General features: G+C 56.8%; 15 protein-coding genes, 2 long non-coding RNA genes and 2 other non-coding genes across 43 annotated transcripts in view; 12 read left to right on the top strand and 7 right to left on the bottom strand.

Annotated features, from left to right (window-relative positions):
• Positions 1-4091, top strand: part of LOC143819587 (rho-related BTB domain-containing protein 2-like) — a 5474-nt gene extending 1383 nt beyond the window's left edge. The window contains exons 4-9 of one of the 2 annotated variants that reach the window (XM_077301395.1): positions 1-585; positions 708-826; positions 1558-1708; positions 2139-2227; positions 2441-2546; positions 2920-4091. The exon at positions 1-585 is cut by the window's left edge and continues 323 nt beyond it. In XM_077301395.1, the coding sequence (XP_077157510.1) occupies positions 1-585; positions 708-826; positions 1558-1708; positions 2139-2227; positions 2441-2546; positions 2920-3095 (1226 nt within the window). In that variant the 3' untranslated portion in view covers positions 3096-4091. Of the gene's footprint in view, positions 586-707; positions 827-1557; positions 1709-2138; positions 2228-2440; positions 2547-2919 lie in introns of those variants that run through there. The other variant, XR_013225011.1, reaches the window with a different exon arrangement.
• Positions 4092-4746: 655 nt separating this feature from the next.
• On the bottom strand, positions 4747-13053 carry WDR54 (WD repeat domain 54). The gene is made up of 10 exons (XM_077301393.1): positions 12929-13053; positions 12610-12826; positions 12427-12489; positions 9896-9962; positions 9540-9596; positions 9115-9242; positions 6687-6787; positions 6380-6542; positions 5756-5830; positions 4747-5203 (listed from the first exon to the last, which is right to left on the bottom strand). The coding sequence occupies exons 1-10, from the start codon at positions 12985-12987 to the stop codon at positions 5072-5074; spliced, it is 1062 nt and encodes a 353-aa protein (XP_077157508.1). The 5' UTR covers positions 12988-13053; the 3' UTR covers positions 4747-5071.
• Positions 9106-19174, top strand: C10H2orf81 (chromosome 10 C2orf81 homolog). The gene is made up of 5 exons (XM_077302405.1): positions 9106-9189; positions 12341-13135; positions 13255-13482; positions 15133-15339; positions 17918-19174. Exons 1-5 carry the CDS (start codon positions 9106-9108, stop codon positions 18920-18922), a joined length of 2319 nt encoding a protein of 772 aa, XP_077158520.1. The 3' UTR covers positions 18923-19174.
• A 2066-nt stretch (positions 19175-21240) lies between these two features.
• On the top strand, positions 21241-30619 carry LOC143819586 (retinol dehydrogenase 11-like). The gene is made up of 6 exons (XM_077301394.1): positions 21241-21469; positions 25089-25328; positions 26647-26736; positions 27309-27497; positions 29464-29570; positions 29669-30619. The coding sequence occupies exons 1-6, from the start codon at positions 21319-21321 to the stop codon at positions 29864-29866; spliced, it is 975 nt and encodes a 324-aa protein (XP_077157509.1). The 5' UTR covers positions 21241-21318; the 3' UTR covers positions 29867-30619.
• A 2352-nt stretch (positions 30620-32971) lies between these two features.
• LOC143819584 (uncharacterized) lies at positions 32972-37434 on the bottom strand. 3 transcript variants are annotated; one of them, XM_077301391.1, is made up of 3 exons: positions 37217-37434; positions 35290-35456; positions 32972-35015 (listed from the first exon to the last, which is right to left on the bottom strand). In XM_077301391.1, the coding sequence occupies exons 2-3, from the start codon at positions 35392-35394 to the stop codon at positions 33720-33722; spliced, it is 1401 nt and encodes a 466-aa protein (XP_077157506.1). In that variant the 5' UTR covers positions 35395-35456; positions 37217-37434; the 3' UTR covers positions 32972-33719. The 3 variants fall into 3 exon arrangements, with proteins under 3 accessions (XP_077157506.1, XP_077157507.1, XP_077157505.1); XM_077301392.1 differs by lacking the exon at positions 37217-37434 and adding an exon at positions 36452-37177; XM_077301390.1 differs by lacking the exon at positions 37217-37434 and adding an exon at positions 35591-35775.
• On the top strand, positions 35861-85362 carry DCTN1 (dynactin subunit 1). 8 transcript variants are annotated; one of them, XM_077301386.1, is made up of 32 exons: positions 35861-35993; positions 47553-47801; positions 49769-49847; positions 50815-50846; positions 53685-53705; positions 64549-64566; positions 68426-68446; positions 70140-70331; positions 70612-70809; positions 70989-71193; positions 72691-72769; positions 72893-73052; positions 73264-73368; positions 73657-73848; positions 74916-75032; positions 75990-76142; positions 76761-76921; positions 77031-77199; positions 77311-77379; positions 77613-77675; positions 77797-77946; positions 78075-78236; positions 79321-79452; positions 79601-79729; positions 79882-80024; positions 80343-80509; positions 81193-81207; positions 81605-81738; positions 83794-83983; positions 84105-84181; positions 84492-84581; positions 84671-85362. In XM_077301386.1, the coding sequence occupies exons 2-32, from the start codon at positions 47574-47576 to the stop codon at positions 84806-84808; spliced, it is 3789 nt and encodes a 1262-aa protein (XP_077157501.1). In that variant the 5' UTR covers positions 35861-35993; positions 47553-47573; the 3' UTR covers positions 84809-85362. The 8 variants fall into 8 exon arrangements, with proteins under 8 accessions (XP_077157501.1, XP_077157496.1, XP_077157498.1 ...); XM_077301381.1 differs by lacking the exon at positions 35861-35993 and adding an exon at positions 41855-42081; XM_077301383.1 differs by lacking the exons at positions 35861-35993; positions 53685-53705 and adding an exon at positions 41855-42081.
• An 837-nt stretch (positions 85363-86199) lies between these two features.
• NOP56 (NOP56 ribonucleoprotein) lies at positions 86200-91675 on the top strand. The gene is made up of 12 exons (XM_077301380.1): positions 86200-86470; positions 86580-86675; positions 86777-86891; positions 87436-87597; positions 87711-87909; positions 88243-88430; positions 89185-89336; positions 89963-90063; positions 90362-90510; positions 90729-90850; positions 91045-91155; positions 91273-91675. The coding sequence occupies exons 1-12, from the start codon at positions 86219-86221 to the stop codon at positions 91495-91497; spliced, it is 1872 nt and encodes a 623-aa protein (XP_077157495.1). The 5' UTR covers positions 86200-86218; the 3' UTR covers positions 91498-91675.
• LOC143820095 (small nucleolar RNA SNORD56) lies at positions 90574-90644 on the top strand. The gene has a single exon (XR_013225236.1). It is a non-coding gene; the product is annotated as a small nucleolar RNA SNORD56 (small nucleolar RNA).
• On the top strand, positions 90901-90972 carry LOC143820094 (small nucleolar RNA SNORD57). The gene has a single exon (XR_013225235.1). It is a non-coding gene; the product is annotated as a small nucleolar RNA SNORD57 (small nucleolar RNA).
• A 508-nt stretch (positions 91676-92183) lies between the features above and the next one.
• Positions 92184-104789, bottom strand: IDH3B (isocitrate dehydrogenase (NAD(+)) 3 non-catalytic subunit beta). Of its 3 annotated transcripts, none has more exons than XM_077301374.1 (12): positions 104697-104789; positions 102458-102535; positions 101997-102095; positions 101540-101660; positions 101327-101387; positions 100990-101122; positions 100656-100789; positions 99014-99116; positions 97752-97898; positions 97573-97667; positions 97398-97458; positions 92184-92320 (listed from the first exon to the last, which is right to left on the bottom strand). In XM_077301374.1, exons 1-12 carry the CDS (start codon positions 104730-104732, stop codon positions 92243-92245), a joined length of 1146 nt encoding a protein of 381 aa, XP_077157489.1. In that variant the 5' UTR covers positions 104733-104789; the 3' UTR covers positions 92184-92242. The 3 variants fall into 3 exon arrangements, with proteins under 3 accessions (XP_077157489.1, XP_077157488.1, XP_077157490.1); XM_077301373.1 differs by lacking the exon at positions 92184-92320 and adding an exon at positions 96010-96869; XM_077301375.1 differs by lacking the exon at positions 92184-92320 and adding an exon at positions 96010-96869 and having other exon boundaries at positions 102470-102535; positions 104697-104784.
• Positions 104790-107294: 2505 nt separating this feature from the next.
• On the bottom strand, positions 107295-134244 carry LOC143820058 (uncharacterized). Of its 2 annotated transcripts, XR_013225217.1 has the most exons (4): positions 134084-134244; positions 119310-119495; positions 109674-109748; positions 107295-107864 (listed from the first exon to the last, which is right to left on the bottom strand). It is a non-coding gene; the product is annotated as an uncharacterized LOC143820058 (long non-coding RNA). The 2 variants fall into 2 exon arrangements; XR_013225216.1 differs by lacking the exon at positions 109674-109748 and having other exon boundaries at positions 107305-107864.
• On the top strand, positions 120830-126632 carry LOC143819577 (homeobox protein notochord-like). The gene is made up of 3 exons (XM_077301372.1): positions 120830-120895; positions 122871-123085; positions 124113-126632. The coding sequence occupies exons 2-3, from the start codon at positions 122954-122956 to the stop codon at positions 124269-124271; spliced, it is 291 nt and encodes a 96-aa protein (XP_077157487.1). The 5' UTR covers positions 120830-120895; positions 122871-122953; the 3' UTR covers positions 124272-126632.
• A 21675-nt stretch (positions 134245-155919) lies between the features above and the next one.
• RAB11FIP5 (RAB11 family interacting protein 5) lies at positions 155920-183679 on the top strand. 3 transcript variants are annotated; one of them, XM_077301369.1, is made up of 6 exons: positions 155920-156438; positions 170899-171338; positions 172335-173034; positions 174891-176858; positions 180473-180629; positions 181961-183679. In XM_077301369.1, the coding sequence occupies exons 1-6, from the start codon at positions 156023-156025 to the stop codon at positions 182174-182176; spliced, it is 3897 nt and encodes a 1298-aa protein (XP_077157484.1). In that variant the 5' UTR covers positions 155920-156022; the 3' UTR covers positions 182177-183679. The 3 variants fall into 3 exon arrangements, with proteins under 3 accessions (XP_077157484.1, XP_077157485.1, XP_077157483.1); XM_077301370.1 differs by having other exon boundaries at positions 155964-156121; XM_077301368.1 differs by lacking the exon at positions 155920-156438 and adding an exon at positions 166512-167602.
• Positions 183680-183986: 307 nt separating this feature from the next.
• SFXN5 (sideroflexin 5) lies at positions 183987-252244 on the top strand. Of its 9 annotated transcripts, none has more exons than XM_077301359.1 (14): positions 183987-184139; positions 193040-193108; positions 205081-205158; positions 210006-210032; positions 211319-211373; positions 212433-212458; positions 216721-216774; positions 218794-218850; positions 219144-219209; positions 221597-221687; positions 223810-223925; positions 230510-230595; positions 239035-239152; positions 251477-252244. In XM_077301359.1, exons 1-14 carry the CDS (start codon positions 184035-184037, stop codon positions 251552-251554), a joined length of 1026 nt encoding a protein of 341 aa, XP_077157474.1. In that variant the 5' UTR covers positions 183987-184034; the 3' UTR covers positions 251555-252244. The 9 variants fall into 9 exon arrangements, with proteins under 9 accessions (XP_077157474.1, XP_077157475.1, XP_077157473.1 ...); XM_077301365.1 differs by lacking the exons at positions 239035-239152; positions 251477-252244 and adding exons at positions 187040-187175; positions 235793-236037 and having other exon boundaries at positions 184017-184139; XM_077301366.1 differs by lacking the exons at positions 183987-184139; positions 239035-239152; positions 251477-252244 and adding exons at positions 184370-185239; positions 187040-187175; positions 235793-236037.
• A 7046-nt stretch (positions 252245-259290) lies between these two features.
• On the bottom strand, positions 259291-273579 carry LOC143819574 (homeobox protein EMX1-like). Its single transcript, XM_077301357.1, has 3 exons — positions 272729-273579; positions 267145-267329; positions 259291-259757 (listed from the first exon to the last, which is right to left on the bottom strand). The coding sequence occupies exons 1-3, from the start codon at positions 273117-273119 to the stop codon at positions 259590-259592; spliced, it is 744 nt and encodes a 247-aa protein (XP_077157472.1). The 5' UTR covers positions 273120-273579; the 3' UTR covers positions 259291-259589.
• Positions 273580-287458: 13879 nt separating this feature from the next.
• Positions 287459-290265, bottom strand: SPR (sepiapterin reductase). The gene is given in 6 exon segments (XM_077301356.1): positions 287459-287864; positions 287867-287995; positions 288076-288366; positions 289903-289963; positions 289965-290214; positions 290216-290265. Coding segments are annotated over 6 exon segments (825 nt in total). The 5' UTR covers positions 290251-290265; the 3' UTR covers positions 287459-287805.
• Positions 290266-291597: 1332 nt separating this feature from the next.
• Positions 291598-423500, top strand: EXOC6B (exocyst complex component 6B). 2 transcript variants are annotated; one of them, XM_077301354.1, is made up of 23 exons: positions 291598-291759; positions 311400-311565; positions 312893-312940; positions 313463-313553; positions 313657-313702; positions 315018-315222; positions 357449-357607; positions 358307-358375; positions 361124-361207; positions 361303-361349; positions 362416-362536; positions 363790-363861; positions 364455-364552; positions 365706-365811; positions 366488-366597; positions 369123-369234; positions 370366-370500; positions 373067-373246; positions 375245-375274; positions 384813-384954; positions 389850-389923; positions 418666-418778; positions 420013-423500. In XM_077301354.1, the coding sequence occupies exons 1-23, from the start codon at positions 291656-291658 to the stop codon at positions 420137-420139; spliced, it is 2439 nt and encodes an 812-aa protein (XP_077157469.1). In that variant the 5' UTR covers positions 291598-291655; the 3' UTR covers positions 420140-423500. The 2 variants fall into 2 exon arrangements, with proteins under 2 accessions (XP_077157469.1, XP_077157470.1); XM_077301355.1 differs by lacking the exon at positions 375245-375274 and having other exon boundaries at positions 291602-291759.
• A 22722-nt stretch (positions 423501-446222) lies between these two features.
• Positions 446223-468722, top strand: CYP26B1 (cytochrome P450 family 26 subfamily B member 1). The gene is made up of 6 exons (XM_077301351.1): positions 446223-447015; positions 451418-451642; positions 461167-461442; positions 461551-461706; positions 462457-462738; positions 464093-468722. The coding sequence occupies exons 1-6, from the start codon at positions 446812-446814 to the stop codon at positions 464483-464485; spliced, it is 1536 nt and encodes a 511-aa protein (XP_077157466.1). The 5' UTR covers positions 446223-446811; the 3' UTR covers positions 464486-468722.
• Positions 468723-518421: 49699 nt separating this feature from the next.
• On the bottom strand, positions 518422-530250 carry LOC143820057 (uncharacterized). The gene is made up of 3 exons (XR_013225215.1): positions 530032-530250; positions 529358-529507; positions 518422-518529 (listed from the first exon to the last, which is right to left on the bottom strand). It is a non-coding gene; the product is annotated as an uncharacterized LOC143820057 (long non-coding RNA).
• Positions 530251-548340: the final 18090 nt, after the last annotated feature.

Genomic DNA, 548340 nt, shown 5'->3' with positions numbered 1-548340 from the left:
TGTTCTGCCTGCAGGGGGGCCGCCAGGTCTTTGCCCATCGTGTGTACCTGGCCACCTCGTGCTCCAAGTTCTACGACCTCTTCATGCTGGACGCGGGTGAAGCCACAGGGGCCAAGAAGGCGGCTGGCAGGACAAAGAGCCTGGATGCCGACTGGAGCTCTCAGGGAGTTGTAGCGGCTGCCTCACTGCGGGCGTCCCAGAGCGATGACCCATTGCGCCTGGCCCCGCCCCCCCGGGAGCTGTCTGGCTGGGGCCGGGGGTTTGTCAGCATGCGCCTGGAGGAGGTGCGGGACCCAGTCACTCAGCAGGAGAAGCCCATGACAGCTGTCTGCATGGACAGGCTGGTGCAGCTGGGCCCCTTCCGGGCTGTGCTGGAGTACCTGTACACGGGGCACCTGGACCCCCATCGGGCCGATCTGATGCAGGTGGCCGCCATTGCTGAGCTGCTGGAGGTGTTTGACTTGCGTATGATGGTGGCCAATATCCTGAACAAGGAGAGCTTCATGAACCGTGAGATCACCAAGGCTTTCCACGTGCGGCGGGCCAACCGCATCAAGGAGTTCCTGAGCAAAGGCACCTTTGCAGGTAAGGAAGGCCTCGTGGCATTATGGGCCCGTGGGGGGTGGGGCACTGTGGTGGATCAGGCGGTGCCTGCAGGTGATGTGGGATGGAACCACATTGAGTGTCTTCCGCACCTTTCTCTCCAGACGTGACGTTTGTGGTGGACGATGGTTCTCTGCTAGCACACAAGCCACTGCTGCTTGCTGGGTGCGACTTCATGGTGGCCATGTTTGGCAGCACTTTCCGAGAGAGCCGTGCCTCTGAGGTGAGCTGGAGGGGAAGCCTCGTTCTTGTGCCTCTCGTAGGCCCACAACCCTGGCGGGCAACAGCCTCTGTGAGTCTCTGTGAGTCAGAGGGGCCAGGAGAGCAACCCTGGCCAGCTGCATGCGTGGCCACCTGCCAACCATCTCTGCTTCAGTCAGGAAGCTGCCTGTTTGGGGTGGGGCAGAGTTGACCTGAGGGATGAGTATTCTTGCCTTGCTTCCGCTGACGTGCAAGGCCTGTGCTGGAAGGTGCTGGGCTTCCTTGGCTGCCAGATGCTACACCTGCCTTCAGGAGACTCAAACCCTGAAGGGTGGAGGACAGGTGATCCTTCTGTGCCTTTCCTGAGGCAGGGTCAGGGATGGTGCTGCCTGGCAAAGCCAGCGGTTTCCTAGGGCCATCTCCTCCCTGGCATCTCTGGGTGTGCCATGGAAACCGTGAAGACATGGCCTGGAGGCCAGGTGGCCAGGGTGCCTCCTTAGCTGACCTTGTGTAGACATTGCTGGGGCAAAGACCAGCTGGGAGGGAAAACAGGGCCAGGGACCAGGGCAGTTGCTTCCACATGGGGCTGGCAGGGAGAGCCCGTGGGAACGTATTATAGCTGTGGGTGGACTTTGGCTCCAGCAGACTTTGGCACCAACAGCCAGAATTTGAGAGAGGAGCCAGGCAGGCTGGTCAAAGGAAGAGGTCAGACTTCGGCTCCCTCCTGGCTGAGTCTCCCCCGCCCTCCCCCAGGTCTCCCTGCCGGGCACCAACCGTGCTTGCCTGCACACTGTCCTGGAGTTCCTCTACACGGGGCTCTTTGTCCCCAGCGCGGACCTGGACGCCATGGAGCTGCTGGTGTTGACTGACCGCCTTTGCCTGACACGCTTGCAGGCCCTGACTGGTGAGTCCTTAGCCCGGCTGGGGAGGGCGCCTGCTGCCTACCCCTCGGAGGTCTCTTGCATAAGCCCTCCGCCATGGGGACACTGTGTCCCTGGGATCAATGTCTCCCTGGGGGATGGCTGGCTCTCAAATAGAAAATCAAGGGGGCCATTGATCTGGAGCTGCTTTGGGTGTCACAGGGGTGGGGAGGAGAGGAGAGAACAGGTCTAGTGTGGCTCGCAGCACCACTTACCGGCCTGCTGGAGTGGGAATACAGATTTTCATATGTCGCCACCAAGCCTCTGAGCATGTGCTGTGTGTAGTCCTGATACCCCCCATATTTTAGAGCAGGTCAGATGGAGCCACATGCAGGCAGGCAAAGACGGCTGAGAGAGCTGAGGTTTGTGCCCCCCCCACTCCCCTCACAGCCCTTTCTTGGTCCCTTCTCCCAGAGCAGTATGCCGTGGATGAGCTGGTTCAGGCCAGCCTCCAGCAGGTGGAGATAGACACACAGGTGATCCTGTACTTGGAGATGACTCAGGTACGGAGTGGTCCCTTGCTGGGGCTGCTTTCTGAGGGAGGGGGGAGGCCTTTTCCTGCTGGGAACTAGAATCTGCAAAGCCAAGCTGCTGCCCGAGATCCCCCTGGGGGGAATATTGAGGCTGGAGCTCCCGGGAGGCTCAAGGAGCTGTGTCTGCCCCCTTTCCAGGGAGAGGGGTGGCTAGGTGGGCCAACTTCTCCCTCCCCTCTGCAGTTCCATAATGCCCGCCAGCTGGCTGCCTGGTGCCTCCATTTCATCTGTACCAACTACAACAGCGTGTGCCGCCGCTTCCCCCGCGAGATGAAGCACATGTCGCCAGGTAGGTTGCGGGGGAGGGCCGCTAGCCAGAATCTTAGTGGTCTCTGCTGCCAGGTAGCATGGCAGCTCCGGGGCGGGGTGGGGGGAGGGAAGGGGGAGCAACTGTGGATGAAGCCCAGCCCAGGCCTCCTCCCTGAGAAACAAGGCCTGCGGGAATCCCCCACTTCCTTTGTTGCTCTCCTGGCCAACTGCTCTACGGTCGGTCGCTGCCTCGGGGCCAGCCCTGGGAGCCCAGCCAGGAGAGCCAGAGAGGGCTTTGATTGGTGCCCCTGGCTTGGTTGCCTCCTGCTTGTGGCTGGCAGGGAGAGGCTTGGAGGCAGACACTGGGTGGCTCTTGTTGCTATGGCATTGCTCTCCCCACCCCCCATGCGCAGAAAACCAGGCCCACTTTGAACGCCATCGCTGGCCCCCGGTCTGGTACCTGAAGGAGGAGGACCGCTACCTGCGCTCGCAGAAGGAGCGGGAGCTGGAGGAAGAGGCAATGCGCAAACAGCACCCCCGCAGCAAGTGGTGCTTCTGGCGGCCCCACCCTGCCAACCACATCTCCTGAGCACCCCCTGCCAGGGGGACACGAAGGTGTTCCCACTGCTGTGCCTTTCCAGGGGCAGTCAGCCAGCACCTGGGGGTGGTGTTGCCTTGGAAGCAGGGTCCTCCTGCCCCCTGCCAAGTAGGCTCAAGGGCCTGGCCTCTTCCTGTGTGGTTTACTACCCCCTACCCCCCAGTCTGCTTTCCTTTCAGCTCTGTGCCTCTGGCTGTGGCCGCCTTGCCTTCACTCGGTGTTTACGCCCCTGTTGTACCTGGTGCTGGAGAGGGGGCCAGCCCTTCCTGTAGTTGCTACCTCTGACCTTAGCAGTATTTGGCCCCCCGCCGGGTGGTGGGTGGGGGAGCTGGCGGTGCAGCGAGGGAGCAGTTGGAGTGGGTTTTCAGGGCCTGTGGGGGACTGGCGGGAGCTCAAGTGGTGGTGTTGCTTGCTGAGCCTTGTGACGGGAGGGGGAGGGGGGTCATGTGCATGCCTAGAGTAGGGGCCATGAGACTGGTAGGATGGGCGGGGGAGTTCGGTTTCCGTTAAGGTATGTAGTTTGTAGTGGCTGCCCCTTCCCGGCCACGTGGTGCCTTGGACATGATGCAAACCTCTTCCCCTGGAGCCGCCTCTCTGCAGTAAGGGGATGCGAGCCCCTCTCTCTCCCTTCCTCCCTGGATGTACCTGGGGGTGGGGGAAGATGGGATGCCGTCCCATGAACTGCAGGGGGAAGGGGTCTCACCCTCTTCCTTCCCGCTCAAGGAATTCTGCTCAGACATTTTTACACTTTTTCTAGATGTCCTGTCCCTCCCCCTCCTCCTAGCTGAGCACAAACTTACCGGGTGGGGCTACTGTGGCTCTCACTGTCCTGAAGGGCTTCTAAGGATGCTGCCCCCCACCCCCCTCGGGGCCAAGGCGCATCTCTTTTTCTAACCACTGTGAACTGGGCCTAGCCCTCCACTCCTTGGCTCACCCACTTTTCAGTATTGGACTGTTTTAACCTTTAATAAAGCCTTTTGTATTGTGGACTGGGGAGGAGTTCTTTGCCACTCTGGGCACTCCAAGGCCTAGAGACAGCCGGACTCTGTCCCTTCTGGGCTACCCCATGCAGTGGGGGCAAAGGTTTAGAGCAGCCCATGGAGGGGACAGGGTGGGCAGGAGCAGCTGCAGCGCTCCCCTGCTCCTGGGCACATCTGCTGCCTCATCTTCTACCTCTGTTCGGCAGTCCAGGAAGAGACGGCAGCCGGTGGGTGGGGGGTGGTGGAGCAGGGCTGCTTGGCTCTCTGGAGACCTGATTCTGGGAAGAAGCTCCAGGGCAGAGGGGGAGTGCGCATGGGTCTCTCCCTGTAGTACTTCTCTGCTGCAAGAACCAGAACGGAGGCCACAGAGGTGCCCAGGACCCACTTGGGTAGGAGGCACAGGAACACAGCTCAGTGGGGGAGGGGGAGGGGGAGGGGGTGGCAGACCGAGGAACAAGAGTGGTCTGCTTCCCATACGCAAGGAAGGGGAGGGGATCCCAAGGGGTTGCAGAACCTGGGGAGAGGGGGCAGGCATTCAGGGCCACGCTCCACTGCCTTATTGCCGACCTCCACACAGCCGGACTGGAGTCATCCACAGGAGGGGAAAGCATTCAGAAAATGCACCTGCAGCTTTAAATTATGCATATTTATTATCCATTTTCCTGCAAGACAGAAGCATCTCCTGGTCCAAGCATTGTCCCAGGTGCCCTGCCCCCTCCGCCCCCCCGCCCAGTGTGAGGTCCCAGCCCAATCAGAGCTTATGTCCTGGCAAGGGTGTGGTAGGGTAGGCTCCTGCAAGGCAGCAAAGTGCAGATCCTGACACAAGGGTTCCTGGCTGCAGCCCGTCCAGGAATGCATGCCAGGCTGAGCTTCACATGGGCCACACCCTGGGGCCACCCCTGGAGCCTCTGGCCAAGACATCCAAGGGCAGCCCTGGAAAGCAGACATCACCCCTAGGGCTTTGCCAATCCTGCCCAGGAGGGGGGGCTACGGCTGGACATAGCGGATTATTTCACTGAGGTCATAGCCAGTGACAGCGAAGGTCCTGCCCTCTGGGTCGCAGAAGCGGGCCCCACAGATCTGGGTATCAGTCACACATTCTGACTGGCAGTGCTTGATCTGTAAGGAGAAAGGTGGGAGTCGGCTCCAGTAGCCCAGGACTGCCGGCAGGCCTTTCTTGAATGCAACTGGCACAGGGCACTTGGTGGCCAAGGACTAAGGTTCAACCCCCCCCCCCCAACACACACACCTTGAAGGTCTGCTGAGCACAGTGCTCCTCGCACAGCCCTTCCATGTGCTAAAAGGGACTGGCTTTCCCTGTGGCTCCCAGCCCTGAGGCACCCCCTTTCAGCTTCACGGAGACCTGAGCCAAGAGAGAACTGCAGTGTCTACCCCCAGCCTGATCAAAAGTGTGGGTGTCTTCATTTCAAAAACAGACAGGCCCCCTCTGTCCCTTGTGCCCTGAGCCAGAGCAATCCAGTTCCTGAGGAGCACCCCCCCCCCCCGGTGTCAAAAGGCGCTGCTGTGCAGAGACAAAGCAGAGGGCCAAGTGACTCCTCCAGGCCTCAGGATCAGCACTGAGCAGTTCCGTCGCAGCTGGGGGCAGGAGCCATTTGAACTTGCTGCTGGGAGTAGGGGTGAACTGGGCACAGAAGCCCCCCTCCCACTTACCCCGATATGTTCAGTGTCCAGATTGTAGGTCAGCTCCCAGACCTGCACAAAGGAATCCTCGGCCCCCGACAGCAGCTGCAGGGGGGAAAGGAGTGGGTGATACTTCTCTCTCTACCAGAGTCTTGGCCAGGAAGACCCGCTGGCATGGCCCTACCCAAGACCCTTCCTGGGGTGAGGGGTGTTCCTCCAGGGAGCTGCACATGGGGGCGAGAGGCCAGCAACAGGCAGGATGAGGGGGGAAAGAAGAAGGCGTGCTGGCACGGCTAGGCAGGGTATAGTCCCCCATGCTGGCCACAGACCGCCCTTCTTCCTTAAAATGCAGAGTCCTCTCCATAACCCGAATTCTCCTTGGATCTGTGGGCAAGGTGGTCCTCGGGCTACAAGGTGCTCTGGGTGAGCAAGGAAGCTCCTCCCCCCACCCCTTGCCAGCTGCCTGCTCTTGTGGCACTCAAGCCAGCCCTGTGCCTGGCACTTCCCTCCTTCTCTCAGAGGGAGTCTCCCTCCTCCCTGCAGTGGAGGGAAGCCTCACCAAGAACCCCTGAAGAAGTTTTAATGCCTCTGGCTGGAATCCCAAACCATCAGCATGGCAATGTTCCAAGCGATGCCAGGCCTTCCAAGACTCACCTTCCCTGACAGCGGAGCCACGTCCAGGGCACAGATCCAGCGTGCATGAGCGGCCACCTCCGCTCGGAGGATGCCGCTGGCTGCCTCATACAGGTGTATCTGCCCGCTGCCGAAACCAGCCACAATCACCCCATTCCACAGCCTGACAGAGGAGCAGGTGCACCTGGGCAGGGAGGGGAGGTCTCAAGGGAGGGCAGAGGTCGCTGCCCCCACATCCCCAGATGTGTTCTCTTCCGCTCGCCTCCAGCGGCTGGCGCCTGCCTTGCTGAACATGAGCGCCAGGCCAGGCCCCACCTCCCGGCCTTACCCAGAAGCTGGGACTTTGGAGACCAGCTGGAACTGCTCCCCAGACCGCCAAGCGCACAGCATGCCTGCATCATCAGCAGTCACCAAGTCAATGCTTCCTTCCTGCAAGCAGAAGAAGACCAGGGTCAGGCCCGCAAGCAGGGAGAAGGGAACACCTGGGAGCATGAGACAAAAGCTGTTCCCCCACAAAGAGGCAGCAGCAGTTTGAACAGGGGGCTTTCCCCTCAAGGCCTGAGCCCCGATTTGGCCTTAGGGCAGGGTGCTCCTGGGCCAGCACTTGGGGCTAAGGAGCAAGAGGCAGGCTGTGTCACCACATCTGGGTGGGGCCAATCCAACACTTACCTGCAGCCTGCTGGGCATCTGTCTCCATGGAGTCTTTCCCTTGCGGCATCACCCTCACCACGGTTGCCTCCACTGTTTTCCCCACAGGACATGCTGCCAGCATGCCTTCATCCCAAACAAGCCAACAGCCTGTCCCCCCATCATCCTCTCCCCTTACCATGTGACTGTCCCCTAGAAGATGCCACAACATGGCCTCCACCCCACAGTTCTCTTCCCTTCACGACCCAGATCAGGGTCTGGTGGGCTGTGGAAAGAATGCTTCAAGCACAATATCCCCTTCTTGGGATCACCAGGTACTGGGGGAGCCCACTGCTCTCCCACCTCCTCTTTAACGTGGCACATCCAAGCAGCGCCTTCCTCAGCCAGATGGGCTTCCAGGACTCTGTCCCACTTGCGAACTTCAAACACCACACACAATCCTCTAGGCTCCTTTATTCTCTGAAATAATGCGGCATTAACATACGTGTGAACATATGTGAAGTTGCCATCTACTAAGCCCACCCACTTGCATCCACAGGCTCCATCTTGCCTTCTTAGGCTGGCAGGGGCTCTGGGGAGTCCCAGGCACAGAAGGGCCTTTCCCACCACCTGCTGCCGAGCCCTTTCAGCTGAAGATGCTGCGGGGGATTTATGTAGTTATTTATATTAATTAAAATTAATTATATTTGTATGCCACTGCTCCCGGGCCTGCCGTCTTGCAGTGTCTAACAATAATAAAACATACAATAAAAGTCATACAATAAATTCATACCACATAGCCCGCCAGACCCCTACTCCCTACCCCAGTCTGCCACCCTGGGACCTTTGGCTTACCCAGAAGATTTTCTGCCACCGACCCACATCCCCTCTCCAAACAAGTGTATTCTTGTTAGTGTTAATCATAGTAGGGTATCAGAAATACAGTCCCAGGTTTCTGATCACACCTCTGGCTATTGGCCAATATGCCCAATCTGGCAGGACGTCCTCACCATTCTCAGCTGCTCCTGGCACCAGGAGCCTAGCACCAATGTTTAAGCGAGACAGTCTCTACATTGCTCTGCCCAGGTGGAGAGGACAGACCAGCCCTGACTTCTGTCCTGCAGAGATACCTTTTATCAGGTTTTCAGTCAACAGCAACAACGGCTGCCTTGTATGGTTGTCCAAATAAAGAACTGGAGGTGGGCTTGCCTTAAAAGAGGCTTTGGGGCCCTCAAGGAATGTCGCTCCATGAGCCTCAGACAGCCTCTTTTGGGATGCTCTGGTATTGCCTCTGGCCCTAAGGTTTGATTCAAGGCAACCGGTTTTATTCTTTGCAGAAATAAAACACTGAGGTTTTTGCAGTTCTGGATAAGCTCTGCCCCACTAAACCTCTCCGCACCCATTGCCCCGACATTAGCAGCATGCCAGAAACTGCCTGGCCCAAGGTTCTCTGATGAAAGGATCTGGTTTGGATTGTACTCTGTGGAGCACCATAAAGGGGAAGCAGTGCATGCATGTAGACCACAGAGCCATGTCAGCCACCCGGGACAAAGTTGTACCCTTGCAGGAAAACACAAAGAACCTTCCAAGCTGTTACCAGACCCTGCCAGCATAGGCCTCAGTACCAACCATGTCCATCCAGTAAGTACCCAGACCAACTGGAGATGTGAACAGGGGAGTGGGGGGGGGCATGGAGATCATCTGGGCATGGCATTGGGGTACCTGTGGGTGTGCAGGTAGTTGTGAATTTCCTGTGTTCTGCAGAGAGTTGGACTAGATGATCCTGGACATCCCTTCCAAATCTATGATTCTACATGATCTGTCTCTGGTCTGACAGTACCCCATGCAGGATCCCAGCTTGGTACCAACTGAATCCACACACCCAAACACATGTACATGTGGAGCCTGGGCAGCAGGAACTGTGGGGCACGAGAGCAGTGAGAGACCTCTGAATGACCCCTTCCTCACACAAGAGGCTCAAGGCAGAAGGCTCCCAGGAGCCAGAAGACAGAAAGAAGCTGCGGGTGGCGTATGGAGCTTGGCAGGATTAGGAGGAGCTGATGGGGGGGGGGGGGGGGCAGAGAGGCCACCCTGCACAGGGAGGGGAGGGGCTGCAGGCTATGACTTACCGGCAGCTCACAGAGCTCCGCAGCAATATCTGTGACAGCTCCATGGTGCTCTTCCAGCACCTCGCTCAGAGAGATGTTAGTGCCCTTGCAGGGGATGTCAAAGACGAGGATGTGGCCCAGTGATGTCCCTGCAGGGGGGAGAGAACAGGCTGAGGTCCCTCTCCCACGAGGACTGGCTTCCCTGTCCTCCTGGCAGTAACCCCTATAAGGAGCCAATCCAGCTTCAACTGTCCCTGCCTCTATTCCCACAGAAACCAGGCCACAACCTGAAGAGAGATCATCATCCTGGCTGGCAAACCAAAACTATGCTGCCCCCTCCCCAAAGAGGGGGAGTTGCAGCAGCAACACTTTAGGGCACTGGAGGCCCTAAAGATTTCTGGCACCAGCTCCCAAGTCCACAGCCTCCTCCTGTCTCAGTCACTTACCCACACAAACAAAGCGCTGGCCAGTGGCTGCGATCCCACGAGCAAATACTGCCTGTCCTGGAAAGGACACAAAAAGTAAGGAGGAGGAGAGATGACTGGTCAGAGGCTGGCATGGAACACGCAAGGGAGGAGCACCGCACTCACCCCCCCTACCCGAATCTGACAGGTGTGTGCCAGAGAAGCACGGCCAATCAAAGAGGAGCAACGGCAGCATCTCTCAGGCCAGACCCTGTAAGGGACTGATCAAGTCTGTAGCTGCTCCTGAACCACCTTCTCTGGGAATTGTGCACCAGATAGCATTGCTCCTCTCCCCCTTCCATGCAACCCACCACCAATGCCTCTTTCCGGAGAAGTACCTGGAGAGGACTCCGAGGCATCGAGAGCATGCCAGTAAACCATGATGGATCCATCTGCCTCGTACATCTTGGGGGAAAGGAGGAAAGAATGAATCATAGCAAAAAATCAAAAGGGGGTGGAACTAGAACTGGAACTACTGCAAAAACTGAACGGGTAACAAGACCTACAAAGGCTGTGTTATTGTTAAAATTATATTTTATATTTAAAAACAACTTTTAGGAATTAAAAACATGTCCAGCCCATAGGTTATTGCAAACCAGCATGCTATGCACTATATGAACCACTAGTTCATATAGTCCTGTTTAAGCACACACCGATTTATTTATTTATTTATTTATTTATTTATTTATTTATTTATTTATTTATCATACTTCTATACCGCCCTCCCCAGAGGCTCAGGGCGGTTTACATCTGTACACCGCCCGTGGCGCCGCGGGCGCCACGGACTAAATAAAACAGTAAGGGGTTCTGGGGCGGGATGTGTCCGGGATGAGGAAGGGTCCGGATTGGACCCTTCCTCATGACAGACAACCGATTCCCAGCCCCAGCAACTGCGAGCCGCGCTCAGCGCGGCTCGCAGTTGCTCCCGGCCTGACGTGGTGAGAGGCGCGAAGCGTCTCTCACCGCGTCAGGCCGGCCCCAAGGAAGCCCCCGCCGCAAACACAACACAAGACTCCAGCCGCCGAGAAGCTGCAGAAAAAAAAGAAACACCCCCGGAGGAGCCTTTCGCCGCTAGCGCGACGAGAGGCAGCAGAAAAAAAAAACCCTGTAGGAGCTCCAAGCCGGCACGCCCACGAGAGCTAGCAGAAAAAAAAAACCCTGCAGGAGCCTTTCACAGCTCCAAGCAGCAGAAAAAAAAACCCTGTAGGAGCCTTTCGCAGATCCAAGCAGCAGAAAAAAAAAACCCTGCAGGAGCCTTTCACAGCTCCAAGCAGCAGAAAAAAAAACCCTGTAGGAGCCTTTCGCAGATCCAAGCAGCAGAAAACAAAACCCTGAAGGAGCCTTTCCCAGCTCCAAGCAGCAGGAAAAAAAACCCCTGTAGGAGCTCCAAGCCGGCACGCCCACGAGAGCTAGCAGAAAAAAAAAACCCTGCAGGAGCCTTTCACAGCTCCAAGCAGCAGAAAAAAAAACCCTGCAGGAGCCTTTCACAGCTCCAAGCAGCAGAAAAAAAAACCCTGTAGGAGCCTTTCGCAGATCCAAGCAGCAGAAAACAAAACCCTGAAGGAGCCTTTCCCAGCTCCAAGCAGCAGGAAAAAAAACCCCTGTAGGAGCTCCAAGCCCACGAGAGCTAGCAGAAAAAAAAAACCCTGCAGGAGCCTTTCACAGCTCCAAGCAGCAGAAAAAAAAACCCTGTAGGAGCCTTTCGCAGATCCAAGCAGCAGAAAACAAAACCCTGTAGGAGCCTTTCCCAGCTCCAAGCAGCAGAAAAAAAAAAACCCTGTAGGAGCCTTTCACAGCTCCACGCAGCAGGAAAAAAAAGCACCTCCTGGTGTCCCCTGGGTCCTAGCGCCCATTGCATTCCTGGTTGCAATGGGCTTTCTTGCTAGTTATAACAGAAAACAATACATAAAACAGTCTGTAGAACATGTATAACTGATAACTAATAATTGTAACCAAATAACAACACAGTATAACAGTAAACAATATAGTAATACAAACAAGTCCAGGGCTTATTGATGGGATTCTGAGGGGGGGGGAGCAGGGGCCCTTGGTCGCTGATTGATTACGTCTGGTCTCGGCCAAATGCCTGGTGGAGGAGCTCCTTTTTGCAGGCCCTGCGGAACTGTTTAAACTCCGTCAGGGCCCTGATCTCCTCTGGGAGCTCGTTCCACCAGGTGGGGGCCAGAACAGAGAATGCTCTGGCCCTGGTTGAAACCAGGCGGACTTCTTTAGGGCCAGGGATCCTTAGCTGATTGGAGGCAGTAGAGCGCAGAGCTCTTTTGGGGGCATAGGCGGGGAGGCGGTCCCTCAGGTACACTGGGCCCAGTGAGACACGTAAAATATGTACTGCTGCTGCCAATAAATGCTCCGAAGTAAGAGCTGTAAAGCAGTGGTCCCCAACCTTTTTATCACCGGGGACTGGTCAACGCTTGATAATTTTACTGAGGCCTGGGGGGGGGTAGTCTTTTGTTGAGGGACGTCGCTGCCGCCTGAGCCCTGCTCCACTTGCTTTCCTGCCGGCGCCCCTGACTTCCCGCCGGGGGGTGTTGCCAGCAGCAGATGTGCAGTGCCATGGTGGCGGCTGGAGAGCACCAAAGGTGAGCGGGCGGCAGAGTGGCAGGGCAGCCCCCGAGGCAGCAGCCGGGGAGGAGGACGAGGAGAAGCCGCGGCCAGGTACCGACGGATCCACTGACCAGGACCGGTCTCCGGACCGGGGGTTGGTGACCACCTCTGTAAAGTATCAGTCCTTAGTTCTCTTTTCAGCCATTAGTTCTCTTCCAAAGGCTGCCCACAATTTTGAACGGGGCGATTCCTCCTCCTTAGTGCCTGGAAGTGAAGCCTTCTGCGGCCAGCAGCCCCTGAGCCTTACCTGGATCCCTTTCTGCGAGGTCAGCACCAGCAGGATGCGGGACGGGAGGACACACCAGGCCGCCTGCAGAGACAGAGAGAGCGAGGGGGAGAGAGGGAGGGGGAAGCCTCCCGGCAAGGGTGCTTCGGCGGGGCCCGTGCAGAGCGCCCTCCCTGCCTGCCTCCGTCGGCTGCCGCGGCCTACCTGGGTGAGGCGGGGGGCGGCGGGGCCCTCCTTGGCGGGCAGCTGGCGGTGGGCGAGGCGGAGGCCGTCGGGCGAGGCGCTCACCAGGAGGGCGGCGGCGCCGTGGACGGCGGCGAAGTGGGTGAGGCCCTTGCCCGGCAGCGGCAGCACGCTCAGGTTGTTGCCCAGCGACGACGCGCTCCCCGGCAGCCCCAGCCCGCGCGCCCGGCGGAACATCCTGCGGACGGGGGACGGGGGGGGTCAGTCCAAGAGGGGGGGGGGAGACGCGCCCAGCCCCCCCCCCCCCCCAGGCCCCGCGCCCGCCCTCGCCCGCCCTCACCTCCGGCCGCTTCGCCCGCTGTCATGGGAACGGCGCGCCGGGCGCCGCGCTGACGTCATCGCGGGCGCGTCTCCGCGGCAACGCGTCGGGCCGGGCGGGCGGGCGGGCGCCCCGGGGGAGACGCTCGTCGGGCGGGGCGGGTCGTGGCGGAGCCGGGCCCGGCATGCTGGGCGTGAGTCTGGCCGGGGGCGAGCGGAGCGGGGCGAGGTAGACGGCGCCTGCGCGGGGGGGAGGGGGGAGGAGGAGGAAGGGGCCCGCTCCCGCTCCCGCTCCCGCCCCCGCTCCCGCCCCCGCCGAGCCCCGTCCCGCCGCTCTTGTCCCCGCAGAAGATGGCCTCCCGCGACCGCGTGGCGCAGGCCAAGTCTCGGGCCGAGCGGTCGCGGCCGCCCACCGTGCCGGCGCCGCAGGTGGACATCGTGCCGGGCCGCCTGTCGGAGGCCGAGTGGCTCTCGCTGCTGGCCGCCGAGGAGGCCGAGGACGGCGTCGGGGACCTGCTGGCCGCGCTCCTCGACCAGGCCCTGCACGAATGCTACCAGGTGCACCTGGCGCGGCAGGTAAGCGGGAGGCGGCGGACCCAGGCGCTCCCGGGACCCCCAGGACGGGCCAAGTCTGCAGCCCCACAGACCCCAGGAGACAGCCGACGCCCACCCGCGGCGCCTGGAGCAGGGCAAGGTGGCCCCACTCGCCGTGAGAAGGAGGGACCGCCGTCGGAGTTTGCATTGCCAGGGGGAAGGCCGGACTCCTGGGGCAGCCCTTTCCAGAACCCCAGGGGGCGCCCTGGGGCAAGGTGGCCCCTGCCAAGCTCCAGGTGGCCTCGGGAGAGAGGCAGGCCTGCCGAGAAGAGGAGCCGCTCCATATGTCATAGAATCCTAGAGTTGGAAGGGGCCACACAGGCCATCTAGTCCAACCCCCTGCTCAACACAGGATCAGCCCTAAGCATCCTAAAGCATCCAAGAAAAGTGTGCATCCAACCTTTGCTTGAAGACTGCCAGTGAGCCTTTGCCAGGACCCTTTGGCAAGGCAGCCTACGGAGCACCTGCCAAATGAGGACAATACACTTGCTCTGGCTAGTCCCCAATTATTGCTGAATTGCAGCTTTCTGCAGCCATCCAGGGAGGGGGGGGAGCCCGATTCTGAGGGGAGCCCAGCCACGCTGCCTGCCTTACAATGCTGTGGTCTTGGCTTACCATGGTGTGGATCCAGATATCCGGATCTCCTGCATCAAAGGAAGGGAGGGGTTAGGCTGGGCTGGTCTCGCCTTGCTGGATCCAGGATGTAGTTCCTTGGCAGGGAAGGGGCCAGTTGCTAGGCCAGCCCAAGGGCTGGTCCAGGTCTTTGCAAAGGAACATCCCAAAAGAGGTCTTAGGCCTCCGAGTCCTGATTGGCTCAGCAAGGGCAGGTGCTGCCTATTTTTGGAGCTCTGGAAGAAGAGAGTCTGAGCCAAACAGGTGTTGGCTGGCTGGTCCCTCTGGGGGTGAGAGAGATGGTCCCTCTCCTGCTCTCTGCTAAGAGCTTCTGCTTCCCACAAAGAATTAGTTCTTTTCCCAGCCAGAAGAAAAACAAGGAGGGCTCCAGCTTTGTGGATCCAGTTAGCAGAGGCCCTTGAGCCTCACTCGCTCTTCACAGGTTAGGTGCAGGAAGAAGTGGAACTGCTGGCTGACTGTCACTGCTCAGATTCTGCAAAACAGGCGGATGGTTTCCCTCAGACTCCTCACTGGAGCCAGGCTTTGTCCCTCAGTAGCCCAGGAGGAAGAGATGGATTTGAGGGAAGTTCTCAAGAGCCCTGTTCATCTTAGATTTTTAAACCTTGTTTTCCGTTCCCCACCTTCTGCTCGGAGCCAGCCTTACCTGTGGCCCCTGCAGAGTGGTGACACATTCTGCTCTCAGCATCAGTGCTATAATCATTAGGGTCCTAGACTTGCTCTTTCACAAGATATTATATGCTGAATAATACCTCTGGGTGCAGCCTCTGGAAGGAGTTTTCCATCCTATGCCTCTCCTCTACCACAGTGGTATAGTCCCACCAGGATGAACATGCCTTTCTCCAGGGCACCATCCCACAGAGGTGGTGACCAGTTGGACTACCCTTGTTTGTGGCAGGAAATGGACAGGTGAAGCCATCCCCTCTGTCCCCGGAGACCCATTCATTGCTCCCCATTTGCAGTTCTGTCTGGCTCTCCCCAGCTCTCCTCTCTTCTCTGCAGCGCATCCCTTACGTCATCCACCAGGCACGGGAAGCCATGGTGCAGATCATTGAGTGGCGCTTCCTGGTGCGTGATGAGGGCGAGGTGGATGTCTCGGCAGACTCCACATGGCAGGAGGATGAGGAGCCTGTGGCCTGCATCACAGATTCGTGGGCCCAGGGCTCTGTGCCCGTGTTACAACCCATGCCACATCCGGAGGAGGCAGAGGTAGGCTTGCTGGGAGAAGCTGCAGAGTCCCTGGCGGCTCCGAGGCTCTGGGCCAGGAGGAGACGGGGCAGGGAGGGCGGAGTTAAGTCTTCTACTTCCACCTAGAAGAAAAAAGAGGGGCCAGTCAGAGGCCCCTTCAGAGGTGGAACTGGCTTTATTTATTTATTTATTTGATTTCTATACCGCCCTTCCGTATGGCTCAGGGTGGTTTACATACAACACGGGGGGATACATGGATTGGGGCGTGAGGGGAACAGGTTGGAAAGAGGATGTGGGGAAGCGGCAAAGAGCCACAGCCTGCAGGGGAGCACGAGGGGAAGAAGCGGCGAGTATTAATTGAGCTGTTCTGTGGACGAGGGTGGTCAGACCCTTCAAGGAGGGACAAGCGAGAAGGCAGGTAGAAGATCAAATAAATATGGAAGGCTGATGCCTCTGCAAGAGGCTTTGAGAAGGTCCGAGAGGGCAGCACACAGTCTCTGGAGAAACCCCCTCCCTGGCAGTCCCACGGGCCGTTCATCCTGCGCTGTCAGGGCCAAGACGGGAAGAAAGGGCTCTGGCTGCACTCTGGCTCCACGGACCACATTGGGCCCTCAGCTGCCAAGTAGCGGGAGAAGTTGGAGGATGCGTTGACCAAGGCCCCTTCCTCCTCCCTCTCCCTTCTTGATGGAAGAAGGGCTTAAACCTCTCTCCGGCCAGTATCCACACTGCTGCCCCAGCTTTGTCTCCTGGGCCAGCCGAACATGAAGATGGAGGCACTGTGTTCAGCAGGGGGTGGGGTGCCCGGGTACACAGGGACCCTGCCACGTGTGGCTCCTGCTGTGTCACATAGCCCTTCCATTGCGGGTGAAAAGCTGCTGCTTTTCCTCTAACTGATGTTCTGTCATGATTGTCAAACAAATTTAGAGTCCAGGGGTACCCTTATGACCAACAAAGCTTTATTCAAGGTTTGACCTTTCATTTGCTTGCACACTTCCTAAGATACTTTATAATGGGATGATTACACATGGTCAAGATGCCCTAGATACTTTCCAGCCAGTGAGGTCAAGAAACAGATTAACAAAGCCAGAAGGATACTAAGAGAAAACCTATTGGAAGACAAGAATTGATAAAAGAGTTAAAAATAATACTTGTAATCTAATTCGAAATTTAAATGATTATATGATCTATATACTGTTGTACACTGTCCTGAGCCTGGCCAACAGGGCAGAATTCCACAGGGCCTGCAAAAGGAAACGCCTCCACTAGGCATTCAACTGAATCATAGAATAATAGAATAAAGGGACCTTATGGGTCATCTAGTCCAACCCCCTGCACTATGCAGGACACTCACACCCAATCACTCATCTACTGTAACCTCCCACTCCTTTGCCTTCACAGAATCAGCCTCTCCATCAGATGGCTATCTAGCCTCTGTTTAAAAATCTCCAAAGATGGAGAACCCACCACCTCCCGAGGAAGCCTGTTCCACTGAGAAAGCGCTCTGACTGTCAGGAACTTCTTCCGGATGTTTAGATGGAATTTCTTTTGAATTACAGTATTTGCTGGCATATAAGACTACTTCCCCCCCCCCCTGAAAAACATGCCTCCAAGTGGGGGGGTCATCTTATATGCCGGGTGCATTTCAGTTGGGATAGACATAGCTACCCATAGTGGCCCATAGTACTGTAATGTAATGTAACAAACTCTATATTTTGAGTGGAAATGTTGGGGGGGTTGTCTAATACGCCCAGTTGTCTTATATGCCAGCAAATACGGTAATTTCATCCCATTCATTCTGGTCCGTTCCTCCAGGGCAAGAGAGAACAACTCTGCTCCATCCTCTATCTGGCAGCCTTTTAAATTCTTGAATATGGTTATCAGATCCCCTCTCAGTCGTCTCCTCTCTAGGCTAAACAGACCAAGCTCCCCCAACCTTTGTTCATACGTGTTGGTCTCCAAACCCCTGACCATCTTTGTTGCCCTCCTCTGGACACATTCCAGTTTGTCAACATCTCTCTTCAATTGGAGTGACCAATTTAACTGAGATTAATCCAACTGAGAAACATCTGGCGGTCCCCCTCAAACCATACCCTTCATAACCTGAATATTTCTGACCTCCCTAGGAGCTTTGTTAAAGTTGTTCTATTGAAATTGTTTGATGAGTTAGTTATGGTAACCTGTTAAACTTATATTTATTGTTGGAATTGTTATTAATATATTGTTATTAATGTATAACTTTCTGTGTACCCCGAAATGTTCCCATGTAAACTGCCCTGGGCCGTAGGGGAGGGAGGTATAAAGATCCAATAAAATAAGTAAATAAATAAATAAATAGGAAAGGGCAGGGCGACCGAGAAGGAAGGACTGGGGGGAGGGGTGCTGGATGATACGCCAGCCCAAACCAAAATCCTGGTGGAAGAGCTCCGTCTTGCAGGCCCTGTGGAATTGCATTAACTCCAGCAGGGCCCAGATGTGCTCTAGGAGCAAATTCCAGCATGCGTAACCGTAATCTAGCGGCAAGGCCTAAATGGTCACAGCGGCAGGTAAGGGCCTGGGGTCCGGCTTCAAGTTCTGAATCCCGCTTCTTGTTTGCCTCCAGGTTCCTCCCGCTGACCCCCCAGAGAAAAGCACTGCGTCCCAGGAAGCACCTTGTGGTGGGGGTACTGCTCCCCCCCTGCTGCTATCCTGGGAGCCCTCGCAAGAGGAGGCCAAACTTGTCGAAGGGCTGCCAGGGCCCCCGCCCACATCCTCCGTGCTGGCACAGGCAAGCACCTCTTTCAAGGGGAGGAAAGGCACCATGGCCTTCCCCTGCAGTTCCCAGAACTTGACCTGGCAGGGGAGCAGCAAGGAACTGCTGGGGGAGTGCGAGAAGTGGCGGCTGCTGCAAGAGCTCTCCCTGGTCTCCGTGGAGGAAAGGGCCCCCCGCCGGGCGCTGGACAGTCCCCACCCACTCTTGCCGCCCTCCTGCAGCAACCTGCTGCGCATCCAGGTGGGTCGTCCCCCCACCATCAAGGATGTGCTCTACGACAAGGCCGGCAACATCACGGCTGTGCCCCGGCTGGACCCCGCCCACCTCCCCAAGCGCTGGATCAAGCCAGCTGTGGCAGTCGTGGACCCGGCCGTGGAGTCCCTGCGGCAAGAGGCACTCAAGACTGTCTCGGGCCGCTGCAAGCGGCGGAGTCGCTCCAAGCCCCCCCAGGCGGGGGCTGACACCATGAGCCGGACGGGGCCGGGGGAGGGGCTGGCCAGGGTGAGCAGGAAGAGGCTCCCCGAGCAGCGAGCCCCCCCGCCGCCCCCCCCAGGGAGGATTCTTGAGCCCACCTCCCTGATCTTCGTCAAGCCCACCCTGCTGAGGGAAAGCATGGTGCTGGCCCCAGGCGTGGCCATGAGGGCAGGCGGAGGCAGCGCCCGGCAGGGAGTTGGTCCTGCTGCCCCTCTGGAGGAAAAAGAGGCAGGGGGGCCCACGGATCTCAAGCCCATGTCTGCCCGGGTGCCATTCCTCCCCACCGTTGATGTGGAGAAGGTTGTGCAAGAGCCACGAATTGTGCCCCGGATGCCACCTGAAGCCCTGCTGCCCGCCAGCCACCCTCCCCTCTCCCACTGACCCCTCTGCCAGGCTCCAGGAGGCAAGCTGAGCCCGACAGCCAGGCCTCCCAACTGGCACACAGGACAAGTGGTTAAGGGGGGGGGGCGAAGAGACCCCTTGGTGCCCAGGGCCCTTCTGCCTGCTGTGTCGGGGGGCTGGGCTCAGGAGAGGAATGGCCCAATTAGGGCTGGCTCTGGCCTGCTCAGAAAAGGTTTTGCCGTTTGGCAGGTCAAGTATTCACCACAAATAAATACTTCGGTATTTGTCCTACTTTTGTATTTGTCCTCTGGTCTGACCCTCTGGGGCAGTGGTTCTCAACCTGGGGGTTGGGACCCCTTTGGGGACCAAATTACCCTTTCACAGGGCGAGCAGCTTGGCTGCGGGGGGGGGGCGCCATCCACACAATACCCTTACAGGGTAGATCGAGAGAGTGTTTGTCTGGAGCAGCAGAAAAGAGCGAGATTGGCATGGTGGAACAAGAGGCAGAACTGAACTGAGAAATCCTGGGGGGGGGGAAATAATTTATATACAATCATTAACAAGGGATCTTTATGCCAGCAGACCGCAACCTTCTGGCTGCCACGGACCGCTGCGCCGGAGTGGAGGGAGAGGGCAGCCCGGGGCTCCGTGCACGTGCGGCAGCCCCAGCGGAAACGTGCATGCATGGACTTGCCACGCGTGCGTGTTTGCGCCCGGTGGGGCCCATTAGCAGCCAATTAGCTTGCAGCCTGGCAAGCTTCTCTTCCCCCCCCCCTCCCGAAACAAGAAGCTTGCCGCTTTGGCTGCCGATTTGCTCGTGGCCTGGCGAGCTTCTCGCTTCAGGGGGGCAGGAAGAGGGAGCCGCGGCCCGGGGCCAAGGCCTTAGCGGCGCAGCACCAGTCCGCAGGCTGTGGGTTGGAGACCACTGCTTTACACCATTGGTCAGTTTCACTTTAATTGCTGTGAAAGAACCCTTGCATAATTTTATGGTTGGGGGTCACCACAACAGGAGGAACTGTATTAAAGGGTCGCAGCATTAGGAAGGTTGAGAACCTCTGTTCTGGGCCAACAGAAAACAACTCTGCCCCTTCTTCGATATGACAGCCATTCACGTATTTGAAGGTTATCATATCACCTCTTAGTCGCCTTCTCTCCAGGCTAAACAGACCAAATTCCCTCAGCCTTTCCGCAGATGACTTGGTCTCCAAGCCCCTCACCATCTTCGCATTCCTCCTCTGGACATGCTCCAGTTTCTCTACACCTGTCTTCAATTGTGGTGCCCAAAACTGAACATGGTACTCTGAGTGAGGTCTTACCAGATAAAGTGGTAACATCATCTGGACACTGTACTTTTAATAAATCTCACTTGCCTTTTTAGCTACCGAGTCATGTTGCTGACTCTTGTTCAGTGCCTGGTCTGCCAGGACCCCCAGATCCTTTTTACAAGTACTACTGCCAAGACAAGCCTCACCCATGCTATGGTGATGCCTTTGATGTTTCCTACTGAAATGCAGAGCTTTACTATGGTTTTCTTGCCCATGAAGAAAATCCTGTATCCTGATTCTGGCTTCTGGTGTGTCTGCTTCCCCTCCCAGTATAGTGTCATCTGCAAATTAAGCACCCCCTCTACTCCTTCATCCAAATCATTTATGAATTTGTTGACTAACACAATGACCAGGACAGATCCCGGAGGCACTCCATTTGTCACTCCTCTCCATGAGGATGAAGAAACATTTACAAGCACCCTTTGGGTGCAATCTGCCAATCAATTCTTAATCCACCTACAAGTGAAAGGATCCATACCGCATTTTACCGATTTGTCAACAAGAATATCATGTGGAACCTTGCCAAAAGCCTTACTGAAACCGAGGTAAACTGTCCACAGTATTTCCCTGATATAGCAAGGAAATAACTTTCTGAAAAGAGAGAAAGTCTGACTTGTTCTTGAGAAAGCCACGCTGACTCTTAGTAATCACAGCCATCCGCTCTAGCCGCTCCAGTTTTGGACCTGTTTGACCAGGTCTGCCACAGATGCCCAGCTGCCTGGTCGGCAGTGACCGGGATCCTCGGGGAGCCGCACAAGGCGGAAAGCCGACGCCTCGGTATTCTTGCTGCGCGGCCACGTGCCCGCGCGCGCCGGGCCCTTCGTTTCCATCTTCCGAGGTGCCCGCCCGGGCTGGCTTCCCTCGCCGCTGCAGACGGCGTCTAGCGAGCTTCCCTCCCCGGGGCCAGAGGCCGCAACCCCCACCCCCCAGCCCGGGAGGGAAACACGCCGGGGCTCCAGCCGGGCCCACCTGGCCGCCACGCAGAAGCTCCGCCGGCCCTTCTTCCCCCGCCCCCCCCCCCCGCGTGCCCTCTGGCAAAGCCACCCCCGGCCCGCCCCCGGCGCTCCTGCCCCTGCGGCCCGCCTCGCCAGCCTTTGCCTCGCCGCAGCCATGCCGCCCGCCGCCGCCGCCGCCTTCGTCGTCCCGCTCCTGCTGCTCCTGCTGCTGCTGCTCCGGGCGCCGTCGAAGCGCCGTTGGCGGCCCCGCGCCTGCCCGGTGGACCTGAGCGGCAAGACGGCCGTGGTCACGGGCGCCAACAGCGGTGAGGCTCGCCGGGAGGGCGGCTGGGGCTGGTACTGGTGCCAGTGCTGTGCCCGCCGACGGGGCGGCCGGTGGGGGGGGGGGGCTCCTTCTCCTCGCCGGCCTGGCTTTCCCGGGGACTGCGGCCTCAGTCGCTCGAGCGATTTGAGCGGGACGAGGGTCGCTCGGGTCTCCCGAGCTGGTGGGACGCTCAGTGGGCACGGTCACAGTCCCTCTCCGTCTGCCCCTCCATTCGTGGTGGAGAAAACACCCCCCCCCCCCCGCGCTCAAATGGACACGAATAGGCTGCTCTGGCCCCTTTGGAATGGCCCCCAGAACAGGTGAAGGACAGTCAACAGCCCTGGTTTCTTGATCGGTTGATGATTAAATGAGCCTGGAACCCTCCTTTTTTCTGCCAACAACCTCTGGCCTAGTTCTGCCCTGGGAGAGAGAGACCTCTGCAGCACAGGGAGGGCACACCCCTGGCAAATGGACTCAGTAGATCCTGAGATTGCTGAAATCCATAGAGCATAAGTATGAAATTTGTAACTCAATCCCTGAATTTCACCAGCAAGCAAACAGGGGCAAGACGGGTCCAGTGCTAGGCTTAACCTTATTCCACGCAAACTTAAGCTGGGAGAATTAAGAAAAGCTATGTGTGTAGCTGTGTTGGTCTGAAGCAGCAGGACAAAGATCTGTCTGCCTGTCTGTCTGTCTATCTAGACTTTTATACTGCCCATTCCTTACACCTCTGGGCGGTTTACATGGAACACTGCATAAATTTACATGGAACATTAAAACAATCTATAACATTATACAATTTTCAATATAATGTCATACTCTCAGTAACAATTCACAACACAACATTAATAACAACAATGCTGGGGAGATCAAATTGTTCAGTCATGGCAGGGTGTCGGAGGGTAGGGCCAGCAGGTGTTCTGAGTCGGTCGGCCTTAAGTGAATGCCTGGCGGAGGAGCTCCCTTTTGCAGGCCCTGCAGAACTTTGGGAGTTCGGGCAGGGCTCTGATCTCCTCAGGGAGCTCATTCCACCAGATGGGGGGCCAGGCCAAGAAGGCTCTAGCCCTTGTTGAGGTCCGATGTACTTCTCTGGGGCCAGGGATCCGGAGCCAGTTGGAGGTGGCGGAGTGTAAAGCTCTTTGAGCAGTATAGGCGGAGAGACGGTCTCTTAGGTACACTGGGCCCAGACTGCATATGGCCTTGAAGGTAAGAACCAAAACCTTAAGCCTGATCTGGAATTCAATTGGGAGTCAGTTGAGTTGTTGGAATACCGTCCGGGTGTGGGATCTCCATGATGTTTTAATGAGGATCTGGGCCACAGCATTCTGCACCAGTTGTAGTTTCCAGGTCAAGGCTAAGGGCAGGCCTGCATAGAGTGAGTTGCAGAAGTCCAGCCTAGAGGTGACTGTCGCATGGATCACTGTGGCTAGGTGCTCTGGGTCCAGGTAGGGCGCTAGTAGCTTGGCTTGGCAGAGGTGGTAAAATGCCAGCTGTGCTACCTTTGTGACCTGGGCTTCCATTGTAAAGGAAACATCCAGGATCACGCCCAGGTTCCTGGCAGAGTCTGTTGGTGAGAGCTGCATACTGTCCAGGGTGGGCAGGCATGCTTCCTCCCATGGTCCCTTCCTACCCAGCCACAGGGTTGTAGGGTTGAGCTTCAGGTGACTTGGCTTCATCCACGTTGTCACTGCTTCCAGACATCTGGCTAAGGGTTCTGAGGGAGAGTCAGGGTGGTCATCCATCAGGAGGAAGAGCTGGGTGTCATCCACATATTGGTGGCAACCCAGCCCAAACCTCCATACCAGCTGAGCCAAAAGGCGCATAAAGATGTTAAATAGGAGAGAGGACTGCTCCTTGTGGGACTCCACATGTGAGCTAGTGATGGTTAGATATTCTCTCTCCTATCGCTACCCTCTGCCTGCAACCCCAGAGGAAGGAAATCAACCATTTAAGGGCTGTTCCCTGTATCCCAGTGTTGGCTAGGCAGTGAGCTAGGGGCTCATGATCGACTGTGTCAAATGCTGCTGAAAGATCTAATAGTATGAGCAGCGCTGACCCATCTCGGTCTAGCTGGCATGGGAGGTCGTCCAACTAGCGCTGTCTCTACCGAACGTCCAGGCCGAAAGCCCGACTGAAATGGGTCAAGGGCTTAAGTTTCCTCCAGGAATGCTGATATTTGGTCCGCAGCATCCCTTTCAACCAACTTCTCCTGAAATGCTAGATGCAAGACGAGGCGGTAGTTGTCAGGCTCCTGCAGAGCCAGAGGTGTTTTTTTGAGCAATGGGTGTACCACTGCCTCTTTTAATCCCTCCGGGAATTTTCCTGAGAGGGAGAGGTTGATTATTTCATAGAATCATAGAATGATAGAGTTGGAAGGGACCTCATGGGTCATCTAGTCCATCTAGTCTTGCACTACGCAGGACACTCACATCCCTCTCACTCCTCCACTGTCCCCTGCCAGCCCCTTGAGCCTTCACATAATCAGTCTCTCCATCAGATGGCTCTCCAGCCTCTGCTTAAAAATCTCCAAAGAGGGAGAACCACCACCTCCCGAGGAAGCCTGTTCCACTGAGAAACCGCTCTGTCAGGAACTTCTTCCAGATGTTTAAATGGAATTTCTTTTGAATTAATTTCATCCCATTTGTTCTTGTTCATCATTCTGCTCCAGCCTCCATATGGCGCCCTTTTAAATACTTGAAGATGGTTATCAGATCCCCTCTCAATCGTCTCCTCTCTAGGATAAACTGACCAAGCTCCCCCAACCTTTCTTCATATGTGTTGGTCTCCAAACCCCTCACCATCTTTGTTGCCCTCCTCTGGACACATTCCAGTTTGTCAACATCCCTCTTCAATTGGGGTACCCAAAACTGAACCTAGGACTCCAAGTGAGGCAGAACCAGAGCAGAGTAAAGCGGTACCATCACCTCCCATGATCTGGACACGATACTCCGTTTGATACAGCCCAAAATCCCATTTGCCTTTTTAGCCACGGAGTCACACTGCTGACTCATGTTCAATGTATGGTCTACTAAGGCTCCTAGATCCTTTTCGCACATATTACTGCCAAGACAAGTCTCCCCCATCTTATATTGGTGTATTTGGGTTTTCCTACCTAAATGCAGAACTTTACATCTGTCCCTATAGAACATTTTAATCAGTTTAGCCTACTTCTTGAGCCTATCAAGATCATCCTGTATTCTGTTGCTGTCTTCAGTTGTGTTTGCTTCCCCTCCCGGTTTAGTATAATTTCCTGGAGGGGGCTCCTATTCTTCTGTCTGTTGTTTTTAGGAGCCACGATGGGCATGGGTCTAGTGGGCAAGTGGCTGCCCTCGTTGCTGCTAGCATCCTGCCCACTTCATTTAGTGAGAGTCGTCTGAAATGACTCATTGTTCTCCCCAAAGACAGCCAAGTGGCCTCCAGTTTGTTCAGAGTTTCAACTTCTGCAGGCATGCATGCACAGTGAATGTTGCAGACACGTGCACACAAAATCTTATACCGTGAATACAACCATGTTGGTCTTCAAAGTGCGCCTGGACTCAAAGTCATTCTGTTGTTGGATGAAAGAATTTGCCCCTGAACTCCAGTGGCCGCTGACTCCCTTCATGGGGCCTGCTTTGCAGGGATTGGCAAATGCGTCGCTCTAGACTTGGCACGCAGGAATGCACGCACCATCCTGGCCTGCCGGGACAAAGAGAAGGGGCGGGCTGCACGGGACGAGATCCAAAGGGCCACCGGCAACCCCAACGTCCACCTGCGCCTCCTGGACCTCTGCTCCATGGCCTCCGTCCGAGATTTTGCCACACAATTCCTGAAGGAGGAGCCCCGGATGGACATCTTGGTCAATAATGCGGGAATCACAGGTGGGGAGGCAAAGGTGTCTCTGTGTATAGGCGCTGGGCCTGGGAGTAAGGCCTGCTGCAGATCCCTTTTGCCCACCTGGCAGAAGCCAGGCCATCATGAGGCCTCTGCAGTGCCGGCCACATCACCAGGAGGAGCACAACATCCCTCTCACCTATGGCTCCCCCCTTCCTTTCATTTGTTGGGCATGCATAGTCTTCCTTTTCCTTTGTAATAGAGGCTGGCAGGTAGCCTTGTTGACCTGAAGCTGCAGAAAAAGGTTGAGTGCAGGGGTACCTTTGGAACCAGTAGGACCTTATTCTCAGTATCAGCCACTCCCACTGCCTCTGTGTCAGACGTTGCTAAAGTGTCAGAAGGCATGTGCTAAAGGGACCGGACTGGACTTCAACCTTGTTTCTCGGTGAATTACTGCTTCAGCGCCTTGAACCAGCCCAAAGGTTTCCATGGGGGGCGGGGCTGGGTCTGTGTGGCCAGCCCCATTACCTGCGGGCTTCTTCGTCTCGAGCCCTTGTTGTTCCGCTTCAGAGAATCCCTCTGATAAACAGTGATACCAGCGCTCTCTCAGCCTCACCCACCCCACAGGGTGCCTGTTGTGGGGAGAGGAAAGGGAAGGCGACTGTAAGCCACTTTGAGCCTCCTTCGGGTAGGGAAAAGAGGCATATAAGACCCAACTCCTCCTCCTCCTCCTCCTCCTCCTCCTCCTCTTCTTCTTCCTCTTCTTCCTCTTCTTCCTCTTCTTCCTCTTCCTCTTCCTCTTCCTCTTCCTCTTCCTCTTCCTCTTCCTCCTCCTCCTCCTCCTCCTCGTCCTCGTCCTCGTCCTCTTCCTCCTCCTCGTCCTCCTCCTCGTCCTCGTCCTCCTCCTCCCCCCCTTGACAGCTGCTGCCCTCCTGTGAACTCGGCTGCTGGGTGAGATGGACTCCTTCCAGCTGATGTGGCCAGGCTGCTCCCACATCTGACTAGGATGAGGCCAAGGAGAACTTTCAGCTTCTAGGAAGGGAGGGCTAGTGAGCGCTCAGAGAAAAAGGGGAGGGTTCATCTGTGTTTGATTAATGTATTTGAGTTATGTCCTCCCTGCTTCCCACTGGGGTCCCCAGAGGGCTGGTATCACTTCTCTCCCCTCCATTTTGGCCCCCCAACAACCTGGGGCGTGAGGGGAGAGTCAGACCTCGATCCACACTGCAGCCGATGCACCATGCTGCTTCCAGGGGCAGGGCAGATTGGCGGGGGCCAGGGTTGGAATCAGCCCCTGCGCCCTGCATGGGCTGTGGCTCTGGACCCCCTCCCCTCCCTGACTGCCCCTTTGCCTCCTCTCCCTCCCAGGCCTGCCAGGGACCCCCAGCACCAAGAGTTTGGAGTTGTTATTCGCCACCAACGTCCGGGGCCCCTTTCTCCTCACCCACCTGCTCCTGGGTAAGGCTGACTTCTTCTCTTGGATGCCCTGTCCGGAGGGGCTCCTGGGCCTGGCACTGGGCAAGGGGAACCAGCCGTCAGAGGCCTCTCATTGGGAGGGGAGGGACAGCCTCTGAATACCATCTGGCTCCGGAAGAACAGCTTAGCAGAGGTCAGCTGGGTGGAGCAGCTTTTATTTACTGCGGTTGGGGGGGGGGGCAGGATGGCCCATGGCCTCCTTGGGTCAACCTTCTTTGTCAGGACGGTGGCCACTTGTGGGCAAGTGGTGGGCTAGTGTGGCAAACAGGATGCTGAAGGGCCAGAGCTTGGCTCCAACCCTGTGGGTTCTTCTTTGGTTCTTGACGCAAGGCCTTATCAGAGTCTTTCTGGTCCCAAGTATGGTCTTTGATTTCGGCGGCCTGCAGGTCTCCTGGCTGTCCTTCCTCCCCCCCCAGAAGGCAAGTGTGGGGGTGCCTTTGGAGGCGTAGGGGGTGCCAGTGAGAGCCCTCCTTCCCTGGGTCCCTCTGGAGGTCGTCTGCTTCTCCTCTGTTTGGCCCTTTGCTCTCAGCCCGTCTCCTCCCCTGTCCTTGCAGATACCTTAAAGGCTTCTTCCCCTGCGCGGATTGTCAACGTCTCCTCCTTTGTGCACGGCAAGGGCACCATGAATGTCAGGTACTTGACTGGAGAGGAGTGGCCCAAAAGCGGCAGCCATGCCTACAACAGCTCCAAGCTTATGAACGTTGTCTTCACCATTGAGCTGGCCAGGCAGCTCTGGGGCACAGGTGAGCCTTGGGATGCGCAAAGGAAGTGTCAGTGCCACCCCCACCTCCCAAATGAGTAACCCAGTGGCTGAAGAGACGTTACCCTGTTATGTTATCGCAGTATGTTCTGGATCCAGGCCCTCCCACCCAGCTAGAAGAGGAGGTCTCTCCTCCACTAACTTCCAGCTCAGAATTCCCGAACTTTTCTGAGCCTGTGGGCCCCTTTGACATTTGGACACCAAGTGGTGGGTGCAACCACCAAATGGCTGCCACAAAATATGGAGCCAACCACAAAATGCGAAGGAAAGAAGGTATGAGTAACTCAAGCAGTAATTCTCCAGCACATCAGGTGGAAGATCTGCTTAACCAGAGCCCCCTTTAAATGCCCGGCCTGACATCCTCTGGGCATGGAATTGGGGTCCCTGTGGGTGGGCAGGTAAGTTGTGAATTTCCTGCTTTCTGCAGGGAGGTTGGGCAAGATGACCCTGGAGATCTCTTCCAACTCTGTGATTCCTGGAATTCCTTGTTCAGGCATATTTTCTTGCTGATGTGGAGGTTACCAGTGATCAAAACATGAAGATTTTGTGCTGTGGCAGCACCTATAGCAGCACCTATAGCCAACAGAGCGATTTTTGAATGTACACAGTCAATCAAATCTCCAAGGGCCAATCAGAAGCCCCTATCTGGCCCCACCCACTTGGAGGGCACCATCCTGAGGATTCCTTTTCCAAGGTGACTGACCCTGGGGAGGAGGAGGATGGAATTCTCCAGACCCACCCATCCCCTGACCGACCCTGTGCTGAATCCTGGCCTTAGTTATAACTTGTTTGGCCGCTAGAGGTAAAAATGTCCCTCTGCTTTCTGCAGGGTCAGGCGGGACCTTTGTGGTCAAGGCCAAGACTTTGGTCAGCTGTTGTAAGAACAAGGCCACACAATCAGCAAAATGGATCTATGCCACCCAAGCATGCAGCTGGGGTGCTCTCAAGATATGCAAACACTGTGCTAAGCAGCCCAAAGTGGATTAAGGATGCTTTTTGCTCTCCAGGAGTCATGGGAAGTAGGTGGTAGTTTGGGAGGGGTGGTGCTAATGGTGCCAGCCGAAGCACCATCCCAGTGGTGCCCAGTGGCATGACCCGCCCTTATTTCCCCTTAGTTGAGGAGCCTGGGAGGGGTTGGCCTCTAGCCTTCTAGGAGCAGCCAAGGCAGGCAGGACTCCTTCCATGTAAAGGAAGAGAGACAGATCCCCCCTCCCCTTTGGCAGAGCGAGGGAGACCCTTGTGCTATCCTGGAAGGAGGTGGACATTCCAGTTCAGTCCCAAAGGGTCCAGAATGCCTGAATCTGTGGGGTTCCTGCTGAGGTCGGGGGTGGGGGTGGGGGGAGCAACATCCCTCAGCTTTTGAGGGTCAGGAAGAAGCTGGTCCTCCACAGACTCACATTTGGGCTCCTGAGACTATACCGCTGGTGGCCCACACTCAATGGGAGGCTGTCTGTCAACTGCCCCCCACCCGGAGGCTGCCCTGCTCCCTCCATAGCCCCCCTGCTCCCTTCAGTGGAGTTAGCACACCCCCCAAAGCACCCAGGCAAGACGGTGTGGCAGTGGCACAGTGCGGGGAGGTGATGGGCAGGACCAAGACCTGGACTGCCATGGGCTGCACACCCGGTGCCACAGGAGGAGGGGGAGGCAAACCACCAGCAAGTGGCCTGGCCTGGGGGGAAGGGGGGTCCTGCCAGGGAGGGGGTTGCCTCCAGCCCTCGTGCTCCCTTACAGAATTGGGTTGGGGTGAGGAGGCACTTCCTTCCCAAGGGGACTGTTGTTGGGGTGGGGTTGACCCCTTCAGAAACTAAGCCTCTGGCCTCTTGACACAGGGTAGTCTAAGGTGCTTGACCGCTGTGCCTCAGGCCCCCACTGATCCCTGCTGCTGGGGGGGGGGCAAGAGGGTCATGCCCTGCCCTGGCCAGTGAAGGAAGGCCTGTCTCCTCTTGCAGGGGTGACGGTCAACTGTGTGAACCCGGGGGTGGTCCGGACAAACATCATGAGCCGCTTCCACTGGGCAGTCCGCCTGCTCTTCACCCTCTGCAGCATCTTTATGAAGGTGAGCTGGGGGGGGGGGGTTGCTGAGCAACGGCTGTCTGCCGGGGCCCCAGCAAAGCACCCCTGGGGCTGACTTCTGCTCCCTGTCTCCCCTCCCAGTCAGCAGAGGAAGGTGCCGTCAGCACGCTGTACTGTGCTGTCTCCAGAGAAGTTGAGGACATCACAGGCAAATACTTTGACGATGACTGTAGCCTGGTGCTGCCTTCCACACAGGCTCAAGATGCAGAGGTGGCCCGCAGACTCTGGGGTGCTCTGGAGCAGCTGACAGGCCTCAGGAATGAGGGGACCCCATGGTGACAGGGAGCAGCCGCTCCCGTGCTCTTGCAGGGCCAAGGGGCTCCTCCTGGGGCCCTACAGTCAGGCCCCACACCCGCTTTTCTCCCCCAGGAGCAGGGTGCCTGGGGCTGCGGCAGCCCTCCAGCAAGAAGCCTCCCACCTCGGCTGCTGCTGCCCCACCCTGAGCCAGTGCGTTTATCTCTGACCCAGACGTGACTTCCTCTTCAGCTGCCACATTGTTGCCCACTGCTCCTTTGGGTCTTCATCTTTCATTTTCATTATCCAAATACATTCTGTGCTTCGAAAACCTGGCCATGGCACTACTCCCCCATCCCCCCGGAGCGAGATCATTTGTGAACAAATTAAGTAGCCGCAGATTGAATGCTGACTCTTGTGGGACCCACCACTTCCGTCCCTCCACTGAGGCCTCCTCTTTGTTCCTAGCCATCTAGCCCATGTTGAATCCCTCAGAGAACTCGCCCACTTAAGCCATGGCTGCCAGGTTGACTCTCAGGGTGCCTGGCAGAAGTCTTCCGAAAGTCCCGAGTATATGACGACAAAGGTCAGAAGAACAAACACCATAGAACAGTAAATGAAAAAAGCAAAAGCTGCAGGTCCAGATCTGCCCAAAGAGTTTACTTTGCACTTGCTCTCTTTTGCAAGAAAGCCACTGACACACCTTCCTGAATGCAGGACAAGGCACCAGCCACACCCATCTGGGGATAATGGGCAAATGAGAACAAGACACAATTTAATAAAGATAAGTGTAAAGTTCTGCATCTGGGTCAGAAAAATGCAAAGCATGCCTACTGGATGGGGGATACGCTTCTAGGTAACACTGTGTGTGAACGTGACCTTGGGGTACTTGTGGATTGTAAACTAAACATGAGCAGGCAGTGTGATGCAGCGGTAAAAAAGGCTAATGCCATTTTGGGCTGATCACATCAGGGGCATCACATCAAATGCTTAGGGCTGATCCTGCGTTGAGCAGGGGGTTGGACTAGATGGCCTGTATGGCCCCTTCCAACTCTATGATTCTATGATTCTTATCTATAGTGAGTAGGAGTCTATGCTTTATTGAATGTAAAAAAAATTGCATAGAAAGAAAGGAACAAAGCCACTGTCCTTCTTACCCCAAACATTGATTGCAATCCATCCACCAAAGCATCCTGGTCAATGGTATCAGATGCCATACCCAGCAATAGCGGCAGGGACAGTGGCTTCAGACCCTTGCGGGGCCATCAGCTGCTCCCTCACCTGCCCAGGGAAGGGAGAGTGGCGTCTGAGTGGGTGATGGACCCCAGGCCTCTTTGCCTGAAGAAAGGCCTAACCAGGTTTCTGTGCAATGCTGAGGACCTGCAGGAGGGCATGTGAATGATCTCTGGGAATTTTAGCACCTTCTCCTGGCATCATTTCACTGCTAGGACAGGAAGTGGCCTTTGCAGCTCCAAGCAGCTTGCCCACATCGGCCAGGGAAACCAATCTGAAAGAAGCCAAACATCTCTGTCATGATCACAAGGCAGGCCCTCAGCATTGGCATCTAAGCAGGATTGGGGGGGAAATTGTGATAACCTGCGACAATGTGATTCTCGCCCCCCTCGTGCCCCCATAGAAGCCTCCTTCCTCTCAGCCTGAAGGCCGGAGGAGAGCGGGGCGCTTGACCTCAGGTGCAGGCCAGCGCGGGGAGAGGCAGATTGGGTGAAGCGGCTGGTGAGGCCCTGCGGTGAGCCCCCTGGCTCTGCCTCTGCCACCCATTTTCAGTGCTAGGCTGTGGATGCACCGAGTCGTGTTCACTCTGCTGTGGCCGCTCCAAGGCTTGTGCAGTCCGCTGCCACCGCTCCCTCTTCCGTGGTGCCTGGCAGTGCCTCCCTGCCTCTTCTGCCACCGGACAGGGTAAGTCAGCGCTGTCTGTCACAGGGGTTGGGCTGGGACATACGTATTCCTTTCCCTTTCACTCTAGCCTCAAACACAGCAGAAGTGTTTCCACATCAAAAAGCTGTTTTATTAGTGATGATGATGATGATGATGATGATGATGCATACACCTTGCCAAAGCCTGAGTGGAATCACTTGCCACGGGTGGTCGGATACAGACTGAATCAATAAATAACTGGGGAAGCTGCTCTCGGCCACTTTGCTGGAGAAGAATATCCTGGTGGCAGCAGCAAGAGCGGCTGGGCCCCAAGTGGAGTCGTTCTGATGCTGAGGGCCTTCCAAAATGGGGCATCCTGTTCACCTTGCCCGCTTCAGCACCAGGGTCCTGGATCACCTGCTTTAGCCAGGAGTCAGTGAGGGGCAGAACCCTCCTGGGGGCCAAGGAGCAGCCTTGGTCTCATTCCAAGCTGCTACGAGGGCCTCCCCTGATTGCAGCGTGCCTGGGGTCATCTGGAAGCCGCCCCATCCCTTGTCGAGGAAGGTAGGCACCACAACAGAAAGCAGAAATACTGATAAATATCTTGATATCAAAATATTGCCATATGTTTGCCTGAGGCACCATCATGCTGAGTGAGTGCTAGGGCCTCGTATCCTTTGGGGGGGGGGGGCAACCCAAAGAGCTCCTCCTCATGGCCAGGATCCCACCCCCCTCCTCAGGCTACCTAGGATGACGTCTGCCTCCTTGCTGACTCAGTCCACCTAATCATGCTCTGTGACCTCTTTTCTCATGCCAAGGAAAGGGTCCCTATTTCAGCATCTGAGCTCTTCAGCCGGCTGGCAGGCCCTCTGCCCCTCTCTTTCTCTCTGTTCAATTTTCATTTTGTTGGTTCCAGCTTGGCAGGGCCATTCTGAACTTCCTTTCCCTGTGCTAAGGTGCTAGCGAATCACCCCCCCCCCCACCGGCTGTGGGCTTCAAAAGGATTCCCCCCAACCCTCCCCACGTCGAAGTCCTTGAGAGGCATGGTGAAGAGGAGGGGGCCCTGTGGTGTGCAGGGCCATGAAGCACCATTCTCTGCATCCCACCCTGCATCCAGCTGGGACTCCACGGGGCGGGGGGGGGGCTCTCCTCCCCACTTCATGGAGCTGCCTTGTCGGTCAGACAGGTTGAAATCAGGGTGCATTATGGTCATGGCCGCCCCATGAAGCGCTAGGGCTTGTACCCTGATCAAAACCAATGATTAATCTGGCAGGATTTATTTTTATTCATTTATTTTATGTACTTCAACTCATATATTCCACCTTGCCTTGATTCAGGGTGCTTTACAACAACAGTTAAGACATCCCTGCTAAAACCAATGATAAAATAAGCCCTCAATCCACCCGCCCCCCCTCCAAAAAAAACATGCTTCCATTCACCACCTCAAAATCCCTGGGAAAAAGGGGGTCTTGCAACGCCTCTTTGGGGAGCCCTATCCACGGAGCTGGAGCCATGAGGGAAACGGCCCAGGCTCTGGCCACCCTGAGGGGTGGGGTCACCAACCGAAGGCAGCCTGGTGAGCCCAGCTGGCACACGGCAGGGGCGAGGGGGGGAAGGCGGCCACCCAGATATGTGGCTCCCGGGCTGTGAAGGGCTTTCAAGGTCTTGACCGGCACCTTGAACCTGATCTGAAACCGCAACAGCGGCTGCCCACAGACAGTGAGTGTGTGTGTGTGTGTGTGTTCCCAGGGGCTCGCTCGGCCAATAGCCGGGCTTCCACCTTCCTGAGCAAGTACAGTTCCCAGGCTGGCTGGGGCAGCATTACTTTGACCTGCTTGTGCAGGGAGCGAGTTCAAGTAACCCAACCGACTGCCTTATCCCTCGCCCCACTGGGCTCCTTTCAGCCCCACATTGTGCCCCGGGAGGACCTGCCTGCCCCACCTAGTTTCCTGAAGCCAGGCTGAGTCTGGGTCCTGGCCCCGGGCGTGGAGCTGCCCCTCCCCACAGAGGTGAGGCAGTCTTCTCAGTCCCAGGTGATGCACACGTCCAGCCCCTGCTGGCGGACCACCCTCAGCAGCTCCGAGTGGTGCCTCCGGTGGATGCTTGGGCAGCCTCCCAGGGCAACGTGGCTCAGCGGATTGTCCAAAGCGAGAAGCCGGCGGACGGTGGGAGGCGAGACCTCGCTGTGGGAGAGTGAGAGCCTCCGGAGGTGCCCGAGGGCCACCCCTGGGGGCTCCAGCACCCTCTCGAAGACCTCGTCCAGGGAGAACGGCAGGCAGACCAAGGCCAGGGTCACCAGGAGCGGAGAGTGCCGCAGCAAAGACACCAGGCTGGCTTGCAGCCCTACGGCCTGGGGGGGAGGTGAGGACGAGCCATCGCAGGGGGCGAGCAGCAGGCTGAAGGCCCGAAGCTGGGGGAATGCCAGTGGCTGAAGGCAGGAGGCTCCCTGCATGGCCTCAGGTGCCAACTGCTGCTCAGTGGCCCCCCATGCCACAGGAGGGATAAGGGAAGCGCTAAACGTCTGGAGAGACGGGCAGCGGCTCAGTAGGGCGTGGAAGGCGGACTCTTCCAGGGAGAAGCCCCCCAGAGAGAGGGAATGGAGCTGCCCCCCAAGACACGCCAGCTCTGGCACTAGCTCTCCCAGGTGCCTGTTTCCCTCGCAGTCCAGCGTCAGGTGGGTGAGGGCCTTCCAGGACCAGAACCCTTGAGCCAAGCCGGGGCCGTCAGCCAGGAGCACCGTCACCTCCTCTAAGCCTGGACACACTGCAGAGACGGCAGGCAGGAGGGGCTCCCCCACCTCGGCCAGGCGCTTAAGGGGCAGGGTGATCCCGCGGCACTCTAAGGTGGCCCTCTGGCTCCGGGTCAGCTCCTCCAGGGAGGGGAACCCCGGGGCCAGCTGCACCCGGTCAAACCGCTGGCTGTGGATCAGCGAGATGGCCTGTGAGGCCAGGCGATGGACCAGGGACTTCAGGCTGGGCAGGCCCAGCAGCAGGAAGGCCAGAGCCCCGACCAAGCCGTGGCCCCCTGCCGCCGGCTCCAGCCCCTCCACGGAGAGCACCTGCAGGCGTGGGCAGCAGAAGGACCCTGCAGAGGGATCGTAGGCCAGGTACAGGAGGGAAGCCGCCGACAGCCTCTTGCAGTTGGAGATGGCCAGCTCACGCAGGTGCAGGCAGGAGCCCCCCACAGCCGCCAGGACCCGGGTGTCACACTGCGTCTCCGACAGGTTCAGCTGGGTGAGGCCGGGCAGGCCCTCCAGCAGGTCGACCAGGACGGCCGAGGGGATCCGGCTGCAGCCCTGGAGGTCCAGGGAGGAGAGGCTCTGCGGCAGGAAGCACCAGGGAGACCCAGTCAGGGAGGAAAGGCAACCCTTATGCATTGGGGGACGGGCGTGCATGCAAGGAAGGTGCAGGAGGGCAACTGGGCACGCAGCTCCCGAGCGGCCCAAAGGCAGATGGGCTGCCCCGCCCCACACCCCGCCGGGCCTCCACTGCCTTCAGCAAGGCCGAGAGGAGGAGGGCCAAGGGGGCGGGCCCGGAAGGCTCCCTGCCTGCCCCGCGGGGGTCCCGGCCCCCCGCCCCCCACCGCTCACCCACCTTGCAGCGCACCGAGACCAGGCGGGCGATGGCCGTGCTGGCCAGGTGCGGGCAGGTGCGCAGGCTCAGCTCCGTCAGGTGCGGCACCAGGAGCAGGTGGAGCATCGGCCGAGTCAGCCGCCGGGAGCCGCCCAGCAGCTGCAGCAGCTCCTGCACCAGCGACCCGGCTGCAAGGGGGGAGAGAGAGAGAGAGAGAGAGAGAGAGAGAGAGAGAGGGAGGGAGGGAGGGGGGGCGTTGGGGGCTGCCGGCCGCGGGGGGGGGGGCGGGGGGCCCGGGATCCCTCCCCCCCACCCCGCTCACCGAGGAGCTCGAAGGGGCCGAGCAGGAAGCGGCAGGGCGGCGCCTCCTCGGCCAGCCCGCGCTCGGCGTAGTCCTTGGCCCACAGGTCCGCCATGTGCGCCGCCACGTTCTCCAGGCACAGCCGGCGCAGCGCCCGCGCCCCGCGCCCCGCAGGCATCGCCCCGCGAGCCCCCCGGCCCGGCGCAGTCTACCCGCCGCCCGCGCGAGCAGCAAGAGAGGAGCCCCGCCCCCCCTTCCACCCGCCTGGGCGGGCCGCGAAGGACCCTCGGCGCGGGCTGTCCCGGGCACTGCCTGAGCCGGCGCGGGCGGCGCGGGACGGGCAGCCCGGGCACAGGGGGCCTTTTCCCGGCGGGCCAGGCGCCGAGGCCGAGGCGGAAGGGAGGCGGCTCCGGGGACGCGGCCGGTGAGTGAGGAGGAGGCCCACCCCGCGGGGCCGTTGTTCGGGTGGGGCGGGACAGGCGCTGCGAGAGCCCCTTCCTTCCCCAGTGCTCCGGCTCCGGCCGCGGCCCAGGCGGGCTCCAGGCTCCTCCCTCGGCGGGGGCCCCGGGCCAGGCCCGCCCTCTGCAGAACCCCGTTGCAGCCCCGGGGCCCCCCAGTCCTCGCACGCCCCCCAGTCCGGGGTCCCGCCTTCGCCCCCCACCCCTCCTCCCCCCCTGCTGCTGCTGCCTGCGCGGCGCCTCCAGGAGGTTGCTGGGCTTTGGCCGGCAGGCCTCAGCTGGCCCGGCCGAGAGAGGCGGACAAACCTCTCCCGGCCCGCTGCGGCCGCAGGAGGGGCTCGTCCCGCCTCCCCCCCCCCCCCCCGGTGCGAGGGCAGAGTCCTGCGGCCGCTCCTCCCCCGGCGAAAGGCCCGTGGCGGCTCACCTGGGCAGAGCTCGCCCGCCGGGCCGCCCTCGGGGAAGTGCCCCGGCTGAGACCCAGCAGGGCCGACCCAACGCCCGGACAGACAGGCGGCGGCTCCTGACCGATGAGCAAGGGGCGTCCCATGCTGAGCTTTCCAGGGCCTGGCCCTGCCCAGGGGGCACGAGCCAGCTTGTGGCCCGGGAAAGCTCTTGACGTTGCTCCCGGGGGCTCGCTGTCTATGGCCACCGCAGGGATCTCGTTCCACCCCCTCATGGCAGCAAAGCACCGTGGAGCCAGTAGGAGGAAGAGGGGGCTGGATTCCCAAGCATGAGGAGCTGGGACATAGCGGAGAGAGCCTCTGCGTGGCGTGCAGAAGGTCTCTGGTACAAGCCTCAGCGCTTGCGGTTGAGGGGTCTCATCAGGCGAGGCAGAAGACCTCCCTCGGCCGGAGCCCCTGGAGAGCTGCTGCCGGTCTAAGTAAACAGTGGTGGCCTGTGTCGGACCAAGGCTGTGATCCACTATGAGGCAACATTGTCATGTGTTCAAGAGCATCCTTCCAGGGAGCCTGCGGGAGAGCTGGTTCCGCTAAAGGGAGGGTGTGACAGAAAACAGCCGTCTGGAGCCCAAATGAGAAGGGCCCGGTTTCACTGCTTTGGAGCAGCTTTGGGGCTCTGGCAGGGAACGAGATGCAAGATGCAGGCAGTGCTGGGGAGTCCTGGGAGGAGGGTTGGTGGTGAAGTCATGATTGGGGAGGGGGGGATGTGGAGAGGAAGGAAGCAGACCTACCTGAGAGAGACGGTACAGCATCTTCAGCTCCGGTCTGTGTTGCTATGGTTACCTGGTTGCTCCAGATCTGCAGTCTCCCTGGCTTCAGTTGAGGGGGAAATGAGAAACAGCTCCCTTTGGTATGAGTCCTACAGCGTCTCTGTCAGTGCCCCGCTCTGCAGCCTTGCTTTGTTGGTGGGGGGGCTGCTTCAGCTGCTGCCGAAGCAGGGAAATGGTGCAGTTTGTCAGTGCGCAGATGCGCTTGCTTGGCGTGGCCCACACAGGGTCCTAGTGCCAGGGAGATGGCAATTCAGGGGCTAAGAGTCCAGGCCGGAAGGTCTGCATGAGAGGCGGAGTGGTTTCCAGATGTCTCTGGAACTTCCAACTGTTTTGTCCACTAGAGGAAGGCAGATGTGGAACTGCCCTTACTGCTGCAGGACAAGGCTCACGGGGGGGGTGGGGAGTGTATTGCTTTGGGGTGAAATGTAGAGAAATCACTTCCAGGGTTGCCTTGCCTTGCTTTCCCTTTGTAATGTATTTATTTATTTAATAACCTAATAATAAAAAATATTATATTATATTTGTATACCGCCCTCCCCTTTGTTTCTACATAACATAGAAATGGACTGCAACAATAACCATAACTGAAGGAAACAGTCTAATCAGAATAAGGGTTTGAACAGGTCCAGGGTTCAGGTCGGGTGTATGGATTCCTGGGAGGGAGGTTTGGGCCTTGCAGAAATTGCTCACTCCAGTCGACCTCAACCAAATGCCTGGCAGAAGAGCTCTCTTTTGCAGGCCCTGTGGAACTGTTTTTACAGAGCTCAAGGCACTTTACCACATATAGATGAAATCTATAAAAGCCAGCATTTAAAATCACAGTTTAGGACTGCTAGTAAGTTGGTCAAGTGCATTTTTAACTAAAGCTGTCTTCAGCCACCGTCTAAGAATCGAAAGTCAGGGGCCCAGGCCCATCTGCCCAGAAGGGAGGCAGGTCCTTAATGGTGGGCCGCCACTGCCAAGGGCCTTCCTCTCACGTGCCTGCCAGATACGGTTCTTCAGTCAGCAGAGCAGTCAGGAGGGCCCCTCAGTGACCGGGCAGGAGGACTTGCACTCTGTGTTAATTTATCTAGAACCCCCAGGCCCCGTGTCCAGTGTCTTGACCTCTGATATATTTTCCATTTAGAATCTGGCATGAGAAGTTTGCCTGCAGAGACCCACGCTTGAATCACCCTGTCCCCGGTTGGTCCGGGGTTTAAGGCTATTGCAGTTTTTCTTCTGAAACAACTAAGCCAGCCGTAGATTCTGGTGGGTAGCCGGGTTGTCCTGAAGAGCAGAGAAAAGTTTGAGTCCAGGGATCCCTTAATGGCCTTCTGTTTTGAGTTTAAGCTTTTGCATGGATGAAGAATAAAACTGTGTTGGTCTCAAACGTGACACTGGACAACTTTGTTCTAAAACAGCAGTAGTTTTTCATTTCATAATCAATATCACTGTTTAATGTGTTCACTATATAGGTTTATTATGTCAAATCAGTAAAATAAGTTTCAGTTCAGTAGGAAAGTAAGCATTGCATATATTTTGATTTACTTCAAAGTGTATGTTTTTTCCTATGCTATGGGAAGAACGCAGTGGGTCATGGGACTGTATCACTCTGGTCTTGTACCACCTGGCCAGCATAGGCCCTTCAGGACCTCATGCTCCCCTATGAGCCCATCCACCCACTCCAGCCACCTGCAGATGCCACCACAGTCCGAGACCAGGCAGGCGGACACTCGAGAAAGACACACTCTGGCATGGTTGACCCGTGCCCAAGCAGAGGCTAGGGAGTCATCTGACAGAAATGCGGATTTTATGAACTTAGGCAGGTTGTGAGTGGGTGGGCAGGAAGGGATGTGCCAGGGTTTGTCTCTGGTGGCCCCTCCTTGCATCCCCAGGGAATTGCTGATCGCCACTGTGGGATGGGAGGCGAATTCCCTCCAGGCCAGACTGGATTCTAGAGATTTTTGTTGTGTGGAAGGGTCACTTGGGCATGGAATTGGGGTCACTGTGGGCAGGCAGGCAGTTGTCAGTTCCTGCATAGTGCAGTGGGTTAGACTAGATGACCCTGGAGGTCCCTTCCAACTCTATGGTTCTAGAGTTGGGGAAGGCACAGAAGAAGGTGACCAAGGAGCTCCAGAGGCTGGGGCACCTTTCCGGTGGAAAAGGCTCAAGCGTTTGCCTGGGGCTTTGGGGCTCAGGAAGAAGGTGACTGAAGAGGTCTGTGATAATACAGATTTATGACACTGTGTCTCAGCCAGACCAAGGGCCCAGAGAGACTGGCCAGTCTTCGACCCCCGCATCCTGGGGCTCCAGCGCAGCGCAGTCTTAGAGTCAGAAGGGGCCTCCAGGGTCATCTAGTCCAACCCCCTGCACTGTGCAGGACACTCACAACTACCTGCCTATCCACAGGGACCCCAATTCCATGCCCCAGTGATCCCCTCTACCTGAAATCTCCAGAATCCATGAATGAAGCCAGTGGACAGTCTGTTGAGGACAGGCAAGGCGTAGGCTGTGGAAGCCGTAGGCTGCATTGGAGCGTGGCGCTGGCCACCAGCATAGAAGGGAGGGGAAGAGGCCTGGGCAGAGGCCTGACAGAGGGGTCTATCTGTGGTTGCTAGCCACAGTGACGGAATTGAACCTCCATGATCTGAAGCAATATACCTTAGTGTCTTTTTGTTAAAATAGTTATATCTCATCTTTCCTTTGTCTTGTATCTGTCAAAGGAAGTTTTGCTTCTCAAAAGCTTCTACTCTGAAAATCTTTGTGGTCTCCAAAGTCTTCCTGTGTTCCATCCAGCCCCTCTTTCCTTGTAGTTAAAGGAATGTCACAGCTGGGGGAGGCTGAGGCATGGTGGGACATATGGATGGCTACTTTGGGGACGGAGTTGAACACCCAGACCTGGCTCCTGGCTCCTCTTTTTGCGTTGGGGGACTGGGTACAGGCCAAGTAGGATGCGACCGTTCCAAAGGCAGCAGGAGCTGGGCAGTGCCCTTGGCCTGTGGGGAGCCCAGGTGTGGCCGAGATCCAGCCCTGCATGGTTCTGTGCTCTCCACAAGCCAGCCTCAGCAGTCAGCAGGGGCATGAAGAGGCCACACTCTCGTGCTGACGTGCGACAGCCTCACCTGTAATGGTGGGCCAGGTGGGCTGACCTCTGTCTTCTAGAATTTTTTGGTGATTTTTTAAAAAGTGAGCAAAACAGCCTGCATGGGGACGGGGGCGGGGGGGGGGCTGACATCCTGGGTTGCTCTAGAAGGGCCAGATCCATTTGCCACCTTGGCAAAGCAATTCCTGCCCCTCTTCTGGCATCAGAGGAGGCAGCTGGTGGGTTATCTCTGGGATCGCCTGTTTCTTCCAGACCCCTTAAGGTGCTGCTGAGGAGCTTCCTGGTCCAGGGGTCTTCGAGGCCAGGGCGCAGAGGATGGGCATCCTGGAGGAAGAGTATGGCCAGCTGGAGGAACCTCTGGGGCATGCCTGGATGGCAGACGGAGACTTTAACTGCCCGCATCATTGATTTCTCATTAGCGGAGATACTATAAGTATCTCTCCAGAGCATGTGGTCGGTGAGGTGCCTGGCAGTGGTGGAGCATGGCCTCTGCGTACTTTTTATGTGTGCTGTTTTCCTGGCGAGTCCAAAGCCAGACTCCCTGAAGATTCCTTGCTGGGAGGGTGGGGGGGGGGTGGATTGACCTGTGCGTTTGGTTCTGTTTCAGGGCCGAGTGTTGGCCTGATCCAAGAGGTTGGGCCACAGTGTTTCCCCTTGTGCTGCTCTGGCCCTCAGGTGCCGCCTTGGAAGAGGAACGCCCCCAGCAGCTGAGAGCAGGGGGAGTAAGGCCGTCTCTCTGTCGCTCACACGGATGGTGCTTGCTCAGGGGTGCTGGCTGTGATGCAAGGGGCCGCCAGCCAGAAGCAGAACGTGTTTAATTTCTCCCAAAGTATTGTCCATAGTCAAAGATTGAGTTCACTGCAACTCCGATGGCTTAATTGTTAGGTCTGAGGCCTGCAGACCTTTGAGGCCAGCAGGATCCCGCATCTGATGAAGAGAGCTGTGACTCTCCAAAGCTTTGTTTTTGTCGGTCTCCAAGGTGCCCTTGCACTCAGGCCTGGCTGTTCTGTTGGAGGGCAACATGGCTGCTCTCTGCAGTGGCTCCGATCCTGTGGCCCAATCCTGGCCCTGACAGAACAGGGCTGGTTCAAGCATTCTGGACCGGCTGACCTAGGGAAGGGATACAGGAAGGGTGAGGAGATGGATGGGCTGAAGGCAGATGCCGGGGGGGGGGGGGTGAGAGTCTTCCTGGCTTGCAGGGTGGGCCAGGGACCTGGTTCTGCCAGAACTACCAGCCTTAGCTGGCTTGCTCTGCTCCCCCACCCACCATTATGGTGGGAGCTGTGAGGGGTATCTTTTAGGGCAGCCTTAAGCAGGAGAGGGAGATGGGTCATGCACTTGGGGCAGGCTCAATCTGGGGTCTGGATTCACCCGGGAATGGGCCCTTGTGCCTGGGGGCCCTTGCCTCCCCCCCCCTTGCTTGCCTGGTGCTTGGCATGAACTGGTCTAGCATTAGGACCCAGTGGGCTAGCCCGTGAGGTGCCAAGAGTCTGGAGCCGCTCTAGCGCAGAGCGCGTCTCCATCAGCTGGGCTGGATTGGGTTCTGCTGGAGGCTGAGAGGCACAGCGGCTCCCCTCCTCCTCCCCGCCCCAGTGAGGCAGGGCTGCCTGAGCCCCCCACCATGAGCTAGGACCGGCCAGCCCTTGCAGGAGCCCTGTGGAGAGGCGGGCAGGCAGGCAGGGAAGGAGGGAGGGAGGCGGACCAGCTCAGCATGGCCCAGCCCAGGAGGCACGCGTACAGCCGGGTAAGTCGACTGGGCAGCAGACTCCTGCCAGGGCCCTGGGCTGTACCCTCCCTGGGAGGTCCAAGGCCAGAACACCTGCAGGCTGCCGGGAACGGGGGCGGGGGTGGGGGGGGGGGAGGGCAGCTTGCTGTGCTGGGAAGGCCAAGCGCTACCTGCTTTCTGCCTGCCTGGCCCTCTCTCTTGGCCCTGCACCCTCAGGAGGTGTCAGCAGAGCCCCCTCTTTGGGGGGTGGGGGTGGGGGCTCCGCCCAGCAGGCTTTGTGCTCTTCCTGTGTCTGCCCAGGGAAGTGCGGATGTTGGGGGGAGGGGGGGTGGGGAGCCAAGGTCTGCAAACTGAGCCCTGGGGAGAGGGTGCTCTTTGCAGAGTTTCTTCCTTCGTCACTTGGCTCGCATCGCCACCCCCCACCCCCCAGTCTCATGGAGTGACCCTTCCAGGTACTGGGCCAAGGGATGTATGTGACTCACGCTGATTGAGGGGTGCTGAATGGCCCTGCTTGCATGGTCCCCCCCCCCCCGCAGCCTCTGGGCTTCTTCTAACTGGTGCTTCTGTTTCCTGGAGGGGGTGATGGAATGGGGGTGGCTTCTCAGCTGACAGGAAGAGCAAAGCAGTTCCCCTGGGGGCTGAGAAGCTCCCTTGACAATGTCTTTGGAAGCCGCAGTCTGACCTCGGGATGCATGTGGCCCTCCCCAGGTTAGGACCCCTCCAAGGCAGCAAGTTTGGCGTGAGCCACATTTCTCTGGAGGTCGAGCCTGGAGGCTGGGACTGCCTGCCTGTGTGTTCGTGCAGGGTGGGTGGGAGCCGGCTTTGCTGACTCTGTGGAATGTGTCAGCCACTGGTGCCTTTCTGCCCATTGCCCTGACCAGGGGAGCTCTGCAAAGTCCCTAAAGGGAAGGACGCCTTTGGGTGGCCGTGCTGTGGGTGCCAGGCCCAGGAAGGCCTTTCCCCTCTCTGCTCGGGATGGGGTGGTCTTCCCTTCCACCTTTTGGGTGCCAGGAGCAGGTGTTACTGGTGTGAAGTCGGCTGATGTGGGCAGCAGTCCTGGGGGGCTGGGTCTTTGGGTGCGCTGTGTTGATGCTCCCAGAGCTAGGCCTGATTTTTACTTCCTTAAATAAATAACAAATCATTTATACCCCACCCCAAAGGGCTTGCATCACACTCCCTTCTACGGCTTTAACCTCGCAAGAAGTCTGTGGGATAGGCGAGGCTCTGAGGGATGGGCTCACTCCAGGACACATCTGTGGCCCAGGGTGGGATGCCTGAAAGCCCTGCGGTGAGGCTGGGTCACACTTTTTTGTCTTCCCTGCAAGTCTCTGAGGGTGGGGGGGGTGGGGGTGGGGGAAGCGGCATCAAGCATCGGCCCCTACCAGGCAGCCCCAAGTGGACCCTGTGCTTTCCTCGTCTCCAGTCTAAGAGCTGAGGAGACGGCAGCTGCCACCCCCATTCTGTCACTGGGTGATGAGTGAGTTAGTAATCCTTGAGTAATCTCCTCCTCCACAGCTCTGGGGAGTGAGCAGAACTTCTAGTCTTGGTTTGGTTCATCATCAGTGGAGATATTTCTGCTCCACCTGGCTCAAGGTGGTGTCCATGTAATGATGGGGGTGGGGGTGGGTAGCAGGCTTGCTGTATTGAAGGGGGGCTCAGACACGGAGTGCCCAGAGGCCCACAGTGGCTGGCCTCTAAATGCTGCAGCGTCTAGCGCTGGATGTCTCAGGGTGGGGTGGAGAAGACCTGTTCTCCAGGCTCTGCTGCGCAGAGGGCCTCAGAAGCTGGAATGTGGTGTTGAGTGTTTGAGAAAGGATCTAAATAGATGGGGCTATTTAGTAGAGCCCAGCTGGATCAGGCCAGAGATCCTCCAGCTTCCCGTCGCACCCAGGGGCCAGCCGGTTTCCCTGGAGGGCCAGCCACAGGGCAGAGAGGCCCAGGCCTTCCCCTGCTGGATGAGACCCGTGATGGTCCACCTAGTCCAGCATCCAGCCAGAGACCCATGAAAAGGACTCTCTTCGGATCCTGCAGGTTTCTGCTGTGCGTACAGATCTCCTGGATCTGTAGGCAGGCTGCTGGGACAGGCTCGTGTCCTTCTGCATGCCTTTGTGAGTGGAGCGGGGGCTTCATTGCCCGTGCCCGGATCTGGCGTCTGAGGTGGCCCAGGGAACAGAGGCTGGTCTCCGTGGGGGCCGGGCCTTGGGTGGGGCTGTGCTGCCTCGGCAGTGGCTGAGCACGTGGCCACCCAACGCGGAGCTCTTCCGCCAGGTCGTTGGATGAGGCTGGGTCGCAAGGTCGATCTGCCCCCCCCCAGCGTCTATAGTAGCAGTAGCAGCACCCTTTATCCCCCCCCCCCAGGATTGGTATTGTTTAGGCTTGTGTTTTTGCCGCATCTTGGTTTCTTGTTTAACTATGTGTATTGTTGTTATGTGATTTTATTGTATGGGTTTTTACTGGGGGTTTTAGCTGCTGTAACTCATCTCGAGCGAGTAACAAATCTAATAATAAAAATGAAAATAAAAAAATAATAATAGTGATAGTGATGATGATGATAAACGGTTTGCAGAGGCAAAGTCCTTTTCAAACTGTTTAGGCCAGATCTCTAATTGGATGCGGGAGAACCATGGAAATACCTGAGCTGCACCCAGAGAGCTCTGGAGGCTGTTCACTCTCCTCCCAGTGGGGGGCGCTGTGTTCCCTCCTTGGGAGTGTTCTGGGCATTTGTGGCAGGGACTGAACACCGTCAGTGTGGGTGTGTCCACATGCTCTGCCAGCTGTCTCCATCACCATGTTGCTGTTGTTGGTTTTTTTTTGGGGGGGGGACGACTCAGTGGCAGGCTGCTTCATGACTAAAGCAGGGTCGGTGTGACCTCTGGTGCACTGTCAGCATCCTTTGGGGGGATTGTGCCCTATTTCCCCCTGCAGAGCAGGGGCAGGATACTGCCTAGGAGTGCCATGACCACCGCAGTGCTGCACAGGTCTTGGGAGTGGGCTGCCAGGCATTTATGCATTTTAAGTTTTATAAGCAAGCTGTGTGGTAGAAGTTTGTTCTTAAATAGTAGAGCCAATCAAGATTTCATAGGAAAGTAAGATTGGCATGTGCTTCAGTTTTCCACGGCCTTCCCAGGTTGTCTCCCTTTATCTCTCCTCCTCCTTCCGTCAACTGCATGCCCACTTGTGAGAAAGCCGCACATTCACTTTAAGTTTCTGACTCAGTTCACCAACCGCTGAGCCAGGAGGCCTAGATTTGAGTCCAGGAGCATCTTAGACAGCAACACGTTTTTCGGGGTTGAAGCTGGCAAGACTCACCGCTCCCTTTATTAGGGCCCTTTTATCAGATTCCAGGATCTGACCAAGGGAGCTTTGAGGTTGAGCAGCAGAAGATACTACATGGTAAAATGCATATTTAAAACTTAAATAGTTCTCTTTCAGCAAACAGACACCCTGTGAGGGAGGGGAGGCTGAGACAGCCCTGATATTCCTGCTCGGTGTGTCAATATACACATAATGGTTATGAATGGCAACATTCCTTGGATTTTTATAATTCATAGAATCATAGAATTATAGAGTTGGAAGGGGCCATACAGGCCATCTAGTCCAACCCCCTGCTCAACGCAGGATCAGCCAAAAGCATCCTAAAGCATTCAATAAAAGTGTGTATCCAACATTTCCTTGAAGATTGCCAGTGAGGGGGAACTCAACACCTCCTTAGGCAGCCTATTCCAATGCTGAACTACTCTGACTGTGAAAATTTTTTCCCTGATATCTAGCCTATATTTTAAACTATATTGTAGTTTAAACCCATTACTGCACGTCCTTTTCTCTGCAGCCAACGGGAACAGCTTCCTGCCCTCCTCCATTTATATAGTATTAATATATAAAAAGGTAAAGGTATCCCCTGTGCAAGCACCAGGTCATATCTGACCCTTGGGATGACGCCCTCTAGCGTTTTCATGGCAGACTCAATATGGGGTGGTTTGCCATTCTCTTCCCCAGTCATTACTGTTTTACCCCCAGCAGCAAGCTGGGTACTCATTTTATCGACCTCGGAAGGATGGAAGGCTGAGTCAACCTTGAGCCGGCTGCTGGGATTGAACTCCCAGCCTCATGGGCAGAGCTGCAGACTGCATGTCTGCTGCCTTACCACCCTGCGCCACAAGAGGCTCTTTTAGTATTAATATATGTTGTTGTAAGGTGCAAAGTCATGTCTTACCCATCGCGACCCCATGGACAATGATCCTCCAGGCCTTCCTGTCCTCTTCCATTCCCCGGAGTCCATTTAAGCTCACACCAACTGCTTCAGTGACTCCATCCAGCCACCTCATTCTCTGTCGTCCCCTTCTTCTTTTGCCCTCGATCACTCTCAGCATTAGGCTCTTCTCCAGGGAGTCCAGGGAGTCCTTCCTTCTCATGAGGTGGCCAAAGTATTTGAGTTTCATCTTCAGGATCTGGCCTTCTAAGGAGCAGTCAGTGTTGATCTCCTCTAGGACTGACCAGTTTGTTCACTTTGCAGTCCAAGGGACTCGCAAGAGTCTTCTCCAGCACCAGAGTTCAAAAGCCTCAATTCTTTGACGCTCGGCCTTCCTTATGGTCCACCTTTCACAGCCATACTTTGCAACTGGGAAGACCATAGCCTTGACTAAATGCACTTTTGTTAGCAGGGTGATGTCTCTGCTTTTTAGGATCCTCTATTAATATATAGTATAATATAATATAGTATAGTATATAATATAGTATTCCTCCTCCTTCATTTATATAGTATTAATTTTACATTAATTTTATAGGATGGAACTTTGGAAAATAAATATTTTGCGTGGGGGCTCCTAGAGAGAGAGATCTTGAGACATATTAGCAGGAGCCTCTTCTTTCGGTGAGCAATTATCTCCCTACGTGTATGCACACAGATTTATATAGAACAGATTTTTATTATATAGCCATGCTCGTCTATTTCACAATCCTTTTACCTCCTTAGAGCCCCCACATTTGAGCCTTGGTAGGAGGTCACTTTATCCATAGGTCAGCATGCACGGGTTCTGTGCAATAGTGAATAATTAATACTGTCAGGTTTTTTTCCAAATGTGCACATGAATAGTAATAAATATTTGCATTTTAGCATTTAGCTCAACCCCTAAGGTTCCTACCTTGTATACACGGATTGGGATATTTTGTGCCCTCTTTTGTTGTCAAGGGAGTGCCAACTCGTCAAATTCTTAAGCTGCCACTGGACTTGAATCTCGCTCAGCCTCCAGCCTGCAGGAACCTGGCTGAGAAGCTACACCTGTTTGCTGAGAAATAAATAGCTGGTGATGGCTGAAGCTTCCTTTGGCTCCAAGCTTGTTCGGTATCTTGGTTTTGCTCGTGCTGAGTCTCCTGCCAGTGGGAGGCAGGGTGGGAATCCTAGCAGGGCCGGCCTGGGTGCCAGGGCAGTGCTTCGGCTTGGGGTGCATGAGCTGCTGGGCTGACGGTCTGCTTTTCTCATTCTGCTCCAGGCATCCAGCAGTGGCCCCAGGATGAGCGCGGAAGCGAGCGGCAGGCCCCTGAAAGTGGGCTCCCGTGTGGAAGTCATTGGGAAGGGGTACCGTGGGACAGTGGCCTATGTGGGCGCCACGTTGTTTGCCACTGGGAAGTGGGTCGGCGTCATTCTGGATGAAGCCAAAGGCAAGAATGACGGCACCGTGCAGGGCCGGAAGTACTTCACCTGCGAGGAGAACCACGGCATCTTTGTGAGGCAGTCCCAGGTGAGCTTCCTTTGGACCGACAGCTACCGTCAGGGCTTGGGATCCTCTCTGATCGCTGGTGGGCAGGGGGGGGGGGCTGGGGCCACAGGCCAGACTGTTGCAGGCTGCTCTGGCATCGTCCATCCCAGCTGGGCACACTGTGTTTCTTGGGCGAGCTCTGTTGGAGACATGTTGTAGAAGGATAAGTCATGAACTTCCGGCTGGAACGGATCCCAGGGCCTGAAGGGGCTGCCAAGAGGCCCTGCCCCTAGGAGCGGCAGCAGCGCACAGAAGGCAGCCTGTGGCCTAACAGTGGACCTCCCAGGTTTCAGTCAAGAATGGTAGACTCTGACCGAGGTCTGGTGGAGGGCAGCACTTCTGATGCTCCTAACCCAAAGTGGGGACTTGGGGTGCCTGACTGCAAGGCCTATGAGAGGCGCTGAGGACATGCCCTCCTTTGGAAAGCATGCCCTTGGGCCACACGGATTCGGGCTCCCCAGAGCAGCTACTCCTGTGTTCTGACGGACAGTCTCTCATGGGCTCTTGGTTGGCTTGTTCAGGAGAACTGTGCCTTCTGGGGCTGCTCCAGAGTTGACTGCCCAGCCCCTTCATGTTGCGGTCTTGTCCTCTGTGGCGGCCCTCTGGTTTTGGCAGACTGGGGCTCGAGCTTGTGCTTCCTCCTCCTCCTCCTCCTCGGCCTCCTGAATTGCCCAGTGCTGCTTGGGGGGCCCACGGCCAGGGCAGTGCTGCTGGATGCCAAAGCAGGCTGCAGGGGGACCCTCTCCTTCCTGGGTGTGGAAAGTGAAGCCGAAGAAGGCCGGGCTCTGGCAGGTCTGAGCTGCACTTGCTTTCTGGCCACCCTTCCAGACCACTGTGAGAGGGTCCCCCTGTCCTCATGGCTGCGAGTGAACTGGCGTGGGAGACTCTCAGTGAGGGTTTGCTGTTGCCCGTCTGTCTTCGCCCCCAAGAGTCCTGGTGGGAAATCTGCCGTGGTTTACTTCCTTCTAGCCTTAGTTTGCCTTCTCTCCTCACGCTCTCCTTGCAGGGTGGGCCAAGTCCATGGCTTCCTGTGACAGGAGACAGCCAAGAGGATCCAACCAGGCAGGGAGTGGTCCTTAGCCACTCTGACCGGGTTTCCTCTTGAATACCTCCCCACAGCTTCTTTCTGCTGCTGGTAACTTGAAGCGTCTCTGCTGTGGATGTACGCTTGGGGAACCTCTTGGTCTCTCTGATTCACAGAAGCTCCTGGTGCCTCTGGACTCCTGCTGTAGCAGATGGACAGGATTTGGCTTCCCTTCCCCTCTGGAGTGGCTGCTGTGGGAGCGATCAGTGGCTCTCCATGGCTGGCTTGAGACAACTTCCTTCCTTCCTTCCTTCCTTCCTTCCTTCCTTCCTTCCTTCCTTCCTTCCTTCCTTCCTTCCTTCCTTCCTTCCTTCCTTCCTTCCTTCCTTCCTTCCTTCCTTCCTTCCTTCCTTCCTTCCTTCCTTCCTTCCTTCCTTCCTTCCTTCCTCCCTCCCTCCCTTCCTCCCTCCCTCCCTCCCTCCCTCCCTCCCTCCCTCCCTCCCTCCCTCCCTCAATTTTAGACTGGGAGTGCTGTGCAAATGGTGTGATGTTCTCTCTGCTGAGATTCGGGGCTGGAGCAATTGGGATATGACATGTGCCTTAGGCACAGTGCTTCCAGTGTGTGGCTGTGTGGCCAGAGTGTATATTGACTAGTGTTTGTGTGAGACACTGGTCCATAAGGGCACAGCTATGCCTTTCCCAGCACCTGCACCTGGCCATGCTCGGGTGAGATGAAGGGCGGTGACTGGGACAGACGAGAGCAGGCTGCAGAGGTGTTCATGGGAAGGGTGGGGGCACGGAGGTGTGGTGGCTCTGTTGGGCTGCGGAAGAAGTGAACTGTGCAGAGGAGGCTTCCATGAACAGAAAGGAGGCCCATCCAAGAGGCCTTTCTGATGCTGGTGTGTCTTTGATCCCTTTTGTCCAGATCCAGGTGTTTGACGATGGTGCTGACACCACCTCTCCAGAAACGCCGGAGTCTTCATCCGCCAAGGTCCCCAAGAGAGGTGAGGTCCTTGCCCTGTCAGGGGAGAGGGAGGGTGGTCCTCAGAGGGCCCCTCGGGCAGAGCTGCTGGTGCTGCCTCCTGCCCTGGCTGTGTGTGGAATGAGTGCCACCTCGGGGGGGGGGGGTGTAGCTGCCCTGGGTTGGGAAATACCTGGAGGTCTGGGGGGTAGAGCCTAGGGGAGTTGTGGTTTGGAGAGGGGCAGGACCACAACAGGCTACAAAGCCATTGAGTCTATCCTTGCAAAGTAGCCACTTTCTTCAAGGGAATTAATCTCTGTAGTCTGGAGCTCAGTTGTAATTCAGAAGAATCCAGGCTCTACCTGGAGGGAGCCAGGTGGGGAGGGAGCTACCTGGCCGTGCCACACAGGTGGAAACTGCTGCCGTTTGCTTCAGAGGCAGTCCTGGATAAGAAGCGTCTTTGAAGCAACAGCCCTGAAGCTGAGTTGCTGGCTGTTCCATGCCTGCTTGGATTCTGGCCAGGTCCAGAATTCTGTTGGGAACACCCTGCAGGGGGGAGGCTTAAGTGGGCGGACACAAGGAAGAGGGTGGGGGGGGGGTGTGGAGTGGTCCAGCAGCCAGGGAGCCTGCTGTCCTGCTTTCCTCTTTCTCCTCTCAGCAGGTGGGGAGGGTGCCCAGGGGAGCACCGCAGCATGCTCCCCCCCCCCCACCTCTCTTGTGCAGAAGGGCTCAGAGGTTCACATGGTGGGCTTCTGGGCACATGGAGAGGCAGGGCAGCCCAAATGGGAGGCGGGGAGTTGGTGACTGGGCCCCCCTCAGCTGTCTCTGGTGGGCATACTGTGCCCCCCCCCAGAGACTCCTGGGACCAAGAAGCACCAGGGGGCTTCCCATAACATAGGAAATGTGGATGTGGGTGAGGGTCAGGGCCCAGGCTGGGAGGGGGAGGGGGGGTCTTCTGAGCTCTGGCTCCTCTCTAGGGCTTCACGCTTGTGCTTTCTTCTCCCCTCCAGATTCATCAGAAGGGCCCAAAGCCAGCAAACTGGTGAGTGCTTCCTCCGTGGGCCGTGGCTTGGGTAGGCCCCAGGGGCCAGCCAGTGTATCTGGGGCCTCCATTGCAAAGCAAGATGAGCTGTGCAGGTGGCAGGGGGCTGCTGCAGAGGCCACCAGAGCTGAGGCCCCAGACAGTCTTGCCACCCGTGGAATGCAGGGATCTCTTGGGAGACTGCTGTTGTGGGCTCAGTGTGGGCGTGTGTTTGGGGGAAGGGGCTTGACATCCAGCTGGAGCCCTGTCCAAGCATCAGTGGACTGCCTGCCCGGGCGGGAGAGCCTCTCGTGGCTTACTGGAGTGCTGTGCTTGAAGCCACCGGTGCTGCTTGCCGGCTGCCCTGAAGTTTCGCAGGGATCTGCCTCTGCAGTTCTCCCTTCTGGGGCCCCGAAGCTACGCCAGCCAGTGGCGCTCCACCCTCAGGGAGGAGGAGGGGAGGACGCGGCAGAACACGTGAAGCTACCTTATCCGGAGTTGCCCCCTCAGACGGGGGGAAGGGGGCCTCAAGCAGAGGTCTTTCCCGCCTCCTGCCTTGTCCTTCCGGAGCGCCCCCGTTCAGTCCTTGGGGTACAAGGCCCCTCCTCTCAGTGGTGCTTTGTGTACGGTGGATGTGCTCTAGGTCTCCTTGCTGTGGGGCAGAGTGGATGTTGGCAAACCACAGTTCCATGCTTGCCCCACTGGTCTTCCTTTTCTTACTTGGTTGGGGACGTCGAGGGAAGGGGAATCGGGCCAGAAGCAGAACCCTGCTGCTGAGGGGGAGGCTGGGGCAAAAGTGCCGGAGGGACAGCAAGGGGCCCGGTGCTCTCTGTGTGGGAGCCAAGAGAGGAGTCTGGGCAGGGAGGCCGGACCAGTCCGGAGGCCCTGGAGGCCCCTTGCAGCCGGGCCAGGCAAAGAAGCCCATGGACTGTGCACATATTTGGCCCTGTGAGGAGGAGGAGGAGGAGCGCAGTGCCTCTTGGGCCCTGCAGAGCAGTAGGGGGTGGGGGTAATGGGCAGTGCCTTCCCCACCTTGGGGGGGGGGGCGGTTGTGCCCATGGCCGTTCATCCTGCAGTGGTTGCTGGTGACTTCCCTGGAGTGGGACAGTATAGAGGCCTGGAAAGTCAGAGGGGGCCCCCGGTAGGGCCCGGAGCCTTTGAATGGGGTGCCTCAGATGATTGCCCCTCCGGGAGGCCCCTCCCCTGCTTCCCACTCAGGGGCTGCCCCTTGGGGATGGCTTCCTGAGTACAGAAGGGGCAGAGCAGGCGTGGATGCTGGGCAGCTGTGTCTGGCTGACTCCACCAGATGTCAGTAGAAGCCCCCAGCAAGGGGTGCAAAGGAGACTGCCAGGCCCCTCAGAGGGCTGCTCCTGCCCAAGGCTACACAGGCGCTCATCACAAGGGGCCTGCGGAGGGCGAGGCTTGTTCAAAACGGGCTGCTGAGGTCCACTCTCCTGAGGAAGTGCCCCCCTCCCTCCCTCCCCTTCTGCAGGACTCTAAAAAGACAGATCTCCCCGGGGAAGTGCAGGCAAGGCCTCCTCCCTTTCCAAGCACCACCAGCCAGCCCCGGTCAGCATTAAAGGAGAGGAGGCCGAGGGGCAGCAGTCGCTCCCTCGCCCGCTTTAACGGTGGGGGTGGGGGTGGGGGTGGAATGGGCCTCGGCTGCCCGGGGGAGGGGGGGGGGCTCTGGTGGCCGCTTGGAAGTTAGACCCGCTGCAGAAGTGGATCTCCCCGTGCTACCAGCGCCCGTCCTCTCAAGGCATGCGCTGACAGACCCCCCGGGGGCCACGCAGCAGGCCGCTTTGCTCTGGAGTCCAAAAGGGACAGTTCTGTTCTTCAGCTGTTGCTTCATGGCTGTTTTTCCGATTTTACTTGCTCTGCCTTGCAGATGTCATGAGTATTCTCCAGGCATTTCAGTAGAAGACAACCCCCCCCCCCCATGTACTGCCACCCAAACTGGACACAACTAGGGGGCGGTCATCTTCCCCCAGGACAGATCCCTGCACGGCCAGGCCCCAGGCAAAGAGAATAAGGCCCCTCGCGCTCCCCTGGCCTCTGCCACCGTCGGCATCTTTGATGTTAAGGCCTGGGAGGGAATTGATAGGAAAAATCCCAAGCAGCCCCACAGGTGGCTTGAACAAGGAAGAGCGGAATACAAACAGTCAGACCAGGAGAATACACCAAAGGGAAGCTGTGCAGGAGGAGGGCTGGCAGGCTGCCCCTCTTCCCCCACCCCCCACCTCCCAGCAGCAGGCACCGCCCCCCCCCCCCGCCCCAGCCACAGGGCCTTTAAAAACAACAGGTTGAGCAGCAGGATTTCTTCCACGCCTGTGAAATGCTCGATTTTTGCTGCCTGAAGCACCCCGAGCCCCCCAACCGTGCTCCTCACCCTGACTTGGCCCCTGGAGTTTGGGCTCCCTGGTCCCCTCCCCTGGTCAGTGTCTCCTTGCCTCATGAGGAAGGAAGAAGCACATGTGGGGCTGGGCTCTGCGAGCGCCTTCCTGTCTCCATGGGGTAGCTGGTGGGCCAAGGAAGGATGCCCCAGAGCCAGGGCCTGCCCGGATTCAGGTGCAAGGTGTTCCGGTTGCCTGCCTGCTCATCCCTCCATTTTCCTCCCCCCCCCTTGTGTTACTGGGTCGGTCTTTCCAGGGGCACAGCTTGAGAACTTCAAGGGGGCAAATTGGGCTGGGCCTCTCCCCACAGGAACCTTCCGGAAGTGGGGTGAGGAGGGTGCTGGTGTGGGTGTTTGGAGGGGAGTGGGTCCGGAGTTCCTCCTCCTCCTCCTCCTACGTGAGCCCGGATGCTGCTGAGGGGCGTCTGACTCTCTAACGTCTCCCCTTCTGTCCCCTTTCCATGCAGCGTGGAGTGAAACCTAAAAAGGTGGTGTCTGTTTTTCCTTTTGTGGCAGAGGTGCCCTGCGCATGCGGCAGATCTGAGGACGGCTGTGGCTGCTCAAGTGCATGTCTCCCCCGTTGCATGTCTGGCCCCCGTGTCGGGAGAGGCGGCCCAGGGGGAGAGCACGGGGCCGGGCAGAGGCTCAGGGGGGCGTGGGCTGCTTTTACCAGCTCACGGCTCGCTCTCCTCACAGGAGCCGCGTTGGGGCTGCTGGTCATGAGGGAAAGAGCAACCGTGGAGGGGATGGCCTTTGGGAGAGAGACAGGGAGGGGGTCCATACAAAAGGCAGGGAGAGGGGAGGGACAGTTGCATTGCGATAACCTGTGTCTGGGAGTGGAAGACACGATGAATGGAGAATCCCCATTTTGACTTAAATGTCAGTCTTGTGGGAATAACCCCCCCCCCTCGATCCAGTTGCAGAGCTGCTGACCCCTGCGCCCTGACCTTCTGGACTGCCCTGCCAGGGATCTGACTTGCCCTGGGCTGTTCAGAAGGGTCCAGGAGCCCCTCCAGCCAGCCCCTGCTGTGTGCTTAGGTCAGCTCCCCCCCCCCCACTGGGCCTCAAGCCCCCAGGCCACACGCCAAGTGTTGGTTCAGGGCAGAAGTTTCTCTGCTTTCCCAGATCAGAGGCAGCTGGCAGCAGCCTGGCTTTGGAATACCAATCTGGCTGTTCCCCAACATTCAGACACCCGGGTAGGGGGGCAGGGAGGAGACAAACTGGTGAAATGCAAAGAGAGGGCCTACCTGTTTGCCTTTAGGCAGGGATGGTGTAGCCAGTAATTCTCCCAGCGGCCTCCAGAACGCCTTGGAGCTGAGTGAGAAAGCCCTTTGCCCCCGGGGCTTTGAGGGGGACCTGCCAGGGACCCCTTCCTTCCGCTGCATGTGCGCCGTCATCTCGCTTGCCCATGGCTGCTTTGCATGAAGCCCCCCTCCTTCGGTTGTCCCCTCCTTCCAGGCCTGGAGGTGCCCACAGTTGCAGATGTGCCCCCTTGGGGGTGTCATGGCTTTGATTCCTTCTGTCTGCAAGGGCCGGTCTTCTCCACTTGGAGTGGGAGCTGACAGGCTACGGGGTCCTGGGCGGGGCCATAGTTCACAGTGCGGCGGTGTGGACGGTCTTCCCTGTCGCCGAATGTGTTCTTTGCCTCAGCCTGTGGACAAAGGCTCTCTGTGGAAAATCTCACGGCCTTTTGGAGCCACAGCACTCCGTGGGAAGTTCACTCTGTGCTTGACACTGAGCTGCTCCAGAACCGGGGAAGGTACCCGTTGGCAAATCCCTGCTGATGAGATTAGGCCGCTCCGTGGAGCCTGAACGGCAGCGCTGGGGCACAGACAGGACAGTAGATCTGTTTGCGAGCTCCGCCCTGGTGTGCTTTGGGGCGACAGATGGCCAGTGTGTTGGGGGGGGCACCCGGGGGCCCTCTTCCTCCTTGCCCTGAGCCCATTAGCCCAGCCTCATTCTTGGCCTGCCATCTGTCTACTCCCCCCCCCAAAGGTCAGCAGGGGGCGGGGGCGGGGGGAGGGTTCGGCTTAGGCCTTCCCTGAGAGGATTTTGCTCTCCTCCCATGCAGCTTCTTGGGAGGAGGGTGCTACAGCCAGATTTTCATTAGCTGGGAAGGATATGTTGCCTAGCCATGGATGCTGCTTTTGACATGCAGCAGGGGGGTGGGGGTGGGGGGTTGGGTCGGGGGAGGCAGGACTGAGCCCAGGAAGGCTTGGCTCGGGTAGTGGGCCTAGGGGGGCCCCAGGAGGAGCTAAGTGTGTCCTCAGGTTCAGCTTGATCAGTGCCAAGAGAAGGTAGAGAGGAGCTGGCTGCTGTAAGGGGAAGATGCCGGTGTTGAGGAATTCTGGGCCCCTCTGGATGCAGTTAGGAAGGGCCAGACACAAGCCCCCCCCCCCCGCTTCTGCTCTCTGCTTGCAGCATTTGGGTTTCTCTTTGGCTGGGTGAAGCCATTTATGCTGATTCTGTGCTCCTATATGAGGAGCTGTCCAAGGTAGCCGATCACCAGCCGGGCTGCTTCCTTGGACTGCACTCCCTCTGTTTAGAATCGAGCCATAGGGAATTTGTCGGTCACCTCTGCAGACCTGCTCCAGGCAGCTCCCAGTGAAAACCCTAAAACAAACCCAGGCGGGAGGATGGAACCGCTCATGCCCTGGAAGCATGCCACAGCACCCGCCTTTCCCCCGTCTCTTGCTGGCCTCTCCTCTGTTGAGCTCTAGGGGGTATTCCAGCGGCCTGCATAGCTCTGGAGCCACAGAAGTCAAATAAGTTCTGGGAAATCAACGGACCTGTGCAGATGTGCTTACCTGACTTGTGCAGGTGGCCGAATCTCTCTGGCACAGAGGTGTGTTGAAGGGCAGTGTCCCCATGGCCCATAGATGGGGCTTGAGTTTGCACAGATTCTGATGCAATATACTTGCCTGCCCTCCTCCTCTGGTCTTAGCTGGCTGCTGCCTGGGAAGCCAAAGGGAATTGGGCACCATGGAAGCTGCACCAGACGCACAGGTGGGGGGTGCTCTGAGAGAGTCTCCCTCTCTTCCTGCAAAGGAAGGGCCTTGTGTCTGTGCAGCTGCCTCTCTGGGGCTTCTGGGACTCAGTTCTCTCTGTTCCACATTGGTTGCAGTGCCATGGCCTGCTCGTGGCTGCTTTGCAAGTGCTCTGTTGCTGCTGCCGCTGCCACTCCATAGAAGGCAGTTAGGGAACTTGCCCCTCATCAGAGCTGAGACTGGCTCCAGGTCCCCCAGCTGGCTGCACATGGAGGAGGAGGAGGAGGAGTGGGGAATCAAACTGAGCCCTCCAGATTAGAGGCGGCTCTTAACCATGGCACCACGTTGGGACCCGAGACCTGGAAGGGTACTATGCTATGAACTAGCACCTCAAACTGAGCCGGAAACTGCTGTGAAATGGCCTGTCCCAATCCAGGCTCAGAAAACAAAAACAAAGGACTCCAAGAGGAAACCAAAACAGACGGCTAAAAAGGCCCATGTCCAGAAAGGCCAGTTATGAATGTGCATGACAACATCCGTCGGAAAGCTTCAGAGTCCACAGATACAACCTTATTAAATAATTCTACACCTACAATACAGTTCTAAAAATCCAAGTTATACAAAAGCTATCCAATATAATGCATCACAGCAAGGCCAGCACAAGCATCAATTGCTTGTACACAGAACTGCATAAAGTATCTGCCATCAGGACTATCCAGATTGCTCACAAACAATGTTTTTACACACATTTAACTTAATAAGGTAAGTCCTGTAAGAAAGGAAGAAAGGAAGAAAGGAAGAAAGGAAGAAAGGAAAGAAAGAAAGAAAGAAAGAAAGAAAGAAAGAAAGAAAGAAAGAAAGAAAGAAAGAAAGAAAGAAAGAAAGAAAGAAAGAAAGAAAGAAAGAAAGGCAAGCTTCCGCCTTCCGAGTCTCCACGTCGTGTCTTATCATGGCCAGGACCAGCCAGCTAGAACTCCCTGGGAGGCTCTTGGAAAACTCCCCAACAGATGCTGGGCCCTCCTGTTTCGCATACAAGTGTTATCCAGGGGGCAAAAATACCAACACATCCAATTCTGTTGTCTCCTATCCAAGTAGTCCGTTTAATCCATGTCAATAATGTTCAAGGGAACTCTGTTTCACTGAGCCAACGAAGGCACAAGCTACCTGCAGGCGGCTGTTGCTCCCAAAGAGAGGTATCTCTCGCTTGCAGCAGGCTTTGAGGTCCATGCAGAGAAGACTGGCTCCAATCAGAATTCGGACCTGGTGTCTGCTATGGCAACACGAGGAATCTCCCAGTTACTAGTCCAACACATCAAGCAGACTTGAGTTCCGGGATGGGGATCAATATTGGCCCTCTACTATCTGCTGGAGTGTCAAGGTCAGACCATTTTTCCCTTAAGGTTCAGATTGGTACCCTGCTCGCTCTCTGTATAGACTGAGAGCAGATTGATGCCTGCATAAGGAGGCTTGTGCATCCCGTTGGCTTCTGCAATGCTCTGTGTGTTCCAGTACCCCCAGCAACTTGGTCAGGGAGCTTGTTGAGGACTGCCACAGCCGTCTTTCGAAAGCCCTTGAGGAGTCCTCTCCCCTTTCCACTCTTGTCCTAAACCATTGGAGCTGCGTAAAAAGAAATGGGAACTGAGCTGGCTGGAACAAATTAGAAAACTCGTGATGAAGCTTCAAGACCATCTTCTAAGACACGTGAGGATGCTTATCAGGTGGCCGTCAAGGCCACCAAGGGAGACAGTGTTCTGGCTTCTGTTGCCTCCACTAGCTTACGCCAAGCACAAGTATGTAAAACAATTAGGTCTTTGACATCCTTAACCAAAGGACTGTCTGAAATTGTACTAATGGCTCTCAGCCATCCGTCTGCAGCCCCAGATTCCTTGACCAGATGTTAGGAGGCTGTGGTAGACTAGTTCAAGCAAAAATTCAGCTAAAATGGAGGTCCTCTGGCTGGGTTGACTTTCTCCCGGGGAGGTGATGCAACTCCCGGCTCTTGAGAAAGTCATATTGACACCTTCGACTGCTGTTATGAGCCTAGGTGTGATTCTGGACACTGCCCTGTCTATGGAGGACCAGATCGCAAATTTGACCGAACATGTTTTCTACCATCTTCGCCAGGCATGGCGTAGGAGTAAAATTGCCTCAAGATGGAGAACTTAAAGCCGGGAGACACATCTTAATTTACTGTTAAATGGATTACAGACTCTACAGTGGCAATCATTGAAGAAGTATTTGAAAACGGGGAAAAATATACCTAGGAGCCTGTTCTGATTGCCCAGAAAATTATATTTTTTACACACCAAACAAGAGTGGCTGTGAGAGAGTGGCTTATCATTTTGGCCGGCTGATTTCGTTTTTCTCTTACCTGTAACATTTGGAAATCAACGGTGTAGTTCCTTTTCATTGAACTCCAGGAGAGTGGCAGAAAGGTCTCTCTGGGTAACACATTGCCATAGTACAGGGCTGCTACCTGAGAGGATCGGGACTCCTAGCTGCCCCCTTTCCCTCCTGAGGCCTCTGTCCCTCACAGTCCCAGGACATGAGCACCCTGGGGACAATTTATTGCAGAGTATACCCCTCTGCTGACATGTTTACCAATTAAAACCATTGCACCAGAAAATTTGGGAAACTAATGACTGGTCAGAGGAATGGAAATGATCTGCATTCATCCCACTGCCAAAAGAGGATAACTCCAAAAACTGTTTCAGTTACCGTACACTAGCCTTCATTTCTCATGCTAGTAAGATCCTGCTCAAAATCAAACAATGTACAACAACAACCATTGAAAGAGAATTACCAGATGTTCAAACTGGCTTTTGACGGGGGCATGGCACTCGGGAACACATAGCAAACTTGCACTGGATTTTGGAAAAGTTGCAGGAATACCAGAAGGATGTCTACATCTGCTTAATTGACAAGAAAGCTTTTGATTGTGTGGATCACAACAAGTTGTGGGAAGCCACACAAAATGTAGGGGTGCCAGTGCATTTGATCAGACTGCTGCCGCCTCTCCATGCAAACCAAGAAGCCATTAGATGTACACCATTTGGTGACACTGACTGGTTCAAAATAGAGAAAGGAGTGGGCCAGGACTATTCTTTCCTCTTTCCTGTTTAACTTGTATGCTGAGATCATTACGAGAGGGACTCAACTCAAAGAATCAGATACTGGAATTAATATTAGAGGAAGGAATATAAATAATCTTCAGTATGCTGATGACATGACCCTCCTGCTAGAAACTAAGGAAGGCCCAGGAAAGCTGAATACAGAGATCAGTAGAGTAAGCAAGAAATTTGGGCTTTTCTTAAACACTAATCAGTACAAAAAACAGACATGTCACAATCGCAGTTGATGATGATGAGATTGAATGGATTCAAGAATTCATTTTTCTTGGATCACAAATTGCCATGTGGCAATTGCAGTATAGAATTAAAATATTTGTTTGCTTTGGGTTGTTCAGCAATGATGAGCTTGAACTTAACATGGAAAAGCAAGGACATAAACCTGACTACGAAATGTAGATTAGTATCATATTTCCAATAGCCACATGGTTGTGAAAATTGGATGGTGAAAAAATCAGATGAGAAAAATCAGCTGGTTTAAAGAATCAGTTCATGTTGGAGAAGATGGACAGCAAAAGTCACAAACAAGGAAATAGTACAGTGCATAAAGTCTGATATATCACAGACAAAAGGCTGGGGGAGCTGGCCTGTTTAGCCTGGAGAGGAGATCTGATAACCATATTCAAGTATTTAAAAGGCTGCCATATGGAGGATGGAACAGAGTTGTTCTCCCTTGCATTGGGCTAGCATTTCTGAGATGGGGGAGCTTGATGTGGTTGGAAAGCCAGATTTGTTGTTTATAAATTTGTATAAAAGCTTTATTAAAAGAATAAGGTTCATAAGCATTTCTTTAGTATAGCACAGAGTTAAACAAGAGGCAAGAGAAATTGGATGAGAAACAGTCCTTCCGTCCCTTAGCTAAAACATACCCTATCTGATACCCTATCTCCTTTATTTAAGTTCCCCAGTTCTCATGGCATTGTCAGCTCACCTGGCAACCACATGGTCCAAGATAGCTGCTGACCTCTTCTTCTAAGAGCAAGAAATTATTTTGATGGTCAGCAGGTGAAAGACACCCTCCCCCCATTCCTGTGGTCAAAAGCAGATATACCTCCCTGTCCTCTCCCGCAGGAAGCCCCTGTGTTTCCTGGGGGAACATGGGAAGAAAAAAATCTCTCCCCCCCCTCCCCCTGTCTGGTGTTTGTTTCTTGGCTAGGCCAGTTAGCACCTGAAAGGGCATGAGCAAGTGACTAGCTGCCCCTCCTTTCCACAGCACATATGAAAAAAACTGACCTTTTGAAATGGGGGGGGGGGCATTTTGCTACATGGATGCTTTAGGCTCATGCTGCCTTGAACAGGGGTTAGGTTTGTATGGCCCCTCTATGGTTCTGTGATTCTGTGACTTTCCTATGTAGCATTGTTTAGTATGCTTAACATTCAGGCAAATCAGGACCAAAGGCAGTTAATAACTAGAGCTGGAACGTGTCCAGAAGAGGGAAACAAAGTTGGTGAGGGGTTTGGAGACCAAGACATATGAAGAAAGGCTGGGGGAGCTTGGTCTGTTTAGCCTAGAGAAGAGACGACTGAGAGGGGATCTGATAACCACCTTCAAGTATTTAAAAGGGTGCCATATGGAGGATGGAGCAGAATTGTTCTCTCTTGCCCCAGAGGGACAGACCAGAACGAATGGGATGAAATTAATGCAAAAGAAATTCCGTCTAAACCTTCGGAAGAAGTTCCTGACAGTTAGAGCGGTTTCTCAGTGGAACAGGCTTCCTTGGAAGGTGGTGGGTTCTCCATTTTTGGAGTTTTTTAAACAGAAGCTAGATAGCCATCTGACAGAGAGGCTGATTCTGTGAAGGCGAAGGGATGGCAGGTTACAGTAGATGAGCTATAGGGATGTGAGTGTCCTGCATAGTGCAGGGGGTTGGACTAGATGACCCATGTGGTCCCTTCCAACTCTATTATTCCATGATTCTATGAGAGCCACGACCTTGATGGCAGTCAAGTAAACAATAGAGCTTGGTTCTTAGCAGGGAGAAGGCAGTCCTTTTCTCGTCTAGGATCCAGCGGCCCCATGTAGCTCCAGAGAATAGCATTTGGCCCTGCCTGGCTGCCAGAAGAGGGGAGGGTGGAAGCTATCCTGACCTCTCCCAGGCCGCTACCTTGAAAGCACAGATCTGTACTTCTGCACAGGGAACCCTGGATAGCAGAAGCAAAGCCAACAAATGCCCCTGGAAAGCCCAAAATGGTCTCACAGGGAAACATGACCCGAGGCAGTCCTTCACGAAAGTGAGCCCCAGGTGATGGAGGTGAACAGCCACTCGTTGAAGTGGGCCCAGGAATGGATAGCAGCCCATGCAGGGACTCAAGGCAGGAGCAGAAGGGTCTGGATGGTTGGCGCCCAGTTTGTACCAGCTGGTTCTTTCACATCGTCTTCAAGGGCAACCCCATATAGAACATACTGCAGTAATCTATCCTGGCCAAATATAGGGAACCGACTTCCAAATAAAAGCAGAAGAAAGTATTGTTTGTCTTCCCTGTTCCCTCTTTCTGCAGTGGAATCTAGTAAGACCCCTTGGAAATCTTCCAGATGAAGGAAGAGCAGTGCCTTTTGCGACCGGGGGCCTCGCAGCCAGTGTCTCCACCATGGCTGCAGTTAGTAGAAGCTTATTCCAAGCCTCCGGACAGCCTCCCGCTCCAAAGCCTGGGTAGTTTCCTTAAGGGGCTTTACAGAGATCTTAGCCTTGAGGCTGCCGCAGAAGGGTTGGGTGGGCCTAGCCAAGGGAGCGCTTATGTTCCACCTGTCTCTGGGAGAAGATGCTCTTTATGCCAACCCACTTTGCAGATGTTGAGTCCAGGAGCTATTCCAAAGTTTTTACATGAGCTGCCGAAGGCAAACTCGCCTATTTGGTCCCGCCTAGCCTTTTCCTACGCAAGCCCCCTTTGTTTTGTCTGGGCTCGGGCTGGAGAGGGGTGGTGGGCCTGGGAGGCTACTGTTTCCCTGCACCAGTTTCTGCGTGTTACTTTTTAAATCTGATTTGCTTCAGCATGTTATTTTAGTTCCATGTAGAGAGCCGAGGGGCACAGTTGGTAGACGATGGTGCGTGTCACAGTGGATGAGGAGCCAGTGGTTCCCTGGTGGAATCTCCTGAGAGCTGCTCTCCTTGAGCCCCACAAGATCCTGCATTGGGCAGGGGGTTGGACTAGATGGCCCCTTCCCACTGTGGGATTCTGTAAGATGAAAGTGTCATTGATAAAGCTTGGTCACTGGAGAGGGGTTGGTGGGTAGAGACAGGAAGTGTGGCTTGGAGTGAGCTGTGGATCGGCTTCTAAAACGTGAAGCTTGCCCAGGAACCACAGTGGTGCCGTTAGTCTGAAGCCATTCCAGGTGGCAGGGTGGCAGTCAGGTGTGCTGGAGGATTATCTGGCTTGTGGCTCGTCTCTGTGGGAGGTGTTGGCATAAAGGACAGGACCGTGCCTGTCTTCAGAGGGCAGCCATGCTGATCTTCCTTGGCAGAGCCGGGGGTGAGTCCCAGGGCACCCGAGAGACCAGCAAGTTCTGAAGGGTGCCAGTTACCAAGAGTCAAAGTTCCCTTCAGCAGGCATTCTGGGAGTGACAGACTGGGGTTTCCTCCGGAAGTTGGGTGCTGCTGGTTGGGACCCAAAGGGACTTCTGGCCTAGATCTTGCTGCTGGTGATTTCTGATTTCTGTGCCAGATGGTCTCTAACAGTTTCCTTCTGAGGTGTGCCCAAGGAGGTGTGTTTGCCTACCTGTGTGGGAAGCTTGTCTCCCTCTCATTCTGTGGGTGCTCTTCCATGGAGCTCTGAGGCAAGGGGCCAGCTGGAGTCCATGGGTTGTGTCACCTAGCTTTTCCAAGACAGTCTTGCTGGAGGTTTGCTTTCTCCCAGAGGAGCAGCCCCCTTGCAGGGAGATCTGGGGGTGGAGCAGAACTTGGGCAGGTGGCTGTGGCATGGAGTGCCAGCTTACCTCCAGCAGAGCCCCACCTGAGGAATGGAGAGGATAACCAGCCAGCTCTGACGGGCTGCTGGACTCTCTCAAGGTCTCTGTGGCTGGAGCTGCTTTCATCTGGGCAGCCTTCCTTAAAAGCAGAGATTCTTTGCCTGAGTTGAAGGTCCAGTGAAATGCCAGCAAAAGGAACCCCAGGCGGAATGGTCCTGGAGTTCCCGAGGAGGTGGCAGGGGCTGGCCTTGCGGGAGCAGAAGAAGCTTCTAAGCACCTGTTTTTTGAAGGCAGCCATTCAACTGGCAGAGCTCAACTTGTGCCCAAAGCAGGCATGGCACAATCATGCCTGAGTGGGTTGGTGCCCTGCTTGCATCTCTTTGTCTTTGACGGGGTGGGAACTAAAATTCCAAACTTCACTTGCTGTCAGCTGTGCTGTACCGAAGACTCTCTCTCCAGGAGAGTCTCCAGTTAGCAGAATTCAGTGGCTTTTGTGTGCTGGAATCCATGTCGTGCAGCCTGGCAGAGGAACACAGCCTGTTTTCCACAGTGGCTGAGAACCAAGCAGCGCAGTTGCTGTTTCCCACCCACTTGACATTGCATTTGTGGGCACGCCTGTGCTCTGCTCGGCTGCTCCGGGCCTGATGCTGGGGAGTGGGCCGGCCGGCCTGTGTGCACCCGGGTGCCCCAGAGAACCCCTGTCTCTGGCAGCCGAAGCTTCCCTCGGGTGACTCTGCCTGGCACTGAGCCTGTTGGATGGGGAGGGGCGCCTGGAAGAAGCAGCCGTCTAATTAGCTGGGGAGGCAGCTGAGCTGAAGGCGTTGCTAAGTTACGTGGAGCACCTTGCGTGTCCCCAGAGAGGAGGCATCCTCCCGGTCCCTCCTCTCCCCACCCAGCCTGCCGGCGAGAGAGAGAGAGAGCAGCCCCTGTGTGCTGCGGCGGCCGCCTGCCCCTAGCCGGGAGCTCACTGAGGAAGGGAGGGGAAGGTCCAGGAGTGGTGATGTCACGAGCGGCTGTTGGGCGGTGGCTGGAGGCCTGTGGCAGGAGGATGCGTGGCCCAGGGCTCCGGCTGGCAGGCGGCTCCCAGGCCCCCAGGCCCTGCTGACCGGCCGGGCCGGAGAACGGCAGCACAGAGGCGGCGGAGCTGCGGCCATTTGCAAGAGCTCCTGGACAGGCCATGCCTGGGCGGGCTGCAGCAGCGCTGTGACTGAATGGGCTAATCTCCTCTCTGCCTCTCTCTCTCTCTCTCTCTCTCTCTCTCTTCCTCCCTCTCTCTGTCTCGCTCCGTCCATCTTCCGCAACCATGAGACAGGCGGCAGCCACACGGAAGGTACTGGGCCCCCGGGGCGGGGGGGGGGGGGCTTGCTGGAACAAGGAGGGGATGCGTTCCTTTTGCAGCAGATTGGGATTGTTGTGGGGTGGCACTTTGAAGGAGACGTTTGCCTTTCGCCTGCCTGCCTGACGTGGCAGGCTGAAGCAGGATCACCCCCAGGGGAGGGGGGCTGGCACCCCTCCTTTCACCATGAAGTGGTCGGGGTGAGAGAAGCTGTGAGGGTGACCGTCTCCCGTCCCCTCTCCCTGTCGCTTTCGTGGTCAGTGGTTCCCAGTGGCGCCTGGCGCTGCCTGCTGTGGGACGCAGCGCTGTCCGGCCTGCCGGGGTCTGCTGGGGGGTGGGCCCTTCTGGCAGGCGAGAGGACTGCGAGAGGACTGCGCCTGCTGGGACATTCCCCAGAGGGAGGTCCCTTTGCAGAGGCTAGGTCTTGGGAGCTTGTGGGCAGGGGAAGAGCCGGGGAGGGGGGCCTCCCCCCCCCCCCGCATAGGCGTCTGGAATGCCCGGCCTCTGGTGGCTGTGCACGGCCAGGACAGGGCTGGCAGGAAGAGGTGCCGGCTGCGCCTCAGCCTATTCCTGGGAGGAGGAGCTGCTTCCAGTCCCATGGATGGCCGACCTGGGCCGCAGGGGGGGGGGCAAGTCAGGCAATGGGAAGCAGGAGGAAGTGAGGCTGGGCCACAGGGCGGCTTGGCAGCGGCCCTGGGGCAGGAAGGAGGGATGAGGCCTCTGTGCCTGGATCTGGACCCAAGTCCCCTTTTCAGGCAGCAGAGCCTGGGGGGAGGATTGCAGCCAGGCCTGGCAGGCACCTCTCGAGCCACAAGCCTCGCGTCTCCCCCCCCCCCCGCCTCCAGCTTTGAGGTTGGGTTTGGTGGCACCAGGCAGAGGTGGAGAAGGGACTGCCAGCAGAGGCTTGCCACCTCTGCAACTTGGTCCTCAGTGCAGAAGCCGCTGCCCTCCCCTGTCCAAACTAATTTCTCCTGCATTTCTCCTGCGGGAGGGGCTGGGCTCCTGGAGCCAGCCAGCCCGGGCCTTCTTGCCCATTTGGCGTCCTGCGGGCTCCTCAGGAGCGTTCCTATCGATCCCTGCCTCCAGCTTGGGGACCAGGCGGAGGGGAGGAAGGGTGGATGGGGAGGGGCGCAGCTGCAGTCGGACTTCCCTCCTTCCAGGGAAGCTGGCCTGGTGTGTGTGCCAGGCGCTCCCTCCCCCCTCCAGGTGGGCCTGGCCCTTCTGCAGTGTCCCCGTCCCCTGCAGGTGGCCAAGGCCGCAGCGTGCACGGGCTCCTCCGGGGTGCTTGTTGAAGGAAATACGCCCCCCCCCTGTGTCACCCAGCTTTTCCAAGACTCTCCAGCCCCCCAGAGCCTTTCCTCCAACTCCTCTCAGCCTGTTGGCTTCTGAGACTGGATTGGGGGGTGGGGGGCTTCCAGTGCCCGTATGGCCCATTGATATCAAGGGTGCAACGAACATTTCCAGCTTCCAGAGCTGAGGCCATAGAGCTCGCTCTCTGCTCGGCCAGGGTCTTGGAGTTTCCTCCTGACCGAGGCTGCTGGGGGTGGGGGTGGGGGAGCAAGGGTCGATCTCCGCAGCATTTCCCAGCAGAAGTTGTGGGTGCCCTGGCGAAGGCTGGGTCCTCCAGGCATTGTTTCCTTTGGGCTGGGCTGGCCAGCCCCGTGCAGATGAGCTGTGCTGGAGCAGACCCTGGAGCTGCCATGCCTCTTTTCCCAGGGCAGGGAGGAGGCTGGGCTCCAGGGATTGCCCCCCTGCAGCCACTCTGTCTCTGCCGGCAGCTCCCCCCCCCCCCAGGAACACTTGATGGGAGCTTACAAGGCACCTCCCTTGTGGACTGGCCGAGGGCACCGGGAGCCCAAATCTCTCATGGCCAGTTCCCACCAACTCTGCGGAGGGAGGGGCCGAGGGTGAGAGCAAATGCTCCCCCTGCCTCTTCGTCTCTGGGGATGTTGCTCTGGCTCAAGGGGAGGGCTTCAGACAGCAGCCTCACTCCCAGCACCCTCCCCCCCCCCAAGTCACCACCCTTCTCAGCTGTTGAAGCTAGCAGGGCATGGACTCCCAGCAGGGGGGGGGGCACAACGAAGCAGCGCTCTCCCTCCTCCCCCAGAGCGAAGGACACTTTGGGCCGGCCTCTGGCTTCTGTTTGGCATCCCCCTCCCCCAGTGTCCGTCTTCAGGAAGCTAGTTGCTGGGCATTCCCCGGCCCACTGCTTTAGTCGGGCACGGCTGGCACAGCCACTGCTGGCTCGCCTGCCTCCTGTTTTCTCTCCCTGGACTTGGCAGGGCCAAGTTGGGGCACCTCTCTGACAATGGGGACTTTGTCCATGTCCTGAGCTGGGCTGGCCGAGCTGTTCCGTGCTCGGAGGGGGCTGTATTTGTGTCAGAGAAGGGCTGGTTTCGGAACAGAGGAGATGCAACAGCCTGGGCTGGAGCTTCTGGGGAGAACCCTCATCCCCTGTTCCGCTTCCAGCCTTTCGGCTTCCACTCTGGCTCTGTACCCACACAGCCGCCCCGCTTGGAGGAGGACCCCTAGCCCATGGGGGCTCTGGGGGAGCTGGGGGGGTGCCGGGGGGAGGGGCAGACAACTGAGTCTGGGACTTTGCTGGCCTTGTGGCTGCGGGAGCCCCAGCTGAATTATTATTATTATTATTATTTCAGTTTTTATCTCCCTCTGCTGGGAACCTCTCCTGGGAACTGGCCTGCTAGTCCCAGGGGTGGTCCAACTCCCTCTTGCCTTTTGCCCCATTCAGGGAAGAGGGACCTTCTGGGAGATACATTTGAGAAAGAAAATAAAAAATCCTTTCTTAACGCTGCCCACCTTTGATGCAGAGAATTCTGTGCAGGGCTGGGGGGGGGGGTAAGGTAGAAGCAGGGGTAGGTAAATTTTGCCCCTGGGGTTAGTAGAGCCAGTAGACCCCTGGGGTTAGAGAGCCAGTTTGGTGTAGTGGTTAGGAGTGTGGACTTCTAATCTGGCATGCCAGGTTCGATTCTGTGCTCCCCCACATGCAGCCAGCTGGGTGACCTTGGGCTCCCCATGGCACTGATAAAACTGTTCTGACTGAGCAGCGATATCAGGGCTCTCTCAGCCTCACCCACCCCACAGGGTGTCTGTTGTGGGGAGAGGAATGGGAAGGCGACTGTAAGCCGCTTTGAGCCTCCTTCGGGTAGGGAAAAGCGGCATATAAGAACCAACTCTACTTCTTCTTCTATTATCCTAGGAGGGGGGCTGTTGTGGGCGGCCCTCTGCTTTGGAAGATTTATACCTTGGAAGCTTGATTCCTGGGTGGGGAGGGGGGAGGCAGCAGTGGAATGTTTCTGCCTCGTAGCACAGAGAATTTCCTGTGCTATTTGAAGGAGAGCCTCCAGATCCCGCTCTGGGTAAGGGGCTGGGAGGGCATTGTGCTTGAGGCTCCCTCCCTGGTGTGTTCATGGAGACTGGATAGGAGGAGGGGTCTTGCCCCCCCCTCTCAGCACCTGGTGGCTGGAAAACCCCACCAGGCTTGGGGGCCCTTCCCACTGTGCCCAGGGGAAAGGGTGCAGCATGTGGTCATGCCTGCCAAGATTGGCTGCCCACTCCTTCCAGAGAGGTGCATATTGATGGGAGGGGCACCAGGTGGGCTGAGATGGGGGGGGTGCATGCATAAGCACTGACAAGCATGTGGCATGGACAGGCTGTCCACTAACGCCGTGTCTGTCTTGTTCCTCCCTTTCTTGGTTTTCCTCTGCTGCTGCTGCCGCTGCCACTGCTGCCTGTGCGGCGTCTCTCTCTCTCTCTCTCTCTCTCTCTCTTTCTGCTCCTGTCTCCCCCTGTGTGACTCTCTCCTCCTCTGCTGCCTTTGCCTGCCGCCCTGCAGACCACCACCCGGCGGCCCAAGGTGAGGACTGGCGAGGGCCGGATGGCTACTGTGAATGCAGGACGTGCAAAGATGCCCCTTCCCTCCTTCTCCCACTGGGTTGGCCTTGATCTTGTTCCGGCACCACCCGGCCCTTCTCAGCAGCCACTAAAGGCAGTGCCTGGAGGTGGGGGGTGGACGTCTGGCTTAGCCACCCGGTGGAGGCGTTCCTGAAGCTCCTCATACCTGTTTGGCACGCCTTTCGTCTCCACTCCTCCCACCAACTGGAAAGGCTCCCGACTCCCCGTGACTGGCTGTGCCCCCAGAGGGCACCTGGGGCTTCCCCACTTTCACGGTCTGTTCTGCCCCACTCAGGTCAGAAACGTCCTCCTGATGGGCATGAAGTCTCCCGGGAGTCCCTGCGACCGGCACGCCTGGCCTCCCCCTCTGCTGTACCCAGGAACCTGGGCATGTGGAGGACTTGGGCCTGTGGAGCAGGGAGCTCTCGGGACTCTCTGGGGCACCAGGGCGGTGCCTGGCTGCTTGTGTGGGGCAAGATCCCTGGCAGACAGAGGCTTGGCTCCTGCCTGCCTGGGTCTGGGACTCGCTGGGCATTGCGGTCTTTGCCTGCTGGGGGCTGGTGACCTCGTGCAGTTCCACGTTTCCGTTGGGCTCTTGTGGCTGATTCAGCAGCTCTCCTGGCTCCTTTGGAATAGCTCCCCGAGAGGCAGAATGCTGGTCCCCTGCAGGCCCTGCAGTCTTCTTCCCGGGCGGGCAAGGCTGTGTCTCTTCCCCGGGTCCCACTTTCTGATTCCAGTGGGGCTGCCCTGGCAGCTGTCCCCTCTCTCACTGAGGGGGATATCCTCGCCTCTTCTGAATCGTCTGCCAGTCACTTGCGTTGGGTGACACCTCGCTCTAGAGAGTGGCGCAGGGAGAACCTCTTCCTTCACGATCTGCATGCACACACGAGCAGCCCAAGGTTTGTTAGATGCCACTGCTTCCTTCCCTCCATTGTGAGATGTGTCCATTGATTCCTGCTCTCCGCTGCCAATGGGAATTCACAAAAGGACCTCTCTTCTTATCCCATGGCTGCTAAATTCATTCACGAGCCTTTGGTCAGGAGCCTTTTGGCCTTTCAAGGGCTTCATGCCCGTGGAGCCACCCCTGTCTCCCTGCTAGTGCCTGCCCTCTGGGAGGCGGGATGCGCCTTGGCTGCTCTTCCCTCCAGAGACTTGGTTCTTCTTGATGTGTGGCCAGATCTCGCCAGCCGGCCACCTCCTTGTTCAAGCACAAAGCAGACTGGGTGCCAACGGGAGCCTCTGCAGGCAGCCCCGGCTCCCCAGTCCACGGAGGAGACCTCTGAGCTGCAACTTGCCTGCCTGACCAGGCCGGATCAAGCCCACGTCCCAGCAGACAGAGAAAGGCTCTATGGAGCGGAGTCCTCCAGGGGCTCCTACTGCAGAAAGGCAGGAGGAGCATCCGTGGGGGGCCCTCCCCCCGTCTGCGTGGCTCCCAGGGACACGGATCCATGCGTGGGGAGCCTGGAGCTGCTGTGGCGAGGGCTCACTGGGCCTGTGGCTTCCCTTCCGGGCTGTGTGGAGAAACCGCAGAGGGAGGCCTGTGCCTCAATAGTGCCGTCTAGAGCAGGCAAAGCCGCTGGTATCCAAGGACTTCCTCGCAGCCCACCTGGCCAAGTATTTTCTGACTCTTTCTCTCCCCGACTGGTTTCTTCCAGCCCACCCGCACGGGCAGTTCCGCTGTGCCCAGTGGCGGGGCAGGGCTCTCGGGCTCAGCCTCTGCATCGACCGGCGAGATGAGCAGCAGCGAACCAAGCACCCCTGCGCAGACCCCCCTGGCGGCACCCGTGGTTCCCACCCCCCCTCTGGCCTCGCCAGTGGCGCCGCCAGTGCTCCTCTCGCCGACCAAGGTAAGCAAGCGGGCACCCTGGCCCCGTGTCTTTGGGGCATCGGTTCCCTGGATCGTGTTGTCTGCCTGCGGGCCATCTGTTGCCGGGCCGTCCGGGGCCAGAATTGCTTAGGGCCACTGCCGGTCACGTGTCCCTGTTGACCCGTTGGCGGCTGGTGGGCGGGTGGGATGCTGCTGCTGCTGGGGGCTGCCGGCCGCTGGTCTTGGTAGCCAAGTGCCGCCCCTCACGGCTCTCTGCCTGCCGGCTGGGATGGCTCCCGCTTCTTCCTTCGGCCCCACAGGAGGAGGAGAACCTGCGCGCTCAAGTCCGGGACCTGGAGGAGAAGCTGGAGACCCTGAAGATGAAACGGACTGAAGACAAGGCGAAGCTGAAGGAGCTGGAGAAGTACAAGATCCAGCTGGAGCAGGTCCAGGAGTGGAAGAGCAAGATGCAGGAGCAACAGGCTGAGCTCCAGAGGCGCCTGAAGGAGGCCAAGAAGGTGAGGGGGCGGGATTCCCAGGGGGCGGTGGTGCTCGTCTGCCCTGCAGTCCGTGGGGAAGGGCCCTCTTGGCAGCCCGGCCTGGCTGGCCTTGGTGCCTCAGCCTTCACAGGGAGGGCCCAGGCGGGCAAGGGGGCAGTCAGCCCTCCCCTGAGCAAGCCCGGCCTCCCTGCCCCCAGGAAGCCAAAGAGGCCCTGGAGGCCAAGGAGCGCTACATGGAGGAGATGGCCGACACGGCCGACGCCATTGAGATGGCCACGCTGGACAAGGAGATGGCCGAGGAGCGGGCCGAGTCCCTGCAGCAGGAGGTGGACTCCCTGAAGGAGAAGGCGGAGTACCTCACCATGGACTTGGAGATCCTCAAGCATGAGATCGAGGAGAAAGGTCAGCCGGCCGCCGGGAGCCGTGCCTCAGGGGCGGGGTGGGGAGGCAAATAAGAAGTGCACAGTGCGGCTGGGGGCGGGGGGTTGAGCTGGCCAACTCTGCTGAGACCCTGGCCTCCAGAGCGTGCTCAGAGAGCAAAAGAGGCAGTGGGAGCAGCTGCAAGCCCCTCCTCAGCTGTGGGCTGTGGGGTTGTCCTGCTTGCACCCCGCTCTCCCTCAGGGTGTGCCTCACTCTCACCTGGCCAGGTGAAAGAAGCTTTGTGAGCCTGGCCTTGGCTCTCTGGCTGGCAAAAGGGGGTGGCTTTCTTTTCTGGCGGGGGAAGGGAGGGCTGGGGACGGTCCATTTGTCAGAATGCCCAACGAGGACCTGGCCTGAACCCCTTCCTCAGCCAGGGCAGCCTGGCGGGGGGGGGCTTGGGCCTGTCAAAATGTAGCCTAACTTGTCCTCACAAGGTAGATTCAGGTGGGCGGATGGGCTGCTCTGAAGCTGCAGGACCAAGTGTGAGTTCCGCCAGTCACCTTGAAGCCCGGCACAGCTTCCTACCTGGTGTGAGGTTTCATGTGCCTACCCACTTTGCGCAGAAGCTTCTCCACGGAATTTAACTGTGTGGATCTGAAAGGTTCCTGGCTGGACTCAGACTTTGCTCAGCTGCCCTCACAAGAGGAGGATGAAAAAAGTGACATTAGGCCCCGGATCCGGAAGTGGAAATGGAAGAATAAATGAATGAAGAATAGTAGGTTTTTATACCCTGCTTTTCCCTGCACTAAGGAGTCTCAAAGCAGCTTACAAACGCCCTCCCTTCCTCTCCCCAGAACAGACTCCCTGTGAGGGAGGGGAGGCTGCGAGAGCTCTGTGAGAAGAGAACTGTGACTGGGTCACCCAGATGGCTGCACATGAATCAAACCTACCTAGCCAGATTAGAAGCCACCTCCCTTAACTGCTGCACCATGCTGGCTGGCTGGCTGGCTGGCTGGCTGGCTGGCTGGCTGGCTGAATGAATGATAGAATCATAGAATCATAGAATCATAGAATCATAGAGTTGGAAGGGGCCATACAGGCCATCTAGTCCAACCCCCTGCTCAACGCAGGATCAGCCCTAAGCATCCTAAAGCATCCAAGAAAAGTGTGTATCCAACCTTTGCTTGAAGACTGCCAGTGAGGGGGAGCTCACCACCTCCTTAGGCAGCCTATTCCACTGCTGAACTACTCTAACTGTGAAAAACTTTTTCCTGATATCTAGCCTATATCGTTGTACTTGAAGTTTAAACCCAATGAATGAATGAATGAATGAATGAATGAGAGCCCCTCAAGGAGAGTCAGATTTGAGCGGGATTGCTTGGAGCCAGTTGAGATTCTCCAGGGGCATTGAGGCGGGCAACAGAGGGAGGGCAGACAGCAGGTAGGGGGGTGGCCAGCCCTGTCTCACACGTTGCACAGCTTACTTGTGAGTCGATGGCCTTGTTCATCCTGAGTGAGCTCTTCCTCCGGTGCCCCCAGGCTCAGACGGGGCTGCTTCCAGCTACCATGTCAAGCAGCTCGAAGAGCAGAATGCCCGGCTGAAGGAGGCCCTGGTGAGGTAGGGGAGCCGCCGTCGCCCTCCTTGCCCTGCCCTGCCCTGCCCTGCCCGCCTCTTCCCTTTCTGCTCCCGGCCCCGGGGAGTATGGCTGGCTTGTCTGAGCCCTCTCTTTCCCTGCGGCAGGATGCGTGACTTGTCTGCCTCGGAGAAGCAGGAGCACTTGAAGCTTCAGAAGCACATGGAGAAGAAGAACCTGGAGCTGGATGCCCTCCGGCAGCAGAAGGAGAAGCTGCAGGAAGAGCTGAAGCTGGGGGAGAGGACCATTGATGAGCTCAAGGAGCAGGCAAGCAGGCCCAGCCGGAGCCTCCCCTGCCCTCGTCCTGGGCCACAGCCAGCCACGGGGGGAGTTGCAGCCTGCCCTCCCCCCAGAGGGACAGCAAAAAGCCACGCTTGGGCCTGGCCTTGGCGTGACCTGCTAAGGCTGGCCACTCACCACTTGGCCCCTCTTCCCTCCCTGCCGCGGCCCAAGTTCAGCCAGTGTCCCTTTTCCCCAGGTGGACGCTGCTTTGGGGGCTGAAGAGATGGTGGAGACGCTGACGGAGAGGAACCTGGACTTGGAGGAGAAAGTCCGTGAGCTCCGTGAGACCGTTGGAGACCTGGTGAGAGTTGGCTGGAGGGTGGGCGGAGCTCCCTTTGCCCGGTTGTAGACGGAGCCATGAGCTCTTGGCAGTCCCTGCATGGCCCTGCTTTCTGGTTCGTGGAGCGATGAGACATCTGCGTTGAGCTGTATGGCCCCTTCCAACTCTAGGATTCTATGACATGCTTACCACCCCTGCAACAATACGGAAGGAGGAGTGTGTAGTGCCCCCCTCCCCCCACTTCCCTTTGTCTGCCCCCCGGAAGGGCAGGCAGAGCGCCAGGCGGCTGCATCCCTCCCCTCTTTGCAGGAAGCCATGAATGAGATGAACGATGAGCTGCAGGAGAACGCCCGGGAGACGGAGCTGGAGCTGCGGGAGCAGCTGGACATGGCGACGTCACGTGTGCGGGAGGCGGAGAAGCGTGTCGAGGCAGCACAGGAGACGGTGGCTGACTACCAGCAGACCATCAAGAAGTACCGGGAGCTGACGGCCCACCTGCAGGTACTCTGGCCCTCCTCTCTCCGGCTGGGCTGGGCTGGGCTGAGGCTGAATCTCCGTGCGCTGCAGGCTTTGTGCCTTGGGTGAAGAACAGCATGAATGAATGAATGGATGGATGGATGGATGGATTTGGATGGATGGATGGATGGATGGATGGATGGATGGATGGATGGATGGACAGTTGCCGGGTTTGCCCCAGTGGCAACGCTGACCTTCCCTTCTTGGGGCACAATATATCAGCTCTTTTGGCCCAGGGGAGTCTCAGTCCAGCAACGGGGTGACCTAGGAGGGGGGCTGCCACCCCCACCCCATTGGCTGTCAGGCAGTTGCCTCGCTCTCTAGGCTGCTCCTCCCGTTCTGGAGCCCTCCCCTCCCCTCCCCTCCCCTCCCGGGACACGACTGACATTTTCATGGCATTTGCAGGGCTCAGTGCTGCTGCTGCGGCTGTGGCCAGTGTGGCCTCCAAGCCCCGCTCCTGGCTGGCCCCTGCCCATTGGGAGCCCCTTGTGGTGGGTGGTGGGGGGAGACGGCCAAGGCAGGCAGACAAGCAGGGAGGACAGTCCTTCCGGCACAATGCTAAGCAGGCAGGGAGAGGTTGACTCTCCTTGAGGCTGGCCAAGAGAGACCCCTGGCTTTGATGGGGAAGGAAAGGGACCTTGTGGCAGCGGCAGCCCCCCCTCTGCTTCTTGGCAACGCAGGCCATAAGGAAGAGGCCTTCTGCTGAGTCACACCACTGAATTGTCTTTCCTGGCCAGTGGCAGCGCCGAAAGGTTCCAGGTCGAGGTCTTCCTCTTCACTTTCTACTTGACTTTTTTAGCGGGCAATGACAGGTATTGAACCCAGGGCCTTTTGCATGCCAGGCAGAGGCTCCCATGCTGAGGGACAGCCCCCTCCCCCGCAGGAGGAAAGCCAGTGAGCAGGAGATTCCCCCCCCCCCCCGCTGTAGGCTCCCCCTCCGTCTAGTCAAGCTGAGTGCTTTGGCCTGCCTTTCGAAACAGGGTTAGTCCTGGAGTCAGGTCCTCCCCTGCCCCCCCCCCCCAGACCTGAAGCTCCTCCTTCTTCCACTGCAGGAGGTGAACCAAGAGCTGCTGAGCCAGCGGGAGGCTTCGGTGGAGAGGCAGCAGCAGCCCCCGCCCGAGATGTTCGACTTCAAGATTAAGTTTGCCGAGACAAAGGCCCATGCCAAGGTCGGCTTGCTGGGAGCGGTGGGTGGCAGAGCCTGCCATGCCCTTCCCCCTGGACAGCTGGGCACGTGTGGAGCTGGGAGGGCTGGCTCGTGCTGGAGGCTGGAGGTGGGACCCCCCGGCACTGATAAACCTCATTCAAGGGCTCCTCCTTCTGGAACGAGATCTGGAGGCCACAGAAGGGCGCAGTGAGGCTCAGCCCCTGCAGGCGCACCCTTTCCTGGTGGCCGCAGCTGGAGAGTGGGAGGCCAGCCTTCCCTGGGAGAGAGAGCCATGCCTCCGCCTGCACCGTGGCTCAGAAAGGGCAGCAGCACTGGGGCAGCCATTGTTCTCTCCAGGGCACACAGAGCTCCCTGGCTGGCTACGCTGAGGGGCCGGAGCGTGGGCCCAGCAGGGGGTAGTGGGGAAGAGCAGCAGCAGACTCTTATCTGGAGAACTGGGTTCACTCCCTCACTTCTCCCTCCCTATGGACCTGCCCCAGTTCTCTCTGAACTCTCCCAGCCCCACAAGGGGGGAGGGGGTTGTCAGCTGCTTGGTGGCTTCCGGATGCTGCCGAACGGGGTCGGTTCTCTGGCCAGAAGCGCCTCTGGGGAGCCTGCCCAGCACGTCCTCCTCCCTTCCCCCCCCACCCCCCTGAAGCAGATGAAACTAGCGGGAAGGCCTCCCAAGCGATGGCTTTTGCTTCAAGCAGCCCTGCCAGACACCCACCCAGGCCCTGCGGAGGGCTGTTGTTGTGGATGGGCGTCCTTTGGACTCCGGGCCGGGCCCTTTCCCGGGGAGGCCTGGGGGGGCGGGGGAGAGGCTGGCTGTCATGTGAATGGTTTGCTGGGTGGGTGCTGGGCCCGAGCTCTGAATGGCGTCCCGGCATCGAGTGGGTGGCGCTCGGGGGCAGGGGGCTTCAGGGGGAGGGGTCCTGGGCCATCATCTCTGGGCGCCCTCCAACGCCACCGCTCTGTACAGGCCATTGAGATGGAGCTCCGGAAGCTGGAGGTGCAGCAGGCCAACCGGCACGTCTCCCTCCTGACTGCGTTCATGCCGGACAGCTTCTTGCGGCACGGCGGGGACCACGACTGTGTGCTGGTGCTCCTCCTCATCCCCAGGCTCATCTGCAAGGTGGGCCTTCCCTCGGCCACCAGTTCTGGGAGGGAGGGGCCGTGGGGGGCAAGCGCTCGGTCTGGCCCCCAGCAGAGCTCCCTTCAGCATCCAAATAACCTGGGAGAAGATGCACAAAATGCACCCAGTGCTGCCAGCGTGGTGGAGGGGCTAAGAGTGGCGGCTTCTTATCTGGCACGCCAGGTCTGAACTTCTGAAGCTGCCTTGCCTGAGCGAGGCCGTCATGGCCAGGCTTGTCCACTCGGCTCAAGCAGAGAAGCCTCTTCCCCACCTCCTCCTGCCTGGTCCCCTTTCCACTGGAGGTGCTGCTGGGGATGGAGCCGGCGAGGGGTGGGGGGGAGGCGCTCCCTCTCAGCCACGCCCCCTCCTCTGGCCCCCTCCTCTGGCACTTTGGTCCGTTGCTGTTCCTCCCAGGAAAGCATGCAGGGGACCTCCCTGCTGAACGGGGCCCTGTCTGTAGGAAGGCTCCTTGCTGAGCCCAAGGCAGACTCCAAACCCATTGTATTGTCCGCTGTGAGGTGGGCTGGTGGAGCTGGGTAGGGGGTGTTGGGGTACTGGTGTGCCTCAGGGCAGAGGAAAGACCCTGCAACTCTGACAGCCCCCCTCCCCCCGGAACAGGCCGAGCTGATCAGCAAGCAGGCCCAGGAGAAGTTTGACCTGAACGAAAGCTGTGCGGAGCGTGCCGGCCTGCGGGGCCCCCCAGGGGAGCAGCTGAGCTTTGCGGCCGGCCTGGTATACTCTCTCCTTCTCCTGCAGGCGACGCTGCACAAATATGAGCAGTGAGTAGGGCTGGGGGTGGGTGCCAAACAAGTCCCTGGCCGGGTTGGTTAGGACGCTCCTCCGGGGCAGCCAGTCACTCCCCCCCCCACACACTCCCCTCACCCACAGGGCCCTGAACAAGTGCGGTGTGGAGGTCTACAAGAAAGTGGGGACGCTGTACCCAGAGATGAGTGTGCACGAGCGGTCACTGGACTTCTTGATCGAGCTGCTTCACAGGGACCAGTTGGACGAGACGGTCAACGTGGAGCCCTTGACCAAGGCCATCAAGTACTACCAGGTGAGGCACAGCCAAGGCACGGACCCTTCTCCGGAAGGCCAGCTGGGTGACCCTTGTGGTGCACTGTTGCTGGCTGTGGAGCCCTTCAGCTGATCTCCTCCTCCCTTCCAGCATCTGTACAGCATCCACCTGGCGGACCAGGCCGAGGACTGCACCCTGCAGCTGGCCGACCACATCAAGGTGAGAGGAGCAGCCCCACCCCTCGCGGTGCCTGGTGGGAGTGGTGGTTTCTTCCTTGGGTCTGGGTTTGACTTTCTGCTGGTGAGGAAGGGGAGTGCGCCAGAGCTAGGAGTGGTGCTCGGCGATGCTTCTTTGTGGGGAGCAGACAGTGCCCCCTCCCCCCGCAGTCCCTGGGCAGGTGTCCCTGGTGGGGCCTACCTTGGTCCAAGCTGATGGGTGGTGTTTCTCTCCAGTTCACCCAGAGCGCCTTGGACTGCATGAGCGTGGAGGTGGGGCGGCTGCGGTCCTTCTTGCAGGTAAACTTTGGGGAGGGGAAGCAGGCTGGGGGAAGCAGGCTGGCCGAGGCAATGACCATCTGCCGGGAAGGCCTGGCCTGGAATTGGTCCCTCCCCCTTTCTCTCCCCCCTCCCCCCACAGGCTGGGCAAGAAGCTGCCGACTGGGCCATCCTCCTGAAAGATCTGGAGACCTCTTGCAGCGACATCCGCCAATTCTGCAAGAAAATCCGGCGTCGCATGCCCGGCACTGACGCCCCCGGCATTCCTGCAGCCCTGGGCTTTGGACAGCAGGCGAGTGGCTGGGTCCTCATCTCTGGCTGTGGCTCAACAGGCTCCCTGCGCAGCACCCTGCGAGATGGACTGGCCTGGCAGGTGCCACTGCCCGTTGACCCTCCCACGCGTTTATGTCTTCTCCCCAGGTCTCGGACACGCTGCTAGACTGCCGCAAGCACCTGACATGGGTGGTGGCCGTGCTGCAGGAGGTGGCTGCCGCTGGCGCTCAGCTGATCGCACCCATGACGGAGAACGAGGGCCTCCAGGCCGTGAAGCTGGAAGACCTGGCCTTCAAAGCCAGCGAGCAGGTCAGGAGCCACCCTCCCCCACTACCAGGGGCTGCTTTGGCCCTGAGATGGCCAATCTCTGGCAGACCAGTGGGCTCCCCAGGTTGCCATGCAGCTAGAAACGGGGTGGGGAGCTGGGACAAACAAGGAACCGAGGCTCTTGAGCATTGGCTTAACCCCCCCCTTCCCCCCCCCCCGCATGACTCATCTGTGTCCTCCTTGCCTGGGACAGGCCAACCAGCCACTCAGGGGCTTAAAATTGCCATATAAAGGATGGAGCAGAGTTGTTCTCTCTTGCCTCGGAAGGATGGACCAGAACCAATGGGATGAAATTAATTCAAAAGAAATTCCGTCTCAACATAGAATCATAGAGTTGGAAAGGGCCACACAGGCCATCTAGTCCAACCCCCTGCTCAACACAGGATCAGCCCTAAGCATCCTAAAGCATCCAAGAAAAGTGTGTATCCAACCTTTGCTTGAAGACTACCAGTGAGGGGGAGCTCAGCACCTCCTTAGGCAGCCTATTCCACTGCTGAACTACTCTGACTGTGAAAAATTTTTTCCTGATATCTAGCCTATATCGTTGTACTTGTAGTTTAAACCCATTACTGTGGAACATCCGGAAGAAGTTCCTGACAGTCAGAGCGGTTCCTCAGTGGAACAGGCTTCCTTGGGAGGTGGTGGGTTGCTCTTTGGAGCATCTCTTTGGAGATGTTTAAGCAGAGGCCGGATACCTATCTGACGGAGAGGCTGGTTCTGTGAAGGTTCAAGGGGGTGGCAGGTGACAGTGGATGAGCGAGAGGGTTGTGAGTGTCCTGCTTAGTGCAGGGGGACTAGATGACCCAGGAGGTCCCTTCCAACTCTATGATTCTATGAACTGGCCCCATCCTTGTCCGTAAGACTCTCAGAGTGAAGCAGCATGCAAGGCTGGCCAAAGACATTTGTGGAGGCTGATGCTGGGGTGGCTGGCAGAGAGAGGGATGGAGGGTGAACCTGGCTCTCCTGCAGGACCCAGCACCCGGGGGTCGGGGAGTGGTTAGGTTGCTGGGGTCAGAGTCTTCATGCCTGCAACCCCCCCCTCCCCCAACCGGCTTCTTCTCCGTAGATCTACGGCATCCAGGGCATCAACCCCTACGAGTGCCTGCGCCAGTCATGCAACATCCTCATCGCCACCATGAACAAGATGGCCACAGCCATGCAGGAGGGCGAGTATGATGCCGACAGGCCCCAGAGCAAGGTGAGGAGGCCAAGCGTGGGTCAGGCTTCTGGGCTCGGAGGAACCCTTGCCAGCCTCTTCTGGCTCCTCAGCCTACCCCCCCCCCAGCAGTGGGGTTTCTGGGGCCCCGTTTCCCTCCCAGGCAAGCCCACACAGATGCCTCTTGCAGCCGCCGCCCCCCGTGGAGCTCCGCGCAGCTGCCTTGCGGGCGGAAATCACCGACGCCGAAGGTCTGGGGCTCCAGCTGGAGGACCGGGAGACTGTCATCAAAGAGCTGAAGAAGTCCCTCAAGATCAAGGTGAGCCGGCCCCTGGAGGGCGATGGGAATGGCCCAGTAGGGTGGGTGACAGGCCCCGTTTCATAGGGGGCTGGAGGGTGGGCCCTGGCAGAACTCCCCCCCCCCCAGGCCAGCTTCCGTGTGCTGCTCTCCCAGTGGCTTCCCCTCCACAGGGCGAGGAGCTGAGCGAGGCCAACGTGCGTCTCAGCCTCCTGGAGAAGAAGCTGGACAGCGCCTCCAAGGATGCTGACGACCGGGTGGAGAAGATTCAGGCCCGGCTGACTGAGACGCAGGCCCTGCTGAAGAAGAAGGAGAAGTGAGGGGGCGGGGCAGGCGGGCACTGGGCAGCCACGGGGGTTCCTCCCAGCCACGCTTGCGGTGCCCTGGGCCACGTGGGGCAGTGTGGTGCCAGGCTTATGCACAGCCCTCCCCTGGACAGGCTGGTCTAGTCACCCATGGCAGAGGAGGCGGGTTTGGCCCAGGAGGGTGCTGGCAGAACCAAGAAGGGCAAGCAGACCTGGCCCGAGAAGCCCCTGCCTCAAGCAGCAGAGGAGCCCCACCCCCCTTCGAGTTCTCTGCCCGCAGGTCCTGTGAGCATCTCTGCCTCTCCCCCTTTCCCTGTGTGCCCCTGCAGGGAGTTTGAGGAGACCATGGATGCCCTCCAAGCAGACATCGACCAGCTGGAGTCAGAGAAAATGGAGTTGAAGCAGCGGCTCAACTCCCAGTCCAAGCGCACCATCGAAGGCCTGCGGGGTGCCCCGGCCTCAGGCATCGCCTCCGTCCTCTCGGGCATCACAGGAGGTCAGGCTGCTGCGTGGGGGGAGGATCCTGGCACTGGCCGGAGGTGGGCGGTTCAGCAGGGCTGCTCTCCGCCAGTTGCCACCAAGCCCCCACCCGGGGGGGGCACTCTGCATTGTGACTCACTAGGGGGCTGCTCCGGGCGCGAGCACGGCTCCGGCTCAAGCGTGGGAAAGGGGCACAGGGGAGGGGGCGTCTCTGGGGAGGGGGGTGAGGTTGCTGTTGGCGAGGAGGCAGCAGGGGCACCACCAGCAGCACGGACGGGTCTTTGCTTGGGAGAAGGGCCCAAGAGCCACTCTCTGTTAGAAAGGGGCTTTCAGCCAGCAGGAGCAGAAGTGCAGCTTTGGCATCAGGATTGCCGTGTGCCTGCAAAGGCCCCCCAGAGCTATCTGGGTCCTGACCAGTGATGGGGGCAGGCAGGGCTCTCCTGCAGCCCCGTCCGCCAGTCCAGCTTTGCCCTTCCCCAAAGGCCCGTTCAGGCATTGCTCCCTGCAGCAGTGGACGGTGCTGTGCATGGGATGGGGCCCTCGTCAGGCGGGCAGGGAAAGAGGTTGCAAGCGGGAGGGGAGAGCGTCCCTCTGCGACTCGGCTGGCCTCTCTCAGGGCAGGCTGTGGCTGCCACCGGGCGTTCCAAAAGCTCTCTTCTAATTCTGCGGCTTCTCCTCTCTCTCACGCTTGCCCTGCAGAGGAACAGCAGAGAGGTACAGTTGCTTGCCCCCCCCTCCCTGGGCCAAGGGCAGGACAGAGGGGGAGGGCTAGGGGAAGCTGGGCCAGGCTCCTCTCATTAGGATGGGGATAGGGAGGAGCCTTTGGCAGGGGCAGCCAGCCAGGGGGGTCTGAGCTGAGCACAGGCAGAAGCCACGGGAGTATACCTCAAGGGCAGGACTTAGTGCCTGGGGTGATGCTGCCCAATTCTTACTTGTGTTCTATGTGTTTGCACCCATGGCCACAATCCTCCTCTTTTGGGGCTGGCCTTCGCCTTCTGCAGGCAGCTATCCCACGCCATGCAAGGGACAGGGTCCTCTTCCGTCTGCCCGAGGCAGTGGGTCACACAGTGCCCTGTGCCCAGAGAGCAACTCTCTTCTGCCCTCCTTGCAGGTGTCGGTGCTGGCCAGGTAGTGATAGGTGGGTCAGGCCCCATACAGGTGAAGGACTCCCCGCTCCTCCTCCAGCAAATTGATGCCATGCAGCTGTCCATCAAGCACCTCAAAAATGAGAACAACCAGCTCAAGGTGAGCGGATCTGGAGAGGAGCCTCAGTGGGCCGAAGAGGCAGGCCAAGGCTGTCGGGTGGGGGACATGCAGGTGCCAGCGGCAAGGGGGAAGAGAGCCCTGAAAGTGGGCTGAAGACTTGGTCGAAACAGAGTGGGCCAGGGGGAGGTGTGGCTTTCCTGCTCCATCCCTAGCTCAGGCCTGCAGGTTGCCTCTTTCTTTGGTCTGTGATGCTCAAAGCCGAGGTGGGGGGGGGAGGCTGGTTCCTGGGAGGCCAGAAGGCAGGAGAAGGCTCTGTTTGGTTCTCTACGAAACCTTAATTAGTATAGTCCAATAACAGCTCCAGATACTCTAAAGGCCGTAGATGAAAGGCTTTTGTTGTTGTTAGGAGCAAAGTCGTGTCCGACCCATCGCGACCCCATGGACTATGATCCTCCAGGCCTTCCTGTCCTCTACCATTCCCCGGAGTCCATTTAAGTTTGCACCGACTGCTTCAGGGACTCCATCCAGCCACCTCATTCTCTGTCGTCCCCTTCTTCTTTTGCCCTCGATCGCTCCCAGCATTAAACTCTTCTCCAGGAAGTGCTTCCTTCTCATCAGGTGGCCAAAGTATTTGAGTTTCATCTTCAGGATCTGGCCTTCTAAAGAGCAGTCAGGGCTGATCTCCTCTAGGACTGACCGGTTTGTTCGCCTTAGCAGAGAGGTTAGAATTCGTAGACTGACAGACAATTTACTATAAACCATCCCTTCTCAACGTTTTCCCCATTGAGAAACCCCTGAAACTTCTTCAGTCTTCGAGAAACCCCAGAAGTGGCATGATCCTGCAGAATAGGGTTGGGAAGCAGAGCTGTGCACATGCACACTTGGGGCCCCTCCCCTTGCTACCCCCCTCCAGCCCTATCTTTGGCCATTTTGGGAGGGCAGGGAATGAGTTTGCATGACCACATATAATCATGTCACCTGGTAAATGTTTAACAATGTTTAACAAACTTAAAAATATATTAAAAATTCATTAACTACCCATTCAAGAAGCCCTGGTTGAGCACTAACTGGGTGCTTCTCAGACGGTGCTCCCAGCTAACACAAACATCCTGACTTCCACCACGTGCCGAAATCTTAGCTCTGTCAGTGCAGATCCAACAAGTCTGAATCGAAGCCCTTGCTTAGCAGAAGAAGAGACTGTGTCACAGTAATTCACAAGCAAAGCTCTCTTTGCAGCTGGGCATATACAGAAACAGCCCCACCCAGGCACAACCCAGCAGTGCAAACCTTAACAATGGTAAATAGCTTTAAAAAGGTTTCAGGAATAGAACCCCTAACCCAGTGGTCCCCAACCTTTTTATCACTGGGGACCACTCAACGCCTTTTACTGAGACCTGGTGGGGGGGGGGTAGTTTACTCCTCTACTCTCAACCACTGCCCTAATGCTCTCTGATCGCTATGGTATTGTTTAAACATCCCTTCAAAATAAGATACAGACACGCCACAACAATGAACATAAGGAACATTTTATTTTCATAGAAATTTTAACTCATGACAATGACAAATCAATGGGAACCCTGAGCTTGTTTCTCTGCAACGAGAGAGTCCCACCTGGGAGTGATGGGAGACAATGACACCCGGAGTGTGTTGTAAAGGGCCGGGGGGGGGGGGGGGAGAAGGTGTCCTTCGGGGCCCACCTCCAATTAGTCGAAGGACCACATGTGGTCCGTGGCCCACAGGTTGGGGATCGCTACCCTAACCCAAGACCATTGCATCTGTTCACCGTTTGGACCCCCAAGGGCCCCACTGCCTCGTTTCTGGCTACTAATGCATTTGAAGACATTTGTATTGTTGTTCTTGGTGTATTTTGCAGCATGTTCCCTGTAGTCCCTTTTTGCCTGTCTGATCACTGACTTGCCTAGTATTTGCCATCTGCCAGGACCTGAGGCTGTTCTGCAGAAGCCCGACAGAAGAGCCCACCCCCCCAGGAATGAAACTGCTCTGAACTGAAGCTCAGGCCCAGTGTGTGGGCAGGTGGCTCCAGGAAAGGGTCATCCAGCACCCCTCTGACAATTCCCCTCTTGTCCTGTGCAGGGGGCTCAGATGCGGAGGGAGTTGGCGTTGCTGCCCCCACTGCAAGTGGCCAAGCTCTCGCTGCCCAAGGATAGGCCAGCAGAGGAGGTGGTCTCTGGCTCTCTGTACCGGAAGACCAGCCAACTGCTGGAGACCCTCTACCAGATGAGTGCCACCGTGAAAGTGGTGGACGTCACCCGGCAGAAGGCAGGTGTGTCCAGTGTGGGGCTGGAAGGAAGGCAACTCTTTGCTCTTGGGGGTTGCCTGTGGGGGGGGGGGAGGGGTGCATGCAGAAAACCAGCCCTGCTTTCCCCTTCTCCCTCTGTGTGCAGCGGTCAGCCCAGCAGCCCAGCTTCTAGAGCAGACAGCACGGCTGAAATCCCTGAGCGAAACCATTGAGAGGCTGAAGGTAACTCTTGGGGGTTCTCTTCTGCTTGAAGGATCTCTGCACGAGCCTAGCTGGACAACCGGCACCGCAGGCCCTGGGCTGCCAGAACCAGATTCAATGATTCTGTGACCCGGTGCCCTCAGCGTGGTCCCCTTGCCTCTGGCCCCTCCCCAACCCAGAGCACCTCTAGGCCTTGCCTCAGGTGCAGTGGACTGCAGCCGAGATTGCCTCTTCCAGGCAGGCTGAATGTGGCAGGGGCTGAGGCACAGGCAGAGGCACGGGCAGCTTGGGCCGGGGGGCAGTAAGGGCTCGGTCTGCTTCCCTCTGGCAGGATGAAGTGATGAAGGCGACGGTCCTGCAGCACCCAGGAGCCAGCGTCCCCACTGACTTTGGCACCTTCCCGTCTGCCTCCTTCCTGAAGGTGAGGGCTTGGGCCAGGCTGGGGGGGAAGGGGGCCTTCCTACCTCCCGCCCTCTCCTGATCCATTGCCTGTTGTTCTCCCTCCTCCAGGCCAAAGAGGAGCTCAGGGATGACACGGTCTTCATCGGCAAAGTGACCTTCCCCTGCCAGCCGGGCCACGGCCAGGTGCACAAGCTGGTCCTCACTCCGGAGCAGCTGCAGAAGCTCCACTCCCGCCTCATTTCCTAAGAGAGCTTCGGCCAGGACACCCCCCCCCCCCCGCATGCCCTGCCAGGCCTGTTCCTCTGCTCTTCCTGGCTCTCTTGGGACCGGAGGCCTCCCCTCCCATTCAGAGGATCCTGCATGCGGGGGCCGAAAGTGTAGGAGCAGCCTTTGTCCCCCCCCCCCTCCCCGACCTCCTCACTGGCTCCACAGAGCATGCCCAGAGGAAGGGCTCCCTTGTTAGCTCCCTGGGAGAAGTTTGGGGGGGGGTTGTGGTGGTTGGGGGGCTGTGGTGGCTCCCCTGCTGTGACTGGCAGGAGAAGCCTTGGTGGGGTGGGCCTTAGGTGAGCTTGTGCTGCCCCTGGAAGGAGGGAATTTGTCTGCTGTGAGTGTTTGGGACCCCTGAGCAACGGGATCAGAGCCTCCCTTTCCTGCAGCTGCTGGCCTGTTCTTGCCATTCCTCTGGGCAGCTCTATCTTCAGCACTTATTCATAGAGACTGGGGTCTGCGGTCTCCTCCCTTGGGGGCCAGAAAAGCATCTTGTATGATGAGCTCTTTGAATGAATAAACTCTGAACTCTACACCCTGGTCTCTGTGCCTTCACTTCCGGTCCTGTCTCACAGCTGCCCAGGCTCCATCGGCAGGAGTCCCTTCTTAGGCTCCTCGGCCCACCAGGCTTCCTTCGACCAGCTCAGAGTCCCACAGCAGCCCACGGTGCCCTGAAGGGGCCAACACACTGGGCATCGGCCTATTGCCACAGGACAGGGTTTCCCCACACATGCATATCCCCACCCCCGCCCCGATCTTCTTCCTTGCCCTCTTCTGCATTTCGCTGAGCTTTGTTTTGACATGGGGTGACCATAGCTGCACCCAGGATTCCCAGAGAGCCGCACGATAGGGCAGTCCAGGAGCCCTGGTGATGCCCCCGTGGAGTCTGCTGGCTCCCTCAGGGGCCCAGTGACGGTGCGTGGGCGGTGGTTCCGGGGGCACGGCCTCACTGTTTCCACCACTCCTCCTGGGAGGCTTAGCGCGCCACTTTGGGGTCCCCCGTCCCGGACCACTGGAAGCGCGTGGGTGCCAGGGCACAGCCCTGCGTGTCCCCTGGGGTGGCCTCTCGCGTCTTCCCAGGCCGGGGAGCTGCGCAAGGACCCTTCGCCGGCAGCAGTCCCTGCCAGGCCGCCTCTCTGGAGGAAGGCCGACTGCTGGCCTCGGGGGTTCCCGGGGAGCTTGCAGGGCCACACCCGCGGCTGGCCATGATTGACATGAGCGTAGAGCAGAACTCCCGCCAAGCCCTCCGAGGGGCCGCCCGGCAGAAGAGCGCCCCCTCCCGGCTGGTGCCCGCCGCGCAGGAATCGGGCCCGGGAGCGCCACTACGGGACCCCTCCCCCACCAGCCTCGCCTTCCCGGCAAGCCCCGCGGTGCAACGCCCCTCCCGTCATGCTCTGCGGCAGCGCTCTCCACGCGGCTCTTAGCAGGCGCACGCGGACAAGGGGCCATGGCGGCGGCGGCGAGGGGCGGGGCCGGCGCCCATTGGCCGAGCGGCGCCTCCGCTTCCCATTGGCCCGGGTGTGGGGAGGAAGGGGCGGGGCCGAGCCCTTCCCTGCCAGTGCGCCGCGCCCTCGCGAGGAGAGCCCGCCTAGCCATTTCCGCTTCTCCGTCCAGGGCGGCGCAGGAGGCCAGGCCGCCATGGTGGGTCGCGGGGCCAGGGGGAGGCGGTCGGGGGTACCCGGGGGGGTGCCTGGGGGTCCCCTTCCCCTCCCGCCCCTTACAGCTTCTCCCTCTCCCCCCCCCGCTGCAGGGCCCGGTGCTGCTGCACGTCGTCTTCGAGCACGCGGCCGGCTACGCCCTCTTCGCGCTCCGGCAGGCCGAGGAGGTGGCGCTGCTGCTGCCCCAGGTGAGCCCCCGGGCAGGGCGGGAGGGCAGGGCGGGAGGCGGGCGGGAGGCCGGGCCTGGTTCCCCAACCTCTCTCTCTCGGTCTCTCTCCCGGCCGCGCAGGTGGAGGAGAGCGTGCTGAGCCTGGGCAAGTTCCTGGCCCTCGTGCGCCTCGTGGCCTTCGCGCCCTTCAAGTCCGCCCAGAGCGCCCTCGAGAACATCCACGCCGTCTCCGAAGGTGAGATCCCGGGAGGACTGGGGTGGGGTCGCCCGGGCCATCGAGCCCCCCCCCCCCGGCACGATGGAAAGGGAAATGGCAGCGGCCTAAGTATGGCCACACAGGCCATCTAGTCCCACCCCCTGCTCAGTGCAGGATCAGCCTCAAGCATCCAGGAGAAGGATCTGTCCAGCCACTGCTTGAAGACGGCCAGTGAGCTCCCCACCTCCTTAGGCAGCCCCTTCCCCTGCTGAACTAGAATCCTAGAGTGGGAAGGGGCCATGCAGGCCATACAGTCCCACCCCCTGCTCAGTGCAAGATCAGCCTCCAGCATCCAGGAGAAGGATCTGTCCAGCCACTGCTTGAAGACCACCAGTGAGGGGGAGCTCCCCACCTCCTCAGGCAGCCCATCCCACTGCTGAATTAGAATCCTAGAGTGGGAAGGGGCCATACAGGCCATCTAATCCCATCCCCTGCTCAGTGCAGGACTAGCCTCAAGCATCCAGGATAAGTCTCTCTCCAGCCGCTGCTTGAAAACACGCTCCATATGTCTCCCACCCTCCAGGCCTCCTCCATGAGGACCTGCGCCTCCTGCTTGAGACCCACTTGCCGGCCAAGCGGAAGAAAGCCGTCCTCGGGGTCAGCGATGCCAAGATCGGTGCCGCCATCCAGGAAGAGCTGGGATGCCAGTGCCAGACAGGCGGGGTCGTTGCCGAGATCACTAGAGGTGGGAGTTGGGGGGGGGTAGGTGTGGGAGCCCACCTGCAGGCCTTGGGACAGCTCTCCACGCACAGTAGGGTCTGACTTCTCTGTCTCCCCCCCACCCTTGCTTCTCCTCAGGGATCCGGCTGCACTTCTGCAACCTCATCAAGGGTTTGACATCACAGTCAGCCTCCAAGGCCCAGCTGGGTCTGGGCCACACATATTCCCGGGCCAAGGTCAAGTTCAATGTCAACCGGGTGGACAACATGATCATCCAGTCTATCAGCCTTCTGGACCAACTGGACAAGGACATCAACACCTTTTCCATGCGGGTCAGGTGAGCAGGTGCTTGTGTGGTGCTTCCCTTTTTATAGGAGGTGCTCTCTGGTAGAAGGAGATGCCCTTCCTCTCTCACTGCTTACCGCAGGCAGCTTACCATGAATGCTGACTGCATAGAAATGAGAGAAACAGAATCCGCAGCCGTGCGTGCACCACAACCGGGCTGCTTCTCCCCCGGGATGTATTGTTAGCAGGCGACAGATCTTTCCCCACTGGTGCTCTGAACAAGGCAGTTTCTTAGCATTTAAGCTGTGGCACAAGTTAGTTGGTATTTGGTTTCTCTTGTCAGGCAAAGCCAGCTGTTTCTGATTTTCCCCCCTTATCCTGGCAGAGAGTGGTACGGGTATCACTTCCCAGAGCTGATCAAGATTGTGAGTGATAATTATACCTACTGCCGCCTGGCCAAGCTCATCAGGAACCGGAAGGAACTGAGTGAAGAGAGTCTGGAGGAATTAGAAGAGGTCGTCATGGACAGTGCAAAAGCACAGGCCATTCTGGAGGCTTCCCGCTCATCCATGGGTCAGTGGCACTGGATGCTGTGGACATGCCGCCACAGTTCAGGGTCTGCTAATGATTCTCCGGGCAGGTCGTGGTTCCAAACACGCCAGCAGAGGGTGTTGAGAATCTCAGTGGGAGGAGGATGCCGAGACGTAAGAACCGCTGAAGGGAGGCCATATTCTCATCCATCTTTAGTGGTCAAAAGGTGCCTTTTAGATGCAAAATTGCTGTTCTCAGTACATAGTTGTCGACTGAAGACACAGGGCTGGGGTTCATTGTGTTGTTATCCCTGTTTAGACTGCCTTCCATACTCTAGCACAGGGGGCCTCCAACGAGCGCTGGCAGGGGCTCATGGGAATTGTAGTCCATGGACATCTGGAAGGCTGCAGTTTGACTACCCCTGCTCTAGCAGATGAAAGCATGCAGACACGGCAGAGTTCTGTGCAGTGCATTGTGGGGGGAGGAATACATGCTCATGCAGTCCCCCATTTCCCATGGTGTCAGTGGACATGCATTCTCATGGAACTGACTATATGGCTCTTAGAACAATATAGAAGAAAACTAGCAGTTGAAAAAATGTGATGCCGAAGGCTTCTAGGCGAGCACTCTGGAACACTTCCTCTTTAAGCGGGTGGTAATGTGTACCTATTCCCTGCTGAGCTCCGGAGTCTTCCCTTATTGGTGCCTAGTGTGGGCTGCCCTGAGGAAGAGGAGGAGACGGTGCCTTCTTCCCTGTCTCCCCACCCCCAGTTCTCATGCATCCTCCTCTACACAGGAATGGACATCTCTCCCATTGACCTGATCAACATAGAGAGGTTTTCCAGCCGCGTCATCTCACTCTCTGAATACCGCAAGAGCCTGCAGGAGTACCTCCGCTCCAAGATGAGCCAAGTGGCCCCCAGCCTCTCTGCCCTGATTGGCGAAGTGGTGAGTAGAAGAGAGCAGGGCCTGCAAGGGCCAGAAGGCAGGCTCAGCCCAGGCCAGAAAGGCCTGGGGAAGGGTGAAAGCCCCGCCCCCACATGGCTCCAGATATGATGTACATTGTGAATCTGTCAATCCACTGAGTTCTTGCTGCTGACAGCCAATCACTGCTGATCTGAGCCAGGGGGAGGAGGGATGGGCTTGTGGGCAGGCAGGACGGTTTCCATTTTTGCTGGACTCCTCTCCCGGAGATGAATCTAGACTCTTTTGCAATGGAGGGGTGAGGGTGGGGGGTAGTAAATGGCAGCATCTGAGAGCCAGCATCTAAGCTGGCCATGCGGCTTTGATTCCCTGCTCTCCCTCCACATACAAGCAGCTGGGTGACACTGGGCTTGTCGTGGCCGTTCTGACCAAGCAGTGCCGTCAGAGCTCTCTCAGCCTCACCTCCCTCACAGGGCGCCCATTGTGAGGAGAGGAAGGGAAGGCGATTGCATACTTGGATATTCCTTTGGGCAGGGAAAAGCAGAGTATGAAAATCAGCACTCCTTCCGCTGTCCCCTCTTGGATCTGTGCTCCCTGCACGGTGTCACAAGTCTGCCTGTGTGGCCTCTTCCCCTTTGTTTTGCCTGCAGGTGGGGGCACGCCTGATCTCTCACGCTGGGAGCCTCACCAACCTGGCCAAGTACCCCGCCTCAACAGTGCAGATCCTGGGGGCAGAGAAGGCCCTCTTCAGGTACAGCTGCAGGGCAGCCACAGTGATGGCAGAACGGAGGGGGGGCCGGGCCAGATGCACTTGCCAAGTGTGTGTGATGGGCTGGCCCCCACCCTCTGAGTGGCTGCCCAGCGTGCTCCTTGCATCCTTGGGCTAGCAGGTTAGCTGGCTGGGGCTGAGAAGAGGGAGAGGGTTGGTGCTAGATGTGTTTGTGGGTATGGGGGGGGGGTCCCTTGAGAGGTGGGAGGGCCTGGCTGTTGTGACTGGCAGAGCTCTGGCCTTGTGTCCTGCTTGTGATTCTCCGCCTCCTGTGCTGCAGGGCCCTGAAGACACGGGGGAACACCCCCAAGTACGGCTTGATCTTCCACTCCACTTTCATTGGGCGAGCTGCAGCCAAGAACAAGGGACGCATCTCCCGCTACTTGGCCAACAAGTGCAGCATCGCCTCCCGGATCGACTGCTTCTCTGGTGAGGCGGCCGTGCCGGGTGGGAGGCCTGGGAGAGTCTGGGGGGGGGGGCTTGGGAGACCCTTTGCTGTGATGCTTGCATTTTTCGTCAACAGCATTTCACGTAGTGAATGGTGACATTTCATGTCTGAGCAAAGCCTGCTGGGTGGGGTGGGTCTGTGATGAGGCCGTTGGGTGGAGCCACCGAGGCAGGCCCTGAGGCAGGCTGTCCTCTTGCAGAAGTCCCAACCTGCGTCTTTGGAGACAAGCTGCGGGAGCAGGTGGAGGAACGGCTGGCCTTCTACGAGACAGGAGAGCCCCCTCGCAAGAACCTGGATGTCATGAAGGCGGCTGTGGTGGAGGTCAGTGGCACTGCCTGCCGCCCCCCCTCCTTCCCCCCCCCCTCTGCAGCTGGATGTGATGAGCAGCGTGAGCCCTGACGGAGCAGCCGTGGAGGCAGACCCTGATTTAATGAGCCTGATCCAGCCTAGGGCTGGGCGTGCCCCAGCACCTGGGGGGAGTTGGGCTGGTGCTGACCTCCCCCCCTCTCCCCCAGGCCACAGCAGCGGCTGCGGAGATCAGGACGAGGCTGGAGAAGAGGGAGAAGAAGAAACGGAAGCGCGAGAGGCAGCGCCAGGAGGCCCTAGGGCTGGAGGCCCCGGCTGAGGTGAGGCAGGGTGAGAGGGCCGGCCCCTACCCCTGCTGAAGGCTGCTTTTGCATTCCTCCCCCTAGGAGAGGGTCTGGGCTGCCCCCTGGTTCGTGAAAGTTTTCCTTTCTCCTCAGGAAAATGAGGCAGAACCCAAAAAGAAGAAAAAGAGGAAGCGACAGGAGGAGGTAGAGCAGGAGACCGAACTTGAGCCGGCTGAAAATGGCCTAGAGCCCGAAGCTGTGCCCAAGAAGAAGAAGAAGAAGACGGGGACCCTCTCACCGCTCATGGAGACCCCAGAGAGGAAGAAGCAGAAGAAGAAGAAGGTGCCGCTGGAGCAGGACAGTGAGGAGGCTGACTAGCAGAGGGAGGGACTGGGCCCCTTGCCTCCCTCGGTGAATGGACTGACGTTTGGGGGTGGGATTCTCCCTTAACATTTTTCGGGCCAGAGAATGTAGCCCAGTTTGGACCTGCCTTGCTAAAGACTGAGCTGAAGGCCAGCTGGGCCATACTTGCAGGCTGGGGGGGGGGTTTCCCTGGGGGGGGGGGGAGGTTTGCCCTGCCTTCTCATACATTTCATTTTCCAATAAAATATATACTGTTTATAAGAGTGTCTACCTCTTCTGCAACCCAGGGGCCACGTTTGTCTTCCGGGTGGGGGGGAGCTCAGGTTCTCGCCCAGCAGAGGTAGTTCTGAGGGTCTTCCAGAGACCCTCACACCCACAGCAAGTCAGCTCAGAACTGTTCCAGCAGAGATGCTGGTTTCATGGCGGGGGGCATTCTAGAAATCCATCCCTGACAGGCACGGGCCTCTACCCTGGCCTCCACCCCCAGGAGAGACCCTCGCAGACACTCCCAAACATGCAGGCACCACCATGCTTTCCAGGCAGGGGGCAAGCCCAACAGCCCTGAGGCTTCCCTTTGCCTGATGAGTCTGCAGGGACCCCTTCACCCCACAGAAAGCACGGAGGGTCACAGTGGCGGAGGAGGAGGAGCACTTTCAGACCCACCCCACCCACTCCCCAGAACGCAATAACCACCAAGCAAGCAAGAGACGGCTCCTTTAATTCTGCCACACGCAACTAGAATACTTAGCCGGAGGCCCCCCTAGTCGCCCAGGGCAGCAATCACAGCACGTGTGAAATCGTGGGAGGTGGCGTAGCCCCCCATGTCTGGGGTCCTCACCTGTGAGGAGGGAAAGAACAGGCTGTGAGCAAGCAAGCAGCTGCTTAAGGCACAGGACACCCCCCCTGCCCTGCGGGGGCTCCAGAGGAGGTGCCCGCAGCTTAGAGCATGTCCCTCCCTTCTTGTCTTGGGCTCCGACTGACCTTACTTCTGCTCCGGCATACTGAGGGCAGCTTCCCCCAGGAAGGCATTGCACATGGCATGGGTGGGGGGAAGCAAAGCCACGGGGGAGGTCCTGCCCAGTCCCTGATGCTTCCAGTCTGGATATTTAGCATCAAAAGGAGTTCTGGGGCCCTGAAGAGAGCTGGGCGCTGAGGGTGCATTGCACATTTCTTTATGTGCCTCCTGAGGGTTTCTCAGGTGCTCCTGGCCCTTCAGCAACCAAGGAAGCGGGGCCCTGGGCCAAAGGGAATCCTGCAGGGCTCCGCCTTGAACCGAGCAGAAATTGCCCTTCCGGCAGGATGCTGCTGGGCCTGTGTGTCCAACCCCAGGAGGGACTGAAGCCCAGACCTGCCTGCTTGCCCCAGACCGAAGCGAACGCCTTCTCCTGAGCCAGCAGCGTTCTTCCCTGCCTCAGCCCCCTTCACAGGGGCAGCACTATATGCCCCCAGCCATAATTTCCAGGTGGGGGTGGGATTACGAGCCGATCTTCTGACTTTCCTCCTCCCAGGGATGAGGCCCGCCTTTGTTGGCGAATGTTCTTTTAGGCCCCTACCATAAGCCTGGTGGAACAGCTCCACCTTGTAGATCTGGGGGAATGGACGACCATCCCGCAGGTCCCCAATCTCTCTTGGGAGCAGTTTCTGGCAATCATCCCTCCCAACCACGTGTTGATCCAAAGATCTTCATGCTCTTGGGGGGAAAGACAGTCCCACGGGTACGCTGGTCCTAGGCAGTGAGGGCTTCAAAGCTTAGCACCAGCCCCTGGAGCCTGATGCAGCCACCAATCTGGAGCCAGTGCTGCCGGGAGAGCACTGGTGCCCTGGGCGACCTCCACTGAGTCTGCATTTTGGACCACTCTCCAGGCCAGCCCTGCATAGTGCGAGTTGCAGTCTAGTCTAGAGGTGACAGTTGCATGGTTCACTCTGGCTGGCTTTGGCTTCAAGAGGTCGAGGTGCCAGCTGCCTCGCCTGGCGCAAGTGGAAAGGTGCCGGCTGAGCTGGCCCACCATGGATAAGGAGGAGCCAACATGACGCCCAAACCCGTCGAAAAGCACCAGAGTTAACTGCGCACCAAGCTGGGAACGGCATTGGCTCCATCTTGGCTGGATTCAGCTCTGTCCGGCTCTGCTTGAGCCAATCCACCACGCCCATGGCCACCTGGCCTGGCTGTCTGGGGATAGTTGTCCAGCAGCAGAAATAGCCGGGTGTCATCTGGATACTGGTGACCACCCAGCCCGAAACTTCGGATTCGCCAGGCGAGGGGGGTGCATGTACAGATACTAAAAGGCACCGAGGACAGAACGGCTACCTGTGGGCCCTCACGATTCAGGGCCCCAAACCAGGACATCGTTTCCCCTCCCGTCACCCCGATTTTGGAGAAAAGGCTCCAGTCATTTCAAGGCTGTGTCTAACTCCTCTGCTCGGGTAGGGGGTGGGTCGATAGTGTGTGCTCAACTGGGCCGACTGCCTCAGTCCGATCGAATGAGAGCAGCAGAGCCAAAGCGCCGGGAGCCAGCTTCCTCCGGAGGCCAGGGCCGAACTGGGAAGGGTCGAGGGCCAAGGTGTCTTCCCAGAATCCCAATGACCTTGGCCAGGAACACTAGATGCGAAACTGGGTCAGTGGGGGTCATCTTTTATTTGGGGGGGGATGTTTTAAGCTGGGGGGCAGAGGGCCCTTCCACGAGCTCTGGGCCTTTAGTGGCAGCGAGAGGGGCCTTCTGCAACTCCCAAGGAGCCTGTCTTCCCCGTGAAAACTACTTGGCAGTGGGTTCCACATGGACTGGCGATCCCCAGTGGCCGATCCCCTTGAGCATCATCAGGGGCAGAGAACCTGCTAGAGAAGCGAGGGCTCTGCCTGCGTGACGGGGGGGGGGGGGGGGGCAGCTGACAGCACTTCCAAAATGCCTGGAAGCCTGAACAGTGTCCAGGTGTGTGCTTCCCTCTTCGAATGGCTGAGAAAGGTCGTGCACATGACCCCCAGCCCTGAGCCACTGCCTGACTGCGGTGAGCAAAGGATGGAAAGCAAACCCTGCCAAATGCCACATGCAGGTCTGCGCTCGGGCCATGGCTTAGGACTGGCCCTTCTGTGGGCATTGGCTACCCCTGAAGGCCCCAACAAGAGACTGGATCAGCCAGGCTGTGGCCTCAGCCCGTCTCCCAGTGTGCCTCGCCTAGGCTGGGAGGCTGCCTGTTACTTGCAGGGTCTCCCCAGCTTGTCTTGACTGGGCCTCCAGCCCAGCCAGTGAGACCTCCTGCACTCCCGTTCTCCGAGGCAGGTGTGGGAGCCGGGGCCAGGTGTGGGAGCCGGGGCCAGGTGTGGAAGTGATTGGATGGTGGGCTTAGAAGGTCAGCATAGAGGGCTGGATTCAGAAGTAGAAGAGTTGCTTCTTCTTCCCTGCTTTTCACTGCCCAAAGGAGTCTCCAAGCGGCTTCCAATCGCCTTCATAGAATCACAGAGTTGGAAGGGGCCATCTAGTCCAACCCCCTGCTCAACGCAGGATCAGCCCTAAGCATCCAAGAAAAGTGTGTATCCAACCTTTGCTTGAAGATGGCCAACGTTGAGCAGGGGGTTGGACTAGATGGCCTCTATGGCCCCTTCCAACTCTATGATTCTATGATTCACCTTTGACTTCTCTGCTCCTGCCCTCCTGGGGGCTGCGCGGTGGTAGGAAGGGCCATTCAGCCCATGACTCCCAGCAGCCATCAAACCCAAAAGAATTCATTCAAAAGAATTTTCAGCTAAACAACCAGAAGAAGTTCCTGACAGTGGAACAGGCTTCCTCGGGAGGTGGTGGGTTCTCCTTCCTTGGAAGTTTTTAAGCTGAGGCTGGATAGTCATCTGACAGAAATGCAGATTTTATGAACAGGCAGGTTGTGCTTGGGGGCAGGAAGGGATGTGCCAGAGTTTGTCTCTTGTGGCCCCTCCTTGCATCCCCAGGGAATTGCTGGTCACCACTGTGGGGTGGGAGGCGAATTCTTTCCAGGCCAGGCTGGATTCTGGAGATTTTTGGTGGGTCACTTGAGTATGGAACTGGGGTCACCGTGGGCAGGTAGGTAGTTTTAAGTTCCTGCCCTGTGCAGGGGGTTGGACTAGATGAACCTGGAGGTCCCTTCCAACTCTGGTTCTATCATCAGGAGGCATTCAAGGAAACATCCCCCCTCCCCCAGGTTCTGATGAGGGGGGCTTCTAATCTGGTGAGCCAGGTTTGATTCCCTGTTCTTCCACATGCAGCCAGCTGGGGGACCTGGGACTGGTCATAATTCACTTAGAGTTATTATCATAGAGCAGTTTTGTCAGAGCTCTCAGCCCCACCTCCCTCACAGGATGTCTGCTGGGGGGGAGAGGAAGGGAATGCGATTGGAAGCCACTTTGAGACCCCCTTCAGGCAGTGATGGACAGGCCAGTGAAAGGAGACCACGAGGTGGGGTGGGCCAGTGCACCATGAGTGGAAGGGTGGCTGCCAGGGCCCAGCCTCATTGCCCAGTGCCCACCACTGTCAGCCACAGACGGCTCCAACAAGGCAGGCAGGCTGGCGCAAAGCACATTTACTCACAATTCATGTACAGCATGATTAGGAGACATGATGCAGCTCTCAGGCCCCACCCAAAACCTGCCTGCCCACCCCTCATGCTGCTGAAAGCCACCCCCAAGGCAACCCTGCAGTGTGCCCCCCCCCCCCCCCGTGGACCAGTCTCCATTTCCATGGGCCTCTCCGCCAGCAAAGAATCCACCAGAACCCTGATGAAGCTGTCCAGAGAGCCCCCCCCCCTGAGTTCCTCCTGCTCACAGAGGGAGACATTTGTACCCAGGCAGGGGAAGCTCTCCCCACGGAAGGCCCGGAGCAGGGCAGCAAAAAAAAGGGGGGGGAGCAGCAGCACTCAGGAGTGGGTCACACGATCCAAGGCAGTCCAGGACACCACGCTCCTGGGGAGGGAACAGCAGGCTCACGGGACGGGAGGGGGGGCACAGATGGAAGGAGATGGTGGTGGGGAGGGGTGAACCTCAGGCTCCTGTATCGGCTGTGGGAAAGCCTCCACCCGAGTCTGCGGCCACTCTTCATGCCTTGAACACTTCAACTTCGCGCCAACAAGGGGGATCATCCCCAGTCCTTCATCAAGCGCCAAGGCAGAAGGGTCCGGCTGGGGTCATCGTTCCACTCCTCCCTGGCAAGGCCTGCAGGGAGGGGGACAGCTGGAGACAGACTCTCTGCTGGGGCCAGTCGCCAAGGAGGGCTCATGGGCCTCGAGCACCAGGAGGAGGGGGGGGGGACACAGCCAGAGGCACGGAGGGCCCCGCCCTAGACCCCATAGTGGGGGTGCAGGTGGTCAATGACAGACTTGACGAAATCAGAGGTGGTGGAATAACCGCCCATGTCTCTCGTCCGAACCTACAAGCCGACATAAGGGGTGGAGGGAAAACAAAATGGGACAAACATGGCAGTGAATGGAGAGGATCGACGGAGGGGAAAGCAAGGCAAGAGGGGGAAGAGAACAGCCAGCCAGCCAGCCAGGCCCACCCAGTGAGGCAAAAAGCGGGCTGAGCCCCCCCCCCGCCCTCCTGCAGAGGGCTCCTGTGGCAACAACCCTGGCCCCTTCCGGGCACAAGGGACTGCCTGCAGCCTGGACTTAACAGCATCTCTAGCTGTGAGCTGCCAAGAAGGCCAGGAAACTGCTCATGCCAAAGAACTCCTCAAACCTTCCCTGAGAAATTTCCTGAGCCACAAATACACATTTTTCTTTTTGCTGCAAGAAGACACGCCTGCCAGCAGGGAGAAAATCCTGGGCAGCAGGGCAGGGACTCTCCTCTCGGCTGAGACCCCTTGGCAGAGGAGGAGAAGCCCCGGCCACCTCCCAGGGAAGCAGAGAGGCTGGGGGGGGGGGAGAGGAGACCACGCGCTCCCGATGCTCCTGCTCACCTTGCCGACCTTGATAACCTTCCTCACCGCCTCTGAGATCAGGGCTGAGTGATACTCCAGGCTGCCCAGGACAGAAGAGGAGGCCGGTTACGCGGTGGGAACACCCTCTCTTCCTGCCCCAGGAGGCGGCGGCCTTAGGGATCAGGGCCACCCTTGGCAGGGAAGGGGGACTCACTTGAGATGGCGCAGCATATTGGCTGAGGACAGCAGCATGGCGGTGGGGTTGGCGATATTCCTGCCCACCGCTTGAGCAAAGGGGTGTCGGGCACCCTGCAGAGAGAGGCAGAGGCCTGGTTCAGGGGAGCCGTGCCCAAGGGGGGTGGGGGAGGAGGCGGGAGCATGCCTGCCACTCACCATCTCGAAGACCGCATACTCTGCACTGTAGCTCTCGCCAGGGACCACACCGGCCCCGCCCACAAGGCCAGCCGCCAGGTTGTCTATGATGTTCCCATACAAGTTAGGCATGACCAGAACGTCAAACTGGTAAGGATTCTGCACAAGCTGGAGGGAAGAGACACACACACATGACAAGCAAAGCCCCAGTGTTGTGCTGCATGGAGGAACTGAGGCCCAAGGACAGCCCTGATCCCCCCAGCACGACCAGCTGGCCCCAGCAGACAAGCAGTAGCTCCAGTCTTTCCCTGCACCACCACACCTCTGGGCCAAGGCAAGACCATACACTGGGGCCTACTCCAAAACAAGCAAAGATCTCCCCCGGGGGCTTTATGCAGAGGCAGAACAGCCCGTGAGAGAAGATGGACCATCCAGGAACCACACAGGCTAATCTTCCCCTCAGAACGGTGGGGCCCCAGCAGCATCCTCAAAAGGAGACACTGTTCTGGGGGCTACTCATAAAAGATTTCTTATCCTAGTTGCTTGAGGCTGCTCCTGCACTGAGCAGGGGGTGGGACTAGATGGCCTGGATGCGCCCTTCCCACTCTAGGTTTCTAGATCAGCAGTGGAATGGGCTGCCTCAGGAGGTGGGGAGCTCCCCCTCACTGGCCGTCTTCAAGCAGCGGCTGGACAGATCCTTCTCCTGGATGCTTGAGGCTGACCCTGCACTGACTGGATGCCCCCCCTTCAAACTCTAGGGTTCTATGATTTCATGATCTAGTTGGATTGATACATTTTTTTTTAATCTGAAAACTTTTTTGGACAGAGAAGACTGCAGAATATGAATTTTTGAACCAGGGAAAGGAATGTGGCAGGTACAGATTCGTTTCTGCCAGCCCTGTTGTGGGACAGAACATGCCAAGCAATACAGGGCAGAATCACCAGACTCAGTAAATAGAGGATGTTTGTGGGGGGAAAGGGTTGTCTACATGTAACCCAAAGGGTGGTCAAGCCAGTCGTTCTTAGCCATGAATTCTCTCACTTCCAGATGCAGCCTCTTCGATACAAGAAACTACTTTGAGCTCTTTTCTATGAAGAACAGTCTCGGCTATCTTGTCTCCTCCGAGAGAGTAACCTTGGATCCTGATAAGGGTGTGCAAGACACACACACACACACACACACACACAGAGCTCCACGCCCCAAGTGACCCCAAGGCCCCTGGCCAAGAGTACAGGTGGGGAGGGGAAGCTGCCTGCTCCGCTGCTCTAGGGCTGGGACCGACCTGCATGCAGCAGTTGTCGATGATCATGGTGTCGAACTTGATCTTGGGATACAACTCAGCCACCTCTTCGCAGCAGCGCAGGAAGAGCCCGTCACCCAGCTTCCTGCCAGAGAAAAAGAGGGGCGGGCCTTGAAGCTGCCTGGCAGACCAGGCTGCCAAGAGCACCAGACAGCAGTGATTCCAAACAGAGAGGAAGGATGGCCAGTTCTCAGCACAAGAAGAAGGGGAAGAAGGCCTGTTCCAGGCAGAAGGCGCTTGCTTGCTCCTGGGCATGCCCGAAGGATGGGCCGGCCAGGGGCAACATCACTGCAGACCCTGCTCTGTACATCAGCTCTGCACAGGCCCTTCTTGGTGGTGGCATCAAGGGGCTGAGAAGGACCTTTCCACTGACACATGCCTTCAGCATGTTTCTAGGCCCAGCACTCTTGCAGATGAAACCAGCTAGATACCAGGGGAAGCAATTTCCAGAGTCATAGTAGTTCAGCAGTGGGATGGGCTGCCTAAGGAGGTGATCCTTCTCCTGGATGAGGCTGACCCTGCATTGAGCAGGGGGTGGGACTAGTTGACCTGTCTGGCCCCTTCCCACTCTAGGGTTCTAGGAGTCTAGTTCAGCAGTGGAAGGGGCTGCCTCAGGAGGTGGGGAGCTCCCCCTCACTGGCTGTCTTCAGGCAGCGGCTGGACAGATCCCTCTCCTGTATGCTTGAGGCTTATCCTGCAATGAGCAGGGGGTGGGACTAGATGGCCTGCATGGACCCTTCCCACTCTAGGATTCTATGATTACAATTTTAAGCTGCCTGGGGTGCTTTTTATGGAGAGTGTTTTACAAAAACGTAGAAGACTGCCCAACTGCATGAGGAAGAGGAGGGGCTGTGGCTCAGTGCCAGAGCTCCTGCTTGTTCCATTGAAGATCTCTGGTTGAATCTCTGACATCTCCTCTTAATGGGATCTGGCAGCAGTGATGGCGAAGACCTCCGAACAAGGCCCCTGGCTTTAGAGCACCTGTGGTTGGGTTCAGTGCAGGGCAGCTCCGTCTGTCCACCCAAAAGGGGCCTGATGCCACTGACCAACTGAGGCAGCCCTGCCATCTGCCTCACTTCCCTCGTTCCCAGTCCCTTTCTTGCTCTTCCCCAAACCAGGAAAGGCCAAACTGCTCCCACCAACATGCTGCCGTGAAGCACTCTAAAGACACAGTTCCAGAGGGCAGCCGTGCTGGTTCAGTGCAGAAGAGCCCGATTCAGCCCAGCAGCACATTAAAGACCCCCAGGAGTCCCAGGGCCTGTGCTTCTGCGAACGAAGGCCACTCCTCCAAACCCTTTTAGCTGGCAGCAGGGGCCCCTCTGCTCTTCCCGGCATAGGATCCTGAAGCTTCTCAGGGCAGGTACTGCAGGGCCCCAGCCACAAATGTCGCTGAAATCTCCGCTGCCACCATGTGCCCCGAAAGGGCCGGAGCTTCACAAGGGGCATTTCCAGCCATGCTGAGATGCCTTCTCCCAGATCAGTGGTCGAGCTCAAGACGCCTACCTGCCACCAGTCCAGGGCCTGAGACAGGGAGGGCAGTTCCTCAGCCTGGCCAGTGCGTCAGCACCAATGGCAGGGGACCGAAACAGGGCCGGGGGGGGGGGGGTCTCCCATCAGTACTCACATTATGTTGGCCTTGTGCACAGCGGTGACCTTGGAGCGGCCCTTCTTGGTGGCGTAATCAAAAGCAAACTTGGCAATGCGCTGTGACTTTGCTCGGGTGATGATCTTCAGGCACTCAATGACCCCCTTTGCGCTCTGAGCACAGAAAGAGACATGAGCTGCAGCCCTTCCACTATGGCCAGACCCCTCTCCTCCACATGGGGTGGGAAGAAGCACCTTGGAGGCCAAGCATGGCCTGATGATTAGTCCCCACCCACCCACCCGCCCTGGAGGAAGGACACTGGCATGTGCCTGTTGAAATAAAGAAAGAAAGAAAGAAACAAATAAATACTCACCTCATGCTCCAGGGAGCTATACTCCCCCTCGGTCTGCTCACGGATGATCACCAGGTCCAGATTGTTGTGCCGTGTTTTATAGCCAGGCAAGCTGCTCACGTGGACCACATTGGCAAAGAGGTCAAGTTTGCGCCTGCAGGAGGGACCAAGGTCAGGAATGCCTTCCCCACACACATAGGCTGCTGTACCCCAGCATTATACCCTCTGCCCCAAGCCCTCCGATCAACTCTCAGCATGCTTTGAAACACACCCAGTAGCCTTGGCCTCGGGGCTCTACAAGGCCTTTCGGAGAACCTACACAGTGCGAGCTCCCCCTGCCAGGCCTGCAGGCACATACCTGAGCCTCATGTCATAGGAAGCCAGCTCCCCTTTGTACTCCATGGGGGTGTGGATCTTGCCTGCAAGACAAACGAGAGGAAGGGGACCACCAGCTCACTTCCAGGCACAGCCGCTTCATGGACACTCTTCTTTTCAGCCATCCCAACAATGGCCCAGTGAAGAGGGAGAGTGACAGCGGTCCAACCAGCCAGAAGTCCAGCCCCCTCCCTACCTATGAGAGCCACCTTGCTCTTCTTCATGGAGTCAAGAAACTCATCCAGCTTCTCCTCAGAAGCCATGTTCTGCACCTCGCTCAAGTGGTGCTCTTCAAACTCCACGGGGACAGCAGCAGCCTGCAAGGCAGCAAAGAGCCATCAACCGGGCAGCGCCAGCAGAACTGGGGCTGATGTGGGGCCGCCCTCTTCCGGTCAATCTCCAACCCAGCTTACAAGCACATGTAGGCACCTTGTGCGACTGAGCCCCATGCCAGAATCAGTCATTTCAACTGAACAGAGAACGCTGAAGTACAAACCACTTTGTGGATAACAACAAAGCCTCCGAGAATGGCCTGCACATTTGGAGCCCAGCCAAGAGATTCCTCTTTGAAGCACCGAGACCCAGGACCCCTTCCAGATCACAAGCCACCCCCCTTCAAAGCAGAGGTTCCCCAAGGGCACAGTAGCTCCTACCTTGAAGACTTCCTTGACTGAGTGCATAAGCTCCGGCCCAACCCCATCCCCTGGGAGCATCGTCACCTGGAAGACCCCCTCAGCCTTTGGCTTCTCGGCCTGGAAAAGATTATACAGGGTCACCCCAGGCAATGAGCAGATCTGCTCCGGGTCCCTAACCCCCACCAAACCCTTTACTGAAGCCTGCCAAATATCAAGCAAGGAGAAATTGTGGGAATTTTGGAAACAAGGAGAAAAGCACCAGCCTGGTTTGAACTCATTGGGCATGATTATTGGGGCTCCTTGCAGTGCAGAGCTTCAGCTGGGAAGTGGGGATACATTGAAAGCTCCCAGCTTGAGAGCTGCGAACACAACATAAGAAGAAGGATGCGGTCCACCTGGCTGCTCCACCCAGGATTAAGCAATGGGCATCAGGGTGGGAACAGATGTCCACTCCTCACCAAGGGGAAGGCACGTCTCACCTGGGCTCGCACCTGCTGAAGGACAGAAGAGCTGCTGATGCTTCTCAATACTCCACAGCTCTGGGGACGCAGGAAACACTGTCAGAGATATTGAAGAATGTGAAAGGCCTGTTCTCCAGCTCCGGAGTCAAGCTGACTCTCCTAGCACCAACTAGGCTCAGGTTTCACTGAATGGCTTCAGCCCCATCCTGATAAGATACCACCAGACTCACTTCTGCCTTGATTGGGTTAAGTTTCAGTGTGTTCACTTTCAGCAGCCATTTAGCTGCAGCAGCTGGATTCTTAACTATTGCAACAGGGATTCTGAACCTTTACTCCATCCTCAGGAGATCTCGACAAAAAGCTATTGAGCTGGTCATTGCTCAGCATACTGACAGGATCCAATTCCAAAACTACAAATGATTTCCCCTCTGGGCTTCACATGGAGGCTGAATAACAAGGGGAAAGGACTGTGCCCAGTGGAACTCAAAGACAAAAAGCAAACTGATAAAAACAGCTCTCCCACAGGAACACCCTTGAGGGAGGGACATAACAAATGACTTAAAAAAAAGCAGATCCACAGATACCTGTGTGATCCACTGGATCAAGGACTGCGATTATTACCATAGCGTTATAGTGTTGGAAGAGCACATACAAGCCATCTAGTCCCACCCCCTGCTCAGTGCAGGATCAGCCTCCAGCATCCAGGAGAAGGATCTGTCCAGCCGCTGCTTGAAGACGGCTAGTGAGGGGGAGCTCCCCACCTCCTTAGGCAGCCCCTTCCCCTGCTGAACTAGACTCCTAGAATCCCAGAGTGGGAAGGGGTCATGGAGGCCATCCAGTCCCACCCACTGCTCAGTGCAGGATCAGCCTCAGGCATCCAGGAGAAGGATCTGTCCAGCCGCTGCTTGAAGACGGCCAGTGAGGGGGAGCTCCCCACCTCCTGAGGCAGCCCCTTCCACTGCTGAACTAGACTCCTAGAATCCTAGAGTGGGAAGGGGCCATCCAGGCCATCTAGTCCCACCCCCTGCTCAGTGCAGGATCAGCCTGAAGCATCCAGGAGAAGGATCTGTCCAGCCTCTGCTTGGAGACGGCCAGTGAGGGGGAGCTCCCCACCTCCTGAGGCTGCCCATCCCACTGCTGAACTAGACTCCTAGAATCCTAGAGTGGGAAGGGGCCATCCAGTCCAACCCCCTGTTCAATGCAGGATCAGCCTCCAGCATCCAGGAAAAGGATCTGTCCGGCCTCTGCTTGGAGACGGCCAGTGAGGGGGAGCTCCCCACCTCCTGAGGCAGCCCATCCCACTGCTGAACTACTCTGTGAATTTCCCCTCCCTGATATCTAGCTGGTACTATTTTACACATAGTTTAAACTCATTAGTTTGAGGCCTGTTGCCAAGAGGAACACCTCCCATCCCTCCAAGGACCTTTCAAACACTTAAAGACAGCAATCATGTTCCCCCTCCGCCTTTCCTCCTAGGGCTTGGTCCTCAGGGCCCAGACCATCCTCGTTGCTCCCGTCTGCACCATCTCCATTTTGTCCACATCCTTTTTAAATTAAGGCCTCCAGAACTCCATTTAGGACTCAGTATTATGATTATTCCTTTGCATTCAAACAAAACCATCGAATAAACGCAACACAGCTCAGCCCAGAGACCCTGCTAAATATGCACAGTTTATTCAGAAGGTTTATTCAGAGAGCCCTGATATTATTGGCTCTTATATGCTGCTTTTCTCTACCCGGAGTCTCTAAGCGGCTTACTTTTGCCTTCCCTTTTTCCCCTGTGAGGGAGGTGAGGCCCTAAGGAGAGCCCCGACAGAACTGCTCGGACAGAACGGCTCTACCAGTGCTGTGGCTGGCCGAGGTCACCCAGCCGGCTGCACGTGGGGGGGGGGCGGGCGGGGAAGAAGGGGCCCGGCTGGCCGGAGGAGGGGAGCCCCCCCCCAGGAGAGTCGCTGCAGAAGGGCTGCGAGGGGCGCCCAGGGCTCCCGGGGAGCAGCGCAGAGCAGGGCTGGCGGCCCAGCGGGCACCCTTTCCGGGGGTTCCTTAGCCGGGGCGCCCAGGGGGCCGCCGGGGGTCTCCCGCCTCGGGGGGGGGGGCTGGTTCGGGGCCCGCCGGGAGCTTCCTCGACCCCTCCCTCCCCCCACGCGGCCTCCTCAAAGGGCCGGGCCAAACTGGGCCGCGGCAGACGGACCCCCCCCGCCCCCCCGGAGACGCGGCCTGCCCGGGGTGGGGGGATGGGGATGGGGGGGGGTCTCACCCTGGCCGCGGCCCGGACACTGCCCAGCGCCGCCATCTTGCCCCCACAATGCCGCGCGCCCGGCGACGTCCAGCAGGCCCCGCCCCCGCCGCAGAGGCCCCGCCCCTCCCGGAGACGAGCCCCCGAGCCCCGCCCTCGGGGGGGAGCTCAGCGCCTGGCCGAGGGAGGGAGGGAGGGAAGGAGGGAGGGGCCCGGGGGGGGTCTGGGCCCAGCAGAGAGACCCCCCGACACCTCCCCGCCCTGATGGCGGAGGGGGAACCTTTAACTCAGGGGGGCCCGAACTGCGGCCCTCCAGATGTCCGTGGACTACAGTTCCCATGAGCGAACGCGGGCAGGGGCTCATGGGAATTGTAGTCGTTGGACATCTGGAGGGGCGCAGTGCGCAGCCCTGCTTTAACTTTTGCTGCGCCGTGAGATGCGGAGACTCCCGCAGGGTCCGTTGCACGTGCGAACGCGCACCTCTGGGCTTGGGCAGGCTCTGCCCTGGCCCCGCCCCCGGCCCCGCCTCTGAACCAGAAGGCCTCGAGGCACCGGGCTGTCTCTCGAGCGGCTGCGGCAAGCCACGCGGGGGAGGGCGGCATCCAGCCTGCAAGAAGACCGCACTCCTGACCACTGCCCCAAGCGATCCCGGAGGAGAGGGAAGGAAGCCGTGGGACGGCAGGGGGCACCCAAGGCCTGCCGGGAAGCCCGCCAGGGGCCCCAGCGCCGCAGCAGGGACCTGGTCCGGCAAGGGATGGGCTCGTCTGCGCAGAGCCACAGGATGCCTGCCTGGCTGCCTGCCTGGCTGCCTGCGGAGCCCTTCAAGATGCAGCCCACTGCCATGCACAACCCCTGCGTTCCCAGGCTGGGAAAGTCACCCCCCAGAATGGGGCAGGCCCAGGGCAGCTTCCGCCCAGAACAAGGCTGAACTCAGGCCCTCCTTTGGCCCTCCTTTGGCCCTTTGGCCCTGCTGCTTCATCATCCCGTCAGGATATCAGCCTCCTTTCTGCCAAGCTTCCAGCCTGGAGGCCGCCCTCCGTCTCTCAGAGTTGAGCTGAGCATATTCCTGCCAGGCGGCTGCACTGAGCAACTTGCTCGTGGATGTCTTTTGATAATTGCCACTCCTGCTCATTTATCGGCAGAAAACATGTAAGGGGCCATGTTAGGAACAGAGCTTCCATGACCAGCAGCTGGTCAATAATCCTGAAGGGCCCTTTTCCTGCTCTTCAGCTTTGACCTCTGCCTTGGGGCCTGATCTGCTGGGCTGAGCCTCCCACCCCCAACCAGACGCTCAATCCACACTGGGCCAGGCCAAGCCCAGACATGTCCCCAGTGCTGGCCACTCATGGGCATTGTTCTCCAGTATCCACTGATTTGCCCCAGGCCATGGGCCATAGGAGCAGCTTGACACCTCATTAAGGGGCCATTAAGGGCCCCCCTGGAGCAGCAGGGCTCCTGGGACTGACAGAGTCTTTGCTGGGAGGGGGGGGGAGTGTTGGGAAGATATGGGCAGCCCTTGGTCCTTTTGTGACTCTTCCACACAGCATCCCCCTGCCCCCCAGGTGCCCCTCACACAAGTACCCCCTCAGGATCTCTGCAGGGCACCATTTGCAGTTGCCTCCAGCAAAGGCTAGTCCTTTGGTAGAGACTCCCAGCTTCCCACATAAGGCCCCCACGGGGGAGGGGAGAGGGAATCACCTGATCAGAAAGTGGTGTGCGATGGCCACAGAGATGTGGACGCTAGAGGAGACCGGGCATGTTCAGGGAGGGGATGCCTCTTTTGATAATTCATTGTAATAATAACACTGGCCGTCCTCAAGCAGCGGCTGGACAGATCCTTCTCCAGGATGCTGGAGGCTGATCCTGCACTGAGCAGGGGGTGGGACTAGATGGCCTGCATGGCCCCTTCCCACTCTAGGATTCTAGGAGTCTAGTTCAGCCGTGGAAGGGGCTGCCTAAGGAGGTGGGGAGCTCCCCCTCACTGGCCGTCTTCAAGCAGCAGCTGGACAGATCCTTCTCCTGGATGCCTGAGGCTGATCCTGCATTGAGCAGGGGGTGGGACTGGATGGCCTGTGTGGCCCCTTCCCACTCTAGGATTATAGGAGTCTAGTTCAGCAGTGGAATGGGCTGCCTAAGGAGGTGGGGAGCTCCCCTCACTGGCCGTCTTCAAGCAGCAGCTGGACAGATCCTTCTCCTGGATGCTTGAGGCTGACCCTGCACTGAGCAGGGGGTGGGACTGGATGGCCTGCATGGCCCCTTCCCACTCTAGGATTCTAGGATTCTAGTTCAGCAGGGGTAGGGGCTGCCTAGGGAGGTGGGGAGCTCCCCCTCACTGGCCGTCTTCAAGCAGCGGCTGGACAGACCCTTCTCCTGGATGCTTCAGGCTGACCCTGCACTGAGCAGGGGGTGGGACTAGATGGCCTGCATGGCCCCTTCCCACTCTAGGAGTCTAGGAGTCTAGTTCAGCAGTGGAAGAGGTGGGGAGCTCCCCCTCACTGGCCAACTTCAAGCAGCGGCTGGACAGATCCTTCTCCTGGATGCTTGAGGCTGATCCTGCACTGAGCAGGGGGTGGGACTAGATGGACTGGATTGACAACAACACCATTGACAACAACTCTTTGAGTGCGGTTCTCTAACCAGTTTATCCATCAGAACATCATGGGGAACCTTGTCAAAAGCTTTACTAAAATCCAAGTCAATGACATCAACCGAATTTCCACGATCCAGCAAACCTGTTACTTGGTCAAAAAAGGAAACCAGGTTGGTCTGGCAGGACTTGTTGGAGGCAAATCCATGCTGACTTCCTTGGATCACCAAATTGTCCCCCAGATGTTCGCAGATCGCTCCCTTTAATATCTGCTCCATTATCTTCCCCACAACAGAGGTCAGACTCACTGGTCTGTAGTTTCCCGGGTCATCCTTCCTCCCTTTTTTGAAGATCGGAATAACGTTTGCTCTCTTCCAGTCTTCCGGGACATCTCCAGTCCTTAAAGAGCTCCCGAAGATGATGGACAAGGGCTGTGCAAGTTCTCTGGAAAGTTCTTTGAGCACTCTCGGGTGCATTTCATCCGGCCTAGGGGATTTGAACTCATCCAATGCCTCTCAACAACCTCTCTGTCCATGTCAGTCTGCCACCCAGACACTACCTCTTGGCTATGGCCATCTCTAGATGTGCCTAAACACTTTGACCTGTGGGAAAAAACAGATGTAAAATAGGCACTAAGCCTTTCTGCTTTCTCTGCATCTTCCATTAGAGTTTGTCCATCTGCACCCAACAGTGGGCCTATTGCCTCCTTTACTTTACATTTGCTCCTCACATAACTGAAAAATCTTTTCTTGTTACAATGGGCTTCTCTGGGCAATCTTAGCTCACTCTCAGCTTTGGCCTTTCTGTTGATGATACGGAAACTTGCTCAAGTGGGCCCCTGCAGACCACCTTCCACACAAAGTGGGGGGGGGGGGAATATAAACTCTGTCCCCATCAGTTTCCTTTTGAGAGGGGCACAAAGTAGCAGCAAGCTGATCATACTAATGGGGGGCTAACAATTACTGGACCACCCACCCAGTTTCCTGCCCCCAGCCAACACCCAGCGGGTGTCCCACTGAGGAACAGACCAGCAGGTCCCATGTCTGTGCATGTTCCGTGCAAACAAGGTGGAGCTGGACATCACCCATTCTCCCCCTGTCCCCACATGTATGTGCCATATCCCTCCTGGCCCCTTTCCTAGTCACGCGGCCAGAGGTAGGGGCAGATGCGTCCCCCCTTCCATCTCAGGAAGGAGAAATCTGTGTTTGCCATTCCCTTTGGCAGAGGGGGTGTCCGGGAGGGCAGCACTTGGAAATCCCAGGGGACACCCTTTGAACATGTTTGACCACTCTGCTGGGGGGGGGGTGTCTTGTTTGCAGAGCTGCCTTTGAAGGGGGGACTCTCCTTCCTAAAAATCACACAAATAAACAAATAACGTGAGGGGTGGGCCAGGTGCCCCCCCCCGCCCACTCCCACTGCCTTTGTCTCTTGGGCCTGCCAGGGCTGCTGTGGAGGCTCAGAAGAGGCAGGTCTCTTTCACAAGCCTGGCCTTTCATCTCTCCCCCTTTACAGGGCCCTATTTGCAGGGCGCAAAAGCTCTTTCCGGCTGGGCCCCGCCCACTGTAGACCCTGGACAAAACCACGCAGTAGAAGGGCTGGGCTACCCTTTCAGTTCTGGGGGGCAATCTTGTGCATTTATGGCCTCAGAGCTGCCAACTGCCAGCCAGGAGAGGCTATTGGGGGGGGGGGGTGTTAAGTCCTTGGCTTCCTCCAGGTCAGCAATGTTCCACTGGTGCAAGAGAACCCATCACCTCCCGAGGAAGCCTGTTCCACTGAGGAACTACTCAAACTGTCAGGAACTTCTTTCATGTTTAGCTGAAAATTATTTTGAATTGACGTCAACCCATTGATTCTGGTCCGACCCTTTGGGGCAACAGAAAACAACTCTGCCCGGTCTTCTGTATGACAGCCCTTCAAGTACTTGAAGATGGTTGTTATATCACCTCTTAATCACCTTCTCTCCAGGCTAAATAGACCAAGCTCACTCAACCTTGGTCTCCAGACCCCTCCCCATTTTCATTGCCCTCCTCTGGACACGATCCACTCACACTCACATCCTTCTTCAGCTGTGGTGCCCAAAACTGAACACACTACCTTGAGTGAGGTCTTACCAGAGCAGAGAAAAGAGGTAACATTACTTCATATGGTCTGGACACTACAGTTCTTCTAATACAGCCCCAAATTTTGTTTCCCTTTTTAGCTATCGAGTCACACTGCTGACCCATGTTCAGTGTGTGGTCTACTAAGACCCCAGATCCTTTTCTCACATACTGCTGCCAAAACAAGTCTTACCCATCCTGTAGTGATGCATATGATTTTCCCTACCTAAATGAAAAAATTTACATTCATCACTATTGAAATTCATTTTAACCCTCCCCCTCATGCAGCCAGCTGGGTGACCTTGGGCTTACCTCAGCTCTGATCAAGCTGTTCTGACCGAGCAGGAATATCAGGGCTCTCTCAGCCTCACCCACCTCACAGGGTGTCTGTTGTGGGGAGAGAAAAGGGAAGGTGATATGAAGCCCCTTTGAGACTCCTTTGGGTAGAGAAAAGCGGCATATAAGAACCAACTCTTCTTCTTCTTCTTCAGTAATTTCAGGGCTCTCTCAGTCTCACCTCCCTCACAGGGTGTCTGTTGTGGGGAGAGGAAAGGGAAGGTGATTGGAAGCTGCTTTGAGACTCCTTTGGGTAGAGAAAAGCGGCGTATAAGAACCAACTCTTCTTCTTCTTCAGTAATCTCAGGGCTCTCTCAGCCTCACCTCCCTCACAGGGGGTCAGTGATTGTGCATAGGGGGTGGAAGAGCCAGCACATTCATGCTCCTCGGTAATGCTATCTTTCGGGGGGGGGGTTATATTCAGTGTGAGAAAGGATTGTTTTCTGGAGGGGGGAGGGGGAGAAACGAAATAAATCATCTTGGTTCTTATATGTCCGCACCAGTGTAGGTCATTTCTGTGCTCTCCAAGAGACGGTTGTTATTCCTGTCAGCCATTCAGTGCAGTCAACTCTTGGCGATCCCAGGGCACAGCTGTCGCCAGGATCCTCGGTCCCTCATGGCCTCCCTCAGCCGTGCCGTGTCCTGGCTGGCGTCCAGTTTGATCGTGTCTAACCACCGTGTTCTTTGTCGGCCTGGTTTCATTTTTCTACTGGCCAGTCCTGGCATAGCTGCTTTCTCCATTGAGTTGGATCGCATGATAGGTCCAAAGTAAGGGAGCCAAAGCGTCGTGATTTTGTGATTATCCAAGGGATACTCTTGATTTAAGGGGTGACTGTTTTCAAAACTAGATTACATTGTGAGTGAATGAATGAACACATCGTGAGGAAGAACATGGTGCAGAGAAGAGCCAAGGGACTGGCTTCTCCCTCCCTCCGTCCCTCCTTCCCTCCCTTCCTTTCTTAACCCTGAGTCCTATTCTCCTTCCTTCCTTCCTTCCTTCCTTCCTTCCTTCCTTCCTTCCTTCCTTCCTTCCTTCCTTCCTTCCTTCCTTCCTTCCTTCCTTCCTTCCTTCCTTCCTTCCTTCCTTCCTTCCTTCCTTCCTTCCTTCCTTATGCAATCATGTATCCATCTATCCATCCATTTGATTTCTTGCCCGCTGCTTCCAGCAAGCTGGCTCTTCTCCCTCCCTCCCTCCCTCTCTGCTGGTTTTGTACTAATTCTCCTGCCCCACCCCTCCCGTCCCCAGCTGTGTCTGATTAAGATATTGCCAGTGGCTTCTGCCCCCCTGCCCCCCTGCCCCCCTGTGGTCAATGCAGCGGCCCTCTTCCCGCAGTGTCCTTGTTTCAGCACGAGCACCTGAAGATGTCGGGCCCTTTGAGGCCCGGGCTAATCCCCAGGCAGGGAGCAAGCTGGACGAGGGGCGCCTCCCCGTCCACCGTAATCCAATTGACCTGTCCTCTTTGAAGACCAGGATTATGGCACCCAGACATTGTTCTTGGGGAGCGGCATTTCCTCCCTGTTCCAGAAGGGGAATTAGCAGGGCCTTCCATGTAAACCTGCCTTGCGCCAGTTCCGTCAGGCGGCTCAGGACAGCGTCCCAGGACTGGCTGTGCCCATCAAGTCCTCTGCTTTTCCAGTGCAAGCCCTGAGGAAGCAGCGCTGTGGTTGCCAGCTCTGGTGTATCTTGGTCGGTGAGGAAGGGGGGGAGGCACGGCTGGCCATCACAATGCCAAAGCCGGCTCTCAGAGTCTGCTTGCAGGGGGCTCCTTCCACCCCACGGCCGGGCAAGAACAGGGGGTCACTGTGGGGGAAAAGTGGGGAAAGGGGGCCCAGCTGTGGGGCAGGGGCCTGGAAGGAAGGCCTCTCCCCTCTCTTCCCCCCCCCCAAGCCCCATGCTGGGCCCTGCTGCGGGTGGCCAAGGCCCTTCTGGCACCTCCAGATGACACGCTGAGTGGGCTCTGGCAGCTGCTGGGAGCCAAAGGCCCTGTTTTAAAATGCCAGCCTCCCTGCGTAATCCTGCCCCCCACCCCACCCCAGGAGGAAAGGGGCTCAGGTCTGCCTCTGGAGGCCCCCTGGCACAGGACAAGGCAGCACATCCCAAGGGCCTGGGGAGAGGTGGCTGCCCCTGGGCGGCTGGGGGAGATGGCTTGCCCTCTCCACATTTGGCACAACCGCACCCGGCCTTCGCTTTGGGGAAAGGGAACAGCTAAGCCTCTCCCGCCCTGGGATGAGTGAGACCCCTTCAGACGAAATAGCAGCAGCAAGAGGAGGGAGCTCTCTCTGTCCTGGAGGAGAGGGGGGAGGAAGGCAGGGTTGCCAACCTCCCCGTGGGGCCTACAGACCTCCCTTTTAGAAACTGACTGCTCAGGAAGGTGGACTCTCTGGCCTTGCCCCCCCCCCCCCGTTCTTCCACTCCCCAGTCTGAGTTCCCAAATCTCCAGGTCCTTCCTGACCCAAGGGAGGACTGACTCTGTTGGTCAAGGGAAGTCAAGGCAGCGCAAGGGAAGTCCAGCAGTCCAGCAGCCAGGGGCCCCCAAACTGGGGTGGACTTGGGTCCAGGCCCAGCATTGCTCGTGCCACTGTCGGAACAGGCCCACTGCAGGCATTTCCCTCCCTGGCCCTCTGCCATGGGGCACCATCACCCCAATGCACACCAGACAAAAGGGCCTCCTCACCCCGAAGACTGGCCTGGCCTTAATGATTTTCACTGGCTCCCTCCCCTCCTGCGAACCCTTTGCTGTGTGGATTAAGAACATGCGGTTATTGTCAGGGCCAGCAGATAAATCCCCTGCCCAGCCCCGTGGCTGATGGGATGGAGTCCTCCTGCCCCCCCCCCCCCCCCCCCGCTGCCCGTGCCATTTGTGATCCTATTGTGGCGGCTTGTTTGCCCCAGGCCAGGGAGTCTGGGAACACTTTCCAATCCCCTCTGGTCATTAGCATCCCAATTAGAAGTGGGGGAGGGGGGTGCAGCACTGGGATTGTGGCTCAGTCAGGACTGTTCCCCTGCCAAATCAAGGGCCATTTGGGTTGTATGTAATTCCAATTAATTCAGACAAAAATTAAGGTTCCGGATGTCTTCTCTCCTGGGCCCCACAACCTCCATTAACATGCAAGTAGAGATGTCTCTCTTGAACACAGAGTCAGCCCCCCTCCCCTTTGGCCCCCCACCCTCCAGCTTGCTGGGGCCATCTTGTTCAGAAGGTGTCAAAGCCTTCCCTGCCTTGGCATATGGCCTGTGGGGCGGGACTAAGCAGCCCTGGGACAGGTGCTCTGCCCACTCCCTGCCCTGCTGCAGCCCGGTCAGACCACCGCTGGCAGAGGAGGCGTCCGGGGAGCAGGCCTTATCACGGGGGGGGGGGGGGAGGAGGATACACCTGGCCATCTTGTCTGTGCTGGACAAACCTCTGCGGAGACACTTTGGGGTAGTTTTGTCACCTCTGCCCTTGGCTCATCACCTTCTGCTCTGAGACACCCTCCCAGTGGGAACAGGGGTCAAGCGACCCACAGGGTTTCAGCTCCAGAACTGGGGGACAGGAAAATGATACATCAGGAAAACCAATCGTAAGAGTCCTAAAAAATTCAGGCAGGTCACCATGTTGGTCTGAAGCAGCAGAACAAAAAGTTTGAGTCCAGCTTCATGGGAGTGAACATGAAAGTACACACCTTGGAGAGAACTTTGTTGGTCTTAAAGGACTCAAACTTGGCCTTATGGGGAGGTGCCCTCAAGGGCAGCATGTTAAAATACTGCCCACAATGTGCCCAAGGCCCTTCTGAAGAGTTCAGCATCAGTCCGCCCTTCCATCCATCCGTCTGTCCTCCCCCCCACCCTCACTCCAGGAGGGAGTAGACCTTTTCACGTCCTTAGCAAGTCCCACAAACTTTGCAAACTGAGCTGGCCAGCCAGGCCAGGCAGGTGTCTTTTCTTTCTCACAGGGGCTGGGACCACAAGGAGACCTTGGGGATGTGTAGGAATGGTCCGCGGACGCAGGCACGCCTCCAGCTAGACCACCAGAGGCCCTGAGTGTTCCCGAGGGCTTGTTTCCCCCTCCCTGTGGATGCCCTTGGGTGGCCCAGCGGCATGGAGCAGAGCTGCCCCTTGGGAACCAGGTGGGAAGGATGGCGTCTGGTGTCCACTGGCCAAGGATTTCAGAGCAAGCCCCAGTCCTTCACACTGGGCACGGGCTCCGGGAAGCAGGTGACCCCTATGGTTGGGCCCTGAGTTCCGGCACCCCCTTGGCGTGGCTTGGGCACCATTTGTGTGCTTCCTGCCCAAGCTGCGCTGGCCTGGTGTGCCCAGCTGCAGGCACAGAGGAGGCCCTGAGTCAGGCTCTGCCTTCTGCTGCTGCTGCTGCCTCCAGGTGGGCTGGGAAGAGCAGGCTTGGCCCCCCCCTCCCCGCTTGCCTGGCTGCTGGGCTGCAGCCCTGCCCAGCCTTCAGGGGCTTTGGGAGGGGCTGGGCCTCATCCTGTCCTGCTCCAGGGTTTGAGAGGTGGCTCTTCTAGCTTCCCCTTTGTCAGGGTTTCATTTTCCAAAGGCTGAATGCTTTGACCAGCTTGGCTGAACATACCTGAATCAGGCCCCTGGTCTTTCTTGGCCACTTAGGTGGGCCCAGCTCCAGGGTCTCAGGTTGGGGGTCTGTCATAGCCTGTTACTGTGTCCTTGTCCTTGTGTGTGGCTGAAGATGCTGCCGTGGCTTGGACCCAGGACCTTCTACATGCCAGGTATGCTCTTCTGCTGAGCCAAAAGCTTCTCCCCAGAATGAAATTTGGTTGGTCTTCAAGGGGCCCCTGGAGTCACACTTGGTTTCATGGATTAAAGGGGCTTACTTACAGAAGGGGAAATGCGTCATTGAGCTAGTTCCAGGGTGGGGGACCTCATGCCCTCCGAAAATGGAGTTTGGCCTTTAGACCACCTGAATATCAGGAGAGGCCAGCTGGGTCAGAACAAGGTCCGTCTCATGATGAGAGGTTAGCCATTCGGGTGGATTTGACTCTTGGCGCTCCTAGGGCCAACATTCGCATGGGTCACTTTGTCTACCGTCATCTATTTTCACTGAATGGAGGTTTTTCTGTCTCTGAGCTACTTGATGTGTAAAGTTTGCTTTGACTTTGTTAACAGTCAAAAAATAACGGGGGCTCATCTGCCCGACTCAAGTCCCAACATTTCCCCTTTTTGCTGTTGCTGCCCTGAGCACTTTCGGAAGGCAGGTGGGTGTCCCTGCCTAGATGGAATCTTTCTTTGCACAATTCGAACACAGCTCTGGGAGACAGTCTGACATGATCTGCTCCCACTTTCTGTTGTGGAGGAGGTGTGTGTGTGTAGAAGAGAGATCTCCCCAGAGAAAAGTGGCTGGGCACAGTCACAGGCAAGCTCCGCTCTCCTTGTGCTCTGGCTGCCCTGGACAAAGGAGCAGAGGAGAGCCTCCCCCCCACTGCCCAGCCTGACAGGATCCAGAGGAGAGCCCCCTCCCTTGGAATGGCTGGGCGCCCCTCAGGCCCAGACAGGCAATCCACAAAGCCAGGCAGGTGGCTGCCCAGCATCCATTGTCATGACCAATCTCTCTCTCTCTTACACACACACACACACACACACACACACACACACACATACACACACACACACAGAGCTAGGGCCATCAGGAACTGGTCAAGCCTCTTTCCTCACAGCCTCAGTAGCCAATGGAAGGCAAAAGTGGTCTACCTTGAAGGGCTGCTGTCAGAATTACCCCAACCATGTCCAGGAAATTGTTTGAGCACTCATAGGATGATGGAGTTGGAAGGAGCCATCTAGTCCCACTCCCTGCTCAATGCAGGATCAGCCCTAAGCATCCGCTGAATCTGCCACTGCTTGAAGACTGCCTGGGAGGGGGAGCTCACCCCCTCCTTAGGCAGCCCGATGCCTAGTTTAAAGCCATTACTTCGGGCTCCATGCTCTGTGGCCAACAGGAACTTCTCCCTTCCCTCCTCCAAGCCACAATCCTTCAGACACTTTAAGGGCAGCCCTCCTGTCCCCCCTCAGCCTCCCTTTCTCCAGGCTGCACATTCCCAAGTCCCTCGGCCTTTCCTCGCGGGGCTTGGTCCCCAGGTGGCCCCGGATCATCCTCCTCGCTTATAGCACGCCAAAGGTTGGAATCTCCTGGAGAATGGGGGGGGGTGAGGCCTGGGACGCTGGGATGCTAACTCCACACTGGCAAATCCCCAGAAATTTTGGAATGGAGCCCAGGCAAGGGGGAGACCTCATTGGGGGGGGTAATCCTGGGGGATCTCCAGGCGCCCCTTGGAGGTTGGCACCCAATGGAAGGGGGCCACAGCTCCTCAGCCTGACCAAGGGTGGTTCAGTGGCAGTTAATCCTCATGCCACGCTTGAGGCTGGGTGCCGCCACCTCCTGGGGAGCCTGGGGAACGGATGCCCGCTCTCGGGCCATTCCGGCTGTGGTCCATGGCAGTCAAGAGCTCCTGCCCATGAGGATGGCAAAGCGGTGGGTGCTGGTCCCCTTGGCTGCATCTGTGGGTTTCCTGGGGGTGCCCCCTCCCTCGTGCCCCTGCCTGCTTGACAAAGGGCCCTCCCCCACCTTGGCTAATGGGTTCCTGTTTCGAAGCTGGAGATTTTCACCCCTGGTAATGACCTGGGAAATCTCCCACGAGGGGGCAAGCTGCGGGGGGGGGGGGCTCAGCCACCTGCTTCTTGGGACTGGGCCAGGCCAGGGGGCTTGTTGCCGGAGGGCATGGGCTCTTGCAGCCCCACCTGCTGGGTGGGCAGGAAGGAAGAGCCGCTGGGGAGGCACCTCTTTCTTTTCAGGGGACCGGAGACAGCAGGCCAGGCCTGGCCAGGAGCAATCAGGCAAGGAGGCCCCAGGCCCCTTCTCTAAACAACCCCCCCCCCAGCCCAGAGCCCAGGAGTGAAAAGCATTTCCTGGTAGCTCCATTAAGGAACGGGGCATTAACATTCCAAGCACCTTGACAAGAGATAAAAGGCTGCTCCCTCCCTCCTTCCAGATGTTATTATGGGCTGCCTGAAAGGGGCCCAGGCACAAAGCCCCAGGCTGCTTCAAAGGCGTCTAATTGATGCTAATGACTATTAGATGGGCTGGGGGCTTGTTCCCCATTGAGCCCCTCAGAGGGGAGGGGCATTTTACAATCCCTGGCACACAAAGCCCCACTGGGTCCACTGCCAGAATCGGGCCTCCCCCCCTCTCACCCTTGGCACCCTGGGGGATCCATTCCTCTGCTTTGCCCATGAGAAATTTCACACCTACTCTGCCCCGTTTTCTCCCTGTGGGGAGCATTTCTATGTTGCTCCAGATGCTAGGGGGACAAGCAGTGGCAGAAGGGCTGCTCACTGGTGGGGGTCCATGCCAGGCCTAACCCAAGACACTTTGTCCCCCCCCCCACACCCTCAATCCTCAAGTGGCTGCCTCTGCAGTCTCTCTCCCCCCCCCCGGGTGTGCCCCAAGGAGTCCTGGGGAGCCTCCCTGAAGCATCTCTGGCACCCTTGAAACTGACCCCACAATGTCCAGGGGGGGGGGTCGTCTCATTGCCAAGCCAAGAAGCCCCTTTGTTTATTTTTTCCATCCGAGGTTCAAATTCGGAAGCTGTAAATGGGGGTAGAAAGCCGCTTCTGGAAAACCACAGAGCCCCGCCCCCTCCAGCACCCCACCCCCACCCTGGGAAGAAAAGCCTGGCTGGAAACCAGATGCGAGGAACAAAACATCTCAGGTAGAACCACCGGATCCAAACTCCCAGGCGGAGATGCCCCTAGATGAGCCTTCCTCCGCCCCAGAAGCGGAGCCCTCATCCTGCAGAATGGGGTCGGGAAGCAGAGCTGTGCACATGCCCACCGGGGGTCTCTCCCCTTCCCACTCCCAGCATTGGTCATCTTGGGTGGGTGGGTCGACATAACCATATATGGTCAGAGCACCTGATAAATGTTTGAAAAAGTTATAAAATGAATTAACTTCCACTGATTTGGGAAACCCTTGCAGGGCGGTCAAGAAACCCCAGGGTCTCAGGAAGCCAGGTTGAGGAAGAATGGTCTAGATTGTTTTTCATCTTTAGGATCGGAAGTGATACTATAGCGCAAGGTGGGCCAACTGTGACCCTCCAGATGTCCTTGGACCACAGTGCTGGCAGGGGCTCATGGACTACGTGGACGACGATGCAGGCCGTTTGCTCACCCCTGTTGCAGAGTATGTCTCTGAGCAGATGCACCTCCAGCACTTCATACTAGAGATTTTTACATCAGATGGCATAGCTTTCCCTAAGAGGAAAACTGCAGCATGTCCCTGCCTTAAAGGAACCTCTGTTTCAGGTTAACTTAGATTCAGAGGGGCAGCCGTCTTGGTCTGAAGGAGCACCATAGAACCAGAGTCCAGTCAGGCACCTTTAAGACCAACACAGATTTATTCAGGGCGGGAGCTTTCGAGGGCAAGCTGAGGAAGAGTGCTCACACTCGAAAGCTGAATAAATCTTTGTTGGTCTTAAAGGTGCTGCTGGGCTCTGATTGTATCAGGTTAACTTGACCGTCCTCCCACACAAGACTGTACCCGGGTACAGACTACATTTGGAACCCGGACCCAGGAGCTCCATTCTCAAATGCTGCTATGCCTTAGTCCAGTCTGCTTTGTTTTGCCCCAGGTTGGGAAAGATACTTGCACTGGCCAACCTCTGGGCAGCGATTCTAAGGGCGATGGGGGGGGGGGTCAAGGCAAGCAGTGTTCAGAGGTGACTGGCCATTGCCTTCCTCTGCCTCATGGCCCTGGGCTTCCTGGGGAGTCTCCCCCCCACAAGCACTTTGCTTCCAGAATCTGATAAGATCAGGCCAGTCAGGACAATGACTCTATCAGGAAGATCTATTTAGATGTAGATCATGTTCCCTTACACCCTTGTAAATCCATTGACATCAATGGCATGAGAAAGGATTGCAACATTGCCCCTGGAACAGAGTGCAACAGGAAGGTCTGTTGAGCCCATGAGTTCTGTTTCCAGTTGACGGGGGGGGGGGGGGGGGGTCCTTTGCAGCCTCCCTGAGGCCATCCCTCCAGAACAGACAGTGTCCTTTCCGGAGAGCCTGAGAAGGTGGGGGGCTGGACTGGATGGCCCTTGGTGGCCTGTGTGATTCTGATTATCTCTGTCCCCACCACTGGGGGGGGGAGCTGGCACTTCCATGCCATTTTCCACCCGCACCTCAACGCTAAGCTCTCCCCTTGGTTAGCTGCCTCCAGTTCAATCCCTAACAGCATGTATCTGAAGTCTGAATGGTTCCTGCTGGAACCTCACTCCCTTCCCAGTTTATGGACCTTCCCCCAGCCAGCTCCGACTTCCACTCCTTTGGATGACATCCATGGTCCCAAGTGGGCTCCTTGGCCTCAGTTAGGCAGCCCCAGGTGTCCCTGGCCAGCCTTCACATCCTGACCTAGACTCATCCCTTGCTGAGCATTGTGGGCGGGTGGGCAGGCGGGCGGGGGGGTTGCTGTCAGGAATCTCACTGCTCAGCAGTCAGTGGCCCCAGCAGGACTCCCAGAGCCCCAGAGAGGGGCAACGGGCCAGCTTTGAACATGCACAGTGCCTCTCTGCATGCAACATAAGGGTTCCCCAGGTTTATGCTTTGAGTGTTACCGAGGCTGAACACAGTGGGAGCACGATGCCTGCTGGGAGGATGGACACACAGCCACCAGCCTCGGAGGGGTCCGGAAACGCCTCGTCTGCTTCGAGGGTCTTCTTTTCCCCGGTGGAAACAGAGGGTCCCTCTAAAACAGCCTCCGTTGTCCCTCCTGTTTTTGTCTTCATTTCAGCTGTTGTTCTCTGGAGAACAGAACAAAAGGCAAGAAGGGGGTGGGAACTCAACCCCAAAATATCCAAAAGCTTAATGAATGGGAGGGCCCATATATACACTTAAAATATAAATATTACCAAGTTTACAAAAACACCGCCATATTGGGAGGGTGGTATAGAAGTTTCATACATAATAATACAACCCCTGAGAATTACACAAGGCGGCCCAAAGAGCTCCAGAGCAGAATACAATCAGGCCCCAGTTCCAGACGCGGACCTTTGTGGGGCTGGCCAGCTGACCTTCTTGGGTGGGGAGACCAGGCCCTTCCGCAGCAGCCCCCGGTCACGGGAGGTTCCGGAGAGCATCCGAAGACCTGGGGCTCGGGAACCGGAGAGGAAGGCTCACCACCATCGCATTGCCTTGCCGGCATGGCAGGGCCCTTGCGGGGGGGGGGGGGGGGACAGGGCATTTCTCCGCCCGGCCTCTCCCTTGCGGGCATCGCCCCCTCTGGTGGAAGAGGGGACGGCGGGGGACGCCCGGCGCTGCCCTCAAGGGCTGCTCAGGCTGGCAGCGGCTCTCCGGATGGGGAGACTCCCGTGCCTCCTCCTGCCTCCTGCCACAGCAGGGATCGGGGCAAGCGTCGGGAGGAAAGGGGGGGCGGTTCCGACCGAGGGCTCCGCCGCGGCCCCAGCACTGCTGCCTTCGTCCGGACCCCCGCCCACCCGCGCACGGATCTCTAACCCCAGAGGGAGCTCGGCCCCTACTCATGAGGAGCCATGGTTCACCTAGGAGGACCCCGGGGGGGGGCACCTTTCAGACCGTCCAGAAGCGTTGCGGCGCGTGCCAATGCAAACCCCTCCCAGCCCAACGCCCTTCCGTGCCCTGGCGCCGGCTCCCGGGCAGACAGCAGGCGAGCGCGCCCGCGGCATTTCCGAGCCAGGCGGCGCACAAGGGGCGGCCCGACCGGGCTTGGCCTTGGCCTGAGCCGCTGCTCTTGCCAGGCCATTGCCGGCGCGTTCCGACGAGCAGGGGCTCGCCAAGCGAGGCAGAGCTGGCGCCCCGCCCCCTGTCGCCCGCGGGCCCTATAAAAGTGGCGCCCGCGCCCGCCAGCCCTCCTTCGACGCGGCCACGATGCTGCAGAGCCCACCGGGGCCGGCCGGGTGGCGCGAGCTGGGGGCCGCCCCCGCCGAGGCCCCGCTGCTGCCGCCGCCGCTTCTGCCGCCGCCCAAGGGCCGCTTCGACATCGAGTCGCTGCTGGCCAGGCCCGAGCCGGCCCGACGGGGCCCCCGCCCGCCGCCCCCGCCGCCCGCCGCCTGGCCCGCCCCGCGCCTGCCCTGCGCCGTCGGCCTCCTGCCCTGCCCCGCCGCCGTCTACCTGGCCGAGCCGCCCGCCGCCTTCCTGCCGCCCACGCCGCGCCCCAGAGCCGCAGGTGAGCCGCCGCCCCGGCAGCCCCGCGCCCCCCGACGGCCGCCCGGCCTGCCTGGGTCCGGCGCTCATCCGCGCGGGTGTCTTTCGCTGGGGCGACCAGCCGGGCCGCCCGCACAGCCCGAAGAGGAGCTTTGCTGGGGGGGGGGGGGCTCTGCCCGCGGCCTCCCCCCCCCGAGGGGCCTTGTGCTTCCTCTCCTGATGCAGCCCCCGGAGCCCGAGGCCAGGCAGCTCCAGGCTGGAGCCTTCGTCCAGCTCTGGGGCGCTCCCTCCGACGGAAGGGCTGCCCCCCCCCACGCTGGACGGCCTCCTCTCCTTTTCCCCTGGGCGGGCAGGCAGGCAGGCAAGTGGGGGCCAGGGCTGCCAGAGTTACAGGCGGAAGGTCCCCGCCAGTGCACTTTGCGGGGGGGGGGGGGTGGACGGGACTGTGTCACTGTCAAAATCCTGGTGGGGGAGCTTCCTGAGGATGGGTGACCTGGGTCTGTTCCGGGCTGCCCTGGGGGTGCCTTGCTGCCCTGTGCCTTCATCAGCTGGTTGGAGGGAGAGACCCCCCCTGTTCAGTCCCGCTGGCAGCCCAACCCCTGGCACAAGCGCTGCTGCCCCCTTGCCCCTGGAATTCCTAAACCCATCGGCTACGGATCTTCCCCCTGTCAGCTCAAGGCCGGAGTGTGCCTGGGCAACCCTGCTTGCGGAGAGAGGAAGGGAATCCCCCCCCCCCGCCATGGGTGTTTCAGGGGGCCTGATGTCCCCCCCCCTTCCTTGCCAGTCCTGTGTGTCTTTCCTCGCACTGTGAGTTCCTGGGCCGGTCCGCTCTTGATGGCCGCTGGTGATCAGAACGGCTTCTGGAACCTTAGCTCCGTTGCCCTTGAGTAGAGAGCGTCGGGCCCCTTCCCTGGCCTCCAAAAGGGCCCCACAGATGCCCCTGCTGGCTGACTGTCCTTCCCTAGTGCTGAGAGAGCCTCCCTCCCAGCAATGGTGCTCATCAACATGTTTTGAGGTCAGACACGTTCCCATAAGATGCATCACTGTGAGGAGCTGCTCAGAGTTTCCTTGTTGGGACCATCGGAAGATGCCAGGGGTAGTCCTGGGTCTAGAGCAAAACGCCCAAAAAGCAGTTTGAGGACAATAGCCTAAATGCTGGTTAACTTTAAAACTTTACGTATTAATCTAACTTTTCTCAAATATGGTTGAGAAAAGTTAGATTAATTTGGCGCTTGTTTTTGACGTAGCTCTAGGGTTCATTTTCACAAGCTTGCCTTTCCTCGCATTCTCTGTCTGTTCAGAAGACAGGCTCACCATTAATTGATCTGTGCTGTTAAAAGTTAATAGTTGCCGGGTTACTTTCATCAGATAGACAGACCCTGGGGAGATCTCAGGGTAGACGTTCCAATACGCTGATAGAGCAACCTCCCCAATTTCTCCCCTTGGATGCAGGAGGAAAACTGTCTGGTGTCCACCAATTGTCATCCCCCCCCCTTCCCCAACACTGCCAGCAGGCATAGGACCCCGGCATGCTGCAGGATGCTTTTTAGACACTGTGTCACAGCACAGGTGTGTGTGTGTGGGGGGGGGGGGCGAGAGGGCCCTCTGGTCCTGCGACCCTCACCTGGCTTAACCCACACCACCCAGACCAGCTTGTTCTTGGGCAGCAGTGGCAGCATGGGGGCAAGTCGAGAATGTCCTTCCTGGGCCTCAAGCCACGCTGTTCTGTTCGCCTGGCAGTGCTGTGCAGGAGAAGGGAGCAATCCCGCAGGGACCCGTTCCCTTGCATGCTGCCTTTCTGTGTGCGTGTCAGTGCAGAGCTTCAGTGTTGGGAAGCATTCAGGTGCCCCTCCCCCTGGTGGCCTGAAGAGGTGTGGGGCGGGGCCTCTTTCAGATGTCTTGACTCTCTTGTTGCTCTGCCCTGCACTCTCACGAGAGGTTTGGGGTCAGGGCTTCTGGGGCCGCCCCATCTGACTCTCCCACCACCCTCTTTGCAGTCCCAGGTCTGGAGCTCTCTCAGTGCACATCCGTCCGCTCTCTGGGGTCTCCCCTCCCGTGGCGGTCCGGGGGTCCCTGCAAGATGAAGAGGGTTCGCACGGTCTTTACTCCGGAGCAGCTGGAGCGGCTGGAGAAAGAGTTCCTCAAGCAGCAGTACATGGTGGGCACCGAGCGGGTGGATCTGGCTGCCACGCTGAGCCTCACTGAGACCCAGGTAAAGGGTGGAGGGGTGTCCCCTGCCTTGGACATAAAAGATCTGTTGCCATAGGGGGGGGGCACAGTAACTGGAAGAGGAGTGTGTCACCCCCCTTCTTGCTGCAGTTGCTACACATTCTGCATTGCTTGCTAAAGAGAACACAGTCCAGATGCCTCTCTTGTACAGGGGGCTCCTGGGCATTTGTTGTGATGCTTCTCGTGGCCCTTTGCGGCGGGACAGTGTTATCACTCAACATTGCCGATGGGGAAGGTGAGGCTGAGAGGGAGAGGCAGCCTAGCCCAGGTGGCTTCCATTCATTAATGGCATTCACACGGTGTGCTATGGGCATATGTCTGCCACCTCTCTAGAGACGTGCATCTTACAGGTTAAAATGAGGCGACAGCATAGGATAGGGGTAGCCAAACTGTGGTTCTCCAGACGGCCATGGACTACAATTCCCATGAGCCCCAGCCACGGACATCTGGAGAGCCACAGTTTGGCCATCCCTGTCATAGAAACATTGTGTTAACAACCTGGTAAGGACCTTGCCCCCCTTGGGGGCATAACCTCCACGGAACAGCACAGCCCCCCTCCCCCTGAGCCGCTCTTTGTGGCTGGCCCCACCAGGAGAGTCCAGTTCTGCATGACGGAGCCAGGGAGGGGGGGGGGGCTGCTGCCCTAGAGAGGAGAGAACATGTCCTGGGATCTCCCAGATCTCAGCTCTCCTGCTGCTTTGTCACTGGCCAGCAGCTGCCACTGGAAGTTTAATTCAATGTATTGTTTATGGTTTTGTGTGTCCTTTAGTTTTTGATGTCTGCTATGAAGTACTCTGCTCTGCGCCTACAGAGAGAGGGCAGATAAGAAATTGCATTATAAATAAATAAACCCTGAGGGCATCAGAGAGAGATGCGGGTGGGCTGAGAAGGGTCACCTGGCCAGGTCAAAGTGGAGCAAAGCGTTCTGTGGACCCGGCTGGCTCTCATACTTGGCCGTTCTAATGTTGGGTGATTTTGCCCTCCCTCCCTCCCTCCCTCCCTCCCTGCAGGTGAAGGTGTGGTTCCAAAACAGAAGAATTAAGTGGCGGAAGCAGAGCTTGGAGCAGAAGGCTGCAAAGCTGTCTCAGTTGGCCCTGGCACAACCAACTTCTGCCGAGCGGCCTGAGGGACAGGACAGTGAGGAAGACCCTCTGGAAGTTGAAGTCTAGGTGCCTTGGGGGCTTTCCGGCCCCAGCTGCAGATGGCCCTGGCAGGAAGGAGGAGCAGGACCGGATCGCCTGTGCTCTTAGGCCCTGCCTGGCAGAACTTACCAGGAGCTGCACCCGACTGCCTTCCAGCGCTAGCCAGCATTTGTTGGGTCCCAGCCTCCAGGGTGGCTGCTACGCCCTGGGCAGCAGGCCGAGGCCAGGCCTCGTAGGCCCATGTTTTTTGCTCCATGGCCAGCCTGGTGGTCCCGGGAGAGCCTCTGCAGAGCGTGATGGAGGCAGAAGAGAAGAAAGGGAGCTCTTCGTCTCCAGAAGAAGCCCCCTGCTGATGTCCTGGTGCAGGCTCAGCAACAGGACTCTCCTTCCTCCTCCATGAGAAGGGAGACTGGGATGGCTGAGGGGCCTTATGAGGAGAGGTTAGCTTAGAATCCTTGAATTGTAGAGTGGGAAGGGGCCACAGCAGTCATCTAGTCCCACCCCCTGCTCAGTGCAGGGTCAGCCTGAAGCATCCAGGAGAAGGATCTGTACAGCCGCTGCTTAAAGATGGCCAGTGAGGAGCAGCTCCTTAGAATCCTAGAGTGGGAAGGGGCCAGGCAGGCCATCTAGTCCCACCCCCTGCTCAATGCAGGATCAGCCTCCAGCAGCCAGGAGAAGGGTCAGTCCAGCTGCTGCTTGAAGACGGCCAGTGAGGGGCAGCTCCCCACCTTCTGAGGCAGCCCATTCTACAGCTGAATTACTCTGGCTGTGAAACTTTCCCCCCCTGATAACTAGCCAGCACCATTCTCCACATACTTTAAACCTATTACCGCAGCCAACCTATTACTGCTGCCAACTGGAACCGCTCCCTGCCTTCCTTTCAAATCCTTTGAGAGAAGTTGTGCCCCCTTGGAGTAGAGGAGGCCAGAGGTGATGGGACAGCTGTGTTGAGCTATGTCAAAGGCAGACCTGTTGCAGAGGGGGCCAACTTGCTCCCTGCAGCTCTAGAGACCGGGACTAGGAGCCGGGGGCTCAGTCTGCGGGAAGTGAGGGTCCAGTTCAGTATTAGGAAGCCTTTTCTGGCAGTGAGGGCTGTCTGTAGATGGAACCTGCTGCCTCGGAGGGTGGCGGAATCTCCTTCATTGGAAGTTTTTAGGAGGAGCCTGGATGAGTACTTGCCAGGAGGGTGTGATTTTTTAGTCCCTGAGAAAGTGGGGGGCTGGACTGGATGCCCCCTTGGGGTCTTTTCCTGCTCTGTGTGAGTCAGACTGTTAGAATCTCAGCCGAGCAGGAGAAGGGAGGAGCCTCGGACTAGAATGCTGAAGTGAAGTGCTCCACCTCCTGGAGATTGGCAACCCAAGGTCTGTCTTTGGCACCCTCTTTGGGGATGGAAAGGCAGCAGATCCACTGGCTCTGGCTTGGGGCCTCTGGGCCCCCCGAAATGTCTTTCTCCTGCTCTGGCCAGTGACGTGCGGGGGGGGGGGGTCTGGTGTGGCTGGGGGCTTCCCAGTTGTTCTAGCTGTGGAGAGAACTCCTTTGCCTGTGGGTGAGTTCAGTCATCCAGTACCTGAGCAGCCGGTACCTCCTGCAGGTGGGGCGGGGGAAACGGCCTCCTACAGCAACTGGGGGAGGGAGGGGAGGAGAAGTAGCTGGTTTTCATAGCCCACTTTTCTCTACTCAAGAGAGTCTCAAAGTGGTTTCCAGTTGCTTTCCCTTCCTTTCCCCACAACAGACACCCTGTGAGGTAGGGGATGCTGAGAGCTCTGAGAGAACTGTGACTGGATCAAGGTCACACAGTTCTCCAGAGTAGAGGCTGCCGCTCTTAACCACTACATCAGACTAGCTTAGCTTTTCAACAGAAGACTCTTGGGCTTGGGTGGCAGCTGCTGCTGAAGCCCGGCCAATGATGCCTCCAGCAGCCAGCCAGGAGCCCTGTTGGGGAAATGCTCTGCCAGGCCCCACCCACTTGTATAAACAGGGGGCACCCTGCTGGGGACCCTTCCCTAAGTGCCAGGTGGCTGCTGCCTACCGCTTTGGGCAGGTTCCAGGCAGGCTCTGCACCGCACCCCCCTAGGAGGTCTTGTCTGCCTTCACCTCGGCTTGTGCAGAGGAGGCACTGCCCACCGCCCATGTCCTCTTGGTGCTGTAACCACTCTGTGAGTGGGGTGGGGTGGGGTGGGGAGGGGCCTGGTTGTTGCCCCACCAGGCAACAGGCCTCCAGGACACAGCCTGGCCCTCGGCTTGGTCTCCTCTCCTAAATTGCAGCTCTGAGCAATTCTGCAAAGTCTAGCTTGCTCCCCCTCCCGCCCCGTTTTGTGTTGTGGCTGTAGCTGAGTGGCTGCAATTTGTTGACTGAGATGCTAAATCTGAAATATTTATTTATTTTTCCTTGTGACACTTTTGTACCACAATAAAACCAAGTTACAGGAAAATGAGTGAGTGAATTCTTCGTGGGGATGGGAAGGGTCAGCCAATTATATATTTACTCCCTAATAAGCAAGGCTTCTTAAACATTGTGAAACTTAATTTTAAGGAAATGAATTGGACTCCCTTCCAGCCCAGAGTGAGTCTTGCAAAGGTCCCACTGAAACCAGTCAGGGCTCCTTCTTGCTTCTTGCTTCTTGCTGGGCCGAAGTGGAGCCTGCGTGGCTGAAGGGAAGAAGGCCCACTGGGAGGGGCTGGGCCTGGAGGCTCACCTCTGGGCACAACAGAGCAGAGGCCTTGTGGGGGAGGATGTGGGGGGGCGGGGAGTGGGATGAAAAGTCCAAGAGGCCATCAAGTTCTTGAATTGGCGCCTGTTATCCTTTTGGGAGGAAGGGGAACAAACGGTTTAAAGCGAAATACCTGTTATTTACAACATTTAATCGCCACTGAAAAGGCCCTCTCTCATCCCCCCTTTAGTTTATGGGACCATTGGGGGGGGGGCTGCGATTTTACTTTCTGGGCAGGAGCATCTGGGAGCAGAGGGTCCTTCAGATACCTCCTGTACATATAAATGCAAAGGTGTAAAAATACAGCCTTGGAAGCCGTCTTGCCACGGCTGTGCAATTCTCATATTGCAGGATGCGGCTGCAGAGACGGCTTAAGTGATGCCCAGCTGTCCTGGGAGGAGGGGTGCTGACCAAGCAATGGCTCCATCCACTGAGCTGGAGACGGGTGTTGTGGCGCGGCGCGGCCAGGCGAGGGCTCTGCTCCCCCACGAACGCGGCTTCCCCGGCCCGGAGAGCCCCTCGGGGAACGGCGCTCTCCGCCGGGCGCTGGCTTTGAGGGCGCACGGTTGCCATATCTGGGTCGGGAGGCTCCTGGAGCTTCCCCGAGCGGCCGTGGCCCTGGGAGCCAAGCAGCCGCGGGGGCACCAGCGGGCACCTTCCCTGCCTCTGGAGGTCCTGCCGGGGAGGGGAGGGGGCTTTCAGGCTCAGCCGCAGCAGCCCTAGGAGCGCCTTATGACGGACCCACCTGGCTCGGGGGCCTCGAGCGGGAGGGGGCACTCCTGAAGGAGACGTGGGGGCGGCCTTGGAGGGAACGAGCGAGAGCGAGAACGAGAGCGGGCAGGGGCGGAGGCTTGGAGGAAGAGCGAGGAGAGCCGCTGGGCCACAGGAAGGCCGCGGCGGGGCCGGGACGGGCGGATCCGCGCTCTCAGGCCATCCAGGAGGCCCCTCGCAGGCTGAAGGAGGGCCAGGGCTCCGACGGAGCGGCCGGGCCGGGCGTGGTTTCAAGTCGCACAAGCATCCAGGGCGAATCTCTCTGTCAGGCAAAGTGACAGCTGGTAAAAGATCCCTGAACGGATCCCAAACCTCGGAGTTAAACAGCTGACCAAAGGTCCCTCCTTCCCGGAGCCACGGACCTGAACTGGCAGGAGTGCGAAGCTCCCGCAAACAGTCAGAAATTGTGGCGCAGAGTGGTAAGGCAGCAGACATGCAGTCTGAAAGCTCTGCCCATGAGGCTGGGAGTTCGATCCCAGCAGCCGGCTCAAGGTTGACTCAGCCTTCCATCCTTCTGAGGTCGGTGAAATGAGTACCCAGCTTGCTGCTGGGGGGTAAACGGTAATGACTGGGGAAGGCACTGGCAAACCACCCCGTATTGAGTCTGCCATGAAAACGCTGGAGGGCGTCACCCCAAGGGTCCGACAGGACTCGGTGCTTGCACAGGGGATACCTTTACCTTTTGGGAGGGAAACGTCACAGCCCTTCTTTAGGGGGGGCAGCTCTGGGGTGCAGGTGGGGTGTCCCTGGAGCTTTGGACCAGGGGAAGGGGGGCTTGGGGAGGGGGAAGAGCTCAGCAGGCCCACCTCGCCAGATAGGGTGGGCCCCTGAGTGCCTCCAGGGCCTCCCAGCCCGTTGCCCTTCCTGCCGCTTGTCCTCCTGGCAGCTCCCGGAGCGCCATCTGGGCCCGCCGGGCGGAGGGGCAGGAGGCCCATCTGTCCAGCTGAGCGTGTCCTTGCCAGGCGCCCGGAGGAGCCACTGGCAGAATCGAGAGTGGGGGATTTCCATCGTTGCTTGTCAACAGGAGACCCTCTGAGCTTGGCTACAATTGCCCTTTGCTGTGCAAACAGAGTGTGGGGCCTGCATCCGAAAGAGGTCACGGAAAGCCGCCCGGCGGAATGCTGGGTAATCTAACGAGTGAATCTGTGCATCACTAACGCCGGATGGAGGCGATTTGCAGAGGAATTGCCCTGCAGTGTCCCTAATCCCGCTCGCCAAATGGGCTTCCGAAGTCTCTCTATTATTCCGGCATTATTATCTATTGATTGACTTTTAGAAAGGGTAATAATGTAAACAGCATTATGCCGGGGTGGCTTGCCTGGCCGAGCGCCCTGCTGCAGAGGCCGCATCTCTTTTAGCATCCGCTGGGACCCCCCCCCCCCCCGCAGCAGGCCAAGAGGCTCCCCCTCCAATGGGGACAGAACTGGGGCTCCCAGGGAGAGGGAGCCAGGGACACAGGTGGATCTACGTGGCCGTCTGCCTGAAACAATGACGGGGGGGGGGGGCTTATTTTTAAAGCCCTCCAAGAGCTCTCTGGGGACATGGGGGAGGGGAAGGGGGAGAAGGGCTGGGCAACCCTGGACGGGGGAGGGGGGGAGTTCTGTGGCCGAGCCTGTGTAGCCGAGGAGCCGTTCCTCCCACTGGGGATGCAGACTATGAGACGGGGCAGGAAGGGAGGAAGCGGACTCAGCTCACTCCTTACGTGCCCAGGGGAATGCCAGTTGCCCCCTTGGCATCAGGAAGGACTGATTGGCCCGGGAATCTTGGCTATAGAGCAGTGGTCGCTGGGGGAGGGGGCAGTACTGTGCATTTCCTGCCTCGGGACCCTCAAGGCCCCTTCCAGCCCTCTGTCTCTGCGACTGCATACCGCAGCAGGAACAGAACAGAAGAAACAAGCTCTTTCTGCATTTCTTTCCCCAGCAGTGAAAAGCTGGAAATGGAGCTGGAACCTGTTCCCAGTTCTCTGGTAGAAACTCTGTCGCACAGAAGAGGCACCAGGGCTCAGCACTGGAGCACCTGCTTGGGATGCAGAAGATCTCATGTCCAGTCCCAAGAAGCATCTCCAGCTACAAGCATCAGGCGAGAGGCAGTGTGAAAGACCTCTTCCTGACACTCCGGAGAGCGGTAGCTTGAGGGAAGAGCCTCTGCTTGGCACACAGAAGGTCCTGGGTTCAATCCCCAGCACCCCCGGTCACAAAAGGCCAGTGAAACACCTTGGACACCTGCTACCAGTCTGAGTAAAGGAGGGACTTTGATGGACCAAGACAAAGGCTGAATCCAGGAGGGGCATCCATGTTCCCTGCAGGGACATCCCTTTGTGCACTCTTCTTCACATGCCATAATGGACCAGGTTCAGTCCGCAGCAGATGTTCAAGGAGTGCAGATGTCCTCCTGCCTTCCAGCTGGCCTGACAACAGCCCTGCCACAGGAGCTCTGGCCCACCCACGGTCATCCGCCACATCGTGGCAGAGCAGAAAGCTGAACATGAAGCTCCCGGTCCGAAGCTGCACCCCCAGGCTGGTGGCTGTTATGTTCTGGCTGCCCTTCAGCCATCATTTGCAGGTGGCTTCCCTGTGAGGCCAAGGCAACCCAGCTGCCAGTGATGCCCTCTGTGCCTGGCACTCCCTCCCACCATCCTGCAGCTGCCATTGGCCTCTGTGGAGAGTCTGCTGCCCATGATGGTGGTGGGAAGGGCCGCCAGGTCCCAGCTGAACCAGTGGGGTACCGGCCTCTGTGCCTGGGCCCGGGGCCTCCTGGAGGGTCTCCCACCCAAGTCCTAGCGAGGGCTGACCGGGCTTAGCTTCGGAGATCTAGGGAGCCAGGTTGGGCCATCATGGTCGGGGCCTGAGGTAATTCTGGTAGGGAGGGCCTGGGGACTTCCCAGCATTACAACCAATCTCCAGGCTCCAGTGGTCAGTTCAACTAGAGAAAATGGCGGCCTTGTACCCTACTGAATTCCCCAGCCCCCCTCCCCCAGTCTCCAGGTGTTTCCCAACACAGAGTCACACAAACCAGGGGCTCTAGAGAGTGGCCCAGAGGCCTGCTGGACTGTGTCCCGTCCCTGCTTTGGCCCACCAACCGCACCCCTTGCCCTGTCCCCAGGGCGCCCTCACCACAGGGTGACGTTGGACAGGGCAGCGGGCCCCACACTCGCCCTGGCCCTCTAAGGCAGCCCTCTGGAATGTGGCCAGCCAGCCAGCAATGGGGCTGCCTCCCGGACCCTTTTCCTCCACGCCATGAGCAGGGAAGGAGCGTCTCTCTCCCCCCCCCCCCCCGCCTCTCAGAGGTCAGCAGCCGGCCTGCTTGGCAGGAGAGGCAGAGCAGGAACGCTTCCCCGCTGACAGAAAGATAATAGAAACATTTCCCTCGCTTCCTTTTTGCCAGATTAACGATAAACTCCCCATCCCCGAAAAGCAGCCGATAAGGGCTCTCATTTGACTCCCCGGCTGGGAATCGCCATTTCTACGCAAAGCAGGGCAGCGAGGCGGTGTCTCCCGGGCGGAGCCGGGCGAGGCTTTGATAGAATTTGGTTGGGATGATGAAGATTGTTATTTTGTTTTAAACGGGAACGGCCCCTGGAGCGCCCCGCGCCCCGCACAGCAGCCCCGACATCAGTCCGCCGTGCTCCCAGCCAGCTTCAAATTAGCATTTTGAGGGCAAATATTGCAGCCAATTTGAGATAATGAGGGCTGATTATTCAATCCAATGAATGTTAAATAGGGAAGGAGCCCCCCTCCCGCCTTATCTGGCCAGCCTTCGATTGAGTCTTTTTAATCGCTTCACATTTGAACTCCTGGCTTGTTCCTGACGCCCCCTCTGCCCCCCTCCCCCCCTTCCGTCCTTTTGTCAGCCAAGGGAGATGCAGCGGCTGCGGGAGGGAGTATGGAGATGGGAGTGTTTTGCATGGGGAAATAACCGCCAAAAAAGCCCTCCCCCCCCCCCGGCAGGGACAAAGATTGTGTGTCCCCCCCTGACTCCCTGGCAGCCCAATCTTGGCTCAGTCGGTGATCCCCCCCCCCACGATAGTGTCGTCATGTGACTGGGCCGCATGAAAGGGATGCTCCCCTGCCCCATGACTGGGTCCCCTTTGGGGATGAAGCTCATGACTAGGCTGACCTGTGCACCCCCCCCCCCCAGGCAAGCAGCCCCTCCATGTGGCTGAGGCACCCGGAGGCTTCCAAGGGTCTCCCTGAGCCCAGGGAAAGCCGTGGCAGAGCAGCCGGGGGAACTGGGCCCAGAGCAGCCCACGTGGGCACAGAGCAGCAACCTTGAGCAGAATACGATGGGCTCCTGCCAGGGCTCCTCGAAACAGGACGGGGGCAGGATGGCAGCCTGTCTCCGGCCAGCAGAACGGCCCTGCGCTCCTTTCAGCCCCTGGCTTGGGCAGGGGGGCGGGTAATTGTCCTGTGGCGCCAGAGGGTGCGTTCAAGGCCGCTCTACAAGAGTGGCGCTCTCCCGTGAGCCAGGGAGACACCTCTGGCCAGCCCTGCTGCTGCTTCATCCCAAGGAGTCAGGAGTCGGCCCGGATTAAAGACACGGAGGGACACGGAGCTTTTGCTGTGGATCTTCCAAGATGGGGTTTCATGGGGGGTGGGGGGTGGGAGGCAGGCTTGCCAACTCCAGCATGACCAATTCCTGAAGACTGGAGGGATTTGGAGAAGGATCTCACTAGCATCTATGGCTTACCCTCTGAAGAGTTTGCCCTCTGAAGCTGCCAGTTCCTCGGGGGGGGGGGGGGTGTCTGATCTCTGCTGGCTGAAGATCAGTTGTAATTGCAGGAGAGCTCCAGGCCCAGGGGGGGGCGGGGTTGAACGCAAGGCCAAGGATACTCAAGAGAGAGAAGAGCAACACAGCAACCCTCCGGAGAGGGCAAATTCAGGCATGGTAATCGGAGGGACGCATGAACTCTCCAATAATGACTATGCAGGAAAGGTCCCACATCATGCAGACAAACGCTCTGAAGCACTCTGGCGAGGACCAAACACTCCTCAAGAGTCAGTGACCCTGCAGGGATCGGGTCCATCACAAAGAGCACAGTGTCTGGTTGGCTCTGCTGGGACTAACTGGAAACGAGTTATGTGCCGCAGGCTGGATTACCCCAGCGTCAAACCTGTAAGCAGCATTCTATGCGCAGAGTGCTCCCGTGCCTCTGTCTGCATGGATGCCTGACAGGAGCCTTTCAGGGGACTTCTTTTTTGTGTTCAGGCTCTGATGACCACGCCTGGATTGGTCCTCTTAGGGCCGCACAGGTGAAGCTCCCAATGGAAGGCGGGGAACCTTACTGGGCAGAGACAGATAAATGGCTCTGAGTGAAGCAGAGCTCTGGAACACCGTCCTTAGCTTGAACACCTGGCTTGAATTCTATTGCCCTGAGTCCTAAAAATCCATCCAGGACAATGCCTTACACCTGTTCAGGTAACTTAGAATCATAGAATCATAGAGTTGGAAGGGGCCACACAGGCCATCTAGTCCAACCCCCTGCTCAACGCAGGATCAGCCCAAAGCATCCTAAAGCATCCAAGAAAAGTGTGTATCCAACCTTTGCTTGAAGACTGCCAGTGAGGGGGAGCTCACCACCTCCTTAGGCAGCCTATTCCACTGCTGAACTACTCTGACTGTGAAAATTTTTTTCCTGATATCTAGCCTATATCGTTGTACTTGTAGTTTAAACCCATTACTGCATGTCCTCTCCTCTGCAGCCAGCAGAAACAGCATCCTGCCCTCCTCCAAGTGACAACCTTTCAAATACTTAAAGAGGGCTATCATGTCCCCTCTCAACCTCCTTTTCTCCAGGCTGAACATTCCCAAGTCCCTCAACCTATCTTCATAGGGCTTGGTCCCTTGGCCCCAGATCATCTTCGTCGCTCTCCTCTGTACCCTTTCAATTTTATCTACGTCCTTCTTGAAGTGAGGCCTCCAGAACTGCACACAGTACTCCAGGTGTGGTCTGACTAGTGCCGTATACAATGGGACTATGACAACATGGCAGGGGCTGGCTCTGGAGCTATCTAGAGGGCTTCCCAGGCTGGAAGGCGGCGTCAGACACCCATCCTTTCCGGCACATCCAGATCCAGGTGGGCCTCACAGGCTGGGCTTGTTTCTTCCCCGGCCTCCACAAGCTGAGGGACCCTCCCCGGGGCTGAGCAGCCCTCTTGCTCCCAGGTAGTCCAGCCCCACATGACATTCCCTGGGCCCAGGCCTCCTGCAGTCCCTTTTCTGTCTGTGTCTCCTGATAATGGAAGGCCAAGTGGTGCAGACTACACCGAAAAAGGAAACCAGTATATCTCGAATCCGATGTACACAATCACCAAAAACACTATGATTTTACAAAGCAATTCAAAATATTCCAATTCCTACCAACACGATATATATCCAGAAGTCAGATGTGTGTTAGAACATCAGCGCACCAAAGCGTCGCTCTGCGTAGGAATTCCGTCACAAAAGGGCCCATCATTTCAATGAGTCTCCAAAGATTGCTCTGATTGAAGAAGCTGAGAAGGACTGCTGTTGAAGGACCGGGCTGCTGATGACTGTTGTTGATCACCACAAGGACCAGCTCCCTAAATCTCCCTCCCCGTTTCAAGGATTCTTTTTCAAGCCACTGAACAGGAGGAGGAAACCTCCCTTAGTCCCATTCAAAATGCATCTCTGGTTCCAAATATTATGCAGATGGTTTTATGCTTTTTTCAAACCAAAACACACACGTATATATCAGGAAAACTTAAAACCACTCAATCCCAGCTCGGGAGAGGTCCAAGGGCTCCCTCATCTTCCCCTGGAAAGCACAACGCTCGCCTTCCTGTAAAAGGAGGGAAGTTCCTTGTGGGGCTGCACCACAATCACATTGGGAACCTGGGGTTTGGCCCCATCTCAAGAATTGGTCTGCACAACCGCCCAAGCCTGTTTGTTCCCTGCTGGCGTCTTCCATGCTTTCCATGCCAGGTTGAATCCTGCGGGCCTCTCACTGGCGTTTATCGTGTTCTGGATATCGGGTGGAATTGATTGCACCTGTGCTTTCAACCATCCATTCCTTAGGGGTCTTATTGCTAACCCTGCTCCACTTGCTTTCCTGCCGGTGCCCCTGACTTCCCGCCGCCCACTGGGGGGTGCTGCCACCAGCAGCTGCGCAGTGCCATGCCAAGGGGGAGCCCCAGCCATGGCGGCCGCTGGAAAACACCAAAGGTGAGTCGGCGGCAGAGTGGCAGGGCAGCCCCCAAGGCAGCAGCTGGGGAGGAGGACGAGGAGAAGCCGCGGCCTGGTACCGACTGATCCATGGTCCGATACCGGTCTCTGGACCAGGGGTTGGGGACCACTGGTTTAATGCACCTGCAGATAGTTCTTATTGTTGCACTAAGTTGGACATCGAGTTTGTGGATGGGGTGTGTGTGTTGAGCCACACTGCAGCACTGCATTCTGCAGTACTAGACAGCAACCCCACAGCTGCACCTCTAAGTTACAGCAGGCACCCCACAGGTTGTACCACAGGATCTTTGGACAATGTTGCCTCACTTGCGTATTTCCATGGCCATGCTGGTGAGCTGGTGTGTATAGCTCCAGGTCCTCTCGGGGGCCCTGCCAAGGTACTTGGGATGTCTGTGAGTGGGTGAGACTGTGGCTGAAAGATGGGAACTGGAGCAATCTGGTTTTCCCGGAACTGGGATGAGCTGCCCTTCACGGGAGTGCCACCAAGGGCCATCCCTGCTTGGCCATGGCCTCCTGCTGCAGAATCGCCCTTGGGGGTATCAACAGCCCTCCTTGCGTTTCCCTGGCAGCCTCCTGGACAGAACGTGGGTTCAAAAGGTGAGCTGGTGAAGCTGAGCCCCTTTGGGATGGGCTTGGTTGGCCCCTGTGGCCTTTCCACAGCTGACCCCCACTTCATAAAAATCCCCCCCCACACACACACACACACAGGGCGGGCAGACTGTTTGCTCAACTGAACGGCAGCTGCAACTGCTCAGGTTTTGCTCCAGGTATGGCTGTATGAAATCTAGGCCTTCCCCGCCCTGCCTGAAAAATTAGGCTTGTCAATCTCCATTTTGTTTTGTGGAGGTGGGCTTTGACTAGCAGTTTTCCTCATTCCCCCCCTCCCATTAGGTCAGCCTGCCAAGGGCAGGCAGAGGAGGAGGGAGCCAGAAGCCTGAAGCCAGTCAGGGGGGCTCAGGACCTGCGTGGGCCAGGGGGCTTGGAGAGTCACCGGTCATTGGAAAAACAAACAAAAGGGGATCAATTGGGCTGCCTCAGAAGTGACCCTGAATTGAAAGGAGAAAAGGGCCCAGTCCCCCTTCCAGCCAGGCAGCCTCATCCTGGGTCATTTGGACACCAGCAATTGGGGAAGGGGGAGGAGAGCTTGTGACTGATATCAGGGCGGGAGGAGGGAGGGAGATGCCCTGTGGCTGGACTGCCCTCCTGCCCCAGGTACTTTGAAAGCACTGGGTGGGGAGGGCTAACAAGCAGCTCCTTGTCTGGGGGGGGCAAAGGGCACATGACCCCAATAAAGAACCGGGAGGTGGGGTGGGGTGGGGTGGGTGGCCCTTGGTGGCTCAGGAGGCTTCTAGGGGTGGCCCTCCAGGGCCAAACTGAGTTCCCAGAGGCCGGCTGAATTGCAGGGCTCAGACCCAGGAAGGGCTGCAAAGGCCCGGGAAGCCCCTTGCAGCGTCCACCCCTGAGAGGTTCACTGGGAGCTGTTCTCTTCAGGGGCTTCCCTGCAGTTGCCAGCTCCCTGTGGGGAAACTCCTGCAGAGTGGGTGATGGAGCTGGGGGGAAGGGCAGGGACCTCCATGGGGGGCGAGGGCAGAGAACCCGCCTCCTAAAGCAGCCATCTTCTCCTGGGGAACTGAACTCTGCAGTCTGAGCTGGAATTCTGAGGGATCCCCTGGCCCCACCTGGAGGCTGGCATCCCCACGCGCAGCCCGAGAAGGAAAGCCCCTCATGACCACTTGGATGTCTTGGGGTGGGGGACGACTCCAGGGGCTTCCTGACCTGGAACTGGCAACCCAGCCCCACCAACCCCTGCTGGTAGTCAGAGGTGACCCAGCAACCCTAGAAAGGAACCGGAGGGAAGGGGCTCAGGTAGGGTCCCCAGAGCAGGCCGGGTGGTGGGGGCCATGCGTAGCAAAGGCAGCACTGCCTGGTTGGAGAGGTGCCCCCCCCCGAAAGATAAAGCAGAGACTTCAAGACCAGGAAGGCAGGCGGAAGAGGGAGCCCAACCACTCCCCCTGCCATCTGGCACAAACAAAGCCCAGCAAAGAAAAGGATCCAATTAGCACTTGAAACCGCCAGTTTCCAGGCTCCGGCTCAGATGAGCACGTGCCCCAGGGAAGCACCTCTCACTGCAGGAGGAAGTCGCACAATCGCTGGAGCGTGGCACCACACGCACACTCCCGCACACGGCTGAAGGCTGAGGGGGGGGGGGTGCAACTGCAAGAGTGCGTGGGGCTGATCCGGCCAAGTGCCATGGGTGCTCCCGACTCCTGTTAGCTGGCCAGGGGGCTGGGGGTTTCCCTGGAACGGCACTCGGGGCCCTCAGCACAGAAGCCCAGGCCTCTATGGCCAAGGGTGCCAACCTCCAGGCGAGACCTGGTGATCTCCTGGAATTACAGCTCACCTCCAGCTTCATGCGGCCAGCTCTGCTGGCAGAGATGGCTGCATTGCTCCAGAGCAATGAGACGCCACTGAGGTCCCCCCACCCCACCCCCAAAGTCTCCCGCTGAACAGCGTGTTTTGTGGGGAAGACCGGGGGGGGGGGCTTTCTCTTCCATGCTCTGTCTGGGAGCCTCCCAGGGGTCCTCGGGGGCCACATTGTGGACAGAGAGAGCGACTGCTGGCCCCGTCTGGCTGGGCTGGCCTCATGTTGCCCCAAGTTGGCACTGCTGCCACGTCAGCAAAGGGGGCTGCGGAAGAGAACCGGGAGGGACCCAGACTCGAACAGGCAGCTCCTCCCACCACCCATTCCAAGAGGGGCACAGCTGAGGGAGATCCGGTTGGCAAGAGACAAGTGGCCCAAATCCCTCCCCAGGTGTTGCCTTCTAAGAATCCAGTCCTTGGAACAACATCTCAGCCAAGTCACAGGCTGGGGGCCCAAGAGGAGAGGCAATCTGGAAACCTCCTGCTTCTCTCCCCCTTCCTGTGGGGAAGTGACTCCCCCCACCCAAGGCTTCGTGCCAGGCTTTCCCTAGGCTGCCAGAGTGCACATGGTGGATGTACACTCTGCACATGCTCCAGAGTGAAACTGAATGTGTCAGTATGCTCTTCCCTGCAGCCAAACCTCTCGGCACAGTGTCCAAGGGCCTGCTCTGGTATGGATCACGAGGAGGGACAGAGATATTGCAAGCAAACCAGGAACACTTTCAGAGAGGAGAGAGTGTTGGGTGGAGAGCTGTAGCCAGAAAACTGGAGGAGTCTTGTATGAGGACAAGGAGGAGGAGGAGGAGGAGGAGGAGGAGAGTTGGGTCTTATATGCCGCTTTGATCTCCCCGAAGGAGTCTCAAGGCAGCTTACAGTCACCTTCCCTTTCCTCTCCCCACAACAGACACCCTGTGAGGGAGGGGAGGCTGAGAGAGCCCTGAGATTACTGCTTGGTCAGAACAGCTCTATCAGGACTGTGACTGGCCTAAGGTCACACAGCTGGCTGTACATGGAGGAGTAGTGGGGAATCAAACCCGGCTCACCAGATTAGAAACCACTTCTCTAAAGGACTATGCTGCATTGGCTTTCATGAGGGAGGGGCTGCAATGCCAAACCCCCACCCCCCTTTTCTCCCAGAGGACTGTTTTCTCTCTACTCTGGAGAAGGGCTGTGGTTCTCAAGATTCCCAGCCCCCCCCCCAGGAGGTTGGCACCCCCTGGAAGTGCCGCCCCCCCCCATTGGAGGCTGGAATGGAGCCAAGGTCCAGGAGAGCAGCGGAGGATGCAGGGGAGTGCCGGAGGGGAAGGCAGGAGGCAGAAAATGACTTTGCTTGAATGCAGCGGGCCGGCTGGGAGAGATGGGGCGATAAGGCCGCCCAGGAAATGGGCAGGAGGGCCAGGCCTATCTTGCTGGGATCAGGCGCCCGTCTTCATGGCACAGAGATCTGGGCTGGATAAGAAGGGCCGGGAGGGAAACAATTAGCCAGGCAACAACCTCTCGTGGTCCTAGCCTGGCAGGACCAAATCCTGCCCTTGACCCTGTTGGGGGGGTGTGCATGAGGGGGAGGGGGAGGGGGCTCGGGGCTCGAAAGGGCCTGTGCCCCCCTCAGAAGGCAAGTGTGAGCTTCTTGCTGCAGGGCCCAAACGTTTCTTCCTGAGGCTCACCTGAGCAGAGAGGAGGGGGCCTGGCCACCATGGGCAGAGGGGAGGGCCCTGGGCTCAGCAGAGGGACAGTGGGAGGACGGCTCCTCTCTGGGCTCTTGGCCCTGCAGCAGAGGGAAGCAGGAACTCAGCCCCCCTGGCTGGCTGCCACCCCGGAGAAGGCCTCACCAGGCCCCTGGGATCACCATGAACATGGCCGCCCTTCTGACCTTTGATGGAGGACCAAGTGCACTTTCCCATTGGAGGGGGGGGATGTGGCTGGCATCATCGTGAACTGGTTGCCCTCCCAAAGCCAACTGGCCATGGCCCGGCTGCCCCTTGGCATCCCTGGCCAAAGGGAACCCTCCTCATGGGTTCGCCACAGAGGGCTGCCACCTTCTGGGGTCGCTTGCCAGGCTGGTCAAGAGCACCAGGAACAAAGCCTTTCTAAAAGCAGGTCGCTTTAGGCTGAAATGCATGGCTCTCCAATGACTGCTTGTGGCTGTTTAATATTTGTTTGGTGCGAAGCACAGGCTGGAGGCCGACTGCAAAGCTTGCCTGCAGGGCTTCCAACGCTGCATTCCTGGCTGGCAGGACCCCCAGCTGGAGTGGCCTGAGGGCCAGAGTGTCGCTTTGGCCTCTTGGAACCCTGTGCGGGGCGAGCCCAGTGCAGGCACAAGATAGAATCATAGAATCATAGAGTTGGAAGGGGCCATACAGGCCATCTAGTCCAACCCCCTACTCTACGCAGGATCAGCCCTAAGCATCCTAAAGCATCCGAGAAAAGTGTGTATCCAACCTTTGCTTGAAGACTGCCAGTGAGGGGGAGCTCACCACCTCCTTAGGCAGCCTATTCCACTGCTGAACTACTCTGTCTGTGAAAAACTTTTTTCTGATATCTAGCCTATATCGTTGTACTTGTAGTTTAAACCCATAACTGCGTGTCCTCTCCTCTGCAGCCAACGGAAACAGCATCCTGCCCTCCTCCAGGTGACAACCTTTCAGATACTTAAAGAGGGCTATCATGTCCCCTCTCAACCTCCTTTTCTCCAGGCTGAACATTCCCAAGTCCCTCAACCTATCTTCATAGGACTTGGTCCCTTGGCCCCAGATCATCCTCGTCGCTCTCCTCTGTACCTTTTCAATTTTATCTACGTCCTTCTTGAAGTGAAGATGGCATGTGCGTTTGCATCCAAGGGCCTCACAATATTTATTTATTTATTTATTTATTTATTTATTTATTTATTTGATTTCTATACCGCCCTTCCATGTGGCTCAGGGCGGTTTACATACAACATGGGGGATACATATATATTCTCAGTCCCTTTCCTAAGACCCCTCCCCCCAAAACACAGAATTTTCCCTAAGGAGGGATGATGCAGAGACACAAGGCATTGGCCAAACAACCTCCAGGGAGTCAGGCAATACGTCCCTGCCTCCCTTCTTACTTTTTAACACTTATTTACTTTCTCGATTATGAAAATGGACCCTCTGGGCCCTGATTAAAGTGAGAAGACTCAAATTGCAGCACTAGGGTGAGAAATGCCCACTTCCTGTCAATCCAGGCATGGCGGACTGGACAAATTTATTAACTGAACACATGGCATAGGGACAACAATTGCACATGGATTTATCTTTAAATATATTTGGAAACCTTTTATAGAAACTTTTGTTTAGATACATTGTTGTTAGTTTGTGTGTGTGTGTGTGTGTGTGTGTGTCTCAGCTTTTTTCTTTTTTTTCTTTTTTGTATTAGTGGCTGGATTTTGAGTTCTTTTCCCCTCCTCGATCTTTTTGTAATCCTGCTATCAGGACAATGTCATCAGGCAGTGTAAGACATCCAATAAACGATGCAGTTATAAAAAATGCCCAAGAAAAGGGTAATGAAAGATAACAGGCAAAGGGGGTGGGGCGGGGGGCTCCGTCTTGCCCTCACCAATAACTGGACTAATAATATTCAGAAATGGAGTCCTATCAGCTGTCTTTCTACAAAGCCCAAATGCAAACATGCCACAAAGCTAAATAAAATCTCTGCCCATTCCAAATGCAGTCAGTCCGTGAGGCGATTAAAATGCCGGCGGCAGCAGATCAAGGGGCCAAGCGGAGTTCAATAAGGAGTCGTCCAGCTGCATTCTGATCCGCGGGGAGAGGCAGCCTGCCCTTGACAGCCCTGGCTGAGGGGGAATCCTCACCTGCCACCCCCTCCTCCTCAGAGGCTTTGCGTTTGGCTCACTGTGGAGCCTCACTTGAGGCCAGAGGAGTTTGCTTTGGCAGGGCCAGGAAGGCCCTTCAGTCACCCAGCCAGAGCGGCATGTGTGTGTGTGTGTGTGTGTGGGGGGGGTGGAAGTCCTGCCTGCCTGTTCAGGGCTGGGGGGGAAATGGGGGAGGGACACTCGGATTGCCTTGGGCAGGTTGCCCTGAACTGTCCTCCCAGGCTGAATGAGCTGGAGACTCTTGGATCTGTCCACGACTGCTTCGGGGCCTGCTCCTCCCGGCAAAGACATGGAGACCAGCACCAGGGACTGATCCAGGGAGGCAAAAGTGTCTCACAGTCTCCAGGAGGGTGTCCGGCCGGCTGGCCCAGGGACCTCAGGCCTTTCTGAGGTCCCAGGAAGTAGACCGGCTGCGCAGGAATGCTGAATTTATTTATTTAGATTTATAGAATCATAGAATCATAGAATCATAGAGTTGGAAGGGGCCATACAGGCTATCTAGTCCAACCCCCTGCTCAACGCAGGATCAGCCCAAAGCATCCTAAAGCATCCAAGAAAAGTGTGTATCCAACCTTTGCTTGAAGACTGCCAGTGATATATACCGCCCTCCCCTCTCAGTCTGAGGCCGCAGCAGTGCCGGGGCAGAGCACGTGCTTGGCATGCAGGGGGGCCCAGAGCTCAGGACGTGGTGTCTGAGACCCCTGTGAGCTGAGGCAGGGCTGGGTGGGCTCAGGCTCTAATTGGGCAGAAGGCAGAGCCAAGGGCTCAGGGCAGGGTGGCTGGCAGTAGGCGGCCTAGAGAGGGTGTGGGCTGGGTCTCCCGCATGAGGGAGAGCGAGATTGCCCCCCCTCAATGGGAGGGCATCCCACAGGGCCTCCTAACTCTGAAGGGCCAAGCACCCCTCCATTCCACGAGAAGGTTGCCCAGACTCTCCAGTCTTTGGCCGTATTCTAGTATTTAAAGGGCACCCTATAGAGCAGTTGTCCCCAACCTTTTTATCACTAGGGACCACTCAATGCCGGGGACCACTCACCGGGGACCACTCAGCGTCTTTTACTGAGGCCCGGTGGGGGGGGGTAGTTTACTCCTGTACTCTCAACCACTGCCCTAGCGCTCTCTGATCACTATGGTAATGTGTAAACATCCCTTCAGAATAAGATACAGACACGCCACAACAATGAAGTGTGTTGTAAAGGGCTGGGGGGGGATGAAGTAAAGGGCGGGGGGGGGGGGAGAAGGCGTCCTTCAGGGCCCACCTCCAATTAGTCAAAGGTCCACATGTGGTCCGCGGCCCACAGGTTGGGGATCGCTACTATAGAGGATGGAGCAGAATAGTTCTCTCTTGCCCGGGAGGGACGGACCAGAACGAATGGGGTGATATTAATTGGAAAGAAATTCCATCTCAACATCTGGAAGAAGTTCCTGATAGAGCGGTTTCTCAGTGGAACAGGCTTCCTCGGGAGGAGGTGGGTTCTCCATCTTTGGAAATTTTTAAACAGAGGCTGGAGAGCCCTCTGACGGAGAGGCTGATTCTGTGAAGGTTCAAGGGGGTGGCAGGTGACAGTGGATGAGTGATAGGGCTGTGAGTATCCTGCATAGTGTGTGGGGGGGTTGGACTAGATGACCCATGAGGTCCCTTCCAACTCTATCATTCTATGTTTCTAGGCGATGGGGGACAGAGGTGGGTCCTCAGTGGGGTCCAGCGCCGTAGAGGCCCCCTTTTCTCCAGGGGGATGGATCTCTGCAGCTTGGAGAGGAGTTGCAATTCCAGGAGATCCACCTGGAGGTTGGCATCGCTGTCTCCTTGCCTGAAGCACGGAAGGAGGCGGGGGGGGGGCTGCCCTGCCGGGGACATGGGGCGCGCGCGCGGGCAAGGGAAAGGCGCGCGGCAGAGGGCGGCCGGCAGAGGGCGCCGTCGGCCTTCCCTCGGAGAAGCGCGGAGGATGCGGCGCCGCCAGGGGGGACCCTCGGCCTGCAGACCCCGGGGGAGCGAGGGCCGCAGCTGACCCGGAGAGCGGAGCCCGGCCCGGCCCTCAGAGTCACGGAACGGCAGCAGCAGCGATCCTAGCCCCGCGGCTAAGGGCCCGGCGGCTGCCAGCCCGAGGAGGCGAGCGGGACTCGGAGGGGCCAAGGGTCAGGGTCCGGGAGGCAGCTCTTCTTGGCCACGGGGGAGCACCCCTCCCGAGGCAGCAACAGGGAGGGAGGCAACCTCCCGGGCGGGGGCGGGGGCGGGGGCGGGGGGGCTGACCCTCCCTCCCGGAATTTCAGCGACTCTGCACCCGACAGAGACCGGGTCCCCTGCAGAAGGGGGGGAGGGAGGGGCGCCATAGCTGCGGACTCCACTGAGGGGCTTCCCCATCTCCAATCCCGGCCCCTCCCGCAAAGTCTGCCGGGGATTTCCTCCGCCGAGCTCCCCCCTCCCCCTCCCCCGGCGTGCAGCTCCGCCGCGTGGATTGGGGCCTGGGGGGGCGCGGCCGGTTGCGCCCTGGCCCCCTTCCTCCCAGTGGAGCTTTGCCCCCCGGCTCCGCTCTCGCAAGGGCCTGGGACCTCCGGGGCTCCCCTGGGACCGGCTCGGCCTGAGCGGCTGCCGGCGCCCGAAGCTGCCTCTCCCCGCCCGGAACCCCGGCCGACCGAGCCCGAGCAGCCGCTTCTCTCCGGCCCAGCTCCGCCGCCGCCGCCGCCTCCGCCTCGCAGCGCTTCGGCCGCTCTCGCTCAGACGCCCACAGCGCCTTCTACTTCTTCTTCCTCCAGGGAGGCCGGGGGGGGGGGGGGTTGCAGCCATCTCCGCCTACTGGGGCAGCCCGAGAGCCCGCCAGGTGCCAACGGGATGCTTCTCCCGTCCTCCGGGGCGGGGCTGGTCGGCTTGGTGGACGCGGAGCCCCTGCCTGGCGCCCCCCTCCCCCCCCGCCGCCGCCGCCGCCGCCGCCGCCGCCGCCGCCGCCCCCGGTGGCTCCCGAGGCCTTGAGCGCCGCGCAGGATTCGGGGCCGCTGCAGACGTCGGGCTCAAGCGCCGCCCGCGGAGGCAGGAGGGGCTGGGGAGTTAAGAGCACCCCTCGGGGAACCCCGACCTGCGTGCCGGAAAAGCGGGTCGGGAGGGGAGCCCAGACGAGCCGTCGCTCGGGGTCCCCCGCGGTTTGCGTCTGGGTCAGGCGTCTGGGTCAGTTGCCAGCAGCGGGGAGAGAAGGCAAAGAGCCGTTTTTTATACTCGGCTTTTGCAAAGTGCCTTCCCTTCCTCTCCCCCTAACAGACACCCTGTGTGGTGGTGGTGGTGGTGGTGGGGGGGGGGCTGAGAGAGCTCTGAGAGAACTGCTCCAGGGCTGTGTCCGTCTGGGTCCACCCTGATTGGCCCTCCCCCTCTAGATCCCACCCTCCCTCCCTCCCTCCTTGCCTCCCAGGAGGCTGTTTCCCAAATATATAAGGGAGTGAAATTGTGTTAAGGATACCCTGGTTTTATTGAATTTTAGATTCCGTAAGACAGTGTGTCTGAGAGGGGCGGTCTACAAATCCCATCCAGCTAAGCCCTGCCTTCCTCCCAGATGCACACCCAAAGTGGCTCTCCTCCCTCTTTCCCGCCCGGAAGGGCAAGTGAGACACTGGCCAAGGTCGACCAGCAACCTCCTTGGGCAGAGCCGAGAGTCCGCCCTGGGATTCCTGCTGGCTCCTGGCTGACACAGCAGGGAGCTTGTGCCGCGTGGCTCTGGGCTGGGGCTGCCTTGTCCCCCCCCCCCCAGGGCTCTGTGGTCTTTGGCTGCTCTGGGGCCAGATCCTGGGTGGGGCAAGGACTGGCTGCTGTGAGCCCCAGGAGAGACTGGGTGGAGGGCATGCTGGGCTGGGAATCTGGGGCTGGCCTCTGGGGAGGGGGGGCAGAGTATGAGAGAGGCAGAACAAGAAAGAGCCCACAGGCGCTAGCCCAGCCGGCTGCATGGTTCCAGGACGGCAGTGAGGGAATATGCCCAGAAGGGATTTCTGCAGCAAACACACACACACACTCACTCCCTCACCCACTCATGTGGGAAGGAGGGCCGGTTCAGACCCTGCCAAAGGGGAAGGTGGCTCTAAGGGAAAGCTTCACTTCTGGCCGAGAAGGAGCTGAGCAGCAGCCAGGCAGAAGGCGATGGCAGCCTTAGATCTCGGGTCTCACCCAGAGCAGGCCCAGGAAGGAGAGAGCTCAGGCTGCCTCTGGAATCCCCCACTGGCCCTGGGGTTGCAACCAGCTCCATCTCCATCGAGGGCAGGACGTGGTCTTGTCTCCCAGGAGGAGTCCCACGCTGAAGACTGCTGAGCTGAGACCCCCTGGGACTGACCCACCCAGAAACACAGAAGAGGCAGCCGGGAAGGAATAAAGAGACACTTTATTTAAAACAACCTGGTGACCCAACGGTGTGCGGCAACATAAACTGCACTAATTCTTCTCTCTAATTCCACCCTCGTGTTGAAGGAAGGGCAGCCAAAATTTTACCCACAGCCCACATGGTGCCAAAATCAGGCTCAGCCAGCAAAAAGCCGGGCAAGCAGGAAACAAGAGGAATGAGCCGGCTGGGGAATTAGACAACCTGAAGGCTGACAAAGAAGTGGGAATTATTCAAGATTTTCCATCCCTTGGTTCTGTCACCAACCAAAAGTGAGGCTGCAACCAAGAAATCAGAAGGGGGCGGAGACTAGAGAGGGCAGCCATAAAGAAGCTGGAAACAATTCGTGTGGGTTGGGCTGTACTTCTGGCAACCAAGAGCAAGAAGAAGAATGGACTTTTCTCTACCCGAAGGAGTCTCAAAGCGGCGGACAATCACCTTCCCTTTCCTCTCCCCACAAGAGACACCCTGTGAGGGAGGGGAGGCAGAGAGAGCCCTGATGTTAGTGCTCAATCAGAACAGCATCATTTGTTTGTTTGTTTGTTTGTTTGTTTGTTTGTTTGTTTGTTTGTTTGTTTGTTTGTTTATTTATTTATTTATTTATTTATTTGATTTCTATACCACTCTTCCATAAGAAGAAGAAGAAGAAGAAGAGTTGGTTCTTATATGCCGCTTTTCCCTACCCGAAGGAGGCTCAAAGCGGCTTACAGTCGCCTTCCCATTCCTCTCCCCACTCAGGGTGGTTTACATACAACACAGGGGATACATGGGATGAATTAGTACATAACATAAACAATACAACAACAACAATCCAACAACACAGTCTCAGTGATCATAAACAAGACAACAGGAACGGAACCCAGCCAAGGCCCCCGAGAGGCCAGGCTGGTTCAGGCCATGGAGGGATGTCTGAGGGGGGACCTGTTGATGGTCTCAGGCAAATGCCTGGCGGAGGAGCTCCCTTCTGCAGACCCTGTGGAATTCTGGGAGTTCAGACCGTGATGAGCCTAAGGTCAGCCAGCTCGCTGCATGTGGAGGAGGAGAAGTAGGGAATCAAACCCTGCTTGCCAGATGAAAAGCCCTGCTCCTAACCACTACACCGCCCTGGCTCCAGCAAGAAAATGCATGCCCAAGTGCTCCCTGACACTCTATATGGGTGTAAAAGCTGGGCATTGAAGAAAGCCAAGAGGAAGAAAGATGATTTGGAAGAGAGTTTTACAGATACTGTGCACCACCCATTAGTCAACCCAGAACTGTCCTTAGGAGCAAAAATAAGGAGGCTTTTGTGGTTTGGTCACATCATCAAAATACAAGACTCACGAGAAATGACAATACTGCGAGGAAATTTGACGCAGCAGGAAAAGAGGGAGGCCCAACAGGAGCTGGAATGAGCCCCTCAAGGAAGGGCCCTGAGGCCCTGTGTTGGCAAGGCCTGAACAGGGCTGTTAAGGGGAGAACATTTTGGAGGCCATGAATTCAGAGGGCCACCGTCGTAAGTTGGAAGCAACTTGGCAGCCAGGGTTGCCAGCTCTGGGCTGGGAAATGCCTGGAAACTTTGGTGGTGGAGCTGAAATGGGTGGTATTTGGGGCAGCGAGTGACTGCAGTGGGGTCTAAAGCTATGCAGTCCACCCTCTGAAGCAGCCCTTTTCTCCAGGGGAACTCGTCTCTCATCTTGAGATGAGCTATAATTCCAGGGGATCCCCAGGTCCCACCTGGAGGCTGGCATCCCTAGTGATGGAACCTGAAACACATGCGTGCGTGCACACACTTGTGTGCGCACACACACACACCAAAATGGCCAACTGATAACTGAAGAGCTCCAGGCTCTAACAAGAGATAGCTATGTACCCTGAGGCCTGGCAGATAAGAAGAACACAGAGGACCACCTCAAAGGGTAGCATTTGGACTGGGGATGGCACCTCCATTGTGCAACAGCAGGAAGAATGCACAAATCAGAAGATCTCAGAAGCTTCCCTCAAAAACAGACTCTTTCAGGCCCCTGCACTGGATTGTGGAGGGGGGGGGGGCGCCTTCATGAAACTTCTTTATTAGTTCTTTCTCACTTTTTCTTTAATTTAAATTTTATTTTTTCTATTATTTTTCTCATTCCATTGCTAATAGTTTACCATTGATTCAATGAGTAGCTTTTTGTATTATTTCTTAATGTAAAGGTAAAGGTATCCCCTGTGCAAGCACCAGGTCATGTCTGACCCTTGGGGTGACACCCTCCAGCGTTTTCATGGCAGACAAGACGGAAGATGAACATCGAGCCACCACCAACTTGCTTGTGGAGTCCCTCAGGGAGCTGTTCTCTCTCCAATCTTATTCAACATTTTAATGTGCTCTCTTGCCCAACTGGTGCAGAAGTTTGAGCTGGAATGTCATCAATATGCAGATGAGACCCAGCTCTTCCTCCTGATGGACGGCCGCCCTGATTCTCCCCCAGAAGCATTAGCCAGTTGCCTGGAAGCAGTGACAAGATGGATCAAGCAGAGTCCTCTGAAGCTCAACCCTTCTTATGGCTAGGCAGGAAGGGTCGAAGCGAGGAAACGTGCCTACCAAATCTGGAGGGAGGGCAGCTATCAGTGGCTCACTCTGCCAGGAACCTGGGCATGATATTTGATGCCTCCCTCTCAATGGAGGCTGAGGTCATTTAAGTAGCACAGCTGGCATTCTACCATCTCCGCCAAGCCAAACTACTAGCGTCCTACTTGGCCCTGGAACACCTAGCCATAGTGATCCGCACGATGGTCACCTCTAGACTGGATGTCTGCAACTCACTCTATGCAGGCCTGCTTTAACCTTGATCTGGAAACGACAGCCGGTCCAGAAAGCAGTGGCCAGGGTCCTCCTAGCGACACCCTGGAGATCCCACATTTGGCCCATTCTTCAACAATTGCACTGGCTACCAGTCAAATTCTGGACCAGGCTTAAGGTTCTGGTAATCACCTTTAAGGCCATACATGGTCTGGACCCAGTGTACCTGAGGGACCGTCTTTCTGCCTACACTTGTTAAAGAACTTATGCTCCACCATCTCCAACTGGCCGGTGATCCTTGGCCCCAAAAAAGCTTACTTGACCTCAGCCAGGTGAGTTCTGGCCCCCACCTGGTGGAATGAGCTCCCAGAGGAGATTAGGGTCCTAGCAGAACTAGAGTAGTTCCACAGGGCTTGCAGAAGGGAGCTCTTCCGCCAGACATTTGGTTGAGGTCGACCTGAATCCAACGCCTTCCAATGGCCCCCCCAAGCCTCCCTCCCACAAAGCTCTATGCATGAACTGACCAACCACGTCCATCCGTGTGCTTCAGATGTGATCTACTGTTCCCCTCATTGTTCTCTTGTTCAACAGCAACATTTTGTATTATTTGTTCTATTGCTATCCAGGTACTTACGGTTACCAGTTCTCTGTATTGTTCTGTTATACTATGTTTCATTTAACCACCATGAGCCGCAGGGGAGGCCAGTATATAAATGTAATAAATAAATAAATATAATCATAGAATAATAGAATCATAGAGTTGGAAGGGGCCATACAGGCCATCTAGTCCAACCCCCTGCTCAACGCAGGATTAGCCCTAAGCATCCTAAAGCATCCAAGAAAAGTGTGTATCCAACCTTTGCTTGAAGACTGCCAGTGAGGGGGAGCTCACCACCTCCTTAGGCAGCCTATTCCACTGCTGAACTACTCTGACTGTGAAAATTTTTTTCCTGATATCTAGCCTATATCGTTGTACTTGTAGTTTAAACCCATTACTGCGTGTCCTCTCCTCTGCAGCCAACGGGAACAGCATCCTGCCCTCCTCCAAATGACAACCTTTCAAATACTTAGGGCCATTCCGCACTCCTTCAAAATTGCACAATGGTTGCAAATTGAAATTGCTACTGATTTTCTGTTATGCACAACGTCACTGACAATCTGCAACCCTCCTGAAATGGATCCGCAAAAAGCGATTCGTTGAAGCGCTTCTACGGAAATCGCCAAAAGTGGATTCACCCTCTGAAAAGCGCTACACTCCTGCAACCAATCTGCAACACTAGCGAAAAAGACCTGTGCGTTAACATTGTTGCGGTTTCTGCAAAGTCCCTCTTCCTGTCTCAATGGTTGCCAGTAATGTCTCCTGCATGGCACACACCCTTCCAGGGACACACGTAGGCAACGCTGTGATGTTGCGGGAGAAGTAGGCAGGAAAAGAGGGCTATCATGTCCCCTCTCAACCTCCAGGCTGAACATTCCCAAGTCCCTCAACCTCTCTTCATAGGGCTTGGTCCCTTGGCCCCAGATCATCCTCGTCGCTCTCCTCTGTACCCTTTCAATTTTTTCTACGTCCTTCTTGAAGTGAGGCCTCCAGAACTGCACACAGTACTCCAGGTGTGGTCTGACCAGTGCCGTATACAATAGGACTCTGACATCTTGTGATTTTGATGTGATGCCCCTGTTGATACAGCCCAAAATGGCATTTGCCCTTTTTATCGCTGTATCACACTGCCTGCTCATGTTTAGTTTACAATCCACAAGCACCCCAAGGTCTCGTTCACACACAGTGTTACCTAGAAGCGTATCCCCCATCCAGTAGGCATGCTTTTCATTTTTCTGACCCAGGTGCAGAACTGTACACTTACCTTTATTAAATTGCATCTTGTTCTCATTTGCCCATTTTTCCATTGTGTTCAGATCTCATTGAACCCTGTCTCTATCTTCCGGAGTATTTGCCAGTCCTCCCAATTTGGTGTCATCTGCAAACTTGATGAGTAGTCCCTCCACCCCCTCATCTAGATCATTAATAAATATGTTAAAAAGTACCGGGCCGAGCACCGAACCCTGAGGTACCCCGCTACTCACCTCTCTCCAGTCTGATGAAACACCATTGACGACAACTCTTTGAGTGCGTTTCTCTAACCAATTCCCTATCCACCTAACTATCTGAAAATACAGATTGCAGTCCTTCAACTTATCCATCAGAACATCATGGGGATCCTTATCAAAAGCTTTACTAAAATTAGCTTTACTAAAACAATAAAAATAAATAAATAACAGGATCCATACCACATTTTACCAACCTGCCAATAAGAATATCACATGGGACCTTATCAAAAGCCTTACTGAAATCAAGTTAAACTACGTCCACAGCATTCCCTTGATCTAGCAAGGTAATAACTTCCTAAAAAAATAAATAAGGTTAGTCTGACATTACTTGTCCTTGAGAAAGCTATGCTGACTCTTACAGCCATCCACTGTAGCTGCTCAAGGACTGACTGATGATTTGTTCTAAAATTTTGCCAGCTGAAGGGTCAGTAGTTACCCAGATCCTCCTTTTTCCCCTTCTTGAAGGCGGGGACAACATTTACCACCTCCAACCTTCAGGCCCTTCACCTGTTCTCCAAGAATTGTCAAAAATAATGGACAGAGGCTCAGAAGAAGAAGAAGATGAAGAGTTGGTTCTTATATGCCGCTTTTCCCTACCCGAAGGAGGCTCAAAGCGGCTTACAGTCGCCTTCCCATTCCTCTCCCCACAACAGACACCCTGTGGGGTGGGTGAGGCTGAGAGAGCCCTGATATCACTGCTCGGTCAGAGCAGTTTTATCAGTGCCGTGGCGAGCCCAAGGTCACCCAGCTGGTTGCATGTGGGGGAGGGCAGAATCGAACCCAGCATGCCAGATTAGAAGTCCACACTCCTAACCACTACACCAAACTGGCTAACCACTACACCAAACTGCACATTACATATGCAAGTTCTTTTAGTACCCTTGGATACAATGCATCTGGTCCAGAAGATCTGGTTTCACTTTAAGAAACTAGGTGTTTATGGACTACCCCTACAGTGATTCTAGGCCTTAACTCCCATCCTTCATCATGTGAAATGATTTTGCCAGCTGAGCAGGATTCCCCACACAAGAGAAGACTGAGGAGTAAGAATTGAGCAGTTCAGCCCTCTATTCATCACCTGTTACATTCATCACCTGTTACAATGCTACTTTCTTGTCCCGGCAATGGTCCTACCCTGTCCCTATTCTTTCCTTAATTTTGAATATAACTAAAGAACCCCTTTTTGTTGTTTTTAGCATTTCTTGCTAGCCTAAGCTCTAGCTTTTTTTCTTCTTACCTGCATTGTTTGTTTATATTCTTCCTTGGTTATAAGGTAAGGTGACCAGATTTTAACATTGGTAAAGTGGGACACCATTGACTGGGGGGAGGGGGTTCTGGATTAAAAATTTGGTCTATATGGAGCAACAAAAAGTTTCATAGAATGCAAAAATAGTATTGTGATATACATTTTTAAATTTCAACATAAGTACAATTTTCCAGGTACTCCCAGATGTCCCTCCAAAAGTGGGACAATTTGGTCACCTTATTCTAAGGTCCTCCTCCATTTCCTAAATGAGTCTTTTTATGGATTCTTTTGAAAGCTGTTTCTGGAGCCACCCTGGCCTCTTTAGGTTCCTCCCAATTTTCCTTCTCAAGGGAATCGTCTGGTATTGTATATTCACTTTCTTCACATATTTCACTTTTGAGAAACTCACAACCTTCTTGGACTTCCATCTCCTTAAGTTTTTCTGACCACAGGATTCTACCCAACATAACGTGAAGTTTGTTAAAATTTGCTCTCCTGAAGTCCAGCCTATATGTCTGACTACCTAGAAGTTTTCTCTTCCCAAGATCACATGGTCACTGTTACCAAGCGTGCCCACAACTTTTACCTCATCAACCAGTTCTTCCCTATTGGTGGGAAGCAAATTTAAAACAGCAGACCCCCTGGTTGCCTCTTCCACCTTCTGCGAAATGAAGTTGCCAGCAAGAGTAGAATTTCTTGGGAGTTTGGGGTCTTTGGAGAGCTGGTCTTCCAACACATCTAGGTAATTGAAATCTTCCATGACCACCAGCACCTGTCTCTGAGAAGTCTGTAATCTGGTCTAGGAGCATCTCATCCGTCTGGCCTGGTGGTCTGCAGCAGACCCCCACCATATTACCACTGTTATTTCCTACTCCTTTTATTTTTACCCAAAGACTCTCAGCTGAACTCTCCTGCTCAGACACTTGTATTCCCTCACAAGTGTACACATTCTTAACCTATAGAGCTACTGCTCCCCTTCTTTATTTGCCTGTCCCTTTAAAACAAGCTGTACCCCTCAATCCTATTATTCCAGTTGTGAGAGTTACCCCACCAGGTTTCTGTAATGCCTACTAGAATTGTTTATTAGGGCTTCTAGTCCATCCTGCTTGGTTCACATACTCTCCCATGCTAGTGTAATGCTAAAGGTAAAGGTATCCCCTGTGCAAGCACCGGGTCATGTCTGACCCTTGGGGTGACGCCCTCCAGCGTTTTCATGGCAGACTCAATACGGGGTGGTTTGCCATTCCCTCCCCCACTCATTACCGTTTTACCCCCCAGCAAGCTGGGTACTCATTTTACCGACCTCGGAAGGATGGAAGGCTGAGTCAACCTTGAGCCGGCTGCTGGGATTGAACTCCCAGCCTCATGGACAAAGCTTTCAGACAGCTGCCTTACCACTCTGCGCCACAAGAGGCTCTTCATGCTAGTGTAGGGACATGGTAATCCTTCATAGGCATTTAGTTTTTGAACTTTCCTGTAAGCTAATAGTTCCCTGCAGTGTTCCCATCTTCAGTTATCATCATTGATCTGGGCCTTGAATGTACATCTCACTCCCCCACTGGACTTAATCTAAAGCCCTCCTCACCAGGACCGCAAAGACATGAGGGGGAAACCATCTCCCCATAGAAGAGCCTCCTCATGGTAACGTGATCCAAAACCCCAAACCTTTCCCCATGACACCAGTGGTGGAGCCAGTCATTTGTCTGCATTATTTTTCTCTCCCTTCCTGAGGCTCGGCCATTAACAGGAAGAACCGAGGAAAACGCAGCCTGTGCGTGGCCTTGGAAGGGGGTGTCCCTGGGGCCCTGGTCTGCTGCTTCTGTTTGGGCTCTGCTGCCGCCGGGCAAAAGGCATCACGAGCAAGTGGGGGGGCACAGGTGGGAGTGCTGGACGGTCCCCCGGAAGGGTCACTGTGCTGCCTGCTTCTCCCGCAACACCACAGGGTTGCCTACACATGTCCCGGGAAGGGTGTGTGCCGCGCGGGAGACATTGCTGGCAACCGTGGAGACAGGGAGAGTCGTAGAGAGGGAATATTGCTGGCCTGGGGGAGCCAAGCGCCTTGCCTGTGGACTCCCTGTGGCCCAAGAGGCAGCCAAAGGGGAGGGGAGGGCACTCAGGAGAGCTGTGCTTGGCTGCAGCCTGAGTTGGCATCCTAAGCCATGGGGCGGTTTTGAGGCGTGGAGGGAGACAGCTGAGATCAGGCTCTCCCCAGCCAGCCTTCTTGTGGCACAAGGGTGTAGAGGTGCAGAGACGGGGAGCAGGACACGGGCTGCACGCTCAGCGGACTCTCCCTACCATGGCCTTTTTGGCATCCCATTTTGGAGCTGCTGTGCTGGCAGAACTGGTACATTCCCAGATTGTTGTTGTTGATATTGTTGTTGTTATTATTATTTGAGTTTTAGCCCGCCACACCCAGAAGCCTTGTGGGAATTTACATTCAATAAAAATCCCAATAAAATACCCCTAAAAATACAATATCCTGACAGAAACCAACATCCAAGACATATACAGTGACATAACACAACTAAAATGCCCCCCCTAAAAGTGACTCTGGGGGTGGCGTGTGCCAGCAGGTGGAACCTGCTCAGGGAGTGGCAGCCTTTGGGAGGGACCCTGAGAACCTTTTTGTAATAGTTTGCTTCTTTTTCTGTTTCATTCAATTCATATTCGTCCCCGTGGATTCATTTACCCTCTACTAGGATCATAGGGAAATTCATACTCTTTCAGTGGAGGTGACGACACAGCCCCGAACACACCTTTCAGTGGGACAAAGCATAGCTCAGCCCCTTTATTCGGGGCACCAGGACATATGTTCCAAAGAGCCCTGCAGATAAGCCAGCGCCTTATCTGGCAGCAGGGGGGGGATCCCCAGCAATGCCTGCCCCACCTCATCCCAGAAGAAAGAGGGCCCTGCCAGGACACCTTCTCTGTTCTCCATGATTCTTTGTCCGCAACCAGCTGGAAGCAGAGTCAAGCAGCACAGAGACATCCGGCAATGCCCACCCCCTGGGGACAAGACCCCACTGCAGAAAGCGGAGCCTGAAGGAACGGGCCAGCTGCTCTTTCTCCCGCCCTTTGGCTTTTGCCCCTGGGTTCATGTCTGATGCTTTACATCCTATGGCATTCCAAAATAATGATCAGGTTAGTAGCAGCCCATCCCCCTGCATGCATGGGCTATGCAGTCTTCTTCTTCTTCAGTAATCTCAGGGCTCTCTCAGCCTCCCCTCCCTCACAGGGTGTCTGTTGTGGGGAGAGGAAGGGAAGGCAATTGGAAGCCGCTTTACCTTTGGGTAGAGAAAAGTGGCATCTAAGAATCAACTCCTCTTCCCTTTCATTCTGCAGTTGAAGGAGAGTTGTGATTTGGCAGCAGCACCATAAGGGAGGAGGGGAGTGGGGAGGAAAGAAATGGCAATCCTGGCGAGGAGAATGGGGGGGGGGGTGTTGAAGCCCAGGAGATGGGGGGGGGGGGCTGAGGCCAGCAGGCAGGAACAGCCCCGCCTCAAAGAAAAGCTGCAACTGCAGCAGGGCTGAGTCACTTGATCTTGCAGCTGTTTCGTATGTTAGATCCCCCCCCCCCCCATGCCTGGAAACGGAAGGGCCGCAAAGAGAGCGCGAGGAAGCCGGGGGTGCCCAGGACAGGGGTTGGACCCGACAGGCTAACTGAGTGTGAACAGGCCCTGGCCACGGCCAAGGGAAGCTCAGCCCCGGCTCGGCCCCCGGTCCTCCCCCCCCCTCTGCCCTCGAGCAAGGAAGGGCCAAAGGGTCGGCCCAACCGCCCCAGCCCCCGTTCAGGCCAGGTCTGCAGAGGGTGGGCAAGAAAGCCCCCTGCGGAGCCCACCCCTCTCCGGGAGGCCTCTCCAGCGTTTGCCGCCGCCACCGCCGCTCTGGGGAAGCCCCCGCGGGGCAGTCCCCAGAGTGGGCAACCGGGTGCCCCTCCCCCCATGGCGCAGAGCACGGCCGCACCAGCGGGCCCCCCCCGCCCCCCCCCGCCCCCCCGAAGAGCTCAGCCTGGCCCGGGGTGCGGGTGTGCGCGCGGGCGGGTGTGTGTGTGTGTGAGTGCGCGCCCCACCGGCCCTGCAGCCCAGCCCAGCCCGGCACTGCGCACCGCCTGCCCCGGCCCCGCTCGGAGCGCCGCAGTCCCGCCGGCCGGCCGTCAGGGCAGGCGGGGGCGCCCGGGGGTCTCGGGGCGGGGGCGGGGCGCCGAGGGGAGGGGAGGGGAGGGGCCCTTTAAGGGGCGGGGGGAGGCGAGGCGAGCGGCCGGGTACAGCTGCAGCTGCGCGGCGAGCGCCGCAGGAGCCGCGGAACTTTGCAGGCGGCGGCGGCGGCGGCGGCGGCGACGGCGGCGACGGCGAGGGGGGCCATGAGCCTGCTGCGGGTGTCGGCGCTGCGGGCGGCGGCGGCGGCTTCTCCTTCTCCGTGTCCTTCGGCGGGGCCGGGCTGGCTGCCGAGCCACGTGCAGGTGACGGTGGTGGCGGCGCGGGGGCTGCGGCTGAAGGGCGGCCCGGGCGACGCCTTCGCCGTGCTGCAGCTGGGCCGCCAGAAGCACCGCACCTCCGTGGCCACCCTGCGCGGAGGAGGAGGCGGCGGCGGGCCGCGCTGGGGCGAGGAGGTGGCGCTCGAGCTGCCCCCGGCCGCCCCCGAGGAGACGGACGCGGCGGCGCTCCTGCTGCAGCTCACCGTCTGGCAGCGCGCCCTCGTCGGCCTCGACCGCTTCCTGGGCCGCGCCGTCGTCCCCCTCGGCGCCCTCCTCCTCGCCGGCCGCTCCCACCCGGACCAGTGAGTGCGCGACGGGACGGGCAGGCAGGCAGGCAGGCAGGCGGGCGGGCGCGCCCCCGAGGCTCTCCCCCGAGCAAGCCCTCCCCCCGCGCCCCCCGGCCCGCTTCACACGCGCGAGCCGCCTGCGCCCCCTCGGCCTCCCGGCGCTCCCGCATGGGCCCCTCGCCTCGGGCCCGGACGCTTGGGCGGGCAGCCCGGGCGGCCGAGTCCCTTGAGCTGGCTCCGCGCGCAGCCTCCGCCCGGGCGTGTCCCGGGGCGATGGGGGGGAGGGGGGGAGGCAGCGGGGCCTTCCGACGGGGGGAGCCGGCTCTCTGGCGCCGGGCGGCTCAGTCTGGACCCAGGAGGAGGAGGAGGAGGAAGGGGGCTCTTGCAGCGTCAGGACGCGGAGGGGGGGGGGCCGGGCGGCGGGTCAGGGGGCCGTTGGTGGACTGTGGCCTGGCCGGCCGGGGCCCAAATACGGCGGCCCCGAGAAGCGGCTGCCAGGTCAGACCGGAGATGCTGCTAGGCCAGATGCCCCGCCCCGGCTGGGAGGGTGGCGGGAGGCCGAGCGCAGGTTGCCTGCCTCCCACTAGGGAGGCTTGGTGCGGCGGGGCCCCGGGGCCATTGCTTGTGCGAAGGAGGGAGGCTGGGAAACTAACTCTGCATTGGGAGCGCGGGGCTGTTCTGGCTTTGCCCGGTGGACACTGCCTGTGGTGAGAGTCTGCTTTAGTTCTGCACACCTAAGAGAACGGAGCAGCCTGTCTCAGCCAGGGTTTTCCTGAATGGATGAGGGTTATTTTTAAATTTGTTAAATAGTTTTTGGATGACCCACCCAGCTCTCCCAAAATGGCCAAAGATAGGCCTGGGTGGGGCGGGCGGGGCGGGGGGGGGGGCGCATGTGCACAGCTAATCTTCCCAACCCTATTCTGCATGAGGGCTCCACTTCTGGGGTTTCTTGAAGCCTGAAGTCTGTTTCGGGGGTTTCTGAACAGTAAAATGTTGAGGAAGGCTGGCTGCTGCCTACTGTACGATTCCCTGGCCCCACTTGGTTCTTGAGGACAAATGAGAACAAGATGCAATTTAATAAAGATAAGTGTAAAGTTCTGCATCTGGGTCAGAAAAATGCAAAGCATGCCTACTGGATGGGGGATACGCTTCTAGGTAGCACTGTGTGTGAACGAGACCTTGGGGTACTTGTGGATTGTAAACTAAACATGAGCAGGCAGTGTGATGCAGCGGTAAAAAAGGCAAATGCCATTTTGGGCTGTATCAACAGAGGCATCACATCAAAATCACAAGATGTCATAGTCCCATTGTATACGGCACTGGTCAGACCACACCTGGAGTACTGTGTGCAGTTCTTGAGGCCTCACTTCAAGAAGGACGTAGATAAAATTGAAAGGGTACAGAGGAGAGCGACAAAGATGATCTGGGGCCAAGGGACCAAGCCCTATGAAGATAGATTGAGGGACTTGGGAATGTTCAGCCTGGAGAAAAGGAGGTTGAGAGGGGACATGATAGCCCACTTTAAGTATTTGAAAGGTTGTCACTTGGAGGAGGGCAGGATGCTGTTTCTGTTGGCTGCAGAGGAAAGGACACGCAGTAATGGGTTTAAACTTCAAGTACAACGATAGGCTAGATATCAGGAAAAAGTTTTTCACAGTCAGAGTAGTTCAGCAGTGGAATAGGCTGCCTAAGGAGGTGGTGAGCTCCCCCTCACTGGCAGTCTTCAAGCAAAGGTTGGATACACACTTTTCTTGGATGCTTTAGGACAGTGGTCCCCAACTTGCGGGCCGCGGCCCGGTGCCGGGCCGGAAGGCCATGGCGCCGGGCCGCGGCTCCCTCTCCCCGCCCCTCCCCCCCCGCCGCAGTAAAAAACTTCCCAGGCCGCAAGCTTGCGGCCCGGGAAGCTTCTTACTGTGGGAGGGCGGGGAGAGGGAATCGGGGCCGGGCCGCGCCCCTGCGGGCGCGGCCCAATGGAGGGGCGCGGCTCACGGGAGCGGCCCGATGCGGGGGTGCGGCCCGCGGGTGTGGCCGATGCGTGGGCGTGGCCCGCGCGGGTCGCGGGCCGCGCCCCAATGCCCTGCCGGTCCCCAACCTCAGAAAGGTTGGGGACCACTGCTTTAGGATACTTAGGGCTGATCCTGCGTTGAGCAGGGGGTTGGACTAGATGGCCTCTGTGGACCCTTCGAACTCTATGATTCTATGATTCTGTCTCAGTTGGAAGCCTCATCTGTTTTTGGGGAGGGGGAAGGAAACCCAAGAGTGGTGGATGATGAAGGCACAGAGGGAACAACCTCCATAGCTGGTGAGGAATGCCCAAGGGCATCCTGGTCCCAGGAGGGCAAGAGGCAGGGACTGGGGGTAGGGGAAGGGGCTCCCCCCTCTAGGAGAATCCTCTGCTGAAGCAAGCCCTGCTTCTCATAGCCTCCTACCAGAGAAGGGGAAGTAGAGCTGCTTTTTATACCCCACTTTTCACTCCCCAAAGGAGCCTGACAGTGGCTTACAAACACTGTCCCCTTCCTCTCCCCACAAAAGACACCCTGTGAGGAAGGTGAGGTGGAGAGACCTCTAAGAGAACTGCTCTGTCAGGTCAGCTCTAATAGAAGTGTGACTAGTCCAAGGTTACATAGCTGGCTGCATGTGCAGGAGGAGTCGAGAATCAAACCCAGTTCTCCAGATCAGAGGCTGTTGCTCTTAACTGTGACACCACACTGGCTCTCAGATTTGGGGGGCGGGTTGTGTGCCAGAGTGTGGGAATATTATATTAATTGGGCAGTATCAATAACAGTTTATTGCAGTCATTGACCAGATCAAACCAGCCTTGGTGGAGGGGGCGGAGTCTTGAGAATAACCTCTCAGTTGTGCCCCCCCCCCCAGGCTGCATTGTTGGAACGAGGCAGACTGGGCTCCTGGAAGCCCCCGTTTCGGACGGGGCTCGGCTCCCCTTGAGCAGCCAGGCTCTGCCCGGTGGGTGTGGCACTTTGGAGCCCTTTTGCCCAGCTTCAGAGAGGCTCCCGTTGCCAGTTGAGCCGCTGCCTTCTGCACTGCTTCCAGCTTCCAGCCGCTTGTAGAGCGCGTTCCCGTTGTCCAGTTTGGAGGTCACCCTGGCCAAGTGATCCCTGTCTAGGAAAGGCCAAGGCTGGTGAACCAGGCAGAGATGGAGGTGGGTGCTCCTTGTGACCTCCGTCAGGTGCATCTCAAATGACCGGCCGCCTGGGAGGGGCTGAGGTTGGGCCTTGGTAGCCCAACCTACTGCAGCCTCCTCTGAGCTGGGGAGCCGTAGGCAGGGGTGGTTGCAGCCAGTCCTTGGAGGGGAGGCAGCTGAGGAGGGCCAGTTGTTATGTGGAGGCAGGCAATGGCCCAGCCACCTATGCTTACCTCTGGCCTTCGGAAGCCCACAGTGGGTCACATGAATCAGCTTAAATCCCTCCATTGTGGCTTGAAGGCTTTCCTTTTAACTGGGGGTGGGAAGGGTTGGAAAACAGCTCTCTGTGCAATGTCCCCTGACTTGTTCAGGCTGTAAACAGGAACTCTCTTTACCACAGAGTTAGTGAGATAGGCAGGGACACTGACCACTCACCTTTGATCTCACTGACCTGTCCCTAGAGGGTAATTTCCTGTTTTCCCCAGTTTCTTTTCCTCTTTTCTCCTCCATCTCTCCAGCAAGCAGCATGATGGCAGGTGGATACCTCAATCATCTCTCTCCATCCAGCTATTTAGACTAGAAGAGGAACCTTCTTTACCTCTAACCCTGTAGTATTAAGTTCTTTGTTAAATAGTCCCTATATTAGTGAAGTACCACATTTGTGAACGTGTCTCTCTTTGCTGTTTTCTCTGACCCACATGCCCTCTGCCTCCCGCTGTGCTAATTGCCAAACCAAGGCACTCTGCTAACTTTCTGGATATTAAGGCCTTGCCAATGCGTAAGATCCTTCAGGAAGGGAGCTGACTCGGGCCTAGAGGGTTTTCTGAGGACGTGGCCTTCCTTGAGAGCCAGTTTGGTGTAGTGGTTAGGAGTGCGGACTTATAATCTGGCATGCCAGGTTCGATTCTGCGCTCCCCCACATGCAGCCAGCTGGGTGACCTTGGGCTCGCCACGGCACTGATAAAACTGTTCTGACCGGGCAGTGATATCAGGGCTCTCTTAGCCTCACCCACCCCACAGGGTGTCTGTTGTGGGGAGAGGAATGGGAAGGCGACTGTAACCCGTTTGAGCCTCCTTCGGGTAGGGAAAAGCGGCATATAAGAACCAACTCTTCTTCTTCTTCTTCTTCTTGCTGGTCTCCCACCGAAAGGCTGACCTGAGCGGTCCTGCTTAGCTTTCAAGGTCAGGGCTGTTAGACTGATGGGGGAGGTGCTGTCAGTTTGCAGCCAACTTAGGGGAGCCCCTTGGAGTTCCTCAAATGAGGTATGTGTTGAGGTGGTTTACAATCCGAGAGTGGGGAGGGGCCGGCCAGGCCACCTAGCCCCACCCCTTGCCCATGCAGGGCCTGCCCTGGCCTGTCTCTTGGGGCTTGGGGCCCGGGGCTTCCTGGGTGGTCTCCCTTCTGAGATCATCGGATGAGCCCTCCCAAATCAAGGCTCCCTCTGAGCATGCCCTGGGAGGGGAGGATATCGGTTCTCAAGCCCTTTCTCACCTGCTCGCTGACCCGTGAAGCCAAGAAGAGGCCCAGTTCCTGCCCTGGCTTTGCAGCACTTGCAGCAGTGCCCACCTGGGCTCTTTGCCTCCGTACCTCTGGGTCGTGTTCTGGCCTCCTGTGTGCCTGGCCTGTCGGGGGGGCTAAGCTAGAGAGAGCTTTCCTCCCCCCCCCCACCCTAGGGTCTGCTAAAGGGCCATTCAGGGCAGCCCGGCTCCTGCCTAAGGCCCTCAGGATTGGGATTATGTTGTAAAATATTTATGTTTCTTTCAATATTTAAGCATTTGCCTACTTAAAATATTACATAATATGTTTCTCTCTCTCTGTCTGAATTATTTATTGCCCGTGGCCCATGGAGTGGCTTCCTCCTGAGTCAGTCCCCCTCAAGGTCATCCGGACCGTCCTGGGGGCAGGGAGGGATCTCTGCCCCCCCCACCTTCAGGAGCCTTTTGCATGGAGTATCCGGGGACTGAGCTCAGAGCCTTCGGCATGCAAAGTGGATGCTCCGGCCCAGTGAGGGGCCTCCTCTGCGGCCTACTCGGATCCTGTCTGGGCGTTCTGTGGACAGATGCCAGTCGGCATCCCTGCCCCCCCCCCAGCCTCCCTCCCTCCTTGAGACCCACTTTGTCAGCAAGGTGATAGAACCAAGCACATCGCTTCAGGCTGCTGCTGGTGACACATCCCATTTTGGAATGTGCCTCTGCGTGCTCAGAAATATCAACACTGAAAACTAGAACAGCAGCAGGGGGCGGGGGGGGGGATCTTTGATGCTGCCTCCAAACTTCCAGTCGCCTTCCCTTTCCTCTCCCCACAACAGACCCCCTGTGAGGGAGGGGAGGCTCAGAGAGCCCTGAGATTCCTGCTTGGTCAGAGCACCTTTCTCAGTGCTGTGACTGGCCCAAGGTCACCCAGCTGGCTGCATGTGGGTGAGGAGCACAGAATCAAACCCACCTCACCATGCTCCTAACCACTGCCCTCTGACCGCTCCCTTTCCGGCTGTCCTGGCGCTCTGGGCAGTTTGTCTGTGCTGGCGTGGGGCAGCTTCAGCAGCAAGTGCCCATCTTATCCTGGGGCCAGGCTGGGTGTCGAAGTAGTTGCAGTGTCTGTGTGTGTGTGTGTGTGTGGGGGGGGGGGGCTGAACTCCTGTGAGGTAACTGGTGTTTATGCAGGTTTTTTGGGAGGGGGGGTGTGTGTGTGGAATGCTGCAAGTGCTTGTTTTTGCAGTGAGCCTGCAGAGGAAGGAATTTCCTGTGGCTGGAGGGTGAGGTCTCCGGGGGTGGGGGTGGGGGCAGGCAGGCAGGACTTGGTCTGAGGCTTTCTGGGTGGGGGGGGGGCTTCAAAAGAAAGCATTCCTCTGGACCCTGCCAAGTCAAGTTCAGCTCGGCAGGGGTCTCCCTCCTAAAGCTGGGCCAGGACTGGTTTGCAGGCAGCAGGGAGTGATAGTAGCCGAGTCAGAGGAAGGACTCAAAGATGCCAGTTCAAATCCCCACTCTGTCAGAGGGAACACAGACCCTCAGAAGTTCTTTCCCCCAAAAAATGTGTTGGTCTCTCAGGTGCTACTGGGCTCTGGTCTCGCTGCCCCCCCCCCCGCCCCAGCCAGGGGGACTTTTGGGTGAAAGTGGGCCAGGCTGACTCTTTTCCTCTTTAGGCCAACTACAGGACCACATGGGGGGGGATCTGTTTGTGGGCTTTGAAGGCTGAGCAGGAAGAAACAGGGGGAGAGGGTGGGGGGGGGGGCTCTGGCTTGCTGTAGATGGTGATGTGACCCACTGGAGGCCTCTTTGCTGGCTCTCAGGTGTTCAAAGGGCCTCTGAACATGTGCAGAGAGATGCTGCTGAGTTCCTGCCCTCTTCAGGGAGGGGAGGGATGGCAGACAGGTGGGGGCAGATGCATTAGCAGCGATGCTTTGCCAGAGTCTTCAAGGGGCCCTCTTCCTCCTAGAGTGGAGATAATTGAATACAAATATTTTCCCCCTTCCTCCTCCTACTACTTAGATTAGAAGAGGAGTCTTCTCTTGACCTCCCGGCCCGTAGGGTTAAAGCATCCTTACTACATTCGTTAAGTACCACCTTGGTGCAAGTCCCCTTGCTTGGTTGACGGTTTCCCACCACCGGCTCTCTGCACACGCTGCGCTCCATCCCAGGCACCCGGCTGGCCTTCAGGCTATGAGGACTCTGCCTGCCACACGCCTGCCCCAGTGCTTCATATCCTTCACCCGTTACAGCCTGCTGACCCTGCAGCTGGGGGGGGGGTGTGGCGGCGCCCCCTCTGCCTTGTGATGGGCTGTTTGTGCCGGGCTAGCAGACAGGACCCCTGCCTTTGGGGCAGATTCAGCCAGGGGGCAAGGAGGCAGCTCTCTCCTTCCCTGCTCCTGGGAGCCTCAGGGAACAGAGGCGGAAGAGCCTTCTAGACACGTGTCCGGGGGGGGGGGGGAAGCACTGCTGAGACGTTGCCCTTGCCCGGTGCAGGAGTGTGTGTGGCTGGCCTGCCTCCCAGCTGGGAAAGCTGCTTTGCTGAGGAAGCAGCCCAGTCTGGCCCATGGGTGGTGCGAATGTCCAGTCGCAGGGGGAAAATCCTTCTGCCTCACCAGGGCCACCTTTCAGCCTGGCTGGCTGGCACGCTCTCCCTCCTTTGCTCTGAGCTCTCTTGGGGGGCAGAGTGTGAGCCGGGCTGTTTGGGTGCATGGGCCCTCTTCTGCAGAGGCAAGGCTCTTCTTCGGGGACTTGGGGCTGTGTGCAGCTGGGAGGGGTCAGCTGTGGTGTCCCTCGTGGCTCTTGCTGCTTGCCGGCCAGCCCCTCTCTTTCAGCCGTAGGGGCCAAGTCTCTGCAGGGATAAACGTTCTGTGTTTGGAGTGGGTGTGTTTGTGGGGAGTCCTGCTTGCGGCTGTTGATCTTTTGCAGCTCATGCCCATGTTCCATTGTTGTTGGATGTCACAGTCAGTGAGAAGTGGCACATGCCTGTGTGGGTTGGCCCTGTTCTCCAGAAGCGCTGTGCTAGCAAATTTAGCTTTCTAATTCTTGGATCCTGCTTCATTCTGGTGTCTACAGAAGGACAGATCTTAAATTGCTGGGTTAGTTTTAGATGAGTGGGGCAAGTCTGGGGCTCTCTCTAGTTATGGGCAGGGTCGGACCCCCCCACACACACCCCCAGAGCAGACATTGCTTGGGGCCCTGCTGGAGAAGCAGGCAGCAGTGGTGGCCAGAGACCCTGGAGGGGGAAAAGGAGGAGGAGGGGCAGGAATTGCACTGCAGACTGAGGAGAACTCTTGAAGTTCCACTGAGGTTTCCCCCCCCCCCCCCAATGATTGGATATACTTGCAGTTTTGATTAAAAAAACCCTCTAGACATAACTTTTAAATTCCATCAATACGTCAAATATTGCTGTTTTATATGCTAGGTTATAAATGATGCAGTTGGTGTTGTTGAAGCAGCACAATTAAGTGAGGCTTGATAGGACAGTAAGTATTGCATATTTCTGGTTTCCGCTCACATTTCCGTTCTCGCTGCCTCCCCCCCCCCCCACGGTTTCGAAATTTCCAGAAGTTCTTACCTCTCTGGTGCTTGTATCACTGTTTCCCACCAGTGGCCCAAGGCCTTGTGTTTTGCTTGGCACTGTCTCTCTGGCTCCCGTGTTTTGAATGCAGCCCAGATGTGCCCCATTTCCCACACCGTTCCTGGGCTTGGAATGGCGGCTGCCTTTGGGACCCCGGGTGGGCTGGGAGGGGGGCATAGTGAGAAACAAGCAGACCTGCCTGCGATATTCAGGCTGCGGGGAAGCTCTCTCAGTGTTTCATCTGAGGCTTTCCAGGGGTTGTGAGGAGGGGGGAGTGGCGCCTTGGGGAGCAGAGCCCTACTGCCGGAAGGGCACTCCAGGCTGATTGGGGAGGGGGCTCAAAACCCGGGCTGCTCTGGAGGTCTTCGGGGAATCCTTCAGCTCCACTCCCTTTCTGCAGGCAGTTTGTGGGAGGCTGGAATGGGGTGTGGCTCTTATCGGACAAGTCCAGCTGGGCTCTTGTGTTTTTGTGTGTGGGGGGGTCTCTGGAGTGCAAGGGCATCTGTGCAATGGGGGGGGGGGAACTGGGCTTCCTGAGCAGGGGCTGGCTTTGGGAAAGGACTCTGCCCACGCCTAAGCAGCACAAAGGAGCTGGGGCCACTGGGGGCCAGACTGGTGACCCCTCCTCTGTTTATCTGCTTATTATTTAGAAAAGAGCTCTGCGGCCTCTCCAGAAAGCTGCTAAAATGGACTAAAAATGAGAATAATAAAGTGACCCCCTGAAGGCTGCAGCCCTGAGAAAGGAGACCCAGCAGCACCAGACTGGGTGTGGAGCAGCCAGAAAGGATCCATGGGCCAGGAATTTGTGATCGAGAGAAACGCTCTCAGTCAGCGTGGTGTCAGGGTGGAGAGCAGCTTGAGTCCACATACCTCCATACGCAGCCAGCTAGGTGACCTTGGGCTAGTCACAGTTCTCTCAGAGCTCTCTCAGCCTCACCTACCTCACAGGGTGTCTGCGGTAGGGAGAGGAAGGGAAGGTAATTGTAAATTGCACAGGGACTTCTTCAGGAAGTGAAAAGCAGGGGCTAAAAACAACTCTTCTTCCTCCTCCTTCTTCCTCCTTCTTCTTCCTCCTTCTTCTTCTTGGTGAGGGTAAAGCGGATATCCAGGTGAGCGTAAGTGAGCTGCGAGGGGGAGGGCATTCTGAAGGCAAGGTGCTGCCACCACGAGATGCCTGCCTCAGGCTGCCCCCCCCCTGCCCCGGAGGGCGGGTATAGAGAGCAGGGCTTGGGGGCAGGCTGAGCATTCAGCAGAAGCAGTCCTTCAGGCCCTTGAGGGCTTTCGAGAGGAGCAGATGGGCAGGCAGTGCTGGTCTGTTGGCACGACAGAGCTAATGCAGTCGTCTCTCCAGCCCCTGACAGGCTGGACCATTTTGGACCATTTTGGGCTGGACCATTTTGACCAGCTCAAATTTCTGGGCAGCTTTCAAAGGCAGCCCCGTGAAGAGCACATTGCAGTAGCCTGAGGTTGGTGTGATGGGGAGGGGCTGTAGCTCAGAGGGAGAGCCCCTGCTTGGCATGCAGAAGGCCCCCGGTCCAGTCCAGGCATCTTCCGTGAGACCCTTGTGGGCTGAGGGTCTGATTCAGGAGAAGGCGGTTTCCTGTGCTCGTAGGATCCCTGAAGCTGGCATGCTTTTTGCAGACGGGAGAAACTGGCCTATTAACCAAAGCTGATAAATGGCTCTGCGCCCTTCAGCTGTAGGGCAGCATCTAGGGTCCCTCCCCGGCTCTGAACCTGCTCCTGAGGGAGCACAACTCCCTCCACAACAAGCTGACTTCCTGGCCCCCGCGGACCTCCTGGGGGCCACCCCTCCCTCCCTCCCTCCCTCCCTCCCTCTTGTGTACCTGAGCTCCGGTTTCTTGGCTCTCATCTGTCCCATCCCTCTGCCCAGGCACCTGCTTGGGACTTCCGCTGGCCCCCCTGGCTCCGCTGCTCAGGGGCAATAGAGCTGGGGCTCCTCTGAATATGGGTAGCCCCGTGTGCCAGTCAGTCTCCTGGTGGCATCTCCCCTTGGGTTCATGTAGATGCTCAACAGCATGAGGACAAGCCTATAGTGTTGAACTGAGCTCTGTTTGTGTGTGTGTGTGAGTGGGGTGAATCCTTCCCCCTCTGTGCTGTCTTCCCTTCCCGGATGGCCACATGGGGTCCTGTTTGCCCCGCTGAGACCGCCATGCGATGTGCAGCAGAGCAAAGAGCCCCTGTCTAGAGCTGCTTCGTGTTGGGGAAAGGGACGGGGGAGGCAGGCTTCAGCCGGGTGGGCACGGAGGTCACTTTCCCTGGGAAACAGCCCAGGGAGGGAGGGGTGCGTGTGTGCGCACATTCCTTTCACAACATTCTTGGATGTGCACTTTGGTCCGTGGTTGGGAGGGCATCTCAGGGCCTCTGTGCCCAAGGGGCCTTCTGGGGGCACAGCAGCCCTACCCCTTGGGAAGCTGCCACCTGCTCCAGCCTGCTTCTGCCTGGCGCTGGCACAAGGGTTCCCCATGTCCCCGCATAGTCTTTGGGCTTAAGCTGCAAAGCCTGGGCATGTGAACTTGCGGTGGGCAGACAATGGGGCGGCTGTCTGTGGCTGCTAAGCTTCACACCAGAAATTCGGCTTCAGCTTTGGGGGGATGGTTTCTGGGAATGTGCAGATCTGGAGCAGCCGTGGCCAGGCCTTGGGAGCAGAGGTCCCTTGTGGGCGGGAAGGCCGTCCTGCGGCATCCGCGACGTGAGCCGGAGGGGCCTGGGTCTGCTGGGCTTCTAAGAGGCTCTCTTGGCCATCTGGGGCGGGGCTTTCTGGCCAAGGGCTTCGGCCTCAGCAAAGCTGCAGCTGGCTCCTTGCTAAGTGGGCCGTGGGGGTCTTGGACCGTGGAGGAGGTCCCTTTAAGTGCCGTGGCAGTTGAGCATCACCAAATGGAACCAGAACTTGGAGAAGAGCTACAGTTCCTGCTGAGGGCTGGGCTAGCCATGCCATGGCCGGGAAGGCGGTGGGGGGACGGCCGGCAGCCCAGGTGAAGGCCGAGGGGCTGACCAGGGGAGGGAGGGGAGGGGTCAGTCCTCCCAACCTCCGAAGGGCTGGAAAGGGGGGTGGGTCCTGCTGCCTTCGCAATGGGGCTCCTCTCCCTGTTGGCAGACCCCCCAGCAGCTGGTGCCTTTCAGGGAGGGAGCCGCTCCCCACCCCTGAGCAGGGCACACGTCTCCCCCCACTGTCCTCCTGCAGAGAGACTTCCCTTGTGGGTGGGTGGGGTTCCTGGTGTCATGGTGTTTCCATGAGTGCCCCCGCTTGGACAGGCCAGGCGTTGGTGTGTGTGTTGGGGGGTGGGGGTTAGATAATGTTGCAGAGCAGGCTGACTGAGCATGGGATTGAAATGGGTTGTGCCAACTGCCATGTAACATGTACGGTTTGGCATGAAGTCAGCAAATGTACTAAAGCTGAAGATGGGTGGCCATGTTAGTCTGTCTGCAGCAGCAGAAAAGAGCCAGAGTCCAGGAGGGCCTGCAAGACTGACAGACTTTAAAGCAAGAGAGGAGCTTTCGGGAGTCTCTGCTCACTTCTTCAGAGAGAAAAGAGACAGAGCCCAGGAGCACCTTCAGGACTAACAGACCTTGGGGCAGGGGAGGAGCTCTTGGGAGTCTCTGCTCACTTCTTCAGAGAGAAAAGAGCCAGCGTCCAGGAACACCTTCAGGACTAACAGACTTTGGGGCAGGGGAGGAGCTTCGGGAGTCTGAGCTCCTGACCTTAGTCAGGAGGAGCACTTTCAGGACTAACAGACTTTGGGGCAGGGGAGGAGCTCTTGGGAGTCTCTGCTCACTTCTTCAGAGAGAAAAGAGCCAGAGTCCAGGAGCACTTTCAGGACTAACAGACTTTGGGGCAGGGAAGGAGCTCTCGGGAGTCTGAGCTCCTGACCTTAATCAGGAGGAGCACTTTCAGGACTAACAGACTTTGGGGCAGGGAAGGAGCTCTCGGGAGTCTCTGCTCACTTCTCCAGAGAGAAAAGAGCCAGAGTCCAGGAGCACTTTCACGACTAACAGACTTTGGGGCAGGGGGGGAGCTCTTGGGAGTCTCTGCTCACTTCTTCAGAGAGAAAAGAGCCAGCGTCCAGGAACACCTTCAGGACTAACAGACTTTGGGGCAGGGGAGGAGCTTCGGGAGTCTGAGCTCCTGACCTTAGTCAGGAGGAGCACTTTCAGGACTAACAGATTTTGGGGCAGGGGAGGAGCTCTTGGGAGTCTCTGCTCACTTCTTCAGAGAGAAAAGAGCCAGAGTCCAGGAGCACTTTCAGGACTAACAGACTTTGGGGCAGGGAAGGAGCTCTCGGGAGTCTGAGCTCCTGACCTTAATCAGGAGGAGCACTTTCAGGACTAACAGACTTTGGGGCAGGGAAGGAGCTCTCGGGAGTCTCTGCTCACTTCTCCAGAGAGAAAAGAGCCAGAGTCCAGGAGCACTTTCACGACTAACAGACTTTGGGGCAGGGGGGGAGCTCTTGGGAGTCTCTGCTCACTTCTTCAGAGAGAAAAGAGCCAGCGTCCAGGAACACCTTCAGGACTAACAGACTTTGGGGCAGGGGAGGAGCTTCGGGAGTCTGAGCTCCTGACCTTAGTCAGGAGGAGCACTTTCAGGACTAACAGACTTTGGGGCAGGGGAGGAGCTCTTGGGAGTCTCTGCTCACTTCTTCAGAGAGAAAAGAGCCAGAGTCCAGGAGCACTTTCAGGACTAACAGACTTTGGGGCAGGGGAGCTCTCGGGAGTCTGAGCTCCTGACCTTAATCAGGAGGAGCACTTTCAGGACTAACAGACTTTGGGGCAGGGAAGGAGCTCTCGGGAGTCTCTGCTCACTTCTCCAGAGAGAAAAGAGCCAGAGTCCAGGAGCACTTTCACGACTAACAGACTTTGGGGCAGGGGGGGAGCTCTTGGGAGTCTCTGCTCACTTCTTCAGAGAGAAAAGAGCCAGCGTCCAGGAACACCTTCAGGACTAACAGACTTTGGGGCAGGGGAGGAGCTTCGGGAGTCTGAGCTCCTGACCTTAGTCAGGAGGAGCACTTTCAGGACTAACAGACTTTGGGGCAGGGGAGGAGCTCTTGGGAGTCTCTGCTCACTTCTTCAGAGAGAAAAGAGCCAGAGTCCAGGAGCACTTTCAGGACTAACAGACTTTGGGGCAGGGGAGCTCTCGGGAGTCTGAGCTCCTGACCTTAATCAGGAGGAGCACTTTCAGGACTAACAGACTTTGGGGCAGGGAAGGAGCTCTCGGGAGTCTCTGCTCACTTCTCCAGAGAGAAAAGAGCCAGAGTCCAGGAGCACTTTCACGACTAACAGACTTTGGGGCAGGGGAGGAGCTCTTAGGAGTCTCTGCTCACTTTTTCAGAGGGAAATGAGCCAGCGTCCAGGAGCACCCTCAGGACTAACAGACTTTGGGGCAGGGGAGGAGCTCTTAGGAGTCTCTGCTCACTTTTTCAGAGGGAAATGAGCCAGCGTCCAGGAGCACCTTCAGGACTAACAGACTTTGGGGCAAGGCAGGAGCTCTCGGGAGTCTCTGCTCACTTCTCCAGAGAGAAAAGAGCCAGAGTCCAGGAGCACTTTCACGACTAACAGACTTTGGGGCAGGGGAGGAGCTCTTAGGAGTCTCTGCTCACTTTTTCAGAGGGAAATGAGCCAGCGTCCAGGAGCACCCTCAGGACTAACAGACTTTGGGGCAGGGGAGGAGCTCTTAGGAGTCTCTGCTCACTTCTTGAGAGAGAAAGGAGCCAGAGACCAGGAGCACCTTCAGGACTAACAGACTTTGGGGCAAGGCAGGAGCTCTTAGGAGTCTCTGCTCACTTTTTCAGAGGGAAATGAGCCAGCGTCCAGGAGCACCTTCAGGACTAACAGACTTTGGGGCAAGGCAGGAGCTCTCGGGAGTCTCTGCTCACTTCTTGAGAGATAAAGGAGCCAGCGTCCAGGAGCACCTTCAGGACTAACAGACTTTGGGGCTTCAGATGCTTTGCCCTGTCAGTGTATCCATTAGTGCCGAGTGGTTTTTGCCGGCTTTCCTGCAGGAACATTAGATCAGGCGGAGGCCTTGATGCCTTGATGCCTGGCCTGGAGCACGTCAGAGCTGTCCCATCTGTGTTGGGCGGATCTGAGGACTGGCATGATTGGTGTGTGTGTGTGTGTGGGGGGGGAGCCTTGCTGTGAAGACCCCTCCCTCTCTCCCTCCCCCCCTTGTGGGCTTCTTTGGGCTCCTGGTGATTTGGGGCTGGGTGGATTCCCCCGCAGTGTGGCAGCCCTGGAGCTAACCCAGTGGTGCTGGGTGTTCTTCTCTCCGCTCCAGATGGCACAAGCTGCACTCCAAGCCGGGGAAGAAGGAGAAGGAGCGCGGGGAGATCCAGGTCAGCATCCACTTCACCCGCCACAGCCTGACAGCCAGCATGTTCGACTTGTCGGTCAAGGACAAGCCCCGGTCGCCCTTCGGCAAGCTGAGGGCCAAGATGAAGGGCCGCCGGCAGTACGACCTGGAATCGGCCTCCGCCATCATACCTAGCAGCAGCGGGGCCCTGGAGGAAGACCTCAGCCTGGGCGGCAAGAAGGCCACAGGCGGTGGCAGCTTCTTCAAGAGCAAGCTGCGCAAGTCCTCCCTGACTCAGTCCAGCCTCTCCCTGGGCTCCGACAGCACCGTCTCCTCGGCCGGCAGCGTGGCGGCCATGGGCGGCTTGGGGGCAGGGGCAGCCCCCTCCCCCGGTCGGCACGGGAGCCTCCCTGCTGACTGCACGGGTAAGAAGGCCGTGCCTGCGGGAAGAGCATCCGCAGAACAGACCGGGGAGGGCCCACGAGCCTGCCCCACACGTGGGTCAGCGGGTCCCCCTGGCGGCCCAGCAGCAGGACACGGAGGCCGAGGCCTTCCTTTGCGGGAATGGTGGGATTCAGAGGTTGACTGCCTCTGGATGGGGAGGCTCCCTTAGATCAGCATGGCTTGTAGTCCCAGTCCAGTCTCCTTTGAATGCCATCTATACCTGTGGCCATCATTGCCTCCTCTGGCAGTGCCTCCCAGAGCCAGTCGGGACAGGGAAGGGTGCAGCAAGGACCCTGAAAGTGCCGGTGGAGAGGGGGGCAGGCAGGCTGGCGCCCTGCAGTGGGGTCAAAGGGGGGGCACTGACCTGCTGCCTCAGGCTCTGCTGAGGTTGGGCGTGGGGGGGGAGTGCTGAGGCCAGTGGGGGAGGTTGCTGGCCTGCTAGCTGAGTGACAGGATTAATTTCCTAAATGCTCACAGGGTCACCCATGGTTGGTCGCAGTGTCCCCATTTCTGCCCAGGCTGGAGCCAGCGCTGCCACCCCCAACAGCCGCCCCCACTTGGGACCCCCCCTGTTCTCCTTCCCATGTTCACAGCAGAGCTGTGCAGGGGCTGGGGAGTTCTGTGCCTCAGGGTGGTCTTTGCCTTGAGTGGTCTCTGGTCCCCTGCTGGAGATGCCCAGTGGTGACTTTTCCTGTGGTCCGCAGCAGGGTCGCCCATTCCAAGTGGCCTCGCAGGTGCCATGGGTGCCCCCATCTTGGCCCCTGCAGGGCCTGCCCCCCACCCCTAGGGTTCAGTATCCCTCTCTCCAGGAAGGGCTGTAGCCCCCTGGGTCCCTTGGGCAGCCCTCGGCTGCTTCCCTCTGTTCTGCCTCCCTGTACCTCACGGGGGGGGGGGGGGGGTGGCCAGAGCCCCTCCAAGAAGGCGGGGCTGCTGTGGGATGGGGACAGGAGGTTTCACTGTCTCTTCTTTCCTCCCAGTGAGAGACCTCCTGCCTTCCCCCAAGCTGACCCACAAGAGGGCCTTCAGCGACGAGGTGTCCCAGATCAGCTCTCTGCCGGAGTCCAGGTCGATCCAGACCTTGAAGCCCCACAGCGAGCCCCTCTCCCGCTCCTCGCTCTGCATCAACGGGAGCCACATCTACTGCGAGGAGCCCTCCCCCAGGCCCGCCGTGGGGCCACCCTCCGTGGCGGCAGCTCCCCCAAGCACACCCAAGAAGCCTGCCGAGAGTTTCAGCCCTGGGCCTTTGGCCCCCGACCCGGAGCTGCCCCCGTGGTCCGGCGTCAGCAGCTTTCAGAGGCCCCCCCAGAGAGACCCTCCTCGTTTTATCCCCTCCCCACCCATCCTGGCCGCTCAGGAAGAAGACAAGCTCTCCGTCAAGACGCTGGCCCTCAGCAAGCACCGGAGCAGAGCCAAGGCAGGCGAGGGCGCCCCCGCAGCGGGCAGGCCTGTCCAGATCGCCGTGCCCATGGTCTTCTCCGCCGGCGCAGGGAGGGGGCGGGCCCCGGAGGAGGCCCAGAAGGAGAAGCGAGTCGAGGCCGGCCTCTTTGCTCGGGGCGGCTCCAAGGAGGATGCTGGGAAGAGCCGTGGGACTGAGAGTGTGGGGCTGCCGGAGGGAGAAAAGAGCAGCAGCTGGTTCAGCATGACGGACACCCAGGACCCAGGTGTCCCAAGGCCCAGGTGAGTGGAGAGGGATGCAGAGTCCTCTGTGGGACAGCAGCCGTCTCAGGGGGGGGGGCAGTGTTGTGGCTCAGTGTTCATTGCAGCGGGGTCTGCTCTTCGAAATCTTGGCTGGGGCATGGACCAGCCAGTTGTGGGTGGTTCTGGGCAGCTGTTGATGTGGTGCAGCTCCTGGCCAAAGGCCTCTCCCCGCCAAGCCTGCATTAGCGGGGGGGGGGGGGAGAGGAATTGAGGCTTGCCCAGGTGGGCCGAGGAGGAGGTGCCAGGCAGGGAGGAATGCCTGGGGCAGCAAAGGGCTGTTCTGTCTCTCTGCAGGGGCCAGGTGGCAGGCACAGAAGGGCCCCAGCTGCAGGGAGGCTGGAGGGAGCAAGGAGGAACTGAGCCATGCTCTACACTGTGGACACGGGGTGGGCTTTTGAGCCCCTCCCCTGGAAACCTTTGCATCTCTCCTCCTCCTCCTTGGTTGGGTTATGTAAGCTGCCATCTATATTGGGGCGGGGGGGGGGGTGCAAGCAGTTGATCTCCCACCAGCGGCTTCCTGCCATGCGGCCCTGCGACAGACATGCTCCTTGCTGCCCCAGGGCTGGCTTTCCTGCTGCCCTCTTCTTGCAGTTTCCATCCCACGTGGCCATTGTGGGTTACGTGGTTCTGCGCTGTTTGCTGGAGGCCACTTGTGTGCCTTGCATGTCCCTCGGAGACTTGACACGTGCTTAGGCGCTGTGGCCCTGGTGCCGGGCACCACAGGTGTTGGGCCCTCTGCTGGGAGGGGCTGATGAGCCAGGGGGCTTCCACGGTTGGTGTTTCACACAAGGGACCCAGGGGAGCGGTGGAGGCCTGGGCCTTAGCAGCACGGCCTCTGGACACGGACAGGCCGCTGTCTCTTGGCAGGGGGCCTTGCTGGGCCTTTCTGGCTGCAGTCCAGCTGCTGTGGGCCAGGGTGGACGTTGGGGTGACTTGGGAGCCCCTCTCTGATTGGCTCCCGGGGGAGGCTGGGAAGGCACTTGCTCTGCAGCAATCCATGCAGGAGGGGAGGGGCTGGACGGGGCTTCCTGCAGGGAGGGGCCCACAGGCCCTGAGCCCACGTGGCACCGGAGGATCAAATCCCGGGTTTGCCAGGAAGCTCACTGGGCACCCTTGGGCCGTCATGCCCTTTCGGCATGGCCCACCTCACAAGCTGGGGGTGCGAAGAGGAGCATAGGCCCCACTCCAGGGTCTTGGAGGGGCTGCAAAAGGTAACCGGAGGGCTTTGGGTGCGGGTGGAGGAGAGGTGCCCTTCCTTCCTTGATCTCTCCCGGCCGAGACTTCAGGGCCTCCTTGCTACCATGAGGGCTTGCTTCGACTCCTGAAACAGGACCAGGAAGGCATTGTGGGCGTGAGGGCAAGGTTGGGGCTGGCTGTGGGGCAAGGTTGGGGGGGGGGTGCCTTGTTGTGCCTGCCTGGTGGTCTTCCCTGCCTCCGTGCTGCTCTTGCCTCTCGCTTCCATCCATTCTCATTGCTCTGCCTTGGTTGGGGTGAGGGTGGCACATTTGGCTGCCTGAATGCCTGGGGGGGGGGGTCTCAAGGCACTTCTGGCCATCGTGTGCCCCCATTAACTGGTGTGTGTGTGTGTGTGTGTGTGGGTTGCATGGACTGTCCTGTCTTCCATCCCTGCCTGGAAACCTCCCCATAGATGGGACCTACCCGGCTCTTCCTGCTTCCCCCCCCCCCCGGAGGGATATTGCCCTGCTCCCAGCCCCCTTGCAGGAACTCCTGGAGATGGCTGCAGTGGCCAGGCAGGCCCCCTTCTCCCCCCCCCACTGAGGCCCTGCTCCGTGCCCAAATACTAAACTCCTCCTCCCCGCTCACTTTCTCTCTAGTTGTCCCCAGCCTGGGCTGCTGGCCGCGACAGAGGCCTGTGAGGATCGTGGCCCCTCTGCCTTCCCAAGAGCTGGAGCCCCGCGGCCTGAGCCCGGCCCCCCCGGCACGAGTGCCTCTGAGCCCCCCCTGGACCGGGGCGACCCCTTCGATGCCTTTGCCACAAGCAGGCTCCGGCCTGGAGCGCCGAGGGAGCTGCCGCTGCGCCTGGACGTTGCCCGGGAAGGCCTCTCTGACGGTGGCTGCCGGGAGGAGGAAGCGAGCCCGCCCCACACCTCGGCAGGACCCCCCCCGCGACAGCCCGGCAGGCCAGAAGGAGAAGGAAGCCCGGCCCGGGGCCCTGGAGAGACCGAGGCAGGGGGGGAGAGCCAGGGGGAGCAGCCAGGGGGCACCGGTGTGGAGAGCAGACCCCGCCCTCCCCCCTCGAGGGCCCCGGACTGGGAAGAGCCACCCCCGGCAGCAGTTGAGGCAGCCACGGAAGCTGGTCCCTGGGGAGAAGCCACGGCTGCAGGAACCCCCGCCCCCTCCGCTGGCTCCAGGCTGCCCCCTGACCAGGCTGTGGAGGGCAGGGCCATCCAGGAGAGCCCCCCAGACTCCCCCCCAGAAGGCAGACGGGGATGGCCGGCCGTGCCGCCCCTTAGAGCGAGCCTTGCTGCGGAGGCGGAGGCGGGAGAGGGTCCCTCGGGTGCCGCAGGGCCACAGCGTGAGGCCCCCCAGCTGCCCCCAGCCCCTGGGCCACAGCTCCCCACGGAGGCCCACGGGCTCTGCGACAGTGCTGCTGCCGAGGGGAGAGGCCAGCCCTCGGAGGGCCAGGAGCAGGGAGGGGAGGGCAGCCAGGGGACCGAGGCAGCCCCGCCCAAGCCTCCCCGGAGGTTCACCCCCCTCAACCTGGAGGAGGAAGCAGACGAGGCAGTTGCAGGGCAAGGCCCCTGTGGGGCAGAGGGCAGTGCTCCTGGGGAATCTGGCGTGGGCCAGGGCACCCAGCACCTCCTGCTTCCTGCTGCAGGAGGCGGCCCTGCCGGAGCCCAAGAACTTGTGGGGCCGGCACACTCTTTGGGGGATTCCGAGTGGGCAGCAGAGGAGGGGGCCGGGGGGGCTGAGCAGCCCCAGGCTTGTCCTGGGCAGCCTCTTACTGCCCTCTCTTTAGGGCTGGCCTCCCCGTGGGTCCCTGGGCCCCTGTCCGGGGCAGAGGCGGGGGGGCCCTGGCCCTCTGGAGCTCCTCTGGGGCTGGAGCCTAGCCCAACTGTGCTCTTCTGGACAGCCTTGGAGGAGCAGCTGCTGCAGTCCTCGACTGGTGCCAGTCCTGAGCAGGCCCGAGGCCTCAGTGAGGGCCTGTCAGAGCTGGAGCCCAGCCTGGAGCAAGGAGGGGGGGCTGCCTTCACCTCCCCTGGGGTGGGCCCTACCCTGGGGCAAGGGCCCGGCTGCAGTGTGGCCAGTGACGGGGAGCTCTCCTCCAGCTGGTCAGATGACCGGGTGGTTGACTTCAAGAAAGCAGACTTCTGGCAGCCGGAGAGGGGTGGGGAGAGCAGCGCCCCTGGCAACCCCTTTGCCTGCCGGCTCAGCCCCCAGAAGAACCCCTTTGTGCAGAGGCCACCGGATGCCCGTCCAGCCCTCCAGGCCTCCCCAGCCGCAGTCCCCAGCTCTTGCGACCTCCACGCAGAGGCCGCCCCACAAGGCTTGCTTCCTGCTGCCTCCTCTGAGGACCAGCCTGGCGCTCCTGTCCCGCATGGCCACCAGCCCTTGGCCTTCTCCACCCCTTCCCTTGAGGAGGAGGCCGGGGCCTCCGGGGGGTTTGCCTTCCCTTCTCCCATTGGGCCTCCTGCCCCCAGTGATGGGTCTGCAGCCACTGGCTTCCTCCCCACCCGCCTCTCCCCACCTCTTCCTTCGCCCAACATGGATGCCGTAGGGTCTGCAGCCTCACCCGTGGAGACTCAGCCGGCTGACGGAGTACCTGTCCAGCAAACCACCAGGTGAGCCCCCCCGGGGGGGGGAAGGCGTCTGGGTGTGGCATTCAGGCATGGCTCCTCCCCTGTCCTTCTGTTTGTGGGCTCTGACCTGCCGGACCCTGCCCCTTGCCCCCTGCCCCCCGCCCCCCTCATGCTGTATGGCACCCCCATGGCTTCACATCTGGCTGATTTCTCTTCACTGGCTGCAGCTGCTGACCTCCCTCCTTGTGTGGCAGGTGTGTGGGGAGATGCTGCTCTGATTCGCAGGTGGCAAGGCTCCCTCGCTCTTGCCCCATCCCGGTGAGTGGGAGGGCCCACGGCTGGGGCAGGGCCTCTGCTTGGCATGCAGGGGGGGGATCAGGCCGATGGGGACGTGGAGGACCTCAGCCGGAAACTCTGGAGAGCGACTGACAGTCTTCTGCAGTCAATGCTGACCTGGGTGGTCAGGTCCAGTCTGAAGGCAGACGGGGAGCTGTTCTGCAGCCCTAGAAGAGACTTCAAGATTGACAGGCCGTGTCGCAGGGCAGGAGCTGTCTTTAGCCACTGCCCACTTCTTCAGGGACCACGAAAAAAGGACGTTTCGAAATGCGTATAATAACAGAAGAAAGAACCTGCACTAGGCTATAGTAAACAATTTCACAATAAATGTAACTAAAAGTGCCTTTTCTTTTAATAGAACAACCAAAACGGCCTCCAGATTAAAACCGTTTTCAAGTGAGCTTTCATCAGTGGTTGTTTTTCAACTTAATGTTTGCTAGTGAAGTCCTAAACTAAACTTTGCTAGTTTAGTCCTCGACTAAACTTCCCCGTACCTGTGAGCCAAAGGCCATGTATATATTATTTAAATTCTGCCAAGAAGAATTGATCCTATTGAAGGACTTCACTAGCAAACATTAAGTTGAAAAACAACCACTGATCAAAGCTCACTTGAAAACGGTCTTAATCTGGAGGCCGTTTTGGTTGTTCTATTAAAAGAAGAAAGGCACTTTTAGTTACATTTATTGTGAAATTGTTTATTGTAGCCTCGGGTAGGTCCTTTCTTCTGTTATTAGACTTCTTCAGGGACAGAAGATCTAAAGAAGTGCCCAGTGACTCCCGAGCAGAGACGGCCCCTTCCTTGGGCCGTGCCTGTGGCTTTGGCAGCGTATTCCCAAGGCGGGCTCTGTGGGGAGACATGCTGGACTTTCTGGGGAAGAACACGACCTCACGAGGGGGCTGTTGGTTTACGCCCTCCTGCCTTTGGGGAGAGCAATGTTCAATCCACACTGCCTCATGTTCAAAGGAGGTGTCTCCCCGGAAGGAATGGCTAAGTAGACATGGAAAGAAAATGGGTAGGTTTGCTACAACGAATCTGCCACCCAAGTAAACTGTGGAAGCTTCTGGCAGGGGGCCAATCAAAGTCTCCCCTTCCCTCGCCCACCTGAGGTGCTTCTCTGTCTCTGGGCCTGATTCCTTCTGGCCTCATCTGGGCAGCCAGGTAGGTTTCTTACGATGCCCTTTATGTGGTGAGGTGTCACTCTGGTGGCCACGTTGGGTAGAACTGCATTGCTTTGCTTAGCTGTTTAGGACGGCCTAAATCTTGGATGCAGTCCTCCTGGAAAAGATTCACTCTCCTAAAATGGCTCCCTGGCATGGCAGCGAAGAGCAGCAGCCTCTAATCTGGCGATCTGGCTTTGATTCGCCCTTCCTCCTCCACATGCATCCAGCTGGGTGACCTTGGGCCAGTCACAGTCCTGTTAGAGCTGTTCTCCCAGAGCAGTCCTGTCAAAGCTCTTTCAGCCCCATCTCCCTCACAGGGTGTCTGTTTTGGGGAAAGGAAGGGAAGGCGATTGGGAGCCACTTTGAGGCTCCTTCGGGCAGAGAAAACCAACTCTTCTTCTTCATTCTTGTCATCCTGGGGGATCAGCAGGTCCCGCACCCTGGAGGACAGAGTCTTACTTTCCCCATGGCCAAGTCAGCAACCTGCAGCTTTCGCAGAGGTTCTTTTCTCCCTCCAGATTAAAGTTAATTAAGCGATTCCAATTGCTCAGGAGCATCAGATGCCAGCAGGGGGGGACCTTGCCCAGCAGATCTCCCCTCGAAGCGGCCGGGAAGGAAAGCGCTGGCCTTGCCCCACCTCCTCAAGCAAAGTGGTGGGCGTCCCCCTTCCTCTGTGTCCCGCACTGGCCTTTGCCCCCCACCCCGCCGGCAGTGCCGAGGAGGCTGCCCTGTCCCTTCTGCCCCCAGCCCTGGCAGGGAAGCAGCTTGGCCTCCACTGAGGCTTGTGCTGTCACCCCCCTGCGGGAGGGTTGGCATGCAGGCTGGAGACCCTGGAGAGGCATTGCCGGGCTAGGTGCATAACAGTGCCCCGGAGGGCCCGCTCCTGGGTGCTGCACCATCGCCCGTGTCCCTTCCTTGCAGGAGGATGCCAAAAGGGCACAACCGCTTGCCAGGGTGGGGGACCAAGCGGGTGGCAGTGGCAGCCCTCTTCTGGAAATGCATGCCAGCCCACAGGGATCCAAGGGCCCCTTGGACACCCACCATGATTAAGGGCTGTGGGTGCCTCAGCCCTTCTTCGGGTGCAGAGGAGACGAAAGGAAGGACGACGCTTGAGTCCCAGGACAGCCTTGCAAGCAATTCTGGGCATAACCTTTGGTGTGCGAGTGCAGAGTCAGAATTGAGCTTCCCCGGTCAAATGGGTGCGCATGCGCGTGAAAGCTCATGCCCAGAAGACACTCTGATGGTCTGAAAGGGCCCCTGGACTCGGCATCGGTGTCACGAGGGCTCAAGCAGGTGACGCAAATCAATGCCCCTTTGAGACTCTCAGAACTCTTCCTCAGACGGGAGGGGCGGCAGTGAAGGGCCTCAGGTCTCCGTCTGAAGTCCCGCCCCGGCAGCCCTGGGCATGGAACGGCGGCAGCTCTGTGCTCCCCAGGCAGGAGGCAGGCCGCTGCTCCCCATCGGGGAAAGAGATCTGGCTCACCCACGCAGCTTGGCCGCTGTTGACCGTCACTGGCTGGCCTGGAGGTGGTGCTCCCAGCAGACCTTTGGGAAGCAAGGCTGCTTCTCCTGCGCCCCCACCTCATCGTCACAGACCACTTTGCTCTGAAGGGAAGGCCGAATAGCCACGGTGCGGGTGGGGGAAGCCGTGGGCCTGTGGCTGCCCTTCTCCCTGAGCTTCCCTTTGGGCAGGGTGCCAGGGTGGCTTGCTAGGCACTGCCTGGCTGGAGTAAGGGGTGGGTGGGTCATGGCTGTAGGGCTGCCTCTTTATCCTTTGGCCTGACGGAAGCATTGCCCCAGGTGCTAGATGGGGCTGGGTCTGCTCCTCTCCAGGGCAAACCTCCCCTCCGTGCCCCGGAAGGAGAACGCCTTAGAGCTGTGCGGGCCTTTTGTCCTGCCGAGTCCTCCTCCAACTGGGAGCGGCTTCTGAGGCTGCTCTAGTGGGAGAACGTCCCCAGGAGGTGGTGGCCCATCCTCCCTGACCCCGGCCAGAGCGAGCCTGCCTCCCCCCAGGTCCCTTGTCAAAGCTACAGCCAGGGTCAGGACTTCAAGCCCTCCGCAGTGAGGATGCTGGCAGGAGGGTGGGCAGAGGGCAGCCCCCCTTCTCTCCCCGGCTCAGCTGGAGCCTCACGCTGCCCCTCCGTGTTGCTTCTTTGCAGTCCGCATCTGGTGAGGCCCATCAGTGTGCCACGGCCCATGGAGAAGCAGCGCCGATCCAGTCTGCCCCTCGGCCAGGAGAAGCTGAAGCCAGCGCCCACAAGCAGCGACCCTCCAGCCCCTCCCGTCCTGCCACTAGAAAAGATGGGCCTGAAAAGGGTATTGTAGGACTGACCTCTGGGGCGGTGTGGGTGGGGCCCGGGTTTCTGCCGACCACCCCATGGGCCAGCTGTCACGGCTGGTTGGCTGGTTGAGAACAGCCCCCCCCCCAAAAAAAAACACCTGATTCTGTGGAGCAGTGGTGGTTCTCAACCTGGGGGTCGAATGACCCTTTCACGGGGCTTGCGGCAGGGCAAGCAGCTTGGCCGGGGGGGGGAGGGGCATCTACACAACAGCCTAGTGGGGTAGATCAAGATAGAACATTCATCTGTTTGGAGCAGCGGAAAAGAGCGAGATCGGCATGGTGGGACAAGAGGCAGAACTGAACTGAGAAACCCCAGGAAAAAAAACAAAACAATTTATGGACAATCCTGAACCATGGATCTTCACACCATTGGTCAGTTTCGGTTTAATTTCTGTGAAAGACCCTTGCATAGTTTTATAGTTGGGGGTCACCACAACAGGAGGAACTGTATTAAAGGGTTGCGGCATGAGGAAGGTTGAAAGCCACTGATGTAGAGAAACGTCTGTCACCAGGATTGGGTTGGCCTGTGCAGGGAGGGCCAGTTTTACACACGCACACCCCCCCCACACACACACATGCACAACCCAGTAAGTGGCCGACCCTCAGCTGGATCGGCTGGGGTCATGTGGGGGTTAGCAATGTGTGGCCCCTCCTGCGCAGCCCACCCAATGGCTGATGAAAGGAGAGAAGCCTCACTGCCAGTTTGTCTGTGTGTGGGGGGGGGGGGTGGGCAGGCTTAAAGGGGGGGCCCTGCACAGCTGGACGGGCTTCTCTCTGCAGCTGTTTTTTTGGCTGTGCTGGGAGGTGCTTTAAATGTTGCTTTAAAAGATTTGGGAACCACAATCAAAAGTTCAATCAATTAAACTTTTGCAGCTTGGATCCCAAATCAAAGTAGGGAATTGTAGTTCAGCTAAAAAGTAAAAACAAAAATTCCTCCCATCCGCATCGGTTAGGGTTTTTCTTTAGGTCTAGCTGAGCCGAATGCACACCAGCCGCTGCCACATGGTCATTCACCTTGCTGAAGGAGAGCACAGCTGGGACCAGGTGGTGCTTGTGCAGTCTCCTGGGTCCAGGGCATGTGTCCCTCGGTGCGCAGTATGCATAGCACACCCCCCGCCATGCTGGGCAGACAAGGGCCCACGGCCCTTCCCTCACCTGGCCCATGCTGGGATGGCCCCTCACTCTTCTTATGGCTGCTGCCGCTGTTCTTCCTGGGTTTCTTGGCCTCCTCTTCTCGCATTAGAAGGGCGGTTGCCAGGGAAGCCCCTGCCCCTCACGGCAGCCCCTTTCCTTTCTGTCTCCGCAGGACCTGGCCCCGCTGGAGTGCTCGGGCAAGTACCAGCACCTGACGCATGGTGAGCTGATCCAGCTGCTGCTGAGGCGGGAGGCGGAGCTGAGCAAGAAGCAGGAGCACATCCGGGAGCTGGAGAACTACATCGACCGGCTGCTGGTGCGCATCATGGAGCAGTCGCCCACCTTGCTGCAGATCCCCCTGGGCGGGGGGGTCCGGGCAGCCAAGTGACCCACCTTCCACGGGCCCTCGCCTCACATCTCTTTTGGGGCCCGAAGCAGGCAGGGGCTCTGCGCTTCCTGACCCTCTGGCGAGAGATGGTTTCTGAGAGCATCGGGCGGCACACAGACCTTGCGCCCACCACCCTGGGCAATCCAGCCGGGGAGTCCATTTCTCTAAGTTGCCAAAGCTCCTTTGGGGGAGGGGGGTCCTGGACTTGACTTGGTGCTGAGCCCCAGCCTGGTGGCAAGCGTAGTTCTGTTTGGGAGGGGGGCTGGGCTGCGGGTGGCAAGCCTTCCGGCTAATCACTGTGCCCCTGTGCCCAGGCTGGGTCTGCGGCCACTTGATCTCGGTCATCCTGCCCGGCTGCTGAGGGAGCGACACCGTCTGGATGGGTGGCCGGAGGGGCCATTTGTACGACTCCCACTCTTTCAAGCAGGGTGACAGTGGGGGCCATACTCCCTGGTGCCACGTCTGGGCTGGGGCCGTGGGGAGGTGAGCAGGCACGATGCTTGGCTGCCATCTGGGGCCGAAGGGGGGGGTCACTGTGGGTTGTGCCTGCACTGCTGCCGAGTGCCCCCCTCTCCATCCCGGGGGGGGGCAAAGGCACTTGATTCCCTCATTGCCCACCCCACTTTCTCCCATGGTGCTCTGAGGCAGAACAAGGACAGAAGCTGCCATGGAGGAAGCACCAGTGGGTCCTGCCAGCTCTCCATGAGCTCTCTCCCCCCCCCCCCCCCCCCGTGATGCTTAAGAAAAGAGTGCCTTCGTGTTCCCCAAGGGAAGTGCAGCCGGTTCTCTCTTTTCTACTCTGGGCAGAATCCGGCTTTTCCTGCCCAGCTCCAGCCTGCTTCTTTGTGCCCCCCTCATCTGCCAGCTGTTCTGGTGGGGGGGGATGAGAAGCTGATGGGGCAGCCTGTAATCTGTCTGCAGGAGGGTGATGCCCTCTGGGCCTGGGGTCCTGTTCCTAGCATGGGGCTGCCCTCAGCCTGTCGCCACCCCTTTCTGCCCAGCCAGGGCTCCCGTTTGGGGCCTCCTTGGAGTTCCCCTGCCCAGAGCCCTCCGGCCGGAAAGGATCCCCCTGCAGCCTCAGCGGGTGTGGCTGTCCCCTTCCGAGGTGCCTGCGTAGGACTCGAGGTCGGGGGGAGCCTCGTGGAATGCCCGTCTCTTGGCTGGCCTCCCTCTGGAGCAGCGGCAGCCGGACCCTTCTGCTTGCCCGGCCCTGTTCGTTCGGGGGGCCCGAGGAAGGCCCTGCCTGCTGCAGAGAGCTCTGGGGGCCGCCTGTTTGGTTGCCCTCCGCGGCTGGGCTGCTTGCCGCTCGCCTCGGTGGCTCAACGGGCCTGCCCTCCCTTGTCCTCTGCTGGCTTCCTCCGGCCGCCGGCCCCGTCTGCTCCCAGAACCGGCTCCCCCGAAGGGCACAGCCCCTCTCCTCCCCTCGCCCCGCCCGGGGGGCCCAAGGGAAGGGGGGGCGGGGGGGCAAGCACTTGATAGAGGAAATAAAGCGGTTGACTCTCGCTTCGACCTCTCCGCCTGCTTCTTTGCGCTTCTTGGCTGGCGGGCCCGGGAGGCATGGGGGGGGGGGGTCGAGCTGCCTGCCCACGGAGGGGCCGGAGGGGGGGTCCCTCGGCAGGGGTGCTGGGCGGGGGGGGGGGGTCCTGGTGCACCTGTGAAAACAGGCAGGGGGAGGCGCCAGCTGTCTGCCACTCAGCACAGAGGTTGGCCGGAGGGGGGGCTGCAGTCCGGCCGGCCGGCCTCGCAGGGGTCCCGCCCACAGCCCGCCCCTCCCCTCCCCTGGCCCCGCCCCCGTCCGCGCCTCCGCCCCAGACTCCATATCCCAGCATGCCCCGCGGCCTGCGGAGCGCGGCGGCCAATGAGCGACGGGACCGGTCGTGTCCGGAGCGGCGGCGCGAGGGAGGGGATGGAGGCGCGCGCCGGGGACCCGCCCTTCCAGCTTGGCAAGCCCCGCTTCCAGCAGGTGCGGCGCCCACCGGCCGACCGGCCCACCGCGCGGGGGGGGAGGAGGGGGGCGCTGGGGGGCTCCGGCGCAGCCGAGGGAGGGAGTCCCGCCCCGTCCCGTCTGATTGGCCCTCCGCGGCGTCGATCGCCGCCGCTGCTTCCCGCCCTTGCCTGCTTCCAAACGCCGCCGCGCGATTGGCGCTCGCGCCCTGTGGGGCGTGGCTTCCTAGAGGGCGGGGCGGAGGAGGGGGCGGGGCAGGTCTCGGGATGGGGCCCCCATGGCCAGAGGCAGTGCACCACCCGTCTCCTGGCAGGGCCCCAGAGGGCCAGAGGGGCTCGGCTGCCGCGGGGGGATTCGAACCAGGGACTCTGCGGTCTGCGAGGACGGCGGCCATGCCTCCCCCCTCCCCCCATCGGGCATCTCTGCAGGGTTGGTCGGAAGCGGCCCGCAGCCCACGAACCTACATTGGCGTTTGGGACGCCGCCCCTCGCCCGGGGCCCGGCAGGCAGCAGGCGGGAAGCAGGGCAGGGTCCGGCAATGCAGTGCGGTGCAGCCGGCTCCCGGGCTCAGCGGGGAAGGCGCGGCATCCGTGCGGCCCGGTGTTAAGCTCGGCCGCTGCCCACCTCCGCCCTGGGTTGTGGCTCTCCCGCTGACAAACGGTCGTCTGGGGAGGCCACAGAGCCCCCCCCCCCCCCGTTTCTACAAAAGTGCAGGATGCGCAGGACAGAAATGTGGACAGAAACGGATTGCACCCGTAGTGGAAGGCCACAGGCTGCCGTTTTGGTCGGAAGCAAAGAACAGCGTTTGAGTCCAGGGGCACTTTAAGGCCAACGCAGTTTTATTCTGGGGATAACCCCCCTCCCCCCCCCGTGTGCTAGTCTTTCAAGAGCTCTCTGAAGAAGGGAGCAGAGACTCCCCAAGTCTTCTGCCCAAGAGTCTGCTAGTCCTGAAGGTGCTCCTGGCGCTGGCTCTCCCTCTTGGCTCACTATTTATGACCCGTCTAGATTCACTTTTAAGAATATCATAAATGAAAAAGAACAAGAGCCCAGGAGCAGCTTAAAGACTAACACAACATGTAGTAGGGGAGGCATCTTCACGAGTCATCGCTCACTTCTTCAGTAAGTTTTGAATTTGTTTAAACTAATGGAGGGGGGGTAGACAGTGGCGGAATCAGAGGTGGTGAGCCCTCCCTTAGGGGCGCTCTTCAAGCGGCAGTTGGATGAACACTTCTCAGGGATTGCTTTATGCTGATCCCACAGTGAGCAGGGGTGGGGGGCTGGACTAGATGGCCTCTATGGTCCCTTCCAGCTCTTGGATTCAGAGATTCTATTCTGAGTGGCTGATGCTGGTGAAAGAGGCGGAGGAGATGACTTGCGGACTCCTCCAGTCCTTCGTGGCGGTGGAAAGTGCCTTCAGGGTGCCCCGTAGGGTTTTCCAAGCAAGAAACAATCTGAGGTGTTTCCCTCTTGTCTGACTCTGCAGAGTAGCCCTGGACTCTTAGGGGGGATCTCCCATCCAAGCACTAAGACCCTGCTTAGCTTCTGAGGTCTGGGTAGCCTCGACCATCCAGGGCAGGAGCTCTGTTTCCTACACAAGCCCTCCGTCGCCTGCAGCCGTTTCATTCTTGGTGCAAGTTCTTGCAGAGTTCGTGCCGATAAGCCCACACTTTGATAGATTCTCATGCCTTGTTCAATGGCCGCCAAGCTGCCTCTTTGGCTTTGTGCTAAAGCAAATATTTGTCCCTGCAGGAGTCTTGCCTGCATTGTCATGGAGGTGCTTCTGGTGAATCGGGCCTAAAACTGAAGTAAGCTCCTGCACAGGAAGCATTCTGAGCCTTTCTAGGCTCAGCACATCTTAGCAGAGTTTAAATTATGCAAAAAAGAGCAAAGCACAGGGCTGCTTAAAAGTAAACTAGTTTTATTGTGAAGAGAAACAAAACTGTGCATAGAATGAGGAGAGGGAGATCTAGCTAATTAATTGTTCTGTTGCCTGCACTCAGTTGGTTGTGGAGGCAAGCAGGGAGGGAGTGGCTCAAAGGAGCACGAGGTCTCAATATGAGCCACTCAGGACAAAGGAGGAGAGGATTTGAAAAACGTAGCGAAGTTCCTAATCTATGCTAAATACACATCCCCTCCAGTGCCCCCTGCAGGACACTCTTCACAACCTGTTCAATCATGCCTTATTCAATGCACATCTTGCGTATTCCAAAAGCATGACCCCTAGATTTTTTAGGAAAGATCTTTTCTTGTTGGTGTTTATAGTCCACCTTGTGATTGACATGGTGGATGACACAATCAGTGAATAGGACTCGAGGGCCCTTTAGTGCAGAACAATGTACGTTGGTGATGATCAGGGGCTATGCAGCGCATGCACATTACACATGGTCTGCAGACCCTCTGCTGCACGCTTTCTCAACCAGGGCTTCGTGAAACCCTGCGGTTTCTTGACAGCCCTGGAAGGGTTTCCTGAATTAGGGGGAGTTAAATTTTTAGTTAGTTTCTATATTTGTTAAACGTTTATTGGTTGATATGACCATATATTATCATTATCATATATATTTCCCCCCCTCCTAAAATGGCCAGTGATGGGCCTGGAGGGGGAGGGAAGGGCCCCGGGTGGGCGTGTCCACAGCTATGCATCCCAACCCTATTCTTCACCATCAGGCCACTTCTGAGGTTTCCTGAAGAATGTTTCAGGGGCTTCTCTATGGTAGGAAAGTTGAGAAAGGCTGCTCTACATATGTAGATCAATAGTTAACTTTCAGAGGTCAATGAAGAAATGTTAACTTGAACACGATGCATTTTGGAACAGCATTGGAACAAATGTAAGAAATAATAGATATGTTGTACTGTGAAGTACTTTTGTCTAGCTACTACACATACTTACCTGGACAGTGTGATTTTTGTGGCTGTTTTCAGTTAGCCAAGGCATTTATCCAAGTCAAGGTCATGTAAGAAGATCACAGTCTGAGGAAGAGTGCTTGCCCTCGAAAGCTCACGCCCTGAATAAATCTTCGTTGGTCTTAAAGGTGCCTGACTGGACTCTGATTTTAAGGTTGGTGACAGACACCCTTAACATCTCATGTAAATGTTTATTTGTAAGTCTTGACCAACACTTGGATTCCAGAGTTTTTATCTTGGGAAAGTCTGTTCACAGCTATATGTGGCAACAAAGACTATGAACATGCCTACAGTAGTCTCTTTTAGATTGATAAATATATCAGGTAGACCAGAATAGAAATCTTAACAGACTATTTCCTTGTAAATCTCACTGAGATGATCAGTAGCTTGCAAATCAATTAGCTCCCTCTGAAAAAAGTTATTTGCATCTTCTGGTTCTGCTTCAATTGGCTTCTGAAACTTGCTTGTTTCCTTTCCATGCTTAAGGCTTTCAGAGAATCTGTTCTGGAACTCCCCACCCCGTTCAGCACTATGATTCTATATGCTACATACCCTTCCATGGAATTGCTGGGCCGGAAAAGTGACTTTGTGTTTGTAGGACACTGTTCTCTCCCAGCTGTCCAAAGTTCTGAGTAGGCCCTAACGCTGAAGTAAGAAATCAGAGAGACTACAAAAGGAGTCGGTGTAGTAGAACAACTCCAGGTCTTCTTGGATAACTCATGTGCTGCAGGCTTCAGGGCAAAGAGGTTCTGGTGGCTTCTGCTGATGACCTCTTCCTGAACGTAGGCAAAGGCCACGTTTCCTTGTGGCTTCTCCTGGGTCTGTCAGCAGGCTCTCTCAGAGGCGGCCATGCCATCCTCGTGAGGCACTTGAAGGCAGACGTAGGTACAAGGGGGATGCCCCTTGGATTAAATCATTCCTCAGGGATCAGACTCAAAGGCTGGCTGTTGGAGTCCAGCACTCTTCCATTTGGGACCTGTCTTTTGAGGTACCACAGGGGGTGACCATATCCCACATATTATTCAGCCTCTATATAAAGCCAGTGGAAGAAATAATTCGTAGCTTTGGAGCTGGATGTCACCAATATGTGTATGGCACCCAACTTTGTATCTGTCAATCCAACCCCCTTGATGAGCATAGAGTCATAGGGTTGGAAGAGGCCATCCAGGCCATGTGATCCAACTCTCTGCTCAGTGCCCCCTCTCAAACGCCTCCAGGCTAGGCATTCCCAAGTCCCTCAGCCTTTCTTCACAGGCTTGGTCTCCAGGCCCCAGATCATCCTCGTGTGTCTCCTCTGCCCCCTCTCCATTTTGTGCGTGTCCTTTTTGAAGTGAGGCCTCCAGAACTGCACCCAGGACTCCAGGTGGGGTCTGACCCAGGCAGTATACAGTGTGACTGTGGCATCTTGTGGTTTTGATGTGATGCCCCCATTGATACAGCCCAAGACTGCCTTGGCCTCCTTGCCCTTCACATCACACTCTCTGCTCCCGCTCAGCTTACCGTCCACAAGGACCCCAGGATCACGTTCACACACGCTGCTGCCCATACATGTCTCTCCCATCCAGTCTGCCTGCTTCTAATTTTTGTGACCCAGAGGCCGAACTCTGTACTTCCCCTGCATCTAGTTCTCATTGGCCCACTTTCCCATCATGTTCAGATCTCGTGTCTGTATTGCCAGGGGGGGGGGGGGGGGCTGCTGGCCACTAACTGTTGGGCCCTCCCTGACTACAAGATGGTTGAGGACATCCTAGAGCCCACTCTGCAAGGCAGACAGCAATTTCTGGGGGGGGGGGAGGGGGGGGGCAGAGAGCTGTGCCAGGCATTAGAGTCTGCTTCAGTGGGTCTAGATCAGCCATTGCTTTGTCTGGTGCTGTCTCTGCCCAGAACTAATTTATTTTATGAAAAGATTTGTTAATTAGTTTTGTTTTTTGTAAGCGAGCCAAGCTTGTTTGTGTGAGGGGAAGAAGCCGGAGGTGTTCTGTACCAATTATAATTTTTTCTTCAGATGCTTGGTTTCACAGAGTTTCTCTAAACTCTTTAGACTTCCGCGGAGGGAGTGTGGGAGGGAGCCAATGCTGCTGCGGCTGCTGCTGCTGCGGCCGCTTTGTGCGACGGAATCCGGCGGAGGAGCACAGCCTGGAGTGCTCCCCAGTGGCGGGCAGCCTGGGCCATGTGGCTTCGTGCTCCAGTGCAGAGGCCCTGCTGTTGCAGGGGAGCTCCATCGTGGGGGCGGGGGAGCAGGCTACCTGCCAGAGGTGCAGAGGCCTCTTGGCAGAGCTGGGGCTGCAAGTGCCGGCCTGCATGTGGGGCTTCTGCTGCCCAAGCCGCCTTGGAGGGTTGGGAGTAAGGGCAGAAGTTAGCGTTTGTGGCCTTGACAGCAACTGAGGCCCGTCCAGCCACGTGCAGAGCGGTTTGCATGAACTGGCCACGGGGACTGTTGTTCATGCTGTGCAGAGGTCCATCTTGTCCGCCATCCTGCCCCCCACGGAAGCTCACAAGTGGGGCAAGAAGGCAGTGGCCTCTCCCCATTGTTGCTTAGGGTAGCGGGCCATGGGGCGCGATCAGGGTGGACCCCGGCCAGAGCACTGCACAGCTGCAGGAGGCAGCGCGGCATCAGGGATTGTGGCCACAGCTGTGCCGTGGGATCGCCAAGAGTCGGACAACAACAACAAATGGGTGAGGTAGTGTGCCTCTGAACGTGGAGGTTCCAGTCAGCCAGCATAGCTAATCGCCCCAATTAGATGGATCGGGCACTGCCACTGAGAATGTGCTTCAAGCTATCTTGGCTCCAGCGCTGTTTCCTTCTGCCTGGCCGGAGCCTGCCGCCCCTTTGCTTCATTCTGTGGCGTGGACTCATGCTGCTCTTCCGGAGCCCACGGGTGGGACTGGCCTGAGAGGCGGGCCGTGGGTGGCACTCTTGCACAGAACCTTTCTAGAAAAGCAGAGATCTGTTGGCCGCCCTGTGGTCGGATCGTGTGCTGGGCGCTATTCCTGATCGTCTGGAGGCCTTGACTTTTGCGTTCGGCTGCATTGTTCTGGGTGACGGAAGAGGATCTGCAATGCAGTGAATTTAAGCCTTTCAAAAAATTGCTCATGTGGACTAAGCCTTGCTTATCTGACCTCTGACTTGTATGTATAACTCTCACTTAGAACAGCCCTTCTCAACTTTTTTTACCCCTGAGAAACCCCTGAAACCTTCTTCAGGCGTTGATAAACCCCAGAAGGTATGACTGTGCAGAAGACGGCTGGGAAGCAGAGCTGTGGACACGCCCACCGGGGCCCCTCCCCTCCCCACCCCCTCCAGGCCCATCATTGGCCATATATGGACATATCACCCAATAATTGTTTAACAAATTAAAAAAACCCATATTATAATGAATTAATTAAATTTCCACTCAGGAAATCCTGCCAAGCCACCAAGAAGGGTGGGGGATCCATGACACCTGGCTGAGAAAGCCGAGCTTAGAAGGTATAAGATTTCCCAGCAGTTCATAGTGCTGGGGAGGACGGAAGGGGTTTCCCCCCTGGTGTGTGCATTTTTTTTTTGGGGGGGGGAGGTGGAAACAGGAATTTGGGTATCCTTAAAATATATGGCGCTTCTTATTTCACTGCTTTCACAGCAGAAGGCGCATAAATTATAACATGGTCTCTATTCGACATATTTGGTAAATTTGAAAGTATAAATGACTTCCTTTTCTACAAGCAAAAGTGCAGATGCCCCCGCCGGAAGAGAGAACTACCGACTGCTGCTACCTTGTCCTGGAGAAGCCAGAAAACCACAGAAGGTGAAAGTAGAAGGAACACATTTTGTAGTAAAGAAAAGAAGGTGTCATTTGGACCGAAGCAAGGCCAGTTCCTGGGAGCACATCTGAATATCAAGCAGCATCGAAAACAGTTGAACCGTTCCACAGCGTGTTCTCAGCAGCCACTGGCTTTGCGGTCTGAAGCTGAGTTTGCGTCCAGAAGAACTTCCTTTTGTCTGTCTTGAACTTATTTTCAGTAACTTCATTGGGCTGCAGTTTGGGAGAGGGAGAAAAAACTGCCGATGCAGGGAAGCCTTGAAGAGGCAGCCCTTCCTTTCTGAGTCCATATCTAGGGGAGAGAGATCCCACCAAGGCTGCTGGCTGACACAGCGCACTGCTCCTAATTCAGGGTGGTGGTCCTGGTGCCTGCAAGAGCAGCTCCTGCTGGCACCGTGAACTGGACACGGAGTTCTTCCTGCACAGGATGAAGCGGGTAGGAGGCCGGCAGGGTCTTGCATTCCAAGGAGAGTCTGTCCTTTCTGTCCCCAACATTGTTCTCGCTCTAACCTCGGCCAGAGTCCATTCTACCCTCCCAAAAGACAAACAAGCCATGAAACAATTCCCTGAGAGACGGCCCAGCACCAGCCCTTGACTGAGATAATGCTTGAAGGGTCAAAAGAACAGATCAGCAATTGAGACGGGGGGGTGTCAGGTAGGAACACATTTTCAAAATTTGGCACGCCATCGTAGGTCCATAAATACAAGTCATGTGCCATTCCTTAACACTTTGTGCCCAGTGACGGCTTGGACAGCCACACCCGGACTGGTGTTTAGCCACAGTTGCATTGCGTGACCTTAGCCAAACCTCAGGAGTGTTGAGCTGGTGTGTTTGTATGCTTTGGGTGGGAGAGGGAGAGAAATCTTCCTCCATGTCTTCACGTTGATATGGTTGGTTGCATAGACTGTAGGCACCACCTGAAGAAGACTGAGCATGTGTTTGGCTAGGATCAGTCCTGGGTAGGGGATCTCTGAGTGGCAGGGGCTGCTCTTCACCACCACCCTGAGGCTGCAGCCCGATGGGCACAGGAGTGGCACAGTTTCCTGGGTGTCCCTTCTTGAACTAGTTCTCTGCTACATGCCTGCAGTTATGATGTTGCTTTGATCAGGGATTTATGGGCACCAGGCAGATACATCTATCAGTGGCTACGCGCCGTGGTGACTGAGGGGAACCTCCACATTCAGAAGCAGAAAACCTCTGGATATCAATGCCAGGAGGAGAACATCAGCCTCTGTGCTCGGTCTAATTGGTTGCCAAGGGGTCTCTCTGGGTCATAGTGCGGGGGCCGCTAGCTGGGAGGACAGAACTGCCCCTTTCACTCACCTCTGTGAGCACCCCGGGGGCCATTTGCTGGAGGGGCCTTGATGGACCAAGGGCCGGATCCAGTGTTAGGCAACTTCTTGTGTGTTCAGGATCCACCACATGTCTTGCAAAGTCTTTCGGGTCAGTTGTGGTGGTGGATCTCTGTCCAGTTGGGGCAGGACCTGGCAGGGCACCCGTGAAGCTTTGCCACCCCTTTTCCATTTGGGTCGGCAAAAGGGGCCCCACCCCCAAAGGCAGAGGATCCCGGCTAGCATCTCTCCGTGGGTTCCCACCTGCAGAATGATCTGGGCCCTTGTGGGGAAGCCCCGTCGGAACGCCTGCACACTCACCCCACTGCCTCCCTCCACTCACAGGGAGCTGCAAAAGGTCTTCCAGGCCTGCTGTGGCGAACTCAGCCGTTACCAAACTGCCCTGACTCTGCACTTTCAGACTGAGCCTGGCTCACTGCCCTGCTGCTCTATGCTGGCGGGCTGAACCATGCGAGCAAACCAGGTGGCTCTCTGAGTGGGCACAGCCCCAGGCAAGGGGGCATGCCCAGCCAGGCTCCATTGGTGCAGCCCCCGGTGGCCCAGGGATGGTGGATGCTCTGCCCGTGGGAATGTCCTGGGGCCGTCTAGGCCGGTAGCTGCAGAACCTTGTCAGGTATGGCCAAGCCCCACTCACTGTGGAAGGAGGTCTTCCTGTGCCCCCCACCCTGCCTGGCAGGACTTCTTTCTTGCTGCTCCCTTGTTGTAGAACTCAGATTTTCAATGGGCCGGTGGGAGATGAAGCTCTGCAGCAAAATGCAAAGAGCATCCCCTAAGCTAAGACACTCCTCTGTCTAAGACACTCCTCCTTCAAATGGCTGCCTTAGTTTCTGCCAAGCCTGTTGATGGTCTCTTTTTGTCTTTACAGACCACGTTTTATGGCCGATTTAGACACTTCCTGGACATCATTGATCCCCGCACACTCTTTGTAACGGAGGTAAGGTGGCCTTTGAGCAAGAGAAAGAGAAGGAACCACATTTGCAGGATACTTCTCCAATCCACTATAAATGTTGCGCTTCTGTTGCCCTGGAAGGTGTTTCATCATTGCTGGTCTGTTTGCTCTAAAGAACTCTACACCTCTGTCGACTCTTATCTTTCCCCCCCACCATTTCATAGAATTATAGAACTGGAAGAGGCCCTCTAGTCCCACCCCTTGCTCAGGGCAGCCCAAAGCATCCAGGAGAAGGATCCGTCCAGCCACTGCTTGAAGACGGCCAGTGAGGGGGAGCTCCCCACCTCCTGAGGCAGCCCCTTCCATGGCTGAACTAGACTCCTAGAATCCTAGAGTGGGAAGGCATCACAGAGGCCACCTAGTCCCACCCCCTGCTCAGTGCAGGATCAGCCTCAAGCATCCAGGAGAAGGATCTGTCCAGCCGCTGCTTGAAGACCACCAGTGAGGGGGAGCTCCCCACCTCCTTAGGCAGCCCCTTCCACTGCTGAACTAGACTCCTAGAATCCTAGAGTGGGAAGGGTCCATCCAGGCCATCTAGTCCCACCCCCTGCTCAGTGCAGGATCAGCCTGAAGCATCCAAGAGAAGGATCTGTCCAGCCGCTGCTTGAAGACAGCCAGTGAGGGGGAGCTCCCCACCTCCTGAGGCAGCCCCTTCCACAGCTGAACCAGACTCCTAGAATCCTAGAGTGGGAAGGGGCCATGCAGGCCATCTAGTCCCACCCCCTGCTCAGGGCAGGATCAGCCTCCAGCATCCATGAGAAGGATCTGTCCAGCCTCTGCTTGAAAACCGCCAGGGAGGGGGAGCTCCCCACCTCCTTAGTCTTTCCTCACAGGCTTGGGCCCCTGGCCCCACCGGATCATTCACAGCACTCATTACAGTACATCTTTTTTCTGCTTCACTTAGTTCTTTTGACAGTTTCAAAACAGTCATGTTTGTTTCGTGTTAAGAGAGGGCTCAGTGCTAGGCATGCAAAGTCCTGAGTTCAGTTCCCAGCATCTCCAATTTAAAAAAAGACCAGTTAGCAGGTGATGTGAAAGACCGCGTAGTCTGGGAGATTGGGAAGCACGGACTTTGACGGATCAAGGGTCTGCTTCAGCATATGGCAGCCTCATATGTTCATGTATAATCTTCGTTTTGTTCCTTGATTGTTCTTTCTGCATCTGCCCTCTGCCTGTTCCTGTTGCATTCCCTTTCTCCTCTGTTATTTCTCTAGGGAGAGTTCAGTCTAAATCTTGGAGAGCTTTATTACAGGTTCCAAAGGGCATATCTGACTCATGGATCATCTTGGAAACTGTCACATAAAGGGTTGATATTGTATGCTGTCAAGTGGCTGGAAGCTTGTATAAATTCCTAGTGTCTGTGTCCCCTAATAATGCACGGCCAGTTCCGATCTAGCTGGCAAAAGGTCATTCTGAGCTCCCTTCAAAAACTGGGATTCTCTCCTCAAGAATGTTTAAATTTGTGGATGGAGAGGGCTAAATTAGCTGTTAAGCAGAGAATACTATATACAGAAAGACAAACAGACAGGCTGGGATCTCCAGGGTTTATTTCTTCTGATGATAACACTAGATCCATCTCTGCACCTGCTACTTATTTGCACTTCCTTTACTCCAGCAGTTCTTGCAGGGCCTTTACACTAGCCAGGAGACAGGTATTGCCCTCCGCAGTTTTGGACGTGTGACGGTCTAGCCCACTTTTGCCTTGCAAGCCCTATTTTGCCTCTCCCACCCCACCCCCCTTTTCCAGCTGGTGGACAACCCCAGGAGAGTGTGCAACAGTGGCTCTAAAACTACAGGAAATAATGCCTCCAAAAGTACAAAATACTCATCATAAAGACAATCTTCAGTAATAGCCCATACAATACTGCAAATCTGTGTACAATAATACAAGAAGTGTAATTCAAAAAAATAGATTGGTCTGAATTTAGAGTCCAGCAGGGGCACCTTTAAGACCAACAAAGTTTTATTTGGGGTCTGAGCTTTTGAATGCACGCCCACAAAAGCTTCAAGCCCAGTTGCCTTCCCCAAAGAAGGTTTCTAGCCCTGGCCTCCCAGTCGTGCTCCCCCCCCCCCCCCGGGCCTCTTGTCACCTCAGGCTGATTGCTCTCTCTGTGGGCCGGGGGCTGCTTCCTTCTCCCGCCTTGACTGGGGAGGGGCCGTGGCTCAGGGGCAGAGCCTCTGCTTGGCATGCGGAAGGTCCCCGGTTTTCCTCCCATTCAAAAGAGCTGGCAGAAGGTGATGGGGAAGAAGAGATTTATTTCTTTATTTCTTTATTATTATATTTCTATACCGCCCTCCCCGGAGGCTCAGGCCCCACTACGCTGGACAGTCCGCTGGCCTGAGTCCTTTGTGTGTGTTCAAGTAGCCACTGCAAAGTGTCTGTTGTCTTCAGTGTAACAGAGTTTCACCTGATAAATATCCAGATATGCTGGTAGTTACATCAGCTGGGAATAATTGTGGCCGATTCTGTTCAAATAACAGTAGTTGTTTTTCATTTCAACTTTTATCACCCCACATTGCAAAAACTTGAATACATATGCTACAGTAGCACAAGCTTAGAGCAGTCTATAGTTCTCTCTCTCTCTCTCTCTCTCTCTCTCTCTCTGTTTGCATTGTTGTTTGAAGAAAACCAAAGTGTTTATTTTTCTGTGTTCCATAAATTGCAGTTTCTAACTTCTGGTTAAAAGATGTATTTCATATTGAGAGCCAGCCTGGTGTAGTGGTTAGGAGTGCGGATTTCTAATCTGGCGATCCGGTTTGATTCCCTGCTCCTCCTCCACATGCAGCCAGCTGGGTGACCTTGGACTCCTCACAGCCCTGATAAAGCTGTTCTGACTGAGCAGGAATATTAGGGCTCTCTCAGCCTCACCTCCCTCACAGGGTGTATATTGTGGGGAGAGGAAGTGAAGGAGATTGTAAGCCGCTTGGAGACTCCTTCGGGTAGAGAAAAGTGGTATATAAGAACCAACTCTTCTTTTTCTTAGTTCACCTAAATTAAAAATAATCTCAACAAGGTAGAACCAAAAGCAAATAGCATAGGAAGCTGGCAGTATTGTCAAAGTATGAGATATTCAGGCTGTAATCCTTAACATGTACCACGTTAGGTACTCCTGGTGTCAACCAGGGCCAGGGCCTTTTTGGTCCTGGCCCCGACCTGGTGGAATGAGCTCCCGGGAGAGCTGAGGGCCCTGTGGGATCTTCCAGAGTTCCGCAGGACCTGCAAGACGGAGCTCTTCTAGCAGGCGTTTGGTTGAGGCCAGGGCAAGGAAGATCAACCTCTAGAAAACTCTTGACACCTCTACCTGCCTTGAGGCTGGAGCCCGGTCATTTTGGTGGAGCCCAGTGGGGTAATGAGGGGTGTTGGGTTTTACTGATTGTCTTGTGATTTTATTGTGATCTTATGACCTTGTTGTGCAAGCTGCCTGGCCTGAGAGTGGTGGTCAATTAGTTCATAAACAAACAAGCAGACAAACTCCTTGAGTGAGCACCAGTGAACCTGGAGGGATGCCAATTTAAGAGGAGTTGGATAAATTATTGTACACTGAAGGAGGACCAGAGAGGAGACTAAGTCATCTGTATCTGTCCCAGGCCCAGTAGGATTAACTTGTGGGTTCAGGCCACATGGGGGCTGGACTAGATGACCATGTAGTCCCCTTCTAACTGAGTGATTCTGTGGTTGGTTTGCCCAGTCAAGGACCACGAGCACAGATCCAAGACATGTCCAGGTGCACAGGATACCTTTGAGTGCGTTTGGAGGACTCCGATGGGGCCTCCGGTTCCGGATGCAGCAAGGGGCATGCGCGTGTAGAGCAATTTGGGGGCAGCCACCACTGGTCAGCCTGAAACAAATACTCTGGCATTATGCCTGTGGGGCCCAGGATTGCTCCGACTGACCCCTCGCTGCTGCTGACAGTTTTCATTTATGGAGGTGTTGGGTTATGTGTAATTCTTTTTTCTTTGGGGGGGAGCTCTATGTGTTAAATATAATTAAGGAAGGTGATGATTATTTTTTACAGCTAGACCCTGTATTAATGCTGAGGCTGTGATTAAAGAAAAGGGTGCAGAAGGAGCAGTTAGTTAAATCCACCCTCATTTGTGGTCTTGGGCCGAACCCTTCTGTCCTCATTCACTCACGTCCTGCCTGTTCAGATCCGCCTTTGCCGGCCCGCCCAGCCCCTCCCTCCCCCTCCCAGGTCAGACAAACATAAATCGTGTGTGTGTGTGTGTGTGTGGGGGGGTCAGAGGTCACAACACTCAAGGCAGCAAATACTTGGAAAGGGACAGCAAGGAATGCGTTTTGTTTTTGTGACAGTTTTGTTCTTGTTTTGTTAACATTCTGTTTTTTGTTTCTTTACATGGTGCATTCATAAGATCTGTGACTCAATTATAGTAAAAGTGCACAGAAAAAGAGGACCACATAAAACAGTTCTGTGCAGTGCTTGTCTCTTAGAGTCCTGGACGTGTGGCCTGGTCTGGTGTGCGTAACTTCTCTCCCCCCTCCCCTTTGGTGTGCTTTATGGTGTAAGCCTATTGCAGGTTCTGACCCAAAGGCCCAGGAAATACTTTAGCCTTGAACGGGCTGCAAGTTTTGATCTAGACTGAGGTCTCCTAAGAAGTAGGCGTGCTTATTTGATCACTTTCTGCCAGACCAGCCTTCTCAGCTACCTGTGGGTGCACCTGTGGGATGAAGGCCACACACCTGTGGATGCTTGCTTGGGTTAGCTGCACACGAGTAGAGTTGCACCACAAATCCCCCCCCCCCACCCCGGGACATTATTCCTGGTGAATCCTTTCCAGACAGAGATGCCCTTGCACAGATTCCTCCCGTCTCCCCTTGTAGCTGTGGCAGTGCAGAACTTTGAACTTCCTGAACTGTTGACAGTCCCTGGCTCAGGTGGGGGCTGAGCCTACTTCCTGGCAGGTGTGAGACGGCAGTGCTTAAAATTAGGCTTTTAATTGCTTGTAATGAAACTGTGTTGGGGTAGCTGAGGAGATCAGCAGATATTTTTGTGAAGCTAATTTAGTCCATGTGACATTTCCTTGGACAGATTGCTGCGAACGCCCAGCAGGAGCTGTGGTAGTCAAGTGAGCCGAGAGGCTGTCGTGCCAGAGAGCAGAAGGGAGCCGAAGTCTGGCTGCCTCCACAGAGGCCGCCTTCTCTTTGTCTCGCCTCCGTTCCCACCCAGGCAGCAGCGGCGGCTGTGGGCTGCGTCCTGCGCAGGAGAGGACAGAGGGACCCTTAATGGGGGCTCTTCTCCTGGCCCCGCATTGCGCAGGGTGGCTCCCTCACTGGGAGCTGCTTGCTTGCTTGTCAGAGTCTGATGGGGAGGGGCAAACTTGCTCCCTAAGAGTGTTCCTCTTTTGTTTGGAGTCTGTGAGGGGGGGGGGGGTAGGTGGTCCCACCTTGTCCCAGAGGAGTGTACAAATGGTCGTACAAGCTCTTTCACCAGCTAGGCTGCACCCCCCAGTACTTGAATGTGGCCGGAATCTGTGGTTGGGGGCAGTCCATCTAAGTCTACAAAGGCTTGCTTCTCCTCCCCAAGGACAGGTGAGGATGCCTCTGGAGCCAGCAGGTGAGCAGACTGGCCACTCTTTTGGCATTCCCCACTGGCCTGTCACAAACGGTCTGGCCCACCGCCTCACCGGGGCCAGAATTCGGGGGACAGCCCTCCAGTGGCTACGCTCCTTTCTCTGGAACCAGACACAGTGGGGGGCTAAAAATATAATAAATAAATAAAGCACGCTTCCATTTGTAAAACAAAATCCAACTAGGAGATATTTGGATGGTGGTTTAGCCTTTAGCTTTGGAATTGTGAGTGTGTTTTCCCCTAAGAATTTGGGGTCGCAAGGGATTTTTGGGGGGATGGGTCAATGCCCAAGCTCCAGTTAAGGAATCTGAGGAGAGCAGGTGCTGAGAAAGATTTTTCTCTCCCTCAAGCTCCGGCGGAGAACTGCCTGGGGAGGCCAAAAATCCTGCCTGGGCAAGTCTGACCCCATTCATGGCAGCTGGTGTCTTTCCAGGTTGAAAGAGGCCCTGGCCTGGTTGGGCAGCACTGCTCTCCATGCGTGTCCAGTAATCTCCCGGGTATTCTGGCTGGTGGCTGCCCTGTTTGTTTGTTTGTTTTGGACATTTCTTAGCAGCTTTCCACCTTGCAGGGATTCAAGATGGTTTACTCTATAATACTTAACAATAAAATACATTGGAACCCCTAGTTTAAAGTTCATAAGAACTAATCAGATGCTGTTCTTAAAAAACTGTTCAGGCGGTGCTCCTCCTTGGGGTGGCTGGTCCCTGGCTGTGGTGCCACCGAACAGGCACCAGATGAGCTCCTGTAGGGACCTTGGTGCTGGGAGGGACCATGTGGGGGGAAGGTAGGCTCCTCAGAGATTCTGGGGGAAAGAAATCTGGTCATGGGGCCTGGGATGCTGGAGACTCCTGTGAGCAGCGGAGGTAGGCGGGAAGGCTGAGCAAGAGAGCAGGCAGAGCCGGGAAAAGTTGGGAAAGAGGGAGCAAAAAGAAAAGACAAAATCTCATTTTTATGTTTGGGAGGGCTTTGGTGGCTCTTTCTTCAACAATATCCTGTCCCTGTGCCCAGCAGGAGCTGGTGCTTGGATGGCATCCCAAAACAAGCAGGGGAGAGAACAGGGTCCCTGGAAAGGAGGGGTGTCCACTCTGCCGATTCCTGCTTTCTCGCTGGTGAAACTTTGCATGGTTTTTAGCAACCCTGAACTTTTGTTTACAATTCTCTGCAAAAGGCTTTTAAAAAAGATGCCCATTTGGTGCTCAGCAAAAGTTCCTTATGAGGCTTCCTCCACTGTTTAAAGCAAAGAGTAAACATTTTTGCTTGTTTGTGGCATTGCTCCTCTTCAGCAAGAGGATGGGTTTTGGCCAGGGTTGTTATAGTAACTGTTGAGATTTCCTCAATAAATAGAGGGAGAAACACAGAACCATTCACTGGTTTTCTTGTTTTGTTTTGTTCCAAGTTTTCACTGAAAGGAGCACAGCAAACGCATGCAGATCATTCACAAGGATCTCATGATGGCGATTCCAGAGTCTCTGAGCATAACAAGCACAGGCAGTTTTGGGAATACCAAGCAGAAAATTCCCATTGGATTGGCTTTTGGCATGAAATTGGGACCCTTTCTGGGGCTCCTGAGCTGCCATTCTCTACCCTAGAATAATAGAATCCTAGAGTTGGAAGGGACCTCCAAGGTCATCTAGTCCAACCCCCTGCAGATTGAAGGAAATTCACAACTACCTGCCCACCCACAGTGACCCCAATTCCATGCCCAGATGATGCCCCCCCAAAACCTCAAAATCCCTGACCAATCCTCATCCAGAAGGCGTTCCTGACAGTTAGAGGGGTTCCTCAGTGGAACAGGCTTCCTCAGGAGGTGGTGGGTTCCCCTTCCTTGGAAGTTTTTAAGCAGAGGTTATATAGCCATCTGATAGAAGTGCTGATTTCATGAGCTTAGGCAGGTGGTGAGTGGGTGGGCAGGAAGGGGTGGGCCAGGGTTTGTCTCTTGTGGGCCTTCCTGGCATCCCCAGGGAATTGCTAATTGCCGCTGTGGGATGGGAGGCGAATTCCCTCCAGGCCAGGCTGGATTCTGGAGATTTTTGATAGAAGGGTCACTTGGGCATGGAATTGGGGTCACTGTGGGTGGGCAGGTGAGTTCCTGCATTGTGCAGGGGGCTGGAGTAGATGACCCTGGAGGTACCTTCTGACACTATGATTCTATGACCCCAAAATGGCAACCGGCATTTCCCTGATCATGCAAGAAAGGGCCACAAGAGCCAAGCTCCAACACAATCCCTTTCCCAGGAACAGGCCAGCCAGCAGGCCTCACCCCAAACCACAGGGAAGCGCTCCCAGGATCCTGTGTGACCCGCTGCCCAAGGCTCCAGAACCACCCAGTGGACCTCTCTGGTCAGTGGGGGGTGGGGGGTGGGGGGTGGGGGGGCACAGTGTCAGGGGGCAGTGAGTCTGGGGGGCTCAATAAATCAGAGGAGGCTTGGGCTAGAATTAACTTGACCTACTTGACCACCGTTCAGGAGAGGGAAATTTGGGGGCTTAATGCTGAGCAACCCTTTTTAATTACCAGAAGAGTAGACCTCTGCTGATGATCCCAGCTATGACTGCCTCTGTCTGAGGAAGAGTGCTTGCCCTCGAAAGAAGAAGAAGAAGAGTTGGTTCTTAGATGCCGCTTTTCCCTACCCGAAGGAGGCTCAAAGCGGCTTACAGTCGCCTTCCCATTCCTCTCCCCACAACAGACACCCTGTGAGGTGGGTGAGGCTGAGAGAGCCCTGATATCACTGAAGAAGAAGAAGAGTTGGTTCTTATATGCCGCTTTTCCCTACCCAAAGGAGGCTTACCCAAAGGAGGAGGAGGAGGAGGAAGAGGAAGAGGAAGAGGAAGAGGAAGAGGAAGAGGAAGAGGAAGAGGAAGAAGAAGAAGAAGAAGAGATGGTTCTTAAATGCCACTTTTCCCTACCCTAAGGAAGCTCAAAGCGGCTTACAGTTGCCTTCCCGTTCCTCTCCCCACAACAGACACCCTGTGGGGTGGGTGAGGCTGAGAGAGCCCTGATATCGCTGCTCGGTCAGAACAGCTTTCTCAGTGCCGTGGCGAGCCCAAGGTCACCCAGCTGGCTGCATGTGGGGGAGCGCAGAATTGAACCTGGCAAGCCAGATTAGAAGTTCGCAGTCCTAACCACTACACCAAACTGGCTACACCAAAGCTCCTGCCTTGAATAAATCTTCATTGGTCTTAAAGGTGCCTGACCGGACCCTGATTCCGTTGTGCTCTGGAGCTGAGAGAGCAGCAAAAGAACTTCTGCCCGTCCTCCTCCAGAGTATCATTGAAAGGAGAGCTCTTCTGTTGTTCCCACCTGGTCTCCAGGCAAGCAGGAGGGTCAGCCCAGACCAGCCCAGCCCATTAGCTCCTGGTGTGGAGTGCTAGGTGGTCCTTTCAGGAGAGCTGCAGAGTCTCCTGGGGGGGGGGATTATTGTCTTGTGTTCATAAAAACCCACGTTGGGGAGAACCCTTTGAATTTAGGAAGTCTTTCTGCCGGATTAATAATGAGGGGGCAGCTGGGCAGTCAAATACTAGTAATACTCCTGTTGGCAAGAAGCTGTGATTGAGGAGCTCAGCTGCTTTCAACTTAGAAAATTTAATTCTGTTGCCAAGTACAGTTCTCAAGCATTGCTCAGCACGGGGTTTAGTATCCTGATAAAGGTTATGCCCATTAAACTGGGGGATGCACAGGTGGGTGGAAAGCAGGTTGTGGTGAAATACTCCCCCCCCCTCCTGGCTATTTCAAAAGGACTCAGGTGTTTTCCCTCTGTGATTTCGGGAGAAGGGAGGGGCAGTGCTAGTCACTTGTTCTCCTCTGTGCCAATTGATCTAGCCAGGAAGCAAGTACCTGGGGGGGGATTTCTTCCCAGATTCCCCTGGAAACGAAGGAGCTTCCTGTGGGGGGGTCGGGCAGGGGCAGGAATACCTGCTGCTGACTGCAGGAAGGAGGCTCCTTTTCACCTGGTGACCATTGAAGTAGAAACTTGCTCTCACCCAATTTCAAAACTTTTACTTAACTCTGTGCTGTGCTAGAGATATGCTTGTGAACCTTGTTCTTTTAATAAATCCTGCATAGAGCTACTCCTCTGAAGGGGGGTAGACTCTGCAGTAAATTGTCCCCATGGAGCTCACAGGCTGGGCTGGGGGAGAGACAGAGGTGAGGCCTCAGAAGTTAAAGGGTAGGTAGGAGTCCTGGTCTCTCAGCAGGCAGCCCTGGACCTCAACCAGGTGGTGGTGGTGGTAGGTAGTTGCTCAGAGAGTCTTCCGGTGCAGTCAGGACAGATGGGATTCCTGGTGTTTCTATCATTTCACCAGGAGGCTCAGCTCAGCTTGTACATCGCAGCTGTGTGGCATCGGTCTTCTGGAATGCACATTGGACCTTGTTGATGGGAGGGGGGTCAGAGTCTGTTGCTCAGAAGCAGAAGTAACAGAATCATAGGGTCATAGAACCATAGAGTGGGAAGGGGCCACAGAGGCCATCTAGTCCCACCCCCTGCTCAGTGCAGGATCAGCCTCCAGCATCCAGGAGAAGGATCTGTCCAGGTGCTGTTTGCCAGTGAGAGAGGTAACCCACTCCTTAGGCAGTCAATCCACTGCTGAACTACTCAAACTGTGAAATGTTTTTCCTGATATCTGGCCGATATCATTCTCCACCTGATTTGAATCTGTTCCTGGGGGTCTTTTCCTCTGCTGCCCACAGGGACCTTTCCCTGCCGTCCTCCGAGTGAGGACCTTTCAGATACTTATGGACTGCCACCCTGCCCCCTCCCTTCCCCTCCTCCTCCTCCTCCTCCTCCTCCTCCTCCTCCTCCCTGTCGCAATAAACCGCATCTTCTGTTAGCTTTAGTTGACTAGGCAACCTACAGCTGATTTCCAAAAAGGGTGAGCCGGACATGCTTATGCATGCTCTGATCACATCCGGGTTAGATTACAGTGATGCACGGCAAGAGGAGTTTTGTTTGAATATGTTGTGGAAACTTCAGCTGATCCTAAATCTGGTCGTCAAACCGTGATTGGAGGATGGTTGCAGGATCTTACCGCCCCGTGCCTGAGGTCTGCACTGGCGACTCCTCTGTCCCTGGGCACAATTCGAGTGCTGCTTCTTCGTACCTCTTTTAAAACTTTTTTGTTTAACTCCAGGTGTATCATGTGTTAACATTTAACAAAATGCCTAAAGTGTTACCAACAGAAGGGCTCAAACAAATTTGCACAGTTTTCTTAAGACAGAAAGAAGCAACAGAAGAAAGTAATTACAGCAACTGTCACGCTATAATTATCATATTAAAATGTCAGTTTTAACCCATAAATTATATTCAGAAAATATGTGCGGCTTCAATTAGTGCTTAAAGTACTTGAGCTGAATTTAGTGGGGGTTTGTTTTTTTCTTTGTTTTTGGGCTCAGTATAGGGAGGAAGAGGGAGAAATTCCTCTGCAACATTTTGGGCCTAGGTGGGGTACTCGATACTTTTCCATTGGGATAGTATTTTTCTGGCACCGTCATTTCCTAGATCTTGGGATATCCGCTTGAAATAACAGGAAGGGGTCCCCCCCACACACACACTTTTAAAAATATAAGAGCCCTGCTGGATTAGACCAGTGTTCCCCCCCCCCCCCAGCTTCATTTCGCTCACCTAGTCCAAACCTGTCGCAGATGCCCTGTTCTTGCAGATTTCCAGCTTTGGCACTGAAATGCCCAATAAGGTGTGTCATGTCCTCGTGCAGCAACTGTTCACGTAGTCCGCACTTTGGCCCAGAGAGCTCCCCATCTTGCCGCGTCCAGCCTCTGAGGATGCCAGCCGGTTGCTGGCGAAACGTCAGGAAATGAAGGTGCCAGGCCACACTGGCCACACTGGCCACACAGCCCGGAAACCCCGAGAAATGTGTTCACTTAGCTGGAGTGTCCACGCCCAGTGGTCCAGTGGTCCAGTGGTCCAGTCCCTCCTGCCTTCCCCTTGGGATCCGGGATCCTTAGGACAGTTTGTCAGCATGCTGATATTCAGGAGGCCGTCTGTCGTGAAGTTAATGGCTTCATGAAACTTTGTTTCGTGTGTTTGGTTCTCCCTAGCAGGGGCTTTTCCAGGACCCCTCCCCCCCGTGGATTCATCAGAAGCCCAGCCCCCCCCCCGCAGTGACCAAAGGGGGTGCTGTCCCAGAAGCCCAGCCCCCACGCCCACCTCAAAGGCAGAGTCACAACCATGGGGCCAGCTCTCCTTCCTTGGGATCCCCCTTCTTAGCCCACTTGATTACACGGCATAGCTGATTTTAGACTCCAGCCGAGGACCATGAAGTGGCTCCCCGTAGCAGAGGCAGCCTGGTGGTGGTGGTGGCTGTGATTCCCGCTTCCCCAGAGTGACTTTTAATCGGTCCCTTGCTGGTTGCTTGCAGAGACGCCTTAAGGAAGCTGTGCAGTTGCTGGAGGATTTTAAGCATGGGACTTTGCCCCCAGGAGTCACCAACCAAGAGGTAATGAATGAATGAATGAATGAATGAATGAGTGAGTGAGTGAGTGAGTGAGTGAGTGGGTGGGTGGGTGGGTGGGTGGGTGGGCGGGCGGGCGGGCGGGCGGGCGGGTGGGTGGGTGGGCGGAGGAATGATTCACTGTGAAAGGTTCATGGGGCAGCCAAAGGGCCCAGGGATCCAGCGGTTGGAGGATTCGTAGTCATCCGCTAAGCAAATCAGCCGAACATCCAGTTCACTCCGCAGCCCATGCTGGTTTCATAGACTTCTTTGAGTCGATGATTGTGGTTTTGACTGCTGTGTTTCGCTTATTGTAAGCAGGCTCCTATCTGAGTAATTTCCGGACCCCTTAATGTGCCAGGTGCTTCGGTTCTTTAATGCCCTGGCTGTGGAACATCCCCGTTTATGTATGTGAACCTGCTCGCTATGTGCAATCCGCCATGAGTCCCTGTGAGAAAGCTGGGCTTCAGCACAAGTAAATAAACCAGAAGGGGCTTTGGGATTCTCCATTCTGCTTCAGTGTGCCATGCTGGGGAAGGGTGTGGTCTGTGCTAGGGTTGTGCGCTAGTTCCAGCCGTTCCAGCCCAAAGCAGCCAGCACCGCACACAACCCTAACCCCTGTGGCTCTGCTGCCCTCCCTGTGGCAGGGGGAATGCGGACACGGGGCTGCCCAGGCACAGATGGGCACAAGCCTAAAAATACCGGGCATTTTGACCCCGAACCAGGGCAAAATGCCCCCCTGAACTGGCTGGGGGATCACTTGGGAAGGGTTAAGGGCCTGGCAGCCCTTACCTTAATTCAAAGTGAGGGGGGAGTGGAACCAACGGGGTTAATGGCTGGCGGCCCTTTGGGCAAGCATTTTACTGGTTTGTTTTGCTTACTCCCTGAGATGGGCGTACCCATTGAGGGTTAAGCTGAAAGCTCTGACAGCTGCAGGGTGGGCCAGGTGCACTTCAAAGTGGGGAGAAGCCAAACCAACCAGTGAAACTGAACCGGTCACCTGTGGACTGTTAGGTTTAAATGGACTGAGAAGCCAAAGCAGATAAGTCTGGTAAATTATTGGGGAAGTGGCCTTCCCCCAACATCGGTTTGGGAGCTCTGAACTAGCCCAAGTTTATGCTGAGCCGGTTTGTGCCCCTTGCTGCAGGCAGGGAGGCTTTCTCCTTCTTCCTTGTGGCAGCTTCATGGTACACAGAAGGCACAAACTCCTCTCTTCTGGAGCCCACAAATTTGCTCACAATGCCTGCCTTCTGTGAATGTTGTTCTGGGGCATTTAGCAGCAGTTCCTTAAATATTTGTAAAACATGCAGAGACTGTTTTGTGTGGGCATTTGACGATATCCAGTGATATTGGAACCCACTGTTGGATATTTTAGTTGTCCTTGATAGTATCTGGTAGATTACATGCAACGTATTTGATGTTTAAACAGCTGTTCACAGTTTATGAGATCTGACAGCTGCCAGATTCAAAAGGATTAAGAGGTGCCAAGAAATCTTAAGCCACTTGGTTTTGAATTTTGATGTCAAAATTTCATATTCAGTATGCGGATGGAAAAATTGGGAATTCCGATGAAGTTTTTGAAGTTCTTTGTCAAATTTCTGTTTTGCTCTGAAGTGCCTCCTCCCAGGGGTGCCCCAGAGGCCTCTGGAAACGGCAGCCAGGACGGCATGGGGCTCTGTCTCCCAGCTGCCCCGGGGACCCGGAAAGCTGCTGCCCTCGCATGGGGAGACTCAGTTCTAGCCCCTGTAGATTTGCCCTCCACTAGTTTGCCTGGATCTGTTTCTCCAGCCGAGAGTCAGGAAGACCAGCCGGGGTAGCCTTCTGTGGGGCATCTTGAACGGGCACCTCGCAGAGGAAAAGCCCGGGGGTGGGAGGGCAGGACCCGTAATCCTGGGAGATACTGTGGGGTTGTTAGGAAAGCCTTTTTAACCCTGAGTGGGCAGTCCGGGGATGGAGCCTCTTGCCCAGGGCAGGGGATGCTTTGTCAGGGGGGCCACCTTGCGTGGTGCAGGGGTTGGGCTAGCTGGGCTCCATCCCCCTTCCAGCTTTTTACCATGTCCCTCCAGTTCTTGGCAGACGCTTCTGGTCTCGGCCCGGCTGAGGCAGGAGTGGTGCCTCCCGAGACCCTCGTGGGGCTCCCGTCCGACGTGTCTGCCTTTGTCTGGGTTCTTCCAGGGGGGCGCAAGAGGCAGCCGCCAGCTTCCCTCACCTTCATGCTTTTGAATTATTTTCCTCACGGGCACCCATGGAAGAGTTAAACGGAAATCTTCACCCATTTAGCACGCGAGTCTTGGCCTGAGAAGTGGGATGATGGGCAGCGCGTGAGAGAATTGCGAGGCCTCACAGCCGCCCGCCGGCCCCCGGGGGGACCCACTTTCTCCTGCTCCGTCCAATCCCCTTCCACAGGGTCCGTTGCAGCTTCACACCCCGTGGCCTTCCCAGACGCACCTCATTGCTTGGAAACTGTTCCATCTCTTCCCGTGGCCGAAGTGCAAAGAGACCTGCCATCCTAATGGGCCCGTGTTCCTTTCCGCGCTCCCCCTTCAATCAGGTTAGCAGCAGGACGGGCAGCTCCCGCTGGTGCAGACACAGCCGAGGACGAGGCATCCGCCAGAGGCCCAACAGCCTCCCTTCGGGGGAATAATGGGTTTTTTTTACACGGTTGATGAAGAGTGAAGAGGTCTATTTGCAGTAAACTGCACTTTTTGTCCCTCCGCTCCCAGCCTAAGGATTACTCAGCCCTGTGCTGCATCCTGCCCCATGCAAGGGTGGCCTGATCGGCCCTCTCCCGGCCCATGCGAGGGTGGACCACTAAAGCCCCGGGGCTGGGGCTGGGGCTGGGGCTGGGGCTGGGGCTGGGGCTGGGGCTGGGGCTGGGGCTGGGGCTGGGGCTGGGGCTGGGGCTGGGGCTGGGGCTGGGGCTGGGGCTGAGGCAGGGGGGTCGGGCAGGGGCTACGTCAAAGGACCCGGGAGGGGGGGGCACCCTCAGGATTCCAGCGGCTTCGCTCAGCCGGCCCCTTGGGGGCTCCTCTGAAATGCGAGGAGGTTGGGTGTGCTGGCAGCTCAGCCAGGGGGTCACGAGAGGTCTCCAGTTAGAAGGAGCTGGGAGTTTTATACCCCACTTTTCAATAGCCGCAGGAGTCCCACAGTGGCATCCAGTCACTTTCGAGAGTGGAAGCAGGGGGGAGGGGGGGCACGTCAATGCCGTGTCCGTTCCCCAAGGGAGTAGGGCAGGAAGGGGCAGAGCATAAGCAGCAGCTCCTGAGAGCCGGCGTTGCATTGCAGCTAAGAGAGGCAGCTTCTGATTTGGAGAACTGGGCCTGAGTCCCCCCTTCTTCTTCCCATGCAGCCAGCTGGGTGGGCTACTCCCAGGTCACACAGAGCTCTCTCAGCCCACTCCTACCTCACAGGGGGTCTGTTGTGGGGAGAGGAAAGGGAAGGCAAATGGAAGCCGCTTGGAGACTCCTCCAGGTGCTAAAAGCGAGGTACAAAAAAGCAGCTCTTCTTCCCCTCAGACCTTTCTTTGATGTTTGTAGCTGGAAGGTGCTGTTGGGGTAGGTGTGGAGATGTGCTGGAGGGTGCTGGAGGGTGCTGGAGGGTGCTGGGGTCTGAGGGGTGGCTGGGCAGGGACAAGGAAGGGGGCTTCGGCCGGCCTTCTGCTCCCTCTGCGGGAGAGATGGGCCACCCTGTCCTTCTGCTGTTCCCCCCGGGAGGAAGGGCTGGGGCAGTCTTGCCCTGGAGAGAGCCAGGGAAGCTCTGCGTGGTGTAGAGGTGGAGGCTCTGGAGAGCTGGGCTGGGGTCCTCACTCCCCCTCCACATGCAGCCTCCTAGCTCTTCCAGCCCCCAGCCTGTCCTGGGGAGAAGAAGGGAGACCCCTGTCGACTGCTCTAAGACTCATCTTCCTCCTTGCCCACAAGCCCCTTGGCAGGGTGGGCACAACCACAAAATGGCTGCTGCAGGAGGCAGCCCCAGCCCCGGAATGCCAGGGCATGAGGGCACACAGAACACTAATAATAGCAGCTCTTCCACGTGTCGGGCAGCCGCTCTGCCCCACAGGACGCCGCTTAAAATGGACGTATCGCGTTGTCTTGCGTGTGCACAGCTGACCTTCAGCCAGGCGGGGAAACTCTCTGCGCTGTGGGGGCAGCTGATGCCAAAGCAACTTTAAAAACACCGACTGCACAGCTCAGCAGCTCAGCTCTGACCCTTGGCCGGCCAGAAATCCTGCTGGGCAGCTTCCCCACCTGGCCGCGCCACCCTCCAGGGCACTTGGCAGGCCCCGGGAGAGGGACCGGCTGGCTTCCTGCTCCACCCGGGGCCACTTAGAACCACAGAATCCTAGAGTGGGAAGGGGCCATGCAGGCCATCTAGTCCCACCCCCTGCTCAACGCAGGATCAGCCCTAAGCATCCTAAAGCATCCAAGAAAAGAGTGTATCCAGCCTTTGCTTGAGGACTGCCAGTGAAGACTGCCACTTCCTGGGGGGTGGAGAGTGGCACCCGGCCAGGCTGGCAGTGGTGCTTAACACCTTGGTTTGGACATGGGATGTGGCTTGGGGGGCAGCTTGACATGGATCCGGCAAGAGCTGGGGAAAGCAAGGTGGGGAGAACAGGAAGCCCTCCCTGCCCAGTTCCTGAAGGGCTGCTTCCGAGGCTGGCATATTCCGTTCCCTCCCAGTTCAGTAGGCGTTGGAAAGGGAGCCTGGGAGAATGAGCTCAGGGACCAAGACTGAGGCCCCACGGCCTGCGTGGAATGCTCCTCCCGCTTTGCATGAGCCAAGCACTAGCGGCTCCTGGCTTCCCCCGGCCAGCTCCAACAAGCAGCATTAACGACCGATGTCTTTTGTTTTTCTAGCTTTGGAAAGCACAGAAAATAAAGCAGGTAACACAGCTTTTGCTTTTCCTTCTGCTTCTCCTGTTGCTGCTGGGTCTTCTGGAACCCAATTGTTGCACCCCAGAATGCATCACGTTGATGCTGACACATTCCTTCCGCTCCTGACACATTCCTTCAGCTCCATTTCCAAATTTCTGCCATCTAAGTCTTCGCACTTGGCTGGTTGGATGCTCCTTCCTGCTGACTGTATGGACTTGCTCCTGAGGAGGGCCCACGGAATGCCTTCTGCCCACTTCCCCATTGCGGGAACCCTCTGCTGGCTGCACTGACTGTCTTTGTGCCGCCAGGCTCAAGTTCCAGGAGCGAGGCAGGCTGGGGGGGGGGGGGCTCAGTAACAGCTGCTGGGTTCTGCCTTCCCCAGAAATACCCAGGGCAGCCTTTGCATAGCTCAGCCTCCCTTTGCCACTTTGCGTGTTCCGGGGAGAGAGGCTGGGCTGGGCTGGGCGGAGTCAGTCAAGGACTGGCCACTGGTTACCAGTCTATTTCCAAATCAGATTCAAGGTATTGGTCTTGACCTTTAAGGCTATACGCGGCCTGGGTCCCGTCTACCTGCGGGACCGCTTGGTTGCTTATGCCCCCCGCAGGGCACTCCGCTCTGCGGGTATGAATTTACTGGTTGTCCCGGGCCCACGGGATGTTCGCCTGGCCTCGACCCGGGCCACGGTCTTTTCAGTCCTGGCCCCAACCTGGTGGAATGAGCTCCCAGAAGAGCTAAGGGCCCTGCAGGATCTACCAGCTTTCCGCAGGGCCTGTAAGGCGGAGCTCTTCCGCCAGGCATATGGCTGAGGCCAGGGCAGCTCTCCCACTAATCCATCAGAGGATCCCCTCCAATATTGAGATCTCTAACACCGAGATCATTGTTAGATCCATTGCATTGGCGCCACCCTTTTTCTGAATATTATTCTCCCCACCAGGCTGAACTTGGGAAGTTGAGTAGATACGATCAGAATTGTGACCTCCGCCACTTATATGCTATATGTGACTTGTTGTTTGATGTAAATCGGGATTTTTATGGGGATTTTATTGTGTTTTAACTGTTTATCTTGTAAACATCCCTATTTGGAGAAGGGCGGTCTAAAAATTAAACAACAACAACAACAACAACAGCAATAATAATAATAGCTGGCAGGGCAGGGAAGCCCGACCGGGTTCGAGTCCAGGCTTGGCCCCGCCCGTGCTTCTGCTCCTGACCGGCTCCGTGTCTCTGCTGCGTGCCTGGGCGGTGCAGTGCCTTGGCCCTTGGCTCACGTGTGTGTGTCCTGGTCTCTCTGCAGGCCATCATCCATCCAGACACCAACAAAAAGATCTTCATGCCTTTCCGAATGTCAGGTATGAGTCCGGGCGCTCTGCCCGCTGCCTTGAGCCTGGTTGGCCTTCCACAGCGCTCCTTCCTTCCTTCCTTCCTTCCTTCCTTCCTGCTGCCCCAGCTTTTCTCCAGAGCTACTCTGGGCCAGCCGATCACTGGTGGTGTGGGATTACATGGGCCTCATTCGAAGCCTCCTTATCCTGGCCTGGGGGCCATCCCATCCCACCCCATCTTCTCTACCCAGGCTCTCCCAGAGAGGCCTTTCCCATCTCCTGCTGCCTGGCTGTCTTTAACGGGAGGTGCCGGAGATGGAGCCAAGAGGACTCTGCCACTGCGCCCCCCCCCCCCAAGAGGCCTCTAGCCCATGCCCAGCATCAGCCTTGGTTGTGGCCCTTGGCACTGCAGGGACATGGCTGCCTGGGGGAACCTCTGCCGCTCTGGAAAGCCCCTCCAGACGGGCTTGGAAGGAATCCCATGGCTGGTGGCTCTGCAGAGGGGGGCCCAGGAATGGCAGAGCTAGTTGGGGGGAACACTGGGGGGGGGGGAGGGTTGCCTGTTTCTTCCCTTCAGCTTGCAGCCGAGGAGCAACAGTCCAGTCGCACAAAAGAACATAAAACTTTTTAAAGGGGGCAGCCCAGTGAGCCCCCCCACCCCCGTTGTTTCTCAGACTGTGCAAAATTGTTCGGGGGACGTCCTGGTAGGAGAGGAGAACCGAGGTGGGGCGGGTCAGCTCCGGCTGACCCCTGCGAAAGACAGAGTGTGTTTTCCTTCCCGTTCCTCCGTCTCAGCCGCACGCGGAGGCATTATGTTGTTTGACCAGGGAGTTTTCCTGGTAGACTCATTTGTTGTCACCATATTTCATAATCTGCTTGCTGACTGACGAGATTGCTTTGTTTAGCTAGGAATCTCTGCTATCCGAGTCAAAAGCTGTCATACAAACGCTGTCATATTTTGTAATGAGCTTACTAATTGGCTGAACAGCTCTTTCATCCTTGTAATCAGCCTTGGGTCCCAGCGAGAAAGGCTGGCTGCAAAAGAAAACAGATAATTGACATCTAGGGTTTCTTCTCTTCCCCCCACAGGTTATATTCCGTTCGGAACACCCATCGTAAGTATCCGAGCATCTCCTCACAACCGTCCCTTCATTGAGTAATCAAAGGAATTTCCGTGGCTCCCCCAGGCCCCGACTGCCTCACAGGGCCCAGGACTTCATGGGCCAGGCCGGCCCGACCCCGTCAGAGCTGGGAGGCTGAGCAGGGTGGCCCTGGCTAGCCCTTGGCAGGGTGACCTCCGAGGAAGATGCAGGGCCCCCCAACCTCTCTTGCCCGGCTGCCGGACAAGCGGAGGGTCTCCTGGCTGCAGGATGCACACAGGCCACGCGGTCAGCAAGCAGGACTTCATGGAGGGCGAAGGTGCCTTGGTGGATTCTGGGGGTCTCTTCTTTTGAGCCCCCGCTTGCACAAGGACGGGCACGCCCAGGCCACCTTTCAGGCCCACCGAGTCTTATTCAAAGTCTCTGGACTCCAACTGTCCTCTGCTTCAGACCCACGTGGCCAGCCACCAGAGTCTGTTTGCAGAGGGAGATTTAGACGTCCCCTTTTCTCAGTGTGGGTTTCTTTGCGAGAACTCCCACGGAGCCCCTGAGACGCACTCTGGTCTCTTCCCTCAGCCCCCCTCTGGCTGTGTACACAAAGAAATGGCCCTGTGGCGGAGTTTAGGGTCAAAGGGCACGGGGCCAGAGTTTGGAGTTCAAGGCAGAAGCAGGCAGGATGCCTCTGGGGAGGGCAGCACAAAGACGGAGGAGGAAATAAAACGCTCCTTGATGCGGAATCTGACTGTTGGGCTGGAAGAGTCGGGTTGGAAGAGTCTTCTCAAACTGGCTGCAGCTCTCTGGGCCTTTAGCGTCACCCGCAGCCGGATCCCTTGGCCGAGACATAGCGCAGGGACTGAACCTGGAACTCGCTACAGGCCAGAGAGTTGCATTTCTGTCCTGGGCTTCTCCCCAAAGCAGCTTCCATCCTCATCCCCCTCATTCTCCGTTTTCTCACAAGTAACCTGACAGTTATGTGAGACTGAGAAAATGGGCCTGGCCCAAGGTTACCAGTGAGCTTCCAGGGTGGGACTGGAGATTTGAACTTGGATCTCCCAGGATCCGGACACAAAGCTTTGTCCACTAAGTCACGCTGTCCCTACCACTGGCCCCTGGGGTTTGGCCCCTGTGTGGCTAGATGGGGCCCTGGCCTGATCCAGCATGGCTCCCTTTAGTTTTAGGAATAGGACCCTTTTGGGGCCCCCTAGTGCCTGCCCCACAGGGCCTTTAGTCCAGCATGTGTTGAGGCCCTGACTCAGGCCTCTCTGGATCACTGTGGGCCCCATGTCAGGACTGGAGGAGGAGGAGGAGGAGGAGGAGGAGTCCCTGTTTGTCCGTCTGCAGATTGCGCTTGGGACCTTCAGGGGCCACGCTTGGCCCTCCTGCTCTGCCCTGCTTGAGGGGTCCCCAAATCCTAACTCGTGGCCAGCTGCTTTGGGAGAGGGATTGAATTTGGGGGCTCTTCTTCTGCTTCCCCACCCACTTCCCCCTGCCCCTCAGTCCTCCTTGCTGGTGGGCCTGACTGGGCCCCGTTGTTCGAGGCACCTGCCCTTCTAGGGAGGCTCCCGGGAGGCTGTGGGAGGCGCAGTTCCCAGCCTCAGGAGGGGAAAGGTGTCCGTATTTATGTTTAACATTTGGGTGGTAATCTGTAATTAACTGTGGGGGAAAGTTAAACACAAATTGGAGTTAGCAATCAGGTTGACACCAAAGTCGGCCCAGATCCAGAGCTGTCAGATGAGAGCTGTCAGCAGAGCCCAGTTCTGGTAGCTGTAAATGATAAACTGGAAGCTCTTGTCATGAGGAAGAAAAAAATGATTTTCAAATGTTACATTTTAATTTTAACATTTATGCCAATTGATCTGTGAAATGGAGTGACATAATTGGCAGACTGCTCCCTCTTGCTGAGTCTGGAACGGAGCGTCCGGAGGGGGGCGGTGGGGCGGGGGGGCGGGAAGGCCCTCCTGTCCCTCAGTGGGTCTTTCGGCCTCCACTGCCCCTCCCGCGGGGCTTCCTTCCCCAGAGAGGGGCTTACAGCTCGCCTCTGCCTGGCCTATGGGGGCTTCTAGGAAGTGGGCAGGGGCTCTGATTGGCCGTCAGAGATCTGGTGGGCTTTGCTGGTTGCAGTGACTTTGTTTGTTTGTTTGTTTGTTTGTTTGTTTGCCACCCTCCCCGAAGGCTCAGGGCATTCTCAGCAGCCCCTGACACCACCCCTGTTAAACCAGTTCTCTCCCACTCGGCTTCCTCCAGGGAGTTTTTGAGCGGCCCCTCTTCCCCCTGCATTTTGGCCACCTCCATGGGAGGGGGGTCTCCCCTTCCCAGGGCAGCCCCTTTTTTGGTGCCTCCCCCCGTGCCTGGGCCTGAGTTCCAAAGGGGATCGGGAGCTCAGGACGTGCCTGGGGGGCCAAGCAGGACTCTGAGGGCAGAGGGGAGGGCCTGGCCTGGCCCTGCCATCCTCCGAGCGGAAGAACCACCCTCCTGGCGGGCCTCCTCTGCACGGGAGCAGGATGACCTGGGCCTCCAGGGGGAAGAGGCCTCGCCTGATCCCGTCAGGCCCTGAGTGAAGGGGCCGGGGATGGGTGGAAACTGCCTAGAGGAAGCACTTCCCAGCGAGAAGATTCAGGATGGCAAAGGTTCCACCTGTGGCATTTCTGCCTGTCCCACAGCTTCCAGGTCAACCCATGGACATTATGGAACCCTCTCTTTTTAGGTCACAAGTAGGGATGGGAGGCTTGTGTGAAGCTGACAGCTGAAGTTTGTTCCCCCTCTGGGTTGGTGCCCCAGGGTAGGTGGCAGGCAGGCCCTGCGCATCTGTGTGGGCGCTCCTGGTGCGGGTGCTGTGCAGCCATTTCTGGAGGTTTGGGTCCCCCCCCCCCAGTTTGTTTTCTTCTTTAGATTTTTTCCCTGCTGCCAGTAATTAGCTGTATGTTCTTTGGCAGACTCCTGCCCATATGGAGCGCTTGCATTAAATGTGCCTCTTGCAGGCACGTAGCTCCATCCCCCCCCCACATGCCTCATGGAAGAGAAGGCAGCTGCCTCCCCTTCGTCCACAGCCTGCCCCTCTTCCCCCAAATGCATGACAGGCCCTTGAGGCCCCACCCCATGATGGGGCGGGAATGGGAGGAATCCCACAGCCACTGGGGGTGGGCGGCATTTGCACCTGCACACCTTGAGGAAGTCACAACACCCTCCCCGCATCAGGAAGGGCAGGAGCAGCAACATGGGGGGGGAGGGGAGCTCTGCTCATCTTCAGTCCTCTGTGCAGACAGTTCTTGACCGGGACAGCCTCCGGGGCTACCTGGCAGCTCTTCTGGCATTTTTACCACTCTGCAGCGGAGGGCCCCGTCTGTGAAGAAGGAGAAGAGCTGTGTTGGGTACCCTGCTTTTTACTACCTGAAGGAGTCTCACAATGGTTTATGAACACCTTTCCCTGTCTGAACCCACTGCAGGCCCCCTGTGAGGCAGGTGAGGCTGAGAGAGCTGAGAGATCTGTGACTAGCCCAAGGACCTCCAGCTGGCTGCAGGTGGAGGAGGAGGAGGAGGAAGGTGGGTGGGTGGGGAATCCCAGCTGGTTCTTTGGACTGGAGGCTGCCCCCACGCTGGCTCTCAAGCTCATTCGAACCATGCTCCCATCGAGGTGCCCCCTTCCCCTCAGCCCTCCTGACCTCTGCCCATGCCATGAGTGTAACTGCAGGTATTTCTGTTGACCAGAGGCCTGGAGGCCGTGGTGGTGCCGTCTTCGTCCCTTGGCCTGGAGATTTGGTTTTCTTGTAAAACTGTATTGACATATTTACTCACTTTCTGGCTTTACTCACAGACTCAAGGGAGTCTGCAGTTCAGTCAGACAGTATAAGGCCTCCAGGCAGTGATGCCGCAGGACTGCAGAATTAGGAAACAAGGCAGACAAGAAAACGCCCCTGAGCTTGACATCAGACAGAAAGTGGATTGCGAAGCACAATGCAATGAGATGCAAATGGGATGCAAATGGGATTTTGGGCTGTGTCAAACGGAGTACCGTGTCCAGATCACGGGAGGTGATGGTGCCACTTTGCTCTGGCCTGGTAAGACCTCGCTTGGAGTCCTGGGTTCAGTTTGGGCTGTGCGTTGAACATGGCAAACCTCCCATTCCCTCATAAAAGCCCCCCCCCCCTGAGAGGTTCTGTTCTACCAAAGTTCTGGTCTCAAGTGGACTTTTCTGCCTTCTATCACAGGGTATGATGTTATCAGTAAAAGTCCCATCCCGGTGGTTCATTCCTCCCTTAATCTCCTTCTTCCTCTTGCAGGTTGTGGGCCTTCTCTTGCCGAATCAGACGCTGGCATCCACCGTCTTCTGGCAGGTACGGCAAGCCCCCACTTCCGCTCTGGCGGGACCCAAAGCGCCGGCTGCTGCCCTTTTGTCATCGTGTGGGGCCCGGGGTTCCTTGCCTTGGCCCTCGGCTCTTGCGTCCCCCAGGGAGGACTTGTTTGAAGAAGCCAGACCTTCCAGCCTTTGGTTTCAAAGGTTGTACCAGGCCCCTGCCAAGATCCCCTCCCCGCCGCCCCCAACTCCTGTCTGCTTCTTCTTCCCCTCTCCTCTCCTCTATGCCTTGCTTCCCAGGTCCTGCCCAGCAGCTGGAGAGGAGCAGAGCAGCCCCATGCAGTGCAGGGCCAGGTTTTAGGGTGCAGGTGGCAGACCAGGTCATGTCAGGGCCCAGGCAGAGGTAAGCCCCCCGCCCTCCCCAGTGGGACCAGGGAGCCCTTCTTGGCGGGCCTCTGTGCTGCCAGCAGCTGGGCTTCATTGGGACCCCCTCCCCTCCTCTCTGGGCGCCTTCCCTGGGGGTGCACAGGCCCACCTCTGTCCTTGGCCTCCCTGCAAATCGTTGCCTTTCCCCTCAAGAGTACCAAGGAAAGAAATCAGAGCCAGGGGAGGGCCAGGCCCCGGCTGTGCTGCCTCTGCAGTCAAACCCGGCCAAGTGGTGGCTCAGAAGACATTCAGCTGCAGAAGGCAGCCTCCAGAGCCGGTGGCCGTGGGCCCTGTTGAGAGCCACCTTCCCTTTGCCGTCAGCTCCCCTCTTCACCTGCGTAGCTCCGTATCCCGCCCTCCCCGAAGGCTCAGGGTGGTTCACGTAAAACAGAACAGGAACAATACAGATCACTTAGATCAACAATGATGAATGAAGTGAAACAACAAGCAACATGGAGCAGTAGAGAAATGTGGGAAACGTTAAAGTAACTCATACTGATAGCCCAGTGGGATGGGCGGAACTGCAGTGGGTGCCATAGGAGGGGGCTCAGGAGGAGGGCCCTTGGGAAGCGATGGACAGATCGACCTCAACCAAATGCCTGGTGGGGGAGCTCCCTTTTGCAGGCCCTGTGGAACTGTTCAAGTTCCGTCAGGGTCCTGATCTCTGGGAGCTCCTTCCACCAGGTGGGGACCAGGATGGAGAACAGAGCCACCCAGCATGTCGGGGGGGGGGGGGGAGCTCTGGCCCTGGTTGAGGCCAAGCGGGCTTCCTTGGGAGCAGGGACCACCAGGAAGTTGGAAGTGCTAGAGTATAAGGCTCTTTGGGGGCTGTAAGCAGAGAGGCGATCCCTCAGTTACACTTGGCCAGACCGCGTATGGCCTTGGTGATAACCAGAACCTTAAGTCTGAGTCAGTCAACCGGCCGTGTCTCCAGAGCTGTGGGAGAGGATCTCTGGGCTGGTGCCTCAGTTGGTGGGTCCAGGTCTGGCTTCCTGGGCCTTCTCCAGGGGACGTGGCAGTGCCAAGGGTGCCATGGCTGGGCTGGGCCTTCTGCTCAATTCAGGAGAACCAGAATGGGAAGGCTCTTTGGAGGGAGGGGAGCAGGAGGGGGGAAAGGGGGATGTTCAGCTTTGCTTCTGGTGGGTGGGGGGGGAGCCCACCAATGGGCAGCCTTGCTGTGGGATGATTGGGGGCCAGCTTTTGCTGGACCCAGGAGGGGAGGACCAGTGGAGTGGGGAGGCCAGTCCCTGCTCAGCAGGGGGCAGGAGGTATGAGCCCCGGAGCCCTTCCACAAGGGGCCTGGCACCGGTTCCTCTGCCAGAGCCCCCTTGTGCTTCTGGCCAGCCCTTGCCAAGCCTGCGAGGCGGCTTCCCCTTCTTGCCAGCCGGCATCCAGTTCTCCTGGGCCGGGCGGAGGGCATGGGTGTGGTGGCCAGAGCGTTCCAGAGGGCACTTGCCTGCTCCCCGGGCCCTTCTCTCCCTGCCAACAGCTGACCTTGTCTGGTTCGGGGTCACAACTGTCCCTCTGTGTGTGTGTGGGGGGGGCAGCCCTTGGAGCAGCCTGGGACCTGCTTCCCCCTCTCCCTCCAGCTCAGCCTGCTGAGGCTCTCTGTCCCCTTTTGTCTTGCCTCTAGTGGTTGAACCAGAGCCACAATGCCTGTGTCAACTATGCAAACCGAAACGCAACCAAGGTGAGTCTGCCGCTCAGTCTCCTCCTCCTCCTCCAGGAAGCTTCTGGTTACAGCTGCAATGCTGCACCTTTGGTGGGGCTGGCCTGACCCTGGCTCAGCTGGCTGGGGCCTGGTGGATTGGGTGAGAAGGTCCCCGGGATGCTGTGGAAGGGTACCCATCCTGCTGATGGCGGGGGTGGGGTGGGGTGGAGATTTTGCTGCCTGGAAACTGATTCCAGGAGGGAGGGGCTTTGTGCTCCTAATCATTTTCACTTGGAGCTGAATGTTTGGCATTTCCCTTTTCCTTTCTGCAGCCTTCCCCAACATCCAAGTTCTTCCAGGGCTACTTGGGGGCCGTCATCAGCGCTGTCTCCATAGCAGTGGGTAACAGTTTATCATCTCCTCTCTCGGGTCTCTCAGTCTGTGCTGCAAAGGCTCCTCATCCTGGGCCAGCCGCTGAGGAGGGGCCATCAGTTTGTACTTCTCTGACCTGCTGATCCCAGTGCTCGTGGCCCTGGTGCTGGAGGGAGGACGGTGACTGAGCTCCTCAGTTCCTTGTCTCCAGATACCAAAAAGCAGAGAGGAAGTCAGCTCTTTCTTTCTTTCTTTGCCAGACTGGGAGGCCTTGGACCTCATTATGTGCTCTTCTGTCAATTAGCAGTACTTCACCTCCCAGGGTGAGCCCATTAGGACGAGATGACCTGAAAACACGGGCCCTTCCCCACCCTGCAGTGGACTGCCGAGATCTCACAGTAATTAAAGCCAGTCCCCACTCTGCGCTCGCAGCCTCACGCCGGGGGAGGGAAGAGCAGCAGGTCCTGCGAGGCTGGATTGTCAGCTGAAGGGGTCCCCCAAACAGGATGCTGCTGTAAGAGCCTTGAGGTGCTGTAAGACCCTTGGGGCTGGCCTGCACCCAGCCTGTGACCTTGGCCCCTGGGCGAGATCCTGCCAAGCCACAGGGTCTGCTTCTGAGAGCAGCACAGTTTAGAAAAGAGAGAACTGAAAAGGGTCACGGCCGAGGTTTGTAAAATGAGGCATGGAGTGGAGGGAGGTGGTTGAGAAGTATTTCACAAAATCCTAGAACAGCCAATGAAGCCGATGGGCAATCGATTCACAACAGGCAAATTGAAAGACTGCTCTACACAGAGAGTGATTACAAGGAGGAAAGCGCTGCCAGAGGCTGTAGTGATGGCCACAGGCATAGTCCTCTTTCAACAAGGATGAGGCAGATTCCTGGAGGAGTCTTCAAACTTCATAAATCCTGTCTCTAATCCATGAACTGAATAAACATTTTGGAAGCTGTAATATGGCTCTAAGGAACAGATTGTACCCACTTGAGTGAGGCAAAGTGGGACTTTGAAGAACCTAAAGAGGTCCTATGGAGCATCTTAGCTTGAAAAAGCTTGAGAGCTGCAGGTATGTAGGCTCCATTTGATCGATGGAATTTTACGTATATCACACACTGATTTCTCCCGTAAGATTGACATGTGTCTGCAGCGCTCTGAGCTAGATCCTGAGGCCTGAAAAATTACCCCCAAATATTTAAATAACTTTACATGCTCTAGCTTTTTCCTGGCTAGAGATAAATCCTAATTTTGGAGGGGTTACCAAAGGCCAAAGGCTGTTATATTCATTGTAAGTGCTTCCTTCTCACTATATTTTACCAGGCAGGCAAAGGCTCTATTTAGACTCGCTGGGGTTCTTGACAAAATCACCACATCATCAGCATAGAGAAGGGCTAATATCTGCTGTCTAGGTGGATGGCAATCTGCAGATTCAACACAATTTACTAGATTGTTAATATAATAGATATACAGAGGAGAGCGACGAAGATGATCTGGGGCCAAGGGACCAAGCCCTATGAAGATAGGTTGAGGGACTTGGGAATGTTCAGCCTGGAGAAAAGGAGGTTGAGAGGGGACATGATAGCCCTCTTTAAGTATTTGAAAGGTTGTCACTTGGAGGAGGGCAGGATGCTGTTTCTGCTGGCTGCAGAGGAGAGGACACGCAGTAATGGGTTTAAAACTTCAAGTACAACGATATAGGCTAGATATCAGGAAAAAGTTTTTCACAGTCAGAGTAGTTCAGCAGTGGAATAGGCTGCCTAAGGAGGTGGTGAGCTCCCCCTCACTGGCAGTCTTCAAGCAAAGGTTGGATACACACTTTTCTTGGATGCTTTAGGATGCTTAGGGCTGATCCTGCGTAGAGCAGGGGGTTGGAATAGATGGCCTGTATGGCCCCTTCCAACTCTATGATTCTATGATTCTATGATTCTATGATTCTATGATTCTAGATGAAAAGTAGAGGGGCTGGTAGACAACCTTGTCTGACCCCTCTGTAAGTTGGCCTCTGTTCGGTTAGGCGGCCTTGTCTGCTGCATCTGACTCTGAATGAGGTCTGTTCATATAGGGAACGTATCAAAAAGAGGAGACGCCTATTGAGGCCTTCAGTTTGGCCCATAGTCGTGCCCTTGAGACAGAATCAAAAGCAGCTTTGAAGTCCACAAAGGCTTCATACGGTGAAGTTGCCAATCTAGAGCTGTATTTTTCTATTAGATGTTGTAGTACCAAACTACGTTTTTGAGTATCTCTGCCCTCTCTAAAACCTGCTTGTGTTGGCACTATGATGTTTTCCTCTGCTGGCCAAGAAATAAATTTGTCTTGCAAGTGTCTGAGCCCAGAGGTACCGTGAGGGAATCAAGCCAGGGGTTCTGTCCCCCGAGACTCCTCTCTCTCTCCCTCCCTCCCTCTGCTGCTTCTTCCTGCAGGTGGGCCTTAATGTTCTCATCCAGAGAGCAAACCAGTTCACGCCTGCCACTCGGCTCCTGATCCAGAGGTTCGTGCCATTCCCTGCTGTAGGTAAGAGTGGGCATTGCTCTTGGTCTTGCATGGGCAGTGGGGTGGCCAGGCCCTGGGGCAGGGGTGGCCGGGCTCTGGGGCTGCTTTCCGGCCTCCAGGGGGGCTGCACTGATTCGTCCTTTGTAGCCTTCGCTACAAGATTCGATACTCCTTTCAGGTTTTATGAGCAGGGGATGAAAAGAGCGCAGAGGGAAGCGTCAAGGGCTGGGGTGGTTGGGTGTGCCCAGTGGCTGCCCCTTGGATCCCCCAAATCCAAAAATGAAAACGGAGCCCATGCTCACAGCCCTATTCCTCTGGGGCTGATTATTGTGGCTCGGGATGCTTGAGAGGAAGAGGGTTGAAAATTCACAACTGGAGAGAGAGAGCGCATATGTGTATGTGCGTCTGAAGTCAGAAGAGCACAAAATTTCCCTCATCCTCGGGACAGGTGGGGGTGGCTGCACACAGACTTTCTTCTGGGGTTGGGATGTCCTGCGGTTGCATCTCTGGACGTCTCTGGGTCTGAAGCGGGAGTCTTCTGGCCTTCCACTGAGCCCCTGTTCAGAGGTCAGCCGCCCCACTGCTCTCCTGGGGATCAGGCCTGTCTCGGGGTCGGGAGGGGAATCTCCCTCCTTCGCTCTCAGGTGGTTCTGTTCTCATGCCAAGGTGTCAAGAGAAGGAGGTTAAGCTGGTGTCATGATTGATTGAGAGCCCGTAATTAATTTGTTCAGCTCTTAATTAATTCTCCTGTTCTTCTTTTATTTGTGTGCTCTCATGCTTAATTGCATGCCGGGACTCTGCCTAATTGCTGCTTTGTAGTTTGGTGGGCTGGCATCTCTTGGATCAGAGTCCTGGGCAAACCAGTTAATTAAAGATTGCCTTTGTGGATTTGCTGGAAACCACTATCTGCAGAATGGGCTCAGCATGGCCGCATCAGGAGGAGCTTTTGTCACTCCTCGTGTTTCTCCCTGCCGCGTGGCTCTCATGCCCTTGGCCTGGAATGTCTGCTTCCGAGAGGAAACCTGGGCCTTAGTGGACAGCTTGGCGGGCGCTTGGCCAGCTCTGAGGGACCACCGATCCTTCTTGGGGGGAACAAGGGGAGAAGAGAGGCAGGAAACAGCAGGGAAATATGTCCCCGGGAAGCCACAGGGCATCTTGGGGTTCGTTTGATTCCATGGGGCGTGCTTCACTCAGAGGCTGAGCTTGTGCAGCCCACTGCCCCAGGAGGCAAAGACGGCCATATGCTGAGGCAGAGGTGCTTTCTTGCGTCTTTCAGTGGACTCCAGGGCTTCTGCCCCCAGAACTCTCCCAGGAGGTCAATGGGCCGGCCCACCCTGCCCGGGAGGCGGCTGAGTGGCCCTGGTAAGGGGCCCTCGCTTGGACCCCGCAAGGGTCTTCTGGAGTTCCTGGGGTGGGGAAGAATAGCTCCATTGCCCTGTCCTTCTGCGGCCCTGCCAGGCCTTGGGGTGGCAGACACGGTGCTGAGTACGCACAAGGATGCAGTTCAGCCCCAGGAGAGGAGTGAAAGATTCAAGGGGGTGGCAGGTGACAGTGGATGTGAGAATTTCCTGCATAGTGCAGGGGGTTGGACTAGATGACGCAGGAGGTCCCTTCCAGCTCTATGATTCTATGAAAGTAGAAACGCCCAGAAAAGCCCCCCCCCCCGCCAAGGCAAAGAAGCCACCTGTCACTATGAGAACCAGGCTGGGCAGGTGGGTATGCTGCTCTTCCTGGAGGCTACATCCTCGGTCATTGCTTTGGTTGCTTGAAATGTTTGTGTCTTGCCTCCAGTCCCAGGTTCCCTGTGTAGTCCGACATGAGACATGAAAAACAATCAGGGGACACCAAACCAGTAGCAGACCCATCAGCCCCCTTCAGGCCCTCCAAGCCAGGGGAGCAGCCTTTAGACACACCTGGCCTTGCATGTTGCAGTCCTCCTATGAAGCGGAGAGCCTGGACACACACACGCACACACAAGCCCCCAGTGCCTTTTGGCAGAGGCAAGAGCTGGCCAAGTCGACCCCCGCCCACGTGACCGACACTCTGTGATCGGAAGGCACGAGGGGAGTTGCTTCTCCTTAGGCGGGTGGGCCGGACCGAGCCCCCTTGGCCTCACGGCGTTGTCTCCTCCCCTTCCCCACAGCCAGCGCCAACATCTGCAACGTGGTCCTCATGAGGCATTCGGAACTGGAGGAAGGAATCAGCGTCCTGGACAGCAACGGGAATGTGGTCGGGTCTTCCAGAATCGCTGCCAAACACGTAGGTGGCTGCAGGTCCCTTTGCCTCCCGGTGCCTTTGGGGGCACAGATGGTTTGCATGGCGCCCCAAGAGGAGCGGTCTCTGCTGCTCGTGTGACCAGCGCACCAAAGGTCACCGCTCGGCATAGCAGGCTGCCCGGCAGGGTGGGAGCCACGGGCAGGAGGGGGATAGAGATCCAAGCGGCGGCCCTGGAGAGGCTGAGGGGGGCGGGGAAGTGTTGCACCCAAGGGATCCACCTGCGCTCTGGCTGGCAGGGCCTCCCCTGGCATGAAGAGGGAAGCAGTCCAGGCCCAGGGCTGTCTAGCCACGCCGAGAGCGTCACCTCAGTGTCTGCGTGGAAATGGGCCGTAGTATCCAGACGGAAAGGCTTAGATTTGTCAGGCTCTGTGAAGGTTTCGGTCCAAAGAGATGGGCTTTGCCTGGGCGGGAGTGGAGTCAGGCTGAGGGTGCTGAATACCAGAACGACTGCAGAGCCGCTTCCAGACCAACAGGAGGGCATCTGGCCGGAGGTCCCGTTGGCAGCAGGCCAGGGCTCGGCCGTGAGCCTTCGCTGGGGATGGCAGTCCCTTAGGGGTCCAAAGGGTCAGCGGGCAGAATGGGATTCCCAGGAGAGGGAAAGAAGAGGCGGGTGCCCCTGAGCACCCCTGGGTGCTTGGTGCTGAAGGAGAACATTTGGGACATCCGGTAGGGTGGGAGAGGAGCAGAAGAGCCCAGAAGGAAACATGGGATGAGGAGGCTGCTCAGTAGCCAGAGCGTGTTACAAGTCTTAAACATGCTCACCGCACCCCTGTGGGTGGAATTGCTGGGTCCGAAAGGCAGCTGGAGACCCCCCCCCCTGTCAGCCCTGATGGGGAAGGACATTAAGGGAGGAGATCCAAGCAGGATAAGGCTGGTTTAGTGGCCCACGGGAAACCCTTCCGGAGATTCACCTCCTGGCCCAACAGATGACCATGGGAACTGGATCAGAGTTGGCTTTTTAGAAGAAAACATACAGAAGTAGGTTTCAATGCACGAAGATCATGGCAGGGACATGGATGGACCATTTGAACAAAGGACCTACAAGCATATATGTGGGCTTGGGTTCAGCCTCCTAAGATCCAGGCGGGAAACCAGGTTCTCAAGCTGGACTTCTACTGCTAGCGGCTACAAGGGTCGTCTGACGTTTCAAAGGGGAGAACATGATGTCTCTGGCCTGTAGCAAGCAGGGCTAAGCACAAGCAGGAAAGATCCAGAAAGGGAGGAGAGATCCCACCTCCAGCCCTGGGCACGCGAGGGCTGGCTTCAAGGCTGCTTTACTCTCAACTGACGGGGCAAATTAACCTTCAGGCTGTCCCCAAGGGACAAGTGTCTGGGTCCCCCAAGTGTCTGTGCATGGAAACAGTCATGGAACCACAGAGAAGAGGGCCCTGAATCGTCCCCAGGTGCTGAACCAGGAGGTGGCGGGAGGTGGAGGCCGTTGAGCCCAGGTTTCCCTCCCGGTCTGGCTTGGTCACCTTTGGTCTTCAGCTAGAGGACATCTCGGGTGTGAGGAGAAGGACAGCGGGCCCGGTGAGGAGGGGTCCACTCCCGCACGTCCCGTGGGAGGAGCTGCACAGGACCATTTCAGAAGGAGCTGCCTGGGCCAGCCCTGCTCATCAGCCAGGTCTTCAGAGGTTCTCTGCCAAAGCCTGTAAGTCCGATGGGACAGATGAGTCAGGGCTGAGTTTGGTTCTTTGTGCTAGAACAACAAACCAGGCCGAAAACTGGCAGAGCCGAGAAAAGAAAATGTACCAAGAAAAGGAAATTATGTTTTGCAAAACAAATAGGGGCATCTGGGAATTAGCCCTGCCGTTCTGAGACGGTTTCCACCCACTGCCCAAGAGGAAAGCAGCGCGGAGCAGACAGTCGTCCCCCCCCCCCAGCGGTTGAGGAGTGCTGGACCTCTCTGTTAATTGGCAGAATCAGCAGGAAAGAGGGAGGGAGGGAGGGAGGGAGGGAGCGAATAGGAAGCACAACACTATGGGAAGCGACAGCGGCTGACGCTCTGAGGCCACTGTGTTGAAGAAGAAGAAGAAGAAGAAGAAGAAGAGTTGGTTCTTATATGCCGCTTTTCCCTACCCGAAGGAGGCTCAAAGCGGCTTGCAGTCGCCTTCCCTTTCCTCTCCCCACAACAGACACCCTGTGAGGGAGGGGAGGCTGAGGGAGCCCTGATATTACTGAAGAAGAAGAAGAGTTGGTTCTTCTATGCCGCTTTTTTCTACCCGAAGGAGGCTCAAAGCGGCTTCCAGTTGCCTTCCCATTCCTCTCCCCACAACAGACACCCTGTGAGGGAGGGGAGGCTGAGAGAGCCCTGAGATTACTGAAGAAGAAGAAGAGTTGGTTCTTATATGCTGCTTTTCCCTACCCGAAGGAGGCTCAAAGCGGCTTCCAGTTGCCTTCCCATTCCTCTCCCCACAACAGACACCCTGTGAGGGAGGGGAGGCTGAGAGAGCCCTGAGATTACTGAAGAAGAAGAAGAGTTGGTTCTTATATGCTGCTTTTCCCTACCCGAAGGAGGCTCAAAGCGGCTTACAGTCGCCTTCCCATTCCTCTCCCCACAACAGACACCCTGTGAGGGAGGGGAGGCTGAGAGAGCCCTGAGATTACTGAAAAAGAAGAAGAGCTGGTTCTTATATGCCGCTTTTCCCTACCCGAAGGAGGCTCAAAGCGGCTTACAGTCGCCTTCCCTTTCTTCTCCCCACAACAGACACTCTGTGAGGGAGGGGAGGCTGAGAGAGCCCTGAGATTACTGAAGAAGAAGAAGAGTTGGTTCTTAGATGCTGCTTTTCTCTCCCCGAAGGAGTCTCAAAGTGGCTTCCAATTGCCTTCCTTTCCTCTCCCCACAACAGGCACCCTGTGGGGTGGGTGAGGCTGAGAGAGCCCTGATATCACAGTGTAGGAAAGGCAGGATCCAGGCGAAGAAGCCAGCAGGACAGCCAGCCCTAGGGCAGAAAGGCCCAAAGCATCCGAGGCCGGCAGGGACAAGGACCCGGGAGCCGCAGTCTGTAGATTCAGGGAGGGAAAAGGGATGCCTTAGTTTGCTTTACTTACTTGCTTTAGAGCCCGACTTCCTCACTGGGGCCCAAGGCTGGGGGTGCCAAGGGCCGTCAAGTCCCTGCTGACGTAGGGTGACCCCTTAGGGCTTTCGAGGAGAGAGGCGGCAGAAGTGGCCGGCCACTGCCCCCCTCTCGGCTTCCTCAGCAGTCTCCCATCCGAGGGCTAGCCAGGATTGGCCCTGCTTAGGCTGCTGGGAGGGACTAACCTGCACCATGACTCCCCTAGCTCTGCTGCATCGCACTGGCCCAGCCTCCGGGAAGAGCCTTTTCCTTTGCATCCGCTCCCCCCGCTTGCTTGATCAGCAAGGAGAGCCCCTTGAAGAGCTGGGAATCGTGCTTTGAGGAGGGCAGGGAAGGTTCCTCAGGGCAGCCCGGGAGAGGACGGAGCCCACGTCAGGGACTGGGGGCTTCCTCCCAGTCAATACCGAGGTGGATGGGATTGGCTGGTTCTGCAAGGTCACTTCTTGTGGACAGGCAGAGCGGGTGAGTCTCCTGGTGGTGAGAAGCAGAACTCTGACATGAGAAACTGCAGAGCTCTGAAATCAATGGGGGCAAAGACTGTGATCTTCCTGGTCATTCAGATGTATTTGATATCTGGTTGTCTTTGACCATGATAATCATCATCATCATCACCATCATCATCTTCCTGGTCATACTGCTTCAGATCTGAAAGTCACTGTTCTACCAACCCCCACCCAAAAAAAACTTCAAAGGAAATATACCATGTGAAAGTGCAGAATTAGAACTCATCAAGAAATTAAAGTTGTTCTGACCAAGCTGTAATCTCAGGGTTCTCTCAGCCTCCCCTCCCTCACAGGGTGCCTGTTGTGGGGAGAGGAAAGGGAAGGTGACTATAAGCCACTTTGAACCTCCTTTGGGTAGAGAAAAGCGGCATATAAGAACCAACTCTTCTTCTTCTTCAGTAATCTCAGGGCTTTCTCAGCCTCCCCTCCCTCACAGGGGGTCTGTTGTGGGGAGAGGAAAGGAAAGGTGATTAGAAGCCGCTTGGAGACTCCTGAAAGAGAAAAGTGGCATATAAGAACCAACTTGTAGTTATTATTATGTTATTGTATGTTATTTGTACAGTTATCTCTGTTTGATGTAAACTGCCCTGAGCCTTTGGGGAGGGTGGTATATAAATTTAATAAATAAATAAACTCTCCTAATTATGATCTCTCATCCCATCCTAAACAGAGACTGAGTTACCTTACTCACTATTAGATGTGTGCTGTCAGATATGCCTGAGACAAAATTAAACCTGAAATTAGCTGTTCCAGGTCATGGCAGGGATAGCTGCCATTACTCCAAACACTTCCAGAAATCCAGGAGCAACAATTAATCTTCTGGAATTTGGGACTCTTTTGTGAGGCTCCAAGAAGGAGAAGCAGAGAGGGAGAGAGAGGAAGAGAGGAAGCATGAACCCTTTAAAGGGCTGGTTTGGGTTTTTTAGGGGGAGACCTGGCATCTGATCTCTGCAGGTCCTCCGTAGAACCTAATGGCCGTAAAGGGTTTGTGGTCAAGATCACATCCTGTTGTTTTCAGTAGGCAATAGATCTGGTCCCAGGAGTTGAGAGGCCAGAGAAAAAGGGCAGGGATCTGGTCAGCAGAGTTTAGAAGCAACATCTCCTGTCTCCCACTCCTCGCTTTCAGCCCCCCCCCCCCCCAGCTGTGTTTGAGGTCATGTAGCCCCACTGAAAGGTGGAAGGCCTGTTCTTGCCAATGGATGGTAACCAGGTCAGGTGATGGAAAGTTGTTTCTGTTCTTGTCTTTCTCCCTCAGTATTTGAGCGGTGGAGGTCGGATGGGGGCACCCTTTTTGGGTGGCCATAGCACTGGACCCCCTGGTCCAATCTTTCTGAAACTTGGGGGTTTGGCCAAGGCTGATCCAGGCTGTCTAACTTAAGGGGAAGTGCTATTTGGACCAGGTTTACCAGGGAAGTATTCAAATCAGCATTGATCTGGGTACTTTATGGACTATCCAGAACAATTTGCACCTGCCTCGTAGCAACTCTGAAGATTCTTGGAGCCCTCCCATCTGAGTGCTGAGCAGGGCTGACACGCTTGTCTCTTGAGATCTCCTGAGTCCTGCTTGCCTGAACTGTCCAGGTCAAGGTAGATCAGATCGACCACAAGTTACTTCCCCTTCAGGTGTTTGGTGGCACACCTGGGTCTCCTGAAAGCTTAAAGGGCCGCCGTGCTTTCCCATGGCAATTGACCAGGCCTCCAGAGTTTGAAAATAATGGCTCCCTACATTAGTACTTTAATTAGTCGAAATCTGCACAGAGTCATTTCTCAGGCAAGGTTCAAGGTGATGCAAGGTTCAAGGTGATGCAGATTCCTTTTGAAGCCAGATTATGCCCATGTGTTGCTGCAGACAGAGAGACTTTAGCTCAGACAATGTTTCATTGTGCCTTTTATGAACTCCAACGTAAGTTTTCTATCGAGAGCTTTTTAGGTGCGAACGCCAAACTCTCCAATCTTCTTGCTGACATGAATTGAGAAAGTCTCTTGATTTCTGCACAATATTCAGTTGTGGCATTGACTGAAATTTTATCAGATGTATATTCCCTGTGATATGTTTTGTTAACCTTGGCTTCCTTGTCTAATGCCCCTAAAGCAGGGGTAGTCAAACTGCGGCCCTCCAGATGTCCATGGACTACAATTCGCTGGCAGGGGCTCCTGGGAATTGTAGTCCATGGATATCTGGAGGGCCGCAGTTTGACTACCCCTGCCCTAAAGGTCTTATGTATGTAAATAATGGCCCTTTAACATTTGAAGGGGGGGGGTGCCATGGAACAAAGGGCTCCCTCGCCCTCCCCCCTCCCCATTGCTGGTTCCTCTAGAGCAGGGGTAGTCAAACTGCGGCCCTCCAGATGTCCATGGACTACAATTCGCTGGCAGGGGCTCCTGGGAATTGTAGTCCATGGATATCTGGAGGGCCGCAGTTTGACTACCCCTGCCCTAAAGGTCTTATGTATGTAAATAATGGCCCTTTAACATTTGAAGGGGGGGGGTGCCATGGAACAAAGGGCTCCCTCGCCCTCCCCCCTCCCCATTGCTGGTTCCTCTAGAGCAGGGGTAGTCAAACTGCGGCCCTCCAGATGTCCATGGACTACAATTCCCAGGACTTTTGGGAATTGTAGTCCATGGATATCTGGAGGGCTGCAGTTTGACTACCCCTGCTCTAGAGAAGGGAAGCCTCTTTTTTCTTAAGAGCTGTGATTTTGGAATGCCAGAATTCCTGAGGCCAAAACTGCCCACAAATAATTACCATAACAATCCTGACTCCCTCTCCTGAAACTTCAGCCTGGGGGAGGGACTCTGGGCGGGTCCGTCACTCCGGAAGGTCTTCCAGGCAGCCTGCACCTCCCTACAGTCCCCAGTGAAATTCAGGAAGGCCCAAATATCGGCCCCCTTCTCAGCACGATCCCCGGGGAGATCCAGCAGGGACCTGTGCCAGTTTGTGGGTCCACCAAGATTTTGACGTGATGGATGGCCTTCTTGTTCTCAGGCACTGTTGGAGACAGCCCTGACCAGAGTGGTCCTCCCGATGCCTATACTGGTTCTACCTCCGGTTGTTGTTTCTCTGCTGGAAAAGTAAGTATTGCTGAGCAGCTGCTGGGGTGGGGGGGGCAGAGCTGTGTGTGGGCATGGCTGGTGCAGGATCCCTGGCTGCAGCAAAATGGGACTCCGTTTATGACACCCACAGAAAATACCTCCCATCACTTGTCTTCAGCTGGGCGTCCTTTGAAATTAAGCAGGGCAAAAACAAGCCTGAGTTTTAACACCATCCCTCCCTCCATCCTTTGTATTAACCTAGGCTAATTTCTGTGCCTCCGCTCTTTAAACTGATCAGATGAAGAAAGGTTGGTTTTATGTCCAGCTTTACACTCCCTGAAGGAGTTTCAAATCAGCTTGCAATTTCCTTCCCTTCCCCTCTCCACAGCAGACACCTTGTGAGGTAGGTGGAACTGAGAGAGCTCTGAGAGAACTGTGACTGGCCCAAGGTCACCCAGATGACTGCATGTCGGGGAGCATGGAATCAAACCCTGCTCTCCAGATTAGAAGTCCGTGCTCCTAACCGCTCCACCAAGCTGCCTCTCAGATTGGTAAGGGTCCACAAAGGTCATCTAGTGCCCCTCCTGGGGGTCTATGATGAAAGAAAAGCAGGCTAGAAATGTAATTATGATTATTGTTGGTATTATTTGTAGGAGAGACGCTGAGGAATGCAGCTTTCCAGAGTTGCTTTCTGAGATGAGCATTGAAGCTCCCCCCCCCCGCCCCGCCTCCCCCAAAGCCGTCTTTCCCCCTGCAGCTCCTAGCCCCTGGCTCGCACCAAAGGGGTGTCCTTCAGTGGTAGCCGGCTGCACAAGAGGGGTAGGAATATCTCCCTTCAAGTGGGGCGGGTCAGCTTCCGATGGGCCAGGAGAAGGAGTAGCCTGCCCTTCCAGGAACCGGGGAGGAAGGCACCCATGGCAAATCTTCTGTGTAATATAAACATGACACTTCCCCCGCCCCGCCCCAGATCTGTCAGCTTGGGAGCCTTCGGTTAGCTCCTGTCATATTTAGTTTAGCATCTCACACCTTCGCAGAGGCAAATGCCGTTCCGGAGCACCAAACCCGATAACTCCTTTGGAGTTCTGAGAGCAACTTCCATATGGAAGACTCTGCGGAAACCTCCCCAAGAGCCGGCAGCAGCTGCCACATTATGCAAAATGCGAGCCACTAATCAACAACGTGCTGAAAGTTGAATGAAGGTGTATTTGCAAGAGCTGTGACATGCGGAGGGTGCGGAACAGATGAACTGTCTGCACCGCGCGGGATCTGCGTGCCATTTCAGAGAGAGAGGCCTGCCTCCGGAGCAAGGGTCCCCCCCCCTGCCAGTCCACACCCAGAACCCCCCACAATGGGGCGTGGCAAAGGAAACCCTCCCCCCCCCCCGCCAGCTGGGAGCAAACTCTCCTCCTTCTCCTTCTCCTTTGCAGGGTAGGAAGACCGGAGAAGAGGGCAAGCTGGCTGGGCTTGGCAGAGAGGCAAAGGAGTGCAGCAGAGGCCCCAGGGGTGGAGGGAGGGGGGTCAGCGGGATTCCTCCTGGGGAGGGAAGCCAAGGGCAGGGGTGGCGGGGGGGGGGAGGCCAACATGCTCTCACTGCTTTCCTTCCCTCCGCCCGAGCCTCCTTGTCCTTCTCTCGGCTGAGAATTATTTTCCCGTTTATTTGCAGGCTGCTCTCTGACACGGGGACCCCCGGAGGGAAGAGCCAACCCCATTGTTTCTTCCTTTCCCCTAGAAACTAGTGCAGGGCTTTGCTTCAGTTGCCCCTCTAAAAGCGTGTGTGGTTTCACCCCCAGAACTGGTGCCCTGCGGTGTGTCCCAAGGGAAAAGGGGGAAGGTGTGAAGCTTAGGCAGCCCTTCTGGGAAGGAAGGGGGGCCCTGGGGTCCTGGGGCCGGGGGTTGCTGAGCAGCAAGTGCTTCTGGGGCAGAGCTTGACAGCTGCTGGCCGCCTGCTGCACTTCGGGGATCCTCCTGGCCAGCAACGGGCCAGCCCTCCTCAGAAAGCGCAGCAGCATTTTGTGGTTCTTTTCACGGCAGAAGCCAGGGGGCCCTGAAGGAGGGACTGCCCAGACCTCGGGCCCCTCATTCTCGGAGAGAGGGGGGAGCTGAGCTGTTCAGCCTCACTTGGAGGACCCTGTTCCGGCGAGATGGACTGGATCCAATGGGATGAAATTAATGCAAAAGAAATTCCGTCTAAACCTCCGGAAGAAGTTCCCGACAGTTAGAGTGGTTCCTCGGTGTAACAGGCTTCCTCGGGAGGTGGTGGGTTCTCCCCAAATCTCCAAATTTTTAAACAGAGGCTGGAGAGCCATCTGATGCTGATTCTGTGAAGGTTCAAGGGGGTGGCGGGTGACACTGGAGGAACAGTGGGTTGTGAGTGTCCTGCACAGTGCAGGGGGGGGGGAATAGATGACCCAGGAGTCCCCTTCCAACTCTATTGATTCTATGATTCTAGAAAGGGCCTTTCATGTTGCTGCTGTCACAGGAGAGGGATGGGAACTGTTTGTGTGGCACACAATTTTGGTGTTTCTTTTGGATATGAAATATGGACTGGTCTTGCCTAGCAATGCAGCTTTCTGTACTAGAATCAGTTTGGTGCATGACTCTTCAAACAGGTGCCGGGATTCCTACGTGCCACTCTCCTCGTTAGCCAGCAGGACGTGGCATGCCTTTGCCGTGGCCCCTCGGGCCATGAGCAGGTGGCACAGGCCACTTCCAGGGGCTCAGAGGGACACGGCCTGCCAGGGACTCTGAGGGGCAAGGGCCAGGCAGGGGGGAGAAGGCCGCTCCCGGCTGGGCGTTCTCTGGGGCTCCTACCAAGACCCAGCTGGGAAGACGGCAGGCTAGCCCTCCCCCTGCTCCCCGGGCTGCAGAATGGCGGCTTCACTTCCCAAGCCCTGGTCCGCGCTGGGCGGAGGCTGAGAGGAGTGTGGTGCTGGCCTAGGAGAATGGCGGGAACACCCGTCCTCCGCCTGCCCCCCCATCCTGGAGGCGACAAGCAGCAGGGGGCCAGCCCCCAGATAATGCTCTGCGCTTGGCCTGCTGTGTTCGGAGAGCAGAGCGCTGAGCACAGGGAGTGCGCGTCCCTCTCCGCTAATTGTGAGTCATTTAGGCTGAACTTTGCAAATGGTAAGAGCTGAGTCCCAATTAAGACATTACACTTCATGTGTTAATTAAGGTTTTTTCTTTAAATCAGTCCATAACTCCTCTTAATTAGGAGGCTCTAGCCATTGTAATGTGAACGGGCCTGAACTTAAAACACCCGTGGCGGAAGTCACACCTGGGAGCGGCACCAGTGAACACTCTAAATTGGTTTGGTTCTCTTGTGCTGATTGTAAGGAGCCCGGCGGGGCCGTCCTTCAAAGGGTGCTGCCGCCAGAGGGGAGCAGGCGGGGGGGGGAGGGGGGCCCCGTGCAGGCACCCAAGGAGCCCGAGGGAGGGGCAGGGTCCTTCCCACACTGAGGCCCCTTCCACACATTGCTGCAGCTCAGAGTGGCTGCTAAGGCCATCCCACCTTCTGAGCAAAACCAGTCAGGTTGTCCCTCTCCAGGCAGGTCTGAAGATCTCCCAGAACAACAACAACAAGAACAACTGATCTGTCTCCAGACAACGGAGGTGATTACAGAATACGGCTGCTCTGAAGGGCCACTATGGGAAGAATCCCCGTGGATTCTGCAAGGGAAGATCTTGTCTCACTCACCTTTGGGGGGGGAGGTGTGAACAAGCAAGTTGACTAGGGTGACCCAGGAGATGTTGCCTAGCTAGTCTCCTAAATGTCCTCAGGATTTGAAGCTGAGAGTAAGACATGAGTTTGCTACCTTTGCAGCTGACTCTGTGTTGGGGAGGGTGGCGAGACCCATTGGGGATCCTCCAGAGGGATCCGCTTGGCTGGGCAGGTGAGCATCAACGGGGCGAGGGAGGGTCAGCGCGGGCAAGTGCAAAGCCATGCGCAGGGGAGCCAGAATTCCCAACTAGGAGTGCATGTCGGCAGGGCCTGCGCTGGCAGCAGCTGACCGGGAGAGACATCTCAGAGTCGTGATAGAAAGCTCACGGAAAATGTCGCCTCAGGGTCCAAGGGCAGTTTTGCAAGGGGATTTGTGCTGGGGATTGTGCTGGGCATTTTGAGGAAGGGGACGGGAAGCCCACTGGCCGGTGCCCGAACGTCCCTGTCTGAGCCTGCGGTGTGGCCTCATTTGAGACACTGTGTACAGTTCTGGGCAGCGCACTTCAGGGGGGGGAGGGGGGACCTGTAGCCTTGGAAAAGGTGCCAGAAAGGGCGGCTGCAGCGGCTGAGGAGACAGGACATCCTCCCTCCAAGAAGGAGGAGGAGAAGGAGGAGGGGAGCGGTTGGGGCTCTTCAGCTTGCAGGAAGCAATTGAGGGGGGGAGACAGGAGAGAGGTTATAAAATTATGCAAGCGTTTTCGCCTTGGACCCAAAAGTCCCCAATGCTGAGAGTGAGATCGACCCTTTCCTTGTCAGGGGCAACTGTCTAAAGTCAGACCGAGGGAAGGGCTGGCTCTGTGGCCAGGGAAGCCCCAGGGAAGACATGCCCTCCCCGGGGACAGGCCGGTCAGAAGTGCCTTTAAAGGACGCCTCTGGGGAAGTTTAATAAAGCCGCATTTTGGTTCGTTTAACCGTCTATAAAAGTTAGCAACACTTGGTTGCCCCTGAATTTCTCAGTTTTAAATTCAGTGCGATCATTTTACCTTTTCTGCAGGAATTGCTATTCATTTTAAATTCAGTGTAGGGAGAGCAGGAGCAGGAAATGACAGATAGACGTGTTTACTTTTAATCTCATCGACCTGAGTCTGATGTTTTCCATAGCTTTGCAGTCCTTTCTTACTTAATCACATCAAGACTAATTAAGTCGTGTTAAATGAAAGTTTTAATTAACAGAGCTAGTAGTCTTTGACTGATCTCCCCAGCCAGATGGACTGTTACAAGGGTGATAATTTTAGGGAATGATGAAATCCTATCCAGTATGGGTTAGTGTGTGGGTCAAGACCACCGAGGCCGTGCCTCCCCCCCCCCCCGCCCGTGGCTTTGTGAACTGCCCCCAAGGGAAGGAACCACCTTCCCGCCTAAATGAAGCTGCCTTTGGGGCTGCACTGCCTCGTGCCTCCAGCAGTAATGCCGGGGCCAGTAGAGCCCCCTGGTTTGTGAGGGTCCGCAGCCCTCCGCATCCTGCCCACAAGGGGCCGCTTTAGCCAATCCAAGCCCCGTCTCCCCTTCTGCCTCCAGACACCTGAGCCAAACAAAGGCACCGTCTGCGTTCCAAGGACAGCGATGCAATAGCCTTGGAGAGGAGCCAGAAAACAAAGTCAGGACACAAGAGGATCTTGGGGAGATCGGAAGCTGCCTCACCCGTCTTCAGGGGACGGAATCGGTGGAGGCCCAGGGGCAGACAGCATCTGGGAATGGGGAGGAAGTCCAACTTCACAGAAATTGAGGGGCTGTTGAAGGGTGGGTGGAGGACCAAATACAGTCATAGGCAGGGGTAGTCAAACTGCGGCCCTCCAGATGTCCAAGGACTACAATTCCCAGCGAATGCTGGCAGGGGCTCCTGGGAATTGTAGTCCATGGACATCTGGAGGGCCGCAGTTTGACTACCCCTGGTCATAGGCATGAGAAACTTCTTCTTTCTTTTCTTTTTATTGATGAGGTTTGTAAACGGGCCCTCCCTAAACAGTCTCAGTGCAGTGCACGACACATTCAAATTCTCTATAAATATAAAATGCTGATAACACAATAAAACCATAAAACAGTAACTCTTACTGTTTTTGAATAATAAAATCAACGTCCAGTCAGGCACCTTTAAGACCAACAAAGATTTATTCAGGGCGTGAGCTTTCGAATGCAAGCACCCTTCCTCAGACTGTGATCTTCTTACATGACAGGGAATATATAGCAAAAATCAGTTCTGTTACTTCAGTAGACTGAGTCACAACCAGATACAGCCAGTGATAATCCTTTGTCAAAACAGCCAATCCATCCCCTGGAATTCAGTGGGCTTTACAAAGAGAAACCAAAATGTTGCTGGTAGAGAGATCTCTACCAGCAGCCTTTGATCTCTCTACAGATTGACAAAGGATTGTCAATCCAATTGGCTGTATCTGGTTGTGACACAGATGCAACAGAACTGATTTTTGCTATATATTCCCTGTCATGGAAGAAGATCACAGTCTGAGGAAGAGGGCCTGCACTCGAAAGCTCACGCCCTGAATAAATCTGTGTTGGTCTTAAAGGTGCCTGACTGGACTCCGATTTTATTGTGCTGCTTCAGACCAAGACGGCTGCCCCTTTGAATCTGTTTTTGAATAGACTTTGTTAAGATGAAAACTAGCAAGAGTGAACTAACAGTTTGGATATATTTTATCCGGGAGGACATTTCAAGTATGGATGGCCTTGCATGCTGTTTGCAGTGACGAGAGAATGATCGATTCAGGTGGGCAGTTTGAGTCCCTCTCAAGGGCATGGAAGCTAATCCACCCCCTGCACTGTGCAGGACACCCACAGCCCTCTCACTCACCCACTGTCCCCTGCCAGCCCCTTGAGCCTTCACAGAATCAGCCTCTCCGTCAGATGGCTATCTAGCCTCTGCTTAAAAATCTCCGAAGATGGATAGCCCACCACCTCCCGAGGAAGCCTGTTCCACTGAGAAACCACTCTGACTGTCAGGAACTTCTTCCGGATGTTGAGATGGAATTTCTTTTGAATTAATTTCATCACATTTGTTCTGGTCCAGCCCTCCGGGGCAAGAGAGAACAACTCTGCTCCATCCTCCACATGGCACCCTTTTAAATACTTGAAGATGGCTATCAAATCCCCTCTCAGTCGTCTCCTCTCTAGGCTAAACAGGAGACCAAGACATATGTTTTCTTCATACATCTTGGTCTCCAAACCCCTCACCAACTTTGCTGCCCTCCTCTGGACACGTTCCAGTTTGTCAATATCTTCAACTGGGGTGCCCAAAACTGAACACGGGACTCCAAGTGAGGCCAAACCAGAGCATAGTAAAGTGGTACCATCACCTCCTGTGATCTGGACACGATACTCCATTTGATGCAGCCCAAAATCCCATTTGTCTTTTTAGCCACCAAGTCACACTGCTGACTCAAGTTCAATGGTCTACCAAGACTCCTAGATCCTTTTCACACATGCTACTGCCAAGACAAGTCTCCCCCATCCTATACTGCAGTGTGACTTGGTGGCTAAAAAGACAAATGGGATTTTGGGCTGTATCAAATGGAGTATCGTGTCCTATACTGGTATAGATGATTTTTCCTACCTAAATGCAGAATTTTACATTTGTCCCCACTGAACTTCATTTTATTCAGTTTAGCCCACTTCTCGAGCCTGTCAAGATCACCCTGTATTCTGATTCTGTCTTCAGTTGTGTTTGCGACCCCTCCCAGTTTAGTATCATCTGCAGATTTAATCAGTACCCCCTCTAAACCCTCATCCAAATCATTTATAAATAAATCCGTAACCTGCTTAATTTGGGGGTAGGACACTTGTATAGGCTTATCTGCTTGGTTTCCTGTGATGCTTTATGTAACAATGATGATGGATGATATCTGGAAGAAGAGCCGGTTTTTTATTCCCCACCTTTCACTATGCGAAGGAGTCTCAGAATAGCCTACTAACCCCTTTCCCTTCCTTTCCCCACAACAGACACCTTGTGAGGCAGGTGGGGCCGAGAGAGCTCTAACAGAACTGCAACTGGCCCAAGGCTACCCAGCTGCCTGCCTGTGCAGGAGGAGGACTCAAGCCCGGTTCTCCAGAATAGAGGCCGCCAGTCTTAACCGCTAGATCTTGCTTGCTCTTAGCCATCCCACCACCACACTGGCATTGTTCTGCTTTAACCAAAAGCTTAAAATGGAAGCAGAGATCCCCTGAAAGCATGAACTTGTGTGCCATACCCAGAACAAACCTACAGCATTCCTCCGGTGTGCCTCTGTCCAGGTGCTAAATAACCTGGCATAGGAAAGCCAGGTCTGCTTCCGGATTAGATTCAGTGTTTTGGTTTTGACCTTTAAGGCTTAAGCCCTGCCTATCTGAGGGACCGCTTGTTTCCCTATGGAGATTATTTTGGGGGAATGTTGGTTTTAATATTTATGGGGTTTTTAATGTTTTACTGTTTTTACTTTGTAATACGCCTTGAGACGACATTGTCAGGAGAGGTGGGATATAAGTTTAAATATCCGTCAGTCAATCAGTATGTGCCTGGGGCTTCTTAAAGGCACACCTGTGTCTGAATCAGGGCCGCCCAGGATCCATGAGAACAGGGGCTGTGCTTGAGGCTGTGCTCACCCCACCCCTCCTCTTGGTCTCCGGCCACCCCCATCTCCCACGGGGGCTAGCTGTGTGGAGCCCCCACGATGCCCCCCTCAGCCCGTGGGTGGCCCAGAGAGGAGGAGGAGGAGGAGGGGGGGGTCCTGAGGCCTGCTCCTCGGCTAACGAGCCTCCCCTTGATTTTGCAGAAGGGCTTTCCTGCACTCCCGCCCACGGCTGCTCCTCCCAGTCCAGAGCCTCGTGTGCCTTGCTGCCTTCGGCCTGGCTCTCCCGCTGGCCATCAGCCTCTTCCCCCAGATGTCGGAGGTCAGTGGCCGGCGTGCGTCGTGTGGGCGGGGGATGAGGGCTCAAGCCGGGCAGGGGATGGCCGTCTCCTCGCCTTCCTTTCTCATCCGTCTCCGTCCTGTTGCTGCTCTTGGACTAAAGTCTGCTGGGGGCGGCTTTGGCCACAAAGGTGGACTCTGCTGCCTCACCGTCCTGGCTCGCTCGGCAGGAGGGCCTCTGGCTGGATCCTGTTGCATTGCGGCCACCTCCTCCCTCCCTCCCTCCCTTCCTTCCTCCCTCCCTCCCTCCCTTCCTTCCTTCCTTCCTCCCTCCCTTCCTCCCTCCCTCCCTCCCTCCCTCCCTCCCTCCCTTCCTTCCTCCCTTCCTCCCTTCCTTCCTCCCTCCCTCCCTCCCTCCCTCCTTCCTTCCTTCCTTCCTTTCTTCCTTCCTTCCTCCCTCCCTCCCTCCCTCCCTCCCTCCCTTCCTCCCTTCCTCCCTCCCTCCCTCCCTCCCTCCCTCCCTCCCTCCCTCCTTCCTTCCTTCCTTCCTTCCTTCCTTCCTTCCTTCCTTCCTTCCTTCCTTCCTTCCTTCCTTTCTTCCTTCCTTCCTTCCTTCCTTCCTTCCTCCCTCCCTCCCTCCCTCCCTCCCTCCCTTCCTTCCTTCCTGGCTGAGGACGAACTGGCATCTCTCCCAGTGCTCTGGCTGCTTGCGCTCAGTGGCTGACGGGGCCCTCCCTCCGAGACCAGAAGCCCCTCCCCATCTTCCCACTGAAGCTTCACTGGCAGCGGAGGGTCAGGCCTCGGCAGGCAGCCCCTTGCAGAGCCCCCCTTCCGCCCTCTGTTTGGGGGCAGGGCCTCGGAGGCAGAGAGGCCTGCGGCTACGGGCAGTTGGGTGCAAAGCCATGACTTTCCCAAGAAGTCTGCGCTTCAATTAATCCTGAGCACCTTTTAGGTAATCAAAAGATTCCAATCTGGCAGATCGCAGAGATAATGGACACAAAGCGGTCCGAGCTCTGAAACGCACCATTTGGAAACTGCTCTCCGGTGCTGTTCTCCTTCTGCGTAAAGAGGGCTGTCTGTATGCAGGAGCCCTGAGGCCTAAACAGGGGGGTGGGGGGTCCTGTCCACTGGGGGAGGGTGCTGGAAGTAGGTGCCATGCGGGGGGGGAGGGGGGTTGCCTGGGCAGCCAGCTGGGAGGTTTGGAAAGAGGGCTGGACGTTCCCCCTGCCCAGCGGCCCCAAGATCCCCCTGCCCAGCGGCACCAAGATCCCCCTGCCCAGCGGCCCCAAGATCCCCCTGCCCAGCGGCCCCAAGATCCCCCTGCCCAGCGGCCCCAAGATCCCCCTGCCCAGCGGCCCCAAGATCCCCCTGCCCAGCGGCCCCAAGATCCCCCTGCCCAGCAGCCTGCCAACCCCCAAGAGCAGGAAGTCACCGTTGGCACTCTGTAGGAAGCCCCAAAGGGGCCCAGCCAGGGCTGGAGTTCAAGGCTGCAGGAGCTCCCCCCCCCCTTGTCCTGCAAAGGGTTAAGGGTCATGACCCCAGGCAGGGCTGCAGAGGCAGGAGCAGCAGTGGTGCTCCGTGGCTGGAAGACGGCCCTCCTTCTGCTAAGGGTGATGGCCTTGCAGGCAGGCCAACCAGCTCCCTACTCTAGGCTTGCCAACCTCCAGGTGAGGCCTGGAAATATAGAATCAAAGAACAACTGGTTCTTATATTCTATTTTTCTCTACCAGAAGAAGTCTCTAAGCAATCTCATTCCCCTTCCTCTCCCCACAACAGACACCCTGTGAGGGAGGGGAGGCTGAGAGAGCCCCGAGATTACTTTCTCAGTGCTGTGACAAGCCCAAGGTCACCCAGCTGGCTGCATGTGGGGGAGCATGGAATCAAACCCTGCTCGCCAGATTAGAAGTCCGTGCTCCTAACCGCTCCACCAAGCTGCCTCTCAGATTGGTAAGGGTCCACAAAGGTCATCTAGTCCCACCCCCTGCTCAGTGCATGATCAGCCTCAAGTATCCAGGGAAAGGATCTGTCCAGCTGTTGCTTGAAGATGGCCAGTGAGGGGGAGCTCCCCACCTCCTGAGGCAGCCCCTTCCACTGCTGAACTAGACTCACAGAATCCTAGAGTGGGAAGGGGCCATGCAGGCCATCTAGTCCCACCCCCTGCTCAGTGCAGGATCAGCCTCAAGCATCCAGGAGAAGGATCTGTCCAGCCGCTGCTTGAAGACGGCCAGTGAGGGGGAGCTCCCCACCTCCTGAGGCAGCCCCTTCCACTGCTGAACTAGACTCACAGAATCCTAGAGTGGGAAGGGGCCATCTAGTCCCACCCGCTGCTCAGTGCAGGATCAGCCTCCAGCATCCAGGAGAAGGATCTGTCCAGCCGCTGCTTGAAGATGGCCAGTGAGGGGGAGCTCCCCACCTCCTTAGGCAGCCCCTTCCACTGCTGAACTAGACTCCTAGAATCCTAGAGTGGGAAGGGGCCATGCAGGCCATCTAGTCCCACCCCCTGCTCAGTGCAGGATCAGCCTCCAGCATCCAGGAGAAGGATCTGTCCAGCCGCTGCTTGAAGATGGCCAGTGAGGGGGAGCTCCCCACCTCCTTAGGCAGCCCCTTCCCCTGCTGAACTAGACTCCTAGAATCCTAGAGTGGGAAGGGGCCATGCAGGCCATCTAGTCCCACCCCCTGCTCAGTGCAGGATCAGCCTCCAGCATCCAGGAGAAGGATCTGTCCAGCCGCTGCTTGAAGATGGCCAGTGAGGGGGAGCTCCCCACCTCCTGAGGCAGCCCCTTCCACTGCTGAACTAGACTCACAGAATCCTAGAGTGGGAAGGGGCCATCTAGTCCCACCCCTGCTCAGTGCAGGATCAGTCCCAGGATAAGTTTCTGTCCAACCCCTTTGTGGCTCCTTCCAAATCTCGGATTCTGTGATTGATTGATTGATTGATTGATTACATTTATATACTGCCCTTCCCGGAGGCTCAGGGCGGTTTACATAGGAACAAAGAACCATATATAAAACAGTCTATAAACAAGTGAATATCTTACAATAATAATCCTAATAGTTGTAACCATATAACAATATAAGAGTATAAATAATTTTAACAATAATATAAACAATAATTTTGTCTTTCCTTACTTGAGGCCCAGTTCCCACGAGGCTCTTTTGTCGATTGCAGGCAGGGGGCTGATTGCAGGCAGGAGGTTGGCCTGCTGATTGTGACTTCTGACTCACTCCAGTGCTGAGTTTGAAATGTGCGGATGCAGGACCATGGATGGTGGCCATTTCTGCTGAGTGGAGCTCAGCGACATCTGTCTGCCTGGCCCATTCTGACCTTGCCCTTTCCCCCAGGGGCTCAGAGTGGCCTCCTGGTTCCCCCTCCCTCGTTTTCTCATGGATGGCGGGGGGGGGGGGGCGTTGCACCTGGGCTGGCTTGCAGTGCCTGATCCATGCAGACTACAGTGGCCCACTTGTGCTGACATTCCCAAGAGACCTTGGCAGTCTTTTGACAGCTGAAAAAGCTTCCCGTAGGAGTCTAGTGGTCGGTTGCAGGGAGGGGCAGGCACGGAACCAGCTGGTGGGTGGAGCTGTGTGGGCCTGGCCCTCCGTGCCTGCCTCCCTGTGCTTGGGCCGCCGCAGTGCCAGCTTTGCTCATCCGAGCAGGGCCTTCTGCGGGTGCCCTGCAGCAAGTGGGCAAAATCAGCAGGGCCCTGCGCGGGGCCTTCTCCACAGTGGACCAGGGTTTTTGCCCGGGAAATAGCCTGTGGCCGAGAAATAAGCGTGAGGGTTGCAGACTCCAATTTCTGCTTACTGTTCTTGCGGTCTGCTGTGTCCTTTCTTCCATTGCTTGTTGTGTGCTTTGCATGTGCTCTAGTGTGCGTCTCTAGTGGGCGGATGTCCCTCTCTGTTGGTTGTATGAGGGACTCACTGAGAAAGGCGGACAGTAAAGCAGATAAATAGGAAGTCCTTCTCAGGAGGGCCCTCTTGCAGGGTGACCCGGCCTGGCCTTCTGCTGCTCTTGCAGCTGCCTGCTTGGGGCTGGGACCCTTGGACCGTTCCCAGTGGCTCAGCAGAGCAGAGTGCCTGGCTGGCTGGCTGGCTGGCTGGCTGAGGACGTGCTTTCAGGAAGGCTGCACTCCAGAGAGATGCAAAGCGAAGCTTCCCCCCCCCCCCCGCCCCGTGGGAGCAAGAGGCACCGTCTCTGTGGATGGGTTTGCTCCCAGTGGGGACTCTGCTCCTTCTGGATCTCCCGGCCGGGGAGGGGGAAGTAACTCTCTCCTGCCAATCTGCTTGAGCCTCCATCTTGCTGGCAGGTGCCATTAGGCAAGCAAAAGGTTAATGAGCCGAGCGCAGGGTACGGCGGCCGCAGTGGAGCCAGCTCCGCCGCCAGGGATCTGGCAGTGACTAATTAGATGCCGCTGAACAGGAGGAGCAAGCAGCATCTCCTCGTCACCAACTGTCAATAATTAGCAGATCTGGCGAGGCTGAGAGGCAAGGCGTGCATCCGCCGTCACCAGGCAGCTTTGGTGGGGGCAGTGGGGGAGGCCGCTCGGGGGTCGCTGGGAGGGCCTGTGGCCGGGCTCTTGGGCCCAGTTCTGCCAGGAGGGGCCAAGAGGCAGAGTGGGCAGCAAGGTGGGAGGCCACAGGGCTGCCCCATTGAGCATCACACCCACCTTTCCCCCCTCCCAAACGCATTCCTGCAGCTGACCCATGGGGCTGGGAGCCGGGGCTCTGTCTGGGGCAGTCCCTCTCCCGGGGGCGGGGGGGGGGGAGTGAGACTGGACAATTTCCCCGGGGGAAGCGACGGCTTATGTCTTTCTAGTTTGTTTCTTTGAAAGTTTTCTGTGCCACCTGCGAAAACAATTCTGCAGTTCTCCTTCCACCAGTAAAACCCCAGTAGGTAGCTGCTCAAGGAGCCAAGTGTCCAAGAGGACCCCAAACTGAAGGTAGAAGAAATCTGTTACCCTTTCTGTGCACAGGTTGCCCTGTGGTGTGGGCCAGTCTCTGCTCCCCTTCAGCCCCAGAATATCCAGGGTGGCCCCAAGGAACAGAGCCCCCCTCCATGCCCCTGACCTCGTGCCAAGCCCAGCCAGAAGCGCAATCCTACCGAAGCCAGGCTTTGTCTGCTGCTCTTGCCGAATCCGTCCCTCCTCCCCGCTTCCTGGCCTCTGCTCAGCCCCTGCTGTCACACCGTCTGTGCCCCACTGCTGGCTTGGCAGGCCCGGCTTGGGATTTCCTCTGCCCTGGGCCCTGGGCCCTTGGCCTTCCCTTCTCTGGCCCCGCCCAGCCTCTGCAAAACACCTGGGCTGCAGCCGAGGAGGTATCAGCCAAGAGGTTGCCCTGTGCTCTCCCCCCCCCGCCCCAGCTCCCTGTGGGGCACCCCGTGGCTGAAGCAGGGCAACCACTGTGGAGGGGGAAGTTAAGTGGGCGCTGCTCACCAGCATCCCTCTGGGGAAGTGGGCAGGGACTGTGCAGGCCTGCCGGGAGACACAAGCAGACCCTTCCGCCCTCTGCTGCGCCCACACGTCAAGAGTGGCGTCGGCCTGGCACAGGGGCTGAGGCACTGGAAGGCCCTGACCTGGCGGGGCTAGGAGTCCAGTCGCAAAGAAGCGGCTTCCGGTGGCCTTTTGTCCGGCGGCCCTGGAGTGGAGTCCTGCCTGGCAGTGCCAGGGGTATGGCAGGGGCGCGTTGCCTGATGCCAACCCCATGGAGACCTCCGGGGTCCCCTTCTCCCTCTCCTGGACCAGCCTGACTGGCCTCGCCCAAAGAGACCCTGTTCTGTGGCAGGAGCCAAAGGTGGGGGGCCTTTCCCATGGGGGGGCTCCTTCTGGAAGCCCACCCCCACCCCCACCCGGCTGAGCTTTGCCGGTCCCCATCCTGGGTGGTTTCAAGCAGCAGGCAAAGAGGTTTCTTGCTGGCCAGGCTTTTAACAGAGGGCTTTGGATTGGGGGGATTGGGGGGGGGCGTTGTAGTTTTGGAGGTCTGCGTGATGCAAGAGGTGCCAGTGAATAGAGGGTGAGGCGGGGGTCCCGTTGGAGGTTTGTTTGCAGGGCTTGACCCCCGGGCGTGGGCAGGATCCGGTTTCAGGGCCTGCCTCGCCTGTCCCTGGCTGCAAGTATGTAAACTATCTGCCCTCTCCAGGTGTGTGGGGGGCAGGCAGACATTCCTCACCGGGCCGGGCTCTCAAGGCTGCCCACTTACTGGTGGCCGGAGGCCACTCGGGGCCAGACAAAAGGGACGGGGAGCGGGTGGGATTTCCGCCGGATGGTCCCTGTCATCCCGTCTCCCCACACGGCCCCCACACCCCTCTGCCGGCCCCCCCCCAGGTGGGGACTCTCCCCCTGCCGTGCCCATGGGGAGAACAGGGTCTCTGCCTGGAGAAGGGTCCCGGTGGGCAGCTTCAGAGGGCACCACACATCACCCAGCAGGCAAGGCGATTAGGCAGCCCCACCGCCTGCCGACCAACTCGGCTGCTGCATGCATGCGCCTGTGGCCCCTGCCCCCTCCAAGGGACAATCCCCCCCCAGTCAACTTCCTGGCCAGCAGCAGCAGCAGGATAGGCCGCCTGGCTGATGGAGCAGAAGGAGGGGGGCTGCCTCTCGGAAGTCCCTCCGGGCCGGCTTTGTCCCACTGTACCCCACCCCCTGGCCTGCTCACCTGCTCAGAAGGGCTGCCCCCACTGGGATGCCCCAGGCTGCCCTGCGCTCTTTGCTTCTCGGAATTGCCAGGCAGGGTCATCCGTGGTCAGCGCGTCCCAGGTCACTGTTCGGGGGCAGGGGTCAGTGGCAACCCCCCTCTTTTGAAGGGATCGGCTAGCTGCAGGTGGAGGGGCGGGCAGCCTGGGGGAGGGGGGAAGGTCATCTCCGGTGGGAAACAGACGGGGGGAGGGTCACAGTGGCTAAGCAGGACTCCTCTCTGGGGAGGGTGGGTGCTGCTCTCCCCTTCCGTGCCAGGACTTGGTTCCCCCTTCCTTTCCCCGCTGGGTCTGACAGCCCTGAGGCTGCGCTGGAGGAGGGCTGTTTGCTCCCCGGGATCCACCTGTGCTGCAGGGGTCTCCAGAGCAGCCTGGCTGCCCCTTACCCCCCTCCTCCGTGGCTCCTGGACTGGGCTCTTTCTCTGGCATCTGAGTGTGGCCGTGCTGCTTCTCCTCTTCGCACAGGGAGGAGCTGCTGCTGCTGCTGCTGCTGCTGCAGAATGTGAGACGGGGGGGGGGGGTTGTGATGTCTCCCCCCCCCTGTTTCTTCCACACTTTGAGAGACAGTGGCACTTCCTCAACAGGCAGCCCCTCTCTGCTCTCCACGGATTGTCTGGATTATCTGCCTTGGCCTTGGCAGAACCAATCTGATTTCAGCGACCGCTTCGCACAACAGGGAGGGAGTCGGGCCACAACCAGGTTCCCTGCTCTTCCCAGCCGCTTCTGGGCTGGGGTGTGGGGCCATGCTTGGGGCAGGCACCTCACACACATCCTTGGGGGGGGCTGGGCAGATCCAGGGCCCAAGCGGGAAGGGTCTTGGGGGGACCGGGACGGCCCCTGCAGCTCTTTGGCCCTCCCCTGCGGAGCAGCTGTGCTGGGAGGGAAGGCAGATGGAGCTGGCAGAGGAGGCGGGCGGGCGGGGGGGGCCATTTCTCTGGGCCCTCCTCTCACCGTGGCCCTGCTCGGCTTCCTTTCCTTCCGTCGCTTGCGTTGAGACCTTTGTTGTCCCTCTGGGACGCTGTGCTCCAGCATGGCCGTTCCAACCGTGGCTGCCCTCTTGACCCTTTGGCCATTGCGGTTGGCAGCCTGGACAGAAGTTGGTGCTCTTGCACGGTTTGGGGGCAGTGCGTTTGCCTTGCACCCATGGGAGAACCGAGCCGGCCAAGACTCCGTTGCCCGAGTCCACTGCCACGCGGCCTCACGTTGTTGCCCAGAGGTCCAAGTCCAGACCAGGCGAGCCAGGCTCAGGGAGCATTTCTCTGGGCCCGGCCCCAAAGCGTCCCAAGGGGGCAGTTGCTGAAATTCCCTGGAGCTAGCCGAAGGAGTGCAGGGCGGGGCCCCTCTTAAGCCCTCTGGCTTCTTCCTCTCACCTGGCACCTGGGAGCTGGCTTTGAAAGGGGAGAGTTGCGGGGGGTGGGGGGGCTGGCTATTGCAGCACAGAGAAAGCAGCGCCCTTGATAGCTCTCAGGGAGCACCACTCGACCCCCGTGTCAAAGTGTCAGGCCGGGCGAAGATCAAAGTCCAGGCGGGAAGGGAAGGGTCTCCCTGCCCCCGCCCGAGCAGGGGATTGCTCCTCAGACAGGTGGGCTCCTTCGCGGAAAACCAGAAGGACCAAACAGCAGGTGAGCGGGCCAGAGGCCTCCTGGGGAGCCTGATCTTGAGCCCTCTCCGCCTGGGAGGAGAAGTGACCCTCCCTGCGCCTGGTCTCTTGCTGCCCGCCCTCTCTGCCCTGGCCCCGCTCTGAATTCTCCGCCGCAGAGCAGCCCGGCTCTTTGAAGACCAGCACAGGTTGCTGCTGGGGGGAAGCCTTGACAGCTGACCCCAGAAGGAAACTCCGCTGGTCTCCAAGGAGCCCCGGACTCAAACGTCCCCCTCTGCTTCAGACGAACTCAGCCGCCCTCCCGAAGGCGCTGTCACCCGAAGTCCCTTTCAGAAGGTTCCCAGTCCGGCAGCACCTTGGAGAGCCGTACGATTGGGGGGGGGGGTGTCCTGGAGAGCCAAAGCCCCCCTTGCCTGTCTGGATTTCCCTGGAGTGGTTTGGCAGGGCCCACTGGCTGTTCGGCAGTGTTTGTCTCCTTCTGCCAGGACCTGCCCTGTGCCTGTCCCACCCCCTGGGGCCCGATTGCCCACAGTCCTTTCCTTGGACTGCCAAGGGCCTGCGTGGCCCAGAAAGTGCCTTGAAAGAGGAGAGGGCCCCTGCAGTGGGTCCTGCCTGCTCTGGGCCAAAGTCTTCCTTGCTTGAGGGTCCGTCTCTCCTGGGTGCCCCAAGGGCCCGCACAGTGTGCCCACTCATTGACCCCTCCCCTTGCAACAATCTTGAAGCGAGAGCAAAACTGGCGTGTCAAGCATGGGTTGGTGCTGCACACGACACGGGGAGGAGGCCGCCGTGTGCTGTAGCTCCGTGGCAGAGAAGTTCCCCGGCTCCATGGTGGGCATCTCTTTCCAACTGTTTAAGAGCAGGGGAGAGGAGGACTCCCAAAAGCGCTTCCTTTGTGTGACACCCTGGAGAGACAGCCCTTTGGAACGGAGGGTAACCAGGCTGACAGCCCCACCATTTTCTGTCTTCATGCGCATAGTCCGCTCCAGCCGCTTTGTCCCCGCTGCTGCTTCCACCCCTGTGTGCAGTTGTGGATCCAGCTGTGCTGTCGGGCTTCTTCTCCAAGGCCCAGATGGGGCCCCGCCCAGCTCGATCGGCTGAGCTTTCTTCAGCTCTACGCCAGGGAGCATTTCCGTCTCCCACCTGCCGGGGAGGTAGATCCCAGTGCTGGGGAGGTGACTCGCCCCTCCGCCCGGGGCCACGGAGGAGCCTGCGTCCCCCTTTCTAAGTGTTCTGCTTTGTGCTTAAGTAAGGGAAGGAAGGAATGGTACAGCAGTTGCTAATAATGGCACTAAAAGAAGAAAATATGCTACATCTGTTATGGATCGCAGCACAAAATTAGCTCCTCACACCTCTGACACCCAAGATGTCTTCCCTTAAAATACCCGTTGGCTTCCTTTACATAACTTGCTGATTATATTTAAAAGAAATACAATTTTGCAATTACTCTTCTTTCTGGTGTGCATCATTTTCTTTTTATGTTTATATATTTCTCCTTCATTAGTGCCGACTGAAGGGTGATTAGATCCCTTCAAACATTTTACAGAGGTTAAACGTTGATTAAGATTTAATTATTACTGTAAATAGCTTAGAATGACATATGGTGCAAAAACCTGACATATGTGCATTTGAATAAATGAAGTGCTATTTCCCAGGATGCACCAGGAGCTGTTTAACAGCTTTGCCGAAGGGTTATGTTGCACCTCATGTTAAGATTGCTTTGATGTTATATTTTGTTGGGTTTTTGCAGCTGAAAGCTAAGAACAGTTTTTCCAGTTTTTAAAAACATTGAATATTTTAAATACCTAAATTGTTTTGCACAATTTTTTGCTAATTTGTCTAACTAGGTTAAACATTTTCAAAAGCATTTAGTTTTCCACGTAGGTTCCTCGCATTGTTGTGTCAGCCTTGGCACTGGAGTCAATGTACAGAATTCCCTACACGTGCGTAAATCGCTCTGTGTGTAAAATGCACCAAAAAAGCACAACAGATCGGCTTGGGAGGGAGCCGCTGCTGGACACAGGCATGAGAGGCCTCCAGAGAAGGGTGGCCCGCAGGGTTGGGTTAGCAGACCCACAGTCCCCATTCTGCAGTGTGGATCCCACGGGCAAGGAGGGGGCTGAGGGGGAGCACCGTTCAGCCTCTCCCTTCTGCTGCGGAGGCAGGATGGACCCCGTCTCGGGGACCCGAACCAGGGCAGTTTCCCGCCAAGCATCTGCCAACCAGGTGCCCCAGGCAGGGGAGGAGAAGGGGCATCCTGTTATCCCCCTGCAGCCAGTGGATGCCAGCGTACCCAAACCAAAGGGAACATGGGCCATGTGTGACTTGTGCCTGGCAGTCACAGCCCCCCTAGCCTTCTGCCCCAGGGGGACTGCCACTCATCAGGGGAGAGCAGCCCAGAGGCAGGGGCCCTGGCCTCATTGCTGGAAGGCCTCCAAAGGGAGGGAGGGAGGGAGTGCTTGCAGAAGACGGCCCTTGGCCAGTCTTGGGACACAATCGGTAAGCAAGTGACGAAAGAAGATCGGTCTGGTTTACCTTGTTGAACTGTTTTTTAGTGAGCAAACCACCCTGATGCTTAAGCTGTCCCTCCACCCTGCAAGATGAGCTGAGGTCCTTCTTGCCCCCCCCCCCCCCCAGTGTTTGGCTGCTGCTTTTCTGCCGGGCTTGCTTGACTGGGCTTTCCCAGGGGGATACGGGCAGGGCACGTGGAAGGAGCCCTGGGCAGTCCGATGGGAAGAGGCCCATGGGGGACAACAGCCCGGCCAAGGCTGAGGCCAGGAAAGCGGCAGTTCCCCCTCCCCCCCCCACAAGGTAGCAAGACTCCATCTGCAAAAGCACAACTCCCCAAATGAAATTGGGGAGCTTGCCTCCACAAGGATTTTCGGAAGGCAGTCTCAGAATATAAGTTAATCAATATTCTTCCGTTTGAAACATGTGGGGACTGCTTATCCATGTAAAAGTTACCTGTATTACCTGCCTGGAGCCTGTAGGAAGGGCAGGTGATAGGAATTAAGTTGGTGCTTCTGGAGGGGAAATCTCATTTCTGCACAGAAAGGCGTCACTAGAAAGCATCGTGAAATAGCTAAAGAACTGGAACCTTTGGTCTAATCCCAAGTCCTACTGTTCTCACACATGGTGTGTGGAGGGAGCTCGAGACTGGGGGGCCAGCCCCCCAGCGTGTGGCTCCTCCCAGGTGCTTGTGCTCCCCGAGAAGATACATTTGGTGGTCTTGGGGTCTCTCCAGGGCATGGCATCCGGCCCATGCCTTGCACTCAGGGCGTGCCTTCCTGGTCTGTGCTTTGCCCGACGCCACTGGGCCGGGGTTTACCATCCTAGTTCTCCTGCAGCTGGGCTTCCTGGCCTCTCAGCTCACATCCCTGGTTGGCTCCGGATTTCTGGAAGCTGTCTCAGTACCGTCTTCTGGAAAGCTGCTCTGTGTCTCTTCAGGAAAGGGTCTCCAAGCCAGAAAGTGGAGGGTCATCACAGCTGCTGTGTTTTGTGACTTGAAATGGAAAAGGGAGGGCGGGCTCCCTCTCTGCCTTGCAGGATGCCCGGAGGATTGAGGGGCTTTGATCGAGGGATCCTGGGCTGAAGCCAGGGTCCAGCGGGAAGCCCAAATGGGCTGCGGGGAATTTGGTTCTCTGCCTTTTCCACCTCTGTGACTCTGTGGCCAGGGTGTCTAGATCAGCAGGGCAGGCAACACTGCAGTGGAGATGCATTTATTTATTGTACGGGTTGACTTGTATCCCGCTTTTCTCCCCTGCTGGGATTCAAAGCAGCATCAGACCCACCTTTTTTTCACAGCAGTGCTCCACCCCACCCCACCCTGCCCCGGGAGGTAGGTGTGGCCCAGAGTTTGTGGCAGGCCCAAGGTCACCTGGCCAGCCTCCATGGCAGCAGGAGGGGTTTGAGCCAGAGCCACCTGCTGCTCTGCCCACGGTCCCCCTCCATGGCTCCCAGGGCCCAGGGGTGCCCCCCCCCAGCAGCCTCACACCCTGGCAAGGCCGGCAGAGCCTCTGGGGATCAACCGGGTCACCTTTCCCGGGCACAGCCTTGACCTCCCCTCTCCTCCTTCTTCCCTCCAGATTGAGACGTGGCGCCTGGAGCCCGAGATCGGCCAAGCCACAGCCAGCCGGACCGTCACCTACAACAAGGGGCTGTGAGCTGAGCAGCGTGGGGGGAGGGGGCAGGCGCACCAGGGGGAGGGGTGCATGCGAGGCACAGAAACACAGCTTGGCGCTCATAACATATCCCCACCGTCAAGAGCGAAGAGTAAATTAACACTTTCCGAGACTCGGCATCTCACGTTGGTTGAAAAGATTAATATTTAAAGTTTTAAATTAGCAACAGTAACAGCAAGAAGCAGCGAGGGAGGGGAGGGGCCCCCAAGGCTGGAGCTCCACCCCACCCACCCACCCCTTCTGCGGAGCTGCATGGCGGGGGCACTGGAGGCCCCTTCCCTGACACCTGCCGCTCTCTCGGGGCAAGGGGGCTGCTCCGCCCTCCGCAGAGCAGGAAGAGCATCTCCATCTCACGGTGTGGCTCGGGAGTCCGCTCTGGCAGCATGAGTAGGGGGTGCTCGGAGCAGGGCCTGGAACCCCCTCCGGTCTGTCTGCGCAGCGTGAGGGTCTCGCCCACCTCCCCAGCCCACCAGTTCCCTGCCTTTCCCTGGGGGAGTCACTGGGGCCTGGGCCTGCTGGCTCTGCTGCGCCCTGGCTTCCCGCCCCACGGGGGAGGCAAGGAGCCCCACGCAGGCCAGCCGGAAGGTGCTGGAGCTCATGGGAACTCCGTGATGCCCATGCCGTGGGGGTGGAGCTGGGGTGGAGCTGTGGTCTTCAGTAGGGAATAGCGGGAGGGGGGGCAGGGGGAGGAAGCCAAGCCTGCCTGCTGCCATGTTGGTCTTGACCAGAAACCTGAGTCCTGGCACCAGCAGGCCTGACTGAGGGGTGTGGCATAAGCGGGGGGGGGGCATTTTGCTGGGGCTGCGTTTGATTTGCACTGAGCTACTGCCTCCACTTCCTCACTTTGGGTGCAGGAGCGCATGTGCATGTATGCCTGACTTTCAGATTGGGCGGGGGGGTGCTGCACAGGGCGTCTGGCTCGTGCGGGGAGAAGGTTTCTCCAAGTGCCCCCCCATGTCCATGCAACCCAGAGCACTTTATTGGGGTGGGGAGGGATGGGGTGGGGGGATGTCCCTGCCTCAATCTGCTTCCCCTGCAAAGGATGGGGGGGGCACTTGGAGGCAGCAAATCAGCAAAGGGGTGGGGGTGGGAGGGGTCTGTCCTCACTGGCTGTTTCTCTCGCCTGCCCTGCTCCCCGCTGGCTCTTTGCCACAGAAAGCTCCCAGTCCACGGAGGCCAGAGCCCTCATGGGCATGGCTGGGGGGCACCAGCGGGGGGGGGGGTTGCCGGTTCCATTCCCAAGCAGCTTTTGGACTTGGATGCCCGGGAGGGTGGCAGGGGGAGGGGTCAGCCGCCGTGCCCCGGATGCTCCTGCTGAGTACCTGGCCCTTCAGGGGGGCAGAGGAAGCCCCTGAGCGGGCAAGAAGGCAGGCAGGCAGAGCAATTTAGAGGAGCCCCTGGGCCTGGCCTCCATACTCCGAGGGTCCTGGGTGCCAAAGAGAGGCTGGCATGGAGGACATGCAGATGCTTCAGCAGGTTTGGGCAGGAAGCAGTTCTGGCTTCGCCGTCCACACACTCCCCCCCCCCCCCCCGCTTTTCTCCAAATTACTTCTCTGTGAGCCGTCATGGCCCCTTCTAGTCTCAGGGGAACCGAAGGGGACTTTCCCCTCCAAGATGGCTTTTGGGAGAGCAGCTTTTCCCCGACCCACAGAGACACCATCATTGGGGGGGGGCAGTTTCTAAAACGATCTGTTAGCCTTCAGGCCCCCCCCCACACCTGCTCCCCATTGCCCTGACCCCCAGAGAAACTGACCACCCCCCCGGCTCCCTTTGGGGCACGGCCAGCCCTCGCCCCCTCCCCTCGTGCCGTGCCCCACCGGACCCCAGAAGGCGTGGGGGGGCACTCGGCAGCTCATCTGTGCCAGCCCCCGAAAGAAGGAACAAACAGCCGCAACACATTCGCCTAATAGCTAATTAATTTTGCCAACCCTCGTCAAGTACAAAAGGCGTCTCGGATCCGCAGGAGTGGCGGCCGTCTCCGCGCTGATCGCTCCCCGTAATTGGGGGAGCGGGGGAGGGGAAGGAGCCCCCTCCCGGTTGCCTTGCTCACCTCTGCAGCTAATAAGAAGGAGGTGATCATCTCTGCAGCTTTTAATTAGGAGCTCCGCAGTTAATTGATTTCTTGGGTGTGTTAATTAAGAAATAATGAGGACGGGGAGCCGTAGAAAGAGGCCGGGAGGAACGGGCTTCCCCAGGTCCGTGTCCACCAGAGCTGCCGTGTCCCGGGAACCTTCAAGGGTTAGGTCCCAAGGAGGGGGGCTTCGCAGCTCCGGGGCAACCTGGGAAAGCGGGAAAGACCCCTCCCCCTGGCACCCTCCAGAGCAGGGCAGGAAGGCCGTCTCCGCCAAGGGGTGGTGTCCCCCTGGCCCTGGGCAGGCAGCTGGTGGAAGCCAGCAGGAAGCTGGAGGCCCACAGAGGACGGTCCGCTGTGAACTGGGGCAGCAGAGGCCTGAGAGCCCGGGAGGGCCTGGAGGACAGAGGAGGGAGGGGCCATTCCTTTGGCTTCCTGCTAGATGAAACCCAGGGGCAGGAGCAGACTAGCTTTTTCCCCTGCCCTGCCGGGAGGAAATTCCTTGGCATTCCTTGGAGCAAGGGACCCCTCGACCTGGCCCCACAGTGGGAGGGGATGAGGGAAGGCCAAGATTCCCCTGCGACCTCCTCCCCAGCTGCTTGGTCCCGATCTTGGACCAGAGCAGCTAGGAGGAACAGCAGGTGAGCCAAGAGCCATCCCCATCAGCTTCCTTCCAGACCACTGGGCTGGCCCTTGTTTTGTCTGGGAGGGCTGTGCCCTCTTGCACCCAGATCTGCTCTTGGGGGAGCTCCGGAGGGGGGGGGGCAGGTTGAGACACTCCCTGGAGGCTTCCATGCAACTTCATCAGGGGAGCCCGGTCTCAGGAACGTCAGCAGGGCGGGGCGGATCCGTCTAGTCCAGCATCTGGTTTTCCATGGTGGACCACCAGTTCCTCTGGAAGGCCAAGCACAGGCCAGAGAGGCTGAGGCCTTCCCCTGAGGTTGCTTCCTAGCTCTGAGAGTCAGAGGGTTAGTCCCCCCCCCACTCCAACCAGCTGCTTTTCCAGGGGCTCCCGTCTCTGTTGCCACTTGAAATACTGTGTACAGTTTTGGTCACTGGACCTCTGTAGGCCTCCAGCTTCTCTGCCCTGAAAAAAGAGCCAGAAGACACTTAAAATGATTAAGGGGATGGGGTCCCTTTCCTAGGAAGAGAGGTAAAGGGGGGGAGGGCCCTGGGCTTGGCCAAAGCACTGAGGGGGGGCAGGAGAAGAGCGCAGAACGTGGGGGGGGGAGGGCTGTCTTCCCCCTCTCGCAGGGCACGGACTCCTGGCCACGCAGGGAAGCTGAAGGGCAGCATAGATCAGCGGAGTCCCCCTTCAGCCAGAGACCCACAGAGATGGATCTCACCGCCCCCAGACGGAGCAGCAGCCTCAGGGACCGACAGCCGCAAGAGGGTTGCCCAGGTCCCCCTGTGGCTGTTGGCCCCCACGTCCGGCTGGGATGCTCTGTCTTCTTGGGGCAGGGGGGAGGGCACAGCGGGAGGGATTCCGGAGTTCTGGGTTTGGACCGCTGGCCTGATCCAACCTGGCTTCTCTGAAGTTCTAAGGCAATATTAGTCCATCCGCTAAAAATCACTCGGTGCCCCCGAGCACCGTAGATCTCAGGGGTAAGGGGTGCTGGTGCTCAGCACCCATGATCAGGGGCGTGGGGGGGGGAGGGGAGGGTCCGTTGTTCCCTTTGGTCTCTGCCTTCTGCGTTCCTTCCCTGGGGAGGCACCCCCAAGGTCTGTGTGCCCCAGAGAGCCTGCTCTTCCTTGCCCCTCCCCTGCTGCTCAGAGTGCCCTTGTGGCGGCGGTGCCCTCTGGAGCAGTGTGCAGGGTGCGCTGGGTAGCATCCCTCACAGGGCCAGGCCGGGTCATGGGGGGCCTCCTGCTGTGCCCGGCTGAGCCAGTGCGGGGAGGCACAAGGCTGCTGTGGGGTGTGGGGCGGGGAGCGGCGGGGCCTCTGCCTCCTGGGCCTTGGGTATTGGGGATCTGTCCTTCGGGCCAGACCAGTCCATGCGGGGGCATCTCCTTGCTGGGGGGGGGGGCGGGACTGCAAACTGTAACTCAGAGGAGCAGGGGGGGGGCGGACAGGTGTCCTCTTCCCCTGAGCTGTCACTGGTCTTCCAGCGGTCCTGATGAGCACATACCTCTGCCCACCGTCATCAGCTCTGAAATGCACACCGTGTCTTTTTAGCCTCCTCGGTAGATTTGTTGATGAGGAGGACACTTTATGTAACACGACTTACCTGTCTTGAATAAACACTAATGCCTCTCACCTTCTTGCCTGGGAATCTTGGGGGGGGGGAGGGCATGTTGGGGGGGGCTTCGGGCAGGAGGGCAGGAGGGCAGGGCTCAGCAACCAGGAGGAGAACGCTCAGAGTGCCCTGTGGCTGCCTCTGGCTTTGCCTGGTGCTCCCGAGGGCCCCGTCTGCTGCCCCCACACCATCGTTCCCCTCAGGCTCTTTCGCCAGCCGGGTTTGAACTGATCCTTTCTCAAATATAGCCTCCCCGACCCCTCGGCCAGGGCTTGGGGGTTGCTTGCCTGCCCCTGACCGCTGCAGAGGGCACCCGCTAATTGTTGAGCGCCTCCCAGGCCTCCGCCAGTGGAAGAGTGGCCGTGCCCCCTGAAGGGATCCCTCCCCAAGCAATCCCACACCATTAGCAAGGTAATGATTGCCAGGTTCTGGGGCAGCGGGCCTTCTCTTGGCTGAAGGGCAAGCAGCAGAACCAGGGCAGTGAACCCCAAAGGGGATGGGTCTGCCCCTGGGTGGGTGGGTGGGTGGGTGGGTGGGTGGGTGGGGGGTCAGGCCGAGACGTGAGAAATGGCTTTGCTCCGCTGGACCCTCCAGCTCTCCCCGCTGACTTCTCCCAGTGCCCCCCCCAGTAAGTGCACCAGCAGAACAGGGCGGGGAGAACCTCTCACAGCCCCTCCCTGGCATGACACATACTGCTGGGGGAGGGGAGGGCCTGCTGAGAGACCCTTCCCCAGATTCATCTTTTGTGTGTGGGTGGAGGGGGGGGGTCAGTAGTTGGCAGTGATTCCCAGGCATGAATGGGGGTGGGTGGGAGCTTCTCCCTGGGCCTCTGAGGAGGGGCTGGCCCAGTGGGCTGAGATTCCCAGCCGGAGCACTTACAAATGGAAGAAGAGACAGCCAAGGTGTTTTGAAAAGGCCTCCCCCAGGACATTCAATCCCTGCCGCAGGTGTGAACCCCACACAACTGTCACCCCCCTCCCCCACAGCATACCGGCCATACCTGGGAAGAGTCTGCTCCCCGCCTGGCCCTTCCATGCCCCTCTTTGATGCCGGATGAGTGGCGGGGAGGGGGAGGGGGGCACTTCCACGGGGAAAGCCGAGGTGGCATCCGTCTAGCCCCCCTGTCCGCCTTTTCGGCCCTTTCTCCCCAGGGTGTGTGCCCCCCCTGCTGCCCCAGGAGCCCCAAGAGGCCTGCTAGGCTGAGGGAAGCAGCCAGCCATGCCTTGCTCTGCAACCCTCCACTGCGGAGCCCCCGGGGGCCGGGCTCTTTTGGCTACCTGCTGCACCCCAAGCCCGGCAGGAAGAGCCTGCCGGAGCTGAAGGCGGGCTCTGAGCTCCCCAGCCACCCCGACCCCAATGGCTTTTGTTGAGAAAGCACAGACAGCCCCTGTGGTCTAAGGCAGTGGTCCCCAACCCCAGTCCGGACCGTGGATCAGTCGGTACCAGGCCCCGGCTCCTCCTCATCCTCCTCCCCGGCTGCTGCCTCGGTCGTTGCCCTGCCACTCTGTTCACCTTTGGTGCTCTCCAGCGGCCACCATGGCTGGGGCTCCCCCTCGGCCTGGCACTGCGCAGCTGCTGCTGGCAGCACCCCCCAGTGGGCAGTGGGAAGTTAGGGGTGCTGGCGGGAAAGCAAGGGGAGCAGGGGCTCAGCTGGTGGTGGCGACGTCCCTGGGCAAAAGACTACCTCCCCCCAGGCCTCAGTAAAATTGTCAAGCGTTGACCGGTCCCCAGTGATGAAAAGGTTGGGGACCACTGGTCTAAGGAAGCGGCTGTGCCACGTGACCCAAAGGTCTCCTGGAAACTGCCGGCCACATCTGAAGAACATGGCTGACTCCAGGGAGCGCCCCCCCCCCCCACACATCTGGTGCTTTGGAGTCCTCCCACCCCTCAGCAGCCACAAACCTCCTTGCAACTGGGAGCAAAGCAGCCCCTTCTGGATCCTCTCCTCCTCCCCCCACAGCCAGTGGGCCCGGCTCCTGACCCCGCCCTCAGGGAAGCTCACCTGGCAACTGAAGACAGACATTTCTTCTCCCCCCCCCCCCATCATGAGCTCGGGGCTTATCTCCCCCATCGATCCTGCCCGGCATTCCTTCCAGCAGAAGATAGATCTTCAGGAAGCCATAAAGTTGGAAAGACCCCCCCCCCCAGTGCCACCCCCTGCCCCACACGGAAGGACCAAAGTCATCCAGCCTCTGAGAAGAACAAGTCCAGGGACACCTTGGGGACTAACCAAGGGCACACGTGCACACCAAAACCTAGGCCTTGAATGAAACCTGGTTGGTCCTCAAGGTGCCTCTGGCCTTGAGCTTTCTTCTGGGTGATAAAACTCTCTGCTGGCCAACCCAGAGGCAGTGTGGTTCCCTTGCTTGGGAGCCCTACTCTGCCACCTTGGGCCAGCATAGCCTACCTCACAGGGGTGTAGTGGGGATAAAGCAGAAGAGGAGAGAATAATCTTGCTGGCTACTGGAGGAGAAAGCCATCTAGAAATGCCTCAGTCCCGGGTCCCCAGCCGTTTAGAACCTGCAGTCAAATGGCTTCCACAGAAGGCGGGGCCAGCCAGGAAATGATTTCAGCTGATTGAGATCAATGAAGGTCTGAGAGCTCATTGTGAGGAATGCCCCCTCCACCCAAATGCCAAGCGCCAGTCCATGAGGGGTCGTGGGGGAAACAGGAGGCTGGGGAGGGGGTTCTGCTCCCCTTAAAAACATCATTTCCAGGCAGACCGGGCCCCTTGCAGGTCCTGTCCCCTGGGCCCCTCTCCTCCACCCACTCCACCAACTCTGCTCTCCCCCAAAATCTCCCCACGGCAGACCTCTGTCTGTTTCGCATTTTGAGGGCCAAATTGGTGCTGAGGAGGCAGGGCTGGGGGCTGGAGAGTCAAAGGTCAGCCATGGCAGGGGGCCGTTCCCTCCGCCTCTAGATCCAGCCCCCCCTGACGGCATCTCCTGCCCTGGCCCAAGACAGCAGGACCAAAGAGGCCCCGTCGCCACGAGCTGCAAAGTGGGGGTGCCACACACCTTCCAAGGGCCCCCTGGAGCCCCCCCCCACGGCCCCAGCCCCCCTGCCAAGCCTCAGACCCTTCTGCTTTTCAGCCAGCCGAGCTCCCAGCTCTGCCAGGTGCCGGATTCCCCCTCTGGCTTGGCGCAAGGAAGCAGCAGCCCCTGGCGGGAGGGAGGGAGCCGGCTGGTCCCACCGGGGCCTTTGCCCCAATCAGGCACTGGAGTTCCAGCCCAGGTAGCTTTTATTACAGCACAGTAACACAGGCAACCACTCTCTGCTAACTACAGCGCAGGGACAGGCAGGGACCCCCAGCACAGACACACAAAAGAATAAATTAAAAGGGAAAGGAGGCAGGGAGAGAGACCCCCGCCCCAAAGCCCACAAAAACAAGAGGGGAGTGCCTCGCATCGTCTCGGCTGACGTGTTTATTTGCTGGAAGGGCCAAGGGATGGCTGCCTTCCGTGGGGAGGGGGTGAGGGGCCCCTTCCTCTCCTGGAGCCCAGATTCTCCTGTCCCCATGGAGCCTGCCCAAGTGGCCCCTTTGCAAAGGCTCCGCCGTGGATTGGAGAAGGCTCATGTCGTGGGCCTCCCTGGGGTTCCCCCATATAAGACCCCCGGTGGTGGGGGGCAGCCCCGGTGGGTGTCCTTGGCCAGTCTCCAGAGCTCAGTCCCCTTGTGTTCCCGCACGTTCCTCACAGTGGCCCTCGGGCTACTCATTGGATGTGACGTCAATGTCTTCTCCGCTGGACTGCTTGGTCGCGATCCGCCACCGGTTGATATGATGGGAGCCCTTCTTTTTCTGGTCTGACTCGGGGCCTTCCTCTTCCAGCTTCTGCCTCTTGTATTTGGTCCTCCTGTTTTGGAACCAGACCTTCACCTGAATGGGACAGAAAGGGAGGGGGGAACATGACTGATTCCTCAAGGCTGGAATTGTCTCCTCGGTTCCATGCAGAGAAGGGTCTTTCCTGCCACCCGCCACCGTGTGGTCCTTTTCCACTGGAGGTGCTGGGAGGGAACCTGGGACCTTCTGCAGGCCGACTGAGGCTCCCACCACCGCATCTGATGGGCAAGAGTGCATTCCCACGGAGCTCTCTCCCTTGGGGCCGTGGGCACTCCCTGCCCCTGGAGGCCTACTCCTGCCCCTCCCAGAAGCCGAAGGAAGGGCCTCTGTGGCTGACGGGCTTCCTAGTCTGGCGGGGTCAAGGGGCACACGGAAAGCAGGAAGAGAAGGGAGAGAAGGCACAGCCGAAGATGGGCAAGGTCCAGCAGCATTAACTGGGCAGTGGCACAAACTGCAAAGACAGGAGAACCCTATTCAAGGACTGAAACGGGATGGGCAGATTAGATTGGGGGGGGGGGGCGGGAATCTGCGTTTGATTTTATGCCAGTCACAGCACAGGCATGTAAACTTTTTGTTTATGTTAAAAGAGAGGCTATATGTAGTTTTAATCAAGACAATAAATGGGGAAACCGTCTGAAAGGAGGGCCGAGCTGCAGATACGTAAGGGATGTTGTTGTTATGTGCGAAGTCGTGTCCAACCCATCGCGACCCCATGGACAATGATCCTCCAGGCCTTCCTGTCCTCTACCATTCCCCGGAGTCCATTTAAGTTTGCACCGACTGCTTCAGTGACTCCATCCAGCCACCTCATTCTCTGTCGTCCCCTTCTTCTTTTGCCCTCGATCGCTCCCAGCATTAGGCTCTTCTCCAGGGAGCCCTTCCTTCTCATGAGGTGGCCAAAGTATTTGAGTTTCATCTTCAGGATCTGGCCATCTAAAGAGCAGTCAGGGCTGATCTCCTCTAGGACTGACCGGTTTGTTCGCCTTGCAGTCCAAGGGACTCGCAAGAGTCTTCTCCAGCACCAGAGTTCAAAAGCCTCAATTCTTTGATGTTCAGCCTTCCTTATGGTCCAACTTTCACAGTTATACATTGCAACTGGGAAGTCCATAGCCTTGGATAGGCTGCCCCTATTTCCTTGATACAAAAAGGGGACATTGGGAGGGGGGTTAGATGGTCTGTATTCCTGAAAGTAAGATGATGGGAAAGGTTTTATAAGCATATCGACCTTGCCCTCCTCCTTGGGCCTGAACCCTAGCCTTTACTCTCTCTGCAGGCCAGAAGGGGAGGGGGATTTGCAAGGGGAGGAGGATTTAAATCATGTCTTTAAATACAAACATCCTTTCTTAAAATAAAATTTCTTCTCTGGTTATTGGGCCCATTTTCTACCTTCAACTAACTCATTTTCCACCTGCAATTATCCCTTTAAAGCCCTGTCCCGTCCAACTCTGCAAGCCAGAAGAACCAGAGGGGGGGGGGAGTGCAAGATAACCAACTGCCCATGTTCCATGGCCTTTTGCACCCGAGGACCAAATGCTAACTGTTTAATAGAAATCAAACAGAAATAAAAACAACATGAGTTAGCATGTAGGCCAGGGGTAGTCAAACTGCGGCCCTCCAGATGTCCATGGACTACAATTCCCAGGAGCCCCCTGCCAGCGAACGCCAGCTAACTAGAATGCCAGCTAACTAGAATACCTTGGAGGGCCCATATCCAGCCTGTGCTGAGGCAGCTGCATTGGTTGCCGGTTGGATTCTGGAACCAGCTCAAGGTTCTTCTGCTCTTCAAGGCCATTTGCAGTCTGAGCTCAGTGTATCTGAGGGGCCCCGGCCTCCTTATGCCTCTCACTGAGCCTTGCACTCTAAGGCAGTGCTCCCTGGCCCACGTGAAGCATGCCTGGCCTTGACCAAAGCCAGGGCCTTTTTGGTCCTGGCCCCACCTGGTGGAACGAGCTCCCGGGAGAGCTGAGGGCCCTGGCAGAGCTCACACAGTCCCACAGGGCCTGGAAGATGATGCTCTTCCGCCAGGCATTTGGTTGAGGCCAGGGCAAGGGAAGATCTGGGCCCCTCCTCTAAGCACCAACCCTGAGAAAAAGGGCTGCAGTGGGGGTGTAGGATGGGTTTTTAGTTGTGTTTAGACTGTTCTATGTTAAATATATTATACTGTTAACCACTGCAAGATGGCTGGTCCAAGAGCAGCTGTCTACACGTGATAAACAAAAGACATGTTTATTAAAATGAGGGATGGCTGGGAAATGTACTTTTTAACGTATTTATTAATGATCTAGATGAGGGGGTGGAGGGACTACTCATTAAGTTTGCAGATGACACCAAATTGGGAGGACTGGCAAATACTCCGGAAGATAGAGACAGAGTTCAACGAGATCTGAACACAATGGAAAAATGGGCAAATGAGAACAAGATGCAATTTAATAAAGATAAGTGTTAAGTTCTGCATCTGGGTCAGAAAAATGAAAAAAAAGCGAGGAAGGATGACCCGGGAAACTACAGACCAGTGAGTCTGACCTCTGTTGTGGGGAAGGTAATGGAGCAGATATTAAAGGGAGCGATCTGCAAACATCTGGAGGACAATTTGTTGATCCAAGGAAGTCGGCATGGATTTGTCTCCAACAGGTCCTGTCAGACCAACCTGGTTTCCTTTTTTGACCAAGTAACAGGTTTGCTGGATCGGGGAAATTCGGTTGATGTCGTTTACTTGGATTTTAGTAAAGCTTTTGATAAGGTTCCCCATGATGTTCTGATAGATAAATTGAAGGACTGCAATCTGGATTTTCAGATAGTTGGGGACTTGGGAATGTTCAGCCTGGAGAAAAGGAGGTTGAGAGGGGACACGATAGCCCTCTTTAAGTATTTGAAAGGTTGTCACTTGGAGGAGGGCAGGATGCTGTTTCCGTTGGCTGCAGAGGAGAGGACACGCAGTAATGGGTTTAAACTACAAGTACAACGATATAGGCTAGATATCAGGGAAAAAATTTTCACAGTCAGAGTAGTTCAGCAGTGGAATAGGCTGCCTAAGGAGGTGGTGAGCTCCCCCTCACTGGCAGTCTTCAAGCAAAGGCTGGATACACACTTTTCTTGGATGCTTTAGGATGCTTTGGGCTGATCCTGCATTGAGCAGGAGGTTGGACTAGATGGCCTGCATGGCCCCTTCCAACTCTGTGATTCTATGATTCTAAGAAGGGTCCTGTCCCCTTTAAAAGGGTCCCTATGGTCCACCTGGTCAGGTGAGAAGGAAGGCAGAAGAAACCCGGGAGGATCCCAATCCCAACTGAAGCTGTGGAGTCAATCTGAGGAGGAATGCCAGCCCCCCCCGACCCCTATTCTACTAACCCCACCCTGAACACCCCCTTTGGTGGGCGCTGTGGGGGAGGAACCAGGAAGACACTCAGTGCTGGAGGGGGGTTATCCCCAGGCCAGTTAGCTTCCCCTTGACAAAGGGAAAGCAGCCTCAGGTCCTATCAAGGAGACAACCACCCCTCATCATGGGCACACCTTGGAAAGGCAGCGCCAAGACAGACAGGCACGGGGATAAAGCGGCTACAACCTGTCCACGGCCTGGGCCTGAGCCAAGGCCACAGGTGCAGAATTGCAGGAGGAGGGATTTCTCCTAAAGGAGGAGATTCGTGACACCTGGAGTTGGTTCTTCCTTGCTGACCAGGCATGTTGACAAAGAGTCCGACACGCTTCACCTGTCAGCGAACTCTGTTTGCTTCAAGGGACTTTAATCTTTGGCAGTTAATTGAAACAGTTACAGAAAAGCTAAGCCTAATTACTTTTTAATAGAGATTAAGATGGAACACATGAATTTGGCCTCTGTTGAATCAGACCCTTACCCCCCCCACCCCCCCTACCCCGATCCATCAAGGTCTGGCAGCCACTCTCCAGGTTGGCTCAGGTGGAGGTCTTTCCCACCCCCACTCCCTGGTCCTCTGAATGGCTGGAGAGGCTGCTGGGGATTGAACCGGGGACCTCCTGCAGGCTGAGCAGAGGCTCTTCAGCTGCCCCACAGGGCCCCTCCCTTCTTCTCCTGCTTTTTCAGGTGCTGATTGACTCACGTGCACTTGTGTCATTTATTTATTTATTTATTTATTTATTTATTTATTTACTTACTTAATTTACTTATTTATTTATTGTTTTGGCTGATTGCCCGCCACTCTCATAACTGGCTCATAGCAGGTTACCACAGTCCGTGTTAAAAGCCCCATTAAAATACTTCTGGGCATTCTTCCAATACAGAACAGACTCCTAAACATTTAAAAACCAGGGTGGTTAACAACCCGCTAACCCCCCAAAATCTAATACAGGAGAGGGAGGAGGGAGCACAGATCGCATGGCGGACGCTTACCCTCATCTCATATTTAGTTACAAACCAATCACTTACCTAGTTAGTAATCACATGATTACAAGGTCATGCATAAGGGGGCGGGGTTAATCCCCAACAAAATATTAAATAAGGTAAATAATGCAAAAGGCGACTCACAGTGCCCATGAAGCCTATTATCAATGGTATGAGAGAAAAAGAAAAATAATAGGAAAGGAGTCCGAAACTTCAAGAAAAACTGAGAAGGCTGTATTGGAACCCCTTCCCTTTAAAAATCCTACACCAGCCTGCATGAGGATGAGAGAAGAGCTGGAGAGCTGCCAAGGTCTTTGTGTCGAAATGCAGGACCCCGAGCGGCAAACCAGCCTCAGAAGAGGACTTGGCCTTTTTGGAATCCCTAAAAGCAAAGAGGCAAAACTAGAACCTGGCCTGTTTTTTTAATTGTTGTTCACCAGAATATGGTTAACAACAATTTGGTAAACGGTAATGACTGGGGAAAGCGCTGGCAAACCACCCCGTATTGAGTCTGCCATGAACACGCTGGAGGGCGTCACCCCAAGGGTCAGACAGGACTCGGTGCTTGCACAGGGGATACCTTCACCTTCACCTTTTAGAATATGTATGGTTAAGCAACATTAGGAACTTTTATAATTTTAATACTTATTTTTCCAGTAATTGTTGGGTTAATTTTCACGTCTGCTGCATTTCTTAATGTCTTGCAGAATAAAGAGAAGTATTTATTTTTTTCAATCAAATATAAAAGTCTCTACATGTTTTTGGCCAAAGAACCCAATTCACACCAATTCACACCTTAACGCAGGCTTTCTCAAGCAGTGTTTCGGGAAACTCTGGGGTTTCTTGACAGCCACCCCCACCGCCCAATCAGGCTAAAGCACCCGTTCCCAACTGGAGTCCCCTTCGTGCCCTCTTTGATGCCCCAGTCATCCCTGCCTGCCCTCCCCGGCCCCCCAAGGAAGGAAGCGGGGGTGACATGTCCCCCACTGCCCCCCTTTCCTACCAACCTTCCCGCAGGTGAGGCCCTGGGCTCCCCCCACACTATACCCCCCTCCACGCCCTTGCCTGTGTGTGGGGCACAGAGGAGCTGTCCCCTCCAAAGGGCAAGAGGGCTTCCAGGGACCGTGGGCAGAGGTCCCAGCTTGAGTTTGGGGCCTGCGGTAGGCAAGGTGGGAGGGGCCTGCTGGAGAGATCAGCTGCCTTTGCAGGCCGGGGCTGGCCAGCCCTGGGAGGGCTTGAAAGGCCAATGGAAAACTATCCCCGGCCATCACTTTTAACCACCGGCCTCTGCGTGCTCCCCCCCCCCCTCCGAGCCGCCGCGACCCTCCTGCAACCTTCCCCGGCTGGTGGGGACGTGAGCCCCGGGCAGGTTTCACAGGTCGCCTCCGCACCGCTGCGCGGGGTTTCTTGCACCGGAAACCGGGCCCCGAGTGAGATTCCGTTTCATCACAACGAAGATCAAAAGAACCCGACGGCAAAGGAGCGCGCTCCGGAAAGGGCCGCCGAGACGCGTGTCCCAGCCTCTCTAGCAGCCGAGCGGCCCCAACGAAGGGCGTGGAGCAGCACTGCAGGCCCGAAGAGGGCCAGCGGGGAGACTCGGTCGCCTGAACCAGGCCCCCCCCAAGCAGCGTCCGGGGAAGGGCGCGCCACACACAAGGCCCTGCCTCTCCGCCCGGCCACCTCCCGGAGTGACCACGACAGAGGGGCCAGATCCGGCAGGGTGGGCACAGTTCCCCCTCCCCACCTCCGGGCCGGCCTTGCAGGCCTGGACTGAGCCGCGTGCCCCCAGGAGGGGGTCACCGGCCCCAATCCTCCATGGAGACAAACGAGCGGGTGGGGCCGATCCTTCGTCGAGGCCGCATTTTGCATATATTCGTTGTTGGAGTGCCGGGCCAGTAGAGGGCGGCTCCTGGGGCCCGACCCTGCAGTCATCTGGAAACAAACAGAAACTTCGGGCGGAGGGGAAACACAGGGGGGGGGGAATCTGCCAGTCCTGAGCGAACCACCGGCGGCCCAATCGTGTGGCCAGAACCCCTGTCCCTTCGCGCCGAAAATCGGTCCCTTGGGGTGGAGCCGCCGCCGCCGCGGGATTCGCACTCAGGACCCGACAGACAATGGCCGAGTTCCTCCCGCTCGGCCCTCCCCGTGACCTCCCCAGGAGGCGCCAGGCGGACGTTCCAGTCCCAGTCAACCAAGGGCCACCCGCCTCCGGCTGGGATGGACTGGGCCGGGCCAGGCTGGGCGCAGGAGGACTCTCCAGGGATGCTCGTGGCAACGGGCAGCCCCTGGCAGCGCCGCCCGAAGGAGCGCTCTGCGGGGAAGAGAGCTCCTCCGCCTCTGTCCGTGGCCGGCTTCTGCTCTGCCGCCGGGTCGCACCCCCACCCCGTCCTAAGCCACGACCGCGCCTTGGCCTCCCCCCCACCCACCCCGCAGGAAGAAGGCGGCCGCCACCTCCCCCCGGCCCCGGCCGCCCTTGCTCCCGAGAGCGCTCCGACCAGCCCGGGATTAGGGGCACCCTCCGGGGTCTGGGGTCCAGCCCAGCCTCTGACGGAGACCTCTCCACCCTCAACACGGACAGGGAGCCACCGACAAGCCGCACAGAATCCTGTAGCCCCTCCCCCCACTCCCCTTCCCGCAGCTGGAGCCCCTCAAGACACCCCTGCCCGCCGAGGCCTCCTCCAGTGGGCGCCGCCGAGTCCCTGCCCCCCTGCTCGGGCCCAGCCATTTCTGGTTGCCGCGCCCCCCCCCCCAGGAGCCCGACGACCCCAGAGAGCAGCCTCGTCTTCCTGTGCGCGAGAGAGAAGCCCACCTGGGAAGTGGGGGGCAGAGTGGCCACCAGGTGCCCCGGGACAAAGGTGCTGCCGGAACTGCCCTGGGCCTCGGCCCGCCTGCCCTTCACGGGGCCCGAAGCACAGGAGCCCCTGCGCTGGGCGTGCGCGATATATTGTCCCCGTGGCCGGAGGCTGCCCGGAGCCCCTGGACCCCGCCCTCTCCTGGCCGCCCGCCCGCCTTGCGTGGTAGGCCAGGCCAGCCCGCGGTCTCTGCCCGGTCCCAGGGCGACGGACTCACCTGCGTCTCGGAGAGGCTGAGGCTTCCGGCCAGCTGCTTGCGCTCGGCGCCCACCACGTAGTGGTTCTTCTCGAAGGCGCGCTCGAGGCGCAGGAGCTGCGAGGGCGAGAAGGCGGTGCGGATCCGCTTGGGCTTCCTGGCGAAGGGCCCGTGCAGAAGCAGGCTCTCCTGCGACACGTCGCCGCCTGCGGGGAAGAAGCAGTTCCCGCCCGTCAGCCCGCGGCGGCAGGGCCAGGCACGGCACGCCGGGCAGGGCACTCAGCCCCCCCTCTCCCCCCTCCCGCCCCCCCTCGCCCCTCCACCTGCCTTTCGCCTCGGCCTGGCCAGGAGGAGCGAGGAGACGAGGACACCTGGATGAGTTGATTGGCAAAGAGCCTCCGGGGGGAGGGGGATCCTCTCTTCCCACTCGGGGCGGGGGTCTCCGCCTCCCCCCCCCGCCTTTCCCTTCTGGGTCTCTCCCTTCCCCCGCGGACGCTGGGAGCGCTCAACGGGCGGGGCGGGGCGGGGCGAGGGGTGCTGGCGCCGGCCTCCCTTGCAGGCAAAACTGCGGCGCGTTCGGAGCCGGGAAGGTGGAATGTGGCGCGCGGAGGGGAGGCTCCCCCTGGGTTTGGATCTGGGCCCCGGGCGCCCCTGCCCCGCCCAGCTCCGCCTCCGGGTTCGTTGCCAGCCCCGCTCCCGAGCGCCGCGGAGATCAGCCCCCGGGGGCGGCCGGTTGTCTTTGCCCGCCTCTGCGTGGCAGCGCCGGGCCTGCTTGGGCGCTCGCAGCCAAACTCTCGACAGCCGGGCCGGGCCGGGCCGGGCCGGGCCGGGCCGGGCCGGGCCGGGGCGAGCCGAGCCGAGCCACGAAGCTGCCGAACTCTGGCGGGGGCCGGCGGATCTGGTCCCTCCCGGTGTCGGACGTGCCTTCGGGCCCTAGGTCACGATCGAGGGCAGTTCCGCTCTTCTTCCCGGGCCGCCGCCGCTTCCCGGCCGTGCTCCCGGCAGGACGGCGCCTCCTGCTAGCGCGACTAGATCGAAAAGACCTCGCTGGAAGGACCGCAGCACCCAAAGCCAGCAAGGCCCGCAAAGGCAGGGGCGAGGCGCGGGGCGTATTCCTGATCAGGAGCGCCGCAAGCCGCCCTGCGTTCCACGCGGGAGAAAGGCGGCTGACGAGGGCTGGAAGCACATGAATCAATGAGAGGCACGGGTGGTCCGGAAAGCGCCATTTCTGCCACTGCCCCCTGGTGAGGAGGCCTGGGTGAAGCGCCCCCCCCTCGGGGAATTTGGGAAGAAGCGCTCAAAACTGGGCGCCAAGTCCTTTGCGTCTCCAGCCCTCCCTAAAAGGAGCAACTGCTTTGTCCCCCTGGCGAAGAGCTCGTTCCGCAGACAGGGGCCCCGGTGGGTTCGCGCCTCAGTCTGCGCTCCCACGGAGGAGGGCCTGCCGAGCAGAGGGGCTTCTGCTCCCGCTCTGGCCTCTGCGGGGCTCCTTTCCCGGGCTGTTTGTGGGAAACGGAGAGACCCCCGAAGGGCGCACCGAGAACGGCCTCCAAGAGCGCAGCCTCCTTCCTCTCCCGGAGCCCGCAGGGTCCTCCCCCCACACACGCGGACCCCTTTCTCTGCCCCACCCGCGGAATGCCATGGCGGAGGCTTCGTTGAAAGGCCGCCCCGAGAAGCCGCGGAGAAGACGCCGCTCCCGCCCTCCCGCCAGAAACCGCCGGGCTTTCTTCCCGGTCGAGTCCGTTCGCTGGAAGAGAAATGAAGGGGCGGGCGAGGGCATCCCCCTCCCCAGATCCGAAAGCGGCCCGAGTCGCCCGGTCCCTTCGCCGTGGCTGTGGCTGTGGCTGTGGCTGCCTTCCCGCCGCGGGGCCCGCACAGAACCCGCGGACGAGCCCTTTTTCTGCGGGTTTATCGGGGGGAATTGTCCCCGTTTTTTCGCCTGCAGTTTAAGGTGTCTCCTCCCAGCCTGTCCTGAGGTGGTAACAATAATTTTAATAACAACAATAATATAAGAATCCTGCGAAGATACATCTGCAATTCCCAAGACCTCGAATTGCAGAAGACGAATTGCAGAAGATCACCCACCCGGTCAAGATCTGACCGTGACAAGCAATCAAATTTAAAACAAAAATCTACTTTTTGAAAATAAATCCACGCGCCTAAAGCTTCCCTTCGCAGAGGCTCCGGCCGGCTGATCCCGCTTCTGCATTTCCCTCCTCCGCCTCCTCCTCGACCGGGGCCCGATCCCTTCGCATTTCCGCCGGCGTCTGCGGTGTTTTTCACCGGGCAGTTCTGCTCCCGCCGGTGTGGGAAACGAAAACCACTTCAAGCGGCTTACAAGAAAAGATTTTTAAAAGGGGAAAAAAACAACAACAACAACGCAAAAAAATTAAAAATAAAAACCATTTTTCTCTGTTTACGATTTAAACTAATTAATTTAAACGGATCCATAAAAACTAAAGATCTCCTTTCTATTGTTTACAACTGACAGCGAATTGCAGCGGCCAAACGGCACCGGGCGACGCCGAACCTCCTCGCGGGGCCACCGAGAAAGCCGCCCCTGCCGCCCCATTTCCACGGGTGGTTTCGGGAAGGACCAGCGGGGGGGGGGGGCTTTCTCCGGCCAGACTTTTAAGTCGAGAGCCAGCCTTGGGAGGTCGGTGCCAAAACCGAGGCAGAGAATCGAGGGAAGGGCTTCAGGTGCCCGCAGCCCCTCCCCAGCCAAACCTTGAGAAATTGGGAGCGCTGCGGAGGGAGGCCGCGGCGGGGATCAAACAAGAGCGCAGCTTATCAAATAAGAGTCGGCGCGCAGAGCCCGGGGGCGCTGCGGCTGGATCGTGCCCGCCTTCTCCCCAGAGCAGGGGCGCAAGAAGAGGGCGTCTGGCCTCCTCCGCTGGAGAGAAGGGCATGGCGCCGGATCCGGCGACGCCCCTTCATGGACTGGCACCAAGTGCTCCCTTTCGAATCAACCGGCCTCCAAGGGAGCAGTCCGTGCCCGCCGGGCACAACGCCCCCCCCCTCCCCAGAAAGCCTTGGGCTGCCGCGAGACGAAAGTAAGGATCCTGACCGGCCTGGCCGGACTGTTGTGAGGGTGCCACCGGAGACTGCCGAGGCATTCTTCCCAGAGTCCCCCCGAAGAGCCTCCGCCGGAGCATAAGGCCCTCCTAAGCCCCGGCTCTCTGCATGTGCTGCCCGTGGAACGGAAGGGGACTCTGGCCCTCCGGGAGCGGGACCCCCAGCCGCCTTCTCCTCATGGGAAACCTGCCCGGGCTGCGGGAGGGAAAGGCCTTGGCGGCGGCCCGCAACCCTGGAGCTCCCCGGCCGGCCTGGTGGACAGGCGCTGCGCTCCCTGGGCGCCGACAGAGCCGAGAACGTCTGGAGCCCCGGCCCGGGGAACAAAGGCCTGGGAAGCGGCCGCTCCGTCGGCCTGTCCCCTCCCGCCTCTCCGGAGACCGCGAAGGACGCTGCCCTGGAAGGGGGGACGGGACGGGGGACGGTGGGAGCAGGAGTCCCCCGACCAGCCCCCGCCCCGGGTCCCTCGGCCGCCGCCCCAAGGGCGTCCAGGGGAGAGGGCGACTCTGCCGGGCGTCGCGCTTCGCAGGAGGCATTTTGCGGAGCCCTGGAATGGAAGACAACCCCAGACACTGTTCCCGCTTGCCTCGTGCCTGCGCGGCCGCAAATCGGAAGATCCGCTCTGACTGCCATGATTATTAATACTGTTGTTATGTGGTGATCATTGGGATGTGATTGCCAATTAATGAACTTTGGAGCTGGGGAATATGCCACGAGATCCCGAAATTAAGACGTTGTAAATTAATGATTGAAATAAAGGATGGTTGTTGTTATTGTTGTTATTATTAGTATTATTATTAAGCATTGGTATTAGTATTAGTATTAGTATTTCTAGGGTCGATGCCTTTCTCCTCCCCACTCTACATTGGCCACGGGCTCCCTGCGGCATTGGCTTTCGGCACCGGGTAGGGCCGCGCCCAGCCAGGCTCGAGGGAAGCTCCGGCTCTGAAAAGCCCTGTCCCCAAACCGGGCCGGCCTTCCGCGGGCTCTGCGGGGCCTCCGCGCCCGCCTTCCGGGATTGTTGGCCGCCTCCGCCGCGGCCGCTTCCCTCCGGGGCTCTTTGCTCCAGAGCCAGGCCGCCAGTTCGGGTCTCCCTGGCCCCCCCCCTCCCAAGTATCGGGCGCAGGATCCGCCGGACCAGGCGCTTCTCCCCCCCCCCCGCCCCCGGGGCGGCCTTCCCCACAGACCCCGACGGGAGTGGAAAGGAGTGGAGCTGGGAGGGAGGGAGCCCCGAGAGGGAAAGGCAGGCTCGTGGCTCCCGAGAGTCGGGGCCTCTGGTCTGGGGCCCGGACGCCTTGCCAGTAATTCCCTGCCTGGCATGTGCGGGCTTCCCGCTGGATCGGGCCCACGGCTCCCCCGGGCGTGTGGGAGTGGCGAAAACGACCCGCAGAGTCCCGAGGAGCCTCTTCCCCGGCCCCCCTCCTGGGCCCCAGAAGGCGGCCGAAGCCTTGACGGCGCTTTCCCCGGAGGCGGCGGCGGCGGCGGCGGATCCTGCGGCCTCCCTTGACCCGCGACAGCCCTCTTGCCCACGCACATCCGTCTGCGGGGAGGCGGCTACTTGCGGGCGGGCTGCAGGCCTCGGGGAAGAATGTCGCCCTGTCTCCGCGCATCTGGCGACCCGCTCGCCAACGGACAATGGTCAGAATCCGGAAGATAGAAATATAATAAAAACAATACATGTAAATCTGTTTCTGATAACAGACATAGCGCGAAGCTGCGGGGGGGGGGGGGTAATCTTCCAGCCATTTGCTCCCGAGTAACTCGCTTCCAACGGACGACCGAGTGGCCGTCGCTAGAGCATCCCCGGCCAGCCCGGAGCCGCCGAAGCGGGGCCTCTAGGCCAGCGCCAGCCGCCGTTCGCCTTCCAGGCCGACCCCGCTGCAGAGGCCGCGAGCGAGAACAGGCCCGCCCGCCGCCCGCCCGCCTGCCATTTCTGCCCTTTGCCCGCACGGCTGATGAGTGGCACAGGCTCCTGCCGGACAGCGCGCCAGGAGCGCGGCTACTCCCGACGGGCGTGTGTGGGAGGGGGGGGGAGGAAGAGGGCGTTTTCCTCGCTCTTCGGCTTGCCTTGGACCCCCCCCCCGCCCGCCCCAGCCTGGAGGGCATTTCGCGGGACAAGAGCCCACCCGGCGACTTCGCAGGGACCCCGCCGTCCCCCGTCCCCAGCATCGCCCCCGGAGATCGGGCTCCGGCTTCCTTTTGTTAGGCAGGCTGGTTCCATTCCATTTCTAATCTTGGTTTTGTCAAGGCGACGGTTCCCCCCAGGCCGCGGGTCGCAGCCAGCTCTGCCAAAGAGCCCGGAGGACGCCCCGGAGACGGGCAAGGGGAGCGGCCGTTGGTGGCGTCCGCCCCCCTCCCCCTCCGGAGAGCGAGCGGAGCGGGAGAGCGACCCTGGGCCGGAGCTCGACGACCCGCTGGGGCCAAGGAGGAGGCGCCTCCCGGCCGGCACCCCGACCGAGGCCGCTGGAAGAGGCCGGCCCGCCCTGCGGCGTCCCCGCCGCGCGCCCCTCTTCCCCCGCGCCGCCGGAGCGCTTACCTTGGAAGCGGTGGCCGAAGAAGCGGTTGCGGAGCACCCACGGGTAGAAGTGGAGCGGGTCGCGGGGCTGCGGGCCGAAGAAGGGGTGCGGCGAGGGCGGGAGGTGGGAGGCGGCCAGCGGGGGCGGGTGGACGGCCAGCGGGGGCGGGTGGCTCACGGCCTCGGGGAAGAGCAGCTCGGGGCCGCCGTAGAGGGAGCGCCCGGCGGCGGCCGAGCCCTGGAAGCCGTGCGCGAAGGCCTCGACGGCGGCGCTGGCCGGGTAGCCCAGGGCGGGCGGGCGGAGCGGCTCCTCGGCCAGCGGGTGGCTGTCCTTGGCCACCAGCGACTCGATGGTGAAGCAGCGCTTGGCCGCCGCCGCCGCCGCCACCGCCGCCGCTCCCCCCGGGAACATGGTGGCGCCGGTGCCCGAGGCGGCGCCACGACGGCCCGGGCCGGCAGCCGAGCGAGCCTCCCGAGGAGGGCGGCGGGCGGCGGGCGGCTGGTCCGGGCAGGGCGCGCCGGCAGGCGGCTGCGGGGCGGTGGCTCCGGCACTGTCGCCCGTCCCCACGCGCGCTCGCCCCCGCCGCCGCCCTCCTCCCGCCCCATCCACCCGGTGCGCACTGGGCGCGCTCCCCGGCCCGCCGGCCAGATAAGCCGCGCACCTGCCGGGCCGCCCCCTCTGATTGGCCCCGCTCACCTGCCCCGAGGTGGGGGGCACGTGGGAAGGGAGGCAGGCAGGCAGGCAGGCAGGCAGGCAGGCAGGGCGGGCGGGGGGCGGCGCGGGGAGGCGGCGGCAGGGTCGCCGCCAAAAGGCGGACTGGAGCACCGGGCGGCTGCGCCAGCTCCGGATCCGCCCCTGGCTCCCCCGCCCGCCCGCCCGCCCCCCTCCGAAGGGAAGGGAAGAGAAGGGAAGGGAAAGGAAGCGCAGGGCGGGGGAAGGAAATGGGCGAGCGAGGCACGATGGCGACGGAGCGCAGCCTTCTCCCGGCCCGAGTGCCATGTCTGCCGCCACCGACGGCCCAGGAAGGCCTCCCGACACGGGACTGGCAGCAGGTAGGGGCCCCGCGGACACTCCGCCCCCCGACTCGCCCCCAGAAGCTGGCCAGAGCAGCGCGGGGCCTCGGGGCCGAAATGGCCGCCCTGAAAGCCTGCCCGGATCGTCTCCGTCCACCCCACGAATCCGCTTCGAAGACTAGCCGAGAGGGGGGGGGGGAGAAGGCCGGGGCAGCTGGGAGCCCCCTCCTCGCGCAGCCCCCCCCCATCCGTCCGGGCCGACTCCGCAGCACCTGGGGGGGTCTTCGGAACCGGAAGGACTTCTGGAGGGCGATCAGAGACAGACAGACACAGACAGACGGAGAGGCCGGGGGAGCAGGAGAGGCTGACCCTCCCCAAAACACTCACAACTGCGGCCGGCCTTCCTGCGCCGAGACCCACGTTTGGGGGTTGGGGGGCGCTCTTGGGGCTGGGCTCAGCCACTTCCCCCCCGCCGGCACCCCCGCCAGCCCAGTCTGCCGCCACCCTCTTCGTCCGTCCTGGGAGGGGGCCAGGCTTTCCAACTCCTCAGAGGACCGCGGCGCCCGGGAGGCTCCTGCCAGGGCTGCGTGGGGCTCGGCCGGCCCAGAGGCGGACTGGACTACCCTGGTGGAGAGGTCGGCCTAAGAATCTGCGCGGGGGCTCCAGTCGCGGAGCTCGGGGGTCTTTGCCGGCTGCCTTTCCCGGTAGGTCTGGAAAGTCCAAGCGGGAGAAGGGAGGGCCTCTGGGCCGCGGCATAGGCCTCCAGCCCCCCCCCCCCGCGGGGCAGGAGAGAGCGAAGAAGGGACGCCTGGAGTCGGCGGGCAGAGGGGGGGACAAGGGGGAGAGGCGCGAAAGATTGGCAAGGGATGCCTTTCAGCTGGGAGACGGAGGGTGGGGGGGGGCAGCTGAGGAGCCATAGCGGGGAGGGAGAAGAAGGGCTGGGTTTTTCACCCTCACTGTTCAGTCCCAAAGGAGTCCCAAAGCGGCCTTTCCCTTCTTCTCCCCACAACAGACAGCCCGTTGGGGCCGAGAGAGCTCTAAGAGAACTGAGACTGGCTCAAGGTCACCCTGCTTGCTGCTGCTGGTGGACTGCCTCAAAAGCGGCTCAGACGGTGTGGGCGCTGGCTGCCTAAGCCGGCCGAGGAGGAGGAGGGCTCCGATCATGCAGCTTTCGGGCAGGACCGGAGACAGAAACCGGATTGAAGCCGGCGCGGAGGAGCTGCGTGCGCCAGCTGGACTTGAGGCAGCCGGGGCTGGGGAGGGATGCTGAAGGCGGCCACGGGAGGGCGGAGCTCCGAGGAGGAGCCTCAGGGCCTCAGGGCGTTCTTTCTCAAGGTCACTCGTCTTCTGAGCTCCCTTCCTTCCTTCCTTCCTTCCTTCCTTCCTTCCTTCCTTCCTTCCTTCCTTCCTTCCTTCCTTCCTTCCCTCCCTCCCTGGGACGTTGCTGGCGGCCTTGTGAGGCCATCGTGACTCTCCTGGATGAAGACCTTCCCTGCCTGTTCGGCCTGACTGAGGCCATCTGCGGGACCCGCTCAGTGAGAGGCCTGCGCCAGAAGGGGCCCTTGTGGGAGAAAGTGCCCTCTTGCTCCAAGAGTCTGGCCGCAAAGCCATCTGCCCCGGCAGAGCACAGCCAAGCCTTGCCTTCGAAATCACTGGTCACACCAAGTCTGCCACTGCGCGTGCCGTGCCAGGTCCTTCAACTGGACCCTCCCCTCCCAAGGAGGCCCATTCCAGCCTCCCACACAAGGAGAAGCAGCAGCCCAGCCCCTGGAGGCTCCCGGAGTGGAGCGGCCAGTCGGTAGGGAAGGGAGCCTTCTCCGCAGGCCTCTGCTCCGGAGGGAAAAGGCCAGGATGCATGGTCTGCTTGCCCTCAGGGCCATTCCCTGCTTCTTCTCGGAAGCTTCTCCCTCGTTCTCTCTCTGCCAGGCAGCCCTGAAGCCGGGCTCTCTCTGTCTCTCCTCCTCTGCACTCCCAAGTATGGTCCTGCCTTAATAAAACCCTTTCCTCCTGATCCTAACATGCAGCCTGTGCATATCTCTGGCTGACTCACTCTGCTGACCCAGAACGGGGCCACTGGCAGTCCTGGGAAGGGCTTCCGGGTTCTGTCTGCTGTGGCTCTGCCCCCCTGCCCACAATTGCCCCCCCTTGTGGGTGACTCTGCCTCTGGTCTGGCCCCAAACTTGCCCATGGCCCCATCCCCCAATGACACCGCCAGACCCAGCCTCACCAGATGAAGGCCGGAGCCTCTATGCAGAGCAAATGATGCCCATCACGGGAGGCAAAGGGGACTTCAAGCAAACCAAGACCCCGAGCCAAGCTGAGCCGTCTGGCACAATCCCGGCATCTCCAAGGACCACTGGCAGAAACCAGCTAGCATGGCTGCCACCTCCAAAAAGATGGCAGCAAGAAGGTCATCCCTACTTATCCCCCCCCCTTCACTTCATCCCTTATAGGAGATGCAGGCAAGGCAGTGTGCAGGTGCTCATTCCCCACCAGCTGGTAGAAACGGGCAGGAAACTGATTCCCTCCATAAGAAAGTTTACTCCTCTGCCTGGGCATTGCCCACCAGCTGGTCCTCTGGACAAAGACTGACGCTTGCCCAGCGCTTCTGACACCTCTGGCTAAGCTCCTGCAGGCAGAAGGCCAATGCCTTCCCAGGCAACCAATCACGGCAGGCAAACCCTTCCCCCAGGGCCACCCTTCTGAGAAGGCCTGTTGGGTACCCAGGAAAGATGGAGGCTTCAGGCCAGTCCTGAACTTGAAGGAGCCAGCTTCCCCCCCCCCACCCCCGCCCTGCATGTTAAAAATTTCAAAATGTTGTCTTTGAGTTAGTTCTGCAGCTACTAACATTAAACTGCTGGTTTTGTGCACCTGACATTCAGGACACATTTCCAAGTAGCTCTTCAACCTTGTCAGGCCAGGGTTCTGCACTTCAAATATAACCATATTTCTTGCCAATTAGGTTTGGGCTGGTGACTGCTTCATGCATATTTTCTAAACGTGTTGGTGTTATAGTACCAAATCTAAGGTCAAGGGTTGTACTATTCACCCATGTTTGGATGACTGGCTTGTCACGGTAACTAGAGTTACAGGTTTCCCTGATTGTACAAATGTTCCAGAATCGTAGGTTTGGACATTAACGGCACAAAAACACCCCTTAAACCTTCTCTGAAAGCTTCCTATATTGGGGCCCTTCTTGACATTACAGTGGCCAAAGCTAGATAGATTCAGGTGGGTCAATTCATGTTGGTCTGAAATGGGAGAACAAAAGTTCTGTCCAGAGGCACCTTTAAGGTCAACAGATTTATTTCTGGGTCAAAGCTGTTGTGTGCATACACACTTCTTCAGATAACAGAACAAAGTTTGAGTCCAGGGGCACCTTGAAGACCAACAATGTTTTACTCAAGGTGTGACCTTTCATGGGCAGGCACACTACTTCTTTAGCAACTGGTTGATTATACCAGAAAGAGGATGGATAAGATCTATGAAGGCAGTAAATTAACATGCAGATACAAGTAAATAGCATACAGATCTGGTGAGAATGAACTGTCCAGGCCATTAAATTCCAACAATGCCCTTTAATCCTTTACATAGGACAAACAGGTCAAACCCCATGCCAAATGACAAATAGCCACAAAATCTGACATCAGGAGTCACAAAACTAAGAAACCTGTAGGAGAATATTTCAGCCTCCTAGGGGCCCTCAAAGTAGCTATTCTATTGCAATAGAATTTCAAAATGTTGCCGAATAACAAGTTATTCGAACAATCAGACAATGGAAACCCTTGGACTTAACACAGATCTTGGCTTCTTATCTCCCTGCACATGCTGAGTGGTCCAAACTTCATTACCCTATTCTCAAAACATCTGTATGCCCATTTACTTGTATCTGTATGCTAATTTACTGCCTTCATAGGTCTTATCTGCCTTAATCCTATATCAGATCCAGTTTCATATACATGCGACATCCTTTCCTAGCAATTAAATCCACCACCATCTTTCTACCTATAGGTAATGGTTGAGGACATTCTGTTTCATTGTATCTGATGAAGTGCCTGCACACAAAAGCTTCTTCCTTTAATAAAACATTGGTGGTCTTAAAGGTGTCCCTGGACTCCAACTGTTCTGCTCCCAGTGGACAGAACCTGACCCATCAAGGCCTTGATTGGATGTCTCTCACAGCATATTTCAATTACTCCTGTTCTTTCAGAAACTGTTAGAAGAACTGGTGTTTTCTGCAAAATCGGTTTTAAAGTAAATTTTGCCCTGCTTTCATTCATTCTATTAGGCTCCTGTTCCCTAGGTCCTTATCGCAGCAGCTGGGCTGGTGGGTGTCCAATGGCAACCTACTGGCTGTGGGACCATGGAGGGGAAAGTCAGCCACTATGCTGCACAGTCCCGTTGGACTCAGACCGCTCCTGGAGTAGCGCTGGGCGCAGTCCAAAAGGCAGAATGGAGAGGGGGCCGAGGAGAGCGACCAGGAGGAGCCAGGAGGGGTGGGGCTGCGGGTGGAGGAACTTGGGAATGTTCAGCCTGGAGAAGAGGAGGCAGGGAGGGGGCTGGATCAGGCCCTTGAAGTCTCTGAAAAGCTGTCCCTTGGAAGACAGTAGGGAAAGGTTCCTGTTCGTGGGAGAGGAGAACACCTGCAGGAGCGGGGGGGGGGGGAAGACATAGAGTCACCAGGTGAAGCAATTCTATTATTACTATTAATAATATGAGGAGGACTATTAGTTATGCTCAAAATCCTACAAACTAGGCTCCAGCAATATGTGGACTGAGAACTTCCAGAAGTACAGGCAGGATTTCGAAGAGGCAGAGGAACTAGAATTCAAATTGCCAACATACGCTGGATCATGGAGAAAGCTAGGGAGTTCCAGAAGAACATCTACTTCTACTTCATTGACTATGCTAAAGCCTTTGATTGTGTGGAGCACAACAAATTGTGGCAAGTTCTTAAAGAGATGGGAAGACCAGAGCATCTTATATCTGTCTCTTGAGAAAGCTATATGCAGGTCAAGAAGCAACAGTGAGAACTGAACATGGAATCACTGATTGGTTCAAAATTGAGAAAGGAGTTCGGCAAGGCTGTATACTGTTACCTTGCCTATTTAACTTGTATGCAGAGCACATCATGAGAAAGGCGAGGTTAGATGAGTCACAAATTGGGATCAAGATTGCAGGGAGAAATATCAACAACCTCAGATATGCATATACCATTCTAATGGCAGAAAATGAAGAGGAACTAAAGTGCCTTTTGATGCGGGTGAAGGAGGAGAGTGCAAAAGTTGGCTTGAAACTAACATCAAGAAAACAAAGATCATGGCATATGGCCCTATCAATTCCTGGCAAATAGATGGGGAAGAAATGGAGATAGTGACAGATTTTATTTTCATGGGCTCCAAGATCACTGCAGATGGGGACTGCAGCAAAGAAATTAAAAGACGCTTGCTCCTGGGGAGGAAAGCTATGGCAAATCTAGACAGCATCCTAAAAAGCAGAGACATCACCCTGCCAACAAAAATGCATCTAGTCAAGGCTTTGGTCTTCCCAGTTGCAATGTACGGCTGTGAAAGTTGGACCATAAGGAAGGCTGAGCGTCAAAGAATTGAGGCTTTTGAACTCTGGTGCTGGAGAAGACTCTTGCGAGTCCTAGAGGAGATCAGCCCTGACTGCTCCTTAGAAGGTCAGATCCTGAAGATGAAACTCAAATGCTTTGGCCACCTCATGAGAAGGAAGGACTCCCTGGAGAAGAGCCTAATGCTGGGAGCGATCGAGGGCAAAAGAAGAAGGGGACGACAGAGAATGAGGTGGCTGGATGGAGTCACTGAAGCAGTCGGTGCAAACTTAAATGGACTCCGGGGAATGGTAGAGGACAGGAAGGCCTGGAGGATCATTGTCCATGGGGTCGCGATGGGTCGGACACGACTTCGCACCTAACAACAACAATATATGTCTATATTGGGGAGACGGACAGAGGCAGCAGACGGGTTGCCCTGAAACCGGGATATCCTCACAGCCAGGCCAGTCACCCCAGGCCTTCCGCTCTTGGTTTGGCACGAGAGGAGGCAAAACGGCTGTTCCTCAGGAGGGCGCTGGACAAAGCTCCAAGGGAGAGCCTCCGTCTGGCCTGGCCTAGATCCCCTGGGGGCTGAGTCGAGGGCTGGCCCCGTGGCCTGGGAAGGGGCGGACGGGGGGGGGGGGGCTGCATGGTAGAGCCCGCAGGGCTCCGGGGCCGCTTCCTGCTCTGCCGGCGGCACCTCGTGGCAAGGCCTGTTGTGGGGAGAGGGAGGGGAGGGACTCTCGGGGTCACCCAGCCGGCCGGCGGTTGCCAACTTCTTCCCTTGAGCAAACGAAAGGGCTGCCCCCCCCCCCGGGCTAGAGCTTCCTAGGAGGCCCCAGAGGAGGCCCCGCCCTGGCGGCGACCCCACCCCAGCAGGCCGGCCAGGACGCCCTCGCCCCCTTCCCGCCCGGGAGGCTGGGGCAGAGGTGGGCGGTGGGCAAGGCGGCCGGGCAGGGTCCCTCGCGGCTCCAGGCCCCCTCCGCCCCCTCCTCGGGCGCGCGCTGCCTCCCCCCGCTCCGCCGTCTCGGCGCCGTCAGATGCATGGCAGCCGCCCAGGCCCTGGCGAGGCGCAACAGATTTCTGCACCATATATTTAGACGCTCCATATTGCTCCCAGGAAATGTGCGCATTTGAGAGGCGGCGGCTCACCGAGGGCCATATCCTGCCAGCCTGCGCGCCAGGTGGGGAACGCGCTGCGCCGCCCGCGCCGCCCGGGAAGGGCCCTCCGGACAGGGCGCGGGAAGGAGCCCAGCGCGCCCTCCGAGGCAGACGCGCAGGGGGCTTGGGGAGGCCCTAAGAGGGGGCACTCGGGGAGGGGGCTCGCCCCAGGCTCTTGGCCCAGCCCCCTCCCGCCCGAGTCTAGCGGGGTTGGAAGCCGGCTGGGCAGCCTTCGGTCAGCCGCGCTCACCCAGTCTGGCCTACCTCACAGGGCTGTTGTGGGGATAAACCTCGGAGGAGGGGAGAAAGATGGGGCCTCATTGTGTGTGTGTGTGTGTGTGTGGGGGGGATGGATATCGATTGAACGCCTCGCCTCGCCCCCACTCCGGATTGCCGGCTCGAAGGGGGCCCGGAACGCCGCTCCCCTCGGCCACCTGCAGCCCAAAGGAAACCTGTTTCGGTGGGCTCTGCGGGGGCCAGAAGAGCCCAAGAGCCGCGACCGGGCCCGGGTCAGGCGCCCATCGCCCAAGGCCTCCGGGGCGGCAGGCAGACTCCCCTCCGCGCGGCCTGCAGGAGGTGCCCTGAAGCCCGGCTGACCGGGCCAGGCGGACCTCGCTGCCCTCGGGATCCAGTCCAGGCAGCGGCTCAGAGGAACAGCCTCTGCTTGGCCTCTCCGCAAAGGGCGGCCCTCCTCGGAGAACTGGGGGGGGGGGGAGAGACCCCTGGCAGCGGGATGCAAAGTCTGCTGCGGCCCCGATCCCACGGCATCGCTTCCCGAGCTAGCCCAAACGGTTGGACACGCCCGGCTGTTTGCACGACGGATGGACGGGCCGGATCCAGGAGTCAGTGCCCAGCGCCCGCCGAGGAGCCCTCTGGGGAGCCCCGAAAGCTGCGCCCGATCCCCGGCGGGGAAGCCGGCTGCAGGAGGAGGGGGGGGGAACTGTTTTTTCCTCCCCTGCGTTTCACGGCGGCTCACAGTGGCCTCCCCTTCCTTCCCCCGCAGCAGACCCCCTGGGGGGGGAGGCGGGGCGAGAGAGCTCAGAGAGTGGACGTGTCTGGACTCATTTCTCCCGGCCCTCTTCCCGCCGGGGAGTCGCAGCCCCCTGGAGCCAGCCCGAAGGAGGGCCGGAGGGGGGGGGAGCCCCGGGGTGGTCTGCGCGTGGTGTGTGCAGGTAGCGGGCCAGGCAGGGAGGGAGGGCGAGCGCATGGCTTTCCTGCCGGCCACAGCCTCTTTCCCGCGGAAGGATTGGGCCCCTCGTCTGGCTGGGCTGGGGGGGGGCTGCAGCCCACAGCACCCCGGGAAGCACCCCGTCCCCCGCTGCCTCTGGGGGTTGGCAAGTGGCCGTCAGTCATTCGATTGCTGGGCCGGCCTTTTCTGTGGGCCGTGGAGAGGCTGAGCCGTGTCTCTGCCGCCGCGGTGGCCAAACTGCGTCCCTCCCGACGACGTCCATGGACGGCAGATTCCAGGAGCGCCTGCCAGCTGCAGCGCGGCCCTGCTCTGCCCCCATCCCAGACCCGGAGCGCCCGCGGCCTCCGCGCCAGCGCCCTCCACGCGCCCCTGCTGCCCTCCGCCCTCCCGCAGCTCTGGACGGAAGGAAGGACTCGGGTCCCCCGCCCTTTACTCAGGAGCTTTGTCTAGCGGTTTCTTATCCAGAAGCTCCAGCGACGCGGAGATCCCCTTCGGAGGCTGCGGGCCTCCCGGGCACATGACATGCGTGGCGCTCAGCTCGCTCTGCCTGTCCTGGCGCGGCCAGTGGGCCAATCCTTCCCTTCTCAGAAGGGCCCTCCCCTGCCTGGCTGTCGCGCCTGCCTGCCTGCCTGCCTCGAGGACCCCTGGTGCCCCAGAGCGCCCAGGACCCGGCAGGCAAGAGGGGAGAGGCAGGCTGGCCCAGCCTCCGCTAGGTTCGATCCCCGGCACGCCCTCCAGGCCAAAGGATCGGGGCCCAGGAATCGGGAGCCGCTGCCAGCCTGAGTAGAGCAGACCCTCCTGCCCTTGGGCACGGGCGGTGCCACCTGCCTGTCGGAAGCCTAAAGCAGGGGGCTGAACTTGGGGGCCTGGGGGTCCGCCCTCGCCCCTCTCCGCCTGCCCTGGAGGCTGCTTTCGTTCGCTCCCTCTGCCGGGACAGGGGGCCTCACAGATCCAGGCACCGAATGCTGGCGCAAGGACGCCCCCCCCCGCAGCCCCCCCCCAGACAGACAGACGACCCCTGCCCCGAGATGAGGGGTGACTTGCCTCCACATTCTCCTTAAGGCCCTTTTAATTGGCAGGGAGCGGCAGCCCCGTGACCCGAGGGCAGGCCAGGGTCAGGGCCCGGATTTGCAAAGCCGCAGCCGCGCACTCTTTTTAATTTGCAGGGCTTTGCCCGCGAGGCCTGCGCCTGGGGACTCGCCAGCAGCCCGGCTCCTGCCCCCGAGGATGGGCGAGTCGCGGGACGGCCCCGCGACACGCCTCGGGGGTCGCAGACGCTCTGCGAAAGGCCGCCCGGCATTGTCAGCCGCCGCACTTCGGGCCACGGGACCGTTCGAGCAAGAGTCTGGGGCGCCCTTCCGCCGGCCTCCCCCTTGCTCCTGGCAGGACGGGAGGACGAGACTCAGCAACCCCCCCCCCCGCTCCCCCTTGCCGGCCCGGAGCTTTCACACGAGCAGCCAGGCCCACCAAGGGGTAGGCAGAGGCAGGACGGGCAGAGGCTTTCCCTAACGGCTCCTAGCAGAAAAAGACCAGCGTCTCCTTCTCTGGCGGTTCCGTCCAGCCACGCCCCTGTTGTGGCTCGACCATCCCCAAGGTCTGGTGGTTTTAACTAACGAAGAAGGGACAGATACACAGATCTAGATCCGCCTTTCTGGACCTTTTTACCCCCGAGAAACCCCTGAAACCTTCTTCCGGCTTCGTCAAAGCCCAGGCTCGACGGCGCAGAAGGTGGCTGGGAAGCAGAGCTGTGGACACGCCAGAAACGGTCCGAACCCCCTCCCCCTCCCCCTCCCCCCGGCCCGGCGTCCTCTTAAGCAGCGAGGGCACGGAACTTGGCCAGGGAGCAGCTCGCAGGGACACGGGGCGCGGAAGAGACAGGCAAGCAGGCCTGCAGGGCTGCTGGTTCGCAAGTTGTAGGATGGTCTTTCGGCCCCCTCTGCTGGCGATGTTGGGTATGGCAGGAAGCGCTTTCCTTTGACGGCATCCGGCGCGTCCCGGTATGGGCCTGAGGCGACAGAACACGCCCATGGGCACCTTTAGGACCAACACAGGTTAATTCTGGGCATCAGCTTTCGTGGGCATATCATTGTCGGAGAGCCCAATTAATGGGAGCCCAATCCAGCCTGCAAGATGGTGCCCTGAATCCCCGCCAGGGTCACATGAAGACCAGATGGCCGTGATACGCTCTCCCTATTTCCCCCCTCGAAGTCAGTGTGGAGCCCCCAGGGGGTTCAAAATGCTGCACTTAGGTACTTACCTGGAGCCAGGCGGAGCATGTGTGTCACCCCCCTTCTGCAGGCATTCCGGTGGCTGCCCATCCATGCCCAGGCTCACGGCCAGGTCCAGCCTACCCCTCCTGACCTGGACCCCCATACCTGCAGAGCCACCTCCTAATTGACCCTCTGCCACAACCACTCCTGACACCCCTGCCTGGCCTTCTGCCACGGGGCAAGATTGCTTTCCCAGTAGTGCCCCCCCCACCTGAGGGAATGGCCCCCGAGGAGGGGAGGGAAGCTCCCGCTCTCCTGCCTTTCTGCTGCGGAGCCAAACAGAATTAACCAGGGAGGTTTCCTGAACAGGAAAACAGGATGGTCAAAACCCCAGCATCAGTAAGGGGATGGGAACCGGCCTGCTCTCCGGGACTGCCACCTGTCACTGCCAGCATGCTCCGTGTTTGGAGGTCACAGAACACATCACATCCCAAAGCCTGTGCGTTGATCAGGAGCCTGAGATTTCAGCCCTCCCAGCCCCACGGTGCGGGCCAGCCTAGCGGAGTCCCCTTTGGAGACAGAGTCAGAGGGGGGAGTAGTTGCAGGGCCTGCAGACCTGACCGGGTCCGCCTGCTGCTGTTCTTCGCCTCTTTGAATGGCCTCCTTTGCTACAGGGACGTCAGCTGCCAGGTGGCCCTTAGGCCGAGGGGCCAACAGAGAAGCTGGACTGGGGCCCTGAGAGGCCAGCAAGAGGGTGGGGGCAGGAGCCACCAGGAGAGTCGGGGGGGGGGGGAGAGTCGCCACAAGCAGTGGGCACCTTCCAGGTACATTTCTCAAACCTAGATTCAAAGGGGCAGCCATGTTGGTCTGAAGCAGCACAATAAAATCAGAGTCCAGTCAGGCACCTTTAAGACCAACGAAGATTTATTCAGGGCAGGAGCTTTCGAGTGCAAGCCCTCTTCCTCAGACTATGAACTGACCGTCATAACAGTAGGAATATATAAGCAAAAGTTAATCCTGTTACATTAGTCAAAGCCAGTGATCCATGGCAATAAATAGTAGGGTGTGAACTACAGATTTGACAGTTTTATTCCTGATATATATATATATATATATATATGTCCGTGTGAACTACAAATGGGTTAGAGGGGTTTGATTGGCTGGTTTGGCAGGGAGTTATCATGTGGCTGAGTTTGGATGCTGTGACACAGTTTACTCATGTAACAGGATTGACTTTTCTTTATATATTCCTACTGTTATGATGGTCCGTTCTTAGTCCGAGGAAGAGAGCTTGCACTCGAATGCTCCCGCCTTGAATAAATCTTTGTGGGTCTTGAAGGTGCCTGACTGGACTCTGATTTTATTTCTCAAACCTGCAGAATTCTCACTGGGAGGGGCCTTTTGGGCAACAGTGCCCCCTGGTGGCTGAGGGGAGCATTGCAACACATCTCCCCTCTCCAAAGACGATTTGTTATTATTACAGGGGGCAGGATGGCTCTCATTATCTGAAAGGTTGTCACTTAGAGGAGGGCAGGGAGCGGTTCCTGTTGGCAACAGAGGAGAAGACCCACAGAAGTGGGTTTAAACTACACGTGGAACGATATCAGCTAGATATCGGGGGGGAGGGGGGAGAGAATCAGCCTGAGCAGTTCAGCAGGGAAATGGGCTGCCTAAGGAGGTGGGGAGCTCTCCTTCATTGGCCATCTTCAAGCAGTGGCTGGACAGAGGCTTACCTTGGATGCTTGGCTCACCCCCTAACCACTACCCCAAGGTGGCTCTTGGATATCTGGAGAGCCACTGGAGCAAGAGCCATTCATGTCTGCCCATCAGAACGGCTGATGTGAGGGAACCTGGAATCGAACCCAGCTCACCAGATTAGAAGTCTGCACTCCTAACCACTACACCAGGCTGGCTCTACTGGCAGAAGTAAAGAACCGGTGGAGATCTGCTTGTCTGCGAAATGAGCATTGCTTGCAGGAAGCAAGTTCTGAGTAGTTGCAGAAGCAATCCCCAGGCAAATGGTACACAGGCAAAAACATGGTGTGAAGCAAATATGCATCAACCTGCAGACTATGAATCTCCTGACGATCCTGGACCACCCCCCTGACCTTGTATCTGGAAACTCCCTGACTGGCACCTTAATTATATGCCCCCCCTGGTGTCGACTCGGCTCAGTGGCTGCTCCAGCTCCAGGCCGCTCTTCTGAGCCAGCGCGGACTGCAACTGCTCCCATGCTAGACACCGAGCAAGAATTGCCTCCCTGGCTCTGCCATGGCCAACCTTTTGGTACAGCCCCAAAGGACGGTCCAAGCAGGCCGGCACATTCTAGACCTCCGCGATGGGCACCAGTGGCGACGGACAGCGAGGAGGCCCCTGGTGCTCCTGAATTCATTCATCAACAACTTGGAATTTGGGGCAAACAGGATGGCCGCCAGGTTGGCTAAGGGTGCCCAAGGATGCAGGATGGAAAGAAGCAAACCACTCGGAGCGGCAACAACACAACTAGCCAAGGTTGACATGCAGAGAAACACTGATGGGTTCAGAAGTCTCCGGAGCCCAGACAGAGAGGGATGTGGGGGTAGAAGCCAGCAGGGCGCGGAGGTTAAGAGTGGCAGCCGCTCATCTGGAGAGCCGCGTGTGATACCCCAGTTCTCCTCAACAGGCACCCCGCTGTGGGGCCTTGGGCCAGTCCCAGCTCTCACAGGGCTCTCTCAGCCTCACCCGTCCCACAAGGTGTCTGTTGTGGGGAGGGGAAGGGAAGGCAAATGGAAGCCGCTTGGAGACTCCTCTGGGCAGTGAAAAGTGGGGTACAAAAGAGCAGCCTCTCCTCTCCTCCTAGAGGGCAGCTCAACACAAACGTCAACCCCGTGCACAGCTGCAGTGAAAAGGGCCAGTTTTGTGTCCGGGATCAGTAGGAACAGGATGGGATGGAAAAGAAGCTGCCTGCACAGGCCTATGGGCTGGCCTCATTTGGAGCTCTGGCCACCGTATCTCAACGCAAGGCCCTAGTGGGGCTGGGGACACTGCCAAAGGGGGGGGCGGGGGGCCCCTTCCCTAGGAGGGAAGCCCGAGAGGCCAGTCCAGGAGAACAATGGCTAACCGGGGGGGGGGGGCGACAACAGAGGCTTCTAAAACTGCCCGGGATGGAGAGCCAGAGCTTCTCCTGTGCCGCCTGGAGGTGCCTGTTCAGCCTAGGTAGCTAATGGATGGCTCCCTCACCAGAAGCACCTGGGTCAGTCTTGGCTGGCGTGCTGGGGGGGGGGGGGATCCTGTCGCAGTGGCTGTTTTGTCACGGCACGCTGGAGGAATGCTGCCTTAAAGCAGGGCCCCCCAGCACCCGGTGACACCTTTTCCGGGGGCTGCCAAGTGGGTGGAGCCCACCAAGAGACACCAAGCTCAGCGGGGGCTTCTGATTGGCTCTGCTTTTTCAGCACCTGCCCCCACTTCAGAAGGCTCTCCGCAGCCCCACCGGGCCTGTATCCTCGCCCTGCTTGCTAGCAAGACACTGGGTCAGCGATGCCTTCCCCAGACCAGACCCGCTAGCCGAGCTCTCACTGTTCCCTCCTGGAAAAGGAAAAGATGGCTGGATGGCCAGAAAGAGATGGAGAACAGGCAGGTCGCTCATTTGCAACGTATATTTCTGGGGGCAAGTTCATTAAGAAGCACTCATTTCATGGCCTGCGAGGGAAGGGGGTGGGGGGCTCTGAGGGCAACGTGTGGGAAGTCAGGCAGCAGCAGACTCTGCTGGGGCCCCAGTCCTGGCCGCCCTGTTTCCAAGACCCACGAGGCCTGGAAGATGAGGGGCCAGGGCTGGACAACCCCACCTCAGGCCCAGGGAGCAAAGAGGGCGGCTCTGTCCAGCGTGCTTTCCCCACAGACGGGAGAAAGACGTTGGCAGGAGCTGGACATGCCTTTTGCAGGAGCCAGAGCAGAGAGGGGCCGGGGGCCGGACCAGAGCCCCAGGCGCTCAGACGTCATAGAAGTCGATGTGTGCCCCCGATTCAAAGGTGTCCTCCAGGAGAAGGCCAGCAGCTTCTGGGAGGAGACATCACAGTCCAGCAACTGCCCCTGCTGCTTCATGCGGAGGAACTGCGCACGCATCTCCGGATCGCCTGATTTGGTGCGGGCCAGTTCTTGCATGTCCGTGTTCAGGGGCCCTGGGGACAGAGAGGACAATCACACCGGTGCCATCCCACGGGCTGGGCAGGGCCAGAACACATCCTTGGGCTTGGGTCACCTGGCGCATAGCTCAGCACTCTGACGTCCGGCTCCTCCGCTGCAAGCACCTGGAACATCATGTCCCGGGCGGCCTTCCCGGTGCAGTACAGGGTCCAGGACTTGAAGGGCTTCAGGGCACACAGGGAGGAGATGTTCACCACCGTCCGGCAGAAGCCTGGCTCTGCAGGGAAGGCCTTCAGGAAGGCAGCGGTCAGGCACAGCGCGGAGGTGACATTGAGGTTCAGGTAGCTGTTGACTTCAGCTGGGCTGTCCAAGTCAACAAAGGCCTTGGAAATGTCACCGAGAGTCCCTAGAAGGAGGAGGAGGAGGAGGGAGCGGAACCCTTTGTGAACAGGCCAGATCCAAACCAGCATAAACATCTAATACATGCGATGAGTAAAGCGTAGGCCAACTCTTCCCTGGGCCAACCCTCATCCAGAAGCACCACCTTACCTGGCGGGCTGAAGAAGGCAGAGCAACTGGGACAGAGACCAGAGCATGGAAACCAGGCCTCAACCAGGCAGGGCTTGTGGGAATGTTCCCAGGAGACCCAACATGGAAGTGCAGCTTCAGAGCACGAGGGGCTGGCTGAGGGTGAGGCCAAAATACACGCTGCCTTCCTGGGCCTGTCTGCCAGTGCAGGGGGGGGGCAGAGGGCAGGGCGGCCTCTTTGCCTTGGGGAACAGAAGCTCTAGAGGGAGAGGAAAGCAAACGGGAAGGTGGGAAACCTAGAGGGAGAAGGGGTCACAGAGGCCATCTAGTCCCACCCCCTGCTCAGTGCAGGATCAGCCTCAAGCATACAGGACAAGGGTCTGTCCAGCCGCTGGTTGAAGACCACCAGTGAGGGGGGGAGCTCCCCACCTCCTTAGGCAGCCCATCCCACTGCTGAGGTTCTCTGATTGACTATCCCTCAACCCCCCCCCCCCCCCATATCCAGAATGCCACTGGGACAATATGGGAGATGGCAGAGATGGTCACATGGCTCTTGACAGATTTTCCATGTGTGGATTCCCCCTCCCGCTGCTTTTTAACAAGAGAGGCGGATTCCATGGGGTCTGTGCTGAAACTCAGCCTAGGAAGGGTCAAGCGAAAGTCTCTGCCTGCCCTTGGTGGGCCCCAGGAAGGGCCTTCCCCCACGCAACACTTGCGTTCAGCTTCACTTGCCCCTTTCTTTAGCCAAGGCCAAGCAGGGTGATTAGGAAAGTCATGTGCAAAGGCAAAGGCACATGACCGGCTGGCCGAACGCGGAGGTCGCAGCCACCACCGGCTGCCCCTTGAGGCCCCACCTGGGCGGCCCGCGACGTGGACACGCAGGGGGCTTGGCGCTCTCTCTGCCTTGGGCAGGCAGCCGGTCCCTCTCGGAGCCAACCAACACGCCACTGTCAGAAACTAACGGGGGAAATTTTTCCTCTTCCTTGAAAAGCTCCTGCAGGTTTGAAGGCACAGTGTGGGATCAGAATGCCCCATGAAATGGAGCACCTCTTGTGGTCCCCGCTTGAACTGCCAGCTGTCACTCCTAGTGGCTGGGGGGGGGGGGGAGTGGGCCTGCAAAGGCTACCTCCCCCCCCCTCGGAGCAGCCTCTTGTCCAGGTAGTTCTGCCTAATTTGGCCAGGGGCGGGGGAGGCCACCAGGGAGAAGGGAGTGGGGAAAGCAGCCCCTCCCGCCCTGCCTTTTGGGAAACGTCTGGCTCCCTGGGGCCCCACCAGGTGCAAGCCCCCCTCCCTTCGGCCTCCACCCAGAGAGGGCAGGGCGGCCCAGAGGACCCCTCCCCTCCCCTCCCCCCCCCTCTGGCCTTCTGGCCTGGGCACGAGCAAGAGGGGCGGGGGGGGGGGCGGGGGTCCTCACCGGCGTTGTGGACGAGGAGGAGGCGGCGGAGGGGGGGCGCGGGCGGCGTCGGGGGTCCCGAGGAGGGCGCGGGCGGCGTCGGGGAGGGCGCGGAGGGCGCGCGGGTCGGCCAGGTCGGCGGGCAGGGCGCGGACGGCGAGGGCCGGGTGGGCGAGGGCCAGCTGCGCCTCCAGCTCCCGCAGAGCGTCCCCCGAGCGCGCCACCAGCAGCAGCGCCGAGCCGCCCGCCAGCCGCGCCGCCACCGCCCGCGCCACGCTCCGGCCCAGCCCCCGCGACGCCCCGCTCACCACGCACAGCGCCCGGCCCAGCCCCCGGCCCCGGCCCCGGCCCCGGCCCGCCCGACGCCATGCCCGCCCCCGAGAGCCCCGCTCGCTGCGCCCTCCGCTCCAGGCCAGGGAGCCCGACTGTGGCTCTGCCGCTCCTCAGCCCGCCCCCGCCCCCGCCCCCGCCCCCGCCCCCGCCCCAAGGACGGCCCCCCACGCCGCCCCGCCAAGCCCCTGCGGCTCTGGCTCGGATGGCTCTCCAGCCTCTGCTTAAAAATCTCCAAGGAAGGAGAACCCACCACCTCCCCAGGAAGCCTGTCCCACTGAGGAACTTCTCTCAGTGTCAGGAACTTCTTCCGGAGGTTGAGACGGAATTTCTTCTGAATTAATTTCATCCCATTCGTTCTGGTCCATCCCTCCGGGGCAAGAGAGAACAACTCTGCTCCATCCTCCATATGGCGCCCTTTTAAATACTTGAAGCTGGTTGTCAGATCCCCTCTCAGTCGTCTCCTCTCCAGGCTAAACAGACCAAGCTTTCCCAGCCTGACAGTCAGAGCGGTTTCTCAGTGGAGCAGGCTTCCTCGGGAGGTGGTGGGTTCTCCGTCTTGGGAGATTTTTAAGCAGAGGCTGGATGGCCATCTGACGGAGAGGCTGATTCTGTGAAGGCTCAAGGGGGGTGGCAGGGGACAGTGGGTGAGCGAGAGGGTGGTGAGTGTCCTGCATCGTGCAGGGGGTTGGACTAGATGGCCCCGTAGGCCCTTCCAACTCTATGATTCTGAGCATCCTGCGCAGTGCAGGGGGTGGGATTAGATGACCCTGGGGGGGCCTTCCAACTGTATGATTCTCTGAGTGTCTTGCATGGTGCAGGGGGGTTGGACTAGATGACCCTGGAGGGGCCTTCCAACTCTGATTCTAGGGCGTCCTGCATAGTGCAGGGGGTTAGACTAGATGACTCTGGAGGGTCCTTCCAACTCTATGATTCTCTGAGCGTCCTCTATGGAGCAGGGGGTTGGACTAGATGACCCCGGATGACCCTTCCATGATTCTCTGAGTGTCCTGCAGGGGGTGGGACTAGATGACCCCCGAGGGACCTTTCCCTCCGTGCTCCTAAAGGGCTGCTCCCTCCCTCCCTCCCGGCGGGCCTCTCATCCCCCCTCCCCCCGGCTCGGCTCAACCGCTTCGGCTTGCACGCGCGCATGTGCCCTTCTCAGGCCGTGCAGTGTGCGCAGGCGCGTAGGGCTGGGAAGGGGGCCCTCCAAAGCAGCCGTTGTCACGTCGGGAGTGCACTCCAGCCGCAGCCTGGGGGTTGGCAACCTTTGGCTGCGAGGCCGCTCCCTCCCGCGCCGAACAGAGCGAGCGCTTCCGGTCCTGACCGGAAGGGGGCTGCGCGGCCTCGGCTCCTCCTCTTCCTCCTCCGCGAGCGGCCGCGGGGCGGGGACTACGGTTCCCGGCAGGCCCCGCGGCGGCGTTGCCATTGCGACGGCGGGGCGATGGCGGAGGCGGAGGCGGGCCGGCTGGAGTCGGCGTCCGAGCACGAGCGCATCCTGCGGGAGGTCGACAGCACCGACACGGCCTGCCTCGGGCCCACCCTCCGGTGAGGGGCAGGGGCAGGGGCAGGGGCAGGGGCAGGGCGGGAGGGACCGTGGGCTGCCCCCGCACAGGACCTCCCCCCCCCCGCAGCCAGGCCGCCTGGGGCTGCAGGCCGGAGCCCCCGCTCAGACGCCGCCCAGGAAATGCGCTCCCGGGACCCCCCGGCCGGCTGCCCGGGCCTCCGGGAACCCTCCCTGGGGGCGAGGGGGCGGGGGGGGGTGTGTCTCTGCAGGCGCCTCTCCCGGGTCTGGACCTCAGTGCTGCCCTGTATTATTATTATTATCATTATCATATTGCATGTTGTGTCTACATTGTCAGGTTAAGCAGTGACAGGCATTTTGAAATAGATGTGCTTGGTTATCTTTCCCTTGCCAAAGTCAGAGATGAGAGCGGGACTTGAGCCTCTTTGGTTAACCCCACCCCAAGCCGAGGGTCCCCCCATGCTGTATCCTGCTGCTGTTCTGGGGCTGGATGGTGCTCTTTCCTTGCGGCTCCTGTGACTTTCCACCGGTGTTATTGGGACAAGAGGGACTTCACCTGCTTCTTGAGTCTTACACATCGAATCTGGGAGGATATCCTGTAGCTTTGGTCCCACCATGAAAATAGCCCTGTCAGTTTGCCAGTTGGGGCGAAGGCACCTGCAGACGACCTCGGCCTACAGGGAGGCTCCTGCTCCCAACCAGACTCACTCACTTGACTTCAGGGTCAAAGGCTCAAATCTGAAGCTAAATCTGTTCCAGGCAGCTGACCCTGGCTGCTGTTTCCTTGGTCCCAAAATGGTCCGTCCGTCCTCCCTGCCATCCATATTTTGGTCATTTTCCTTTGTCACAGAGAGTGCAAATGTGCCACAAGCACAATATGGGGTTTGTGTAGGGGTGAAAAGGTTGCTTAAACATGGGCATCTTTTTCTGGGCAGTGCCTCAGAAATTACGCCCTGGGGATCCCTGAGATTGCTTCTGGAAGCCAGCTGGGGTAGCTTCCTGGTCTCATCACCCTGAGGCAGAATACAGTCAATGGAGAGCTCTTCAGAGGGGAGAGCCCAGGAATGTGGAAAGTTGGCTGCTTTCTTAGAGATGAAGGCTGACGTCTTCTGCTGCAAAGGAACAAAATGGGAGAGGAAACTGGAAGGTGGGAGCGATGAGTGGCCCGGACCCGCTTTGAGAGGCAGTGGCCTTACAGGGATGATCTGGGGAGGGAGAAAGTAAAGACCTGAGTTAGGAACAGCCCAGGGTGGGGTGTGGGGGAAGAGGGAAGGCATCAGGCAGTAGAGCTGGTGAAGAGATGACACATCAGGGCTGTGGAAATGGGAGATGTTGGGACTGGTGGTCCTGGGCTTCCATGGGATGTTCTTTTCCCCATGATTGCAGAGGGATGCTGGGTTCAGAGCCTTGAAAGAGGCTGGGTGGGGGAATCAAGCCTTCCAGAGATGACCCCCAAGGCCAGCCCCCTTAGGGTTTTGGGTTGCAGTCTACAGTGGCCAGTACCTTGCACCCTCCCTGCAGCCCTGCTCTTCACTGGCTTCCCCCCTGTGCCACTTCCCTTTTGAAGTGCTGTGAAGGGGTCCATGGCTCTGGCTGGCTACCAGCCATGCATTTTACCAGGGGTCTGCTCAAGACCCCTTTTCGTGACTTCTATTCTGGTAATTCCTACAGAAGTAAGACAGACCGAGAACCGGCGCGGTCTTCTGGCCAGACCATTGCAAACTGCGTTATGGGCCTGCTGCTTTCTGTCCCCTCTGTGCCACTGGGAAGGCTGAGCCGTGGCAGGGGAGGGCTGCCCTGTGGTTGTTTTGAGCTGCATGCCCCTTGAGTCTCCCAGCTGCCCTCCTCCTCCAAGTATTTATAAAAGGTGCTTGTTTCTGTTTTTTGGATAACTGTCGAGATCTTTTCTCTGCAATGATTTTTGCTCCATATCCTGTGAAGAGGCTCCTTTGGGAGTTATTTTGTGAGGCTGATTTCAGGGCCACGCCTCTGGGCTGGGCTACCCAGCCAGTGGGGATGGGAGTTGACCCTTCTGTGGTGTTAATGGGATCTTGGTCCTCTTGAGCATGTCCCAGTGCTTCTAACCATGCTCCCCTTGGAATGGAAGAAGTTGGGAGCCAGCTCCCCTCCCCTCTTCCAGAGAGCTAACCAAAGCACAGCTGGGCACATGGCCATCTTGGCTTCGCTCACCTGCCTTGCTTGGAGCTGCTGTCAGACCTGCCTCCTGAGAAAGTTGATCTGAGCCTTGTATTTTGTTAGTGGCAATGGGGGGGGGGGTAAATCAAGTGGTTTGAGTGGTTAGACTGTGTGCCTTTGAGCGTGTGCATGGGCATGTGTGTTACGTGGCCCAAGTCTCCCCCTCCTTCTGGCCACCCAGGAGAGGTGTCCTGCTGCTTTGGATCCAGCCCCTTGCGTCCCCTGCCAAGGGCACCTCAGTGTCTTCTTTGCTGATATTGTTCCGATTAGCAGCAGACAACCCGCATTCCTCGGCCGCAGCTGGGGGACTGCCTGGTGGGGAGCGTTGCATCTGTAAGAACCTAGAAGTGAGTGTGGGGGACGGTGATGTGAAGCTGTGATGTGAACGAGTGAGCTGAGCTCTGCAAAGCACTTTGTGCTCTTAGACTTGGGATTGTGATGAATACTTTCGGAACATCCTGGCCTGGCAACTCTCTTGCAGGCTGCTTGGAGCGGTTTCCCGCATTGAAGGCCCCCATGGCTGAACGGGGCAGGATCTGGGAGGGCTGATGGGCCGAGCTCAGCCGTAGCCCGGTTGGCTTGTCCAGAGATGGAATGCTCAGGTGGGAACGTTCAGGCAGCTCTCTTATCTTGCTCTGTGGGGCACTTGCTGGGGCAGACTTTGAACCGGAAGCTCTGAAGACAGGGAAGGTGGCTGCACTCCGCTAGGCAAGCACCAGGCAGCCCTCTCTGAGTCCGTCTCCCACTCTGGAAAAGGCACGAAACAGCCCCTCAGAGATGAGGTCACCAGAAGAGCCATGGGCTGACTGAGGGTGACTCACTGGATGGGAAGAGTGACTCTTCTGCAACCGCAAGGCCGGCTGACCTCTAGGAGGAGCAGGCTGTGAGACAGGCAGGCAGCGGAGGAGCATGGCTGGAGGCTGGCTTGCTACCCCCAGTTGTGCAGGCAGGGAGGGTCGGTGCTGGCAGGACCTGTGAGCCTTGCAAGTGGCCTTGCGCCTGTGTACACACACCTCCAGCCGGAGGAGCTGCTGGAGCTGAGATGGCGAATGTATTTTTATCCCACCCTTCTGACAAGGAGCTCCGTCTGATTGGACTGTCAGGAATTTCCCCCATTTTATTTCTGGGGAAAACCAGGTGCTTTACTGAGCTGTCATAGAGTGTGCTCCTAATCAGAGTTGCAGTCTTGTAAGCTCAGGGACTTCAGTGGACTTAGAAGGGTGTAACTCCACGTAGGATTGCTCAGTGATGTTTCCCAGAGCTTGGTGCTGTTCTGCCTAGTGGTGATTTGGCTGCAGTTATCCGTGCCTCGGTAGCATGCAAGTTAGATGACCACAGTGTGGGCGATGTGGGCTGCCTTTGTAAAAGGAGGTGGATGGTGAACTGGGTCTCCCCAGCGTAAAGGTATTTCACCCAGCCCCCAGCCAGGGACACACGTCCAAGTGCTGGTTTTTGCCCGGGAAGCCCCCGCCCTTTTTTGCCATGAAGCCTCCACTGACTTATTGGGACCCCGCATGGTTTTTCAGGATGAGCGCCGTCTGCAGATGGCTTGCCTCTGTGTAGTGACCCTGGATGCCCCATCCAAATATCAGCCACGGCTGGCTCTGCTTAGCTTCTGCGATCTGAGGAGACTGGGCTAGCCTGGGCCAGCCAGGTCAGGAAATCCCATGATGGGCTGAAATTGGTGATCGGAGTGCAAGACCAAGATTCGTGGGATGCATGTTCTAAATCTGTGCTCTTGATGGGGGACCCTTGCTGGGTGAACGTGGACCCCTGGCACCCTCAGTCTAACCTGTCTCACAGATGACCTGAAGAAGGGAGGTCTGGAAACTTAGGCCCTCAGAATCTTGTCAGTTTTGAAAGCGCCACGGGGCACTACTCTGCCTGTTCCACCTCCCGGGGAATGCTGGAGGGCTATGGGCATGCCTGTCATAATCTCTGCCTTGGCTCCTGGGGGAATGGCCTTCTGTTTGGTGGCCTGCCAGTCATTGCCAAGGCTTATGGGACAAGTCAGGTGAGAAAAAAGCACAACATTCTGGGCTGTGACTCCTCCCTGCCTTGGGTGAGAGACGGCATCAGTCCCTCTGACTAGCCTTCCAGCTAAGAGACTACCCAGGTCCCTAACTGTACCAGACATTCTTCAAGAAGCCAACCGTGGGAAATGTGTGGTGCTGCATTCCAAAAGCAATGACTTCGGTAGTTGTTGCCACTGCAGGCCAGAATACTGAGTTGGTCCCAAAACACAGATGGAACCACAGAATATAATTATTAATAAATGTAATCTGCAAACAGGCTACACTATAAGAGTGTGCACAGCGTGGAAGAAAACAATAACATCTAAATGACTAAACTATTTACACAACATGCTTTCCCAATAAATAGCCAAGTAGCTAAAATACCCAAAATACTTACACAAGCTTTAATTCTCTAATCTAGATGTAACCCGACTAGACTGACACCCAAAGTGCAGACAAAGTTTCAAGGTCCAGAAGGCAGGCAGCTTCTGGCCCAAAGATGAGGTTGGGGGGACCAGCTGGAACGAATGATCTTGCATGCCGAACTGCCAGCAGTTGACATGATACAGGTTGACCAGTGATGTGTGTTGCCAGGTAAGGCATGTGCTCAGGTAGTTTGGAGCTTTGCAAACTCACAGTTAAGCAAGCCACCTTCTCCCGCTAAGAGGACCTTGTGTTAATGACATGGCAAGGTAGAGGAGAACCCCCTCCTAGCTCTGGGCTTGAGGTTGGAAAGCCCCAAGATCTCGTCTGACTCCATCTGTCAGCCCCCCCCCCCCCCCAGTCTTGTCCAAAACTGCAACTCAGCCTAAACTTAAGTGCTCGGGGGAGGGCCTTCTATTGTTCTGCAAAGACAAACCCTGAACCCATGTTTTTGAAAAGTCAAGGAATGGCTAAAGAAAGGCCAGTTTCTTGACCATCATGGAACTTCCTCCCCCAGTATAGAATAGAATCATAGCATTGGAAGGGGTCATAGAGGCCTTCTAGTCCCACCCCTTGCTTAAGCAGGATCAGCCAAAAGCATCCAGGATAATTTTCTGTCCAGCTGCTGCTTGAAGACTGCCAGTGAGGGGGAGCTCCCCACCTCCTTAGGCAGCCCATCCCACGGCTGAACTAGACTCCTAGAATACCAGAGTGGGAAGGGGCCATGCAGGCCATCTAGTCCCACCACCTGTTCAGTGCAGGATCAGCCTCCAGCATCCAGGAGAAGGATCTGTCCAGCCGCTGCTTGAAGACGGCCAGTGAGGGAGAGCTCCCCACCTCCTTAGGCAGCCCATCCCACGGCTGAACTAGACTCCTAGAATACCAGAGTGGGAAGGGGCCATGCAGGCCATCTAGTCCCACCACCTGTTCAGTGCAGGATCAGCCCAAAGCATCCAAGAGAAGGATCTGTCCAGCCGCTGCTTGAAGACGGCCAGTGAGGGGGAGCTCCCCACCTCCTTAGGCAGCCCATTCCACTGCTGAACTAGACTCACAGAATCCTAGAGTGGGAAGGGGCCATGCAGGCCATCTAGTCCTACCCCCTGCTCAGTGCAGGATCAGCCTCAAGAATCCAGGAGAAGGATCTGTCCAGCCGCTGCTTGAAGACGGCCAGTGAGGGGGAGCTCCCCACCTCCTTAGGCAGCCCATTCCACTGCTGAACTAGACTCACAGAATCCTAGAGTGGGAAGGGGCCATGCAGGCCATCTAGTCCACCCCCTGCTCAGTGCAGTATCAGCCTCAAGAATCCAGGAGAAGGATCTGTCCAGCCGCTGCTTGAAGACTCTCGTGAGAAGAGCTCACATCCGGATCAAGTGGGACAGGCTCGGGCTGGGCAGCTCGTTATCAGGGCCGGAACAGAGCTCCTTAGCAGGCAGGCAGCAGGCCAGGAGGGCCTCGTCAGCAGGCCCAGCCTAGCAGGCCAAGAGGCCCTCATTAGCAAGCCCTCCACCACGTCCGAGGTCACCCACCTGGCTGCATGTGGAGGAGGAGGAGTGGGGAATCAAATCAGCCGTCCCAATTAGAGGCCGCTGCTCTTGACCAGAACACCAAGCTGGCTCTTGACTTGTTAACCCTGAGTTGATTTTGGGAAGGCTGCATAGAAATCTAATTAACAACAGCCATGATGATGGTGATGATGACGACACAGCAACACCGACACTGCAACAACACTGACGTCACGACAAGAACAACACCCCCCCCCATGTCTGCCTTCAGGAGGTGGCTTGGTGCCCCCGCTTGGACCTGCTCTCCCTTCTGCTCAACGTGTCCATCTCTGAGGATCAGGCAAGGGCAGTTTGGGTCTGCTGCAATCGCCAAGCCCTTGCCTGGTAATGGGGGGGGGCATGGGCAGCTTTTGACGGGGGCTATTTGTGCCTCTCTGCTCAATAGTTAGTCCCCCTGAAGCACGAGGCCAGCCATTGTGCCACTGCTCTGAACGGAGCAAGGAGAACCTGGACTGGGTGGCCCTCATTTGGTTTGGATGCTCTGGCCTGAAGTAGGAATGTAGATATGTCAGGAGTCCCAAAACGGAACTAGCCGTGTGGATCCGGATAACGGGCAACCGTGGCGTTCTAAGCAGATGCCAAAGCAGAGGGATGTGCGCATCGCTCCACATTCCCCGGATTTTGGAAGAGACGCTTTACACTCTGCGGGTACCAACTTGCTGGTCGTCCCCGGCCCCAGAGAAGCCCGCCTGGCCTCGACCAGGGCCAGAGCCTTTTTGGCTCTAGCCCCCACCTGGTGGAATGAGCTCCCGGAGGAGCTGCGTGCCCTGTGGGAGCTTTCAGCGTTCTGCCTGCAAAACGGAGCTCTTCCGCCAGGTCTATGGCTGAGGCCAGCGCAGCAAGAAGATCTGCTGCCCCCCCCCTGGTGTTAAGCGGTGTAGTGCTAGAGCATCTATCACCTATGCTCCCTCTTCCCACCCCCTGTTAGATGTTAGGGGGGGGGGGGTTAGGTGGTTGAATCCCACCATGTTTGTTTTCTGGTTTTGTAGTTCTGTGTTATTGTATAGATTTTTATGTCCAGGGGGTTGTAATGGGGTTTCGTAGGGTTTTTATTTGGACTAACTGTAACCCGCCAAGAGGCGGTTCTGTGAGTGGCTGGTGATAAACACAAAGAATATAAATGAATAAATAAAGTGAATAAAATAAGTGTGTCTTTGCTGCCCTCTGGAGGATGACAGGGGTGTGTGCAGTGACTGTTTCGTAGGCCAGCCCCACCAAGCCTTCCGTTCTGCAGGAGGGCGTCCAGTTGCATTGTTCATTGGACTTTTTTCCTGCAGTGTGATTCCATTGTGTATTTATCCTGCCTGTAGTCAAACTCTGCCTTCAGCCTCTTGAAACACGCTTTCCATCTGCTGGCTCAGCCGCTGGGTTTTACTGTTTGCACTCCTCGTTGGGGCTGCATCTGTCTGCTCCAGCAGAGGGCGCCTTTCTCTAAAGAGTTATTTGCATTTTGCTGAGCCCGGAGCTCTGCTACAGCCCGAGAAGTAACGTTTCTGGACATTTCGAAGCCAAGAGGAAAAAGTATTTATTTTCAAAAAGCCCAAAACAAACTAAAGACCCCACAACGTTTTTAAGATGAGACACATGGGAATGTACTGGTGATTGAGAGTGGGGCAAAAAATGCATATGGTTGCATTGGTTGAAGCATAAATTAATTTTTCTGCCTTGATGACAATGTAGCATGTCAAGCAAATGTAACATTTAAGGTGGTGTTAACTCTTGTTTATCAAATGTAGAAGGATAAAGGCTTTCGCTTTCTGCAAACATAATTACAAATATACTCAGCACTAAAGTGAACGAGAGAGCTGTAAACTGTTCTGCCCTTTGCTATCCTAATTCACAGATTCTGAAAGAACAAAAATAGATTTTGTGTGCGGGATTCAGTCTCCCCAAAATTTTGATTAGAACCTTTTGATCAGACTTTAGTTCTGGGTGGTTAAAGTATTTTCTTAAAATGCATTTCTCACATATCAAAGTGAAAATATTCTGATGGCGTTATTTTTAGCGGTCCCCAAATTATTGGAAAAATTGAAGCCAAAGTCTTTGCATAGCTAGACTTCATTACGCACACTTACCACAGCCTTTGGTTGCCTGGAAAAGTACACAAGGATATCCCCATATCTTAATCCCTGCAGGCTTGAGAGTTTCACTCAGGTATCTAAGACTGGCAGTGAATATCAGTGTGTTGTGTTAACTCATTAAGCGGCCATCAATTCTTGATGGTTATGTTGTTACCCGTCCTGCAGGCTGAGGAAGGACGGACTGTCAAAGTGCAGCTTGTGGCCGGGGTGGGGCCCCCTTGCCATATCCCCTGGCTGTGTTGCTTTGGCGATTATAAAGCTGTGGGTCTGCTTTGCGTATGAGCCGGTGTGAATGCGAAACAACGGCCCAGACGTGCACATCGGAGACAAACGTGATCTTTAAAAGCCAGAAATTGGTCTTGAAGGGAGTGCTGCCTCTGGGGAGAGGGCATTCCCCCCAGATTGTGCTCCCAGGTGGTGGTGGGACTCATTTTGCAGGACCTGGCTCATACTTGGTGGGATATACTGGCTGTGATGACTTCTCCAACGTTCTACATTGACCGGGGGGGGGGGGGAGACTAGAGGGCCTGGAGGGCCCCTTCCCACTCTGGGGTTCTGTGCCGATTGTGTAGCCTTTCTTAAGCCTTCTCCTGAAGGGTTGGTCCTGCAGATAGAGCGAATGAGTGAGCAGCCTGCGCTCCCGTCTTGTAGTGGGGAGAGGCGGACTGCTGGCGAATCTGTGCCATGAGCGGCCCCGAGCTGTCGGTTGCAGATGGGTGCCTGCCAGCCTTCTTCTGGACTGCCTCCACCCTCGTTTAAATCCGAGCGAGGAGATAATTAGGCTCCATTAGCAGGCTTTCCTTGCCGGTGGTGGCTTTTGCGGTTTGCGTCGTCTCGAGTCATGGATTATTTCTGCCCCGGTTAATGCCGTAGATGGCCGTGCTGCTTGTGGCCCGGTTGTGCCCCCCTCACGGCAGCCCATGGTGGACCCCCGATAGCCGCTGGGTGTCGTCTGCGGAAACTGGGCTCCACTGCTCGGGGTGCAGTTAGAAAGCGCTCCCTCTGGGCCAGGGCCAAGCTCTCCCTCCCGCTTCCTCTGTGGCCCGCCTCGTGGCCAGAGGTCTCTTGCCTGGCCCAGCTCCAGCCCCTCCCCTTTTGGGCTCTGTGCTGTGCTGTTGATTGCAAAGGCTGGGCTGCTGATGAGGTGCCCACACAGGGCCCAGTCCACGAGCTTCAGCCCTGGAAAGGCGGATAGTGAAACAGGAACCGGGCAGTATAGGAGAGGGCATGTGGGGATGCTGGGGAAGCACATTGCTCTCTCTAATGGTGCTCTTCAGTTAGGTCCCGGAAGGATCCCCCAGGGACTCTGCCCCCCGCCCCACTTTTCCTAGGCATCAGGGCATTTCGCCCACCCACCAAAAATACTGCCTCTCTTTGGGCACTCTAGTCTGCTGATCCCCCTGTTGGCCAGCTGTGGCCTGAGAAGTGCCTGGAGACCTGTGGGTGGGATTTGGGGAAGTCTGTGGCACTACAGTCTGTGGCCTACCACGGAGTTTGCCCTCTAAGGCTGCCACTTTCTCCAGAGATGGTCCTAGGGAACTCCAGCTTCCACCAGGAGATTGGAAACCCTGCTTTGGCCCCTCCTCTCTCTCTCTCTCTGGGATTGGTGTGCTGTGCTGGCCTCATGGGGTGATGGCTTCCGCGTGTTCTCTGTTTCTGTTGCACACAGGTTTGGGCTGTGTTAATCTGCTCTCTGTGGGACTCCTTTTCTGGTAGTGTATATATGCATGCATGCGCCACTGGCTCTGTGAAAGGGCTTGTTCCGCGCCCGGAAGGCACAAGGTGTGCTACCTCCCCTCAGCAAGTTCCTGCTCCAAGGATGCGGGTAAGACAAAATAGAAATTCATTTTTAGAGCCCATCCTTTCTCCACCCTCAGGGCGGGTAACAACATAAGATAACAATCAAGAAAAATATAAATTCATATATAAGTATTCAATGAAACATTTATATTTCAGTAGCCCCCGACTACTTTAGGTTTGTGGGGAGGGTCCGATCCCTGGAAGGCAGCTCTTCCCTCAGTTCCTGGCAGCCCTTCTCTGTGATCTGTCCGGGCCTCAGCTATGGTGGATCAGGGCCTCTTCTTCCACGGGCCTCAGACCAGCCCTGTCTAGCAGATCCTCCGGACGTGGTTCAGGTGCCTGTGCTGGAGCCCCCTTTGACGGCTCCTTATGGCTTCCCTTTCTGAAGGCAGACCCCTTCCGGATGCTGGGCCCCCTCGGCCACCAAGAGCAGGGGTGCTCCTACAGGTGAGTCAAGAGCCCGAAGGAGTCCTCAGAGAGAGGGAGAATCAAGCCAGTGAGCATCTGACTGCTGAGATGGGCTCAGAACTGACTGAGCCAACCTGGCCACTGGCCTTGTGAACTCTGGCAGGTGGAGGTGTGACTGGGCTCTCTGAGCAAAAACGGACTTGACTCATATGGTGAACCCCGGCAGATCCGTGAAAGGCCTTCGTCCCGATGGGGCCCCAGAGGAATGATGCCCTGCCCTGCCCTGCCCTGCGGACATCATGGCGCATTTGCGTGTGGAGATTCTTGGGATGGGGCAGGCCACTTGGCACCATGATTTGCCGGTCGCTTCCATTGCTGCAGCGGTGCTGCTCCAGCCGGGGGTTCCATGTTGTTTGGCGCCTGGGTGCTGGGCTGGTTTTGCTGGTGCGGCAGGCCGTCCATCCCTCGTTCCTCTGCGCAAGGCCTGAGCATGCTGGGACATGGCATGAAGGGAAAGCAGACGCGGGTGATGGCCTGCACGGCCACTTCAGTCGCATCTGTCTCTTGTTATAGCGCAACACTTTTCCCAGCCGTGTCCCAGATGGAGAGGACACTTCCAAGAGGTTCACCGGCCAGCCATGGTGCGCTGCTGGCCAGCTCCCCTAGCGGGGGCCACTATGTGCATGAGGCTTATGGCGGATTGTAAAGATGATTCACGGCCTCTTTGAATATCCAGTTTGGAGGGGCTAGCATTTCTCTCGCCCTGCTCTGGGGCTGGCTCCCATCGCCCCACACATGGTGCCAATCAAGTGTCCTTCCGACTTGAAAAGGCCAGGGAGAGGCAGCACTGCCTGCTGACGCACGGCTTTTGTTCTGCGGGAATTGTTTCCATCGTGCTCACAAAAAGGAGGAAAATGAAAACTGTCACTTATGGCTGGCTTTTTCAGTGGGGTGGTGGAGGTCTGTGGGGGCGGCAGGCATTCTGGGTGGCTCTGCCATTTCCTGGGACTCTCACAGGCCACACATCAACCCCCCCCCCGGGCTTCTTCTCTTTTGGCCGCTCAGGGTAATGGTCATGCGCCCTAATGAGAACCTTGTGACCAAACTGCTCCCCGGCAGGCCGGCCTCTTTCTTGGCTGAAGAATTCGGGCCTAGAACTGCTGGCCCTTGGGGCTCCGAGGGGACCGGGTTTGCTTCCCCGCCTGCCCCCCCCCCCGCTTTCCACTTGTTGGCTGGAAAACTAGCCACTGGGGGGGGGGCGCTTAGGTCAGACCATTATTTTGTGGCTTTTCCTAGGCTGTTTAGGGCACGGATGACTAGAGGCGTAGAATATATATAAAAATTTTATATTTAATGTTCATGGAATTTTATTTTTCTACAACAAAATTGCCAGTGTATTGAATCCTTGAGGGACAGCGCCAAGCCGATGCCCCTGGTGCTTCCTTAGCACATGTGCTGCACTGCCAGCTCCATGCCTCCGCCGTCTTCCTATTGTGCCTGCTGGCTGCAGAGAGCTCTGCTGTCGGTGGAGCTGTCAAGAGTCTTCCTCTGAGGCCTCCCACCGAGGAGGGAGGGCAATCAGTGGTGTGGCCGGTGTGTGGCCGTGGTTTGAGGAGGAGATAAAAAGGCCAGCCACAAGGGAAGAGGCGAGTCAAAAGGACAACAGGAGGCAGGCAGGGGATGAAAGGCCGCGCCAACCCTGCAGGCTTCCCTTGCAGAAAGCAACTCTCCTTCTGATTTAATAGCTGCGTATGTCTGCAGCAGGGGTGGCCAGACTGTTCCTCCCCAGATGCCCATGGACTACAGTTCCCAAGAGCCCCTGCCAGCACATGGCGATGGCAGTCCATGGACATCTGGAGACCGCAGTCTGGCCACCCCCGGCAAAAGCTCATGGTTTGTTCCTGCACTCCACAAAACCTCCAAAAGGCAATCCCCCCCCCTCCCCAGCCTGTTCCTCAGTCCTTCACATCTCTTGTTGGAAGGCCTGGATAAGGGCTGGTTTACCTGCTCAGCCAGTATGTGCCCTGTGGCCCTTCCTACGGGCCCTCCTGGGCAGTTGCCCTCAAGAGAATAAACAGGCTCCAAAGGGAAATGGGCCCCGGAGGGACAGCCGGCAGGGCAGCAGCACTGTAGCAGAATCAAGTGAGAAGGAGGGTTGTGCCCTTTGGTGGCCGCGCCAGCTGGCTGCTCCGGGGCTGGAATGGCTGCTTTGGCCACGGAAGCGCACAACCCCGAGCTGCCACGCAGACTTAGCGCCTTGAAACTCCGTAGGGACCTTGGGTGGTTAGTTTCCCACTGTGGCTGGCGTGGAGCCGTGGTCCAGAGTGGTGGCCTCTGATCTGGGGAGCTCGGCTTGACTCCCCGCTCCTCCCCCACATGTAGCCGTCTGGGTGACCTCGGGCTACTCATCGTCTGGTTAGAGCTGTTCTCACGGAGCAGTTCTGGCAAATAGGTGGTGAATTGCCTTTTACTTGAGGTCAAGAGTTAAGTTTGGCTTTCCTAAAATATAGAGGGCATATTAGTTGCATTCTCAAATGCGCCTGTTTCGGTTATCTCATACTTGGTGAAGAATCAGCCACATCTAGATAGTAATCCCATGATTAAAATAGGAGGACAAGAGAAGACTCATACGAAAATGCATTGCTGTGATAAGAGAAACATTTCTCCGGATGGAAGTCGCAGAAAACGATTGGGTGGGATTTCTGCTTTTATGGGACTGGGATTTGTATGGAAATTCCCTGGAAGCAATTTGAGACAATAACCTGTAACTTGGTTTCCTTTAAAATAGGATTCTCTATGAAATATTACGAATTCAGATAACTTTAGTGCTTGTTTTTGTCATTTGTATTTTCTAACGCCTTGCCTAATAAAAAGAGAACAATTTCTTTTTTCAGCTAAGGTCTCTGGAGGGATTTTCAGCTTACTTTGCCGATTTTAGTTCAAAGATCAGACTTCAACGGTTATCTAATTTTGTACCATCTGATTCAAGTGTTGCTAGACAGCCTTTAAGAGAGAGATCCTGGAGATATCTGGCACTGAATTTGTTATCTAGAACAAAGTTTGAGTCCAGGGACACTTTTAAGGCCAACAACATTTAATTCTGGGGAGAAGCTTTCGTGTTTGAATACAACTTTGCTCGTCTTCCAGGTGTCTCTGGATTCAGACTCTGTTCTGCTGCTTCAGACCAACATGGCCACACACCTCAATCTGCTTTAACTGGATACATTCTTTGGGAACTTTAAAATCCTGATTCTCTCTAGTCTAATGGATGCGGGAGTAAAACATCCTGCTACAGCTGAAGGACTTCTGGTTTCCCGCACTACCTTAGGCAGTCAAACTTGAGTCCCCACAGCCCGACCATTGTGCAGAGTGTACGTGTCCTTCCAGGCAGCTCTGCGGAGAGAGATGTTGTGATGCACATGGGTGCCCGCCTATGCCAGGCTTGCCTGCTGCAGCTTTGAAGGGAGGGTGACTTTTTTGGAAGCTTGGGATCCATCTTAGACCCTTTGAAACATGGTATTTAAAGGATGTCCATAAACTTCTTATGGAGCACTTAAAATACAGCTGGGCAGCCCATTTTACAGCTGGCGTGCCAGGTGGAGTGGGATGGGATGGGGGACCATGATGTGCTCCAGAACCGCAAGGGAACAGCTGAGGCTAAAATGGTTTCTGGAAACTTCCTGAAAGCTTTCTGGAAGATGCCCTTAATAGCACATGAACTGACTCAACATGTTTGGTGTTAATATTATGGCAGTACTTTTGTGTTCAGCGCTTGAATTGAAATATTTGCATGATTTGAATGTTATAGATAGGTAAATCCAAGGTACTTTGTGGAGGTTATTGAAAAAGACCAAAGGCTGCCTCCTTTTGGAATACCCAAAGAACCAAGGACAGAGTGGTCCAGGGACACCTCTGCTCCATGGAGGTCATTGCTTTCTGTGGCTTCAGTTGCACATCCCTTTGGTGAGTATAGCATCCAGCCTGGAAACAGGAGAGAAATAAATACAGATTTGGCTTTGGGTCCAGCCAATGAGTGAGTTTGGCTCACCCCCCCCCCCCCGCCACCGGATTTACAAATCTGTAAGTCACCCGAGAAGGATATGAAGCCCTGGCAGACGTGCAGCGAAGTCTTTATAGCCCCGTCTCTGCTTCTTTCCCAGCATGAGAACTTCACAATGGATGACTGAATGTTGGGCTTAGGCCGAATTGTACTTAATGTAATAGTTTTATCATTTTATTGCTATAGTTTATCCTGATGTGTTATTTTACGGTGGTGTCCTCTTCCCTGAGTTGCATGAGAGAGGGTGGGAAATAAGTGTAGAACAATAATAGTGATCGTATTAAATACACCTTTGAACCGGCTATGCAGCCTTAATATTACGTTGGCACCCAATTCTTGTGACTTCCGAAAGCACAAGTATCAGCGAGGGCAAGATGCGTGTGGGAAAGCTTGGTGGGTGTGCCTCAGAGTTGGGCCCCCGCTAGCAGCGCCTGTGCCCGAGGGTCGTGCCCCTGCCACCTCTGAACAGCTCTCGCCTCGAAAAGCCTGCCGGGCCGGGCCGCCAGGAGTGGGCCGTGACTTGGCAGCACTTTCTACCGCCAAACCGAGACACACCCGGCCGAGGCATTCTTGCCCGCTGCTTCTAGGCTGGCAGTGGGTTCGCGATCCCTCCGCAGGCCTCCGTGGAAGGTCTAGAAGCCCTTTGCGCTGCAAGGGTGAGCCTGGAGGGGGGGGGCTCCGAGCCCAGCCTTCCTCCTGCCTCCTGCCGGTGTTGAAGCCCCTCTTTCTACGGCTGCCCCAAGGCTGTGAAGGCCACCGTCTCTGTGGCGTTTTCCGCGGATGGGAGGTCGCTGAGGACTCCTCGACCTCTTCCAGGCCCTGCCGTGACTGTTTTCAGGCATGCACATGCCGGGGGAGGGACCAGCTTGTTCTCCTTTATTTTTAACATTGCCAGTAAACAAAATGCTGCTGCTTAATGGGGAGAAAATGCCTGAGGCTTAAAAACCACAGCAGCATTTTTGACTTGTTGAAGTCCAGCCTTTTGTTCTCCTTATTAATTAGAACCAAAGTGAGACAGCCACTGCTTCTCCGTCCCCAGAAGGTGGACCCCGGGCGGCAGCCTGTAGGAGCCCCGCTTTCTCTTCCGCCCCCTGCTCCCCTCAGTCCCTGTTCCAGGCGGCCCATCGGTCATGCAGCGGCCAAGGGCCGGGCTCAGGCTGGCCAGTCGCCCCTCCAGGCGGGTCAGAGTTCTGAGCAGACCCTTTTACCAGCTTGTGCTGTGACCGGATTGTTGAAACAAAGTGCATGAATTATGCCCCATTTCCTGCCCGTGCCTCTCTTGCCAGGACTGGCCTAAGAACAAGAAGAAGAGCTGGGTTTTATTCCTAATTTTTCACTACCCAAAGGAGCCTCAGAGCAGCATACGATCGCCTTCCCATTCCTCTCCCCACAACAGAGGCCCTGTGAAGATGGCCGGGAGAACAGCTCCAAGAGAACTGTGACTGGCCAAGGTCCCCCAGCTGGCTGCATGTGAAGGAGGGGGGGGGGGAGAATCAAACTCGGGTCTCCAGATTTGAGGCACCCGCTCTTCATCATGCCCACTCCTGGCTCTGAGGGGGGGGCCTGTGCCTGAGGCTTGCCTGGGAGCCATTTTGGCCACCTGGCCTCTGCGCTGTGCTCCTCCAAGGGATGGGCAGGAGGGGAGGAGCTGCAGCTGTTGATGGCTGGTCTGGTAGGCCTGGCGGGGGGGGGGGGGCTCCTGCGTCTTAGCCAGCTGGATCCCTTGCGTCCATCCCCTTGCCTCCCACGGTGGCCAAGCAGCTCTTCCTCTGGAGGGCTCAAGAGCAGGGCGGAGAGGCTTCCTGGGACGGGGGCTCAGAGGGGGACAGGGAAGAGACCTGTAGTCACTGTGGCCTCCCCGCGGCCAATGTGCCTCGTCCCCATGGGAAGGAGTCTGGGCCTGTGTCCATCCCAGTCCATCCCCCGGCAGCCCAGTCCACATCCCAATTGCTGTTTGCGTGAAGAAGTATTTCCTTGGGAGGCCCTCGACCTCCGTGGAGGACGCCCGGTGTCCGTGGGAGGAGCTCATGTGTCCTCACAGCCCTCTGATACGGCGGCCTCGCGGCTGGGCAGGCCAAGGGAGGAGAGCTGCTGTGCCCGGGGGGCTCTTCGGTTGGGAGGGGCTCTGGGGCCTGAGCAGGGAGAGGCAGGGTGCCGGCTGGAGCTCTTGCGCCAGCTCCTCCCAGAAGCAGCTGCTTGGGCTCCACGGGTTGAAGACCTGTCTTCTGGCCTCTCATGCCTCTGGACCTCTTGGCCTAACAGGCAGCTTGGCTAAGTACTGGTCCCGAGGGAGACCCCTGAGGAAATAGGCAGAGGCAGGCCCCTCTCTTCCTCCGCAGACCCCATGGATGGGCGGGGAGGGGGGAGAGGGCTGAACCAGGCCACTTTTTCTCCGGACCGCTGTGTATACGTGAAAGGGCCACTAGATGGCAGGCTCAGCCCTCCTTTCGGAAACCCACTCCTGCTGTGCTCCCCCCCCCCCCCCCGAAGGTTTGGGCTGGCCTGGGCAGTGCTGAGAGGGGGGCAGGCCAGGGACTCAGGCTAGGGAGGGGGGGCAACTCTTGGATGATGATGATGATGATGATGATGATGATGATGATAGCCATTCAGATCCCATGGCCCAGCTGTCTCCACGTCTTCTGATCTTGTACGGCCTCCCTTAGCTGGGCCGTGTCCTGGCTGGTGCCGATTTTGACCGGGTCTAGCCACTGTGTTCTTTGTTGGCCTGGTTTCCTTTTACCACCGACCAGTTTGTTCCGGTTTAATAAACCGTGCTAAATATATAAATGAAGAATTCCACTGACCAGTCCTTGCACGATTGCTCTCTCTGCTGGGTTGGATCGCTTGACGGGGCCAAAGTACAGGAGCCCGAGCATGGTGGTTTGGCCTTCCAGTGACAGATCAGGCTCTCGCATTTCCTGGTTTGTGACTTTTTGGCCTTTTGTCAAATGAGATTTCCCAGCCTCCTTTCCCTTTTGCAAAAGGGGCTGAAACAGCATTCTGTATTTTATAACATTATTTTGTGTTATTGTATTTTATAACAGTATTGTATTAGTAATTTAATGTTGAGATTGTAAATGGTTCACTGTATATCTAGTTTTTGTAACCTGCCCTGATCCCCTGTGGAAGGGCGGGCTAAAGTCTAAAAACAAATAAATCATCAAAATAAAATAAAGGCCATTTTCTCTCATCCCTCATCCCCCCCCCCTCAGTATGTAATTATGCTGGGCAGTCAGGCAGGTCTGTGGTGAAGCCTGTAAGCTGACCTGGCCACCCTGGCCATGGTTGGCACCTGCCCTGCAGCTGTCTTGGCCTGAACCCACCAACTCAGCAGCAGGCAGGTTCTGCACCCGGGTGCCCTGGGCCTCAGCTGGGCCCTCCTGACGGCTGGGGGCAGCAAAATACATGGTGTCCTGCTGGCTACTCCTGAGCAGCTTGTCCAAAAAAGCCCGTGGGGACAAGCAGAGAGAGGACGGTTCTAGCGATGGTAAAGAGTGCAGGAACCCCACTCCTAATTCATGGGGAAAAATTAAACATTGGCAGGAAATACTTGCAACTTGTTTACGGCTTCAATAGTATCAGATAGCTAGTTCTGAACTAGGTGGGTGGAAAACCCCAGGGAATGGGGCTGGGGTGCAGGGGGAAAAGCAGGAGATATTTTTCTAGAAGGTGTGGGGGGGGGGCTCCCCCAGATTTCCTCAACCCCGAGGCTGCCTGTTTCAGGGCAGGCAATGGGCATATTGAGCCAGCTGCTGGCCTGGGGGGGGGACTTGGGGGTTGCTGCTGCTTTGCCCTCCCCCAGACTTCCAGCCCCTGGTGGAGAAGAAACAGGCAAGTGGCGGGAGATGGGGGAAGGCGGAGGGGCTGCTGCTGCTCCCCAGAGGGGAAAAGCAGGCAAACAGCAGGGGAGGACAAGGAGGCAACTCTCCCTCCCCCCCCTCTTGTGGGTCTTCACTTGCAAAGTACAGTGCCAGTCACGTGGCATCCAGAATGGGACTGCTGGTCATGCTGATGAAATGCAGAGGCACAAATGTTTGAGTTTCTTACACGCAGTGTAGTGATCAGCCTGCAGCCTGCCTGGCCTTCTGAGTGTGTCCCTTCGCTTTTGGCCATTGGAGAGGCAGGGGAACCAGTGCGTTCCATCTGAAGGCAGCCCACGCAAGGAACCACGCATGCAGAAAGCCAGTGCGGTGTCGAGGCTAAGAGCAGCGGCCTCTAATCTGGAGAACCGGGTTGTGGGAAGAGGGAGGGACGGTGGTTGTAAGCTGCTTGGACACTCCTTTGGGCACTGAACAGGGGGGAATAAAAAACAACTCTTCTTTGGCGAAAGAATTTTTGGCTAAACTTCCGGAAGAAGTTCCTGACAGTCAGAGCGGTTCCTCAGCGGAACAGGCTTCCTCGGGAGGTGGTGGGTTCTCCATCTTTGGAGATTTTTAAGCAGAGGCTGGAGAGCCATCTGGCGGAGAGGCTGATTCTATGAACTTAGGCAGATGGTGAGTGGGTGGGCAGGAGGGGTTGTGTCTGAGCTTGGCTCCTGTGGCCCTTTCTTCATGCCCAGGGAAATGCTAATCACCACTTTGGGATCAAAAGCTGAATTTCATCCAGGCCAGACTGGCCAGGGATTTTTTTTTTTGCCGGGGAGGGGGGGGGCATCATCTGGGCATGGACTTGGGGGTAGACTAGATGACCTTAGAGGTACCTTCCAACTCTATGGTTCTGTGATTCTCCTTCTAGATAGTCCGGATCTCAATTCTCTTTCCAGTTGGCCAGTGGATGGTCTTGCCTGACCACCAGCCTCCCCTCCCCCCCTCCAGTTGTCCTCTAGCTATACGGTGCCGCATGGCTGGGTTTTTGTTTTTCCCTTTCCAGTCCGGTTTGCCTTCTCCAGCTTTCTCTGTCTCACCCCTCCACATGCCTGCAGAGCCTGCCGCTCTCACCTCCCTGGCTTCCCCCCGGAAGTAGCCGTGATGGGGTTACTGCAGTGGGGATTTGGGTGCTGCTGCAGCCTCACCGGGTTATTTTCATTGGCCTGTTTCAGTGGTCCTTGGTGGAGAGCCAAGCTGGCTGCTGGGGAGGGTACCTGCGCCTCTTAACGACCCGGCTCTGTGCCTCCCCCAGGTCTGTCTACGATGGGGAGGAGCACGGGCGCTTCATGGAGAAGCTGGACGCACGCATCCGGAATCACGACCGTGAGATCGAGAAGATGTGCAACTTCCACTACCAGGGCTTTGTGGACGCCGTCACAGAGTTCCTGAAGGTCCGGGCTGAAGCCCAGAAACTCAAGGCAAGGAAGCCCCCTGGTCCTGGTGGGCACTGGGCCCCTTTGGATGTTTGCCATGTCGGGTGTTGCTGCTTATAGATGGGCCTGTTGAGGCTGCTGCAGAAAGTGCCATGCAGAGGGAATGGGAGGGACTGCTCTAGAGAGTGTGTGCCCGACCCAACTCCCTGCCTCTGGCGCGTCCAGCGTGTGGCATGCTTTCCAGCCCTCGTTGGGACTCTCAGGTGGGGCTGAGGCAGACGGTGTGCTTTGACCAAGCCAAAGGCGAGATGAGGGGGTGAGGAATCGGCAGCTCCCAGCCCCAGCCCTCTTGTCTGCCTGGCAGAAGCAGGCCTCTTCCCTGATGTCCCCAAACAGGGAAGGCGATGGGGGACAGCCCTCATCTCGCGGGGCTGGGCCACTTGTCCCAAGCCCCTTTCTCTTTTGGGAACTGCACAGGATTTGGAGGTCATACAGAATTTGTCCCCAAGATGACTTGGCACCTTGGCCTATCCGGTCGAGACTGTGTGGCATGACCCCTGCACATGATGCCATGCTGGGGTTGATTTTCTGCCTCTCTTGGGTTTGATTCCAGTCTGCAACCCACTATCCCCCCCCCCCCCCGAAATCTAGTACAGGATTGGGAGGAAGAAGCGCAGATCCCATGGTGAATGCTTGCGCTCTTAACACTGGGGGGGGGGGGGCATCAGATCTTCCTCGCCGCATTGCCCTCAGCCATAGGCCTGGCGGAAGAGCTCCATCTTGCAGGCCCTGTGGAATGCTGGAAGCTCCCACGGGGCCCTTAGCTCTTCCAGGAGCTCATTCCACCAGGTCGTGGCCAGGACCGAGAAGTAGATGCGCTCCTGAGATATCTGTGGAAACATGATGGTTTTGCATTGGGCTTTAGACGAGGCTTCAGCCAGTCTTCCCTGATTGGGCAGGAGGCAACAGCCCTGACCTGCCCAGCCCAGCCTCATCAGATCTCAGAAGCTAAGCAGGGTCAGCCCTGGTGAGGACTTGGAGGGGAGACCTGCAAGGAAGTCCAGGGTGGTGATGCGGAGGCAGGCCAGGGCAACCCCCCTCTGAACCTCTCTAGCCCGTCCAGGGGTCCCTCCAGCGGGCACCATGGTCAGCCGTCTCCCTGGTCACGGCCAGAAGCAGCCCAAGAACCTGGCCACAGTGAGTTTTAAACAATTCCCTGATTTCCAGGATCAGCTTTCAGGGTGGGGGTGAAGCTCACAAGGCAGGTCTCCCCGGTTTGTATTGCTGAGTTTTGTTTCCTCTTTCCCCTAGCCCAGCACCAAGGCTGCCCACAGTGCACAAACTCAAATGCCGTGTGGCTTTCTTTTCACAGAACCAAGTGACCGACACGAACCGAAAGTTGCAGACAGAAAGCAAGAAGGTGAGCCCGGGGGTCCATGCTGGAAGAAGCAGTTGGTCTTGGGGCCAGATGGGCTGGTGTTCTGGGTTGGGGAGCCCTCTCCCCCCCCCCCCAGTGGGAAAGTCTGCCTGTCCATCTCTGCCTGCCTCCCCCAGTGGGAAGGTCCATGCCTGCCCGTCTCTTCCACAGTGAAAGTGCCTCTCTTGGAGACAGCCTGTGCCCACTTGTTTAGTTCTGAACATACCCAGGGCCAGAAGAATGGCTAAACGTCTAGGCTCTTGGGGAGTGATGCACCTGAGTCTTGAGCCTAGTTGCTCTTGGGATTCTATGCAGAGGGACACAGGAAGGGACTTGAGTTACCCAGCCCTGGCCTGGTCTCCCCAGCCTGTGCAGGTCCACACAGCTCCTCATTCCACCCTGCCAGCTGTCCCCAGGACAGGAGGACTTTACAGATAATCGCCCCGCCCTGTCTCCAGCAAGCAGCTCTCTGGCTAAGACCTCTTGAGTGGAGTTGCTGTGGTAACATGGAGGTTTTTCTTACAGCTGGTGGGAGCCATGGAAGAGCTGAAACAATGTCGCCTCCAGCAGCGGAATATCTCGGCCACCGTGGACAAGCTCACGCAGTGCCTTCCCGGTGGGTGGCGTGGCTGTGGGCGGCCGGTGGGGGGCAGAGCTGCCGGACAACAGTGCCCTGGCCGGTGTCTCTTATTGGCCTCTTTGTCTCTCTTCTGTCCCAGTTCTAGAGATGGATAGCAAGCTGAGGGAGCAAATGGAAGCCAAGCGGTAAGACTGCAGACCTGGCAAATGGGGAGGGGCTGCCCTGGACGCCTGAGTGGAACTCCTGAGGGTGGGTCTGGACCAGACAGGAGTGATGCTGTTCTCCTCTCCGTCAGTCCACGTTTCAGAGGAAAGCATCTCCGCTTGTCTTGCATGGACTGCAGCTGGCTGCTGCAGGAGCTTCTGGTCCGGGCCTGGCTGTGGGAAAGGCAGGTTGGTCCAGTGGCCAAGAAAGCCTCCGGCCGCCTGTTCCTGGTTCTTAGACTTAACCTATCTGGCGAGGCCAAGCCGTGCTTTTCTAAGGTCATGCCTGGATTACTGTAATGCAGTCTCTGCTGGTCTGCCCTTGAAGACAACCTGGAACTTGCCAGCGGGTTCAGTATGTAGCTAGCCTCTGGGGACAGGCTTCACCCATCTTACAACAGCTGCCAGCTGAATCCAGTTGAGGGTGCTGTTTGCAGCCTTTAAAGACCTTCACAGGGCTGTTTTGGCTGCCACCTATGGGCAGTTCCCCCCACTTAAGATGCACACGAACACAGGAGGCAGAATCAGGCCATTGGTCTGTTGAGATCAGTGTGGTCTACCTGGACAGGCAGCAGTTCTGACTCACAGAGAGAGTCAGAGTCACTCTTGAGCCACTGGGTAGAATTGCCTCCCCTTCTCTCCACAACAGACACCTTGTGAATTTGGTGGGGCTGAGAGCTCTGAGAGAACTGGCACTGGTTAGCCAAAGTGGGAAATCCAACCCGGCTATCCAGATTAGAGGTTGCCTCTCTTAACCAACTATGTCATTAGAAGGGAAGATATTACGGCTAAGGCTCACTTACTTTGGACATGTCATGCGATCCAACTCCCTAGAAAAATCATAAATGCTCGGTATGGTCAGTGGCAGAAGGAAACGTGGTCGCCAAAGGATCTGCTGGCTCAGCACGATCAAAGCCGACACAGGGCTGCCCATAAACTAACTAAAAGAAGCAGTCAGAGACAGGGGCGCATGGCAAAGACTTTCCTATAGAATCGCCGGGGGTGGGACACGACTGAACGGATGACGTCATCATCACCACCCTCTCTCGTCCTGTAAAGCTGGCTTTTCGCTGGGACTTCTTAGCAGGTGGCCCTAAAAGGCCCCTCGGTGGAGGTTTCCTTCAGCAGAGTATTCCCAGGTGCCTGGCGTCCCAGAAGGGGGCACTGTTCTTTTCGCCCCAGGGGGACATGAATGCCATGGATTGGGAGCCGGTCTTTGGTGGAGTCTAGTGGGAGGGACAGTTGTGGCTGAGGTGTGGCTCAGCTCTTTCTGATGGGGCTTGATCTTCTCTTCCAGGCACTACCCTGCTCTGAAGACCCTGGGGCACCTTGAGCATACCTACCTGCCGCAGGTGAGCCATTATCACTTCTGCAAGATCATGGTGGACAGCATTCCCAGCCTTCGTGAAGAAATCAAGGAGGTTTCCATGTCTGACCTCAAGGACTTCCTGGAGAGCATTCGCAGGCACTCGGACAAGATTGGGGAGACGGCGATGAAGCAGGTGAGTAGCAGGGCAGAGTGCCCCCCCCCCCCGCCCAGAAGCCCAGTCCATCCTGGGGCCTTCCATGGCTGCTGTGGGCACCTGCCAGGAACAGTGTCTCTTGTCTCCTTCTGCTGCTGCCCGCGAAGGTGGGGTTGGTTGCATCTTCCAGCCCAGCTTTCTGGAAGAGAGCAGGGGGACCTGGGTGCGTGAGACGGGGGCTTGGACAGTCTCGAGGTTAGGAATGGCTTGCTGTCTGCAGTTCGTCGCCTTCTGTTTCCAAGGGCAGCCGATCCCTTCTGTGCGGTCTCTCTCACTGGAAGGCCTGCCCCTGCTCGTGTTTGTGGCGTCTCCGAAGAGATGTCTGAAGTGCTGTGCATGGGTGTGGGGGGAGGTGTGACCCTGGGTGGGACTGTGGGGCACTGTGTGCAGCTTCCTGGCTGCTGCTAAGCACACCAGACCTACATGGCCCAGGCCGGCCCGACCCCGTCAGAGCTGGGAGGCTGAGCACGGCGGCCCTGGGTAGCCCTTGGCAGGGTGACCTCCAAGGAAGACCAGGCTGGCCGCAAGATGCACACAGGCGGTTCAGTCAATAAATGAGTCAAGCAAGCTGGGATTGGAGAGGGAAGTGCTTTGCCTGCTGACTTGAGTCAAAGGAGGAATCAGGAAGACTTCCTCCCTCGTGCTGCTGGTCCCTGACTGTTGGGGCACTTTCTTAGTTACGTTCCTAGAAGCTCTTCCCAGCCACAAATTCTGTCTCTCCTGAAGGGGATCCTGGACTCTTGCTTTGTTCTACTGCGACAGACAAACAGACAGACAGACGTCGTGACCCTTCTTGCTCTGTACCGCTAATCATATGAGAAGCAGGCCTCGCGTGTGACAGCAGATAATGTGCACCATACATAGCGCAGTGGAGTCAGTCGCGTTCCCTTCCTGGGACCACTCTGGTGTGCTCTGTTTTTCCTCGTCTGTGGCATGCCGGGAGGGTGGGAGCCTCCGTTTGGGCATTCCGAAGGTCGGGCCACGCCAGAGGATGCAGGGGGCGTGTTACCCGAATTGCTTTCACACGTGTCCTGGAACATGGTTTTTTGAGCTTGTGGGGAAGTTAGCCCAATTATAGCGAGAGGAGGGCAACTAACGCTCTAGGATCGTTGCCTCTGCGGTGGAGGATAGCTGGTTTTTATACAGTGCTGTTCAGTACCCGAAGGAGACCCAAAACGGCTGACAAACACCCTTCCCTTCCTGTGAGGCAGGTGGGGCTGAGGGAGCTCCAAGAGAAGGGCCCTGCGAAAACAGCCCTAAAAGTCCTGGTCTCTTTGCGGCAGGGCTCCAGGGGGCCAGAGCAGCTGGGTCGCAGTAAGGCACCGTCTTCTGAGCATGATGTTACCCGTTCAGTCGTGTCTCCCCCTCGGTGATTCTATAGGACAGTTTTCTCCATTCGTCTCTGTCTCTGACTGCTTCTTTTGTTCGGTTCGTGGTCATCCCTGTGTCGGCTTTGATCGTGTCGAGCCAGCGGATCCTTTGGCAACCACGTTTCCTTTGGCCGCTGACCATGCCAAGCGTTGATGATTTTTCTAGCGAGTTTGATCACATGATGTGTCCAAAGTAAGTGAGCCTTAGCCGTAATATCTTCCTTTCTAATGACATAATGACTGTCTTCTGGGCTAACTAATTTGCAGGCCAGCAGTTATGGGGCTGCATTAACTGACTTCTCCCGCAGCAGCGCTGGGCCCGAGTCTCCCAGTGGGGCCGGTGAGTGCTCTTCAGGCCGCCAGGCTTCTTGGCCGGCGTTGCCTCTGCCTGGTCAGGGCTCCGTTTCCATTTCTTCCCCCTCCGCCACTGAACCACAACAGCCAAGCCCCACCAGGAGCTTTGGAGCAGGAGATACAGAGCGGCCATATTGATGGCATCCAATTCCAAAACGGAGAGCTTTTCATAGCGGCTGAATGATGGAGGAACCCGACAAGACAAGTCCCCCCTGATGCCAGCCGGTCTCCCGTGGGCATCTTTCCCAAGTCCCAAGGAAGGATGGAGCCCAGATCAAAGCATGCTTGCTTCTGCCACCAAACATGTTGTCAAGGCGGCCTGATCAACTTAATCGAAGCCTGCGGAGGAACCCAGTCAGAGCAAGAGGAGGGGTGGTCTTCTCCTGCCTCTCAGATAATCCACTGAAGCCAGCAGGTCTCTCTCCGCCCCCTGGCACCGTCAGTCGTGCTGCCTCCAGCAACTCACCTGAGAGCACCTTTGCTGATGCGGATGGGGGGAGACTTTCCTTGAGGTAGATGCCTTTGGGCCATCCTGTTTGGGGCTTTCAAGGCCCAACTCCCACCTGGATCTTGGCCCCCGGGAGCTCTTTAACTTCCGGAATAATGCAGTGCCTGTGTGCTCCCTGTGACACCAGAGGAGGCGATACGTCACCCCACAGCTGGGGGCCCTGCTGCTGCATAGCTAACATGTCTTCCACCAGCCCCACCTGAGGGGAGGAGCTAACTTGTGCTGTGTAGAGTCAGCCGAATAAGGAGGGGCCATGGCTTCACAGTGGGACGTCTCCTGGGCAGGCAGAAGGTCCTGGTCCAATCCCTGGCAGCATCTTCCGTTGAAAAGACCAGGCAGCAGGTGACATGAAAGGCCCAGTCGGAACAGACAGTTGTGGCTTGGAGGGAACGCGGGGTGTGCGTGTGTGTGTGTGTGTGTGTGTGTGTGTGTGTGACTCAGGATCCAGCCGCTTCCTGCCTTCATGTGATGATCTCGGTTGATGGGATTGCATAATGACACCACTTGTCTGGCACGAGAAGCACGAGGTTCTCCTGCTTTGTTCAGGCCTTATAGAGTCATGGAGTTGGAAGGGCCATCTAGTCCAGCCCCCTGCACAATGCAGGGACTCACCACTCCCTGCCCACCCACAGTGACCCCAGTTCCATGCCCAGATGACGCCCCCCTCCCCCAAACCCCAGAATCCCTGGCCAGTCTGGCCTGGAGGAAATTCGGCTCCTGGATCGGGGAGCCCCCTGGGCTGGCCTTCCCTGCCGGCCGCCACAACCCCATGGAGCCCGTAAAGGCCAGCAGGTACCCAAGACTGAGGAAGTGCCTGCTGGTATTCCACTTAGACTTCTTAAAATGCTCCGGGTTTACCTGATGCAAGCAGTTAGGAGCTTTGATTGTTTATGGAAATATTTAGTCTTTGGCCATGAAAAGAAACCATGCTTCTGGATAGGTCTTCCTTTCTTGCGCTCACGGAAAGTACTAATCGCTTTCATTTGTCTTTTGGTGCCCGAGTGGCGGGGAATGTGTCTCTCCACAAAGCCTCCGAGTCTGGCTCGGGCTGTTCAGCAGCCGGGGAGAGGGAAGAGGGTGCTGGGGTCCTGCCCTGCTGGTGGGCCCGTTTCCTCTTCAAGGCGACAGCGGGATTGGGCTGGACGCTCAAGGCCTGTGGCCAGCGGGAAGGCTCCTTTTGGCGTCCTCGGGATAAGGACTCTCAGTCAGGTGAAAGATGGGCAGGTCTCTTCCCTTGGGCTGCGTTGTCCCCCCTAGCCAAGCCTCTGTGCCATCTAACCTTCCTTCTCATCTGTGGGGCAGAGGTGTGGGTTGAAGTGGGGGTGGGGGTGGTGTTCCTGGTTCACAGCCTCTGTGACAGCTTGACGTGGGTGGGTCGCCGTATTGGTCTGAAGCAGCAGAACGACAGAGAGTCCAGGGGCTCCTTGAAGACCAACACCGTTGGACTCAAAGTTTCAGCCTCTGCGTGTCCGCCACTGGACTCAGATTTGGCTCTGAATGGTACCAGGAGGACACTTGGGTGGTCTTCAAGGTGCCACCAAACTCTGGGGGTCCACGCCTCTGCTTGGCCTTTGGGCCCTTCCCATTAGGACAGGGGCGCCTGCGTGTGCAGAGGGAGCCTAGCGGGACCCTTCTCCCTGTGTTGGGCTGAAGTACCTGTGGCTGCCGCCGCCCCAGCAGCCAGTGGAGCAGCCCTTGTGGAATCTGCTTGAGCTTCGTTTCAGAGGCAAACACGCTCTTCCTCTCTGGCTCGCCGTGTGCCCAGAGCAGCCGTCCCCTTTCCCCCCTTTGGCTGGGGAATGTGGTGGATGGAATGACATGTTCGGCGAATGTGGGCTCACGTTCCAGATGCTGATGGCTGCCCTTCCAGTGGCCCGGAACAATGTTTAAAAGTGCCGTTTGGGCGGTGTTTTTAATTATCTGCAAGCCGAAGATTTCCAGCCCTTGTGTAATCTCCTGCAGCACAGATGGAAGTGGTTGGAGGTTTTCTCTTGGTATGTATACTTTATAGAAAATTAGATTTAACTGTTCGTGCAGACAGCAACCTTGTCTTACTGTTTGTCAGCCGCTTGGCAGCAGCAGGGCTGCCTGTCGTGGGCCTCCCCCCCCCTCCAGCCTCTGGAATTGCCTGGCCTTGCTGACCTGGAGGTGCTTGAATGAAACTCCCCTGGCATCCCGGGGCCAGAAGTCGGGAATTACGGGCGCGTCCCCGATAGAGGTGGTTTCAGAAGCAGAGGAAGGGGAGTTGCTCAAGTGCCCCAGAGGTGAAGGGCTGTCCTTCCCCAGATGTCCCTGCCCCAGGAATCAAGTTCCCAGGAAAAGGCCCTCCCGACTCCCCCACGTGAGCGAGGGCCTTTTTGGTGGCTGCCCCACAACTAGAGAGCCGCCTTCCCAAGGAGATCTGCTTGGCCCCCCCACTTTTGCTCTTGAGGCAGCTGAAGACAGTTTTATTTGGGACTGCATTTAGTTAAAGCTGTCCTAGATTGTGTTTTTAAATTATTGGTTTTATGGTTTTTGGTGGTGCGAGGTGCCATCGAGTCATAGCTGCCTTCTGGCCAATCGCAGGGCCCAGAGGCTGAGGCCTTCCCTTGGTGTCCTGAGGTTTAGTGCCTCGCAATGGGGACGTTCCCTTCGGTCACCAGGGCTAGTAGCCGCCAATAGGCCTCTCCGCCATGAATCTACTGATCACCCTTTCAAGCTGTTCCTGTGGCCACCTCAAAGAAAATAAATGAAGAAGGAAGGAAGGAAGGAGGGCCTTTGGCAGTGAGTTCCAGAGCTGAGTCCCTCTCTGTGAAGTAGCAGCAGCTGGCCCACTAGCATCCCCCGCCTGTGCGTGTTGCTTCCCTGAGTGACGCGGGAGAAGCGCAGAAGCAAGAGGCTTCCCTTGCTGGCCCGAATCCTCCCCCCAGTCCTCCCACCTTGGTCCTGTTCTGCCCTAGCCAGAGGGCCATCAGTCAGCGCGCTCTGCGGCTTCTAAGGATGGGGGGTTTTAGGCAGTTTTTTGGGCTCCACAAGATGCCAGCACCACCCCCTCCTCCAAGAGACTCTCCTTGCAGACCCATGGGAGCCGTTCCTCATTAGCTGAAGGTGTTTGTGGATCTCCGGTGAATCGCTGAGCCAAAGACTTCCCCCTCTGAGAATCTCGGCGCTTCCTTCCTGCAGCATCTCCAGAGCTCTCCTGCCCGGTTATGGCCACGTGGGCCCAGGCTCTGGCTCCTGTGACGCTCGCTGCGGCTCCTGTCCTAGCGGGGAACAAATTGCCCAGCCCATTTTCCTGCTGTGGGGGCTGCCCGTGACCTCCTGGTCGCACTGCCTCCAGCTCCCCAGGTGTCTTCTAGGTGTTGCAGCCGCCCCAGGGCTTCATTTGGCCACAGGAGTTGATCCGCCTTTCCGAATACTGATCCGCCGGCAGTGTGTGTGTGTGTGTGTGTGTGAGCGGGAGGAGCCGTCTGGTGTGTTCAGGGTCCTCCAGTGACCGGGGGCAGCTCTGACCGAAAGGACCTTGGGGGCGGGAGTTTGGAGGCGCTTTGCCAGGTGCGGATCCAGTTGGAGGAGGCACTGCTGGTCGAGGCGGGCGGCCCTGAGGACGGCCACCCGATGGTGTGAGCAGCGGTCCCCCTTTCTGACCGGCTGCTTTGCAGAAGGGTCTCTAGAGGCCCGGGGAGCAAGCGTCAGTCAGGGGGAAGGAGGCGGGAGGCAGACTGGCCAACACTGCCGGCTTCTGAGCTCTGGGCAGGCAGGCGAGACAGGAGCGTTCTCCCTCCCCCCCTCCACTCCATGGGCTCAGAGCGCAAATGGGCTTATTATCTTAAAAAACTCTCTTTATTTGAACACTTCTTGGCTTTCTGTGGAAATAGGAATTCTATGCCTTTATGTCTGTGTTTATAACATAATAATTTATAGGGATGGATTAACAGGTACTCCTCTGTATTGTTTTTATGACCTTGGAAAAGAAACAGAACCCCTCAAATTTCCATTTCCCTTCCTGGCTCGTGTTCTGTCCACCGCAGTGAGTTGTGTGGAGAGGGGGCAGAGGGGGAGGCTGGGTGTGGTCCTATTGGGCCCTTTGACTTCCTGTGCCTGAAGCCCCTTTGGTGTGGGGGGTGGGAGATTTGGCCCTTTATCCAGTAGCACAACGGGAGCCCTCCCCACCCTTTAGGAGAAATAGCCGTGGCCCAGAGGTCAGCAGACTAGAACAAGGACCCCTCCCAGGGTCCCTTTGGGAAACCAGCCCAAAGCCCCCCCACCCCCTGGCCACTGACGGTCCCCCTCCGGCTGCTACTGGACTGTCTCTTTGTCTGGGAGGGGGAAGGGCGCCCAGAAGGGTCAGGGCCTCGGCTGGCCATTGGAACACCCTCTTCCAGCAGCACCTGGTCGATTGGGGCCTGCTGTCGGGCCGTGCCAGCCTACCTGGCCTCAGCCTTGCTTTGCCTGCTTCGCCTTCCCTGGCCCCGCTCTCTGCTGCTGATCGTTGCCCCCCCTCTCCCCCCCCCCCCGTTTGGCAGGATCATCACACTTCCTGTCCTGTCCTGGGCACGCTGCAGCCTCTCGGGTTTGTTTTCGGCGCTGACCCTGCAACCTTTCCTCCGGTTGGCAGCGGGCAGGCGTTGACAGTCCTGCTGGTTCAGCCAAAGTTGAGAGCAGAATTTACTGGAGGAGCTGCACGGCTTGGATGGGGCAGGACCCCCTTGAGGCTGTGCACTGAATCTTGTGCACATTTCAAAGCATGTGCTAAACTTGATGCAATTCTGATTAAAAGGGAGGGCTGGGGGGTGAGTTGGCATGGCCCCATGGCCACATCTGCCAAGCGACATGCGAAAGCAACGTCTGGCTGCAGCGAGGAGGGCCAAGACCCGGCAGAGGGAGGGAGGGAGGGAGGGAGGGAGGGAGGGAGGGAGGGGGGGCTGGCTGGCTGGCCGGGGGCGCTGCGGGGAGCAGAGTGAGCCCTCGGCTCAGGCGGAGTTCTCACCTTTTTTCTGTGTGGGGGGTCCCGCTTGGATGCCGTGCGGGTGGGTGGGCATCACGAGGGAAGTCGAGTCCCTGGTTCAGGCAGCGGACAGCCTCTGCTTAGCAAGGGCCACTGTTTTTGTTCGCTTCTTTTGCATCTTTTGCGCTCTCTTTCCTTAAGGACATCCCAGGGACCCGGCAGATGTGAAAAGATAAAATAGAGCATTATTTACAGCAGCATTGCCAAGGAAGAAGACAACTCAAAACTCTCTTTTATCTGGCAGCGTCCTGGGACAAAAATGTAATTATTTATACTCTGCTTTTCTGTCTGAGACTCAAGGCGGATTATAGAATTGTAGAGTGGGAAGGGACCTCCAGGGTCATCAACCGCCAAGAGCTGTAAAGAATGGGCGGTATAAAAATCCAAAGAAAGAAAGAAATCTAGTTCAACCTCCTACACAACTACCTGGGGCCTCCCGACCCCAAAGGGGTGCTTGGCATTTCCCTGGGCCTGCAAGAAAGGCCCGCCGGAGCCAAGCTCAGACACAGCCCCTTCCGCCCCCCACTCACCATCTGCCTCAGTTCCCAGAATCAGCCTCCTGAGGGCCCTTAATGGGCAGGGGAGCAGGTTGCCCGCGAGGGAAGGCTGACGGGCCGGAGGCTTTTCCCTTTGGCAAGAGAGGCAGAGGAGGAGGGCTGTGGGGAGGGTGCAGAGAAGTGGCTCTGGGGTGGCTCAAGTGGGCTGCAAGAGCCTTTTGGCCTCTCCCTTTTGGTCATTCTGTGCCTTGGGGCTCCAGGGTGAAGCTGTTGGATCCCAGACGGACCAAAGGGGAGTGTAGTTCAATCAGGGCATTCGCTGCCCGTGGCCCTTGAGGCCCTTCCTAGGATCTGTAGCTTCCAAAGACCACCATTATTATTCATTTGATTTCTATCCCGCCCCTCCCCAAATGGGCTTGCGGTGGTTTTCAACAATAATACGGTACTATATATTGAAATAGTGAAGAAGGCAATAAGAACACAATACTCAGATACGGCGTAAAAGCCCCTCTCCGCTCTTCCTCACCTGGCACTGCCCCAGACAACAGGAATGTAGGTGGGGCCAAGAGAGCGCAGAGGGGGGCCCCATCTCAGAACAGCCCGGGCCTCAGCCGCGGCTTCGGTGGGAGCGGGACTGACCAGGCGGGTCTGTCTAGAGACCCAGGGAACCTCCCTTTGCTCCCCAGCGTTGCTCTCTGGGCCCTGCTTGTCTCGGCCCTTGGAGGTGCTCCTGCACTTGTCCTGCTTCCGGGCTAAGCTTTGGCCAACAGGGCTCCTCCTCCGCATGCAGATGGAGAAGACAGGCAGCCGTGAGTGCAGCTGGGCAGAGGAGAGGCTGGATGTTTTGCAGTGAATGGGCTTCCCTGGGGAAATGGTCCCTCTCGCCCAGCAAGGCAGGATTTTGTGTCTTAAGAGCAAGACAGAGAGCAAAGTTTGAGCCCAGGTGCACTGCAGCAACCTCTAATCTAGGATTCCCTGCTCCTCCTCCGCCAGCTGCCAGCTGGGTGACCTTGGACCAGTCACAGCCCTGTTGGAGCTGTTTTCAGAGCAGTTCTTTCAGAGCTCTCTCAGCCCCACCCACTTCACAGGATGTCTGGTGTGGGGCCTGGAAGGGAAGGCAATTGCAAGTTCCTTGGGGAGTCCTTCAGGTAATAAAAATGGGGTATAGAAACCAGCCTTCTTCTTCTAAAAGGCAGACCTGTTGCAGAGGGGGCCAACGTGCTTCCTGCAGCTCTAGAGACCGGGACTAGGAGCCGGGGGCTCAGTTGCGGGACGGGAGGAGAGTCCGTTTACACATGAGAAGGTATGTTCTGATGTTGAGGCCTGTTTCTAAATGGGACCTGCTGCCTTTGGAGGGGAGGGAAGTTTTTAGGAGGAGATTGGAAGAGCCCCTGTAAGGATTGTGTGATATTTAAGTCCCTGAGAAGGGGTGTGTGTGTGTGTGTGTGGGCTGGATAGCTCTTTGGGGTCTCCTCCAGCTCTGGCTGATTCTGATTCTGACCCGCCTCTTGCTCTTGAGAGGAGCCTGGCCTTTGACTTCTGGACGCTCCGCCCTTGAGATGCCAGAGGTGCCACCTGGCTCGTGCCCAGAAGGTCGCACACGGTTGCTGGCGCTGCTGAAGCTCACAGCCACACAGGCACTCAGTCCACCAAGGCCTGTCTTGCCATCTGGGGCCGACAGCAGCTGTCCAGGGTCTCAGGCGGGGCGTCCCGGTCCCTTGAACGGGCGATGCTGCTGGGGCTCACAGCGGAGCCAGGGTTGGCCCTTCCCCCTTCAGCACAGTTGTCCTTCAAGCCACAGGGCCGTTCGCTTGGCATCAGAGTGACCGGGTTGGCCCTTTCTCACCCGACAGAGCTGGTGGCCTCGCTGTGGGCCGAGACGGCCGTTCCCACCATTGTCTTGGGTTTGCCGCCTGGCTGTTCCGTGTCCTCGGTCCTTTCCCTCTGGAACCAGGCTGCCACCCACCTCCTGGGAATGTTGTTGAACCGTCCTCAGTTGGCGTTTTGAAGCTCTCTGCGATGACGAACAAACTCCCTGTGTGGGAAATGCTGCCCCGCCAGATCTTGGAGCCCTCCGGAAACCATGACTGCGACAAGAGCCCAGAGATGCCTTTCGCTGTCCTCGCGTTTTTTGGCTGCTGCGAGGGTGTGACCGGGGGGCGCTGAAAACATTAATGAGTGGATTGGTAGGAAAAGGGAGTTTAACTCCTCTGGATCAAAGGAATTTGTTGTATGTTATAAACGTTCTGTATTAATGAGTGGGGAAGAAAGGGGTTTCACGTCTCTGTTCTGCCCTGTTTCTATTAGCAGCAAATCGGGGTATGTTTCTAATAACCTTGCTCACTTTTAGCCAAACTGGCAAACAAAGTTGTTTTCTGTTTCGTCTTATTTCAGGGTTGGTGGCATTTCCTCCAAGCACATAATCCGCTTGGCAGACTTTTCAAGAGGTTGTGTTAACCCCTTAGTAGTGGAGGCTGATCCTTGCATGCCAGAGGTCTTTCCCGGAGGCTCTTGGCAGAGGTTGCCCCGTGGGGGAACCAGGCCGGCTAAGGGCAGCCGAGCTCCGGACCACGTCTCCTGTGGCCCGGCTGCCAAAGGCCCCTTTTCCCCTTCCTTTCTCCTGCTGCAGCTGCAGTTTGGATAGCTCTCTTGTCTGCTTCCTGCCTTGGAAGGTGGGCCACGCTCCCCCCTCCCCGTCACTCTCCTTTCTTGAGCAAATGGTGCTCCAGTGGGGAGGGCGCTTGGAGGGTGCAGGCCATCCAGGCCCCCTTTGATTGGGATTTGGCTTGGGGTTAGGATCAAAACGGCCTTGGCTGTTGCTACCCGTGAGCTTTGCCAAGGCAGCCATCAGTCCCCGTGGATTCTCCTGGGCCTCCCGTCAGCCATGATGCCCCTTTGGACAGACTGGCTGGGGCAGGATCGGGGGGCTCTGGGCTTCCGTGAGCCTCCTCCTCCTGACTGGCTGGCCCCAGTTAGCACTGGGGAGCTGCTTTCAGTCCCTGCAGGCTGGCAGAGATCGTGGGGGTGGGGGTGGGGGACACCACCCATCTTCCGATGAGCCCCAGCCCTGTTTCCCCTGAGGGGCTGAGCCAGCCTGTGGGCCTGTGGAGCAGGTGCCTGGGAATGGGAATGGGATGGTTGGGGGCCAGGAAAGCAGAGCCGGACGGAGGTGCTGCTGGCCAGGGGGCAGCCGGATTCCAATCTAGTGGCACCTGACAAAGACTGTCAAGATTCTGGGGGGTCTGAGCTGAGGATGTTTTGACTTGCGAAAGCTCACCCCCCCCCCCCCCCGAATCAGGCTGCCCTCAAGGGCTCCCGGACTTGGACCCGGCTGCTCTTTGGCCGACTGACTGACTGACACGGCTTCCTTCTGAAGCGTGGTCTGCGGAGAACTGTGCTGGTCTGTGAGGGGCTGGTTGACTCCACGGGCAATCCCGCTGGGAAGAGCAGGCGTCTCCGTGGTTACGTGAAACCCCACACAGATCAGTGGGCGGCCAGCCTCCGTGGGGTGCCCAGGCGGCCGCCTTCCGAGGCAGGCCAGGGCTTTGCTCGCGTGTTCCGGGTTGCATGTGAACAGCTGGGCTTCCAGGCCCATTGGACTTCTGCAGGGGTGGCCCCCTTCCTTGGAACGCCCTTCCGAGAGGTCTCACCTGGCACCGGCCTACTCCTTTTTTCTTCGAGGCCTTGTTTCTGTCCTCCCAACCCTTGTGGCCAAAGTGACAGATTCAAGGACCACTTCCACATATGGGGCAAAATCGCACGATGTCTCCTACTGCAATTGAGTGACAGTAAATCCAGCCATTTCTGCCCTCCACACTGTGCCGTCAGAACCCGCCCCCCAGCAGAGCGGAAGGCACTGAGCGCCTGGGGAAGTCCTCGGTGAGCAAATGACTGAGAGGGGAGAGCACACTGTGCCGAGTGCCTCCCAGGCCCTCATGCGCTATCAGCCCCTCCGCGGAGCCGCCCGTGATGCCCACTTCCAGTCACATCCTCCACAGGCCTTCACAGCCACAGAAGCCCAGAGCATCTCTGGACCAGGATCCAACTGGGATTTTTCTGCCCATAATTTCACCTTTACAACTTCTGCACCAGGAATATTTTGTGACAACACAGCCTCTGGGTGTTGGTGGCTCTGTGCAGGGGCCATTCTGTGCCCGTTTATCCCGTGTGGTGAAATCTGTCCCTGGGGGCGATCCCCCCCCCCCCCGAAGGGTCCTTCATATCTTGGCCCCACAGCCTCTCTAGCTGTACCGAGTTGCTTGGCAAGCAAACTGGGCTCTTTGCAGACTTCCAGTCACCTGGTTATGTGTCCCTTTTTTCTTCAAGGAGTGACTGCAGTTTTGGTTCTTCCTCCCCCCCCCCCACGCCACTGCCCTGCCTAGCCCAGTTCTTGCCCCTCAGAGTTTCTGATTGACTTCAGGAACCAACCCTTCCCTGTGCAGATTAGGCTGCTGAAATGCCCCCTGGGCCTTGTTTATAGGTCTACGTTCTTTCTTTAAAGAGCGAAAGTGAGTCTTCTAATGGTTTCCATATTCCATCAATCTCCTGAAGTCGGACAACACAGTGGGGTGATGTTGGATGCTTCTCATTACCCTTAACAGGAAAAAGCCTGACGAAAACGCTGGCAGATGTGGGTGAGCTTCCTGCCCTGGAGGTGGGTGCGGCTGGAGGCCCCGGTTCAAGGGCCTCTTGTGGAGTGCCCGGCCTGCAGGCAGACCGTCGAGAAGACAGGACGGGGGTGCGGGGTGGGGAGTATGGGTGCCAGAGGTCAGCCCAGCATCCCTCTTTCCCCTGCACATCCTCCCTCCTGCCCCCGCTTTAGATGTGTTTGGGATCGCCAGTTTGGGGTGGTGCAGATGTCTCGTGGCTGCAGCCTCCCCCCCTCCCTAGGCAGTCTGTGCCTGAGGAAGATGCAGGAGCCACTGAATCCCGTGAGCAGGAATTCCCGGTGCAGTTTTGGGGGAGGGACTGTGGCTCCCTGGGTGGGAGAGCCTCTCTGTGATAGGCAGAAGGTCCCGGGTTCCGTCCCCAGCATCTCCACGTGTATGTCTGAATGTGTTAATTATTCGATTTATAGGACTGCCCCTCTCAGCCCAGCCCTCAGGGAGGTATGCATCCCATTAAAACCACTTAGAATGAAGCAAACGCTCTAAAAGAAATCTGCGGCCTTTACTGCCCAGCCTCTCCCCTGTTGCTCCTCTGCGACTGATGGACAAAGTATAGATGTGGGGGGGGGGGGGGGGCTCCTAGAAGTTACTGGCAGCCCGGCCTCAACCCAATGCCTGGCGGAAGAGCTCCATTTTGCAGGCCCTGCGGAACTAGGGGAGTTCTGACAGGCCCCGCGTCCCCTTCTGGAGCTCATCCCGCCAACTCAGGGGCAGGGCTGGAAAGGCCCTGGTCCTGGTCGAGGCCGGGCGCACGTCTCTGGGTCCCGCTGAGGGTAACTCTTCAGGGGACGTATTGGGAGGGGCCAGGCATGAAAGATGCCAGGATGTGTCCGGGAGGGGCTGTGGCTCAGCGGCAGAGGCCTGGCCTGGCCTGCAGAAGGCCCCAATCTCAACCGCACAGCTCCACTGCAGCCAGAAGGCCGCCAGTCTGAGTAGGCGAGACTGACTGGGGTGGCCTGATTCGGGCTGTCTTCAGGTACCTTTTTGGGTCTGACCAGCAACTTCCCTCTCCTTTTGCCTGGGAAAGGGTGTGAAGGGGGCTTCCCAGGGTCAATCGGTAGTCCCAGACTGCCGGGCCGTGTGCTTGCGCGGCTTCCCCGGTCCTTGAATCTGGGCTGGCCTAAGCTGATCTCCCTGGCAGAGGAAGGGCCTTCCTAGCGGGGGGGGGGGGGGTGGAGGGAAGCGCGGCTGAGCAGCAGCCCCCGGCTCCTCTTTCTTCCCGCCGGCCGGGTGGTTGCAGAGGGTCCTCCCAAGGGTCTTCCCTCTGCCTTCTCCGGGGTCTGCTTGTGCAGGTAGCCACGTCCTGTGTGCCGTTGGTATGGGACCTCGCGGAGCGCGGTGCCAGCGGCTGGAAGCAATTGGCGGGGCAGCCCACGGTCTCTCCTCGAAGGAGGCAAAGCCCTGTCCGGCGTCCGGCCTGGGGCGGGGGAGGGGGCGCGCGCATTCTCCTCCCCTCCCCTCCGTGGCCGCCCCTCGCCAGACTAGAGGGCCCTGCTGCCCAATGCAGAGAGAGGGCGAGTGCGGTGGGAGGGGCCCTCGGCTGTGCAGCGGGCAGGGCGTCAGAGGCCTTGCTGGCCGTCGGATCCGGCCGGAGCCCCTGCAGAAGCATTTGGAGGGCCTTTCCCAAAGGGAAGCTCTTTGTAGTGCGGGAGGGATTCCTTTCATGTCTGGCTAAAAGGTGCATTCAGAGTTCAGATGCCAGACGGGACTTTGGAAACTCTTGGGAGGGGTTGCAACATCTTAAAAATTTATGGTGCTCCCACCCCACCCATTTTGGTGGCGATCCAGGGTTCCTTTCAAGCCACTCTCAGAGTGAGGCCCAGATGCCTCTCCTGGTTTTGCAGGGCGAGGGGGGGGGGGCTTCCTTTTCTGGCACGAACCCTCCGTTGCGGCCTCCTCTTTAGGTCTCCGCCTGTCCCTTCCCACGTGTTTGGGTAAGTCCCTGTCTCCCAGGAGGAGTCAGACCCTCCACCGCCCACCCCGCCCACCCACCCACTAAGAAACACCCTAAAGCCACTCCTGGCCCCTTCACAGGGCCCACTTCCAAGCCTGCAATTCCCCCAAGACGTAGAATGCCAAAGAACTGTAGGGGCGGGAAGAGGCACCCCTGGGTGGGTATCCAGTTGGCACCAGCTGGGCTTCTTGTCTGCTGGACAGGTGCTTCAGCATGCGGTGGCTCCTGGCCCGTTCCCTCCTCCCTCCCTCCCTTGCGGCATTCTGTGTGTGTGAGTCCCGGTGTTCCCTGCATCGCCCATGGGTGTGGCACCGGCGACTGGATGGATGCCCGAAGCCCCCTGGCAAGCACATGCCGGCTTGGGCAGGACAGCTCTGCGCCAGTCTCTTCTTCGCACAACAGGCATACACAAGATAACGGCTAAAGGGAGGTCAGGTGTGCATATAGAGACGATAATGATACTAGACAAAATTATGTGTTCTGCTTATGATCCAGCCCTTGGAAAGCCAACGGAAAGACTCTCAGGGCTCCGTTTCATTTCTTTCTTCAGCAGCACTAGCCACATAGCAGGGCACGAGCTCTCGGTGGCCTCTGGCTCCCAGGGGCTTGTGGCTCACGTCTGCACGAAGTGGTTGCCGGAGGAATCCTGCTTGGGTCGTGCTCCGGCTCTTGTCCCCAAGACTCTTCATGCCGCCCCTTTTTTGTCCGTAGGAGACCTGGGCCCCCTGAGTGCAGGGCGTGCCTCTTCTCCTTAGCTGAGTGCTTCTCTGCTTATGCTCCAGAACCGTGTTCTTGGTGGCAGAACGCACCTGAGGAGGGGGATTGGCTGCCTCCTTGGCTGCCTCCGAGCAAGGGGTGCTTTGCTTGCAGTGAGGCCGAGCCAGTGGAGCCTTCCGCTTGCCAGCTCCTTTCCTTGCTGGGCAGGTGGCTGGCTCCTGCAAGAGGCTTTCTCTGTCCTGGGAGCCAGAAGCCAAGGGCTCGGTGTGTGGGGTGCGGGGTAGCAGATGCAGGGAAGCTAAGCAGAGGCCTGGGGGGGGGGGCAGTCGTGAGCCCGGGCCCTGTTGCTCCCAGGGCGGTCTGTGCTCCATAAGCAGGCTTTCTCTCCGGCTGCAGCGAGGCACGTTTAATTAATGCTGGAACAATTAGCCTGACGAGTAAATCAAACTCAATTAGAACAATAGCCTTTTCCCAGACATTGTGTGGGAGCCAGATGGAAAGGTTTGCCTCCCCCCCGCCCCCTTCCTCTGAGGTTACTTGCGGGTGAAAAGGGTTGCTGGCCCAGGAGGGGGCCGGGGTTTCAGAGTGAGATCTGAGGGCCCCTCCGCAGAGGGCCAAATGGCCGGGCGCCTTGGCAGGCCTCCGGGGGGGGAAAAGGGCAGAAGGCGGCTGGCCGGCTGCCCGCCCGGAAGATGTGCTTGTACCAGGGCCTCAGTGGGAGTTCCTGCTGTCTGGGCTGGCCTTGGCTGGTGGCCCTAATCCTGCAGGGCCCTACATGGCTGGAGGGCAAGACACTGCAGTGCCCCAAGGGCAAGGGAGAGCCAGCGTGGCATCGTGGTTAAGAGTGGCGTCCTCCATTCTGGAGAACTGGATGGGATGTCCCATTCCTCCTCCTCCTCCTGTGGACAGCTAGGTGACCTTGGGTGAGTCCCAGTTCTCTCAGAGCTCACAGGGTGTCTGTTGTGGGGAGAGGAAGGGAAGAGGATTGTCAGCCCCTTTGAGACCCATGAGGCCTGCTGGGTGACCTTGGGCCAGTCCCGGTGCTCTCAAAGCTCTATCAGCCCCACCTGCTTCACAAGGTGCCTGTTGTGGGGAGAGGAAGGGGAGGCGATTGGAAGCTGCTTCAGGGTAGTGAAAAGTGGGATATAAAAACCAGCTCTCCTTCTTCTCCTCTTCCTCCTCCTCCTCCTCCTCCTCCTGTGGGCTCGCCTGGATCCTCAGCAGGCTCGTGGCCCTGACAACTGCCCAATCAGGCTGCCTCTGTGCTGCCCCACAGAAGCCACACGGACGTCCAGCCGCTGTTGCCAGGGCTGGCCTGGAGGAGAACCTGGCTCACAAGGAGGAGGGCGTAGAACGTGAGCTGTTCCAGAGCAGCTGGGGGGCAGGCAGCTCCTGCTGGGCTCGCTCTGTTCTGGGAGTTTTCTTTCCTTTGGCCGGAATGTGGCGCGGCCACACAGGCTGAGCATCTGCCCGGGACCTCCAGGGTTCTGGCGGCCCAGCGAGACCTCTCCTGCCCCAGTAGGGTGCTGCTCCATGCGCTGGATGCAAGGGGTGTGGGGTCCGAAGCGAAGGCCTGAGCGGCAGCCGGTGTGCCCGGTGGCCTCTTCCTCTGGCGCCGCTGGTGCCCGGCAAAGCCAAGGCACGTGGGAGTTGCCTCGCCTCTTCTCTCCAGCAGGAAGCGCGTCTGGTTCAAATGAAGAGTCGAGAGTACAGAACATTCCGTTGAAGTTGTGAAACGAGGGCAAAGCGGTTGCATTATTTCCCTCTGACTCTAATAAGGGTAAGGACTGAGGCATTGAAAGGAACACTGTTTAGTAGCTGAGCTATTTTCTGTGCCTTAAGAATAATTCAGAAGCATCCCGGCCCTCAGGAGGACAGCTGCACTCCCCCTCCCCCCACATCTATCAGGCAGGCTTTTGGGGTGGGGCGGGGCTGTGGGCCCCTCAGGCCATGACAGTCCTGCAGAGCTGAAAGGGAAGGTGAAGGGATCCTGCATGAACTCTCTTTTCCCAGTCTGTTCCTCAACTCCCAGCAGCCACAAACTGTAAAGTCTTAGGTAGCGCCATAAAAATGCTTCTGTACTTTTGCTGCCCCCACCCAGTGTGTGTCCTCTCCTTCCTCTTCCCCTAAGAGTCCACCCAGTGGCTCTCTGGCCCAGCGCTCTCTGGCTCACCGAGGGATTGCTGCATTACAGACCTCAGAAGGGCCTGTCCACAGTTGTCCCTCCAGTCTGATCCACTGGCCCTCTCCCTAGTTCTCTCCAAAGGACACCAACACACAAGGGCAGAGCAGTAGTTAAGCCCGCGTGGAAGTGCCAGCCTTAATAAATGTGCAGGGCTTACTCTCCTATCAAGCATAGACTTAGACTCAAGCGGGTAGCCATGTCGACTGAAGCAGCTGAACAGATTTAGAGTCCAGAGTCCCTGGACTCTAAGCATAGACTCACTTCACTATTTTAACACACCCAAAAATCAGGAATAAACAGACTGTAAAATTAGACTATTTTGCAGTTCAAAAATAAAGTTTTAAAATGATAGAATCCTAGAGTTGGAAGTCCCCTTAGTGGCCATCTAGTCCCACCCCCTGCTCAGTGCAGGATCAGCCTCAGGCATCCAGGAGAAGGATCTGTCTAGTGGCTGCTTGAAGACGGCCAGAGATAAATGATGCTTTTAATGTTATTGAGGCGATAGAGTAAGATTTCTACAAGCAATATCCAATATTTTGGAGACAGCTAAGAACTGATGCGCCCTGAGCCACTTAGCACAGGAAGGTTAATTTTGCTTCCAGGGTCTCTTGAATCTGCTGGACTTGAATCCAGCTGGGCCCCTTTCAGACTCTGATGAAAGCTGCGGCCCCCTGCCCAGAAGAATGTGCATAAGCACGTGCGCACAAAACTTTGCATATCGTTTATTTTCATTATGGGTCATTTCCTGAAAAATATTGAAATAAATTCCAAACTGGGTGAATGAAACCAAAAGTAAACTTTAGTTCTGATCAGAAGGAATTTCCCGCAAGGAGCCTGCTGCTGCTTGCCTTGCCTTGCCTGAGGAGCTGGAGTTGTAGGGTGGTCTTTGACGTCCAATGGATCTGACTTTTTGTTTTGGTGGCAGCAAGTGCTGAAGACGGAATCCTGCAGCTTGGTTTGCCAGGCAAGGATCAGCTTGCGTCAGGGAGCCCCGGAATTCTCTGAGACCATCTGAGCGCAATGCCAGTGGCGTCCTTTCCTCAGTACGGCCGTCTTTGGCCAGGTCTGCCTCATGGATGCCGCAGAGGTCATCAAGGAAAGGACTACCTGCCTCATTCCAGCCAGTTTTAAGTTGAACTAACCTTCAAAATGTCTGCGGAGGAATTGACCTGGCTTTGTCTCTCATGACTCCAGCCAGTAGAGCTCTGGCCCCAGCACTGACAAGTTTGCTTAGTGATCCACTTCGAGTCTCCTCTTCTGGGGTGGAGCCTGGCCAGGCGAGCTCGTAGTCCTTCCTGCAGGGCCTTCGTTCATATGGCCCAGAAGAGCCGCCAAGTAATCACGAACCCCTTCCCTGTCCAGCTGCTCTCAGCCTGGGCTTTCTTTCCCTCTCGAGAAAAGCAAATCTTCCACGTGAGGCTTAGTCCAGCGGTTCAAGGCTTATCTTCTGGAGAGGTGGTGGCTGAGTTCTGTGTAGTAGAGAAGAGCCTGCTAGTCGGTCCCTGCTTCTCGGTGAGTTTGGCCACTTCCAGGGCAGAAGGCAGGACCTCTTCAGGATGGTCGGAGTCTTTGGTGCCCACGCATGCCCATGTACAAAGCCATGGGTCGCCATGATGTGTGCAGCCCCTTGCTTCGTTGAGGCAGCCCAAGTATCTTGGCCGGGGGCCTTTTTCCACTCCCTCCCCAGGAAGCTCTTTGAAAGGTCATGGCATGGTGACATTGATCCTCCCCTACCTGACCAAGCAGAGCCACCTTTCATCCCGCCTTACACTTCTTCCGTGGAGGGAAACAATAACTCAAGAACACCGTTGGACCTTTTTGTCCCTCACAGAGACAATCGCCAGAGTCCCAGGAAGGAAACTGAAGGGGGGGGGAATCTCAGCCCCCAGTTAAAGCCTATCCATGGATGGGGGGTGGTTGGTCCATGGGCCAAAGGTTAAGGACCCTTGCTTGAAAGAGGTCAGTGCTTCGAGTCATCAACTGCCATTGCTTGTTAATTGTGACAAAAGCAATTCACATTTAAACATCTCCATGAAAATATGTTGCAGATGGAGTAGTTTTTTGAGTTAAAAGAAGAGAAAAGGAGCTGTGTTCCTATAGTGAGTTGTCTTTGATTTCCACCAGTTCCTCCATCCGGTCTTGGAACAGCCCCTCCAAAAGTGGTGCTCAGCACTCAAATGGCCTGTCTCTGTCCACAGGATACAGATCACCTCATGCCGTAGATCATCTGCCTCAACACATACGAAAAAGAAAACATTTCATTGGAGTTTCTTTCAGTGCTCCCCAAAATGTCCCAGATTTTCTGTCTGAAGAAAGACAAACAGGATTTTGGGCTGTATTAAAAGAAGTTTAGTGCCCACGTCACACAAGGTGATGTTATTGCTTTACTCCGCTCTGGTAAGACCTCCCTTGGAGTCCTGTGTTCAGTTTTGGGCACCACAACTGGAGAAAGATGAGGAGAAACTGGAGCATGTCCAGAGGAGGGCAACGAAGATGGTGAGGGGTCTGGAGACCAAGACGTTTGAGGAAACGGTGAGGGAGCTTGGTCTGTTTAGCCCGGAGACGAGACGATTCAGAGGTGATATGATAACCATCTTGAATGGTCGTCATTTAGAAGATGGAACAGAGTTGTTCTCTCTTGCCCCAGAGGGACGGACCAGAACCAGTGGGTTGAAATTAATTCAAAAGAATTTTGGCTAAACATCCGGAAGAAGTTCTTGACAGAGCGGTTCCTCGGTGGAACGCTTCCTTGGGAGTGGTGGGCTCTCTTTCTTTGGAAGCTTTTAAGCAGAGGCTGGATAGCCGTCAGATGGAGAGGCTGATTCTGTGAACTTGGGCAAATTGTGAGTGGGGGGCTGGAAGAGGTATGTCAATGTTTGTCTCTTGTGGCTCTTCCTTTCATACCCGGAGAATTGCTGATCACCACTGTAGGATGGTATAAGAGCCTCTTGTGGCTCAGAGTGGCAAGGCAGCAGACATGCAGTCTGAAAGCTCTGCCCATGAGGCTGGGAGTTCGATCCCAACAGCCGGCTCAAGGTTGACTCAGCCTTCCATCCTTCCGAGGTCGGTAAAATGAGTACCCAGCTTGTTGGGGGGTAAACGGTCATGACTGGGGAAGGCACTGGCAAACCACCCCGTATTGAGTCTGCCATGAAAACGCTGGAGGGCGTCACCCCAAGGGTCCGACATGACTCGGTGCTTGCACAGGGGATACCTTTACCTTTACCTTTTTACTGTAGGATGGTAGAAGAAAAAGCTGGTTTTTATATGTCACTTTTCTCTACCCAAAAGAGTCTCAAAGTGGCTTACCTTCCCCTTCCTCTCCCCACAACAGACACTCTGGGAGGGAGGTGAGGCTGAGAGAGCCCTGAGATTCCTGCTCAGCCAGAACAGCTCTCACAGGGCTGTGGCAAGCCCAAGGTCACCCAGCTGGCTGCATGTGGCGGAGGAACGGGGAATCAAACTTGGTTTACCAGATTAGAAGTTGGTGCTCCTAACCACTTCACCAATCTATGATGTGAATTTCCTCCAGGCCAGGCTGAATTCTAGAATCCTAGAATCCTAGAATCATAAAGTTGGAAGCGGCCATACAGGCCATCTAGTCCAACCCCCTTCCCAACGCAGGATTAGCATCCTAAGCATCCTAAAGCATCCTAAAGCAATTCTGGAGAGGGATCACTTGGGCATGAAATTGGGTTCACGGTGGGTGGGCACGTAGTTGTTCCTGCATTGTGCAGGGGGCTGGACATGATGCCCCTGGAGGTCCCTTCCAACTTTATGATTCTATGAGAGGGGGAAAAAGGGCAAGAAGAAGAGGAGGCACAGCAGGGGGACTGGAAAGGGCCTCTCGGATCCATTCCTCAGGGAGACAGGCGGTCTGAAGCAACAGAAGGTCCAAGGGCACCTTGAAGACCAGCTGAGTTGTATTCTGGGTATGCGCTTTGGTGTGGACACAGAAATCAATCTTGAATTAAACCTTTTGGTCTTTGAAGTGCCCCTGGTCTCAAACTTTGTTTTAATCCTTTTTCAGTTGGGGTGATCATTTTCTGGGCTCCAAAGTTTTAGGTTCCAGAAGGGGTTGCTTGGCACAAGTGTCTGGTGTAGGGCTGGGCAGTGACCTCGGGCCACTGTCACCATCTCCCAAGGGGGCCCGTGGCTGGCGCGTGGGGAGTGAGGCTGAGCATGGGGAGCAAGCCAAGACCCTGGGCCACACTTGCACCGTTCTGTGGCTGAGCACGTGGCAGCTCTGGCTCTCGGGGTCAGGGATGATGTAAAGCGGAGGGAGACAAAGGCACCTGGGGGGTCTCAGCCAGGGGGCATGGCTTGCAGAGCCAGACCAGCCGGGGCAAAGCAGGGAAGGCGGGCACGGGCTGGCGCGAGGAATGCCTTTGCTGCCGCAGCAGAGGCCACTGACCCCTCCCCACCCACTTCTGGCCGAGGGGGGAGGGGGAAGTGTAAGAAAGGAGCCACGGGAACTGTTGTCGGGGTGGGGAAGAGTTTTGCCTCTGGGAAGTTCCTCCCACGGCAGAGAGCCCCAAGAAAGCCCTCGGCCCCCGTGGAAGAAACCAGCGGGAACGGAGGGCAGGAAGGCGCTGCTCTTCCGTGACGATGGAACGGTGGTATTCTCTGGACAGTAAGGGTTGATTGCGTTTATTTTGGAGTCTGCTGAATATTCTGGGCTGTGCTTCTGGCACTGCCTGGCCCTCCAGCCAGTTCGGGCAGGTCCCGTTTGTGGAGCCGTTTTAAAGCACTCCCTGTGAAGTAGCTGCGATTCTCCGCGTTTGGGGGTCTCCCATTTCCTTGCAGACAGTTTGTTGTGTCCCCCCCCCCCAAATTGCTAGGGCACCTCCCAAGCCGGTATCCATTTTCATTGGGATAGAATAATTTCATTTCATTGGGATAGAATAATTATTGGATTTTGATGGAGCTAGAGAATGCTTTGGTCATTAGTTTTGCTTTGTCCAAGGGCTCTTTCTCGCCCTCCTCAGGACGTGGCTGGCCTGGGCATCTTCCTGCTGCATCGCTTGCTTGCTGGGCCGTGAGCCGCTTGCTCTCTGCTCCGTTCCCCCCCCCCCGCCCCATTCCTAGTTTAGATGAACCTCTGGTCTTTGTCTGGGAGACAAGCAGAGAAGTGGAAAGGAAAGTTCTCCTTTGGGCCGAGCAGCCCTGCTCTTGTGGCCTGAGAAAGTGAACTCCGCACCCTGCCCTCCACAGCTGGGATGGCTTCTGCAGCAGCGGGGAATCCAGTGGCAAGTGGAACTGAAGGCCTCTTTTCTTCTGCCAGACTGTCCCCGTGGACTGGAGGGACTCGCCACTTTGCTGGGGCACCAGGTTGGGAGGGCACTGGTTCCCTCTGGTTCCTCAGCAGGATCGGGCCGTGCCTACCGAGACTCCACCGTCACCCAGCCGCCCGCTGCGGTGTTTGCCTCTGCTCCACAGTGTCTCTTGGCAAAAGGCCGTGGGAGGGGGCTGGCTGGCGGCTGACCTCCCCAGAGGAGGGGACTGGCTGGCTGGTCACTCCTGGGCCTGGGAAGCCCTCGACAGGCCTGGGTCGCTTGCTGCCCTCTGAATCTCCCTGTCCATTCAGCTCTCCCACAGAAGGTCCCCCCACCCTCAGCAGTGCAGTGGCCCCTTGCTGGAGGACTCCTCTGGGGCACTCTGTCCGAAAGGCCAGAGGCTGAAGTGTGCCCGGGGGTGGGTGGGTGGGTGGGGGGCTCTTGGCTGGGCCTGGTTGCTGGCTTCCTTCAGAAGAGGATCTCTGGTGATGCTTTCAGGAGCCCAGGACAGAATGCCTCCTCTCTTAAGGGGACTTCCCCAGCTCCCCTCGCACCCCAGGGGTGAGGAATCACAGAGCCCCAAAGGGTTCAGGCCGCCTGCTGGTGGACGGCAGTCGCTGTTGGTGATGCTCACCACACCTTGTGAGACTGTGGGGCTCACTCTGGAGGGGCATGTCTGCCCTGAGGTGGGAAGCAGTTGGAATTGGGCCCGGGGGCTCTTGCTTGCTCCCTCCGCACTGCAGCCCCCCTGGCCGAAGATGGGACACTACTGGTGCTAGTTGGGCCAGGATCTCAGTTTCCTGGTCCTGGAGAGACGGGGGATGTTTGTCCAGTGGGCAGAGCTTTGTCTGGGACCCCTGGCGAACTGGTGGGCAAGAGTCGGGGCATTGTGCAGAGGCTGGACTAGATAACCCTGGGGGTCCCTTCCAATGCTATGATTCTGAGAGGGAAGCCGGTTTTGGAGGAGAAGGCGGTTGGCCTGCCCGGGGCCTCTCTGGAGAGTTTGCTGAGAGGGGTGCATGGAAGATCAGGGTAGCCGCAGCACAGGGCGGTGGGGACTGGAGAGCCTTGGCAGGTGCCCGAGAGGTGTGGGGCAGTGCTATGGGTGGGGGAAGAAGGGCTGTGGCCTTACTGTCGCTCACTGTAACTGGGCCGTTGATTCTCGTAAACTCTTGGGGACAGGTTCCATATCGGTGCTGAATAAGTGGTTCCTCGCCAGTTCTGACTCAATGTTTTTTCTGTGGCCACTTGATGGTCCCTAGTGTTCCGCCACGCTAGCTTTGCCCCTCGGCGCGGCTCCTTTTGCAGGCGTCCTCATGCAGAATCGGGCACCAGCCATTCCCTGCCTTGTGGGGCGATCCAGAGAGTGCCCCCTTCTCCGGCTTTCTGCAAACTGTGCCGAGTGGGCCTGGGTTTCCTTGGCCTTGGCAGCTCCCCTGGCCGGATCTCATCCGGTCTGGGAAGCGAAGGAGGGCTGGCCCTGCAAGGAGACCTCCCAGGAGAGCGCGACCGTGGCAGACCACCTTGGAATGCCTTTTGCCTCAAAGACCCCACGGGGTGGCCGTCGGGCGGCTGCGACCTGACACCGAAAAACACAAGAAAGGAAATGTGACGTGGAATGATTGGAGAGGACTTTTGGCACCCGTCCATAGGCGTGTACGAGACAATTTGGAAAGTTTCCCTGGCGAAGGGACAGGGCCTGGGACCTGTGTGTGCTCCAGCTTTGGACATCTCCATGTCAACCTCAGGAGTTTGTGCTTGGTGTCAGCCCTGTTTCCTCTTCTTCTTTTCGGCTGTCTGTCTGTCATCTCAGCCCCCTTGAAGGCTCATTGGATGCTCCGTCCCGTTGACTGTCTTTGGCCTACGGTATGGAATCTGCCTTGAGTATCGGCGAGAAAGGCGGACGAGAGATAACACAACAGCAGCAGCGGCGGCAGTGGCGGCAGCGGCAGCAAACCCTTTGTGGGTTCCTTCCTTTGTGGCCCCAGAGCCCTGGGCTCTTTTGCGTCTCCTTTTGCAGCCCGAGGGGCCCTTGCTGTGCTGTCCCCCTCCCCCACTCGCTGTTTTCAGGAGGGAGGGGCGTGTGTGTGCGCACGTGCCGGCATCCCCGCTGTCTGACCTTTGATACTGGGTAGAAATTGTCATCTTGGGAAAAGCCAGGATGAGCGCTCTGCTCCATCTGCAGCTGGTTAATGACAAGTTCACACAGTGCATTGTCAGGGGCCATCTGGATTTGGTTTCGTCATAAACAGAAGTAAATGTTGAGAACATATTTCTCTACATCCAATTTCACTTGTTGTGGATATTTAGCATACTTGGAAACCCACATCTTTGGGGCTCTCCGTTCGGGTTCTCGGCCCAAGAGACCTGTGACCACTTTGGCTTTTTAGAAAAAGGCCCGAAGGTTGCCTGGTAGACTTTTCCCGCTATGGAACATAAAAGTGTTTTTTTTCAAATTGTAACCATATTTTTCATTAAAATCAGTTGGAGCCCCAATAAACAATTGGTGACGAAAATTTTTCCAAATGCTTTTACCACAGCACTGTTTCTATATTTTTTTAGTTGTTTGAAGGAGAACAATCTCAAAATACACATCTTGGCTTAAATTTAAAAAAAATCTAGTAAATCAGAAAAATGCACATGCATTTAGTTCTTTATTACAATATAATTAAAACCTACTGTGTGTGTAAGTGCAAGAATATCTTTCCTGGGGTGTCTGAATTCTTTTCCTTTGCCATTTATCATGAGAAGTTCTGTTTCTGATTTGCTTGAGTTCCCTGTTGGGCACTCGGCTCGAGGGGTGAGGCCAGTGTGGTGGGTATGCGCTTCTCCTTGTGCGTGCTCTTGGTTGGTATGCACGCCTTGGGCCAATCCAGGGTGCAGGAGGGCAATGTGATGCACAGCTTGCCAGAGGGTAGTCTGCTCCAGGGATTTTGGCTTTTGGCAGGTAGGGGCTGCAGCTCTGAGGCTTGGGCCCCGTGGACGGGGGTGGGTGGTCCAGGCTGTGCCTAGTAGAGTCTGTGCCCCTTTGCCTCCCCCCCAACACTCCCACATGCAGGTAACCTTTCAAGAGCCCCATCGATTGTCCTCTCACCTGCTTCGCCTGTGTTCTTGGTCAGGTTGGTTTGTACCCTTTGCAGCAGGAAAGAGCTGGAGTCCATTGGGATCTGGAAGACTAATCTCTGGTAGGGGAGAAGCTGTTGTGAGTCACTGCTTGGTGGTCCCTGGCCCCAAGGAGGTTCGCTTGACCTCAACCAGGGCCAGAACTTTCTCCATCCTGGCCCCCACCTGGTGGAATGAGCTCCCAGAGGGGTTCAGGGCCCTGATGGATATAGATCAATTCTGTAGGGCCGGCAAAAGGGAGCTCTCTCACTAGGCATTTGGTTGAGGTCAACCAGAACAAATTTTCTTCCATTGTCCCCCAAGCCTCCCTCCCATGAAAACCACCACCAATTTGCCCGACCCACGGGGCTGTCAGTATACCATAGTTTAACTACTGTTCTCACCGTTGTTCTTCTGTTCCACTGTTTGTTACTGTTTACACCTACTAAGTTATCTGTACTATTCGTGTTGCTAAGTTCTATGTAAACCGCCCTGAGCCTCAGGGGAGGATGATGGATGGATGGATGGATGGATGGATGGATGGATGGATGGATGGATAGATAGATGCTAATCTAGAAGGTGCTCCTGGACTCTGGCTCTTTTCTCTCTGAAGAAGTAAGCAGAGACTCCTGAGGGCTCCTCCCCTGCCCCAAGGTTTAGTCCTGAAGGTGCTCCTGGACTCTGGCTCTTCTCTCTCTGCAGAGAAAACCGGATAGGAAGAGGCTCCACTTGTTTCACAACAAGGTCTTAGCAGTCATATGGTTCAGTGGAGCACTTTGGAGAAAGAAGAACTTTTGTCCTTCCAATCCTACAGTTTCTGGGAATGGATACACTCTCTTAGTGATGCAACAGCCCGTGTTGTCCCCTTCTGCCACATCGTTTCCTGCAGATCCCATGTGCAGGCCAGATTCTCTCTTGAGGAAGGCCGTTTCCTTGGAACATGTGCTGTGCAGAGGAACTTGGTGGAAATATCCGTGGCTTCATCTGGCTTTGTTGCTTAGCCTTGGCTAAGCGAAGCCTTGGAGGTGACCAGGAGGTCTTGAGACATGGTGGGCTATGGAAGTTGCACCAGGCCCTTGAATGGGTTGGTGGGACTACCAGGCAGTCTTAATGGTGTTCAGGGGACCCATTTGCTTCATCATGTGACCCCAGCCTTTACAGGCGAAGTATGAAGCTGGTCTGGTCTTGCTTATGATATTGGGGCAGTCTTTCTTCCCAAGAAAACAGTGGCTGCAAAACCCTCTAGAACAGCCTTTCTCCACATATCCACCATTGAGAAGCCCCCCCCCCCGATTCCTCAAGCTTTGAGAAACCCCAGAAGTGGCTCCATCATGCAGAAAATGAGTGCGAAGCAGAGGTGTGCACACACCCACCCGGGGCCCATCGTTGGCCATTTTGGGAGGAGGGAGCGGGTCAACATGACCCTGGATGGTCTTATCACCCAATACATGTTTAACAAATTTTAAAAAATTAAGAAATCAATTAACTCCCACCCCTTTGAGAAACCCTGGTTGAGAAAGACTCTCCTAGGTGGTCTGCCACGACCTGCTTCTTGCAGCCACCCTGGACTTCCTTGCTGGTCTCCCATCCAACTACCATCCAGGGCCAGTCCTGCTTGGCTTTCAGGATCCCGGGCCTTCCAGGCCAGGGCTGTGAATATGGTCCATGGAACTCTATTGTTATGGATCATGCAGTGTAAAATTTACAAGACCACAACAAAGACAGCTAAGCAGCAAGAGGATTTATTTAGGATACATGTTTGCAAGCATGGAGAGAAAGCCAATTGGAGCATTCTCTGAAGTCTGCATCAGTGCAGCTCATTTTTAAGACCTTGATACGTCATCATGAGGTATCCTGACGCTCACTCCCTCACTGTCCCTTTGACCAATCAGGTCAACGACGAAGGGCGTACAATCTGACCTATCACGGATGGCTATATATCTTATTACAATTTTCTCATTCTTTGTTTCAAAGAATACATTCCTTTATATGGAGGGATGCTACATTCAGGAGCTATCTGCTTTTGACAAATTCAAGGTTACTTTGAGAGACAAAGAAATAACTATACACATAGTGCCACAATGAACTCAAGATACATTCTGCCTGACCTAAAAATAAACCATAGACAGACTGTGACTAAAGTGTGCTCCACAAATCAGTATTTGTGTTCTCAATTGTGTTCCACAAATCTATATAATCTATATCATCTATTAAGTAACTGAACAGGCTGGACTGGGACTGTATGTCAAGGTCACCCAGTGAGGATCAGGGCTTGGGGGGGGGGATTAGAAGCGTTGGGCTCCCAGCTGTACTGGGACACTCTAACTGCTACATCTCCCATGCTATTGTCTCAAACATCGTGGCTTGATTAAACCATGGTCTCTGTGCATGGGTGAACCCAGGCCTCTGAATCCCTTTCGGGCTCTCCTGGATGCCATTCTTGCAGAGGCAAGGGATAAGGCAAAGATGGGCACAGCTCCAGATCAGCTTCCCTGATGGACGAGACCCAGTGAGGGAACTTTGGGTCTCTTCAGCTTCTTCTCCCAAGGAAGGCAGAGGAGAAGGTGCCTGACAACAACCTGGCCTCTTCTGGGGGCCACAGCAGAGGGTTGGGGGCCTGCAAAATGGGGGTTCCACCACATATTTTAAGTTTAATAAGTTTAAACGTATTGTTAAAATAAGTTTAAAATATTGTTTATAACTTATTTTTCATATTGTTTTATGCTATATTGGAAGCCGTCTCAAGTCAGCAATGCTGGGAGGGGCAGGATAAAAGTCAAAGTACAGATAAAAATAACTAACTAAATAAACCCCAGGCTCAGTTCCTGGCTCCTGGGGATGGTCTCCTGGTCTCATCCCCTCTCTGAGGCTGTTGCATGAGACATCCTCTCAGTGTATTTATTGACCCAGAGGGCCCCTTGATGCCCGTCTCCCCCTTGAGAGCCTCCCCGCCACGGCAGACCAGCACCAAATGGATGGGCGTACTTTGCTCATTCAAAGCCTGCCTTTCCTCCTCGGACGCCAGGTGGATTGCCGGGTACAGAGAGAGAGGTCATCACAGACGGTACAGGACTCCAGGGGCACCTTGAAGACCAACAGAGACTAATTCGGGGTCTAGGGATTCATGAATGAAACTTGGTTGGTCTTCAAGGTGCCCCTGGATTCAAAGTTTGTTCTGCTACTTCAGACCAACACGGTGACCCTGAATCTGTAATAACAAGAGTAGTAGTAAGAGTAACAACAACAACAACACTATTTTGATAACCCTCCCTACCCTGGACAGCTCAGGGCAGGTGATAACCAGTTTCAAACCCAATAAATAGAAAAGTACATAACCACTGGGCCTGTCTTTTAGGCCCTGCAGAACTGACTGAAGAGACTGCTTCTGGGCCGGGGCCAGGACCGAAAAGGCCTGGGGAGCCTGAGTGGATCTGGACTGATCAAATCTTAACATGCAGTGTAGGTTATCCAACAAACAGTGCAGCGGGACAAGGGGTGCAAAATCCAATGGCACCGTGAGCAGCAAACTGCCCAGGCTGGTTCAGGGCAAGGATGTGGGATGACAAGGTCACCTCCTCTCCCCACTCCCACCTGAAGATGCCCGTCGGGACCCTCCCTCCTTGCCCAGGGGAAGCTGCGTGTTTGTAGGGCGTGGCTTGTGCTGCCTGTGCTGGTGCGGTGGGGAAGCCACAAGGCTCACCTGGAGACCCGGAGGGGGAGTCCTTCCCGGGAGCCCCCTGCAAATGCTTAAGGAGCGGAATTGACCACGGGCCCAAACTTGAGGCTGAGCCACAAAGTGTCATTTCTTGCACCAGCCCCACCTAGAGGGTTTGGCGCCCTTCTCCTTTGGGCTTGCAGCAGTTGGGCTGCAGGGAAACCTTCCCGTCTGGGGCCTCTGGCACTGTTCAGTCCCACACCTGCAGCTGAGGTGCACACCTGAGGACCTGGCATACCATTTGCCGGGAAGGGCCAGAGGGACGAGAACCCCCCGTGCAAGGGAGCCTTCTGGCCCATAAACTGGAATTGGAAAGATGGAAGAGGTTGACCCGTGGTACTTCCAGCGCCCCCTTTGTGTTGTTGTGATTCGGTCTGTAATATGGAGGTCTCTTTTTGTTTCCATAAAATTAGCCAGTAAACTGGGAGTGGGGCTGTTGGAGGGGGAGGGAATAATGGGAACCAGGCAAAGTCTGCTGGAAGCTGCGCTTGATGAAACGTGGACGGCGCGGTCGGTGTAGCTCCTCTCGTCGTGTTTTATGGCAGAGGGCCACGTGTGAGACGGCGATAAAAGTTTTTACGAGACAGAAGTAGCAAAGCTAATTTTCAGACTGCAGTTTGAGACGCAGAAGTTTGTGTTGGAATTATGGAAGTGCTTTTGCATCTTGGGTGCCCAGATACCCTGCCCTTGGTGGGAAAATGGCTTCGGTGAGGCTGGAGCAAGGGTCCCCACCCCCTTAGGGCACCTTCGGACTGCTGGCGAGTTGGCGCTTTTCACCCCAGCAGCACACTGGGATGACCCTTCCATTGAGCTGCCCGTGCGGCCCCCAAGATAGTTTCTCCTCTCAGCCTCAGCAAGCCCAGGCCTGAAGTTGGGGCTTTTTGCCACGGTCTGCGTCACCTGCCACTTACCAGCATAGAACACTCATAGAATCATAAAATCATAGAGTTGGAAGGGGCCATACAGGCCATCTAGTCCAACCCCCTGCTCAACGCAGGATCAGTCCCCAAAGCATCCTAAAGCATCCAAGAAAAGTGTGTATCCAGCCTTTGTTTGAAGACTGCCAGTGAGGGGGAGCTCGCCACCTCCTTAGGCAGCCTATTCCACTGCTGAACTACTCTGACTGTGAAATTTTTTTTCCTGATATCTAGCCTATATCGTTGTACTTGAAGAAAGGACATTACTGCGTGTCCTCTCCTCTGCAGCCAGCAGAAACAGCATCCTGCCCTCCTCCAAGTGACAACCTTTCAAATAATTAAAGAGGGCTATCATGTCCCCTCTCAACCTCCTTTTCTCCAGGCTGAACATTCCCAAGTCCCTCAACCTATCTTCATAGGGCTTGGTCCCTTAACTTAGCGACCCCCAACCTGTGGGCCGTGGACCATGTGGTTCTTCGACTAATTGGAGGTGGGCCCCGAAGGACGCCTTCTCTCCCCCCCTGGCCCTTTACTTCACCCCCCCCCCCGGCCCTTTACAACACACTTCAGGTGTCATTGTCTCCCATCCCTCCCAGATGGGACTATCTCGTTGCAGAGAAACAAGCTCAGGGTTCCCATTGATTTGTCATTGTCATGAGTTAAAATTTCCATGAAAATGAAATGTTCCTTATGTTCATTGTTGTGGCGTCTCTGTATCTTATTTTGAAGGGATGTTTAAACGTTACCATAGCGATCAGAGAGCATTAGGGCAGTGGTTGAGAGTAGAGAGTAAACTACCCCCCCCCCACTGAGCCTCAGTAAAAGGCGTTGAGTGGTCTTCAGCGTTGAGTGGTCCCCGGTGATACAAAAGGTTGGGGACCACTGCCTTAACTCACCCAGTTAAGATCAGTTGTTGGTCTTAAAGGTGCCGCTGGACTTGGATTTTGTTCTGCTTCTTCAGACCCACCTGAACCAGGTTGTGGAGACCCTCCTGAGTCTCTTTGCGGTCATCCCAGATTTTCACCCTCCTGAATAGTTCTTTGTCATCCGCAACCCTCCGCTCACTCCTGGATCATTTATGAGCCAATCCAATAGGACCACCTTCAGTATCTGTCCTTGTGGGACTTTTCTCCATTGCGAGGACTGGTTCTTTGCTTCCTGTTATTTAAATACTTTTCAATCCATAAGTGGACCCGTCCTCTTTGTTCCAGACTGCTAAGTTTATTCAGTTGCCTCTGGTGAGGTGACTTGTCCAAACGCTTTTGAAATTCCAAGTATATAATGTCTTTTGGGTCACCGTTGTCTATTTGCTTTCTTTCTTTCTCAGAGAACCCCAAAAGGTTTGGGAGGCAGGACTTCCTCTTGCAGAAGCCATGCTGATTTCCCCCAACAGGCTTTGTCCCTCTGTGTGCATAACAATTCTGCCTCTGACTGCCCAGACTAATGTGCCTGGGACAGCGGTAGGCTGACTGACCTGTCAGTTCCAGGTTCCCCTCTGGATCCCCTTTTAAGAGTCAACGTGACATTTGCTGCTCTTCAGCTTCCAGGCACAACAGCTGAATTTAGCAGTGGGTGAGATAGACGAGCTAGTAGATCAACTAGTAGATCATTGTCCATGGGGTCGCAATGAGTCGGACACGACTTCGCACCTAACAACAACAAGATCAACTCTCCCGCATCCCTGTCCCTAAATGCAGCCATGGTGCTAGAAGACTGGAGGGTGGCCTATTTAAACCACGGGCTTGTCCTACCTGGCCTTGGCTCTCCCGGTATGTAGCTGCTTCGCTTTGTGCTGTCTTTGCCAGGGCTTGTCAGCCTTTTTGGCATGGGGGCTTCTGTGGTTGTTAAATAGTTTAGAACATTTATTAGCCACTTTTCTTCCTTATGGAACTCCAGGTGGCTTACAACCTAGCTAAAGCACATACAAAATATATTAAAGATATAAAACCCAAAATTTAAAATCACAGACTGCTAGTAAATTGAGCGATCTGTGGTCCAAAGCACTGGCTCCAGCTGCCTCCTGGAGACGGAGAGCGAGGCCAGCCGCTCAACGGACGGCATCATCAGAATGGAATGCAGAGTCCCCGCTTTGTGCTTTGCAAGATCATGGGATGGAGAAGTTGGAAAAATAAAATCAACAATGTCAAGTAGAATAATGAGAACGTGATAAGATGATGTAGCGAAAGTGGTGTAAGATGTTTGTTCTTCAGTCTTTATTTTTTCCCTTCTCTGTAGTCTGCGTTAAAATGATAAAAGTCTATTATAAAAAGGAAGCAGCCAAGTGAGGCCAGCCGCCCCTCCCTGGGGAGGTGGGTACGTAACCGTGGGGCTGCCACTGAGAAGGCCCCTCGCTCCTGGGGCTCCCCATTCAGGCCTCTTGGTTGTGGCTTCTTTGCCCAACGAGGGAATTTGGGGGTTTGTAGGTTGCAGCCTGAAGTCACACATGTGTGTCCTTTTTATTGACTGTGTGATCTCCTGAGCCATTGATGGATGGATGGATTGACTGTATTTTCAGCCCACCATTCTCTGTGGACTCAAGGTGGGTTACAAGTCATATAAACCCCATAACCCTGACCCATAAAAACATAACCCAGGTGGCAGCATAACCCCATAGCTGCCACCCACCCACCCAGCAGCCATCCACCAGGGAGGGGGGGAGATTGATGTGAATGCTCAGCCCGAGGAGCTCCGTTTTGCAGGCCCTGTGGAACAGGGACAGCTCCGTCAGGGCCCTCAGCTCTCCCGGCAGCTCATTGCATCAGGCCAGGGTCAGGGCCAGAACCAGAAAGACCCTGGCCCAGGTTGAGGCCAGGCATACTTTCCTAGGGACAGGGACTTCCAAGAGCTTAGCACCTGCAGAACAGAGTTGCCTGCAGGGGGCGGGGGAGGCATAAGGAGACAAGCGGTCCCTCAGATAGGCAGGGCCCAAGCCGTGGATGGCCTTAAAGGTCAAAACCAAAACCTTGAACCTGATCTGGGCCGCAAGTAGTAGCCAAGGTGTCCCAGTGAGGATCCTGGCAGCTGCGTTCTGCACCAGCTGCAGTTCCCGGGTCAGGGACAGGGCAGGTCAGCGTAGAGCAAGTTCCAGAAGTCCAGCCTAGAGGTGGCCGTCGCATGGATCATTGTGGCCAGACAGACTGAGGGCAGGTAGCGCGGTAGTAGCCACACTTGGCGCAGAGGGTAACGTGTCATGGGGGCTACTCCCGTGACCTAGGCCTCCATAGAAAGGGAGGCAGCCAGTGACACCCCCAAATTCCTGGCAGATGTTAAGCTGCGCCCCCACCAGGGTGGGTAGATGCACTTCCTGTCCTGCCCCTTTCCTGCTCAGCCACATGACCTCTGCCTTGGAGGGGTTGAGAATAAGCGGGGTCCAAATGTTCTTAAATCTGCTCTTTGGCAGGGCTGTTCTCTAAGGGCTGAGCGAATGCGAAATAGACTGCAGCTGCCCCTCCCCAGCCCCCATCCACGAGGGGCGCAAGGAGAGCGGTTCCAGTTACGCCAGCCCGTGCCCCTCTGAGTGCCGTGGTCAGGCCCACTCCGGAGGACTCTGAGGCATGCTTGGGTGGGTGGCAGGGAAAGGAGCCCGCTCCTGGCTTCTTTTCCAGCCACTTCCCTGTAGGGTTGGGAATTTCCTTGTGCACGTCTCCCTTCCCCAGCCTGGGGGATGCTCTGGAAGATGTTTCCTTGGGACTCAGGGCGGGGGGGTGGGGTGGATGCTCCCCTGCCCTTCTGCTTGCTCTGTGGGGCGGGGGGGGGGGGCATGCAGCTAGCCAGTTGCCTCCCTCCAGGTCCAGTTAGTCCGCTGGGGAGGAGGGCCGCACTCTCTGCATGCTGGGGGGGTCTCCTTGTGCAAAATGCTCCCTCCTTACCCACAGCACTGCTTTCATTAATTGCATGTGGGGTGGGGTCGGGTGGGGCCAGCCCTTTGCTAGGGGAAGGCAGGCCTTGGGGTTCTGCTGCATTTTGTCAGTCAGTCCACAGGAGAGGGAAGAGGGGGGTGATCGGCGTGTTTTGTAGTTCTGTCCGTGAGAAAGGAAGTGACTAATTTGCTACATATTGGTGGGAGGAGGAAAATACATTTTTACAACAATTCATTACTTTTTAACTAGAAGCAAAGCCTTCTAACGTGGTCACGATTAAGATGTCTCTTTTTTGGGTTCGGATTTTTTATTACTTTTTCCTCTTCTTCTACGTTGCAGGCAAACAGTGAAGCAATTCAGGAGAAGAAGTGAGGGGGCAGGGAACAACAATTCTAGGCCAACGTGGAAAAGCTGGGCGGGGAGGTCAGGCTCCAGGGCTGCGACGGGGGAGATGGGGGCATTTGAGAGGCAGTCCAGGTTAGCCCCACGGCCCTCCCTTGGCCCTGTGGTTACGCCACATTTTAAAACGGGGTCTAGAGGGGCTGTTTAGTCAAATGTTTGTTGTGGGTCAATTAGTAGAGACTGTTATTAAAGAATCCTAAAGCGCATAGAGGGGGGAATCAGCGTGGCTTCTGCCAAGGACTGGCCTTCCTGGTGAGCATGAGGTGATGCACAGTGCAGCAAACATCCCGCCTTTAGCTGTGCTGTCATGGGATCTGGACTGATGGAAAGGGAACAGGATCTTGATATCATAGAATAACAGAGTTGGAAGGGACCTCCTGGGTCATCTAGTCCAACCCCCTGCACCATACAGGACACTCCCAGCCCTCTCGCTCAACCACTGTGCCCTGCCACCCCCTTGAGCCTTCCCAGAATCAGCCTCTCCGCCAGATGGCTATGCAGACTCTATTTAATAATCTCCAAAGATGGAGAACCCACCACCTCCCGAGGAAGCCAGTTCCACTGAGAAAAGGACATAGCAGAGCAGGACAAATTACAGAGGAGGGGTGTCTGTGTGAGGGGCCAAAGCCCTGTCCTAAGAGGAAAGGCTAAAAAGAGGCTGACTGTTCACAACAGGGGAGACACGATATAGAAGTATACGAAGCTATGCCTTGGGCGGAGAAAGTGCAGAGAGCAAACTTTTCCTCCTAAAATACTGCCGCTCAGGGGCAGGGTATTCCACATGGCCGCTGGAGTTCTGAGTGTTTTCCTTGATCTTTTTTCTTAATAAAGGAATTGCGGGGGGGGGGGGACGGGGACGGGACGTTATTTATCTATCCCTTTACGGAAAGCTTTCCTGAGCTGCCTTCCCACCCAATTTAGGGCCCTTCAGGCAGCAGACTTTGAACCAACGATTAAAGCCTTGGAGACCTTAAAATACTTAGAATGTATTTTGATTTTCAATGCTTTTTAAACAATGAAAGAAAATATAAATGACATAAATAAAGTAAAATACAACTAGGGAGGAGGGCTATAATAAAAATTAGTCAGGGAACACCAGAGCAGACAAAATCTTCATCCTCTGGCAGAGACACCAACAGAGGGAGACAGATGAATCTCTCTGGGGAGGAAGTTCAGTGATTTGGTGCCATGGAAGAGAAGGCCCTTCCTTGGGATGCCACCTTGAATTGGGTCTGGAAACAGACTGGGAGCCTTGGTAGCTGAAACAAGTTTGGGGGGATCTGGTCCCCTTGACCCACTCAAGTCAGCCTTCTGGCTGCAGCCTCTGCATCCAGGGGAGCTTCCAGAGTCTTCAAGGGCAGCCCCATGCAGAGGGCACTGCACACGTCTAGTCTTGGGCATGCTCCACAGAGGCAAGGTCTTCCCTTCCCAGGAAGGGCCGCAGAAATCTGGCCAGTCAAAGTTGCCGACGGGGCCTCTGGCCACTGCTGCGGCCAGAGTGCCCCGGCATTCATGCCTTAGGCAGGTTTACTTTGGTCTCCCACCCACATGAGAAGGCAGAAGAGGAAGGGGGAGTGGCCGGAGCAAGACCCTGCCCCCCTGCTTGGAGAAGTGCTGTGGCTTCTTTCCATTCCGCGTGCTGGTGGCCCTGCGGTTGTGGGAGGGAGAAGTCTTGGGATGAAGAAAGCAGGCAGGCCTGTGGATGTGCTGAAAGGAAAAGCGATGTGCAGCTGATGAACCGAGGGAGATCCCTTGCCTTCTGAGTTCTTTGTGGTTTCCCCCCTTGGCTAATTTTCCAAAGTGATGCTCATTTTGGGATGTGCATGGAAGGCAGGATACTCATCTGGTTCCCATTTTGAAGCAGCCCCATTGGCTGTTGGCCCGTTTCCGAGTGAGATTCGAGGTGCTGGTTGTGCCCCTCAGAGCCCTCCCCGGCCTGGGAGCCCTCCTTGGAGCGACCCCCTCCGTCCCCACGGCCCTGCTGTGTGCGAGCTCTGGCCCCAGGCAGCCTGCAGTTGCCGGCCCACCACTCGGGGAGGCCTGCCCAGCATCACTCCCCCCCTGGGGGCGGGCGGGCGGGGGGGGGGGGGCTTGAATGGCAGGCCTCGTTTTGGGGGCAGGGAAGAGATTGTTATATTCTGCCTCCTGACCGGTGGCCCACGCTAGCCTGACCTCGTCCGATCTCACAAGCTACGCGGGGCAGCCCTGGCTAGCATTTGGGTGGCAGACCCCCAGGGAGGGCAGAAGCAGGCGGTGGTTGGCCACCTCGGAGCGTCCCTTCCCTTGACCCCCACCCCCACCCCAGGTTGCCGTGAGACCCCAAAAGATCTTCAAACTAACGGCCCAAGAGGAAGGAAGTTCTCCCTTTACAAGACCCTAATAGAGGTGGCCTAATCAGTTAATTATGCAATTTAATATGATTAAATTGGAAAGCTTAATAGTTATCAACTGTTTTTAATGTAACTTTATTGTTTGTACATGCCTGCTGTTGCCCGTCCTGAGCCAACTGGGAAGGGCAGGCTATGAAAATAAAATGAATCAATAGATGGGGGGGGGGGGCAGGAAGGCAGCAGATTTGTCTCCCTGGACAAAATGGCTGCTCTGGAGGGAGGAGGAGGACAGTGCATTTTATACCCTGCAGGGGGCCCTCCGCTCCCTCACCCCAAGGGCCAGCTGGGTGGAGGGGTCAGGAGTGCGGACCGCTAATCTGGCGAGCTGGGTTGGATTCCCCGCTCCTCCTCCACATGCAGCCAGCTGGGTGACCTTGGCCTAGTCACAGCACTGATAAAGCTGTTCTGACCTAGCAGGAATCTCAGGGCTCTCTCAGCCTCACCCACCCCACAGGGTGTCTGTTGTGGGGAGAGGAAAGGGAAGACGAATGGAAGCCTCTTTGTGACTCCTTCGGGGAGAGAAAAGCGGCATAGAAGAACCATCTCCTTCACCCTCCAGTTATTGCTCAACGCAGGGCTGGCACCCTCCCTTGCAGCCAGATGCCTTGCTCCCCCCCCCCCCCAATTGCTCTTCATGATCGCCTGCTAAGAGCCCCGGGAACCTCCTGAACATCAGGCAACCTTTGTGCCTCCAGGGAGACCAGAAGCCGGACGTGGGTGCGTGGTGCTGACACCTTGGGGGCCCAACTCCTCCCCCTCGTGTCTCTCTGGGGGCTTTTATGGCTTCCCAGCATGTCTCTGGCCCGGTGGGACTGCAATGTCCGCGGCCTGCAGCCGCTTCCGTTTCTTGGCCCAGCCGGCCAACTGAATGTTACCATTCGCCCAGGCGCTGCGGAGTACGTGGCTCGGCCACCTTTCTGCATGACAGCTCCGCAGACTGGAAACAGACCCTTTGCTGGAAAAGGACAGTAAAAAGGGTTTTTTTGGGGGGAAGATTGATTGCCCCTGTTCAAGATGGGGGGGGGGGAGCTTTTACCCATCAGGAAAAGGAAAAATGCTGGCTTTTGTAGCAACCACACCAAAAGGTGGAGGCTTTCTGGTCCTCCTCCCTCCCCGGGTTGCTCCGGTTTCGGAGGGTGGGACGGAACGTGGCTTGCTCTTTGATGTGGTTTTTGAGAGTGCCTTCCCCTTGGGCTCCGGGCAGATGCCGTTATGCAAAGCAGAGCTTTGAGCATCCAAATGTGCTTGCTGAGCAGGTCATTTTTCTTCCTTTATGTGCAGCGTCAAGTACAGTTCGGAGCATTCCTCTCTACTCTTGCCCCCCCCTTTCCCAAGCAACTTTTTTTTTTTGGGGGGGCTCCTTTCATGATTCCGCCTCCCCCAGCCTTGGTCAGGCTTGATCCTTACCGAACTGCTCACCGCCTGGAGCCTCTCTGGACGGCAGACGGGTTCCTTCCTTAGAGGCCATCTTGGCTGCAGTGGAGAGGCTGCCGATCCATCTCATGCTGCTTCTTAACGCATTCGTCCTAAGCAGAGGGCTAAAATGTAGATAAAGCAAGACACCCGTGCAGGGCGGGCCAAATCTATAGCAGATGCATACACTTTTGCAGCTGGAAGGGTGCTAGGTTTCCTGTTATCTTCTAATCAAAGAGGTAATTTTGCCGTACAAACTACATTTTGGAGCAAAGGAAGAATGAAAAGATGTCGAGGCCCAGGAAAGTGACCGCAGTCAGAGGCCACGTGACACACAGCATCTGCCCCACCTGCCCCTGAGTCACAGACTCTGTCCGAGGGTGGGCTCTTCAGACGCCTCCCTGGCACCACTTGAGATGGTGGGGCATAAAGGCCCAGAGCAAGGGGGAACAGTTGGAGATGAGCAGTACTCAGAAGAATGCCAGCAAGCGGAGTAGAACAGACCTGTTGTGCTCTGCAGCTTGCACTCCTAGAGCTACTTGAATGGCCCCCAGTCTGGTGCCTCCATAAAGGGAGTCCGGAGGAAGGCAGAGGAGCCACAGAGTTTGTCCCGGGGAAAACGTGAGAGCTGAAATATCCCTCTCGGGTGGTGGAAGCCTTCCACTAGGCCTGAGCTCCAGAAGATGGAATTCTGCAGGTGGAATGTGCTGGGAATTGAAGGTCAGAGAGAGGCCCTGGGAGAGAGACCCTCCAGGGAGGCTCTCGGGACAGGCTCGGAGGGGAACCTGCCCCCGGAAGGAAGGCCAGCTATGGAGGGGAAAAGGGCTGCTTTGGAGGGAGGACTTGGGGGCATGGCGCCAGGCTGAGCTTCCGCCCCTGGCTCCGCTCCCAGGTCCCTAGAATCTCCCAGTCAGAGAAGGCACTCCTCGCTTGCACAGGGGGCGGGTGTGCATGCTCCAGGGCCCCGCTTCCGAGACCTGGCCTGAAGGTGGGCCAGCCCTTGTGAAGCTGTTGCCAGATGGGGCTGGGGCATCCCTGCTGTGGGACCCCAGTGGGGGCCTTGAGAGGCTGGTGAGGGCCAGAAGGGGTGTCTTGTGACATTGTTTTGTGATTTGGTCATCCGCCTGGTCCAAAGCCTTTTGCTCCCAAATTCGAGAGGGAGGCTGATGTATTTCGGTGGCTTGTATCTTCTCAGTATGGCTTCTGCAAAGATGATTCCCAACCTCTTCTCAGGCAGCTGAGAGATGGGAGCCGGTGGATGGAGGGTCAGGTGCAAGAGCACAGATCCCTCCAGACTCACCTTTACCTGCTAATTTTGAAGGGGCTGGAGCGGAGGGAGGGGGAGGAGATTTGGGATGGTCTCCGCATGTTGTGTTTGCTGTCTGGCCACTAGAGGTCAGAGGTGTGCCACGTGAGGCTTCCCTTCGACCCGTGCCCAGGAGGACGGCCCTGGAGCTTGTGGACTCAGTCTGAGCTGCCCATCAGCGGCTGGGTTCAATGCCAGAGATTGGCTGGCAAACGGCACACAGCCTCTCCTGGTGTCTGCCCTGAGCAGGGCCTTCTGCAGGGCTGCCCTGCAGGTGAGTGAGAAAAGGAGGTTGAGAGGGGACACGATAGCCCTCTTTAAGCATTTGAAAGGTTGTCACTTGGAGGAGGGCAGGATGCTGTTTCTGCTGGCTGCAGAGAAAAGGACACGCAGTAATGGGTTTAAACTTCAAGTACAACGATACAGACTAGATATCAGGAAAAAATTTTTCACAGTTAGAGTAGTTCAGCAGTGGAATAGGCTGCCTAAGGAGGTGGTGAGCTCCCTCTCACTGGCAGTCTTCAAGCAAAGGTTGGATACACACTTTTCTTGGATGCTTTAGGATGCTTAGGGCTGATCGTGTGTTGAGCAGGGGGTTGGACTAGATGGCCTGTATGGCCCCTTCCAACTCTATGATTCTGTGATTCTTTGAGTGGGGCCCGCAGCTGCCTGCCCACCGGCATTTTCTGCAGTGGCCCCCACCTTGTGGTGCAGCCTACCCTGGAGGGCCAGGAAGGGTCCCATGGATCTGCCCCTTTGCAAACCAGCAAAGCCAAATTATGAATGATGCCACAGGGTGTGGCGTAAGTGAGGGAGCCAAGCTTGAGTCCACTTGGGGTGCAGAGTTAAATTCTTAAAGGAGCCCCTGGACTCTGACTTGGGTCTGCTGCTAGACACCCCTGGATCCAGCGTCAGAAGGGTGGACTGCAAAGCAGGCAGCTCCACAGGAGAATCAGAGAAATGCCCTTTGGACTGGGGCAGCCCAATGTCAGCGGGAGCCAGTTGCCAACTGGGAGACACAGTGGCAGCTGGGCCACTCGGTGGGCCCTGGAAGGAGCCCTGCAGGGAGCTTGCTGCCTGCCTGCCTGCTGGGGAAGGCGCTCTGGAACAACTGAGGCTGAGCTTGTGGCTGAGGCTCCTGAACAGAACCTCTGTTTAGTGTACAGTGGGCCACCCGGTGGCATTGCCAGTGGAAAGGCCGATTTTTGTTTCTCAGCTGTGGCTGGATGCTGGCTGGATGTTCGGCAACGGCATTTTGCTTCCGAGGAGCTTCTGACTCCCGTTTTGCCTGTCGCCCTGTTGTCATTGTGGGGGAGTGAGAGTAACCTGTGGGGCGGAAGCCACTGGAGCGTTCCCCCCATCCCCACCCCACCCCCCGCATGGGATCCCAAGGAGATCCTTGGGGATCTACATAGCCATCTGTGTCATGCTCGCTGTGGGCAGGGCTGGGCTTCCCGCAGGCAGGCCTTGAGCAGAACATGTCTCTCCCTTAAGCCGCTGGCCGTCAGACATCCTCCCCATCAGCACACACTTTCGGCTTTGGGCGAGAGGATTTTCCTTTCTGTCATGGATACTGTGTGATCGAACAAGAAAATCCCCTGCCCCTTTGCAAGCCGTCCATGGAGCTCTTTGGCTCAGCCCCGCCTGCTCTACACCAGAGGAGTTATGGCGCTCCCCCCTCCCCTCTGTAGTCTGCTGCCGCCCGGGGTTAAGCTGTGTGGATCCTGGACTCACTGGGCAAAGCGAACAGGGGTCTTTTCCATGGAGCCCAGCCTTGAGCCCGGCCCCGTCTGAATGTCTGGACTGAATGCACTTTGTGGACCTGCCCATCCGCTTGGCAGGACTGGGATTTCCTGAGATGCTTTCGGGGACCTCTGGGGGCCCGATGGGGAGGAAGGCTTCTGCTGACATGGGGCGAAAAGAGGAATAGGTCCGAAAGGCAGGGGAAGGGGGTCCCGTTGGGCCTCTGGCGACACCTTTGCAATGTCTCTTGGGCCTCAGACTCCAGAGGGGGGCGCTTGGGGGGGTTGAAAGGGGGCTAGGCCTGGCCGCAGAAGAGCCGGCCCCTCTCTGGAATGTGCAGGACGGCACTCAGGGGGAGCAGCCGTCCTTCCGTCTCCTTCCAGCCCTCCTCCTCTTTGGCACCAGGAGAGCTGGGCAGGGATTCCTGCCTCTCTCTTCCATGCTGGGTCGTTGGAATCGATCCGTGCTCTGTCTCTGCACCATCCCATCCAGACGGACACTATCCAGTCCAAATGAGTTTTGAAAAGAGAAAAGAGGTCTCGGCTGTTTCCTGCTTTCAGGCCTGCGACGCCCCAGACCACAGGGCTTCTGAGGTTGCTCTGAGCCACGGGGTGCTCTGCTGGTTACTGGCACGGCGCCCCAGTTCTTCCGGCAGCAGGAGCTGCCTGGCTGCCTGTCCAGCTGGAGGGCTCCCGGGAAGTGCCACAAGGAGGTCTGCTTGGCAGTGCTCGGGGGCTGAGGGCAGTGAGTTGGGGAAGGCCTTCAGGGAGGCCTTCAGGCCAGGGGCTCCGTGGGCAGGCTGGGCACGCAGTGACTGCCTCTCCCATCGGCTTCTCTTCCAGGCTCAGCAGCAGAGGAACCTGGACAACTTGGTGGCTCAGCCCTCCAAGACTGGTGGCCGGAGGGTCAGGAGGGAGGCTTGCCTGGAGGGCAAGAGCAGCAGCCCAGGTTCCGAGCAGGATTCAGGGATCTTGGATATCGAGGAGGAGGAGGAGGAGGAGGTGAGTGCTTGCCGGGGGGGGGGGGGGCTGGGCTGTGGTGCTGCCTACTCAGGGAGAAGCCATTCCTTGGATTGGGCCCTGGGGGTGTGCTGTGGGCTGCTGCCCCTTTGTGTTTTGCCCTTTCACCTCCCCGTCCCTTTGGTGCTGCCCTCGTCCTCAGGTACCTGCAGTTCCGTGGGTGGCCAGAGGATGGCAGCAGATGCAGTCCTTGGAGTACAACGTGCAGCACGCTGGATGTGGGGGGAGGGGGGCATGTGCGTGTCCCCACTTCCCCCTCTTAGCACTGATGGGGAGGATGGGAGGGGGACAGGCCCCCAGTTGGGGGGGGGCAGGAGGCTCATTAAAAGCACATTCAGGGGCTGGATGCTGAGCTGCCCTGGCTTGATTTGGCAGAAGTTAATGGGTAGCACCGCCTTTGATCCTGTGCTCACCACCCCGGGCCTTGGGCCAGCTTCCAGTTCCCCACCCCCACGCCCCCAGTGCAAGGGGGGAGTTGAAGTTGAATCCCGTGGCTCTCTGGGGTCTCTGGATGCCCACCTGCCACCTGGTCTGATCTTTGCAGGGCTACTGTCCTTGGCCAGCACAACACAAGGAGCAAAGGAGTCTGGGAATCACCCCTGTTCAAACCCCCCCCCCCCGCAGCTCCCCTCTCCTCCCCACCTTCCCTGTTGACGGTGTTCTTCTGGGGTGGGCTCCTAGGTGCCTGGGGCTCAGGAGCTGGTGGATTTCTCACCGGTGTACCGTTGCCTGCACATCTACTCCGTGCTGGTGAGTGTGCTCTCTTTCTTTCCTCCTCCTCTGCCCAGCAAGGCTGAAGGTGATGCGGGGGGGGGGTGGCTCTTGCCATCAGGAGCATCAAGGGAACCACACCCACCCACCGCCTTTGATGTTTTAGCCCTGCTTCTAGGGGTACATTGATATTGTGGCTGCCTTTTTAAAAACATTGCTGTAGAACTGTAGTGATGGGGTTAGCTGGTTCCCTGCATTCCCAGTCTTCCTTTTAAGAAGAAATCAGCCTCTCTGCTTTGCCCAGAGAGAGCGGGGGGGGGGGGGGACGGGGACGGCCTGTCTCCTTGCAAGAGGGATTCACTTTTTAAGAAATGGAGTCTGGGACTTCAGAGGACCTGCTTCAAGGATTGCCACAACAGTAGAGCAATATTTTAGTGGTGTCTCTGGAAATTAAAACGGCACCGTTCATCTCAATTTCCTTTAAGCTCCTAGGGAGAGCTTAGGCTTGCTTCCACCTAGAACCCACCCAGGTGAAACTCTCTTTCAGAGGAATCCACTTTCTTCCCGTCAGGGAGCTGCCTTGGTGGACTGCCAGGGGTGTTACTAAAGAGAGAAGGGATTCCTGTTGGGGGCCATTCCTCAGGCTTGAGAACCTCCCTTGGAGTCGTGGGTAAGAGTGGCACCTGCCAGTCTGGAGACCAGGTTCGATTCCCCACTCCTCCTCCAAATGCAGCCAGCAAGATGGCCTTGGGCTAGTCACAGTTCTCTCAGAGCTCTCTCAGCCACACCTACCTCACAGGGCGTCTGTTGTGGGGAGAGGAAGGGGAAGGTGTTTGTAAACCGTTTTGAGACTCCTTGGAGTAGCAAAAAGCAGGGTTGCAAAAGCCAGCTCTCCTCTCTTTTGACTGAGGGGTCTGGCAGGGTAAAGAGCAGGAGTTTGGGGGACTGCCAGGATGCACTTGGCCGAGGGGAGCACCACCCCCCTGGTGTGGAGGACGTTTCCCCAGGAAGACACTGTAGAAAGGAGCGAAGGCCTTCCCAGATCAGCTCAGAAGCAAGTGGAGGACTCGGCACATTCTAGCGTTCGGTTGTGCTTCATGTAACGCAGGCCCTAAAGACAGTGTGTCCCTCCCTCCCTCCCTCCCTCCCTCCCTCCCATGCGGGCAGTGTAGGGAGGACCCAGTCTGGGGGAGCAGAGGTGGCTGAGTGGCTGCCACTGAAGGGACCAGAAATGGTGAAGGGGATTTGAGCCCCAGAAGGGTGCATTCCCTGCAAGCCAGAGGGGAGCTGTGGAGACGCTGGTGGGCTGTAAAGGGCTGGGCGGCTGGGAGCAGGAGACGGGGAGGAAACCTCAAGGGACAAAAAGAGAGGGCAGCGCGTTCTCTGCCAGTCTTGAGGATCCTGCCCTGTGGCATGACGCCTGGAGTGGGGGAGAAGACTCCGGAGTAGAGCTGATTTCTCTTGGGGGGGGGGGCAGACTGGGAAGAGCCTTTCTTGCCTGGGTTTGTACTGGGGCACAGATGGGGAAGTAGTGCGGCCCTCTAGAACAGGAGCGGCACCGAGGTCTGCCGTGTGGCTGCCCGTTTGCCAGGTACTGCCTGGCTTCTTTGGGTCGCTTCCTGGTGTGTCTCTTAGTGGAGAAGGCATCGGAGGAAAGCAACGTGCTCAAAGTGACATTTTGCCAGAGGCCAGAGAAAAAGCACTCTCTGGATGGAGCCCGTGGTACGCTCTGGAACGTCTGCTCCTGACCCGAGGGAGACCCCTGGGGGACACTTCTCTCCCCCCCCCCCAAGACACCCGATGCTGATCGCTGGGCCTGCTTTCTACGCTGTGCTCAGATCGCCAAGGGTCAGCGGTCCGGCAGGCACCAGCAAAAGCATTCCCATTGGCTTCAGCCGGAAGGATCATAATGTAATCGCTCTAAAAAATGCTAATATTTGTCTTTGACAATAGCGGCAGCCAAGAGCTTGGCTTGCAGTTGAAAAGGAGCCCTTTGAATAAAGGCTGCAATATTTATTATTTTCCATGAACCCGACCTTCCTGTCACCTCACTTTTATGGCCGGACAGCTTACGTGTGCTGCGCCAGTCCTTATCAGCAGGGCAGGAGTTCCCACACTGCAGCACGAGGTCAGCCGCTGGCCATGGTCTTGGGGGCAGGGCCAGGCACCTGCAAGCTCTTCCTGGCTGCAACAGCGGCAGACCGTATCAAAGAGGCCAGGAGACTTTCCAGGAAGGGCTGCCCCTGGGCAGGAAGGGCAGCCGGAGAGGGAGAAAGCAGACCAGGGTCACAGAGGGCCTCTCTGCTTGCTGGGCCCAGGGCAACGGGTGTGTGTGTGTGTGTGTGTCCTTTTGTGTGTGTGTGTGTGTTAAACCTTTTGTGTCCTGTTTTGGGCAAAGAATTCTCCCCAAACACCTGATGGTCAAATCAGAACCGAAACAGTGTGCAATAAACTAGGCAATTGTAATGAAAAGGACAAAGGAGTGATCAAAAACGGCCCCCGTCCGGATAAATATCAGACCCAACCATGTCAACAAGCCCGCAAGGCTGAGATGCTTCTGAGGGCGCTGCTCCTCCATCCATTTCATTTCTCCCTGTCTGAGGAGGACCATCCTGGCAGACCCTCCTGGGAGTTTCTGTCTCTTCCCTTGCTCCAGCGTAAAGCGTGGCTCGTCTGGTAATGGCCCCCGCCAGCTAACCTCCAGGACGCCCCTCGAATGCTGCTGCATTCCCAGAAGACCCCTGGGGGGCAGCTGGTGACGAGAGCATGGCCGTGTCTCCTTTGCAGGGGGCTCGAGACACCTTTGAGCATTACTACCGGAAGCAGAGGCGGAAGCAGGCCCGGCTCGTCCTGCAGCCCCCTTCCAACATGGTAGGGCTTTGGGGGGCAGTGGGGGAGCATCTGGGGTGCTATGCTGGCCCCGTCTTGGTCGGGCTCATCTTCTGCTCCTCCCTTCTCTTTCCCAGCACGAAACCCTGGATGGCTACCGGAAGTACTTCAACCAGATTGTGGGGTACGTTGCCTTTTGTTCCTATCTGCTCGCCTGGGCCCCTGGCTGGGGCGGGGCCAATGACTCCCCTTCTCAAAAGAAGAGGCAGCTATTTCTCTTCCGGGCGGGGGGGGGGGGAGCAGCAGGAAGAGGGCTGATAGCTGCTACGGTTGCTAGTTGCTACCTTCCAGGGGGCACTGAGAGATCCCGTGCTGTTGCCATTGAGCTCCGGACAAGGGAGTTCCATCCCCTGGGAGAGAGGCCTCACAGGGCAGAGAGGCCGAGGCCTTCCTAAGGACATCGCAGAAGCCCGGCTGGATCAGCATCCCATCTTTTCACACAGTGACCAACTAGTTCCTCTGGACAACCAAAGGCAGGGCTTAGAGGCCAAGGCCTTCCCCAGATTTGGCTCCTGGCCCTGGGACTCAGAGATTTTGTGCCTCTGAATGTGGAGGTTCCCTTTAGTCACCATGACCAGTAGCCACTGATAGACCTCTCTCTCTTCCATCAGTCCGTTTAACCTTCTTTCAAAGTTCTCAGTGCCAGTGGCCATCACCGCACCCTCTGGGAGTGAGTTCCACTGCCTCAAAGGCAGCTGAACCCAGGGAGAGTCTCAACTTCCCTCTGGATCCCATCTCCAGAGCATCTTGTGGCTGAACGCAGCCTGGGGAACGAAGCCTTCCAGGCCCTCCAGGCAAGCCACCAATCCCTTGAGTCTCTTGCTGGGCCTGCTGGCCGCCAGAGGCTTTTAATGCCTGCCCCAGGTTGGGCATTCCTTGGAGACTAGAGGGTGGAGCCTGGGGAGGGTGGCTGGCAGGGATGTGATGCCCGGGAGTCTGCCCTCCAAACTGGCCATTTCCTTCAGGGAACAGTTGTAATTCCAGGAGGTCTCCTGGCCTCAGCTGGATGTCGAGGCACACAGAGGCATGGCGGGGGGGGGGGCAGGGGAATGGCCTTGTGCAGACCCTTTTCCTGAGACTGCATGACTGGCGTTCATGCATGACCGTTCCTGCTCACTGTCAACTGCGTTGTGCCAGGTCCTCTCCATGATCGGGTGGTCTGGGTTCTGTACTTCTTGCCTCTTCCGTAGCTTCTTTGTCATCGAAGACCACGTCCTGCATACGACGCCGGGCTTGGTGGACAGAGCCTACCTGGAGGAACTGTGGGACATGGCGCTCTCCAAAACCATCGCCGCCCTGCGGACTCACTCGGTGAGTGGTGCTGGAGAGGCTCAGCGGAGGCCTGGCATCTCGAGCAGCTTCCCCAGAGGGCGGGGCTTGGGCGCTGAACAGCTGGCAGGGAAAGAGGCTCCAGCTGCCCCATCCCATCAGCCTCAGCAGGTTTCTCCGCCACCTGCTGCTCTTGGGATCACACCTGGGAATAGGGCGGCCCGAACTGCCCCAGAGCGCACAGCCCTACCTGGGAGCTGCCACGGTCGGTCTGCAGGCACTGACCAAGGCCCAGTCCAAGCAGGGGCTCCAGTTCTCAAGGGCAACCCATTGCAGCTGGTGCTGGGTCACGTCAGGAGCACCCTTGTTCTCTGAGTGGTGAGGATCTGGCACATTCCGTACTTGTCGGGTTCTTCTGTACTTGTCGGGTTTATCCAGGGATCCCCAGCCTTTTAAAGACCCCAGCCACCCTTGGGATTGTGATACAGAGTAGTTGGCCCAACCACAAAATGGCTGCCCCAAGAGGCGGAGCCAACCACAGAAGGGACGCCGCAGGAAGCGGAACCTCCCACCCCGAGGAAACTCGAGTGCAGGAGAAGGGTGGCGATTTTAGAAAATACACTGGAAAAGAGGGATGAGAGAGAAGGAAAGTCACCCGAGGACAACCACTGCTGCTGATGCTGCTGCTGCTGCTGCTGAAGAATCATAGAATCATAGAAGGGACCTCCAGGGTCATCTAGTCCAGTCCTCTGCACAGTGCAGGAACACACAACAGTGACAACAGCCTCCCCACAGTGACCCCAATTTCATGCCCGTGTCCCCAGCCTGGCCCGGAGGGAATTCATCCACCATCCTACAGTAGTGATCCGTGATTCCCTGGCGATGCAAGGAAGGGCCACGAGAGACAAACATTGGCAGACCCCTTCCTGCCCACCCGCCCACCATCTTCTGCCCAAGTTCACAGAGTCAGCATCTGTGTCAGGTGACTGCTTAAAAGGTTCCAAAGAAGGAGGACCCACCAGCGGCCGAGGAAGCCTGAAGTATTAGTCCAGTCCGTTCAGCCCGTCAGATCCCTCGTGGCGAGTCAGCGTCCTGGTTTGGGGAGTGGCTGGCCTGGCCCCTTCCAAACAACACTTGGGGGGGGGCATCGGGAAAGGCTTTGGTGGGTGCCCTGGCGCATTGTGGCCCCCCCCCGGGTTCCGGCCAGAGTCCCTCGCCTTTAGCACATTGCAGGATGGCCAAACGGTCTTGTGCCAATTCGAACAGGGGAATGAGCGGCTCTTTTTCTCTTCCAGTCCTACTGCTCCGACCCCAACCTGGTCCTGTATCTGAAGAACCTCATTGTGCTTTTTGCGGATACACTGCAGGTGGGCCCTTGCCTTTGGCAGAGACTGGCCCTCTGGCCTCCGGGCCCAGCCAGCCCTCCCAGCCTTGGAGTCCGCCCCTTCTCCCCACTGGCCCTTCCCTCCCTCCCTCCCTCCCACCTAGTCCTCGCCTGCTTTTGTCCTGGGATGGGCCCTGGGATGGCCGGCACCAAGTGGGCCCGGTGCTTCTCTTCCTGGGGGATGGATGCCTGGTGGTGGAGTGGGTGTCCTCAGCCTGACCCGCCCCGCAGAGGTGTGTGGGCTTGAAACGGAGAGGGAGGGGGCCATGACGCAGCCCGGAGCTCCTGGCAGGCAGGCTGGGACAGAAGCGTGGCAGGGAGATGCCCAACTTGCCCCCAAGCTTCTCCCTCCTGGGTTCTTCTCACACTTTCTCAGCTGCTGCAGGGCCCCTCACAGATCCCTGGGTGCCCTCGAGCACTGTCTTTGGGGCCAGAATCCAAGGAACTGCTTCCCCAGTGCCCCAAGCCTGTCCCGGGTGAAAGGGACACAGAGGGCGGCCTGGACCGCAGCTCCCTCTGGGTGGCGTGGCTGGAGCTTCCCTTTTGGGCTTTTAACGCTGCATCCTCTTTGCCCAGGGCTACGGCTTCCCCGTCAACCAGCTCCTGGACTTGCTGCTGGAAATCCGGGACCAGTACGGCGAGACCCTGCTGAAGAAGTGGGCGGGGGTCTTCAGGTGAGGCTGCTGGGGCCGCTTTTGACCATGCTGAGCGAGGGTGCAAAGCCAGAATGTACATGCTGTCTTACACTTCCTCGTGGCCTGAACGTGGCCCACGTTGCTGTGGCTGGGTCAGGTGATGCCTCTGGAGGGCCTCCTGCAAAGCTGCACCCCAGCCTGTGGGGGTCTCCCCAGGTGCCCTGGGCTTTCACAGATTGCCCTGGCCGCAGCCGTGAGCCACCGGCTCACTTAAATGGCACGCCAGTGGTCATCGCCACGTGGAATGGGCTGCGTGGACTTCTTGGATGAAAGGCCTGGGACTGTGGTGTTAGGGCTGGGGAGGGGGGCAGATGGCATGCTTGCTGGTTTTCCTGTGAGATGTGCTCTTCTCTAACTCCTGCAGTGACCTAGCGTATAGAAGGGCTTTTAAACATTAGAATCACAGGATCACAGAATCATAGAGTTGGAAGGGGCCATGCAGGCCATCTAGTCCAACCCCCTGCTCAATGCAGGATCAGCCCTAAGCATCCTAAAGTATCCAAGAAAAGCGTGTATCCAACCTTTGCTTGAAGACTGCCAGTGAGGGGGAGCTCACCACCTCCTTAGGCAGCCTATTCCACTGCTGAACTACTCTGACTGTGAACATTTTTTTCCTGATATCTAGCCTATATCGTTGTACTTGTAGTTTAAACCCATTACTGCGTGTCCTTTCCTCTGCTGCCAAATTCAATAAAAAATTTGTATGCTGCCTTCTGTCCAATTAAAATCTACAAAGCAACAAACAATAAATCACTAAAACATTTTAGCTATTAAAAATGCAGTTAAAAGTATAAAATAATTTAAATCAGAGGAATACACACATACACGCCCCCAGGGTGGGGGGGCTTCTAACCAGCAGTGGGGGGGGGTGGCAGATCGACCCAGAAGGACATCACTTGCTGGCCAAAGACTGATCAAGGGAGACAGACAAATCTCTGGGGAAAATGTCCCAAAGTTTTGGTGCTGCCACTGAGAAGGCCCTGACGCAGGGTGCTGCTTGCTTTAGTGGCCTTCTTGTGCGGCTGATGTCCCAGGAATGGAGCCTGTGGCCCAGACATATCGACAGGGGACGTCTCCTTTCTAGGGAAAGGCTCTCCCCACAGTACATGTGCTGTTTTGTTGTCTTTCACAGAAATATACTTGATTCGGATAATTACAGTCCCATCCCGGTGGTCTCCGAGGAGCTGTATGAGAAGATGGTGGGGCAGTTTCCCTTCCGTGATGCAGAGCTAGAGAAGGTCAGTGGGAGTGGAGTGGAGTGGAGAGGAGAGGAGAGAGGAGAGGAGAGGAGAGGAGAGGAGAGGAGACAACTGGGGCGGCCAGATGGCTTTAAACTCTCCTCGGAGTTATTCAGGAAGGGGCTGTCTGGCTGGGTATCGCATGCTGCCCTGGGGGGGGGGGAGATCACCCCCCTGACCCAAGAGATTCCTTTCACTGACAGACAGACTTCCGACCTGTCGCATGGCGGCTGAGTGAAAGATTGTGCTTGGATAATGGCTGCTGAAATCTCCCATTCTGCCAAACAGGAGAGAAGGGCAGTTTGGCACACTGTTGATGTGGGGGTGGGGGGTTGGGGGTTGGGGTATGTGTAGGTTAGCAGAGGAAGAGCAGCCCCCCCCCCGGAAATGGGCATTCTCTTTTTGTAAAGCCATTCTAATTCTGCCTCCGATTCCCCTCTCTCTGGGTCCTGAGGCCCCTGTGCCCGGATCCACTCCTTTCCTCTTGCTCCTTGACGAAGTCCCAGATCATCGGAAGGCGCTGAGTGGTGGTGGTGGTGGGGGGAGCCAGGAGGGGCCTTGCTGCAGAAGTGGCAGCCAGCTGGGGGAGGGGGAGGGCTGTGCCCCACAGAGGGTCGGAGGGCAGCCAGCCCCTCCCTCGAGCCACTCTCTGACGGACTGGATCTTCTCTTCACAGCAACCCTTCCCAAAGAAGTTTCCCTTTTCTGAGTTTGTGCCCAGAGTTTACATCCAGATTAAAGAATTCATCTACGCCTGCCTAAAGTTCTCTGAGGATCTTCACCTCAGGTGCGTTACCCAAAGGCTGGCGAGTTGACTGTTCTTGCACCCGTCCATCCCAGACAAAGCCTTGGCCAGCCCCCCCCCCCACCCCGTTTGACCAGCAGGCCAGCCCCAGCACCCCTGCCCCCCCCCCCCGTCAGCTTAGGCACTGGGAAGGGTCCAAGGGTGGAGGACTGCTTGCCGGTGACCCTGTTGGGTGGGAGAGGGTGGGAGGGTCTTTGGAGAGCACCATGAACAGAGAAGGTGATGGGCAGCTTGCCCGGCAGAGAGGGGCCAGGAGCTGGCCCTGTTGGGCTGTTGCCTGTGGTGAAACTAGATAGCCCAAGCACACTCGTGCCGAGCGGCTTACAGCGCGGAAGACGGGGCCGGAGTGAGGAGGTGTCAGGCTGCAGGAAGAGCTGTGGGGCACAGAAGGGCAGCCCTGGCCTCTTGGTGCCCTCCTGGGGCCCCTCTCTGTCCCTGAGGGCGAGAAACCGAGGTGACTCCACAGCCAGGCAGCCGGGGGGCAGAACTGCGAGTGGGGCAATGTGCCCACAGCGCCTCTTGCGTGCTCCTTGCGTTTTCTGCCTGCCACATTGGAAGTGTCTGTTTGGGTGATTGGGGCACTTGTTCCCCAGTGAGGGCTGCACCCTGGCTGGTCTAGGCCCGTGGCGAACAACCCCCTCCCCCCTGCTGTTCAGCCTGGCAAACGGAGGAGCCTTCGTGACCTCCTCACGCGGCCGGGTGCAGCAGCTGAGACTGTGCAGGCAGGGGCCACTGGCAGCCCCTCAGGAGGGGGGAGGGAGAGGGAATGCTGCGCGACTTCTCCAAAGGGGAGACTCCAGGCCGCCTCTCTGGCCGTGGCCAGGTCCTTGTCCTGCTGGTGGGGCTTTCAGGGCTGCTTCTGCTGGGCCCTTCCTTTCCCCTGCAGGCCACGTGGTCCCTGGTGCCTCGTTGTGCCCCCCCAGCAGCTCTGAGTGCCCCTTGGGGGGTTTGCTGGAGCACCTTTCCTCTTGGAGCAAGGGGGCTGGCTCCACAGCCTCATCTCAAGGCCGTTCCTCTTGGCCGGCCACCGTTGACGCTTCCTTTCAGCCTGACAACTTGAATGAGTTTTTCTTAGGGAGCCTGCCTGCTAAGCCAGCTGCGACTTCTCTCTGTCTGTCTTTCCCGCTTCTCCCTGTCATGTGCAGCGTGCCGGCAGTGGCTGGGGTCAGGCTGTCAGTCACAGCTGCTGCGGAGGTCGTGGTGCTGGTGCAAGGGTCCAGGGCTGTCAGGCGTCACTGTCACAGGCCGCTCTCTGGGCCCTGCAGCAAAGAGCACGGAGGTGTTTTCTCTTAATTAGGATTCCAAGCAAATGCTTCGAGTAGGTGTGTCCCCCCTCCCCCTCCCCCAGCCAGCGAAGGGTGGTCGATGCTTTTATTGCACAGCCAGCCAGCCAGCCAGCCCAGACTTCCTGCCCGGAGGGGATGCGCTCCTCCTTGCGGTGCCCCATGCAGAGTAGGGCTCGTGGGATGTGGGTCAGGGCCTCTTGGGAAGGGCCTTCCAAAGGCCCAAATGGGCAGAGCCATCCTCTTGCCAGCAGCCGTCCCGCAGCCTCGATCCTTCTGATTCAGGCTCCTTAGTGGGAAATTTAGATATCTGCCCCCCCCACCCGTTTTTGGTGACCAAAAGCAGACATTTGCTCCTGCCCAGCAGAACCCCCATTTGACACCCAGAGGGTCCCGATCCCATCCAAAGGCTCCTGGTAGTCAGGCAGACTGGCTTTGTCAAAGCTGCTGATCTTGAAATAGCCTGGCCACAGGATGCGGTGGTCCTTCCCCCGTTGAGGGTGAATCTGGAAACCCCCAAATCTTCCTGGCTGCAAACAGGAGTTGTGGCCTGTTAACTGCTTCAGACCCCATGTATGAAGTTCCTGGCATGGTCTGCAGAAGGCCCCGGCTCCAAGCCCCGACAGTCAGAAGGTGCAGAGAGCAGGTGAGGCGACAAGGCCTGTGCCAGAGGAGACGCTGGGGAGTCGCTGCCAGCACGGGTGGAACATCCTGACCTTGGTGGACCGGGGGATGCGGGAGAGGAAGCCCCCGCTTGACTTGCAGGAGGTCCGGAGTCAATCCCCGGCATCTCCAGCTCACAAGGAGCAGGCAGCAGCTGTGCCTGAGGAGACCCCGGAGAGCTGCTCCCTGTCTGAGTGGACGGCAGTGATCCTGAGAGGCCGGTTCAGTCTAAGGCAGCCTCACCTGTTTCCACCTGTTGCCTTCTACCGGTTGGGCCCTGAAGCCTCCCCGCCCGATGTTGATTTCTCCTCCAAAGTGGCAGGAAGTCGCCAGGATGTCCCTCGCCAGGGAGCGGTGCTTCTTCCCGGGCTGCTCTCGATGAGGACGGGGTGGGCTTCGATTGGTGACTCCCGATAAGAACAGCGCAGCACAGGAGCCGAGCTGGTCAGCCCAGTGGTCCATCTGGCCCGGCCTTCTGTCACTGCGGCAGCCTGGCTTCAAAGCAGCACTTCCTTTTGTATGTTCATAACAACTTCCCTTTTTTACATCTCTGCTCCTCAGCTCTACGGAGGTTGATGACATGATCCGGAAATCCACCAATTTACTGCTGACTCGGACACTGAGCAGCTGTTTACAGAACGTCATCAAGAGGAGGAACATCGGCCTGACAGAGGCAAGGGCTCCCCTCGAGTCCTGGGGGGGGAGGAGCACAGGTCACCCACAAAGCTGCTCCCCTCGCCTCCCTCACTGAGTTACTCTCGACAATCTGCTGGATTTAGAGAGGGAGAAAGAAGGAAGCAAGGAGGGCTTGCCACCCCTCTCCCCACACTTTCTGGGGTTTCCTTGAAGAGAGGAGGGGGCCTTAGTCTAAAAGGAAGCCTCCGCCCCCTGCTCGTGACCCTCCATTCTCCATTGCCTCATACATCCCCCCCCCACAATTACAAATTTTATCTAGAAGAAGAAGAGAAGAAGAGCTGTTTTAGAACAATGGGGCCAGTCTTGGAGTCTGCATCCTCTGGTGCAAGAAAATTCTCCTTCCCGGCAGTGGAAGGGAGGCGGGGAGGCAGCAGCTATTCCCTCCCCCCTCTTTAGTTTTAAACAAGCCTGCCCTGTGGCCATCTGCCTGCCATGCTGAAACATTTTCTTTTAAACACACTTTGGGGGAGGGGGGCATTTCAGCAGCAAAGGCTGAGTTCTGAGACAACCAAATTGGCCCTTAATTGCTGCTCAAAGGGCCTGCAGGTCTTTCCTCTGATTGAGGGGGAGGGGGAGCCTGTCGCTCAGGACTGATGGGGGGGGGCCTTCAGGCCAACTGTCTTCATGGAGCCCCCTCGACTTTTCGAGCAAGTTGATTAGTGGTTTCTTCTACCTCTAGCACCCATCTGGAGGAAATTCCTTTCCTAGAGAGTTGTGGCTGCCTTACAATACTTCGTCAAAAGATAATGTACCCTGCCTTCCTGCCTTCCTTCCCTTAGCCCTGAGTCTCCTTCCTTCCATCCTCCCTCCCTCCCTCCCTCCTTCCTTCCTTCCTTCCTTCCTCCCTCCCTCCCTCCCTCCCTCCCTCCCTCCCTCCCTCCCTCCCTTCCTTCCTTCCTTCCTTCCTTCCTTCCTTCCTTCCTTCCTTCCTTCCTTCCTTCCATTTCTAAACCACCTATCTCCCAAAAACACTCTCAGGGCCGTGTGACCGTGAGGTCTTCATGAAGGGGAGGGGCTGTATATTGTCAACTGTGGCTTTTTTTGGCCTGCCAATGACTTACTGCACAGCAACTCAGGGGTAAAATATGTTTTCCTCCTCACTTGGCAGCTGGTCCAGATGATAATCAACACCACGCACTTGGAGAAGTCCTGCCAGTTCCTGGAGGAGTTCATCACCAATATTACCAGCGTCCTCCCAGATACCGTCCACACCACCAAGCTCTATGGAACCACAACCTTCAAGGTGGGTCTGCTGCTCCGGGGGCCAGAGGGGGCCGAGCGTGGTCTGACCCACGTGGGAATACCCTGGGGATGGAGAGCGGGGCAAAAGCAGAGAGTGGTGGGCCCTGGAGGTACATACTTTAGAGGGTGGGCCCCAAGTCAGGCACCCTTACATTAGAAAGACTAGTTGGAGCAGCACCTAAGAGATTTTTCTTTGCCACCCAGCAAGCCCCTGGATTTATGTAAACTGCCCTGAGCCTTCGGGGAGGGTGGCATATAAATATAATAAATAAATAAATATAAATAAATTTATACCTGAGTGCATTTCTCTTAACAATTTGACCAGTGGGGAAGGCCCTTCACGGTGGAAACGTGTTTGGTCCATTCTGTGTTGGTCTATTCCATGTGTAGTTAGAAATGCGATGCTTTTAAATTATGACCATGTTGATGCACTTTAATCGGTTGATGCACTTGATGTAATAAATATTTTAAAATTTAAAAAATTATTTTTGCAGTTTGGGTTCCTAACTTTCCTGGTTAGGTTGGGTTTGGGGTTCCCTTTTTGGGTTTGTGCCAGGTCCATGCCCATGGCACCAGAAGGGCTCTGCACGGCATTCCAACACACCCACAATGGATCTGTGCAAAGATTTAGAGGCATGCATCACGCCAGCAGGGCACAAAGAGGGTGAGCAAAGTCTTGGAAGAAACCCTCTGACGAAGGGCAAGGGAAGCAGAAAAGCCATCCCTTGGAGTGTCCAGGGAAGCGCTTAGTGAGGAATGGGGGTAGGGAGCAGGGAGGAAAAGAAAGGAGAGGAGGGGGAGGTGGGCCCAGCAGGGTTGTGTCCTGGGGGGATAGAAGGAAACGCATGCAGGGGCTCCCCGATGGAATCATGAATGGCATTTCCTGGACCCTACTTTCCCTCCTCTGCGGAAACCCCAAGTGGCTGATGTGGCCATAAACACCATTTCATAAAGAGTGGCCCTTTGAAATGTTGAAGGTCCAACAGACTGTCCCATAGAAAGTCCCTTTTTCTTAATGATCTAAGTCATAGAATCCTAGAGTGGGAAGGGGTCACACAAGCCATGTAGTCCCCCCCCCCCTGCTCAGTGCAGGATCAGCCTGAAGCATCCAGGAGAAGGATCTGTCCAGCCGCTGCTTGAAGACGGCCAGTGAGGGGGAGCTCCCCACCTCCTTAGGCAGCCCCTTCCACTGCTGAAGTAGACTCCTAGAATCCTAGAGTGGGAAGGGGCCATGCAGGCCATCCAGTCCCACCCCCTGCTCAGTGCAGGATCAGCCTCCAGCATCCAGGAGAAGGATCTGTCCAGCTGCTGCTTGAAGACGGCCAGTGAGGGGGAGCTCCCCACCTCCTCAGGCAGCCCCTTCCACTGCTGAACTAGACTCCTAGAATCCTAGAGTGGGAAGGGGCCACACAGGCCCTCTAGTCCCACCCCCTGCTCAGTGCAGGATCAGCCTCCAGCATCCAGGAGAAGGATCTGTCCAGCCGCTGCTTGAAGACGGCCAGTGAGGGGGAGCTCCCCACCTCCTTAGGCAGCCCCTTCCCCTGCTGAACTAGACTCCTAGAATCCTAGAGTGGGAAGGGGCCATGGAGGCCATCCAGTCCCACCCCTCGCTCAAAGCAGGATCAGCCTGAAGCATCCAGGAGAAGGGTCTGTCCAGCTGCTGCTTGAAGACGGCCAGTGAGGGGGAGCTCCCCACCTCCTCAGGCAGCCCCTTCCACTGCTGAACTAGACTCCTAGAATCCTAGAGTGGGAAGGGGCCACACAGGCCCTCTAGTCCCACCCCCTGCTCAGTGCAGGATCAGCCTCCAGCATCCAGGAGAAGGATCTGTCCAGCCGCTGCTTGAAGACGGCCAGTGAGGGGGAGCTCCCCACCTCCTTAGGCAGCCCCTTCCCCTGCTGAACTAGACTCCTAGAATCCTAGAGTGGGAAGGGGCCATGGAGGCCATCCAGTCCCACCCCTCGCTCAAAGCAGGATCAGCCTGAAGCATCCAGGAGAAGGGTCTGTCCAGCTGCTGCTTGAAGACGGCCAGTGAGGGGGAGCTCCCCACCTCCTCAGGCAGCCCCTTCCACTGCTGAACTAGACTCCTAGAATCCTAGAGTGGGAAGGGGCCATGCAGGCCATCCAGTCCCACCCCCCGCTGCTCAGAGCCAGTGAGAGAGGTCACCACATCCTTAGGCAGTGGGTCTAGCCGATATTGTTCTACTTGTAGTTTAGAGCTATTACTTTGGGTTCTATCCTCTGCTGCCAACTGGAACCTTTCCCTGTCCTCTTTTAAGTGACAACGTTCCAGATACTTTTTAGAGAGAGCCCTCCTGTCCCCTCTCAGCCTCTCCTTCTCCAGGCTGAACATTCCCCAGTCCCTCGGCCTTTCCTCCCAGGGCTTGGTCTCCAGTCCCCAGGCCTCGCGTGCTGATTCCCTGGCACTGAAAGGGTGCCTTTCTAAAGGGCCGTGCGAAAAGGTTCCAGTGCCTCAGCTCCATCCGGCTCAAGTGGGAATGGGTGGGAGGGCGGAGTGCCCCTCGTGATGGTGGATGTTCAGTCCCTTGTGTGCCTCCCCGCCCCCCAGGATGCGCGCCATGCTGCAGAGGAAGAGATCTACACCACTCTGAACCAGAAGATAGACCAGTTCTTGCAGCTGGCGGATTATGACTGGATGGCTGCCGAGCCCACTGCGGAGGCCAGTGACTACCTGGTGGACCTCATGGCCTTCCTGCGGAGCACCTTTGCTGTCTTCACACACCTGCCTGTGAGTAGCCCCGAGTGCGGGAGTGTCAGGAGCTCTGTCTTCTGCCCTGGGACCTTCCAAGCCCAGCCGGGGCAGCGTCTGCCCTTTTGCTCACAAAGGTCACGGGCACTCTTCCCGGGCACTGAGCCAGCGGGAGGCCCCGCCCCACCACTCCTGCCTGATCACGAATTCTGGAGGGGGCGGGCGGGAATGAAAGCCAAGCCTCCCCTTTGCTGGCCATTGGGTCTTGGGTGGGGCTGCCCCCCACTAGTCCCCCACTCCAAGGTTCTCAAAGCCATTGAGCTGCCTTCTGGTCCCACTGCATTCAGCAGTGGCTTGCCGGGCTCCCCAGCAGAAGTCTCTCCCATCATCTGCTGGAGAACCCCCTGAGCCACGTCCCCTCGGTTAGCAGGGCAAATAAGTCATAGATATGCACAGGCTGCATGTTAGGATCAGGAGGAAAGGATTTTATTAAGGCAGGACCATACTTGGGAGTGCAGAGGAGGAGAGACAGAGAGAGCCCGACTACAGGGCTGCCTGGCAGAGAGAGAACGAGGGAGAAGCTTCCGAGAAGAAGCAGGAAATGGCCCTGAGAGTAGCAATCTAGGGACAGACAAGGAAAGACACTTAGCAGGACTCTCTGGCCTATCTAATGGTCTTCCTTCCTGCTGCCCCTTCAGGCTCTTCTTCTCTTCCTATCTTTGTACCCCAGACTTTGCCTACTCCAACACCTCCCCCCCCCACCCCCCGCATTGTGCTCCTCACATGACCCTGGATCCCGTTGTGTCAGGCTGCTGCTGGCGGCCCCAAGGGGCTGGGCCCCCAGGGGGTGACTCACGGGAGGTCTGTGAGGATGGGCCCAATGGCCTGGGAACCTGATCCTTCTGCCTCAGGCATGCTGCAGCACCAAGTGGAGGCAAATGCGAGGGACACCCGGCCTCATCCTGCGTTAAGCGAGGTCTCTGGGGAATGGTGTCCCAGGGGAAGGGGATGGCTCTCGTGGAGCAGGGCGAGCGCGAGAGAGGAAAAGCCCGCTGCTCGGTCCCTGACGGTTGATGGTTGTTTTAATTTCATGTCAGAACAGGGAATGCAAGTCGCCTTGACAGATCTGCAGGGATTTGTTGACTTTAAGTCTCGTGGAGACGGGAGGTTATGTCAACACCTCAGCTGGGGCTGTCAGCGTGACAAGGAAGGCCAGGAAGTTTTTTATTTGTTGGTGTTTTTCTGTTTTGACTGGGGGTTCCCTTTAATCCTCAGAGGCTTGTATCTTGATAACCTTTTGGGCAAGGCATTGGGGAGGTCAGGAGGTTAGGCTCATTGGGGAAGGGAAGGGGTCTTTCCGCAGCCCTCTGAAGCATAATCGACTCCAGCCGCTCAGCTTGGGCGCTTGACAGGGGGAGGGGGAGCCTGCAACACCGCCACCCCCACCCCCACCCCTTCCGAAGACTCCTGGCCAGATGGCAGGCCCTGATATCACACGGCAGCCCGCAAGCTCTCGGCCTCCTTTGCTCACCAGCGGAAGGGTCTGTCCCTTGGCACGCCGATGGTCCCTATGGAAAGCTCTTGAGCTCTTGAGCAGGAGGCCCTGCCAAAAGGATGGTGTCAGGTGGGAGGGAGGCCAGGTCTGGGGCAGCTGCCTAATTTAGCTGGCCTGATATTACTCTGAGCGTGCAGGAAGGAGGGCTGCCCAGTTTGGTGCAGCCAGAGGCTCTTTGGTCTACATGCACCAGCAAGGTGGCAGCACTCATGCATGCAGGAAGAGCGCGCTGGTGCCGGCCACTGCGCTTCTGGGCACTATTCGGAGCGCTGCTGCTGACCTCGAGGCCCGGAACCGTCCAAGGGCAGGACTGCTTTGGCCAGACTGCCGACCCCAGGGTGGGCCTGCTGCTCCTCTGAGGGACCCAGGTGCTCGGGCCGGACTGCTGCTGCGTGGTGGGCTCCTGGCTTATGGGCTGGGGAGGGGCTGCTTTCTGCAGAGCCGGCCTCCTGATGCCTGCTGTCTTGCAATTCCCTATGCAGGGGGATGCCAACGCCTATCCGACCATGCCGGTGAGTATGGCGGGCGTGCTTCTCTTCTCCCATGCACTCTGCTCACTGCTTGCACCTTGGAGGGGACTCTGAGGAAGAGGAGAGGAAGGGGCAGCCAGGCTGGGAGAGAGAGGGGAGAAGCCTTTGGGCCAGGAGCACAGCGGAGCCCCAGCCGCACTGCCAGATTTAGCTGACCAAGACAGTCCTCACTCTCTTTCTGTGCAGAGCACCTCCAAAGCTGCTACAGAATGAGTTAAGAACATAAGAGCATAAGAAGAGCCCTGCTGGGTCAGGCCAGGGAGGGTCCCTCCAGTCCAGCCTCCCGTCTCACCCAGGGGCCAGCCAGTTCCTTTGCAGGGCCAGCCACAGGGCAGAGAGGCCGAGGCCTTCCCCTGAGAAGACCCTCAGAAGAGCCCTGCTGGGTCAGGCCAGGGAGGGTCCCTCCAGTCCACCCTCCCATCTCACCCAGGGGCCAGCCAGTTCCTCTGCAGGGCCAGCCACAGGGCAGAGAGGCCGGGGCCTTCCCCTGAGAAGACCCTCAGAAGAGCCCTGCTGGGTCAGACCAATGATGATCCACCTAGTCCAGCATCCTGTTTCTCCCAGGGGCCAAGCAGTTCCCCTGGAGGGCCAGCAACAGGGCAGAGAGGCCGGGGCCTTCCCCTGAGAAGACTGCCACGGAAGGTAGGAGGTTCCCAGTCCCCTCCCCTAGCCCCAGACCATGCAGGAGCCCTCCACCTCCTTGAGGCACCGTCCCACCATCTGTTTTTGCCCTCTCTTCCTTCTTCGGCACTCTTGCTGCTGTGCCAGGGCAGGCGGGGGGAAGTACGAGGGCCCCCTCTGACCAGCGTCTGCCTTTTGTTCCCGTCTCAGCAGGGTCCCCTGGGAATAGCCTCCCCTACCTCCAGCGCCTTCCTTACGGTCTCAGAGGGCAGGGGTCTCCCAGCCCATGCTGGAGCAGCTGGCCCCGAGGTGCCTGTGGACCTGGCCAGGAGCAGCGCCTGCCCTCCGTGGAGGCCACCCCCTAGTGCCCATCAGGGGCAGCCGTGGGGGGGGGGGGCTTGTCCTGGAGGGCAGTCCTGAGGGGGCCTGGAAAGGGGCCCAAAGGTGGGCGGGTTTCTCCCACGAGAGATGGTCAGGAGGGGGCAGGGCTCGCCTTCACCCCACGTGGACTTTTAACTGCCATCTGTTTCTCTTCATCATCTAATTTGGCTTTCTGTAGTTAGTTGGCACTAATGGAGCCAGCGCGGCACTAACCAGTTTTCACTTTAGGAGGACTGATCTTTTGTTAGAAGCAGAACCTCACTGTGTGAGACTCGCCTCCCGCCCCAGAGCTGCCTTTGAATCCGGGTCCCCTCTGGCCAGTGCCTTTTGAAGGGCTGTGGGACCTCATGGGGTGTGCCTGTGTGTGTTGTGCTCTACCCAGGTGCCCTCCTCAGAGAGGCAGGGGATGCCCATCCTTCTGCAGGGCCTGATCTGTTTGTTTCTTTCCTTTTTGTGATTTGGCCGCAGCCCCAGGCGCAATCCCCAGGCCCGGCCGAGAGGGGTCAGCAGCATTGTGGGTGGCAGCTAGGAAGGCCCCTCCCTTTTGGGGGGGCTTTTAAGCAGAGGGCCACCCTGATCCCATGGCGAGATCACAAGAGGGAGGGCTGCACTCCCTTGGGTGCCCAGGGCTATGCCAGCGGCCACTTTGTTCATGAGGGGCACTTGGGCATCTGATTAATCAGCCAGCACATTGCATGTCAGGTTGCCCGCCCAGGCTGTCTGTAGCCCTCACTGGCCAACCCCCCCCCCTCCGCTGCTGCTGCTGCGGATGGCCCTGCAGAGAAGGCCCGGTCATGCCTGAAGCGGCCTTGACAAAGTGACCGTCACTGGCTTCCCTCCTTTAAAGTCTCCTGCCCCCGCAGAAACGGAGGGGCTGCAGGGACCCAAAGACCTCTGCAAGGTGCCTGGCAGGGGGCAGGGAATGTCTTGGGATAACTGGATCGTGCTTCTCAAGCTAGTGGGCGACTCAGTCCTGGCCTGATTTGGGGGCGTGATTCTGACGGTACCAGGGCAGCTGGGCACGCTGGACGTTGGACGGGAGTCACAGGGCCACCTTTGAACTGCTGCAGCTACTAAAAGGGCATCTTGAAAGCATTCTCTGGCCTGGATGGGGATGGCCGGGCAAAAACGAACCCACCATCCCTACCGGGGGGGGGGGGGGGAGGTGTCCACCTGTGGGCTGGTGAGCGCAGCACGTGGGAAAGCTGCGGCGAAGTCGTCAGAAGGCTTCGGGCCTCCGGGCGTCTCCTTCGTGTGTGCCGGCTTGTTCAGGGTCCTCCCAAGATGGCAGCTGCTTTCTATTTCATGGGAACTCTGCTCAGTGGAAAGAATGTGTCAGGAAGGAAGGAAGGCAGGAGCCACCCAAGACGCCCCGGAGACTCCTTGGGTGGCCCTGGACTGGCGGTCTCAGCCTCCATCTTCCTCTTCCCTCTGCCAGAGGCCAAGGAGCCCTGTCTCCCTCCGGCTTGGACTGCCCTGTGGGAGATGGCGTCTTTGTGCTTCTCTGCAGGCCCTCTGGACAGAGGTCTGGTGTCCCCCTCCGCCTGCCAAAAGGACGCACGAGCTTCATCTTGCACTGCTGCAGTTGGCTAGTAATTCCAGGATTGTTTCAGGATCTCTTGGTGGATCCAGAGTAGAAATAGGAAGGGTGTGTGTGTGTGTGTGTCATTCACCCAGTTTTCTTTCGCCCTTCCGCAAATGCTTGTTTCCTCAGTCTGCCCTGGGAGAGATCGTCTTGGCTCCCTCGTGTGTCCCTTTCTGCCAGAAAGTTCTGCTGGGCTTGGGGGCCAGGAGTGCAGTCAAGTTGCAGCTACTTATGACCCCCCCCCCCTGAGGTTTTCAAGGTGGGAGATGTTGGCCATTGCTTGCCTCTTTGTAGCAACCCTGATGGCATACTTATTTTAAAGGAAGAGGTAAGGCTGTGGGGTTGAAAAGCTCCATGCATTGCCTCTGGCTGGATCGAGAACCCAAACTGCATGCTGGGGCTGCTTGACTCCATCCCACAAGGCAGTGTCCTTCATCCGGAAAACCTTCTGGCCAGGTGGTGAGGAGTGCAGAAAACCTGGCTGCTAGTCAGGCACGGGGTGGGGGTGGGAATGAGGGAGGTATTCATCAGCGAAGGAAGGCAGGCAATTTAAAGCAGACGGACATGCTTCATTTTAGCAAAGCAGGTGTTTGACCTGCGGCTCTTGGCTACGGGGTGAGCCGAAGCCAAGGTGGACCCGACCGTCAAACGCCAAATACAAAAGGGTCTCTTTTTCTGGAGGAGGCGGGGGTCCCTGATGGACACCTGGCTGGAAGGAGGTGGCAGTCCCCCTCCTGGCTGTGGAATTTTGCTCCCCCCCCCCCCCATGGCAGGCTGGTCAAGCCAGACAGCCAGCCCACCGTTCATCCTCACAGCCACGTGGGACGTGGGAGTCAGGCTGGTTGGGTCCCCCTCTCCCCAGCGGACTTGGTGGCCGCGGGTGGATTCTTTGGAAGGATTCAGTGTTTGCGTGGTACCTTCCGGTTAGTGCTTGTGGCCGAAGAGAAGGCAGGGTTAAAAAGACCATGTTAATTAAGGCTATATTAATTTCAGATTAGGGCAGGAGTCAGCTTGGTGGGCAGGAGGTCCCAGGTTCAATCCTTGGCAATGTCTTGAGTTAAAAGGGCCAGGCAGGAGGGGACGGGAGAGACCTTTTTCTCTTCCTGTGACCCTGGAGAGCCGTGGCCCATGCGCGCGCACAAGCCCGATGGAGACCGTCATGGCCATGGTTACAAGGAAGAGGTAGAACCCCCCCGGCCCCTTTCTCCGCCCTCAGTACTTCTCCGATGTTCTGTTTAATTAGGTCAGGCTGGTATTGCTTGATGTCTCAGTAGTTTAAAGTTCAGGAATCTCAGCTCCCTTGAATCCTCACTTGGTGGACAAAATGGCGTCTCTATGTAAACCTTTTGTTCTTGCTTTCTAATAATTTATAATAATACAAAGGGATGCAGCTTGACTGACTTGAAGCTATCTAGAAACATCATGTCTGTGGATGAAAGTCCGCTACATTAGAGTCCAGGAGCCCCTTAGAGACCAATAAGATTTGGGGGGTATCCATTCTGCAGCATCCATGCTTCTTCGGCCAGGTGGCTGGCCAAGAGAGCAGCGACTCTTGAAAGCTTAAGGCTTTCGGAGATGCGAGTGGTCCTCTGCATCACGTGAACACTTGGAGCAGCCTTATTCTGAAGTCTGGCTGGGACTGGCTCTCCAGGGTCTCAGGAAGAGGGCTTTCACGTCCTGGAGATGCCGTGGGTTGAACCTGGGACCTTCTGCATGCCAAGTAGCTGCTCTACCACTGAACCACAGCCCCTCCCTCATCTTAGAACCATGGAGTTGGAAGGGGGCTCCAGGGTCATCTAGACCCATGCAAGGAACCCATAACTCACTGCCCACCCACAGTGAACCCAATTTCATGCCCATATTATGTCCCTCCTGCAAAAAAACCAGAATCCGGCCTGGAGGAAATTTGCCTCCCAACCCCAAAGTGGCCGTTGGCATTTCCCTGGGCCTGCAAGAGGGCCGCAAGGACCAAGCACTGACACCACCCCTCCTGCCCACCCTCTGCCTCAGCTCACAGAATCTTCATGGATGAAGAATGGTGGTCATTAGTACAATATTTGCAAACAGGATAATAGTTTGGATATTTATTTTTCCAAAGACAGGCCTGAACTTGTATTTGTCTTTAGGATATATACTGTATTCTTTTAAAAATATAAAACCAGTATATTTTCATTCCTTAATTAAACTGCACGTTGCAGCCAGCTGTGGTTTTTTCTCAGGGGGGAACAGGGTGACCCTGACGGGGTGCTGTGATTCCGGAATGTTTGTTCTGAGGGTGGCTGGGTTTCAGGAGCTCCTCATAAGGCCTTTGACAAGGTGGGTCCTTAATTAAAAAGGCATCCCTTCAGCTCTGCCCCTAATCCTCTAATTGAGAACACATTGCCTTGATGGGAGTCTGTTTTCCTGCCACCAGGAAAACCTCCACAGGTTTTATTGTTCCTCCTCTGTGCCCCAAGGGCTGGTCTGCAACCCAGGGCTGAAGTAAAAATGAAACTCATTGGTTTCCCAAATGCCCGTGAATCACGGCAAGGTTTGTGCTGAATGGCATTTAGAGGCTGGCCCAGGCCGGCCCCTCCCTGCTCACCAAGCGGCTTGGAGGCCTCCCTGCCCCTGTCTCCTCCCCCCTTGCAGTTGCATGGATCCCCTTTCCTCCCTCTTCTGCTGGCGGCTGATCCCTGCACCCCGTCTCGGGGGGGGGGGGGGCTGAGAGGTGGAGCGTTTTAACCCCCTTCCTTGTCCCCTTCCTTCCTTCCTTCCTTCCCCAAAAAACAAACAAAGAGCAAAGGCCAGAACACTTAACGTCTAGCTAGAGAGAAACAGGACAACAGTGGTGGAGGATCTACCTGTCAGTTTCTCTAAAGAGTGTCCAAATATTTGAAAATGTCCATGCTTAAAGGTATGGATGGAGGTCTTTGATCCATTGGTTGACTGGGGACAGACTTTTATCACTCCATGGTTGTAATGCGAGTCTCGGCTACAAGAAGGGCACAGGTGAGCCTGCAAGAATCAGGCAGGTAGTTTAAAAGTGCATAGGAATCCTCAAAAACTGAATATTCTAATGCAAAATTAATATGAGGGATGACTGGATATGCCCAAAGCAAATGTGTGGGGGATGCATCCATTCAGTGCAGCACTAGTGAGCTCAGGGGTAGACTCCCCTCCCCTCCCCTCCCCCCCAGGTGAGAACTGCTGTCCTCCTGCTGCCTGAGAGGGCAGGTGCAGGCAAGCCAGGTGGTTCTTCATCCCTCACTGAAGAGAAGCACCTTCCAGCCCAACACTTTGTGTCACGCAGTGGCCAAATCCCAGGAGACATCAGGAGCCCCACCCGTGGGGCCAGAACTCCAGGTACCCTTCCACTGCTGCCTCCCAACCACCAAGAAAATAGTTCTTGGCACAGGGAGTGACAAACATGTGGAATTCACTGCCAGGGAATGTAGTGATGGTGGCAGAATAAGCAGTTTAAATAAGCTTTTAAATAAGCAGTTTAAAAGGGGCATTAGTGAATTAACAGGAGCCTCCACATACTGAGGCAGTAATCCTGTGAATCACAGAGCCAGGAGGCACCATCACGGGAAGGGCACCATCTGCCCTGTGGCTGGCCCTGCAGAGGAACTGGCTGGCCCCTGGGTGAGACAGGAGGCTGGACTGGAGGGACCCTCCCTGGCCTGACCCAGCAGGGCTCTCCTGAGGGTCTTCTCAGGGGAAGGCCTCGGCCTCTCTGCCCTGTGGCTGGCCCTGCAGAGGAACTGGCTGGCCCCTGGGTGGGAAGGGAGGCTGGACTGGAGGGACCCTCCCTGGCCTGACCCAGCAGGGCTCTTCTGAGGGTCTTCTCAGGGGAAGGCCTCGGCCTCTCTGCCCTGTGGCTGGCCCTGCAGAGGAACTGGCTGGCCCCTGGGTGAGACGGGAGGCTGGACTAGAGGGACCCTCCCTGGCCTGACCCAGCAGGGCTCTTCTGAGGGTCTTCTCAGGGGAAGGCCTCGGCCTCCCTGCCCTGTGGCTGGCCCTGCAGAGGAACTGGCTGGCCCCTGGGGGAGACAGGAGGCTGGACTGGAGGGACCCTCCCTGGCCTGACCCAGCAGGGCTCTTCTGAGGGTCTTCTCAGGGGAAGGCCTCGGCCTCTCTGCCCTGTGGCTGGCCCTGCAGAGGAACTGGCTGGCCCCTGGGTGAGACGGGAGGCTGGACTGGAGGGACCCTCCCTGGCCTGACCCAGCAGGGCTCTTCTGAGGGTCTTCTCAGGGGAAGGCCTCTCCGCCCTGTGGCTTGCCCTGCAGAGGAACTGGCTGGCCCCTGGGTGAGACGGGAGGCTGGACTGGAGGGACCCTCCCTGGCCTGACCCAGCAGGGCTCTTCTGAGGGTCTTCTCAGGGGAAGGCCGTGGTTTATGCCCCTGTTGTTGGCCGTCCAGGGGAACTGGTTGACTACTGTCACTCATTTTGTTGCCTAAATACATGGGATGCTTTTGTCTCTGCTGAAATGCATGGTGTCCATTTCAGTCCAGTTTTCCCACCCAACTCAGTCATTTGGAGCTTTGTTTGTCCCTCCTGATGTGCTCCAACCTTTCATTCAAGTTGTGGTAAGAATGCCAAAGCACCCTGGACTGGGACAGAGCCCAAGACTCAAAAAGCATGGCTGATGGAGACCAAGCAGGCTTTCCCACCGGCTCCCCGCCTTCTTCCCTGCCAGCGGCTGAGGCGTCTGAATCCTTCTTGCTGGTCTGCAGGACACAAATCGCCCCTCCCTTTTCCTTTTAAAAGGTGTTCTTGGGCTTCTTTCTCGCGTGCAGGAGCCGTGGTTGTGGCTTGGAGAGTGCCTGGCTGGCCAAGTGGAGCTTGGGGGGGGGGGGACCGCTGATGGCCAGTGGGCGGGCCCCTGCTCCTGGAGCCCCGGGAACTGCCAAGGCCAGGCCTTCTTGGTGGGAACCGAGGCGCAAACCCTCCCTGCGGCTCCGCTCATCTCCTGCCCTGGTGATTTATTTCCTTGTCGGGATCTCGAAGCTTGCCCAGTCCTGCTCCCTGTGGCAGGATTAGGATTGGGGTTTGGGTTTTTTTTTAAGTGTAGGCACTTCAAGGCGTCAGTCAGAACTGTGAAGCACTTTGGAGATTACGCTGTCCTCCTTCTGCACAAGGCGGGATTGTCTTCTGCTCTCTGAGATGAGGGAGTGTTGTGGATATTTAAACATAAAGAGCTTATTTTTCCTGCCAAAGAGAAAAAGGTAGTGTTGTCCAAAACATTGCTAAGTAATAAGGGTATTTAAAGTGTTATTATTTGCTTTTAAAGTTTCATTAGCATCATAAACCAGCTTCAAAGAGAGCAGCTCCAGAGGAGTCCGTGATGCTCTGCAGGAGCAGGATCAGAAGAGGCTCTCGGCTGCCTGTGTCCCCAGAGCCAAATCTGGCACATGCCAGGAACACCGTCCTTCTTGAGAGCTGAGCATTAGCGCCTTGGCTCCAAACACCCCTGCAGCGGCCAGTTGGGTGCAAGCAAAAGTGAACGGCTTCAGCCCCGCCCCTTCCCTTCTGGCTCTCCAGCGCCTCCTGCAGGGCCCCTTGTGCTCCGCTGGCACCAATCCTGGCTGTGCTCTCAGTCCCAGGCTGAGCTGGAAGTCCGGTGGCTGTGAAGACACCCAGCCTGTCTGGGAGAGATGGAGGGCCAGGACCTGGGAATGTCCAGCGGGAAGGGACAGGATGGCCCTCTTTAAGAATCTGAAAGGTTGTCACTTAGAGGAGGGCAGGAAAGGTTGCCGTTGGCAGCAGAGGAGAAGACCTGCTGTCATAGATTTAAATACTGGCTAGATATCTGGAACAATTTTTTCAGTCTGAGTAGTTCAGCAGTAGAATCAGTTGCCTGAGGAGCAACTGCCTCTGCCCGCCTGCGGTCTTTGTCCTCCATAGATAGATATAGATACGGATACAGATACAGATATAGTCTATATCAGCTGGCTCCCAGTTCAATTCCGGATTAAGCTTTCGATGGCGGCCCAGGTCACGGGAGTAGCCCATGGCATTTTATCACCTGCCCACCCCATCTGTCCTCGGACGGCTTGGCTACAGTGGCTCATGCCACCGTCAGCTCCAGATTGGAGTTGTGTAACTCGCTCAGTGGGCCCTTGCCAAGGCCCAGAAATGGCAAATGGTGCAGACTGCAGCTGTTACGGTCCTCATGGAGGGCTCGTCTCCAGCCGCGTCGGTTGCCGGTTGTGGCTCGGATCAGGTTCAAGGTTCTGGGACTAACCTTTAAGGCCACCTGAGGGACCGCTTGCCTCTTTATGCCCCCCGCAGGGCTCTTCGCTCTGCAGGTGCTAATCTGTTGGAAGCTCCCCAGCCCCAGAGTTCACCCGTCCTCGACCCAGGCCAGGGCCTTGACCAGGTGGAATGAGCTCCCGGAGGAGATGAGCAAGGGAGAGCAGAGGCCCCTCCTCAGCCTGGGCTAGTCCAACAGACTGTGCCAGTCCCTTCCGCAAGTCACTTCCCCATGACAGGTGGCAGGCTGCCGGACTGGCATGTCGGAATGGGCCGCAGAGGCACCTGTCAAGGGCAAAAGACAGGCGGGCCCGGGGGGGGTGGACTTGGAAAGATTCCTGCCCTCCCCAGATACTCCACTCCCACCCCCTCCTGCAGTTGGATGTGCATTTATCTTATTGAATTATTCTGTGATTTTAAATGTTCTTAATTTTCAAATGTTTTTGTATTCATGGCCTTGGGGACCTTGATTGCATCAGAGGGTGGCTTGAAAATGTTTCCAGTCGAGCAGCCAGGTGCCCTCCCCCTTCCTTCCTTCCTTCCTTCCTTCCTTCCTTCCTTCCTTCCTTCCTTCCTTCCTTCCTTCCTTCCTTCCTTCCTTCCTTCCTCCCTCCCTCCCTCCCTCCCTCCCTCCCTCCCTCCCTCCCCCCGGGCTCTGGCGGCTGTCCTGCTGACCGCCCCTTTTCTCCCCCTAGGGCAAGGTGGCTCAGACAGCCTGCATGTCAGCCTGCAAGCACCTCTCCACCTCCCTGATGCAGCTGCTCTTGGAAGCAGAAGTGCGCCAGCTCTCCCTGGGGGCACTTCAGCAGTTCAACCTGGACGTCGAGGAATGTGAACGTAAGGCTGCGGCCACCGCCCTGTGCCTCCTCGGGCCGGGAGGGGGGACAGATGGGGAGGGGCCTCATGGCTTCGGAAGTTGGTTTCTGAAAGCTGCTTCATTTGTTAGTCAGCCAACTAAACTGGCAGGTTCCCACTATGGTCACGAATGGGAAAGGGGCAAGGGCACCCTGTACAGAACGCCTCCCTCCCTCCCTCCCTCCCTCCCTGTGAGGTCTTCATGCCCTTGGAGTGCTGGAGGAGATTCCCCCCAGAGGGTGGGTCTTTCAGACCCCCTGCCCCTGGTCCACTGCGGTCAGTAAGGATGGCCCACCCAGACTGGCAGTGGCTCCCCAGGGGCTCAGGCAGAGGAAGGCCTTTCACGTCTCCCACCACTTGGCCCTTTTAACTGGAGATGCCGCCGGGGGTGGGACCTGCAGGATGCCAGGCGGAGACTCTGCCACTGAACCATGCCACCGCCACACACTACCTGGATTTAGGGCTGCCATCCTCCAGGTGGAGCCTGGAGCTCTCCCAGAATTCCAGTTGATCTCCAGATTCCAACGATCCGTTCCCTGGGGGAGGGTGGGTGCTTGGGAGGGCAGCCTGCAGAGGTCCCTCCCCAACTCTGCTTGGGTGGGGTTTGCATTGGGGTTTTCCTGCAGACCCACTCGGAGACTACACCGTGTGCTGTATCTGAGGCACCCTTTTCTCAAGCAATAAGAACGGAAATCCCATAAGACTGGAGCGGCTCTCCACAAGTGGGGCGGGGGCTTGGAGGCCTGGCAGCTGGGACCGTAGACCTCACCAGTCTGAGAAGTTCTCCTTGGGCTGCTGCTGCTGCTGGTGGTCTCCCCCCCCCATCACTGTCAGCCTCTCTCAGAGGCACGCAGAGGTCTTGGCCCCCCACCCGCCCCCAATCTTGTTTGTCTCGTGGTCTTGCCAACAGCATGACTAATCCTTTCCAAAGCGGAGCTTGTAATGCCGTTGCAGGTCTCGGAAACAGGGCATAGCCCCGGCAGGAGCTCCGAGCCCCAGAGGGACGCAGGCGGCTGTGGCCACTTCCTCCTTGGGCGGCCTGACACTGCCTCCGCCCAGGGGGAGCGACCTGCCTTGCCCTTCAGGCCTGCTCAGGAAGGCAGGGGATCCAAACAGTCCAATGCCTGGGGAAACGTTTCTCTTCTCCTTCTGGACAGTCAGCGAAGGTACTAGGCTCTGCTATTCAGTACTGGGCGCCTGGCAGCCTTAGGGGTAGAAGTCAGAGAGGGGAGGATCATGTTTTGAGGGTAGGCTGGGAGAGCCCAGATATTATTGAAGAAGAACAAATGTTTTGAGGGTAGGCTGGGAGAGCCCAGATATTATTGAAGAAGAACAAATGTTAGTTCTTATATGCCGCTTTACCCGAAGGAGTCTTCAAGTGGCTTACAATGGCCTTCCCTTTCCTCTCCCCACAACAGGCACCCTGTGAGGGGGGTGAGGCTGAGAGTGCCCTGATATTCCTGCTCGGTCAGAACAGCTTGATCAGTGCTGTGACTGGCCCAAGGTCACCCAGTTGCTGCACGTGGAGGAGGAGCGGGGATTCAAATCCAGCCTGCCATATGAGATGCCGTCTCTTTTAGCCACTCCATCACACTGGCTTTCCGAGGGGTGGCCCTGCAATGGCCTTCACCAGGGACACTGGGATTCCTTGAGGCGTCCGGCTGCGTGGCAGAGCCCCCCCCCCCTTGGCATGCAGAGGGCTGCAGGTTCAGTCCCCGACAGCAGCTCCAGGGGAACAGTGCTGCGAAATGCCTCAGCCTGATAGAGACCTGGAGAGCAACAGCCAAGCAGGCAAGACTGACCTCGATGGACCCGTGCATGAGGCGTGTCCCTCCTCCCCTCCCTTTGGCCTGTGGAGGGGCCCCTGTTCAGTCCCTGGCAGCACCCCAGTGAACAGGCCTGGGGGCCAGCAGGGGGAAAGGCCCGCAAGGCCCCACTTCTGCCACCACCTGTGCACTGAGCCCACCCAGGTAGCCGAGCAGCCAGCCAGGCAAGCTTCTGGCAGCACCCCCTTGGTGTCGTAGTTACTGGACTCTAATCTGGCAGGCTGGGTTGGATTCTCCACTCTCCACATGCAGCCAGCTGGGGGACCTTGAACCAGTCGCAGCCCTGAGAGTGCTGTTCTCCCAGAGCACTTCCGTCAGCTGTCCCAGCCATAGCTGCCTTCCAGGGTGTCTGTTGTGGGGAGAGGAAGAGAAGGCAGCTGTCAGAAGGGTTGTGCGCTTTGGCTGCCAAGTTCGAGCCTGAAGTGGCCAGCGCCGTGGTGCAGGGCAGGGGTGGTGCTGGAGGCGGTGCGCACCTGCACGTGTGAGCTGACTAGCGCGGCCGCACCGGCACCACCCTCCCCCCTGCGCTGCGGTGCTGGCTGCTTCAGGCTCGAACGGGTGCTTTGGTGGCTGAAGCGCACAGCCCTAGACTTGTCAGCTGTCTGGAGACTCCTTCTGGTAGAGAAAAGCTGGATATGACAACAAACTCTTTTTCTTCCTTCTAGAAGCTTGGACGGGGGGGGGGGGGGGCGGTAGAGGGGGGGGTTGGCTGGTCTGGTGGGCTGCAGCTTTCTCTCAGGGAGGCTGAAGCTGAAGGTGTCCTGGACAATTTGCCAAGAGGTTCAACTTGTGCACCCGTGCAATGGAATTTGGGTGCCCTTTCTCTCCCTCTCTCTCTCTCTCTCTCTCTCTGGCTGTTCTTTTTCAGCCCCTGGAAAAAGAGCCCTCATCAGCCCATGTGGGTCTTTCTCCCCCTCCCCTCCCTCGACCTCTTTCTTTTTCCTTGGCTCCTTAGTTTCGTGTTTAGGAAACGCTTTTGGAAAAGAGGTTAGGGACCTGCCGTAACCCGCCCTGGGTGGGTGGCCCCAGCCTGTAGGCCTCGCAGAGCCCGCACTCCTTTGGCCTGAACACAAGTCCTCCAGCCCTCCAGCCTGCCCGAGGCCTTTGTCCCGAGCCCAGGGCCATTCTCCAGCGATTTTCTGCTCAAGGGGACCGTGCTATAGGTGGCTTGTTCCGTCTCACATCGCTGGCAGGGGAGGCAAAGCAGCCGGGTCGGGCAGTTCCCGGGCAGCGCCACGTTGGCCTGCTCTGTGCTAATTGCCCTGACACCGGACTGGAGCGCGGAGCAGAACTGGCTGTGCCCGCCTTGCCTGGGGGGCGTCGTGGTGAATGCAACAGCAGGCTGCAAATGGCAAGTTGGTGCTCAAAACACGACCTCTGGCTGCTGACAGAAACATCCACCGTGCCCCAGAAAAGGGACCCCTGAAGCATGCGCTGTCTTAAGGCATAATGTGCCGTGGCTGCAGAAGGCCTCTTCACATGGAGGAGGAGGTGTGGATTGACACACAATTTCATCAGTGACTGGAAGCTAAGAGGGGCCTTCAAAGTGGAAAAGAAACAGAAGCAGAACTTGAACCGGCCATTCTTGAGGAGGAAGCTGAACGAGCCTTGGGTCAGGAGCCAGACAAGCAGGCCCCAGGCACTGAGATCCCCCCCCCCCCCCCCCGTGGAACTGCTGAGAGGGATACCAGTCAAAACCAGGACAGCCTTGTGCCAGAAGATCTGGGAAACTAATAACTGGCCAGAGGAGCAGAAACTGGCTCCTGTGCTCATCCCACTACAAGGAAATATTGCAGCACATAAAGCCCAGTCTGTCAATGGCAGGCAAAATCACAAAGCTCCAGCTCACTTGCTTTGGCCATTTCATGTGAGCCAACTCAGTGGAGGAAGCCACTGTGCCAGGCTTGGTCCATGGAAAAAGCAAACCAGGCCCACAAAGGCCACGGTCATTGGATGCAGTTGGGATGGACCCTGGCCGGAGCATTGCGTGGCCGAAGGGGGCGATGCGGGATCGTGGCGACAGCTGTGCCGTGGGATCGCCAAGAGTCAGACCGACAGACCGACTGACTGACTGACTGACAGCAGCAGTGGGTGGAAGACCACCAAGGAAGTCTGTGTTGAGGAAGGTCATGGCCAACCTCCCCCTTGCCTCCCTCCCAGTTCACAAGCCCAGTTTGCTGAGATCTTCACACGAAGTTGAGGAAGAGTGTTGCAGTGGGGGCCCAGGGCCAGAGTGGCTCCCCTCGCGTACAGAACTGGCTGCTCCTCGCTTGGGCAGGTACCCTGAAGCCCCACGGCGAAGCGCTGGCCAGCGCCAGGTACTGGACGAGGGGCTTCTGAGGGGCTCACCTGCTGTCTGCCGCCCCCTCTGTCCTCCCAGGCCGGCTGGCCCAGCTCTGCCCAGGGCTTCTCCTGCTGTGCTTGCGGAAGGCTGCAGGGGAAACGGTGGCTGATGCCTTCCACGGGAGACGCCTCCTCTTTGCCCTGCGAGTCCCATGGCTGACTTACAGGTATTCCACTCAGGGGCGCAACGCTTCTGCCCCGGTGGTTCTTGGGGACGGGGCTGTTCTCTCTTTGGACAAATGTGCCAGGATCATGGCGGCAGGCTTGAGAGCCGCCAATGCCCTCAGCCCCCCAAATCTCCCCGGCCTCCGGCACTGAAAAGGGCTTCACAGCCGAAGATGTGATTGTGTCAAGAGGGAACATTTTTCCATTGCCCCCCCCCCCCATTCCCTCAAATGCCTTTTTCTTTGTAAATTGTTTGTGCATTCACAAAACAAATACTTCGGACGGAGCTCCGCGAGGCTCATGGGAATAAATTTCAGGTCGAATTAGTAGAGTTTCCCTGCTGTCAGGAGGGTGGGATTAATGGTGTTTTGATGACACGAATTTTGAAGGTCGGACAAAAAGCTTGCCGGGAGGGGGACCTGACTCCTTAGAAGCCCGGCCCTCCTCTCCCTCGGGCTCTGTTGTCTCCGCTGTCATCCGTCTGCCAATCTCCCTGTCCATGGTGAGTTAAAAGCCCTTTTTATCCCCTCTTCTTTCCCACAGAGTTTGCCAGATCCGGCCCAGTGCCTGGGTTCCAGGGGGACACGCTGCAGTTGGCCTTCATCGACTTGAGACAAGTACGTCTTTGTGTCCTTGTTTTCTGTTTTCCTTTTAAGATGTGTGACTGAGGACCATCAGGTCTTACGGGGTGGGGAAAGGAGGTGGGGCCGGTTTGGCAAGCCCGGCCAGGGACCCCCCCCCCCTCCCCTGCTCCACCCAGTTCCTTTCGTGGGCCTCTCTGGGCCTCTTGGGCTGCTGAGGGTGGTTGAGGGCCTCCAGGCAGAACACGAGAGGTGACCCCCGGCCTCCAACAGGTGGAATTTTAGGGGCCCCTCCTGGACCCCCAGAAAGCTCCATCCGGCACAGTGGGCACAACTGCTGAGCAGGTGAACCTAATGCCCCCGAAGGGCGTTGCCTCCTGCCCTGTGCAAGGAAGTTCTCAGAGTTCGCTCACTCCAGGCCTAGGCCTCTTCTTGCCTCGCTCCTTGCCCAAACGGCCCCGCTGCTGACCTGAGAGGAGCTCCTGAAGGGTGGCGAATGGCCGGCCTAGTTGGGTGGGGGTGGGGGTGGGGGTGGGGGTGGGGGTGGGGTCTCTCTGGGCTTGGCGGGAGGGAGGTGGAGGACAATATCCAGGTAGGTGGTCTCCTTTCCGCCATCATGTGAAAGTGAAGGTGGGTAAGGTGGGCTTGAAAGTCTGAAGGAAGTGACGCCATGGCTGCTGGCCTTTCCCCTTCGGGTGGCCTTTCTCTGTAACAGACTTTGTCTTGGCCGCCCTGAGGATGTGGTGCCTTGTTGTATTCCCTGGCTCCCCAAAGCCTTCTTGGGGTCAGCTGTGCTCTCTCCTGCTCCCCGGCCCCGTTGATGCCAGAGCAGTTTTCGGTCCCTACCAAGGTGCTGTGGCATGCGAATCGAGCTGTTCTGTGGCAAACCCAGAGGGCTGCTCCTCCGAAACCATCTCCAGGCTACCGCAATCTATTCCCCTGGAGAAATCGCCTGCTTTGTGGCCTAACTCCTGCCTTCCCTACGGCCTGTGCCCAGATCCCCAGGGCTGACCCTTCCTGAGGCTGGAAGCCTTCGTGGGCTAGCCCAGGCTCAAGTTCTCCATCCTTTGTGACAGAGCTGAGGGTTCAGCCAGGAATCTGCAGGCAGCAGGAGAATGCGTGGACTTCATGGGGCTGAGCAGGGTGGCCAAGAGCTGTGGCTTCAGATCTGGGGAGCTGGGCTGGGTTCCCCACTCCTCCTCCACACACAGCCAGCTGGAGCATCGTGGGCCAGTTCCCTTTGGGCTCTCTGAGCCCTGCCTCCCTTCAGGGTGCCTGTTGTGGGGAGAGCAAGCTGCTTTGAGATTCCTTTCGGCGGTGAAAAGTGGGATACCAAAACCAACTCTTCTTGGTCCAAGTGTGGCTCCCCACCCCCACCCTGAACTGTCCCAGAGGCACCTCCCAGGCACCCTGACACCAGTGAGTCAGTAGGGGGTGCTGTGGGAGCAAGGACGGCTTGGGCTCTTGGGGGGGGGGCTCATTCTGCCTCTTTGTTCCAAGGGCTCGCTGTGGGTATAGGCTGCAGGGTCTCTTGATGGGGTCGCTGCTAGAGATGCATGCAACGTATTTGCCTGGCTGGACCAACAGAGCAGAGGAGCATTTGGCAGCCGTCCTGGAGCCAAGCTGCCTCTTTGGGCTTGGCCCCCCATTCTGGGTGTGTAGCCGCTCCTTGTGCTTCTCTCCTCAACTCTAGGCCAAATTTTGGAGGATGCAAATCCCCCTTGCTCTTCCTTGCTGTCTGCTCCCTGGCTGAGCCGCTTGGGGAGGGGAGTGCTGTGATGCCCCCCCCCACCTCCCGTTTTAACTTCTGGGTAGTGCTGCCTTTCGTGCTTTGCCTCCTCTGCCTCTGGGCTGGCCCCTAGGAGGTGGGGGGGGGGCAGGAGGGACACTCCAGCATGAGCCAGCCAGCCAGCCAGGTGGGGGGCAGGGGCATCCTTCATGCTCAGCTTCTGCCTCAGCCTGGCCCTTGGGGCGAGGGGGTGGAAGGACAGTCTGGCCTAGGAGGTGGAGCTGAGGGGTGACGTCATGCCCCGTGCTCTGCGGAGTCCCTGCTTTCATTTCCCCTCAACTGCAGAAGTCGAGTCTTGAAAGGGGGATACGTTGTACAAAATGTACGCAAACGTTCTTAATTTGTCGCCGGTTGTTCTGGCTGCTGACTTTGCCATTCCTCAGCCTGGAATTTGGGGTCTGCGTGTTTACATCGTGGGGCAGAATGCCCTGGGGAGAATCCCACCGTCCGCGCTGGTGCCTGCCCCAGGGCTTTCTGCCTCCGCAGGAGAGACCTCGCCCAGACACTGACCGTCGGAGCGCCTGTTCTGACACGCCGTAGGGAAGGATGGGAGGCAGCGTGTGCAGAGAGAGCCTCTGTGCTCCTGGGAGCTGCTTGGCTGGCTGGGCCACCGTCGAGGCCCCGGCTCCCACGGGAAGCCTTTGGTCAGAGCTGCCATGTGATGGGAGGGCAAAGGCAGACCCAGCGGGCCAGCTAAGCCCCGGCGGCAGTGCCAGCTTGCAGCCAGAGAAGCTGTGGGTTTGTTGGGGGCGGGGAGGTGTCTGCTGCAGAAAATGGCAGGGAGCAATGCTGGGCAAGGGGGGGGGGGGTTGCCCATAGAATGAGGCTAGCAGAGCAGAAGAGGAGCAGGCAGCTGGTGAGGGCCCCCCGCGTTCCCCGTGTGGGATGGGTCGTTTCTGGTGCAGGACCCCTGCCCTGCTTGCTTCCAGGGGAGCGGGCAGCCATTTCTGCCCAGTCCCCTTCTGAGTGGGCGGAGCCTCGCGTCCCTCGTGAACTGGGTGGAGGGCTGTTCCGTAGGTGAGGTTCGTCAGAAGGGATTCACGGTAGATCTTCCTCAGAATTCCTCTCCCTCTTACTTGCAACTCGGCTATTACATCAGAGGCAGAACAGTCCATTAACGCTTCCTTAATCCAGCGCAAAGCCCTCTGCTCAAATAGTCGCTGGCAAAAGACTCTCAGAGAGGCTTCTGTAAAAGGTGAGCTGTAATGACAAGAACTTCCAAGGAAGATCAGCTGTGAAACGGACTTCCACCTAGATGCTCGTCACCTTTCTACAGAAGCTGTGGCCCAGCATCACAGGGATGGGGCTTTGCTTATCCTTGCGATATGGAAGGGCGACAAAGATGGGGCGGCATTTGGAGACCAAGGCGTAGGAGGAAAGGTTGGGGGCGCTGGCCTGCTAGCCTGGAGAGGAGACGACTGAGAGGGGATCTGATAACCATCTTCAAGTATTTAAAAGGCTGCCATATAGAGGATGGAGCAGAATTGTTCTCTCTTGCCCGGGAGGGACGGACCAGAACGAATGGGATGATATTAATTGGAAAGAAATTCCGTCTCAACATCAGGAAGAAGTTCCTGACAGTCAGAGCAGTTTCTCAGTGGGACAGGCTTCCTCGGGAGATGGTGGGTTCTCCATCTTTGGAGATTTTTAAGCAGAGGCTGGAGAGCCATCTGACAGAGGCTGATTCTGTGAAGGGTCAAGGGAGTGGCAGGTGACAGTGGATGAGTGATAGGGATGTCAGTGTCCTGCATAGTGCAGGGGGTTGGACTAGGCCCCTTTCAACTATGATTCTATGATCGTTTGTATTTTTATGCACTATGAGGTGCAGCAGGCACGAAGGGCGGCTGTTGCGTGGCCTTAGTTTTGCACTGTGATCTCGGATGGTCATTCTGCTTGGGGGCCCCGGGAGCGTCTTGGAGTCTCTGCAGACCCCATGCAGCCGCAGGCGGCCGGAGCGCCAGGCAGGGCCTTGTCCCAGCGTGAAGTTCTCAGCTCCATCTCGGGTTCGGCTGGAAGTCTGGCAGAAGGTTTCTGTCTTGCCCAACTAGACATGTTCAGGCAGAGGGGAGGGAAGCCCAGAGATGCCTCTTGAGAACAAGCGATCCCTCCGAGGGCCAGGGCTGGTGCCAAGATGCCAGGCGAGGCCTCCTTGCCGTTGGGCACCACGTATTGCCAAGGAATTTCCTCCCCTCCCCCCCCCCTGCTCCTCTCTCAGGAAGCACCTATCTGGGCAAGGCTGCCTGGCTGACGGCAACGTGGTGGTGCCCCCAGAAGAGTATCCTTTGGAGCAAAGGGTGAACCCAGGGGGACCTTTAAGACCACCAACGCTTAGCTCTGGGTACCCGCTCTTGTGGGCATCTGAAGAAGGGCGCACACACACCAAAGCTAACGCCCGGAATGTTGCTTCGTGCCAAACTGAATCTGCCCTGTGCTGTGCCACGCTGTGTGTCACAAGAGGGGTGCAGAGGATGGGCTCGGAGAGGAGGGCTTTATCATTTCGGCTGGTCAGCAGGACGGTTGTTTGCCAGATCTCCTGAGGACAGGCGAAGAGCTGGGGGCCTTAATCATGACTGGCGAGAGTATGGGGTGGGGAGAATCTGGGGTGCTCCCTGGTAGCCAAGAGCTCCTCCTGGGCGGAAGAGGTGTAGCAGGAGAGGCTGCTGCGGCGTTCCCCGTCTGGTGGGGGCTTTCCCCATCGGTGCGCAGCAACCCCACCCCCGCCTTCTGGAGCGGCCCCTCTCACGCCTCTTTGTCCCACTGTTAATCTGGGCAGCTCCCCCCACGCCTCCCTCCCCACCCTGGGTCTTCCGGTTGGGTTGAGGTGCCCAGAGGGAAGAGAGGCAGGGCGAGCGCTGAGGTGGCTTGTGGAGTCCCACTCCTTTGGGTCGAGGAAAGTGCAGCTGTGCTGACCAGTGGGGGAGAGAGAGCATTGGCCAGTGACCCAGAAGGGGTGACTCCGGGTAGGTTGCCAGCTGGGGGTTGGGGAATTCCTGGAGCTTTGGGGGGCTGAGAATTGGGGAAATAAAACAGGGAGTGGCCAGGAGCCACAGAAATCAGTGACTGAAGCAGGCCGCTCCCGCCTGACCTGGCTGCTCAGGCGCTGGAGAGGGATCTTGGTGACGTTGCTGGAGATGCTGGGGGCCATTTTAGGCTTTGGCCAATCCACGGGGGTCTCCCAGCACCCTCTGTGACCCTGCCAGGGGTCTGGGGCACAGCCTTAGGGAGATGGGGGGGGAGTCTGGAGCTGGGCCTGAGGCCCCGTTGCACTCCTGCTGGAATCCCCCCGGGTCCTTGGGCCGCAGAGCCATCTCTCTGGGGAGCCTCTGCCGGCAGGGAAGACAGAGCTGGGTTTGTGGGACCAAAGGTCTCGTTCGGTGTTGGGAAGCTCCCGGCCGTGCATTTGTCTGCAGTGTGTCTGTCTCTCTTTCAGGGTTTGGCGCGGTATGAGGCAGCCTGACAAAGGAATTTCAAATCTCTGCATTTTAGCTGTCGGAATGCCTGGAATTTGAAATCTGAAATGCTCTCCCTCCCGCAAGTGCAGCCTGTTGGAGTTTTGTTCTGCTTTGCAGTAGCCGCTTGCAAGGCACTCAGAGGCCTTGAGTCCCACCCCCACCCCCACCCCGCCGGGACATTCCTCTTGCTTTGCAGCTTTGCATTTTAGAGGCTTGATCTGGGCACAAACTGGCGCTTCACACTTTTTGCAGATCTGCAGGGCTTCATCCACTCCTATGTAATTGCAAAGGTAACTTGAGTCCTGGCGGATCAGTGTGGATTTTGTAGGATTGCTAACTGAGTTTTATGATGCCTCCAGTTTTGTTCAGAGTTTAACTTTCTTTTTAGTATGTTCAAAGTACCTTGACTGGACTTGTTGTATGAAGAAGTATGCTGTCTGCCTGGTGCGCATATCAAAGATGTCGCAGAAAGTTTGGAAAGGCTCCTAAAGCCCCCAGTCCGTGATCCCTTCCCTCTCATTCCTGTGGGGACCAGTGATCCTGCCTGGCGCAGCATGGGGCACGTTGAAAGAGGCTTTGTGGCTCTGGGGGGAAAGGAGAAGGGCCTGGGAGCACAGGTTGTCTTCATCACTTCTCCCTGTTCATGGCCACGGCTTAGGAAGGGGAAGAAAAATACTGCAGATAAATGAATGACTTTATGAATTTAGGCAGATTGTGAGTGGGTGGGCAGGCAGTTGTGAGTTCCTGCATTTTGCAGGGGTTGGACTAGATGACCCTGAAGTTCCAACTCTATGATTCTATGAATGGCTAGGCCATTGGTGTCATCGTAAAAGGTTTGGATTTTTGGACCATGGCTTACTCTGGTTTGCACCTCACAAGGGTAGGAAAAAGGTGTTTGCGAAGAGCCTTGCAGACCTGTTGAGGAGGGCTTTAAACAAAGTCCAGTGGGGGAGCGAGACGTACATTCAACGCCCAGTCCGATGACGATAACTGGAGAAGGGAACGCTGCAGATTTAAAGGGGAAGGGCACAAATGCAGGGAACTGTTGACTTACAGGGAAGCTCAAAAACAAACTCTGGCACACACAAGTGAAGGATTACAATGTCGCTACACTAATGGGCAGAGAATGGGAAATAAGCAGGGAGAACTAGAAGTCGTAATAAAGGAAGGGAACTATGACCTAATAATACAGAAACTTGACGGGATAGCGCTCATCAGCAGAGAAAGGGAACCTTTCTAAGGCAATATGTTTGTAATAATATATATAATGAGTAAATACAATTTCTTTTACATCGTTTATATACCAGAAGGATCAAACAGTTTGTAGTATCAAAGGTGGCAAAATCCTATCGCCTTTCCTTATATTACTACTGGGGAGTGGTCGCTGACTAGCATTCCCCGCAGTACCCTAGAGACCCTATGGCCGATTGATACTAAAATAGTAATATAAGGAAAGGCGATAGGATTTTGCCACCTTTGATACTACAAACTGTTTTTGGAGGATTGGAGGTTTCAACCACTGTTGAAGCCAATGAAAACGGAATTGATCTAGAAGCCGTTATGGTTGTTCCTTCTGGTATATAAAAGATGTAAAAGAAATTGTTTTTACTCATTATATATATTATTATAAACATATTGCCTTAGAAAGTTTCCCTTTGTATACTTGAGAGGAAGAACATGTATCTGGCCATGGGAGTTCAGTTGAGAGTCTTTGGGTAAAAATAAAAGGAGTAGGAAATAATAGTGGTATTATGGTGGGGTCTGCTATAGACCACTAAGATAGGCATAGGACTTGGATGCGATGCTCCTAGATCAGATGACAACATTCTCAAAGAGGCGGGACACAGTGGTCATGGGTGATTTCAGTCATGCAGATATCTTTTGCAAGACCAACTCTGCAAAAAATGAAAAGTCCAATAAGTTCTTGACTTGTGCTAACAACTTCATTTTCCAGAAGGTGGAGGGTCTACAATTTTATGCTTGATTCTCATGAATAGGGAAGAACTGGTTGATGAGGTGACAGTAGTGGACGCACTACTTATAGTTTCTCGATTTCAGTGAAGCTTTTGATAAGGTTCCACATGATATTCTTGTTGACAAGTTGGTAGGATGCGGTATGGATCGTATTACTGCGCATGCTTGTTTGCACTTAGCTGCTGTGCGTGCGCGGCGCCTGGGCAGCCAGCTGTCCCCCACCCCTGGAGGCGGTCCTCAACCGCATGTGGGGCCCTGAGAGTAGGCCTAGTGAGGTGGGTCTTAGCTAGTGGGTTTGGTGATTTGGGAAGAGAAGTTGCTTCAAGTACCCTGGCTTCCGGCCCTCTAGGTCCTTATAGGTAAGAACCAGCAGTTTTAATGGGCCTCCATCCATAGGCCAGGATGCAGCAGGACCTGCAAGGTACAAACCTGTTCTGGAAGGGGAATTGTTGCCTCCTCTAGAATGGGCTGATTCTTCGATCCCTGACTGGCTTTGTCATTAATCCATCAGCACCTCCATCTTGTCTGGATTCAACTCCAGTTCATTGGCCCTCATTCATCTGACCAGCTTCTCCTGGCAAGAATAGCACCTGACCCAGCCATTGTGGAAAAGTAGAGCTGGATGTCATCTATGTTGTACTAGTGGTAACTCGCTCCAGATAACCAGTTTTACATAGACGTTAAAGCCACACGTGCAGGACCTTCACACATAAATACCAAAGGTGTTTTGGCACCGACTGGCGGAGGAAGAGCTGGAAGTGCTTCCTGTTTGGGAGTGTTACCCTGAGGGAGCCTGAGGGCACCAGAAGCTGCCGCCTGGGCACACCCTAGGTTTGAGTGAGGCTGCTGGAGTTGTTGTATGTCAGGGCTCCCTAGCGAGGCAGGCACCTGCAGTGCTCAGGATGCGCTTAGCTGGCTTCCTTTGCCACATCTGTCTGGAGAAAGTGGCTTTGCAGGTTTGGTGCTCCAGTCGTGCTTTGTGCAGTTCTAGGGAAAGGCAGCGCTGCACGCAAGCTACTGTGTGTTTTATGGGAGGTTTGCTATTTCAGGCTGGGATTTAGTTCTGGGCAAACTATTTGAAAAAAAAAGAATGTGAATTGTTACCTTGAACTCTGCTTGGCCTTTCAGTTTTGCTGACAGAAATTTACTCCACAGATGTAAAAAAAATCAAGTAGGTAAGGTCACGGGAAGTTGAAGCAAGCCCTGTGTGTGTGTGTGTGTGTGTGTATGTTTGCGAATGAAGTTATAATTAACCTGCTGATGGCAGAGGTGTTAGCCTGAACTCTGCCTGGTCCCTTGGCACTCTGGCTGAACTCACCTTGCTGGAGCGTGGCAGGACCCCAAACAGGTGGGAATCTGGGACTGGTTTTCACACGGGGAAAGGAGGAGCTTCCTGCCTGTCCACAGCAGATTACCTCTCAGCGCCATCGCGGGGGGCTCATCAGCAAGTACAAATGGCGCCTGGCCTGTGCCACCTGCGGGACACAGCAGGATAATTTGTTAAAAGTGGAGGAGGAAGTTGCCCCCTCCCCTGAGCAGTCGCTGGCTTGATTCCCATCACCAGAGGCACAGTCAGTGCAGAGCCTGGAGACTAGCATTTGATCTCTTTGGATCTGGAGATTCTTGGCTGGAGCCATCCCGGGTGATGGAAGCAGAGTGCACAGGACAAGACGTCGAAATTTGACGTGGAAAGTGCCGTCCTTTTAGCTGCTTTCCCACACTCCTTTGAGAATGGCAAAAAATGCTGGAAACGCTGCATGGTGGAGGGATTGTGTCGTCTTGCAGTGGAAGACACAATTGGATCTGTTCTTTGCAGAGCTGGGGGGTAATGAAACAGTTTGCAGAGCGTGGCAAGGAAGCCGCATTGTCCTGACATAGCCAGACCCATCATGTGATCCCTGATTCTTTGGCAGTGAAGGATGTCAAACCGGCCTCGTCTCCCAGTTGGCGCAGATGCAAAAGGCCACCAAGGGGCAGGGGCCTCTTAGCGCCCTGAAAAATCCAACTTTCTGCCTCCACCGTGTTCCAGTGCAAAGTCTCTGTGCAACATGTAGATGAGCAGAAGAGAATAACAACTCCCATCCACAGAGGAAAAAGATTCTGTGAAACTCTATTGGTATATGTTGTAATCCTCCAGTGAAAAATTGGAGGCGGTTCTCTTGCAAGGGTGTTCAGTGCTTTTTCAGGTGAACTGCCAGCCAAACCATAGTTGTAAAAATTGAATATCAGGCTCTCTAAAATTATTACACGCTTCTGTGTCATAGTAACCAAAGGTCAAACTTGTAACAACTTCCACCAAGAGCACTCTTTTAATTCCCTGTGTGTTGGTAGAGAAAAGTCGAGGTCACCCTTACTTTGGCTTGGAATGCTAAACTTCTGCACACATTCTTTTAACAGCTGTTGGTGACTGTAAGAATCTCTGGGCCCCCCAGGTGCTAATGCATTCTTATCTAGCCGTTCTCCCGCAGGCCATCATGCCTACCGGCTGAAATTACTTAAATTTGAAGGTGCTTGCTGTGAGTTCCCAATGTTTAACCTGGGTTTCTTCACAATACCCCTTTTTGAGTTGGAGTGCTTCAGGCCTGTGAAGAAGGCGGGCACAGGGGAGCCTAGATGTTTTGGAGGCCTCATCAGTCCCAGGCACGTGAGTAGCCCTTTGCTCCATGTGCTGCCATGTGGTTCTGTTTCGATTGTAATTTTGCTGCCCGTTTTAATGGGGTTTTATTGAGGTTTTTTAATGGGGTTTTATAGAGCCTCTTGTGGCGCAGAGTGGTAAGGCAGCCGTCTGAAAGCTTTGCCCATGAGGCTGGGAGTTCAATCCCAGCAGCCGGCTCAAGGTTGACTCAGCCTTCCATCCTTCCGAGGTCGGTAAAATGAGTACCCAGCTTGCTGGGGGGTAAACGGTCATGACTGGGGAAGGCACTGGCAAACCACCCCGTATTGAGTCTGCCATGAAAACGCTAGAGGGCGTCACCCCAAGGGTCAGACATGACTCGGTGCTTGCACAGGGGATACCTTTACCTTTACCTTTATTGAGGTTTTACTGGACATTTGTAACCTGCCATGAGCCGGTTCTGGGAGTGGCGGATGATGATGATGATGATGATGATGATGATGATGATGATGATGATGATGATGATGATGATGATAATAATAATAATAATAATAATAATAATAAAACAGTGGGTGCCCTTTTCTCCGGAGCTTTGCCCTTTGGTGGATGCCAGAGAGGCAAATGGGAGGAACTGGAGCTGACTGGGCTGTCATCCCAGGAGCACTGGGGCAAGGGCGGGGGAGGGGCTGCCGCATTGTGAGCAAGCAAATTATGGGCCAGGCTTGTCTGTTTAGAGTGTGGGGAAATGGCTCCTTGCAAGGTGGAAAAGCTGATGAACTAAAGGCTGCCAATAAGGGAGGCCACGGAAGAGTGAACTCTGCCTGACCCCCTGGTATGCTGGCTGACCCTGCCGTACTTTAACAGCCAGAAACAAACCAGGTGGATGCACTTTCTTGGGCTGCTGATAAGGCAGGGGACAAAGCCACACCCTGACCTGCACCTGACCCCCTCCCTTCCTGCTCTCCTTGAACTCTGGGGCTGATAACACCAAGAGGGGAAAGTCCCCTGATAAAACTGGATGGGAAGCCCTGTCATTGTGCGCCTATGTGGCCCTGAGCGTGTGTGTATGTGGGGGGGGGGGGACCACAAAGTTTGCTTGACCCTTGGCTGACCTTGGCAGGCGACCAAGTCAGAAGGAAGCTCTGCCTGAAGTCTTGCCCTCCGCCCCCTCCCACCATTGTTCTTCCAACCGGGTCCCTTGGCACAAGCGAGAGGCGGCCAGCAGGCAGGTACGGCTCTTGGCAGGACGCAGCCGCCTCTGGTGCGGCTCCAGGGTTTGCATCGCGTGCTCTGGGGGGTCTGCTGGCTGGTGAACCACGATGCTGGGTTCCGGATTCATTTTAAACTTCCTGTGCCGCTTTTCTACCCGATTCAGGGTTCCCAAACAGTAATTATTCCAAAGATTAAAAAACATTTAAAATATACAATATACAAAACCTGGGAGTTAGTAAGGGACATCAAAACAAACGGAAATACAACAATCGAAGGAGACCAATGAATGTCCCTGGGGAAGAATTTGAAAAAGGCTCTTCCTTCAGTTGCCATTTGCCCAGTCTCTCTTGAGTGGCAGGGCCATCTGAAGAGGATCCCCAAAGACGACTGGAGGAGATGGGTACTCCTGTGATTCCCCCATGTAATAAGATATAAGGGCATAAGGCTAAGGAAAGGAAGGGCTTCTTCCATATGTGAATAGCTGGTTCTGGAGTTATGCTGGCTTCCAGCCATTTAGCGCAGTGGTCCCCAACCCCCGGTCCGGGGATTGGTACCAGTCCGTGGATCAGTCGATACCGGGCCGTGGCTCTGTCTAAGGAGTTAGGTGCTTCAGCCCAGCAACATCGACCCAACTTTGCAGAAGTCCAGGTCACAAAGCTCCCCTTCTCCATTCCCGCTCTGACTAGGACTCCCTCGTCTCACGTCCAGGAGCGCCTTAGTCCCAGGGCAGCCCACACAACTCTGCGGCAACGAGGTTCCTGCCCGCTGCCTTCAGCGACCATGGCAAAAAGAAACAGAGGCCAGCTGGCTCCCCCATCCTTCTCGTCCGTTTGCCCAATCAGAGGAGCCGTAGCGGCCGCCAGCTAAGCCCACCCCACCCCTCCACACCACCCCTCCAGGTCCTCTCAGTAGTCCCCAACCTTTTTCTCATTGGGGACCGCCTGAGGCCCTGCTCCCCTTGCTTTCCTGCTGGTGCCCCTGACTTCCCGCCGCCCACTGGGGGGCGCTGCCAGCAGCACCTGTGCAGTGCCAGGCCGAGGGGGAGCCCCAGCCATGGTGGCCGCTGGAGAGCACCAAAGGTGAGCAGAGTGGCAGGGCAGCCCCCGAGGCAGCAGCCAGGGAAGAGGACGAGGAGGAGCCACGGCCCGGCACCGACTGATCCACGGATCGGGACCGGTCTCCGGACCGGAGGTTGGGGATCACTGTTCTAGCAGACACCCCCCCCCCCCCCGGGCCTCAGTAAAATTGTCAAGCGTTGACCGGTCCCTGGTGATAAAAAGGTTGGGGACCACTGATTTCAAGCACCTTGCATTGTCCCGGAAGCCAAGAGGAGCCAGTGTATTGATTGATTGATTGATTGATTGATTGATTGATTGATTGATTGATTGATATCCTGCCATGCACGACAAGGTTGCAGGATAGAAAGGCAGTCCCCCTTAAAATAGAACCTCTGTCCCTGTAGACAGAACCAGACTGGAGCCATCGGTTCCCTTTGACCCACTCCAGCCCGCTTTCCGGCTGTGGCATTCTGTCCCAACAGCAGCTTCCAGGCACTCTTCAAGGGCAGCTCCCTGGAGAGCAAGGGTGGCCTCCCTGGAGAAGACTTCATGCCTCTGATGTTTTCAGTTGCCTATGTGAGCTCTTCTGTCCCCCCATTCTTACTTGGACCTCTTTGTGTGGGTGCTGGAATTCCCAACCCCCCCCTCCCTCCAATGCAGGCAAACTCCCTGAAGCTGAACCCAGGCAAGGGAGAGTAGGGGGCAATGAAGCTGCCTCTCTGGATGAGGTTGCGTTCTCCTTGAAAGAGCCGAAGTGCAGTCCAGGAACTCCTTGGCTTCCGGGTCTGTAGGGACCTGGGCCATGAATCACTCCTGCCCACTTGGGTGGCTGAGCCGTGAGCTCTCCTTTCTTTCTTTCTTTCTTTCTTTCTTTCTTCTGGGCTTTGCTAACCACCTGCCTGCATGATTGTCATGAGCACTGTGTGAGGCTGCCTGGCCCCAGGGGGTCAGACTGGTCTCAACCAGAACCAGAACCAGGGCCTTCTGAGCCCGAGCCCTGGCATGGAGGAACGTCTTTTGCCGAGGGAGTCCTGCAGGACCTGGAAAATTTCCCAGGCTCCGAAGGTGGTGCTGTTCCCCCAGGCCTATGGCTGAGGCCTCTAGCATCCCTGGGTAGTAACATTGCCTCCCTTCCCGAGCCCCGGCTGCCCATAATTTGGGGCCAAGATGACTCCTCTGCCCGCCCGCCCCCCCGCCCCCGCCCTCCAGTCTTCCCTGCCCCTGAAAGTTAGGCTAAGAAATTATGGGTGGAATGGGGCTTAGATGTTTTAGACTTTTAATCATTTATCATATATGGCCCTTATCTTTAACCGCTCCGAGCGGAGTGGATTAAATAAAGCAGTCTTTTCAAACAGAGCTTCGGCCTGAAACGTTGAAGACTTACTATGAGATCTGTGCCTAATTCCACTCCCTGGCGTTTTGGGGTTGCCTCCGCGTCCTGCAGCATTCCTGTTGTGATTGTGCCGGAGCCAGAATGCCGAAGGAGCCTGCAAGCTCCAAGAGAGTGGGGACCCCCCTTTCCTGCTATTCCGGAGTCTAAATCTATGGGAGTCCATCTAGGGCAAGGAAGCCAAGGGGCAAGGATCAGGGAGGCAGTCTGGCTGGCCATCGCGGGGCGGGGGGGGGGGGAGAGGGGGCCGGCAGCAGGCAGCCTCTCTGCCGAGGGTGTCCCCCGGTTGCCACAACAGGAAGCCCCGGTGCTTCCCCGCTGCAGGGCCCTTGGGTTGCATGCCACCAAGACCCCCCCCCTTCAGCTCAGGGCGTTGCATGGAGATTTTCCTGCACTTCAGAGTTCACTGTGAGGTTAATGGCTTGAGTTATCTCTACGGTGGCCACCCCATCACGGTGACAGGATCAATAAATATGATGGGGAGAAAAGCGCAGACATGTTTAGGGCCCAAATGATTGAGCCTAGAACCACAGAGAGGTGCTTGCCGTAAGAGCAGCTTACAGTCAGAGTAGATTTCCCAAAGTGACCAGGGGCAGGGGGGTTGTCATACTTTTCTGCCCACTCTGGCGGTTTCAGCCCTTTGCAGTCTGCCCAGTTCTGGGTTGGGAAATTTCTGGAGTCTCGGGGGAGGGCAGGTTTGGAGAAGGGTCCTTAACCCTTGATAATGCCCCCCCCCAGCAGCTGTTTCTTCCTGGAGAACTGATCTCTGTGGTCTAGAAATGAGTTCTCTCCAGGCCACACCTGGAGGTTGGCAGCCCTTAGGCAGGCTCAGCATCTTGGTTCTTTGTTGGGTGGCTTTCTCTTGTGGTCCTCCCTTGCCTTCGCCACCTTACGGAAGTCAGGCAAGGTAGGCCAGGCCCCGAATGAACCTGGTGGCATGCTCTGGATTTGAACTTTGCTCCAGGATCCCGGCCCAGAACCTCGGGAATGGCCTTCCTGGATTGGCTGGGGCTGGCAAGGAAAAGCCCCCCCCCCACCTCCCCCTTCAACCAGAATGGGGATTGTGAAAACCAAGGGTGCCTGGGAATCCTTTTCTGCCCGCCTGACTCCCCCCCAGCCCTGCTTCCAGCGCCAGAGAAGCTGATAGGCATCCCTTGGCTTCCCTGCCTGGCATGTGTGGGGCAGAGGCATGCCCAAGAGCAGGATGGCCACTGCGGTCCCGCTCAGCATCAGTGCCCCTCTGGGAGGTGAGGCTCAGTGGAGGAGGCCCTGGGTTTGTGGGCCAGAAGGCCCCCGGTTCAGTCCCCGGCTCCTCCTTCAAAAGACCAGGCAACAAAGAACGGCCTGAGACCCTGGACAGTCTCTGAGTGAGCTTGCTGCACCTATGGTACTTCTCCGTGTGAGCTGAAGGGGGAGACCCTGAGAGGTGCAGATCCAGTGCTGATGGTGGGAAAGTGAGATCCAGCCTGCCTGAGAGGCAACGAGGGCGCTGCTGAGATGGCCGGACCAGGAGCTGTGGAGGACCCCGGCCTGAACCCCCCACTGCCATGGAGAGGGGCTGACTGGCCTCAGCCCGGTCTCACCCACCCAATGTGGCCGGCCTAACAGGAGACTTGTTGCACTCAGAAGCCGGATGGGAGGAGGATGTCCCAGGATGCCTCTGAGAGGGCTGGGGCATAAAGGAAGGGGACCAAGAGGGAGGGAGATCAGAGCAGGGTGGGAAGGAGAGAAGGGGGCCCGGAAGGGTCTGTGGGCTGCCAGGAGGAGCGAGAGAGGAAATGGCAGGGAAAGAGGGACAGAAATGAAGGAAATAAATAATTGCTGTCTGCCGCTCGGCCTTTGTGATGAGCAGGGAGGAGTGGGAGACGGAATAAGCTAAAGGTTGCAAGAGGCTTTTGATAGAGAAAAGGGCCATCCAAACTCTTAATGGTAAAATAGAGGAGACAGCAGCCCACGTCTGCATCAAGAATTTTGCTTTTCGGGGTGGAGGGGTGGGGTCCACCAACAACAACTATGGACTTCCTTTGGATGGACAAGTGTGGCGGAAGAGCTTAGAGCAGGGGTGGCCTGACCCTCTAAATGTCCGTGGACTACAATCTCCATAAGCTCCTGCCAGTACCATGCTGGCAGGGCTCATGGGGATTGTAGTCCATGGACAGCTGGAGAGTCACAGTTTGGTCACCCCTGGCTTAGAGGGTCAGTCTGGGATCTGAGAGTCGTCCCCCATGTTCTTTCCCAGAGTCCTGGAGAAACGGAGGGAGGGCACTGGGTCTCCTTGGAAGGGCAGCCAGGGTGGGAAGGTGATCACCAAGCAGGGCCTGGCTTTGAGTTTACTAGGAAGCCAAACTGTATTTTTGTTCAAAATGTGCTCTTTTGGGTTTACATCTTTATATAAAAAATGTTTCTTCTGAGTATTTTGCCTCAGCAAATTGGGGGTAGATAAACATTTCCTATGATGCGGAAGCCTTTTATTGTGTGGAGCACAAAAAATTGTGGCAAGTTCTTAAAGAGATGCGAATACCAGAGCATCTTATATCTGTCTCTTGAGAAACCTATATGCAGGTCAAGCAGCAACAGTGAGAACTGAACATGGAATCACTGATGGGTTCAAAATTGAGAAAGGAGTTCGGCAAGGCTGTATACTGTCGCCTTGCCTATTGTATGCAGAGCACATCATGAGAAAGGCTGGGTTAGATGAGTCACAAATTGGGATCAAGATTGCAGGGAGAAATATCAACAACCTCAGATATGCAGATGATACCACTCTAATGGCAGAAAGTGAAGAGGAACTAAAGAGCCTGTTGATGCGGGTGAAGGAGGAGAGTGCAAAAGTTGGCTTGAAACTCAACATCAAGAAAACAAAGATCATGGCATCCGGCCCTTTCAAATCCTGGCAAATAGATGGGGAAGAAATGGAGGTAGTGACAGATTTTATTTTCCTGGGCTCCAAGATCACTGCAGATGGGGACTGCAGCAAAGAAATTAAAAGACGCTTGTTCCTAGGGAGGAAAGCTATGGCAAATCTAGACAGCATCCTAAAAAGCAGAGACATCACCCTGCCAACGAAAGTGCGTCTCGTCAAGGCTATGGTATTCCCAGTTGCAATGTATGGCTGCGAAAGTTGGACCATAAGGAAGGCCGAGCGTCAAAGAATTGAGGCTTTTGAACTGTGGTGTTGGAGAAGGCTCTTGCGAGTCCCTTGGACTGCAAGGCGAACAAACCGGTCAGTCCTAGAGGAGATCAGCCCTGACTGCTCTTTAGAAGGCCAGATCCTGAAGATGAAACTCAAATACTTTGGCCACCTCATGAGAAGGAAGGACTCCCTGGAGAAGAGCCTAATGCTGGGAGCGATCGAGGGCAAAAGAAGAAGGGGATGACAGAGAATGAGGTGGATGGATGGAGTCACTGAAGCAGTTGGTGCAAACTTAAATGGAGCTGATACTCTGCCCTCCCTCTGGATCCCTTGCAAACTGTCCACAGAGACGGTTTGCCCAGTCACACAATGCTCCACCTAAGAATCTTCTGCAGCTCTGCCGGGTATCTGGAGATGGTGGGGGCTGCTTTGACGGCTCGTCAAGACCCCTCCCTCCAACTGTGTCCAGAAGAGCCTTACTGGATGAGACCAGGGAGGGCTGATCCTTCCTCCTGCCATGGTCACCCAGATCCTCTGGAGGGTCAAATAAAGGCCAAGGCCTTCCCCTAGGGTTGCCTCCAGGCTCTGAGAGTCAGAGGGTTAGTGCCAAGAGCTGTTGGCCACTCAAAGCCAGGAGCAACATGGAAGCAGCGGGGGCGGGGCCAGATCCAGTGGGGCTTCCTCAGACCAAAAGCCCTGCGTGTGTTCTGGGCGTAATCCGGGACAGCTTGTGTCACCAATTCCCCGCCTGGGGCAATTTCGCCTGCTGATGCTAGTGAGAAGTCATTCCTGTTGCCCGTCAGGGGAAGGGAGGGGGTTTAGTGGGTAGAAGCATCATCGATTGGGTTTTGTGCCTATGTGGATTTGTGGTATTTTTTAGGCTTATTTTATTGTAAACCGCCATGAGCCATCCAGGTTGGGAGAGGCAGTATACAAATGCAAATAAATAAAAGCAGCCTCCAACTCTTCCTTGAGCTCCCAGGCAGCTGGGGGGAAGCGAGGGCCTGGCCAGGCGCAAGCTGGATGTGTGGCCCGGCTGTCCTGACTTTCCCAGCTCCTTTAGCCCAGAGATTAATGAGGCATTTCACCCCCTCCCCTCTCCTGGCCATGCTTAACTTCTTGTCTCCTTCCCACTAGCCATGACCTCAGCTCTGTTTGTTTTAAGAAGTTCACGACCTCCAAAGGGGTTTACACCAAAAAAGAAAATAAAATAGAGGCACTCACCCCCCCCCTCCCCGTTCAGAACTCCTGATGCTAAGATTGCAGCCGGGGGACGCGTGCTGCCTATTCTGCGTCCCAGACAAGAGCAAGCAGGGCGTGGACTGCGGTGAGTCGGTGGTGTGGCACAGCCCTGCATGTGCCCTCCTTGCAACGCCTCTGCCCCACTGTAGGCCCCAGCCCCAGCCCCAGCCCCAGGTCAGCCGCCACGGGGCTCTCTGCCCTCCCAAGCAGGACAGAGTGATCCTGGGGATCCTAGTCCTGGCCTCCACATGTGCCTGTGGGCAAGGGGGGGGGAGCCGGCCCTTTCCCATGACCACAGACACCCCCCCCCCCCCGCAATCCATTCCCCTCTCTTGCTGGCCTGGCACAGCCACCGCCTCGGGGAGCAAGCAGGCCCTTTGGAAAGGAAGAGAGCGCAGAAGCACGGGGCAAATGCACAGCCCCCTCCAATACAGACAATAAATTGAAGACCTTTTAGGCGAGGTGATTATAAATAACATTGTTATATTACCAGGATTACTCAGGATACATATGGCCTTGGGTAAGACAGTTGTACCCGAAAGCGAGGCATACCGGATCTCCTTCTGGCATGATGAAAAATGGAATAAACTTGTGCCACAGCAGCCAGCTGGACATTTCTTCGCCTGCCTGTGTTTGCAGAGCTGGCAGCTGTGTGGCACGAGGCAACATGGCCGGGGGCTGGAGAGCAAGTTCAAAGCCAGGTGAGGCTCCTCCAAGAGTCTCTGCAAGCTCGGGGCGGATGGGAAGGCCGAGGGAGTAGTCGCCTCTTCTTCCTCCTCCCCGCCCTCCGTGGGCACCATGGGGTGGGAATCAGACTCTGAGGCTCTCTGCAGAAGTGCCAGACGTGTTCCCTGGGCTGGGGCATGCTGTCCTGCAAGGCCCTGCAGAAGCTGGCCCCTGAACCTGACCCCGGGGGGGGGCCCTCTGGGACAAGGGCAGCAGGGCAGTGTGCTCTGACTTCTGCGGCATTTGGCTCCTCCAGGCCCCGGCAGAACCGGCCAGGCTGCTGCAAGGAGAGGGCCTGGTGCACAGTCGGCCTGGCAGCCGAGCCTCAGCCGCCCCGCTTGGAATGCCGCTGCTGGCAATCCGTTGCTGCAGGTGCTGAGCTGCAGAGGCCGGGCGGGGACAGAGTCGAAAACTTCCCTGGCTCCTGAAGTCTGGAGACAAAAATGTCAAGCATGAGAGGGGGAGGGGGGAGGGAGGGAGGGAGATCCTCTCTTCAGGTTGTTTCCCCACTCCTGGGTCTTAAGGGGGTTTGACTTGCTCCTCTCGTTCTCCTTTCCTGGGTTCTGTCTTGGGCAGGCAGTGCTGTCCTCTCCGCTCAAGCATTCTGCTTCCATCCGGGGACTGTGTGGGAGTTTGTCTAAGAAGGTGTTGTTGAGGGCAAGTCTCTTGCGGAGCCGCCCTTGACTGAGCCCCGGCCCCTTGGACACGGAGCCCAGGACCATGCTCTCCACCTGCGGAGGGAGCCTGGAAGGTACTCTGCCCCCCAGCCACAACCCCCTCCCCCCTTGCGCTTGGCAGGCAGCCCTTCCCAGGCTCAAGAAGGTGGTGGTGTGTCCTCTCCTTAAAAAACCATCGCTGGACCTGCGAGACCAGGCCAACTACCGACCAGTCTCGCATCTAGCGTTTCTGGGTAAGGTAGTTGAAAGGGCCACGGTGGACCAGCTCCTGGCATTCCTGGAACAATCTTTGGTGCTCAATCCAGTCTGGTTTCTGTCCTGGCCACGGGGTGGAGACAGCGCCGCTTGCCCTGATGGACGATCTCCGCCGCCAGTTGGATCGGGAGGGCCCGGCCTTGTTGGTTCTAGTTGTTGGTTGTAGATTTGTCAGCTGCGTTTGACGTGGTCGATTACGAACTACTGGCTTACTGCCTAGCCGGTACGGAGATAAGGGGCACAGCACTCAGCTGGTTATACTCCATCCTCCATAACCAGACCCAGTGGGTGGCAGTGGGAGAGGTTATCAAGTCCATACCGACTCCCTTGTGGGGTCCCTCAGGGCTTGGACCTCTCTCCCACGCTATTCAACATCTTTATGCGCCCTCTGGGCCAGCTGGTGTGGAGTTTCGGCTTAGGGTGTCATCAGTATGAGGATGACACCTAGCTGTATTTCCTTATGGACAGCTGCTCGGACTCCCCCCGGAACCATTTGCCAGATGTTTGCAATCCATGGCTGATTGGTTAGAGCAGAGTCGCCTGAAATTCAACCCCTCCAAGACGGAGGTCTTGTGGCTGAGGAGGAAGGGGGCAGCTCAGGAAGCACGTCTCCCTACCTTGGCAGGAACACAACTCACAACTGGTGAGCTCCCCCTCACTGGAAGTCTTCAAGCAAAGGTTGGATACACACTTTTCTTGGATGCTTTAGGATGCTTAGGGCTAGTCCTGCGTTGAGCAGGGGGTTGGACTAGATGGCCTGTATGGCCCCTTCCAACTCTATGATTCTATGATTCTATGACCATCGCGTCCCAGGCCAGGAATTTGGGAATGACCTTCGACTATGGAGGCTCATATCAAAAAGGTAACTGGCCAGGCATTTTTCCATCTTCGCCAGGCTTGGCTACTAGCGCCCTACCTGTCCCCTGAACACTTGGCCACGGTGATCCATGCGATGGTCACCTCCAGAATAGATTACTGTAACTCGCTGTATGCGGGCCTGCCCTTGAGCCTCACAGAAACACCATGGAGGACCCATATCCAGCCAGTGCTGAGGCAGCTGCATTGGTTGCCGGTTGTGGCCCAGATCCGGTTCAAGGTTTTGGTTTTAACCTTTAAGGCCCTACACAGTCCGGGACCCGTATACTTGAGGGACCGCCTATTGCCCTATGCCCCCCGCAGGGCCTTGCGTTCTGTGGGCACAGATTTGTTGGTCATTCCCGGCCTTCAGGAAGCGCATCTGGCCTCAACCAGGGTCAGGGCCTTTTTTGTCCTGGCCCCTACCTGGTGGAATGAGCTCCCGGGAGAGCTACGAGCCCTGCAGGAGCTTTCAGCGCTCCACAGGGCCTGTAAGATGGAGCTCTTCCGCCAGGTCTATGGCTGAGGCCGGCGCACTAAGGAAAATCTGCTCGCGCAGATCTTTTTAACAGATTTTTGTAACCCGCTACAAGCTGTATGGGAGTGGCGGGCAAGAAATTTAATTAATAAATAAATAAATGCATAAATGCATAAATAAATGAGAGTCTCAAAAGGATTGCACTGTCTTGGACTTTGTGTACCTTCCCCATCAGAGATCCAGACCTTGCCCTGGGGTGGGGAAGCGAGCTCCCTCGTCCCCCCATCCCCCAACACGCACCATGTGTCCAGTTGTGGGTCATGCAGTGCAGCACAGAGCACTGTTGCATTTACCGTCCCCCAGCTGAATGCATGAGCAGCAGCGCCTTCCTCCCCTCCCCTCTGCTTGGCTTGCAGTCGGGCTTGATTTATGTGCCTGCACAGTCAACTCTTTAGTTTGAAGAATTAATGGTATTTGCATATTTTTGTTTTGAAAACTGCCCCAGAAGACAGCGGCTGGATTCGTGGAGGAGCCAGTGCATGAGGCCCCCCTCCTCCAGTTGAGTTGCAGAGGTGAAAAGTTTAAACAGTAAAACCAATAAAGCTGCATTTATGTGACAGATAAATCGTCTCGCATTGTCAGGGCTCTTAGCGAAAGAGCTTCCCTCCCTCCCGTCCTCCTGCCAGCCGTGTCTCTTTGCAGATCTTGCCTGGCGCGAGGGAGGAAGCCGGAGGGAGCCTGCAGAGGCATCCCCAGCCAGGCCACGTGTCCAAAAGATGGATAGGGCTAAATGGTTGTAAAACACACACAACATCCATCATTGTCTCTCCCCTTGGCTCTCACTGAAAGAAGACTGGACTTGGATCCATCGGGGCTGTAAAGTGGCAGGACTGGGGACACCTAACTGACAGGCTGACAAATTGGCCTGCCTCTTCCCCCTGCTCTGGCGGGAGTCTTGGGAGATGGGCTTTGCAGCCGAGCTCCCAGTTGCTCTGTGGCAAAGTTTCCCAAATGTTACTTCGTGCCTGAGTCCTGCTGACTGAATCAGTGGGAGCAGGGAAGACTTTGTCCCCAGGTCCAAAGTGGGGGTCTGCTCATTCTCCCCATTATTGAAGGGTGTTGGTAGACTTGTGGGAAAGGTTTAATAGCCTGAAAGTTAGCAGAGTACCTAGTTAGGCTGATAAGCGCCACATACTGCTCAGTGCATCCAGTCAGAAAACAACAGAGAAAAGCACATTCTCCAAGGTTGCACTTAACTAATACAGAAACTATTAGTGAACTTAATTCTACACATAAAGTAGTAAAGAGGAGATTCCTATTCTAATCTAAGCATCTGGAGGCATCTCTGTACCCACCATATTGCAGGCTTGAGGAATGGAGAAGAAGAGAGAGATGACTCACGAAACAGGAATTACCCCCTAGGGACAGGCCAGTGCAATCAAAAAAGGAGTGGTCATTGTTCCTATCTATCTCTTTCACTCTATGGTGAAGAGAGTTCCTGCTAGAGTCAAAGTCAGGAGGCATCGCTATATTCCCTCTCGATGACTTCATATACAAGGTTCATTTGGCTTCTGATGATGTTAGCCATTCATCTCTTGGAGGTCCCATGGCACATCTGCCACCATGATGTCCAGTCTTGCACCACTTTGTTTAGTTGTGTAGTGTTCTGACCAGCGTTCATTTTGGTCGTGTCTAACCACCTCATTCTTTGTCGGCCTGGTTTCCTTTTTCCACTGACCAATCCTATCATAATTGCTGCCTCCATTGAGTCAGATCTCATGATATGGCCAAGTAAGAGAGCTGGAGCTTTGGGATTTTGCCTACCAGCGATAGATCAGGCTTTGCGCACTGTAGTATTTCCTTGTTTGTGACTTTTGCTGTCTAGGGAACCTGCAGAAGCCTTCTTCAACACCAGAGGTCAAACTAATCGATATTCCTCTTGTCCAATTTTTTCATCATCCAACTTTCACAGCCATAATTGGCTATTGGAAAACTAATCTACATTTGGTTGTTAGGCTTATGTCCTTGCTTTTCCATGCTCGGTTCAAGCTCATCATTGCTGATTGACCCAGAGCAATTTGACATTTTATTTCCATGCTGCAACCACCACTCTGATCCATTTGTGATTCCAGGAAAATAAATTATTGAATGCATCCAATCTCGTCACCATCAGTTGTTATTGTGATATCTTCAAGAAAGGGAAGAAGGAGGATCTGGGTAACTATCGACCCGTCAACTTGACATCTGTAGCTGGCAAAATTTTGGAACAAATCATCAAACATTCGGTCCTCAAGCAGCTGGAACAGAGAGCTGTGATTTCTAAGACTCAGCACGGGTTTTGCAAGAACAAGTCATGTCAGACCAACCTTATCTCTTTTTTCGAGAAAATAACTACCTTGCTGAATCAGGGGAATGTTGTGGACATGGTTTATCTGGATTTCTGTAAATTTCTTGTTGACAAGCTGGTAAAATACGGTATTGATCCTAATTCTGTCAGGTGGATCGATAACTGGTTGACAGCTCATACCCAGAGGGTACTTGTAAATGGTTCAGCATCCTCTTGGAGAAGAGTGACAAGTGGCATGCCCCAGGGATCAACATATTCAACATATTTCAACATTGTTCAACATATTTATAAATGATTTGGATGAGGGAGTAGAGGGGATACTTATTAAATTTGCAGATGACACTAAACTGGGAGGGGTAGAAAACACAATCAAAGACAGAATCAAAACACGGGATAGGCTCGAGAAGTGGGCTAAACTGAATAAAATGAAATTCAATAGGGACAAATGTAAAGTTCTGCATTTAGGTAGGAAAAACCACACACATCAATATAGGATGGGGGAGACTTGTCTTGGCAGTAGTATGTACAAAAAGGATCTAGGAGTCTTAGTAAACCACACATTGAACATGAGTCAACAGTATGATTCGGTGGCTAAAAAGGCAAATGGGATATTTGGCTGTATCAAACAGAGTATCGTGTCCAGATCATGGGATGTGATGGTATTCGCTTTACGCTGCTCTGGTTCGGCCTCACTTGGAGTACTGTGTTCAGTTTTGGGCACCCCAGTTGAAGAGGGATGTTGGAGCATGTCCAGAGGGGAGCTACGAAGATGGTGAGGGGTCTGGAGACCAAGACGTATGAAGAAAGGTTGTGAGAGCTTGGTCTGTTTAGCCTGGAGAGGAGATGACTGAGAGGGGATCTGATAACCATCTTCAAGTAATTAAAAGGCTGCCATTATAGAGGATGGATCAGAGTTGTTCTCCCTTGCCCCGGAGGAACGGACCAGAACCAATGGGATGAAATTAATTCAAAAGAAATTCCGTCTGGAAGAAACATATGGAAGAAGATCCTATATGGTGTGTATGCTGCATTCATAACTGCCTCTCCCCAGAGCTCTGCTGGTAGATTGGGATAAGTTAGCATAGATCTTACTGCGTCTCGCAGCATTCTGTTCTTCCTTTCAGCCACTCCATTCTGCTCTGGATTTTACGGGACATTAGTCTGATGCCGAATACCTTCACTTCTTAGGTTCAGCTGTTCTTGTTTAGACATCATCTCTCTAGCATTATCTGAGCACAGTCTTTGTGATGTCTCCTGGATGGCCACAAAGTCTTTCAGGTGCATGAGCATCTCTGATGTGTTCTTTAACAAATACACAACACAATAGCATGAGAAATGATCAGTGATAATCGTAATAAAAGACTGAGTTTTACTTATACTGTCGGCTAACGGACCGCATACATCCCTGTGGGTTAGCTGGAGCGGTTTAGCGAGCCTACCGGGAGAGGCGGGAAATAAATCTAATAATAATAATAATAATAATAATAATAGTAGTAGTAGTTCTCCCTTCACTTTTCTCTGGAAAGGAAACTCATTGCTTTGGAAATCAGGCAAGGTTCAGCTAGTGTTATCATCAGTTCATGTCCCAACATCAACGCTTTCAACCAGTTGAGTTCTCTTCATAATTTGAATAAATCCATGCCAACAATGTCTCAGTCTTTTATGCCCTGCTGTGTAGCACTTGGTATGATTGCAGGTTTCTGCTAAATTCACCTTGTGTCGATAGTTCACCATATTGCTTAATTTGTATCTCTCCAGCAACTCTCCATCTTTAAGGACGAGGTAAACTGGTTCAAGTCGAGTACTTACTCCTTTGGCATCTTTTATGCCTAGAGACTCCACAAAGTCTACGCTTTTGTGTTTTTGATTCCAGAGGAAACTTCCGTTCTCAGTCCTCTCAATCTGCATTCCAGGATAATGACTTGCATCTCCCAGCTGCTTCACCTCTTCTGCTTTGTGCAGGTTCTCAGCAATTTCTTGGGCATTCTCTTCGCTTTGGAAGCACGCAATCTGATCGCCCACAAGAGCCAGAATATAATAAAGCTGTCCGTCTTTCGGTCTTGTAAACAGGCCAGGCTCTGCAACAGAATCAGAGTCCAGTCAGGCACCTTTAAGACCAACAGAGATTTATTCCAGGTGTGAGCTTTTGAGTGCAAGCACTCTTCCTCAGACTATGGGCTCTGATTTTGTTGTGCTGCTTCAGACAGACCAACACGGCTACCCGCTTGAATCTAGGCCAGGCTCTGCTTTTCCTTGTTGGAGGTTCTGACTTTTCAGCAGCAGAGTTAGTTTGTAATTCAATGCTTTAGCTGCTTATTTAAGTCCATAGCTGTTCTTTTAAAATTTGCAGACAAGATTCTCTTTTCCCATTTTTGGGACGCTAGGAGTCTTAGAGGCTGAGCAGCAGGAGAATATACTAAATATTTATTCCATTCATGTGCACATTAAAAAATTTAAAACATTGACATTAGTCTCACCCCATTGCACAAATCCAGAACATGTTGACACATGGATCAATGACCTGATAGAAAACCAGGTGGAGCCATCTGGCTGCTCCATGTCGATCTCTTCAGCTGGATCTCCATTTCTGTCATGCTCTATTCCTCCCTCCCTTCTCCAGGGATCATTGAATCTCACTGCTAGACTGTTCCGTCCTGTGTCTTTAAACACAACCGCTGGACTTTTATTGCTGTTATTGCACAACAGCGACGTAATCCTTTAATTTCTCTAGCACCTGATCTAATCAAATGGACATGGACAAACCAAGATCCAGCAGCCATGAAAGTCAAGAAGAAGGATTAATCGGTCCTACAAGATCAGAGTAGGCTTTCTGCAAGAGTTTCTCATTGTGTCTCCCTGCCGCCTTTTGCAACAAGGAGCAGTTCTCTTTACTTTCAAGCAACGATCACACTAAACCTCTTCAGCATTACAGTTCTGCAACAGCCCTTGCACAGATTGAAGATTTCTGTGTCCAAGTTTCTTCTGCCATGCAAAGATGCAATTAGAAGGGAATATTTGCCTTGCCTTACAAGGCATCTTGGCTCACTGACCCGTCGCAGATAGTAGAAGCTACCATCAGGATGAGAAATGCTGCATATATTGTGGGTGACCCAAAACTGCTTTCCCTGTTGTTCTCAATGGACAGTGAATTCAGATCAGCCCGTAGAGCAAATACACAGTCCTTTAAAGTAATTGCAGCAACACTTCCTGATACACTCAAAACTTGCAACGGAACTGTTCCAATTCCTTCTGCTGGTCAGGGGCTCCCATCTGCCTGCATCACATTCTGTCCATTATTTTCATTCAGTTCCACAAAGTGGCTTTTATCTTGACACCTCAGAATAACAGCCAAAGGTCCTTTACATTTGATTCTGTCTCTGTTTCCTTTTGCCCTCATTTCTCCCTGCAGGGACACACACACACACACCTTTGCTGATGTTTTTTCTTGGTTCTGCGGAACTTTGCGGTGCGCCCTCTCTTTTCGAAGCGCACAACACCCCCATTCCCATGCCTTGATTTTAACGCAGAGATTGCCCCCGCAGCACCTCCTGATGATCTCCTTGGGCATTCCTAAGGAAGTGTCACCAATAGCAGTTTGCTCTTTTGACTCCAAGACTGTGAGCTGATGAGAATAAGAGATTGGTGTAATTAGTGCACTCTGCTCACTTTAAGGATATTAAGACTTTACCAATCCTTAAGATCCAACAATTAGGACACTGGCTGCTTGCAGTTGTTACTTGACTCACCCTTGTGTTTAGGTGTGCAGAAATATCCCCTCCCTCACACAGCTAGAATTATATCATTTCTTTCTTAAAAGCTGTGTATGCTTGCTTAGACTTTCTCAAACAATTCTCTTTGACTCTCGGCCATAGCTCTCTAGCAGTTTCAGAGCTGGAGACAAGAAAAATAATTTTATCAGATTCGGCATTAAATATTACAAAGCTGGCTCTAGCATTCTCTTCTAGGAGTCTTCTTTTTCCTCCTCATCCTCAGGAGGATCTCTTTCAGTAGCAGGAAACACCTTTTGAACTCTCCGTGCACAGAGCACTTTAGCGTTCCACCTTAGGCAGTTCTGATCATTTAACTTTGAAATTTGAGAGACGGGACACGCCCACATGCAGGCCGGTGAGTTTCAGCACTCCTTCCTTCAGCCCTGGCTTCTCCTCATGGTGCAGGCCCTCCCACCCTGCTCCCTCTTTCAATGTTTCCGTTTCCTTGGCATGAATCAGACAAAAGGTCATTCTCGGGGTAAAGTCCTTCTATTAATAAGGCCAAAGATTTTGGGGAAATGCATCCAAAAGGAAAAGGGGTAAATGCTTCTCAAAAATACTCTGCTCTCTGTTCCCTGTAAGCTGATAGACGCATGCTGCAAATTATTCTGGGTCGCATTAACCAGTATGTTGGGAGAAGTCTAGTGGGGCAAGAATAACACAGCAGAAATGATTCTGCACAGACATGTGTGTATAACTAAAGATTAAGGGGAAAGGTTACATGGCAGGAAAATAACCACAGCCCTACTAGCTGATCTGTTCTAGATCTACACCTCCTTGGGTTCTTCTGCGCAGACTAAAAGAGAGAACAAAGGGATAGGATGTCCCTTGGGTATGCGCAGAAATGGATGTCCCAATCTCCAATAGATTGATTAGCCAATCACCGATCTATGGCTCTCCTTATTAGAAATAAGACAGTTGGAGCGGTTCCTCAGTGGAACAGGCTTCCGGAGGAGGTGGTGGGTTCTCTTGCTTTGGAAGTTTTTAAGCAGAGGCTAGATGGTCAGCTCAGGGGAGGAGCTTTTGTGAGTCACTAAGACCACCAGAAGAACCCTGGTAGATAAGACCATGGAGGGTCCATCTAGTTCAGCCTCCCATCTCACACAGAGGCCCACCAGTTCCTCTGGAGGACCAGCAACAGGGCAGAGAGGCCAAGGCTTGAGATCCTGACAGGATCTCACAAGAGCCCTGCTGGGTCAGACCAACAACCCATCTCACATAAGGACCAACTAGTTCCCCTGTAGTTCCAAAAGCAGGGCACAGAGGCTGAGGCCTTCCCTGGATGTTGCTTCCTGGTTCTGCCTTTGAATGTGGAGGTTCCCCTCAGTCACCATGGTGCACAGAGATCACATAACAGCTTGTATTTTTAGAAGGAAAAAGGTTAATCTGAATGTTCACCTTCCTAACAGCCCTGTGTGGCAGGCCATTATCCTTCATAAGCAGCAGCAGCAGCTTATCGGAGGCCTGCCAAAGAGTCCATGGCAAAGGAGGGTCTTGAGCCCGGATGGGTGGCAGGTTTCTGACCCCCAGGTGACGCTGGACCCCATGGAAAATGGCACCTTTCTGTCCACATTGCAGTTTTCATTGCTGTTCTGTTGTTCAACTGTACGGTTTGTTCTATTGTTACTCCTGTTATTGCTGTTATTCCTGTTACCATGGATAATTTCTCTGTATTGTTATGTTCTGCTATGTTCCATGTGAACCACCCTGAGCCTCAGGGGAGGGTGGTATAGAAATGTAATAAATAAATAAATAAATAAATAGTGCCTAATCTTCATCCATTTTGGTCTTTTCTTATTTTTGCAGCTCTTAGATTTGTTCCTCCAGTGGGACTGGTCTACATATTTGGCCGATTACGGACAACCAACATGCAAATACCTTCGTGTGAGTCCAGCGACGGCACTCCTCTTGCTGGAAAAGTGAGTGCCAGCCAAGACCTTCCCTTGGCAGTTCCCTGGCTCTTGTCCTGTGCTTGCTTCGACAGGCTTCAGGGTTCCCCGCCATCCGTGCCTTCCACTGTCCGGGCCTTGCTGGGGAGGGCAGCGCAGTGGCTTCCTTGGATGGGGCTGTGAGCCCGAGGCAGCTGGGCCGAGAGGGGTAGTCGTAGACGTCTAATGTGGGATTTTATGTCAAAACCTTTGTAACCTGCCGAGAGATGGACCTGAGCAAGGGCCAGAGCCTTCTCAGCCCTGGCCCCCACCTGGTGGAAGGAGCTCCCGGAAGAGATCGGGCCCTGCCTGAACCCCCACAATTCCGCAGGGCCTGCAAAAGGGAGCTCCTCCACCAGGCATTCTTCTGAGGTTAATCCAACCTAGAAACATCTGGCGGTCCCCCTCAAACCATACCCTCCATAACCTGAATATTTCTGTCCTCCTTAGGGGCTTTGTTAAAGTTGTTCTATTGAAATTGTTTGACGAGTTAGTTATGGTAACCTGTTGGAATTGTTATTGATATATTGTTGTGACTTATTAATGTATAATGTTCTGTGTATCCCACAATGTCCCCATGTAAACCTCCCTGGGCCATAGGGGAGGGCGGTATAAAGATCCAAGAAAAGAGACAAACAAATAAATCAGTAGACACCTGCACCTCAAACCCAGTCTGAGGACGTTTTGGCCAAGAGGTGTCCTCCTTTTCTGCCAGTAGAACTGATATTAAGTGGAACTCGTCTGCTCTGGAGAGAGTTGGCGAATCCTAAACCATAAATAATTAACTGGGAGGGGCAGGTCCCAGTGAAGAATCAAATATAGAGAAATATAGACGCACTGGGGAACCAATATGGCAATAAAATACCCAAAATGGACTCATATAAAACTCGGAGGAGCGAATCAGGAGCCGTGAAGCTCCTCTGAGTGGCACTCCAGGGCCAAGTGGCCAATAGTTGTATATATATTAACAAATTAACAAAGGTGAACATTCAGATTTCTAGTTACTTATATATTAACAAATTAACAGGTAATTGTCATGAATACATACGTCATATTTTAGGACCAACTCTAGAGTGACAGAAGACTCTATATAAGTCCATTTTGTATGTTTTACTGCCACGTTGGTTCCCCCGTGCGTCTGTATTCCTCTCTAATCCTCAAGCACGGCCGTGTGTCCTTGCGGGATCCAGGCACTAACAGGGTCCTGTTCTGGCCCTCGTTGCAGGATGAAGGACGGCAGCCGCAGGAACAACGTCTTCGCCCAGTTCCGGAAGATCGAGCGGGACAAGCAGAAGCTGATGGAGGGGGTGGCCAGGCAGCTGCGCAGCCTCATGCACAGCCATCACTCTTGAGGGGAGCGGGCGGCCTGGGCAGGGGTCCCTGAGCCCCGGGGGCGGGCTCAGCGGCGGCCAGCGGGCACGAGGAAGGGGTAGGGGGGCAGCCCCCCCTGCCAAGCCTTTTGAGCTGCTGCGGACCTCTTGCCAATGCCCCCTGCTGCTGGTGGGGAGGGAGTGGTTGTGCTGGGGAGGCCCCCGCCGGGTCCGCAATAAACACCTCCTGATGCCCGGAGCGTGTGGAGCCCCACGCCCGCTCCAGCGGTCAGAGCTCTGCGGTGGCCTGCTGGCCACGTGCCGTGAGACCGGCGGGCTTGGTTCTTCCCCACCAAAGTGCCCTTTGGCATCCCAGGGTCCCTGGGCATGTCACCCCCCTGTCGTGTGAGTGGTGTGCGAGGTGTGCTGCCGTGGGGGTGGGGGCAGGAGGAAGCTCCCTGTGCCTGGGCTCTTTGGGGTGGGCCTGGGTCTTCTTAGGGCCTTCGGGGAGGGCTGCACATGGAAGCCGTCGGAAGGCTGCTTTCCAGCCCCAGAAGAGCAACCCTCTGGGCGAAAAGGTGGCTCCTGCCCACCAAGGGGTCCTGGCTCTTTGCTCTTTGCACAGGGAGGGCTTGGTGCCTTCGCAGCTTCTGGCTGACAGCACGCCTGGGGAGCTGAGATCCCTGTGGTGTCACCCAGGAGCCTCAGGTGGTCCTACACAGAAGCCCCCCCCCCCCCCCCAGTCGTTCCATGAAAGTCATTCCATGATGCTGGAGACCCCAAAGGCAGCTTTTCAGGCTTCTGTGGGGCCATGGGCCAAATCCCCTGGTTGGCCGCTCGCTCGGGTCTTGTTAAAGAGCTGGCTGGTCTTCCTCAGCCTCCCGCGGGATCCATGGGTGAATTTCCACCACAGGCTCTGGGGGTCCTTCTATCCTGGCTGGGCTTCCATGGTGGTCCTGATGACTCGTACCGGGCAAGCCGTGTGGCGTCAGCCGGCTCCCCCCTCCAGCCGTGCGTTTTTCTGACCCGGATTTGTTAGTGAGTCTCTCTTTGTGGCCAAGCTGTCCCTTTTGGGAGATGCTCCCTTTCCTAGATGCACTCAGGGAATCAGAGGCCTTGGCTGAATATCTGCAGGGAACAGGAGGCGGGGGCACAAAATGCTGCGCTCTCAAGAGGGGGGAGGCACCTGCTCCAGCCCTCTGGGCCCTGCTCTCCCCTCTGCAGCGACCGCTTCTCTGCTCTTGGCTGCTGGGGCCACTTGGCTGGGAATTCTGCCAAGAGGCGTCTGGGATCTTCTCCTGCTCCCTTGCGTCTCCCCGAGGCCTGGCCCGTATTAGTGCAAAGGAGATCCTGCCCTAGGAGCAAGCCCTGATGTTTTGCAAGACAACCAGGAACGTCAGCCTGTGCTCCCTAAGAGGAGTGGGATCACTGAGGAAGGTCCAGCCTGCCAGCGAGGGAGGTGAATTGAGGGGCGGGCTGGAACATCCCTGTGTGCCCTGGCCAGGGCAGGAGTCTAGGGCATCGAGAGCCCCCCCCCCCCCAGGAGCGTCTTGTTATGCCAGGAAAGTGCTTTTTTGGAGGTGGAGGAGGGGGACTAGGGCTTGGAAAGGGGGTGTGGCTTGCTCCTCCGTTCCCCCTTCCTCCTCTGACCGGCTCTCCTTCTTGGCCAGTGAAAGAACAGGGCAGCGATGCGAAGGATCCCTGTGCTAAGGCCCAACAAAAGGCAGCTGTGGGCTAGTCAGGCTCTCTAGGCACGGCCAAGCAAGGGAGGCAGCTGATTGGTGCTTTGCCAGCAGCTCCCCCAACCCGTCCTGAGGATGAGAACGTCCACATGGGTGCCAAAGACCCAAGAAGGAGCAGCTCTCCTGTAGTCTCCCTCGGGCCATCTGATGGCTTCGACAGCTGAGTCACGGAAGCTAAGACTGGACTCAGCCAGGTTAAGGCCGGGCCCAAATTCCCTCTGGAGGCTGTGCCCCTTTTTCTTCATGCCCTGTTTAAAGGGCAGGCACAGAATCCGCCAAGAGAAAGCTCTATTTCTCTAGCCAATCTGGCCAAGGTGGACCCCCCCCCTCTAGGAGTCAATCAATGCCTCATGCTCCCGCCTGCTCACCTGCTGCCCTTGGCTGTTAAGCCTGGGGCAGCCTTCCTGGGCAAGACGAGCAGCCCATTCAAGAGGAAGACTGAGGACCTGGGCAAAGCCCATGCTGAGGGGGCAGCTGCAGCAGGCGGGGCTCGGTGCCTGCAGAACGAGGGGCCCCTGTTCTCTTTCTGGCAGGCTCCACAGGGGCAGCAGCAGCACTGGAGGAAGCGGGCGAACTCCCCCAGGCCCCCCCTTGGGGAAGGGCTGCCTCCTGCAGGTTGTGCCTGTGCTGGCCCCTCTGCCCTGAAGGGTGGAGTTCTCCGGGCGCATCCTTTATGCAGCCATTTCACCGGAGGCCAGAAAGCAAAAGTCCTTTGCTCTTTTGCACTTGAGTGAGCTCTGACCCGCCTGTCGGTGATCATGAGGGGAAACGGTCTATTGCCGCATGTATGTGTTTTATTTTTTAAATGTTCTAATGCAAAACTATTTGTTTGTGAATTGATTTCAAGTTCCTCTCACTTAGAAATGATTTCTCTTCTCGCCTTTGTATGTGAGCTCTCTGGCCTGCCGCAAGGGTGCCTGCAGGAAGATGTGGGAGCCGGAGCTGCAGGGCGGCAGCCAGTTGGGAGCTGCCAGGCGCTTGTCTCCCCCTCTGCGCCGGTCCCTTTTGAAGAGGCCACGCAGGGCAAGATCTGTGGCTCCGTCTGAGGGCCGCTCTGTAGCTCACACTCGAAAGGCTGTCCTCTGATGCCCTGCTCTGGTCCCACCAGCCCGGGGCTCTTGGAAGTGGTCTCCTGGAAGCTCCAGCCAGGCCGTGGCTATAAAGGCCTGGGGTGGTGGAGCATTCGGAAAGCTGCTTTCCGCACTACAGCCACAAAGCTGCTACCCAGCTTGCATTGAGTACGTCGGGAGAGAAACAGCTGTGGACACCAGAAGTAAATGCTGACCAGACCTCAGAATGGAAGAGGACCCTGGCAGGAGTGAAAGAGCCCCCAAGGCTGCCCAGTTATGTCCGGGTTCTGCCTTTTGTGCTTCCATCACAACAGCATCGAAGATTTTTTAGTGTATTTTATGAACTTACAAACTAATAGGGGGAAATGAGCTTCTTTGCACACGTCACTGGACATTCTTAGTGAGTGTTAACATGAAAGGGAGTGCTTTCTATTTCATTTTATTTTATTGGTCCTAGCAAAACTACTATTTTAAACAGAGGGGTTGGGGCTGCATGAGGTTTACAGAGGAAATGGCAGTAGAGATTAGCATGTCACGTTGAACTGTACATTTACTATCCATCCATAACTTTTATTAAAACCATATCACGGATCTCTTTCAATGTGTGCTTTTGTTTAGGTGCCTCTAGCAAGTGGGAGAACGAGAACTCGCTCACATTCCGGCAAAATAAGTGCCAGGACAGCCCGGGTGGGTGGGAATGTGGAGGTGGGGCTGTGGGGATGCCACAGGATTGCTAAGGGAGGATAGGGAAATGGCAGCAAAACCAAACAAATATTTTGCATAGATCATTGTCATGGAAGATGAATGGGCAACCACAGGGGCAAAATGAGATCCTACACAATTACAAGGCTGCCTTTTGGGCACGTAGATAAGGTCTGAACTGGCGAAGGATGAGGCTTGGGAGGTGTAGTGGACTCCCCAGTGCAAATTTCAGCTGCATATTTTGTTTTCAGTTTATTTGGACAGTGTGTGGGCCTAGTCTCCAGAAATGTCTTCACGGGGGAAAAAAACCAAACATACCAGTATTTAAAATAACGCCAGTGGGAAAACTAGCCATAATCACGTGGGAGCTGAGCCGGCTGTGGAAGCAGCTATTTTTGCCCCGGTTCCCCGCATGGGTGCCTTGGCCAAGGGCACACATCATCCAACCTCCATTGTTTCCAATGGGGAGGCAAGAACAGAGAATCTTTTTTTCTTTCCACTGGAGAGATGGGGTCTCCTAGAATTGGCCCCCCTGGTCTGATCTTGTTGAAACTGGGGGGGGGGTCTTTGAGGAGGGGCTCCTGCAGATCTTGTGCCTCTACTTCAGACCCTTCTCCCTCAGACCATGGTATAGATGGGAAAGTGAAAGGTCCACATGACTGAATCGCATCCGGACTGTAGTTCGGCAATTTGGCCCATGCGGATTGAAGTGGATTGATTTAAGGACAAGTGGAATTCAGACCAGATTACTCCAAAAAGTGTCCCAATCAACCTTGAGTCGGGATCTTTGTGGACCATCAGAACCGAATTGCACATTCCTAGACGTGAGCAACACCAGATACTTTGGGGCCTGAACTTTGTGCATTTCATGCTGCCCAGCTAAAATTAACACTTTTGAAAGGAGGAAATAATCACTTCCCACTGCGTGAAGGAAAAGAATCCGCCAGACCACTCTGGTTGCTCTCTCTGCCTGATAGTGCTCTGCTAGGCAAGAGTGTTTTTCCCAGGTTTGATTGCTTCAACAGAAACAGAAACTTTTTGGTTTCGCAAAAAGCCCCCCCCCCCCCGTTCAATCCAGACCTTTTAAAAACCTGCAGAATATCAACCATCCCATTCAAAATACACATCAATTCTCCTGGGAGATTGAGGCCCACACTGTATTGCGTGGCATTAGCCATGATGCTCGGATGAAGAGGGGGACAGAATCCCCTCAGTGTACCCGGAAACCCCTCAAAGCCTCTTGGTCATGTCCAAGCCTCCTCTCAGTCGTCTGCATCACTTGATGCACAAGGAAAGAACCAAAGAGGATTAAGAAGGCGGGGGGGGGGAGCATAGTTGATCTTGGAGGTTTACCCATAGGGGAGGAGAAGGAGGCAGACGCAGGCTGGTGCCTGGTCCTTTTCTCTCGCTTGCCTTCCTAGTTCAGGAGCTTGTGCAAGAGTCAAGAACTGTGCTCCATCAGAGCAGCCAAACTGAGTGTCAAGCGCTCTGGCAGCAACGCAGGTGTGGTGTCTTCACGGCCAGTGGGTGGAAGGCTTGCACAGCCTGCAGGGAGGCCTTGCCCTGGCTCGCTCCTCAGTTCAGCACCAAGGAAAGCCCAGGGGCGCCTTTGAAGACAGGCGATGCCAGGGATTGGCCATGCTGAGCCAGCCCTCCAGGGAAAAGGAGGTGCCTTTGGCACAAGAAAAGCAGGTTTGAGTCCAGGGGCACCTTTAAGACCAGCAACGTTTTATTCAAGGCGTGGCCCCACCCTTCATCCTCCCTTATGCCCTACTGCCAGAGGAATGGGCGATGGAGCACACCAAGTCTGCCAGAGGCCCCCTGCCCCACAGAAGCCCAGGCGGCCTCCACCTTCTTGGTGGGCCTTCTTGGGCCTTCTCGGTCCTGCCTCCAGTCTTCCAAAGGAAATGGGGGCCTGCAAGGCAGAGCTTCCCCAGGGGCCCAGGCCGAGGGCCACAGAGTACCTCCCACACCACCAACTCCCTTCGGACCGGGACAGCCACCCGCCCACCCTGCTTGGCACTCTGCCCCCCACTGGTGTCTCCTTCGTACAGCTGAATGCCAAGGATCCTGGCCCATCAGTGGCTCTCAGCCAGGGCCACTCCAAGAGCCTCTTCCATGGGCAGGGCCGTTTGGGGCTGGATCCAGGGCTCCTTTCCCTCGCCCTCCTGCTTGTGTGCCGTCCTGTGGCCCTCTTCCCTCCCGTCTAGACAGGGGGTCCTCTCCTTCTCCCCAGGCCTCCATCCGCCCGTCTCCTCCCAAGGAGCCCCGCTTATTAAACCACGCTAACTGAATGAGGCTCCTGGAGGGCCATCCATCAGCAGGGCAGCCCATCCATTTCTCTGCTGGGCAGAACACAATTAGGGCCACGCGGCTGTAAATCTCCCCGCAACCCCGTGGACGGACGGCTGCCGTGCCAGGAGGGGCCGCCGTGGCTCAGGGAGAGGGGGGGCCGGCCCTGATCACATTTCCTCACCAAAGGTTAAGCAGCGCCAGAGATGACAAATGGTCGCCGTTCTGTCCCCTCCTACCAGCCCATCCATCTTGGTGCGGATGGGAAGGGTTATTGCATCTCGCCAGGGGTGGGACCTTGCAAGGTTATCGCTCAATGTCCGGGTGACAAAGAGAGGTGTTAATGGCCCCTGTGGTGGGGCAGGCAGGCCTCGTTTATTTTGGTTAGGCTGCTGCTGTCAAGCCTGTCGGGCTCCTTTGCCACGCAAAGCAAAGTTCTCTAGGAGTTCCACCACCCTGTTTTGTGCTCTCAGCCGCCCCTCCAACTTTGGTGCTACCTGGGAGAACAGGAAGTATCCTCTCTGCCTTGTTGAGAGCTGATTGGCCCCTGGGTGAGACGGGAGGCTGGACTGGTTGGACCCTCCCTGGCCTGACCCAGCAGGGCACTTCTGAGGGTCTTCTCAGGGGAAGGCCTCGGCCTCTCTGCCCTGTGGCTGGCCCTGCAGAGGAACTGGCTGGCCCCTGGGTGAGACGGGAGGCTGGACTGGCTGGACCCTCCCTGGCCTGACCCAGCAGGGCTCTTCTGAGGGTCTTCTCAGGGGAAGGCCTCGGCCTCTCTGCCCTGTGGCTGGCCCTGCAGAGGAGTTGGCTGGCCCCTGGGTGAGACGGGAGGCTGGACTGGCTGGACCCTCCCTGGCCGGACCCAGCAGGGCTCTTCTGAGGGTCTTCTCAGGGGAAGGCCTCGGCCTCTCTGCCCTGTGGCTGGCCCTGCAGAGGAACTGGCTGGCTCCTGGGTGAGATGGGAGGCTGGACTGGCTGGACCCTCCCTGGCCTGACCCAGCAGGGCTCTTCTGAGGGTCTTCTCAGGGGAAGGCCTCGGCCTCTCAGCCCTGTGGCTGGCCCTGCAGAGGAGTTGGCTGGCCCCTGGGTGAGACGGGAGGCTGGACTGGCTGGACCCTCCCTGGCCTGACCCAGCAGGGCTCTTCTGAGGGTCTTCTCAGGTGAAGGCCTCGGCCTCTCTGCCCTGTGGCTGGCCCTGCAGAGGAACTGGCTGGCCCCTGGGTGAGACGGGAGGCTGGACTGGCTGGACCCTCCCTGGCCTGACCCAGCAGGGCTCTTCTGAGGGTCTTCTCAGGGGAAGGCCTCGGCCTCTCTGCCCTGTGGCTGGCCCTGCAGAGGAACTGGCTGGCCCCTGGGTGAGACGGGAGGCTGGACTGGCTGGACCCTCCCTGGCCTGACCCAGCAGGGCTCTTCTGAGGGTCTTCTCAGGGGAAGGCCTCGGCCTCTCAGCCCTGTGGCTGGCCCTGCAGAGGAACTGGCTGGCCCCTGGGTGAGACGGGAGGCTGGACTGGAGGGACCCTCCCTGGCCTGACCCAGCAGGGCTCTTCTGAGGGTCTTCTCAGGGGAAGGCCTCAGCCTCTCTGCCCTGTGGCTGGCCCTGCAGAGGAACTGGCTGGCCCCTGGGTGAGACGGGAGGCTGGACTGGAGGGACCCTCCCTGGCCTGACCCAGCAGGGCTCTTCTGAGGGTCTTCTCAGGGGAAGGCCTCGGCCTCTCTGCCCTGTGGCTGGCCCTGCAGAGGAACTGGCTAGCTCCTGGGTGAGACGGGAGGCTGGACTGGATGGCCCAAGTCCCCCCTAGAAACATTTGCCAGATGTTTGGAAAAGGTTAGTCTAGCTCCAGCAAAGCCAGTTGAAACTCAGCCCCTCCAAGACGGAGGTCCTGTGGTTTGGCAGGGGTCAGGTCAGGGAGTGTGCCTACCCACCCTGGGTGGTGTGCACATGGCCCGGAATCTGGGGTTGATTCTGGATGCCTCCTTCTTCATGGAGGCCCAGGTCTTCAAGGTATCCTAGCTGGCATTTTAGTGCCTATGCTGGGCGATGCTATTAGCGCCTTATCTGTCCCAGGAACACCGAACCACAGTTCTCCCTGTGGCGGTCACCTCCAGGCTGGATTTCTGTGGCTCACTCTGTGGGCCTCCCCTTACCCTTGATCTGGAAATTACAGCTGCTGCAAAATACTGCTGCCGGGGTCCTCCCTGGAACACTCTGGAAAGCCCCCATCCTGCCAGTGCTGAGACAGCTGCATTGGATGCCAGTGGAATGCCAAGTCAAGCTCAAGGTCCTGGTGCTGACCTTTAAGGTAAGGTGACCAGATTGTCCCACTCTTGGAGGGACATCTGGGGGCACCTGGCAAATTGTACTTATGTTGAAATTTAAAAAATATATATTACAATATTTTTTGCATTCTATGTGTTCTATGAAACTTTTTGTTGCTCCATATAGACCAAAATTTTGATCAAGAACCTCCCCCAGTCAATGGTGTCCCGCTTTACCAATGCTGAAATCCGGTCACCTTACTTTAAGGCCATTCTCAGTCTGGGCCCAGCATACCTGAGGGACCACCTCAGGTCCCCTATGCCTCACACAGAGCTTTCCACTCTGCAAATGCTACTAGGCATGATGTTTGCCTGGCTTTGACCAGGGCCAGGGCTCTTGTGGCCCTGCCCCTGCCTGGTGGAAGGAGCTCCTGGAAGAGCTGAGGGCCCTGACGGATTTATCACAGTTCCACAGGGCCTGCAAGATGGAGCTCTTCTGCCAGGCATTGGGTTGAGGCAGGCCGAAGGAAGGTTTTAGCCCTGCTCTGTATGGTAATATGTCCTCAGATCTGTGGCAGTCGGGGAGGTGAGAGGGGATGACTGGCATGGGGATGTGGGCGGGGTCTTTTATGTTATAGGATGCAGTGGCCTAAAAACTGAATAAACAAAATATATCAAACATTTACTGGCCTGATCCCAGCAGGGTCCTTGTGACGTTCTCACGAAGTTCGTCTTGACCTCTTTGCCCTGTTGTTGGCCATCCAAGGGAACTGCTTGTCCACAGTGTGAGAAGAGATGCTGCACTGGACGGACCTTCACTGGTCTGATCCAGCAGGGCTCCTCTGAGGTTCTGGTTTTAGCCTGGGTCCCCATTCTGTGAGCTCAGCATCCCAGGTTTCCCCCCCCCCCCGTTACAATGGCCCCATTCAGCCCAGAATACCTGCTTGAGCATGCACCTGCATGCAGCATGCCCTGAGGATGGAGGCATGAGCCCTGCAGTGTGGGCAGCATCACACAGGCCACAGCCCACGGCAAGGATAACCAGTGAGGCCTCACCTGGGACAGGTCCTCTTCGCCGGGCCTGGGGCTCTGAGCCCAGCAGATCCTTTGGGGAGCACAGGGTGCATGTCTGAAGCAAAGCTGCCAGCACCATCCCGAGAGAAGGAAGAGAGCTCAGAAGAAAAGAGAGCTGGAGAAAGGAGGCCCTGAGGCTCAGGAGCTGCAGGGAGGCCGACTCATTGCCACTGCCCCTGGTGGCTGTCCTGTGCAAGCGCAGTCCCCAGGTGGGCCTGCATAGAAGGCTGGAGATGAAAAGAGCCCCCCCCCCGCCCCCCTCTATGTCCAAGGGAAGGAGGGTCCAGAGATAATGAAGTGGGGGGGGGAGGAGTCTGTCCTGGGTGCCTTTCGATCCCCCCAATAAGCTGCAATCAGCTCTAGTTTACCTGAGATGAGCAGGGGGGTGGGGGAGGAAATTGAGAGCTGCTCCTGCACAAAGGGGAGGAAGATGAGACCCAGAAGGGTCCAAGACCAAACCAGGGAGAAAGAGATGCAGTCTGGAGATGGAATTTTCCTCTCCTCGGCTGCATGCTTGTTTCCTAGAGAGAGCTGGGAGGCGGCGGCAGGGGGGGGGTTGCACAACAGCCCCCTTTCACGGTATTTACCAACGAGAATTCTTTTATCTCCTACTGGGCAGATTCTTTATTAGCTTTCCACTACTGCAGTGCAGAACAAGCCATTCCATCCGTATTTTGGCTGTTGCATGACCCCGTCCAGGTCATGAAGGCACGAAGCTGTTCTCTGCTGAATCGGAACTGTCAGCCCATCAAGATCTGCCTGGTCTGGCCAGGCAGGCAGCAGCTTCCCTGGGAATCAGATGGGGGATCTTTCCCATCACCCAGGCCCCTTCTCTGGAGATGCCAGGGACCGAGTCTTTGTCAAGCAGATGCTCTGCCACTGAGCCCCCTCCCTCCCCAGGTCCCCTATAACCCAGGCACCCCACTCCCGGGCACAGCAGCCCTAGTTCCACAAGACAGGAATGAGTTCTACAAGAGTTCTTATCATGTTTATTTATGTAATGAATTAAAGTCTGTTCACTGGTACCCTGCCTTTCTCCCCCATGGGGACCCGAAGCAGTTGACATCATTCTCCTCTCCTCTGCTTCATCCAGATAACAACCCTGTGAGGTAGACTGCTGTTATCAGAAAGAGTCAGATGAAATGCAGGGAACTGCAAGCCGGTTGCAAGGAGGTAGGGACAGCTTTGCACAAGCAGACACTTTCAAGGTCTTCCCAAATTAGTGCATTTCCTGGCATTTTAAAATGGCAAAATTTTTGTGTTTTCCAAACACTGTTTCTACATAGAGGTTTTGCTTTGGATTTGCAAGGGGTGGGGGGAAATCTACACAACACTTTCAAATTTGTTTAATTTTCCCGCCAACCTAGTTTGGTATGATATTATTAGAAAACTCATAGCCAAAAGGGGACAGTACAAAGAATCCCTGACTCTGACCCCATCACAAGGATTTTAGTACCCAAAATGAATACAGTGTGTCCTTACCTGTAACTGTTGTTCATCTAAGCATCTTCTGTACATTCCCTCCCTCCTGCCTTGCTGTGAGTCCAGAAGATGCAGTTACATTTGTGGTACTTATGGAACATATTGTTGGAGAATGCAATGTCTGATGTGCAAAGTTAACCAGGAAGAGGAAAACCCTGATAGGGGCAGCAGGAAGGCTGCTAGATAGATCAGAGAGTTCAGGACCTTTCTGTCTTTTAAGTGTGCCTTTTGTCTGTCCCTAGATAGCTACTCTTAGGGCAATTTCCTCTTTCTTCCTGGAAGCTTCTCAGTCCGCCCTTCCTCTCTTGAGCCAGCTAGATGTAGGTCCTCTATTCTCTGTCCTCTCCTTTCTACCTGGAATGTCCCTCGTAAATAAAACTTTATTTTCTAAGCTAAAACAGCGTCTGCATATCAATGAAATTACTATACTAACACATATGACCCTTCGGTGAGGCAATGGCCTCCAACAAGCTCTGAAGGGGAGGGGTTCCCCCCTCGCTGAAGATGTTGGCTCTTAGATGCCGCTTTTCTCTCCCCGAAGGAGTCTCAAAGCGGCTTCCAGTCCTTCCCTTTCCTCTCCCACCACAGACCCCCTGGGAGGGAGGTGGGGCTGAGAGAGCTCTGGGAGAACAACCCTAAGAGGACTGTGAGGAGGCCGAGGTCACAGCGGGGGGGGGGGGGGAACCTGGCTGCCCGGATGAGAAAGGAGCCTTTGCGCCCCCGCTGGCCCAAGCCTTCCTCTCTGCTGGGCGTCCCAAGGCGGCGGGTGGCCGGGCCCTCTGGGCGGACGAGCGCTCGGGGCTCCGGCGTGCTGCGCTCCTTTCCTCCGCGCCTCCGGCCCAGGGCCGCTCTGCGTCGCTCTCGCCCGCCGCTCCGTCCCGGCCGCCCACTCGGCCCGCGGCTCTGCACGAGTCGGCCGCACTCCTCACTTCGGCGGCCGGCCACGACGGGGGGGGGGGGACCCGAGGGCCGGGCGCCGCGGGACGGGACGGACACGGACGGACACGGGACGGGCCAGCCGCGCCCGAAGGCGCCCTCCGAGGCTCCCCCGCCAGCCGCGCCGCTCCGGCACAGGGCAGCGCAGGGCAGGGCAGGGCAGGGCAGGGCAGCGCGGCGGGCGAGCGGACGGAGGGCAGGAGCCCGCGGGGCGCGGACAGGCTGCCGTGCGGCCGGCCAGGAGGCGCGACGGGCTCGCAGCGCTGCACACCCCGCCCGAGAGGCAGAGAGCGAGAGCGCTGGCGCCGTCCCAAGGACAGACCTTCCCCCGAGCCCAAAAGCGGGCAAAGCCTTCAGGGGGCGGCCGTCGAAAGAGCCCTCCGGAGGGCAGGCCAAAAGGGCTCCCCGGGCGAGGAAGAAACGGCGGCCCAAACTGCGGAGGGACGCCGAGGGCCGGGGCCGTCGGGGAAATGGCCTGGCCCCAGGGCGGCAAAACCATCTGGGAAAGACAGCGGCTGCCTGGCCTTCAAGCGGCCTGGCGGGACTCAAACGGCGGCTTCAGACCAACAGAGCAACGAGGAAGGCAGGAAGGAAGGAAGGAAGGAAGGAAAATCAGACCAGGATTGAAGGAAGGAAGGAAGGAAGGAAGGAAGGAAGGAAGGAAGGAAAATCAGTCCAGGATTGAAGGCAGGAAGGAAGGAAGGAAGGAAAATCAGTCCAGGATTGAAGGCAGGAAGGAAGGAAGGAAGGAAGGAAAGGAAGGAAGGAAGGAAGGAAGGAAGGAAGGAAGGGGGGGAGAGAGAGAGAGAGAGAGAAATAAAGGAGGGAAGGATTCTGAGGCATCTTCTGAAAAATGTTTTTTTTTTTTGCCGCCGGTACAGTCTTATGGTATTTTTGTATTTTATGTGGGTTTTAAATTTTATTGTAAACTGCCACAAGCCGGTGAGGTCCAGGAGTGGCAATAAATATAAACAAACAAACAAAAGATAAAAATTCAGAAAAATAAGAAAAAAGAAAAACGTCTAGAACTATCCCAACAAAGCGTCCGAATGGCTGGAAGGCCAGCCGCTTCTGAGCCAGCCCTTCTCAATTAAGCATAATGAGATGACTTCTGCTAATGTTGTAACAAAACTGTAACAAAAGATCTTTTGTTTCTGTTCCCTAAAAACCCTCCCTGAGACTCAAAAATAATTCCCCTCCTCACAAGTCATCGGTTCATTTTTCCTCTCCATGGAGGAGGGGGCGCTTGGGGGCAGGGGCATGGGTGGGGCGGCCTGGCCTAGAGCAGCAGAGCGGAGCCCACCCAACCAGTTGCCCTCATGGAAGGCCAGGAAGACCCTGCGCCTTGCACCTCCGTGCGCTTCCCTCTCCCGTGTCCCACCCTGCCCCGTCTCCGGGCCGGCCCCCTCCACATACCCTGGCGATTGGGGCTCCCAGCTGCTCGTGTGGCCCAGTGAGAGAACGGGCAGGCCTCCCACTCTGGCTGCAGGAGAAGCAGGGATGGGGCAGAGAGCGGCAGGAACCCCCTTCCAGGAGCGACGGTTTCTTTTATTGTTTCCATTGGGCACAGAATCATGCGCTTTCTTTGCACTCTAGCCACCCTTTGGAAGTGGATGTGGCCATTTCACAGTAAAATGCCGTTGCAAAGTGCATGAAAAGTGGCTTTCGATGTGCCCGTTATCGAGCGCTTCGGGTGGGCGGCCGTGTTGGTCTGAAGCAGCCGAACAAAGTTTGCGTCCAGCAGGGGCACCTTGAAGACCAGCTGCAAAATTCTCTTTGTGCCGGCGAAGGCTCAGCCTTGAATAAAACGTGGCTGCTCTTCGGCAGGAGTCAGGGTGGGTGGCGGCGAGTACGTCAAAAGGCCGACGGCTGCAGAACCGACCAGAAGTCTTGAAGCAGACCCGAAGCCGAGCATGGAGTCGCAGGGCCCATTCGGTGAAGCAAAATTCTACAGGATCCTCCTTTTGGCAAGGGAGGTGCAGCAGCTGAGGCCACGGTGCCCAGTCATTTCCCCAAGTAACTCAGTGAATCCTCTTGAACAGGGCGGCTCTGTGCAGAGAGGCCATCTTGAGCCGTTCTGCTTTGCGCCGTTTGCCAGGCACGTGCAAGAGCCTTCGTGGGCTCCTCAAGCCGGCCAGTCTGTGTGTGAACCTGGGGAGCTGCCAGGGCAAGAAGGATGTGCCAACTGGGGCCGTGTGTGGCCATGGGCCACGGGCCCCTCCACAAGCAAGCGGGCACCAAATCATGTTGGATCCCACTCTCTGTGGGATGTCTCCTGCCTTTGACTCTTCACCACAGAGTTCGTGAGATAGATAGGAATGATGACCACTCACCTGTTGATCTCAGTTCTGCTCCTTCATACCCACCACCGCAGGGGAGGGGTCCAGCACCCCCCTTGGGGATTGTGCTGTCATGAGCTGGGTCCAAGACAAACTTCCGTCACCATGTAGGGCTGGGTGGGAGTGAGTGTGCCGTGCTTGGGGCCAGCAGCTCTCCTGCCTCTGCCCTGAAAGGTGGAAATGTCTCCAGAGCTTTGCACCTGCTCAGTCAAGTCAGAAGAATCCAGCCCACTGCTGAGGGGGACAGCAGGGCCCTGGCTTGAGGGCCTGCTGGAGGTCCCAGGCTCAACCCCCGACATCCCTGCCTGAAAGGAGGAGCAAGAGGGGCTGAGCAGGCTGAGCAGTGAACAAGACGGGCCTTGCTGGACTTGGCGTAGAACAACGTTTGGGCCCAGCGGCACCTTCAAGACCAACTAAGTTTTGTTCACGATATAAGCTTTTGTGTGCTGCTTCGGACCAGCACGACTCCCCTTAGGCAGCCCCCCGAATCTGACTCCACGTAAAGCGGTTTTTTGGGTTCCTCCTGCAACTGGCAGGTCGGTTTAGAACCGAAAGTGGGGTGTGTGGAACAGTGTGGACCCCCCGGGCCCCTTCCGTGGAGTGTGACCAACACTGACAGGACTTGCCCACAGTAGCAAAGACTTCCATCTCTCCAGGGAGAGGCGCTCTACTCTGAGGCCAGCGGTGAGTCAGTGTGGGGCAGTGGCCAGACTGGAGTGCTGGAGACTCCAGGTTCACAGAATCATAGAGTTGGAAGGGGGCATAGAGGCCATCTAGTCCAACCCCCTTCTCAATTCAGGATCAGCCCTAAGCATCCTAAAGCATCCAAGAAAAGTGTGTATCCAACCTTTGCTTGAAGACTGCCAGTGAGGGGGAGCTCACCACCTCCTTAGGCAGCCTATTCCACTGCTGAACTATGTGAGAATTTTTTTACTGATATCTAGCCTATATCGTTGCACTTGAAGTTTAAACCCATTACTGCGTGTCCTTTCCTCTGCAGCCAACAGAAACAGCATCCTGCCCTCCTCCAAGTGACAACCTTTCAAATACTTAAAGAGGGCTATCATGTCCCCTCTCAACCTCCTTTTCTCCAGGCTGAACATTCCCAAGTCCCTCAACCTATCTTCATAGGGCTTGGTCCCTTGGCCCCAGATCATCGTCGCTCTCCTCTGTACCCTTTCAATTTTATCTACGTCCTTCTTGAAGTGAGGCCTCCAGAACTGCACACAGTACTCCAGGTGTGGTCTGACCAGTACCGTATACAATGGGACTATGACATCTTGTGGTTTTGATGTGATGCCCCTGTTGATACAGCCCAAAATGGCATGAGGCTGGTTCAAATCCCCACTCTGCGAAGGGAGCTGGTTAGGCGGTTTGGGACCAGGCTCTACCTCACATCCCCTACCTCACAGGGCTGTTGTGAGCATAAAATGGAGGTGAGGAGAAGCCACTTTGCCACCCCATATGGGGAGAAAGGTGGGAGGATAAGTAGGGACCAAGCACACAAAATGGCCCCTGAGGCCTCCTAGTGGCCTGGGCGTGCCCTTGGCTTCCACCTGGCCCATGGACACGGGTGGCCTGCAGTCTCGCTTTGTGCAGACCTGCTTTGCTTGGGGATGCATTCTGGGGGCTGGCGAGGAGGTCCCTGCTTCCGTGAAACACCAGCTGACCGAAAGGGGAGCTCTCTAGGTAAATGCAACACCCTCCCTCCCTGGAACAAGCCGCTGTCCTCGCCAGCCCCTTCAAAGCACCCCCGAAGTTTCAAATAAGCCCTTAAAAATGATGTTAAAAGCCAGAGGCCAGAGGCAAACTGGCGAGAGTCTTTGTCCTCGCTCAGCATCGCCTCTAATAAAGTCTGGCCACAGCCCAAGAAGCAATTTTCTCAAGCAAAATCACAAAGCGGCCACAAAGCGAATATCAGAGCGATCTGCCTCCTTTCTCTCTTTAGTATCCGCCGGAGACAAAAGAGAGACAAGGAAAGGGGAAGAATCGCACCTGTTCCCAGCCCATCTTGGGACCGTCGGGGTCTTTCCCCTCCGAGCGTCACGTTTCCAAAGAGCCTCTGCAGACACTGCCATCTTGTTCCGCGGGAGATGGTCAGGTGTCCCCCTCTGTTCCTTTCCATATTAACCCCCCCCCACACACACACAGCATGCACCCCCGAGGTGTCCCGTCCCTCCAGCCCCACTCCCGGCCTCCTAAACTTCAAAGGGGGGGGAGGGAGGGGGCCAATGCAAGGGAGATGCCGAATGTGTTCCTAAAGAGCTTTTGGGGGTGGGGTGGGGGTGGGGGTGGGTTCCCTGCATTTGACAAAAGCCCCTGGCTCTCTGTCATTCTTTTCATTTCCTTGATGGATCCCCAATTGTGGAGCCTTCAAGAAAATGCACCCTCTCTCTTTGTCACAAAATGTAATTTGATAAACTCTTTGCAGAACCACACGGGTTTCCGATTCTTTTCAAAACCTGTTACAGACAGGGGAAGGAGAAAGGGAAGAAGGGGTGAGACATTTGAGATGCTCAATTGAACATTTTAAAAAAAACGAGCGGGGGGGGGGGGAGGAACGTCCTATTTCTGCTCTGAAATGTGTCCATTCCTTGGCAGGAGTGTCTGGGGGTCTGCTCAGGCAGGGGGGGGGGTGCGTGTGTGTGTGGGGGGAGGGGGCCAGCGTGCCATCCACTGCCCTCACTTTTACATGTCTGAATCCTCCTTCTTGGGGCTGCCTGCTGGCTGGAATCAGACCACCACTGAGTCTATAAAAACCTTTCCTGCTGAGGCTGAGTGTGCCAGAGGGGCGACTACACACTCCCCCCCCACCCCCCGCAGACCACTTGCTCTCTTGAGGGACTTTTCCGGCGTTGGTAAGTTTTTGTCCGTTTTCTTTGTCAGTTTTCTTCCCTTCCACTTGCTTGCCCCTTTGGTGGGGTCAGCGTCCAGCTGGAATCTGCAGGCCTCGGTCCTTTCTCCCTCCAAATGCCCTCAAATCATTTGCTGCTGGTTTTTTTTTTTAACCTATTTTTAAAATCCTATAGCAACAGTTAAACATTTAGAGAAGCTCCAACATTCGGAGATAAGGGCCTTGGTTTCCCTCACGGATCACTCAGACTTCTGAAGGGGAACCGAGCAACTGAGCACAGGTAAAAAATTAAGCACCCCAATGAAATGTCTTTTTGGAAATTAATTCCAAAGGGCCTTTTGGCTGTTATCTTTCCACTGGGATACCATAATGCTGGATGAGGAACTTGGTGTGAATGATATTATCAGGAGAGGAAACCTGAATTCATCATTTTCCGACTGTGCTGTTTGGCATGGACTCACCCCTTGAATGCCGACAAGCAGCCATTTCTTACGTGCTATTTGGATGCATGTGAAATATTGACCACTGATAAAAATGAGCCCCTGCCACATGTGGCCGCAGCACCGATAAAGCTATTCTGAACAAGCAGGAATCTCAGGGCTCTCCCAGCCCCACCTCCCTCACAGGGTCTCTGTTGTGGGGAGAGGAAAGGGAAGGAGACTGGAAGCCGCTTTGAGAGTCCTTCGGGGAGAGAAAAGCGGCATCTAAGAACCAGCTCTTCTTCTTCTTCAGGAATCTCAGGTCTTTCCCAGCCCCACCTCCCTCACAGGATGTCTGTTGCGGGCAGAGGAAAGGGAAGGTGATTTTGAGCCACTTTGAGGATCCGGGTAGAGAAAAGTGGCATCTAAGAACCAACTCTTCTTCTCCTTCAGTAATCTCAGGGCTCTCTCAGCCTCACCCACCTCACGGGGTTTCTGTTGTGGGGAGAGGAAAGGGAAGGCAACTGGAAGCTACTTTGAGACTCCTTTGGGGAAAGGAAAGTGGCATCTAAGAACCAACTCTTCTTCTTCTTCTTCTTCTTCTTCTTCTTCTTCAACAAGATATGCTTCCCCGCCGGTCCATTGGCGTGGTTGGTGGTCACACTCCTCTCCTAGCTACCCGGGCTGTTAGTGGGGGCTGTTAAGATAGAGCATTACTATTTCCGCCAAATGTTTTTTTGGATTTTTCTGTAATGGGGGTTTTAATTGGGGATTGTATTATTGTTCTGAATTTTGTATGTAACTTGCCACAAGCCGGCCTGTCCGGGAGTGGCAGGCAATAAATCCAACAACAACAAGAATTTATTATATACTTATTATTTGGATCTTTATCCCGCCACTCTCCGAAGACTTGTGGTGGGTTACATAAAGACAAATTAAAACCCCATTAAAATAAATCACAAAGCCCAACACCATAAAACCCATTAAAAAACCCATAAAACAGCAGCAAAATCCCCAATCCCCAATAATAAATTTTGCCAGCCATAGACGTCAAACTGACAGGTCAGTAGTTACCTGGATCCTCCTTTTTCCCCTTGCTGAAGATGGAGACGATTTGCCCACCTGCAATTGTCTGGCACTTCACCTGTTCTCCAAGAAGGGTCAACAATAATGGACAGAGGCTCATAAATTATATCTGCAAATTATTTTAGTGCCCTTGGGTGCAATTCACCTGGCCCAGAGGATTTGGTTTCCTTTAAAGAAACTCGGTGTCTATGGACTAGCCCTCCAGTGATCCTGGGCCTCAACTCCCCTCCCTCATCAGGTGAAATGATTCTGCCACGTTGAGTGCAAGAGCAGACGAAGGAGAACTAGGAATGGAGCCCGCTCTTGGTCACCTGTTAGGATGTTGCTGTTGTTGTTGTTGTTGTTAAGTATTTGATTTCTATACTGTCCTCTCCAGTCATGCTCAGGGCTGTGCACGTCAGTTGTCAATACAAAATTCTGATAAAAATAGTAAGAAAATAGAGAGATAAAATAATATCCTGGATCCTCCATTTGAGTTTATTTCTTGGGCTTTGCTTCTCCCTCTGTCTCCCTGGCTAATATCTTTGGTGGGAAAAGGGAGGGATTTGTGTGTCTGATTTTATGTAATTGATGGGGTCTGCTCTAGAGGAAGGGGGTTCCTTGGCCATGCCTCTCCTGCCCCCTTTGCCCGTCAGACCCTTGAAATCAAAACCTGTCCGCAGAAGGCCGGTCGGGACTCACGTTCTCTGGGCAACAAGATGCTGCTTAGATTTTGCCCCCCAAACAGTCTTTGAACTCTCTCAGCTAGAAAGGATCATGGTAGATTTACTAGACCAGGAATGCCTGGTTTAAACTGCAAATACAGACAAATGGGACAGTTTGTAGCATCTGCAATCAGAGAGGGAAGAAACCTATCCCTAGGCTACTAACCATAGAATCATAGAATAATGAAGGGACCTCCTGGGTCATCTAGGCCTGCACTATGCAGGACACTCACATCCCTATCGCTCATCCACTGTCACCTGTCACCCCCTTGAGCCTTCACAGAATCAGCCTCTGCTTAAAAATTTCCAAAGATGGAGAACCCACCACCTCCCGAGGAAGCCTGAGAAACTGCTGTGTCAGCAATTTCTTCCGGATGTTTAGACAGAATTTCTTTTGAATTAATTTCATCCCATTGGTTCTAGTCCATTCCTCCGGGGCAAGAGAGAACAACTCTGCTCCATCCTATATGGCACCCTTTTAAATACTTGCAGATGGTTACCAGATCTCCTCTCTGTCATCTCCTCTCCAGGCTAAATAGACTAAGTTCCCCAAATCTTTCCTCCTACGTCTTGGTCTCCAAACCCCTCACCATCTTTGTTGCCCTCCTCTGGACACGCTCCAGTTTGTCAACATCCCTCTTCAACTGGGGTGCCAAAACTGAACAGAGGACTCCAAGTGAGGCCGAACCAGAGCAGAGTGAAGCGGTACCATCACCTCCCGTGATCTGGACAGGATACTCGGTTTGATACAGCCCCAAATCCCATTTGTCTTTTTAGCCACCGAGTCACACTGTTCAATGTATGGTCTGCCAAGAATCCTAGATCCTTTTTGCACATGCTACTGCCAAGACAAGTCTCCCCCATCCTGTATTTGGTTTTTCCTACCTAAATACAGCTTTACATATTTTCAAAATTTGTACAGAATAAAGTAAAAAGTCTCTTAATTCTTTGTTGCTTGATAGAACGAAGAGACTTTTTTACTTTACTTTATTCTATACAAATCTTGAAAGTATTGTTAGTAGCCATGGGATAGGTTTCTTCTTTCTCTAGTTTAAATGGGGGGGGGGGAGAAGTGCCCCTAGTTGTGACCTCTGCTTAAAGGTCTCCATAGCTGGCATGCCCTTGAAATGACACGGGGGGGGGGCTCGCGGGGGTCTCAGTCCAAGGGAAGATCCCGCTGGGCTCCAGCAGCGAGAAAGAGAGGTATTTTTAAAAGAAATTTTAAAAAAATGACATCCCATTTTCTTCCTTGGGGGGACCAAAGTGATTTAGACCATTCTCCCCTCCTCCCTATTCTCCTCACAACCACCCGGTGAGGTAGGTGCGGCTGAGAGGCGGGCAGCTTCCAGGGCAGAGTGGGGATTCGAATCTGGGTCTCCCGGATCCTCGCCTGACCCTGCCTGCCAAAGAGGACCTCCCTGCTCGCCCTGCAGCCTCAGACCGAGCGGCGGCGTCTCCGGCAGGCGGCTGTGCAGCGCAGTCCGGCCGCCAGGTGGGGTTGCAGGGCTACAAGTGAGGCCGAGCGAGCCTGCGGAGCCCCCCCCCCTCCCGCCCCGCCCCGCCGCCTGCTCCCTCGCAGCCGCCCCTGGTGCCAACAGCGCCTGGGAAGGAGGACCCCTGCGAGGGGGTGCTGCCCCCGTCTCCCTCCTGAGGAAGGCAAGCCAGAGGGGGAGGGCCCGCCGTGCCCCAGGGAGGCCTGTAGCCCACCAGCAGCCAGTGGGGCAGCTCTCAAGCTCCCTGCCGCTTGCATCCTGCGGGACTCTGCTTCTTCGTCGGGGGCTGTGTGGGTGGCTCTGTGACGGAGCCTTGGCCTGGCCTGCAGCAGGTCCCTGGTTCAATCCTACCCCCCCCCCCCGGAGGGAGACTAAGCAGAGGCCCCTTGGCTTGTCTCCCGCCCTGCCTGGGCAAACCTCCCCCCTCCCCCCAGCAAAGAGGAGGATCCCGGCCGGCCGGGGCCCATTTATTTAAAATATATTTTTAGCTGCCTTTCGACCTTATAGGAACTTGGGACAGCTTGCAGTGTGAAAAACAACCAAACGCATTAAAACCACGGGACTCCGATGTTGCCCTGATTACAAGGGGTCGGGGATGTCGCCTGCAGAGCTCTGGGGTGGCTGGTGTAGGGGCCCTTCCCTGGCTCATGTAGGGGCCCTTCTCTGGATCAGGGCCTCTGTGCCAGGCGCTGAGGGGGCTTGAATCTCCCCTGCCTGGAACGATGCAATTCAGACCTGATTTAAGGATGAACGGCTCTAAGCAGCATTGAACCTTCAATGAGGAAGAAAAGTTGGTTTTTTGTACCCTGCTTTTCGCTGCCCAAAGGAGTCTCAAGACGGCGGACCATCGCCTTCTCTTCCTCTCCCCACAGCAAACACCCTGTGAGGGAGGGGAGGCGAGAACAGCTCGGAGAGAACTGTGAATGGCCCAAGGTCACCCAGAAGGAGCAGGGAATCCAAGCTGGTTCTCCAAAGTGGAGCCTCTTAGCCAAGACGCCATGCTGGCTCCCTTAATGGCCACTCTGAGCAGGATTTAAGTAGCAGGGCCTGTTTTTGGCAAGAGCTGAGCCTGCCCCCGGCTGCGTCGGGAGCAGTAGCCAGTGGACCTGGTGCCTTGAGCCTGCGTAGCTGTCCAGACCTCTGTGGGACGCTCGGCACATGCAGCAGTCTACGATGCGCCATGTTGCATCCTGAGGCTGGCAGAGTGAGAGCTGCCTTGCGTGACTCTGCATGAGCTCAGGATCTGGATGAACCAGACCCTGGCCCAGGACCCTCCGGGGCACAGTGGCTGCAAGCGGAGGGCCCCCCCGGGGGTCAGGCGAAAGGCCGCCCAGAGCCCCTGCACAGTGCCCAGGGACAGCAAGCCTCTTGCCTCTTGCCTCGTTTGGCACACAAGAAGACCGTCTTCACGAGAGTTGGGGACTTTCCGGTTTTAAAAAAGGGAGGGTGGAGAGCGTGAGAGCATGACGCAGCCTTATGAAAACATGGATGAGGTGGAGAGACAAAGGGAAATCTTTCTCCCCCTTCCAAAATACTAGAACTTCAGGGCACTCAATGAAACAGATGTGACAGAGAGAGGGATGAAAAGGTGGAATTCACTGCCAGAGGACACTGCGATGGCCACAGGCAGAGATGGCTCAAAGCAGGGACTGGATAGCTTTGCAGACCGGTCCATCAATGGGCTACTAGCTGGGGGACTGAGGGAGCTTCCACATGCAAAGGCAGTCAGCCCCCAAGTCCCAGGGCCAGGAGGCAACCTCAAGGAGAGCCTCTGAGCCCAGAAGAGCCTCTCTGCCCTGTGGCTGGCCCTCCAGGGGACGTGGCTGGCCACCGTGAGTGAAGACAAGATGCTGGACGAGATGGACCTTCCCTGGTCGGATCCGGCAGGGCCTTTCTGATGTCCAGTGCTGTGTCCTTGCAAAGTCCTTGGAGGGGGGCCTTCTGCTCACCAGCAGCACATTTAAGCCAAGTCCTGCATAAGGCTGGGGGGGGGGGGTGCCTGATCAGCAAAAGTCTTAAAAATAACTGTGGAACTTTGCTGCATCAGACCACGTAGCCTGGAAAGGGCTCCGAGTGAGTAAAAGTGCAGCCAACATCTCATGCCCTAAAGCAGTGGTCCCCAACCCCCGGTCCGGGGACCGGTACCCGTCCATGGATTAGTCAGTACTGGGCCACGGCTCCTCCTAGTCCTCCCCGGCTGCTGCCTCAGGGGCTGCCCTGCCACTCTGCCGCCGGCTCACCTTTGGTGCTCTCTGGCAGCCGCCATGGCTGGGGCTCCCCCTTGGCAAGGCACTGCACAGCTGCTGCTGGCAACACCCCCCAGCGGGCAGCAGGAAGTCAGGGGTGCCGGCAGGAATGCAAGTGCAGCAGGGGCTCAGGCGGTGGTGGTGACGTCCCTCGGCAACAGACTACTCCCCAGGCCTCAGTAAAATTGTCAAAAAGTTGGGGACCACTGCCCTAAAGAACAGCTCTCTCTGCTTTAGCTTCTGGAGCAGGAGGGGTGTGGAGGACTCATCAAAGCTGCAAGTGAGACTTCCCTCCCCCACCCCTGCCTCCCCCAGGGCCATGTAGGCAACCTGGGCTAGCTGGAGCCACATGTGGCCCAGGAGCAGAGCCCCCGCATTGTCTGTGCACTGCAACAGAACTAGGAGGGGGGAGGCATTTGGGTTGCCCCCCCCCCGCATGGGCCACTGACTCTGCTGCATTGCTCTATCTGCTCTCAAGGGAACCTGAGTTTTAAGTAGTTTAGAGAAGCCCAGTTGGATCAGTCCAGCCCTCTGTGTGCCTCAGTGGCCCAAAGCCAGGAGGCACCTGGAGGTCCCCCAGTGGGGCAAGAACGTCAGAACCCTCCCCACTTTAACCCCCCTCCCCCCAGCACAAACGAACCGCAGAGAAGCCCTGTTGGATCAGGCCAGTGGCCCCTCTAGCCCACCCCCTGCGTCACATGGTGGCCCCAAACCAGGGCCCTCAGGAGATCAACCAGTGGGGCAGAAGCCCCCCTAGTTTTTGCTGGGTCTCCCTCCCAAGAGCTGCCAGCGCCTTTGTCCTTATGTGTGAAGAGGGCCAAGATCTGGGGGTCAACGCTGCCCCTCTCTTCTGAGCAGCCCCTTCCAGCCCAAGGGGTGCTCTTCTGCTGGCGGCAGCTGGGCAGGGGGCGGGGGGGGGTCTTTCAGGCATTTCTCCTGGACTCCTGCTCCATGCTGCGGCTGTCTCTCCCCCACCCCCCAGGAAGTCTCCTTCCAGCCTTGGGCCATTTATGAGTCAGGGGGCGCCCTCCCCAGATGGGACCGCTGAACCTTAGGGGGGAGGGGGAGAAGGGGCAGGGAGCAAAGGCCTGGCCACTCTGCGTGCCCCCCCTTTTCCGGAGCCAAGTGCCAACGGCTGCCCAAAGCTCTGCTTCTTGTTGGGGAGAGCAAAGTTAGGGGCAGTTCCTGAAAGGTCCCCTCTAGAATAGATTTCTGCAACTCACTCTACGCAGGCCCGCCCTTGTGCCTGATCCGAAACTACAGCTGGTGCAAAATTCGGCTGCCGGGGTCCTCACAGGAACCGCTCGGACAGCCCCTGTCCAGCTGGTGCTGAGGCAGCTGCATTGGCTACTGATTGCTAGCTGGATCAGGTCAAGGTTTTGGTTTTAACCTTTAAGGCCCTCCGTGGTCTGGGACCCACATATTGAGGGACCGCCTGACGCCTTATGCCCCCCGCAGGGCGTTATGCTCGGCAGGGACTAATTTATTGGTGATTCCTGGCCCCCGGGAGGCGCGTCTGGCTTCGACCAGGGGCAGGGCCTTTTCAGTCCTGGCCCCCGCCTGGTGGAAGGAGCTCCCGGAGGAGCTGCGGGCCCTGCGGGATTTGCCATCCTTCCGCAGGGCCTGCAAAATGGAGCTCTTCCGCCAGGCCTATGGTTGAGGCCGGCGCCTCCCCTTTTAGATCAGCCCCCCCCTCTACGTCTACATCAGCTGTGACCCCTGGTTTTCTGAATAGTTCCGCTGCCATCAGATGGGGTGAGTTGGGTGGGATGGGGATTGTCGCCTGGCTCCCTGCCCCCTGCGGGGCCTTACGCTCTGCGGGGACAAATTTGTTGGTGATACTCGGCCCCCGAGAGGCACGTCTGGCCTTGACCAGGACCCGGGACAGGGACAGGGCCTTCTTGGTCCTGGCCCTGACCTGGCAGAATGAGCTCCTGGACAAGCTGAGGGCCCTGCGGGATTTACCAGTTTTCCGCAGGGCCTGCAAGACGGAGCTCTTCCGCCAGGCCTACGGTTGAGGTTGGCACCTCCTTGTAAGACTGGGCCCCCCTTCCCCCCTCAGGGCCCCATATGCAGGGCCCCTGGTCCCCTCCCTGGGAATGCCGCCCCCCCTTCCCCCCTCAGGGCCCCATATGCAGGGCCCCTGGTCCCCTCCCTGGGAATGCCGCCCCCCCTTCCCCCCTCAGGGCCCCATATGCAGGGCCCCTGGTCCCCTCCCTGGGAATGCCACCCCCCCTTCCCCCCTCAGGGCCCCATATGCAGGGCCCCTGGTCCCCTCCCTGGGAATGCCGCCCCCCCTTCCCCCCTCAGGGCCCCATATGCAGGGCCCCTGGTCCCCTCCCTGGGAATGCCACCCCCCCTTCCCCCCTCAGGGCCCCATATGCAGGGCCCCTGGTCCCCTCCCTGGGAATGCCGCCCCCCCTTCCCCCCTCAGGGCCCCATATGCAGGGCCCCTGGTCCCCTCCCTGGGAATGCCGCCCCCCCTTCCCCCCTCAGGGCCCCATATGCAGGGCCCCTGGTCCCCTCCCTGGGAATGCCGCCGCTCTCGGGTTGGTTGGGGTGGACGGTGCATTCGTTTTTGTAGGATGTTTTTATGTACTAAGGGTTTTATGGGTTTTTATATGTTGTTACCCGCCACGAGTCTTAGGGGAGTGGCGGGCTATAAATCAAAGCAATAAATAAATAAATACATAAATGAATGAATGAATGAATGAATGAATAAATAAATACATACAGCAGGGGGGCTGCAGCGTGGGGCCCAGAACTCTGGGGAGCATGTGTGTGTGTGGGGGGCAAAGCAGGGGATCAGGGCCCAGCTGTTAACCCCCCCTACCCCGGAAGCCTTTGGTCAAATGTTCTAAAGCTCCTTCCAGTCCCACAGTTGGACACTCACGGGGGGGGGGGAGATTCTTGCTGCCCCCTCCGAAGGGTGGCTGCCTGGGGGCTGAGGGGCTCGGGGGGAGGCTGGGCATCCCGCCTCCTGCTTCTTCTCCGAGCCGGGACAGGCGCGGGGCTCGAATTTTGGCGGGTTTTTTTTGGGGGGGGGAGGGGTCTCCTCTTCGATGGAGTCCTCCGAAGCCTGAAGGGCCCGGCGGCAACACAGAGGCAGAGCCGTGCGCCCGCGGGCGCGCCCAGGTAAGGCTGCTGTGCCGTCGCGTCGCTGCTGGGCGGCCGCTGGGCCGGCGGGGGATCCTCGCGGGCTGCCTCGGCCCTCGGCCAGGCCTGGCACGCTCCACCGCTCGGCCCGGCCCGGCCTCCGCCTCCGCCTCCGCGGGAGGAGGAGGGCCGGCGAGGGAGGGAGGGAGGGAGGGAGGGAGGCGGGCGGGAGGAGGGAGGCAGGGAGGGAGGGAGGGGCGGCCCCGGCCCCCTCTCCTTGGCCGCCTGGCTCGCTCCTCGCTCGTTCGCTCCCGCCCGCCCGCCCGCCCGCCCGACGGCCGCCCGCGGGCCGCGCCGCCTCTATATAAACACCCGCCTGGACTTTCTTTGCCCGCAAAGTGGCGCGGCGCGGAGCGGCTCCTCCTCCCGACGGCCCAGCCGAGCCTCCCCCGCCCGCCCCCCCGGCTCACGTTGCCCGCCGCCGCCGCAGGCTCGCCTCTCCGGGGGCCAAAGTTCGCCGTCGGGGCGCTCGTCGCTCCCTGCCCCAGTGAACCAAGCAGCCCGCTCGACCCCCACCCCGCCCGGCCCGTCCTGCCGCCGCCGCTGCCGCTCGGTGCTGGGACTTTGCGGGCGCAGAAAGAGCGAGCCTGACGGCCGGGGCGCGCAGACAGACAGCCCGAGCCGCGGACCTCGCCGGGGTCCCTCCGCTCCGGGGGGCGGGCCGGGCCGGGGTCTGCTTGGGAGGAAGCCGCTTCTCCGGATCTGAGCCTTCTCTCCCCGTCCCGCTTCTCTCCTCCCGGGCGCGCCGGTGGCTCTGCTCGCGACCCCCGACGGCAGGCAGGCAGCCAGGCCGGCCGCCCGGCACGCAGCGCCCGTCCAGCCCGCGCGACTGAGCGAGAGTGCCGGCGCCGCCGCCGCGCAAGATGCTCTTCGAGTCGTTCGACGTGGTCTCGGCGCTGGCCACCTTCGTCGCCTGCCTGGTCTCGGTGACGCTGCTCCTGGCCGTCTCGCAGCAGCTGTGGCAGCTCCGCTGGGCCGCCACGCGCGACAAAGCCTGCAAGCTGCCCATCCCCAAGGGCTCCATGGGCTTCCCGCTCGTCGGAGAGACCTTCCACTGGCTGCTCCAGGTAAGGGACAGGCGGCTGCACAGCTGTCGGGGGCGTCCGGTTTCCCGCGGGGGAGATGGCGGCGAGCGGCCGGGTCGGCTCCTTTGCTCCCGAGGAAGTTCCGCTGGCGGCCGCCCCCTCGCAGGCGCTCCGAAGTCCCGGCCAAGCGCTCCAAAGGCGGGGAAAAGTTCGCAGCGCCTCCCCGCCCCCCCCCCCCCGCGCCCGTCTCCAGGGCTTCTTGGCTGCCCCCCCCCCGGGAGCCCCCCCGGCAGGAATTTCGGCACGAGGCCGCCGGCTGCCTCCCGCGCCCCCCCCCGCGGGTCTCTGCCGCCTCGGCATCCCGGGGACGCTGGCAGGACGGGCAGGGGTGGGCGCCGTCCAGGGAGGGGAGCAGGCGTGCCGGGCGCGGCATCCCCTCGCCACGGAGCGGGTCTCCAGTCGGAGCCGGAGCCGGAGCCTGAGCCTGAGCGGCGGCCGAGTCGCCACCGGAGAGGGGCCGCCCCGGGACGCGGATCTTCCGCCCGGCCGCCGGCTCCCGTATGGGGCGCTTGGGGGGGGGGTCGCGTGCCGCTCAGGGCTCCCCCCCCCCGCGCACGTGCTCGCCCTCCAGCTGCTCCGCAAGAGAAGCCCTCCAGCCCCCTGCTCGGCGCCCGCCCCCGCCCGCGGTGTAGCCGTCTCAGCCGGGAGCTCCGGCCGGCCGCAGTCAATGGAGCCTTTGATGGGCGCCCGCCGCGCGCCCCTCGCCAAGCCCGGCCCGGGGGTGGCTGCGGGGGGGGGGAGACCAGTTCGGAGGCGGGCAAGCCCCCCCCCCCAGCCCTCAGTTGACATTTCGGAGGAGAAACAAAGTAGAGTCCTCTCAAGGGGAGGGGGAGGGGAGGGGGGTCTGTTTTCTGCTCTCGCACTTTTTGCAAAACCAGGAGCCGCCTGGGGAGGCCAAAAGAAGGTTACCTGCCCCTCGGCAGAGGGGGGGGGGGCTCCCTGCCCGCAGCCAAAGAGTTAATAGCCCTCCCTCAATAGAGCTCCATTTATAAAAAGAAATCTATCAGATTTAAACGGGGGGGGGGGGCTGCGAGGGTCCTCCCTTTTCCACAGGGCTCCATCCAAACAGAGTCCAGAGCTAAAAATACAAAAACGTGTATAAATTGGAGTCTGCTTGAACACTCTGTTGCCACATAAAGGTGGCCTTTGTACAGCCGTGGAAATGTTGTACAAATAACCCTTTATTAATGCCACAAAAAGTACTTTAATTATATTTACGTAGATCAAGAAGCAGGGGTCACCCGGACATCTGAACTTCACAACCGTGCTTTTGTTTTTTTAAAAAAACAACCTGCCCCCCCTGCAGCCCCCCCCAGGAGATTTGCAGGGGTTGAGGGGAAAGGTGGGTGTCTGGCCTCCTGCCCAAAGTTGGGGCTGAAAGGGGCCAGGTTTCGGAGAAAACCATGCTGGGGAATCCCTGCCTGCCCAGGGCTCCGACCGGCGCGTGGGAAGCCCTGAGACCGGCCACCCTCTCCCCAGAGAGCCCTGAACCGGCTGTTCCCCTGCCCTCCCCCCCCGTGTTTTGGAGGGGCTGGTGCAGGGAGCAGCTCCTCCTTTTGGGCCAGCTGTGGGGTGGGGGTGGGGGTGGGGGGCTGGAGAAAAGCAAGAAAAACCGAGGCGGCCTTCACAGGACGACATGGCAGCTTTCTCCGGGACGGACTGAGGGTCGCCAGCCCAGAGGGCCAATGGGGCCACCTCAGTGGGTTCCAACAGCCGGTCCTAGATGGCGTAATGTTGGGGGGGGGGGGGGGCTGGAGCAGCCCCTGGGGCACTTGGGGCCCTATTGTCAGTGCTAACTAGCCCCGGCTGCCGGGTCTCCCCGCCCAGTCCTCCAGTCCAGGTGGCCCTCCCAAGAGCACCCATGGGTGGCTTGCCCTTCTCTCTGCAGCCGGTTGGCATCCCAGGCGTGGGGCAGGCCACTTGCGTCCCTCCCAGCATTGCCTTCTGGGGGCTTTCTGAAGGGGGCTTTCTGAAGGGCCGGTCTGGGTATGGGCCGCAGAGGCCAGCCGATCCGCTCTTAGAAGCCAAGCAGGGCCATCCCTGGCTGGAGAGGAGACCACGGAGGAGGGTCAGGGGCACGGGGCTCATGCCGTGAGGGCCATCCACCTCTCAACGCTCCTTGCCCACAAACCCCCCAAGGATGGGGGCTGGGGGTGTGCCTCCGTTTGAAGCAGGTTCCAGGGCAGAGCCCCCACGACGGATGGCCGCAGCGAGCCTCCGATCTTGGAAGCTCCGCTGGGCCGGCGCTTGGTTAGCGCTTGGAGGGAGGCCCCCAAGGAAGGTCCAGGGTCTCCCCAGCAGGTCAGGCAGGGGTAAGCCTCCTCTGCTCGCCATCTCTTGACCTCGCCTGGCTGCACTTCCCACCCAAAGCACGGCTCTCTCTTTCGAATAACCACCCTGGCCCTCAGGTTGACCTGGCCTCAGCCAGGCCCGGCTCCTCTGGGCCTTGGCCGCAGCCCAGTGGGAGACTCCTGGACAAGCCCGGGGGCTGCCAGGGACAGCTGCTTGAGGACTGAAATTGCCTGCTGTGCCTCCTGGCCAGCCCAGGCACTGCCAGGGCAGGGAGCCTTCCCCCACCGCGGTCCTTCAGAGACGCCAGCAAACCTCCCTGCCCCAAATCCGCCCCACGAACCCTTGAGAGAGAGGTTCTAGGCCCCCCTCCTGGGAGAGGAGGTGGCTTTTATATAAATGGCAATTTTAATCACGACAGTCCTAGAATCGGGACATGTTTCCCTGGATAGTGCTTATTGCATCTGCATTTTGATCCATGTGATCCACCTTGAGCCTTTGGGAAAACCTGGAAGCCAGACCAGTCTGGAGCCGGGCTCCCGTAGGCTGAGCAGGCCCTCCTCCTTCTCTTCCGCTGCCTCGTCCCCTTCCTAGCCCCGATGGACAGGGAAGGAGGAGGAGGCCGGGACATGCCCTGCATCCATTCATATTTGGGGAGGGGGATATCAGCAGAAGGTGATGCCTCCTGCCCTGTAGAGGTTTAGGGGGGGGGGGAGTGTCCCGCTCAGGTCCTGTCGCCCTCTGGGGGCTCTAGTTCAGGGCAGGAGGTGGGGGCTGTGCTCCTCAGATGGCTGCAAGGGATGGGTGGGTGCAATACCTCTGGAGACAGCCTCCCTTCCTGCCTGCAATGGGGCCAGCCCCAGGTGTCTCGAGCAAGAGGAGAGCTGGAGGGGGGGGGCTTGTCCACAGTGTGTAGAGGAAGCCCATGATCCTCCCTCCCTCCCTCCCTCCCTCCCTCTACAGCCTTGGCTCAGGACCTGATCTGGCAGTGCTCCTGCCCCCACGGGTGCAAAGAGTGGGGAGGTCAGGCAGGGACAATTTGGGAGGAGGGGTGGGCTAGGGGGAGCTTCCTGGCAGGGGAAGGGGGGGCTGAGTGTATCAGGATCCTGGCAACCTCTGCTCGGAGCTGTTGGTTGGACTAGCAGGAAAAGAAGAGTTAGCCCCCAACAGTTGTGTGTGTGTGTGTGTGTGTGTGTGTAGGGGAGGCACTTTGTCCAAAAGGCACAAGGCCACTCCTTGATACTTTTCCAGCATCCCTCTTTCAGTGGGGGCGTGGGGGTGGGGTGGGCTCAACTCTCTAGCCGAATCCCTCTTTGCAATGCCAAGGGGCCCTTCCCCCACAAACTGTTTCACAGCTAGGTGTGTGTGTGTGGAAACAGAGGGCCATATCAAACTGGCTTAAGGGGGGGGGTCTCTCCAAGACTTCTGTACTTCCAGAAGGAGAGGCACCCAGCCAGTGAAGCCCCCCCCCCCCAGGTGCCTGGCTGCCAGCAGAGTGTCCATGAGCACGGACAGGGGCCACTGCCTTCTGGGGGTCCAGCCAGGGGCTTCCCCTGCAGGGCCCACCCGGGTGGTCTCCCGTCCTCCGATGGGTCCTGCTAAGCTTCTAAGGGGCGGAAAGATAGGGAGGCCATCCTGCCTTCCCTCCTCAATGTCTTTATTTATTTATTAGATTTTTATGCTGCCCTTCCATACGGCTCTGGGCAGTTTACAGAGGACATCAAGGGTTGACATGAGAATAACCATAATCACCATAACGTAGCAGATCAACCTGAACAATATTTTAGCAGAAACAGGAACATTGACAAAGTCCTGGGGTCGGTCAGGGTGTTCAGTCCCGGGAGGGGGGGGACCAGTGGATGTTTTTGGGTCAGCCTCAAGCGAATGTAGCAGAGGGAGTGGTGGGCAAGGGGCGTTGGGATCCCTGCTTCTGCCAGGACCTGAGGCCCAGTCCCAGATGCTTTGCCTGGCCTCCCTCGCAGGGCTGCTGTGAGAAAATGGACGAGGGCAGAAGGAAGCTCTGAAATCTGCTTTCAGCCAGGGGGCAAGAAGGCCCTCTGTCCATGCTCTGACCCGTCTGCCTCCCTCCCCACAGGGCCCCCACTTCCAGTCCTCACGGCGGGAGCGCTACGGCCCGGTCTTCAAGACCCACCTGCTGGGCCGGCCGCTCGTGCGCGTGACGGGCGCCGAAAATGTGCGCAAGATCCTGATGGGTGAGCACAGCCTGGTGAGCACCGAGTGGCCACGCAGCACGCGCATGCTGCTGGGCCCCAACACCGTCGCCAACTCCATCGGGGATGTGCACCGCCACAAGAGGAAGGTGAGCCCGGCTGGCGGGGAGGGGAGGGAAGGGAAGGGAAGGCGGAGGGTTTGCGCGGCAGGAGGGCAGAGCTCCGTCGGCTGCCGGAAAATCTTGCCACCTTGTGGGCCCGATCCATTTGCTGCTCCCAGACTCTCGGCAGGGCACAGGAGTTGCTGCCACCTTGGTGCTGTGTGGCCATTCAGGGGCTGTCGGCCGGAGCCTCTTTGGAGCCCCTTCCGGTCAGGGGACTTAGGAGCCCCACGGGGGAGCCTGGAGGCACGCTGACTGCTCACCACCGGCCCTGCCCCAAAGAGAGGGTGGGGGCTTCGGGCAGGCCTTCTGCTCAGGATGGCGCCGTTCTCTTTCCCAGGGCTGTCTCCTTGGTGGAAGCCAAGCAGGTGGGCCCTGGCTGGAAGGTGGAGGGGGACCCCCAGGTAGGCCAGGGTTCTTCTGCAGCGGCCGACCACGGCCTTCCCCCTCCAGGCTGCCGGGCATGACTGTGAAGCCCTGGTGGGGTCTGCAACAAGGGGTGACTCTGTGGTCCTTTGCGTGGTGCCTGAGGGGAGTGACCCACTTCCGGGCAGAGGGAAGAGTTCTGCTTTAGGAATGTCCCAGGGTCACGCAGCCGGGGGCTTTGGGGACCCCGGCAGCTTTCCCCACCTTTCTCTGCCAGCAAAAGGCTCCTGGGCAGCATAGAGGGAATGCTTGAGTTGCATGATTTCCCACTGTAATCAGCTCGGGCAGGCATAACATGTGCCTCTGAGCATGTCTGGACTTCACTTGAAGGACTGTCCTATAGAAGGTGGAGCAGAGTGGTGTTCTGTTGCCCTAGAGGGTCGGACCAGAACCAGTGGGTTGAAATTAATTCAAAAGTTCCTGACAGTCAGAGCGGTTCCTCAGTGAAACAAGCTTCCTCGGGAGGTGGTGGGTTCCCCTTCCTTGGAAGTTTTTAAGCAGAGGTTGGAGAGCCATCTGACAGAGAGGCTGATTCTGTGAAAGGCAGATTGCGATGGGTGGGCATGAAGGGATGTGCCCGTGTTCGTCTCCTGTGGCCCTTCCTTGCATTTCCAGCAAATTGCTAATTGCTGCTGCGGGGTGGTAGGTGAATTCCCCCCTGGCCAGGCTGGATTCTGGAGGGTTTCTATTTTTGGAGGGGGGGGGGAATCACTGGGGCATGAATTTGGGGTTACTTTGGGTGGGCAGATACTTGTGGGTTCCTGCATAGTGCAGGGGGTTGGACTAGATGACCCTAGAGGCCCCTTCTAACTAGGATTCTATGATTCAGAGTCCTAGCCCATCTCCAGGCAAGGACCCCTTTTGAGAGGGCTCAGGATCTTGAGAAATGCAGTTGACTCCCGTGCAGACTTGATGGACGGGGGGATTCCTGCCTTTCCTTGAACCCTCCGAGCCTCATCAGCTGCCTTTGGGGCATGTCCCCTCCTCTACGTGACCCACTGGCAGGCAGAAAGGCCCTTCTCACCTCTGCCGGCCTGCCCTGCCCGCAGTCTCTGTGGCCTGGCTGCAGCACACAGGCTAGCAGCCCTGTGGTGGCCGCCTGGGCCTTCCCTGGCCTGTGGCTGGCTGGGGCTCTCTCTCGGGAGGGCTTCTCTGCTGGGCTTTCCCAGGGCCTGCGGGGCGGCCTCGTCTCCTGTGGTTGCCTCGTTCTGTTCTGGGGCTCGGCCCCCACTTCCGCTCTGAGTGCGGGAAACTGCTTTATCCCCCTCCCTGGCTGCCGGGCATGACTGTGAGGCCCGTGTGGTGTTTGCAGTTCCACGAGGCCTGGCAGTCCGGAGGCACGCCCTGGCTGGGCCCCGTGAGCTCTGCTCCAGGAACCCAAATGGCTGGCACATGGTTTTGCCAAGGCCACCGGACCATCAGACTGGGGGTCCCGTCTCCAGTGCTCGTGGGCACCTGAACCTTTGGAGGGGGGAGAGTGGTCAGAGCTGCGCCCCCCCCCTCGGAAATGGCGGGTGGTTCCTCCCACTTTGCGGCTTTTTGGGGGAGGGGGAAAGTGTCCCTCCTCTCGGGCCTGACCCCTCTTGGCCTTGCAGGCCTTAACAGACTGCCTGGGGCCGAGGCACAGCGGCACGGCTTCTGCTTGGCATCTGGAAGGGACCAGGTTCCCCCCCCCCCGCAAAACAACCAGGTGGGAGGTGATAAGCAAGACCCTCTGCCTCCCCCCCCCAGATCCACTGCCCAGCTGAGTAGGCCCGACTGGCTGCGGGGGAGCCAAGGAGGTGGCCGAGTCCTGCATCCACGGGGGTGGCTGAAGCCCCCTGGCCTGCGTCACTTGGGAAGGTTGTGTGTCTTAGCTGAGCTTTGGCATGGAGGGTTAGTGTGCGGGCGCCCTCCCAAGCTGCTCCGGTGCTGCTAGGGCATGCTCCTGTGTGTCCCTTGGTGTGCTTGCTGCCCTCTGAGGATTTCTTAGCAGGGCTCTCTCTTGGGAAGGCGCACAAGGGGTGCCTACTGCTGGGTCCCTGGGTGTTCGAGCCGCAGGGTGACGGAGGCTAGGATCTTGCCACAGCTGCCGATTCCCCGCCCACTCCCTGCAGCCTCGGAGTCCCCCCCCCGGACGGGGAAACAGAGCAGAGGTTGCCGGGAGTTCAGGCCTTGTGGGAGGGTCAAGCCAGAGTCCCCCTGGCTCGGGCTATGCAGGGCTGGGGGGGGGGAAATGGATTTGCAAGGACTGAATCTCACCCCCCTCAGTGGGGACTTGCCTGGTGCCAGCCTGGGTGGATTCCCCCTCCGTGGTCGTGGGTCACGCTGCCGTCTGCCCTTCTTCCAAGCAGAAACGAGGCCTTGAGGTTCCTGGGGAACACGGCCGGCCGTTGCGCATACCTGAAGCGCTGTGTCCATCCTGCTGCTGAGAGACCCCCAGGGCAAGAATTCTCTGCCTCAGGAAAACCATAAAGCTCGAAATATCCTGTTTTCATTCCAAGCAGTGACTGAGTTGGACGTTTGTAAAAGGCGAAAGATTTATGCGACCTGAAGAGAAACCAGAGTATGAGTTGGACGTTTGTAGTCGGGACCATTCAGCCCCTGTTCCCCCCACCTGCCCGCCCGCCCACCTCCACCTCCGTGCAGCCCGTGCCAGAGGTCAGCCTGGGCCTGGCCAGTGGCCTCTGTCTTGAAAGAGCTGCACAGCTCATTGGCTGCCCCGAGGGTCTGCCTCCCGCCTCTTCCTTCGAAGCATCGCAGAGCACCTTAGCTGGCATTTCTGTAGTGCTTTGCATGCCTTAGCATGCTGGAGTAATCCTTAGAACAGCCCTGCGAGGTAGGCCACGACCTACATTGCAGCCTGGAGAATTGACCCAGCCAAAGATTCCCCTCATGAGGTCGTGCTTGAGTCAGGACTCGAACGAGGGGCATCCAGAGTCACAAGTTATCCCGTGAGCCACTCGGCCGCCACCGCCCAGCAGCTCTGTCAATCCAACACGGCCTGCGCCACAAGCCTGACTCCCGGTGGAATCAGACACTTTCTCCTAAGTGGGCCATGCTTCGGAGAACGTTCGCTTGGGATGGATCACGGCAGGATCCAAACACCCGGGACAACCCCCCCCACCACCACCACCCAGTTTAGCTGCCACGGAAGGATGACGATCCAATCCGGTACGAGTCCGATTTGGCTCCCTGCATCCTGCTCGGATGGGCCCGTGCTCGGCGTCACCCTCCCTTGCGGGGGCTGGAAAGGGCCGTCCAGTCCAGCCGACTTGGGTCGAGGCAGGAGCCGTTCGGAGGGGGTCTGCGGGGGCCCGCCTTGGAGGACGCTGCCCGGGGCCACCCCTGCTTAGCAGCCCAGATGTGACGTCATCAGGCTAGTCTGCGCCACCCAGGCCAGGCTGCTCCTTGAGCAACCCTGAAACGTCCAGAAGCCTCCCGGGCGTTGCAGCGATGAGTCTTTGCTTAGCTGGTCGCCGTGGCCCACCTGCACGAGTCCAGCCCCCCCTCCCCCACAGGGGCCTTGGCGTGCTGCCCGAGGCCAGGCACAGCACCCTCCGTCTAGGCAAGGGCCGCTTGGGCTCCCCGCAGGCCTCCCGCCCAGAGGCCTCGTATTTCGGACCGGGAGCCGCCCTCAGCGCTGCTTGTCTCCTCCCCCTTGGGAGTCCGTGGGTCCCCGGGGGCTCCGCTGCCCCAGCCCCCCACACCTCCAGGGTCCCCGCTGGGCCCCAGACGGAGCCACGGAGCGCTTGGTGCCCCTCTCTTCCCTGACACTGCAGAGGGAGTTGTGTACCACTGGCGGGTGGGGGCACAAGTTGTTGGCCCCCCTCTGGGCCCTGAGGCAGCAGCCCACCCAGAATAGCCCCCCCCCCCCCGAGAAGCAGGGCTGCTCTGCCCTTCCTGCAGAGGGGTCTGGGGAGCGATTCAGACAGTGCCCGCCAGAGGGCGCAGGGGGCTTGGGAGACGCGGGGAGAGACGCCACCGGCTGAGGCTGGCCGGAGGATTGGGAGCAGGGCCAGGGCTGGGCAGGACACTCCCGGGGACCCGCCTGCTTGGGAAACTCCTGGAGATGTGGGGTGGTGCACGGGAGGGCGAGCTTTGGGAATTGAAGGGGCCTGGCCACACTGTGAGGCCGTGCGGGCTCCCTCCCAGAGCGGCCACCCCCCCCCCCCAGCACCAATCTCTGCAGTCCGGAGGTGCGCTGTAATCTCCAGGACCTACCGGGAGGTTGGCAAGCCTGCTCTCGGGCCTCTTCCCAGGGTCTTCCTGGGAGTCCCCACGGCAGGTGGGAGGGAAAGGGCCAGATATGGGCACGGCAGCCCCCCGTCCCCTCTGCGACTCAGGGGGCCCCTCTTTCCCCTAGTGGGCCCTGGGCATGCCTCTTGTTGAGGCTTGGGTGGGCCAGGGGCAGAGGTCAGGGCATGGCAGGTGGCCGTGGAGAGGGGCCTCTGCCTTTGTGCACAGGGCGTGCCCCTCGGCCCCCAGGATCGCAAGAGGAGGGAGCCCTGACCAGTGGCGTCCCCAGAGCTTGAACTGGGTTGCTGGTGCTTTTTCCACAGAAATTGTGCTGGCTTGCCTGTGAACGGGGAGGGCTGGCAAGATGGTCTCTGGGGGCCTCTGTGGTGGACCCCCAGGCAGGTGTGGGAACAGGGGCCAGCTGCCTCCCTGCAGACACCCGAGGGCCCGCACGGGGGTCCCTCTAGCCCAGCCAGTCCCCCTGGAGGGCCAAGAACGGGCCTGAGCGGCCAAGGCCTTCTCCCAGGATGCCTCCTGGCCCTGGGATTTGGGGGTGGCACCTCTTTCTCTCCCCTTCCCCTTGGTCAGAATCCTGATTGGCGTCTCCTCAGGGGAGGGGCATCCTCTGTGTACGTTGAGGGCAGGGGGCACATGGCAAGCCAACCTGTCAAGATGCTGAGAGGCCGTCTGGACTCAGGGGGAGCCTCTCCCCTCTGCCTGGCGGTGGTGCTCTCTGAGGATCCCGGGGGGCGGGGGGGGGGGCCGTGGGGCATGCTCAGCCTTTCCGAGCAAAACTGACTCTGGGTGGCGCTACGGAAGCCCACGGGGTCATTTCATTGGCAAGGGCCAGCAGCTGCCCAGGGCGTGAGGGTTGCCTGGGACCTTGGAGGCTTGGATTGGGTCTGTGCTGGGGCCTCGGCTGGACTCTTCCACCTGGGCGCGGGGGTGAAAACACGGGGACCTTCCAGATTTCACATCTCCATCTCTGGTGGTGGGGAATGACCAGGAAGGGGGCCCGAGGGGGTCGCAGCGGGATAATTGGTTGGACATGTTGGCTCAGGAGGCCCCAGTGGTGACCAAGCCAAGCTCGGTTTTGCGTGTTGACAGGGGAGAGACGGAGGAGAACTGTATGGGCCACCTCTGCAGGGCCCTCGGACAGATGAGTGGAAGAGAGCACAGGTCAGCTCTCATGTCGTCTCTCCACAAGGACCCTGCAGAGTGGGGGAAGGGGCAGCTGGGAAGAGGGGTGGGAGCCCCTTCCCTAGGAGGGCAGACGGAGGCGTCTGGGACAGCTGGGGGGGGGCGAGGTTCATAAAATTATGCATAGGGTGGAGAAAGCGGATCTTGCAAAATGTTTAATCTCAAGGGCACCTCAACAAGTCGATAGGCAACAGATTGACAGAAAGGACACCTGATGGCCGGACCTGAAAACAAAGGTCTTGTTCAGCAGAGAAGAGCAGCCGGAATGACTGGCTGGGTGGGGGGGGGGGGGGGGGGGGTTAGGACTGCGCAGGACGCTTAGGGCTGCCAGGAAGGGGGGACCGGAGGGAGGTCTCTCAAAGAAAGCGTGGCCTGCAGAGGGTGAGCAGGGGGGCCTGTTCTCCCTCCCACACATAACAGAGCTGGAACAAGGAAGTGCTTCGCACGGCCCACCGTTAACGTGTGGGACTCCCTGCCGCAGGATGGCCATGTGGGGCCTTGAGGGGGGCTGCCAGTGGCTCCTAGTCAAGAACCAGGGGCCCTTGGGGCCAGTTGCTGGGGCGGAGGACATGCGTTTCCTGGAAGCCACTGGCTGGCCACTGAACGCTGGACATGAGGCGCCCTTGGTCAGATCCAGCAGGGCTCTACTCATATTCTGCTGCTGTTGTGTTACCTTACGGAGTGGCAGAGAATTCTGCCGGCAGGCCCTGCCCCCCACTGGCTCCTGGCTATGCCCAGCAGCCTGCCCAATGTCTGAGCAGTGCCCCCCTCCAGAGCCCCTCTTGCTCTCCGCGGGGGTGGCCTTGTGCTCCGCTAGAGAGGCCGCTGGAAAACTCCTGCGCGTTGGCTGCCCTTTGTGGATGCTGGCTGGGTCAGCCTGGGAGCATCCCTGAATCCACCCTCAGAAGGCTGCGTGTTGATGGAGGTCCCAGCATCCTGCCTCTCTTTCCTCCCGCCCTGCAGGGGCAGCGCATGTCCCTTGAGCAGGAGCCCCGCCACGCTGGAGTCCGGGTGCCAACCGTCACGGGGGGGGGGGCGGCTGCTGTTGGCACCGGAGCTGGCTGCTGAGTCTGCCGGGGAACAGCCCCTCCTGGCTGCCGCAGGGCTTTGGCCCGTGCTGCCCCCCCGACCCCCGGCTGCTTCCCAGGTGGCTCTGAGAGGGAGGGGTGGGTGTGGAAGGAGGCCGGGCCCCTCGCTTGCCCCAGGCGGGGAAAGGCAGCCAAGCCCCCCCCCCCCGCCTGGCACTCTCCCTCCCTCCCTCCCTCGTCTGCTGGAACGGAGCAGAGCCCTAAAATAGAAGGCAGGAAAGGGCCTGGCCTTGGGGCGTGTGAGTGCCATTCTCTGGCGAAGGGACTGGCCCCTCTTGCTCACTCCTTCTCTCCCACTGCCCTGGCATGGCTCTGGGTGGGCCTCAGGTGCCCTCCAGGTCCCGGGCGGGGTTTGGCAGGGGGCGCTCGCTCGCTGCTCTGTGCGGTTCCCAACCTCCAGGTGGGGGGTGGAGTTCTCCTGGAGGTGCAGCTCCTCTTCCGGCGACAGAGATCCATTCCCCTGGCAAAACAAAGGGCCACTGGGGAGGGGGACTCTGTGGCCTCGCCCCCTCCCCTCGCCCCCCTTTCTCCCTGTGATCCACCCCCATGCCTCCCGCACCCCCAACAGGCCGAATTGCGGGCCCCAAAGGCAAGGCCTTCAGACTGGGGCCCGGATGTGACTCAACCAGGTCAGGGCAAAGTTTGCTTTCCACGTCGGGGTCTGGCCTTTCCCCACCTTACTGGGAATTCTCAGGACGGGATTTATCTTCTGGGATGGGAGGACAGAGCCGCAGTGGTGTTGTGCTTGAGAGTGGCAGTCTGAATCTGGAGAGCCGAGTTCAATTCACCACTCCGCTGGGTGAACTTGGGCTGGTCCCAGTTCTCTCCGAGCTCACAGGGTCTCTGTGGTGGGAGAGGAAGGGGAGAGGACTGCCGGTCGCTTTGAAATGCCTTTGGGTAGTAAAAGGTGGGGTACGACAGCCCAGCCCTCCTTTTCTCCTTCCCTTAACCTGCCCCATGAGAAGGAGTCCGTTTGATATATGAAGTAGAAAGAGGGGCGGGCCGGAGCCTCTGCTTGGCATGTAGAAGGTCCCCGGTTCAATCCCCAGCAGCATCTCCAGTTGAAATGACCTGGCAGGAGGGGAGGGGAGGGGAGGGGAGGGGAGGGGAAAGACCTCCTTTGCCTGAGACCCTGCAGAGCAGCTGCCAGTCAGAGCAGACAATCCCGGCCTGGATGGACCTTGAGGGCCAGACTGGCAGTGACCCCCTAAGGCGCACCCTGAAGTCATTGCTGTGAGCCCTTCAGGCTCCCCTGGGGGGTGGGGGTTTATTATTCTGCACCTGGGAAGCGCTGGTTTTCCCACGCTGGCCCTATGGGGGTGTGGGGGGCGCGCGTCAGCAGCTTGAGGGGGGGTCCTTTGGGGGAGATCCCGGCCTCCCTGCCCCCTCCGCTGTTTCCATGACCAGAGCCGGTTGCCGGCGGACTTGCCTGACCTTTACCTTGGCGAGCGCCTGCTGCTGCAAGAGCCGCCAGCCCCACGCATGGGAGTGCCATGGGAGTGCCCGTGTCCGCTCATAAACAGCAAGCACACCATCGCCTTTGGCTCAAGCCTGCCAGGGGGCACGAAGGGACGTCTTTGCCAGGGGAGACACAGAGCAGCCCTCGCCAGCCCTTCTTGCCCCTTGGAGGAGGCGTGGCTGAGCTCCCCCCCCCCCCCGCCGTGATGCTTCCAGGTTCCCGGGGGGGCCTGGGCAGAGGGAGACAGTCCCCTCCGTCATGGACCCCAACTCACACCCACCTGCCCACCAGGTGCTTCTGCCACTGCCCTAGACCCCCCGACCCCCCCCAACCACTGGCTCTCTTCCCTGCCCACTTTTCTCTGACTCCACTGGACTCTTTTGGGTAGAGAACATCCAGGGACACAATCCAGCTCTTCTCCTTCTCCTTGGCACAAGGACTTGTGATAAGCAGGCAGGCAGCCGGCGGGTGGACGGGTGGGGAGCCGCAGCAGAGCTGGGCCTTGACAGCTTCCCCCCATACCAGGATATTTATACTGGCTGGTGGGGTGAGCCCTCTTCCTATGCTCTGAACCAGCTGGAGGGCCTGAGCATGGCAGCACATGACCCTGGACGGCCCCTTGGTCATGGCTTGTGCTTCCGGTGGAGCATTTGCAGTGAGAGGGAACCTCCCATGGGCCTCCCTCAATGCTGGAGTGGAGATGCAGTGGGGAGAGGGTGCTCTGTTTGCGTCTGGCCACAGAGGCTCCACTGAGCTCCAGTGGCAGAATCACCAAGCCCTGTGGCAGCTCCGTGGTAGAACATCCGCCTGGCTTCATCCCTCGTTAAAGGACCGGGGAGGGGGGGATGGAAAAGACCCTTTCTTGCCTGAGACCCTTGAGGGACGGGGGGGGGGCTGATTTGGGATACGGTGGCGTCATGCCAAGGGCACCACAGCCCACTTGATGTTGCTACCAGGCACCCTGCGCACCCTCCCTGGACCTGCAGCGCTGCTTCCCAGAAGCCCCCTAAGCCCTTGCTGGCCCCGGCCGAGAGTGTGCCCCCCAGCCTCTTCTGTCCACGTCTCCACTGGCAGCTGCTGTGCTTCCGGCCGCTCTTGACGGCCGGCCTCCCTCTTTCCAGGTGCTCTCCAAAATATTCAGCCACGAAGCCCTGCAGAGCTACCTCCCCAAGATCCAGCTGGTGATCCAGGACACGCTGCGGGCCTGGAGCAGCAACCCCGAGCCCATCAACGTCTACCACGAGGCCCAGAAGCTCACCTTCCGCATGGCCGTCCGCGTCCTGCTGGGCTTCCGGGTCCACGAGGAAGAGCTGAGCCACCTGTTTGACGTCTTCCAGCAGTTTGTGGAGAACGTCTTCTCCCTGCCCCTGGACCTGCCCTTCAGCGGCTACCGGAAGGTGAGAGGGGCTTGGTCCGGGGGCCCTGGCCTGGGGGGCTCTGGTGAGCCAGAGGAAGGCCTGTCGGGGGTCTCTGCCAGGGACTGAGCCTGCGGTTGTCTCCGGCAGGGGATTCGTGCCCGGGAAGCCTTGCAGAAGGGTCTGGAGCGAGCCATCCGGGAAAAGCTGCAGAACACGCAGGGGAAGGACTACTCAGACGCTCTGGACCTCCTGATCGAAAGTGGCAAAGAGCATGGGAAGGAGCTGACCATGCAAGAGCTGAAGGTCCGTGGCCAGGGGGCCGCAGCACGGGCAGTGGCCGGGGGGCTCTGGGGGGGGGGAGGGCGAGGGGAAGTCATTCGTGCCAACAGTGCCAGAACAGCCACTGGCTAAGCTCTGTGGCGGGTCTTTGTGTTCCCTGCATCGCACACGGCTTCCCATGCCGTTGTGGGCAGTAGAAGCGGCAGCTCCCCCCCCCCCCCCGGCCCTCCCGGGTCTGCCTTCTCTCCCTGCCCTCTGCCCCCCCCCCCAGCTTTTCTGAAGCCCCACGTTGCACCCTCAGCCAGGAGTTGCCAAGGTGTTTGAGCTGCAGCATTCTTGGACTTTTGACACTGCAAGGCGGCCCCTAAAATGGTTGCCGCAGGAAGGCGGGGCCAGCCACAACCCGGCTGCCCCCACTTCGGTCACGCCGGGAATATCCGTGGGCTGGGCTGGCCGTCGCCACCAAAGCAACCTCTTGAAAAACCCACAGAGCCAAGGAGAAGCCCCTCCTTCTTCCTAAGAACACGTGGCCGGCACCACGAAAGGGTCTTGGCCGGGGGCACCCTGCTGGGAAGGGAACCCCTGTTCTGCCCGGCTCCCCCTTGCCCTGCAATGCACGCCCCAGAGAAGGCGGCGGTTGCTGCCCAGCTGTCACAGAGCCACAGCAGCCCATGTGCTCCGGTTTGGGGGCGAGGAGGGGGTCTGGCCGCCGCCGTGGCCTCATGAGCAGAGCTGGGTTTAGTGACCGGGCCGGGGGCCCCTTTGGCCTTGCAGGATGGCACCTTGGAGCTGATATTCGCTGCCTACGCCACCACGGCCAGCGCCAGCACGTCCCTCATCATGCAGCTGCTGAAGCACCCCCCAGTCCTGGAGAAGCTGCGGGAGGAGCTGAGGAGCAACGGGCGTCTCCACAACGGCTGCCTCTGCGAGGGCTCCCTGCAGCTGGACACCCTCGACAGCCTCCACTACCTGGACTGCATCATCAAGGAGGTGCTGCGGCTCTTCACCCCCATCTCGGGGGGCTACAGGACGGTCCTGCAGACCTTCGAGCTGGACGTGAGTGCAGCAAGGAGGCAGGTCCCCCCGGGAATTGCAGGCCTCCTAGCACGGTGGTGGGGGGGGGGTGAAGAGGGCGGTGTGGGAGGCTGCAAGGGGAGGGGGAGACCACCTTCACCTGTCCCTTGGCCCACACACGTGGACCCACGGAGCTGCCCCCTGCTGGATCAGAGTCTTGTTCTGCTGAGGTTTCCTCCTCCTGGCAGAGGCTCTCCAGGTTGTCCCCGGCAGGGGTCCCTCACGGCCCTTTCCCCTGCAGATGAGCCCAGTCAACTGGCTGTCGTGGGTCGGGGACAACCTGGAGAGCCATTTTGGTGTAGTGGTTAGGAGTGCAGACTTCTAATCTGGCACGCCAGGACGGGGCTGCTTGGACAGGGCCTGTGAGCACGGATCTGGCGCCAGGCCCCCGCGGAGTGGCTGCAGGACTCTTGAGGCAGTCTGGTTTTATCTGTGCAGATTTGGCTTCTATCTGGGCTCCTTTCATTCCACTCCAGCCGAAGCTGCAGCTGACCTTTGCCCCTGAGGGGGAATCTTCCTGGGCCGAGGACTGTGGAAGCTGCCTTGGAGGCCCCAGCTTATCTCCATGGTTTTGGCCACCTCCCGAGCCGCGAGGGCAGCCCCAGAGGGCCCCTGTGTGGTGTGCTCCCTCTGAATCGCCCAGACCTGTGGCTGCGGCCCAGCCCGGGAATCCGGCTCCCAACGCCCCCGCCTGCTATTTCAGCTCCAGTCTGCCCTGCAGCCTGAGCAGGGGCTGCGTTCCTCTCCGGCCAGGCCTCCAGGGCAGATTGAGGGGGTGGGAACAGCGCCCGCAAGTCACTCTGGGCACGTGCAAAGAGGACCAGCAGGAGTGAGCAAATTTTGTTTTGAGCCTCCCGGGAGGGTGGTAAATAAAATAAAATAAAATTCAAAGTTTTCTTCAGGGTAGAAGCTCTCATGCTCATGCGCATGGTCTGAAGATAGATTCAGGCAGGTGGCCTCGTTGGTCTGAAGCAGCAGAACGAGGCCTGAGTCCAGGGGACCCTCAGAGACCAGCAGAGTTCTGCTCAAGGTGTGAGCTTTTGTGCTTGAGATAAGTGGTGCAGAGGTGACCCAATCCCCCACTGCAGTTTCTTGGCACAAAAGCTGCCCTTCTGCTCTTCCAGGCCTGCAGCCATCGATTTCTATAGTTGCTGCTTCAGAGTCCTGGTCGAGAGAGACAGGACCCTGGGGGGGCAGCCATCCTGTTTCCCCCCCCACACACGCAGCGGCTGTAGGCTCCGTGCACCGCCATGGCTGCCCCCCTGCTCTGTCTCTCAGAGGCTTCCGGGATGTCTGACACCTTCTGCTCTCTGCCCCCCCCCACTCGTCCCTGCAGGGCTTCCAGATCCCCAAGGGTTGGAGCGTCATGTACAGCATACGGGACACCCACGACACGGCCCCCGTGTTCAAGGACGTGGACGCTTTTGACCCCGACCGCTTTGGGCAGGGCCGCACGGAAGACAAGGACGGCAGGTTCCATTACCTCCCGTTTGGCGGGGGCGTCCGGACCTGCCTTGGCAAGCACCTCGCCAAACTCTTCCTCAAAGCGCTAGCCATCGAGCTGGCCAGCACGAGCCGGTTTGAGCTGGCCACCCGGACTTTCTCTCGGGTCACGCTGGTGCCCGTGGTCCACCCCGTCGACGGACTGAAGGTGAAGTTCTTCGGACTGGATTCCAACCAGAACGAAATCTTGACGGAAACAGAAGCCATGTTGGGGGCCACAGTCTGAGGCCCAGCCCCCGGGGACCAGGAGGGAGGGGAACTAGGAAGGCCCCCTGCTGAGGCCGACGCCCCACCAGACCAGCTCTCGTGGTACGCCCCTGGCCGAAGCCTGCGTGGAGGAAGATGCCAAAACAAAATTATGGGGGGGTGGGTCTGTGTGTGTGTGCGTGGGAGCGGGGAGCACTGAGGGGATCCTCTTGATGGTTTTTATTTTATTTTTCTGAACATAAGGGAGGAAAGGGATTATCTTGACCATAAGACAGAACAGAGATGTTATATATATATAAATATATATATATATGGAGAGAGAGATATATTTATGGACCTGACCGGAAGGGGGCAGGCGCACTACAAGAGGGATTGCCCTGGTGGTGGAGACGGGGTGGGGGGGGGGAGGCTTTGGAGCTTGACCCGTCCTCCCATGTCTGACTCTGCCATCTTCCGGGCAGGGGGAGAGTTTCCTGTCAGGAACCGTGGATGAGCCTTGACCTCCAGAGTAACTAACAGTGTTAAAGAAGTCAGTGACAAGAGTATTGGGGGATATTTGGGAATCGGGGCCTCTTTGCAGGAAGGGGCCTGGAGAATCCTTCTGCTGGCCCCGCTCCCAGTCAGTCCAGTGGGGTGGCTGGTGGAGTCGAGGGGGCTTTCCGCTCTGCTGTGTGGCCCCCTCCTCGCAGTGGACAAAGCTGCTGTGTGGAATATTAATGCTGCGGTGGGAATGTTTAGCACTTGTGTCTCTGGAAAGCCCCCTTGGGAGATGTGGGCAGGAAACGGCTGAAGGGGACCCAGGAAGCCCAGAAGGATCCATGTTTGCGTCAGAGTCCTGGAGCTTTTCCCCGGGGTCTGTGCAGCTGCCGCTTGGGCCTTCTCCAAGGTGCTTCTGGCTGCTTCCTGGCTCATTCCGTCTGTGCTTGGGAAGTTCAGTCTCCCCAAGACTCAGGTCCTCAGGCAGATCCCACTTGCGGTCAACTCTCGTGCCAGCCGGGGTCATGCTTGGGGTCAAAAGTGTTTCCTGAAATCTCCAACTGCTGCTAGGCCGCCTGGCGTTCAGTCCCCCGCGGTCCCTGGCCATGGCAGCCGTCACTTTCCCGGAAACCTTCTCTCCGCACTGGGAGGCCAAGGCCTGGCTGCCCACCCAGAGGAGCCTGAAGCTTCCCCGCTACTCTCAAGGAGGCCTCCTCCTACTTGCACAAGAGCAGCGCGGGGTACAGGCACTGAGCATTTGCTGAGGGAATCCTCCTCGTCACTGGCGATGGGGGTCGAGTACCTGGACTTGTTTAGAAATATTGCAATCCCGTGGGGTGTCCAATCAGGAGCCTTTGAGCCAAGGTCATACAAGGTCAAGGGGGCATGGGGAAAACTCTTGCAGGTGACCAAAAGGAGGACAAATGGAGGTTACCCTCAAAGAGTCCCCAGCTTGCACGTCTGCATAAAGTTCCTTGCATGAATGCGCTCTTTAAAAAAACAAAACTTTTAATGCACATTTAAGATGCCGTCTTGGATGGAGTGGCATAACTTGAACTGAGGGCCAGCACAGTCACACGCTGTTCAGCATTGCAGTTTTTGCTTGGGCAGCAAGATAAATTTTTTAAAAGGATGGAGATATGAGCAGGGCGCGGGGGGCTCATTCCCCACCTCTAGGCATCCTCATTTTTTGATTGGGAGCTAGCCTGCACTGAGTGGAGGAGTCTGGGCTGTGCGGAAACATTTGGGGAGGGTTGAAGCCCCCTGCCATTGGCCTCCCTTTGTGGGCCTGCTGGGAACAGTCCAACCTGGAGTGACTGGTCGTAGTGCCAGTTTGGTCCTTCTTGTCCCTCACTTGCCCCAACCAGGTGAAGGGCAAGTGAAGCCAAGAAAGGAAAGGCAGCTGAGAATAACCACTGGGCAGAGAACAGCTTTGACAGGATACCCAGATCACCAAGGCGGATATTGTTTGGCAGCCTCTTTGCCGGGGTTAAATGCGCTACTCCTGAAGCAAATCGCAGTGCCCTAGAGAAGGCGAGAACCAAGCTTCAGTCCCGAGGCCCCTTGGAGACCAGCAAAGTTTTTCCCAAGCTCTAAGCTTTTGTGGGCACACCTGTGGCTCCAACGTGGTTGGTCTTCCAGGTGCCGCAGGACAGAAACGGTGTGGCATCTTCAGGCCAACACCACCCAGACAAGATGGCACGGGCCCATGAGACGCTTGGGGTAGCTCTGCTGCTTTAACGGAGACGTGCTGCTCAACAGATGTGCTCTGCTTGTGCAGGGGACCTTTCCTAAGCAATCCTGTACCTTTAAGAGTAGCCCCCCTGGTGTGCAGCCAAGGAGCCCTAAAGGGGTCCAGGAGCTTTTGGCAGAGACCAGCCAGATGCCCCCGTTTACGCTTTCGAGGGTCAGAACGCCCTTCGTCAGCGAGGGAAGGCATTTAGTCCCCACATTCTCGTTGGTCTGGGCCCGGAGATCCCCGAGCCTTTATATCCCGCTCAGAAGGCAAGAGGGGGGTCTTGTTGGACTTTAGGGTGCCCCATCATATCCCATTAAACTGCATCAAATGCAGTTGCCTAACAGTGTCCCTGGGGAAGTGCAGGCGGAAGTCCTCTGCTGAGAAGCACAGCTGAGTGTTGCTCTCCAGGGAGTGCTTGACCTCCCCCCCCCAGCTCCAAACTGTGGCCCCTGCAGCCCCCAGTCCAAAGCTCCTCCTAGCATCTCCCTTCTTGGAAATGGACCCCCCCCCCCGTGCACACTTTGCCCCCAGGGCACACCTCCCCAGGCGTAGGTCTTCAGACTCACCCACCAAGTGTTGCGGGCAAACAGTGCTTTATGCCGTCCCATCTGGATATCTCTCTGCTTTAGCTCGGCTTCTTCTCTTTAGGGATCCCCATTTGGATGCCCAAACGAGTAGTTTCTGCACGCCTTGGATAATGCACTTTCAATGTGCTTTTGCAGCTGGATTTTCATGTGCAGGAAGGAAAGTGCAGGACTTTAGTGCATTGAAAATGCATTATCTAACGTGTGCAGAGTGTGTGTGTGTGTGTGTTAAGGGGGACAACCCACAAACAATAACTTGGGTTGCTGGTGGCTGAGCGAATATTTTTAGAGATAGCAGGGAAATGGCTTGCCGAACTTCCAAGGGGGCAGATTCTCAGCCCACACGGAGCGTTCCCTGGACCATCAATATGCCGAGGCCAAGGAAAGCAAGCCCTTGAAAAGTTTAGGTATCCAGAGAGAGAGAGAGAGAGAGAGAGAGAGAGAGAGAGAGAGGTGGCATTTCATTTAAAGTTTGGTGTGGTTCTTTGAATGACCAGTCCGGGAGGGGGGAGATGTAAGAGACATCCATCCCATGAACTTCTATATGTGTGTGTGCGTGTGTGTGTGTGTGTGTACCCTTGTGTGTATTGTACCTAAGTGAAGATAGCTTATGATTGAATTATCCTTCTTAACTAATATAACTTGACTAAGACTATTAAGATGTTGCTGCCAGGGATTTGCAGGATTAAGCACTTTTGATTCCCTGAATTCGTTTGTGTGGTGTTCTTTGTATTTCTGTGTCCAGCCTAAGTTGATATATTATTTTATATACAAAGGTGGTCAGTGTGTAGGTGCGTGTGTGCGTGTTTGGTCTGAGTTTATAAACTATTATTATAATAATTATAAGTACTATTTTTGTTATAATTCAAAATAGATATTTAGTATTAAAAGTTTTGCTGTTAAATATTGTTATTTAGTAAAATATGAATTCCCCGTTCCTTCCTCCGATTGCTTCCTTTATTGTATTCAGTGTCTGGCAAGAAAAAAGAAGTTTTATCTCTAGGCGCACCAGCTGAGGGGGAGGGGTCACCTGTGCATGCTCCCTTGGTGTGGGGTGGGGGGGATGTTGAGCAACAGACCACTTTCCGTGATTGTGGCCCGTTGTTATTAATGCTGAAGTGGGGCGGGGGTGGGTTATATTTTGGTGCAGAGTGAAAATGTCCTTTGTGTCATTGTGGTTTTCAATGTGTATATAATCCTGGGGCCAGATGGTTAGCAAGGTGTCTCTCTCATGCTGGCTCTGTCGAGAGGGGTGGGGTGGGGTCTGCACAACAGAGTGTGCTGATGCGCAATTCCCGTTGGTGTCCGTGGGGCTCACGCGTGAAGATGTTTTGGTGGACTGCCTCCGTGATGTCTTGAGTGAATGAATGTTCTGTATTTCACGATGATCTTATAAAGAGAATAATCAATGTGGCTATTTTATAGACTTCCATAATAAAAAAAGAGTCAAATCTTCAGATGTTGTCCTTTGTTTTGGAGGGGCCCCGTCTTTGTATGATCTCTGTGGTTGGCATCATGGAATGTTCACAAACTTTCTGAATTTTTCCTAATCTGAAGAAATGTTTCCTAATCCTGTTTTATGACCCCAGAAATCTGGGTGGGTGGGTGGGTGGGAGCAGAAAGGGATTCAGCCCTCTGGGCTCCCTTGAACAGGTGTTTGGACCTCCCCACGTGCCTGGAACCCCTGCCCGCTGCTTCAGTCCAAGGAAATCCTTGCAGAACCCGGCCAAGGAAGGCTTCCTTCTTGACACCACGCCTGGTCTGGTCTGGACCGGGGGAGCAAACCACAGGCATGGGAGGGCCCTTGGTCAGCATGGGCAACGTCCAGCCACCACAGAAGGGAGACAGGAGCGACGTTTGGCTAGGGGGAAGCCTTGACCGTGGATCTCGGGACAGAGGAGGCCAAGAAGGAGTGGGGGTCTGAGAAGATTTGGGGTAATGGAGGTGGGGCAGCTGAGATCTAGGACGAAGGTCAAAGCGAAATACTTTTTCATATGATGGATGATTAAAATGTGGAATTTGTTGGCAGATGATCCAGTGAGGGCCACGGGCTTAAAAAGGGGATGAGGAAGATTAATAGTGGATAAAGGGAGCCTCCATGTTCAGAGGCAGTCAGGATCCGAATCCCCGTGCCAGGAGGCAACATCAGGTGAAGTCCTTGATCTCTGTGCCCTGCTGTTGTCCCTCCACTGGAACTGGCTGGCCCCTGGGTGAGACGGGAGGCTGGACTGGAGGGACCCTCCCTGGTCTGACCCAGCAGGGCTCTTCTGAGGGTCTTCTCAGGGGAAGGCCTCGGCCTCTCTGCCCTGTGGCTGGCCCTGCAGAGGAACTGGCTGGCCCCTGGGGGATACGGGAGGCTGGACTGGAGGGACCCTCCCTGGCCTGACCCAGCAGGGCTCTTCTGAGGGTCTTCTCAGGGGAAGGCCTCGGCCTCTCTGCCCTGTGGCTGGCCCTGCAGAGGAACTGGCTGGCCCCTGGGTGAGACGGGAGGCTGGACTGGAGGGACCCTCCCTGGCCTGACCCAGCAGGGCTCTTCTGAGGGTCTTCTCAGGGGAAGGCTTGGGCCTCTCTGCCCTGTGGCTGGCCCTGCAGAGGAACTGGCTGGCCCCTGGGTGAGACGGGAGGCTGGACTGGAGGGACCCTCCCCGGCCTGACCCAGCAGGGCTCTTCTGAGGGTCTTCTCAGGGGAAGGCCTCGGCCTCTCTGCCCTGTGGCTGGCCCTGCAGAGGAACTGGCTGGCCCCTGGGTGAGACGGGAGGCTGGACTAGATGGACCTTCACTGGTCTGACCCAGCAGGGCTCTTCTGAGGGTCTTCTCAGGGGAAGGCCTCGGCCTCTCTGCCCTGTGGCTGGCCCTGCAGAGGAACTGGCTGGCCCCTGGGTGAGACGGGAGGCTGGACTGGAGGGACCCTCCCTGGCCTGACCCAGCAGGGCTCTTCTGGGGGTCTTCTGAGGGAAAGGCCTCAGCCTCCCAGCCCTGTGGCTGGCCCTGCAGAGGAACTGGCTGGCCCCTGGGTGAGACGGGAGGCTGGACTGGAGGGACCCTCCCTGGTCTGACCCAACAGGGCTCTTCTGAGGGTCTTCTCAGGGGAAGGCCTCGGCCTCTCTGCCCTGTGGCTGGCCCTGCAGAGGAACTGGCTGGCCCCTGGGTGAGACGGGAGGCTGGACTAGATGGACCTTCACTGGTCTGACCCAGCAGGGCTCTTCTGAGGGTCTTCTCAGGGGAAGGCCTCGGCCTCTCTGCCCTGTGGCTGGCCCTGCAGAGGAACTGGCTGGCCCCTGGGTGAGACGGGAGGCTGGACTGGAGGGACCTGCATTGGCCTGATCCAGTGGAGCTCTTCTCAAGATCCTAAGGGCCCAGTTGGTTTGTGGTTCAGCCATGAACGGACACAAATCCCATTTTTCTGGTCTGTGCCTGTCCCTAATTCTGGGAGATCTCCAGGCCCCACTTGGAGGCTGGCTGGCAGCCCTGCTGGAGCGTGCTCCCTTCTGTTCCGCGGGAAGGGATTGCAAAGCTCCTGTCTAGGAAGCCTTTCCCTCCACTCCACACAACCTGAGTCTTGTTCTCAGTGCAAAGAAAACTCCTGAGGAATTAATGAAGTGCTTTATGGCTCACTGGAAAATATGACCGTGCTGGAGGCCAAAGGCCCGGCTCCTTCTCCCAGGCCAGCGAAACCGGATCTCCTTCCCCTCGGAGGCCTGCCTTCCTTTCCCGGCACAGGGGCTCCCCTTCGAGGTGGAGCCTTGCTGGTGAGGAGCAGGAAGAATCCGTGTGCCCCAGCGATGGGGGCCATTGCAGGACTGCGCTCCCTGGCAGCCCCAAGGCCCTCGGAAAGGCCACCAGGCGCCTCCTGAACTGGAGGGCAGGGTGTTTCCTTCCTGCCTCCCCTGGCAGGTTTTGCCTTCTTCCCTTTCATTGTATTTGTTTGGCCCTGAATTTACAGCTTCATTTTGGGAGAGAGAGCGAGTGCGAGAGAGAGAGAGAGAGAGAGCCAGCGCCAATGCAGGGAGGGCTGCTGCCACAGAAGCCCCGTGCTTTATGGCTTGCGCTTGGGGGGCTTGCACATGTTGGGGGCAGGTCACACCCCCCAAGCCAAAGCAGGCTTCCCCCTCTGCTCTGGGATCGAGTTTCACGCTACTCACTTTTAGTTTAACTTTAGCTGAACTCCTGGAAACTTTCTCTCCTTAAAGCCTCCCCCCTCCCTCGTGAATACCGAAGGGGGTCTTCACAGAGCCCTGAAATAAAAGGGGGCCGAACGCACAGGCAAGTCTATTTCTCAGAGCTCTGGATTTAATCTGCAGGTTGCCAGCAGCATCTTGGTACTTCCACCTGACAAGTGACCTGCGATCCCTCTGGGCCAATCTTGTCAGCTGGGCCGCACCTCCTTGGGGGCAGGCAAGGGGGCTCCTTCTTAGGGTTGCCCGCCTGGGATTGCGACTGGTCTCCTGGCAGCACAGATGAGTTCAGCAGGAGAAAGTGGCCACTTGATGATGTCTTCTTTAGCCACCAGGAATCTAAAGAAATAAGATGGGGGACATAAACAATAAAGACATGCTGACTCTGGCTCTTTTCTCTCTGAAGAAGTGAGCAGAGATTCCCAAGAGCTCCTCCCCTGCTCCAAAGTCTTGAAGATGCTCCTGGTCTCTGGCATTTTCTCTCTGAAAAAATCACGGACTCACATAGCATTGGAAAGGGCCATGTGTCCCCCACCTGAGCACAACTGGAACAAAGAATGGGATTGTATCTGGACCAGTGGCAGATTCAATTAACTATTCTTTTCTTCATGTTTCTTAATGTCTGTCCCTGGTGCTTCTAGTATCTTCCTTCTGTCTTTAATAACTGGCACATCAAAATCCTTTTTAGAGATTCTAGTCCAGACCTAGGCTGATTCTGCACTTTTTTTTTTATTCCATTGTGGATCCTGCTGAATTCAGATTGATTTGAACTCGGGTCTTCCTCTATCCCCCCTCCCCATTGAAACAGATAAGTGTTCTTTACGTGGTTAGGAAAGATCAGAAGGAGAGGGAGCCAATCGCAGCAGGAAGCTCTTTCTTTTCTTGAATGTGGGGGGGGGGGAAGATATTGGAGACAGCAGAGGAGGGGGGCAAAATCCGAAAGGCAAATCTCTGCCGAACAAAGTTAGAGCTTGTGGAGTTTCTGCTTGGAGAAGTTAGGGCTTTCACTTTAATGGAAGCTTTGCAACCTGGAAATGAGGAAGCCTTTGAACTGATGTCCTGGCCAATCAGGGCTTTTCTACAGCATTGGATGCTCCAGGCTGCAAGTTAGTTCAGAACAAGCAGACATCTGCACCTTTATTCATTCCGATTTTTCAAATATTAAGGGTTATATCCACTCCAGAATATCGCGGGGGATAGGTAGGGTCACTCCGGATCAATCCAACTTTTTGCAGAGCGAAAATTTAAATCGCCCCAAATCAAAATGGAAATCACATTCAGTGTAGATGGCAGGGATTGAATCGACCTGGGATTGGAATAAAAGCTCCGTGCAGATTCAGTGCTAGACTCTGTAGGTATGATCTAAATTAGATTGTATGTATTTTGTTAGGGACCATTTTCATTTGTTTTCAATAAAATTCCTTTTTATTAATTCCTAGAATTGCCACTGTCTAAGATTTCTTGCCGGATACTCGTATAGTTGGGTGGACGCTGGCCCTTCTCTCCCGCTGCAGGCAGAGTGATGAACTGGCCACGCATCTTAATCCATCACCGTACAAAATAAGCATAAACAGAGGTTGGTAACTAGGTCAGCAGAGCAAAATAAAAAATCGCTTGATACTGCTGCTTGCCTTGCTTATAGAACCATAGAGTTGGAAGGGGCCATAAAGGCCATCTAGTCCCACCCCCTGCTCAACGCAGGATCAGCCCAGAGCATCCTAAAGCATCCAAGAAAAGTGTGCATCCAACTTTTGCTTGAAGACTGCCAGTGTCTCCTGGGATTATCAGTCTCCTGGGATTCCTGATCCCCCCACCTCTTCCAGGAACAATGGGGGGAAAGATTCAGGTGGGCAGCCGGGCTGGTCTGAATTAGGCTGTGAGCTTTTGAGTATAAGCACTCTTTCTCAGAGAGTCTGAGGAAGAGTGCTTGCACTCGGAAGCTCACGCCCTGAATAAATCTTTGTTGGTCTGAAAGGTGCCTGACTGGACTCTGGTTTTAATGGTGGGGAAGTCTCTCACCTGCAGGGAGCAGCAGCTCAGCAGAGCTCCTTCCTTGTGCCAAAGCCCATTAGTCTTCCGCATGCTGCCAGCCTCTGGCTCTTTCTCCCGCCGCAGACCAACACGGTGATCTACCGATTTCCGGATACCTAATTTTATACATGCCTCTACTTCCCTGCTGTCCTTTGGCTCATTGGAGGTGTCCTTCTTTCCACCTTCCTTGGGAGAAGGGTACAGGTAACAGCAGAGGCAGCTTGTAAATTTTAAAAAGAAAAAAGAACAAATAAATTTGACAATGCCCTGTCAAATGGGTTGAGCATTTCCCAGCATGGAAAGGCAGCAACAGGGGAGTCTCTTCCTGGTGAGATGCTGCTTATTTTGTACAGTGATGGATTAAGATGCGTGGCCAGTTCATCACTCTGCCTGCAGCGGGAGAGAAGGGCCAGCGTCCAGGAACACCTTCAGGACTAACTGATTTGGGGCAGGTGGGAGCTCTGGGGAGTCTCTGCTCACGGCTTCTGATGCCGAATTTACCCTTCAGGCGCTCCTGGCTCTTGTCTGCCTTTGAGCCACTGGCACCTTCAGTCACCGATAAAAGCTGTTGCTCCCCTAGGGTGGCCGGATATGGGTCAGGAAGTTCCTGGCGCTTTTGGGGCAGGGTCTGGAGAGGCAGAATCTGGCGAGGGGAGGGCCTTGCGTCCACACGTCCTCCTGGGCAACTGAGCCCTGCAGACCGGGGGTCAGCTGTCACTCCAGGAGAATGCTGGATGCCTCGCGGAGGTTGGTAACTAGGTCAGCAGAGCAAAATAAACCGGCACCTCGGCCAACCCGTTCCCAGTCTAGAACAGAAAAGGGACTCATTCCAGGCTTTGGGGAGAGCTGCGGGATCTCAGCCCTTTACCCCGCCTTCCCATTCGCCGCCCTTTTCTCCCTCCCCGGCACAGAAAAGTGGGGCCTGAAAGGCTGAATGGAGCTCTCGGCTTCTTCACGGCGGGCAGCCCCAGACAGCTGCGGCACATTTCTCGCCTCGCCTGGAAGCACCCAGAGTTACGCAGGGGCCAGGAGCTGTGGGCTGGTGGAGCAGCTCCTTCCTCTTCTGTCTGCTCCAGAATATATGCCAGGGCTGCGCCCACAGAAGCTGGCATGCCAGGCCAGCCTGGTCTTGCTGTCTGGACCACAGGACTCCCCAGATGCCCTCCCGCCTGACAGGGCTGTGCTGTGGAGGGGACCCCTCTGCTCCAAAGCAGCCCTTGCAGCCTGACTAGGCGAAGGCAGAAATAGCCCCTCAAGAAGGCGGGGGCCCCCTCTTATTTGTGGGGGTCGAGACCTGCTTGCTGCCTCTCCAGCAGTGGGCAGGGGACCCCCCTCCCGTCAGGCCCTAGATGGGACCTCCAACTCTTCCTGCCCCTCTGTAGTGACTGACCAGCAGCTGAGCTTGGCCAGTCTCCGGAGAGCTCCTGGCAACTCAGGTGATCTCCTCAAAAACTGCTGCTGTAAACCTTGATCCTTAACAGACCTCTCCAAACAGGGCAGAACGCCAAAGCAGAACTCTCTGCACGACATCTGTGCTTCTGCATTCGTCTTGAATTTATTTATTTGTTTATTTATTACATTTATATACCGCCCTCCACGAAGGCTCAGGGTGGTTGAAAGAATTAAAAGAAAGGATGCTGAAACTGAACTGCCTGCCTGCATCTGCATCTCCCGGGGGTCTCACTGCGGGGTGCCGAGACCTTTTAAGTTTGCTGTGGCTAGTCCTGTCCTGTCTATTTTCTTGCACTTGAGGCAGGAGCAGTTCTGAACTTTCCACACATCTGGGAAGGAGATGAGGCCCCCTCCCACCCCCCACCCCCATTTTGCCCAACCTAAATCCCGAGATTGCTCTCATCCAAGCTGAGATTGTGACTGAGGGGATCTTTGCCTGACTCACCGGTCCAGCCCGTGCTCTTAGGAAACCCCTCCATATTCAGAAGACACTGTAGGACGAAGGAATTGGCCTTCAGTTCTTGCCCGGGGATCAGCCTCAGCCCCCAGGGAAGGCTTGTGGCTCAGTGGCACAGCCTCTGCTTCGCAGGTGGAGGGCCCTCAGTTCAGCCCCAGCATCTCCAGTGAGAAGGACCAGGCAGGAGGGGATGGGAAAGGCCTCTGCCTACGATCCTGCACAGGTCAGATTCAGCACAAGGCAGCTTCATGCCAGCTGACGTGTTCCTCAAATGGATCCAGGGTCCCTTCCCCCCAACCCTGCAAAAAGGAACTGCACTGATTTGGAACACAGTTCCAAATGGGTTTAAACTTCAAGTTTATGGGTTTAAACTTGGGTTTAAATGGGTTTAAACTTCAAGTACAACGATATAGGCTAGATATCAGGAAAAAGTTTTTCACAGTCAGAGTAGTTCAGCAGTGGAATAGGCTGCCTAAGGAGGTGGTGAGCTCCCCCTCACTGGCAGTCTTCAAGCAAAGGTTGGATACACACTTTTCTTGGATGCTTTAGGATGCTTAGGGCTGATCCTGCGTTGAGCAGGGGGTTGGACTAGATGGCCTGTATGGCCCCTTCCAACTCTATGATTCTGTGATTCTATGATTCTACAGTCCAGGCCTCCTGCACAAGCCCCAGGGAAATGGTGGGGCGCTCCGGGTGGGGCTTGCAGAACTGCCCCCAGGATTGCATCTTCTGTGTTTCAGCTCAAACTGGGTCGCATTTGCAACCGGAGAATTAGGAACCATTTCTGATACAAACCCCCAAACAGTAAAAAAAGCAGCCCTCTCAAACTCATTCTTGGCTGCAAAATAGTTGCCGGGTTAAAGAAGATTGTCCTGTCACTTCTGGAAGAGGCCTGAACTCCCCCCCCCCCGGCAGCATTCTCCAACATCTGCAAGGGGGGGGGGTCCTCCAGCCATAGGGCAGCCCTGCCGGCTTGGGCCCAGTGACTGGGGCCCTTCCCAAGTGGACGGACGAGGAGGAGGAGGAGGAGAAGCCTCCCAAAGATGAGGTCTCCCTGGGTTGCGGCTGCCCTCCCTGGGATCCCGCCCGGCGGCTGCAGCAGAATGGGGAAGGCGGGTCATGGGAATCCTCCCTCAGCCGTGAGTCAAGGCCTCAAAGAAGCCCCTTCCAAGTCTCCTCGGGGGCTGGCAGCCTCCACTCTCATTATTCACTTAGAGGGCCGGAAGGACTTACCGAATGCGACTATTTTAAAGAGCACTGAATGTAGCCCCATCCCAGAGGACTTTGAAGGGACTGGCCAGGAGAGCAGCAGGAGCCCGGAGAAAACAAGCGGCTTGCCCTCCCCGCGAGGCTCAGCCCTCGGGTGTCCCCTCCTCAGGAAACCACAGGGGCCGACAGAGGAGACGGCCAACGACCCGTTCTGCTCCAGCTCTGCCATGCGCTCCAAGGGGATTCCACCTCCCTCGGGCCTCTGAGCTCAGCAGGGAATCTGGGCACTGAGATGGGCGCCTGGGCCAGGGAACTGGAGGGGAAGAGGCATCGCTCTCTCTCTCTCCTGGACAAAGGGCACTGGGGGACTCAGTAGCTCTGGAAGATCCTGGGCTATGTGTTGATGGAACCAGAACCGGGGGAGCAGACTGTGAAGGCAGCGCATTTGAGTCGAGGGGCACCTTAGAGGCCCGTGAGGGTTTTGAGGCAGAAGCTCTGAAGCGTCAAGAATTCCCTTCCTCAGATGCAAGTCCAATGCAGGTTGCCAGGGTGGGCGGGGCCTTGCCAAGAAGGGACTCGGGACATACAGGTGCAGCATTTGAATTTAGGGGATTTTAAATCTTTATTGGTACATTGACACGATAGTGCATGTTTTAACCAATGTGATCTGCTCTGAGCCTCTGGGGAAGGACAGAATAGAAAGAAAGAAAGAAAGAAAGAAAGAAAGAAAGAAAGAAAGAAAGAAAGAAAGAAAGAAAGAAAGGAAGGAAGGAAGGAAGGAAGGAAGGAAGGAAGGAAGGAAGGAAGGAAGGAAGGAAGGAAGGAAGGAAGGAAGTGCCCATGGCCCCTAGCAGGATTGGAACTGGAGAGAAAAGCCAAGGGGCAGAAAATTGGCATCTCTGCTGAGCTAAGAAAGCCATGTCCCCATTTCTCGGCCCCTCCCTGCTGTGTGGTGCTCAAATGGGGAGAAAGGACGCATGGCTATAGGCAAGAGAGGCTCGTCTGTATAGTTCTGGCACCAAACTCGATTCCCAAAAGACTTAAGAGGAGCTTATAAAACAAAATAAATGCTTATTCAGCACAGGAGCTTAGACAAGATGAAGGTGGGCACTCATTTCTCAAAAAACCTGGGGAAAATGCACTCTTGGATACTTGGGGGGGTGGGGGGAGCGAACTGACTCTGTGGTAGAGCCTGAATGTTGTGAAAATGGTGCATTTTAAAAATAAAGGTGAAACGCATCTGGGCGGAAAGGGCCATAAGATGCAGAAATCGTATTTTCAACTGAGTGAAATGGACTGCTAAACCGCAGGAAAACCCAGTGCATAATCAGCCCAGCTTAGCCCGGGGAATCCAAGCCAGATGCAAGTGTTAATAGCCTGTCCTAATTTAACATTGTTGTGGCTAAGCCCGGAGTTTGGTTTAGGAGGATTGCATTTTCACACCTCCCCCCCCCCCTTTCTTGGCTCAGCCTGGTTCTTTATAGAACGTGGGTGTTTTTTAAATTAAACTTTCCTTTTCTGTAATGCCCCAAGCCTGCTCTCTCGGTCCTCACATCATGTCTATCCAGGGTGGGGAGTGGTTGAGCTCACCACCCCAAAGCCAGGAAGCATGGAAAATGGTCCTTGCCCTAGCTCGTAGGAGCCAAGTGAGAGACACGACGGCAGCGGGGAGAATCCTTACCCTGAAATGCAGCGTAGAGTCCTAGATGCACAACTCCTTCCAGAGGGAGGTCATCTCAGAGCGTGGCCAGGGGCCTGCAGCACCTGAGAGACCCACACAATTTTCGGGGAATGCTCCCTCCAGAGTCAGAGTGCCCTTTCCCTAGCAGGAAATACTGTTTTATATTCGCTGGTAGCAGCAGTGACTACCCAGAGAGCAGGGGACCACCCCTGAGCAGGGATACTGCTCCCCTGGGGGGAACTGGGGATCCCCTGGAATAATAGTTCATCTCCAGGCTAAAGAGGAGAAAAGGGGAGGGTGGGCTCCACAGCATCCTACCCCACTGAGGCTCCTCCTGTGCCCAAATTGATCCGGGATGGGGGGGGGGGCTTTCCCGATCTGCCAGGCACATGAGAACAGACCAAGTCAGGCCTTTGCTGCCCCTCAATACTGAGGTCTTTTCAAAGCCTCAGAGGCACCCCTGGGCCACTGGAGAGCAGACAGGGAAGAGGCTGTGGGTGGGGCTTGGGAGCAGCCCACTCCTGGGGGGTCTCCCAGTGCTCTCCTGACTCCCCCCGCCCCCCCCCCGCCCGCCCATTCCTCTGCCGTTTCCCTCACTTGGGCTGTTCCCGGAACGCATCCCTCCGGCTCATCCTGGGCTGCCAGGCGATGGCTTGTTTGTTCTCCCTTTGGCCACCCCTGGTCTTTCCAGCCCCTGAATCATCTTCTTGGTCTTCGGAGCCCCCCCCCCCCTAGTGTGACAGCATCCGAATGGCGTGGAGGTGTCCGGAAGCGAGTGCAACCTCCGGCGTCCCCGAGGAAGAGGAGGCACCGAGGGATGATGCAGCCCTTGGCTCTGGGGCGGTGGGAAAATCCTCTGCGTCTGCCTGGGCTGCTGGGATCAAGGCGGAGCACGGCCCGTGAGACTCAGGGCGAGGGGGGTTGCCAAAACACATTTTCCATTGCTAACGTCCCACTGGCTTCTGGGTCTGGGAACAGCTGAGCGCATGCATGGCCCTTCCGCATGATGCATCTTGGCTACAAGTCTGGGCGTGGTGAGGGATTAGTAAGGGAGAGCAAGTGCAGTCCTTTAGCGCATCTCCCATGAGATGGCCCCACGAAACCCCCAGCCACGAGGCGGTTAGATGAGTTGGCATCTTGAGGCTGTCTCCCTCTGAGAATCTTCTTCTGAGTATTTCTTTGTACCCAAAATTGTTTCCTGGGGGGCTGACACGACTCCTGAGAATGCACGGCTGAATGAGAGCCAGGCAAATGCAGAGAGGGCTACAATCACGGAATCATGGAATCGCAGCCTTTGGAATCATATTGCATGTTGCAAACTGTGGGCTCCAAATCAGACATTTCCTATATTACGGAGAAGGTAGATGAGTTGCAGCAGCTCTGCACAGATCTTCTTTGCCACCCAGCAAGCCCCCAAATGACACGCATGAGTGCATCTTAAAATAGCCCTTTTGGGTGGGAACACGTTTGGTCTCAGTTCCGTGTGTGGTTGTGAAATCACTTATCGACGTTTTTAATTTTACTTTATTGCAATAGATATTTGCATTTCAAAACAGCCTTTGCAGCCCAGCCTTTGGGCTCCTAACCTGCCCGGCTTGGGACTGCAAGGAGGACTGGCCGGGAGCATCGTGGGCCGGCTGCGCTGAAGGCCTCCGGGCCAGAGAGCGAGAAAAGTCTCTTTCTCCACCTTCGGGAGACTTTCAAGGAATCCTTGGGCGGGGCTCTTTCACAACTCCTCATCTATTTTTTGTGCAAGTGTAAAAATAGCGTTTTGAGCTCACAAGATGAGAAAATTAAAAAAAACCCAACTCTCTCTCTGTTCCCACTGAAGCACCACCAGTTCCCACAAATTGGAGCTTTCCCTTTTCCCTTTGGCAAGCAGAAATCATTCGGATTGACTCTCCCACAAGTGTCAGTGGTTGGGAGGGAAGGGGCTGGGAAACTGCGGCCTCAGAAGCCTCCTTTGCTTTGAACTGGCTCTGTCCTAAACTGATGTCTCTCAGATCCACCCAACTCTGCAAAGCACAACCAAGGGGACCCCCAGCTCCCTGGACAGGACGAAGCATCCCACAAAGGCCAGTGGGGGGGGGGAGGCAGCCAGCCCACACGGGGACAAGAACCACCCAGGCCAGTGGTGAAGTGGGGAGGGGGCCCTCCTCTGGGCTGTGACCCCAATGAGGCCCTGGAAGCAGAGCCAGCAGCTCCCCAGGGAACATGACCCCGGGGGTGAAGCACCCACAGCACTGGCCCTAGCAGAAACCGGAAGCTGCTGCTCTTTTTCAGCCCAATGATTCCAGGGCCTGCTTCCTCGGGCTGCTACCCGACAATCCAGAGCAGCATTTTTCTGAGAGGTCCAAGCCAGCTTTTGTGGATCACAAAACAGCCAAGAGGCAAAACTTTTGAGAAAGGTGGGGGAGGGAGGGAGGCAGGAGCTGGGAATTAAGGGCTACCCAGAACAAATTCCATCGTATTGTTCTGAAAATTCATCTTAAAACACAGCCCAGCCCCCCAACGGTTGCCTATGCCCTCCCCACATCCCGTCCCTCCAGTGTAGGAGGCCATGCACAAATGCACATTTATAGCTGGCTCCGGCCAGACCTGCCACCTCAGGGCGGTTCACAACCTGCCCCTCCCCCATTTTTCTTGGCACTGAGATTTGGCTCATGAGAAATGGGGGATGCCCACACATCTAGCCTGGGACCCTCCCAAGTGTTTGAAGTGCCATCCGGGCCCTTCCGCCTCCTGAGTGGCCTCAGGATTGTTCTGCCCCACCTACCTCAAAGGTACCACTAGGAGTCTGGTGGGGAGAGGAAGAGAAAGGTGCTTGTAAGCCGCTTTGAGACTCTTTGGGATGGTGAAAAGTGGGGTATAACACACACCCCTCGCTTTTCTTTTGCTCCGACGACGGCATCCGCACATTCCTTCCCTGAGTGGCATGCCCGTTTGGAATGCGCCCGTGTCGTAAGAGGAGGTCTCCTCCGGAGCACAGGACGGGAATTCGCCCGGTCGACTCAATAGCCCCACCTGGGTCTCTGCAGCCCCTACTCTGAGCACGGCCCTGACTGCAGATTGGCAGAGACAGAGCGAGTCTTTTACAATCCGTGCCTCTCCATCAGCATGGGAGCCAGACCTCACCACGGCTCAGCCCCAGGATCTGTTGCCGATACCAGCAACTCCTCATGCATTAGATTATAATATTTCACAACCAGCACCAATCCTCTAAGCACAGTCTCATTACAACAGGGAGATAAATTGAGGTACATAGCTAAGGACTACGCCCTGCCGTCAGATGTCTCATGCAAAGGTGGAGGCTCTGTCAAAACTCTCTGTCTGCATACCAATCATATTTGTTGAGCTTGCTTGGATTGTCAGTAGGTGTTCATGCAACCGAGTGGCATATGCTGAGCGTGCAGAAGGGGAGAAGGATTATGGCAACAGCCCACCCCCCCAATAAAAAACCTCTCCCCCTTCTAAACTGCCAAGTGAGAGATGCCTGCCAGTTCTCTGGTGCCCACTGCTGCTTCCGTCACTGGGGGGAGGATTAATCTCTTGGACTACTGATGGTGACGACTGTCAATCACGGCAGGAGCTGTCCTTTCCCAGGACCTTCCCTTGTTTCCTGAGAGGAGAGAGATGGAGGTGCTCAAATTTTGCAAGATGGATGTTTCTTCTCTGCATTCAGAAACAGTGAAGGCCCAAAGAGTCGGGGGGGGGGGGGGCTATTCATATGCTGCCCCATACATATTCCTGCTTTCCAGTCACTGGGCCCTCTTCTAGCCAGGGAGCTCCTTTCACGTCTCTTTGCCAAGGACACCGCCTGGTCTCTCTTGGCCTCCAGCATGAAGTATGCCATCCTCTGTAGGGATGTGCGGTTCGGATTCCGAAACGGCCGAATGGGCAGAAGCGGGGCTGCTGGAGAGGATGGAGCAGAGTTGTTCTCTCTTGCCCCAGAGGGACGGACCAGAACCAGTGGGATGAAATTAATGCAAAAGAAATTCCGTCTCAACATCCGGAAGAAGTTCCTGACAGTCAGAGCGGTTCCTCAGTGGAACAGGCTTGAGTTCTCCTTCTTTGGAAGTGTTTAAACGGAGGCTAGATTTTATGTATGTATGTATGTATGTATGTATGTATGCATGTATGCATGTATGCATGTATGCATGTATGCATGTATGTATGTATGTATGTATGTATGTATGTATGTATGTATGTATGTATTTACTTATCATACTTCTATACCGCCCTCCCCGGAGGCTCAAGATTTTATGACCTCGGGCAGGCTGTGAGTGGGCAGATGGGAAGGGACGTGCCAGGGGTCGTCTCCTGGGAACTGCAAACTGCTGCAGAGCCGATCCATTCTCCGGGGCCAACCAGAAGCCTTTCTGGGCAGAGCCTCCCTTGGCCTTGCCCACTTTTGGAAAGTACTTGGCAGGGGTCAGGAGAGGAGCCATAGGGCACTGTCCCCCCCTCCCCCCCCGGCTCAATGTTGGGACCCCTGCTGTTAGTGGCCGCAGGGCTGTTTGGAAGACGCGATATGCCCCACCGGACCGACTGTCTGCCTTGGCCTCTTGCTTCCCAGTTCTTTCCCTCCGTGTCCAGGTAGGAGCACCTGCAGGCTGAGGTGGACTTTGGCCCACGGGAGCCTCTCACTTCCTTCCCACAAGCCTTCCTGAAAAGGCACCCCGTTGTTTCCCCAAGGACTCGTAGGCACGCCTTTCCGCCCGGAGACTGAGGAACCGCCTCGGCTTGGCCCGGGGTCTCTGCCGCTGTCAGCAGAAGATGTGTCTGCACCTCCCTCCCTTAATTGCCTCCGTCTCTTCACTGATCCTATCTCCCTTGACTCAAGCGGGAAGCTCCCCCACTGGGAACAGCGCAGAGGGCTGGGGGAGCAGGAATGACACCCCCCCACCCCCCGAAAGAGAGAGGTGGCACCGGAGTGGCGGAGGAGCAGTCGCGGCGGACGCCCGGAAGGCCCTGGTGTGGGGGAGACCGGAAAGGAGCCTTCCCTGAGCCTGCCCTGCACCAGCCGTGTGCTTTTGCAAGACGACACGTGACAGCGGGGCTGTGTGCTCAGCGTGTCTGTGAGCCACACGTCCCACTTGAGAGATTCCTCAGCTGAGGTGCCGAGGAAGGGCAGCGGCCGAATGAACAGGACCCATTGCTGGGCCTGTGGAGCCCAGACCCAGGACTGGAATCCAGAACTCTTGTTGGGCATTCATCCGGTCCCGATTTGCAATCATCCACCCAGGGGACTTCTGACCTATCATGGCCTCCATCAAGGGGTGATCACGTGTGTTCACAGGCATCTCAGCATGCATCGAGGCCCCACATTATGACTGTCTGGGTCCGGTGTTTCTGGTTCCAGGAAAGCGGCTGGTTGTGAGAGCTGAGGGTCTGTGTCTTGCGGAACCCACAGATTTACCAGCAATGCAGCCTAAAACGCAACAAACACTTCGGTGGTAAAACGACCCTGTTAATGAGGAGCACGAAGCACTAAGAGATGGAAAGCAGCAATTCAAAGGAGATTTTAAGGTAAAGGTATCCCCTGTGCAAGCACCGGGTCATGTCTGACCCTTGGGGTGACGCCCTCTAGCGTTTTCATGGCAGACTCAATACGGGGTGGTTTGCCAGTGCCTTCCCCAGTCATGACCGTTTACCCCCCAGCAAGCAAGCTGGGTTCTCATTTCACCGACCTCGGAAGAATGGAAGGCTGAATTAACCTTGAGCCGGCTGCTGGGATCGAACTCCCAGCCTCATGGGCAGAGCTTTCAGACTGCATGTCTGCTGCCTTACCACTCTGCGCCACAAGAGGCTCATTAAAGGAGATTTTACAGCCAGTAAAAGAAGCCAAGAGAAGGTTCTTTCCCTCTGAATGCCTTCAAAGCCCATCGTAACGTCTCACTACTCCGCAAAGAGGGCAGCCAGCCTCCAGCCACGAGATCATACCCGGGATGGTTTGCCTTCTTTCTTTCTCAGCTTTGTCCTTTTCTACGCAGAGGGATGGGCACCAATCGGCCGACAAACTAAAGTTCATGACCAATGTTGTCCAGCTCATGGTTTGTGAAGCAATTCTTCCCACGCCTGCCAGGTGCAATTCTGCAGCATCAGCCTTGTCTTGCGGCTCCTCACTAGAGGGGCTGCATAACCCCACACACCCCTCCGGTGGGAAATCTTGTGGGGGGGAGGGAGGGAGGGAGGATTCCCAGAGCTCCAGCCTAACCACGTCACTTCCGGCACAGCGCTGGAAGGGGCACCTTCACACTTGGGCATCCCTCGGGTTCCTTGGCAGCTGTGGGGTCCCATAGATTTCCAGTGGCCTCCTGGAGTGCTTCCCTAATGCCACACTGCCACTCCGGGGTTCCCTCGTGCAAAGTGGTGTCCCCCCCCCCACCCCCCATACACACACTTCCCCCTGCTCGCTGCCTGTGCCAGCCTGGCCCCCTGCGCCCTAGGCAGGCCTGGTAGACAAGGCTCTGAAGCAACTGGTTCCTGAGCTTGTGAGTGTTCTGCATAGTTGTGAGTTGTGAAGGTTGGGAGTGTCCTGCACAGTGCAGGGGGTTGGACTAGATGACCCAGGAGGTCCCTTCCCACTCTGCGATTCTAGGATTCTGTGAGTGGGCCCTGAGCCCTGCGAGCGTCTTGGATCCTGGATCCAGCCCCGGGAAGCTTCTTGTGAGGCGCCCTCTGGGCCTCTTCCGGCCAGCAGGCTCCTCGAGAGCTGTCTTCTCTCGCTGCTCTTGTCCTGCCCTCATTTCTAGCGCTCTTGTTTTAGATCTGGCCTATAAATAGGATGCTCCAAACTGACAAATCCGGTTCCCGCGGACGAGGCCTTGGGCCAAAGGGCTCCCTGCCCCTGCCAGCTCACGCTTAGGCTTCCCCCTCACTTGCCTAGAGAACACTTTTCAGTTTTTAAAAATATTTGATGGAAAATATTAGTTTTTAACAGCAAATAAACAAATAAAAGAGCCCAAATGAACGTTGAAAATTCCACACCAAGAAGCAAAGGAGACACTTTGATAAGAGAAGGGGGCGAGAAGGGACCGAGAATTGACATCAAAGCACATCAAAGCCTCACTGTGGCCAGGGGCCTTTTGGAAGGCAATTGGGGGCATTATGCACTGGGGGGAACATGGCAGTTTTCCTAGCACAGCCGTCCTTTGCAGGGGCTCCTGCCTTCCCAGCTGGGCCAAGCTATTGCTGGCTCAAGGCAGCCATAGGGATGAATGAATGAATGAATGAATGAATGAATGAATGAATGAATGAATGAATGAATGAATGAATGAATGTGTGACCTCCCACTCTCCTGTGATTGGCTGCCTTGCAAACTGGGGGCTGTGCCCTCCCTCAGTGGGTCGATCCGCCTCTCCCTCTTTGCTGCTGCCTCCCTCTTTCCTTCTTGCTGTTCTCTTTCCCAGGGGGTCTTGCCTTCTCAGGAGGTGGCCAAAGGAGGATCACGTCAGCGTGGTCATCTCAGCATCCACGGAGAGTTCAGGCGTGGCGTTGTGATTCTGTGGCCGGGGAGAGCGGGCAGCTGGGGCTGTGAAGAAGTCCCCTTGATTCCAGGGGGCTCCTCCTTGCAATACACCCTAAACCAGGGGTAGTCAAACTGCGGCCCTCCAGATGTCCATGGACTACAATTCCCAGAAGCCCCTGCCAGCATTCGCTGGCAGGGGCCTTTGGGAATTGTGGTCCATGGACATCTGGAGGGCCGCAGTTTGACTACCCTTACCCTAAACCTTCTTTTTAAAACGACAGAAAAGCATGATAGTACTCTGGCATAAAATCAACATTAGTGTGAACAAATTTTCAGTGTTTGAATCCAGCTATTCACAAAAGTATTTTCCCCACTTGCTTTTGAAGCCCCTCTTCAAAAAGTTCACTCTTGAGTCCGGTCAAGGGCTTCAGACGAGGCGGTTTATTGTGCCCAGTGAAACCACGGAAGCCAACTGCAGAGACAACTGGCCTTCTTAGAGAAAGCCAAATGATCCAATGTATGCGCCCCATTTTCTTGCAGGCCAAGCAGGATGTGGCTGGAGAAGGTCCATCCCCCACCTCCTTTCACTGGCAGAGAGGGAGGCGGATGCTGAGCTCTCCTCCTGTTGCCCCTCCTTCTGTTTGGCTCCGAAGCCCTCGCCAATCTCTCACCTGCACCCCTGACATTGCCCCCCCTCCTGCCGCCCCCCCTTTCCTGCTCTCCGATGCTTCTGCAAGGGCAGAGGAGCCCTCCGAGGCTGTTTGCGGGAGTTCCTCTCGCCTCCTGGGAACTTTGGAAGGGCCGTCCTTTGCCCATTGCTTGCCCTCTCGGGAGTCTTTAGCAGCCTGCTTGAGCTCAGCCCAGTGGCTCAAGAAGGCCGGCTTTTGCCAGCTTCTGCCTTTTGGACACATGTAAATGAACACACACGCACATCCCCCCCCCCCGTCTCTCCCCCTCCCTCCTCCGCAGCTCGCCAGTCCCAACAAAAGTAGCACTCCAGAAGAGGTAGGGCCATAAATCAGGCCCTGGTATGTCTGGCACCTCCATCTGCCAAGAGGAACGTGCCGTGAATCCTGAAGCACAAGGCAGGAAGTTCAAGGGCCGAGAGGTGTTCCAGAGCCTGTAAGCCCAGGAGATTGGCAGCAGAAAGACCTGCGAAGGAGGGAGGGAGGGAGGGAGGGAGGGAGGAGGGAGGGTTTGAAATACTGGCCTGAGATTTATGTGCCTGGAATCCCGGCCGTATTTCAATCAGGGGGAGAAGAAAAACTGCTTTGACGAACAGCTCATTACTGCCTGGCCACGAATAAATATCTTTAACACTTTGCAGCCCCAAGCAGAGCCACTTCCTGGCTGGGCCTGGGCAGACACTTGGCCAGGTAAAAGGCGGCCGGCCGGTCCATGGAGCAGGGCTCCCCCAGTCCCCAGCCCTCCGAGCCTGCAGGCAGCTTGGGAATTCGGAAACAGGGCGATGGGTGCAGCTGCAAAACGGCTGCTGCTGCTGCTGCTGCTGCTGGGGCAGGAGAGGAAGCAGGATATACATCTGGTACATAATAACAACAGCAACAATAATGATAACGATATTTTAATCTACATAGCCCCACAGAAGCCCTTCTAGGCAAGACCCCAATGTGGCCACACCTGCTTCTAAAACATGGGTGCTTCTAGCCTCGTAAGGAAGGCTTCGTCCTCCCTGCCCTGTAGCTGGCCCTCCGGAGGAACTGGTTGTCCCCTGTGGGAGAGGGAAGGCTGGACCAGATGGATCAGAGCTCTGCTGGAGATCTTGTGCCCTTAGCTGGCCAAACAGGGAAAATGAGAGCAAATATGACAAACAAGGTTCCGCATATTGGTCAGGACATGCGGCATCACCCTGGCTGCTCCTGGAGCTGGTCGCTGGGCCTTGAAGGACGCACGAGAATCATTCCATGGGGAATCGCAAGGCCTCCCCCTCGAGCATCGCAGGCGCTGTTGGTCTGCCAGCGTGGAGGGCATCGCCCTGGCTGGAGTCCAGGCAGAGGAGACAGGGACATTCCCTCTAGAGAAGGGCTTGGAGCGAGATGCAGCTTCCCAAGGGAGGCACCTGACAGGATCACGAGGGGCTGAACTGCCCCGCACCGCACCGCCCCGCCCCACACCGCCCCGCCCCGCCCCGCCCCGCCCCGGCATTCATCTAGAGCAGGGGTAGTCAAACTGCGGCCCTCCAGATGTCCATGGACTACAATTCCCAGGAGCCCCTGCCAGCGAACGCTGGCAGGGGCTCCTGGGAATTGTAGTCCATGGACATCTGGAGGGCCGCAGTTTGACTACCCCTGCTCTAGAGCTTTAAAACAACAACAACAACAACCACCACAACAAGGTGTCAGTTGTTTCACACAGTGGAGGTTCAGAGGGAGGTGAAGATGCTGACTGTTGCTGGGTGGTCAGGAAACGTGTGGGGCAGCGGGGAAGAGCAGCGGGTTCTCATCTGGCAAGTCGGGTTTGACTCCCTGCCCCTCCTCCACATGCAGCCAGCTGGGTGACCTTGGGCTAGTTATGGTCCCGTTAGAGCTGTTCTCAGAGAACAGTTCTCTCAGAGCACTCTCAGGGTGTCTGTTGTTGGGAGGGGAAGGGAAGGAAAGGGAATGTGACTGTGTACTGGAGAGCTCCTCCCACACAGGGAGCTACGGGCCGAGGGCAGGGGCTGCAGGGGGGATGTTCCCGGGCGTGTGCCTTCCCGGCAGGGCTGGCGGGAGGTGCTTTGTCGCCTGGTGCCATCTCCATCATCTCTTGTGCTCCCACAGGGTCTGACCCCCCAAGCTAGCCCCTCTGGCACTGGAACAGCGCTGGGCTCAGACCTCACTGGCCTCCGAGGCACGTGCCCTCCCCGACTGGACTTTTAGGGGACGATTGGCACCCGTTCCCAGTCACGGCGGCCTCCCTCTCCTGGCGCCCCCACACTGGGCTCTCCTGGGCCTTCCCTCCCACGGGCAGGTGCAGCACAGATCCGCTTCAGAGAGGGCCGGCAGCTGCCGTGTCTCGGCCGGGGCTCACGGTGGCCTCTGTAAGGGAGAGCACGTTCTAGTCAGGCCCCAGGCCCCAAACCCAGGCCTGGCCAGTGGGCTTCATGGTGTGTGTGTGTCTTGTCTTGTCAAAGCCCCAACAGCCGCAGCTGTGACTCCTTGGCCACGACTCCTTAAGCTTTCTCCGCTTGCTCTTTCAGCTGCAAGAATGTTCAATTCACAACTGAAATTTGCCCGTTGTGGACAAACCATCCAATTACACAATATGAAAATCAATAAACAAAATGAATTTGGAAGCCACACGGCATGCGAGGAATGGAGCTCTGGCTTTCTGGTGTGGTTCCCGTTCCCGTAAGAGAGATTCATCTCAGTTACCTTGGTATTATTCTGGGAAAACCTCAGGAAAGTTGAGCTTAATTTGAGACAGGAACCAGACATGCAGCTCACGTCTCATGCCAGGTTTCAGGCCACAACAAGTCAAGCAGAGGTATTAATTTTTCTCTACCAAAGCAGCAGTAACCAATGAGGCCGGGGTGGGCTTTAGGAGACCCGAGTTCTGGTCCTGGATCACCTTCAAGGTGTGGCTGATCGCTCAGCTTAGAATGAGAATCAGGTCTGTTTGCATTACCTCCGGAGCAACCTCATCCTTACAGGCCAGGAGATGCAGCTTCTCAGTTCTAGGTTCAGCTCCTGACACCCTATTAAGAGGGTCACGGGGAGCAGGACTGGGAAATGTCCACTCCTGAAATCCTACCGAGTCCCTGCCAAATATCTCCGGGACGACCATCTTGCTCCGTCTAGAATGGCACACTGCCAGGGACAGAGAAGGAGGCGGCCAGACGCCTTAGAAGGCTTCCTCTTCGCAGCAGGAAGATCAAAATGACCAAACTGACCCCAAGATGGGATGGACTCTCCCAGGAGAGACCGTGAATTCCCAGGCAGGGGGAAAGAGCTGCTCTTGGACAGGCACCAGCCACAGACTGGCCAGAGACAGTGGACAGAAGTCCCAATGAGGAGAAGTAAGTAATGCTGGACTGAAAACTCCTGCAAATTCAAGAAACACTTGGCTGTCCTAGTTCAACATCATTTAGAAGAAGTATGGAGTGTATGGACTGTATGGAGAAGTATGGACTGCAAGGCGAACAAACCAGTCAGTCCTAGAGGAGATCAGCTCTGACTGCTCTTTAGAAGGCCAGATCCTAAAGATGAAACTCAAATATTTTGGCCACCTCATGAGAAGGAAGGAATCCCTGTAGAAGAGCCTAATGCTGGGAGAGATCGAGGGCAAAAGAAGAAGGGGACGACAGAGAATGAGGTGGATGGATGGAGTCACTGAAGCAGTAGGTGCAAACTTAAATGGACTCCGGGGAATGGTAGAGGACAGGAAGGCCTGGAGGATCATTGTCCATGGGGTCGCGATGGGTCGGACACGACTTCGCACATAACAACAACAACAACATGGAGTGTAGGCCACTAATCTGGCAAGCCTGATTCCCCACTCGTCCTGCACATGCAGTGACCTTCAGCTAGTCATAGTCATGAGAGATATGTTCTCACAGAGCAGTTCTCTAAGAGCACTCTCAGACTCACCTACCTCACAGGGCATCTGCTGAGGGAAGAGGAAGGGAAGGTGATTATAAACTGATTTAGGTATTAAAAAGTGGGTTATAAGAGCTTCTTCTTCTTCTTCTCCCTCTTCTCCCTCTCCCTTTCCCTCTCCTTCTCCTTCTTCCCTGGTGTGGGTGGGGCTTGAGGGAGAGGCACCAAATTTGTAGCATAGCGGTTGGAACTTCTCCTCAAAAGAGCCTCACACTTTCAGAAACCAGGTGGTCCAGCTCCCTGGGCACCCAAAGAAGGTGCTTCCATCCTGTGTTGTTTCCAACGGGAGGAAAAAGGATGCTTTAGGATGCTCTGGGCTGATCCTGCGTTGAGCAGGGGGTTGGACTAGATGGCCTCTGCGGCCCCTTCCCACTCTAGGATTCTATGAAATAGCTGGGCAGCACTACCTGCCCAGCAGGATGTCTGCTCGGAAAGGAGGCCACCTCAGCAGCAAGGCCAGTGCAGCAGGGCCAAAACCCAGAAGCCTATGTTCACAATTGAGAATCTCTGAAGTGGAACTGGGGGGGGGGGAATTCTGCAGGGACAGCTGGACCCCTGCCGGGTCCGGTCGCCCAGCGGCAAAGGCCAGGGCTGCAGCCCAGAATCCCCATCCCCACGAGGGGGCTGCCTTGCATTAGCCCACACAGGGAGGGACTGAAGCTCTCAGCTAACTTTTCAGTAAAAGTGTTTAAGATGTAGAAGTATTTGAACAATTCCTAACCCGGCCACTCATTACTAAAAGCCTACTTAGCAGAACTGAACTTTCTCAACCCTGAAACCAGAAGCACTCACTTGAACCCAGAACAGTTTATCTAACCCCCCTAAAAAAACCACACTTCTAGAAATTAAAAACCCAAAGTTCTAGAAATTAAACCAGATCAAAACTTAAGAGGCGCTCCAAAAAACCCCAAACAGATTTAAAAGACCCCAGCCAAACCGAGAGAGAGGGCCGTGGGCCTTGGCCTCAGTCAGCCCAACCAAGGAAATCCAAATTAAGAAACCACAAAACCAGATAAGAGAAACTAAAACAACAACAGCCACCCCAGAAACCGAAGGCAAACGGAGGCCTGAGGCCTTGTCCTCACCCCCCACACAAGCCCCAGACCCAAACTGTAAAACAAAACCAGAAAAAGAGCCCAGCCCCCCACTCCCCTGCCAGCCCCCAGCCCCCCGCCCCCCGCCTGGCCAAAGAACGGTAACAATGAAAAAGGAAAAGAGGAAAACTTTTAAAGAATGATCTTTAAACCATTCGAAATCTTTGGGGATCCAAAGCAGCTTAACAGCCTTCTCCCCTCCTCCATTTTCTCCCCCCACACCTCCTGGGGGCCTGGAGGACTACAATTTCCATGAGCCCCTGAACAGACTGTGGCGCTCCAGATGTCCATGGACTACAATTCCCATGAGCTCTTGCCAGCAGTTTGACTCCCCCTGCTCTGGAGTCGTCAGCCGACCTGTTTGGATGCTGGCCAGGGTAGTGCCTCAGTGTCTCCCTTCCTGGATTCTTCAGCAGCCTTTCATGCTGTGGATGATCCTTCCTGGGGTGAAGCCCTGGGGCTTCTTGTCGGCCCCGGAAGGGTTCCCTGAATGGGCGGGAGTTAATTCGTGTAAAATAGATGTTTTGTTAAACATTTATCGGGCGAGATGCCCCCTGCCTGGCCACTGATGGGCGATGCTTCCCAGCCACATTCTGCACGACTGTGCCGCTTCTGGGGCTTCTCAAAGTCTGAAGAGCACTTCAGGGTTTCTCAAGGGTCGACCGGTGGAGGGAGGCCGCTGTGGGCCATGCGCTTTGGCTGGGTGTGGGCGGCGGAGGGCAGGATTAAGGGCCGGCCTCGGATTAGTTCAGAGCAGCTGGCATGCTGTTGAAGGACACTTGTCATCGGGAGCCTCATGGGGCGCAGTCTCGTCCTCTCTCCTCCTCAATCCCCGTGGAAAAGCCCTCCGGGAAGCATCGGTGTCTTGGCAGAGGAGTGTCCCTGAGGTGCTGAGAGCACCGGCTTGGCATTTATTTGATTCTCCAGATTGCCTCGTGATGCGGTAAAGACCCGAGACCAGAGGAACAGTGAGGAGTGAACAAGTGGAAACCGAATCCCAGCAAGGAGGGAGGGAGGGAGGGAGGGAGGGAGGGAGGGAGGGAGGCTAGCTGGGAGGCTGGGCCCTTGGAGGCTCTGAGCTCTTCGGGGAGCCAGTGGGGGGGGGGTCTTGGAAAAGAGTGGCCGACTCTAATCTGGGACGTCGGGTTCGCTTTCCCACTCCTCCTCCACAGGTCGCCTACAGGGTGACCTTGGCCAGTCTCAGTTCTCTCTGAGCTCTCAGCCTCACCTACCTCACAGGGTGCCTGTTGTGGAGAGAAGAAGGGAAGGTGGGTGCCAGCTGCTCCGAGACTCCTTCAGGAAGTCAAAAGTGATGTACAAAAAAACAGCTCTTCATTTTCATCTTCTTCATCCTCTTCTCCTTTATCATCATCATCTGTCCACCCCTCCTCCACTGCAGCAATGAGGGGCGGAGCAAGAGGGCATCCATCCCTGTAGTGTTTGGCCTGGCCCTGCAGTCTAGGGCAGCCATTTGTGGGCCGGGGTCTCCTCCTCGCCTCCATTCTTAGGGGTACCAACCTCCAGTTGGGGGCTGGAGCCCTTCCAGCACCGCCACTGAGCTCTAGGCGACCGAGGTCAGTTCCTCCGGAGCAAAGTGGCTCCTTGGCAGAGTGGACGCCATGCAACAGTGGCCTGCTGGGCCCCTCCCTCCCCCCATGACCCCGCCCTCCTCAGGCACCACCCTCAACCCCCCCACACACACACACACACACCGCCTCTCTCCGGCCACCCTCTCAGAGCCGCTCTTGCTGTTTGCCCGACTTGGGACATTGGCTGGGAGTAGTTCTCCGTCCCGATGGCCGTGGACTACGATTCCCCTGAGCCCCTGCCAGCAGCAGCCATGGACACCTGGGGAGCCACAGTTTGCGTCCTCCCCCCCCCCCCCCGCAAATCTCTCTGGCTCCTTTAGGCCTTGTGCTGCTTCCCCTGCATCCTTCTTGCCAGGCGTGTCCAAATCCTCACGGTTTCTCCTGGCAGGGAGCTCTCGAGAGAACCGTGCCTTGTAGACGGCTGGGGGCTTCCGGGGGCTCTGAGGACGGACTCCAGGGAGGGCACGCTTTGGGGAGAGGAGGGGGCTCTGTGGGGTGCGAGGTCATCGAATCCACCATTTGCACCAGCGGATCTGATTTCTGTCATCTGGAGACCAGTTGTAATTCCAGGAGATCTTGTTGTGGACTTCTTTTGTGACACAGAAGCTGCTAAGACCGGTCTTGTTCACTGGCTGGCCGACCTCAGTCCAAGCAGTGAAGTGCAGTGGTTAGAGAGCTGCACTCCTCATGGGGAGACCCAGGCCTCGCTCTCCGCTGCATCCCGTAGCTCAGTGGGGAACGCGGGGCCGGCCGTTCTCTCCCCGCCGAGCCCATTGGACAGGCTTGTCTTTAGGAGAAAAGGGGGAGGACCCCTTGGCGGGAGGGCGGGAGGAATCTCGTGTGCGGCTCCGGCTGCCTGCTCCGGTCGCTCCACGTGAAACAAACAGCAGCCGGGCAGTCCGGATGGCACGCAGGGGTCTCCAGGGGCTCCCGGGGGGAGAGTGCCTGTCCTGGGCGGCGGCCTGGCCACACGTGACTCCTGCGGGCAGGAAGCAGCCCGGATGGAAGCCTGAGAGGCGGGAGGGGGAATCTGGGGAGAGCCGTCCAGGAGGGCGTCCCTGACGCTGGCGGAGGCTGACAGCCGACACGCTTGGACTCTGATTGAGAGTGCATCTCAGCAATAACAAGGAATTAGGGACGGTGCATGCTTTCAGGGGTAACGAGTCTGGATCTTATTTTTGTTTCTTTTTGGACGTGCATCAGAGAGAGAACAAACATGCGTCTGACAAATGGACCATCAAGAGAAATAATTCATCCAGATACAAAGATTAGTGGGGGGGGGGAGCAAGTTGCATCTCCAGTTTCCATTGAGGAGCCTGGAAAAGCCATCTAAACAAATAAGAGCATGAACCGGGTCGAGACAGAAAGAAAGATGAACTGAGAAGTACAGATGGGGGGAAATGGGCCGGGGGGGGGGGCAGGCTGGAGCGGCTGAACTGTCTCCTGAGACTCTGACTCTTCTTGGCAAAACTGTCAGCAGGGGACTCCGGTCTTCTGATGCCGCCTTTGGCCATGCATGGGAGAGCACACCGTTTTAGGAAGCCTCAAGGCCACACTTTTCTTCCTTTCAAGAGTTAAATTCACATTTTGATGCAGAGGCCCTCAATGTCTAAAACTGGAGTTTCAGAACTGAAATGTTTTGCCTCCAAATGTGAAATTTGCTTCTTTGGCTTCGTCCTCCGACTGAGTTGTTAACAAGGACAGCCAGAGACCAAGCACAGAGACATGCGGCTGCACAGGGGTTGGCTGCGGGGGCAGAGCATTCCCGACCCTTGGCCACACGGACACACAGACAGAGGGAGCTCTGCTTGCACAGGCTGCTCAGCTGCATCGCCTGCCCTGTGACCCTGCTCCTGGCTCCTTGGCAGTAACGGTTCTGTCCCAAAGACATTCACCACAGAAGGCTTGTCTGTCTGCACCCACTGAGCCCTGCAGAGACCCCTCACCCCTCAGACGTCAATCTGGGGGCCGCTCTTCAGGGTCTCAGGCAGAGGCCTTCCCCTTCCCCTCCTGCCTGGTCCTTTTAACTGGAGGTGCTCCTGGGGATTCAGGGGGGGGGCTTCTGTGGCTCAAGGCCCCTGCCCACCCCGGTCTCTCTCCTCTTTTGCTTTCAGGTGGGAAGCTCAGTTTTGCATCTTCTCGCATTGCTGCCTGGGAACTGCAGGTGGATCTAGCAAGCTCTGAGCAGGTGCCAGCATGGTGAGCCAACTGAGCCTGCTCTGAGCCAGAGATATGTGGGGAATGTGTTTGCATCGACTTGCCCACAATGTCCCCCGGGGGAGAGGGAAACCCTGCAAGAGCCCCCAAGGGGCACGCTGGAAGCCCTCCTCTGCCCAGGGTCAAAACAGCTCAGAATTTAGGTGGCCAACCTCCAGGCGGGCTCTGGAGAGCTCCTGTTATTAATCTCCTGGCGGTAGCGGTGAGCTCCCTGGAGAAACTGGCTGCTTCACAGGGTGGGCCCTAGGGGACCTGATCCCTCTGAGCTCCCCCCCCCCACGAACTGGTGCCCCATGGGACAGACCCCCCACTGGGCCCACCAGAGGCCTGAGTCCCGCCCGGGTGTCTTCCGAAGGCCTCCCAGTCGTGCCAGAATCTCAAGGAGCCTTGAAAGGGATCTGGAGCTGAGCAGGCACACAATTAGGTTTAGCAGCTCTGATGGATGAGTTATGTTAATTGCCTGCCATGAAAATATGGAAATTGCCTCTCAGTCTTCAGCTCAGGGTCTATTTCCGTCATGACCCCGGGCACGAGCTCCCCAGCCCTGCCTGACGGGGATCAACAGCCTGTGCACATCACTCCCCAAGCGGCGTTGTCATACCTGAGATAAGCCGACCAGGACACGGGGTGTGGGAAGGGAAGGCGCTTGGAGGGCCTGTGCATGCAGGCCCCGTCCACCCCCTCCAGAGGCTGGGATGGGGAGCCCTTCCTAAAGGAGAGCAACCGGAGTTTCCAGCCGGCTCAGCACCTGTGGGTGCCTTTCCTGGGAAGAGCAGGTGCTGGAGCAGCGGCTGCCAGAGGTCAAGGTGGAGGAGTGCCCAAGAAGGTTGTGCAATGGGTCCAGGTAAACACGTGGCTGTGGTAACCAGGAAGGAGCCCCACCGGCCCTCTGCAAACAGCCCTCCCCCAACACCCTTCCCACCACTGGGACCTGCTCCCAGGAGAACTGCCCTCCTCTCCCTCTCTCCAACACCAGCTTGAGGTGGGGAGGATCTCCGGCGCCAACTGGATGGAGGCGGGTCAGCCATTCTCGTGTTATGAGATCTGCCGGCCACATTTGATGTGGTCGACCACGAGCTCTTGGGCCACCACTGGGATTGGAGGGGCGGCCCTGAAGTGCTAACCTCCTTTCTGGAGAGCAGGTCACAGAGGGCTGCCGCGGGGGATGACGTATCTGAGTCCTTTGCTCTCCCCGACCTTATTTAACATCTACATGCCCCATCTTGGTCCACCCACTGGGTTTGTGTGGGATATATATTAAATTGTATTTCGCCATAGTTTGGGTTGAGTCTCAGAATGTTTTTAATGGGGTTATAATGGGGGTTTTATTCCTATTGTATGGATTGTATGCCAAAATTGTATACAACTCTCTGTACATGCTCATGACAATATCAGCCCCCTTATTGTCCTCTCCTTTCCTGCCACTTCCCAGTAGGAACTTTGCCTTTCTAATTGCTGCTGGGCACAGAGTCCGCCTCCTCTAGCGGCCTCCTTTCGGGCTGTGAGCGAGGTCCTCCAGGTGAGGCTCTGTCCCTGGGCTGCCCTAGTTCACGATTCACCTGTGCCCGACAATTGATCCCTGAGGTGGCCCAATCCTGACTCCATCTTGGCAATCCCCTGGAGCCTCTGAAGCCTGCCTCAACCTGCCTCTATCTGGACAGGATCCTGCCCGACCGCCCACACGGGTGCCAGGGACAGCTTGCAAAATCCTCTCCTCCTGGCAGGCAGGCAGGCAGGCAGGCAGGCACCCTTGCCACCTTGCCACCTTGCCTGCCGTTGCCAGAGCCTCCCACTCGGGCACAGAGACCCAGGGCTAGGGCTGGGGCTGGTCCTGGTCCTGCCACCCCCCCCAGGCCTCCTGCTGTCCAGGGGAGGGATGCTGGGCCCTGGGTGCTCCCAAGCGGGGTCCTCGTGGGGGGGGGGGGCTGCGCATGGGAACCACACCCTCGTCTGAAGGGGAGCATTAGCTACTCTCTGCCTGGAGAACTCTTGGCACAGGGAGGGTGCTCAGGGCTGTTGATCTGGTTCACCCGCACAACCACCCGGGAAGATGAGAGCTCCTGTTCCTCCAGGACGTACTTGAGGCCACCCATTGACTCCCCTGGCCGAAGGGAGGGCCCCGGGGCCCAGATCCACCGCTTTGCCTGCCGGAGCACACATGGCTCTGTGGAGGTCGGGAATCAGAGGGCCGAAGCTACGGTGCTGGTGGGCCACGTGGATCCGATCCCAGCTCACCCGTGCACCGGCTGGGTGGCTGTAGGCCGGGCACCTTCCCTCCCTCCTTCCCCATGGGGCATCCACCTGCGCCCCGTGGCTGGGGAGGGCTGCTGCAGCCTGTCTGGAGCAGAGCTTGGTTCGCAGGGGGAAGAGGGGAATGGAGCAGGGTAGGCGTGGGGTGTGTGTGTGTGTGTGTGTGAAAGAGAACAAACCGCACAAGGATCCCAAGGGCCAGCCTACCCCGAGAGCCATCTCAGTTAGCTCTCAAGCAGGATGCCTGAGCTTTTTGCGCTGCGATGGATGGACGTTTCCTTTCTTCAGCTGAATGGTAAGTTCTGATCACAGCACAGGAAACCTTCCGCCTCAGCTGCAGACGGCTCTCCACAAGCAGAGGAGGTCACTTGGCTCCATCGCTGTCCATGGTACCTCCTGCTAAGGGAAGGGCAGCTGCGGCCATCTCCCCTCTGTTGAGGCCTCCGTCTCTCAGCCAGTCTTGGAAGGAGCCTCGGAAGGACCCCTTTCCTCAGCGGGGCCCTCGATCTGTGAACGGACCAGGTGATGCTGCCGGGAATGGCTGCTGGGCATCTCTGGGCATCTCTGAGCTGTGCCCAGACCCAGCAGCTGCCCCTTCTCGGGACTCCTGCTGGCACTTTTCCTCCCCCCCCCCCCGGAAGCACACCGGATCCACTTCCATATCTGACGGTGGACTCTCCTGCTGGAATAAAATGACTGGTGCTTCACAGGACTCCTGTCTGTTAACTTTCCAAAATGTTATGCAGAAAGGTGGAAAATGCAATACCTCTTTAAACGGGGGGAGGGGGGATTTGCGGCACTGCTTCAGCTGAAGAAGGCCCCATGGTGGCTCCGGGGCAGAGCCTCCGCTTGGCCTGCAGAAGGTCCCAGGTCCAGTCCCCAGCAGCCTCTCCAGTTGAAAGGGCCAGGCAGCGGGGAGGGGAAGGACCTCGGCCTGAAACCCTGGAGAGCAGCTGCCAGTCTGAGCAGGCAATGCCGACTGGGATGGACCGAGGGGGGTCTGCTGCAGGAGAAGGCGTGTGCAGTCTCCAAAGCATGCACAACTGCAGCCCTCCTGCTGTGTGCAGGTCTGTCAGATGACCCACAGGAGCAGCCTCAGCCACCAGAAGCCACAGGCACACGACTGCCACCTCTTGAAGCATGCGTCGCCTGAAGGGCAGACCTGAGACAATCGCTCGGGCTTCTAGGGCATCAGGTCCCAAAGTTCATAGGATCATAGAATCTTAGAGTTGGAAGAGACCTCCGGGGTCATCTAGTCCTACCCTCTGCACAATGCAGGAAATTCACCACAACCTGCCCCCCCACAGGGACCCCAACTCCATGCCCAGACGATCCCCCTCCCGAGAAAAATCCCCAGAACCCCTGGCCAGTTAGGCCTGGAGGAATTTGCCTCCCGACCCCAAAGGGCATTTCCCAGGGCCTGCAAGGAAGGCCCGCAGGAGCCAAGCTCAGACACAGCCCCTTCCGCCCCCCACTGACAGCCTGCCTAAATTCCCAGCGGTTAGAGACCATGGATTCGGAATGGCCAGGATCATGTATCCAACAGACAATAGCCCCCCCCCCCCACATATACACACAACATGGATTCCAGCATCTGAAGACAAGGAGCAATAATAAAGGGAGATGAGAGAACAATGAGCATCCTGTTTCTTGCATTTTGGCAAAAAAACTCCTTTAACATGACTTAGAAGCCCCCGCTCCTCGGAGGCCGAAGGGAAAAGCCTCCACAGTGGGGCCACTCAGTTCACAGCAGAGGCTCCCGAGGGCCTCCCTGCCCAGCTTCGAGGGCAAAGGTCGGGCAAGGGAGAGGCGCCACCCGGCCAGCCTGCATTTCTGCCCCTCCCACATTTAATTAGCACCTTTTACACGGAGGGAAACAAAGCGCCAATTTGTCCGCGGCGCATCAGGCGTCCCCCAGCGCTGCACAGCCGGCCGTAAAAGCCCAGCTTCCCCGAGGTGCCTTCTGCTCCTCACAGGGCAAAGGAGACGTTATGCAACCATCGCCGAGGCACGAGGGCTCTGCAGGGTGGCGACGCTCGCTGTCTGCGGGAAGGAGCCGGGCCTCTGACTCTCCCCTTCCGCCTGCAGCGGAGCCGGTTCTTTTTGGCCTCGACCACAAGCCTGGCCCTGCGGAACCGACCTCTCCTGGGAGCGCATCCCACCAGGACGGGGCCAGGGCTGAAAAGGCCCCGCCCAAGGCCACTTTCACCTCTCGTGGGCAGGGGACCCCGAACAGGTGTTGCTCTCGGGGGAAGGGGGCATAAGGAGGGGCCCATCAATTGCAGCTTGCAAAACAACCCCCCCTTTCTCACCCCACTTCCTCCTGAGTCCACTAGAATTTGCCTCTTCTGTGCCAGACTGTCCCCCTGACCTGCAAGGCCCAGGCATGCCCCATCTCAGCAGATCCTGGACGCTACGCGGGGTCAGCTCTGGTCAGTACCTGGATGGGAGACCCCCCTGCAAGGAAGTCCAGGGGGGCCGTTTAGAGGCAGGCCATGGCAAACCACGCGATAATGTCTCCTCCCTTGATACCCCCAAGGCAGATTACCCTACGTCAACTGTGACAGGGGGGCACTCTGCATCACCACCGTGTCCAACTGTGGTTCTCGCCCGCTTTGGTAGGAATGCTCCTCTGTTGACGCTTTCACTGTCCTCCCCTCAACATTATGCATGCTTTTTAAAGGGAGCCTCCCATTGGCACACGTGGCAGAGTCCAAGCAGGCCGGCCCCCTCTCAAAGGAGCCCCCAGATTCCAGGGAGGGCAACAAAGTGCGTGTGGGGGGGGGAGGAGGAGAAGATCCACTCATGCCTCTTCTGCACGGGTTGACACCGAATGAACAGGGCAGGAAGACTCCAGGGTGATCCTGAGGAAGGGTTTGAAGGACGTGAGCGAAGGGGCTGGAGGGAGGCGTCCTGGGGGGCTGCTCTTACCCTCTGAGTCCCGGCAGGGGGAACCGGAGAAAGGGCCTTTGCACCAGAACACTGGAGTTCCCTCCCCAGGGAGCCTGGCCTCTCTCCCCCTGCCATCATCTTCTGCGGGCAGAGCAAGACTCTTTGGCCTTTTCAGCACACCCTCCCTGGCTGTGTTGTTGTTATGTGTCCCGGTTAGTGTACCTGACATTTCATTGAATGGCTCTGTTGCATTCATTTGGAAGGCTTTAAGATCCTGCAGGGAGAGCTGGTTTGGGTGGAAAGGTGGCACAGAGGTGTTATCAGAGGATGAAGACGGAGGGCAGGAAATGGAAGGGGCGTCCCAGGCCTTGCAGCCTACATGGGGTGACCACGTGGGTCGATTGCTTTGTCCGTGTGCAGCCACTGCAGGGTCGTTGCTGAGGCTTCTTGCAGCCACTGCAGGGTCGTTGCTGAGGCTTCTTCGCAACAGGCATCTTGTCAGCTATTTCATTTGCCCTTGCTGGCCCAAGGGGACTCACTGCAGCCCATTTAAACCGACCCCCCTCTGGGAATTGCCCCAAGGGGATGTGGGTTCGGTGCCAACCCGGGGTGGGGAGGGGGGAGGCCTTCTGCCCACGGTCTGAGGGAGTTTGTGGGAGGTCACGGCTATGCTGCCTGGAGAGCTCTTCCCCATAAAACAGCCCGAAGAGTTGCTCAATGCCCGCACACTCCAGCTAAACGAGTTTGGGGTGAGGTGTGGCCCTCTGGGGGAGCTGTGTGGATTCCTTTGGCTGTGGGAAAGGCGAGAAAGGGGCTCCCTCCGCTCGGGGGATGTCTTCTGTCACGCTTGCTGGGGCATGTCAGAGGGGAGGCTTCTCTGGCAGTGTGGCCCTCTCCCCCGAGGGAGCGCAGGCCTGACAGGCACTGGGGGACGCTGTCAGCGAGAGACACCTGTCCCCGGCACGAGGGGTGAACACGGGCCCAGAATTCTGTTCCAGGATGATTTCTGTCACTGCCAGATGAGAGCTATGAAAGGCAAGCATTTCCCCCCAAGCAAAAATATACTGACAGTTCCCAAATATTTACAGGGCGGGGGGATCAGGCATGGCAGGAATTGATTGCTGAAACTGCATAGGAGGAGGAGAAAAATCTGGGGAGATGAGGGCCACCCACCGAGACACGGGCATGTGTTGCCGAAAGAGGGTTGCTGTGCCCGGGGAGCTCCTGGCCTCCCCCAAGGAGTAGCAGCCGGGGTCACGCAGTGAGGGGGGAGGGTGGGAGATTCAGGACAGACACAAGGAAGCACTTCTTCGCAAAGTGCATGATTAATGTGTGGAACTTGCTGCAAGGAAGGAAGGAAGGAAGGAAGGAAGGAAGGAAGGAAGGAAGGAAGGAAGGAAGGAAGGAAGGAACGAACGAAGGAAGGAAGGAAGGAAGGAAGGAAGGAAGGAAGGAAGGAAGGAAGGAAGGAAGGAAGGAAGGAAGGAAGGAAGGAAGGGTCCTGCCCAGGGTGGGGAAGTCCCAGCATTAGGCTTGATTGTCCCTGAACATTTTCCAGAGCCTCCGCCTTGCATGGAAGCTACTCCAATCCTTCATCGTTCCGCTGAGCTTCCCACCCATTTCCCACATCTGTGATCTTCTTCTGGAGTTGATATCACGAGGAATGCAACGGAAAGGAAAACCTCGCCCACAGGCACACCTGGCTGGGGCAAAGGGCTCCTGCGTTCGGTGCTGGCTGCATGCAGGTATCGCCAAGCCAAAAATAGACCCCAGCTGCTCCACAGCAGCTTTGTGGATGCCTGAAAGGACACAAAATGCTTCCAAAATGTGGGCAGTAATTAAAACTTATCTCCCTGCATTTCCAGAGTGCCTGGGAGCTTCCAGGAGTCGGGAAGCCAGCCTGGGAAAGAGTTCTTGGCTGGCCTTTTCCTTTTACATCAGGAAGAGAGACACTGACCCGCAGGTGACTGGCAGGGAGACCCGGCCTCCCCTGGCCGCTCTGGACCAGACCAGGCCGGCTTTGTTCACGCCCCTCGGCTTCAGATGCTGCCCAGCCCAGCCCCTCAGACAGAAACTGGTGGGCAGGCGGGAGTGGGTGGGGGGCGGGTGGTGGGTGGGGGGCTCTGGGTTCCCTCCCGGCTTGGCTGGGGCAGGGGCCATTTCCTTGATCGCTCCCCAATGCAGAGACCTGGTACACAAATGACCACCGCAACATTTCCGAAAAACCAGGCTACCCGGAAGAGAGCCCCACCTGAAATCCAGACCTGAAATTGCCATGAGAACGAGGGCAGAGGAGAGCCCGGCCGGGACAGGCGGATGTCGCTCTGGACCTCCCCCGGACAAGAGTCGGCTTGGCCAGCCTTGCCCTCCCTGTGGCCCCAGACCTCGCAGCCGCCTGCTGGGAAAGGGTGGCTGGGGAGTGCTGAGCTGGCTCGGGGGCCTGCGGGAGGAGTGCCTGGCGGGGCGGGGCTGGGAAGGGAGCAGCTCCCAACCAATTTGTCAGCGTAACCCTCCGCCGGGTGGACCACACCGACTCTCGGCTCCTAGCAGAGGGCCCAAAGGAGAGCGTGAGCCGCAGCAGCCACGCCCTGCTCGCAGGCATCTCCTCCGCGGGGCGGCAAGCAGGGATCTGGCTTGCTAATTTCAGGGTGCTAAATCCAGCTTCCTGCAATCCGTACATTATGCTCCACGCCTCCGGGTAAAGAAAAGGAACAAGAACCTCCACAAGGGACCTGCTTTCTAAGTTAAAGGTTCAAAACAGATTCCAACAAAACTGACAGTATCAAGAGGGACTTGGGAAGGTTCAGGCCAGAGTCCATTTAAGCTCACACCGGCTGCTTCAGCGACTCCATCCAGCCACCTCATTCTCTGTCATCCCCTTCTTCTTTTGCCCTCAATCGCTCCCAGCATTAGGCTCTTCTCCAGGGAGTCCTTCTTTCTCATGAGGTGGCCAAAGCATTTGAGTTTCATCTTCAGGATCTGGCCTTCTAAGAGGAGGTTAAGACTAACCAATTGTGTCAGACTTGAAGGTGCTCCTGGACTCTGGCTCTTGTCTACCTGAAGGCGAAAGTTATGACACCCCAGGGCTCCTCTCCTGACACGCAGTCGGTTAGTCTGTTCCAGAGACTTTGGCTCTTTTCCTCTGCTACAGACTGACAAACACGGGGACCCCTCTTGAGGCATCCAGTCCAGGCACGTGTGGCCTCCGTCTGAGGAGGGTGTGCATTCACCCCCTCCTCCCCGCTGGCCTTCCAGGGACTGAGGGGCTGGGCTGGGCTGCGCTGGTCAGTGTGAAGCGAAGCTGGTCCGAGGACCTGGCTGTGACCAGGCCACTCTTGGTGCCCCAACAGGCCTAACAGGAGATGCCGGGGACTGAAGGCACCCCAAGCAGTGGCTCTCCCAGTCTTGGCTTCCCAGTCCTCACCACCTCCTAGACAATCCCGGGTCCTTGTCAGTGCCTGTTGAACACTCCTGCCCTGTGGAGGAGGCCATGCAACGCGACGGCCCTTTGGCAAAGGAAGGGGGCTGGGCTGGAGGCCTCCTCCCTGCGGTGCAGACGTGCCGGCTGCCTTGGCCTGCCCCTCCCTCGCCTCCTTTTCCCCATGCAGAGGGAAGGGATCACAATCCGCCACGAGATCCATATCTCCTCCTGGGCAATTATTCTGCCATTGGGGAGCAAGCTCTGCCCAAAGGCAGCCAGCCGCCACGCCGTCCTGGAGCAGGGCCTTCCTCCCCTGGCCTTGGCCCAGTATGCTGCTGCCTCTGTGGCCAAGCAAAGGAATGAGGCTTTGCCCTGGCATGGCAACCCTCAGGCCAGGCCACCAGGAACGTGGGGAAGGTGGCTTTGTGGGCGCATTTGCGTCAAAGGTTTCACAAAGGGAGGGGTGAGCCAACATCAGGCAGCATGGCAGGATCAGGACCAGCTGGGACGGAGAGTTAGAGGCTGGCATTTAAGGGGATTGCCCAGTCAGTCAGCAAGCATGCCCATCGAATCTCCGTGGCAACATATTTTGTATTCTGAGATGCAAGAAATAAGTAAATAAAATATGCCGAAGAAGAACTTCCCGGATGTCTGGGCCTGTTGACCCTTTGGAGGAAGGAGCTTCTGGGCAGCACCTGTGGCCCGGCTCCAGTGGAACGCTCAGGCCCGAATGCTCAGGGCGCCACTGAGGGTGTCTTCCTCCTACAACCCTTTGCAATTCCTCGGGATCAAAGCTGTTACATAAATGCGAGTTATTAAGGCTCATAAATTAGTTAGTAGATGTTAGAACCTTTTGTGGCTGTCATGACACAGAATGGGGGGGGGGGGGAAGGCAGCGCCCTTTCAAGTCCTGCCCAGGAATGTGATACCTGCTCATAAAGGAACACGAACAAATGGCCTAAAGCATCGGGTACATGTGCGCACGCACATCGTCGGTGCAGCTCTTATCTTGCTGCTCTGGAGGGACGTCTCTTGCTGCAGCCGAGGGGAAGTTTCAGCGATTGCACCTGACCCCCCCCACCCCCCCTCCATGCAGGGAACTCATGAGCAGCATCTTTGCCCGCGACCGAAAGGAAGAAGCGGCACCAAGTGGCACCACCACACCCTCTCTGGCCCTGGTCATGCAGTCCCAGTCTTGGCTGTTTGCCGGCTGGCACAGGCATCGGGCCAAGGGGTCCCTGGCAGGCTGGTGGGCCTTGGGGGTGGGCAGGGATGCTCTCTTCCACACGGCCTTCCAGCCAGAAGGAGGGATCTGTGGCCAGTGTACGCCCAGTGGCTCTTGGAGAAAGAAAGACCAACTAGGGCTGAACAGGGAGCCCTTTAACAGCCCAGTTGGGGAACAGGGGGACACCTGGGGGATTCCTGGGGGGGGGAGGGAGTTAGAAACTGGCCTGGAGTGGGGGCCTCGCTAGCTGGGGGCAGATGGCGTGCTCTCTCTCCCTGCCAGGCTCCAGCCCCGAAGCAACAGCGCCAGAGGCTGGGGTGGCACCGATGGCTGAAGGCGTCACATTACTTGGGCTTATGTATCCGGACCCTGCTTTCTTCTCAACAGGGAACCCAGAATGGCCGGCAATGACATTCTCCCTTCATCCCTTTTCTTCTCACAACAACCTTGTGGGGTAGATTGGCTAAGAGTGTGTGGCTGGCCCAGGGCAGAGTGGCAGCCCCCAGATCCTAATGCGACACCCTGACCCCTGCCCTGTGGTGACTCCTGACCTGGATGGCCCAAGGGGGTCTGGATCCGTGGGCAGAAACTCCTTTGGTGCTCATGCCTGCGTGAAAGGCGGCCTCCCTTCATGTCCCCCCTTTGGGCTGAACACAGAACCACAGAACCACAGAACCACAGAATCCTAGAGTTGGAAGGGGCCATACAGGCCATCTAGTCCAACCCCCTGCTCAATGCAGGATCAGCCCAGAGCATCCTAAAGCATCCAAGAAAAGTGTGTATCCAACCTTTGCTTGAAGACTGCCAGTGAGGGGACACTCACCACCTCCTTAGGCAGCCTATTCCACTGCTGAACTACCCTGACTGTGAAAAACTTTTTCCTGATATCTAGCCTATATCGTTGTACTTGAAATTTAAGCCCATTGCTGCGTGTCCTCTCCTCTGCAGCCAACGGGAACAGTATAAACGCAACCGGTCCCAGTTGCAGCCCCTCCCAGTGGAAAGGATGCTGTGGCCAGAGGCGGCCTTTGTGCCCCCTTGTCTCCTCCACCTTGCCCACTCCCCTCTTTTGAGCCCAGAGGTTGGAGAAGCAGACTTTGGGGTTAGCGGAGGCGAATCCACCGTTCCCCAACTGATCCATCCACTGATGCCTCAGCCATGCGGATGATTCACTGCAGATTGATGGCCGTAAACAGAGGTTTTGCAACCCTTCTGACATGGGGTAAGCTTCACATGTGTTACTCCTTAACAGCAGTGACTCTCTTTCAGCCAAGAGTCGCCAAGTGTCAAGAGGTCAGGGGCTTGTGTTGTGTGTGAAGCGGCCCTGACTCATGGGTAGTCCTATTCTTTGCCAGTCTGCTCCAGGCGGCTCCGTGGCTGGGAAGAGACGCAGCTCTTAGGCCCCAGGTCCTTGGGGCCCTGATGATTCCCCTCCTGCTAAGTAAGCCAAGAACGTTCGCTTATTTTCCTGCGGCCGCTCAGCTGGGCCCTTGAGACGGTTCCCAAACAGCCAGTGAGAGTGCCAACAGAGTCTAAGAAACCGTCATGTCCCCTGAAAGAACCGCTCTAAACGCAGACAAACTCCCAGCAGCAGCAACAAACAGTGAAGCACGCCTGGAGAACAGGGAGAACACGGATGACCTGAGGCCACGGGGAAGGCCTGGTCACGGAGGGGCACACGGAGGAGCGTGGCCTCTGGTGAAGGACACACCTGCCGGGCTAGCTTACAAGGGAAGTGGCCCCCTCTTAGACTCCCGGGTCCCGATCCATTTGGAGGTTTAAAGGTTCAATTGACTCATGAGAGGTGAGTGGGATTCACTTTGCCTCTGGTAAAACTTCTTCCTAGCCCAATCTCATCAGATTTTGGAAGCAAAGCACGGTGGGCTCTGGGGTCCGTACTTGCATGGGGGACCCCCAAGAAAGGCCGGGGTTGCTACCCAGAGGCAAGCAATGGCCAGCCACCTCTGCTACATCCTTGTCTTGGAAACTTTGGGGGATCAGCTGCCACTTGAGGAAGAAGAAGAGAAGTGGGGTTTATACCCAATTTTCACGACCTGAAGGCTGACCCTGCTTAGCTTCCGAGATCAAACAAGATCGGAGTATCCAGACTTAGTAGCTCTCCAGGCTTAAGTAGGAACGAGGAATTCAAGGGACCTGGCAGGAACCTGCCTCTCTCTCCCCCCAGATCTGCATTTTCACATTTTCTCAGGGCTGATGGCCACTGATGCTCCCCAAGCTCCAGAACTCAGGGCTAGGTCACCATTTGAGCACAGAGAGGCCACGGCCGCGTGGACACCCCCTTCGTGCCTCAGGAGAGTCAACACACTTCGGCTGGCCCTGCCAAGCATTAATGGGCCATGGAGAGCGTGATGAGGAAATGGCCTTTGGTGCATACCTTTCATGCCTCTTTGACGCTGAGTGATCTCACAGGCTGGTAATGACAGAAGGCCGCAGCGGGCAACACCCTCAACCTCAGTCCTCCGGTCCGCACCTGCAGAAATCGGGGAGATAGGTTGCACCTTCCTTCCTTCCTTTTTTTTTTTAACCTGCAACAAATGATACATGTTTTGGAACCTTTGCCTCAGGGGCTTAATTAAAACAGGCTGGTAAATTACCGAGGAAAACTCCTTCCTTGTTCTCACCAGCACCTTCCTCCTGACTCCTTGGTTGGAAGGAGCTGCCCTTCTAAACTCCGAGAACAGCAGGGATCGCCGGAAGAGCAGCAAAGAGGCTCTGCGAACGACAAAGGGCATGATGGGAGGCAGTGTGGGTCCTGTTCGCAGTAAGGGGTCTGAGTCTTGCATGGAGGCCCTCCTGGGGAAAGAGTCCCAGACTCAGAGCATAAGTTGGGCCTTCAGCTCATGAGATAAGACTGCGCTGCGGGAATCATCACAGCAGCCAATCAGTTCCCACTGAAGGGCCAAACCAGGGCGCTGAAGCGGAGGCCTTCCTTTTACGTGTGCAGGTGGGGCCGATCTGAGGAATGTGTGTGTGTGTGGCATATTTCAGCTGAAAGATGACACCTTTCCCCGGGATGGTTTCCCCATGGGTGCATTGCACAGGGGGCTGTGTCGGGCCCTGAGCTTCCTGGGACGCAGTGGCCATGCCCTTTGTGGAAGAGGGAGAGCTGATGTCTGCGAAATGTCCCCCCCCCCTTTGCAAATCCGCATGCTGTCTTCTGCTGGCCCCAAGGAACAGACAAATACTGCTGGAGACGTGCCAGGGAGTCTGAGGCAGAGAGCCTCTGTCCAGATGTGGGCAGTAGGAATCCTCCTCAGGGACCCTCTCCCCAGTTGCAGCATGTGCTTGAGGCTGCCCAGGGAGGAGCTCTGGGTGGCCCTCTGGGTGAGGATGTAGGGCCTGACTCCTGCCCAAGGGTTTGGCGCTGACCCCACAGTCCTGCCACTCCTCCCAATAAGTCTTGCTTGGGAAGGCTGAATGCACCTCAGAAGGCAGCTTGGTGTAGCCCGTTCACTGGTGGGCAGGTGGGGGACTCCCACCTGGCCTTTTGCACCTCAGCGGAGCATGGCCATTGACAGAGCAACATCAGCCTTACTTGGGAGCTCTCCCAGGTCCTGCAGAATCCCACCTAACAATGCTTCTTCCCTCTTGGTGACTTCTGTTCCTGGCGTGCCCAATGCTAGAGGGACTGTGGCATCTCTTTGTTCAGTTTGCCATGGATAGGACAATTCATCCAGCCAATGCATCTCCCGGAGAAGGGTGTCAGAGGAGGGTTTCTAAAAATAAGATGAATAAATTTGGGGCTGCCCAGATAATTTGCACAAATCTAACTTGTTCTGCCCAATGAGTACTTGGTTCTTACAGGATTTAAGATTTTGTACAGAATATATAGATTTGTGTTCTGGATACTGAGCCCCTACATTGGACTGCAGGGGAAGGGTGTGCAGTCTATATTCGACCAACAAGGACTCTGCTGTCAGGAACTGACCGTGGGGAAACCTTTGGGAGAGTCTGCTAATAAAAAGCATGGGTTTTGGCAGCAGAAGGAGGAGGAGGAGGAGGAGGAGAAGCAAAGAGCCTTGGAGCACTGGAGTGAGCAAGCCTTGAGGCTGGGCGTGGGAGACATGAGAAAGAAGCACCCGGGGGATGGACACAGACCGGTAGGAGCCAGAGGTGGGGATGGGAGAAGGAGACGAGAGGTGGCTGCTGTATTGGAACGGGATGGAGCAAGGAGTCGGCAATAAGATTGTAGAGAGGCATAAAAGCAAAGACTGGATGCTTGAAGCCAAGGCCCGAGTCTCAGAAGGGCCAGGGCTGTGATAAGCATAGACACTGCAAACACTGATCCACTGCACATTCGGTCACAAATTCAGTAAAGGCGCATTAGTGGCACATGGTGGTAATAGAAGCTGTACAGTGACTAAAGGAGAAGTACGTGCCAAGGGCGGAATAGTTTGGAAGGGCAGCCGTCTTGGTCTGCAGTAGATGGCTAGTTCTCCCAGAAGATTGAGGCTGATTCTGCATTGGGTGGGGGTGTGGACTAGATGGCCTCTACGGGTCCTTCCAGCCTCGCGTTTCTATGATTACGGCACAGCTGGATTTGGGTCCTGGAGCAGCCTTGAGGTCAAGATTTCCAGGGGATCAGCTCCTGAGACTCAGCACTCCCTTCTCCAGAGCAGAACAGAACAACACGAGAAAGAAGAAGAAGAAGAGCAGCCTGAAGGGGAGACAGTGTGGCAACAGCACCCTCTGCCTGGGGGTGCGTACAGACATTCTTGTGGGTGCCGAAATTCTTTTGGAAGGATGGCTCTCAAGCATGAAGCCAAGTCTTGGCTGAGAGGAGGCCTGTTTGGATATCAGAGGAATTACGCACGGGTGTGCAAGAAGAGTTTTGCAAAACTTTGGGCTGTGCCTTTGCTTCAGGCCTCGGCTTTCTCATGATGGGTGCGGCTCCCACCTTCCACCCACCAGAGTCACAGGGCAAAAGGGAAGACTCTTCCAAGGCCAAGATCCTGATCCAAAACCGCCCCCCTCCCTCCCCCTCCCTCTTGGCAGCCCCAAGAACTCCTTAGACCAGGGGTAGTCAAACTGCGGCCCTCCAGATGGCCATGGACTACAATTCCCAGGAGCCCCTGCCAGCAAATGCTGGCAGGGGCTCCTGGGAATTGTAGTCCATGGACATCTGGAGGGCCGCAGTTTGACTACCCCTGCCTTAGATGCAGGGGACCCCCACAGCCTTCCCCTTCCTCCCCTCACCATCCATGACCCTGATTTATCTACCCAACCCTCAGCCACCTCTGAGTTCTCCTAAGCAGATTATGCCCCAGCACACGAACACAGGAATTGAGAGGAGTAGCAAACCCTCCAGGAGACAGAGGCCGTACTCAGTGCGATCTGGACATGTTCTCTGAAAATGAGAACAAGATGCAATTCAATAAGGAAAAAGGCAAAGTTCAGCCTCTGGGCCACAAAAATGAGAAGCAGGCCTATTGGATGGAGAGACAGTTCTCGGGAGCAGCGGGTGTGAACGAGATCTTGGGGTCCTTGTGGGCTGTAAGCTAAACAGGAGCAGGCAGTGGGATGTGGTGGTAAAGGAAGCCAAGGCAGTCTTGGGCTGTATCAACAGAGGCATCACATAAAAACTGTAAGTTGCCATAGTCCTATGTGCAGTTCTGGAGGTCTCACTTCAAAGAGGATGAGGACAAAACTGAGAGGGTGCAGTGACAAGGGGGATCTGGGGCCTGGGGCCCAACCTCCATGAGGAAAGGCTGAGGGGAATGTTCAGCCTGGAGAAGAGGAGGTTGAGAGGGGACAGGAGGGCTCTCTTGAAGTACTTGAAAGGTGGTTACTTGGAGGAGGGCATGGAAAGGTTCCTGTTGGCTGATCCTGCACTGAGCAGGGGGTGGGTCAATGGCTGGACAGATACTTCTCCTGTGTGCTTGAGGCTGATCCAGCAAATTCCCCACGAGGGGCTGCTGTAAGTCCCTTGTGAATGGACAGCCCTTAATTACTGCTTGGCCCAGGCTTCTCAGATCTTGGAAGCTAAGCAGCCTTGGCCATGGTCAGTCCTTGGTTGGGCGACCTCCAAGGAATGGAGGCTGGCAAGGACAACCCCCCTCTGTGTGTCTCCCACCTTGAGAACTCCAAGGAGAGCAAGCAGGGACTGACATTCTGCAGCCGGGTCTGTGTCTGTGAAGTGGGACGAAGGGCCAGGGGGTGACTCCCGGGTGGCACAACGGAGGCCCTTAGGCCCTGGAAAGGTCTTGCCTGCCCTGGACAGCCCCGGCCGGCCCAACAGCATCAGACCTCAGCAGCCAAGCAGACTCAGTCCTGGCCAATATTTAGATGGGAGACTTGTCCGGGTTCCCCCACCAGGGGGGCAGTCCTGGCCTAGATGGCCCCGGCTGGCCTCCTTGTGTCAGGCCTTGGGGGCTCAGCAGGGTCGGGCCTGGCGAGCACTTGGATGGGTGCCAGGACGCCTGTGCAGACCACCTCTGGCCGTCTCTTGCTTGAAGATCCTATGGGGCCGCCATATAGCGGCTGCCACTCGATGGCGCTTCCCACGGGCACCCCTACTCTTAAATCCGTCTGGTAGGAGCCAGAGGTGGGTAGGGTATTCTTAATTATGCCCCCCCCCACTACACCCTGTTGAGAGACGAGGTCCAGGAAGCATAAGGTCCAGCTTTACTCTTGGTGAGCATCTTGAGCCCCTCCCTCATCCCAGGCGTAATTCCACCCCTGCCTGGCAGCAGTCTGCTAGAAAAGACTCAGCCCCACGCCTTGGGGGGAGCACAAGAGGCAGGCCCATGCTGCAAGGAGCCCTGGGAGGGAAGCTCAGGGGCCAGCGGGGAGGTCAGAGGCTTGGGCCAGGGCTTGCTGGGATGGTAATCTTATCCCCGGTGGAAGCCAGACTTGGCAGAGGAGCAGAATCTAATTGTGTGAGCCCCGTACCTGAGTGCCGGGAGGGGAAGCCTGTTTATTTGGAAACAAAACTTGTTTCTTTCATTTCCCCCTTTCCCCCCTCTCCATTTTGTTTGTGTATTATTTTCACCCCCAAGGCTGAGGGAGCCTGTTCCAAGTCACACTGTTTTAATCCTCATTCCCTCTCTTAACCCTTTCAGGTGGGACTTGGGGAGAGAGGCAGGAAAGTTCTCTGCAGGAGATGAATGGAGGAGGTTGAGGACCACCGTCTGGTGAGGGCTGCTTGTAGAAGAAGCAGAAGCAGAAGCAGAAAAGTTGGTTCTTAGATGCCGTTTTTCCCTACCCGAAGGTGGCTCAAAGCGGCTTACAGTCGCCTTCCCATTCCTCTCCCCACAACAGACACCCTGTGGGGTGGGTGAGGCTGAGAGAGCCCTGATATCACTGCTCGGTCAGAACAGTTTTATCAGTGCCCTGGCGAGCCCAAGGTCACCCAGCTGGCTGCATGTGGGGGAGGAGCAGGGAATCGAACCTGGCATGCCAGATTAGAAGTCCTCACTCCTAACCACGACACCAAACTGGCTCTTGTAGATGGAAGAGGCTGCCTCAGAGGATGGTGGAGTCTCTGCTGGAACTTTTTAGGAGATTGGATGAGCACCTGTCAGGAGGGTGTGATTTTTAAGCTTTAATTTTTTGAGAAGGTATGTGTGTGTGTGTGTGTGGGGGGGGTGGACTGGGTGACTCCTTGGGGTCTCTTCCAGCTCTATGATTTTGAGAACTTCCTCAATGTCCTTAGAGCTTTTGTTATGGACATCTTGGCTCCCACCCCAGCAGACTCTCCATCGTCTCTCGATGGCTCTTATGTCCCGTTTGCCCCTGGGTTTCCTGAAGCTCCACCGCTGAGGTGGACGGTGGCTTCCAGCGGGACTGGGGCAGCGTCTTGTGTGTTCTCTGGGCTGCCTCTTGTCCTCCTCCTGACCTTCCCGTGTTTCTGAGTGGCTCTGGGCTCGGGAGATGAGTCGTCAGTCATATGGCATGGGAGACTAATGCTCTGGTGCGTTGGCTCTCCATTTGCTAGGCTGATTCTCCCTCTGCCTTTCCAGCGCTATGGACAAAATAGTCTCAGTTCATCAAAGGGCTGGAAGAATTTCTGCAGCATTTCCTTTGGGCTGTTACCCATATGAAATGAGGAACAACCAGGAGTCTGCCAAAAGCAGAACACTGCTCAAGTTTATGTTGGAACACGACCTCAGCGAGCATCTCCCACCAGATGAGACATGTCCTTGGCAGGGAGGAGCAGCCCATGTTGCCCTCAGGAGAGCTGCCCATGGACGCCGGCAGGCATAGAAAGCCCCTCAGAATGGTGTCCTGGGAGAAGGAGAAAAGGGAGCAGAGAGAGGAAGAGATGGTGGGACACCTCAGGGTAAACATCCCCTCTCCATGTGGAGAATCAAAACCATTTCTCCTGATTAGAGGCTGCTGCTCTGAACCACGATGCCAAATGAGAGAAGTCTTTGAAGAGAAAAGCATAAAAGGGAACCATAAAGTATGTTTAGGTATTGTAGATCCATCTCACGGTCGGAGCCCAGCTGCCACCCTTCAAACGAGAGACAGTATATTCCTGGTCTATCTTGTCTAGAATCAAAGGGGTCACACAGGCCATCTAGTCCCACCCCCTGCTCAGTGCAGGATCAGCCTCCAGCATCCAGGAGAAGGATCTGCCCAGCCGCTGCTTGAAGACGGCCAGTGAGGGGGAGCTCGACACCTCCTGAGGCAGCCCCTTCCACTGCTGAACTAGACTCCTAGAATCCTAGAGTGGGAAGGGGCCATGCAGGCCATCTAGTCCCACCCCTGCTCAGTGCAGGATCAGCCTCAAGCATCCAGGAGAAGGGTCTGTCCAGCCGCTGCTTGAAGACGGCCAGTGAGGGGGAGCTCCCCACATCCTTAGGCAGCCCCTTCCACTGCTGAACTAGACTCCTAGAATCCTAGAGTGGGAAGGGGCCATGCAGGCCATCTAGTCCCACCCCCTGCTCAGTGCAGGATCAGCCTCCAGCATCCAGGAGAAGGATCTGTCCAGCCGCTGCTTGAAGACGGCCAGTGAGGGGGAGCTCCCCACCTCCTTAGGCAGCCCATTCCCCTGCTGAACTAGACTCCTAGAATCCTAGAGTGGGAAGGGGCCATGCAGGCCATCTAGTCCCACTCCCTGCTCAGTGCAGGATCAGCCTCTAGCATCCAGGAGAAGGATCTGTCCAGCCGCTACTTGAAGACGGCCAGTGAGGGGGAGCTCCCCACCTCCTTAGGCAGCCCATCCCACTGCTGAACTAGACTCCTAGAATCCTAGAGTGGGAAGGGGCCATGCAGGCCATCCAGTCCCACCCCCTGCTCAATGGGGACTACCTGCTGGAACGGATGAGGGAACCAAGGCAGGGAGGGCTTCTTTCCCTCAGTCTGGCCGTACCCAGATGCATTTGCATTGGTATTCCAGAAGCGGACCCCTTAATGAGGATGTCTATGCAAATGCATATGCTCTGCTCATTCTCTGCTCCAGGTAAGAGCACAACCACGACAAGGGGGTGCTCCAAATGCACCCTGGAACATCCCCTTGGTGACAGAGGCCCCCCACATTGGAACAGCTACTGCTTGGGAGTATTTTTAGGCGGCCCCTCCCTGCAAGTAAGCCCGGGGCAGCTTGCAACATATAAAACCCCATTTAAAACAATGAAAACGGTGTAAAACTTTAATATTCAATTGTTTCTGCACCCCCCATCTCGTTTAGGACCTGTTCTCTGTTTTATGGGCTTCACAGGCCTGTGTGGGGGGGTCTACATGGGGGTGGAGCAGAGGGTATGCAGTGAGGGTGACTTGTGGGTGGGTGGGGGGAACCATAGCTGTATCTCAGCTGTTCTGTAATCCTGGTGGTGGGGCAAGCTCACGGTGACCCTTTAGGGCAGATTTTCTCAACCTTTTGACACAGACCCTGGAAATGTTTTGCAGGCATCATGTAACCTCAGAAGTGATGCCATCTGGCCACACCTCCCTGACATGCCCCCAGAAGTCACATGTATACTGTGAGCATGACATCACTCCTACAATAAAATGCTTGTTAAATAAGAAGTCAGTTTCATTTTTGTGAGTGCAGTACCTTGCCTGAGCAAAACAAGAATCATAGAATCATAGAGTTGGAAGGGGCCATACAGGCCATCTAGTCCAACCCCCTGCTCAACGCAGGATCAGCCCAGAGCATCCTAAAGCATCCAAGAAAAGTGTGTACCCAACCTTTGCTTGAAGACTGCCAAGGAAGCATTCATCTCAGCCCCTTTATCCTGCCTTAATGGTCTCGGCCATCAACTGTTCCCAGCACTTCCGTGAAAGCAGGAAACCGGATGCCACCCTGGACGGGGGGGGGGGGGGTCTCACAAAGTTCCCATGCCTGGGAAATGGGGTGGAGCCTCATAGAGTTGGAAGGGACCTCCGGGATCATCTAGTCCAACCCCCTGCACAATGCGGGAGCTCACAGCTACCTGCCTACCCACAGTGACCCCAAGGGATCCCCACCACCATCACCACCACCAGAAATCTCCAGAGTCCAGCCTGTCCTGGGGAAAATTCACCTCCCGTCCCACAGTGGCGATCATCCTGGGGATGCCAGGAAGGGCCACAAGAGACTAGCCCTGGCACATCCCTTCCTGCCCTGCCACTCGCCCTCTGCCTAAGCTCATGAAATCAGCAGTGTTTCAAAAAGGCTTCCGCAGGGTAGACAAAAGCAGAGTCCAAAAGCTCCTTTTCTTCTTCTTCTTCTGCCAATATTGTCCCCCCGCTGCTGCTACGTGGAAGATTGCATGATGCCTAGAGAGGCTCACCCTGGTCGCTGAGGAAGACCCAGGATGCAGAGCTCTGCTCTCCTGCCATGAAGTCTGGGGGTTACACGGGGCTCCTGGAGGCCTTCAGACATCGCATGCTGCAAGAGCGGGACAGATGAGTCAGTCTCGGCCTGAGCCATTGCATTTCAGCCGCAGCGTTACCTTCGGCTCCCTCGGGATTCGTGGCGCGTTTTCTGGAGTGACGGTTGTGCGAGGTGACAGTTTTTCCTCCCCAGGAGCAGGGAGGGGAAGCGGGTTTCTGGCAAAGGAGAAGGCAGGCGATGCGAGCCCCCAGACAGAGGGGCTGACACTCCTGCTGCTTCTCCTCTCCCGAAAACAAACGCTTCACAGGCCTGGGCCCGGCAGCAGTCCGGGCTGACCTTTGTGGCCCGTGAGCCAGAGGTCTGAGGACTGACAGCTCCGGAGCGTGGCCCTCCCTTGACTCCCAGCAGCGTCTGCCAGGGAAGGAGCAAGAGACGCCACCAGCTCAGAAATGCCAGGGAGCATTCAGGGCGACATGCAAGGAATCTAATGGGATGATGCTCACACTGCTGCACCGGCCTTGGCCTAATGTCTTCTGAAGGCCACTTCTTCACAGAGGCCCCAGGAGAGCTGGGAAGGGGTCTGAAGAGAGACTCCGTGTGGCTGAAAACTTCTGAGTGCCGCTTATTAGAAAGGCCAGCCCCTTGCCACCCAGCAGGCAAAGTGTGCCATATTTGTCCAGCCTAGATAGGGAAGGGTCTTGACCTGGAGGGCATCGGCCTGTGCCATCTCATGAGGTCTCAGAAGCTCAGCCAGTTTGGCGGAGTGGTTAGGAGGGCAGACTTTAAACCTGGCAAGATGGGTTTGATTCCCCACTCCTCCCCGACATGCAGCCAGCTGGGTGACCTTGGGCTCACCAGGGCACTAATAAAGCTGTTCTGACTGAGCAGGGCTCTCTCAGCCTCACCCACCCCACAGGGTGTCTGTTGTGGGGAGAGGAATGGGAAGGCGATTGTCAGCCGCTTTGAGACTCCTTCGGGTAGAGAAAAGCAGCAGATAAGAACCAACTCTTATTATTATTATTATTATTATTATTATTATTATTATTATTATTATTATTATTATTATTATTATTATTATTATTATTATTATTATTATTCAGTAATCTCAGGGCTGTCTCAGCCTCCCCTCCCTCCCAGGGTGTCTGTTGTGGGGAGAGGAAAGGGAAGCCGATTGGAATCCTCCTTTGGGTAGAGAAAAGCGGCATAGAAGAACCAACTCTTCTTCTCCTTCAGTAATCTCCGGGCTCCCTCAGGAACAAGGCCGGGTGCCTGTGGATTCAGGAGCACTGGCCAAATTGCAAAGAAGACGGGTCCCCCACGGAGTGTCCGCATCTCCCAGGCCTGGGAAAGGAGCAGGAGCAGCATTGCCTGTTCCTGCCCACAGAGTCATGCAGAATGTCCACCCCAATTTCCCAGTTCCAGCTGCTTCCCCACCTTCCGCTCCACTCTCCCACCAGTCACACTAACTGTTGCTTTTGGATTTCCAGATCCGATGTGCTGCCTGATTAATGCAATATCTCGCTGGGAAATCACAACAGCGGCAGTGCAACGCAACATGCAATTTTCGGAAGGCCACATCAAAGTCTTCCAAATGAGCATTGAGCAACCAGGCGTTCTGCTCGTGAAATGGGCTTCCTACCTGAGCCACGTCACGTGAAGAAGGTGCTGTCTGTCCCATCCCCCTGGTGCTTCTTTTCCCCTGGGAAATGTGGGTCATTTACGTGCTTGTTAAACGCAGACACCGCACCCTGCACAGACCACAAAACACCCAGGGCCAAAATCACGGGAAAGGAAGAACTTCGCAGGGTGGAGCTGAAAACAGCTGACAATGGCCACTGGGCTGGTGGGAACAGAAGGGGGCAAGGGGTGCTTGTGTGGTTTCTGCCCTTGGCTCCTTCCTTGGCCGCCTTATGCCAAGCCAGCCCCCGGGATTCCCTACTCAGGTTGGCAGCGGCTCTCCAGGATCTCAGGTAGAGAAAGGCCTGTCCCGTCCCTGGGACAGCTGCTGCCAGTCTGAGTGGACAATTCTGGGCTTGGTAGACCAGTCCTCCGATTCAGCCTATGACACCCCTGTGTGTTCATGGAGGTGCTCTTGTGATGCGTGAGACCAGGTTCTTTCTTTGATACTATGCCATGCCTGTTCCTGAGGAGCCGAAGCTCTCCTCCTGCAGAAAATCAGCATCTGGGGCCACTCTTGGTGTAGGATTTAAATATGGAATATCTTCATGTTATGCATGCAGCAGTTGCGACCAAAAATGTTTAGGGGATTATTCTGGAGAATGTTGCCACTCTCTTGTCCGCAAAGAAGCCTCCGCATGGGAACTTAAGAGGCTCACACGAAGGAAGAGAGGTGGGGCTTGGCAGTTGTATGGGCTGGGGGCTGCCATGGAATTACTCCGCCTTCCTTACGTGAATGCAGGAAGTGGGACGACATGGGCCAGCCACTGCGGAAGGCACTCCTGGTGGTCTCGTGGTTGCATGAGGTGCACCCGGCACCCGTCAGTCAGCAAGGAAAGCACGCACCTTTACACCGTCTGCACAATTATTTCTTTTAATCCAGTTCAGCTTGCCTATAAGAGAGGTCGGCGCCAGGAAGCAAACAAGAGCTGGTAGAGAAGGTAGCCCTCCAACGGCATCTCCGCTTCCAGCAATGAAGATCGTCGCCTCAGAGGGTCATCAGGTCAGGCTGCAGTAGAAGAGCTCGAACTGACTCCAGGAACACCTGTGAGAACGAGATTCGCCATCTGAGCCCTGAAAATCGCAGTGGAGGCATTTTCCGTTCATCCCCCAAACCAGGTACATCCGAGTCAGCTCTTGTGCTCTTTTGACCGTGAAAGGGAAGTAGAACTCCAGAATCAGCAGCCTTGTGGCAGTCTCTGGGATCGATTAACTTGCAGAAGGGAAGAGCCTCCCATTTAGCACTTGGGCAGTTGGATTTGTTTCCGTGGTTGTGGAAGAATCTTAAGGGGGGGGGAAGGGGGGAGGATTCCAGTTTGCATCTGGCTTTAGGGAAGGACCATCAAGTTGTCTTTCTCAATGAGCTTCTTCGGAGCTGAAAATGACCAGAACAAATTGCTGGTAGCAAAGATGCGAAGAACACCCCTGGGAAGGGAGGAGCCATGCCCTGAAAGTTGATTAATTCAAGCCAAATGGGGGGGGGGAGGCGTCAGCAGGGGCCCAGAAGAACAATCCTACCCCCCCCCCACACACACACTGTGGAACAAAGAGAAGATGGCACCTGAACTCATGACCCACCTGGGAGAGGCCACATCCAGGCAGAAAAGAAGCCCCCCAGCCGCTCGGTTGTGTTCCTTGGTGTGACCCCACTTCTCATCTAATTGAAAACTGCCTGAATGAGTGTAGATACATACGCAGCCACATCTGTTTCTCATTGGGAGAACTCGGCTTTCTCAAGTAGCGCCTTCCATCTTCATCATCATCCCAAGATTCCCACATCACAACCTGCCCCCCCTCCCCTCCCCTCCCCTTTCTTCCTCCTTTCCAGAAAATGTGAGTCTGAACTTTCGACTCCACGTTAAATGGTTGAAGTGAAACCCTGAAAAGCCCCGGGGGATCCAGTCCGTCTTTCTTCCCATTATCTGACTTGATTCTTCGCAGCTTCTGGGTTCTTTAAATTCCCCTCCCGGCTGCTTGACGCCGAGTGGTGTGAAGATCAAGTCAAGGAAGAGCCAGAAGGCTGGCCATCAAACATGGAGGAACAAACGCTGCACGGCTTGTCCCACGGGCTTGATTTGGCCCCACGCATTATCTGCTGAGTGAAAGCCTTAAGGTTAGCTGAGGTGCAGAAGGATTTTGTGGAGAGCCAACTCCTGGTTCCAGACCGGTCGGTTCACCTCCCCGTCATTTCCCCCCATGGCTCTGTGGGACTGTGAGCGATATTCAGCCAGGGATGCCTTGACTGGGGGATGCGGTGGGGCTGGGAGGGGGAAGAAACCGAGACAGTCTTGGAAGGCAATAAAGAGATTGCCTTCAGATGCTGGCGGGGGAAATCTCTGCCTCTCCTTTCAACTGGCTCAAGTCTTCTCCTGATGTACTGCCCTCAAAAACCTTGGTATTAGTTTTTGTCAGTCGTCTTGGAGGCCACCGTGCTGCCTTCTGATGCACGCCTCTGCTGTCCACTCCAGACCTCAGGGGACTTTTAAGGCCCGGGGGTTATGCTGTGCTGCCTTCTCCTCCCGGGAATTAACTGCTTAGCCGTAAACAAAAAGAGGCTAGGGGGAGAAAAACAACTCTGCTGGACTGGATGTTTCTAAGGATCAGGAACGGGATGGGTCGGCTCTTCAGCTGCTGCTAGGCCAGGTGGCTTCATAGGGTTCCCTTCCCACATGACGATTCAGAAAGCTCTGAATTATTCTTGAAGCGTCAAAGTCCCATTCAAGGTGCAACCCAAGAGGTCCTAAAACGTCCCTTCACTGAGCTACAGGCCCAGAGGAAGCCCCTGGACTCTAGCCCTTCGGTTTCTAAATCTTCGCCTTATTCTTGGATATTTACACAGTTGGCAGTGGGGGGGGGGTCTCTGCTGGGCACACAGAAGGTCCCAGGTTCAATCTCTGGCGGGATCTCCGGTGAAAAGGACCAGGAAGTCGGCGGGAGAATCTGCCGCTCTGAGGAGTAGACAAAATGGGCTTGGCCAGGTCCAGGGCCTGATTCAGTAGAAGGCGGATTCACACGTCAGACTCCTGCTTTCTGCTTTAAAATGCATAAGCAGATGCCTGTGGGGCTGCTGGGCTGCTGGCCACTTTCCACATTCTTAGGCGGCTGTTCTCACCCGTAGCCCGCTCCGTTCTGATTCCGAGAGCCGGGAAAAGGCCTGCCAGCCAGCGGAGGTCAAGGAACGAGCCGTTTGCCCAAGAGGACGGCGGTTCCCTGCATTTTGCCACAGGGGGGCATATTTCCAAGAACATCACCCCCCTCCCCCCCCCCTGTGCATGCGCTTTCCAAGAATCTTCTGAAGCCTGATTTTGGGAAGGAAGGAAGGAGATTCCAGCATAGGGATGCTTCCAAATTCGTTCCCAAATTATCCCAGCGCTGACCTGGGTGACCCAGGCTGGCCTGAACTTGTCACTCTTGGACGTTCAGTGTGTGTGTGTGGGGGGGGGGGGCGGGGAGACCCGCAAGGATGCCTGGGGTCACCGGGCAGGGGCAGGCAATGGCCAAGCATCTCTGGAAAGGCCTAAGGCAGCCAGTCTCAGGCAGGGTTATGAGTAACCCCAGGGTTACTCCAGAGCTCTGGAGGGGCTATTCTGGTTGGGGGGTAATTTAAAACAATTTTTTTTTCAGTCCCAAGGTTACTCCGTTCACAGCGGTGTGAGAGTGGCAGCTCAGCACCTGCAGCACGGAAGACCGTCCTCTCTGCTCACGTCTGGGCTGTCTCTCCAGCACGTGGCACCAGGCTCAGAGCAGAAAGCCGTGCCCGGACTGAGCTCCACGGCCGAGTCCTTCCCCACGAGATTCTTTGCAGATCCAGAGCTGGAACTCCCTTTCTTCCCTTGCTGTCAGGGGGCTCTAATGCAACCCCATTAGGGGGGCTAGAGGGGGGCAGAAAACAGGCTTCCCCCCCCCCCCGCCCTTGAGGTCTGCTCATCTTGAGTCCCCGGGAGTCTGCTGGTAGCACAGCCCTGCCTTCCCCTTGGAGATGTCAGCCCAACCTGTGAGGAAAGTCCCCAAAATTTGTAAACAAGCCCTTTCAATCCTGCTTGTTTGGATGACTGATTAGCATCTTAATAGCCAGGTGAGGTGCCTGTACAGGTGCAAAGCAAGGCAGATTTATGGACACTCCTTGGGCTGCAGTTGCTCCCTGTGCAGCCCCTCCCTCCCTCCTCCCTCCCTCCTGGTGCAGGTACTGCAGGTGAGCTTGGCAAGGGACCCAGCCAGCGGAGGGAGCCCAGCAGGGAAGCAATGCCATGGGCGGCACCCGCCAGGCCTGCCGCTGTCTCTGGGGGGCAGAACAGGCAGCTCGCCATCGCAAAGAAATCAAGGGGTCAGAAGAAAAGGACCCCATCTCTTTTAGGGAAAGAGAGAGAGGCACAAAATAGTAACATCTGGATGCTTGGCAAGGGCGACATTTATGATGTTTGCCGGGTCCTTCTGGGGTCCATATTGACTTCCCACATCTTTGCCCGTTTGGGGAGAGATGAAGCTAAGCCAGTAACAAGCTGACGGCTGACTTGACTTCCCGGGATGAGGAATGTCTCCTCCTGGAGAGTCAGGCTACACACTCCCTCTTCCCCTGGGCAGACGGATCTCGCCCAGCCGCCCCCGCAGCATTCAGCCAGGGGCTCCTCTGTCGAGAGCAGATTCTGTAACAGGGACACATTTTGAGAGGAGTGAAGTGAATTCCCAGAAGAAGAAGGTCAGAGCGGTTCCTCAGTGGAACAGGCTTCCTCGGGAGGAGGTGGTGGGTTCTCCCTCTTTGGAGATTCTTAAACAGAGGCTGGAGAGCCATCTGACAGAGAGGCTGATTCTGTGAAGGCTCAAGGCGGTGGCAGGTGACAGTGAATGAGCGAGAGGGTTGTGAGTGTCCTGCACAGTGCAGGGGGTTGGACTAGATGACCCATGAGGTCCCTTCCAACTCTAGGATTCTATGATTCAGTGATTCTAAGGAGTGCCACCTGCTGAGGGAGGGAGACGGCCAGGCCCGAAGAGTGAGCTCTGGCATTTGCAGAACAATTTCTGGCCTGAACTTCACGCTTCCAGCTCACCTGACCTCATCAGATCTCAGAAGCTCAGCAGGGGCAACAACTCTGGTTAGTAACCGGCTGGGAAACCACAGCAAGGGCTGAGGCGGGCAATGGCACACCCCCACAGTGACCCTCGGGCCTCGACAACTCCCTGCAGCAGCCTCTCCCAGCCCTTTGACCCCCACCCAGGCACACTAACCTGGAGATTTTTAAAGGCTTCGAGCATACGGAATGGAGGCCTGCAGCCAGCCCTCCCTGCCCGCCCCCTGAAAGTGGCATGTCACCCAGAACTCAAACAGACTGGTGAACTCCAAAGTTATTTTAACCCCCCCCCCCTCTCTCAAAAGCTCTCAGAGCCAGGTCCTGGAGTTCGCCAGGGCGGGTGTCACCCGAGGCAAAAACTATGACTGGCCCAAGGTCACCCAGCTGGCTGCTGTGGGGGAGGAGGAGGGGGGAATCGAACCCAGCTTGCCAGATTAGAAGACATCGCTCTTAACCGCTATACCAAGCTGGTGCTGAAGCTGCTTTGTACTTCACAAGACTGTTGTTCCCTCAAGGCCAGAGTTGCGTGCTCAGACTGGCAGCTGCTTTCCCGGTTGTCCCGGACAGAGGGCTTTCATGCCCCCTCCTACCTGGTCCTTTGAAGTAGCGATGCCTGGGCTAGGACTTGGGACCTTCTGCACGCCAAGCAGATACTCTGCGACTGAGCCTCACCCTCTCCCCACACTCCCCCCCCCAGTTGTTCCTTTCTTGGACCACAGCCTGCTGGGAAATGCCCAAGGTAGGGCTTGCTTGCTCATTGCTGCCTGCAAAGTATCATTGACAAACCGCGGGGTCTGGCCAGAATGTTTTCAATAAAAGAGCCTGTCTTAGGGGGAGAATCCGGGAAGATGTTGACACCAGGAGCTGCAGGAAGAAATCCCCCCCTCCCAGTGGGAGCTGGCTGTCTCAGGAGCTTTGTTCCCAGGGCATCCGGGGCGGGAGAGAGGCCGCGGACAGCAATCAAGCGTTGTTTGGATACAGCCCGGCACTTGCCGTAAACAGAGATGTGCTCTCGGGAGCCCTGGGAGGCCGGCGGGAAGCAGGACCGCTTGGAGCATGTGACTTGAACTCAAGGCGCACCCCGGAGGGCTTGGGAAGCCTGGGATGAGTTTCGGATGAGGTTCTGAGGGTCACAGGTGAGCCAGGCCTTTGGAACCACCCACCGTGGGCCAAGGACATGGGCGTGCCCCAAAGGCCCCCTCTGCAGCTCCCGAACCCCCAACCAGGATGGTCGGCCCCTCAGTCCTACTTGGCTGGGAGGCCCTCCAGGAAGGCCGGGTCACCGTGCATCGGCAGGCCGTGGCAAAGCACTTCTCTCCACCTGCTGTCTTGAAAACCCAGGAGAGGCGAGGGCCACACGCAGGCGTCTCCCTGTCATTGCCCGGGCAGGAGAATATTCCCCAGCTCTTTGGCAGTCAGCAGTGGCCTTGGGCAAGCCAGGAGGAAGCTTTTGGCCAGGCATCGCCCCCCCCCCCCCCGTTCAATGGAGGGACCAAAAGCTCCTTCTGCTGGAGAAGAGCATTGCCTCTTGTGAAAAGGATTTACGGAGTCCACCTGAGGTTGCCAGCTTCCAGGAAGGGCCTGGAGTTCTCCTGGTAGGGGGACTGATCTCTCCCTCTATAAGGTGTCTTTGCAAATCAGTTGTGGTTAATGAGATGCATCCTTTCCTCCCGACTTGGCACCAAATGAGACATGACAGCAAAGAAGAGTGGCTGTTTTTTATACCCCGCTTTTTACCACCTGAAGGATATTCAAAGCGTCTTTCAGTTGCCACCCCTTCCTCTCCCTGAAACAGATGCCCTGTGAGGGAGGTGGGGCTGAGAGAGCCCTGAGAGAACTGGGACTGGCCCAAGGTCACCCAGCTGGTTCTGCATGAAGGAGGAGAGGAGAATGGAGCCCTCTCAGCCACACCCCCCCCACTGGCCCCAGGGCCATTTCGGAGGCACACTCTTTGATGGTGCTGCAGGAGTCTGATTTTGGGTGGGGTCCCTGGGGTGGGGATGGGAGGCCAAAGGGAGATTGCCGGGAGGAAATGAGGCCAGGGAAGGATCGGTCCAAGGACCCACGAGGCATCTGTGTCACCCCTGCCCTCCGTGGGGAGAGCCTGGGGGAGCTGGGCTGGGACAGAGACCTGGGTTGACATCCTGGCTGGCCGTGGGGTGGGGAAGGGCCTCTCAGCCTCACCCACATCGCAGCACAGAAGGGCTGGGGGAGGGGAGTGGGCCTGGCCTGGGGAAGACATGTGGGGAGAGGACGGGATTTGGGGAGGGAAGGGCCCTTGGTGCCGTAGTCACCACTTGCTCCGGAGGGACTGGCCGCTGCAGACTGGACAGTTGTGAAACTGGGAGATTTCCAGGAGCTACCTGGAGGTTGGGAACCCTCAGGCAACAGCACTTGGGAGGGAGGGCAGGTGGGATAAAGAGATGCTCAGTGAAATGAATCCGCCCTGTCCTTCCCTCTGCCTGGTTAGGGGGGAGCGAGAACTCCTGCAGCCCTCAGACATCCGCATCACTGCTCTTGGCCTCTGGACCCTTCCTGGCTGCTGAGAAAGTGACGCCAGCCAGGATTTACAGCCTACAGCTGCCAGGCAGGCAGGCAGGCCGGTGTCCGGCCATGTCGACAGCCCACCCCAAGATGCCCGAGGAGAGGGTGGGACCCTCTGGGCCTGTCGTGCCAGTGACATAATGTCTGGGTATCGCTTCCCCGCTTCTAAATCTTCATGACTGAGCACGGTTCATGCGCTCCTCGGAGACGGCTCCCCTTACAAGTCGATCCGAAGCCTGGCTCCTGGGTCCGCATCCCCGGGCAGGGGGTGGGATTCCGTCTTCTAGGGGGGAGGGGGGAGACAGGATGTGGCTCCCGCTGGGCCCCAAACAAATGAGCACCTTCAGGGCTCCCATTCTGAGCACCAGAAACCGCACAAGAGCATTGGCACCAGGGAGACTATACCGTTGCACTGAGCTACGTGCACCTGCCTGGGAGAGGCTGAGGGGCATGCGTGGGGCGGCTTCGGAGGAGTAGAGGGGAGCAGCCATCAGACAGAGGAGGGGGAGGAGGAGGAGGAGGTCCCCTTCCGAGCTCTTTCCATCCTCTCCTTGGGAGGTTTCACTCCCCCCCCCCTTCCCAGGGCTACCTGCAAGGGTGGTGGTGAGAACATTGCAAGGAAATCCCACAGGCTGGACCCTGCTTTTCACTACCAGGATTAATGACTGGGGAAGGCACTGGCAAGGCCACCCCGTACTAAGGTCTGCCATGAAAACGCTGGAGGGCGTCACCCAAGGGTCAGACATGACCCGGTGCTTGCACAGGGGATACCTTTACCTTTTCACTACCAGGAGTCTCCAAGGGGCTTCCAATCGCCTTCCCTTCCTCTCCCCACAGCAGACACCCTGTGAAGGAAGTGAGGCTGAGAGAGCCCCTGGGAGAACTGAGACTGGCCCAAGTTCACCAAGCAGGCTGCAGGTGGAGGAGGAATGGGGAATCGACCCATCTCCAGACTGGAGGCCTCTGCTCTTTACCACAACATCGTCTGGTCTCAGAGGGCCTCACCTGTCCAATTTTCCCTGTGAGGTGGGTTAGGATGAGAGACTGGGAAGGACCTCGAGGTCTCTTGGTGAGCCTCCGTGGCAGAGAGCCAGCCCCGATCCTGCTCAGACACTTGACTCACCCAGCCCAGCTCCAGGTCATTGGGTCCCTTGTCCCGAGGGGGACTCTCAGGGTCCCTCTTGGGGTGGTGATGTGCATGGCAGGCCAATTGGACCCTCTGACGCCTGTCTTCCCCGGGGGAATGGCCGTGGGTCAGGCAGATGGATCATCTTGCCAGATGAAGCATTTGATCAAGGCCCTGAGTGAGTCTGCCCTGCAAGGGAATTTGAGCAGCATGCAGTGCCAAGTCCTTTCCATGGCGAAGTCACTTCGTCCTCATAGCCCGATTGTGAGCAGTCTTGGGAAGCCAAGAGAAGTCTTGATTGGGGAATGTCAGCCTTCCCTGGGGAATGGCACTGTTTCCTTCTGTAATCCTATTTTATTACAGGTCACCTGACCTTGATTTTCTGGTCTGATATTATCCATGTGAGCATAAGAGGATCCCTGCAGGGTCAGGCCAAGGGCCCATCCAGACCAACACTCTGTGTCACTCATGGGCCAAGTCCCAGGGGCCATCAGGAGGTCCGGTCCCCCCATCAGGGCCAGAACTCCAGAAGGCCTCCCACTGTGCCCCCCCCCCCCCCCGAGCACTAAGAAGACAGAACATCCTTGCCCGAGACAGAGTGTTCCCTCTATCTCTTGTGGCTAATGCTCACCCATGCACTTCATGCCATGCTGGATCAGGCCAATGGCTCTCCGGTCTAACATGCTCTGTCACACAGTGGCCAAAACCCAAGTGACTGTTCTGGGGATGGCCTTTCCTCCCCAGGGGATTCACAATATGAGTTCCTGAGGGTCGGTCCTGTTCCCCGTGATATATCCTACTTGGAGAGGCTTGTCTGGGCCTGAAGAGGTCCATCCAGAGGGCTTGGGCCAGGCTTGGCGGGTGACGCCAGATCTCACGCTCATGGTCTGCCCTCGATGCAAACTGGTGTGCAGTATTAATAAAACCCCAAACTCAGGAGTGCACAAGGCCCCTGGAAGGATACATGTCTCACACAGGATCTTATTTGAATCTGTGTTCTTCTCTGTTTGCAGGTACGTTGTCTGGGTGGGGGTGCAAGCCAAGCTGGTGGCCTTTCTGTTAGCCAGTCCACGGGATCAGGAATTGTATTTTGGGAAAATGGCATAGAAATGCCCTAATGAATAAACATATGAAGTAAATTATTGTTGTTGTTGTTATGTGCGAAGTCGTGTCCGACCCATCGCGACCCCATGGACAATGATCCTCCAGGCCTTCCTGTCCTCTACCATTCCCCGGAGTCCATTTAAGTTTGCAAAAGTAAATTATACATACATTTTAAATTCAGAGGATAGTTTTCAAAGTTTGAATTAAAATGTACGGTTCAGAATTAGTTTGTGGGTATTAGGGGAGGGGAGGGGAGGGGGAGGGGAAGGGGACTTTGCAACTGGATTCCAGTACATACATTTTTAAGTCTGAGGTATTGTTTTGGCTTCCAAATTAAGCAATTAACATTAGGTATTGGCACCAACCGGTCAACAAAAGTATTTGTGGTAAATTTTGGTCATTTTGTGGTTCTCACACTGAACAGAAACTTATGTGAATTTTAGGGCCATCCTTAGTGGCTTCTGAAGAGCAGAAGGCAGGGGGTGCAAATGGCTCCAAACCCAAACCAAGATGACCCGCCAAAATGTGGTTTGTGCCCATCCCTAAGTAACACTTCTCCTTTAAAAGAAATCCAACACAATGTTGTAGAAAACACTGAACCGACAACTCCAAAATAAAATATTTTTGAAATGCTTTTGGTCTCATAGCTGAAGTCGAGAAGTTTTAGTTCTACTAAAAAGGCTGAATCTGATTCCAGCTTGAGCAGACCCCTCCCCCGGCCGTTCCTAAATTCCCCCCCCCCCGTTCTCCTGGGGTCCAGACGCACGCCCCACTTCCAGCCCTGCTCCTGAATCTGATACCAGCTCAAGGGCTTCTTTTCAGCTCATTTGTTTGTTGCCCATTTTTCATGCTTAGCAGTTCAGAAATTGTGATTCCAGAAGATGGATGAGTCTCCAGGGAATATTTCCAGGGTGATTATTTTAACTAGCACTTTTGTACAAGGAAATCAGCGAGTTTAACCTAACAAGCAACTAACATGCTACAGGGACAAATAAATCTCATTCCCACCTATTAATTTTACAGCCTATATAAAGCAGCACTGAAGTCAAAAGAATACGTGACCCCAAAAGACATTGCTCATTTTGACACATATATGACTTGCCCCTAACTTGAACCCTGGCCCTTAGCCTGGAACCGGGAAGTTGACTCCGGAGCTGAAACAGATTGCAGGACTGTGACCAAAGCAGGTTCTATTAAAGCGGAGATTTTGCAGAGGGAAAGCAGAGGGGCGACAGGGAGTGTGCAGTTCACGCCGGACAGAAGGCTGCCTTAGACACAGAGACTCCTACCCAGGTTTTGTTCCCTGTTCCATCAGAACACTTCAGTCCCTAAAAACTTTTTTATTCTGCCAGAATAAAGCCAGAATGTGATCCAGCTAATCTCCCTATTCCTTTAAGAAGCCCAACCACCCTAGTGGGGGTTACAACTGGGCGTGGGACTGGGGCACTCTGGGTAGGCAGGAAGTGGTGAGTTTCCTGCTTGGTGCAGGGGGTTGGACTAGATGACCCCAGAGACTAGATGTAAACATTTGCAGTGTGTCCTCTTATCTCGTTCCCTCACTCCATGGCTCCAGTGCTCCACACCTTGATTCTGGTCTGATGCTGTCCTGCAACCCCCCCCCCCCCCCAGCCTGCTACTCTTTTTGTGCTCCTGCCTCCCCTTCCTCCCCTCTGATTTTCCCTGGTCCATAAAGAACAGCTCCTCTTTCTTGGGTGGGTTTTCTCAACACTTGAGTTTTTAAAATGGGACCCTAGGAGAGCCAACTTGGTGTAGTGGGTTTGATTCCCCGCTCCTCCTCCACATGCACCTAGCTAGGTGACCTTGGGCCAGTCACAGCATTGATAAAGCTGTTCTGACCGAGCAGGAATCTCAGGGCTCTCTCAGCCTCAGCTCTCTCATAGGGCGTCTGTTGTGGGGAGAGGAAAGGGAAGGCGACTGGAAGTCCCTTTGAGACTCCTTCGGGTACAGAAAAACGTCATAAAAGAACCAACTCTTCTTCTCCTTCAGTAATCTCAGGGCTCTCTCAGCCTCACCTTCCTGGGAGCTTCCAAAGAGGAATGCAAGGAGGGGTGTGGTCTTGAAAGTGGCCCTTGGCTACCAACTGCAGATCCCCCTCCAAGATGGTGTCTGTCTGGCATCGTGGTTCTGCCCGGTGCACATTCCAACGAAGAAGGAAATAAACCCTGCAGAAAAATGGCACGTTGATGAGCTTTCTGCCTCCCTCCTCTGTCTCTTTTTTCAAGGAAAGAAGGCTTTCAGTTGTCACACAGCTGGCCTTAGATTTGGGGCTGAGCCAGGATCACAGGATCTTGGAGGAGTCTCCTTGGCTTGCAGGCTCCATTCCTCCTGCCCATAGGAAGGACACTGAACACTCTTGGGCTGAGAGCCATGCTGGCAGAAACCAGAACCTGAGCCTTGAAGGGCCCGACCGTCTTCCCGGCTGCTTTCCAGGCCCCTGAAGCCCAATGCTGTTCTGCTGACTACCCCTCCTCCTGCCAGACTAAATGAGCCTCATTCCAGGCCACAAGCAGACCGTAGAAGCATCTTACAAGACTGACCCCTGACCAACAAACACCCAGCAGGCACAGAGAGCGAGGCCCATGAGGAGGACCCCCTCCGGCCCCTGCATCTCAACGGCCCTCTTCTCCTTTGGCCTCCTTGTTCTAACTATGATCCTGGGGCTGCCCACCGCTGGCTCTTCCCCCACCTGGCCTCACGCCCAGCCTGGGCCTTCTCCGTGGTGGCCCCCGCTTGCTGGAAGGTGTTCCTGGAAGGGGGCTAGCAATGCAATTCCACTCCGCTCTGCAACTGCCTTTTACTGCATGACATGGGCGGAAAAACCGCTGGCAAACGATTCCAGGACATCGGCACATGAGCTGAATAGCGCCCTTCGAGTCCCAGTCTCCGGGAGACAGGTTGTGTGTGGTGGTGATGGAGGCTTCCGATTTGAACTTCCACCTCAAAACAGGAAGTGACATCACAATGGTGTAGGAAAATAGTGACTGCCTTCCCCCCCATTGCTCCATTGAAGAAGGGCGAGGGCAGGGAGCATAGCTGGGGCATCCCTCTCCAGTACGGGGCAGCCACTGGGAAGGTTAGCCATGTGTGTTTATCAGACATCTATTTCAGCTGATTTAAGAGTAAAACAATGAACTGCTGGTATCTAACGCCATGTGGATTATATTGTGTGTACCTAGTCGTATGTTGGAAATATCAAGACAGGCAAATTTATTGCACACCAGCTGTTATAAAACAATGTCTTTTTGTACATTTTAGGATTACGGGGCCATGCCACGTTCCCCTGTGGTTGCTTAATACTGCAGGCCTGCCTCCCAAAGGGAGATTATCCTGTATCTTGTTAGCTGTGGGAAGGCCACGTGTCCTGCCTTGCTGGAAATCCTCTGTAGCCTGTAATATTCAGGACTGGATTATGAGATTATAGCAAATGGCAATAACTAGGGAGACTTGCAAATCAAGACGATCTAAGGGCTGATAAGTTTATTGAAAGATGGACTTTCGTTATAACAACGCAAACAAAGCGGTTATTGACAGCTTCTCTCCTTTTGTGTTTCCTGTTGGCTGTGGGTGCCCCAGAGGTGCCCTCTTAAGCCGTTAGAAATTGAGATGACCTTCTGCAGCAGAGGAGAAGGAGGCAGGGACTGTGGGGAGCCCTTTGAAGTGCCCTTGCCGGCACCAAACTGAAATCACCCCTCTGCATCGGGATGTGACTCAAAGATGAACTAACAATTAGAATGGTGATTATAAAATGCTTCCATTTTTCAGTTAATTTTACTGTTCTGTTTATCATAGAATCCTAAAGTGGGAAGGGGCCATCTAGTCCCACCCCCTACTCAATGCAGGATTAGCCTCAAATATCCAGGAAAAGTATCTATCCAGCCACTGCTTGAAGACCGCCAGTGAGTGGGAGCTCCCCACCTGTGCGTTAACATTGTTGCGGTTTCTACAAAGTCCCTCCCCCTGGCTCTCTTCTCTGATCTTCCGGCGAAGTGATCGCCATTTTTTTTTCTCCGAGCGAGCGGGGATAAACGCACCAGCGAGCCTCTTTCAGTTTAGAGGCTTCCCCGGCTTCAGTCCCTCCCCTTCAGTCACTAAGCACAAAGAACAGAGAAGCCCGTTTGCTGATGTATTTTCCCTTTATTTTTTACACATTCATTCAGCCGAAAATCGGGCCCGTGAGGGGGGGGGGGTTTCACTCGGAGGGAGCGTGGCAACGATCAAACGACAGCTCAAACACACCAGGCAGCTGGATGGGTCTCTCCGTTGCAACGAATTAACACAGATTCGTTGCAATGGGTCTGTTTTTTTTTTTAAAAAAACCTTTCTTAAAGGGAAAGGGGCTGTTTGGGAGCATGCTAACGGCTGCCCATTGGCTGCTTGACGGCCAGGGGCGGGACGAGCTCGGCAATAGCGCTTCCTTTCTAGCGATTTCTGCCGAGACCGGAAGCCTGTGGGAAACGCTACAAAACGCAACTGGATTCCACTACAAAGGCAGGTATGCATAACGACGAATTCCACTATTTTAAATGGCGATTTTTCATTCAGTGACCAATTTGCTACAAAGATCCCGGTGCGTAAAGCCCCCTAGAATCCTAGAGTGGGAAGGGGCCATGCAGGCCATCTAGTCCCACCCCCTGCTCAGTGCAGGGTCAGCCTCAAGCATCCAGGAGAAGGATCTGTCCAGCCCCTGCTTGAAGACGGCCAGTGAGGGGGAGCTCCCCACCTCCTTAGGCAGCCCCTTCCACTGCTGAACTAGACTCCTAGAATCCTAGAGTGGGAAGGGGCCATGCAGGCCATCCAGTCCCACCCCCTGCTCAGTGCAGAGTCAGCCTCCAGCATCCAGGAGAAGGATCTGTCCAGCCAGTGAGGGGGAGCTCCCCACCTCCTTAGGCAGCCCCTTCCCCTGCTGAACTAGACTCCTAGAATCCTAGAGTGGGAAGGGGCCATGCAGGTCATCTAGTCCCACCCCCTGCTCAGTGCAGGATCAGCCTCAAGCATCCAGGAGAAGGATCTGTCCAGCCCCTGCTTGAAGACGGCCAGTGAGGGGGAGCTCCCCACCTCCTTAGGCAGCCCCTTCCCCTGCTGAACTAGACTCCTAGAATCCTAGAGTGGGAAGGGGCCATGCAGGCCATCTAGTCCACCCCCTGCTCAGTGCAGGATCAGCCTCAAGCATCCAGGAGAAGGATCTGTCCAGCCCCTGCTTGAAGACGGCCAGTGAGGGGAAAGCTCCCCAACTCCTTAGGCAGCCCCTTCCCCTGCTGAACTAGACTCCTAGAATCCTAGAGTGGGAAGGGGCCATGCAGGTCATCTAGTCCCACCCCCTGCTCAGTGCAGGATCAGCCTCAAGCATCCAGGAGAAGGATCTGTCCAGCCCCTGCTTGAAGACGGCCAGTGAGGGGGAGCTCCCCACATCCTTAGGCAGCCCCTTCTCCTGCTGAACTACTCCAAACATTTAGTTGACCTTTCGCACCTCACCTTTCTATGGGGATCATATGGATCAAAAGTGCTTTCGCCATTCTCCCCAGAACCCTCCTGCGAGGTAGATGAGGCGGAGTACTTGGGACTGGCTTAGCTTCCCTGTCAGTGTAGAGGCTAGACTGGGGGTCTCCTGGGTCAGAGTCCAACCTTCTCACTCTGCACTGGCAAGACTAGAGCTGTTTTGTGAGTCTCCCAGGCCCTCAGGTGAGGCCCAGATCTTTCCTTTTCTTTGTTAAAAAAGAGAAGGAAGGGTTTCCTTCCTCCTCCAGCTCTGATTCCTTCCTTTCCACCTTCATTTCACGGCAAGCCTGTTTGCTGGATTTGGCTGCTGGGTTGGTGTGAATGTGGGGCGCACAAGGGGCCTTTGTCCCCACCTCCCCCGGCCACGCCCAAAGGGCCCCAGACGCACACCAGTCGCAGTCATCTCCCTCGCGGCCATGCAGGGAACAGAGTGTCCAACGCCAACCCCCTGGTGATTGCTCTGGATCCTTCTTCAGCAGCCGAAGTCCTTCCCGAGAGGTTCTGCAGGGAAAGTGGATCTCTCTTGCATTGTCAAGTAGTGAACGTGCAACCAGAAAAAACTGAGCATCCATGTCTGAACGAGGAGCACCAAGGAGTTGTGCTAGAGAAGGTACCTCAGAGGGCATTTTGAGTTCTTAAAAAAGTCTAAATTGTCATTTTGGAAACCAGAGCTCAGTCCTGGAACAGCGCCTGGATGCTTCTCCCATCCTCCTTCCGCACAGCTCGTTGGGGACAACCGTGTCCCTTCTGGGGGCAACATTCTGAAATGATGCTGAGGTCAGAGGACCCGTGAGAGAAAAGCAGCGCCTTCTCGGCCTCACAAGAAAGGAAGCTGTAAACGGAAATGGGAATGTTTTCTTTCTTGATAACCACACGGTGGAAGATAGGCATTCTTTCTTTTAATACACACACAGCCATGTCACCTGTCTTTTAAGAAAGAGATGTCGAGGTCTCTTTCTTGTGCTTTGGGCACCTGAGGAGGTCAGGAGTCTCTGCGAAAGACAATCCTGCTGGACACGTGGAAGGCAGCAGCAGAAGAGGAAGGCCCAGCGGGAGATGGAAGGGCTCAGCTTACATGCTCTGAGGGAGGCTGGTGAGGACAGCCGTTTTGGTAGACATTCAGTCACACCTGGGGAGGCCCCTGAGGTGCAGCTGGTCTCATTGGTCCCTGCAGTCCACCTTGGGACAATGACACTGGAGGGAAAGTGGGGCAGTCACAACATCTGAGCCTTCATGTCCAAGTTTTCCAGCTCTGGTATGCCAACAATCCTCCCAGCTGCAAGCCCCGCGATGCACCTTCTAAATGTTAAACATGGGAAGTCATGGGGCTACGGACAGGCTCTGCAGGCCAGAGGAATTGCTTTGCAGCTCAGCAGATGATGGATGGGATTTCCCAGCCATATTTTTCAAGACTCTCTGCCTGGCTGTGCTCAAGCGCCCGCGGGAAAGATAATTTCCCTGCAAAGCCCATTTGAGCGATGGAACCATGGGCTAATAGCAATTAGTCTCCCTGCTGGTCCTTCCCCCAGTTGCTGGGCTTGCCTCGAAGTCTGTTGTTTGCTCCAAGACTCAATAGCTGGGTAAATAATGGCTTGGAAGGAAGCCCCCCCCCTCCCCGCAGCATAAATCTGCCCACCTGCTCGCAAGCAGCTTGGGAGATATATGAGGCAGGCTGGACTGGGTAAAGGGTGGGTCTGTGTACCTGCTGTATTTTACGGAGATTCACGGCCAAAAACCCTGTAAGGGAAAGCAGGTGCCACAGGGCCGTCTGGGGGAGCTGCTTCAAATCACGTTTTATGGTGGGGGAGGGGGCTGGGGAGTGCCTAAGGGTGCTAAATCTTCCTCCTGACAGGGAGCAGCAAGTCTACACCCCAAAGAACCCACGTGGTGGATGGGAAACATGCCTGCTATGGGGGAGAAACGGACTCTAAAAGCCACCACCACCACCAAGGGTCACCCACTGAATTTGCTCCTACGTGGGGGGGGGGGGAGCAGGATGGTGGCCAGGTTGGTTGAGGATATGACATCACGCAGGATGGTGAAAACCAGAGCCAATGGCAAAGCATTCCAGGAGGGTAGGAGGGTCTCCACAAATTGGGTGACGGGGCAACAACATGGCCAATAAAGTTTGACGCTGGGGCCGCCCAGTCCAGCTTCTTCTTCCTTCTCCTTCTCCTTCAGCTGATGATGGGTGGAAGAGGTGGGACCAAGCCCTATGAAGATAGGTTGAGGGACTTGGGAATGTTCAGCCTGGAGAAAAGGAGGTTGAGAGGGGACATGATAGCCCTCTTTAAGTATTTGAAAGGTTGTCACTTGGAGGAGGGCAGGATGCTGTTTCTGCTGGCTGCAGAGGAAAGGACACGCAGTAATGGGTTTAAACTTCAAGTACAACGATATAGGCTAGATATCAGGAAAAGGTTTTTCACAGTCAGAGTAGTTCAGCAATGGAATAGGCTGCCTAAGGAGGTGGTGAGCTCCCCCTCACTGGCAGTCTTCAAGCAAAGGTTGGATACACACTTTTCTTGGATGCTTTAGGATGCTCTGGGTTGATCCTGCGTTGAGCAGGGGGTGGGACTAGATGGCCTGTATGGCCCCTTCCAACTCTATGATTCTATGATTCTATGATTTAGCCAATACACTGCTGTAGTGTTGCTGGATTTTTGGCATTTACAATGTTTCCATTCTTGGCTATTAGTGGCAGCAATTTTGGCCATATGGATGTCCATCTTTGGTTTCTCTATCTGCTTCAGTTTTCCGTGGGCCGACTGCTGGATCTCCCATTCAGCTGGCCCTTCTTACCAGCGGAGTCTACGAGGCAGCCTGCGGGTGCTCATTCTGCAGACGTGGCCAAACCATGGCAGTCCTCACTTTTGGGTTTGTTCTTTAATTTGTGGCTGGTTGTCACATTTCAATTATGATCACAGAGAGACCTCCAGAATCTGCCGCAGGCAACGCATAATAAACAAACAAACAAACAAACAAACAGGAAAGGTCTCAAGTTTGTTTATGTCGGGTTTTAGCAAAGTCCATGTCTCTTGCTTTTCTCTGCCCAAAGGAGTCTCAAAGGGGCTTCCAGTCACCTTCCTTTCCTCTCCCCACAACAGGCACCCTGTGAGGGAGGGGAGGCCGAGGGACCTCTCTGGCAGAACAGCTCTGGGAGAACTGGGACTGGACCAAGGTCACCCAGCTGGCTGTGGGTGGAGGAGGAGTGAGGAATCAAGCCCAGCTCTCCAGATTAGAGGCTGCTGCTCTTTACCACGACACCCAGCTGGCTCTCAGCCCTAAAGGTTGAGTTCCTGGAGAGATGCGGCCCAGGGAGGGCGGATTTGGGGGTGGGAGGGACCCCAACTAAGGACCATGACACAGATTCCACTCTCTCAAGCAGCCGTTTTCTCAGCCATCTGGAGATCAGTTGTAATTCTGGGATTTCTCCTGGCCCTACCTGGAGGTTGGCAACCCTTCAAGGAGGAAACTGAACCTGTCGCTTCTCTCCAAGGGCTGATGCAAGCAAGCAACGGAGGATGGGAGAACTGCGCATGGTACTCTGTGCTCCGTGGCAGGATCGGCCCCATGCTAATTCCTAGTGGAAGGAACCCCCCTCTGACTCCAGGGCTGAGACCCCCGTGAGCCTCCTGGCCCGAGGTCCTGTCTCTGGGACTGCCTGTTCCCCCTCTGTGATGGAGCAGCGGTGACAAATGGCCCTTGATGGGTCTGCTTTCTTCCCATCAATCCCAAGACAAGCCCCGCGTGGTTACTACGGAGTGATTAATGGGTGTATTTCCTGGCTGGTCCCCAAAGCTCAGACTCTGCACCGTAATGGACTTTCACTTCAGGCTGGTGAGAGAGACCTCGTGGGCAGCCCTGGATGGATTGCTGGGGTGGAAAGCCATCTGTTTGCAATGTGGACATGGGGGCGATGGGCGGGGGTGGGGATGGGGGTGGGGGTGGGGGTGGGGGGGGACCCTCTGCTTGCCAGAGTCTTTCAGGCAAGAGTCTCCTCAGGTCCTGGGCTTGGTGAAGCTCCAGAGACACCTGTGATGGCTGGGGAGATGGACCACAAGATGGACCAGGCGGCTCCAAGAATCACAGTCAGACTGGACTTCCACTTTGTGGCAATCCAGCCCTCTTCAGGTGACCACACAGGGAGTGGAGAGCCGGACTGGGCGGCAGGCGCTGCTCCCAACATCCACTCTGGGAATCAACCCTACGCACAGAACTGTCTGAAAGAGTCCCAAAGCGGCTTACAAAACACCTTTCCCTTCCTCTCCGTGACACCCTGTTAGGTAGCTGGGGCTGAGAGAGCTCTGACAGAATTGCTCTGCAAGAACAGTTCTAAGGGAACTACGGTTAGCCCAAGATCCCCCACAATCTCCTGTTGGCAACCTACTGCAGTGGCCTTTGTGGGGTCTCCTCTATTCCTCTCTGATCCTGTAGCCAAGCACAAGAGCAAGTGGCAGAGCTTCTACTGGGCATGCAGGAGGTCCCCAGTTCAATCCCCGGCAGAATCTCCTGGGCGAGACGGCCTCCATGGCACCTTCCAGCTCTATGATTCTAAATCAAGGCAGCAAACTTGGTTCTCTGTTCTTCCATTTTCACTTCATGTTCCCTGTGCTGAGAGCCCAGAGGGTGCCTAGGCATCAAGAAATGTCTTGTGCCTACAAACCCCATGTAGAAGTTGGTGACCATGAACAAGATCGTGTGTGCAGATCTGAGAACACTGAGGATGCTTGTCTGGCTGCGCTCTGACGGAGGACTTCTGCTGCTTTTAAGAAGAGAACGCACGCTTCGGCCCACCTTTTGCCACCTGTCGCTTTGTTTTGGCCCAACAGCAACATCCCTCATAACACTGGCCTGACCTTTGAGGGAGCTGTGACCCCAGGAGGAAGAAGTGACATTTGGGGACGTTCGGTCTTGAAAATCTGAGTGCTGACAGGAACCGAAAGAATCCTGATGATTTCTGAAAATTTCAACCTCTGCCTGGTCCGCTTTGCCCGCCACGGAAGACCCCGTCACCCGTTTACATTTCAATTACTTTGTCAGTTTAGCCCAAAGACTCAACAGAGACGGCGAAGTTTGAAAAAGATACAATTTGGAAAAAAAAAACTGTAATGTTTTCATATCTTTCTTTCCTGCTCCCTAACAAAACTGCCAGTCAAAAACTCTCTGGAAGAGGTCAATCCTTTTGGACTAAGCTTTTCCAAATGCTAACAAAGAGGGACAGATTTAATCATGTAAAATAATATTTATTTTTGAAAAGATCAAGGATGTGCCAAGCCATTGTTGTTCTAGCTAATTCCCCCCTCCCTCCCCCCCCCAGTTTAATAATGTCCAGCTAGAAGGCTCAAGCAAGCTCTGCTAGGTGCACCCAAAGCCGAAGGGGAGCAGGCTGAGGAGGGAGGAAATTCTTTCATGACCCCAAAAAGGATCCAAGAAAAAAGGAAATCTTATACACGAGGCCTCCTAAAACATTTTCTTAGCATTTAGACCCAGCATTCTGCCTTTTCATGGCTTACGACTAAGCCGAACCTTCCAGAGGTCTTTGGATTTAAATATCCACAAGAGTATTTCAGAGCAAAGTCTTATTGAGTTAATACTGAAAATTTAGGTGTAATTCTATATAATCCAGGGTTGTAGGGAAACGGTCAGCAGCTCCAAGATTCTTCTTCAGTATTGAAGAGCAAAAGCTGGCTGGAATATCTTTTGAAAACAAGCTTCCTTGCTGCCTCTGTGTGTGCACATGGACGTGTGAAGGACATCTCAGTTGCTGCAAATGTATAATTTGGATTGTTTTCAAAAGGGGGGTATTTACCAAACTCCTCTGAATTTGTCAATCCTTTTTGCTTTCCGTTGACATTTTGGAGATTTTCAGGCAAACACAACACTCTGGAAAAATCTCCTGAGTGTAAAGCAGGGGTAGTCAAACTGTGGCCCTCCAGATGTCCATGGACTACAATTCCCATGAGCCCCTGCCAGTGAATCATAGAATCTAGTACTCTGTGAGGTCTGCAAGAAGGTAGACCCCACTCCAACGCTGGAGTATCCCAACTCCAGCAACACAGTGTCTGAACGAGGGAATAGATCTATGTATCTCAAGACAGGTGAAATGAAACAGATTAGGAAGAAGGCTAAATAGCTACCAACACCTGTAACTTCTCAGTGTTGTAGCTGCTCAGACTACTCAGGTGGAGCTAATTCTAGTTCTCCACCAGCTCAAAGGTGCTTCCCCCGCTAATGAGTACAGCAGAGGGTCAACCAAAGGGCAAGGACTAAAGCTCAGAGCTACCCTGGGCTCTACTAGCACTTTTAACTTTGCTGCCTCTATAGACAGAGGAACAGATCCCAGACCCAGGGAGCAGGAATGCACAGATTAGGCTCCATTTAGGCAGGTTTTTGTAAAAGAAACAGGAAAACAACTAACAAAACAAACTGCAGCAGGAATTTAAGGACAGTTTGGGCTTAAAAAACAAGAGATAAAATTTTAAATTGAATGTTAAGTAATTCTGACATTCTTCAGGGGGATTTTTCCCTCCTCCAAGAAAACAAGCAGCTAGATAGTCCTGTGCCTGGTGAGGGTCTTCAGCTACAGTCCCCTGAAGCCTAGCCTAGAAGGGCCAAATTAACATTTGAGATTAAATTAGCCTTTGAATTGGAAGGCAGCCTGGGAAGAGGCACTCTGGTCTGAGCAGCTCCCTTTGAGCTACTTCTTGCCCATCAGCCGGAGGCTGGCTGCCTCATCCCCATTTATTGGCTAGCTCCCCATCAGCGTGATGAGCTCCAGGTGGTGGGTGGGGGTGGAACTTTGGCCTAAGTGGCTTATAAAGCCCAGGTGCTAGAAGGGGAAGCACATTTTCTACATTCCCATTGTGTCTGGGGGAGAGCAACATTGGGAGGGCTTCTGGAGTTCTGGCTCTGCTGGTCAACCTCCTAATGGTACCTGAGCTTTGGCCATTGCGTGGTATAGGGTGGATGGGACCTTGGCCTGATCCAACAGGGCTTCTCTTCTGTTTGGATGCTCTATATTTTTGGTGCTTGGGGGGCAACAGGGAGAGGGCTTCTAGAGTTCTGGCCCTGCTGGTGGACCTTCTGATGGCACCTGGGTTTGGACCTCTGTGTGACACAAAGTGTAGGATTGGAGGGGCCCCTGGCCTGACCCAACAGGGCTTCTCTTATGGCTTTATGCTTGGGCTGCCTGGCTGATCCCTCAAATGTCTCCTTTGTGCCAGCTATGAATTTGCAGTTGGGCTCCAACATAAATTTCTTCTCAGTGGCTGATATAGTGGGGTGAACGCTAGGATGGAGGACATTCTCTCTACCAAAGATTTTGTTTTTAGAGCCACAGAGTTGTGTTATCTAGTCCAACCCCTGCACAGTACAGGAGCTCACAATTACCTGCCCACCCACAGTGACCTCAATTCCATGCCCAGATGATGGCCCCCCTATGCCCCCCTGCCCAGAATTTGAACCCAGTGGCTGAGGAAGGGTGTATCATAGAATCCTAGAGTTGGAGGAACCCATGAAGGTCACCTAGTCCAACCCCCTATTCAAGAGGTCCTAAGGATGATGGACAAAGGTTCTGCAAGAATCTCTGATATGCCATAAAGTCTCAGAGAAATGGAAGTCCTAGAGTGACAGCACATCCCTGCTGAGCTCCTTTCCTGGGCTCTGCCCCCAAATCTACAAGGATTTCCCAACCCAGAGCTAGGAACCCTAATGGAAAACTTTTACCTCTGTAATTAATGTCACCTTTACATGTAGAAGAGAAGTAGTAGAGCTGTTTTTTTTTTACATCCAGCTTTTCTCTACCGGAAGGAGCCCCAAAGCATCTTACAAACACCTCTCCCTTCCTCACCCCCTAAGAGACCCCCCTGTGAGGCAGGTGGGGCTGAGAGAACAGCTCTGTGAGAACTGGGACTGGCCCAAGGTCACCCAGCCCGGCTGCCTGTGGAGGAGGAGCGGGGAATCCAGCCTGGCTCTCCAGATTAGGGCCCAATGCTCTTTAACCCCTGCACCACATTAGCTCACGGTCTTTTTCTGCTTAGGGGTGCAGAACTATGCTAATGAGGCATAACTGGCCATTGGGAAAGCATATTCTGGAAGGGAAAGCAGTGTGAGCCCGCAGAAACGGTGCAGAAACAAGTTCCATTTGCACAAGGGGGAAGCAGATTGCAGATATTTGGTGTGTGTGTTTGTGTGTGGTCGAAGCAGCCAGAGCGGGAAACTCAGAACCACCCTTGCCTTGCGCAATCAAGCGATATGCATGGATGTCCGTGTCCTTCGTCAGGACTGTGCCTCTTTTATTCAGCTTCCTACCAACTCCGCAGGGATGCTTTTAAAAACCCTGAGTGGGACAGGGCCACGTGCTCCTTGCTTCTTGCTGTCCCACCCCTCCACAGACCCCGGGCAGCACGAGGCATGGTAGAGATTTAAAAGAAAGGGCAGGCTTCCTGCTGGAAATGCTGAGGCAGCATAATTTCCATCCAGAGGAGTTTCAGCCCCCATTTTGGGAGTGCTCATAGTGGAAACAAAGTCACACAACTGGTTCTCAGGCATGACATAAATGTAGTTGTAATGGGAGAACACAGAGAAAAACTGGGGAACTGGACTGGTCAGCCAGTAGGGTTCATCACGTTATATGGGGAGATCTCGAATGCAGACCACTCCCCATGTCTAGGGTCTGATTCCGTCAGGCACTCCTTGGTGATGTCCAGCAAGAACGTAGAAAAGTTGGGTTTTATACCCCACTTTTCACCACCCGGAGAAGTCTCAAAGTGGCTTACAATATCACTCTTCCCCGCCTTCTAGGCAGTCAGGTTGGAGGTGAAATTCTTTGCTTAAATTCAAGAGAATTGGAGCCAGCTGGGGATGACCTCTTGTCGCTCTGAACATGTTCGCAGGAACATCCAAAGGTTTTGAAAATCTGGCCACAATGTCTGCAAAGCCTTAAACAAACAGGCAGTGTGTTTACATGCGCCTGATAAGGTCATTGTTTCTCTTAAAACTATTATTATTAGAAGCAGGTTTATGAATGTGGGGAGGGGAGGGGAGGGGAGGGGGGAGCGGACTTGGCCAGGCTGGCTTTGTAGCCGTTTGGGTCTTTTACAAGAGGTGGCAGAAGTTTCCCTCCCTCCCACCCTCTGTCTTATAAATCTAGTTCTCAGCTTAGGGTGACAGTAATAACATGTTAAATACCGACAGATTATTAGAAACACATTCATTGAAAATTGCCCATGTACTAGATGGTTATCAGTGACATCACAGGCCTAAAAGCAAGCAGCTGTTTCCCAGATGAAAGCAGAGAGACCCTCTGAAATGCACCTCCTTTCTGTTCGGGGGGGGGGGGTTGACCTTCGGCAAACTCTATTTATTTGCATGCTCCCTGTTTCTGAAATGCTGCAGATAGTTCTCATTCCTGGGCAATGTGTTCTTGGGCAGAGAAAGCGCATTGTAAGAATGGTCAGAAATGTTGTTTGTCCGGCCCCCGCAGACTGCAGCAATCTTGGCAAACAACAACAGCAGAGCCTCAGACTGTGCGAAGGAGACGGCCAGGCAGAACTGCGCCTCTAGCTCAGCACATGTCGGGGAGCGGGTGGCGGCGCATGATGGGCTTTAAAAGAGGCTTCACAGCACGTGGGAGAATCAGGACTCCCAGACCATGCAGAGCACTTGGGTGCCAGGGATGCTTCCCTGTGGAAGGGCAAACACCCCTGTGCCTGGACTGGCCTCCCCCTACTGCCCTGAGGTGCCGGCTGGAAGCCAGCTTTCTGCCTGAGCCTGGGAGACTGTGCCCCTGGGGTGCTCCAGCAGCTGAGAGCAATGGATGCAGCACAACCAAGAATGTGCGTGGTATGCGTCCAGGTATGCGTGAACATGGCCTCAGCCTTTGGGCGCTGCTGTGCATTGGGAACCTCCACACACGTCCAGCATGTAAGATCTGTAGCGCACGTGGCTGAAAATATCCCCCAGGGGGCATCGGAGGAGATGTGCAGTTAGCATAGTTGGATTAGGAACTTGTAGGTACCTTTCGGAGAGCCTCCTGATTGGCCGATTTGGAGACTGAGCCCCCTTCCTCCCTGGCTGCCCCCACAGGGGACTGCAGGAACGCGAGCAGAACAGCAGTTAGACGGTTCACGGGGACTCTTCATCTCTCCCTGAACTTTGCCAAGTTGTTTCTCTTCTCAAGAAAGCCATTTTATCCTTTTCAACCGCCTGGTGCCTCGTACCTCTTTGCACTTTGAAGCTCTTCCAACTCTTACTTGGCCTGCTTTTCCAGACCACCCTTGCTTGACCTGAGTTATCACCTCCCCAAAAGCCAAGGGGGCTCTGGAGTGATGAACAGAAATGGACACAGCGAGAGATGTCACTTTATGGAAGAGAGGCGAACTCTGGCATGTCTCACAAACTCCCTCAAAACATCCGAATGAGAACCGTTTGCATTTAAGATGCTGCAGAAATGCCCACATGTAGTTCCAGGTGGGGGAGGGCAGGAGAACATCACAGGGGGCCACGAGTTGCTGAGCCCACTGCTGTCCCCTTAGGCTGGTTCCTTGCTTCATCAGTCCCGACCACTGATGGAGCAGTTAACTTCATCCGCCTAAGGGTTGCCCGACATTGTCTCCTTCTCCTGCCGCCCATTTCCTCTGCCCCAACTTCACCCCTGGCCCTTGAGCTGACCTCCGGCCCTTTGTCCTCTGTTCCTGCTCTTGCCTCAGAACCCCTGGGCCAAAGAGGCTTTGGCCTTCCCTGGGCCAGACTGCAAAGGCTGCCCGGTGGTTGAGGCTCCTGCACCCTTCTGACCTTGGTCCCGCCCTGCTCCGCCCGGCTGCATCTGGCTGCTGGGCCTGGCCCTGCCCTGCCCTGCCCTGCCCTGCCCTGCCCGGCCGTTTATTTTTGGGTAGCCAGCCACCCCACAAGTCCAGAGAGGAGCAGAGGAATGAGAGCGGGCGGGAAACAGCAACCACGGTGCAAGGGTGAGCCAGGAGAGGTTCTGAACCAGGGCTAACCCCAGGGGCACCCTGAGAGTGCGGCCTGCTCACTTCTGCGGGCCTCTGGTGGTCCTGCCAGTTGCCCTTTTGCTCCAAGAGCTCTCTGGACGCTAAGGACACCGGAGCTGTTCCTCTGCCTTCCAACACCCTTGGCCCCGGCCCGTAAACTGCCCTTCCTGAAAATGAGTCAGGGGATCTTCCTTTGGTGCTCTGCGACCCATTAGCAGAGGAAACTCCGACAAGAACCCATCTCAGCCCACGGGCCCATCTCGGCAGCAAAAGGGCTGAGTGGCAATGTGCTCGCCAGGGGGGAGGGGCCGGGGGGGGGCGTCATCTGCTCGCACACAGGGAGCTCTCTAAGCAGCCTAATGCAAGCCAAATGGCTGCGTCCGCCAGGAATGGAGCCCAGCGAGGAGCGCTTCGGATGTGAGCTGGAATCCCTCGCTGGTTGGGAGTCAGTGGGGTCTGCCTTGCTCAAGGCGGGAGGGGGGGGGCTGCTCCTGAGATTCCTCCCATGGAGAGATGTCACTCATCCTGTCCCCAGGCCGGCCGGGGAGCTTCTCAGGAGGCACAGAGGAAGGACAGCGCTGCAGTCCTGCATGTTTCCTCCCAGGAAGGCTGGGCGACCGGGGGCTTATACTGTTTTCTGTTGCCAGAGTTGCAATATGCAAAAAGGTGTAAAGCGCCAGGGGTAGTCAAGCTGCGGCCCTCCAGATGTCCATGGACTACAATTCCCATGAGCCCCTGCCAGCATTCGCCTTTTGTAGTCCATGGACATCTGGAGGGTCACAGTGACTACCCCTGCGCTAGGCTGATTAAAATAATGAAACAATTACGAGGAGAAACACACTTTATATAGAAAGAGGGAGAAAATTCTAACCAGAAACGGTTCTGGTGTGCATTCATTCTGTCTGTCCTGTTGGCAACCAGGGAGGGTGTGCCCTCCAAGAAGCCGGAAGTCTCCAGAGAGGCCCTCAGAACACGGGACGAGATGGTCTCAAAAGGCATCAAGAAGTTTCCAAGATAACTGTGCTAAATACGCAGCCCCTCCGATGCTCTCTGCAGGACAGTCTTCCCGTGAATCATGCCTGCTGCAGATCCAGCCCCTCTCCTGCCTCCTGTGGCCTCTGGGCTTAGTTCAAGGCCCTGTGGTGGACTCCAAGGGCCACCTAAAGTGTAACACTCTGGGAAGATTCTCAGCAGGTCAGCTGGGGAATGGGCTGCCTTGTAGAGATGCCGGCCCTAAGGTGGATGCTTTGGAGGCGACTCTGTGGCGGTACCCACCCCTCAGCTCTACCCCCAGATCTCCTGGAGTTCCCCACCCTGGATTGGCCACCCCTGCCCACCCATCCTCCACTGGTGCTCTTTTGTTATGTTTTTATTTTGTGTATAACCAATGTGTTGCTTTTGATCCAGCTTGTACTCCGCCCTGGGCCATACTGGGTGGGTGGAATAGAAATTTGGGCTGATCCTGCATTGAGCAGGGGGTGGACTAGATGGCCTGCATGGGCCCTTCCCACTCTGGGATTCTGTGAAATTGAATAAATAATAATAATAACAATCCTCCTGCCAAGGGAGGGGGTGAGCTCTCCCTCCCCAGCAGCCTTCAAGCAGTGGCTGGATCCTTTCGGCTGATCCTGCACTGAGCAGGGGGTAGGCCGGGAGGGGCTTTCAAGGCCGGGGATTCGTGAAGTCCTGCGGTTTCCTGATGGCCCTGGAAGGGTTCCTCGAATGGGTGGGAGTTAATTAATTTTGTATACATTTTAAATTTCTTAAGTATTTATGGGTGATGTGATCATATTGACACCCCCTCCTCCCAAAATGGCCACTGATGAGCCTGGAGGGGGTGGGAAAGGGATAGTCCCCAGGTGGTATGTACATGGCTATGCTTCCCATCCATATTATGCATGATTGTGCCACTTCTGGGGCTTCTCAAAGCCCGAGGAAATGCAGGATCAGCCTCCAGCACCCAGGAGAAGGACCTGTCCAGCCACTATTTGAAGACCACCAGTGAGGGGGAGCTCCCCACCTCCTCAGGCAGCCCATCCCACTGCTGAACTAGACTCCTAGAATCCTAGAGTGGGAAGGGGCCATGCAGGCCATCTAGTCCCACCCCCTGCTCAGTGCAGGATCAGCCTCAAGCACCCAGGAGAAGGATCTGTCCAGCCGCTGCTTGAAGATGGCCAGTGACGGGGAGCTCCCCACCTCCTGAGGCAGCCCCTTCCACCCCCAAGATACTCTGGCTGTGACCTCGCCCCACCAAGCCATATCTAGCCAATACTGTTCTACCTGTAGTTTAAACCCATGACTTCCGGTCCTCTCCTCTGCTGCCAACAGGAACCTTTCCTTGCCCTCCTCCCAGCAGGAACCTGTCCAGTCCTTCAAGAGAGCCACCCTGTCCCCTCTCTGCCTCCTCTTCTCCAGGCTGGACATTCCCAAGTCCCTCGGCTGTTCCTCCTAGGGCTTAGTACCTCCCCCCCCCGATCCCCCCCCCCAATCCTTCTCCTCATCACTCTTCCGTGTTGGTGGGGCAGGTGGTTTGGCTCCTGGAGACATGGAGTTCTGTGACTGCTCCTGATGATGCCCCGGCCGTCCACGGCCTCTCTGGCATCTGCTGAGCCTCGGGAACACCCAGGGCTGTGCCGAACTTCTCCCTGACAACCGTGGCCATCACGTGGCACTCAACCATGTTTGCCTTGGCTGGGCTCACCGGGGCGAAATCCCAGGGCCCTCGTCAAGTCCTGTCGTGGAGTCATGCGGAGGGAATCTGGAGAAGGCCTATGAGGTCATGTTGGCCAAAGCAGCCTTGTTCCCTACAGCCCTGACCTCCGGGGTTTCCATACGGTCCAGTCTGACAGACAGAACATGATGGCCTTTCCACGCCTGCCTTGGGGACGCTCTTTCGGCCGCCTCCGTGGTGGGACCCCGTCTGCGTGTCTCGCTTTTTCCACGGCTGACTTTGATCTCATAAATGCTCTCTGCTGTTAATATTGGCTCAGCCTCCCCCGGGGAATCTCCCGGGCCTGCTTCCCAAATAATCCTCATATTTCTTTCATTCATTTGACAGAGCCTCATATTTGTACCATGTTGGGAATGTCCAGTTTTTTGAGGAAACTCCACACACCACCCCGAGCTCCAGAGGACACGGATGTTTTCCTGCTCTGAATTTTGAGGGCAAACCACCATCTCACAGAACTTTTAGAAGAGTAGGTTTTTATGCCTCTCTTTTCTCTCAGTAACCTCAAAGCGGCTTACAATCCCTGCCTTCCCCCCCAAGAGGCACCTTGTGAAGTGGGTGGACTGGAGAGAGTTCGGAAAGACTTTGGGACTCACCCAAAGTCGCCCGGCTGGGTCTCCAGGCTCAGCCTTTTCCCCCCAGACACCTTCCCAGTTTCCCTCCCGATCCCCTTGTCCTCCCTCCATCCCCTGCCAAGTCTTTTTAAACCACAAGAAAGGTAGCACAATATCACTGTGTTACTGCGAGTGTTGATGCTGACATTTTTATCCCCCTTTCCTTGCCAACCTCCCGGTGATGGCTAGAGCTCTCCTACTACTACAATGGATCTCCAGGCGACAGAGATCAGCTTCCCAGGAGAAAATGGCAGGTGGACTCTAAGGCATCGAGCCCCACTGAAGCCCCACCCCTCCCCAGCCCCACCCGCCGCAGGCTCCGCCCACAAAAGAATCTCTAGGCCCCAACCCAGAGCTGGCAAGCCTCTTTCCCACCCAACCAGGTCCTCAAGGCAGCTTCTCGGCTGCTCTTCCACGGCTGCCTGAATCAACGCAGGGAAAGGGCTCCCCACTGCCGCTAGTCAGACCTCCCCTGGAGTCCGGGAACCAGGGGTCGGGGTGCACTTCCAGGGGGAACGGGCACAGAGAAGGACAAGGGCCCCGGCTGGGCTCTTCCGGGAAGCCAAAGGAGCAGAACGTGGGCCTTCTGGAGAAGAGGCGCTTGTGGCTTTGTAGAGGGCCTCAGGGCAGGTGGGGCAGCAGCTACAGGGGAAGCCTTTTCTCATGATAAGACAGGCTCAGACTGGTCAGACCCCAGTGGGCAGTTTATGGAACTGGCAAGAGTCCTGGTTGCAACTGGGGGGAAAACAGCACACCGAACCATACAGCTCTGGAAAAGCCGGCATCACAAACTAGGAGAGCCGGTTTGGTGTAGTGGTTAGGAGTGCGGACTTCTAATCTGGCAAGCCGGGTTTGATTCCTGCTCCTCCACATGCAACCAGCTGGGTGACCTTGGGCTCGCCACAGCACTGATAAAACTGTTCTGACCGAGCAGGAATCTCAGGGCTCTCTCAGCCTCCCCTCCCTCACAGGATGTCTGTTGCGGGGAGAGGAAAGGGAAGGCGAATGGAAACCACTTTGAGGCTCCTTCGGGTAGAGAAAAGTGGCCTATAAGAACCAACTCTTCTTCTTCCTCAGCAATATCAGGGCTCTCTCAGCCTCCCTTCCCCCCTCACAGGGTGTCTGTTGTGGGGAGAGGAAAGGGATTGGACGCCCCTTTGAGACTC

Source organism: Paroedura picta, chromosome 10 (genome assembly GCF_049243985.1).
Source record: "Paroedura picta isolate Pp20150507F chromosome 10, Ppicta_v3.0, whole genome shotgun sequence".
NCBI classification, from domain to species: domain Eukaryota; kingdom Metazoa; phylum Chordata; class Lepidosauria; order Squamata; family Gekkonidae; genus Paroedura; species Paroedura picta.
The sequence above is the reverse complement of the archived record's forward strand: the minus strand, read 5'-3'. Positions and strand labels throughout refer to the sequence as shown.

What these genes read in the sequence shown, in the direction of transcription:
- C10H2orf81 (XM_077302405.1), top strand. Translation starts at nt 9,106, where the DNA reads ATGACTTACCGGCAGCTCACAGAGCTCCGCAGCAATATCTGTGACAGC. An exon ending in AGGTGCACCTGGCGCGGCAG is followed by an intron (nt 13,483 to 15,132) that starts GTAAGCGGGAGG and finishes TCTTCTCTGCAG; the next exon opens with CGCATCCCTTACGTCATCCA. An exon ending in CACATCCGGAGGAGGCAGAG is followed by an intron (nt 15,340 to 17,917) that starts GTAGGCTTGCTG and finishes GTTTGCCTCCAG; the next exon opens with GTTCCTCCCGCTGACCCCCC.
- WDR54 (XM_077301393.1), bottom strand. Translation starts at nt 12,987, where the DNA reads ATGACGTCAGCGCGGCGCCCGGCGCGCCGTTCCCATGACAGCGGGCGA. An exon ending in TCCAAAGTCCCAGCTTCTGG is followed by an intron (nt 6,543 to 6,686) that starts GTAAGGCCGGGA and finishes CTCCCTGCCCAG; the next exon opens with GTGCACCTGCTCCTCTGTCA. An exon ending in TGGCTCCGCTGTCAGGGAAG is followed by an intron (nt 5,831 to 6,379) that starts GTGAGTCTTGGA and finishes TCCCCCCTGCAG; the next exon opens with CTGCTGTCGGGGGCCGAGGA.
- LOC143819586 (XM_077301394.1), top strand. Translation starts at nt 21,319, where the DNA reads ATGCCGCCCGCCGCCGCCGCCGCCTTCGTCGTCCCGCTCCTGCTGCTC. An exon ending in GGTCACGGGCGCCAACAGCG is followed by an intron (nt 21,470 to 25,088) that starts GTGAGGCTCGCC and finishes CCTGCTTTGCAG; the next exon opens with GGATTGGCAAATGCGTCGCT. An exon ending in CCTCACCCACCTGCTCCTGG is followed by an intron (nt 26,737 to 27,308) that starts GTAAGGCTGACT and finishes CTGTCCTTGCAG; the next exon opens with ATACCTTAAAGGCTTCTTCC.
- LOC143819584 (XM_077301390.1), bottom strand. Translation starts at nt 35,747, where the DNA reads ATGCCTGCGGGGCGCGGGGCGCGGGCGCTGCGCCGGCTGTGCCTGGAG. An exon ending in CGGCCCCTTCGAGCTCCTCG is followed by an intron (nt 35,457 to 35,590) that starts GTGAGCGGGGTG and finishes CCCCCCTTGCAG; the next exon opens with CCGGGTCGCTGGTGCAGGAG. An exon ending in TGGTCTCGGTGCGCTGCAAG is followed by an intron (nt 35,016 to 35,289) that starts GTGGGTGAGCGG and finishes TTCCTGCCGCAG; the next exon opens with AGCCTCTCCTCCCTGGACCT.
- DCTN1 (XM_077301381.1), top strand. Translation starts at nt 42,049, where the DNA reads ATGGCCCAGCCCAGGAGGCACGCGTACAGCCGG. An exon ending in AGCTGACGGCCCACCTGCAG is followed by an intron (nt 73,849 to 74,915) that starts GTACTCTGGCCC and finishes CTTCCACTGCAG; the next exon opens with GAGGTGAACCAAGAGCTGCT. An exon ending in AGCTGGCCGACCACATCAAG is followed by an intron (nt 77,380 to 77,612) that starts GTGAGAGGAGCA and finishes GTTTCTCTCCAG; the next exon opens with TTCACCCAGAGCGCCTTGGA.
- NOP56 (XM_077301380.1), top strand. Translation starts at nt 86,219, where the DNA reads ATGCTCTGCGGCAGCGCTCTCCACGCGGCTCTTAGCAGGCGCACGCGG. An exon ending in CGTTGCCGAGATCACTAGAG is followed by an intron (nt 87,598 to 87,710) that starts GTGGGAGTTGGG and finishes GCTTCTCCTCAG; the next exon opens with GGATCCGGCTGCACTTCTGC. An exon ending in ACCTTTTCCATGCGGGTCAG is followed by an intron (nt 87,910 to 88,242) that starts GTGAGCAGGTGC and finishes TTATCCTGGCAG; the next exon opens with AGAGTGGTACGGGTATCACT.
- IDH3B (XM_077301373.1), bottom strand. Translation starts at nt 104,732, where the DNA reads ATGGCGGCGCTGGGCAGTGTCCGGGCCGCGGCCAGG. An exon ending in ATAGCTCCCTGGAGCATGAG is followed by an intron (nt 100,790 to 100,989) that starts GTGAGTATTTAT and finishes TTCTGTGCTCAG; the next exon opens with AGCGCAAAGGGGGTCATTGA. An exon ending in AGTATGCGGTCTTCGAGATG is followed by an intron (nt 97,668 to 97,751) that starts GTGAGTGGCAGG and finishes CTCTCTCTGCAG; the next exon opens with GGTGCCCGACACCCCTTTGC.
- LOC143819577 (XM_077301372.1), top strand. Translation starts at nt 122,954, where the DNA reads ATGAAGAGGGTTCGCACGGTCTTTACTCCGGAGCAGCTGGAGCGGCTG. An exon ending in TGAGCCTCACTGAGACCCAG is followed by an intron (nt 123,086 to 124,112) that starts GTAAAGGGTGGA and finishes CCCTCCCTGCAG; the next exon opens with GTGAAGGTGTGGTTCCAAAA.
- RAB11FIP5 (XM_077301368.1), top strand. Translation starts at nt 167,160, where the DNA reads ATGGGGCGGCTGTCTGTGGCTGCTAAGCTTCACACCAGAAATTCGGCT. An exon ending in CCAGGTGTCCCAAGGCCCAG is followed by an intron (nt 173,035 to 174,890) that starts GTGAGTGGAGAG and finishes CTTTCTCTCTAG; the next exon opens with TTGTCCCCAGCCTGGGCTGC. An exon ending in AAAAGATGGGCCTGAAAAGG is followed by an intron (nt 180,630 to 181,960) that starts GTATTGTAGGAC and finishes CTGTCTCCGCAG; the next exon opens with GACCTGGCCCCGCTGGAGTG.
- SFXN5 (XM_077301358.1), top strand. Translation starts at nt 184,035, where the DNA reads ATGAGCGACGGGACCGGTCGTGTCCGGAGCGGCGGCGCGAGGGAGGGG. An exon ending in CATGCCTTTCCGAATGTCAG is followed by an intron (nt 211,374 to 212,432) that starts GTATGAGTCCGG and finishes TTCCCCCCACAG; the next exon opens with GTTATATTCCGTTCGGAACA. An exon ending in GTTGTTTCTCTGCTGGAAAA is followed by an intron (nt 230,596 to 235,792) that starts GTAAGTATTGCT and finishes TTCTGCCTCCAG; the next exon opens with ACACCTGAGCCAAACAAAGG.
- LOC143819574 (XM_077301357.1), bottom strand. Translation starts at nt 273,119, where the DNA reads ATGTTCCCGGGGGGAGCGGCGGCGGTGGCGGCGGCGGCGGCGGCCAAG. An exon ending in CTTCGGCCACCGCTTCCAAG is followed by an intron (nt 267,330 to 272,728) that starts GTAAGCGCTCCG and finishes TCTTCCCCGCAG; the next exon opens with GCGGCGACGTGTCGCAGGAG. An exon ending in TCAGCCTCTCCGAGACGCAG is followed by an intron (nt 259,758 to 267,144) that starts GTGAGTCCGTCG and finishes TGTCCCATTCAG; the next exon opens with GTGAAGGTCTGGTTCCAAAA.
- EXOC6B (XM_077301354.1), top strand. Translation starts at nt 291,656, where the DNA reads ATGGCGGAGGCGGAGGCGGGCCGGCTGGAGTCGGCGTCCGAGCACGAG. An exon ending in TGCACATCTACTCCGTGCTG is followed by an intron (nt 358,376 to 361,123) that starts GTGAGTGTGCTC and finishes TCTCCTTTGCAG; the next exon opens with GGGGCTCGAGACACCTTTGA. An exon ending in CCGCCCTGCGGACTCACTCG is followed by an intron (nt 362,537 to 363,789) that starts GTGAGTGGTGCT and finishes TTTCTCTTCCAG; the next exon opens with TCCTACTGCTCCGACCCCAA.
- CYP26B1 (XM_077301351.1), top strand. Translation starts at nt 446,812, where the DNA reads ATGCTCTTCGAGTCGTTCGACGTGGTCTCGGCGCTGGCCACCTTCGTC. An exon ending in TGACCATGCAAGAGCTGAAG is followed by an intron (nt 461,707 to 462,456) that starts GTCCGTGGCCAG and finishes TTGGCCTTGCAG; the next exon opens with GATGGCACCTTGGAGCTGAT. An exon ending in TGCAGACCTTCGAGCTGGAC is followed by an intron (nt 462,739 to 464,092) that starts GTGAGTGCAGCA and finishes TCGTCCCTGCAG; the next exon opens with GGCTTCCAGATCCCCAAGGG.